Source organism: Chelonia mydas, chromosome 9, assembly GCF_015237465.2.
Source record: "Chelonia mydas isolate rCheMyd1 chromosome 9, rCheMyd1.pri.v2, whole genome shotgun sequence".
Classification (NCBI taxonomy): domain Eukaryota; kingdom Metazoa; phylum Chordata; order Testudines; family Cheloniidae; genus Chelonia; species Chelonia mydas.
Genome location: NC_057855.1, coordinates 17,185,047 through 17,761,762, shown reverse-complemented (window position 1 = coordinate 17,761,762; position 576,716 = coordinate 17,185,047). Strand labels below are relative to the sequence as shown.

Sequence of the window (576,716 nt, the reverse complement as noted above, 5' to 3'; positions counted from 1 at the left end):
AGAAAAGCTTTTTAAAATTTCATATCAATTCCATTAGTTTCCTAACTGAATTTCCATGCTCTTTGGTGTTTAAATCAGTTGTGTTAGTACTCTCTTAGTATAATTTACTAATTGAATATACTGGACAAAGCAGTTGACTATTCAGAGTCCCTGAACTTTGTTTACTGGTCATATGCAGTAAGGGCTAGATTCTACTAGCCATTGATTTCAATTGGACTGTTCAAGTCGTACGATATACATAAGAGTGATAGAATATGATCCTTAGCAAAGTGCATTCTTCACACTTCATTTACAAGTACCTATGAGGACATGAATTTAAATAAAAGTTGTGTCCTTATCATGCAAATATAAATAGTGTTCATAATTCTTTGGAAAATGGCCCTTGGCTTAGACATTTATATACATTATATTTTAAACGTTGGACGTTAAAAGTACAACTTCTAAACAGGAGGGACTCCACTGCAACTTACAAACAGCAAGAAAACTCAACACCATTCATCCATCTTGAAACTAGCATCTATGCAGATTTACCATGTTTTCCAAAACATGCCCTATTTCTCTTTCAGCGCCTGTGAAAATCTATAGTGATTATTTAATACTATTGTCAGTAAAGAGACATTTAATTCTTACCGAAGCCCTAGATCTTCAATCTGAGAAACCTTCTTCTGAACTGAAAAGCCCTTTGTGAAGGACAGTATTTATCTACTCATTGTTTTTTGCAAAACAGAAGACTTTCTTATCTGTTCTCCATTAGGCATTAACTCATGTTATTCTTTCTAAAGAAGCAGGCTGTATGAACTAAGAATTAATGGTTCAAGCAAAAAACAACACTGGCCCCAATCCTGCTGTTGGCTTTAGGTTCCACTGAAGCCACAGTAAGCACCATGAAACCACAGCCTGGCATTTTGGGGGCACTACTGCACTATAAAGAAAGGGTATACAGCCACATCCTTAGCAAATAGTACTACATATGTGATAAAACAGCTGGAATGACAGTGGCTCAATTTCCACAAAGCAGTTAAATGGAGCTCAGCAAATAATTTGTGTTTTTGGTTTGGCGACTGATCTGAAAAATCAGTATTATCACGAGAGTAAATCCATTCCCACGGTGGTTGGCAATCTTGTAGTCACCCCACTGGAAATGGCATTGCTGCCATGAAAAGCAAGAATGTCTAGTTAGGACAGCCACCAGAGATACCAAGAGCCTCCAGCTAGGTAAATATGGGGGGATAACTGGTTCTTGAGGTAGGAGCAAATCAAAAGACTTAAGGGAGCAATGTCTGTTGCTGTCACTTCTTCTTTGATATGTCCTGTGTTAGATGGGGAAGGTGTAGAACAGTTCAGTGATCGATATGGGAAGGGAGTCTCTCTTTCAAGTACGGCTTAAAGACCCCAGTTACCAGGGCTGGATTATGACATTCTGAGGCTCTAAATTCTGTCAAATGTAAGAGGCCCCATACCATAAAAAAAATTATTATTTTCACAGAAAGGACATTGAATATATAAACACAAAAGCTTTATATTTGCATATATATATACAGAGGTGAAGTTGTAAAAATAGAATTAAATTAATATATTTTCATCTGATTTCTTAATTAGTAGATATGAAAATTTTATATCTACAGCAACACAATAGCAGTTACAGTTGCACAGACCAGCCTACTTAATGGAAGCAGTACAACCTGCAGTATGTCTGTTTGCGCATCATAGTAATTTTAACACTGAAATTTAAAACATTTTCTGTTGTGATTTTTGGAGAGCAAAGTTATTGATTATGTCCTCAAGTGATAAGCTATGGAGTTTGTCACTTTCGATGCACACAATGCTTAGGGCAGATAGCTTTTCTTGCAGCATTTTCTAGGCTGGTATCTCTGTTTGCATTTGCTTCTCTATCCTCTGTCTCCCCCAGGACCACTAATTAATCTTGAGTAAACACCTCGGACACACACAGTGACAACAAGCTATATGCGTGGAAGAGAAAGAATTTACCAGAAAAAACACTGCTAATCTCTAGCCAGGCATTGAGACTGAGAAAAACTAGCCTATATTCAAGCAAATATAATGAATATTATCGGCTTTAATAGCCTATAAATCACATATGCACATTGTTTGAAATAACTTGCTCACCATGTACTCAGAATATTTTGATATATATGTATATCTTCCTTCACTTCTCTCAAAACCCTCTAGTTATTCTTTCGTCAGCACTCTCTAATACAGGGGTGGCCAACCTGAGCCTGAGAAGGAGCCAGAATTTACTAATGTACATTGCCAAAGAGCCACAGTAAAAGTCAGCAGCCCCCATCAGCTCCCACACCCTGCTCCCAGCGCCTCCCACCCACCAGCAGCCCCGCTGATCAGCGCCTCTCCCTCCCTCCCCGCATCTCCCCATCAGTTGTTTTGTGGCATGCAGGAGGCTCTGGGAGCGAGTGGGGGAGTGAGGGAATGGCAGGCTCAGGGAAGGGAGCAGGAAGGGGTGGAGTGGAGGCAGAGCCAGGGGTTGAGCAGTGAGCACCCCCGGGCACATTGGAAAGTTGGCGCCTGTAGCTCCAGCCCCGGAGTCGGTGCCTATACGAGGAGCCACGTATTAACTTCTGAAGAGCCACAGGTTGGTCACCCCTGCTCTAATATTTACTGTGAAGGTTCCCGAAACTGACAGAGGGAAGCCAACAAAATGTATCCTCCTTAAGATCCACTTGACCCAAGTCCATAAGACGATCACCTGCAAACTTAGTCAGGTGAAGCATGGATAACGCAAGAAGCAGAAAGCGGCGTGTGCACTAAAATACACAATTGCATGTATGTACAGATCAAAAGAAGAAAGAACACACTAATAATTAAGAAAAATGAAGAAAAACAGGAGTTTTTGATATATACACGACTGAGCATGCTGGACTGTAAACAAAGGTGGCGGCCTTCCAGCTATTACCAACCAAGGGGGAGGGCTTTACATGACGTCACTCCTAGGACAAGTCCCATACAAGTATGAGCTTGGCAAGATGGCTTCATGACACTGCCGTCTCCGACCTCACATTTTTCCTGATTTTATCGGCAGTGAGATTAGTTATTTATTTAAACAAATTATGAAGGCATGGTCAGAATTTTACCAGTAGCAGCTGGCCAACAAGACACTGCCTTAGAAGACTGATAGTAGACTTACTCATAGAAATAATAATTTTACAAGTGCAATTATTGGTTTTTTTCCTCAGCCCTGGCCTCCGGCCTGTCAATAATGAACAATTAATGAAGGGTAAGGGTAGGTAAGGATATGAATGTACCCAGATGTGTCTATTTTTGTCATAATTGATCAAAAATGTATATATTTAGAGAGAATCTAATTTTTCTCAGTTTTTTCTTTTTTAGGGGCCTCTCATATTGCAAGCTCATACTGCGAGGCCCTAAGATGTAGTTTAGTTAGTTTATGCCTTAATCCGGCCCTGCCAACTACAAACAGTTAAATCAGTCAAAGTATTATAACACTTTGGACAATTACAGTGGAATTTTTGATGCGCTCAAAGCATTGGCCAAACTCTGCTCTGATTGAATTCAATGGGAGTTTTAACACTGACTTCCCTGGAAACTGAATAAAGCCATCATGCAGTGCTTTGGAAAACCTCACCCTTGCTGTACAATGCTGCCGTTCTCTCTCCAACCTCACCCCCTCCATGAACACATTCACAGAAGATAAGAATGGACACGTAGAACAACAATAGTAAAATGTCACACTGCAAAAAGATTGGTAACCCACATTCTAGCTTTATTGACTGCAGGCAAGTTTTTATTATGCCTCAAATAATTAAATTCTGCAACAGTGACATTAAAAAAACAGACCAATTTATCAAAATAATTGTATTCTGACGATTATGTACATATTATATACATTTTACAGTATTACATAAACAGGCATTTTTATACATAATGTAAATATGGTAACCAGAAAATCAAAAACACATTTTGACCAAAATATTCCTATGCAATGTAAGAAATATATGGGGCACTTTAAAAAAATTAGAAATAGTAAAACCATTTTTAAAAAGTATAATTGAGTTAGTAGAAACTGAATTAAATTACAAGCAGATTAAAAAGTTAAACTAAAAAATATTACTTATGTATCATTCAAAAAAAGTGTAAAGAGAAAAAGAAACACACTTTCCTTTATATATTAACACCTTCACGCTGGTAGCGATGGTATGCCTCATTTCCAGCAATGGGACATAGCCTAGGAAATCCAGATTTCCATTCTCCAGGGGTTAATTCAAGAGTACCACAATGGTTAGATTATAACCTTTAGGCCTAACCCCTTTAAATTAAACAGCAAAGGTGTGTAACAGTACAAATATTGTATATTTTTATGCACCTCAATTACATTAATTGTAGGACTTGGTATACTTAACATACTGGGCCTCTGGTAGGTTAGTATTAACATTTGGGCATGCAGTGCTAAAGGGAAGCAAAACACACTGCAGTGTGCTTACAGAAGTTTTGTCGCTGGTTTGCTATTCACCAGCTGAGCACAACAGTGTATATACAGTCATCCCTCTGGATGACCTCCACAAGAAATGTGGGGCCCTAAATTCAGAAGGGGATATCTTGTACTAGTCTTATTAACTCACTTAAAATGCCTTAAGTCCTTTTACTCTCCAAAATGCATGTTCAACAGGCCTTACACACAAATGATTATTAAAATGTTTTGAGGATAGTGGGCCAGATACACATTTTATGAACTAGTTTGAGTATCACCCAGTTATTCTTCCTTTAAACCTTAATTCTTCCTGTGCTGACTATGTTTTCAACTGATGGGACTATTTTGATTTTGCATCTATGATTGTCTGAGTCGTTCTTTACATAATGCATTCCGCATGTACTTTACCCACAGACCACCTTTTATTATCTGCTGTGATTTTTGTAACTGAAACACCTTGCTACACGTTAAAATTAAGTTTATAATAATTGTACATAAACAGCTGTTAAGGTTAACAGCTATTAACAGCACCATATTCTTAAAGCTTTTATAGCTTGCATCTTTTAAAGTTGCACTGCATCTACATGCTGAGAACTGATCCTGCAAACACACATGCCCATGATTACCTTTAAGCATGCAAATAGTCCCATTAAAGCCAATGAGACTGCCCATTTGTGGCCTAAACTTTAAACCAATCCTGTAATGCTTATGGGGGCTTCAGTGTGTAATTCAGCTAGCCCTTACTCACCCATGAATCACTGAAGGCAATGAAACTATTTGAGTGACTAACGTTGAGTAGTTTCAGGCCCGAGATCACTTCCCATATAAGTTACAGTGTAGACTGAATGCTCTTTCCAAACTTGGACAATAGGAAAGTTTAAATTTATACCAAAAATGCTCTTTTAAAACATTACCAGAATTATGACAAGAATGAGACCTGTCTGTCTTTGTGTTGCCTTAATATAAAAGAGATGCTAATCTAGAATATCAAAATAGTGTATTCACATATATGTATGAAAGCATCTAATAGAAAAGTAAAAAACATAAAAGGCAAAGTTTGAATTATTGTAATTAAATATCCTTAGAAAAAAGTTCATTTCAAGCAAGAATCTTTTGTTGAACATAACCCATAAAACAACAAAGAGTTACATTTCCCCTCTTCTATGGGCTTTTGCTGCAATGGCGCCACCTTCCTCCTCATCCTCCTCTTCCTCCTCATAATTTTCTTCATGACCTTCTTTTGCATTGTTCTCTTCATGAACTCCTTGCTCATGGTCTGCACCTTCATTGTTTTTTTCATCAGCCTGAAAAGATAAAACAAAAACGGAAGGATTCAGTGAAAGTACTGTGATGCTCTGTACCTCAGGGGAACACCCAGCACTCCCATGTTCATCCTTGTAAAATGATTGTGTGGTATCCAATGCAAAGTTTGTCATGTTGGGTGTCTTTGGAAGGCTCATGATGCACTGAGCATGGTTGTTATAGTGATGTTATAGTAATTGTTACAGTAATGTCATAGGTTATAATTTCAGGTATATAGTTATGAAGCTGAAAATGTATCCTCATGGCTTAAAGCAAGCCCAGGCAAAATCTCTCCAAGAGCAGAGAGGCAGTTCACACCTCATCAGGGCAGGTATGGGACAAACCCAGCCCAGCTTCACGGGAACAAAGGACACTGGTGTAGGCAGTAACAAAAGAATCTGTTGGACTCTCGAGTGAGTCACCCCCCTTCCTTTGGCCAGTTTGGAACTGTGATGAGGTAATGCTCACCTGACTCTGAAGGGGGGCAGGGCGCAAAGCCAAGAGGGAAGAAAGGACATGATAAAAGGGAGAGACGTTTGCCATGCTCTTCCTCTCTCTTCCACCTACATCTACAGACACCACACCAAGCGACTGAAGCACTGATCAAAGGGGAGAGCCCGGTTGAAGAGCAACCAGCCATCCTGTGGTGAGAAGCATCTAAGTTTGTAAGGACATTGGAATTGTTAAGATCTTAGAATGCATTTTGCTTTTATTGCATTTGACTAAATCTGACTTGTTACGCTGTGACTTAAAATCTATCTTTATAGTTAATAAAGATATTTGTTTGTTCTACCTGAAGCAGTACGTTTGGTTTGAAGCAGGACAGAGACTCACCTTGGGATAGCAAGCCTGTTACATATCAATGTCTTTATTAAAATGACAAACTCGTATAAGCTTGCAGCGTCCAGCAGGGACAACTGGACACTGCAAGACGGAGGTTCCTAGGGTTGGGTTCCTCTGGGACCGGAGGTATTGGCTAGTGTCATTCGGTTGCACAATCCAAGGAGCAGCTTACATGCCAGAGGCTGTGCGTGAACAGCCCAGGAGTGGGGTTCTGACAGCAGAGCAGGGTAAGGCTGGCTCCCAGAGTCAAGGATTGGAGTGGCCTAGCTTATCACCGGTCCAGATAGCACCAGGGGAACGTCACAAGTACATTTACCCATAAAACTTTTAAAAATATGTATTGTGTGGTGGTTATAGCTTATCTTAAAACACATGGCTGGGTTAGGATAAAATTCTGGTGCAAGACAGAACTTATAGTTCTGAGGAATTGAGGGCAAAGGTGGCTTTAAACCTCTGAATTCTGGGATGCTCTGGAAGCTGACGCGTCATAACCCAAAATCTCGGTGGAGCTATAGGCCTGCCCCTAAGTCCATCCACTATGTTGAGGCTTGCAAAGTGGCCTACATAAGGCAGGCTGCAGCTGTCCTATACAATTCCTGTGGCAGGGGGGACTGTCCCCTATCTAGTTCTGGAGGTTTTATAGCCCTGTATTATGCCACAGAGGCTGTAGTGAGGATGAAAATTTCATCCTTTACAGTCTGATCCTGTTGAAGTTAATGTCAAAAGTCCCATTGATTTCACAGGAGCAGGATGATACCTTTTAGTGAGTTACATTATTAAATGTGGTTATAATGTAATATTTACAGAATTCTATAATCCTCATACATGACAGAATAGCACATTACACAACAAAATACGGATTCAGGGAGAGTTTCTGGGCTGTGTGCCTTGCAGGCACAGCATAGAATTTGCAGCCCAGATGTGTGTGTGGGGAGGGTGGGAAGCAAATTTAGAGATGCAATTAAATAGATAACGGCAGATGAAAAAGAGGTGATTCTCATGTGAAGCTGGAAGAGTTGATGAAGGAATTCTAGATGCTAGAGCTGGAGGCTCTCCAGGTTGAAAGGATTTTGGGAGGAATAGTAAGTGAATTAGGGCAGGAAGAAGTTGAGGCAGAGTTTGAAAGTTTATTCATGCTTAAAAGTGAGCTACAACCTTTATTGTGTAATGTCTACCATGACTGTAGCTTTGTTAAAGACAACTAAACCTGCTATTTTATTGTACCTACATTTTCATCATTTTCACCATATGGCTCTTCAGCATTGTGTTCCCGTTCCTTTTTCTTCTCTTCAGTCAAATCTTCTTGGACCTAAAAGGCACAAACATACAGCTCTGCAAATTTCTGGTTTCCTTTAAAATTAGCGTGTGGCAAATATAATCCTTCTACGGTAGAACCTCAGAGTTACGAACATCTCGGGAATGGAGGTTGTTCGTAACTCTGATACATTCGTAACTCTGAACAAAACATTATCGTTGTTCTTTCAAAAGTTTACAACTGAACATCGACTTATTACAGTTCTGAAACTTCACTATGCAGAAGAAAAATGCTGCTTTCCCTTTATTTTTTTTAGTAGTTGACGTTCAACACAGTACTGTACTGTATTTGCTTTTTTGTATCTGTTGCTGCCTGATTGCGTACTTCCGGTTCCAAATGAGGCGTGGGGCTGAGCCATGGTTAGTTTGTAACTCTGAGGTTCTACTGTAGTATTAAAATGCAAAAATAAAACAAAAACCCAGTTTAAAAAAACATCACCAGCACATTGTTCACCTACTCTGAAAAGAAACGTATGAATTTATAGTACAATTGTCATACAGTGCTCCCCACGACAAGCCAACACACATGCACACACTGCACAGATTTGACCTGACCTGAGATTTCTATATCAAGTTTGTCCCTCTCCTTCAAATTTCAAACGACTGTATTAAGTCTGTACAGTGATTATGATTAAATCAATCCCATCAGGAGGCTCCTATAATTAGATTTCAGGCTTGACATCTGATACTGACATTTAGTGGTGTGTATACAAAAGACTAATTTCCTCTTTAAATCTTTTTAGTATTCTCTCACTAGTATGTGTAGTGACCCTGAGGCTGATAGGGTCCAGAGTGACCTAGACAAATTGGAGAACTGGGCCAAAAGAAATCTGATGAGGTTCAACAAGGACAAGTGCAGAGTCCTGCACTTAGGACGAAAGAATCCCATGCATTGCTACAGGCTGGGGACTGACTGGCTAAGCAGCAGTTCTGCAGAAAAGGGTCTGGGAATTACGGTGGATGAGAAGCTGGATATGACTCAGCAGTGTGCCCTTGTTGCCAAGACGGCTAATGGCATATTGGGCTGCATTAGTAGGAGCATTGCCAACAGATCGAGGGAAGTGATTATTCCCCTCTATTTGGCACTGGTGAGGCCACATCTGGAATATTGTGTCCAGTTTTGGGCCCCCACTACAGAAAGGACGTGGACAAATTGGAGAGAGTCCAGCGGAGGGCAACGAAAATGATCGGGGCTGGGGCACATGACTTACGAGGAGAGGCTGAGGGAACTGGGCTTATTGAGTCTGAAGAAAAGACGAGTGAGGGGGGATTTGATAGCAGCCTTCAACTACCTGAAGGGGGGTTCCAAAGAGGATGGAGCTCGGCTGTTCTCGGTAGTGGCAGATGACAGAACAAGGAGCAATGATCTCAGGTTGCAGTGGGGGAGGTCTAGGTTGGATATTAAGAAACACTATTTCTCTAGGAGGGTGGTGAAGCACTGGAATGGGTCACCAAGGGAAGTGGTGGAATCTCCATCCTTAGAGGTTTTTAAGGTCCGGCTTGACAAAGCCCTGGCTGGGATGATTTAGTTGGTGTTGGTCCTGCTTTGAGCAGGGGGTTGGACTAGATGACATCCTGAAGTCTCTTCCAACCCTAATCTTCTATGATTCTACATGTCAATCTCCTTGCACAGCTCTGCAGGTTTATTTTTGCCCTAGTCTTGCCCACAAGATTCCTATTGCCTTTTATGGGAGGTCAGGTCATGGAACAGTTGTAGGATCAAGTGATGTGATTTTTAACTGGATACTCCAGTTGCAGGAAACCTAAAGATTATATTTTAATTTTTTTTTCAATGTGACTAAGTCTCTGACTGCTTGGGCACAGTGAAAAGGCTTGGACCCAACTCACATTCACACTAAGGTCCTTTTACACCACTCTAGCTATATAAAATAGGCCTTAAATTGGATGAAAATGTAATTTACTACAGATTTATGGCCCTGTTACAGTGCTAGAGTAGCATAAAGAGGGAATGGTGAAAATTAGAATCCAGCCCATTATTTTTTAAAAAAACTGGTTATTCCAGTGGCTCACCAGTACTGCAATGTTTTCTGATTGTCTATCGGAAAATTTGTAAGGAGCAGCAGTGTAAAGTTCCTCACTCTACTCTGGTGATATACTTGGATCCATTTGCCGAAAAGACTATTGCTAGGAATGGGAGAGTCAGTGGCCGATTAGCCACTGAGCCAACAGGGCCCATGCCCAGGGTTCCCTGGCCAATTGGATGTCCCTGTGCCCCGAACCTGCTCCCTGGCAGGAGTGCTGGCCGGAACGGGGCAAGCCCCCCTTACCCTGACCCCGCTCCCCAGCAGGAGCGTGGGGGGAGAGGGGGGGAACAGAGGGACTTCAGGTGGAAGGGGTGGGGAGGGGCCCCCACTTGTTCTGGCCCAGGGCCCCATCAAACTGTAATCCGCCTCTGGGGAGAGTAGCTCATTTTCCGTACCCACTCGATTCTCAACTACTCTGTAAATACTTCCAATAAGGGTACCAGTTAGTTCTTTTATGGACACCAAATCATTTCACATACAACACTGAATAACTGCCAGAGAGGCAACTTAATACCTGTTGCTAATGACCTGGGTTGATTTCAACATATTTTAAGGAACTGGCAAAAGTTAAATACATACCATTTAATCTAAACAAAAAGTAGCAGAACTTCATAAGTGAGTGTTGAGCAATCCTATCTACTGCTTTGTAGAACAGCACTACAGGTAAAGCAGGAAACGGCCATTATTAGTTCAGTGTTGTAGAGCTGCAGAGCAGCATACAGGCATGCATGATTAGCATGCAACTCAAAATTCTAAAGAGGAAAAACAAAGTTGTTTCCATTGTTTTCTCAGTGTGAAAGCAATGTACTGACAGCTGCTTGGCTATTCAGTTGCATGCATACTGGGAGCTTAAATAGCTCAAACTACTTAAATGAACCACGGATAAATTAATCTGAGCTAAGGAGTCAGTAGTTAACTGGGAAAACTGCTTGCATGAAACAGAGGTATGTGATTAACGCATGAAGTATCAATGAGGTTTTCAGTGACACCTGGAGGGTTAGAGGTTTGTGGGGTTTTTTCCTGAGTTGTGATCAGTTTAATCCTTTCAGTAACTGCATAATTAATGCTCAAAAAGACATAGAAAAATTAATGGACTGCCATACATCAACGTAAGTAAGTATTACATCAATGGCCAAGGGAGAAGTGATGATTACTTCCCATCTTCCCAAAAGCTACTATGGGAAAAATGATACTTTTTTACTTTTTAAAACTAACTGACGTTCACCAAAGTGAATTGAGATCTGTTATGCTACCTGAGTTCCACATATACTCTACACTCTTTTTATTACCTCTTCTTCTCCCTCTTCTTGGTACTGTTCATCCACATTATCTTCTTGCTGGTCAGGATTTCCTGCCATCTGCAGAAACAGAAGGGAAACGCAGTTCTACCATGCATGTCTCTTAATTTTAGTAATACAGATGGTTAGAGCTACTTGCACTGCAACTAAAATATCCTATATTCCAGAATAATAGTGTAGCAAATTTGTAATTTGTTGAATATTATTAATATTAGACTGGTTACATCCTTTACACCAAGTCAAATTAAAAAAAAGACAGTGGACTGATTATAATGAAATCATTGTACAACAGAAATCAGACTACACACAGCATCCAGACAAAAAAGTACAGTCCCTGCCATACAAAGTTCACAGTCTAACGGCAAATACAATAGGCAGGATGCAATGGGAAGCAAAGAGGAAAAAACAGACCAGGCTGTTTATTGGGAAACCTTGCTTGTGCGAATCATGGAAGAAGTAAAATTCTTTATGAGGGATATGAGTGAAGACAGGGCAGTGGCTTGGGAGAACTATAATGGGAAGTTGTTCACGCAGGGAGCAGTGTACAAGGTGACATGGGGATGGTAGCAAAACAGGGCATTGAGCCTGGCAGTGGGGATGGAGGTGATGGGATTAGAGACAAGATCAAGATATCACCAGAAGCAGTTCTGTAATTTTACCTGCGTGTACTGTATACAGTATAAAAACTGCCCAATTAAAACAAAGGTCTGTGTCTTTGTATCAAAGTTTGAATGTTTGTTACTGTCCTTCCTCGTACAGCATCTTTAAAACAGCCATTCTTAACATAGCTGTAAATATGTGCACACAATTGCACATGTTCTACAGATGCTTCCTTTTATCTGCTCACCACTAAATGTTCCTCCATCTCAGGATTCTCCTGCTTCTGATTATTTTGTTTGTGCTGCTCATTCTCATCTGGCAGATTCTCTTCTCTCTCTTGTTCAGCTTCTTCAAACTCGTCCTCTCCCTGATTGTTAGGATCATCAGCTGGGTTCACATCTTCCACAGCTGCCTTCTGTAATTTTTAGAAGGGTGTATTGTATAAGTACATGAGTCTCAGCAATTCCATTTCACTTCAAAATCATTATAGTAATAGTTACCTCAGGGCTGATCCAGTGCCTGTTGAAGTCAATAGGAGTTTTTCCATTGCCTTCAGTGGGCATTGAATCAAAACCCCAGTGATTATGAAAACTGTCAGATTTACAGCACTGGAAATAAGTACGTCAGCCCTGAATAAGGATACAGCTGCGATGCGCACATCTGTCTACTAGAAATTAGACTGAGGCTACCAACTCACTTCACATAGGATACTGCAAGGCTTTTGGTTATTGATAATACAGCAAGTGATAACGCCTGATAAAAGTACAGCTCAGTCAGGACAACAGACAGGTCAGAATAGTTAAGGGTTAACTCTCATCAGGCCGGACTCCACACAGCTCACAAAAGTTCTTCTCCATGTTACCCTAGGCTACGATATATTGACCTGAGCCACATTTATATCAGTTACTTAAGGGAGAAAATGCCTGATATCTCCTCAACCTTTGCTATTCAATAAATGCTGTTTTTCCTTTATGCTGCTTATCCGATATTATCCCATAGATTTAATACTGCAGCTACCGAGGCACCAGTAACATCTTTGGGCTAATAAATATTCTTCTCTTCAAATATTTGCCACACAATCTAGTCTTCTAAATAAAAATGCATGTATGCAAGATCCTGTATATACCACAAAACTGAACAAAAAATATAATGAGGTATTTATGTAGAATTGGATTCTCCCCCCTCCAAGGTGGCATCCGCTGTGACGGACAGCTGATGAAATGCTCGTTTACTGCTTTTGTATCCGAGTGTTCCCAGTTTAAGTCCCAACAGCGTCAAAATCCTCATGCACGGTTAGACCAGAAGCACAGCTCTGGGGTGTACTGAAAGACAGAATGCCTTCAACAATGACGACCCTACTCATTTCTAACAAAACAAATAAAATTAAATAAAGAATTTAAATTGTGTCCAAGATCTTATTTCAACAGCCAGATTTGTCTTACCGCTGGCTCATCTGCCTGCTGGTTCTCTGTTTGATGCTCTGGTTCTTGCTGCTCATTTGCATTAATTTGATCTTCTACTTCTTCAGCTTCATCTTGGTGCCGATTGTCCCTTTCATACACTGACAAAATTAATTATTAGTATGAGTATTACAGCCGCTCCTGGAGTCCCCAGCTGAGAAAAAGGCCCCATTGTGGTAGGTGCTGTACATATGCATAGTAGTCCCTGCCCTGAAGAGCTTCTGATGTGATTTGCCCGAAGTTACACCAGAAATCTGTGGCAGAGCCAACAACTGAACCCAAATCTCCTGAGATCTAGTCTATTGCCTTCAGCATAAGGCCGTCCTTCTTCTCATTTGTATATAATCGTAACTGCACCCATCTTAGGCAATACAACCACCAAAAATCACCAATGAAACGTAGTCACTGATTTTAATTGTAAAGAAAATACAGTGCTCTCTTATTGGTATCCAAAGCAGCTATATTTATTTCTGAATGGATGAGACACTGAGGACACTTCAGATGTGGGGGGGGGGGGGGAGGGGGGGAAAGAGAATTCAGTCTCACCTCCATCTTCTTCGTGGATGCCTTGCCCCTCTTCTCCTTGTACAATATCATGGTCCATATTGTCATAATGAGCTTGTTGGCTAAAAAATTATATGCAAAAATACAGTTTCAGTTTCACAGAGACAGTTCTGGCTTGCTTTTTTAAAGGATTCCCAGATTTACTTTCCTGTTAGCTAAGTTTTTCCATTAGCATTTTTAAAAGGAAATTAACATTATGGAACAAGACAATTTTGTGTAGGATACCTTACTAGCCTTTGCATCTGTTTTCCTATCTATAGAAATGGTGGGTAGTACTGTACTGGCTTATTCATAGGGCTGTTATAAGGACACAAGTTAGTGTTGGTACAGTGCTTTGAAAATGTAGGGTGCTAAGAAATGAAATCAAAGAGTCTTGTATTGAAAAATCTGTTTAATAATGGCCCCAAAACAAAGAAGTCATACCCATGTACCTGAGCAATTTAGGCTTTGACCTGGCAAGGAGTTTGCTTATGTGGCACTACCTCTAGAATTGGGGATTTGGACAGTACTAATTCACTTCCTCGTAATAAGGCTTTTTTTTTTTTTAATGTTACTCATGTTAATATTTCCTTATTACTGTGTGTTTCAGAAAATATTTCTGTAACGATCATTATATAGGTTTGAGCTTCAAAAAATAAGTGAAGGCCACTAATGGCTTTGAAATTATCTCAGCAGGAGAGCAGAAATAGCATTAACTGAAGACAGGCACTAAATGGGAGACTGAAAGAGGTGAGGGGAGAGAAGATGATCTACATCAGTGGTTCTCAAAGCTGGTCCGCTGCTTGTTCAGGGAAAGCCCCTGGCGCGCCGGACCGGTTTGTTTACCTGCCGCGTCTGCAGGTTCGGCTGATCGCAGCTTCCACTGGCCACGGTTTGCCGCTCCAGGCCAATGGGGGCTGCGGGAAGCGGCGTGGGCCAAGGGACATGCTGGCTGCCCTTCCCGCAGCCCCCATTGGCCTGGAGCGGCAAACCGTGGCCAGTGGAAGCCGCGATCGGCCGAACCTGCGGACGCGGCAGGTAACCAAACTGGCCTGGCCCACCAGGGGCTTTCCCTGCACAAGCGGCGGACCAGCTTTGAGAACCACTGATCTACAGTACATAGACTGTAAGTTACATTTACAGGAGCCTGATGTACACTTATAGGTTCTTTATTTTAATAGTCCACAGAAATGTTTGAACATCAGGGATATGAATCAAACCATTTTTTTTTCTTTTTATAAAATTCAAAAAGTTAATGCTAAAAGTTCATCCTTAAACTCATGCTATTGGCTGCACAAAGCAAGTGGTATTAGCCCTTCACGTTCACAAGCATCAAGTTTTCATGAAATTATTTCAAGATATCTTCCATTTATGGGGTGCTTTTCATCCTAAAAGATCCTAACACATTTCAAAAACTGAAATTGTCTATGTACAGCACTGCTGACGTGCAGCCACCTCCGGGGTATGGAATAACAACCAGGTAGCACAAAGCAAGCCACATAACTTTACTGGGAAAATATGTATAAACGTTCACCACACTAGGCATGTACTCGGGGCAGCTAACCCCTCTTGCTGCTCCCACCTCAACAGCTATCCTCTAGTTTTAGTGCATTAGTTCAATGACAGCTAGCGGGGTATGTCTCCTGGAGGTGCAATTTACACCAAAGTGCAGACATACTCCATGAAACCCAGAGTGCAGACCACAGCACACATGTAAGAGAAGTTGTTAACCTTAGCTGGTTTTTGTACTGCTCTTCTCCTCGTTCAGCCTGTCTCCGTAGTGCAAGCTCTTTTTCTTGAAGCTGCTGCTGCCGTAATAACTGCCCTTTCAGCCTCTGCTGGTGTAGAGATTCCTGATGTTCCCTTAGCTGTTTGGCTTCTTCAGCTCTTCGGGCAGCCAGATGCTGCTGTTCCAACTGTTCTTCATAGGCCAGTTTGTATCTTTTTGTTACTCTCTGTGTCAAGCAATGAAAGAAAGAAACATGTTTGAATATATACACTTCTGAACCTGCCTTCTTGGGTACCTATTTCTCATCCCTATCGGAATGATTTTCCTGGTAGAACCCATATTACTAGCAATGGACATGCTAAAACCACTGATGCCAGAAAAAGAGAGGTTGGGAGGAGGGGGCAGAATTATGCAGGCAATGGACGAGATGGAGAACAACGTATAAATAGCTGTTTTGTGATCATAAAGTCAAACTTCACTCTTGAAGCTTTCATCACCTTACTTAAAGCTACATATTAAATGTTCTCATTATAATCACAGCTGCTTTTTGTTTTTTTTTTAAAGGGGAATGAGAATACCTGAGTTTGTGATATAAAGTTTTTCGCACGAGAAATTTGATACTGCCACAGTACTAAGATCCAATCTTGACAGGCACTTGACATATTTTAGCAACTTAAAAAAATACTGCTACTGTTGGCCGTCTGAGGCTGTCTGGAGGTAGGGTTGATCATGTGGGCAGAGTGCAAGTGAAAGAATCAAAGGTTGGTGATAAATGCAGTTTATCCTATGGCTATCGCCAATACATGCCAGCATATAGTACATGTCCTCCAACCCACACTCCAAATACATCCTGTGTAATATCTGAACTAAATGCGAACTGTGCTGAACTACTCAAGCACAGCTGGGTAAACGACACAGCTTGAACGCATCACCAAATTGTCTTTTCTTTTTTCCCCCGTATATTACTAAACCATGATAGCCATGGAAGAATATCGAGATTACTGACAAAATTATAGACCCTGACAGCTTGACTAGGTCTTAAATGAGAGACGAAACATTGTTTGCAACCAGGCACAATAGAGGCAGGTATTGCACAATCTTCTGCCATTGCAGCCAAATTATTGCCTCATAGCCTACTACGATTCCAGTCCAGAGCACCTCAGCCAAAGTTTGTCCATCGTGCTTGAATTCTATGCTTGTTTTGTTAGATCGATAAATGCATACGGGGACTAGGATGAGACCAACAAGTTAATTTTTGTGCTTGAGACCTGACCCAGAATGCATTTCCAGGTCTTACTGTTTCTGTTTAAAGCTCAACAGAATATGCCTTGCCCTTACTATACATTAAATTCCCTTTACTCCTCTAGGCCTGTATATCTTACAACTAAAATGCTTTGTGAAAATATTAGCAAACACTTTGAATGAAGAGTGTTTACTGAAGTTATACCAATACCTGAAAGGGAAATGTAACTGCATTTGCTATCACAGGATGACACTTCAAATCTAATATTGTAAAGAAAGTCCCCCCCCCCCCCCCAAAAACTCAAACACAAACCTTCCCCTCCCACAACCCCCAAGCTTTAGACTGGACTCAATGTGGCTTCCCTTTTGCACCTGCAGTTATTTGCAAGTGGAATTAATGTCACTTAGAAATTAACCCCCAAATTCAGAAAGCTCTTAATCGTGTGCTTAACTTTAAGCATATGCTTAGAGTCCCAGGCATTTAAGTGCTGTGTTTTAAATGTTGCCTTACTCCTCAACTGCTTGCAAATCCAAATGATACTAATTACAGCTGCAACTAATTACAGGTGCAAAGCAGGGCCTGCAGTTGACAGGTGCCAGAAAGGGTGGCCGTTGTTGAGAAGAGAATCTTGCACCTCTGAGTGAATGCGTTCACCCAGCATGTTGGCTGCTTCTTCTTTATGTTCCCGTTCTTTCCAGTCATGTTCTTCTGGTGCTTGATCCTGTTCTTCCACCAAGTGCTCAGGTTGCCCTGCCTGCTCCATTTCCTCCTCCTCAAGTTCTTTTCTGTGCTCCTCTTCAACTTGGTCCATGTGTTGCTCTTCATCTTCTCCTGCTTCTTGTTGCTGCTGAATATTCAGTTCTTTGTGAGGGTGACCCTCATTTGCTTTTCTGCTCAGTAAAGTTTCATCTTCATCTTCTCTTCTCTTGGAATTTATTTCTTCCCTTTCCTGTGGCTTCTCCTCATTCTGGGGTACCTGTGTAAAATGATATATTAATTCCATGATATTTCAGAGATGTCTCTACTTCTAGAGTCAATGACACTATAAAACATTTGCATGACTTCCATAAAGGCTTAATATTTTATAATGTTCATAAAAGAAACTGTCCACCTGTTTATTATGATCAGTGATTAGGTCTTATAATCACTCAAGGCCTCTTTCATGTAGGCTTCAATGTGATCTGAAGTAGCAGCTAGACATCTATCTACCTATTTGTAGGTGTAAACAGAGTCATCTTTATTAATATGTGCATCCACATTAATTGTTGGCACAAGAGGATACAATTTATTTAGGGCACAAAATTGTGCCTGCAAAAAGTAGAAGTTGCTGAATATCTGATTCATAATTTATACTCTTCTCAGATTTGGTTATGTTCTAGAAAATGCTAAGGGTGAGATTTCCAGCCTTACTAAGGATGATCAGCACATTATTCTAAAAGTGGAGTCTTATTAAAGTGAGTGATAACTTGTGGAGTAAAATATTACTCCACATGAGTAAAGGCGGCATAAATCAACTGTGTTCTACAATAAAAATTAAGGACCAGATTCTGATGCACTTACTCGTGCTGAGTAGAATTTTACTCAATAACCAGAACCGATGGGCCTACTTCTGAAGTAAGGTACTACTCAATGTGAGCCTGGGTATCAGAATCTATTCCTTGGATCTATGCAACTAAAAAATGACAATGACATGAAATAACTCAACCCACTTTTAATCTAAAATGAAGCCCAAAATATTTATCTTCCAGTTTAAAAAAAAGGGTTTTATTTTAGGCTTGGCAGAATTCAATTTTTATTTTTTATCATGTCAATGGATAATATTGATGTTTATTTTAAAGCATTTTTTCAATTTTTATCAGTATTTATTAAATTTTCACATTTGCACAAAATGTGGGGGTTCACAAAATTTTTTAATGACAGTAGATGCTGAGGTTCAAGAAGTTAAAGCTGGGGAACAGTTAAAACACAAATTGTTAACATCATACGTCAAAATATGTCAAAAGTAAATATGTTTAAATGAAAGTCTAACAAGTTCTCAAGCAACATTTTTCTTTGGCTATCTGTAAATTTTGATTTTCTGCTATTGAAATATTTTTTCATCAGTTTGTGTATGTACAATGAAATCAACATTTACTGATACTTAAATCTAATTCCTCTGAGCCTATTTGTTATGATTCAGAAATATTTATTCTCAGCTTGCAGAGACACATGTAAAACAAGAGCTCATCCCTGGATTTTACATGTAAACCTGCCCTTTTTTTTTTTTTTTTGCATGCAGCTAAGAATGTTTGAACTGTAAAATATTGAAAAGATACATTCAGATTTCTTCAGAATGTGTGTTTCAACCAAAACAATCTGGCAAATTCAACACTAAATTGAATCTGCATTTTTCATCCAAAAAAGACTTTTTTGTTCAAAAAATGTCATCAAGCCCTTGTTGAAAATCATCACGGAAAAAAATTGCTGCAGCAGTCAGTGATTTTCACCTCTTTTTGCTCGTCAGCTGCATTTTTCTCATGTGCTGGGAGGTCACTATTTGGAGATGTTGCTCCCGCCACTGCAGCTTCCTGTGGAACGTTTGGCTGCTCTAACTTTTCAGGTTGTCGAAAACTTGGCATTTTGTTGAGTGTGTCCTTCAGTTGTTTATATTCTTCTACCTGGGACTAAAATTGAAATATACCCATTGTACTACGCCAGACAAGAATTATTATTAAAATACACACTCACTCTGGAGTGAGTTTGTTGGCAAAATAGTACATAGAATCTCTCAACGTGCAAATCAGATCAGACATCAAGATTCTAAGACTGGTTGCTTCCATGCATTAGATAGCCGTGATTTAATACATATTCCTCAGTCACAGTGAACATGCAAATACAAAACACGCAGGAAAATTCATACAGTACAGAGATGGCGATTAGTTTTTCATGCCAGGCATAGGAAGAGCTGAAGGGAATGATTAAATTTTCTTTGCACCCTTTAAAATGAAAGAAACAGAGTGCCATGGATTGTTTCTCATCTGGTCAGTAGCAAGAGATGAAATTCTTTTTAGAAACAGTAATCAAGTTTAAAAAACAAACAGACACAAGTGATTAAAAATTCTCAGCTATCTTCAACCTTTAGAGAATTGTTACCAATAGATAAGAGTCAAGAGAAAATATTATGGGAGAAAAAAAAATCAAGCAAGCTGGAGCAACTTTAATGGAACACAACAAATAAAGTGACAACACTCCCACTGGTGGAAGGGAGTGAGTGGGAAGGGAAAAGATAAACTTAGAGCTGTTAAATATCCCTTCACACCCCAAAGTAAGATGTCAGGGATCCACTTCTTTGCAACTGCATTGATGTTTTTCAGACCAACGGAAGATCTATTCATTTTCAGCAAGCTACCCATGCTGGACGTTCAGGCAGGATTGGGAAACTTTTCACAAGCCACTCGCCATAAAGCAGGTGTACAAGAAAAACCATTCAACTCAGAAAGCAGGATATTTTCAGAAGGGGCATCTTTCATAACCAATTACATCTATCAGATACACGAAAGGTAGTGCCTAGCACTGCGGCTTACCATTTACATATAACCCCTCCACCTTCTCCTGTTCTACTTCCCCTCTCCTTGTTTTAAGGTTTATAACTCTGTGGGAAAACATTTAACACTATTTGGAGCTAAAACTTGCCACACAATCACTCAGCTTTAAACAACACTTAAAAATCGCTCAAAGCATTCTTTATTGTTTGAGGGGAAAGAGTGGGTTCTAAAGGCATCAGATTCTCTGTTACTTTTGTGAGGAACTATTGATTTGGGAATAAATAAAATGAAATGCTTCAAGTTATTATTTTGGTAAAAACTCCAATTTTTCTTTGGTGATTAAAAAAAAAATCCAAATGAAGGTATAGCAATTGGCTACAGTACACACCCAGTGATTGTATAGGTCCCTTTATGTATTCGATGTAATATCATAACAATCAATAGTACAGCAGACAGATATGATGCATCATATATCAATGTATAATATTGATACAAAACAAAATCCACAGTGCTACAGATTGACATGATGCAGTATATGATAATAGCTCCGAAGTTAGACGCACCTCAAAGCATCTTCAAAACACTATGGCATCGATTAAAATGGTCAGGCCTAAAAGCAAAGCAGAATGTGAAGTAATTACAAGTCTGGCTTTTCTGGCGGGAGATCTTGCTTTCTCTGTGTCCCCCTCCCCTGCTTGCTTCATTGGAGTCTCTGACTATACATTTTACAGAAAAGATTAAAGACAATATTAACTACAGTCCCTAGATAAAACTGGAATAAGGGTCTTAAACATAAAAGGTTATCCTTGAATCTAAATTTTCTTTCCCCTTACCGGCCATATAGAGAGATTACTATATACAGGATATTCTTAACAGTGTTCTCAGTTCCTCCAGTTCAGGACTCAAAGGTTGATGCTATACTCCACCCCACTATACAAATCACTCCATGCTAAAAGTTGTTATCTGAGATCTTGGCCTAAAGAGAATTAATATTGGTGTGAAAATAGAGTTTATAATATATATTAACTTTTCTAGCTCTTTGAGCTATAGAAATCCAGGTAAGTGGTGGTACTTTAAAGATTCAGGTCAAAATATCAATGTAGTGTTGACTGCTGACATTATCCATCCTTTTAAATATCTACCATATGTCCAGCAATAATGGGGTGCCTTTTTGAGTGGTTTGTCTGAGTAGTACTGCTGTGAATCCTTTCTTCAGCAGGTCTGCAAGAAAAACTATGCAAACTGTGTTAAGTATCGCCTGTTGATTTCAGAGAATTCACAAGATGTATGAGTACTCTGTTTAATAAGATGAATGTAACATTATGTACGTGGACAGATAAAGTCTAAAAAAAAAGCAAGTGTAGGTTTTGTGTTTAAGGGGACGAACCAAAGCCCAGCGAAAATCAATGAAAAGTTTCCCATTGGCTTCAGTAGACTTTGGCTAAGGCCCTAGGTGGGATTACAGGAGACCTATTTTTGAAGAGTTTAGCAAACAGACGCCCTGGATTTTAGCCGATAGTGGAAGAAAGATTATTGCCTGCTACTTTGAAAAGTTGGCTTCCAGCACATATTGCTATCTGAAATGACATGTCTTTACTTTTTTCAGTCCATGAAATACAATTATTGAAGAACATCAAAACACTGGCCTATTAGTACATAACCTACCTACAACAGCAAACAAAATTTAGGAAGGAACATACAATCCTATAGCTCCCACTCATGATTCCAAAGATTTTGATAAGTGTTTTTTTTTACTTACACTAGATTCCTGTTTTCCTTCCTGATCCATTCTCTTACCATACTAACTTAAAGGTAGGCACTACCATCCTAGCTTCCCCCAGAACTTTTCTTTTCATCATTATCCTCCTTGATCTTTTGGTAATAGTTTCCCAAGATAAGCAGACAACCTATACCTCACTATTGGGACATGTGGCTACTACTGGAATAGCTGGCTGGCTGTGTATATAGAATTTTTTTAAAGCTTGTTAATGCTCCTCCTTTTTAGTGTCTCCAAAGCCCATGTGGTGTTCTATGTTCCTCCATGCATACTCTGTCTCTACTGAACCAGCTAGTCATTTACATTCCACCTGCTTTGTTATGCTAGAACATACACAAAGCTAGACCTCATCGGCTTAAGTGAACCAGTTCTTTAAATGTGATGTGTTCCTCAAGTGTTGGAGCCTTGACACCTTGAGTTAACCAGAGTTCTATAGGAGAAAGAGAAAGAAAGGAAAGCCTTCTGCAGTCTATCAAACTTGAAAAGCTATCACTCTTATCAGTAATGCATATGCTCAGTTGGACCCATAATGGAGCTGCCAAAGACCAAAAAAATTATTTAATTTGCTATAATTTTCAAATTTAGCAGCAGCATTTTAGAGCAGCAGCACTTCAAGGCATGCATTTTTCCCTGAGTGTGTAGCAAGGTGTTAACTGCAAATTCCCATGCAAAAAGCTGCATGCATAAGATTATAGTCAGCTGAGATAAGATAAAAAAGATCCAGGAAGATTAAACAGATCTCATAAAAAGGAGAGCTGATATTTCTGTTTTCCTTTCTGACCTGTGCAGCAGCTAGTGCACTCTTGTGGTCTTCCAACGTCACTACAAGCTGGTCATGTTGGGAGAGTAAATTCTTATGCTGTTGCTACATAAAAAAGAAGAATGTTACATGTTTCATATTGTTTGTTCTGGGTTGCACCAGCTTAAACTTCAATTGAAATATATCCCCACAGATCTTTCAAATTTAAAAATCCTAACTGGGAATAACACACACTTTGATTTTTTTAATGTGTGTTTAATGTGGAGTTCCATATCAGAGTGGTAGCAGCAAACACCAAATTTAAAGCCAGAGTTTTGTAACCACAGTTGAAAGTTGGAGCAGATGTGGAGAGATAGGACCTGAAATGGAATGCACATCAATATTAACATTATTTACCAAAAGACATATGGCAGTTTATGAAGAAACCTTTCCTTTTGCAAATAAAACAAAACAGTCTTATAGACAGGACCATGTTGGATCATGCTCGGTATGGGCCGAGGGATGTACTGGCCACCACTTCCAGCAGCTCCCATTGGCCTGGAGCAGCAAACCGTGGCCAGTGGGAGCTGCGATTGGCCGAATCTACAGATGCGGCAGGTAAACAAACCGGCCCGGCAGGGGCTTTCCCTGCACAAGTGGCGGAACAAGTTTGGGAACCACTGAGCTAAAGAATAGATGGCGAGAGATAACTAATATATTTTAGTCATTTTTTTCAGAAAAGTTAAACATTTCCCTCATAACCTACCTCCAAGTTGCTGAAATAATGGCAAAGAATTTCACATACACTAGGAGGAGGTTCTATTTCTAGGGAACAGAAACCAACCTTGACATCTTGTAGCTGGGTATGAATATCTTGGTGTGCTTTTCTCAGGTGTCTATTCTCCTCACGCAAATTATACAGAGATTCTATTAAAAACAAAACAGAATGCAAAGACTGAACTCAATCAGATTTATGCTATCGTAATTTTAATACCACAAGTTTTAAAGTATTTGCTCTTAAATACCATGAAAGCCTAATTCAAGGTGATGTACAAAGAAAGGATTATTATATAAATTGCATAAAATGCCACATAACTGCAGTAGTAAAATACATGAGATCAGTGCACAGAAATCCAAGGAGCTTGTGCTGACATTAATGTGTTGCTCTGACCCCTATACAAAAACACAACCTTAAATTTTCAAGGCCAAGTTCATTAATGCTGAGTGAGCATGAACGATGACCTCTTATGCTTGGTGTGCGTGAGTGTGCATGTACACGCATGCCCAACCCCATTCTCGGTCACACACACCGGTACTGATTTCTGTTTAAAAAGCAGTGGCAGGTGAAGAGTTTTAAGCTGTGTGGTATGACTGAGTATGGCTGCATATACCCTTTAGCTTGGAGAGTTCCTGCTCTTTCTCTTCCTGTATTTGTACATATTTCTGCTTGTGATCGCTGAATGTTCTTCTAAAGTCTTCTCCTTGTTTTCGGTGTTCCTCCTCGAGGTCTGCATGCTGTTTTTTTAATTCTTCATGTTGACTCTGCAAATGCCAAATTGAACACTGAAAGGAGTTCTGCACCTGCATATCTGGCTATTATCATCTTTGGCAATTTGTTAATTAAATCCAGATGAATAGAAAGCATTCATAACAAGAAGTTTATTATTCAAAGCCTGTACACTACAGTTCCTACTCAACACAAAATTGCCTCTGTGTCTCTGTAGCTCCCTGTTCCAGGGACTTACCATCCCCCTTGGCAGCTGTTATATCCCTCTGAGAGTTGCTGAATACACTTTCTCAGAGGCAGACACTCTCCATTAATAATCTGGATCCACAGCAATATTAGAAGTCAATATTGTCAATGACTTGTCTGCTGTTTCTACAGCCAATATGGAATATTACCTCTATTGGATATGGAATATTACCTCTATTGGAAACATCAGAAAATTCTTTACAGCATGCTCCCAAAGGTTTATTCACATACATTATCCAGCTCCTCTGAGGTCAATGGCAAAAGTACCATTGACTTCAGTGGTGCTGGACTGGCTAACAGTTTCCATACAAAAGACTTGCAATAGCAGAGATATCACTGTAAATCCAAGGGAACCCTTTAATCTATAATGGTGAATAAAGTTTCTCATAAGTATGCATCAAGAGTAACCAGGAAACCCACTGGAGCTGGAAAGACTTCAAAAATGCTGGAAGGATTTAGGAGCACAACTCCCATGATTATCAATGGGACCGTGTTCCTAAATCCTGTAGGTACTTCTGAAAATTTCTCTCAAGGACAGGATTTTCAAAAACACTAATACGCTGTCCTTACGGATGTTAGGGTGAGTTTAACTGTTGATTTCAATGGAGCAGAGTTAGGTCAACGTGGAGCACTTTTTGAAAAATCCCACCCTAAAGGCATGAGTCTATGACACTGACTCTAGTTCTTTTGCTGTAGTAACCTTAAAGGCTCATGTCATGAAGTACAAGTTTAAAACTAACCTGCATTGTGTGTTCATTCTTTTTCAAGTAAGAACTTTAAAAAACCACGCAGTGTTGGCTAGCTATTGAAATTGCAATCCTACAAATAAACCCACTTTCACTGGCTAAACACGCCATTTAATTTTTTTAAGCTTCTCTTTTTCGTTACCTTCCAGGAATCTTTTGCTATGCATATAGCTGCATCTAAGATGAAAAATTACTAAACACCAGAAGACTATAATTATTAAATTACAAGATATTTGTCTAATAAAATATACTGAAACAGAGCTAGCTGCCATTTAAGAAGGGCTATTAATTGTGTACACAAAGTTACTTGCCACTGCATATTTTAATGTACATGTTCCCCACTACATATTATATTTGCAACAAGCATAACTGAATAACGCACAAAATTCCACCTTTTTCAATGCATCTGTGCATAATATCTGCATTGAAGTCATTCTATTTGACGCAAAACAATGGCAAAAGGAGTAATTATTTGATTGCCGCATCCCAACTATACAAATTCTTGAAACTATTTCCAGAATGTATGTCAAAGTATTTATTACTTTTGATATTGAGTACAATTTCTAATATGCAAAATCTTTTCAATTTTACCTAGTGGTATGCATGTCAATGTCCTCCTCAAATAATTACGTAACTCACCAGAAAACACAGCTATTCAATACATGATGCAACCAGTTTATTCTTAAAGTACATTCATGAAAGGAAAATATCTTTTTGAAACAATACACTGACTCTTAGAGATGGGTCAAGAAAAATTAGTATGTTTATATCCCATATTGCTACCCCCCAAAAGAGAATCTTGCTGGTACCTACCTTCAACATTTGGTGTTGTACATTCAGTGTGCTATATCTGCTATTTGAATCTTGCTGAGAAATGAAAATATTAACGTTAATTAGGGACAGCAGAGTCTCATATCCAGATGCACTTTCATGTTCCTATTCTTTGTAAAGGATATTATATAGAAGCTGTAAACTAGCAATTATAATTCAGCATGGAGCCTACCTGACCTGGTCTCTCTTTGGTTCTGAAATATATCAGGGATAGCAATTCTGCAATAGGTGCAGTAGTAATGTATTTTTAATTACACTACTATTCCTCCCGCTCTTTCCTTCCCACTTTAGACCCAAAATAAACAGCAATATGCTTTCATTTATTATCATTACAAAGAGCTCTTTACAGACCTCAAATATATTTCCAGTGACAGTCTCAGCTTTCCTCCTGGCAGCTATTGCACAAACCAAACTTTCTTGGGCATTTTAACTTACCAATCAAAAAACCACTGGTTACAAGACTCTGGCTCTGTCCAATGAGAAAAGGACAGCAGCAACAGGATTTATGATACCTTCTTATCTCTATTTCTCTCCCTACTCAGTTTTCTCCAGTCAAGATTGGCTGATAGGAGACAGCTATTATAAAAGAGTACCATTAACTTCAGCTACTATAGTATAAGCGGAGGAGTGTTTTTCCAAAGTAATTCCCTAGAAAGAAACTCCCTGTCTTACTAGAACTCACATCTTTTGGATCTTTCTAACAGGGTGCATTTAACATACGTAACAAAAGTGGAATAAGTCAAGGCTATTTCAATAGGGTTTTGTAAGTCTCTTATCTTTTTGAATGGTTTTAATTACATACCCTGTCCTTTCCTTTGTAAATAGAGTAGTGTCATTATTTTTTGGTACCAATTCTTTAACATTCTTTTTTTTTTTTTTTTTTTTTACTTACCCTTCCTTTATTTAGTGTTTCTTGTGCTTCCAATTTATAAACAAGAAAGTCTAGGAAATAATAATAATAAAAAAGGAGACTATTAAAGAAATATTTCACTGACAAAAAAGCTTGGGGGCCAAAGTCTGTAGGTACTCTGTGTGTGGAATTCCCATTTACAAGAAGGTATTTTGAATACAAAGTAGCTACAAAGTTGGGGAATGTTGCATTTACAGCTTTCCTGAGGAACTATAAAAACTAAGGAAATACTTTGAATTTTAAATCTGATTGTCAAAGTATTTGCATATAAAACAGTTTATACCAGTACTGTACAACGTATGCCAAGGCAAGCCTGGGACTACTGTGGGAAACAAAATGTGTTTCAGAAGTCTTATGTACTAGATTTAAAGGCCCAATAGAGCTATTAAAAGGAAAGGGGAAGTTAAATTGTGCATTTTCTTATGAGAAGACTACACTTGAAAATCCTGTTCAGCCACAACAACACAGGAACGTCAAACAGCAAAAAACACAAAAACATTTCCCACCCCCTTTTCATTGTGAGTTCCTTTGTACTCTTCTTTATTTTCTAACTCTGAAAAAGATGACCTGCCCTTTACAAAACTAATGATTTATTGTCCACTAGATGGCACCACAAAACCATCTAGGATTTTAGGGCAAGAAAACCCCAAACAGCTTTTAATGCTTTTTAATCTTTTGTATCAAACAAGTTACTTTAACTGAAGGGCCATGAATCGCCTAGCTAGCAGGAACTATTTTTAGGAAGAGTTCAGGGTGGACTTTCATGACCTCATGCCTTAAAATTTCAACCAAGGAATTTACACCATGAAAAATAAGTTAGAAAAATTAACAAAAGTATTGTACTCTTAAAACTTTTGCAGAGGGTGTCTTTTTAAAAAGAAGAACATGTATTATTTGCATAATCAAACACAGCATATGTCCAGTACTGTGTTATTCAAGGACATTTAACTAAGATCCAGATTCACAAATCATCTCTATTCAGGACAGGCGTTTTAAGCATGTACAGGTTTCAGAGTAACAGCCGTGTTAGTTTGTATTCGCAAAAAGAAAAGGAATACCTGTGGCACCTTAGAGACTAACCAATTTATTTGAGCATGAGCTTCCGTGAGCTACAGCTCACTTCATCGGATACATACTGTGGAAACTGCAGAAGACATTATATACACAGCGACCATGAAACAATACCTCCTCCCACCCCACTCTCCTGCTGGTAATAGCTTATCTAAAGTGATCATCAAGTTGGGCCATTTCCAGCACAAATCCAGGTTTTCTCACCCTCCGCCCCCTCACACACTTTGGATAGGCTATTACCAGCAGGAGAGTGAGTTTGTGTGTGTGGTTTTTGGAGGGGGTTGAGGGGGTGAGAGAACCTGGATTTGTGCAGGAAATGGCCCACCTTGATCATCATACACATTGTGAAGAGAGTGGTCACTTTGGATGGGCTATTACCAGCAGGAGAGTGAGTTTGTGTGTGAGGGGGCGGAGGGTGAGAAAACCTGGATTTGTGCTGGAAATGGCCCAACTTGATGATCACTTTAGATAAGCTATTACCAGCAGGAGAGTGGGATGGGAGGAGGTATTGTTTCATGGTCGCTGTGTATATAATGTCTTCTGCAGTTTCCACAGTATGTATCCGATGAAGTGAGCTGTAGCTCACGGAAGCTCATGCTCAAATAAATTGGTTAGTCTCTAAGGTGCCACAGGTATTCCTTTTCTTTAAGTATGTACTTAACTTTAAACACACAAGTTTCTGAATCGGGGCCTGAGTACTTTATGGCATGCATGAAATGGAGGGTTTTTTTTGTTTTTGTTTTTAAATATCCAATAAAAGGACTTGTGCACATATTTATATCATAGAAATTCAATATGCTGTGTCTAGCAACCTGTCTATAGCAGTGGACCTACCAGTGAATTACAGGGATCCATAATTTATAAAATTAACATATATAACTGAGAAAAATGAAAAACAAGAGTTTACCTTCTTTTGCTTTCTTATGTTCAAGCCTTTCCTTCTGTAAAGACTTTTCTAATCTTGACCTGTGCTCATAGACAACTGAAAAGAGAAAGATTTGAACATAGTAATTCACTTTACAGATAATAGAAAGGGGAACAATACATAACAAATAGTATTGGTGCAGAATGCACAAGGACAATCCAAAGTCAATTACACCAACTGAGAATCTGGTCCTTAAACTTTAGTCCTAGCCATTTAATCTTTTATTTATTACTCAAATTCTGTTTGTGCTATATCTCTTTCTATCTGTGGCAAGCGAGTTATACACTCGATTTGTTTATGGGGACGGTCAATGCTGGTAGGCCAAAAATTAGACCTACCAGTTTATCTTTATTTCTTTGGTATGCATGTGTGAATTTTACTATCTTTCCAATCTCTTCGGCCTTGCTTGTGAAAAAGACAACGAAATAAATCCTGCTTAGATTCCTCAAGACCAGAATTCTTGCAGCACTCCACTTGCTCACAAGAATGGAATAGGCAGGTAAAGTAGTAGGGCAGATGAGAAAGGCAGAATAGTGCAGTGGTTGGCGGGTTAGCCTTGAAGTTGGGAGACTTGGGTTCAGTTCTCTGCTCTGCCAAGACGTATTGTATGACCTTGGGAAAGTCACTTAGTTGCTCTGTGTCTCAGTTTCCCATCTGTAAAATTAGAATAATAGTTCTTCCATACCTCAGTAAGGATAACTACATTGAAGACTCAAATACGGGGAGACTCAAATACGGCCATATAAGTACCCCAAAGTGGATTCAGACATAAACAATGTCTGATACAAGTGATCTCTTCTTTCTATCCCAACCCCCAGCTGAGTGGGACATCTTGTATAAAATCTGATTGTCTTTTGGGTGCCCACTCTCAGCAAATGCATGGTGCTGATGTCTGAATCCACTTTGTTGCAGAATACATGGGCCCTGTCGTCCTTCACGGTAACACTAACTCAGAGAAGCGACCTCATTTTTTTTTTCACATTATCAGTCCAAGGTGTGAAAATCCCTAATTTAGGAGAGCATCTCAGTTCAGGAAGGGTGTCTCAGCTCCACTGATTTCAATGGGACTTAAACCTATGACTAAATTTAAGCATGTCCTTAAGTGCTTTCTTGAATAGAGGTCAAAACTTCTAAATTGCCTTTCACAGGTTATATTAATTATTGCCCTAGTAGCAATTAAGCACTTTAGTTAAAGATATAATTTCAACCCAAATCTCGTGTGTGTGAAATTTTTTTTCAATCCTCAGTTGTTACAAGTAATACCTACAGTTACTGTAACTGGAAATGAGATACAATTTTATCTCCATTTTTTCCTGTTTGTTTACTTTGTATATCTAACAGCATTTTGTGTGAGTCAGCTTTGCTTTTTCCTCTGGACAGTCAGTTATTTGTATGGGTCTTGCACAGAGCAACTGGGGTGAGAAAAATATTTAAAATAGGAAAATATGATTTGTAAAAACCACAAAAATTGTTGCATGGTCTCAGATATATGTAATCGCTGAAATCACTTTTACTTATTTAAATTGAATGGATTAGGAATGATGCTATCTTTTATCCTCTGGTTACTAGTTATTGTAAAAAGTGAGGCATACAGAGGTTTGTTTATGTAAGCAAGTACTGTAAGACAATATATAATAAGCAGATACTGCTTTGGGTATCAGCAGCAAAATTTTATTTATCTCAAGTGACAATAAACCAGCATCAAGACAAATCAAATCAATATATGTATTGTTTGGGGCTGTAAAATGATTTAAAAAAATTAATCACGAGATTAAAAAAATAGTTGTGATTAATTGCAGTTTTAATTGCACTATTAAACAATAAAAATAGCATTTATTTAAATATTTTTGCATGTTTTCATCTATACTGATTTCAGTTACAACTCAGAATACAGTGCTGATGATGGGTACTGCTCAATAACGATCCAAAGAAGTGCGGATCGATGCACATTCATTTAAATCCATTTGAGTCAGATTCCATCAACAGAAGGTTGATTTTCTTTTTTGGTGGTTTGGGGTCTGTAGTTTCCACATTGGAGTGTTGCTCTTTTAAGACTTCTGACAACATGTTGCACACCTTGTGCCTCTCAAGATTTTGAAAGGCATGTCAGATTCTAAAACCTTGGGTTGAGTGCTGTAGCTATCTTTAGAAATCATATATTTGTTACTCCTGGGGGAATTCTGCACCAAAATAATCCAAAATTCTGTGCCAAAAATAAAAAATTCTACATATTTTATTTGTCAAAATAATGCAATATAATCACACCAGTTGCACTTATTTGGGTAATTTATTTAAACTACCATACAGAAAAAAAAAAAATCACAATAACTGTTCAGCATTTCCTAAACACATGAAGGTTAAGTTACAAATATTTGGTAACCAATACCCTGTATTCCATTTGTAATCCTGGATTTTCATTTAAATTACATTAATTTTATTTTGGTGTTTGGTGTTTTGTAAAGTAGAATGTCACTTTAAATGGCTCAGACTTTCACACGTGAAAGTTATACAGCTTTGCTAATAATTGTCCTGCATTTTTTTTTAAATGGATAAGTAAAATAGATTCTGAGCTATAATCTAACCCCACTGTGTCTCTCTGGCACAGAAAAAAAAGGGAGAAAGCACATAGCTTTTCCTAGCTGAAAATTCCATTACTGTAATTTATAATACGGCTCCTTTACGCCACTCTAGCAAGGAAAAGGAAAAGGAACCTTAAACACCTCTGACATCATAATCAAAAAGGCTGACAAAGAAGGTGCTGTCGTCATCATGAATAGGTCGGAATATGAACAAGAGGCTGCTAGGCAGCTCTCCAACACCACTTTCTACAAGCCATTACCCTCTGATCCCACTGAGGGTTACCAAAAGAAACTACAGCATTTGCTCAAGAAACTCCCTGAAAAAGCACAAGAACAAATCCGGAAAGACACACCCCTAGAACCCCGAGCAGGGGTATTCTATCTGCTACCCAAGATCCATAAACCTGGAAATTCTGGACGCCCCATCATCTCAGGCATTGGCACCCTGACAGCAGGACTGTCTGGCTATGTAGACTCCCTCGTCAGGCCCTACGCTACCAGCACTCCCAGCTATCTTTGAGACACCACTGACTTCCTGAGGAAACTACAATCCATTGGTGATCTTCCTGAAAACACCATCCTGGCCACTATGGATGTAGAAGCCCTCTACACCAACATTCCACACAAAGATGGACTACAAGCCGTCAGTATTCCCGATAATGTCACGGCAAACCCGGTGGCTGAACTTTGTGACTTTGTCCTCACCCATAACTATTTCACATTTGGGGACAATGTATACCTTCAAATCAGCGGCACTGCTATGGGTACCCGCATGGCCCCACAGTATGCCAACATTTTTATGGCTGACTAGAAAAACGCTCCCTCAGTTCTCGTCCCCTAATGCCCCTACTCTACTTGAGCTACATTGATGACATCTTCATCATCTGGACCCATGGAAAAGAAGCCCTTGAGGAATTCCACCATGATTTCAACAATTTCCATCCCACCATCAACCTCAGCCTGGACCAGTCCACACAAGAGATCCACTTCCTGGACACTACGGTGCTAATAAGCGATGGTCACATAAACACCACCCTATACTGGAAACCTACTGATGGCTATACTTACCTACATGGCTCCAGCTTTCACCCAGACCACACCACACGATCCATTGTCTACAGCCAAGCTCTACGATACAACCGCATTTGCTCCAACCCCTCAGACAGAGACAAACACCTACAAGATCTCTATCAAGTGTTCTTACAACTACAATACCCACCTGCTGAAGTGAAGAAACAGATTGACAGAGCCAGAAGAGTACCCAGAAGTCACCTACTACAGGACAGGCCCAACAAAGAAAATAACAGAACGCCACTAGCCATCACCTTCAGCCCCCAACTAAAACCTCTCCAATGCATCATCAAGGATCTACAACCTATCCTGAAGGGCGACCCATCACTCTCACAGATCTTGGGAGACAGGCCAGTCCTTGCTTACAGATAGCCCCCCAACCTGAAGCAAATACTCACCAGCAACCACACAACAAAAACACTAACCCAGGAACTATCCTTGCAACAAAGCCTGTTGCCTACTGTGTCCACATATCTATTCAGGGGACACCATCATAGGGCCTAATCACATCAGCCACACTATCAGAGGCTCATTCACCTGCGCATCTACCAATGTGATACATGCCATCATGTGCCAGCAATGCCCCTCTGCCATGTACATTGGCCAAACCTGACAGTCTCTACGTAAAAGAATAAATGGACACAAATCAGACGTCAAGAATTAGAACATTCAAAAACCAGTCGGAGAACACTTCAATCTCTTTGGTCACTCAATTACGGACCTAAAAGTGGCAATACTTCAACAAAAAACTTTCAAAAACAGACTCCAAGGAGAGACTGCTGAATTGGAATTAATTTGCAAACTGGATACAATTATCTTAGGCTCGAATAAAGACTGGGAGTGGATGGGTCATTACACAAAGTAAAACTATTTCCCCTTGTTTATTTCCCCTACTACTGTTATTGTAAAGAGCTGGAAATGGCCCACCTTGATTATCACTACAAAAGGTCCCCGCCCCCCCGTTCCCCGCTCTCCTGCTGGTAATAGCTCACCTTTCCTGGTCACTAGTTACAGTCTGTATGGTAACACCCATTGCTTCATGTTCTCTATGTATATACAAAAAGAAAAGGAGTACTTGTGGTACCTTAGAGACTAACCAATTTATTTGAGCATAAGCTTTCGTGAGCTACAGCTCACTTCACAAGTACTCCTTTTCTTTTTGCGAATACAGACTAACACAGCTGTTACTCTGAAATCTGTGTATATAAAATCTCCCCACTATATTTTCCACTGTATGCATCCGATGAAGTGAGCTGTAGCTCACGAAAGCTTATGCTCTAATAAATTTGTTAGTCTCTAAGGTGCCACAAGTACTCCTTTTCTTTTTACGGATATAGACTAACAGGGCTGCTACTCTGAAACCTTAATTGACTAAGAATGGGAACAATTAACTAACAATGGGAACATTAGCAGCCTGCCTGCTTAGTTGTTACATTTCTGCTCTGCCAAAGGGACAGAGCCTGCTTCATTCAGCCCTACACCTCCAAACCTGGGATGCAGCAAGTACAACTGCAAGTGAGAGGGACAGAGTGAGTCTCCTTCGCTTGTTTGCATGCAGGCAGGCACCCAGCCCCATACCCATAATGTCTCTCCACAGATGCACGCACGCACGCACGCCCAGCCTCCCCCCATCGTAATCTGCTGTCTGCTGCCAGCTGCTCCCAGGAAACGCACCCAGGCTGCTGGAGAAGAGGTTTGTGTTCCCCACAGATTTCTGCTCCCTTATTTTTCTGAGGGGGATCCAAGAAATCTACGAGAGGTATGAATTCTGCGCCCCTGAAATCCCACAGGAGTAATTGGTACCTTCTTTGCATCTTGTCAAATCTGCAGTGAAAGTGTTCTTAAATCAAACAACATGTGCTGAGTCATCATCCAAGGCTGCTATAACATGAAATATATGATGGAATACAGGTAAAACCCTGGAGCGGGAGACATACAATTCTTCCTTAAGGAGTTCAGTCACAAATTTAATTAACACATTATTTTTAATGAGTGACATCAGCATGAAAGCATGTCCTCTGGAATGGTGGTGAAAGCATGAAGGGGCATATGAATGTTTAGCATATCTGGCACGTAAATACCTTGCAACCACAGCTACAACGGTGCCCTGCGAATGCCTGTTCTCACTTTCAGGTGACATTGTAAATAAGAATCAGGCTGCACTATCTCCCGTAAATGTAAACAAACTTGTTTGTCTTAGCGATTGGCTGAACAAGAAGTAGGACTGAGTGAACCTGGACGCTCTAATGTTTTACATTATTTTTTTACATAACTGCACTCAAAAACAAAACAAAGTCTACATTTGTAAGTTGCACTTTCACACTAAAGAGATCTCACTACAGTACTTGTATGAGGTGAACTGAAAAATATTTTGTTTTGTTTTTTACAGTACAAATATGTATGAGCAAAAATATAAAGTGATCACTGTATACTTGATATTCTGTGTTGTAACTGAAATCAGTATATTTGAAAATGTAGAAACACATTCAAAAATATTTATAATACATTTAAACTGGTTTCTATTATTATTTAACAGTGCAATTAAAACAGTGATTCATCAAACTGATTTTTTTAATCTAGTTAATTTATTTTGCATTAATCAATTGAATTTACTGCATTGTTCACTGTTACAATCATTCGAATAACTGTCCTGGAATTGCATCCAACTAGATGGCAATTTATGCATGTTTCCCTACACTACTTAAAGAAACTGGCAGCCTGGAAAAATAACTGTTGCCCTCTGAGGTTTATCTGAATTCATCTGCAGTCAGCCATGTGTACACATGATCTGACAGATATGGAGCAATGGTTAACCACAATAGTACTGAATTCCAAAAGATTCAACAATAAAAATTGGTTGGATTCAGGCTGGTGGTGATGTCAGGATATTATTGCTAATCTATATATTCAGATTAGTTATCTAAAGTATCACTGTTGTTTTCAGACTCCATTTCACTGGTGGTATCATCAAGGCCAGTAAAAAAGATGATAATTTTCTTTAAGAGAAATGAAATAACCAGTGTTCAGTTTTTTATTCTCTGAAATATTCTTTTTATTCTAATAACTGATCAATATTTTCCTTACTTCTCCATTTAACTCAACCAGATATGTCCCAGTATATTACAACGCTATTTACTTTTGACCTTGTAATTTCAAATCAACACACCTTTTCGTCTAGGCAAAAACACCTGGCATTGTTTATGTTGTGGATTTCTTATTCTGTGCTATATCATCTAGTTCTTTGGTTAAATCTGAGCTAAGATAATGAATTCTCATTCTTAACTGATGTTGAAGAAATAACTCTTCGGAGTGTTCTGGAGGGTAGTTTGTGGTACACACCTGAATGAAAAAAGTTTGCTATATGTTGTTACAGTGTTCTTCCCTCATTTTTCTCCAATACCCCTGTAAGTGTTTGCAGTAAGCATTTTGCCAGCCAGTTTGACATTGAGTAATAAGCAGCTGATGCAGAGTGTGCGACTGTATTTCCCTAGGAAAACCTAATACTGCTTTGAAACCAACTGAGGTCCATAATCTCTTCAAGCATAAACATATGTGGCAAACATCCTGCAAAAGCCTCAATAGTCTGAGTAGCAAAAGCATGTGCCACGTGTCATTTTTGGACTTCTGGAATAATCACTGGCTACCTCCTAAATCACTTATTCTTCTTTGCAAAGCCACTATGCTGTCTTTGCCGAGGCTTCATAGCATGCTTCCATAGATGACAACGTGATTTGTGGTATGCTTCAGTGAATGCTACAGAATTCACACCAACTAATTTCTCTTTCAGTATCTTAGTCTAAGTCTGGTCACCAAAAACTACGAATCAAACTTTTCCTATTCATTATGTTTTGGTGTTCTTGTAATTCAGCCAGCATGCTAGCATGTATGTTTTGTGATATTACTGCCCTCATACTCCATAGTAAACGCTTACGGTCTACTGACAACCCATTTTCCTACAAGTAAAAATAAAAAGTTCCACACCCATTTATTGGATTTGTGCAGCCAGAAACAGAATACTGCATTGCTCTGACACAAACAAGATTCTTCTTAGTCAATAGAAGACTTCTCTTTTTCAGTTATGGGATATCTTGTGCGAAAGAGATTCTATATACTCTAGATTCAAGTCTTTTCATAGTGTGCACCACATCTTTCCAAAGGTGATCACAAGGACCCTCTCCTCTTGCATTTGTGATTGCATGACATCCCTATGGCTACTAAAGCAATTGATTAGATGGAAATATTACATCAGGGAAGTATTATGAGTGTATATTTAGCTACCTTGGTGCAATAAGGCAGTTTGAAACAAGGAGTAGAGTCAGTACTATGTGACCAGTCAGCTTTGCATTGCAGGTCACAGTTTAAGAACCTTTGCTATGTAATAATTCTACTTCCAATTGTATTTAGACAAGTGAGATAATACCTCTTATGTATCTATACATCATGATGATATGCTCAATGCCTTGGGTACAGACAGTACACTTGTAAGGGAAAATTGCTCCATCATCAGAAATAATTAACCCTTTTAGAAGCTCAAGACTAGAGCTGTGCAAAATGTTTACAATTAAATCAAATCTGTGAAGCCAAATCCAGAGCAAGTTCACTGAAAGATTCTAGACAGTTTTTGAACCATGTCCCAGGTTTGCTCAAAACTAGGTCAGTTTTGATTTCACATCACAATTAGATTGGGAAAAAATAGCAATTTTGAGGGGCTCTCCTCTTTTGAGTTTCAGGTATGAACAAATCCCAAACTCAAACATAATCTCATGATGAAAACCCAGATATATATGACATAGAAGGAAAATGTTCACACAAATCCCCTGTGAAGTAAAAGTGCAGTTTTACACAGCTGTGCTTAAGACAAACTGACCACACTGTGCTGAAAGACTTCTTGTTCCCTTTCCAAACCGTAACTTGCAAGGGTCCTTGCAACTTATGAAACGAATAACTGAAAATTGTAAATTTCCATAAAAACAGAAAATGCATTTCACCGAAGAGTGAAGTAGGTACCAAATGGCATAGTGAACCATGAACAAGAAATATCAAGTAAAGATTTGCATTTTGGCAGTTCTAAAAGAGGGCTTTACAGCCTTAAAAACTGTTCTTAATTCCTCTAACATGCATTCTGCAGACTCGTTGGCTAGTGATTTATATAGAAGTGTTTACATTTTTGCTTAGAAGCAGGATTGCTAATCAATCCTTGTCACCTACCTCTACTTTGCTATTTATCCCCTAAAGTCAAGGGCATCAGTGAAGACGAACTAATGTATCAAGAGCCACTGCAACAAAAACAATCGTATAATGAATATTCACAAAGTCACCACCAACTAAGTTTCAGCAGAGAAAAAAAATGGAAGAACTGTAGTAATGGTTTCATCTTGGCACTACAGATTTTGAATGTAGAATTACATTGCAAAAGGAGCAGTGCTTGTAGCATAGCAACTCATGAGAAAAATTAAAATCCATAATGCTTTTCTCCTTCCATGCTATCAGGAGTGGAAGTAGGCTTTTCAGCAGTCAGAGGCTAAGCCATAAACACATGATTCCACAGAAATATTTTTCACTTCACTTCTTCTTCTACTTTGCCTGCTATTGTAACTTCCTCAGCAAACTTTGATTTAAAGGGTGAAAAACAATGAGGTGGGCAGAAAGAAAGGAGATAAAGAACTCAGTGGTTTGGCTCTTAGACCACACTATTTTATACCTTCAATGCTCCTTTGAAAAAACAATTTAGTTGAGGAAAAAATATGCATGGGGAAAAAAACTGACTTTTTACAGGACAAATGTTCAGTTTTGATAGTAATTAAATAAGATACTGAACTTTTAGAGCCAAATACTCAGTTGGCATAAATTGGTATCTCCTTCTATACCTAGCACTATATTCTAATCTTGCTGGCCCCGAGGCTGTAAATCCAGCCTTGTCTGAGAAGCTTTTGAATCTGGACCTTCTAGAGAAAAGAGGAGATTACCTAGCGACTAAGCTAATGGTACTCCACTTCTTATGCCATGTTTAAACACGTAATCAGTCTCTCCTCTGAATCCGGATTGGCATTTCAATAATTGTTTTGGATTCTGATTATGTACAATCTACAAATTACTTATACTCTGTAGTCTTGTCAGAAGATGCTACCCAAAGCCCTGAAAGTCTAAAGCTATACTAGCAGTAAATATAAAGGGACAGAGGTTTCATTAATAGTCCTCATTTGTGACCGAGGCAGAAGTGTAAATAGTATCTGTACTCAACAATTTTGAAAATCGCTAGTCCACACTGCATGCCCTTCTCGACACCTCATTTCCCTTTTGAACATTAACATATGTTTTTTACATTCACCAATAAAGATTCACACAATTTCTTGGGAGGGGGTTGAAATATACAAATCAAGGATAATTAGAATGTTTGTTTGCCTTAATTAAGAAATGTTTATTATGTTAATATGGACAAAATGAAGAAGTTGCTCGAAGGAGATTCACAGTCAGAACTGTTGGTAATAAATCAGCAACAGCAAGTGCAGAGATGAGGTAATGTTTTGAGTGTCTCAAATGAGCAGATGTTTCAGAAGCACAAAATGTAACTGCGAAGAGCAGGGAAAGAAGAGTTAAGAAGATTTGTTTTCTCCCAGTTTATTGACTGTAACAGATTTTTTCCAGAGAAAAATAAATCCATGGCTTTCTAAGTTCTCCAATTAAGAAAGAAATTGTAAAATGCGTTACTACATTTTCCATACTGTTCTTTTCAGAATTTGGCACAATCGAAGATTAAGCCTTTCAAGTTTCTATGGTTGCTTTCCTCTTACTTTCCAAACCTCAGCCTCACCCTAGCACACTACAGATCTTATTGATCTTAAGTGGCCCCTATTATCATAGTATCTGAGAACCTCACAATCTTTAGATATTTATCCTCACAACACCCCTGTGAAGTAGTTAAGTGCTGTCATTCCTATTTTAACAGATGAAGAATTGAGACCCAGAGAGATTGGCTGCTTTGAGATCAACTCAGGAAGTGTGTGCCAGAGCAGGGAATTGAACCCAAAGTTCCTTAGGACAGCTGATTGGGAATGTTACAACAAAACAGTTTCAGTGTAAGCTGCTGCTTTGTCAAACCTGAAATGTTTCACAGAAGCATTGGTGGTTGGATCAACTTTTGTCAAATCACAGGCAGGTTCGGATGAAAGTCAGGAAAACTGCCTCATGAAAAGGGGTGAAATAACTTACTCCTCTCCTTGAGCAAGTGGGAAACAGAGGAGAAATGGTGACTGAGTCACAATTCGTTGTCTAGTCTGGTTTGCTTCTGGGGCAGAAGGCACGTATGTAGCTACACCCTTACTCAGGGCAGTATGTAAAGTTATAAGCTAGCTCTTACAGTGTGTAGAGGGTCTAACCCGGTCTTGGCCCAATGTTAACTTTTAGTAACTACATTCTGTGTTACTTTAATTGGCTACACTATTCTTTCTCCCTTATCCATCTTTGCTGGTGTCACTAATGGCTGCTGTATTGTACATCTAAACTGAAGTGCCTGCACATAGATGGAGTTGGTATATACATAGCTGTTAATTCTATAAAATTACCTGCATGCTTGAAAAAAAGCACCTCGGGAATCCACAGATGACTGTACAGAAGCAAGCAGTATAGCCTCAAAGAAAAAAGCCCCAAAGCAGAACCAATATGGTCACAGAATCATAGGACTGAAAGGGACCTCGAGAGATCATCTTGTCCAGTTCCCTGCTCTCATGGCAGGACTAAGTATTATCTAGACCATTCCTGAGAGGTGTTTGTGTAATCTGCTCTTAAAAATCTCCTCTCTATGCCATTATCTAAATCGTTGATGAAGATATTGAACAGAACCAGACCCAGAACTGATCCCTGCAAGACCCCACTCATTATGCCCTTCCAGCATGACTGTAAACCACTGATTACTCTCTGGGAATGGTTTTCCAACCAGTTATGCACCCACCTTATGGTAGCTCCATCTAGGTTGCATTTCCCTAGTTGTTTATGAGAAGGTCATGTGAGAGGGTATCAACACCTTTACGAATTTCAAGATATACCATGTCTACCGCTTCCCCCCTATCCACAAGGCTTGTTACCCTGTCAAAGAAAGCTATCAGGTTGGTTTGACATGATTTGTTCTTGACAAATCCATGCTGACTGTCACTTATCTTATTATCTTCTAGATTTTTGCACATTGATTGCTTAATTATTTGCTCCATTATCTTTCCGGGTACAGAAGTTAAGCTGACTGGTCTGTAATTTCCTGGGTTGTTCTTATATCCCTTTTTATAGATGGGCACTATATTTGCCCTTTTCCAGTCCTCTGGAATCTCTCCCGTCTTCCATGACTTTTCAAAGATAATTGCTAATGGCTCAGATATCTCCTCAGTCAGCAACTTGAATATTCTAGGATGTATTTCATCAGGCCCTGGTGACTTGAAGACATCTAACTTGTCTAAGTAATTTTTAACTTGTTCTTTTCCTATTTTAGCCTCTGATCCTACCTCATTTTCACTGGCATTCACTATGTTAAACGTCCAATCACCACCAACCTTCTTGGTGAAAACAGAAACAAAGAGGTCATTAAGCACCTCTGCCATTTCCGCATTTTCTGTTACTATTTCACACCTCCCCTCCATTGAGTAACGGGCTTACCCTGTCCTTGGTCTTCCTCTTGCTTCTAATGTATTTGTAGAATGTTTTCTTGTTACCCTTTTGGTCTCTAGGTAGTTTGATCTCTTTTTGGCCTTGGCCTTTCTAATTTTGTCCTTACATACTTGTGTTATTTATATTCATCCTTCGTAATTTGACCTAGTTTTCACTTTTTGTAGAACTCTCTCTTGATTTTTAGATCACTGAAGATCTCCTGGCAAAGCCAGGTGGGGTCTCTTGCCATACTTCCTATATTTCCTACGCAGTGGGATAGTTTGCTGTTGTGCCCTTAATAATGTGTCTGAAAAACTTCCAACTGTCTTCAATTGTTTTTTCCCTTAGACTTGCTTCCCATGGGATCTTACCTACCAACTCCCTGAGTTTGCTAAAGTCTGTCTTCTTGAAATCCATGGTCTTTATTTTGCTGCTCTCCCTCCTACCACTCTTTAGAATCATGAACTCTACCATTTCATGATCACTTTCACCCAAAAGGGCCTTCCACTGTCAAATTCTCAACCAATTCTTTCCTATTTGTCAAAATCAAATCTCCACTAGTAGCTTTCTCCACCTTCTGAAATAAAAAATTGTCTCCAATACATTCCAAAAACTTGTTGGATAATCTGTGCCCTGCTGTGTTATTTTCCCAACAGATGTCCGAGTAGTTGAAGTCCCCCATTATCACTAAATCCTGTACTTTGGATGATTTTGTTAGTTGTTTAAAGAAAGCCTCATCCACCTCTTCTTCCTGATTAGGTGGTCTGTAGTAGACTCCTACCATGACATCACCCTTGTTTTTTACCTCTTTTATCCTTACCCAGAGACTTTCAACAAGTCTGTCTCCTATTTCCATCTCTACCTCAGTCCAAGTGTATACGTTTTTAATATATAAGGCAACACCTCCTCCCCTTTTTCCCTGCCTGTCCTTCCTGAGCAAGCTGTACCCTTCCATACTAATATCCCACCAAGTCTCTGTGATGCCAACTATATGACATAGTTGTGTTTATTTACTAGCATTTTGACTGTCATGGTCAGTCAAAATGTTTTGTCAATGCAATGGCGGAGGAGGGGGTAGAACGGGAGGCATTCAATACTCCTTGAATTCATCTCAGACGAAAATATTCTGTTTAAAATTTGCCGTGACAAAAAAAAAAAGCGGGGGGGGCGGGGAAGGGACCACACACCATTCTAGCTAAATAACAAGTTCTCAAAAAACTGCTCTGCTGCAATTCCCCTGACATAACATTAATTATAACAGAGGAGGAAAGTGATTTGATGAAAGAAAGCTTACTTGGCATTCATGGACTAGTTCACTCATCTTTGGTGTGTACTCATGAAAACGTAATCCAATTTTTCAATTAAAGACATTCTTGTAGTTTAAAAAGCCAGTGGTTTCAATATTACATTATCAATTCTTTTACAACTACAATACTGTACCTCACTTTCTTGGTATGCCAGAAAGATGATCTGAGAGATGTAAAGTTTGGAACACCCTAACACACTGCTTTACGCATTGAAAAAGTAAGTTTCCATCTTGGCTGAAAAATATTAAAATCATACAGAATACTAATCAATTATTTTACTGAATATCATGGCTACTGTGCTATATAACTTTCCAAACGTTCTCTGTGCCTGCAGAAAAAATCTTCTTTGGTCTGAAAGTAGCAGGCAGTAGTAATCTTGGCAATCCTCAGTATTTATTCTCGCACAAACTGTCAGAGTTGGACTGAATCAGCAGTATAAGGTAAGCCACACTGGCACTTCTCTGGTAACCCTATCGGTTTCTAACCCTATTGGTTGGAAAGAGAACCATCCACATGTAAATCAATGCAGTGCTCTCTTATTTCTTAATTCTGAAGACAGAAAGAAACAATTGTTCTAAGAGACATGAAGAGATCCATTCATACCAATGTGGGATTGACTTTGAAGCTTAATGGTAACTCTTCAGACCACAAATCACATAAAGTCTTATGCCGGGGTGGCCAACCTGAGCCTTAAAAGGAGCCAGAATTTACCAATGTACATTGCCAAAGAGCCACAGTAGTAAGTCAGCAGCCCTCCATCAGCTCCCACCCCCCCGTTCCCAGCGCCTCCCACCCACTGGCAGCCCCGCTGATCAGCACCTCCCCCTCCCTCCCAGCACCTCCCGATTAGCTATTTTGTGGCGTGCAGGAGGCTCGGGGGGGGGGGGGGGGGGAAGGGGGAGGAGCGAGGGCATGGCAGGCTCACAGGAGGGGGCAGGAAGGGGTGGAGTGGTGGCAGGGCCTGTAACAGAGCCAGGGGTTGAGCAGTGAGCACCCCCCAGCACACTGGAAAGTTGGCACCTGTAGCTCCAGCCCTGGAGTCGGTGCCTATACAAGGAGCTGCATATTAACTTCTGAAGAGCCGCATGTGGCTTCGGAGCCACAGGCTGGCCACCCCTGCCTTATGCATTTGCTTACTATTATGTTGTTGTTCATGTATTGTGAATATTCACTGTGAATTTGATGGGACTGCTCTCTATGCGTCTTTCCAGTCCTGGTGGCTCAAATAGCATGATCCACTATTTTACTGCTGACCGTCTTAGCAGAAACATTCAGCTATCCACATTCAGAGATTGTGAGTGGATCCTGGGAAAGTATCATCACTCTCCCCTGCAATCCAGCTCCTTGTGGTCAGACCGTGCACCACAACTGCGTAGTTCAGAGTTACAACTACATTTGAAATTTATGTGAAAAGCAGATTTTGTAAAAAGCAGTAGTATTTCAAGTCACTGAAAGTAGGAAAATTTTACTTCGTTATCTAGAGTGCAGGAAGTGACATTAGAGAAGCGCTACAGAGAAAGAAGAATGCTGAAAAACATTGAAGTTTTTTCATTTTATAGTCAACACTTATTTTCTTCATAAAGGACAAACTTTTTGTGTAAAAATATGCATTTTTACAGCTTATGCATGGAAAGATTTGGTGCAGAGGCAGACTATTATTTTGTTAATTTAAAACAACTAGAATTGCCTGCAGAGTGTTGTAATTACATTTTCTAAAAAAAAACCCAGAGTAATTCTTTAGAACCTCATTTACATTCTATAACAATCAGATTTGCTTATATAAGAGAAACAAATTTGTCCCAATACAGACTTATATTTTCAGATAATTGCTCATCTGTTAAATAAATTACAACCAGTTATCACAAAAGAAGAACACAAAGCTTTTCAAGACAAGCAAAATGACTTGCTGGCAGCAGCGCTTCCCAAAAAGTAAACACTGCTTTGACTTTTGATGTCCTGTAAAATAAGAGAGCCCTTTGTCACAAATGTTGTATATGGTTTTAATTTTCTTTAAAGGAGACTCACTATTTATATCTATCTTATAAATTCAAGTGTTTGTGATGTATTTGTCATAGAGTTATTGTTGACAGTAGATGCATAAAAAGAAAGCAAGACATACATCACTTGTCCGTGTGCCATAAAAGTCCTTCACAAATCACAGTCTCTTGATACCTACTTGTCCCTGGAACCAGAAAGGGACACATCACACTTATTTTTCTTCAAACATTCGAACAAGAAAGTAACACTAGAGAACATGAGACCTTCTGTCAGATTTTTGGTTTTTGCTATATATAACTGTTAACACCCAAATACCACAGTGACTCATATAAATTAGATAGGACAGAGACATACCACAACCAACTTTACTTATAAAAGGTCCCCTCTACAACTTATAAAAGGTTGTATAACTTTTTTTTTATTGCAGATTCTTCCTGCTTCCATGCAAAATTCCCTTCCTTCATATATACTTTTAACAAAGCTTTGTATGTGGGAAGCACTCCAATACATGAATGTCAGTACAAAAACCTCATATTAATAGTTTGAAGTCTGTGTTCTGTATCCCCCTCTGTGTTGGATCCAGAGGATAAGCATTTGTTACAGTCCCCAGCCGGCTCTTTAGCTCACTTTCTCTTTCAGTTCTACAATTTCCCTGTTCAATCCCTGGTATGTTGGCCAAGATAGTGGTAGTTACAGATACACTTTGTGAAATTTATCCCATTCACATCTAGGAGTATTCCATAGTCTAATTTTGTAGAGCTCGGTAATAGATAAAGATATTGGAGCTAATCATGAAAGAACTTCATAAGGTTCAGAGTTTGGGTGTAGCTCAGATAAGCATTTGACGACTGAGATGCTTAATGGACCCTTGGCTTTGCATATCATAGTATTTTAGCACTTCCACTTCTGGTTCCACCAAAAAAAACAACAACCCACAAAACATTAAAAAACCTGCCAAAGGTTGCAGATTCTAAAGCTTGGTTTGAGTCCAGTTCTAGAAATGGGAGAAGATTGGGGCTTTCAGAAATAACCTTTTTTACTATTTATTTATTCTTAACTGGTAGGCTTATCCCAGAAACACATCCCCCTATTGCTAAGAAATAGCTGTGGTCTCTAATCAAATGCCTTACAGAAGTCCACGCATATGACATCAATACTATTACAGTTATCAACCATATTTATAATCTCATCAAAAAAGATATCAAGTTAGTTTGAAAGCATCTAGTTTCCATAAACCCACATTAATTGGCATTAATTATATTATCCTCCTTTAATTCTTTATTAATTGAGTCTCATATCAGCTGCTACATTATCTTACCCAAGACTGATGTCAGACTAACAGGCCTATATTACCCATATCATCCCATTTACCCTTTTGAAATATTGGCACAATATTAGCTTTCTTCCTGTCTTCTGGAGCCTTCCCAGAGTTCCAGAACGTATTGAAAACTACCATTAATGGTCCAGTGAGCACCTCAGCCACCTCTTTAAAAACTCTTGGATACAAGTTATCCAGACCTGCTGATTAAAAAATGCCTAGCATTAGTAGCCACTGTTGAATATCCTCCTGAAATACCAGTGGAATGGAATGCTATCATACAATATGACACCATCTATTTTTTTCCAAATACTGAACAGAAATATTTACTGATCACTTGTGGCTTTTCTGCATTATTATTGATAATTCTATCATTTCCATCCAGTAATGGACCAGTTCCATTGTTAGGATTCTTTTTGTTCCTAATATAGTTAAAATGCCTTCTTATTGTCCATAACATTGCTGGCCAGAGATTTCTCCTTGTGGCCCTTTGCTTCCCTTATCAATTTTCAACAATTCCTAGCTTCTAATTTATATTCATTGCTATCAAATTCCCCTTTCTTCCATTTATTTTTATTTATACATATTTATAAAAAGGAAGAAAGGGGAATTTGATAGTACACATACATACACTTTTTATAGTTGCCTTCACTTCCCCTCTAAACTAGGTTGTTTAACCAATACAGCCTTCTTCTTTGATAGTAGCTTTTGGGGCATCTAGTAAAGTGTTCTTAAACAATTCCCAATTATCTTTCACTTTTTCTGATTAAATTCTTTCTCAGAGCTGACTGGGCTCATAATTATTTTCAGCTTTGTGAAATTAGCCCTTTTAAAGTACAAAGTACATATTAATGATCTGGACTTTATTCTGTTTGTACATTATAGATGTGATCAAATCATGATCACTTGTACCTAACCTACCATTAATTTTTAGTTCTGTGATCCATTCTTCTTTACTGGCAAGATGAAGTTTAATATAGAATTCCCCTGGCTTATATGCAACATTTTTTGAGTTAGGAAATTATCAGCCATAATATTTAGAAATTCCATGGATGTTTTAGCACTGGCAGCATGAGACCTTCAGCATATGTCACGTAATCGGCAGTCCCATGATCACATAGCTTTTGTTTTTATTCTAAATATTACAGACAGATGCATAAGCAGGCGGTCATCTGTTCCATTGTGTGATTTGGTGATCTGTAGTAGATACAACTAAAACCTGCTTATGCTTTACCTGTTAGGTCACTGATCCATATGCACTGAAAATCATTTTCTTTTGAGTTATCTATGACTTAGAGTGCCATTTCAGTGCCACTTTTGCCCCCTTGAGCCTTCCTAAATAGTTTATAACCATTCATTTTAACATTCTGGGAGGCTTTGTTTTGGGACTGCCTATGTGTTAGCCCTTTGCTAACCCATTTATAAATGTCAGTCATTCTTAAGGAGCATGAATTAGTACAATATGAACTGCTAAACTGAGATTTAGTGTTACTGAAAACTAAAAAGCCTCCTTGTTCTAGAAAGTTTAAAAAACTAACTAACTTGGCTATTTCAGTATGCACATAGTAGCCAATACATCACACTGAGCTGGTAAGGCCTACAGACGTTACCACGAACAGATTATCAAATTTTACCTCGATCGCACGATGAAGTGAGAGAGCCAGATGACATACTGCAAGTTATGGTTAGTAGTAAATTATTAAGGAAACATTTGCTTTGAACTAACAGAAAACACAAAACACAACTGGATGCAATAATTAAACCTGCTGGAGGCACAAGTCACTAAAAATAAAAACTAAGTAAAAAGAACCACACTCACAAAAGAACATGGAAAGCCTAATCATCTTGTATATACTATGCATTCATTGTACATAGTTATAGCTCTTGTCAAAAAACAAAACGGTTACAGCGATAAGAGAAATCATAAAAGCTTGAGGGCTCTGCAGAAGCTGGAGGCAACAAAATACACATACCGGTACATCCAAAATGGGCTATTACTGCATGAGCGTCACCTTCCTGTGACACAGCCCTGCATATCATCAGTATTGAAAGATGGGCAGTGCCAAACACTACTTTAAAAGCAGTGTTTCCAACCGAAAACTGCAGTAAAAGACAGGAGGAAAATATCATCCCCTCAGTGGAAGCCTTAGGGGAATGACCCCTTTTCAGTACCTTACAAGGAGGTAGGTTGCACTCAGGTTTTCCCCTTCCCCCATATCTGCAAACCTTTATTCTCAAGAATCGTTCCATTGAAATCAATGGGAGCACTCTTGTGAATCCGGCTTTGAAGATATAGTATTACTGTCTCTAATGAGTTGGCTCAAAAAGGGGAGTTTTCCACAAAAACAAATATGAACAAAACAAAACATTTGCTTTTACATTTTTCAGTTTTTCGACAAAACAGAAACAGGGCAGAAAAAGGGAGTGGAGGGAGACCCTCAAATCCCATCTTTTCAGTTTTTCATCAAAACCAGAAAATTTCAAATAATGAACATTTTCATTTCAGCCAAAACACCATCTTTCCCTGCAAAAAGCAGCCAGCTCTAGTTTTTCTTCTAACTCTAGTTTACTGTTTAGTTTTCTATGCTCTCCAATCTGTATTTTAGTGGATGCCCAATGATCCTGCAGCCCCTTGCTGGATGGGCAGTGGAAATATCTGCAAGGCTCTGGGGTTGCATTGGGACACTGTCAGGCATACCATCCTGAGCCTGGCTAAGCGTACACCATCAAAATGTTCCCTGAGTAGAGCCTGTATTTAGCTACATCATTTTTCATCTTCAGCCTCCAAAACAGTCCAGGCTAATACATACTTCTCTAAGGAGACAAAAAATATCTTGTAGGGAACCCACACGGTCATAGAACAGGAGGAGTAGGCACATCCACTTACGACGCTTTCAGCTGTGAGAAGTGGGATCTTTTAATATCAAGGGTGAAGGCAGAAAGGTTGAACAGACAAACTATGGACATATTATTTTTCCAAGATACAAAATATACATTCAATAAAGAAGTTTGGCCTTTTACTCCAACAGAGCTTCAGAAGGCTGATTATTCTGATGAACATTATTTTAAAATTAATACTCTAGGTACAATTACTGCATTTCTTGAAAAATGGAACAGATGGTAACAAGGTGCTTATTTTAAGAACAGGGTATTATTGTTCCACATAATAGTGAATCTACTCAATAACGTCCTTGATGGGGCACAGCAGCATCTGTCTGACTTTGTGGGGGGCTGGGGGTGGCTGGCAGGCTAAGACTTGCAAAAACTGGCCATGAATCTACATGTCAGACCCTTTCAAATACATTTCTGTATTTGACTGCATATAATCCAAGGTGTTTTGATCTAGAGATGCATCTCCTTCTTTATTATTTAGGTACAAATATATGTATGTGACCTGGCTTCCCCTATAAAGAGCCTAATTTTTTACTTTCACTAGTTTTATGCTGTGGTATATCCAGTCATTTCAACAGCATTAATCAGGATTTACACTGGTATAAGTGGGAAAAGAATCAGGCCTATGTATGCATATGTTCAGTAAGAAAAACCCTCCCCAGAAACACAGTTCCTTTTCCTCGGGATCAAGCATACTATGGATAAGATTTTTCAATATGACTCATGTTTGGTTGCCTGAATTTTTGGGTACCCTATATGATACACTTCAATGGGGTCTGATTATGGCAGGGTGGGTGCTCGGCCCCATCTGAAAATTAGGCCCAGCGAGACAGCCTAAATTGAGCATCCAAAAATCACTGATCACTTTTGAAAATCTTAGCCACAGCTTATGTAGTTCTTCCATGCAGAGTGCTCAGCAGCTTATGCCTACTGTTAGCAACCCCTGTGGCCAACACAAGCACTGTGATCAGTTCCAGAGAGAAATACACACAACCCTTCAGAACAGGGCTTAATTTCCCCTCTCTAAAAGATACACTAGCCGTAACAGGAAAGTCATCAGCATTCCAGAAGCTACTAGCCTTGCACTACCAGTTCTCATATGCTAGACTATTTCATAACTACAAACATACAGATATAATAGGCTGCCAATCGTACAATGTTGCATCAAGGACAGATCTCTGTATCGGGCTACAAAAACACAGGCCTCTTACTCAGTAAGGTAAAGAACTAGCACAAAGTAAACACTGTAAAGCAGCAACACAAAGTAAACACAGCTGCATGTGGCTGAGAGGACCCTTCCCACTCTATACCATATTATTCCCAATGCACTGACCGTGGTTATACTTTCAAGGCTCCCCCTCACCCCAGTTTGTAACTTTAGATATATTTAAAAGCAATCAACTCTCCAATCAAAAAGAGTCTGAGCATTTCAGGAAGGGACAGACAGAGGGTGAAGGAATAGGCAGTTGCTGAATTCTGAGAAATAAATTTCTGGGACCGCCCCATTTCCCCTCACCAAACAGACCTTTGGGTCACAGCTTCCTTCAGTGTTGCTCCTTGAGTTTGGAACCCTTGGATACTAATCCTTGGAAAACTTGCTGGGATTGCTTAAGAGTGGCACAAGTTGCTCATCTTCCCTCAAAAGTGAAAGATTACAGAGCACTGTGGGTAGGGTGACCAGATAGCAATTGTGAAAAAACGGGACAGGGGGTGGTGGGTAAATAGGCACCTATATGAGAAAAAGTCCCCAAAATTGGGACTGTCCCTTTAAAAACGGGACATCTGGTCACCCTAACTGTTTGTTAAGAGTAACTGACAAATTGCCAGACACATTCATTATGACAGAACCATGGGGCTACGATATTTAATCCATTCTTGGAGTGGTTTAGCTGGAGAAATAGGGAGAGAAAGATACAACAAAAAGGCTGCTGTTTCTGCTTCCAGGGCTCCTGAGGACAATTTGGTGACAACCCCCCGTCAGAACTAATCTGTGAGGATTCTAGACATTCATTACTCCTCACAGCACCAACTTCTGACCCATTCAGTTTTTAACTCCTCTTATTATAGCTGAGCTTGCCACTGCTGGTGCTACTTCCTGGGCCGCCCATCACTTCATTCCAGAGGGGATCAATGAAGAAGGTGATTAACCAGTGTCCCCTGCACACAAACTACTTGAAGAGAGCGCTGCAGCTGCCCCTGCCTTCTAGCCTTCAAGGTCACTTTTTTTTTCCTCCTTTTTTGAGGGTTTGTTTTTAAATCAATGACGCTGCTAGCCACGAGTGGAATTTTTATGCTTGTGCAGCAATAAGAGTCTTTCTTAATATTTTGCCGAAAATAATGCTTTGAAGAGAGTTGTTGCCTTAAGGGGTGTTCCCTGCTAAACTGCAGCAGCTTATGATGGGTATTTGGTGCCATTTCTTGGAGTAGGATGAAATTACATTCTTTAGTTCAAACAACAGCTGAGATGGAAGATTTGTCAGATGATGATGATGATGATCCCAGTGGTTCAGATCAGCATTTGCTTTATGATTCCAGAGTCCCTGGTTTTTAATAACTTTTGTTTTGTGTTTAAAATGCTTTATAAATTAGACATTTTATATGCCAACATATTTATGATAATTACTTAATTTCTGTGCTGGTAAACTGACTAGCTGTTTCTTAGACTGTTCTTTAAATTACCCAGGTTGTCATTTTAAGTTTTGTTTTTTCTTTGTCCTTTTTCTCTTCATCATCTTGCCAATTTTATCATGATGGGCAATATTATTTCCTAGCCCTCACCTGGCTGTAGAGGGGACTAGCTCCCACCTCACCCCTGAACAGCTGGGTTAGAGCCACTCAGGTCCAGGTTCTGTGCACAGCTGCATGACTGCTGCTACTTTCCCTGACTCTCATGCAACAAGTGGGAGGGGAAAGTGTGGGAAGCAGGCAATAATAGCTTAGTCATCTCCCTCTGTGCAGTGACCAAGGAGCTGGCTGCACCCTTTTCAGGAGTGCAGTAAGTCACTTTTCCCCCTCCTGGCACAAGAGTTATGTCCTGGGTGGAATGGTAATGAAGTCCTGCAACAACGCACCCATGTGCCACCCTTCACTTAAAACTGCGCCTAAACACCACAATCTAGACCTATTAATTATGTTTAATTGTTAACGTGTTTTCAAAGAGAAGCAGAACAGTCCCTAAACAGAACCTTTCCCACCTAAAATTCCCCCATGTGGCATTAGCAGCTCTAGGAAACAAGAGCTTGTTCATCCTTCCTACATTTCCTTCTCACCCCAAATAAGCAACAAATCCAGACTCTCGTTGTATATAAGAAAATCAGAACAAATTTTGCATTATTGGCCAAATTCTCTTGTTACACCAGAATGGCTTACTCCAGCAATAACTAAAAACAGAATCTGGCCCTATGTTTTAAATAAGGTTTTTTTAAATGGTGGACTTTGCTTGCCTAGTTTGCTTAGCAAGACAAGGTGGATGAAGCAATCTCTTTTATTGGACCAACTTCTGCTGGGGAAAGAGACCAACTTTTGAGTTTACACAGAGCTCTTCTTCAGGTCTGGGACCAACACGGCTACAACACCAGTGCAAACAACAATGTTTAGAGTAATTTTTCCTTTGATGGGACATAGCAGCGACTGCCTCTTCAAGATGCTGACGTGAGATTGGATTCTGAATGTTTTGTAAAAACTCAAGGTTAAAGGCAGTGCGTGAGGGTTGAATTGGGGGTTTTGGTTTGGGGTGGGATTTTTTGGTCTTACCCAATTCAAACATACATCAGCTTTTGGCATACTCCACTATGATAAAACCAAACCTAGGAGGAAACTATGGTTATCACCTTCCAAGACTGTTAAACCACTTCCTCAAAACAGCTCATATAAAGTTCTTCTATAGGGAACTTAAAAAGGGACAACTCTAAAACCGCAAAAAAGTGATCAATCTAAGCAAGGTCACCAGCAAAAAGCGACAACCTTTTCTCTCAAGTTTGCATCTTTCTTTTTCAAAGACACTCATTTAAAATAAAAACAACAGGGTCAAATCAACAGGTTGAACTCAATAGGAGTTTGCCATAGACTTCAGAGGGACCAGGATTTGGCCTACCTGGCATGTAAAAACAGAAAATCATTCCAAAAAGATCTTCTTTAATCAGGAGAGTATGCACATGACTGCTGCATTATTTAGTTACTATGGTTACCAATAAATATTAACAGGCTGCTCCTTAATTTGCTTTAATATAACAGATTTAATCAATTAGTTTTCCCACACAATAATCCCATTCCAAAACAAGCATAAGATTTATCTCACCCCTAAACTCCTGGAATTCTACCCACCACTATTAAGAGATGCTACAGGGTGTACTCAACTTCCAGACAGGTTTCAGAGTAGCAGCCGTGTTAGTCTGTATTCGCAAAAAGAAAAGGAGTACTTGTGGCACCTTGGAGACTAACAAATTTATTTGAGCATAAGCTTTTGTGAGCTACAGCTCACTTCAACTTCCAGAGTAAGGGTGGAGATAGTGTTCATGATGCTTCCCCATCGCCACACAAGGGTGAATGGCCTGTATCATGCCCAAATACTGGGTTTCTCTCGGGACAACACACAACATTAAACAAGAGAGTCACTGACCCAGCCTGTTGAGGTAATGTATTTGGAACATTATCATCTTGACATGAGAGTTCAGTTAATATATTATGAAGTAATTCTATACACTCAGAGGAATCTCCACTCAGACCAATTGTGCATATTCTTCTGTGAGATCAGAGCAGCAGTTTCAGACTGAACCACTGTAGAGCTAGTTTCAAGCAGCTGCTGGCATGATCAAGAAACTGTTTCTGTGCAGGAGCACAGACTCTCTTCCTAAGACAGTGGTTTTCAGCCTGTGGTCTGTGGCCCCCTGGGGGTCCGCAGACTATATCTAAGTTTTCCAAAGAGGTCTGCAACTCAATTTAAAAAAATTTAGGGGGTTCACAAATGAAAAAAAAGGTTGAAAGGCATTGTCCTAAGACCCTGCCCATTCTGGAAGCAGAATCTTGTTTGACAATACAATAGCTTAGTAAAACCATAATAGCACAAGCTTTGTGTGATGGGGTGTGAACCTCACAGTGTCTCCAAAAGAATTAACTGGAGCTGGAGAGCTCAGTTAGAGCACCTGATTGTACCTGGAGGGGGAGCCAGGCGCAATTAAAGACAAATCCCAGCTGGGGGAGGAGCTGGGTGGTCCCTGTAAAGAGAGGAATCCCAGAAATGGCTGCAGGTAGAGAGGGGAAGAATTCGGCAGTGCTGCTTTTTACAATAGAGACCAAAAGGGTTGAAGAGGAAGCCCAGTGGGAGCGTTAGCCTTGGGATTGTCTCCTAAGTAAAGATTTCTGGCAAGAGGCCAGAGGAGAGATGGCAAAGTCACCAGGGTGGAGCAAGTGAGCCCTGACAAAATGGCAGGACCTGGACCTCCAGGGAGGCATTCGACTGAGGAACATAGCCAAAGAAAAACTTGAGGGATATAAGTTTGAACCCAAGGAAGGGAGAAGTTGTTGAAATTCGCATTTTCATTTGGGATTTGTTGAAGGACCCCAGGCTCCTGCCATGAAAGAAACATGCATCTTGGGAAGAGAAAAAGGTGATGAATCCTCACACGAGGGATGTAAGACAGACCCCGGTCGTTGTCGGGATCAAACCTGGGACCTCTGGAGCTTAGTGTATGAGCCTCTACTGCGCATATTTTATATATATATATATATATATATATATATATATATATATATATATATATAATATACACACACACACACACACACAGAGAGGTGTCTCGGTGCCACTAGATGGGACAGAACACCACACCCAGGAGGTGTGTGGGTTACATAAGGACCGCTGGAGACCCGACCCAAAGTCTTGAAATTGTTTGTTTGTTGGGGTTCTGGTATCTCGGAAGGGACAGAGAGAAACTATAAAGTGATCTGGCTGAAGGGCCATCACAAGTAGAGGTAGACCACCACAGGGCTGGATGAGCTGTCAGCAGGTGGCACTGGACAAGAGGAGCCTGGTGGGCTGTGCCCACCCACAAGGAGCATGTGTCAGCAATAAGTTCACTCTAATACACCTTGCTATAGACTACAGGGCTTCAGACTTACTTTGTAATCAAAGGGTTTGGGCAGTTGAAATGTCATGGGAGATGCCTGTGTTGAGCTTCTGGGGCTGCAATAGCTTTCCCCACCAACAGGTGTGGCTGCCCAGCCACCCAGCGTAGCTCCACGAGAGGGAGTGATGAGGGAGGAGTCAAACATGCTAAAGCAGCCTCAGCTGTCTTTTCACTTATTTCATCTGCTGGAGGTTTGGGGCAGAGGGTTGTAGCCTCCAATCCCACCTGTCTTGCTGGAAAAAGGGACTCATGTTTGCCCCTGGCCACTTTGGATAACCATGTGGAAGGAGGGGAGAGCCCCACCCTTTGGCCCCATCACAGCTATAGGGCTACCTTTTCCTCCCTCTCAGCAGCAGGGGTAGTGCAGAGGTATTTTCCCACTGAGAGACAGACTCCCTAAAGGAATTGCAGGGTGGGGGGAAGAGATGGGGGGGGAAAATATGTAAATTGCTTAGGTTTAGGGAGAGGAATAAATTTCAGTTTTTTCATCCCCTAGAAGGCACAACATACACACCACACTTATACTGCTGCCTCTCCTGCATAAACCCAGGGAGCTGTTCCAAATTTAATCAACACATGAACCAATCCAGCATGTACTATTTTAGTGCCACAAGTGCTTCATCAACAGACTAATCACCTATATGAAGTTCCTGTCCTTTCTGGGACCCCCAGATACAAACGCAGTCAGGTATCTTTTGCAACCATGCTCAGAAAGAAACTCCCATAGCAATAGCACTGATTTCTTTTTAAGTATCTAACACCTAGAGGGCAAGCCCACCACAGGCAGCCTAGTCTACTTATCGTTGATTAAAATGTTAACATCTGTACAATGCAAAACTTGTTCTCACCTGCCTAAGCACAAGGAGCGATTAAAACTGATTACTGTACTTCCTGTTAGCAGAAATATTAAACAGCTATTTTGTATGCCAACCCCAAAATGATACACTGAAAATCAGAGCTACTTTACTGTAAATCTATACAGGCAAAGCTATTGCGGACTTTCTTTTCTCAGGACCGCATCCAGTTCTATAAAACTATGCATGGTACAATCCAGGATTCAAAACAATCCAATTCTAATGGTTTGTCTTCATACTCACCCCTGCACTGACTGTGGATAATACTCTTAATTGCATGGAGATTTGTATTGCAGAGGTGTCAGATAATTAAATGCCAGGACACAAAAGAATGATACATGCTACTAGCTATAGTACAGCTTGAACATTAGCAGTAAAGAAGGTTCCCTACACCCTATTCCTAATGTGGGACAAACCCCTGGTATGGAGGAACCATCTATACGGATATCAAGTTTGGTTTCCACATCCATTACTTCCTCAGCCTCTTTCCTGAGCGCCTACATCAGCACCTGTAGTAATGGTGCTTTATGCAATATGAACAGTTATCCATCAAAAAACAATTGGGCCACTGAACTTTCAGTTAACTGCTAACAAGGAATGCTATGCAGGGTCCAGCTGCAGAGGCTGACAGTCGGCTTGCCAGTGTATGCAGAATTTGAACCTCCAGAGGCACCCCGCAAGTGCACACGTCTCCTTCCATGCCACCATTTCTTCCTAAAGCAACACCAGTCCCATGGCAACTCCCAACCTCCAGACTCACTGTTCCTGTCTTGTAAGGAGAGGAGAGGCTGGGTCAGGAGGCCCAAACTCTCACCTCACTCAATCTTGGAGCTGGTTGGTCAGCCAGAGAATAGTCAACAGAGAATAGACAACAGTGAGAACGGGAGGGCTGAGAGATTTCAAAATAGCATCTGCTCAAGTCTGTGAACTGTTCATGACCCTGGCCAGACTGTTCACAAATTTAAAAAGTATCTAAATCCAACCTAATTACAGGTGGACTCAGGATTATAGCGCTACATTTTGCAAAACCTGACCATTGACCAGGGCCAGTTTTAAACTCAGAAGAAAAAAAAACAGTTTAAGATTCGGGTGGTGGTGAATGGGATAAAGACAGAGCACATGCTATGGAACCCAGAGACTAGACTGTAGCACTGGTAACAATTATTCCTGAAAGTATCAATTAATTAGTGCCTGTACTATACCCCATTAGGAGATGTTTTAGTGCCTTCAAACATGCACATGTATTACAAATACTGTAAAATAGGTAACGCATGCACTGCCTTAATCAACTCTTTCTATTGTTGGAATTCAGCTGCCAGAACCAGGGATCCTCTCTCATTTAATATGAAATCTGATAAAAGGTAATAAGCCTGCTCCTTCCTCTATTGGGGCCTAATTGCCCAGTGCCATTTCTGAACTTACAGTATGAAATCTTATTAAAAATTCTTATTTATATATAAACTGGCAACCAGTTTACCTTAAACAACAGATTTAGAAATAAAACAGACACTTCAGATGGGAATACAGTCATGTTTCACATGATAAATTTAATTCTTCTCATGTACAGTGGATAAAGGAATTTGGTCAAAGTGTTCACTAAACTGAATTCTGCCAACTCCACTCTAAACATTTAAAATAAAGATCTTTGTACACAAGGTGAGACGTGGGAATGAGTGGAAAAAAGAACTGAAATTCTCAGATGAGGTTACAAATCAAGGCTAAATAACTTTCAGTGAGCTGAGAATCTGCAAGATATCATATAGATGGCAAAATTAGGAAGCCTTATTTGCTGTTCATAATTTGATCATAATATGGTAGCTATTTATTATTCTTCATTATGATGTTCTTTGCCACTTCTGGAGTGATTGAGTGGGTGCCTTTTAAGTAGGGCTGTCAACTTTCTAATGGCACAAAACTGAACGCCCTGCCTCCCCGCCCCTTCTCCGGGGCCCTGCGCCTGTTCGCTCCATCCCCCCTCCCTCCGTCGCTCACTCTCCTCCACCCTCACACACTTTCACCGGGCCGGGACAGAAGGTTGGGGTGCGGGAGGGGGGGTGAAGGCTCTGGGTGGGGCTAGGGATGAGGAGTTTGGGGTGTGGGAGAGGGCTCCGGGCTGGGGTAGGGGGTGTGTGTGGAGATGGGCTCTGGGCTGGGGGTGGAGGAGCTGGGTGAGGCCAGAAATGAGGGGTTCAGGATACACAAGGATACTCCAGACTGGGGTAGAGGGTTGTGGTATGGGAGCAGGGATGAGGGATTTAGGGTGCAGGAGGGGGCTCCAGGCAGGGGCCTAGAGGTTCAGAGTGTGGAAGGGGGTGTGGGCTCTGGGTGGGTGGGGCTGGGGGTGGGGGGCTCGGGGTACAGGAGGGGGCTCAGGGCTGGGGCAGGGTGTTGGGGAGGGAGTGGGGTGCAGGCTCTGGGAGGGAGTTTGAGTGCAGGAAGGGACTCTGGGCTAGAGAAGGGGGTTGGGGTGCGAGAGGGAGTTGGGGATGCGGCTCCCAGGAAGTGGCCACCAGGTTCCTGCTGCCCCTAGGCACATGGGCAGCCAGGGAGGCTCTGCCCACTGCCCTCGCGCCTGCAGGCACCGCCCCGACAGCTCCCATTGGTTGTGATTCCCGGACAATGGGAGGTGCTTAGCCAGGACTCAGGCGGCGGCAGTGCACGGAGCCTCCGTGACCGCCCACGCACCTAGGGGCCACAAGGACTTGGGAGGCAGCTTCCAGGAGTCGTGTGGTGCCAGGGTAGGCAGGGAGCCTGCCTTAGCCCTGGGCTCCACTGCACCGCCGACTGTACTTTTAACGGCCCGGTCAGCAGTGCTGGCCAGAGCCGCCAGGGTCCCTTTTTGACCTGGTGTTCCGGTTGAAAACTAGATGCCTATTTAAGAGAAGTACAATACACACAAAGTAGCCAAGTCAATAAAACAACAAATCTAATAAAAAGTTATCTCAAAACAGCATAAACAGAGCCAACACCCCAAAGATATCTCCAGATCCACAGCTGAGCTCAGCCTAGTGCAGGCTAGCGCAGTGCTCCTGATCTCCCTAACCCCTGCTGCCCTAAATTGTTCAGAGCACTGCCAATGCATCTGTAACAGTACCAGCAGGGGTCGTGCAGAACTTCTCATGAAAGCATGAATAGCAAGAAGCACCATCACAAGGATTGCTGTGGAACCTGCTCTGAGGCTGGTGGAGCAGTATCAGTAATGCTTTGAATGGCGCAAGCTGAGTAGTGGTGATGGTGCAGTGCTGGAGGCAGGGAGAAAGTGACAGTATGTCTCACTACCAGGTTCAAGTTGCCCTATAAATTAGCAGTTCTTTGTACTTGCAAGGAGAATTGAGGTAGAAACAGTGAAATATCTGCTTCCTCATTGCAGAAACTGACTTGTTTCAGGGTGGTGCAATGTGCCTTGCTCAATAGTCAAAGTGAACATGAAAAGGAGTTTAAATTCAGCCCAGGAATATGACGTTTATGTTATCCCTCACCCTAAGTACAAGAATACCTCCCTCAGCACAAGTGCACCTGTGATGCTGCGCAATAGGCAGCAGCCGTGTGAAACTGACTGGAATCACAGAATGTTCTGTTTCAGACCCATGCTGCTTTGAGGGGTGAGGAGGGGGAAGGGGATAACCCTATGCAACAGCAACACAGATGAAGTTGAACTGGATGGTGCTTGGGAAGAGAAGAGATGGACCAAAGTTCCCTCAGTTCTTACTCCTAGCATGCCTGCTTGGTGTGAGAGAGGCAGAGTCAGATTAATTGATGTTTTTGTTCACATATTTTATTAAGAACATTTTTAACAGACCACATTACGGACAAAAGTAATAATGCATAGCTCTTATATATCACTTTTCATCAGTAGATAGATCTTAAGTTTGTATTTATATATATTTAATTACAATACACCTGGACTACTCCAAACAGGGTCACATCACCAGCTGAAGCAAGCAATTATCTGTTTCAGATAATTATGTCTGGTGGCTTCCCCAGAACCAATCGACTCTGTAGACTATCAGCTTGCATTTTAGCTGATGTGGCAGCTTAAGTCCTGGTGGGTCGGACAGGCTTGGGGAAATTTGCAAACTGTCCATAATAGGGCAAACCACCCAGAAGGTTGAAATCTGAAGGCCAGGAGTCCTTCTGCTGTGTCGCTTCCCCAAATTATAGTAAGGTTTCAGGGTTGGAAAGAGAAGAATGCTTGAAGCCTTCAGATAATTGGGGTTCTTCTCTAATAATGAGTACCAAGAATAAGATAGTCAAAGGCATTTAGAAGTAGGATGGTTATTGGGATAAGGGATTAAAACAGGATAGATAAACATTCTAATAAAGTTAGTTTATGCCTGGGATGGGGGAGACTGGGAATTTTTAAGCTCTAGAAATCACTGCCAGCTCCATTTAGACTCGAAGCCGTCAGAAAGATGAGATTGGGTTCTCTTGCAACTGTCAATGCACCCCTGTTCTAGCTACTGAAACCTGTTCCTATCTAGTCAACAGCCAAACAATGTCAAGCTACGCATTAAACTCTTCAATATGATACAACATGAAAGATCTTTAAGGCAAATTAAATAAGATTATCCCCAAATTTTGAATATGTAATGCTAAGAGAATAAGATTTAAAAATAATCAGTCTCCTGGGAAGATCAGAAGTTACCTTCTTTATAAAACACTTTACAATTAGATATTCTGTACAGGGATAGAGTAATGTAATAGGTTTTTGAATGTGCTCTGAATAATTTTGTAAGCCAGTACCTGGCTCTAAATTTTGCTTCCAGTAATTATATTGTGGGTCACAAAAGCTGCACTGCTTCCTCTAAAGTCCAATAGGAATATATTATGAGGTAAAACTCAGGAGATAAAACTCAAACATGTTCACTTCTGCAGTTCTCAATTCCCTAGTTTCCAAGGTTAATTTTCAAATACAAAGACTCGTCCCATGTGAGCAGAGGCCATAGAACCCCTCTCCCCCGCTCCTTCCAAAACAGCTATCCTACTCACAGTTGTGGAGTCAACCATTTCTACTGGCTCCCTCTCCCTCAAACCCTTGCTCTGCAAGCTATGCAAATATTAAAAGTAAAGGAATGACATGTAGGTAAGAAAGAAAATAGGGCTCTGCTTTGAATTTTTTTCCCAGAAGAGGATCCTCCCATATATTTAAAACTAAAAGTGGCCAGCAAATCCATCACCCTTCCCCTGAATCTTTCTCTCCTGCTGCTGCCACCTCCACCCCTACCTGCACCCCCACCCAACCCAACCCAACTTTTTTTCTGAATCAAATGCAATGTATGTCTACTGGACCCAGTTCGGGCTTGCAATCCCTTCTTAACCCCTCACTAGCTCCTGTTTAGAGTATTTCAGCATACTTATACTTCCAAAATTATCACACCAGCAACCATATCCTAAGAGAAATGATTATGCCAAAAGGAACATGGGAATAGTGTGGTTTACTAATTATAGATTCTGTCACTATTCTAATAAGAATAACCTTCTCAATTATCTCACCAAGTTAAAAATAGTGAATGAAATAACTCAAAACCAAGTGTTTCTACATAAATAGGTTTATTTATTCTAAATCAAAAGTCTTTGCCATTGGCAATAGTGTCTTATTTATTTTTAGCATTAAAGTAATTAGCACTCTTCCACAGGATGAACTGGGGCTCTGTACATTAGGAAGAGCTCCAAAGAAAGGAAACCTAGAAAAGTAAATATTTGTAGTCACCAGCTTTTTAAAAGGACACTGTCAGCTTAAAATATAAGTCCCTTAAAAATAAAAATTCAAAGCACGGTCAGATATGGAAACTGCCCTTGAGTTTCTCTGCCAATATTTTTATTTTGTGTTGTTCAAAGCATATATTCCTTTAGAAAATATTTTCTTCTCCCCTGTTGCTTTGTGACTAACAACAGGGGAAATGGACTATAAACAAAAGACTGGATTCTCCAGCTTGTGTAGTTGTTTATATTTGTGCTAAGAGGTCATAAAATACCACCAAATCAGAATTCTCCACACATTTATACAAGTGGTAGCATTGTACACTCACTCTTCATAAGTAGAAATGGCTAGGGCTCTTCCAAATTGACGGTCCATTTTGGTCAATTTAATGGTGAGAGGCTTTTAAAAATAGTAAGTTTCATTATTTCAGCTATTTAAATCTGAAATTTGTTATACAACAATAGTGTTGTAATTGTAAGGAGTTGTGGTGGGGTCACAAGGTTATTGTAGGGGGAGTTGTGGTACTGCTACCCTTACTTTTGTGGTGCTACTATGCAGCCTTCAGAGCTAGGCAGCTGGAGAGCAGCGGCCGCTTGCCGGGAGCCCAGCTGTGAAGGTAGAGCTGCTGCCAGCACCAGCAGCGCAGAAGCAAGGATGGCATGGTATGGTATTGCAATGCTTACATCTGCACGGCTGCCTTCAGAGCTGGGCAGCCGGAGAGTGTCAGCTGCTGACTGAGGGCCCAGCTCTGCAAGCCGCAGTGTAGATGTAAGCATTGCAATATCATACCATGCCATCCTTACTTCTGCGCTGCTGCTGGCGGGCCGCTGCTTTCAGACCTGGGCGCCTGGCCAACAGCCGCTGCTCCCTGGCTGACCGGCTCTGAAGACAGCACATAAGTAAGGGTGGCAATACCATGATCCCTTCTAAAATAACCTTGTGACCCCCTGCAACCCCCCTTTTGGGTCAGGATTTGAGAAACTCTGGTCTCCCCCGTGAAACCAGTATGGCATAGGGTAAAAGCATTCAAAAGACCAGATTTCACGGGGGGAGACCAGATTTCACGGTCCGTGACGCGTTTTTCATGGCCGTGAATTTGGTAGGGCCCTAGAAATGACTACAGAAGGTTCAAGGCAGTACACAATCAGGCTCTAAGAACTGTCAAATGCAAATGATAGAGAAAATGGGGGAGGGGGGCTGCGACGGTGGGCAGAGTAAACTTTTTTTTTCTAATCTCTTTCATTTCTATTAGTCTTAGGTGTTACTTGTAAAAATAGTAAGCCAAAAAAAAAAGCTATTTGTGTGTTTTCTAAACTGATGGGATCTCTTCATTTTTCTGTATGAAGTGTTCATATGTGTTTTGTAGTAAAAGGTTTATTACTCCCAAAATAGCAGATATGTTGGCAACAGCTCCCAGAGTCCAGGATAAGTGCTTCTTTAAAAAAAATATTATAAATCAAAATAATTGATATTTGATTTTTCTTTCATATTTTAATTGTTTAAAAGTAATCAAAGGTAAGAGGGATATAACATAAAATGCTGCATGATCCATGATGATGACCTTTTAATGGAGTTCTTCTGTCTTATGTATTTGTATTTGTTTATTTGGATAGGAAAATGGTCCTCAACAAAATGTTTAGAAAGTGGATGTTTATAAGCCCCAATGAGTATCATCTACAGATCCCTTCTCCTTTATTTGGGTAGCACATTCTGCTTTTCTTCAGTTTAGTGAGAGCAGCAGAAAACTTACTGAATTTTTATTTCATTAGGCAATAATTGTTCCTGTTTCTCTCTTTCCTCTTCAAGTAGTGTTCGCAAAAATGCAAACTAGCTAAAGGAACCCTTTAGCCATCTGCCATATACTCATCTCCCAGCCAAATGTTTATACATCCTTGGTCACTAGAGTGAAGATTCTGTCAAAAAATTTCCATGGCATTATAGTATTTCAATTTGAGGTAATAAAACTAAGTAGTGATGGTTTTAGACCATAATTAAACATGTTCAAGAACTAATTCTCTTAAGGTTAATAGATTGTGAGCCCAATCCTGCTGCTGTGTAAAGGCTGTAAATCTATAGTATTCATCCTACATATTGATGTATGTGATTGGATGTTTAATTATCATAACATGATCAATATTCATTTTCTAGCCACTTTTAAAAGTTTTTGAAAGGAAACCTACATAGTAAGGCCAAAGTTTTCAGAAACACCCACAAATGTTTGTGTGCCTGTCTTGAAACCACTAGGGCTGGAGTCTCAGTGGTACTGAGGACCCATACCTCCCACTGAATTGATGTTTCATGCATAAGTTTGACACCTTGCAACTAATTTTCAGAAGTGCTGAAGTAAATAGGAGCTGTGAGTTCTCAGCATCAGGTACAAAGTAGCTCAGTCTGGGGCATCCTAAAACTGACACACAGGATGAATAGGCACTTTTTAAAATGTGGTGCTTTGAGCCAAGAAATTCAGAGCCCCCCCAGTGCTATTAAAAAAATCTTTATTAAAAAAAAAAACCCTGTAAGGATGTTCTACAAAAATATACCTATTAAAATATTCCTCTCCTGGTGTAGCTGCATGACAGGTGTAATGCACAGCAGCCACATAATCTCACAGCTGAATCTCATGTCAGCAGACTGAATAAAACAGGCAAGACAATTTAAAGCAACTGGCAAAAGTAAGAAGTGTTTTTGTGTGCATGAATAAGAACAGGAGGACGCTGGGAGTGTTCCTTTGAAATTAGGAGATTCTAAAGTGCTTTGGGATCCCTCCGGATTGAGAGATAGGGGAAATCCAGACCCCATCAGAGTCACTGGAGAAACTCCCATTGACTTCAATGGGGCCAGGATTTCAAGGACACTTGGTTATAGGGACACAAGAGGAAACACTCTGGCATGTAGTTAGCAAAACCTGGGGGCTGGGGAGGGCAGTAAGCTTGGGGAGCAGTTAGGGAGCTGCAGCCCAGGGCTCTCCATGGGGGGAGGCATTCAGGAGCCACTGGGACTGGGCAGGGTTTGTGTGAGCCCCCTGCAGAGGTCACTGCAAGCAACGTTACCTTGTAGCTGGGCTGAGAGCGACTCTTGGTGCTGCTGGTACTTGAGTGCCACCGCCTCGGCTTTCCTCAGCTGGCTCTGCAACTCGTAGTACAGCACGGCCCCGTAGAGGAAGCCAAACGCGACGGTCAGGAGCAAAAAGGTCTGGAAAATCCGCTTCTGTTTTCGGGAGCACATCCCGTTGCCCATAGTCCCTCCTCGGGTCCCGGAGCCCCCCCACCCCAGGCGGTTTAGCAGCAGCTGGAGGGAGGAGGAGGAGGAGGCAGCATTGGGCACCAAGGGACAGAGCCGGGAGGAGGGGACCCTGAGCGCTTAGTTCAGCCCCCTCCCACTGCTGCTGCCCTGGAGCCCGGGGCGCTCTCCGCAGGCCGTCCGGCACACGTGGCTGCGGGCGCCCCAGGAGCATGCTGCAGCCCTGGGGCGCTCCGCCGCGGGAAGGGGGCTCGGGGGCCGCACGGGGACGGATAGTGGGTGGGGGATCTCTGCCCCCCGCCTGTCTTACTCCAGGGCGGGCAGCGGTGGGGGCAGCAGCTCATCTGCTGGGGTGTCGGGGCGCGTACTGGAGGATGGGGCGGGGGGGAAGGGTTTCTTTACACAGCAGCTCCCCTGGTCCCTGCCATCCTGTCCGCGGGACTTGGGGGCCGGGGGGGGGGGGGGATCTGTGCGCTGCAGTGCCCCTGCCCCAGGTTACCAGTGTGTCTGTGGGTGCTGGGGTAGGGGGACTCTGTATAGCAGCTCCCCTGTTCTCCTGCAGGGGTTGCTTTGGGAGAAGGGTCAGAGGGCGAGCGTGTTTCTCTCTCAGCTCCCTCCCCTCCGGCCCGCTTTAAGGGGGGTGTCTCTGTGCATCAGCTCCCTTCCCTCCTGCCCGCCTTACGGGGGGGGGGGGCTCTCTGTGCATCAGCTCCCTCCCCTCCTGCCCTCCTTACGGGGGGGGCTCTCTGTGCATCAGCTCCCTCCCCTCCTGCCTCCTTACGGGGGGGGGGGGGCTCTCTGTGCATCAGCTCCCTCCCCTCCTGCCCGCCTTACTCTGCAGCCACCTGAACGGGAAACAAAGGGAACTTCCCTGCCTGCCCTGGCCACCTTCCAGCCCTTAACTTACGTGTCACCTCCGCTCCTCGGCTGCTCTCTGCAGTGGAATCCCCGAAGGAAGTCCCGCTCCGGGCGCTGCCTCATTGGGCCCAGCCTCTGCCCACTCCCCTCCCTTCGGGGAGCAGTGTCTGTGCGCATTGGGTGCCCGCTGTGTCCGTCCGGCCCACGGGGCGCTCTCCTTCCCTCTCCCCGCCTTCTCCATTCCTGGATCGCCGCCCCTTGGAAGACAGGACGCTTGAGAGCTGGGAGATCCATGTGCACGCACGAGTGCTGTGCGTGTACCTGCCGTGTTTACACACTCCGGCTTGGGACACAAGCGGGGTGTGTGTGTGTACACTCTTGCTGCGGAAACAGACTCGGTGTGGATAGCTCCTAGCTGTCGGCACAGGTTGTATGTGTGTGCACACACTTTTCAGCTGCAGGTTTTCATATTGTGCAAATCAACTACGGACACGTCTGGTCTGGGCTGTGTGTGTGCTTTCCAGCTGTGCACACCCGTAGTGTGTGCATGTGGCAACAGGACAGTTTGGGAAGGTTAGAATATTGTACACTCCATCTGCAGAAAGAAATGGCGTGTGTGTACATTCCAAGTACATACAGCTTCACACATTTCTGTTGTATCTACTTTCCAGGTGCTGGGTGTGTAGGTTCTAGCTGCATACATAGATGTATTTTGTGTGTGTGTGTGTGTGTGTGTGTGTGCCAGCCAGCTACATACATGGTTGTATTGTGTGTGTCAGTTCCAGCTGCATACATAGATGTGTGTGTGTGTAGGTTCCAGCTGTCTACACAGATGTTTTGTGTGTGTGTGTTCCAGCTGCATACACAGACGTTGCGTGTGTGTATAGGTGCCAGCTGCATACACAGTATTGTGTGTAGGTTCCAGCTGCATACATAGATGGGTGTGTAGGTTCCAGCTGCAGGCACAAATGTGCTGGGTGCCTTATTTGCTTCTGCACAGTTTCAAGCTGGAACTTGTGCTGAAGCCCAAAGGAGTGTGAGCAGAGCGTCGGCACATGCTTAGTGGGAAAGTGAAGCCACAAAGAAGCTGCTGCCCTTAGCCTCACTGGGCTCTACCCAAAGACCCACAATGCTCCTAGAGCAGAATGAAGGTGGTCGGTACAGGGAGCAAAGTAGAGAAGGCTGGATAGGGAGCAGAGTAGGAGGAACTCAGCAGATCAGGGAGGGAGCAATGTGGGATGAAGAAGCAGCTTGCTTAATATGATTTTTAAAAACATTTCTTTTGAATATTTTTAAAATTCTCTTATACTGTAGGAATCTGTTCTTCTATAGCCTGGAACAGACATAAGCTGGAGTACTGGATATCCTGTAAACTAATGTTTCTCAATGACGGGTTCATGGACCAGCGCCAGTCTCTGATCTCTCCCTGACACAGTTTAGAAAGGCAGCAAGCTGGTCCTGGGTATCAAAAAGGTTGATAAACACTGCTATAACTACAGTCACTGACAAGTCCCAGCTATGCATACAGCCATCCAATTAACATGATGGCTAAGGGTCTGATCCTCTTAAACTCTCTGAGAACCTCAGTAGGCATGTTGCCAGCCTTACTGGGCTCTCAGCAACTGTTAGGAAGTGCTCAACACTTTGCATGATCAAGCTCTGCACCCAGAGTTTTGGAAATGCTGGTCATCAAGGGCTTCACACCAGGTAGTGGATTCCTTTTGAGGTCCTGGGTATCCATGGATTTCACAAAGGAGATGTGTGGCGAATGCTCTTTGCAGGTGTGCTTCAGCATCTCATAGGCTCGGGCCCCAATGTCCCTATTAGTTTGAATGGCTGGCTCAGTACTTTACCCTGAAGTGTACAGCAACGGCTCTGTGCTGTGCTTGGAAGACTACATAGGAAAATTGGGTTCTTCTTCAAGAACTTTTTCCATCTCTTTTGTTTAATGCACCTCCCCTTTCCCAAATGATTTGTTTGAAGACTCTTTTTGAACTGACCCTGACATCATTTTTGGGTTCAGATTTCTTTCAGTAGCTTTATATTTGGCCTTTTTGTTTCTTTCTGTTGTGGCACCTGTGAGCCTGATTCTGCCACCCTTACTCACCTTGAGCATTACCTTACTCCAAGAATAGTTACACTGAAGTGGAGGAAGAGTACTGTGACATTATCTGATTAAAATATGACCATGTAGATCATTGTTGCTACTGTTATATAATTGCAACAAATCTTGTACAAAGTATGTCAAGTAAGGTGGCTATGGAAATGCGATTTGCTGAATTGATTATGCTATTTGTATGCATGTATCATTTTTGTATCTGAAATTATGAATATTAACAGTACCTGTGTTTCAAATGTTTGTTCATGTGGAAACACCAACAAGGTGTTTAGTCAGCACATTGTGAAGGAACCATTCAAGTCAAATGGCCCATCAAAGAACACATAACTCACAATGGAAGATGCCTATCTGCACAATGAATTTTCCTGTGAACATTCTAACTGGAGTATGGCTAATGGATTCTGCTATGACTAAGCGAATCATGCATGGACATATGACTTGCCCATGTGACTCCAACCACCATCTTGTTGCCTGTAATTTTCCACAGTGAGAACAATGCGTTTCCATTCACTTGGCAGAAGCTATAAAAGGCTTATACTAATGGGAGCATTCAAACAAGGGACTGAGGACTTTCCAGTGATTTGGAAGCAACCAGAGACTTAACAAGCCAGCAATTTATTTCATTGCTGCTACAAGCCTGAACCAAGAACTTTGCAATTATTGTACGTATTTGATTCCTTTAGCTAATTTTAACAGTCACCTTTCTTTTTATAAATAAACTTTTAGATATTAGTGTAGTGGGTTAGTGATGGCCCTTCTCCCTCTGGGTCAGTGGGAGGCCACTCCACCTCACTACATCAAGGGGCGTTGCTCACGGTTGGGGAATAAGCAGCGTCACTCTCGGCTTGTAGCTCTGGTCAGCAATCTGGGTAGAGCGACAGGCAGTCAGGATCCCTAGCCCGCAATCAGGGCAGTGAAGGATCGGTGGCTCACACCTATACTCAGGGGCGAGCAGCAAATAAACAATTAGTAGACCGAGCCCTTCATCAGGGCGGGGCAATACAGAGTCTGAGTCTCAGGCCTGCACTCAGGGCCAAGCAGCAAACCAACAGTTCAGAGCCCAAGCCCTTAGTCAGGGCAGGGCAACAAGTCCTTTGGGCTCAGGCCGGGGTAGAGCACCTACACAGAGTCTAGGGGAGCTCCAGCAGGGTTAAGCCTAATGTCCTCACTCGGTGGACTGTAGATGGATGTAGGCCCTCTGGCCTATGGAGGGGGAGTACTGCCACCCCAGGGTTGGGGCAGCAGGGGGGATGCGGGCCTGCCCAACTCCACTGCATCCCAGCCCAGGGCCCTAAAAGTGGCAGAGGGGTCCGCCACTGGGTCAGCAGGGATCCTCCTGCAAGTCGCTGACCTGGTCACAGGCTAGCTCTCAACTAGAAGTTTGTCTAGTTCCCTTGGGCTACTTCCTATCTCCACCTTGGGGCATACCTGGGTTTGTAAGGGGTCCTTTTGCCTCGGCGGGGTAGAAGGTTAGCAGCAGTCCTGGCAACTCCTCCTTGGCTTGGTCAGTGAGTGGCTCCAGCAGCGTCAGCCAGTCGTCAGTGCCGCCAGGATCGGTGGCAGTCTCCCAGTTCAGGTACAAGCAGGAGGCATCTGACTCCTTCAGTGGCTGCAGCCCAGCTGACCTTGCAGACCTGCCTTTTGTATTTCCTGTCAGACCGGCATTTTGTACTTCCTGTCCCGCCCACTGACTTCCGGTGGAAGGGTTTGAGTTTGATGGACCAAAAGTGATTGTATTCTGCAAGAACCCAAGAGGGGAATATTGCTTTAAGTACTCTGGGCTGTGAATGAGTTACTGGGGAAACCAGGAAGGAACTGAAGGCAGAGTGCCTGCAGTGCCATAGGGGGTATGCTTTGAGACTGCACAATGTGACGCATCCTGTTTGTTTACTCATTTTTATTTTTTTTAACTATCGCTATTATTCTTCCATGAACTGTGAGTCTCCTGTGGTTTTCCTCCCTTTTTTAATGTCAGTTTTCCTAAGCTTGATTCCCCAATTATTTTGTAGCGAGGGATAAAACATCTTATTAACATAATTAGTGAGATACAGCCAAGGCCGGCCCTAAAACAAATGGCATCCATGGCAAGGTGCGTCTTCAGTGCCCCCCACTTCATTTGTTAAATTTTTAATACCTTATTTTTTATTGCATTTGTAGCCCATTTTATGATTTTGATGCATTATTTATCTCTGTCATATAAAGTGATAAATTTGCATGCTAGAATCTGTAAATCTCTACTTATTCATGCCATATACAAGCAAATAAGTGTTCAAGAGTGTTTTCCTGTCTGCTGGCAGCTTACTAAGGTCATACCAAAACCCCAGGTATTTTCTTGGTGCTTCATTTGTCTGAACCTTTCTTTGATGGACATTTGAACAGTGTCAATGAGCGAGCAAAAATACACCCTCTTGAATTTTTCTTCCGAGCTTCACCTCATCTCTGCCTTTGTAACCAAACTATTCTTCCAATGTTTACAAGTTTCCTTGAAGACGGGCTCAACTCCTAAGTTTTCCACCATTTCTTTGGCAGCAGTGATGGCATGTTCAAATCCGTTGTCTCCATAGGCCACAATGAAATCAAGGTAGTAGCAGTCACAATGTCCATCAACTGAGTTTGTAATTCCTCGCTTACAAGGTTTACTTGGAACAGGCTATCATGCCAAACCACAACTGAGACCAGAAATTTGTAGTCAGTGATCTAATTTGCAAGGCTTTGTGCCTCGTGTTGGATTCTGGCCTCAGCTTTACTCGCCCAGTTCCATACGGGTGTTGTAAACCTCAGTCACATGGTACCTCACTGGCCTTGTGCTGTCAATGCAGCTCTCCCAGCAGGTGTAACTTAGCAGCTTCATAGTCAGATTTGTAACATTGCCCATGAGGCTCTTCCACCTGATAGCTGATGCTGAAAACTGGATTTATATCCTTTGCAGTACTCTGAAGAGAGATACTGAATCTAAAGAAGATGATGCTGCATCTGACAAAACCAGGCTGAGGGAATGGCAGCCACAAGGCATGAAGAAAGCTGTCGTATTCAGCACAAGGATCCTTGCGTGGATGCCACTGTTTCTTCCTTTCACGTTTGCACCATTGTCGTAGTCTTGGCTATTATTCTCATTCTCAACATTCAAGGTTCTGTTAGGCCTTTTCCACAGACCAGAAACAGGTAAAGGTTCGAGGAAAATGTAGTTCTCAGAAAGTCTGGAAGTTTCCATGAGATTCTACAAAGGTCCAGAACATTCTAGGAGGTTAGTGAAAAATGAATCCACATACAGAATACCTGAAACATTTTACTTCAAACATTCTATTTTCCCTTTTTGTTGCTAACAAGAAAAGCAACACCCTGAGCCCAGCACCCCCCAAGCCTGGCACCCCAGGCAGTCACCTGGGTTGCCTGCCCCTAAATCATGGATCTACCTAGCCCTGGACTTTGAGAAAGGAGTTGTGTTTTCTGTGCATGTAGAGAGATGATCATTATCCCTACAGTGGTCTTCCTCCTTTTATGCTGTGGTAGCCAAAGCAGGGAGCATAGCTGTCCAGAATCAGTGTAGAGAGAAATGGCTCTATGTGATGTCCCTGTGCCCATGACAGACCCCAGAGTTCCAGACCAATCTCAGGGGGATGACTTGATGTGGAAGCAGAACCCCCCTTTTTTTGGGAGGGTGTGACGGGTTCGGTCACAGGGATCCCCTTGGGACTGTCACCTGATGTGCTGAAATTACCTCTGAGCCCGTTTTCCCTGCCAGCTTGCGACTCCAGAACCCTGCCTTGTTGAACCAGACATGCTAGCCTGCTGCAACACAGACTCAGGGTCTGGGCCATGCCCCTCAGAGCTGCAGACTTTAACCAAAACCAGCTCAGCAGGTTACCTCTCCAGCACCCAGACACCCAGTTCCAAATGGGATCCAAACCTCAAATAAATCCGTTTTACTCTGTATAAAGCTTATGCAGAGTAAATTCACAAATTGTCCATCCTCTATAACACCGTAGAGAGATATGCACCGCTGTTTGCTCCCCCGGGTATTAATCACTTACTCTGGGTTTATTAATAAACAAAAGTGATTATATTAAGTATAAAAAGTAAGATTTAAGTGGTTTCAAGTAATAACAGACAGAACAAAGTAAGTCACCAAGCAAAATAAAGCAAAAACAATCAAGTCTAAGCCTAATACATTAAGAAACTGATTACAGGTAATATCTCACCCTCAGAGATGTTCCAATAAGCTTCTTTCACAGACTAGACTCCTTCCTAGTCTGGGCCCAATCCTTTCCCCTGGTACAGTTCTTGTTAGTTCCAGCGAAAAATCTCAGGTGGTAAGCAGGGGTTTTCTCATGACTGGCTGCCCCTTTTGTCCTTCTCCACCCCCTTTTACAGCTTTGGCACAAGGCGGGAATCTTTTATCTCTCTGGGCCCCTACTCCTCCTTCTAAATGGAAAAGTACCAGATTTAAGATGGATTTCATTATCAGGTGACACGGTCACATGTCACTGTAAGACCCCTAGTCTCCATTCCCTATGGACTGGCACACACATACACAGGAAGGCTTTCAAGTAACTAAGGCCATTTACAACTGATTGTTCTGGAGCACCCTTAAGAGCCTCCACTTAATATGTTTACATCAGTGATACAAGTTTATATCTTATTCTCCTAACTCCGGAAATAGAAATAATACATGCAAACAAGTAGGATGAACACACCTACTAGATTACAAGCTTTTTAATGACACCATACAAGGGGTATTTAGCATAAACCATATTCCAGTTATGTCATATTCATAAGCATATTTCCATAAAGCATATGGAGTGCAACATCACAGAGGGGTTGGGAGATCCCACTCCCCAGTTACAGAAGATTTGAGATGAAACTAAGGAAAATCATACAGACTGTCCCCACCTCATTGCCTCATGAAGCTGGGCCCAAATGTGGTGTTAATATTTTATAAGGTTTACATGAGAAATGTTGAACCAGGAAACTGGTGATAGCAAATGTTATTCTCTGTTAAATTAGATAATCCCACATGGCTGTGCCTCACTGTGGGCCATCCTACATGAAGACGTTGGCGGATGGAGAAATATGTAGGCCAGCGAATTTTGAGTGTTTCCATCCCCACTGATTCCAGTTCTGTCCTCAGACTGCCTTGCTCTTTAGAAAACCACATGTGGCTTTACAATGCCTGAACAGAAGCCAGGAAGAGTTGATATCCAACAGCAGTAATCCCACACTTCCAGGAAAGAGAAATCTCATCCCCAAAATTGTCTCCACTAGTATTACACTTTATACTTAATTCTCAACAGCAAAATCAGAGGAATACTTCATCAACATGTTTTATTTGTAAAATCTCTGTAATTCATTAAGCATCTGAAATAGAGACTTTAAGACAGAGCTTGCTAACAGCCGGTTACATAACTGCAGAATGAAATAAATTGAGGCTAGAAAAACAAACACAGTACTGCAGCTGTAAAATCTAAATGAATGCAGATAAACCCGCAATTTTAAATAAGATAAAAATATAGGTCATGAGCCTAACATGTTTAGTGTGGATCCACTATCACTTTCAGCTATCCAATATCATGAATGTCATACTTGTTAGCAAGATTATCCCTGCCAGGAAGCAGCTCAAAAATGCAAAACAATTTTCTAAATCCAGCTCATGTTTATTCCTGGCAAGAACCGTTTATTTTTATTTTTTTAACTTTCATGCTGCTATGCTGAGCAAAATACATAAGAACATCTTTTACAGACTGCAACTATTTGTCGTAATTATCACCTTTAGTTGCTTAAAGTTATAAAATCAAATAATGTATATTTCTAGACAAAGGAGCTTTACAGATTTATTCAGAAATATAAAGGAGAACAGCAGAGTGGAGAGAATTGCTGTATTTGGGGAAGACCTGTCATTTATGCTAATTTCTTGCAGACATGTAGGCTTGTGAATAACATTATATATGTACCACTATTGAACTCAATGGGGCACTTACATGCATAAAGAAACTCATACAAATATGTGTTTGCAAGATCAGGGTCTTAATTTGCAATGCATTGCATGGCAATGAACTGAACATTGGTTGAAAAAGTAGTTTTATTTTTCTTCCCAAAACCCAATACATTTGTTAGGTTTCATAAATCTTTGACATTCCCCACATTCTCCCAGCCTTTATGGTTTGACTTTCGACTTTATGGCTTGTTTTTGACTAGCAAATATTATGACTTTGAAGCACAGGGTGATAGAAATGTACACGGTGACCTCCTTTATTGTGAGACTCATGCGAGTTTTGAGAAAGAAGCTTAAGCAGTCCTAATGAATGAGCCATTGAGATGTTGCTACACAGATGAATGGATGGCCCTTTCCCTCAGGAAGATCTGCAGATCCCCTTCACTGGACTTGCAAGCAGTTGTTCCACTCTATAGGACAGAGCCAACTGCAGACCCTGTCTGCGGGTGAGCTCATGACTCTCTGCCTGCCCTTGCCTAATGTGGGGTTTTGATGGCCATCACAATCCTGTAGTTGGGTTCAGACTTGACAAACGTCAGTCTGTTCTCACTGTTGGACTGAAAGCACTATTAATTAGTTTCTATAGATGTAGTTATTTTGGTGATATTCTGAACTATGTTCTGGCAAGAAAAAAAAAGACGAATTTACCAGTCTTACTACAATTCATTTTCTTTTACAAATCACATCTGGCAGCTGGTCCATTTAAGAGCAAGGCCCGAGAAATGTATCACTAGCCATGTGGGGAGAGTGGTCCAGTTTGATAACTGTGATGTGCTGGGGCACGGGTTTAGTATAATGATTGTACAGCTAGTGCTGCTAGAGTCATGTGTGTCAGCAGGGCTGTCACAGACTAAGTGGTGGGGACCCCACAGTGCCCACATGGCACCCTAATGACTTCAGTGATCAGCTTTTTGCCATTCATTTCAATGAGAATAGGATTGGGCTTTCTCTTGCCGTTATGTTGGCTTGCATAGTTTGCTCTGATCTGTGTTCTGGTTTATGCATTCCAGTCACAGTAGCTGTGTTTTATTTATTGTTGGTTTTATGACCTGTATTGTGAAAGGCTCTGAAGAGCTTTATATGAAGGTAGCCTATAAATTAAATGGTTGATGGATCTATCGTATAATTTTAATGCCTCATATCTCATTACACAACGCTGCTTGCAAACAGGAGCAAGAATACAGGCAGCTCTGCCTTCAGGTCCCAACTATGGCCCCAGACCTTCCAACATTTACACACATGAGACTCAGCCTACTCCTGTGGTTAGCATTTGTAGGATCCAGACTTAAAACACATTAAAAATACAATTTTCCAGGACAAAAACAGATTCACACACAGTTTCTTTAATAAACTTAAATGGCCCTGGTTGTAGTCTGTTTATAATTATAGCTGCTTTGGGTTCTTTACATTTACACAACATTTCAGCTTGCAAACAAACCATCTTGACTCTTGTTTGCTGGCATGTTAAATCCTTGCCAATAGCATCTGGAGCCTGGGAACAGGTGCTGTTTTATTGGTCTATAAACCAAAATATTTTAAATATCCACTTTTCTGGGGCTGGGGCCCGCCCATGCAGGGGGTTTTCTTTCCAGATACCAGATGCTGTAACCCATCAGGAGGCTTCCTCCAACCCTTGCCTTTATCTCCTCCCCATTAATCCTGCCCACCTGCAACCCCTCTGCTTTCAGCTTGTTTCCACACCCCTTCTCCTCATAGCCATCCCTCATCTCCCCATTTAGCCAGCTCTCTCTGGGGATCATAGGAGTATGTATAGAAGTTTAGTTTATTATTTCTGTACAGTTGTTCTAACAGGATGTGTGAGAGGGCAGAGAGACCTTTGATAGGAAGGGAGTCCCAAATGGAGTGTTTATGAGAGGACCCCTGATGTGCTTGAATTGGCTCTATTAATTGACATCAGAAACTGGCCGTTAGTCCGCAAAAAATCTGGTTTGCCTTGCGCTTGCCCAGGCCACACCACTGTCTGAGCAGGAAGAGAAGAGAACCCTGAAGCTGTTTGTTTTTTCCCCCAAACATTAAAACTGATGAACTAGGTGGCTGGAAAAAATGCAAGAAGGAGGAGGAGACCTTCTTAAGCAAGGAAATATGAGCCAGCCTGCAGGACAGCATGGAGAATCCCAGAGGATGAGTGCCACCTAGTGGAACGCTGGAGATAGACATGCAAGAAAAGCGATCTTTTACATTTTTGATGTGCAAGTGGTAGGGGACATGTTGTGAGACAGAGGAATCACTGAGCAGCCTTAGGGTGCTAAGCAGCATTAATAGCCAAGGAGGGAAGTGTGAGAGAAGAGGGGGTGACAGCTGGCAAAGCATGTGTGGCTGTTGTGTATGGGTAAAAGGATTAGAGTTAATTAAGTCCCTGATGTAGCTCTGTATTAAAGGAACTGAGTTGTTTATTGAGTCAACTAACTGCTTAGCTAACAAAGGAACCCCGAACAGCACTGCTCAATCTCTATAGAGGAGCACTTTGCTTGAGGAACAATTGCCCGTGATGTTATGCAGACTAATTGAAATATGCTCTGAAAGGTCATGAAGCTACATTTGACCACAAATATATTTATCTCTTATTTATAAATCCCATTCAGCTTGTAAATGCTTCAGAGCAATCAACTTTTTATATTTTTGTAAAGGACCGTGTAAACTTTGGCTTATTGTAAATAGAGGCTAAGGCTATTCTTGCTAATAATTGTGTGCTGTTTACCGTTGACCACTGACATGATGTTGGGAGGTGTATATCTCTGATCAAACTATAATCTAAGCATGCAAATAGAAATAATAAGGGAAGTTAATAAAGTTGTAACAAGCAAGTACAAGACCCAACATATTTGTATTGGCTTGACTATTAGGCATTATGTGTTAAGGGCTAGATTGAAGGCTTGATTTGTAGTTAGTCAAAGAAGGTCTCAGGGTTTGTCTTCAGGGTATAAAATTTATCAATATGTATCTTGTGACAGTTTAGTAATACATTTGGTTTTAAATAGGTAAACCACAAACCAACATATGGTAGCATCTTAGGAGCTTTTTGCAATAAGAGCTAACCCCATTGACATATTAAAACAATTGGGAAAGGGGCTGATGAAAATGGTTGGGTTAACTGTCAGAAATGTAGTTATGGGCAAGTGGAATCCTAAAATTGGTCTTCAAGACTACTATATATGAATAGGGGGCTGAGACTTGACTTGATCAGATATAGTCCTGGATGTATGTAGGTAGAATGGGAAAAGGTATATAAAAGGTTGTCAACCCCATCCCTAGCTGGGACACCAAAACAATGATATGGGACAACTAGGTAGGAAGCCTAGCCCAGCGTCTTCTTCTTGGAGTGATCTCCACTTATTTTTTCTTCCTTCTGTATTTCTAATGGTCTCCATAATGTTATAAGTATGTACAATGTAAGATTGTAAATATTGTAGACCCCTCCCATGATGAGGGCCTTCAGACCTGGCCGGGGTGTTTTGATTAGGCCTGTCTGTACTGTGTATTGGATCCAGAAGACTAAAACTACTTCCAAATGAATCGTAGGGGCTAGGCACTGTAAGGACTACAAATCCGATGATGTAGGGTTTGGTCCTTTGGGGGAACACTTTGGACTTGGCTCTGTGATCCTGTATCTGGGCTGAAGTGGAAAGTCAGTAGATCATACAGGGATTGCACTGATAGGCTTGGAGACTGAAGGGCTAACGGAGGCTGGAAGAGAAAGGAGGCCTGCAACAGCTGGGCCGATTTGCCAGGTTTGAATATCCAGTGGGATGGGAGCTAGTAGCAGTTGCCTGTGTTTGGTTTTGGAGATTTGGGCGACTCTAGTTTGGCTCAAATCATTCAATACATGACTGGTATTAAGGCCACACTGCAGCTGCGGGGCCTGCTAGCACCAAGCTCCAGCACATTTACTCCTTCTCACCAGCCAGCCTCTGAAAGCTACAGCCAGAAAGCATTGGCTGTAGTGGCAAATTCTGAACTGTGAATAACCCAGAGACTATCCTTCTTGTCTGGGGAGACCCTGTCAGTCACCTTGGTGGTCTGGTTTGAAAATCCTTGTGCTAGGGACGGTGTCTCATTGCCAGTGCTTAATTTGTAATGAAAGATGTGCCGGGGCTCAAGCAATTTTTTTACATTGATAACTGATGTAGCAAGCCCACAGATGCCAAGGCTCAGCCGTGGCAAGCCCTGGCACAAATTAAGCACTGCTCATTGCAGACTAGCTGTGGTGAAGATGAGAGAGCTTGTAAGAAAAGTGATTGCCTGCTAAAAGTTGTTGGCTGTAGTTTTATATCTGGGATTATTTCCAGCTCCACTGTGTCAATTTTAACCTGCTCTGTACAGAAGTGTCTCACTCCTATTATCTGGATTGCCTCTGCTAATTCAGAGATAGCTAGTGCTGCCTTGGAACTCCATTCATCAAGAGTACCATTGCAAGAAGGTTTCAGAGTAACAGCCGTGTTAGTCTGTATTCGCAAAAAGAAAAGGAGTACTTGTGGCACCTTAGAGACTAACCAATTTATTTGAGCATAAGCTTTCGTGAGCTACAGCTCACTTCATCAGATGCATACTGTGGAAGAATCATTGCAAGAAGGTGTCTGGGATTTTAAAACTACAAGAAGTGCGCACTATGAGAGGGGTTGAGTTTGTATAATGTTAATAGTGAATGTTCTTGTATATGTTTGTTTTGTTGTTACATACGTCTCTGTTGAGGAAACTTAACTAGTGGTTACTGGTAAGTTTACTTTATTTATAAGTTGCCATTATTAGCTGAACTGTTGCAATGCCACCTATTGGCCTATCAGAGTCATTACAGGAGGTACTCTATTGTATTGTCAGTGTATTTTGCTATATTACTTCTGAGTAAAGCTGTTTCTGGCTCCAACTTGGTGTTTAATACTTTTCTAAGAGTAATTAGTATAATTTGCCCTTATCTTCTAGGTCTATGGCATTATTTAGGCTGAAGTTGTTCCTGGAAGCTACCATGGTACCCTAGTAGATGTATACAGTGCGTATCCAGGTGAAGGTACCATCAGCTGTCATTCTTCCTGTGAGTAGAGAGCTGCTGCAGGTAGGTGGATAGAGGATTTGGACCCTGTCCAATACTGCTGTTGGGACCTCCCCCAGGATCTCCATTATCCTCAAGAATATCAGGCTCCCAGGCAAGAGGTGAGCACTTGCTTGTTCCCAGGTGATCAGGGCAGGAAGAAAGGGTTACAGTATGAACAATACAGGAAACCACTTTATTGTACTTTAGCTTATTCTTACACTTATGTATATCAGCTTTCTATGATTTCAGGTATAGTTGTCTGCAGTTAAATTAGAGCTCATTAAGTTTCTCCTAGTGTTCCTCCTTATCTTCTTAATTAACTCTAAGTAGCCATCTGAGTAATGAATCTGTTATTTGTAACCAGTGCATGTTGCACCCCAATAACTGCAATAATGGATCAGGCTACAATGTAGTCATAGCATAGTACTGTACTCCAAGAAGAACCCTTACAGAGCTACATCAGCAGGCATTCATGCATGTTGTTCTGGGCCAGGCAGTGGAGACTCTCTTGCAGGGATGGTGTCCAGCTGAGTGAATTTTTTCAGCATTGCTTAGTGTTGAAGAGCTGGAGAGCTACTTCATATAAGAAGTAGAGTTACAGAGTTAAAATATAACTATGGCATGACCTTCTGACATGGTTAACATTGTGCTGTTACATTATTATGACCCAGCGTGATCTCATATTGACCTGGCATCATGCAATGTGACATAAATTCAGATTTGGAATCGGTCCACAGTACTGCTAACCACAGGCATTCAAAAATCTTGAATCAGATTCCCCCAATATTATGAGATTTTAAAAAAAAAAAAAAATTTGGGGGTTCTTTTTTTTCTGGTTTCTGAGTTTTTAGAGTGTACTCACCTCATGTTTTCAAGCTTTTATGCACAACAGTGGGGCCTAAAATCTTACTTTTTAAAAATGAAAGCTGAGAGTCTTATGCAATCTATTGATTCCAGGAGCTGAGCCTTTAAGAAATACACCAAAAATCACAAGAATTGTGATAAAATAGTGAGAATTGGCCACACTGGGTCCATCTGCTGGTGAGATCACAGAGAAGGTGTTTGGTTTCTCACTATCTTAGAGCAAGCTGTGTTTTCATATCCATTGTGATGGAAATATGACTCATGGGGGAATTCTGTACCAAAAAATTAAAAAATCTGTACACAATATTTTTAAATCCTGTAAAATTCTGCATAATTTATTTGTCAAAATAACACAATATAATCACACCAGTTTCAATTATTTTTAATCTATTTCAAATTACCTGTCTGCAAGTATGTCTGTTACAATACAGACAACAAAAAAGATTCAAGAAATATTATTTGACAAATAGATTCCTTATTAGGCATATTAATACAGAACTCTGAATAATAATTCATTTAAACTACAATACAGAACCGTATTTCCTTCACTTCTCAGAAGCTGTGCAAAGGCTTGGAGGAGTCAGGGGTAATGGAGGAGCTGAGGGAAAGGGAAGTAATTGCTGGGAATGAGCCTGGGTGTGAACTTGGAGGGTTGTTGAGTATGGATGGGAAAAGTATGGAACAGGTTTTTTTGAGGGGTGGGGAGGGATTGTTAGGGAGCTTCCCCCATGCAGACCCTGGCTGACCCCTAGTCTCTCCCATTCAGTCAGGCACATTTGCCCCTGTCCCCATGTGTCCCTGCACCCCCATGTGTCCTTGCACCACCATCCCCATGTGTCACTGCACCCCTCATCCAGCCCCCTCCCCTTATCCCCATGTATCCCTGCACCCCCCATCCCCATGTGTCTCTGTGTCCCCACTCAGCCATCCCCTTTTCCCCATGTGGCCCAGACCCCCACCCCCTGTCCCCAAGTGTCCCTGCACTCCCTCAGCCAGCCCCCTTCCTCATCCCCACGTGTCCCTGCATCCCCTCCCCAGGTGTCCCTGTGCCCCCACTCAGCCATCCCCTTTCTGCATGTGGCCCTGCACTCTCCTCCCCCCTGAGGCCCTGTGCCTCCACTCCCATTCAGGCCCTGCCCCCAGTCTGTCCTCCCCCACTAACGCTTATGAACCCCTTTCTGTGACCTCCCAGCAATCCCATCTGCCCCACGCTGTCTGTCTCCTGACCGGGCCTGGCAGGGGCTGTGAAGAAGGCACTACATGTTCTTTCTCTTCTCTATGGTAGCTGGGGCTAGCCAGGAGTAGCTGCTCTGTGCTTGTGCCACAGTGTTCCCTGGTGGGCAAAAGATGGAACTGCAGCAACTTTCCGGCAGAAGCTATTTTCTGCAGAAAAAAATAAAAATATGTGCAGCACATGAATTATGCACATGCACAGTGGCACAGAATTCCTGCAGGAGTAAAATACAACTTCAACATTTTCACTTATTTCAATTTAGACATGAGCACCTAACCCAAGCTCCAAGTGGAAGGTAGGACTTGCCATACCAGATCATGCCGGTATCCTAGCTAGTCCAGTGATTCTCAGCCTACAGGGCACTACCCTTGGGTACATTCCAGGGGATGCCCAGTGGGATGAAGGGTAGTGATGGGGAAATTGAATCATAGGGTTTCTAGGAATGAGCAAAGAAAGAGCAACTTGCTCCCTCCCTCTCTTTCTGCTGCAGCAGCTACTGTTTTGCCTTCTCCCAAATCCAGTCACAGTGGACCTGTCCCTTCCTCCCCATCTATGCTTTTGGGCAGGGGAAGCGGTGCTTCAAGGGACTGTGGAGAGTTGGCTTTACATCTGCTGGAAACAGCACTGCCCAGAGCTGAGGACTGTGTGTGGGGCAGGGAAGATAGAGAAAAGAGATGTTGCATTAGCACCCCTAACCAGCCCCAGTCCTAAACATCACCAAGAACACCCTCACACCATCATTCCTACAGTTGTCCCTAAGCACGCTTCAACATCCCCATCCCTCACAGCACCCAGATATCAAAGCCGGACCCTCTACTGTCTGCATGCAGAACTGACTGCCTTTGGTAGGAGTCCTGCAGGCTGAAAGGTTGCAGGATTGAGCCTAGAGACTCCATTGATGTTTAGAGATGTTATATGTGTTTGATTTAAACAAGCTAGTATGACAGCAAATCTCCCACTTCCATGCATACTGACAAAGTCCCAAATATGTCAAGTTAACATTTGCTCTCTCCTTTTTTAAAGGAATCTTCTTTTGAGATTGAAGCCCACAGACGCTCCCGCATCTGTTAGGGCCAAATAACACAGAGAACTTATATTTTTATTCTGAGTTTTCCTCATATAGAATGGGATGATTTAAGAAAAATCCTAGACATTTAGGTAGGAAGTGACACATGAATACTGCTCATGATGGAGAGCAGTACGCAAATGGAAAACAGCAAATATAAGTCTGGCAAGGGCAGTTTGGAAGCTTGGCTCCAGATGTACTTTAATCTTCTTTATTCAAAGAGTAAAAATAATAAATGCAATCACAGATCAAAGGGGATATTCTTGGGAATTGTACAGAATTGTCAAAACTAAAATTACAGCTAAAATGTTAGAGTAAGGGGATTCTGCCTGAGTATTTTTAGGAAATATTTAATTTGGATTTAGAGAGGTTCGTTAGCAGATATTTTGTATCCCTCATGACAATATGATCTCCATTTAAATGACTGTAGTAAGTGGCTTGCAAAAATATGATTGTGGTTATATATTCCCTGTTCAGAGGAAACTTGGACTCATGTCAACACCTCAGGAGTTAAGTAAGCGGTTTATTTTGAAGTTTCTAATTAAAAATGCCTTCATGTTTTTAGGATATTCAAAGATAGTATGTATGAAGATCATTGTATATAAATCAGTCCTGCACCGATTAATCTGTCTGTAAAGATTGGTTTACTTTTTAATAAGACAAGACATACTAACTATCACAGTCATGTATTACATTAAGAAAGAGCAGTATCTTTGTCAGCCAGTTTTAACACATTGTAATGAGAATATGTAGACTGAAATATTTCTTACAACTACAATCTGATGGTGATATGTTGATGCACTCTGCCTCCCAGTTAGCACGGTACAGTTCTGATTTTTAATTCTGCCTTAAAACATCATTACTTGTGTCAATTGCTGTACAGACCACTCAAATATGGTGCAAATGTTCATTTTCACATTGTGACATTATCTATTACAATATACAAGGCAGTGAAACGAGAACTTCTCTGCAAAATTACCGCATGTGCACATACAGGAAGTTATTGCCATTTGGAACCCCTCTTCTCCCTGACAGAAGCTCCCTGGTCACTCAGGCAAGCAACCTTAGAGTCATATTTAGTTTCTTTCAGTCTCTCTCCTCTCCCTCCCCAGCATCCAACATCTCATCCAAACTGATGAGTTTTCACTACAGTATCTCTAAAATCTTGTTCTTTCTATCCCCATTGTTAAAACCCTTGTCCATACCTTAATTATCTATTTTGTCTTGACTACGACAACCTCCTGCTTTTGACCTCAGTTTCCTCCACTTCATCCAAAATGCTGCTGAAAAGATCATGTCCAGAGAAACTGAGCATTTTTACTCAGAAAAAAATTGATCTAATGCCCATTGAAGTCAATGGGAGTCTTTCCATTGACTTCAATGCACATTGGAGCAGGATAAAGGAGTTTATGAATTGTTCATGTAGGTCATGCATTAGAGTGGAGCACAGAAGACACAGGTTCGATTTCCAGCTCCGCCAAGGGCTTCTCACGTGACCTGGTGTAAGTCACTTAATCTCTGTGTCTCAGTGCCCCATCAGAAAAATAGAAATAATTATTACAACGGGTCAGGAAATATCCCCTTGTCCCCCATCCCCCTCCATTAAGGATTTCCATGAAAATAAAACATTTTTCATTTTAAGGGAAATCTTTCTACATTTTTTTCCCCAGGATTTTGGCAGAAATTGGAAAAAAATGGTTGCTGAAAACTGTTTTTTTCCCCTTTTTCCCCCAGTGAAAAATGAAGCCACAACAGATATAATGAACAAATTTCCACTATGACAAAAAAGCCATTTGTTGAAAAAATGTTAGAATAAAAAAATTTGACTAGCTCGTGTGATGATAATTCCCTATCCAGGGGCAGGAGTGGGGACTGAAGGATAAATTAATTAACATTTGTTGAGGTGCTCAGATACTAAGGTGATGGAGGCCGAAACGTGCATTGATTGGCAGACAATTCCTATTTCAGACAGATTCAGGTGCTCAGTTCCTCTGAAACCCATACTTAATATTTTAAAAGCTATACTTTGCCTCCTTTCAAAAGGGTATTGAATTGACTATGTTTACATCTGTTTTGCAGTGATAGGTTTGAATGTATTTTTAATTTATTGTAATTAATTAGGTACTATAAGGCTAGTCACTATCAAAGTAAATGCCAAAGACAGAAAGTTAGAACAGAATAAAAGACAAGTGTTTGTGGATTCAGCAGTAGTATCTCTGAAAAAATAAAATTTTGATATTCTTACATTGCACTCTTCTTCAGTAGATCTCAAAGCACTTTAGAAAGCAGGTCAGTATCTTTATTCTCATTTTATAGACGGAGAAACTGAGGCAGAGAGAGGGGAAGTGACTTGTCCAAGATCATCCAGCAAAACAGTAGCAAGGCCTGGAACCCAGGTTTTCTAGATTCCTAGGCCCTATCCACTAGGCCACTCTGCCATATATTTTAAAAATCTGTACACAGTTTTTATTCAGTGATTTAGGACCTATTCCTAGAGTTCCTTCCCAGGTAACATTTCCATTGTGGTTAACAGACAGGGTCAGACCATTAAAGTTTTTCTTATTATTATAGGGCCAAATTCTAACCCCTTTGGTATGTGCAGAGTGGTCCTCTGCCTGCAGATCTCTCCACTTCCGTGCAGATGCCTCTGCTACACCAATCACTTCATTTCACAGCCAGACCAGGAGATGCTATTTATGAACCACATAGGGAGACGACTGGGTGGGCCGGGGAAGGAGGCGAAGGGTGCAGTTCAGGGACGTGGCTGGGGAGATTCACATTGTCCCCATTCCCAGCTCTGTGTGCCTTAATTGGCAAAATGAATACAGATCTAGTCTGCATTTGTTTTTCTGATTAGCACCCCATCCCCTCAGAGAGGCCACAGTCAGGAGTGGGCGTACCATAGGGTGGCACCTGGGGTCAGAGCTGCTGTAGGAGCCCAGTATTGTCATTCCCAAGTATTCAGATATGAAAATACAGACCCCATTAAAACCACAAGATTTAAATAATAATAATTTTATAAATTATTTTATATAAATATATATAATTTTATTTTATATTATATTATATTTTAAATTATTTTATATAAATTATATATAAATAATTTTATAAATATATATATTTGCCCTCTGGTTTATGTGCGAGAGTTGGCAACACTGTTTTTAAGTTATTTATAACCTCTTTTTTTTTTAATGAAAACTGGGTTTCTACGTAGCTACATGTCCTTAGAAGTTGGGGCTTTAAGGATAACACCCCCTATAATAAGACCAGTGATAAAATTACCGGAGTTGACAACACTGAAGGGAATTGGTTTCCTGGGGTCCCCTGGGATCCATCAGCTTGGGGAGTGGGCCCTGTACAGTTTTCCTGGGGAGATGGGGCAAATTACACCCCAGCAAAAAGATGCATGGGGGAATCTCCATGAGATTTTCTCCCCAACAAAAACCTCTTCTACAGCTTCTAATGCAGGAGGGGATAATCTGGCCTGGTGTTTGCCCCATTATATTGTGGATGATGGTGTAGACTTCCTAAATGTCCACCAGATGGCCCCAGCTCATTAATTGTTAAAGAGAAGTCAGTCTTCCTTATACTTTGACTACTATCATCCCAGGTTATGGTGAGCACCAATGCCTCAAGGAGGCAGGGGAGTAACGCTGTTTGCCAGGGTGTTCCCCCTCACTGATAGGAATAAGTTCTGTAAAAACAAGAACTTTTTATTATTATTAATTTAAAAACTAAATGCCACATGTACCCACTTAGACTCACCATGAAAAAGTTAACTAATTGAGGCCCACATGCTCCCCACGCCCTTAGAAAGATCTGCAGGGAGGGGGAAACTACTTCCTGAGCTCCACAAGGCTCACCTCACAGATGTGGCACTTCAAGCTCCCCAACCAGGGATTTGTAGAGGGGGCAATGGAACTCTCGAGTTTCTTGCTAATACATACCAGCTGCCACAGTTTACACATTTTACCATTTCTGGTTGGCTAGGACAATGGTTCTCAACCATTCCAGACTCCTGTCCCCCTTTCAGGAGTCTGATTTGTCTTGCATGTACCCCCACATGTCACCTCAGTTAAAAACTACTTGCATACAAAATCAGACCTAAAATACAAAAGCTTCACAGCACACTGTTACTGAAAAATTGCTGACTTTTTCATTTTTACCATATAATTATAAAATAAATCCACTGGAATATAAATATTGTACTTACATTTCAGTGTAACGCTATATAGAGCAGTATAAACAAGTCGTATGACATTTTAGTTTGTACTGACTCTGCTAATGCTTTTTATGTAGCCTGTTGTAAAATCAGGCAAATATCTAGATGTGCTGAAGACCTCTGGAAGACCTCTGTGTATCCCCAGGGGTATATGTACCCCTGGTTGAAAACCCATCCTAGCAGAGGCACACCTGGCCTCAGTTATTCACTCCTTCAGCACTTTTTGACTGGACTACAGAAATGCAGTGCACCAGGCATGAAGCCTTCAGCACTTAGGAAACTCCATTTAGTACAGAACTCTGCAGCGCATCTCCTCAGCAACACAGACTACCGTGAACACATCAGACTTGCTCTCCGCTACCTTGTCTTCCCACACAAGTTCAAGGTCTTGGCCCTCATTTTCAAAGCACTCTCTGGTCTGGGCCCAGTGTATCTGAAAGACCATTTAAAGCATCGGGACAAAGACCATGGTCAACAACTTCACTCCTCTGGCACAACAAAACTCTTAACAATAGGAGTAAAGCTTGTCTGTGCAGGAGCCAACACATTCTCTAGGGGCTTTCAGAGACTGTGGAATGAACTCTTCCAAGAGCTATGGACCATCATAAACCTCATCACCTTCACCTCCAAGTGCAGGCGCATTTCTTCGATCTTGTCTTCTCTAATCTAAATACATAGCAACTGGTATATTTATAAACAACGTACCAAAACAAGACATTCCATTGCACATAATTCTGCCCTTGGGGAGAGGATGAGAAAACAAATAGCAAGTGACAGATGTGCAGTCACATTGCTTAGTGCACTATTGGAAGACACTCAGCTACTACAGTGATGAGCATGGTGTAAGAACCTATGTAGAACAGAGTAGAATCTCTTTGTGTCTCAATTCCTCATCTGTAAAATGGGGATATTAATACACATTTCCTCCCATCCTTTGTCTGTTGTTATTGTCTATAAATTGTTCATCTCTGACTGTACATTTATATAATGAAGCCCAAATCTTGGCTGGTGTCCCGTAGGCACTAATGAGATACAAATAATAGCTCACTGATAGGTTTTTTTTGTCCATAATTTTGTAATAAAATTCTGGGAACTATTTTGAGATTCAGAGCTTTTGAGGGAATCTTTGTCAAAAGTTTGTAGTGTGCTTTGAGTCTGCACACGGAACATGCTGAAGAAGTGCCAAGTGATATGATAATGATCTACAGTTACTGCCTTGGGATAACCCATAGAGCTTCATAAAATCCTTTCACCGAGCCACAGCGCTACACACTTGGGCTTCAGCAGTCTTGCAATACTTTCTTATTTCCCCCTCTTGTCTTACACTTGCTTTTCATTGACACGGGATTCCCGAGGTGCCAGTGAGTTGCTTGTTTTCACTGCAAACTCAATTATACACATCTTTAAGTCTGCACTGCAGGCAAAGCATTTATATTTATGCTGCCTTATTATTTTCCTTCATAGTGCATCAACCCACTGGGGCGTTTTATAATGCCTAATTGAAACCAACAGGGAATTGTCTGACCTGTACTAGTTATAACTGACCTAGTAAGTGTCAATTAGTACATTTAGAAAGATTTTTTTCTTATACACAAATATATGGTAAATTATTTGTAAATCTATCATAAGAGGGGTTGGCATGCCACAATGGGCCTATTTATGCCCAAGCCTCGAAATCTAGGTTCAGTTTCACAAATAAAGATGCTTCTGTTGATCTCTGCCTAATCCCTAATGGATATGTTAATACTGCACACTCTAGCATCCATATAGAGAGCCTGAGCCACAGCCCATTGACTTTATAGGGCCTTCAAACAGCAGGAGAGTAACAAGATCAACCATGAGGTACGTTAACAGAGATGTGATGTGGAGTTTTTATCCCCACCTGCCTGGACTCAGTCAGAACTATGAGTCCCTCACTAAGAGGATCTGTGGGTCTAGAACTTAGGTTGGCTGGTCCCCGAGCAACTGCCACATCTGCACCATCACCTCCGGCACAGTGGTGATTGATGGGCTATGAGCACCACTGGATGTGCAGCTCACAGAGGTCCTGATTGGCCATGCTCACAGGTCCCCCATTGATCCAGGAGCACTGCTTAAGCCTGGAGGGGACACCAGGCAGTTGTCTATGCAGCTAGGTGGATTCCCAGCCACCTGCTATAATAGACTCTGCTCTTTTGCCTTGCTTTGGTTCCTGGCTTCTGACTCCAACTCTGACCATCAGCTCTGGTTCCTGGCTTCTGACTCTGGCCCTACCCAGTAGGCACTACTTTGGCTCCATTCACTAAGGATGAATGCCCACACCTTGATCAGGATACTTACTTTCAGCGGCACCAGATTTCATACAAAAAGAGTTTGAGGGGGAAAATCATAAGTCTAATTTTATGAATATCCCTTTTGCAATTTGACACCGGAAACACTCATCATTTTCTAAGGCCATCTGGGTTGTTAAACAGGGCTTATGACACTGAAAAAATTAAGGGATAAATAGGTCAATCTTATTTTGACTGTGTATTTACATGTAGCTACAACAGGCCTTCTTCATCAAAACTTTTTCTAGAAATTGGCAACTTAGTGTCACTCCAAGTATAATGTGCTGCAGTGTATATGTGGAAACCAAATTATAGCTCTGAAAAATACAGGCAAAAGGCATTCAGAGCATCCACAGGCCTCTGGAGTTCCCAGTCATGGATGGTAAACATAATTCCTCAGGGGAAACTGTAAAATCTCTGCTCTAACAGCCGCTGGAATGCCGCACTTGGAACTCTGGGCTGGTGCTCAATCCTCTCCAGACTCCCTGCCTAAGCTTTGTAGGACAACTGGGATCATGTCAGTTAAGCCACAAGGAATGCGCTGAACAAGGTGAGGGACAGGACTGGATTTAGGGGCAGGTGACCCAGGCAACTGCCTGGAGTGCTGCTTGGGGGGTGCCAGGCTCAGAGTGCTGTTTTTGTTGTTAGCGACAAAATGGAAAATAGATTGTTTGAAGCACAGACGCTGAGTTTCTAATCTGTTTGGGTGGGGGGGGACAGCTCTATGCCTCATAAAGATGTCTTCTGAAGTCCAGACAATGTTGCCGCTGAATGATTTAGAGTGCAACAGAGTCTTCACTACCGGGTAGTGAATAACGTAGCTGGAGTCAACATAGCTTAGATCAACTTACCCCTGTGTCTTCACTGTCCTGCATCGATGGGGGACGGTTGACTTCCCTTACTCTTCTCAGAGAGCAGAAGTACCGGGCTCGACCGGAGAGCACTGTGCCATCGATTTAGCGGGTCTTCACTTGACCCATTAAATCGACCCCTGCTGCATCGATTGCAGCAGTGTCGATCTCCCAGTTGTGAAGACCAGCCCAAAATCTATGCTCTGCTAGGGACGCTGAAGTATAATCATTCTGAGTCTTTTCATTGAGTTCAATGGAAGTTGGGTTGGGCTCCTAGCATGGAAGGCTGTGGGTACTTTTGTTTAATGGAAGCCAGGCTGAGAAGAGGGTAATTCAAATTGAATTGGTAATTCACATTGATTTTGTTTTCTGAAAGGGGAATTTAGAATGCAGACATAAATTGCTCATAACCATATCAGTAGGATGATTCTGAAGTGGGGCAGGAAGGGACTTCATTTTGTTATCATGATTCCACAAATGATACATTAATCTATAAACAATAGATTCCCTCTGGGTGTACTTTCTTTGTTTGTATGTATATTTACAATAATATATATCAGGAAAGGAAATGAGTCCAGTGTCCATAGGGGCCTTTTATTTCCATGAATGCTTGACATTGTCAGCTCTGATTTATGAGGCAGTGGATTCCCAAACCCTAATTAAATATTAATGAGGTAGTGTTTGCTCATGAGAGCCCATTGTTAAATCGAACTTTGTGGAAAGAAACTGGGAAAACACATCAGAACATTTCCCCACACCCATCCTTAGCATACTCAGCTTCTTTCATTTACTGCTAAGCGTGATAACTTAATAGCAAGAAACAGGATTTACATAACTAAATCAAATAAAACAAGATCATAGTGCTAGATCACAGGTGAGAAAATTCATGTTGCTCTCAAGTTTGAACTGATATAATAGTGTGGATGCTACTTATTAGACATTGACAGTGAATCTCATTATTTCCCATAATTAAACTATCTATACACTTACATACCCTCATCAGCATATTATCTAAGTACCTTTGCCTGGGGGAAACAAACCCACAGAGAAGTGGCCTCATGTTTTTAAAAGCCATTTTAGTGAATTAATTAGCCTGGAGAAATGATAGTCTACAATACATTTTTCAATAGTTTGTTGTCATGGTCAGACAGAGAGGCCTAAGATTTGTGGTAACGTGGATTAGCTCAGCCTTCCCTGCTGTGTGAAAACAAAAGACAATTGGTGATGCATAGAGCAAACTGGTCTTAAAACAGAAACAGCAACAAAGAAACATGACAACATGAAAACACAGAGTACAGGCTGCTGTCCACATTTATAAAGTCATTCAGTCTGTAACTCCAACCCATTGTTACAAGAAAAAACAGATGAGACGTAAGGCATCAGTGTTCCATTAACTGTATCATCTCAGCAAACCTACATTTCAGGCTCTGAAGTGGAGACATGAATATGAGGGTAACCATAGTTTCTGAAACTGCTGAATGTGATTTGTCCTTGGGCACCGTTCCTGTTAAACTATGTTAAGTTGCAGTCAGTGTCAGCATTAGGTAATTTTTCTACTATAAGTTTATGACTAGGATGAAAGGCTGAAATGTATTGAAGTATTTTGGGATTTTCATTCTGTGGTGTATTGAAAACACTGTTAAAATTACAAGCTATCCTGTTAAATCCTAAGGGGTTTCCTGGTTCTGCTTGCAGTCTAGGGGGCTCTGAGGGAAGCATGTTATCTATGCCCTCAGCAGTCAGTTTACAAAGAGCCAACCTAGAGCAAGGTGGGTTGAATTTTTGTTTCTCTGTCTTATAGAACAGTCTGCTTTTCCTTGCTATAGTTTTGGTTCTTGTGTGAGAGGGCTCTAGATTGGAAGAAATAAAATAATGTTAGGTTGCAACCTTCCAGCAAGAATATATTATGCCTTTATCTAACTTCTGTGTGTTCCCTGAACATAATGCATTCGACATCACTGTGAGTGGAATTCACCCCTCCACACTGCACAAACCCTACTGAATGAAATCCCATCCTAGTGCAGCAGGACAAGCTGCTGTGTGATATAATTTGTACTTCCCAGCATATGCAAGAATTAACTTGGCCTTTATCTGGGATGCTTTGATTCACTGCTGCTCTAACTACTCTTTATTCATTTGAGTATCTCACTTTGCAGTAGCTTTACTTATTAGCATCATGGTTGCCAATTATAAACATATGTTGCATTTTTCTCTTCCAATCTGATTTACACTATTTTGAAGGTTTAAAGGGGCAGATTATCAGCTCATGTAAATTGTTGCCACTCCACTAAAGTCAATGGAGTGATGACAATTTACACAGCTGAGGATCTGCCTCAAGGGTGGAGCTCCTTGTGGATCAGCCCACATCTCGCATTTCATTGGCTTGCTGCGTCCTGGGAAAAGGAGAGACCCAGTGTGACAGTAGCACAGGGCGGGTTTTGTGTTTACACATACCATGGTGTCTTCCTGGTCAGAATGCCTCTCACAAAAGTTTGAAGCTGGATCATCCTGAAGTGGCTCTTTTCACATAATTTCAAACAAATCTTGGTCACTATGTACTCTCACGTGGTTATGGTCGTATGGTGTAAAATATGTATATAAATCTGTGCCACTTTAGAGGGCAGAGATACTTGTTTTATTTTTTTCTTTTATTATAAATGTGTTCAGCATTTTCCATCCTTGATCTGTGGTCTAAAATCTTCCCCCATGTTGGGAGGGAAACTTTTTAAAGTGGTCTAATTTTCCTGGTAATTAAGGTATATTCCTGCAAAAGCAGATTGTAGGTCCACAATGTAACTGTTGCTATACATACTATTGTATACTCCGAAAATTGCTTTTAAATGTGATGATTCATTTCTGCAAGGTTCACAGTTGTGTAATACCTTATTTTTAATTTTTAAAAAAATCAATAAAGCTTTTGGTCCCAATCTTCTCTGCATTGATGCCAATGGAAAAGCCCTCAGCAGAAGAAATGATTGGTTTAATTTCAGCCCGTCAGAACAGAGTAGGAATATAAAGCCAGATTCTCCTCTCACTTACTCCAAATTTACACCTGATTAACTCCATCAGTTGACTTCTACCTGTGTAAGTGAAGGGAGAATCAGCACCACACTATCCTCTATGAAGGGGAAAAAGAGAAACAAAATCCACCCCTTCAAATAGGAAAGAAATGGAAATGTGTGAACCAAATTCAGGTCCTGAGAAGCTAGAAGAACAAAGATCTTGATCACCCACAAATCCCTTCAGTATCAATGAGGTTTGTCGGTCTACCTACATATATAGTTCTCATCAACATAGTATTTGGACACCTCACAAACATTAATGGATTTATCCTTAAAACACCCCTCTGAAGTAGAGAAATGCTATTATCCCTGTATTACAGATGGGGAATTAAGACACAGAGAGACTTCTGGAGGCCAGATTTTAACAGTATTTAGGTGCCTAAAGGTGCAGATGATGCCGATTAGGATTTTCAGAAGCACCCAGGTGCCTAACTTTCATTGTAAACAATGGGACTTGGGTGCCCAGGAGCTTTGGAAGTCCCTCTTAGCACCATCTGCTTCTTTAGGTGCCTAAATAGCTTTAAAAATCTGGCTCTGAGTGACTCGCCCAAGGTCATACAGGAAGTCAGAGCAAGAAATTGAACCCAACACTCCTGAATCTCATTTCCGCACTTTAACCTCAAAACTCTGTATCCTTTGCGAATGTTCAGCACCATCAAGACCAGGCTCCTATTGGACATTGCAGTCCTGTTCCACTTTTTCACTCTGCACTTAATGCAACAAGTCTAGCGACGCAAAGGAGAATCAACAAAAGTTAAAAATGTAGCACTGTCTGACGTCAGACAGTGCTGGTGTTTAATATCTGGAGAGACCATATATGAACCACACCTCTAACTTTGAATATGCTCACCCTACCGATAATAATGTAAGAGCCAGGAAATATTGTAACAGGACACCACCTTCATTCTCCTCAATGAGAAGCTTAAGAAAACCCTCTGACTTTTGAAACTATTTTAAAAGAAAGAATTGGGTTTCAGGAAATTGCTATCACTTCTAAATATCAATTCTATCAATCTCCTTGGCATATGTTATGCATTATAAAAATAGCCAGTGATATATAAAATAGCCTTAATTGATAAGTGCATGTGGTCTAACATTGTTACTGCAACAAAATTAATTTTGCTCTCTTTTTGCTCCTATCTAACGTATGACCCATTGTATAATCGGAAAAGATGGTGCTGTAAGAATGATATTATAGAACTCCGTGTTTATTCTTTTGCAGTTAGTCCAGGTCAAATTTTGTAACAGCAAGCTCTGCAAGCTCAACCCAGGATCTGCTAGCCAGCCTGTGTTTTTTTCCCTCATGCACGATCGCCAGTTTACCTGATGATGTACAAATGTATAACAGAATCCATCTCATTCTTCTATTAGTTCTGAAATGCTAACCTTAGTAAGATCTTCCTTATCTGTAAATATATGACTTAAAAATACAGGGAGCAACTACGCTGAGTAAGATGGTAACACCCATCATTATTTTTCTGATTCTAACTAAACTCTAAAAATCTGTTCATTTCACATTGCTGGTAACTTGCAAATAAAGCACACTATTAGTGCATGAGCTGTCTCAGCCTCACTGTGGTAGAGCTCCACTCTGCTGAGGAGGTTTCTATTCGTGGTGAACTGTGTGCTGGCTTTATTTTGCAGCTAGATGTGCGTGCCAGTAGCTAGACCATTGTTTGGGGCTCAAGAGATCTGGGTTCTATTCCTGGCTCTGTTTCTTGTCTGCTGGGAGACTTTAGGCAAATCATTTCACTTCTCTGTGCTGGTTTCCCCCTCTGTAAAATGGGGATAATGATGCTGATGTCCTTCGTGATCCAGATTTCATTACATGTGGTTCTCCTTTGAAGTTACTTTGGAAAAATGGAGCCACTGTACATATCCGATCTGTTCCCTCTGTGTATCAGTCATATCTGCTTGCTTTAGTGAGGACAATAAGTTCATACCTATTCTGTCAACCCTGCAGAACCAGTACAGAACTGTTTACAAAGTTCCAGGGCTCATCAATTACTCTGTGTAACTGTGTTGCCACTGAAGGCACGAACATCATAATGTTGTCTGCAAGAACAGTCCTTCCTGGCGAGGTCAAAGGAGGAAAGACTTAACTTGATTTTCAGATCCCAAGTTGAGTTAGCAGGGCTGGCAGTTAGAGAAAACAACAGCCTTATTAATTGTTAATTCAGCATATTTCATCTGGAAGTCAGTCAGAGACAATAAAATTGGAAACCTGAAATGCTACTTTGGTAGAGTTTCTTATGGTAGAACCTCACGTTTCGCACGAGTGTATCTGTTCAGCTCTCATTAGCATTAATGGAAATTTCACAGCTAGCACATTGCACATGGAGTACAGAACACCTCCGTGATTGCAATTTCCTCCTCATCCACACTCTTATTGGGACATTCCTTGGTATATTACTGTATATAAAATAAACAGCATGCTAGTGCACTGACTACTAAACTTAGGAAATCTCGTGTATCAGAGTAAATTTCTCCGTGTTGCAGGTACAATGTTCAAACGCTAACAGCTACTTTCCCATTTTCCATACAAATTGTGGATAGAGTTAATGAGTATTTTATTACTGGGAGATGGGGCTCTTTGGTTCTGTTTTTTGTTTGTTTTGTTTTTCTAATATTTTTTAATAGTAAAATGGAATCCTTCCGTTGTCCTTGATGTCCTAGGAATTAAAGGATAATTCATTGCTATATAGTACCAGCATTACTCTATGAATAAAGTTTCTTTGTACAGTATATTCAAACTCGAGCTGTTCTGTTGTTGCACCAGAGGGTGCAAAACTCTGCATATGGACCTAATGACGGAATTCATACTTAAGTGAATGAATAACAGTTGAAACAGAATAATAGAAACAGAAAAATCCTGCAGTCCTTATTCCAGTCAATGGGAGTTTTGCTGGAGTAAAGATTGCAGAATTGGACCCTGCATATATTTTCTCATATACATATGCTTTTTTCATAAGTCTGTGTAGTGATGCAGATTTCTTTGGAGGCCAGTAAATAGGCATAGAATTGGTATCCAGGAGTGCAGTTCCAACACTGTTTTGTTATTTTTGGATACTTTTAAGATGTAGATAAATAAACGTGCAAGCTTGTGTAAAATAGTTAATACCATTTTATTGCTGCAATCATATGCTTGCTGTTTCATGAAGCATGGTCAGCACAATTTACCCCTCTCAGAATGATTTTATTTGTGTTTGGCAACAAATAGTGCTGATGCTAATATCAGCCTCCCTTAAGAATTTGAAACAAAGCTTATTAAACCATCTTCAGTTTATCAACTCCCCAAAGACAAGAACATTTAAATTCTGCCTCATACTATATCTATAGCTATATATAGATATAGTATCAGGTCAAATGCAGTGGATTGGAAGAGCTGTTCAAGGATATTTATAGGTTTCCTGAGGATAATGGAGTTAAGAACATTTTGATATAGTTTGGTTATCAGAAAGAATTTAACCTTTTACACCTCCGCAAACAGGCCTGGTTAGCAAGACAGGACCCTTTCCAAGTTAGCTGTCTTAATGGATCTTTTGCCTTTGTTAGAGAAATTAGTTGCCATCATGTTATAGGGAAACTTGCAAGAGAGCTTGCAAAATTCATTATATGAATTACTGTGCTGTAGATGTTTCTAGACTTGATGTTGCTTGGTGTGTTAAAGCAAAAAAGCTAGAAATGGGGAAGGGTCTGGAGCCAAGTATTTAAACATAGTACATTAAAAGAGCAATATGTATATGGAGGACTTTTAATTAAATTTTAGGGGCTTAGTCAGGCACACTGGGAGTTACAATAGTGTAACTGTGAGCAGAAGGGAGTGCTCAATATGATTATGTATATGTCTGGCAAGAGATGGTGAGTTGAGTCAGAAGTAATGTTTAAGGTGGGGTAAGAGGCTACCTGGGCCAAATTCTGCCCCCATTTACACCAGCATAAATCAAGTGACTCCAGTGAAGGCAACGGAGTCGCTCCTGATTTACACTAGTGTAAATGGTAGCAGAATCTGAGATCCTTACCCTAACTTAGGCTTCCTTATGCACAGGGAGCTACTCCACTTCTTAATTTGTAAGTGTAAGGCAGTCTAAATTATTGTAATTATATGATGAGGTTTCAAAAGAAGGTGTAAGTTAAAGAGATGGTCACCTACTTTAACTCTCATATACCCTCCTGCTAGCCGTGTAAACTTGCTATATACTTCAGTCCTCTTAGTATGTTTGTTACACCTAATTAGACTCCATTAGATTGAAGTAGACACACTGGGTCAACCTGATAGTGCTTTAGAAAGAGTGTGTTTATAAAGTACAGGATAATAAATGATATATTATCCACATTTAGGGAAGAAGAAGGTGTAGGTCACATCAAGTTAGTTTAACTCCAACTCTCCTTTGAATTTGGTCCACTGAGTTTAAAAAAGAATTCAGAGGAATGTTTGGCACTGTAGAATCTTGAGATCTTTTTTGTATCTTTGGGGAAGATCTTTTCTTTCTATCACAGAAATAAAAGGAATTTAGACTAGTATACATTTTAGAACCAAAAGTGTTCTAAACCCATTTTCATGTAAGGGCCAAATCCTGCAATTCTTCCTCACTCCAAACTACCACTGAACCCCATGAGAATTTGGGCTGAGATTGGAAAAGACTAAATAAGAAAGTTTTTGATTCCCAGATTTCCAGTGGACTTTTATAACAAGCACATGCCCCATAATCTGATATCAGATATATTTTATATAAAATAAGCTATCACTCAGAAAAAATAAACAACAAAAAACCCTCTTATACAAATGCCCTCTGCATTATAGATCAAGTGCCTTCAAAGCCAAGAAAACATGAACCTAAGAAAAAGGAAAACTGCCCCCTATTTAATTTCACCTCAGCTCTCTCCTCCCACCACTTTCTCCCTCAGCTGTTGCACTAATTAGCTGACTGACTGATTATAGGCTGCATCAGGCATTTAAAAGATCAATGGTGAAAAGTGACAATAAAGAAATGTTCTAAAGTATCTCTGAGAAAGAAGTGTTGTCAGCACAGATGGGAAGGTTATACATAATAACACACTCCTGTGTTTCAACTGAGAATCTTATTTCTTATATCAAGGTTTGCATTCAACTGTCCTTACTATTTGGGTTTCATTAGTTCCTGTTTTTTTTTTAAAGTATTTATTTTGTTCTCAGTATCATTACTTATGATTTCTTAAGTACAAACCAAGTGCTCAGCACTATATAACACAAAGAAGAAAACACAGTTTCCGCAAGGAGCTTACACTTTAAACAGATGAACCATTCCAAGGGTATTGGGAGTTCTAAAGGAAAATTCTACTTTGGAATGTTTTTTTCTTGTATATAATGGGTGACACGTTCACTAAAATGGATTAGAATGACTGGATTTGACCTCTAATGACCATATTTGAGAGACACTGAGCACTTTTGAGGATCTAGCCCTAAATTAGAACATTTGAGGCACTACTGATAGTCACTTTAAAATAAAAGAATAAACTGGGTGTAGTTTTGCACAAAGAGGTGGTTGGTGACTGTAAATCCAAGCAACTCTTTTGTGACTAGAGCTGCGTTGATAACTCACAGTGAATAATTTACTTAACAAATCAGCCTTCTTTTTTAAATCAGGCAAATCACCCATTCTTCACATTTATTATTCAGATTTGTTCAGTGAAGATCACTTTGAAATTTTGCAACACTGTAGATCAGTCAAGAATATGAGCATTTTACAGAACTTAATTTGTTGGGCCAAAGTGCACTTAAATAAAGCTATCTTCACTTTCCCTAAAAACTTTTACAACAATTTCATGAGCAAAGTTTTTCCTTGCAGGATTCTCTTTTGACGCAAGCCAACAAAATACCCATGACATTACCATATGGTCCTACCAGCTGGACGCTTTCTTCTCTTCTCTTTTTAAGTCTCAGAAATGAAAGGTATTGGCAAATGCCATCAAAACAACAGACAATACAATTCCAGCTCAATTCTCTGTATGTTTTCCCCTGCCTATCAGCATAATTCCTGCCTTTATTGTGGGGAAAGAAACTAAACAGAGTAAACATAGCAAGGAAGTGATTTAGCTAAAAACATCAAGATACAGGTAGTATTCTCTCTGAAATTTTAAGAGTGATCTTAAACTACTGGTGTGTAAGTTTAAAGATAGCTGTGGGAAACTGTAAGTTCCTGACTTCTAAAAGACACATCTTCAGCACTGCAGTATCTAACCCTGACACATAGATTAATCAATAAAAATCCTTTTGCTACATTCTCTGCTGTATCCTGACCTAGCAGTGTTTTACACCCATTCTCCACAGATGTATATGACTACACAAGATGAAGAGCAGTAGAGAATCAGGCCCCCTGAGAATATACTGAAAGACACCTGAAAGTAGACAACTACCAATATATGGCATTCAATTCATCTCTTTATTCTCGCTTCCCTGAGAATTAGCAAACAAACAAACAAAAAGCCAAATAAGAGACTTTTGGAACAGTCCAAAATGAGGAATACTGCAAAGACAAACAGTTAATAGCAGTTATCCCAGCTGCTAAGTTAATTAATGTAATGGAAAACATCTTGAGGGAAAGTATTGCATATGGTTATTAGCAATTAACCCACCACCCTAAAAATCACAATTCCTGCTAATAACAGGACACAGCACAGTTACTCTAATTACAATCTCTGCAGGAGAGCTGCTATCAGGAGGGAAGGTGAAATCCTGTAACTAGCCAGGATTTAAAAACCAGGCAGAAAATTGAAATGTTGAGGAGAGAGTATAAAAAAGGGGGGTAAGAGAGAGCTTTTCAGTGCAATAGGCAAACTTGCTCATGTTGTGGTATATCTTAGTTCTTTCCTCTGCAGGCTGGAAATTAGAGTGATGTTGGTAGAAGTAAAGGTTAAATGTAAAGTGGAGAGCAAAGGGAATGGTGTGAGAGAAACTGTCTCCACCACAGAATTCATGAACTGACAATGACATATAAGCAGTATAGTCAGTGTTTGGAAAGGAGAATTATGTTGGACCCTCTATGAACAACTCTCTGAGCAACTGGAGGGGAGGAGAATGAAGGTTATGTGTCTTCCATCCTATAGAAAGTCCTTTGGTACTAACCCCTGTGGGGCACATTGTGTAGTCCTACTAGGCTAGATTGTAATTTGCCCCACTGCATTCACTTGAGGTAATAGGAAGGTGCAAGGAAACTCCCATGCAGCTGCCTCATTTGCAGGGGCTATATACACCATATTCTCTGTTTCAAGCTATCAGGCAGAGTCAGGGCTTGCAAAGCATGATGTGGGGAGCAGGAAAGGAATTGTTTCACTGATAAACTAATCTGGGTGTTTCATGCAGAAGCTCTGATACTGTGGGATATGGTCTATAAGTATTTAATGCCTTGATCAATATATATGTATATAAAAATTAGGTAGCAAGTAGGTTGTATAAAAATAGGCAAGTGTTCACTGGTGATGGCAATGGGTTATGGAGAAGTCACTATGGACTGGATCCACATTAGGTGTTGCAAGACTCAGCATTGTAACCCCTTACTTGTAGGTGCTTGGAAAATCACTGCAATCCACAAACCTTAGGCAAGGTACTTATGCTCCCTATACAATGAATGGGGAGGGATAGATGCCTAACAATAAGATCTGCAAAAGCCAGCATGCTCGGTGGGGAACCACCTGCTAGTCAATAGATACTAATGAGAGAGGTGTGTCCAAAACCCCACCACTCTCATGGATTTAAGCATGCAAATCCAGGCTGGAGGGAAGTACCTATCTCAGCTTATGACCTACCACTGGGAACCCCTAGAGTCAGGCCTCTTAGCTGTTTCCGACAGGAATGGTGGTGACAAATGATCATAGAATATCAGGGTTGGAAGGGACCTCAGGAGGTCATCTAGTCCAATCCCCTGCTCAAAGCAGGACCAATCCCCAATTTCTGCCCCAGAACCCTAAATGGCCCCTTCAAGGTTTGAACTCACAACTCTGGGTTTAGCAGGGCAATGCTCAAACCACTGAGCTATCCCTCCCTGCAATGTCTAACTCCGTACAAAACAATGATGATGGCAGGAGGCTGAGCTAAAAGTGATAAGGGAGGCAATTTCCCCCTCCTTCTCTGCCCACCCTGCCATTTTTCATGAAGTTAGGTATGCTCTGAGCATGTCTACTGGAGCGGGGCCTGCAGGCTCAATTGGCGAGGCAAGGTCTATTGCCACCTGCTTTGACAATTATGTTGGGGCACAGGCAGCCACATGCCTGCCTGAAGCAGCAGTGCATGTGCTCAGCGGCAGAAACTTAGCAGGGATTTTGTGGCTCTCAGTGGTGCTTAAGTCTGGGACTTAGGAACCGAAGCAGATCTGGTTACTTAGGCACCTTTGTGGATCTGAGCCTCTAGCTTTCACTATACAACCATTTTTCTACAAAATTTCCCACTGTGGCTGCTACTGGTTTGGCTTCCCCAATGGGAGCACTGGGGTAGACATAGCTGCTGATGTTTTTCCAGTTGGGTTGTCTAGGCTGGTCAGAGAAGGCCTAGGCAATATACTGATAATACCAGCAGTCCCTGGGGCCTTGCCTATGCTAATGCTCCCACTGTTACTACCACCAAGGCAAGTGAACCAGTGATTTAAGTGATGAGACATTTGTGGGACAATTCCTTCAAAGGCTGTCGTGTGTCACTTTGGTTGATATAGAGCAGAGCTGTACTTGTAAAGTGGCAGACTCTGCTACTGTGTCCAAAATCAAATCTTGTTAACAGCTTAGGAAATCCAGATCATCGTAAGAAAACCCTGATGATTGGAGGAGTGGTACATGGGTTTACAGTAGATGCTTAACCATGAAGAATTATTAATATGCACCAGGCAGCACCAGATGTAGAGACAGGAAGAAATTTCCCCCAGGACATATCGACAATTACCTTGACTGAGACACATCTGTTAGGAAACAGTGGATGAATTTTACGTGTTCAGTTTCCTGATACTGGGGGGAATGGAGCATGTGGTCTTTCCCTCTTTCTATTCCTATGTATCAAAGTTTCCCAACTCCCACTGGTTTCTTGGCAAATTTAGATTGTTCTCTGGCTGGTCTTGCATAAGTTTCAATGTTTGTGGCTCATTGTCCATTGAAGACCTCATTTTTGATAGTAAGATATTCCTCTTCTAGGGGAAAGTGGCTCTTTTTTAGAGAACTGCTTTTATGAATGCTTCTTTCAACCTGCAGACTTGAGTCAAGTGTCTGAACTGTAAAACGAACGTGCTGCTACTTTATATCAAATCTTATATTCCAGGTGATTGCATTTGTATACAGGCTCTGTAACATGACCCACAAAATGGAAATCCCCATCTTCAAAGATCTTCTTCAGCTTGAAGAAGATGGACAAGAAGAGCAGTTGGACACTGACATAGTGACTCCACCTCCATGAGTGACGTAGGGTTTGTCGGTGTAGTTAGGGGGAAGTAGACTCTGTGTACAGGAATGCATGTGTCTTCTGTTGAGTCACTGTAGGCCCAGGTGCTGAAACCCATATTAAAATTCAGGGTGATTACTGGTGAGTGGGTCCAATTAGCTCCAACCAGGATATAGAGGTGATGAATGGGAATATCTATTTTGGCAGCAGACACTTAAACAGAAGAGGGAAAGCCAAGTTTGGAAAGATGCCAAGGCTGAGATTAATGGTTTGTTGTTTTCAGTTCCCGATAATGCTTAAACCCTGTGACGGGGTTTGGACACTAATTCAGGCTCTTGGGTGAGAGTAAGTGTGAACTGAGTTGCTCCCAGAAAACTATAATACTAGTTAATAATAAAGCATTGAGCAATAGCTGAGAAAGAGAATTCACAGAAGTTCCTGTTTCTTTTGAAAGGAAGTGTGGTTTGGGTGACGGGTTACCACCCTATAGGTAGAAGAGCTGAGTTCTAATCCTGGATCTCCATTGACTGACTGTTCCCCTGTGGATAAAAATGTAAGTAATCATTGGGCCATTGATAGAGAGAGACTCTGGAGTCCAGTGGCTAGGGCACTCACCTGGGAGATGAGGGACCTTGATCCAGTCCCCCTGTTCCACTCCCTCTTTCTTTTTCCACAGTGGAACAGCTGCAATAGGAGAGACTGAGGGAGCCCCATATCAGAATATCCCATAGCCATACTCCACCTCTGGCAAGAAGGGGGAAGTGAACCTTGGTCTTCCACATCCAAGGTGAATGCTCTAACCACTGAGCTAAAAGTTGGAAGGTAGATAGTGGCGTCATCTTTTCTTTCTCTTCCTTGATTTGGAATGGGACCCGATATGGTAGGCATGCCTACCAAATTGGACCCCCCCCACAATTTAAGCAACCAAATGCCAGTCTTTTCCCAGTTTGTGAATCACTCTGTGGCTTAAGCGGGAGATAAGCATCCAGATGCTTAGAGGGGGCACCAGCGCACATGCCCAGAGATAGAAACATAGGTGCTGAGGAAACTGTCACCCTAGAAACTTAGGTGTGGAGTGAGTTTAGGCAGCTACAGGGTTTGATAGGAGTTTTGTGGATGGCAGTGGAGCCGAAGCTGGGAATGAGGCGTAGTCTACACTACAGAGTTAGGTCAATGTAAGGCAGCTTACATTGATCTAATGATGTCAGTGTACACACTACAGCCTTGCTCCTGCTGATGTAAGTGCCCTATTACATGGACATAATGACTCCACCGCCCAGAAGGGGGTAGGGTTTGTCGGTGTAGTTAGGGGGACGCAGCTGTTGGCTGTCATTCTTGTCAATTTCATGGCTCCATGCTCCAGCCGTGAAATTGACAAGAAAGCTGGACTATCCCTGGAGTGGGGGAGGGGCTCCAGGTAGAGGCCAGCTGCCCTGGGGCTCCCTGCTCCCAGCCATACTGGGCTCGCCCCGCTCAGAGCCTAGCTGCTGCCCGGGCTCCCTGTTCCGAGCGGGGCTGTGCTTGCCTGGGGCTGTGCCCTGAGGCTCCTGGCTCCCAACCTCCTGGTGTTGCCTGGAGGCTCTGGGCTCCCTGCTCTCCATGGGGAGCCCGGCTGCCCGCTTGGGTCCCCACTCCATGCCACTCGGAGCCTGGATGCTCCCCCCGAGCTCTTGGCTCCCTGCTTCCTACTGCAGCCAGGTTCCCAGCAGGGAGCTCTGCACCTGGAGTCCAGGAGGTTCCCAGACTCCCAGTGGAGAGCCGGGGCCATCGGAGCAGCCTCTTGGCTTTCCGTGGGGAGCCTCTGGGAGGCTGCCAGGCTCCCCATGTGGGGCAGGGAATCCAGGGTGCAGCCTGGCTGGGAGTGGGGAGCCAGGTGGGCACAGCCTAGAGGCTCCTGTGCTCCCCATGTGGAGTAGGGAGCTGAGAGTTCAGGGAGGCAGCCAAGCTCCTGGCAGGGAGCTGCATGTGGAGCTGAGAGCCTGGGCTCTCAGCCCCCGGCACTGCCCCTTTGAAATCTGTGGAAGCACTCCTGGGGAGGACGCACAGAAGACGAGCAGTGTGGACACGAACTGGTTGTAAGTCAACCTAACATAGGTCGACTTATGTTTTTAGTGTAGACATGCCCTTAGGCACATATGTCTGGCATTTCAGTGCCTATGTCCCTTTGTGGTTCTGGGCCTAAGTATTTTATTAGCTTCCCTTCTAAAACCAAAATGCTTAAACTGTTATATTGCCATCCTTCTGGTTAGAGAGGAGCCTGTATGAATTGGCTCTCATCAGAGCTGGGTTAACAGGAAATAAAATCCTCATTGCTTTCTATGAAAGTATTACTTTGCAATGTAATTTCAGAGGAAAATATGAGCAATTAACTTGCATATACATCACTGTTTATGAATACACCAAAGAACACTAATCTACTGTATAAACTAACAATAGGCAAAAAATGAGGCCACTTCATAAAAAACATTGCAAGCACAAAATGTATTTAGACCATATGTTTCCATGTGGTTTGTTTGTGTGTACTTTTTTTCTTGTTGATGTTCATATAGGGCCAACTCCTCAGCTAGTGCCGAAGTGTGGAGCACTGTGGAGCTGCGCCCATTCACACTTACTGAGGATCTGGCCTATAACTTAAAACTATCCATATCCATTCTCTTAATACACTGCTAAAACCTGGTTCACTAGCAATAGGCCAGTTCCCTGCAATTCACTCTTGTGAGTGGTCCTGCTGTCCCACTGAAGTCAGTAGTTGCAGGATGATTTCATTAATATATAACTGAGGAAGTAATACTAGATAATGATCAAAAGAAATAACACAATGCAGGATCAAGGCCTATGCGTTGGTTTTGGAGAACATTTTGTACATCCCTATTTGCATGTCCTGGTACCAATGTTTTTATAACTACATGATATGTTAGAAATGTGCATTTAAACCCCCCCCCACAAAAAACGGTGAAGGGAATTGAAATGTTAGTTTTAGAAGAATGTTAAGTGATTTGTCCAATAGATCTTCACAAATGTTATATTTTTAAAAAAATCACCTTGTAAAAAACAAATTTGTCTTATTGGATCACTAGCTGGGCAAGAAGATTTTTGCATAGTCTTGGCTGTTACTGTTTTGTCATGCACTGATCTTAAAGTAGTTTCAGACTGAGGATGGCATCTCAGCTGTAATTAAAATTCAGCCTTGACATAAAGAAGCTCTATTATTTTATGGAAGATTTTGCTAGGCTTTAAGAAATAAAATGATTAAAAACCTGTGTGCACTCCAGGAGATAATGAGATTAGCTGAACTCAGGGCCCTGCAGAGTTAAAACTACTCCAGATGCAAGGAAAGGCTTAGCAGCTCATTGGAAATTTCAGGGTACAGTTAATCTGCACTGGGTTCTTATGTGTGCGATGTATTTTCTTTACATTAAAAAAAACCAACACGTTGAAACTTCCTTGATACAATCCCAGGGGCATCGTGTCACTTCAGGCTTCAAAACAATGAACAATACTATATAAAAATAACTTTCTTGTTATGATTCCTAAGTGTTTCAACAATACCGTTAGAAAACAGAAACCATCTGATGAAGTGAGCTGTAGCTCACGAAAGCTTATGCGCAAATAAATTTGTTAGTCTCTAAGGTGCCACAAGTACTCCTTTTCTTCGTACATTGATGGACGCTCAGAGTGAAAACGAATGTGTCTTGTTACAGGAATTAAATAAAGGGAAATTCATTCATGGTTCTTCTGAAACAGATGTTTACTCATAAACATCTTCATAGTATTAGTGTCTAAACAATGAGTTGTGGGCACCATAAGTTGTGGGCAGTTGTGTGCCTCTATTGGAGCTGTTATGGAAGCAGTTTGGGCCCAAACCAATGCCACTAAACTAAAAAGAAATCAAATTGTCTTCAGCTAGAATTGGATTGGAGCCCTTAATAGTTGGTTTCCTGTCTCCCTGGTCTAGTGATATGAAGATCATGGTGTGGGGGGTGAGCTGCAAGTAGCCTATTTCTCCTGTAGTGTAGTGGCCCCTCTCTCCCAGGTTAGGTCATTCCTAATATGTGCTCCTTCCACCCTGAGGCACTCATCACCCCATGCATGTTATCTCTCCTTGGTCTGCTAGTACCTCAGGGAGTGTAGCTTTCTTTCTCAGTGGCTATGAGGGAGGAGGAGAGTCACCTTTTCTCCCAGGATTCAAGTTCAGGAAAGAAGTATGGGGAAGAGAGGAAGGGTGGTCTGGGAGATAGGATTTTTGCCTGGGTTTTGGGAAACCTGTTTTCAATTCCCTGTACCACAGACTTCCTGTATGACCTTGTTGGGTAAGTAACACGATCCATCGTCTACAGCCAAGCTCTGCGATACAACCGCATTTGCTCCAACCCCTCAGACAGAGACAAACACCTACAAGATCTCTATCAAGCATTCTTACAACTACAATACCCACCTGCGGAAGTGAAGAAACAGATTGATAGAGCCAGAAGAGTTCCCAGAAGTCACCTACTACAGGACGGGCCTAACAAAGAAAATAACAGAACGCCACTAGCCGTCACCTTCAGCCCCCAACTAAAACCCCTCCAACGCATTATTAAGGATCTACAACCTATCCTGAAGGATGACCCAACACTCTCACAAATCTTGGGAGACAGGCCAGTCCTTGCCTACAGACAGCCCCCCAACCTGAAGCAAATACTCACCAGCAACCACATACCACACAACAGAACCACTAACCCAGGAACCTATCCTTGCAACAAAGCCCGTTGCCAACTGTGCCCACATATCTATTCAGGGGACACCATCACAGGGCCTAATAACATCAGCCACACTATCAGAGGCTCGTTCACCTGCACATACACCAATGTGATATATGCCATCATGTGCCAGCAATGCCCCTCTGCCATGTACATTGGTCAAACTGGACAGTCTCTATGTAAAAGAATAAATGGACACAAATCAGATATCAAGAATTATAACATTCATAAACCAGTTGGAGAACACTTCAATCTCTCTGGTCACGCGATTAAAGACATGAAAGTTGCAATATTACAACAAAAAAACTTCAAATCCAGACTCCAGCGAGAAACTGTTGAATTGGAATTCATTTGCAAATTGGATACAATTAACTTAGGCTTGAATAGAGACTGGGAGTGGCTAAGTCATTATGCAAGGTAACCTATTTCCCCTTGTTTTCTCTTCCCCCCCCAGACGCTCTTTTTAAACCCTGGATTTGTGCTGGAAATGGCCCACCTTGATTATCATGCACATTGTAAGGAGAGTGGTCACTTTAGATAAGCTATTACCAGCAGGAGAGTGGGGTGGGGGGAGGTATTTTTTCATGCTTTGTGTGTATAAAAAGATCTTCTACACTTTCCACAGTATGCATCTGATGAAGTGAGCTGTAGCTCATGAAAGCTTATGCTCAAATAAATTGGTTAGTTTCTAAGGTGCCACAAGTACTCCTTTTCTTTTTGCGAATACAGACTAACACGGCTGTTACTCTGAAACCTAACTTAGGATATAAGAACATAAGAATGGCCATACTGGGTCAGACCGAAGGTCCATCAAGCCCAGTATCCTGTCCTCCGACAGAGGCCAATGGTAGGTGCCCCAAAAAGAATGACCAGACAGGTTATCATCAAGTGATCCATGCCCTGTCACCCAATCCCAGCTTCTGGCAGAGGCTAGGGACACCATTCCTGCCCATCCTGGCTAATAGTCATCGATGGCCCTATCTTCCATGAATCCATCTAGCTCCCCTTTGAACCCCGTTATAGTATTGGCCTTCACAACACCGTCTGTTGGAGTTCCAGAGGTTGACAGTGCATTGCGTGAAAAAATACTTTCTTGCATTTGTTTTAAACCTGCTACCTATTAATGTCATTTGGTGGCCCCTTGTTCTTGTGTTATGAGAAGGAGTAAATAACACTTCCTTATTTACTTTCTCTATACCACTCATGATTTTATAGACCTCTATCATATGCCCCCTTAGTCGCCTCTTTTCCAAGCTGAAAAGTCCCAGTCTTATTAACCTTTCCTCAAACGGAAGGCGTTCTATACCCCTAAACATTTTTGTTGCCCTTTTCTGAACCTTTTCCAATTCCAATATATCTTTTTTTGAGATTGGGCGACCACTTCTGTACACAGTATCAAGGTGCGAGTGTACCATGGATTTATATAGATGCAATATGATATTTTCTGTCTTATTATTTATCCCTTTCTTGATGATTCCCAACATTCTGTTCGCTTTTTTGATATGTCTACAATTAAAAACCCGTGGTTAGCCCATGCCAGCAAACTTGGGTTCGTGGGGCTGTTTAATTGCAGTGTAGATGTCCGGGCTCGGGCTGGAACCTGGTCTCCTACTCTGCAAGCTGGGAGGGTCCCAGAGCTTGGGATGCAGCCCAAACTGGAATGTCTACACTGCAATTAAACAGCCCCACAGCCCTATGAGCCTGCGTCAGCTGGCATGGGCCAGCTGCGGGTGTCTAATTGCAGTGTAGACATACCCTTACAGTCAGATTTCTTTAAAAGGTAGTTAGGCACCTATCTGCAGCTTTACGTGCCTAAATACCTTTAAACTTTGGTGCTCAGTCTCTCTGTGCCTCCATTTTCCATCTGTAAAATGGGGATAGGTGTCGTGAGAATGGATGTATTAAATTTGTGACAGGTTTCAGAGTAGCAGCGATGTTGGTCTGTATCCGTAAAAAGAAAAGGAGTACTTGTGGCACCTTAGAGACTAACAAATTTATTAGAGCATAAGCTTTTGTGAGCTACAGCATCCGATGAAGTGAGCTGTAGCTCACAAAAGCTTATGCTCTAATAAATTTGTTAGTCTCTAAGGTGCCACAAGTCCTCCTTTTCTTAAATTTGTGAAGAGCTCAGATGCAGTGGTAGAGTGGGCCATGTAAGTACCATACATAGAATGTAGGAGCATCCAGAAGAGTAAGAATGAAAGAGAAGTGATGGGGAGAGAACCCTCTCTTGGGGCCCTGGCATCCAGGAGCCAGCCCCATAAAGGGGAGAAACAGGTTTCGTCTAGCAACCAGGAGAAAGAAGAGCCTATTGCCTGGCACCCAGTAGTAGATAGAGGGCGTAGGAAATGGATAGCTCTCCTCTCCCCGTAGCTGCAAAATCACGATGCAAAGGAGATTATAGATAACTGAATGTGTTATTACAGGAACAAATCCCTCCCCAATTCCAGCTGTGTGTTGTGTGCCGCATTCATTGTTGCACACTATAAAGCCAGCTGTAGCAGCAATTTGGGTTTAGGAGATGCCTCTTTATAGGTGGGGAAGTGAAGTGACCTCTCACAAGAAGAGATGCAGGGAGTTCACAGGTGAGAGGGGAGGTGGACAAAACAACACAGGAGAAAAGGGAGGAGCAGAGAAGGGGAGAGGGAATACAGGACAACAGCATTGCGCTGTACGTCTTCTCTCCGTCTCCCAGGCTAGCTGTTGAGACAGAGAATTGGCAGTAGAAATGGAAAAAAATGGGATTGCAGGTGTGAGAGGTGAGGCTTGATAGTACAGTAGTATTATCCTTTGTATTGCTGTAGTGTGTAGAAGCCCCAGTCATAGGCCAGGACCCCATCGTGGTAGGTGCTGTACAAAGAGAACAAAAAGATCGTACCTCTTTGATTTCAACTCTCTTTCAAATGGAAACTCAACTTGACTTCTCCTTAATCGGTCCAAAAATAATTAGAATTGTTTATAACCGGGCTAACAGCTGTAGTTATAACAAGGCTCACTTTTAGTCCTTGTTCGTAAAGCACTTATTTAATACTAATAATTTGTCTAATGTTTATGAGGTGCTATTCCAGCAACAGCTATTCCTGTGAGTGGTCTTATTGGTTTAACTCAGGCAAGTAAAGTTACACAAGTGTAAGTGATTGCAGGATCAGGCCCTTAATGATTTCTCTCAGTAATATAACTTGGTACCTGTGTCTCAACATACTGTGTTGTATTTTTGTTATGTTTTCCTTATGAAAAGGGCCAGCGTTCTGTATTTTGTTTTCTTCCTTGATGTGCTGTCAGTGGTACGTGTGTTCATAGTGTTGTGCACTGTGACAGCTGAGGTGGGTGGGCCCTCGCTGCTAGGGAGTGTGGGGTGCCTTTGAGTTTTGAGGGGTTGTGTTCTGTGTGCATTGGGGAGGGAAGGCTGAGGTGACAGTTGTTCCAGTGATGTGGGGGGCAATGGAAGAGCTAAGACCAGAGTGGGGAGTGTTGGTCCCGCTGCCGGGTGTGTCTGAGTGCGTGGGATGAGTGCCTGAGGATGGGGTGGGGTGCTGGAACAATTTGTAAAGTCGGGGTGCTGAGAGCCATTTAGCCAAACTGTAAACCCTGTGTATGATGGAAACCACTTGACGCCAGGGGATGCAGCAGCGGCCCTAGTTCCAACACCTGTGGTGGGCTGTGTTTGAGTCATGTGAATTGTGAGTGGGGAGTGTGCGAGAAAGGACTAAGACAGGGTTGTAAGTGGTGTGGAGGAGGGAGCACTGAGGCAGGGGGTGTAAGCAGTGGGAGGGAGCTGGAGGGAGCACTGAGGCAGGGGGTGTAAGCAGTGGGGGGAGCGGGAAGGAGCACTGGGTGGGGGGGTGTAAGCGGTGGGGGGAAAGGGGAGCGGCAGCACTGGGGCGGGGGGTGTAAGCGGTGTGGGGGAGGATAGGGAGCACTGGGGCGTGAGGGTGTAAGCGGTGGGGGGTGGGGGAGCGGGAGGGAGCGCTGGGGCAGGGGGCGTGTAAGCGGTGGGGGGAGCGGGAAGGAGCGCTGGGGGTGTAGGCATCGGGGAGCTGGAGGGCGCTCTGGGGCGGGGGGGTTGTAAGCGGTGGGGGGAGCGGGAGGGAGCACTGGGGTGGGGGGCGTGTAAGCGATGGGGGGAGCGGGAGGGAGCACTGGGGCGGGGTGTGTGTAAGCGGTGGGGGGAGCGGGAAGGAGCGCTGGGGGTGTAGGCGTGGGGGAGCGGGAGGGAGCGCTGGGGCAGGGGGCGTGTAAGCGGTGGGGGGAGCGGGAGGGAGCGCTGGGGGTGTAGGCATCGGGGAGCTGGAGGGCGCACTGGGGCGGGGGGGGTTGTAAGCGGTGGGGGGAGCGGGAGGGAGCACTGGGGTGGGGGGCGTGTAAGCGATGGGGGGAGCGGGAGGGAGCACTGGGGCGGGGTGTGTGTAAGCGGTGGGGGGAGCGGGAAGGAGCGCTGGGGGTGTAGGCGTGGGGGAGCGGGAGGGAGCACTGGGGCGGGGGGGTGTAAGCGGTTGGCGTGGGGGAGCGGGAGGGAGCACTGGGGCGGGGGGGGTGTAGGCGGTGGGGGGAGCGGGAGGGAGCACTGGGGCGGGGGGTGTGTAAGCGGTGGGGGGAGCGGGAAGGAGCGCTGGGGGTGTAGGCGTGGGGGAGCGGGAGGGAGCACTGGGGCGGGGGGGGTGTAGGCGGTGGGGGGAGCGGGAGGGAGCACTGGGGCGGGGGGTGTGTAAGCGGTGGGGGGAGCGGGAGGGAGCACTGGAGCGGGAGGGAGCACTGGGGCGGGGGGCGTGTAAGCGGTGGGGGGAGCGGGAGGGAGCACTGGGGCGGGGGGTGTGTAAGCGGTGGGGGGAGCGGGAAGGAGCGCTGGGGGTGTAGGCGTGGGGAAGCGGGAGGGAGCACTGGGGCGGGGGGGGTGTAAGCGGTTGGCGTGGGGGAGCGGGAGGGAGCACGGGGGCGGGGGGGTGTAGGCGGGGGGGGAGCGGGAAGAAGCACTGGGGCGGGGCGGGGGTGTAAGCGGTGGGGGGAGCGGGAAGGAGCGCTGGGGCGGGGGGGGGTTGTAAGCGGTGTGGGGGAGCTGAAGGGCGCACTGGGGCGGGGGGGTTTGTAAGCGGTGGGGTGTGGGGAAGCTGGAGGGAGCACGGGGGGGGGGGGGTTGCGGAGGCGGGTCCGGGTGTAAAAGCGGAGTTAGTGCTGCCCGCCCCCGAAAGAAGTTGCGGGTAAAAGCGCTCAGATTTGCCGAGCCGAGCCCTGCCCAGCCCGCCCGCGGGAGGGCAGGGCGGTGCGCTGGGCTGGGCTGGGCAAGGAGGCTGCGAGGCCGGTGATTTGCCGCTTTGCGGCGGCTTTGAAGGATTTGGAGGGCTGCGCCCGGGAGATGCGGGGCTCCATGGAGCCTGTTGATCACACGCAGCCGGGGCTGCGGGGGAGCTGAGAGCGGCCGGCGCCCAACACCGCAGCCTCGGAGGAAGCACCCGCTCAGCACTCCTGAGCTCCGGCGGCTCCGTTCCGGACCAGGACCTGCTCCAGCAGCCATCGTCTGCCCCTGCCTGATGCCAGCTCCTGCTGAGCCCGCTCAACTTTTGCAGCTGGCGGTTGGCAGCCCTTGATCCCCGAGATGACCCCGAGAGCCTGGCTGCTGTGTCTGTCCTGGACCCTGGCTGCATCGCTGCAACTTCAGCAGGGCATGTAAGTGAAGTGAAGTACCGCTGCTCCTAGGAAATGCTTGTCCGTGGCGCGTCTGACCAGCCTGCTACACCTAGGGCTCGCTTAGCCCTACTGGGGCGAGAGCTGTACCTAGCAAGTAGCCTTCTCTACATCCTGTGCTGGCAGAGGGATGCAGCAGATGCCCAGGGGTGCTCTGAAAGAACTGCAGGCTCAGAATGATTAAATGATCATAGAGGCTATAGTTGGGGTTACAATGATAAAAACTAACCAACATTTAGGGGAAAAAATGGGATTTTTAAAAGACACTGCATTGCATCCTGTTTGTTTAGACTGTGAACTCTTTAGGTCAAGGACTTGTCTTATGCCTGTAAAACGCCTATGATGCTGTTGTGTGTTATAGACCTAATTCAGTGCTATCTATATAGTACATACACATCAGTGCTCATCCTGTGACAAAAAGTTTAATTGGGTTTTTCTTTTGTTTACTTGACAGCTTCCTTTGTAAGCAGCTGAACAATTCCAGTTTTAGGGACTTTTTTGTAAAGCATGGTTATTAGTGAAATATGTTATCTCGGAAGAAAAGTGTGGTTTTTTTTTTCTTTTTCTAAGCCTGCCTTCTTCCCTCACTTTGGGTCTGAAGGCAGAGATGATCATTAGTGACTGAATGAAGATCCTTGCGTTTATTTTCTGCAGAGCCGGAGACTCATTCATGTTGGTGTAACAATGAAAGGACAGAGTTAAGCCTGAAACAGCTACAATATTCTACAGGCTTTATGGGATAAGGGGCATTTTCAGCTTTAACTGGTGCTTAAAGCTTCGGTAGAGAACACTGGATAGTAAAATGTAAATCCAGTTAGGAAGACTAAAGGACTGAACCAGAGAGAGGTGAGAGATTGAGCACTGGAAAAAACAGCTGCCTAGAGATATACACACACTGCTAATTTGCAGACACAAAGGCATCAGTGCCCACCCATTAATATTGGGTCAGTGGGTATCAATTCTTGCATACCGAAGCTCATGTGAGATGTATACAATAACATATTAAATGTCTGCACGCCACCGACGTACGTTGTTACGGTATAAATATTGAAAAATGCGACCAGAAAAACTAGTATTTAATCATTTAAAAAGTAGAACAACCCTCAAGGTTTGTGAATCTGTGTTCACAGTTCTGTGCCTTGTGTTTTGTAAGCACAAATTGTGGTTTTAGTCTCCATGACTTTACAGAGGTGGGGGAAAGTGATCCTTTTTACACTTGTAAACAATCTGACAGCATTTCCTAAATATTAATGTTCGACCATAATGACATTAACAGTGCTTTTTTATTTAAAAGGAAACCGCTCCGTTGACCACTCTATATTTCCATAGTCCATCTCCTGCAAGATTCATTTTGCCATCTAGTTACTGCAGATATCACTGAATCTCTGGCTAGGCTACCAGTTCCTGTTACTGCACAATGTATTCCCTGTGGAATAGTCTGCAAATACAGATTCAGAAAATTACTTTTAGTTAGAATAATGACATCTCTTAATTTTATGTTGAGCCCTTAGGGGTCACTGTCTGAGGAAAGCATTTTCTTCCTTTTGTTGAAAACTCTTGGTGGGTCTTTGAATTAGTTTTCTGCAGTGAGTTGTTTTTTTTTTAAAATTCTAATGTAGGGACTACCATTGATTTATATTTCCAGATTTGTTCACATTTCGCTTAAGCAGCTGTGCTAACCAAGGTTGTGCAGTTTTGAGGGTAATATTAGTTTAAAAGAGCCACTTCAGAGAATGTCATTTTAAGTCTGAAACTCTGAATTTGGTAGGTCATCCCCAAATAACTTTGTTTGCTTATTCTATTTACCTTTTTAAGAGAGAGTCTCTTTGAAAAGGAATATCATGAATGGCGGCATACTGGTATCTGCATTGAGTATCCAAGCCATCATACATATTCAATTTTTATCTGAATAAGGACAGTCTGGAATGGTAAACAGCAGTGGCAAAGCCTTAGGTGCTTTTCCTGGGTGGTTGTCTTTTCGATGGAGAATAGGCTGCTACCGTAACTCTTAGTGTTATTTTAAACCCGAGTGAGTAAAAAGGAAAATCTTCCCTTCCTCTGCAATCACCGTATACAGCTTCCTTGGTTTCATTTTAGGCATTCCACCAAGTGAGCAGTTTTCAAAAAAATGTTACTTTGTAGAGGTGAGGTTATGCTGATTGCTAGCATGGGGTGTAGCTACAAGTTTTCACTGGGAAGCTGCGGAATGGAGCCAAGGGTGGATCTCCTTCCCCATAGCATTTTATATAGTTAAATTGATTTGTAATGTGCCTTTTACATAGGAGGCTCATAGTCAGTGTGATAAGGATCACAAAATGGACCACTGAGAATACATCATGCTGGCTGCTTCCTTTTAAGTTCTTAATTTAAGATCTTGTCTGGATGAGAATATACAGCACACTTCTCATACTTGTTTTTAGTCTGCTAGTAACTCTAGAACTCACTCCTAGCTAGAATGTAACGATTCTGTGTAGGTATTTGTTATACTCGTGGTCTGATTCCAATCACCCTGGTGGGGGGGGGATTTTAATGCATAGCAGATTACAGGGCGGCTATTTCCGACAACCATGTTTTTAGACAATTAGCCCTGATGATCTTGTATTCAAACTTTGAGTGAATAATTCTGGAATCACCAGAGTACAAGTACACAGCTCTTTTCTAAATCCTTGTTGCTTAATACTGGAAATGAGAAGTCACCAACATCTCTTGTTTTAAAAAACAAACAAACATGTTTCTTAAGGAGCTGTGGGTTTACTTTTGCTGCCGTGAGCTTTTCAGGTTAAAGGTGTGATATGTTTGAGGCTATGGGGTGGTGAGAAGCTATACCATAGATAAGGCAGCAACAGGGATTCTGTTTCATGTAAAATAGCATAGAGTAAAGGGGCTCTGCATGAATAAGAACTGAGGGGAGAGGGTTCAATTTGATTGAACAAATATACTGTTGAGGATGTACTTTTGGGAAGTTAGTTAATTATGTAAGACAGAGCAGAAAGCAGGAAATCTAAGCTGTCACAGAGGCTGAATTGAGTGTCTTTCATGTTACCTTCAAGCAATAAGTATCGTTAGAGTTCACCATAAGTACTGAGATGGTCTCTTCTTTTTCCCCAGTAATACATATTTAGCTATCTAATAGGTTTCCACAAAGAAATTATTGTTCATAAACAAGTGGAAGCAAGAATCTTGTTCTTTTCAAACAGAGGGCATAGTTCTTCACTGTGTCTTTCTTTCCAGGCTTGGAATGCTGTCTTAGAAGATCTGTTAGAGAATCTAGATACAGCCTTAAACTAAAATGTTGATTTCCATGTATGCTGATATAGTTCAAAACTTGCATCTCTGCAGAGCCACACCTCATCCATAAGTGGGCAGAGTTGGCATCCTCCCCTGCCTTACTCCCACCCCCATCCCCATCCCCAAAGCTACAAATGGATCTGGAGCCAGATACTTGCTGGAATAATTTCAGTATCAGGCAAATTGATTGAGAATCTATTAAAGAATAGAATTATCAGACCCATAGATGAACATGATTTGTTGGGGGAAGAGTCGATATGGATTTTGTAAAGGGGAATCATGCCTCACCAATCTATTAGAATTCTTTGAGAGGGGTCAACAAACATGTGGACCAGGGTGATCCAGTGTACTTGGACTTTCAGAAAGCCTTTGACAAGGTCCCTTTCCAAAAGCTCTTAAGCAAAGTAAGCAGTCATGAGATGAGAGGGAAGGTCCTCTCATGGATCAGTAACTGATTAAATGACAGGAGACAAAGGGTAGGAAGAAATAGTCAGTGTTTGGAATGTAGGGAGGTAAATAACAGTGTCCCCCAGGGATCTGTACTGGCACTAGTGTTGTTCAGTATATTCATAAATGATCTGGAAAAAGGGGTGAACAGTGAGGTGGCAAAATTTGCAGACAATACAAAATTACTCAAGATAAGTGCAAAGCAGCCTGCAAAGAGCTACAAAGGGACCTCATAAAACTGAGTGACTGGGCAAGAAAATGGCAGATAAATTCAGTGCTGATAAATACAAAGTAATGCACATTGGCAAACATAATCCCAACTATACGTGCAAAATGACGGGATCTAAATTAGCAATTACCAGTCAAGAAAGAGTCATAGATACATAGATTCATAGATATTTAGGTCAGAAGGGACAATTGTGATCATCTAGTCTGACCTCCTGCACAACGCAGGCCACAGAATTTCACCCACCACTCCTGCAAAAAACCTCACACCTATATCTGTGCTATTGAAGTCCTTAAATCGTAGTTTAAAGACTTCAAGGAGTAGAGAATCCTCCAGCAAGTGACCCGTGCCCCATGCTACAGAAGAAGGCGAAAAACCTCCAGGGCCTCTTCCAGTCTGCCCTGGAGGTAAATTCCTTCCCGACCCCAGATATGGCGATCAGCTAAACCCTGAGCATATGGGCAAGACTCATCAGCCAGATACTACAGAAAATTCTATTTTGGGTAACTCTGATCCCACTCCATCTAATATCCCATCACAGGCCATTGGGCCTATTTACCATGAATATTTAATTACCAAAACCATGTTATCCCATCATACCATCTCCTCCATAATCTTATCGATTTTAATCTTAAAGCCAGATAGATCTTTTGCCCCCACTGCTTCCCTTGGAAGGCTATTCCAAAACTTCACTCCTCTGATGGTTAGAAACCTTCATCTAATTTCTAGTCTAAATTTCCTGGTGGCCAGTTTATATCCATTTGTTCTCGTGTCCACATTGGTACTGAGCTTAAATAATTCCTCTCCCTCTCCCTCTCCAGTATTTATCCCTCTGATATATTTATAGAGAGCAATCATATCTCCCCTCAACTTTCTTTTAGTTAGGCTAAACAAGCCAAGCTCCTTGAGTCTCCTTTCATAAGACAAGTTTTCCATTCCTCGGATCATCCTAGTAGCTCTTCTCTGTACCTGTTCCAGTTTGAATTCATCCTTCTTAAACATGGGAGACCAGAACTGCACACAGTATTCCAGGTGAGGTCTCACCAGTGCCTTGTATAACGGTACTAACACCTCCTTATCCCTACTGGAAATACCTCTCCTGATGCATCCCAAGACCGCATTAGCTTTTTTCACGGCCATATCACATTGGTGTCTCATAGTCATCCTATGATCAACCAATACTCCAAGGTCCTTTTCCTCCTCCGTTACTTCTAATTGATGCGTCCCTAGTTTATAACTAAAATTCTTGTTATTAATCCCTAAATGCATAACCTTACACTTCTCACTATTAAATTTCATCCTATTACTATTACTCGAGTTTACAAGGTCATCCAGATCCTCCTGTATGATTTCCCGGTCCTTCTCAAAATTGGCAATACCTCCTAGCTTTGTATCATCCGCAAACTTTATTAGCACACTCCCACTTTTTATGCCAAGGTCAGTAATAAAAAGATTAAATAAGATTGGTCCCAAAACCGATCCTTGAGGAACTCCACTGGTAACCTCCCTCCAGCCTGACAGTTCACCTTTCAGTAGGACCCGTTGTAGTCTCCCCTTTAACCAATTCCTTATCCACCTTTCAATTTTCCTATTGATCCCCATTTTATCTAATTTAACTAATAATTCCCCATGTGGCATGGTATCAAATGCCTTACTAAAATCTAGGTAAATTAGATCCACTGTGTTTCCTTTGTCTAAAAAATCTGTTACTTTCTCAAAGAAGGAGATCAGGTTGGTTTGGCACGATCTACCTTTTGTAAAACCATGTTGTATTTTTTCCCATTTACCATTGACTTCAATGTCCTTAACTACCTTCTCCTTCAAAATTTTTTCCAAGACCTTGCATACTACAGATGTCAAACTAACAGGCCTATAATTACCTGGATCACTTTTTTTCCCCTTTCTTAAAAATAGGAACTATGTTAGCAATTCTCCAATCATACGGTACAACCCCTGAGTTTACAGATTCATTAAAAACTCTTGCTAATGGGCTTGCAATTTCATGTGCTAATTCCTTTAATATTCTTGGATGAAGATTATCTGGGCCCCCCGATTTAGTCCCATTAAGCTGTTTGAGCTTTGCTTCTACCTCAAATATGGTAATGTCTACCTCCATATCCTCATTCCCATTTGTCATGCTACCATTATCCCTAAGATCCTCTTTAGCCTTATTAAAGACTGAGGCAAAGTATTTGTTTAGATATTGGGCCATGCCTAGATTATCCTTGACCTCCACTCCATCCTCAGTGTTTAGTGGTCCCACTTCTTTCTTTCTGTGTTTTCTTCTTATTTATATGATTATAGAACCTTTTACTATTGGTTTTAATTCCCTTTGCAAGGTCCAACTCTACTTCACTTTTAGCCTGTCTCACTTTATCCCTACATGTTCTGACCTCAATAAGGTAGCTTTCCTTGCTGATCCCTCCCATCTTCCACTCCCTGTATACTTTCTGCTTTTTTTTCTTAATCACCTCTCTGAGACGCTTGCTCATCCAGCTTGGATGAATCTTTTCCCCTGCCTATGAATCTTTTCCCCTTTCTTGGGATGCAGGTTTCCGTTAGTTTCTACAGCTTTGATTTAAAGTAATCCCAGGCCTCCTCTGCCTTTAGATCCATAAATTCTTCAGCCCAATCCACTTCCCTAATGAATTTCCTTAATTTCTGAAAGTCAGCCCTTTTGAAATCAAAAACCCTAGTTGCAGATTTATTTTTGTTAATCCTTCCGTTCAGTTTGAACTGAATTAGCTCACGATCACTTGAGCCAAGATTATCCCCTACAACCATTTCTTCTATGAGGTCCTCACTACTCACCAAAACCAAATCTAAAATGGCATCCCCTCTAGTCAGTTCAGCAACTACTTGATGAAGGAATCCATCAGCTCTCGCATCTAGGAAAATCTGAGCCCTATTATTATTACTAGCACTTGTCCTCCAGTCTGTATCTGGGAAGTTAAAGTCTCCCATGATCACAGTTTCCATTAGTATTTACTTTATTAAAAACATTAAAAAGGGCTCTATCCATATCCAAATTAGATCCTGGCGGTCTATAGCACACCCCAAGCACTATCCCAGGGGAGGCTCTAATAGTTTTATTCCCCAATTTAATTTTTGCCCAGACGGACTCAGTCATATCTATTTCATCGCTTCTTATTTCTTTACATTTTATCTCATCATTGATATACAATGCTACTCCACCACCTTTACCTTTATTTCTGTCTTTCCTAAACAGCACATACCCTTCAATACCTGTAGTCCAGTCATGACTACTATTCCACCATGTTTCTGTTATCCCTATAATATCTGGTTTCACTTCCTGCACCAGTAGCTCTAGTTCCTCCATTTTGTTACCTAGGCTCCTCGCATTAGTGTACAAACATCTTAATTTTTGCTGTTTGGCCTCACTCACATTCTGTACCCCATTAGGCACGGTCATTTTACTGCCAGTATAACCTATTAGACTGGTATCGACACTGCCCTTCCTCCTACCCACGGCTGTATCCTCTCTTACTTCGTTTTCTTTCCTCTCAATGCTAAAATCCGGCGTGGAGATTACCTGGACATCTCCCAACCATCTCCCCCAAATTCCTAGTTTAAAGCTCTCTTAATCAGTTGTGCCAGCCTCCATCCTAGAAATCTATTTCCTTCCCTACTCAGATGAAGTCCATTCCGAGAGAACTGTCCTCTGTCCATGAATGCCTCCCAGTGGCCATACATCTCAAAGCCCTCCTTATAGCACCACTGCCTAAGCCATCTGTTGATAGTCATAATCTTGTCACACCTTTGTTGCCCTTCTCTAGGAACAGGCAGAATCCCACTAAAATAGTCCTCTGAAAACTCTGAAAACATCAGCTCCTTGTCCAGCAGCAATCAAAAAAGCTAACAATGTTAGGAATAATTAGGAAAGGGATAGGTAATAAGACAGAAAATATCATGCCATTATATAAATCCATGGTACGCCCACACCTTGAATACAGCGTGCACTTCTGGTCACCCCATCTCAAAAAAGATATATTAGAATTGCGAAAGGTACAGAGAAGGGCAACAAAAATGATTAAGGGTATGGAACAGCTTCCATATGAGGATAGATTAAAAAGACTTAGGTTTTTCAGCTTGGAAAAGAGATGACTAAGAAGGTATGATAAAGGGCTATAAAATCGTGATTGGTGTGGCGAAAGTGAATAAGAAAGTGTTATTTACTCCTTCACATAACACAAGAACCAGGGGTCGCCCAATGAAATTAAGAGGCATCAGGTTTAAAACAAAGATAGGGAAGTACATTACTTCTTCAAACAATGCACAGTCAACCTGTGGAACTCGTTGCCAGGGGATGTTGTGAAGGCCAAAACTGTGATTGGATTAAAAAAAAAAATAGATAAATTCATGGAGGATAGGTCTGTCAATGGCTATTATTAAGGTTAAGATTTTGTCATGGCTATTTTTTGTAAAAGTCATGGACAGGTCGTGGACAATAAACAAAAAGCCCATGACCTATCCCTGACTTTTACTAAAACTAATGGAAGGGATAGGGAGGGACGCTGACTGCTGTGGGGACTGAAGCCTGAGCCTTGTGGGGTGTGTGGTGGGGATTGACAGCCTGCGGGAGGGTGGGGGGACTATTTTCATTTGTCATCTTGAGGGGAAGTGGTGAACTTTTACACTGAATAGAAAATAGGTCAGTTGTCATCCTGCAGTCTGGTACTCTTGGTGAGCACCAGAGAAAGCACTTGCAGGTCACTCTAATTACATAGACTGTGAAACAGCTCACATTTTACAAGATCTTATATTTAGAGAGTCTGCTTCAGCGTAGTATCTATTAATTTGGAATTTCGGGTCTTTCAATAGGTGAAGGTGTTTTTCTTCTGCTGTTTGCACTGGCAAGAAGTCTAAAGATAGTGAGTGTTGCCATATTGTATTTTTCCTTTCTTGATTTGTTGCACATTTTGCTACTCTTTTTTGATAAAAATGGGCTCAAGACTTTTGTATTATGTTGTGAAAAGCCGAAAAGACATGACTGTAAAACCTGATAGTCCAAAGTATTTTTTTTTTTTTTTTTTTTGAGGCTGAACCTAACTTCCCTGTTGTAGAGTAATTCCTACTTTTTATAAATACCTATGGTATACTGTCATATAAATCATATAACATACATGATATGAAGGGTTTGGAAATTTGCCAGACTTAATCATGCTTGTCTAAAAACAGCTTTAAAGATTTAAAGCTGAATTTTGAAAGGAGTCGGAGTTAGAACCCAAGCTCCCATTGAATTTCAGCGGGATTTGCACTCCTAACTCCCATATGATTCTTTGACAATTGACAATATCAGCCTAAATATGCATACAGCAATAGAAAACGTAGGCTTTGCTGTGCATTTCATTGTGCAACACTTTCCATTGTTCAGAATAATTGTCATGTATATGCACTTCCTGATTTTTAATAAAAATTCCTCTGTCTAATTCACTCTGTGTGCGTGTGTATTGTTTACGTCCAACTCCATTTATTTATCATAGTGCTGTGCATGCAAATTTATGACTGATAAGGCAAAGCATTTGTACTAAAAGCAGCAGGGGGGGATAGAGGAGGAGTTAGCATTTGGACACTGTTTCAGCAGGGCCTTTTTAGTTACCGGAAGCTTGGTGAAACTCCTGTACCTGGGAGTTATCTGAACATTCAGAAAGCTGGTATGTTTCACCAGTGAAATATTTGATTTGTTTAGGCATGGATAACGAAAACTTTAAACTTGCCATGGTTTTAGTCGTCACTAAGATCTTTGCTTTTGAGATAGTAGACAGGGGAGAGCGGGGAACTGATTTAGAAATAACAAAAGGAAAGACATTTCAAAATTTGCACGTTGGCAGCATGCTGTTTTGTGTTAAAGGTCAGATTCTGCTCTCACTTATATCTTTCTAAAATCGGAGTCCATAGGCACTCTGGAATTATCCTGGTGTAACTGAGAATTTGACCCTGAATTTTTAAACTATTGAGGTGCTTTGCTTTGGTTGCATATGTGTGCACCAGGAACTAGAGATGTGGAGCATTACAAATTGAAAGAAATATAACCATATTTTCCAGTATGTTTAGATATATCTTTGATCCCATAAGTATGGGAAAACATGAATGAATTTTAAATCAGTGGGCCAAATTTACTCTCCATTATACTGTGGTAATTCCATAATAATCTGGATTTACAAGGGTGTAAATCACAGTAGAAATTAGCCTCAAGTTTTTGATAGGCCAAAGAATTCCTTGACAGGCCCATACTGCACATAGAATCATAGAACTGGAAGGGACCTTGAGAGGTCATCTAGTCCAGTTCCCTGCACTCAAGGCAGGACTAAGTATTATCTAGAGTCTAGATAATCCTAGTCTAGTCTAGATTCTAGACCATCCCTGACAGGTGTTTGTCCAACCTGCTCTTAAAAAGCCCCAATGATGGAGATTCCACAACCTCCCTGGGCAATTTATTCCAGTGCTTAACCACTCTGATAGTTAGGAAGTTTTTCCTAATGTCCAACCTAAACCGCTCTTGCTGCAATTTTAAGCTCATTGCTTCTTGTCCTATCCTCAGAGGTTAAGAACAATAATTTTTCTCCCTCCTCCTTGTAACAACCTTTTAGGTACTTGAAAACTGTCATCCTGTCCCCTCTCAGTCTTCTCTTCTCCAGATTAAATAAACACAATTTTTTCCAATCTTCCCTCATAGGTCATGTGTTCTAGACCTTTAATCATTCTTGTTGCTCTTCTCTGGACCCTCTCCAATTTGTCCACATGTCTCCTGAAATGTGGCACCCAGAACTGGACACAATACTCCAGTTGAGGCCTAATCAGTGGAGTAGAGCAAAAGAATTGCTTCTCGTGTCTTGCTTACAATACTCCTGCTAATACATCCCAGAATGATGTTTGCTTTTTTTTTTTTTTCCAACAGCGTTACGCTGTTGACTCATGTTTAGCTTCTGGGCTACTATGATCCCCAGATCCCTTTCTGCAGTACTCCTTCCTAGGCAGTCATTTCCCATTTTGTATGTGTGCAACTGATTGTTCCTTCCTACGTGGAGTACTTTGCATTTGTCCTTATTGAATTTCATCCTATTTACTTCAGACCATTTCTCCAGTTTGTCCAGATCATTTTGAATTTTAATCCTATCCTCCAAAGCACTTGCAACCCCTCCCAGGTTGGTATCGACCACAAACTTTATAAGTGTACTCTCCATGCCATTATCTAAATCATGGATGAAGATATTGAACAGAACCAAACCAAGAACCGATCCCTGTGAGACTCCACTCGTTATGCCCTTCCAGCATGACTGTGAACCACTGATAACTACTCTCTGGGAACGGTTTTCTAACCACTTATGCACCCACCTGATAGTAGCTCCATCTAGGTTGTATTTTCCTAGTTTGTTTATGAGAAGGTCATGCGAGACAGTATTAAAAGCAAAGGAGTACTTGTGGCACCTTAGAGACGAACAAATTTATTTGAGCATAAGCTTTCATGAGCTACAGCTCACTTCATCGGATGAATTCAGTGGAAAATACAGTGGGGAGATTTATATACGTAGAGAACGTGAAACAATGGGTGTTACCATACACACTGTAACGAGAATGATCACTTAAGGTGAGATATTACCAGCAGGAGAGCTGGGGAGGGAAAAACCTTTTGTAGTGATAATCAAGGTGCGACATTTCCAGCAGTTGACAAGAACATCTGAGGAACAGTGGGGAGGGGAGGGAAATACACATGGGGAAATAGTTTTACTTTGTGTAATGACCCATCTGCTCCCAGTCTTTATTCAAGCCTAAGTTAACTGTATCCAGTTTGCAAATTAATTCCAGTTCATCAGTCTCTCGTTGGAGTCTGTTTCTGAAGTTTTTTTTGTTGAAGAATTGCAACTTTTAGGTCTGTAATTGAGTGACCAAAGAGATTGAAGTGTTCTCCAACTGGTTTTTGAATGTTATAATTGTTGACGTCTGATTTGTGTCCATTTATTCTTTTACATAAAGACTGTCCAGTTTGACCAATGTACATGGCAGAGGGGCATTGCTGGCACATGATGGCATATATCACATTGGTAGATGTGCAGGTGAACGAGCCTCTGATAGTGTGGCTGATGTGATTAGGCCCTATGATGGCGTCCCCTGAATAGATATGTGAACACAGTTGGCAACGGGCTTTGTTGCAAGGATAGGTTCCTGGGTTAGTGGTTCTGTTGTGTGGTGTGTGGTTGCTGGTGAGTATTTGCTTCAGGTTAGGGGACTGTCTGTAAGCAAGGACTGGCCTGTCTCCCAAGATCTGTGAGAGTGATGGGTCGTCCTTCAGGATAGGTTGTAGATCCTTGATGATGCGTTGGAGAGGTTTTAGTTGGGGGCTGAAGGTGATGGCTAGTGGCGTTCTGTTATTTTCTTTGTTGGGCCTGTCCTGTAGTAGGTGACTTCTGGGTACTCTTCTGGCTCTGTCAGTCTGTTTCTTCACTTCCGCACGTGGGTATTGTAGTTGTAAGAATGCTTGATAGAGATCTTGTAGGTGTTTGTCTCTGTCTGAGGGGTTGGAGCAAATGCGGTTGTATCGTAGAGGTTGGCTGTAGACGATGGATCGTGTGGTGTGGTCTGGATGAAAGATGGAGGCATGTAGGTAGGAATAGCGGTCAGTAGTATTTCCGGTATAGGGTGGTGTTTATGTGACCATCTCTTATGAGCACCGTAGTGTCCAGGAAGTGGATCTCTTGTGTGGACTGATCCAGGCTGAGGTTGATGGTGGGATGGAAATTGTTGAAATCATGGTGGAATTCCTCAAGGGCTTCTTTTCCATGGGTCCAGATGATGAAGATGTCATTAATGTAGCACAAATAGAGTAGGGGCATTAGGGGACGAGAACTGAGGAAGCGTTGTTCTAAGTCAGCCATAAAAATGTTGGCATACTGTGGGGCCATGCGGGTAGCCATAGCAGTGCCGCTGATTTGAAGGTATACATTGTCCCCAAATGTGAAATAGTTATGGGTGAGGACAAAGTAACTAACTAAAGGCACATATATGCACATATATATTGTGGCATAAGAGTTAATCCCATATTAAAAAACAGACATGCAAAGTCTGGATGAGCATTTGGTTAGGTACAGTTGCTATGCAAACTATCAGTTTTGAAGTCAATAATAGATGAGCGCATAGCCCCTTGCATGGCATCCAGCAACATGACATCTCAACCCTTTTGTTGTGTTAGTGTTTATACCAATAAATGCTTCTCTACTTATTGACAAGCCATGTGTGCTTGCTTTGATAAATGCATGTTATGTTGCAATTTTTTTCATGGCGCTCTCCTTTTTATAGGTTTCAGAGTAACAGCCGTGTTAGTCTGTATTCGCAAAAAGAAAAGGAGTACTTGTGGCATCTTAGAGACTAACCAATTTATTTGAGCATAAGCTTTCGTGAGCTACAGCTCACTTCATCGGATGCATACTGTGGAAAGTTTAGAAGATCTTATTATATACACACAAAGCATGAAAAAGTACCTCCTCCCACCCCACTCTCCTGCTGGTAATAGCTTATCTAAAGTGATCACTCTCCTTACAATGTGTATGATAATCAAGTTGGGCCGTTCATTTCCAGCACAAATCCAGGTTTTCACACTCCCCCCCCCCCCCCCCCACACACAAACTCACTCTCCTGCTGGTAATAGCTTATCTAAAGGACCACTCTCCTTACAATGTGTATGATAATCAAGGTGGGCCATTTCCAGCACAAATCCAGGGTTTAACAAGAACGTCGGGGGGGGGGGGGTAGGAAAAAACAAGGGGAAATAGGCTACATTGTAAGGAGAGTGGTCCTTTAGATAAGCTATTACCAGCAGGAGAGTGAGTTTGTGTGTGTGTGTGTGGGGGGGGGGGGGGATGTGAAAACCTGGATTTGTGTTGGAAATGGCCCAACTTGATTATCATACACATTGTAAGGAGAGTGATCACTTTAGATAAGCTATTACCAGCAGGAGAGTGGGGTGGGAGGAGGTATTTTTTTCATGCTTTGTGTGTATATAAGAAGATCTTCTAAACTTTCCACAGTATGCATCCGATGAAGTGAGCTGTAGCTCATGAAAGCTTATGCTCAAATAAATTGGTTAGTCTCTAAGGTGCCACAAGTACTCCTTTTCTCCTTTTTATAATTGCATTCTTCAAGTGGCAGGCACTTTGGTCATCTTATTTATCTCCAAAGAGCTATGTACACCAGTCTCCATGCGATAACAGGATACCTGTGGCTCAGGAGCTATCACGATCAGTAGAAACCATATTTTCTCCACTGTCCTTGTAATGTGCCTGTTCCACACATGGATTCATATGCCCAACCAGCCTACCCCACCTAACACCAATCAAATGCACGTGTGACGCTCTGTACCTCGGGGGAACACCCTATACCCCAATGTTCATCCTTATAAAATGATTGTGTGGTATCGAATGCAAAATTTGTCATGTTGGGTGTCTTCGGAAGGCTCATGATGCACTGAGCATGGTTGTTACAGTAATGTTATAGGTTATAATTCCATGTATATAGATATGAGGCTGAAAATGTATCCTCATGTCTTAAAGCAAGCTCAGGCAAAAACTTTCTTAGAACAGAGAGGCAGTTCGCACCTCATCAGGGCATGTATGGGACAAACCCAGCCCAGCCTCACAGGACCAAAGGACTCTGGTCTAGGCAGCAATGAAAGAATCTGTTGGATTTGAGTGAGTCACCCCCCTTCCTTTGGCTAGCTTGGAACCGTGATGAGGTATTGCTCACCTGAATCGGGGGGTGGGGGGTGGCGTGGTGCAAAGCCAAGAGGGAAGAAAGGACATGATAAAAGGGAGAGATGTTTGCCATGCTCTCTCTCTCCCACCTACATCTATGGACACCACACCAAGCAACTGAAGCGCTGATCAAAGGGGAGAGCGTGGCGGAAGAGCAACCAGCCATTCTGTGGTGAAAAGCATCTAAGTTTGTAAGGGCACTGAAAGTGTTAAGATCAGCTTAGAATGTGTTTTGCTTTTATTTCATCTGACCAAATCTGACTTGTTATGCTTTGACTAATAATCACTTAAAATCTGTCTTTATAGTTAATAAATCTATTTGTTTGTTCTACCTGAAGCAGTGCGTTTGGTCTGAAGCGTGTCAGAAACTCCCCTTGGGATAACAAGCCTGTTACATATCAATATCTTTGTTAAATTGACAAATTCATATAAGCTTGCAGCGTCCAGTGGGCATAACTGGACAGTGAAAGATGGAGGTTCCTAGGGTTGTTTTTGGGACTGGAGATATTGACTAGTGTCATTCGGTTGCAATGGGGCAATGAATCAGCATCCTCATCGCGCCACCTGCCAATACCTGACAGCAGTCAGGGAAGCTAATGATCCAACCAGCGAGCTGAATTCCATGAGCACCAGCTCAATGAATCCTGGCGCTGTTGTCACCGACAACCCCAACGTGCAGCCCGGTGACTTTTATGTCATTGGTCCAGCTCTATGCGTGCTACAACTTGGCGTGGAGAGTTTGTCGGCTGCCAACTGTGGTTTGCTCGGCGTTCTTGCTCATCGACATACTATCGACATCATTTGCTTGCAAGAGACATATGTGGCAACTGCCGAAGCTGGGCATTACAGTATGGATGATTTCGACCTGCTGTGCCATGTAGCACACCCGAACCATAGCCGAGCCACATATGTTCGGTCCAGTATCGCAGATGCCATTCAGCTGATGTCTACTGAATTCTGTGATACCATCCAGGTTGGCGGTTTCTGGCTGGCAAATGTATACAAGCCTCCAAGCGTCAGCTGGAACCAACAGATTCTACCAAGTCTGCCACACCCAGCTGTCGATGTTGAAGACTTCAACAGCCATCACACAGACTGGGGGTATAAGGAGGTTGACACAGACGGTGAATAACTTGCAGACTGGGCATCTTGAAACGACCTTGCCCTTATCCATGATGCTAAGCAGCGAGGCACATTCCATTCTTCTAGAATTGACTACTCACCTGACTTGTGCAGGGTCAGTTCAGTTCATGGCCATCCTCAGCTAGCAACATGCCAAGTCTTGGATAACTTCCCATGCAGCCAACACAGACCGTCGCTGATCCATATCGGGCTACAGTTCCCAGTTGTCAAGAGTTCCAAAAAGAAGCAGTGGAACTCCCGAAAGGCCGACTGGGAAAAATACCAGGAAGTGATGGAGAAGAGTGTACCAGCATGGCATATGTTGGTAAATGAGACCTACTGTCACTTTTGTGGTGCTATCTACAAAGCAACCTGCAGAGCCATCCCACGCGGTTGCCACCCAGTCTACATCCCCTGTCTCGATGTGGAGAGCGCTGTCTTGCTCAAGTGGTATGAGGCCTGTGGTGACCCAGATGTGCTGACCATCTGATCGAATCATTGGACACTGCTCGCTGAGGCAGATGGGAGGAGATGACTGAGAGGATGAGCTTTACCCGCTCCAGCTGCAAGTGTTGGAGTCTGCTCCAACGCCTTGGAGCAGTGCAGCAGTCACCTGCACTCTGCCGACCCTCAGTGACACCCAACTAGGTACCCGGACACCTACTTAAAGTGGCCAGAGCACCTCTGGAGAAACAGGTGCGCAGACAAGTGAGGAACGAATGGCATATGTTTAACCGTGTACACCAGATCATGTGTTGCCCAGAACCATTCACTGTAACACAGAGCTGGAACAGACACTGAGTAGCATCAAGTGTGGAACAGCTGCGGGCTATGACAACATATCTCCAGAATTCCTGAAAAAACTTGTCCCCTGTGCTCGGCTCTGGTTTGTGAAATTCTTCCCCAGGGTCATCAGTGAAGGGAGGCTACTGAAGATATTTAATATTTTAATATGGAGATATACCTATCTCATAGAGCTGGAAGGGACTTGAAAGATCATTGAGTCCAATCCCCTGCCTTCACAGCAGGACCAAGTACCATCCCTTATTTTTGCCCCAGATCCCTAAATGGCCCCCTCAAGGATTGAACGCACAACACTGGGTTTAGCAGGCCAATGCTCAAAACACTGAGCTATACTCCCCCGCGCCCCACCCCCAAATATGGCACACCGCAAAAGTCACTGGCATCCTAAAGCCTGGAAAGGACACAAGTCAAGCATCAACCTATCGTCCCATATCATTGTTGTTGATGTGCTTCTGGAGCGCTTGGTCCTACAGTGCATATTACCCGATGTGGAGAGAATTTTGAGCCCTGACCAAGCCAGCTTTCACCGAGGCCATACTGCATGTGACCAAGTACTCACGCTGATCACATTTGTTGAAAATGGCTTCCAGAGAAACTTGAAAACAGGTGCTGTTTTCAACAATCTAACAGCGACATATGATACAGTATGGCACACTGGCTTGCTCGTGAAGGTGTCACAGGTCCTGCTACCTTGGGTCACAGGCATTGTTGAACTGTTCCTCTGCAATAGGCAGTTCAGAGTCCATATGGGGGAGAAGATGAGTGCTTGGAGACGCCAGAGCAATGGGTTACCCCAGGGCTCTGTGGTTTTGCCAGCCCTGTTCAACCTTTACATCAGTGACCTGCCAACAATGGAATCACAAAAGTTCATTTACGCAGACGACATCTGTTGTGGTACCCAGGCCCGGACGTTCCACGAGCTTGATGCCATCTTAAACCGGGACATGACAAAGTTAGCTGACTACTGTAAGACTTTGTTGCCTCCAGCCAAGCATCATAAAAACAGTCTCCAGTTTGTTCCATCTTCATCACACCAGCGCAACCTGAGAACTGAATGTTTATCTGAATGGTCAGAAGGTGAAGCATGAAGTAGAACTGGTCTACCTAGGTGTGACCTTAGACCACACACTGAGTTATCATGCCCACTTGAAGAAGACAGCAGCTAAAGTTAAGACTTGCAACAATCTTCTTAGCAAACTGGCAGGTTTGTCATGGGGTGCTCGTGCTCCAACTCTGTGGATGTCAGCTCTTGCCACCTTGTATTCGGTGGTGGAATACTGCGCACCAGTATGGAGTCAATCGTCACACACCAAACTGGTGGATGTGCAGTTACATGCTGTCATGCGTATCATCTCCGGCACCCTGCGTCCGACTCCACTCCCATGGGTTCCAGTTCTGAGCAATATTGCTCCTCCTCATATCAGATGAGAGGTTGCTACTGGCAAGTTACTGGAGAAAGCACGTGTCAACTCAAGTCTGCCGCTGCTCAATGACCTTTTAAACCACCAGCTGCATGTTTGCTGTCACGTCGCCCATTATGGTCTCATCTGCCATGCCAGGATGTTAGGGTGGAAACACTCTGGCGAGAGGAATGAATATCTGTTATAATCTCCAACCAGTTCCTCATTGCCAACCCCACAATTTGCCCGCCTGGGTTTTGAGCTGCCCCGTCACCAGTGGTTCCTGTTGAACAGGTTCCGGACTGGGCAAGATCTTTATGCAGCCAACCAGTGTCGCTGGGGCCTTCGTGACAGCCCTTTGTGCAGCTGCGGCGCAACACAGCCGATGACGCACTTTGTCGATGAGTGCCTGATGACTAGGTTCAGCGGTGGCCTAGAAAAACTGCATCACGTCACTGAAGATGCCATTGCTTGGCTAGATGACTGTGCACGCATTAAATAAGTTCAGTTGCACAATCCAAGGAGCAGCTTACATACCAGAGGCTGTGCATGAACAGCTCAGGAGTGGGGGTTCTCATGGCAGAGCAGGGTAAGGCTGGCTCCCAGAATCAAGGATTGGGGTGACCTAGCGGATCACCGGTCCAGACAACACCAGAGGGGAACGTCACAGCTGGATATACCACCCAGTATCTTGCTTTACACTAATGGCCTGATCTTGCACCATAGAAGTAAATGAGAGTTTTACCACTGACATCTATACGATGAGGATCGGAGCTTATAAGTGAGAGTAATGTGTGTCAAATTTATTAAGATTTGGCTCACGCAGGTGTCTGGCCCCTTACAGTGCTGGTAGATGAAGACAGATGATTCTAGGCTATTTGTAGACAATGGAATGCTACATCCAAAAGATGCATTTTTTTTTTTAACCAAGGCGTTTTAGATACAACCTTTAGGAACCTGACATTCACCAAATAGTGACGGACAAGTACTGATAACAGTAGCCACGTTAGAAATGACTAAGTCTTAACCACAGTGGTGCTACTGCCGCATTATAATGGAGTTTTCACTTACAAAAAAAGTGGAACACAGATCTTCAACCCGACTGACTCAGTGCCAGGTAGTGTTGCATCCAGTGTAAATTAAAACCAGCCTTTTTGGCTCTTGCTTTATTAAAACTCTGCTTTATACACCTTAACCAAAAAAGATCTTCCCAGGAACTGTTTCATGTAAGTTATCATATTTAGAATCCTATATTTCATAAAGTTTGCAACAATATCTATCTCATAGCACCTCAGGATGCGTCTTTTCAAGACAGTTCCATTGGATTTACTAGTTTTAAAGTTCTGTAAAATTCATAGAGAAATGAATTACACTGAAAATGTGATTTGTAGTGATGTCGCTATAAAGTTGATAAGTTTCTGTGTGTGTTTTCATCCAGAAGACTCTCCTCTAGGAAATGTCTTTGTTCTTGTTATGAAAACACACACTTCCATTTCCACTTGAAGATTATATTTGGTTGTTCATTTGCATGAATTGTTTGAGCCTCTGTATGTGAAATGTTTACTTTCTAGCTTTCCTGGACAAATAGATGATGCACATATACCAACTTGTTTATGATTTAGTGTATTTCCAAGCCCCCACCAGCTAGCTCCAACGGGCTGATCTTCCTGCAAGCAGTGGACAAAACAGGCGGCTGCCAATCATCGTTATAAGGGAGCATTGCACAACTTTAAACAAGCATGTTCTCTAATTGATCAGCGATGTAACAACGAAACAACATTAACCGGGATGATGTTAAGTGAGGAGTTACTATACATTTTTTTTTAATTGTTAGTAGCCTCTTCTTCCTCATGGGCTGCCAAGTTTTCTGAGAAGTAAGGGTAGTAACAGTTGCATTCCTGGAATGCTCAAAAGTATCAACATTTTGGCCTTCTACAGCAAAACTATGTTATATAGGGCATTTCTTGGCTTCTTCCAAAGGGGAAAAATATATAACACCACTCTTGTCTTAGAATTATCAGGACCTTTGCCTCCGAAAGGGAATCTGTTCCACCAGGAGGGCAGTAGTAGCACCTCAATGTAGCAGAGGCTGATGGAGAAGGACCCTGGAAGAGCTGCTCATGGAGATGGAAGGAGGAATTAGGAGCAGTTCCTCTGAGCAGAGGAAGACAAAGCTCTTCAGCAGGAGGAGACTTTGAGCTAGTTCGTGGAGTGGGAGGCACACCATAGGGAATGGGAGCATTCCCTAATGGAGAGGTTGATAGAATGAGTGGCCGAACAAATCTGGGGTTTGGCCACTGCACCTGTCCATGAGCTGCCTCCACTAGCTGTTGCTCAGGCTGCTGCTGACCCAGAGGACCCTCTTTCTAGACATCTGCCACTCCCCAAAGCCGTTGGGAGGAGAACATGGAGACTGCAGGACTCCCAGGACCACATATCCACCGGCAGCTGAAACCCCTTGCATGGGAACCCTCTTGATCATCAAGGAAGGAAACAATGAACCTGTGTAAGTCCCTGCACCCCACCAAGTGCCTACCCCACAAACTTCATGTGGGAGAAGTCCACTGGTTGTCCAAGAACAATTCTCCCTCCCCCACATCCCACCTCATCCAGGTAAGGGAAAGGAGACCGGTGTAGAGACATTAATATTTGCTGGTATTTGCAGGATCAGTCCTGTTATATTTTAAATATTGTTGGTTGACATTTCTTTGTAAAATATTTTATTATTAAATGTGATCATTTCCTTGACTGTGTGTGTGGACCCTCCTTCCAAAGTGTGATGAATGGAGGAAGACTTTTTCAGGTTCAGGATTGCGCCTCAAGATTCACACCTAGCACCAATGGCAGGCTCAGTAGAGAGGCCAAGGTAGAGAGGATAGTACACCCTTCAGCTCCTAAAGGTCTCGGATATAGTTGAGGAACTTTAGAAGAGAAGTGTGGTGTTTAAATTAGTTCACAGTAGGATGTGGAGGCCAATGGTTGGTAGCTGTTAGAAAGGAAAAAATGCTACATGTTACCTCAGCACATTGTTGGATTCCAACATGTCTGTGTTGGACTGTGGATATAACAACATGTTAAGGTTCTTGAGGCTATTGATCGCATGACTTGTTTAATAGGTTGTTGTTTTAGGTAAAAATTGAATGTTTTCCCCCCTCTTCTTGGAATGGGAAAAACTTTAAGTATGTTTGTTTTTTTGAAAATTTGTGTGTGTGATGATTTTCATGGACTCGTCACCTCTAGGCTCAGGACGCTTTACTATTGTTACAAGCACGTTGTCGCAAGAAGATAGGTGAGAGGCCATTGTGTCAAGAGTTTTCGGCTTGTACAGTGGGGTTGTGAGGAATTTACAGACTTCCGTAAAGAGAAGTTTCTAACGAAAGCCATTATAACATAGGACTAAATTCTGGGCTAAATTACACCAGTCTAAAGTAACTCTATTGACTTCAGTGGAGTCACTTGAGACTGATGTAATTTAGACCAGAATTTAGTCCTATTGACTTAATTGGAGTCAGTTAAGATTTGGACCACAGTTACACTGGTGAAGAGTTTCAGATTAATCAAGCTTAGTTCTTGTTTTACCTTTTCAAAATAAGTGTGGAAAATCATTCAGCCTTTTTCTCTTTCTTTAATTTTTGTCGTAAGATCATAATTGACTCTGGATATTTTTGTTTAATGGGAGGGACTATTAACCATATTTATTGTTTTTGAAGAAAAGCAGCATTCCGGATTAAGCTCTCTTCTACATCTTTGTAACTCTATTCTTATGACAGAGTTAGTTTATTGACTGACTGTTTCACAGAGAGATCAATAGTATTCAGCCTACAGATTCTTCAGTTAACATCCCCAGTAAGAGGAGAGTTTGTACCACATTAACAGCTCTCTTGTTGAATTGAGAAGTTGGTGTAATTTATCTAATTCCTGCAGAAAGATCCAAAAATAGACAGTCAAATCATCCTCCGTTCATATTCATTAATGCTTTGATCTAACATTTGCACTGTTGATAGATGCCTTTTAGAGATCTCTTGATGTGTGTGTCTCCTATCTCACTGCCATTAAACCTACTGGCTAGATTCTATTTGGAAAAACTGCTGATACAAATAAATCTCAGTATTATTTCTATTGGAATTTCAAGGGCCATACAAGTACAGGGCAGAGCTTCATCTCAGGGGGGAATGGTGTACCTTTTGGGATGGTGCAACGGACCCCTTCCTCCCTCCACTTCTTAACACAGGTCCCTATAGTCTCAGGGAGATAAGTGTGTAGCACTGCCAATTCCTCACCCAGCCTTGTCCCCTTTGGCGTAAAGTGTGTTTTTGGAGTGATTGTAGGTAGCAATTCCTGTGCTCCCGATATTAGATGCTTTGCATTTGTGACTGGTCTCTGCAAACACCATTGTAAGAGCCAATCACAATTGGGGCCCTTATGCAGCATAATGAACTATAGTAGCATTGCTTTGTATGGGTAAGCTCCTGAAGTTTCTATGGAGGGTCAGATTCTGCTCAGTTACACGTACATTCAGGGGAACTGAGGGCAGAGTTCTTAATCCCAATAGTTAATGAGAGTGATGATTTAGGGGTTATAATCCCCTCAGTGTCTGTTCTTCGATGACCCTGCCATCTGTGTGTGTTGAGGGCAAACTGCCTTAACACGGTCCCAAAACTTTCAGAAGGATCCAAGTACAGGTGTGGGACTAAAATATAGTGGGCTTGGAGACGACATGTGCTATCCTTCCTCCCCTCTCCTCACACTAAGCCACTGCTGCTGCCCCCACCCACCCACCAGCACAGGAAAGGCTGAATTCCTTTCTCTGTGGAACTCCCCTTGAGGTGAAGCTCCAGGGACAGGAGCAATATAGTAGGGAGGCTTAGAAGTGTTGCTCTATTGCAGCTGAAGCTGCTAATAACAGGAGCTCTAAATTGGCAATACCATTAGAAGCAACAGAGACGTTTGTTCCAGTACATGAGTTGCCCTCCTTTTCCCCAGAAATAACATCACAGTAAGTGCCAGCAGGAAGGCCAGTTTGCAAATGCACATTCAAGCTCCAGTCATCATTATTAAAGACAATGAATCCTCTGTTACCTCGCCCAAAAGCCACTTGATTTCTGCCATTGTCCCACCAGTTTGAGAAAGGCTGGCCATCGACCACAGTTCGGAAAATAACCATGTTCCTTCTTTGACACCACCTATGTTCACAGACCCAACCGTTCCACAAGTGCTATCTGCATTGATTGTAATAGCTTTGGTTGAACCATCACCATTGCTTGGTGGTCCTATCCAGTCATTAACATCCTTTCTGTTCTGGAAATTTCTTGTCCAGCGGTAACTTGACATTACACATGTGAATCCATAAGGATGAGCAAGCATGAAACCAAGGGCTGTTTTATATAGTCTGGCATCCCAGAAGGTTAGAATAGAAGCTCCTCCAGCACCATGTCCCCTTTGGTTGTCATGATTATCCACAAAGGCAAAGGCTCTGGAGCTGTAGGGAGGCACAGGAAGCTTGCAGAGATGTCTCTTTCTGTGCTTCTGGTGCATCACTCAGGTCTCTGGCCTGCAGGAAGTGAAACCTGCCCTTTGTAAAGTGATCCAGAGTGGTCATCCCCACTGCACTTCCTCCTGTCGGTTTTTCCATGGGTAAGGGAGTGTTCTGGCACTCTAGGTTATAATCAGTCTTTAGACAAATGGGAGTTTAACTTGGGTAAAGACTGAGTAAAAGCTTCAGTAATGGGGGAGGGGGAAAGAGTCTCCCTTCTTTCCTTGTTTTGGGGCCAGCTTGTAATATCAGTGTGAGTTCTGCTAGCTAGAACATGCCAATAAACTGTGGTTCATTTCATTCAGGAATAAGAGTTGATTTACTATTAGTTGCTTATGAAAAGCTGGAAAAGGAATTCCTTTATTTACAGTGTTTCAAACCCTTGGGCTTCAGAAATCCTGAGTCAGCCCCTCCAAAAACATGAGATGATAATACATCGTTTGTCTTCTGAGCTTTTAGTGGTCTTTTCCCCCGAAACTTTTCTCTGTAAACTTGTTTTTAAATGAAAGGTGAGGTTCTCACTCAATTACATGACTTTGGGTTTGGGGGCTTTTAGAAAAACTGCAAATACTATGAGATAAAATCATTAGAATTGTCCACACAGTTCTATGCTACATGTTCCTTACTAGAAATATAACTATGGAACTTAACTCTACCTCTGCTAAGGATGAAGTTTTCTCTTCTATAGTAAGCAGTGATTCACAGGAACAACAGTCTGTACGATTAACTGTAGCAGCTATCTCTTCTAGTACATCTAATTATTTGTTCATTAGACGATAAGCCCAGGAGTTAGGAATGTTTGGGGTCTCTCTGTTTAAAGGGCAGTCTCATAATGTACATATTAAAAATGAGCTTTCTGGTTTGCTTAAGTTAGACTGACAGGCTAAGAACCTTGTGTTGGTTTTGGCGGACAATGAAAAGCATATTAAGAGAAAAAAAGCTTTTGAGGATTGCTGTATCTATAAAATCATAAAGCATAATATAAACTTTATACTGTTTGCTTGTTTAACATTTAAAAGTCCATTAACAAATAGCATCTGATTGTGTGTGGAATAAGAGAATAAAAAGCATATAGAGTTCTCCTTTTGTAAACATGCCCTTGAACCCACTTGTTGCTTTGACAGAAGATTTACTCACACTGAGAGGTGAGCTGGCCTTTACTCAATGGAGAACCATCATTATAATATATTTAAAATAATTATATCCTGGGTAGTGGAACTTCTCTAGGTTTGTATGTAATGTAGCAAGGCTAAATTAATCAGAATGCTATGCCTGGCTTTCCCCATCATTGGAAGAGGTGGAGGAATAAGGGGAAGAATGTGAATGTGGTTAATTGTTGGAGAGGGAGTGTTCATTTGCTTGTCTTGCTGGTTGAGGATTACGTGGGATGGAATTGCTGCGGTTTGTTTCTGTGTCTGAGTGTGTGTGAGGGTGACGGGGGGTGGGTGGGATGGGAAGGGGAGAGTCAATATTTGCATTTTAAGTGGTGTTCAGGGCATATAGAGCAAGCGGATGGTGTGGATTTTTGTACTTCCTCTGCAAAAGTCTTAATAAACATGTGACCTGATCCTGCATTGCTTTTCTCCATGTGAGTAATATTTATTCATATTAGTAGTACTCTTGAAGTCAATGGGATTAGTCATGGGAACATGGAGGACAAAAAGACAGAAGGATTGGCAAAATAGGGTCCATAACTAATTATAAAATTTTTTGGCTTCCTTCCTTTATCACTAGGAGTGCAATGTACCTGCATCTGGAAAGCTTTAAGCAACCGATAAAGGGAGATGTGCATGGAAATTTTAAACTTCAGCAATGGGAGAATGGAGCTAAAACGTGTGCCTCTTCTAATACAGATAAAATAAGCAAAGGCGGCTCTGGCTAATGGTTAGATTAGAGTAATGGGGATTAGTACACCTGGGTTCTGCTCCTGACTTTGCCACTGAGTTGCTGTGTGGCATTGGGAAGGTCTCTTAAGATGAAATACTGACAAGAAAATGAGGCAGGCAATTGCTGTTGAGCTGTAGAACTTGCCCATCTTCTGTCCTCTGTCTCTCTTAAGTAACAATTATTAGTCATACCAAATTGCATGGTGTGTGGGGGTTTTCCCCCCTCATAGATGGGGGCTAGGGTAAGATAGCAAATACAGGGCAGATCTTTAATGGAGCTATGACAGTTTACAATAGCTGAGGAACTGCTCCTACACCTTCGTATTTGATCTTGCTGTGAGTCAAAATCTATACTCTGGACCCTAGAAGAGGGAAATACCAGAGATCTAACCTATTGTGTCATCTGATCCTTACACTCTGACTATAATTGCAATGAAACATTTCATTCATAAACTGAATGAAACTTTTTTGAAGTCCCAAGCTATAAATTATAAGTGCTAATGAATGTTATATGTACATTTTAAATCTACTAAGCAGAAGGAGAAATCATAGTGCAAATGCAAATCTTTCTTGCCAACTGTGAGACATTAGTGAATACCCTGAAATAGAAGAATTATCTAGTCCTAGGAGAAATAATTACATATGTGACATATATCTAATGGAGATTATTGTTTAGATCTGCAGTAAAATAATTAATGATTGCTTTGGCCATAAATTTGCGATATTTAGCAGAATGTCCTTGTCATTTCATACAGAAGTGATATCAAGAAACCTGAGATTAGTAGTTATGTGAAAATGATTTTCATGTTTATAGTAACTTTTGGAAATTTTGCGTTTCTCATTTTGCCTGTAAGGTGATGTTCTCCTACTTAAATCAGTGGGAATTTTGCCATTGATTTTAGTGAAAGCAGGATTAAGTTTTTGGGCCCTGTAAAGAATTAACCATAGCTTTAAATTTACTCACAGGACTTGTATCATTGAAATCAAAGTATTTAAAGTTAAGCATATACATAAACCTTTATAGGATCGGGGTCTTAATTTGCTGCGCTACTGAGCGTAAAAAGACATCAACAGTTTGACACCATGGGTGAAATTTTGCCCTCCTTTTTGTCAATGACAAAACCCCATTGACTTCTCTGGGACCAGGATTTCACACCGTATGCTCTGATGGTAAATTCTTTGGTGCAGGGCTTGTCTCACAATGTGTATAATCTACTGGTCAGTGTGTGTTAAGGCTCTCTCTCTTGCTCGATCCATATAGTGTATGTCTGTTCTAGCTAAAACTGGTCAGAAATTCTTCAGTGAAACTTTTTTGATCAGAAAATGCAGATTCATTGAATTCAGAAAGTTTCACTGAGACATTTTATTTTAAATGACCTTTATTTTAAATATGTCCAACAGAACACAGGCAAGGCTCTGACAGGACCCTGCTTGCTCACCTTCACAGCCCTTCAAGCCTGGTGGGCTGAAGGAGACCTGGGAGTACTGGCTCCTGGTCCCAGCAGCCCTTCCCAATATCGCTCAAATAATTTTGAATAACACATTAGCATACAATCAGAAATGGGGCAGTTTGGAGAGGATAAATCAGCCATTTATGTAGTTCTCTTGACATGACTTTCCTAGTGTATTATACAGATTATTATATTTATATTCCTTTTCTCTATTCCTCCTTTCCCCCAAAGGCCAAATGTATGTCTGGAACAAGAGCTGGCAATAGTGGGACAGCGACAGCCGTGTGTTCAGGCTTTTGCCCAGGTTGTCAAGATGTGGAAACGAGGCTGCACAGGACACAGGTGGTGTATGGGCTATGAGAGAAGGTAATGCATGATTGCTAACTAAGTTATTTTATTACCTGTTTTCTGGTAAGGCAATTGATAGGAATGCTTCATACTTTGCCCAAGAAGTATGTACTGAGAAATGTATTCCAGTACCTTTAGCCCTCCCCACAAAAAAGGTGCTATGGATCTATCAGTATGTGCTGTTGGGATTTTGCAGTCAATTTGTATTTCTATCAATCAGAGGCATGTGTTTCTGCACATTAGCATTTACTGTGGTGGGTAAAAATTATTTTTTAAAAGGGTTTTTTATTTGAATAGGTTTATATTGAGGCCTAAACATTATAATCTGTTAAGCCATTTAATTTAAAATACAAAAAAAATTTACACATTTGCTACCAAGTTTTAAAGAGTCAAACCACTGAACCGGTGGAAGTCACTGGCTAAGCACCTAGAACCAGAATTTGTTTAAGTGATAAACCAATTTTTGACAGTGGGGCATGTTTCACTTTACTTTCTCAGGTACAAGAACCATTGATAATGTCTGAAATGAGTGTATGTTACAGATATAATGTGTGTGATGTATTAAGTCCTGTGTACATTACTGCTTTGTTTTGAATAAGCTTCACAGAAGGAAGTTGGGATAATTCTCTTCCATTGACTCTTACTTGATAGGATGGGGTATTACACAGTCTACAAACAAGTGTACATCATAGAACATCGAACTGTCTATAAATGTTGTCCAGGATGGACCCAACAAGATGACGAACCTGGCTGCTTGTACTGTAAGTTGTGACGGGATCCATCCAACTTTGTGAGGCAAAGATAGAATAAATTTCTCCATCTGGCCTTATATACTTATTGACTGTGTGTTGTGAAAAGATGGCCTCTCTCTATTGCTTTTTAGATACATTTAGGATTCCCATAAAGGTGAATGGTCTCTTATCATAGACTTTTTAAAAAAATGTGCATAGTAGCACCAGGTATCTTTAATATGGCTGACAAATACTTTGCAAGGGCTATCATTAGAAGCTCAAAAAGAAAAGGAGTACTTGTGGCACCTTAGAGACTAACCAATTTATTTGAGCATAAATATTTTATTAGAAGCTCAACATTCATAGTTTATTGGTGTGCCAGTCTGTGCTCTCTGCTGGCCTTCCATAGACTTGATGTCCAGTTTAGTGCTGATATAAGCAAATGTAGATTCTTTGAAATAATAGAGTTGTGGCTGCTTAAACCAACACTAAATTTGGCCCTGACTCTCTTGCTCTGCACCTTGCACTCATGTAGCACTGGTATTGCTCTGTCCCTCCACAATGGGTATGGCCATTGTTGGGTCTAGAAACTTCTCTACTACAGCTCTTATCATCTACAGGTTTCCTGTATCTCTTTACCTCAGATTCTCCATTTTATTTACTGTACCTCTGAACTTCTCTACTTTGGCTATTTTTTCCCCTGTACAGCAATTTGGCCTATGTTTTGTATGAGAGAGACTAAACAAAATAAAATGTTTTAGGGTTGTATGCAGAGTCCTTGCTTTTGTAGTCATTTTTCTTGAGGGTTTGCCCCTTTCTGCTTCCGACTATTGACTATTTTGTTTGCTTCTCTGTAAATGCTGTCAAAGATGCATTTAAAGTCTGTAACCAAATCTGAAGCATAAAAGGAATTTATCAAATTGAACTTCTATGGAATTGTAAAATCCTTTTCTTGGAAAAATAATGCAGACTCTTGGTGAATTCTTTAAGGCACCTGAGGAGCTAAACTAACCTTTATATTCAATACATTCAAGCACAAGGAGACTGTTTTGATTCAGCTGGTTCTGTATTGTGCATTTGAGGGACAGGGAGGAAATTGTCTTACCGTAGCTGTTACATAATCTATTGATATGCCAGTTTCAATCATCTCCGCATTACACCACAGCAATTCATCAACCCTTCCATCATTCTCCCTATGGAACCTGGTAGCATTCTCAATCTTGCCAGACTGTGCTTTTCACCCTTTAAACATCTTAAAGTCAAACCACACCATTCCCATTAAACTATCCCGAGGCCATTATTACATTACATTATATTATATTTTATTATCCTGGACTGGGACATCATATCTGTATGATAACTGGAAGGAAGATTCTTTTTGCCTATTCCCCTAATTTAACTTGTTCAATGAAAACCAAACCCCTGATTCATATCAGTTTGGGAGGCTTCTATTACAACCAGAATATGACACACTGAGGTATTCGTTCTTTCTGAAGAGTTGTACAGTGAAGTTTCTTCTTTGTTCTTTGTTGTTTTTTTCTAGTGTTGTGCTCTGTAGGCACTTGTTTCAATGGAGGGAAATGCTCTGAAGGAGGATCCCTCATGTGCCAGTGTCCAGCAGGATTTCAGGGTCCACGCTGCCAGTATGGTGAGTCAAGCTTAAATTGCTTGCAGTGTATCTATAATAGTCTATATTGTTTTGAGGATGCATTCAGATAAAATGTGCTCAACTAATATTTTGTTGACATGAACTCTAACTTGAGGTTACTTCTGCTGCTTTTTAAATGGCTATGCAGCGGCTCCACCTATTCTCAGCACTTGCTTCCTTTTTGTTAAGTTTATACAAGTAATTATTATATATAAAATAAACAATATAAAAAATTATATATAAAATAAACAAACAAACAAAAAATCACAACTGGCCCAATTTGTAGTGAGGCTGTGATTCTGCACAATGTAATACTAATGAAAACCTCAGTGCTAAGAATACGGTAGAACCTCTGTCTACTGCTCACTTGCTAAATGGGATCACTTTCAGAAGCAGCCTGGCATTCTCACTCCATCTTTCAGCTATGGCCTTACCCTCACAAATAGTGAGCACCCAAAACTCTCAAGGGAGTCGACAGGAGTTTGGTGAATGCAAGGAATGTAGGTTCTGGGCCACAGATATTTAATGATGGGCTGCTGTAGTGATATGTCTCATATTAGGAAGACTGGCTTTACAAAATATGCTGCAGAACACTTCCTAGTGTTCTGTGAAATTATTTTGATATCTGCAGTTCAGTATTAAAGACACGGAGTACCTTTTGTGACTGTGGTATCACTGACCCCTTGTATTGTGGTATTTTCCCTCTTACTAGCTCCTTCACAATATTTGGTAATGTGCAGCTGGTCTATCAGGAATTGGTCAGGTTCTGCTCTAGTGTGCACTATGCAAAAGTATGTATTGCAAATATGTATGCAAACTATAAATATTGGCACTAACTGCTCCAGTCTAATAGGTATTTTGTTTTTTTAAGTCAGCCTTTCAGAACAGTCTGTCTCGTCAGACAGAGTTGTATAAATGAGGGAAAAACAATGATTTCCACTATATTTCAATCCTTAAGGACTTACTCACATTGTGGTCTGTGCAAATAAAACTTTATTTGAAATTTTAGATCTTCAAATTTTCTCTTTCTAGCCATGTGAAGGGTAATGAGATTTGATGGCACTTTTACACTGACAGATTTTGTTAGGTTGCAAATGCTGAGCCAAATTCTTCACCTTGATACACTGATACAAATCTGAACTACCTGAGTGGAAGCCACGCAGAAGCTAGACTAATCTCACTTTTTGATCTCTATGCATGCATAAAAGAACCTACTCTATCAGTTTCTCTCTGTACTGTTCAGAGATATGACCTACTCTGTCACCAAAGCTTTTATTTAAAAAGGCATTCTAAATGATGGTCCAAACACTTGCAATGTGACATTATTGCTATAATGTTTTGGACCATCAGGGTACAGTTATTCTCATTCAACTATATTCTCCCCTCATTTACATCTAATGCTTCATGGTTGTAAGTGAGGGAGAATGTTAATGTCTCTGTCATACTCCATCTTGATTAGAGGCCTTAATTTAAATGCAATGTGCTCAGAAGCTGAATTCCAAATTCAGTGTATGGTTTGTGTCATTCTTATTCTATAAGCTATCAGACTCTGACCTCCACTTGGGCTCATATGGGGCTCTCTGTGATTTGACCTTTTATGGGAACACTGCACTGGTGTGGCTTCACTCCAAGTGAGGAGTAGCAGCTGCTCCTGAGTGAAGGTAATGAGGTAATCTGGGTTACAGCAGGCTACATCACCTGATGGAGAAATGCAAACATTCAGCCAATGAAGGAACAGCAAGTGTTTATTTCACTAAAGCCCTATTCCTGAATCTGGTCACAGATGACATTTTTAATGTGTAAACATAGAAAAAATGGAGCACTTCAATAAATAAAACAAATGGAACTTCAGCTGGTAGCAAAGCTTCAGAATATTATGGGCCAAACTGTGATCTCAGGCCCGGTCTACATTAAGGATATTTGTATGGGTGTTTCTATGATTATGTATTTACACTTGTGGAAATCACAAATATGTGTGTGCTACACTGACTCAAAGCCGAACTTATGCTCGCTCTGGCTTTTGAACTATGTTGAGGTAGCTACACTGGTGCAAATTTCCTTCATGTAGACATGGCCTAAATGACACTGGTGTAAATCTGCAGCAGTAGCACAATGATACCAGTGGACCACTGATACGTACAATGTGTGGAGAGAGAGGAGGTCAGATCCTGGGACTAAAATGAGATTGTGCGTTCATTAGCTCACAGGGAGCGGACTGGAGTGATAACTGGAGACATTGTAAAAACAGTGCAAATTATCCTGCATTTTCAACTCTTCATGGTTAGGTGGAGCTTTATGGTTTACTTTCTACTGATTTGTGAGAGTTTGAGTGGAATTTTGGTAGTCATTTCAAGTGTTATACAGTAGCTGCTGTCTGCCGTCTGGCAGGAGTAGATTTATAAATTAAATACGAGAGGAAAAACCTCCATTCAAAAAGAACCCTAAGGTCAATTCATCTGACCAATCGAAACAAGGTAATTTAGAGTGCAAGTCCTGCTTAAACACTGCAGGGGTCCCCAATCAGTGTGCTTGTGAGATTTGTACCATATTTACAGGCAAAATGAAGTTAGATATATTGCGACATTAACAACTTTGGCTTCTATTTTTCCAACCGATGTCAGTCACCACTGTCACTCTCCAATTCAAGCCAGCTTCCTGCAGAAATTGGGGTAATCTACTTTGAAATTTAAGGTTTCAGAGTAGCAGCTGTGGCGTTAGTCTGTATCTGCAAAAAGAAGTACTTGTGGCACCTTAGAGACTAACAAATTTATTAGAGCATAAGCTTTTGTGGTAAGAAGATATATATATATATATATACACACATACAGAGAAGGTGGAAGTTGCCGTACAAACTGTAAGAGGCTAATTAATTAAGATGAGCTATTATCAGCAGAAGAAAAAAACTTTTGCAGTGATAATCAAGATGGCCCATTTAGACAGTTGACAAGAAGGTGTGTGGATACTTAACATGGTGAAATAGATTTAATGTGTCATGACCCAGCCACTCCCAGTCTCTATTCAAACCCAAGTTAATGGTATCTAGTTTGCATATTAATTCAAGCTCAGCAGGTTGCTCATTGGAGTCTGTTTTTGTAGCTTTTCTGTTGCAGAATTGCCATCCTTAAGTCTTTTACTGAGTGGCCAGAGAGGTTGAAGCGTTCTACCCGTTTTTGAATGTTATGATTCCTGATGTCAAATTTGTGTCCATTTATTCTTTTGCGTAGGCCTTCATGTGCCAGCAATGCCCCTCTGCCATGTACATTGGCCAAACCGGACAGTCTCTATGCAAAAGAGAAACTCCAACGAGAAACTGCTGTGTGTGTGTGTAGATATATAATATCTTCTTACTACATGTTCCATTCTATGCATCTGATGGAGTGGGCTGTAGCCCACAAAAGCTTATGTTCTAATAAATTTGTTAGCCTCTAAGGTGCCACAAGTACTCCTGTTCTTTTTACTGAAATTTAAAGCATACATTTAATTAGCTTTGTTCATATCTTGCTCTTCCCATCTTCTTGCCCGTCTGCTGTAGGCTCCTAGTATTGAATAGTAGCAGGTGTGTCTAAGCATCCATCTAAGTAGAGCTGCTAGTGCCCCCCAGCTGGGACAGTGGTCCATAGAGGGAAGAAATATCACAGAACGGGGAGATGGCTTCAGTTTGGTTCCTCTGTAGAATGAATTTGCAATATACATTGTCCAAACTTTCTACTCTACACCCAGCCACCTTGCCTGTTTGTCCTCCTTGCCCCAAGAGTTGGTGAGCATCCACAAATTCCATTAAGTTCATTGAGAACTAGAGACACTCAGCCTCTTTGAAAATCAGGCTATTATATATGTGCTGCATCAATCTGTTCCACAGAAGGTTTGTAACAGGTCAATGAGTTAACTTATGATAGCCCTGGGTATCATAACAATCTATAACATGGAGATCATCCTTTGCAATTGGCATGATAAAGTCTAACGACTCTTTTAGAGATGTTAAACTGTTTTGTCAGCCTGCAACATGAGGCCATTTCTATGCTAAGGCCATATGGTTATGATTCACATAACAAGAAGCTTGTGGAATTGTCAGTAGAAATATGTTAACTGCACATTGTATGTTTCACTAGATAGTTTTACTAATTTACTAACACTAACAGCAGTAAAAACTTAAAAGAAAAAAAAAAGATTTATGCCTGAAATGCCCAGGCTCTTCATATAACCATTCCAAGGATTCAGTAACAGATTGAGCTGTCTCTCTCACTGTCACTTGCCATTTATCTTGTAATTGATGTAAGTCTATTATTACAATGAAAACTTGAAAACTGCATGTTTTTAATATTGTGTGAAAGCTGAAGTCCCTTTTTCTCCAAAGTGTAATGAGGGCAGGAGATGAGACGTTTTTTATCTACAAAGAGAAATGATGAGAGCACTATGCTATGAATGCAGTCTTCTGCACTGCAAGTTTTATTGTCATTCACTAATTGTTACTGGTAATCTTGCATAAGGTCTGCTAGTCACCTGAAGTGGACACCTATGTAAACTCTTTTCATTCAGCTTGTTTAATTCTGTACTGAGACTATGCAATAGGAGATGGAGCTACTGAAAACACTCTAAATTCTGCAAAGTGAGGTGATTTCATTTACTTGTATAACTAGTATGCAAAAATGATGGGTAGCTATGCTTTGAGAGTCTCTTAAGGGTTCCATCACTGCACCATAAGTCATAGTCAATGATTCTGTAAAGAATCTTTCCCTGCCTGCCTTTGCACACTGTTAAAATACAGTAAACATTATTTAAAAGCCATTGCATATTATAGTGATACAAAATGGCAACATTGCCAAGGGGACCCTAAATAGGGATGGGCTGTGAAAACTAAGCTTCTCTGAAAAGGTAGACTTCTGAAGAAATCTTGCCAAAGGGGGCAGGATTGACTGTGGTGGATTTTCAGGGAAGGGAGCTCTGTATTGTAGCTTGGTCCACCCACTGATTAAGAACCCTGAAAAAGACAGGTGTGATGTCTGTATTAATACACCCTAGTTGGTGTGTAATAATGTAGTATTACCATCTCATGAGGTTGTAGACTGGGTAAGGGTCTAACAAATTTTACACTGTCTGTTTACTGGTATAGAAGATTTCCACTAATGAGAAATATTCCTTAAACTTTGGAGACACTGTGACCTGTTTCTCGAGGACTTTAGTCAGGATACCTGGGTTATATTCTTGGCCCTGTCACTGGCCTGATAGATCACCTTGAGCAAGTCATTTCACTTCTTTGAGTCTCAGTTTTCCCATTTGTAAAATAGGAATAATGATTCTTGCTTTTTAAAGTGCTTTGAGATCTAGGCTATATAGAGCTAAGTATTGTTACTGAAGAGGGTATTAGAACTGGGATGTGGACACAAGGGCAAAGTAAAGCTTTTTATCTATTTCCATTGTTGTGTGGCTAAATTGAATGCTTCTGAGGTAGAGCAACCATTAGTTAGGTGAATAGTTCTTGCATGTCTCATAACACTGGTCACATATTGTTAAGAAATCAAATATATAGCAGAATGCTCTCATCCAATCTATCTAGAGATCCTACAGCAAATGAAAATGGGTTAGTACTTTCTAGTCTAGTTGATTGGGGGTGGGGGGCAGAGTTCACACAGTGAATCTGCTTAAATTAAGGTTTAGTTTAAAAACATTTGATTGTAAGGGTATGAAGTCTGGTCAATTTTCTTACAACCCTAAATAATCTCTCTCTCCGGGAAGCTTTGCAACAAAATATTTTTCTTCTTTTTTCTTTAGTAAATCTTTCTTCCTACAAAGAGTTATTTGATACAATTTGTGTCATTCATGCCTGTCTCTGAGAGAACAGGCAATTTTGTTATTCAGTACTAAAGAGCGTTATAGTGTAGTAAGAGTTTGTTTATAAAATGGTGGTGCAAATTTGCACCACTTGTGAGTTCCTTTTTAAAATGGCAAATGTCATGCCTGAAGTGCCTACACTACCCTACAGATAGGGCCATCTTCAGAAATTGTAGCAGTGGATTTCGTGGGTCTACTGCCAGTTGTAGAATGAGGTAACGCTCATGTACTTGTTTGTGGGAGCAGTTTATCTTTTAAAATGGGGAAAAGCCTCCTCGTTGATATATGAGAAGGTTCTAATCACTGCCAGGGTTCTTTGTGTTCTCTTTGCAGATTTGGGATCCCAAGTTCCACACAACTTCAGCCGTGGCTGAAACTTCAGAGTATGAATTGCTAGAAAATGCACAGGAATTCCTAATTTAGCCCATAGGGTGTGGAACTATAGGAAGATTCAAGGCTATCCTCCTTGTTCAGAGCTCCTCTAGCCTAGTACATGGATTGTCCTGTCAAGATTGTCCACTCCTCCTTTCTGGCACTGGGTGGTTTCCATCTCCAAGTTACTAAGCATTATCCAGTGATCATCTGAGGGTATGTACAAGGCCCAGCATTATCTCCCTTCTTCCCTAGCTGTGTGGGTGGCCTATATTCTTCTCTATGAGTTCCACTCTTGTGGGTGACAAGACTTCCTAATTAACCTATCAGGTATTCCCTGGTTGCTTCTCCTATAACCTTGTTTCCTATGCCTCTTGCTGGGTTAATCTCTACTTCCCTCCTCATTGGGGGTGGAGGGACCTGTTCCACCAACTGATGTACTCCTTAAACCAGCTGCACTCAAGGGCTGGTCATACTTTCCCAGCTTCCACTTTTTTAAAGCTCTTACGGAGTCTCGAGGACTGCTCCTGTCCGAGGCTTCTCTCATTACAGTCATTGGGCATCTTCTTCAGCTTCTCCTGCCTGGATTCTCTGTAGCTTGAGGCTGTCCATACCACCTGGTCACTGTTTACTACACAGTGCCACTGTTAGCAATGTGGTGACCTGAGTCCCTGCCCTCTAATAGAATGATGTGTGGCTTAATCCTTTCCTTCAAGGACATCCTCACATGGAAGCAGAGGGAACTCAGTAATGAGCCAGAATGCTCATTACAGTAACATCACAATAATGATGTTCAAATTAGTATGTCTGGAAGGCTCTTGGTATTCAAGCTCTCATCTCAAACTTTATTTATTTTACAAGGGAAAAAAATGCCCTGATTTCCCATGTAAATGTGTCTTGTCAGAACCGTAAAATGCTCAGGACTTTAGATTATTTTTCCACCAAGAAACTTGCTGTGCAGGCAATAAATAGTGTAACACAAAACAGATTCTAGAGCAACAGTGACCGTGAAAAGAGCTTGTTCTAAAGAGACAATTTTTTCTACGTACAGAGTCGCTGCTATGTTAGGAATTAGAAATGGGCCTCACCTATAAAGTGTATATCCAAATCTCAATTTCTCCAAAGTCTGGATCAAGGGGGTTAGCCCGTCTTTAGCATTGACTACTGTGCGTAAAAAGGCAGGGCTTCTGTTCCCTCTTGATCTAATACAGATAATATGCCAAGATACTGTGATGATGAGCAACTTATCAGAACTGCTGTTGTAGTAATAACACTGTTATAGTGGAGAATCCAAATCCCCTTCTGGTTAGTGGAAATTAGCTGCCTGTTAAAATTAGAATGATGATGTTAAACATTTAAACCACGCAATCACCACTGACATGGGCTGGCATGTTCACTTTCATCAGAGGTCAAGGATGAAACCTAGAGATTGCTCCGATGTCTAATGTCATGAACCACATTGGTGGGGATGTGTAAGGCAGTTTGCTCTGCCACTGCTTGTGCAATACTCATTTTGTACATGGATCTTTAATGCCCAGTGCTATCAGTCATTAACAGTAACTAGAGACCCAATTTCTAACAATATCTTAGCTTCTGATTTCATAGAAACCAAGTTGTTTCTGTAAGTCTGAATTTTGTTGATAAATTGTATAGCCAATTGGTTGACCACACTTTGGTTCATTATGAAATATACCTGAGACCAAATAACCAATGTCACAGGTTTTTAAATATGGTTCAGGAAAAGGATTCTATATGATAGCTGCATGGGACTGCTCTTCGGAGACTGCTATGTTACATTCACCTTATACAGGTGTGCTTCTGAAGTTATATCCCCAAAGCCATCTTTTTATACCCTATTTTTTAACCTCTAAAAAGTACTATATACATTCCTTGGCACTGGCTTTAATCAATCAGCTTTTTACCTTGTTTGTTTTTGGTACTATGGTGTACCCCTTTGTCTCTTGTTCTGAACCCATGTATTTCAGGTTCTAAGGGGCATGAAGACACCTCCTAGGTTTGTGTGGGTAACTCCTTACCTGTTGCCATGAGAAAATAATTGTCAGCATCAGGACATATGATTTTCCTATCTACTCACACCAAGGCTTTCTTCAGTTAATGCATGGTATTATGGGTACTCACTATAAGTGTATAGGATTATAACAAAGGTACAGGCCAGTCTGGGCTATATAACTGCTATTGTAATGCTTAATATGTATATTAATACTATCTGCAATATATATTCCTAGCATTTATCAGCATGAGATATATATGTTAGCCAGTGTATATTAGTCAACAGTTTTAAACAGCTTGTTTATGAAATTAGATTGATCATTACACATGTCAATTGTGGCAATTACTGGCTCTTAATTGAGACCCAGAGATGGAGAAATTTAAGAATTCCCTAAATATTTCTTGTGTCTAGAATTGTTTCAACTTTTGAAGGCTTTACAATGGCTTTCTTACCATTCTGAAGACTGTTCTGAACTTTCTCTAGCCACTTTAAGTACCTTTATTTTACTCAAGTAAAGTCTGGTTATTTTGATAGAAGAGACGATACATTTTGTTCTATCATCTCCTAGTGACCTTAGCTTAGCTTTCATTTGTCAGAAATAATTTCCTGTTTGAACTGCAATTGCTGTGAGATGGCAGTGTTAAGATGCCTGTGTTACGTATGACCTTCTAGAAGGGTCAAAGTGAAACTGTGAATTGGGCAAGAATGTAAATTATTGCTGGCCAGGGAGTGTGAAGCATGCTAAGAATACTTGATAGGGAGGTCTGCATTTGTGGGATGAAATTGAGGTTGGTGTGCAAAATGTGCATGATGTGTGTGGGTATTTTTTGAAGCTTGTCTGAGACTTGATAGAAGGGAATAAAAAATGTCTGCATTCTTTCTCCTCCCCCCATAGCCAGTCACATTTACAATCTTGGAAAGGGTAGTACTGATCTGCTACTCACACTGAAAGTACTATACCCTGATGACAAAGGTCCCCATCCCATATTCCTTATGCAGATCAAACTCCCACTGACAGCAGTTCAACTTATATAAGGGGATTGATTGGATCAGGGACATGGGGAAGTGAAGGTACTTTATTGGTGCTGAACTGACCTATACATTCTGCTGTCACATGGCAGTGGGTGAATTTTAGCTTCTAGTCATTATCAAGTGAAATTACACACTTTGCACCTATAAAATGCTTCACAAACATCCTCAGAAATCCTGCATTAAGTAAATAACATTTATTTCTCTCCTTGTTACAGTTGGAGAACCTGAGGCAGAGAGGCTGAGGTCCTATTATGATGATAGGACCCAGATAAGAATCTAGATACAAGCTAAAGCTGGAATTTTTAAAAGACTTTGAGGTGCTCAGTTCCCATGGAGTTCAATGAAAGCTAGGCACTCAACTCCCATAGGCATTTCTTAAAATCCCAACCTCTGATTTGCACAGAGTCAAAGGCAGAGCTGGAATTCTAACTTGGGAGTTGATGGCTTCTAGTCCAGTTTCAATCCACTAGGCCAGTGGTTCCCAAACTTGTTCTGCCGCTTGTGCAGGGAAAGCCCCTGGCGGGCCGGGCCAGTTTGTTTACCTGCTGCGTCCGCAGCTTTGGCCAATCGCGACTCCCAGCGAACCGCGGCCACTGGGAGCCGTGATCGGCTGAACCTGCGGGCGCAGCAGGCAAACAAACCGGACCGGCCTGCCAGGGGCTTTCCCTGTATAAGCAGGGAACAAGTTTGGGAACCACTGGCCTAGGCCATACTGCATCTAACAAGAAGTTGGATATATACTCGTTTTATTATACCCAACTAAGTTATGTGGTCTAATTGCACAACGGAATTTAAAAAAAAAAGCACGTCATTAGAGAGCTAAACAACTTAATATAAGCTTCCTTTCTTATTTGCTTAAAAACATCTTACTACTGCTACTAATGCCATGTTAGTCATTTCAGTCTATCTTTCTTATTTCTGCAAAGAACCCATAATATACTATCCTTGATGGTACATTGGTATTTCAGTGAGCTTTCACTGAATGCAGGCTTTATGCTTCAGAGTGTAATCCTCAGTGTATTAACAGCCTCTGTCAGCTTGCAGTTGTCATGGCCAAGGTGGAATCTTGCTGTCACAAGTCTGCTCATTCTTAGCCTCCTACAACTGTCTACTTCAGAGTGGACAGTTGTCTCTGGGGTATGTTGTGGAGCATCACAAGACCAAGAAAACCAATCAGTGGTCCCCCAGGAATTCAGTTACTGGTACGGAAGGCTAGTAAACCCTAAAAGTAGCTCTGTGGTGTGGAAGCCCCCTAGAAAGGGAATTGTATTGCTCTTTATTTGAGACAAGATTGTGGAACATGGTCCTGTATTTGAGCAACACCTTGGACTTACTAAAGTGGAAAGGCAGCAAATATTGTATTTGTTCAGAGGGGAAAACAGGAAGAAAATATGAATGCTGGATTTTGGAGGAAAACAGCTGTGTTCCCATTTCACTGAAGAAACTGTTGAAGATCATCCATTCCTGTGAAAAATTGCTCAGAGTGCCTTTCAATCCCTTATTTGTGTCTCCTTACCCATCCCACTTCCAACACTGAATGGTTGTCTTTCTGCTCCCATTTGCCTGCTGATTCTTTCTGTTGTTTTTATTGTATCCATCCAATCTAGGTAGTAAACTCCTTCGGCAAGCCCCTCTCCGAATCGTCTCTTTTTCTCTAGAGACCTGTGCAAGCCTCTGGTGACATAAGTGCTTTGATACTCCAGTACTAGAGATTACTGTAAGCTATTAACTCTTTCTATATCTAAAAGAAAAAGTTGGACTTGATGGATAGAGTTATAGAGGCTGGCTGGAAAATGGGGGGAAAAGACTTTTTTCTATTCATCAGTGTATCATTTGGTGGAAATTTTCTGACTTTAAAAAAAAAAAAAAGAAAGGTTCATAGGTCTGAAAAGTAATGCAGGAGACTAATGTACAATAGGTGCCAAAGAGCAAAGCATGACAGGAGGTCTGAGTTGCCTCTTGTGACCCAGAGGTCCATTGGTGCCAATTGGCAAAGGGTTCACTACTGCCAGCAACTTCTAACAGGCCTGACAAACTAACTACAACTAACATAGTGTTTTCATGATACTTATCCATAAATAGTGTGCCATACGGTATCAAATCAAAGCTGTAAGCACACTAGTCATTATAAGCGTTGTGAGATATATGTACAGGTGGTGTGAAAGGAGTTCCCTGCGTGTACTGTGAGTCTGTCGCCAGGTTTTCCATCAGACCTGGAGTGTTTGTCCATCTAGCTAACTGTCCTGTAAATTAAGCATTGCAGTGTTTCACAGTGCGCCTCCCATCACTGGTTTGAACTGAATATGAACAGAGAACAGTGTAGTTGTAGCTGTGTGGGTCCCAGGATATTAAAGAAACAAGGTGGGTGAGGTAATGTCTTTTATTGGACCAGCTTCTGTTGGTGAGAAGGAGACAAGTTTTCAAGCCACACAAACTCTTCTTCAGGTCTGGGAAAGGTGCAAGGTGGAACAGATTGTTTAGCATAAATAAGCACATTTTTATACACAGGGATGAGTATAAAAATATTGCTCGGGCATGCAGGAGTGAAATCAGGAAGGCCAAATCACACCTGGAGTTGCAGCTAGCAAGAGATGTTAAGAGTATCAAGAAGGGTTTCTTCAGGTATGTTAGCAACAAGAAGAAAGTCAAGGAAAGTGTGGGCCCCTTACTGAATGAGGGAGGCAACCTAGTGACAGAGGATGTGGAAAAAGCTAATGTACTCAATGCTTTTTTTGCCTCTGTCTTCACGAACAAGGTCAGCTCCCAGACTACTGCACTGGGCAGCACAGCATGGGGAGGAGGTGACCAGCCCTCTGTGGAGAAAGAAGTGATTCGGACTATTTAGAAAAGCTGGACTTGCACAAGTCCATGGGGCTGGATGCGTTGCATCCGAGAGTGCTAAAGGAGTTGGCGGATGTGATTGCAGAGCCATTGGCCATTATCTTTGAAAACTCATGGCGATCCGGGGAAGTCCCGGACAACTGGAAAAAGGCTAATGTAGAGCCCATCTTTTAAAAAGGGAAGAAGGAGGATCCTGGGAACTACAGGCCAGTCAGCCTCACCTCAGTCCCTGGAAAAATCATGGAGCAGGTCCTCAAGGAATCAATTCTGAAGCACTTAGAGGAGAGGAAAGTGATCTGGAACAGTCAGCATGGATTCACCAAGGGCAAGTCACGCCTGACTAATCTAATTGCCTTCTGTGATGAGATAACTGGTTCTGTGGATGAAGGGAAAGCAGTGGACGTGTTGTTCCTTGACTTTAGCAAAGCTTTTGACACGGTCTCCCACAGCATTCTTGCCAGCAAGTTAAAGAAGTATGGGCTGGATGAATGGACTATAAGGTGGATAGAAAGCTGGCTAGATTGTCGGGCTCAACGGGTAGTGATCAATGGCTCCATGTCTAGTTGGCAGCCGGTATCAAGTGGAGTGCCCCACGGGGTCGGTCCTGGGGCCGGTTTTATTCAGTATCTTCATAAATGATCTGGAGGATGGTGTGGATTGCACCCTCAGCAAGTTTGCAGATGACACTAAACTGGGAGGAGAGGTAGATACGCTGGAGGGACCTAGACAAATTAGAGGATTGGGCCAAAAGAAATCTGAGGGGGTTCAACAAGGACAAGTGCAGAATCCTGCACTTAGGATGGAAGAATCCAATGAATCGCTACAGCCTAGGGACCGAATGGCTAGGCAGCAGTTCTGCAGAAAAGGACCTAGGGGTTACAGTGGACGAGAAGCTGGATATGAGTCAACAGTGTGCCCTTGTTGCCAAGAAGGCAAATGGCATTTTGGGATGTATATGTAGGGGCATTGCCAGCAGATCGAGGGACATGATCGTTCCCCTCTATTGGACACTGGTGAGGCATCATCTGGAGTACTGTGTCCAGTTTTGGGCCCCACACTACAAGAAGGATGTGGAAAAATCGGAGAGAGTCCAGCGGAGGACAACAAAAATGATTAGGGGACTGGAACACATGAGTTATGAGGAAAGGCTGAGGGAACTGGGGATGTTTAGTCTACGGAAGAGAAGAATGAGGGGAGATTTGATAGCTGCTTTCAACTACCTGAAAGGGGGTTCCAAAGAGGATGGCTCTAGACTGTTCTCAGTGGTAGCAGATGACAGAACAAGGAGTAATGGTCTCAAGTTGCAGTGCGGGAGATTTAGATTGGATATTAGGAAAAACTTTTTCAGTAGGAGGGTGGTGAAATACTGGAATGCGTTACCTAGGGAGGTGGTGGAATCTCCTTCCTTAGAAGTTTTTAAGGTCAGGCTTGACAAAGCCCTGGCTGGGATGATTTAATTGTGGATCGGTCCTGCTTTGAGCAGGGGGTTGGACTAGATGACCTCCTGAGGTCCCTTCCAACCCTGTTATTCTATGATTCTATGCTTCTGTGATTGCAAGGGACCATTCAAGGTGGAGTAGCCTGTTAAAGAGGGGGTTAGTGGGTTACAGATTGTTGTAATAAGCCATAAATCCAGTGTTTCTGGATTTTTAGTGTTTAGCAGGGTAATTAATTTAAGCTCCCAGGCTTGTCTTTTGAAAGTGTTGTGCAGATTTCCTTTGAGGTTGAGGACTGATAGATCAGCTACAGAGTGATTGCTTTTATGAAAAGTGTTCACCCATGGGCGATATGGTGTTTTTTGTCTTTTATCTTTTTCCTGTGTGAATTCATGTGAGAATGTTGTGATTGTCTGGTTTCACCCACATATTTGTTGTTGGGGCATTTAGTGCACTGGATGAGGTATACCACATGTACCTCAGGGAAGAACTCTGTAGCCTGAAAGCTTGTCTCTCTCACCAACAGAGGTTGGTCCAATAAGAGATTACCTCACCCACCTTGTCTCTGTAAGAAAGAACAGAGTCATGTGAAGTCAACAGGGAAAACAAACAATGGAGGAAAAGAGATCTGTCTGTAGTGTATATATATTGTATGGATGCGGCCCACATAATACAGAGAGCCGCATATGCGACCTACAATGGTAAACAGGTTGAGAACCAGTGATCTAGATGGAATATTCATGAGTACAGAGTGACAAAGAGGGGAATAGTGAAATGGCAAACCAACGTGTCAAAAGTAAATGAACCCAAGAATAACCACTTGAGAACAAATTCTCCCTTATTGTCTTTGATACAAAAGGCTATTTACTTTGTACTGACTGTGAAAAATGAAAGTAATGGTGTAACAGACATAAGCTTACTTTCTAACTTCTAGCATTCATTTGCTGCTGATTAAGAAAATGTGGTAGCAAACGATGAAGGCTGAGTAGAGATGCTTGAATTTATTTTCCCTCTTAGCAAAAGTAGAGCAAGTGAACAGAGCTGGATATTCTTGGTGTCTTTTCCATGACCTTGGAGTCTGACCTTGAACAGGGCACTTAATTTCTCTTCCTTGGTTTACCCATATGTGTTTTTAACTTTATAAAAATGCATTTAGTACCAGAATGTGCTTGTCACTATAAAAGCACTGAGACAGTCCCTGCTCCAAAGCAATCATGATCCAAACGCAAACCCAGTGTAGACAGGGTATACTGAGAAATCTAGAGGAGGGACTAATATATGTATTTTTTGTACAATTAATGTCTTGTTTTTAGTTCACATTTTTAGCATTTTATGAAGTGACCCATATTGTCAAAGTATTTTAATAGGCTAGGCTCTTTTTAAAAATAAAATAAACATGAGAGAGACTACATGATGATGATGTCTTGTGTTTTATCAGCATGCCTTTGATATGGTCTCATTATTAATGAGTGGTTGAGTCAAAAGTGAGTTATGAAGGTCATTGCAAATGAGTGGTAATTAAATTTTTATACCACCATATTTCATAAATGCCTTGAATTAATAAAATAAATGACACAAGACTACATGCAGATAAAAAGACAATGCTTTACAAAACCCAAATCCTAATCTTCTACGCTACTTCCCATCCCCACAAACTTTCCCTGGCAGAACTCCACTGTTCACTTGCACATCCATGTTCCTTTTGAAACGAACTCTTAACCCATGATATTGTTCATTGCTTTCACAAATGAGCCCTAATGACGGACCTCAAAGCAATAGGTGAGTCCATAGCAGAAGTGGTGATGACTGAGCTGGCCAAATTTAATTTCTCATGATGCTGATTTAAACTTGGATGCTAATTTTAGTTTCTGTAATGTAGATATAGAACAGTGTTGGACAGAAAGAACAGAGGTATTTCACTGGAAGCAGCTAGTGATTAAAATGAAATTTGTAAGTCTGATTGGAGCACTTGGGCAGTGGGTCTCACAGGTATGATCTTCACGTCACTCATAAGCATCCTTGTGACCGTATCCCCCCAGCACATACTACTTCTTGCTGACTTCCTTGACCTGGGGCTGAGATCTTGTTGTAACCACATTCTGGTTTTTCTATTTGGAAGTTTGGGAAAGCAGGTCTCTGGATAAAGGATAACAAGGAGTCCGGTGGCACCTTAAAGACTAACAGATTTATTTGAGCATAAGCTTTTGTGAGTAAAAACCCCACTTATTCAGATGCATGGAGTGAAAATTACAGATGCAGGCATAAATATACTGACACATGAAGAGAAGGAAGTTACCTCACAAGAGGAGAACCAGTGTTGACAGGGCCAATTCGATCAGTAGTCCACTCCCAATAATAGATGAGGAGGTGTCAATTCCAGGAGAGACAAAGCTGCTTTTGTAATGCGCCAGCTACTCCCAGTCCCTATTCAAGCCCAAATTAATGGTGTTAAATTTGCAAATGAATTTTAGTTCTGCTGTTTCTCTTTGAAGTCTATTTCTGAAGTTTTTTTTGTTCAAGTATAGCTACTTTCAAATCTGTTATAGAATGTCCAGGAAGATTGAAGTGTTTTCCTACTGGCTTTTGTATGTTACCATTCCTGATGTCCGATTTGTGTCCATTTATTCTTTTACATAGGGACTGTCCAGGTTGGCCAATGTACATGGCAGAGGGGCATTGCTGGCACAAGATGGCATATATAACATCAGTAGACTTGCAGGTGAATGAGCCTATGATGGTGTGGCTGATGTGGTTGGGTCCTCTGATGGTGTTGCTAGAGTAGATATGGGGACAGAGTAGGCAACGAGGTTTGCTACAGGGATTGGTTCCTGGGTTAGTGTTTCTGTGGTGTGGTGTATAGATGCTGGTGAGTATTTGCTTCAGGTTTGGGGCCTGTCAGTAAGCGAGGACTGGCCTGCCTCCCAAGGTCTGGGAGAGTGAGGGATCGTGTTCCAGGGTAGGTTGTAGATCGTTGATAAAGTGCTGAAGAGGTTTTAGCTGGGGGCTGCACGTGATGGCCAGTGGTGTTCTGTTATTTTCCTTGTTGGGCCTGTCCTGTAATAGGTTATTTCTGGGTACCCGTCTCGCTCTATCAATCTGTTTTCTCACTTCCCCAGTTGGGTACTGTAGTTTTAAGAATGCTTGATAAAGATCTTATAGGTGTTTGTGTCTGTCTGAGGGATTGGAGCAAATTTGGTTGTAGCTTAGGGTTGGCTGTAGACAATGGATCGTGTGATGTGTCCTGGATGGAAGCTGGAGGCATGTAGGTAAGCGTAGCTGTCAGTAGGTTTCCGGTATAGGGTGGTGTTTATTTGATCATCACTTATTTGCACTGTAGTGTCCAGGAAGTGGATCTCTTGTGTGGACTGGTCCAGGCTGAGGTTGATGGTGGGGTGGAAATTGTTGAAATCCAGGTGGAATTCTTCAAGGGCCTCCTTCCCATGGGTCCAGATGATGAAGATGTCATCAATGTAGCGCAAGTAGAGGAGGGGCACTAGGGGACGAGAGTTGAGGAAGCGTTGTTCTAAGTCAGCCATAAAAATGTTGGTATGCTGTGGGGCCATGCGGGTACCCGTAGCAGTGCCACTGACTTGAAGGTATAAGTTGTCCCCAAATGTGAAATAGTTGTAGGTGAGGAAAAAGTGACAAAGCTCAGCCATGAAGTGTGCCGTGACCTCATCAGGGATACTGTTCTTGACAGCTTATAGTCCATCATGTGGAGTATTGGTATAAAGAGCTTCTACATCCATAGTGGCCAGGATGGTGTTTTCAGGAAGATCACCAATGCATTGTAGTTTCCTCAGAAAGTCGGTGGTGTCTCGAAGAGAGCTGGGAGTGCTGGTAGCATAGGGTCTGAGGAGAGAGTCTAAATAGCCAGATAATCCTGCTGTAAGAGTGCCGGTGCCTGAGATGACGGGGCGTCCAGGGTTTCCAAGTTTATGGATCTTGGGTAGCAGATAGAATACCCCTGGTCGGGGCTCTGGGGGTGTGTCCGTGTAGATTTGTTCCCGTGCTGTAGCAGGGAGTGTCTTGAGCAGATGGTGTAGTTTCTTTTGGTACTCCTCAATGGGGTTAGAGGATAGTGGCCTGTAGAATATGGCGTTGGAGAGTTGCCTGGCAGCCTCCTGTTCATAATCCGAACTGTTCATTATAACTACAGCACCTCCTTTAATCAAAGGGACTGACATAATGTCAGAGTTGTTTCTGAGGCTGTGGATGGCATTGTGTTCTGTACAGCTGAGGCTGTGGGGCAAGTGATGCTGTTTGCTCACAATTTCAGCCTGTGCACGTCTGTAGAAGTCCAGTCTGTCATAAAGGATGGGGCAGTGGTATGAGCATGACATGTTCTGCCTCTTGCTGATGGAAATTTCTTTCAGCCTTTGTCCTATGCCCCAGTAGCCATCCCAGTACCTAGATGTGTTCTACCTAAAAATTAGTTTCCTAAGCGTTAATGTCTCTCAGAATTCCTTTGCATAAATAGTACTTTACAGTCATTTAATAGCATTCTTCAGGTCTGATGTTTATTTCATCTAAGAGGGGCAAAGAAGTTAATTACTTTGTCTGTCTAGAAATGGAGAGAGACTCACTAACAACCGCTAGACATTACTACTCACTTCAGTACGACTGAACTCACAATAGTGGCAGCTGGACTTAATTATAACTTTGCAACCCTGTGGTTTCAGCAGCAGCTGCTGAAAAATGGATAATGCAAGTAGCCTTCGAAGCCACTCACATCAGAGATTAAAAACCTTGTCATTCACTGAGAGAGCCTACTGAACAAGTATTAAAAAGAACAAAGATTTCCCAAGGGATGCTGCAGGATAAAGGTTTTTTTGTTTTTTGTTTTGTTTTTTTCTTCCCTATTTGGCTCTCATTCAGGATATGTCAGATGTACAGTATGACATTGGTTTTTCCAACAGGACAAGATTTTAGTGAGTGTTTTTTTTGTTTTTTTTAGTGGCAATTTAAAAAACAAACAAATCTGAAACCAGCTAATTGCTGAAAATTAAAGTGTAGTGTGTATGCGAATATATGAATGACTTTAACACTGCTCTGAGCACTCTAAGCTAAATACTGGCTGTGTAGTGAGCATGCAGGCAAATGGATAAGCTAGGAAATAATACCCACTATGTTGCACTTTACAAACATTGCCAACTCCTCATGACAATCCTGTGAGGCAAGTATTATTATCCCTGTTTTATGTAGTGTAGTTGTAGCTGTGTCAGTTCCAGGATATTAGAGAGAGGGAGAAGATTGGTGAGGTTATATCATTTTAAGTTAGTCCAATAAACAAACTATCCCTGTTTGACAGATGAGGGAGAGAGGGAAAGGATAAGTGACTTGCTCAAGACTACACAGCAAGTCCCTGGCATCCATGTGACCAGAACTTCTGATCCCATGATGTCAACATTGTTTTAGGCTTCTCTGAAAATATTTCAATTACCTTGCCTAGCTACAGCCAAAGTTGAAAATACCAGCTTTATTTCTTGGGTACCTTGAATAAAAGTGACTCATTTTGCTTTTTAAGAAGTTTGAAATATTCTGGTAGTGTTTATCAGCTCTGAGGTACTGAAGTAATTGGAATGCATCTGCTATCCTTTTTATAGAGAAGTTATTTCTGTCAGCTTCCTTTTTTGTAAATCGAATTGCTTTTGTTTCAACAATAATTTACAGACAGTTGCTTTTCTCACTATTACCAACATTGTGAGTATGGTTCTTATTTTCAGAGTTGCTGACTTGAATTTGTGTTCTTTCACAGCAATCTAGTACTGTATCAGAGCTTAGAAAAGCAGACAGAGTTAGAGGAGACAATACTCACCAGTGAGATTGTAGGTATTTGTTTTGCATCCTTTACACACGAATTTTGGAATGACTATTAATATCCAACTAAGGGTCCAACGCATGGAAAAAATAATCAGCATGTTTCAGTGAAGATTTAGGGACCTATGTCTCAACTGTCTCTCATTTTGATCACAAATTTACCTGCTGCCAACACAAATGGGGTGTGATCTCACTTTTACGGTTTATCAAATATATACAGCAGGAATGCACAATCATGAACCCGTGGGTGTAGAAAATGTCATTGATGTAGAAGAAATCAAACCCAGCATTATGGTCTCCTATAATGTGTGTTCTTCAGTGTCTCATTTTGAGCCTTTGTCTCCGACAAGAGATATTCTTGAAAACATTTACTTATGTGAGTAATGCTTACTCAAATGAGTAGACTTTCTAAAGCCAACAGGGTTACTGAATAAGGTCTACTTGTGTCAATCAGGGTTTCCAGGATCGGTTCTTTAATGAATCACTTTTAGATCTTGATACATTGAGACAAATTTATGGGAATCCTATAAACCCCCTGCTTAGCACATATATACGGGAGCTAAATTCTACCCATGGATGCATATTTGAACTCCCGTTTAAAACACACCTCAAATTTGTAATCAGTTTTTCCCCCCATTAGGAGCTCTGTGTAGGTAGGAATTTGGTCCTATATTTGACTAACTGAACTTTTTCCTCTACATGTAACAACCCCATTTTAAATTACCTGTATATTGGATGGCAGACTAGAAGAAAGGAGAAATGCACCAACGAAGAATTGGGAGGGGCTCAACAAAGTAGAAGTGGGCCTGTTAAATGTCAGTTACTGAAGTCTACAAATGGAGGGCTCAATTCACCTCTGGCATAAGCATGTGCCAACCCATTGATGTCATTGGAGCGGTGCCTCTTTACACCACTGTTGAATTTGACCACAATCTACTTCATGCTCCATCTGTGTCCCATCACTGATCCCCAAAGTTTTGCTTCATCATGTGAAATAAAAGAAACTTAGAACAAAAGAAAATGCTGCAGCAGCATGTGGAAAAATAAAATTGAAAAGCTTTAAGAGTAGCTCAGTGTGCCACTCTCCTCCTCCTTATGTTCCTGGTAGTTTAGGGCAGCAATCCATTTATCATGACAATCATTCATTATCCTGCCAGCCCTTAGGCATTATCATTTAGTCTGACAAGCAGATAATAGAGAAAGTTGAAAGGTGTAGAGACTGACGAGCTACTGTATATGAGAAACTAGTTACCTTGTTTGGGTTTTCTTTTGGCTGGATTATTTATCTGGGTAATTTAAATTACATTGAAACTTTAAAAAAAAAATGTCTAATAATGAAAGGGTAGACCAAATAGAAATTCAATTAATCAACCAATGAAATGCAGCCCCCTCCGTGGTGGAATGTGGAAGCTCTTCATATCTGCAATGAATAATGATGCTACAGGGCAGGTTAGGAAACGGAGTGAAGGACACTGTGGTGCTGGCAGCTTGTGCCAAATGCCCAGGGCCTCACTGAATACTGACAAATTTAATAGCTGGAAACCAGTCTGGCTTATGTGTGGGTTAGAAGTATAGTTAAAGGAGATATTAGTGTTTATAAGAATGTGTTCAATGTTTAGACTTTATGGAAAGCTTGTAGGATAGTGCATATATTAATCCTACTTATAATATCTGTACCCCATGGTATATTGAGTGCTTGCGTTGTAAACATCTGCAATTGTGTAACTCACCAACAGGAAAAGAAGCACTGATTAAGGTAAAGAGCTCATCCAGCACATAAGATGGTGCAGTGAAGGCAAATGAGTGTAGCATCAAAGGACAGAGATCTAGTCAATGGCATTCTTAACTCACTCCAGGAAGGGGAGGCCTGTGCATGAACACATCCCAGCAGCTTGGATTCTGGAGTGAAGGGGATAAAAACCCTTGGTAAAGAGAAACTGGGATCTTTATGCTATATGGACTGTGAGAGGCAAAGATTTCTAAACATAAGCAAGAGATCCCCATGCGGCTTGTCATGGGGCAGCCCTAAAGGACATATAGATCTGCTCATTATAGAAGCTTATATTGCCTTTTTAAATCTAAGATACTATCTCATTTGTGTGTGTATATGTTTCCTGTTTTAACCTTGTAAATAACTCTTTAATTAGTTAAATACATCTTTAGTTACTTTATTACAGGATTGGCTACAGGCATTGTCTTTGGTTTGAGATCTGAGTACAATTGATCTGGGGTAAGTGACTGGGAGTAACCTGAATATTGTTGGGATTTTTGGCGTAAAGTGGCCATCTATCATATAGTCCAGCTTGCCTCGGTGGCAAAATACACTGGAATGTCCCAGGGGTCTGATTGTGACTCCATGGTAAGACTGTTGTAGTGCTTTAGGAGTTCACATTGGTTACTGGGTTGGTGAAATCTAATTATAGAACATACGAACGTGGGGTTTCTGCCCTGTTTTTTGACAGTCTGCTCTCATGTTGGCACTCACAGTTATGGTCTACCCCAAACAGCGTGACAGACACCATGAACAACTGGCACCTCAGAGGGAATTTTAGGCAGGCAGAATGTAATTACCAAAATTTCCACCAATTCTTAAAGGACTACAAGTGCTTATTACATTGGAGGGGTTGTAGAGTAAAATCTACAGCTCATGGCTACTGTGATAGGGCATTGATTCCACCCTATCTCAAATTGGAAAGCTCCACTAATAGGTCTCCCATTCAGGTGCTGCGATCTGCTTTGCTTTGCTTGTCAGATGTGATGGGATCACAATCTTTTCAGACTATATATAAAAATCTTGGTGTGTGTGTGTGTGTGTATAATATGTGTATATATATGTGTGTGTGTATATAGGTGTATATATATTCAAAGATTTTTAAAACAAAGTACTGGTAACAGGGATAATTTTGTAAATTGCAGTTAATATTAACCCAAATTACTTTAAAAATGTTTAAAAAAAACGAGGAGTCCGGTGGCACCTTAAAGACTAACAGATTTATTTGGGCGTAAGCTTTCATGGGTAAAAAAACCCACTTCTTCAGATGCATCTGAAGAAGTGGGGTTTTTTTTTTACCCCTCAAAAGCTTACGCCCAAATAAATCTATTAGTCTTTAAGGTGCCACTGGACTCCTCGTTGTTTTTGTGGATACAGACTAATACAGCTACCCCTCTGATATCTAAAAATGTTAATTATTCATTAAGTATTAGTTTTAGACGTTAATACAAAGTTGCTTGACTATCTTATTTTGTTTCCTTCTATAAGCGTTGTGCAAAGGGTATTTCTGCAGTGGGTTTCATAGTATTTATTACACAAAACTTTGTTTTTTATGTTAAAAAGGTTAGTCTAATGCTTAATAGGTTACACACCTTGAATGATTTAATGAACACCTCAATAGAAATGAACTTTTTAAATGTGTTAGGCTAAGCTATTCTTTGTGGACCTGATTTTATAACCCTAACTCATATACCTAATCCTGTTGTGAAATCACTGGCGGTAGTGGAGTGACTAAAGTCTGTATGATTGGGTCCTAGAATGGAAAACAGTTCAGCAGCTTGGTATACGCTATTTGGCTCTTCAGGAAAATATACCGTACCTTCCTGTTTTGTTTTTGGGTTTTTATGTAGTGCCTTAGAGGACTTCCAAAATATTCAGAAAAATGAGATTTCTGGAGTACATAGGGGAAGAAAACCCAGTGTTTAGATGATCCTAGGGGAGAATGTAACCAATCTGCAGTTCATATAGAGCCTCAGGTAACTGGAGACTGTTGAAACGTGACTAATCTGTATCTGCAAGTTTTCTTTATTAAATGAAATCCATCCTACCCGTCTGCCCTTTTTTTGTGAAGCTTAATTTACATAATCCTGATCAAATGTCAGTGCACCACTGGTATCTTTCTGTTTTTAAAATAGCTGTATTAAAACATCAATGGGCAACTGTCTATGTGAGTAAGGCTTGCACCCAAATTTATCAGAGGAAGAAAATATTCTCTGTATGTATTTGCTTTATCAGCACATGTGCTTTGGCATTCAGTAGCAGACCATGCTTAAAATATAGTCCATCATAATCAAGGTTATTCAGTCCAGTTACCTTGTGCAAACAGTTCTGTCTGGTCTATGTGCAGTTCATTCTGTACTATGTGGTTCATTACACTGAGTTTCTTTTGGCCTTTAGCTAGACAAGGATTCTTAGTAACTATCATCTGATTTATTTTATTAGGCTGTTTCTATCCCATATTAGATTTCCTGACCTAGTTGTTTTAAAGAGGTCATTTTCTATGCTCTGATAGAAACGGTGACAGAAATAAGGGCTCCTAAGGTTTTATGTGTGGTCATTATTAACTTGCTTCAGTGCTGAACAGGAAACCTGTACTTTGTGGGGAGTTTTAAGCAGTAACAGAAGAAAAATTTCTGCCTTAGTTATGACTGTCCTATCTAATGTTCCAGTCTTCTCATTACAGCAGTAATCCCACACAGGGTGTGTGTTGGTCTTATTAATATACATCCTTAGTGCACTGAGGTATGAAGAGAGAGACTGGGTTCTTTCCTCATCCAGGAAGCACCCCAATACCCTACTTTTTGCTATTAGAATGTGACTCTTGGCTTTACATTCTATTTTTTTCCCTAAAATTGATGTTTTAAATGACTTCCTAGGGGGTGGGGAGGGGGAAGATATCCAGTGTATGAGTGAAGAGAGAAAATATTCATTTACAGTTAATGCTCTAAACTGTCATCTTTATCTTTCTTTAGACTCTGCTCTGTAGCATTGTCATTGAGACTTGAGATCTCTAATTTGAGAAACTTCATTTGGTTTACTTACTAATAGGATCAAACCCATTTTTTTAAAAAAAAGTCTCATGAACTAGTAATCCCTCTCTTCCTCCCCCCCCCCCCCCCCCATTCACTTCAGAAACATCAATCCACAGACCAGCAGCTGCTGACTAAAACTGACATTTCAGCACTGCGATGAATCAATGCAAAAGATAAGAACAACTATATCCATTCCAGGTGATATTCCAAGATTATCGCTAAAACATTCAGCAAATATGGCTCAAGGAGGTGTAAAGTGCCTTCTCTCTTTGTCTGTGCCTTGGGCCACCAGAGCTCATTGTGCCAGGTCCATAAGGGAGATGCACTGCTGCGTAAAGCAGACTATGCTTCTGGTTCTGCTCTCAGTTGTGTTTACTTAAAGCATGTGTTGTACAGATATAACACTGTAGGTACCTTGCATAAGCCTCCTCTTGGAGCTGCTAAATCAGTATAGTGTTCTGACCCCATATTTACACCATCTGCGCTCACTTTAGCATTGCATCGACCCGTTACGCACCCACCACCATGATTTCAGAGCCAACTACTTTCCACTGGTTCACCCTGGGCATCATAGGCTGATACATTTCTGCTACTGCACACATCAGTAAAAGCTATTCTGCGGGCCGTGTGCCATGGGTGAATTTGGGCTCATGTCTTATGTAAAACTCTACTCCCGTGCACTGGACATGCAAGCATCTTCTCACTAGACATCAGGATTATTTTATTTCCAAAGGAAAGTGAACACTTAGGCTTCCAAAGGACTTACATAAGAAAATTTAATCATAAACTGTCTGTTTTCTGATTATAGCAATCTGAGACCCTCTTTCTGATTGCAAAAATGTGTCTGAAGTGATCAAAAGATCCCTGTGCATATACTGACATGAAGAAAAGCTTGACTAAGTTACACGTCAAGTAAAAGTGTCTGCGTGTCAAATACAGGCTTTAAAAAGGCAGCCAAGGAGCATGATGGAAAGAGGAAGCGGGCAGCACATGTTTCTTTCAAAAGCTCTTGGCTTGTGTTGAGAAATCCACTGTAAAGGGTTGAGGAATTACTGCATCTAATTATGTTTTCTATCGTTTTTCACAATTGAATGTTAATGGGCCAGATTCTCAGCGGGTGTTAGTTGGCATAGCTCCATAGACTGAAATAGAGCAATACTATTTACACCAGCTGAGAGTCTGTCTCATTTTTCCTAATTCTTATAAAAACTGGACTAGTAGTTGGGTAATTAGAATGCTTCAGTAATCCAGAGGTAGCCAAAGCAATAATCCTGCACAACCTAGTTTTGTAAATACACATTTCCATAATTTCCAGCCTATCACATGTGTTTATTGAAGCTGGAGAGTTAAAAGTGGGGGGCACAGGGCAGCAGTTAGGTTTTCCTCCAGGAACTGTGTGTGTTTAATTCCCCAGCGTAGTTAGTGGAGCTCAGATTAAGCCAATGAACAATTTTTAAAAAGACCTTGGTAAGGTGCTCATTTGAATGCTCAGGACTCACTATTTCCAGACTCTCCTTCTCTACTAGTTGAGGTTTATTTTTTTGTCCGCATTTTGTTCTTGTATTATATGCACCAGCCCCAATCATTCTGTCTACCTGATGCCCTTGAAAGTGTTTTAAAAAACAAACCAAAAACAATAAAACCTGGAAAATCTATTGCAAGTGTGAATCAAAGGCTAAAGTAATGTTCCTGCATCTTTTTTTCTTTCAACCTTTGATACTCCTAATAATAATTAACATGCTTTTTTGTCTCACATACCTTTCTCTGTGTGTCAGCCAATTCAGTCACTTTTTTTGTCACTCATTTGTACACTGAAAGGTCAAAATATACAATCTGTTTCCTTACTGCATGCCCCCTTCGTTGTGTTCTGTAAATGGACAAATTACATGTAACCATTCCTACATTTATCAGATTATTTTTATTTCTCAAACATGAACGCTGCTTTACTGTGTTACCAGGAGGGTAGAATTTGCCCCAATTAGGCTCAAGCACAATTTGAGCCTAATTGTGTCAGGGATATGCCTTTTGCTGTTCTGGTGCAAATCTGCTCAAATTTAAGTAAATTATAAGGCTTTGAAAAATTTCAGTTCACACAGGCTCAGAGCCTTTAGATTTTGGGAGCTAAAATCTCCAAAGATTCTGTCCACCCTGAGCACAATCAAGCCTCTCACAGGTTCTTGTGCTGACCAGTCTGTGCATGTGCAGTGTCATCCCCACAGAACAAATGAGCATGCCTCATCCCCTTACAGTTCCTGTGTGTAACTGGGTGGCTCATGCTGTATCCCACCACAGCAGATGAGCATGTTTCCTCCACCCCGGGGTTACAGGAACAAAGCCTGATGTTCTCTGTAATGGTTGCTCCCTGCTCTTCCAGACTGGTATGTGTCCAGGAACCATAACTGAAAGCAAGGAGTATCTCTCTCCTGTGCTTTTGATGACCTCCTCCCACAATTGATGCCCAGGCAGTGAGGAGGAAGAAGCTGCCTGATTTAAATGCAGAAAAGAACAAGCTGAGCTGAGGAGAGGGAAAAGAGCAAACTGGAGCAAGGAGCCTGGCGATACTGGAACTGGAATTGGGGAAAAGGGGAGTAAAAAATGGACTGGGAGCCGGGGTGGCTGGGACTGGCTGGGCAAGGAGGCTGGGACCTGAGGGGAGAGGGATACTCTTTTCCTCTTAGCTGAGATGGTGTCTGATTTTAAGCAAAACCCTGATCTTGGCAGTGAATTAGAGATAACAAGCCATCCATCCACAATCCTGTCCAAACTGCCTGCTAAACCCTACCCATCTGGCATCAGTATCCTTTATTCTATGCCAAAATGAAATCTGGAATTCGATTACTTCAGAGATACTTGTCATGCCTGGCAGTACCAAACCCAAAGGTTTCATTGTTTGTGACATTTCTGATGTATTTGTGTAGTAATTAATGTTGGTGCAGATTTCCTTATGGCACTACCCTGTTTCATGGGCTTCCATTGTGTCCTAGTTAGCTTTCAGTGAACAAAATATTAAACATTAGATGCAGTGAGGGACGAGGTTGCAGATGCTTTTACAAATAATGAGATGAAATGTACTCTAGTACTCGGGCTTGTTCCTGATTCTGCTGTAGTTGATGGGAGGTTTGTAACTGACTTGACTTGTTCCAGGATTGGGCTCTTGATGTAGGTGGACAATGAATTTCATACAGTACCAGCTTGGAGTCCCCAAATTAATCTTTCAACTTTGTGTTCTACATAGTCTACAACTATATATTTGGAAAAGGAGAACAAAACAAAATCCAAGTAAAGTTAATTTGGCTGCTATTTCAATTTAGTGCATCTTTTAAAAACTTTAATTTATAATGTTTTTAAATAACAGGTGGAATTGGTATTCAGTATATGTATGTATAGAGTTTCTAAAAGGAAGAGCAGAGGAGTTTTATTTAAGAATATATTTACATATTGCATCTAATTCTGATCTCATTTACATCAGTGTAAATTGGGAATAATTGCACTGAAGTCAATTTGTTGAAAACAAACAGAAAAGATAAACTTCTGTAGAGATTTCAGAGTAACAGCCGTGTTAGTCTGTATTCGTAAAAAGAAAAGGAGTACTTGTGGCACCTTAGAGACTAACCAGTTTATTTGAGCATGAGCTTTCGTGAGCTACAGCTCACTTCATCGGATGCATAGCATATCGTGGAAACTGCAGAAGACATTATATACACACAGAGACCATGAAACAAAACTTCCTCCCACCCCACTCTCCTGCTGGTAACAGCTTATCTAAAGTGATCATCAAGTAGGGCCATTTCCAGCACAAATCCAGGTTTTCTCACCCTTCCCCCCCCCCCCCCCCACACACACATACAAACTCACTCTCCTGCTGGTAATAGCCCATCCCTCTTTGAAACCTCTCTTTATAATGCGCATGATAATCAAGGTGGGTCATTTCCAGCACTTCCAGCATCAGCGGCACTGCTATGGGTACCCGCATGGCCCCACAGTATGCCAACATTTTTATGGCTGATTTAGAACAAAACTTCCTCAGCTCTCGTCCCCTAACGCCCCTACTTTACTTGCGCTATATTGATGACATCTTCATCATCTGGACCCATGGAAAAGAAGCCCTTGAGGAATTCCACCATGATTTCAACAATTTCCATCCCACCATCAACCTCAGCCTGGTCCAGTCCACACAAGAGATCCACTTCCTGGACACTACAGTGCTAATAAACGATGGTCACATCAACACCACCCTATACCGGAAACCTACTGACCGCTATTCCTACCTACATGCCTCCAGCTTTCACCCTGACCACACCACACGATCCATCGTCTACAGCCAAGCTCTGCGATACAACCGCATTTGCTCCAACCCCTCAGACAGAGACAAACACCTACAAGATCTCTATCAAGCATTCTTACAACTACAATACCCACCTGCGGAAGTGAAGAAACAGATTGATAGAGCCAGAAGAGTTCCCAGAAGTCTACTACAGGACAGGCCTAACAAAGAAAATAACAGAACACCACTAGCCGTCACCTTCAGCCCCCAACTAAAACCCCTCCAACGCATTATTAAGGATCTACAACCTATCCTGAAGGATGACCCAACACTCTCACAAATCTTGGGAGAAAGGCCAGTCCTTGCCTACAGACAGCCCCCCAACCTGAAGCAAATACTCACCAGCAACCACATACCACACAACAGAACCACTAACCCAGGAACCTATCCTTGCAACAAAGCCCGTTGCCAACTGTGCCCACATATCTATTCAGGGGACACCATCACAGGGCCTAACAACATCAGCCACACTATCAGAGGCTCGTTCACCTGCACATCCACCAATGTGATATATGCCATCATGTGCCAGCAATGCCCCTCTGCCATGTACATTGGTCAAACTGGACAGTCTCTACGTAAAAGAATAAATGGACACAAATCAGATGTTAAGAATTATAACATTCATAAACCAGTCGGAGAACACTTCAATCTCTCTGGTCACGCAATCACATACATGAGGGTCGCTATCTTAAAGCAAAAAAACTTCAAATCCAGACTCCAGCGAGAAACTGCTGAATTGGAATTCATTTGCAAATTGGATACTATTAATTTGGGCTTGAATAGAGACTGGGAGTGGCTAAGTCATTATGCAAGGTAGCCTATCTCCCCTTGTTTTTTTTTTCCTACAAACCCCCCCCAAGACGTTCTGGTTAAACTTGGATTTATGCTGGAAATGGCCCACCTTGAATGCTGTGCACATTGTAAGGAGAGTGGTCAGTGTGGATGAGCTATTGCCAGCAGGAGAGTGAGTTTGTGTGTGTGGTTTTTGGAGGGGTGTGTGTGTGTGGGGGGGGGGGGGGTGAGAAAACCTGGATTAGTGCTGGAAATGACCCACCTTGATTATCATGCGCATTATAAAGAGAGGTTTCAAAGAGGGATGGGCTATTACCAGCAGGAGAGTGAGTTTGTATGTGTGTGGGGGGGGGAGGGGAAGGGTGAGAAAACCTGGATTTGTGCTGGAAATGGCCCTACTTGATGATCACTTTAGATAAGCTGTTACCAGCAGGAGAGTGGGGTGGGAGGAAGTTTTGTTTCATGGTCTCTGTGTGTATATAATGTCTTCTGCAGTTTCCACGATATGCTATGCATCCGATGAAGTGAGCTGTAGCTCACGAAAGCTCATGCTCAAATAAACTGGTTAGTCTCTAAGGTGCCACAAGTACTCCTTTTCTTTCTGTAGCAGAGCTGCAGTGAGTAGACGTGTTCCAAAGACAGGGTTTTCATATTCAGATTGAAACAAGAAAGAGAATTGGTAACCCCTGTTTAACATTTGGTTTTATTATCTTTGTTGACTTCATTTAGCATTACAGTTTGGAAACATTGGTGTTTTAGTTACTGTTGTTTTTAAACGGAAAGAATGCACCTTCTACAGACCAGTTGTTCCATTTCCAGCTAGGCTGCTGCTTTATTTAAAAGTCTTGCCAATCAGGTTTTTCATATTCGGTTACTGATTCTTTCTATTTTTTTTTTTTTAAATCATAGAGGGACTTAACCCACCACTGTGCCAGCCAACTCTGGCTTGTAATTTTCTGAGCTTTTTAGTTTGCTGTTGGCATTGGTTGGACAGACCTGTCAGCCCTAACTTAGCTGTTACCCTGTTCTTTTTTGTTTCTTTTCACTCTTAATAAAAAGGTTAAGGGATGATTTTAAAAGAAGCCACTAGACTTAGCTCTTTCAATAACATGTAAAAGTAGAAATGGTAGCAACTGAGCTCTGAATATCATTGTTCCTGGCCGTTCTGACCTTTTCAGTCTGGAAGACCTCAGTCGCCTGAGTTCAGAGAAAAGACCAAAAAAAAAACAAATTTTGCAGCATAATATTATCCTGTCTCCCCCCCTTCATTAGGTTCTTCCTTTTCCTCTTCTTTGGGCCAGTGTTATTGTTGACTATCTTCCCAAGAGTACTTCATGCAAATGTCTTATACTATCTAATTCTTTTTTCTGTTTCTGTATTACTGATATTGGTGGAAAGAAAGTTAGATAAAATAAATGCTCTTTTTTGCGCTCACAACATATTGTGCCATTTGTAAAATAAATAAACCCCTACAATAAATTACTGTTTCTATCCATATACTAACTTCATGCACTACTACACTACCCCTTTAATTTAATGGGTAACATTATGTTATGTTGGTATCATAGTGGAAATTTTCTGAAAGTGATTTTTGGTTGCCTCCATTTTTTTTATTTCCCAAGCTAACACCTTAAAGGGGGACTGATTTTTTCAGAGGATGAGTGCTTAGTGTTTTCTGAAATCAGACCTGTTAAAGGTGAGTCTGGTTTTGCCCCCCCAAAATGTAAGTTTCTCAATCACCAGTCAATTTTAGAAAATCATAGCCTTAGTCTGCAAAACGGTGGTGATGATGATGATGATGATGATACAATACATTGGACTGGATAATATGTTAATGATTAAAGAGCTTAAGATCTTTGTACTTGAGAGAGAATCTCTTTCTCCCAGTGTCAGATCATGGCAATTTTAATGAATATAGTTGTTGAAGTTGATTCATAGATCCTAAGGCTAGATGGGACCATGGTGACCATTTAGACTGACCTCCTGTATAACACAGGCCATAGAAGTTTTCTGAATTAATTCTTGTTTGAATTAGAGCATATCTTTCAGAAAAATCTAATCTTAAATTTTAAAAATTGCCAGTGATGGAGAGTTCACTGTAACTCTTTGGTAAGTTGTTCCAATGGTTAATTACCCTCACTTTCAAAACTTTGCACCTCTTTCTAGTCTGAAATTTGTCTAGCTTCAACTTCTAGCCATTGTCTCTTGTTGGAAGCTGAAGCTAGATAATTTCAGACTAAAAAATAAGATGGGGAACCCCCTTACTTTAATACAGAAAAAACTTTCTTGGAAGACATTCTCCACAACAACGTGTTGATTTTAGAACATTTCCCCAACAACCTTCGGTCTGCAAAGGTCAGATTTTCTCCGAAGCTGTTGAAAAGCTGGGGCATCAATAAGGGTGGTGAGTGGTGGATATTTGTTCAGATATTTAGCTAGAAGAGTTAAGTGGATCTGAAATAAATTAGAATTGTGTTTTTCAATTTTGTTCAGGTGGTCTAGATCCTTGAACAGGCATTCAATGATTTTATTTATTTCCCTTGCACAACAAATGAACATTTTGCATGTATAATGTTCTTTTTAGCTAAAAAGATCTGAAAGCTGTGTTACCTTCATTTTACAGATGGGGAAACTGAAGCACAGAAACATCATGAATACACATATAAAATGAACCCAAGTCTCTGGGTTCACATACAAAATGGGACTAAGAACATATACATTTGGACCCTTTAAGCCAAAAAGAAAAGGGTAATCCCTCTTATCTTCCCAATTATCCTTCTGGCAAAAAGATATTGGCCTTCCAACATGCTCTGACGGGCATTTGTCAGATGAGCAGAAGCCATTTCCACAGATGAGGGTCCTCTGGTATAAAAACTATAGTGCTGCTATGGATATTAAAATCTAGGGACTGAGAGCTGGCATGTTCCAATTACATGAACTAATACAGAGGCATGTGAGAGGAGAGGCAGTTTCTAAAGTAGCCAGACATGAAACCATATATGTCTTTTATAGCTGAAGGCCAAAAACTTGAGCTGCAGCTGGAAACATATTGGAGGGCAGCACAATTGTAGGAAACCTGGTGTAGGTGACTTGTGATTAGCAGCTGAATACTACCCCCAAGTAGAACATCTTGCTGCCCCAAGGAGATTGCATCATAGCCATCCAAGGTAGAAGTGATAAAGGAATGGCAGCTTTATTGACATAATTGGTATTTGACTTACTTTCACAGTGTCAATATTATTGTGACCAAATAGTCTTAAGCATTGCAGGGTCATGTCTTCGCCTAGGTGAACTATTCTTATACAGTTTATCCAGTGTATTAGACATGCATTTGCTTTCCTTTGATGCCAGATGGCATCTTTTCTCTCATTGCACCTTTTCTTCGTTAAATCTTTTAATCCGGTCAGTGGAAACAAGATTGGGCCCCAAATTCTGTTTTACATTTAACGTTTGCAATCTCCTCTTGTGGTATGTAGGCACATTGTTGGGAATTCCAGGTCTTCCCTGCCATGCAATGTTTTTTAGAGTTGGGAATGTAATTCCTACGTAGAATTGCAGTATTAAAAAGTAACTCATCGTGTTTTACTCCACTGTGACATAGTGCTTCTCCACCTGGATTACTATAACCTCCTATCTGGCCATTACAAATGCAATTGTAACACTCTTATACAGTGTGTTTTGTGTCCCTCTCTAGTGGCTAGTCCACAGAGAGGATAATGGCCTACTACTGCTTTCTGCTCCTTTACATGAAGTGGAAGAAGTCCGTGCCTTGGTGCTGAAAGTCTTTTTTTCAAACTGAGATGATGACCTTTGGTGGGATTGTTACCCAATCTGAGCCAAAATCTTTTGTTGAATACCCAGTGGTATTATCAACTTTTGTATATTGTACATCAGTACGGAAAATGCCATGTGTCAACTCTTTTCTACAGCTGTGTGATTAGAAAATGCCTGTAAATTGAGCCAATTTACTTTCCATTAACTCTTACTGCCAAATTTTGCTCTCATGTACACCATTGTAAATTGGGAGCAACTCCATTGAAGCCAGTGGAGTAACTAAAGTCACTGGTGTAACTGAGAATGTAGAACCTGTTTGGAAAACCCTATGGAAGGAGGCTAAATAGAGGAAATATGTGCAAGGCTTCCTTCAAGGAATTTTCATCCCAGCCCCAATGAGTGGAGGATTAGGTTTGTAACCTGTGAAACAGGCCACGGGGCTTGGCCCTTGAATACCCTGGTATCCTCCTGGATCTTGTGGAATCAGCAGGAGGAAAAGGCCTTCTGAGTGTAGATTCTCTGATGCCTGTTCATCTTGCTCTTTGGTGGCACAGCTTCAGGGGGGTCTCCTATGGTGCTTCAGCAGCCCTGTACTCCCTGATATGATCTGCACTCAGAATGGGAAGCACCAAGTTACAATGCTTCTCTTTGCTATTTCAAGTCTGATGACAAAGATTTGAAATCTCATGAGAGAAATTTCATGAGATTTCCAGCCTAGTCATGTAGTCCCAAGAAGTTTGGATAAAGTTCAAAAGATCACCAACTCTGACCTTCTAACCTTTTTGAGGTTTGCCAACACCCAATCTAAATGAGATTATTCTTATATCAAAATCAAATATTTTTTTTAAATCAAGACTCTTGTGCTGCATTCCCTGGTAACCAAATAGTGAGGAGTAGTATCATCATGAATTTTTGTGATGTGAGGATAAAAGCAAAATCCTTTTGGAATTAAGACTAATGCACACATGGATCTTATCCAGTGGATGTCTCCTTTAAGGCTCATCTGGATTATATCTGCTTTATTAAATTGTAATATTAAACAAAACAGAAAGCTGCTCTCAAAAGTCTGAGATCTTTTAATTAGAAAAGCAGAGAACTCTATTAAAGAACAATATGTGGCAAAAGCTTGGAATAAATTTTCTTTCTGGTAGATGGTTTAGATATTTAATCTCATAAATCACTTGTTCTAATTTAGATCTCAGACGTTGCAGTGGGGTATGCACATATTTTCTCATATATTAGAATGAAACTAAGGAGTTCAGTTTCTAAATGTCTTGCTCCACGAAATAAACTCTGCCAGTTTTGACATATGTACTATTACTGGTAAGTCATTCTTGCCATTCAAATCTTGTTTCATACTACTATATATTTAGAGTTTTATAGGCTTCAGGTATGTAGGCTGGTAAAGACTTCTCTAGAAGTTAATCGAAAATAATATCCTGTTTATAGACCATCTTACAGTATTGAATAGAGAACTATACTACTTTATAGAATTTCAGAGGGCCCCAAAAAACCTATAGAAAGGTCTTATTCTCCTTAAAATTCTATAGTTTAGGGACATTTCTATAGAGCCCTATTGGCTTACTTCTAGTAAAATCCCAAAGGGCTTTTCCTTAAGGAATTAAGCCATTTTGGTGAGTGAATGGAGAAGCAGGTCCACACTCGGAACTTTGGTTGGTAAAGGGGTGTGTGTGTGTGTTTTAATTTATTTTTATATATATTATATAACACACACACACACACATTTGAAAAGCCCTAGTGTAGAGGCAGTTATAGTGGCATAAAAGTACTTTTGCTGATGTAGTTTATTTTGCTTGGGGAAGTGCTTTTGCCAGTATAGGTATACCAGCAAACCTTTTCTAGCATAAACTAATGGGCGCATTTTGCAGTGGCTTGAGTAAGGGGAGGCAGTCTCCTCCCCTGTCAGGCCTCAGAGCTGTTATAGGACCACAGTTGCGCTCTCCGTTGCTGCTGCACCATCCTCCATAGAGGTCTGTGTGTTTGTATAGTCCATCTGCGTAATTGGGGATCCACTAGCCATGCTCCTTCCTCTACTTCTGCCTCTCCCCACAAACACCATTGTGTACTTAGCTCTGTTGAACACAGATGTGGTGGGGACTTCATGTAGCAGACCTGCATCAGTTCTACCACTTGTTGGGTAGTTCTGTGCCTGTCTATGGAGAGCAGGGTTGGTCCCCGTCGAAGCAGGGCAGAGCCTTTCTGCATGCTCACTGCTTAACCTTGGGCACGTCATTATCCCTAAGCTCGAAAGTTTCTTCAGCTTTGTAATGGAGATGAAGATGCTGGCCTGCTTCCCATGGATACTTTGTTCATTAAAGAGCTTTGAGATGCTCAGAAAAAAGATGCTTCTTAAGGGCTCTTTGAGTGACAAGCTGTGAGATCTTGGTCAAGTCACTTCACCTTTTGGTGCCCGGGTTTCTCCACCTGTAAGTGAGAATAATGATACTTATACTCTGTGATAAATTTTCTGAGATCTTTGCGTAGTGTGATATAAGGGCTTATAAATGCAAACGTTTCTCATTTCTCCTGAAAGGTTTGTATTACAAGCTATTTGTTGTCTTCTGTGAATTTATTTTTTTAATGAAAGTTATGAGCATCCCACCAGAAGGTGGTCGTGCACAAAAGGAATGTAACGTAAACAGCAGCTACGTGGTTATTGGTGTGTAGGGCTAGCAGGTGGGAGGGTGTTCTCCAATTCCAAATGCAACAGGTACTACTGCTGTATTTGACAACAGCTGAGAGAAAACATGTGTAACTATGCACTCCTGCAAAACTTCGGGTTATTGTGACTAATTGCTTTTTTCCTGTAATGCTGGTGTTTCCATTCTCCAGGTTCCAAAGAGACATGAAAAATATATAGACTAGTATTATTTGAGCAGCTTGTTCACCCAAATGATAAACTAACTGTTAAGGAACTAAGAGAGCCTCCGAAAGATAAAGCAAATTAATGGAAAGTGTTGGTCAGTGCAAAGGAAATGAACAATATTGTTTTGGTTATAAATTCCAAACGAGAATCTGAGTGTAAGAGAGTGGGGATTATTTTGTGTGCGGTGTGTGTGGGGTGTTGCTTTATAAAGAAAATCTGAGATTTTTTTCAAGTGAAATAGCAGACCCAGTGGAATCAATGGGCGTTTTACCATTGACACTGGAGCCAAGATTTCATGCCTAGACAGTTATGAAGCTCAACCAATTGCTATATCAGTGTTTAAGAACCAGTGCAGAAATACTAAAAAAACAAAACAAAACAAACCTTTGGAATCTGGCAAGTCCCAGGTCAGCAACTGAATATAAGTGAGGAGACAAATAATGAAAAGTATCTTAAAGGAACTTCTCAATGCATTTGAACAAATCAAAAGTTATACTCTCTCTATATTTATAACATTATTTTAGGAGACTAGGACTGGGAGTTTATAATTTGTTACAGGTGAACTCCTTTTTGCATAACTAAAGATTCTCAATGGATTTGGCAAAAACTTGCTAGGGTATGTGTCTAAATGTATATTATATGTATCACAATATGTATTAGAGAGTGGAATATATACAAGATTTTAAGTAAGCAATGTAAAAGCAAACAAGCACCATTCAAACATAAAGCCACCCTGGTATTATGTATTCCTTAGTGCTTAATCCATTTTTTAAAAACAAGGATTCTGTTAGTAATCTCTAAATGAACTGTCTGTAACTGTAGTCTACATTTTTGTTTTGGCATCTGTCCAATTTAAATTATGATTACAGTTTCTTAAGTTTCCCACCCCCAATATATTACATTGGAATTATAAGACTCATTTCTTCTCCCAGTGAAGTCAATGGCAAAACTCCCCTTGTTATCAGAGAGCAAAACATATTTCATAAAGGGAATTCAGATCAATATGGGAAAGCATGAATTAAAAAAAAAACTTGCAACATATGTATATTTTCCATGTTGAAAGAATATACAAATATGTTGAGATCCATATTAATTTATATCTACATACTATACCATATACCTGTAATCCTGCATTAGGATGATTAAAAGTGGACATTATTCAATATGATCAGATGTATCTTCCATAATATATTTATAAGTAATAAAATCCTGAAACATGAGTGGCATTTAATTATTAAATGGCCATTGTCAGTTTAAGGATCATCTGTTCTAAACAAATGTATTCTTTGCAACTAATATTACACTGGATTGTTAAAATACTCAAACTTTATAAGTCAAATAGGTCAACTTTACTTTTTTGTTATTGATGAAATTTATTTCCTTATTGCCTAGCCAAGTGAAAGGCAACGAAAATTAACCAAATATGTTTAAATTTTGCATCTATTCACTTTCTGGTTCTCTGCGCTGCATGGTTGGGGTTGGAAACTATAAAGGGAGCAAGGTGGAGGCAGTGCCGTGACTGTTGGGATAAATTGCTTACAAAGCTTCAAATCACTCTTCCTGTAGCATTTTTCTAAGTGAAAAATATGTAGTTTTAAGTAATCAATTATTAATATGTATTTGTATATAGCAGTAGGAACCAGAGATGCCAATCAGGATACAGCCCCCATTGTGCCAGGTGCTGTACAAACATTTAGCAAAATCCAATCCCTGACCCCAAAGAGTTTACAATCTAAGAAAATTCCCAGAGGAAGGAAGGGAATTTAGTAAATTGTATGGCAAAACTTGGGGTTTTTTGGGGGATTTTTTGGTTTTTTTAAAACGTACATCTAAAATCCATCTTGGGAACCAGACCTAAAGTTTGGTCTTAAGTGTTTTATGCTAGGTTATTGCTCTTACCATTTTCTTGGAACTTTCTTTTATTTTTTTTCAAAATTAATCATTTCAGGAAGATCTCTCAGTAATATTTAGGGTGTATGACTGAGATTATTCTATGTTTGCAGAATTGAATGAATGGTGGCTAGGGGGAAATTAATATGCCATCCTTCAAGCCATAAGCCACTTGCAAAACACAGTAGGTTCACTTTAAAATAGTCAAAACCCAGTGGGGACAGGTTAAAATAGACCAATATTAAGACAGTGTGAAGTCAGTAATATTAAAATCTGTCAGAAAAGGGTAAAGTTGAATGCAGAATCTCATTAAATGTTTGGCCCATGTACAAGGGCACCACGTTCCCTGTTCGATTATGCTTCTTTGGTCATGCGCATGCTTCATGGTAAGAGCCCAGGTTGGATCTGAAAATAATAGAAAAATCCCTTTGACTGTATGTGCAATTGAAGTTTTTGCTTGTGAGAAGATTGCAACATCAGGCCCCGAATGAGAAACGCACCTACTCTTCTTTAGGAAATGGTTTTCTTTTATTTCAGTAAGGATGTTTAAAGCCATTTCTTAAGTAACCTTGTGCTGTGTGTAATGGTGGTGGTTTCCTTGAAGAAGATGGTAATTTAAGATGAGGTTAACATCTCTGTTTGCAAAATTTGTCAAAATGCTGATATGCTTTTTAAAAATTTCATAATGATGGTTCAACTTGTAAATTGATATAATGGGAAACAAAGTATTTGCCTTTCTGAACAGCAACAAAGGAAATCCGAGTTATTTGACCAATTTGGGAAATTTTCACTGCTTTTTCAATTAAACAGTTATATCCAAGAAGAGTGTAAGAAGTGGAAAGTGCCAACTGCTAGACTTCTTCCCATTCCCCAGAATTGTGTCTTTAAACATCTGTTTCCTTTGGAAGGAAAGTAACTTTATTTCAGGAGACTTACAGGGGTTTAGCTTTGTTGCATTAGGAATGGAGTTGCAATTTGGAGAAGAAATTACTAATGTTGGACCCAGTAGCTTGCATGGCTGTCTGGGAAAAATATTTTCAAGGCACAAGAGAAGATAATCTGTTTACACAACTGAAATATCAGACTGAGAGTTATAAAGATTTAGTCTTAACATTTCCTACGAATAGTTTGTCTCCTCCTTGGAGCTACAGAATCTCAGAAACAAATCGCATGCTGCTTTGGGCCCAATTCTTACTCATGATTCATGATTGTGTGGGATTGCTACTTCCCCTCCACGTGATTCGGCAGAGAGTGGGCTCTCAGGATGAGAGTTCTGGTGGAACTTTGACTCCCCCCCGGCCCAATATGCCAACCAGCACAGTTGAGCTGGTGTGGAGAAGGGCCATGATCTGCATTAGGCATAGGTCAGGCACAGATCATTTCCTACTATGAAGTGAGCCAGGGACTGAATTTTGACTTCGAGTCACACTATTGCCCCTGGTCCGCTCCTGGGGCAGCACAGCAATGTATTGACCTCTGCAGAGGGCTTGTAGCCAAGCCATGATCAAGCTTTTTATAATTATTGATATAGATGGCACAATGTGCAAATCATATACTATGCATTCATTACAAAATGAAACGAACAGGGGTTTTCTTGGATAAACGTTGTATAAAATACAGCAAAAGATTTGTCTTTAAACATAAATCAAGGTTAAGGATGAGTCCTTTCTGTCAATTCAGTATCCCAGTGAGTGTAGAGAGCAAGGCTGGAAACTAGTAATTGTATATGGAAAAAGATGAGGAAATAGCAGAGGAGACTTTCACAGTCTTCCCTCTAAGACAGTGGTATTCAATTGTTTTTCATTTGCAGACCTCTAAAAATTTTGAATGGTGGTGTGGACCTCTTTGGAAATCTTGGTGGACTACAGGTTGAAAGCCGCTGTTCTATGGTAACAACAACCTTTTGTGGACTCCTTAAATATAGTCTGCAGATCTCCAGGGGTCAGTAGACCACAGGTTGAAAACAACTGTTCTAAGATATCTTTGCAACAAAATGGCCCAGTTGATATAATCCATTTTTCAGAATTTTCCGTATCCTGCCCTTATTTTTATAGTGGTGGGTTTATATATAAACAATTTAAAATTACCTTGAAAAAGGTGTAATAGGAGGTTGTAAGCAAAGTTCGGTGGCTATAGACACAGTAAGGGCCCAAGCCTGGAAAATAATTACATACTTGTAATTTTTCTTCTCAGGTGAGTTGCTCCATTGAAGCCATAAGAACTATTCGCCTGAGTTAAGGTATTTGTGTGTGTAAACGTTCACGGGATCAGGCTCCTAATTCAGAAAATGCTTACCTTTTTGCATGTGAGTAATTTCTGTTTACTTCGCTGGGACTACTCGTGCACAAAGATAAGAAAGCTCTTGAATGTTTGGCTAAATTGGGGACTAAATTTGGGACGGGAGCACTCTGTGTTCCTAGCCAAAGCTGTCTTTCAGATTCCTATTTTCTCTCAGGAACTGATTCTACTTTAGAGGTCTACAAATATGAAAAGAGACTAGACAGCAGTATTTTTAATACATTCATTGGAAATCAATGGAAGCCCTGTAGTTGCTTTAACAAGTATTGTTCTTTTGTGAAGCTCTATTTTGTGAGATTTGGATAAATTGATGTTACAGCTGGTTAAGTATCTCCAGGAACAGGGTCTTATTAACATGTACATGACAAACACAGATCTCTAAATGTTAGTTTAAAACAATCACATTACTATAACCACCTGAAGAAGCATCAGCAAATTCCCAAACCCCACTTCGCTCCTTAAATATTACTAGCAGGGTTGTGTCTAGAGAAAATTAGAGATAGACAAAACGTAGTAAACATAAGGCTGTTTCCTCTAAGAAATAAATGCATTTTGCAGGTAGAATCAAACAGACAGCATTAAGTGAAAAACTGAATGTGAACCACTAAAATTGTTTAACTGAGAAGCTTATTTGAAAGGGTAGCATTTTCACATTCTACACATCATCCATTCTGAAAAATGTTGAAATTAGTCTCTTGAACAATTTCATCCCTTCCAGTAGATTTTTTCCCCCCTCGGTATCTGAAAATTAGATAGTGGCTGAGAATATCTTAAATCCTGAACACTTTTTTTAAAAAAATTGTTTAATGTAAAAATAATTGTTCCCCATTTTACAGTGGGTGAGGGTATAAGACTTGAAAAGTATCTTAGGGCCACATTTTGAAAAGGCTTCCCTTTGCTGAGTGGGAAGCACCTAAGTCGGTTGGAGCGCTCAGATAAAGCCCTATGTATTTCAAGTTGGCCACACATTTAGAAGTCACCTTTGAAAACTGGATATTAAGCAACTTGCCTTGGATGCTATTTGCCTTAGTGAGTTAGGCACCAGATTATGAGTCCTGCTTCCTGAAATCAATTTGCAGTATGACCTTTGGCCTGTCACTTAATTTCCCTGTACCTCAGTTTCTAAATCTGTAAAATGAAACTACGCAGTTACCTTCTAAAATGTTTATAAAATGTCTTCTTTCAATGCAGAGTAATGGGAAGGCTAGTTGTAGGCAGAGGGGAGAATGGGACACAGCACCTCATGTCTGTTAGCCCAGTGCTTAATCCACTAGACCAGATGGTCATTAAGAAGCTGCAGCACCACCTCTTTTGGAAGCTTCGTAAGGGTGGATTTCTAAGTTTTCACATCCTTCGTCACAACTAATTTACCTTTCCCAAAACGTTTCACAAAAATCAAACTGTGAAATCATACCAAATTAAACAGTCACAAATATTGTATGGACAAAAACTGACTGCCATTTTTGCTCAGAGTTGGTAACGTTAAAACATGAGCCATGTAATACAGCTGTCAGCCGGTTGTCTTCTACAATCAGTAACAACCTCGCACTGTTCTTAGATATTGGCTGTTGCTTACTTGACTTTTCATTAAGCTTCCCTTCCCAATTTAAGATTTGGAGATCTCATGTTTTATTGCAAAAACATTGTCTGCCCCAACAATGTCAAAGTTTCTGGCTGTTGAGAACACAGAATACATGATTGTCAAGGTTCCTTCCCCACTCTGAACTCTAGGGTACAGATGTGGGGACCTGCTGGAAAGACCCCCTAAGCTTATTCTTGCCATCTTAGGTTAAAAACTTCCTCAAGGTACAGACTTCGCCTTGTCCTTGAACCCTATGCTGCCACCACCGAGCGTGTTAAACAAAGAACAGGGAAAGAGCCCACTTGGAGATGTCTTCCCCCCCCCCCCCCCAAATATCCCCCCAAGCCCTACACCCCCTTTCCTGGGGAAGACTTGATAAAAAATCCTCACCAATTTGCATAGGTGAACACAGACCCAAACTCTTGGATTTTAAGAACCATGAAAAAGCAATCAGGTTCTTAAAAGAAGAATTTTAATTAAAGAAAAAGTAAAAGAATCACCTCTGTAAAATCAGGATGGTAAATACCTTTCAGGGTAATCAGATTCAAAACATAGAGAAGCCCTCTAGGCAAAACCTTAAGTTACAAAAAGACACAAAAACAGGAATATACATTCCATTCAGCACAGCTATTTTACCAGTCATTAAATAAAAGGAAATCTAACGCATTTCTAGCTAGATTACTTACTAATTTAAGGAGTTATGAAGAGCATTCCTGATCTGTTCCCAGCAAAAGCATCACACAGACAGACAGACCCTTTGTTCCCTCCCACTCCAGCTTTGAAAGTATCTTGTCTCCTCATTGGTCATTTTGGTCAAGTGCCAGTGAGGTTATCTTAGCTTCTTAACCCTTTACAGGTGAAAGGGTTTTGCCTCTGGCCAGGAGTGATTTTATAGTTCTGTATACAGAAAGGTGGTTACCCTTCCCTTTATATTTATGGCAATGATCAAGAGAGACATTGAAGAGATTCAGTCAATTTGCACCTTTTAAAAGAAAGGACATAATTTTACAATATTTCTGGGGCTAGAGAATTGAGATCTTATACAATTACTTACTGTAGAGTTGCTGTGATAGGTTCTGGCCTCTGTTGAATGGTCCAGAGTATTTCTAGAAAGCAGCCTAAAAAATTCACATAGTCATTGTTTCCATTACTGCTGCCAGTGAGGAGGTAACTGTGCATAGCCCAGAACAAAAGATTTTTATAGTTTTCCCTTCAAATAAGGGTAAAATGCATCCATTTGCCAAAGTCTGATGCGCCACATTAATTACATCTATTATAATTTAGATTGCTCAATATATGCTTTCAAATTACATGAATGTACAAAAACTGCTGAGTGAATAATTTTGGACAGAGACAGCTCAATGTGTTAATTCATCCTCTACAGTTGCTCGTGCTTGTGAATGAAACCATCTCAGTAAGCACAGCCTATCTTGAAAAGTTAGTATCGGTTCAATCCACTTTCATTTCTCTATGCACCTGAGTATAAAATACCAGCTTTGAACCATCCCTTATTACTACTTAACTTTCAGCCATTGACTCCAGCTGTTCTCTAGGGTACCCACAGGAGGTTACTGGGAAGTTAGCTCAGGCCTGAATCTAAAGCTTAGTAGATCATAGCTTGCCATAAACTGTACAATGAGAGAATTGTGTAGATTGTTAAAAACTAGATTTAATTTTCCTTAGGTCCTCTTCCTTATGGGCCTGATCCAGGGCCCATTGCAGACAATGCAAGGTTTCCCACTAAATGCAGTGGGCTTTGGATCAGGGCCCACAGGAGTAACTGAACAGAGGTGAATGGTTTCTGTGTCAGTTAGAAATCAGAATTTGTCAGCCAAACAGGGCTATACAAATCAAATGTGTGTTTATTTTTATTTAATTACTTACACTGATCAAAGCATCTATCCAAGGCCTTTCTGGTTTGCTTGGTCAGCCAGGGTGTTTCCTCATTTTTTTAATGTGTAGCTGCAATATTACTACATGTGATCTTTGTAGCATGTTCAATGCACATAGTCAGTAACAGGACTGAAGACTGAAAGGTCAATAAAATGATGACATAAATAGAAGGAGCTACACTGATCTTCTTCAGTGTGTGGTATCCGAGAGGGTCCTGTGGATACAGCAAGTTTCAACAAATGACTGTATGTGTAATATGTAAAACTGTCATGAGAACCAAAAGGAAAAAAGGACACTATATCTGCTGACTTATTTAAAAAGATATTCATATGCATATAAACTACTGATGGAATGCAGTGAAGTGGCTTGCTTTTGGTTTTATGTTGGTCACTGACCCTTTAAAGGGACTCAGGTTCAATCTCACCTGTGATTGATCAGTTTCCATCCCTAGTCTGACCCAGATCAACTGGGATAAAGTGGATTATTTCAATGATCAGACCCAGATGGGGAATAGTTGCCCAATTTCTGTAAAGGACTGGGAGAGCTCAGTTGCTGTGGAAAGTTGCATGTGATTTCCTGTGACTGATCCTGAAAGGAGAGGTGTCGGGGTGAAGAAGGATCCTGGGGCAGGCCAACTCCCAGGCAGATGGCCAGAAGGATACAAAGCCAGCCTGTAGAGAACCAAAGTGGGCGAAGGACTTCAGGGAAAAAACCCCTGGGGTCAGCTACTTGGGTAGGAGCTGGGCCTCTAGGGAGAAAGTCCAGAAGGAAGGACTCTGAGAGAGTGGGGTGGAAGTATAGCCCAGGAGGGTGGGAAAACCTGTTTGCTTGTTTTTCTTCAGCCTAGAGCCTGCTAGTAGACAGAGCCTCTCTGAAAGCGGGAAGGCCTTTTCCTGGGCTGTTCTTGGGACTAAAAAGGAAACAGAAGCAGAGCAACTGGTGCATCATGGCATAGCAGGCCATAAGGGGCTCAGGAAGGGGGTGCTGTCATAGGCCTAAAGAAACATGGAATGTTTTATAGTTTCCCGCACTCCGCTGAGACTCCCAAATCAAAATAATCATAATCTCCTCCCCCACTTCAAATGATTCTTACTCATCTTAAAGGATTAGGAAAGCAACTAAATAACAAACACACCCCAACAAAAGCAATCAATAAACCAGAGCCTCTATTGCAAAATTTCATACAGTAGAACCTCAGAGTTACGAACTGGTCGGTCAACCACACACCTCATTTGGAACTGGAAGTACACAATCGGGCAGCAGCAGAGACAACAACAACAAAATAAGCAAAAAGCATGGTACTATGTTAAATGTAAACTACTAAAACAAAGGGAAAGTGTTTTTTTAAAAAAAGATTTGACAAGACAACGAAACAAGCACAGAAATAATTTCATTTAAATTAGGATGGTTAAAAGCAGCATTTTTCTTCTGCATAGTAAAATTTCAAAGCTGTATGAAGTCAATGTTCAGTTGTAAGCTTTTGAAAGAACAATCATAACATTTTGTTCAGAGCTACGAACAACCTCCATTCCCGAGGTGTTGGTAAGTCTTAGGTTCTACTGTATAAAAGAATGTGATGGAATACATAATAGAAATGGCTGGAAGGGACCTCTAGAGGTCAGTTAGTTCCATTCCTAAACCATTCCTGTCGGTTGTTTGTCCAGCTTGTTCTTAAAAGCCACCAATGACTGGGATTTCACAACCTCCCTTGTAGTAAATTAATTAGCCTCTATGTTGCATATTTACAGAGAAAATCTTGGAGTAAACCAGCCTCGAAATTAAAAAAAAAAATAAGATAAGTGTTCAGAAAACTGTCCAAAGGTTTGGATGCTACTTTAGCTAAGCAAAAGTTTGGAGTCATCCACCAATCCCTTTTCCCTCCATTCTCAGGTGTTTCCACCTTTCTCTCTCTGCTGCAGACCCTCTCCCCAAACCTTTTATCCCTGTTGTGTGATGGAGAGGAAAAGCATGACACAAATAATGTCTGGCTTCTTTTATATCTCTGCTTGCAAAGCCAGCTCATTCGTCTGGTGTCTTTTGGGGGTGTATATCAATTTTTCCCTGCCTGTGCAGGCCTGAGAAAATTAGTCAAAATGTCTTCCAGAGCAAATACATATAGACCAGTGGTTCCCAAACTTGTTCTGCTGCTTGTGCAGGGAAAACCCCTGGTGGGCTGGGCCGGTTTGTTTACCTGCCGCGTCTGCAGGTTCGGCCGATCGCGGCGCCCAGTGGCCGCGGTTTGCTGCTCCAGGCCAATGGGAGCTGCTGGAAGCGGTGGCCAGTATGTCCCTTGGCCCACGCTGCTTCCAGCAGCTCCCATTGGCCTAGAGCAGTGAACCACGGCCACCCGTGATTGGCTGAACTTGCGGACATGGCAGGTAAACAAACCGGCCCAGCCCGCCAGGGGCTTTCCCTGCACAAGCGGCGGAACAAGTTTGGGAACCACTGATATAGACTTATCTGTCTTTCTCTGCTCTGCCATTCCCTGCTCTGAGCTTCTCTCCTGTGAAGCTTAGAAGCTCTACAAGAGCTTAGCTCCAGACCCATGGAGGTCCTGACTAGCCAAAACTCTGAATATCTACAGGTTTTGGGTATCCACTGAATTTTTTGAGTAACTGGGATTGATCTGGACACTTTTCTGTCGGTTCACTTCTTACCAAACACTCCTTTCACAGTGGAATCGTACACATTTTGGCAGCTGCGGTTTTGAACACACAGTTGTTCTGAGGCATGTTTACTGTTCTCAATGTAAATGAATTTGAAGGCAAATACTCTTGACTGTAGAGACCTCTAATTGCTATTGCAAAGCAAGTGGGTGGAAAATCCTTGTGCCCTTTTGGGAATGCTGTTTGATCCAAGGCAAGTTCTGTAGGTTCTGTTTGAACTGGTAATGGTCCCAACTTTTGAAGCCCAATGATTATGGGGTGACTGGAAGGTCAGAATGTAGCTAATTACAAGCTTTCGTAGTATTTAAAATTATTGAAGAATCTTGAGCAGAGGATAAGCATAGAATCCTATTTATCAGTCCACAATATCTCTGCTTCAATATTCTCCTTTTATGTGCTATCTTCAGGAGATTTGTCTCTTCACCACCACTGTCCCCATGTTCTCTGCACCTGTGGGTGTTGGTCTGATTCTGGTATTTTAAAAGATGATTCCTAATTAAGTTGGAAGTTCTTCAAGAAGTAGAGTTACTCTAGCCCAGAGTTATATTCTCCTGCTGCCGTTTAGGGTGGGAGGTCTCCTCCCTATGTACTAATTGCAACCCAAATATTGCAGTATTATGCTAATGCTTGAGAACCAGAAAGTAAAAGTGACTGTAAACAAGAGGATGGTTGATTAGTTTATTGTGTGTGTCCAAGCTTGGCAAGTAAACAGCAAACTGCACAAATAGTGCAAAGTAAATTAGATTTGTTAGTAAATTCTTTCAGCTGTTACTTTTAACAAGAATGAGGACATTTAGTTTTTAACAATGTCTGCATGATCCTTCTTTCTTGGAGTCATTGGTAAACCTCTCCTTGACTTCACCCTGGTGATTTTAACCTGACTACTCTTTTAAATAAAGTTTTATTATGTAAAATTTGTTCTGGTTATTTTTGAAAACAAGTTTAGTTTTAGGGTATTCAGACATAATTTTCTGTGCTTTTCATATGTAGATAATATTGTATTATTTTCCCTTCATAATAGCTTAAAAGAAAATAATTGTACCGGAGACTGAAAGTAAGTGTAAAACAGTAAATGCTGCTAATAGCTAGAGTAAAGAAAAAGGCTGAATAAAAAGCTCTTTGTCTGGTAAGATTCTGAGCAATGAGAGTGGTTTTGGTCTTTGACAGCTTGTTTTCCACTTGAAAATATTTCATTTTGAAGTCAATGGAGGCAGGACGGGGCATTTTGGGGTCATTGTTAACATTGCCAGTGGATGAAGAGTCCAACAGTGATGAGTAAAAGGCTCATAAGTGTCTCTCTTATTTATATCTTGGCAAAGGGGCACAACAAAATAATACCTTTCTTTCTCCCCTTACCCCAATATTTAATCACAGACTTTGCAGCCAGCATTGTCAATATCTGTCACTTGCAGTTTCCATATTATTACTCAGTACACTCTCAAAACTCAAATGCTCAAGGAGATGCCTGCAGCTCACATTAATGGAATTTAAATAATTTATATTTTCCCTAAAAGAGATAAGGTTGGACTATTATATACAGTCTTGTTTCTCCACAGTGCAATGCTTTCTTTTAGTGTTGTGCAGAGATGGGGGAGGGAACTGTTTTATTTAAAAATACATTAGTTAAATCTGAAATTAGCCCCACACTGAATTTTCACACATGCTGTAGAAGAGGGATATATTGTTCTACTGAAATTAATAATGAAATTAATTAGTCTCAAGACATGAAATTCAAAGGAAAAGGAACAGGTCCTGTTTGAACAATTTTGGTGTCAGCTGTCCGCATATCCTCAGGACATGCTTACTACCTTTAGGAGGAGCGCTAAGTGTTTGAGGTAGGAAAATGCTCATTATTACCATTTCAAAAATAAACTAAAATAAAGCATTGTTTTAATTAAAAACAAATATGCCTGCTCACTTTATACAGACAAATGACATTACAAATCAATAGTGCATTTAAAGTTATGACTTCTTAGTGTGTTTTATTCCATTCAAGATCCATTACGTGGTGTTAGTACTGGTGAAAGGGAGTAGATTGTCAGCTCTGGAACTTTGCATCCTCACTTCGGACCAACAACATCCATCAACCCTCCCCAGCTGGATGAACTATTCTAAGAGAGGGTTGTTCAGGGTTTGGTTCCTCTCCTGAGACTTCCAACTCAGCTGCCAGTTAGTGTAAATTGAAGTAGCTGTTTTAGTATGGTGAACTCCTATCTATAATCTGGACTCAGGCCACCTTTATGAATAACTAATATCATGTAGTACATATCAGGTATTATGAACACATACTGAATAAAAGAAACCAAACAAATGCTGATTGTCTACAAGTATATCTCATTTTGCTACGTTACACAGAGTAGTTATTAGTGGTACAATAGTTATTTGCAGGGCCAGAGACTGTTTCACATCAGAAAGTTTCCTTCTCTGAAAATATATTCTTGAACCAGAGGAATTCTCAGACCTCCATGATGGCTCATAAATCTTTTCAGCTTCCATCAGCTCCCTGCAGTGATGTTTTTAATGAAACACTGAAGTTCACATCTGTTTTTTACTAGAATGGATTTATGAGTGAATACAAAAGGGCTCCTTATTTAAAAACGAAGACCTGAGGCTTGTAAGAATGCCACAGGAGTTGAAAGTGACTCTAAACGAGTCCATTTTAAATTAGTCTTCAAGACCATTTTTTGTGTACTTCACACTTCAAAGGCATCCCTGCTATGTTTATGACAGGTAAAATCTATATAGGTCATTGCTTAGTATTGGTTTGTGCTTATTTTACTATATCAACATTTGGCTACATTAGGTTAGTATCTATACCCAGTACATCTGTTTTTTCCTATGTATTTTATCCACCCAGGCTATAATCTTTCAGGGCTGGGAGTCAGTCTTCATCCTTGTTTACACAGTGCCCAACATATTATTGGCCCTTGATAACCAACAATGAAGATTATTGATAGCATGAATACAATAACCTCCCATTGTGGACATGCACTTCTCAAAAGGGCAGTAGAACCAGTCCAGCTCCACTGTGCACAGGATGGCAAGCTGTAGAGAGGGTATGAAGATGATCTGCACTCCAAAGCTGAGTTCACTGAGGATTCCTCAGATGAGTGGGGCAGGCCTAGGAGAGAAGTATTCGTATATTCTGTATTCTGAAGTGGGAGAAAACAAGATGCTGTGGAGCACTATGCAGTCCTGATCTACAGTTGCAAAGTAACTTTAAGTGGCTTTCTGTGGCTGTGTGGGAGGATGTTGTGTTCTCACTTTTCCACAGCTGACTCCTGCACAAAATCATCTTTTTATATTGGATAGGCTTTAGCCTTAAATAGGTAGTTTTGGTGCTCATCAGCATTCTTTCGGAACTCACCATACATTCTGCTTGGTTGTATATGTACTGATTAGGAGACAGCTTGGTCTAGTACGGGGATCGGCAACCTTTGGCATGTGGCCCATCAGGGAAATCCGCTGACAGGCCAGGATGGTTTGTTTACCTGCAGCATCTGCAGGTCTGGCCAATCGCAGCTCCCACTGGCCGCAGTCCCCCGTTCCAGGCCAATGGGGGCTGCGGGAAGCGGTGGCCAGCACATCCCTCAGCCTCCGTTGCTTCCCGCAGCCCCCATTGCCAGCGGATTTCCCTGACGGGCCGTGTGCCAAAGGTTGCCGATCCCTGGTCTAGTAGATAGGGCACTAGACTGCGAGTCAGGAGATCTGGATTCTAGGCTTGGCACTGACCTGTTGTGTGACCTCTGCTTCACCTCTGTCTCACTGTTCCCCCCCCCCCCCCATTTAAGGTATGTTGACAGCTGGGAGATGTAATTCCCAACTCAGGTGGACATACGTGCTCTAGTTCTGACTGAGATAGTGTGTTAAAAATAGCAGCATGGCCACAGTGGCACAGGCAGTGGCTTGGGCTAGCTGCCAAGTACAGTCCTGTCCAATCCTAGGAGTGTACAGGGGAGCTAGTCCGAGTCACTACCTGTGCGGCTGTAAGTCACGCCGCTATTTTTAGCGTGCCAATTTGATCAGAGCTGGTGTGTGTATGTATACCCAAGGTGGGAATTCCATTTCCCAGTTGCAGTATAGATATATCCCTGTTGTAAGCTCTTTCCGAGTGTTGACAGTCTCTTGTTATGTGCTTGTACAGGGCCTAGCACAATGGGACCCTGATTTTGGTTGAAGGCTTTAGGCACTACCATAATATAAATTGTACTGTGTTTAGACAGGATGATTGAGTCATAAAATCATTGTTACTCTTTGTACTTTCTTTTAGTCTCTAGTATCTCTTATTTCATGTAAACAGAGAAAGTGCCATGGTGAAGATTAATTGCATATAAAGCCATTTGAGATGTTATTAAATAAATTGCACTTCTGGACTTCTGAGGCAATAGACTTGTGACTGTGAAGCTACACAGATTCCTATTTAGAGCATACAGTGAACAATAAATTATAAGTCTAAACCCATGTACTATATTTAGTGTTTGTAGATAACTCTTAAAGGCCTGATTCAATTTTCTTTGAAGTGAAGGGGAATGGAGGCAACTCCAGCTCCTCCCTTGATTGAGTCTAAATAACCTCATCAGAAAACATTAAGTGCATTTTTTATAACAGGGAAATCTTGTGTAGTGTTTTTCCTTCAGTTCAGCTGCAGTATTTTGTATCTACGTAAGCCATCAACACTTGCAAGCAAACTGTCAAGTGATCAGCCATGGAAATTGAATTAACATGTCTTGCTCAATGCCAGCCATCCAAACCTTAATTAGGTCGGTAGGCCCACTTTAGGACATGTGTCCTGGTAAGACTTTTGCATGCACGGTTGTGGAAAACAGGCAGAGAGAAATGATTTTTTCCCCCTCCAAAACAGAGGTATACTTTACTCAGACACTTTAATAAGCAGATAACAGAAGAGTACTCTGAGATGTATTAATGAATATTTTTTAATCATCATCTTTGGAGTGTGGTTTCTTTATGAAAAATATAAACTGAATTTCCAAGTTCGTTTTGCATTGGCACGGAGGCAAATTTCCTATAGTATACCATAAATATGCAAATCAATTGACTAATTTTTGTCCCTAGTAAATTTTTCTGGTAGAAACAATGCAGACTGATGGTTCTATATCCATTTCCCTTCAGTATGGCTAAGAAAACTTTACACCTAATGTGGTCATTTGATTCGTGGCTACCGAAAGAGGAGGATTAACATTTTGTAAGCTTTTCGGAACAGTACCAACTTTAAAACTTAGCTCCATTTCAAATAACAGCATATACTGTGTAGGGCATTTACTATTCTGAATGGACTCTATAGAATCTGAGGGTGCATATTTGAATAAGACTGATAAATTGTTTAAAACCAAATTAAGAAATGCTGGTGCTGACTCCCATGGTCAAAATCTAATGTAAAGTTTGACTCTCTAACTGATGTCTGTATGATAGTTAACTTAAGAGTCTGAGCAGTGTGAGAAAGCAAATTTATGGGTAATGGTATAAGCTGCCTTTAGTTAATCGGGTATTATTTGTAGTCAGGAGCCAAAGAGCAGCGAGGAAATAATATAACAAATTTGTACTCTCTGGACTGTTTTTCCTTAAATGGCCTATAGAGGTTTTTTTTGTTTCTATTGCGCACCTCTAAGCAAAATGATAGCTACACAGAATTGTTCTATTTGTAACCAGACATGGACTGTCAGGACACTTTTAGACCATCCTACTCATGTTGTGCTTTGTTAGCGGTATACAATTTCTAAGTAGAATAGATGGCTGTCAGCATTCTAAGGAGTGTTTTTGAGGGGATTTGTTGGGGTTATAACAGCAGATATGGTGTGCTAGAGCTGCAGAGAATTCATTAGTCTCTTATTAAATGACTAGTGACCCAGAAACCCTCCATATCTGAAGAGACTTTAAATAAACTGCAGATAAATGAATTGTAAAATTATGATGTTTATGCTTCCTACACTACAGCAGGAAGGGAAGGATGAGAGGATTTCCTGGGACCTACACAGGACAGCTGCAAGTGATAAGACCCATGTAGGTTAATGGTAAGCTGGAGGTCACCAGGTCAGAGACTGAATTCTATGTCTGGCCACCGGGACTATGATTGGTTGGGTCAGTGATTGTGCTAGTTGGATGGACTGTGGCCCAGGCCAAAGAGGGACATTGGGACATTGTTGTACCTATGGATCCAATGCCATCAGAGTGGACAGAGTCCATGTCAATCCCATGTGCTAGAGGGAAGGGGTGAATGTGCATGCATATTTTAGGTCTATTTCTTGTCAGTTTCCTATATGAGCTAGGAGTACTGTTGTGATCTTGCTTTCTAGAACGCATGGATTTGTATGACAAAAATTGATTTGCTTCACATTTTTGTGGTCTCCACTGCTTTGTAACTCTAGCGGTAGCTGTGTTGTTAGCTTTTCTTTTCATGTAGTAAGTAGCCCTTTCAGATAAAGGGTGATTTTAGAAGATTTGAATCCCCAGATTTAAGCCAACCCCTTTGTTTTGGCTTAAGAGGCTTATTTTCTCCTTCAGATTCAGCAAGAATCATGCAAGAACACCTGTTCTCATGATCTTTCAGCCCAAGAGGACAGAAATCTTGCTGAAACAGATTATATAATGTGGTTTCCATTGTACTACTACAGCTGTTGAGATTTTAGCACCACTCAATGAGATTTCAACCCCTGCTTTGGTATAGCTTCAAGGCAAAATCCTACTTATCCTAAATCAACCAGACCCCTTCTTGTTGGCCTGTATCTACATAGGATTTTAAGTAAACTTCTGCTGAACCACTGGCTACATACAGTGCAGTAGAAAGTAACCAGCTACCTACCTTCATTCTAAAATTATACAGCCTTAAAACTTCTTAAGTAGATGCCAATATTTTGAAAGAGAAAAAACACTTAGCATTTATTAACACTTAATTGATACTTTGATATATTTACAAACCAGCAGGCACAACTGTGGATGGATATTTAGACTCTTGGGGCCAGATTATGATAGTCCTATTCGTCTTGAGCAGCATCCTATTCCACAAGTGGTCTGAGTGACTTGGGGTGTAAAGGTAGCAAAGTCTGGCCCTTGAAGATCAGGACAGGGAGATTTAACAGTATTAAATCCTCAGTGGGTTCTCTTGTAACACATGTCATGACTAGAAATAGGAATTGGGCAATTGAGTGGAACCAAGGTCTAAGGGAACAAAATACAACAAAAGTACTTTGCTGAATATGCACTTTTTGTAGGAGCCAATAACTCCACTTTATTGCAACAATTGTCCTGTCTGTGACTTGTTTTTGCTTCTGGAACAACTAACTGCTTTGGCCTTGAGGAATTCTTTAGACATGTCTTGGTTTTCTGATATATAGTTTCAGCTTTGTCTGACAACTTTCCAATGTCTACCAAGGTTAACCGTATAGGGGAGGATTTTCTAATACCAACAAAGATGCAGTGCAAAGACCGTGTATGCTATGTTTGTCTCAGAGTAAATATTTGTAGTTAAACTTGAGATTTTTTTTCTAATCTTCAGGCCAGATCCTCAACTGGTGTAAATTTCTGTAGTATCACTGAAGTCACTGGAACTATGTTGATTTACACTAGCTAAGGATCTGTTCTTTTATCTACCTTTTTCTCTTCTCTTGGTGCATTTGGGCATTACTGCACCACAAATAAAAAATAACATTTTTTAACATGTCTACTGTGACAAAGCTCTGTCCTTGTCGCCGCGGGTCCCGCATTTCCTGGCAGATTTCACTAGCCTCAGAGGCTCACTGTGACCCTCCACATAACCCTTGTCTCTAGAGAGACAAGGGTCACAGTCTACTGAACCATTTTCATCATAAGCCAGCAAGGGAGGTGAGGAGAAGCTATCCTCCCTTGCACAGTCTCCCAGTCTCAGTGATTAATTGGGGGGCGGGTCAAAGGAGGGAGCTGGGCCCACCCTCTACTCCAGGCTCCAGCCCAGGGACCCTAATAGTATCAGCTATGGTAGCTGACCTTTTAGAAACATGACACATACAATTCCCTGGGCTACTTCCCCACAGCAGCCCCCACATCCCCCTTATCTCAGGGCCTCCTTCCTTGTGCCTTATATGGTGTGTACTGCTCAGTCTCTTCAACAGCACAACTTCCTCCCACAGCTCCTGACATCCACACCCACCTGACCAACTTGGAGACTTTTAACTAGTTTCAGTCAGTCCCTGATTGGCTTCAGGTGTCCCAATCAACCTAGCATTCTCCCTGCCTTCTGGAAAGTTCTTAATTGGCCCCAGGTGTCTTAACTGACCTGGAGCAGCTGCCATTTAACTTATCCTGGTACCAGGGATTTGTTTAGCCTGGAGCTAATATATCTATCTCCCACTACTTTTCTACAGCCATCTGGCCTTGCCCCGTCACACTACCTATTATCCTCTAATCTTAAAGTGCTTTATGAACATTAATTAGATAAATCTCAGTTTCCCTATGGGAAAGATAAGTATTATTTATCCTTGTTGTACAAATGAGAGAAACTGAGGCAAAGAGAGGTTAAATCTTTAAAGTCATACAGTGAATTAGTAGCAGTGGCTAAACCAATATTTCCTGATTCTGTTCTAACCACTGGACAGAAGTCCCTACAGGAGATAATGTTTGCTACACAAACTAAATGATATACACTTGGTGCTTCCTGATAGCTTGTTAGAAAAATACAAGCCTTTGGGGATGTGGGGAACTATTGTGGCTTGATTTTTTCAGAAGTTCTGGGCATGACTTTATGAGCCTAACAAAGACCCACTTTTTTACAAATAGAATTTTTCATTCAGATGTTTGGATAAGGGCCAGTTATCTCTCTGGATATTTATTTAACCTATTGTGTAATGGACTGATAAAATAGTTTTGCTATAAGGGAGCTAAAATGTGTTTCCATTCCCAGTCTCAGCCCACTTATATAACTATACATTTATAATTGCAAGAGTAATGGATAAAAATCTTTTGGCTGATTAGTACTGGAAAGGTCTTGGGGACAATAGGCATAAAAGTATGATGTTTAATATAAATGGACAGAAAAAACCCTAATTGAACAAAGATTATGCTGCACATTATGTCTAAATGTGCCTCAGGGTTATCTATCCATACCCATATTTGGGATGTTGACATGTTATACCGAGTAATTTTGGTTTAAACAGATATTCCCAGGAAGCTAAACCCTATGCATTTGTCTCCCAAATCATTATGTCCTCTTCTGAGTTTTAGATATAGAGGTCATTGGTCTCTGAAATGTCTTCTGACTTTTTAGCTACACTGCAAGCTTTGTACTCTTAAAAAAAATGAGTGCAATGAGACCTTCCCCTTCGAGCTTTAGAAACTGGGAGTGGGTGCTTAGACTCTCTATGCAAAAAGCAAAATTATCTATCTAATATTTTATGAACAATGATTTCTCCTCCAGGGTTCCTATTTCATGCTTTTATTTTAATAGATCTTGTTAAACAACGAGGCAGGTAATTCTCTCTTTGCTTTTAATGACTGGCTTCCAAAAATGTGCTGCCATTCATCAAGATTAATGCTTAATTATTGTTCCCTAGGCCATTCACAAATATGCCCTGAAACAGTCTATCAGCGTAAAAATTGAGGTAATTTTGTGTCTAGGGAGTATTTCATAAATTTATCTTGATGAATCAAGCCATAAAAATTGGAAACAATCAGCTATGCTGTTTGATATTTGTGTATGTGCTGCTATATGTAATAGACAACTTTTATAGGCATTGGTATTATTGGGAAAATAAGCCTCACATTGTCTCTGCTTCTAAAATTTGGACCATCTCTTCAAGGACCTTATTCAAAGCCCACTGAATCACAGAACCATAGAAATGTAGGGCCAGAAGGGATGTCAAGGTATCAAGTCCATCCCCCTGCAAAGAAGCAGGACCAAGTAAACATAGACCATCCCTGAGAGCAGTTGGTCCATCTAGGGCCATCCTTAGGATTTATGGGGCCCTATGTAGTAGTATTAAACTGGTGCCCCTACACTGGCGCATTCGGCTCTGTGAATATGGCCCCTGTCTTCTGTCTAGTAAGGAGACTGCAGCGCGTACTGGGTGTATGAGAGCCAACCCGCTCTTACCTGCTGTCCCAGTCATAGGCGCGGACTCTGTGGATGGGTGCTGCGGGGCTGGAGCATTCATGGGGAAAATTTAGTGGGTGCAGAGCACCCACTGGTGCCAAGGTCCCCTCCTCTGCCCCCTCCCCCTACGCCTCTCGCACGCTGGTGGCCCCGCACTCACCAACACCTCCCATCCCTGCCAGCATTTTCGGAGCGCCGCAAACAATTGATTCATGACATTCAAGCTCTGGGAGAGAGGGGAAGGAGCAGGGATGGGGCGCGCTCATGGGAGGAGGTGGGGAAGAGGTGGGCAGGGGTGGAACAGGAGTGGGAAGAGGTGGGGTTGGGGGAAGGGGTGGAGTGGGGGCAGGGCCTGATGCAGAGGGCAGGGGTCAAGCACCCCCTGGCAAGATGAAAAGTTGGCACTTATGGTCCAGGTGGTGCTCCAAATTTTTGGGTGCCCTACGCAGTTGCATATACCTAAGGATGGTCCTGGGTCCATCCTGTTCTTAAAAACCTCCTGGGATGGGGATTTCACAGCCTCCTTTGGTACTGTTTCAAAACTTAACTACTCTTATAGTCAGGTTAGGAAAAACTTCCTATCTCCCCCTTACTGCAGATTAAGCTCTTTACTTCTTGTCCTACCTTCAGGGGATATGTAAAAAGGATGGTTATCAATTGTTCTCCAATAGCCCTTAACATATTTGAAAACTGATATCAGGTCCCCCACTGTCTTCTTTTATCAAGATTCAATATGCATGCCCAGTTCCTTTAAACTTTCCTCATAGGTCAGGTTATAGTTTTTGTTGGTCTCTTCTGGACTATTACTAATGTATGCACCTTTTCTAAAGTGCAGTCCCTAGAATTGGACACAGTACTCCAGCTGAGTAGATGGACTCCAGTACATCCGTGCTGAGTAGATGGGACAATTGCCTCCCACGTCTTACATACGTCACTCCTGTTAAAACACCCCTAAATTATATTAATCTTTTTTACAACTGTCACGTTGTTGACTTGCATTCAATATAACCCCCAAATCATTTTCAGCAATTGTATCACCTAGCCAGTTATTCCCCATTTTGTAGTTGTACGTTTTGATTTTTTTTCCTTCCTAAGGCCATGTCTACACTTACCGGTAGATCGGCGCAGGTGTAATGGATGCAGTGGGTGTCGACTTTAGCAGGTCTAGTGAAGACCCGCTAAATCGATGGCAGAACGCTCTCCGATCAACTCCGGTACTTCACTGGAACAAGAAGAGTAAAGTAAGTTGATGGGAGAGTGTCTCCCATCGACACAGCGCAGTGTAGGCACTGTAGTAAGTCGATATAAGATATATCTACTCCAATTATGTTATTCGTGTAACTTAGGTTGAGTTACCACATAGTGTAGACAAGGCCTAGTGAGGTACTCTGCATTTGTTTTATTGAATTTCATCTTGATCAGTTCAGGCCAAGTCTTCAATTTGTCAAGGTCATTTTGAATTCTAATCCTCTCTTCCAAAGTGCTTGCAACCCCTCCCTGCTTGGTGTCATCCACAAATCTTATAAGCATACACTCCACTCCTTTTATCCAACTCATTAATGAAAATATTGAACAGTACTGGACCAGGACTGACCCCCCGTGGGACCCCACTAGATATACCCTCCCCGCTGGAGAGAAAACCACTGATAACTGCTCTTTGAGTATGATCTTTCAACCAGTTGTGCACCCACCTTATAGTAATTTCACTTCCCCAGTTTGCTTATGAGAATGTCATGTGGTACTGTGTCAAAAGGCTTACCAAAATCAAGATATGTCGTGACTACAGCTTCCCCCATCCACTGGACCAGTAACCTTTTCAAAGAAGTAATTTAAGTTGGTTGGGTATGATTAGTTCTTGACATTCATATTATTTATTCCTTATGACCCTATTATCCTCTAGATGCTTATACTTTGATAGTTTAATAATTTGTTCCAGTATCTTTCAAGATATCAAAATTAGGATGACTGTTCTATAATTCCCCAGGTCCTCTTTGTTCCCCTTTTTAAAATGTTTTCCCTTCTCCAGTCATCTTTTAGTCATCTTGCAGTAGCCAAGAGAATGAGGGGACAGGCAGAGCAGCTGAGACCACCTGCTTCACATCAGCCAAAACACTGTGGGGACAACACGGGGTTGAGGGGAGGAAAGCTCCTTCTTCATTTTAGCAACCAGTATGAGTGAGTGAGAATGTGTGTTGTGTGCGGGGGAGGGGGTTCCAAACGTATGTGACACCTTCTAAGCAGAGACTGAGCTCCCTAGATGGGTACAGGGACAGCTAGTAGTTGTCTGCCAAATTGTTAACATAATTTTCAGGACTTGATTATTTAATTTGTATTATTTATTGGTTTATATCCCATCTTTCACCTGCCTTTAAGCACTTTATGGAGTTATAGACTGTATGCATACAGCAATTGCTTTGCTTCTCCCACCACTGAAATGCGTTCACTACTGGGGTAGAATGCAGCAGTCATTGCAATAGTGCCAGCAGCTATATATATATATATATAAAAGAATATTTTTGTCAAGGCCCCAATCAAGATTTGGGGCCCCATTGTGCTGGAGATTGTGAACACAGAACAAAAGGATGGTGCTATCCCAAAGATTTTATAGTCTAAGTATATGAGGAGAGCCAAAAGGTAGATACAAGAGATGGGGAGAGCAGAAGTTAATGGTGAGATTATAATGAGAGTAATAGCATTGTCTAATCATTGTCTTAGAATAACCTATCTAGTTAAAGCAACAGAAGAATATATGTAGGAATATAATTTCTCGTAGTGTAATTTGACCAAAGCATCAGAACTAGCACCATTCCTTTTTAAGAAATGTCTGTGGGATCTCTAATGACCGTAGGTGGTCATGTCATCAGTTACAGTCTGAAAGACAGCACCTGGAAAAAGCATAGCATCCCAATGTCATGGTGAAACACTGACTCATTAGTGACTCAAGAATAGTTGAACAATAATATGTATTTTTATTATTTATCAGGTCATATATCATTTGAAGGACCCCTTTATAGTCTTGGTTAAATAATTAATGAATTTTTTAAGAACTGTCTACTTTTAGACTTATTCCTTAGATACTTTTTCAAAATTCTTCAAATGAACGACAGCCAACCAACCAAAATTCACATTTACTAAAATACATGGGCTTAAAACCACATGAACCAGGAAATTGAAATTTAAGGATGAAATGATATCCTTAATTCATCCATTTTGTCTAAATATTCAGGTGATAGGATATCCTATCAGGAGAGGAAATAGGCTCCAGAACACAATAGAGAGTGTTCTTAGAAATCTACATTGCCTCCTAGACTCTGGCGACTTAGAATTTTTTTCTAGCTATCTTAATTATGAATTATCCTGGCCTCAGGAGTTTTTTTGCTTGTAAGATGTCATGCCCACAGTGCAGATCAGACAAGTAAGCAGTAGAAGAGGCTTCTATGAAAAGTGGTCCTGTTTTGAAGATTGGACACTGATGTGAAGTCTGACCATAAGGCACTGGAAAAAGTTGGGGTGTTCTTGTACTGACTCCATAGTTCTTCTGTATTCAGTAGACCTGGTGCTACCTTCTTCAGTTCTTTTTATGGTAAAAGAAAAACGTTTGGTGGAAAAATAAGGCACTTTTCCTCAAGTGTACAACATGCTTATAAAGTGTGGCTCTTGTCCCCCTCAAGTGGCTAATCAATGTAGAAGATAACAGCCTAACACTGTTGTCAGCTATTGGAGTTACTCCTTTAGCTCATGTTCTAGAGTTCTGGGCTTTGGTGCTGATGGTCTTAGATTCAAACCTTGCTGAGGACCTATTGTTAACAACTATTACATTTAATCAGTAGCCATGTTCTCTCTCCCACTAAGGGATGTTCATTGAAACTTGATTTAATGCATCAGATTTGGAAAATTCATACATAGAATAGGCTGCTTCCAAAACTCGGGAATTCAGGGATGAAGGGTGTGTGAACCAAGAGAGAGAAGCGATATAGTGCTCATTTGTTGACTTGGTTGTTTCCACAGAATTACAGCCATGAAGTTCTGAGAGTTAAAATGCTTCTCATTTCAGTCTCTGTTGTTATTAAGACATGCCTCTGAAACAAATGTTTTCCCATTGGGGAAATACAGAATTTCTTAATGTGTTTTGCTAGCAGTTGAATATGTAATAAAATTTGGGATTATATCCCCCTACCAAAAATAATTGATTTAGTTCTTGAGGAACTGATTGGCATATAGTAAATTACTAGAGTGAACATAATGGAAGCAGCTGGGAAATTCATTATAGCTCTTCCTAAAATAGTGACAGCTCCTGGAAGAGTTAGGGAGAGTAAGAGTTGTAAGGTATATACTCATTAGTTGTCTTTTTCTTGCTACATAAAATTTTCTGCCATATGTATCTCATGGAAGGCAAGGTGAATTGGAGAAGCACTTGGCAGCCTTCCACACCAGTCGAGGCAGCAAGCTTCCATTAATCACTGTAGCCTGTTTAGTTCTTGCAACTTTTTTGTGGTTTCTGCACTCTGAGCTGATGGTGGGTGCACTGTACTTTAGCAAGGGGAATGCAGAAGAAGATGTTCGTTGGGAACAAAAAGAAATGTTTTAACTCTTCAAACCACTTTGCTGGAAAGGGTTCAAAAAACACCAGATTTAAGGAAACAATTCAACAGAGAGAGGAAGTTTCTTGAAAGGGGAGCCTGGTAGCTTTGCAGTGGTATGCTCTTTGTTCCTTAAGGACATATTTAGGGATGAGAGTGAGAGAGGAGTAGATCTGCACTGCACATGTAACCCAGTAAAAGGATAGTTTTTTGAGGTGAGTTTTTTGAGGCATTTACAAGTTTATTTTTTATTGTAATGACTGACTGGGTTAGCAATACTGCTAGCCCCGTTATTACCCTGCTTAAAATCAAGATGCTGGAGGATCTAGCAAATAGAATATACTATATCTGTATACTCTACATGTTAATGCAAGGCTTAGTAAAACTGTTTAGTCACAAAGCTAGTTTTGTAAATCAGCTAGGATAAAAACGGTAAATAAAGGATGACTCAGGAGGAAATGGATTTGCAAATTACATATACTTTTATAGTTATTGTCAGTGTCCTTGGAATCAAAGAATAATAGTAACTGGAGCTGTGAAAGACCTCTTGGTCCCTACTGTATGTATCCTGGAGCTCATTGCAGAGAAGAGATTAGGTCTGATCACCCTGCCAAGAAAAAGATGCAAGGTGGCAAGACAACAGGAAAGTCACCATATATTTCACCCTTACTCAGAGCTTTGTGGACTCTGTGAATCATTCCTCAGTAAGCACCCCTAAATTCTATGGCTTTGTTAGTTTATTCTATCCCCATGAAAGATCCTTTACCCCCTACAAAATTACACACCCCCAATGCTCAGAGCTGAACGTATTCAATGACATGAAATTAGTCATGATTCTTTTCAACAGTGATTATTTTTGATGATCTCCAGGTGGCCCATGTCGCAGTAGTCAGCTGTTGCCATTTTGTCCAGACAGCTTGGCTCAGAACTTACTTCCCCTACCAGGTGTGCCAAATAGTTGGGAAGCTTGTAGCCAGGTTTAGGGGCATGTCTCCCTGGGCCTTTGCTGTGTGCTGTTCAGCCTAGCTGCAGCAATACTGAATTCCATGACATCTTGGGAAACTGCCAACATGTGTGGATGTGGAATTATGGGGTCCATGGGGATCTGACTGAGATTAATGGGACCATTTGCACCTCTGTGAGCTATTGTTTTAGGCTCTCTGCAGACTCAGAAAGATAACACTGCATTGGTTGACATTTGGTTAATGTTTTCAAGGTTAACTCTGCAACCCTGGGCGCTAGAAAGAACTCATTTTTAAAGTTGAAAGCTGAGAATCTGGAACATACGTCTATGGGTTTATCCCACAGATATGGAATAAACAGGCAGGGGGAGGCTCTCCACCTATTGTACATAACCAGCTAAAGTGCACTGTGTGGCATTTATTTTCTCCATTTCTTAATGGATTGTGGTAAGAGACTTACTAAGTGTATTCTCTGAAATTCGTTAGGGGAGTAATATGAACACTTCTTTATGTGGTTTGAAGGAAACTGATTCAGCTATTTGGCACAAATTTAATGTTATTTAAAACCACAGAGTAGACCTAGAAAAGCTTCTTTATATATGTCTTTCAGTTACAGAAGAATCTCATATAGAAATCAAGACTGTCATGACAGCACTGCATTCTTTGATTTCTCCTTGTTTGCCCTTAGCACCTCATTTCTATTTCAGTGTTAGAGCACTTACAGTTTTTGATATACCCTAGATCAGAACACAGATATGTGTGTTTTTCTCCCAAAGCACTAAACCATAAGCAAAAGGATGTTGCAGAGTACTGTGTATCTTTTTTTTTTTTCACTTGGTTTGTAGACATGGTCTTTGTCACTGAGGCCATTTCTACACTGCAAAATTATGTCGACCTAAGTCACATTGGCTTACAGCCCCCAGTTGTTATATCACTTGTGCTTGTGCATACTTGGCTCCTTGTGTCAGCGGTGCACGTCTTTGCCAGGAATGTTTGTTTTGATACAGAATGCAGCGCGCTGTGGATTGGTATCCCACTGTGCAACTCGCCACCATCCAATGCAGGGGAGTTTTTGCAATGTCTGGGGGGGCCGAAATGAGTCATGGATGTGTGACTGGGAGCATAACGCAGTGTTCTACATCCCATAATTTCATCATCATCCCATAATATTTCATGCCTTCTTTTCAAAAATCCCCACAAACCGTTGCATCCCTCCTCGCTGTCCTCTATCTCTGCAGAAGCTTGTAGCCTGCACAGCTCTGCAACACTCGTGATAACAGTGCAAGCACAGGGTACGTGACCCTGCAGTATTTGAGGAGCCATAGGGAACATGATGATTCCTTGAAGGCTAGATTGCTGTGGGACATAGAAAGAAACGATTCAAGGTTATTGGTGGCACTCATAGAGTAGCTGGTGGAGTGCCAGTTTTGGACCTGAAAAACAAACACTGACTGGTGGGATTGCATTGTCATCTGGGTTTGGCATGATGAGTAGTGGCTGCACAACTTTCGGATGCACAAAGCCCCATTTCTGGATCTGCGTGCCAACTTGCCCCAGCCCTTCAGGGTGGGGACACCAAAAAGAAAGCTGCCCTGGCAGTTGAGAAGCGACTGGTGATTGCCTTGTGGAAACTTGCAATGCCAGATTGTTGTTGTTCAGTTGGGAATCAATTTGAAGTTGAGAAATCCACCACAGGGGCAGTTGTTGATGTAACTACATTGACCGTGACTCTGCTGTGCTCGGGGAGGTTGTGTTACACCGACCTAAATTCCAGTGGAGAAAGTGCTATGTCGATGGGAAAGCTTCTCCTCCTATCAACATAGCTACCATCTCTCGGGGAGGTGGAGTACCTACCCTGATGGGAGAAGCTCTCCCATTGGTATAGGCAGTGTCTTCACTAAGGCCTGGTCTACACTAACGAGGTACGTTGAACTAAGTTACTTTAGTTAAGTCAGCATAGCAGGGCACTTACATCGGCAGGAGCTAAATTTAAGTGAAGACCCATCCATAGCTAGGTTGACTTAAGTTGCCTTGTGTCAACCTAATTGTGTAGTGTAGACTTGATCTAAATCACCGTGTAGATAAGTCCCACATCACACAGCTTGATTGTCAACCTCTATTCTGAAGAATATTATAGGTACAAAATAGGGTGGTGCGTGATGAAGCTTCAATAGGGATTGACTTTAATCTTGCCTTTTCTTCTGATTGTCTTAACAATTGCCATCAGTCACTGACTTTCATGAGCATGAAAAACTTCACATTTGGCCTCTGACTCTCTTATCTTGCTTCCCAAAATATCATTCTAAAAAGAGACTAAGGGCTTGTCTAAGCGTACAATGCTGCAAAGATGCTGCTGCATCAGTGTAGCTGCACCGCTGTATAACTTAGGGCTTGTTTTCACTACCGGCTAAATTGGCGCTGCTGTGATTGATGCGGCGGGCATCGATTTAGTGGGTCTAGTGAAGATGCGACCAGTTGAAGGCAGAGCGCTCTTCCGTCTACTTTAATACTCCACCTCCCTGAGAGGTGGTAGCTATGTTACTGGGAGAAGCTTTCCCTTTGACATAGCGCTTTCACCACTGGGAGTTAGGGCAGCATACTTGTATCACTGAGGGATGTGGATTTTTGTAGTATAGACCCAGGCTAAAACTCTCTTACAGACAGCTGAATCTCATTTCTGAAATTGTTGTTTTTAAAACGCAACTATGTATGTAAATTCTTATGATATAATTCCTGTAAATACAGTATACATAATACACCTGAATGATTCAAAACTCCTTACGATATGTCAGTTAATAGAGTAGTCTTCATAATCTAAGGTCTTAGTCATTTAATGAAACTCACAAACAGGGTATAATGTAGTAGTCTTTACTCAGGCAAAGCTCTGATTGATTTTATTTGCCTGACTAGAGGCTGCAGAAACTGGTCTAAGAGCATAACATTAATTCTCAGTTGCTATCTGTTCTCTTGTAACACAACAATGACCAAATTATGGCTGCTCCTATGCAGAAGCATTGAGGTTGGGAGTGTACAGAACAAGGATCCATTTCCTCTACCGTTGTACAGTTAAACAGAGGAAGCCATAGTAGAGCTGTGTGCGCTCCCTAGTTGCAAGCTGTGGGCTTCCAGCCAGTACTGTGTGCTGTTCTCCTCACCACAGCTCAAACACCCCATTTCTCTGCTGGTTGCAGGAGTCCTGAGTTGACCGTAACGTTTTAGCTTTCTCATTTAATTCAGTGCAACAACCTTTGAGTTACTCTCAACCCTAGAACACAGAAGTAGGTTTTATAAATACAATGTGATAAATCAAAGCTTCTTTCAACAACAAGTGAATTGAAATTGACTCCAAATACGTCCTGAGCACAGGAACAAGCACCATGTCAATGAAATATGTCCCAGTAAAGGCTAGTATATTGTATGTTCTGCATTATGCCCTTAAGAGTCAATATATGTTAATACAAATTTGAATCCAAATCTAGTTTGCAGATCTTGAAATGTTAATATACCATTTTCCATCTGGCAGAAATATCTGTCTGTGAGAATTCCTGAGTGACAAAACTACACTGATATTTACTTATAACTTCTCAGCTCCAATACAGCATCTGGTTTTCACTAGATCCCACCTCCTCCCCAATTTTACATTTGGGTAAATAAAGCATAAGAAGATAAACTGACTTACTCAAGATCATCAAGTGATTGAGAGGCTCAAACCAGATTTAAACCTCCCATTTCTCTGAGAAAGCCTCCCTACAACATACTCTGTCCCCACCTTTGGGTCCTTGGCAATGTCTGAGTGGGTGGATTTTAGGGGGCTGACACTCTTGACTGTCTCCTTAATTTACAATCTTGAAAATGCAATTTGGGTCCTGGGTTTTTCTGTAAGCTCCCCTGTAACCTAGTTTCAGCTCCAACTAAAGTTTCTCATCCATCCAGCTGGGCTTCAGAGACTGAGCTGTGTTTCCTATACAATGGCGTCTCCTGGCCATCAGGGGTTGCTATAGTATGGGCACTGAGGACAGGGAGAGTCTGCCATCCTCTGTGTTCTCCGTTCTCCATGCTGGTGCTCAACCAGACTACAGCTATAAGGGAGGGGTAGGAAGCAGATGGCTGCCTCAGGGCAGGGAGGGAGGTCAAATGGGAACACCCTATTCTTGGTTCTCCTTTGAGCCTGTGCCCCTTCGGATTCGCTTTTCTCTGGAGGAAGTCACAAGCCATTTTTCATTTTCAGTCTGGGTCAAAGTCTCCAGACCCCAACGCCCTGACTGTTGTATGTACTGTACTATGTCCTTAACAATCACTATATGTTAGTTTCCTCCAGCATGCATGAAGGAGAATCCTGAGCTCATTTGCTTCAATAAAAGTAGGGTGTGATATTAAAAAATCTGAGAACTACTGGTCTAATCACTATCTCTAGAACTTGCCATCTTCCACTCTATAAATGCATTTTCCTTTACATGTTTCTGGTCTTTCTCCATATTGGTAATACGTTCAAAATATTCAGTAAAGCTCAAATCATGCTGTGATAAATGAAGGGGGGGGGCTCCCTTTTAGGGACACCCAGCCAGTAGCTATAAAATCCCTCTTAGTATCTGTTCTCTAATTGATCTACCTGTAGAAGGGTTAAAAAGTCTCCCTGCTATGCATAAGTAAAAGGAAGCTAGTGGGCACCTGGCCAAAAGAGCCAATGGGAAGGCTAGAACTTTTTAAAATTGAAACAAGACTCCCCTTTTGTCTGTCTGTCTGTCTGTTCTTGGGGAGAGGCAGACAGGGAGCAGTTATGCTGTGAGACGCTTGGGCCAGGTATGAAAAATCATCAGTGTCATACCTAGAAACTACTCCTCTAAAACCCCAGATATGTAAGTAGATCAGAAAATGTCTAGGAAGACGCGATTAGGTTTATTCCTTCTGTTTCTTTATGGCTTGTGGATTCCTCTATGCTAACCCCAGATGCTTTTGTTTTGCTTGTAACCTTTAAGCTGGACCTCAAGGAAGCTATTCTTGATGCTTAATCCTTGTAATGTTTTTTTTTTTTTTTAATCTAGCAAAAGCCTGAATTCCCAGATGTATTTTCTTTCTATTTTGTTTTTATTAATAAAATTTACCTTTTTTAAGAATAAAATTGGATTTTTCTGTCTTAAGAGGTTTGTGCACATATTGTTTAATTAGCTCGTGGCAACAGCTGATTTCCTTTGTTTTTCTTTCTCAACTCTTTCCTGGAAGGGGGGTGAAAGGGCTTGAGGGTATCCCCCAGGAAGAAATTCCCAAGTGCGCCTTCCTGGGTTCTCAAAGGGTTTTGCACTTGAGTGGTGGCAGCATCTACCCATCCAAGGTTACAGCTTTTCTCTGACCTTGGGAGTTTAATACAAACCTGAAGTGGCCAGTATTAATTTTTAGAATCCTTGGGGGCCCCCCACCTTCTGCACCTGACGTGCCAGAGTGAGGATTCAGCACTCACACATGTTCAATGATGTTTTTAGGCATCTTCTAAAACAAGATAATTCTGCTATCATAAAAATGCTTTAAACATCTGATTTGGAATAAAAATGCTGTTCAATTGCTCTCTAAAACTTGTAATCCACATATGAAATGGATTTTATCAGGCAGATGTGCTTGTTTATTTAGCAGCCTACTTACTATCTTTGGTTCTTAAATAATAGGCTAAGAGAAGCCTGCTCAATTAGCTCAATTGTCTGTGGCTAGCAATGTTTTATGCCCAGCTTTTGTTGTAGAATTTGGTTTCTAAGTATTCCTCTGTAGTGATTTCTGCAATTTTCTATTTGATGCTTTCAGTATTGTATTTTGATGACATTATGCAGGCTAATTGAAGTAACATGAAAGTACATTAAAATATTTATACACAGGCAACATTGGCGTCCAAAATAACCTCCTGAATTTAAGTGCTAGATGTCTTACAGCCTTAACCCTATGTCAATGTTTTAAAGCAATTCTCATCTCGGTGCACAGTGATTTAGATGCGTAACACTCTCTCAGCAAGGCAGAAAATAACCTGAAGATTTCATTGACTTTCAGGGACAAACGTTAAGACCTAGCTTGTATTTCTGCCTTCACAATTTTGAGCACTATCATTTGTGCACACAAGTGATAATTGTACATGCATCCTACCATATCCTCCCCCTTTTTCACTGCTATTCTTCATTGTGGTTTTTGGGTGTTTTCCCCAAACCCTTATTTTACTTAGAAGAAAACAAAAAAGCCTACTGGAAGTATACAGTTCTGGATATATTTATACATATATAAATATACAGTGACTGGGAATGTCAACTATCAGTTCTGATCAAGAAACTGCCAAAGAAATAAAGCCCTATTATTTCTCCCCAGCAGAAGTAGCTGTTGGTCAGAACATTAACCCTACCCTCTAACAACCAATGAACAAGCCATGTAAAAGTAGTCCCACCCACAATCCCAAAGCAATTGTTTCCTGATGCTTTTTATAATGGTCTAAAAAGGCTTAAAATACTGTACTGAATAGAAATATCAGAATATAAATGACCTTCTCTGCATTTAATCTCTCTTTGACAACTTTCCCTTTGAAAGGCCCTGGTTTAGAATTTCACAACTATGTAACAGCGAGTTAAAAGACTGCTGAATGAATCCCCACTATGCAGAATATTCCATATTACGACCAGATTAAGCAGTAGCCATTGCCATCCTCTATTATTAGGTTAAACATATTTCCTGTGTGACATCTTGATCACACATGTCTCCACTAAGTGGTGTATACTCTTAACTATATGTTTTGTGCATAAATCCACCACTGAACTATAGTCAACCCATAATGCACCACTGTTCCTCCCTTGTGTGTGTGTGCTAGCTGTTGTCTGATTGCCCTGTCTCCCAGCACATAGTTCCACCATCTGAATCAATTATCTTTTTTCTTCATTGAAATCCATTCCATCTTCTTGAGACGATGTTAACCTCCAGTCAAGCATATACTCATCCTTGCTGTCATGGTGTGTAGTGCTTGTGGGCTGCTGCCTCTCATTATTTCTACATTGGTTTCTCTCTGTCCTCTAAATGATTGCCAACATCCTCCTTACAAGTGCATTGCAAAGGCATAGAGCCTCCGGTGTTCTACTCACAGAAAAATAACACATTTCTCCTCTCTCTTTGTCAAAAAAGAAAAGATGCAGAGTTATTGTTTTTTTTAATTATTATTTGGATCCTCCTCTTCTCCCTCCTCCACAGTGTAACTTTTTAAAAACTTCCATAAAGATACATGAGACTTTTTCCTTGAAATATTTTTTGCAAAGAATAAAAAAGAGAATGTTTGCCAAGTAAGGATGAAAAGCTTGTTACTAATCTTGCCTTCAGCCATATAGCCTGAGGCTGAGATCTTGTTAGATCTAACAGATAAATAGTTTCAAGTCTGGTAAGTACTTAAATGGAAAACCCAGTGCAAAAAGTTCTTCTGAAGGTAACTCAGTGAGTGGTAATTTTTCCTTTCAGTCAGTACTGAACAAAAGCCCTGGCATGGAAGTAAAGGGCACTGGGCTGCTGGAGGTGATGAATTGTGGATGACCAATAAACCCCAAGTATGACCATTTATTGTCATGATATGTCACTTTTTGCAGAAGTAGGGAATAAATGTACTAGTCTGGCTAAATTCCAGCTGGGACTGTTTAATTCTGCCTGCCTAAATTTTCCTTGAAGCTTCAGTCTTCAGTTTCTGTTACTATACACTGACAAGTCTGTTAAGCTCTTTCAATCATTACTTTCTTTTAAAGGGAATATTCTGAACACAAAATTCCTTTCTTGCAATGGTGGAATCTTCCTCTCTCAACCTCAAACTCTTTCACATTCTGTTGTATATGCCAGTTCCTAAATGGCACCATATAGGAGTCTTAAAAATGGAAAAGCACCATATGACAGATATTAGTGAATTCCTCACTGCCCACAATTGCAAGTTTTGAGGTTTGTTTTTCAACATGGGACATAGATAGACCATGGTCTTGTTGTGTTCAGAGATCGGGATACATGGCTGCATGAATACAGCTGCCACAGTCATCAGTGGGGAAAGAGTACCTTCGGCACCACATCCACAAGTCTCTGCCAGATGAACTAAAAAATGTAATTGAACTCGTGTTAGCTATTAGTAAGAAGCAACCTCTTGTCATTGCTTGAGCCAGACTCTAGTGGGACACATTTTCACGTACTAAGACAATTTATTCTATGTAGGGCTTCTGTTTTGTGGGGGTTATTAATTTGGGGGACGGAGGTTATTTTTAGTAATTTTTAAATTTTATGTGGATGTCCAAAAAATCGAGGCGGGGAGACGGAGGGGCTGTTGGGACTTTATTTTGTGTATATGTTGTATTGAGTAGTCTCCTTGTAATGTTGTATTGAGTAGTCTCCTTGTAACGTTCCCTAGTGCACTTTAACATAGTACTGTTTCAAATGGCACTATTTTAAAGCAAACTAGGGAACACACCAGCAGGATCTACATCAAAGGCGGGCAAACTTTTTGGCCTGAGGGCCGCATCGGGTTTCAGAAATTGTATGGAGGGCTGGTTAGGGGAGGCTGTGCCTCCCCAAACAGCCAGGCGTGGCCCGGCCCCCGCCCCCATCCAACCTCCCCTGCGTCTCGTCCCCTGACTGCCCCTGGACCCCCTGCCCCTAACTGCCCCCTGCTGCCACAACCAACCCCTCCTCTCATTTCTGACTGCCTCCTCCCCGAGACCCCTGCTCCATCCACCCCCCTTCTCTCTGACCGCCCCCAGAACCCCTGCCCCTGACTGCCCCCTACTTCCCCGCCCTCTGTCTGCCCCAACCCCTATCCACACCCCCGGCCCCTGACCAGGCCCCGAACTCCCCCGCCCTCTATCCAACTCTCCCTACCCCTTTACCGCGCTGCCTGGAGCACCAGTGGCTGGCGGCACTACAGCCACACTGCCCAGCTGGAGCTAGCCACGCCACCGCGCAGCACAGAGCACCGGGTCAGGCCGGGCTCTGCAGCTACGCTGCCACCCAGAGCATTGCGCCCGCAGCGCAGTGAGATGAGGCTGCAGGGGAGGGAGGACAGCGGGGGAGGGGCTGGAGGCTAGCCTCCTGGGGCAGGAGCTCAGGGGCTGGGCAGGACAGTCCACGGGCCAGATGTGGCCCACGGGCCGTAGTTTGCCCACCTCTGGTCTACATGGACCACTTTGTGTGCTTTAGAAATCACGTTGTCCCATGCATCACTGCTCCATATAGACAAACCCTTAGCTACAAATAACCATTTCCAGTGTTTTTCTGGGTTTTTTTGGGTAGACAAAATTTTTTTTGAATTGGAGTTGTCTTATTGGCATTTATCAGTTGAAACCAAACCTCAGAAGCCCTAATTATTTGTACACTAGGTGACCTCATCTGTTGTCCAGCCCAGCTGAACATTTGTTTAAGATGAAGCACACCTGATGTCGCTGTTTGTGTATGGAGATTTCCTTGATACATGCAATGAGAGAACCCTGTGAAAAGTACACTCCTGGACTCTTGAAATCCATCTTAGGACAAGTGGAATTTTACGTGCTGTGTGGTGAATTCTACTGAACACCAATGAATTACAATAAACCATTGCTTTTGGACAGGTGGCATTTTATCAATCCAGGACTGCACCTATAAGTTTAAGATGTTTTTAAAACAGAAGTAAAATTGAAAAAATAATGTGGCAGCTTAATGCACGCTCATTCTCACACTCTCTCTCTCTCTCTAAGGCGGAAATAAGGCCTTCAAGAGAGCAGAGATTTAGCATGGACTAACCCCTATCCTAACCCAAGAGAGGGTAACTTAAACCAGTTTCCAACTTTTGGAAGGGCCACATCTTGTGGGGAAATGTTGCCATCAATAGAAAGACAGACAAGTTTCATGAGACTGGAGGAATCTGAAGGTGGCCAAAAGATAGAGTACAAAGAAGGGGCATAGGGCTAAACACACATACAATAAATGGGTGTGAGTGGCATTTCTGCCTAAATCACACTGGGGATGTTAGAAAATGTTCCTTTTCTACATCAGCAGGACACATGTTTAAGAAATACAACTGCAGAAATTTGTTTGCTAAATATCTGCATTAGAGCACCAGGAAATATTTCCTTGTATGTTGTTGTTTTGAAAATGTATCTGTTTCAATCTCAGTGAAAAAAGTTGAGTTTAAAATGAAGATTTTGAAATCTTCTATGTATAACCAACACCTTTATGTTAACTAGCTTTTAAATGAGGAAGAGAAACTTAAAAAGGAAACAAATGGCTTTGCTTATATTAAATCCTTCATTTCACTTCATAAACAGAAATCTGTTAGAGCAACTGAAGCTTTAATACATCTTTAACTGGTACCAACTGAATCCCTTAAGAGCTGTAACATTTTTGTTTGTTTGTTTTTTGTCAAGAGAAGATAAATCTGATATTCACATTAACTAAGAGCAGGGCCCTCTTGTAAATTAAGCTTTTATGACTGAAGGAAGGATTGCTCTGGAAGTTAAAGTATTGTTTATAAAATTGGTGCATTCTAATGCTAGTCCTCAGCATTCTTGAACCACTCCACATTTCAATGCCCAGTCCCACAAATTCTTGAACACTTTCAGCAACATACTGAGTGCCCTGAATTCCCTTCAGAAGTGAATGGAAGTTGAGAGCAGAGCATTGAGCACATGATATTGGAAAAGACTCTTTTTAAAATTATTTTAAGTTAGGGAAAAATTCTCTCTGCTGATCCAAATAGAAAAATCTCGATTCCAGTATTCTAATCTCTATGATCACGTGGAATTCCTTGGAACGCTGGGAGAGGCTCTCAGCTGTTTAACAATGGCAGCAAGCCATTTTAGAGTAGCAGCTATTTTAAGGGCAAAACTCTCCACAGTAGCAAGATTCTGCTCTCTGTACATGTGTGGAGTCATTGGAGTTCACCATACGTACTATGAGCTGAATATGATAGCTGATATCTGCTGTACAGATGAAAGGGAGTGAAACCTTTGTTTTTCTGATATCTGCTGTCCCCCTGGAAGGGTCTGGGCACTCTGAGCAGCATGGAAGTTCTTTGTCATGTAAGAAACTACATTTTTATGAGAGGCTTAATTAGAATAAAGGAAAATAATCACGTAGGAGAAAGGTCTCCAATTTGTTATTGTGAACATTAGAATAAGGGTATGTTCCTCTAGGTACAATGTGAATGCAACTTCTGTGCCTGGCAATCTGAGGGTCCATTATTGCTAAATTAATTTCAAATTGCTATTGTTCCTCTTGATATAAATTTATTGGGGAAGAGGGGAAGAGTTTTTTTTATGGGAATTTGCTGCTGCTGCTGTTCTTTTTTAAGGGGGCGGGTTTTCACATCAAAATATGTCCAGGGATTATTAAATGTACTTTGTGGATTAAAATACATCTGGGAAATCTGCAATTTTGTTTCTGATTAAAAATGTATCAGTACATGCTAAACTGCAAATTCCCATCTGAAATTTATACCTACTTTTGGGGCTACGATCGCTACAAGCTACTCCGTTGGCTGAACTGATAGCCAAAGAAGAGCATGGATTTCTGAGAGTGGCCCTAAACAGTCATGCTGAGTCTCTGTCACCATTTCCATTAGCCCAGTTGCCCTCTGTGACATATATGGCAACAAGGTGATGGAAATGTGATTGCACCTGGGGGGACAGTGAGAAACCTAAGGCCACATTCAGTGTTCCCTACAATTCTGAGGAGAAATAGACTTACAGTGGTGAGATGTGTCGTGTATGCTACCATAAGTGGAGCAGCAACAGACACTAGACTGCACCAGAACTGCTGCACCAGGATTCTGCTGTGATGGTTTTAACATGAGAATCGTGTAGGCAAACAGAATTTATTAATGCTAAAAGAATTTCAACACTTCAGTTTGCGTGTTGGAGTGGGAGGTCCTCAGATATTTCCTATTGTTGTCTTTCTCCAGCCTTGCTGCATCCTTTCCTCCAGCTGAAAATAATTTGATGGGACTCCCTTTAGAATCATTTAATGCCTCATTACCTGTTGTTCAGAGGGGATGATTCAAAAGCACTTTCACTGCACTCCTATCACTTAAGAAGCTTGAGGCAAGTCTAGAACTTGAACTTTGATTCCTTGGGCCCTGTCATCCCATGCCGCAGTAAAAAGCCATGTGAGAGGATTCTGGAGGATGAAATGGCTGAGGATTCCCTTGTAGAAATTCCATCCAGCTGGAGGCTGCCTTCCTACTTGCATGTAGAGAGAGAGAGAGAGAGAGAGAGAGCCCTGCAAACAATGAGGATCCTGTATAGGAGGCCAAGGTCATCCGTGTGGAGGATCTGTGCCTGCACAGCCTCACTGCCCTTGGCAATATCCCCTCGCCACTTGCCCACACCTCTAGCTCAGTGCTTGGTTGCATTGCTCCAATGGATTCCCCAGCCCTTGGTTCTGCAGAAGAGACCATATAACCCTAGGCTGTAGTTTCGTTATCCCTTACCTCTACCCCGCCGCTTCCCCTCCAGAGATTCCCCACAGAGCCAGAGGGAGATGATTTGTGCCCTGCCCCTGCTCCGATCTACAGCTCCCTTTGGCCAACACCATGTCCACCTCCTTTCCCAACACTGAGAGTAGACTTAGAGAGAGGCCTCCACAGTATCTGGAGATGGTGGGGAAATGATGTCATGGAGATGGGCAGAATGGGAATATCACACATGGTGGGACCTCTCTGTACGATAACATCAGGGAAATGACCCAAGCCTCTGTGCAGCAGAACGTGCACCTATACAGCAGGACCAATTTAGCAATTTCCTAATGTACAGGGAATATGAAGACAACGTCTAAATCAGACTGTACTATATTAGCAGCTGCTCCATAGAACTTTATTACCACAGTAAGAAATACTCCTTGCCCTGAAGAGCTTGCAGTGCAATGCAAGAACACATATTAGCAATGCTTCTTGATGCATTTTAAAACCTAACTCTATGAAGAATGATTTTACATCTTGGCCTCAGCCAACCTGCATTCACACACCCATATTTATTGGGAGGATGTAACGGAGGTAACCTAGTTGTCAAATGAGCTGACTGTGGCTGCAGATCAGGTCTGTAGACTTTTACCTTATCTAAATTGTGGGGATAAACTTTCACCTACAGATAGGAGCACCTGTTATTTCCAGGCAGCAAAAATGGAAGTCAGCTTTTAAAAATCTGGCTCCATATCTGCATTGTCATTTTAACATTTGCATTAGAGGGACTGAAGGTAAAAATGATTCCGTGCTACAGGAGGGCTTTATTAGTTGGTGTGATTTGCCCTCAGTATGTGAGGCCCTGATGGCATGGTTCACTTTAACATTTCTAAGTGACAGAAGATGAATTTCACAGACTTATAGCTCACCACTTTACTCAGACAGAGGGTGGGAGGGGGGAAGTGGGAGGTGCTGTGAATCTTTAGCAGCTGGAGAATTAGAATGATTTTCCAGTTAGTTTTTCTGCTGCTTTTGATGCCTTATTGATGACCTCATAGGGAGTTAGGAAGTAAAGTTTGGCTTAAGACACACGACTCGCTCCTTTATGAGATTTGCTTCCTCGGGAGTAGAACAGAGGTAAGCGCCTAAGAACTTGAAAGGGCACCTGGGAGAGTGTAGTGAAGAGAACTTGGCCATACATTTAAGGATTTGTGGAACAGAGCCAATTTGTAAAACATTTCATATTTCTAAGTGATTTTTTTTAAAAATGCAAACTCACTAGTGAGGTACTACAATTGATGAATGTTTAAACAACATCTATCTACTCTGCTTGATTTATGTGGTCTGTCTCTTACAGTCTATGCTCCCCACACACCCATCATCTGAAAAGCTATTTTGTTTCTTTTGTTACCTAATTACCAGCAAGGGTCTAGTCCTGCAACTTCTTACTCACACAAGTAGCTTCACTGCCTTGCTTGAGTATAGACAGCTCATGTTATAAGGCTTGCAGGATTGATCACTTTTTACTACTCTCTCTAATGTAACAATTTCTCCTGTTACCAATAAAGAGGCAAGGTGGTTGAGGTAACATCTTTTATTGGTGTGAGAGACAAGCTATCGAGCCAGGCAGGTTATGTCTGAACAGCAACTAGTCACCCACGGCTGGCCCATGTTAGCCAATTTAGGTGTGCAGGGCTCAGGCTCAGGGGCTAGTTCATTGCTATGTAGCCATCTGGGCTTGGGCTGAAGCCCAAGCTCTGATACCCACCCTCCCCATATGGTCCTAGGGCCCATGAGCTTGAATCGGCTGGATGGCCAGTCACGTGGTTTTCTTTGCTGTGTAGACATACCCACAAAGCTCTTCTTCCAGTCTGGGAAAGGTACTCCCAGCATCACACCAAAATGCAAGGTGGACCAGATGGTTAATCATAAGTAGTTTATACTTAATGGTTGTACAATGAATGGTTACAGTACGTGCTAACTACTTATGTCACATGACTGGCCCATGCCAGCCGACTCAGGCTCATGGGCATGTTTCATTGCTGTGTAGATTTCTGGGTTCAGGCTGGATCCTGGGCTCTAAGACCGTGTGGGATGGGAGGGTGTCAGACCTTGGGCTTCAGCCCCAGCCCAGAAGTCTACATAGCAATGAAACAGCCCATGAGCCTGAGTCCTGAAAGCCTAAATTGGCTAGCATGGGCCAGCCATGGGTGTAGTTGCTGTGTACACATACTTGTAATACTTTTTCCTATGAAAAGCTTATTATAAAGCTTTCCCATGGCTGCTCAGAGTTCTTATAGGTCAGTAAAAATAAATACAAATATGTCTATATATGGTAAACATGGATATATTTATTTTTTCATTTTCATGGTGATCAGTTTTGTTTTTGGGCAAGGTTTAGTGGACAAGATTCATGGACAAGATTGAGTGATGACTTAGTTCACTGAGATTTGGGTTTTGAAGTATATCGTAGTAATATTCTTAAGTTCTGCATGATCCAACTTAATTTTACTTTGCAGCTGGTTGCATATTTAAATTACTGCTACATTTAAACTGACAACTACTTTGTGCCTGTTATCTAATCCTGAAAAAGAACAGATATAAGAAAAGTAGAGAGATGCACAGAAATAACTGAAAAAGAACTGGAAACAGTTGGAAAGAGAGGTGGGCTGAGGACCCAGAATTAGTATCTTGATTTTGGATACAGATTTTGGTTCAGGTAATTGGGATTTTGGTTCAGGTCACTACATTGATAGAGGCCTGTTGCACAGCCTTGCATATGGATCTGGGTTCAAATTTCTAACACCCTCAAAGTTGGGTGGGATTCAGATCCTACTTCATGCCTATCTCTGAGAGAGCCTGAGAAGAGAAGCAGAGAGGCTCATGGAGGAAAGATGAGTGTAATGGCAGATCAATATAAAATGAAGGGGGGGGGGGGGACCTAGAGCTGACATTGTATGTGTCAAGATGTAATAGTTATAGCTGAGTTATATCACTCAGTAATATTTACAGGCCCTTAACTCTACTGGTGCTATATTTTTGTCCTTTTAATATTAAAGTGATTAAGATTTGGATGTAAAATAACCCAAGAGCTAGAAAGCTCTTTAAACCAGCATCCTATTTTGAGAGCGGGTTGTCTAGAAATAGTCCTTTCTCCTTATTAATGCTCTTGTTGTTGTTTTATTATTTGTACTGCTGGTAATGCACAGGACCCTATTGTGCAAGGTGCTATAGAAGCACAGAATAAAAAGATGATACTTTCCCCAAAGAATTTATAATCTAAATTCTTTTGCTTCCAAACATTAAGGTACTTTTATATCTTTCTGTGCATGGGCTGAGACATTTTATATAATTCAAAAATAAACTGTAGAGCACAATTCATAAGTACATTATCCTAAAGTACCAAAACGCTTTACAGTCCATTAGCATGGAAATACTAGTATAAAGTATGTGCGTAATCTATTTCATACATATCTCCTTGCTGTTTGCTAAGATAAAAGGGTTACAATGACCAGACTTGGGTGAGATTGATCGTGGAGAAGATAGGAGTATAACTTCATTATTTTATTGAAGAGAGGGGTCTTAAAACCAGGGGGGAGAAGTGTGTCTTGAGATGGGATTTGAATTCATGGAGTCACTTAGGACAGTTGCTGTGCTTTTCCACACCTGAAGATTGGGAGGTCTGTGGAAGAAGGATATGCCACTCAATAGTGAAAGGACCAGCGGAGCCAGAAAGAAGTCTGGCATTTGACCGTAGGGAATGCACAGAAGAATAGTAATAGAAAAGGTCAGAGAAATGGGGAGCTTTGAAGACTAGAAAGGATCATTTTCACTGGATCTTGAATGTGTATGAGAAGGTGGAGATTTCTGTGAATGTAAGTCAGATGCTTCTGTCACCTAATAATGAGTTGAGCTGTGGCAATTCAGACTTGCAGCACAAGCAAAAGAATGAAGATGTGCATAAGAATTTCAATGATGATGTGATCAGGATAGCGTTAGGGAATGATATGAGAGATGAGATTTCTTCATGAAAAGGTAGGATGGTTCAGTGGTTAGGGCAGTCGCCTGGGCTGGTGGGTTTTTCTGTGCCTCAGTGCCCCATCTGCAGAATGGGAACAGTAGCACTGTTGAGTAGCACTTACAGGGGTGTTGTGAGGATAAACACATTGAAGACTGGGAGGCTCTCAGAAACTACAATGATGGGAGATATATAAATGTACCTTAACTAGATTTTCATATAAGACATCAGAACATTGGTTAGAGTTGACAGTGGACTAAGAAGTAGAAGAGGAAAAGGAAAAAGGGAATTACTGTGGATAATTCATACATTTTGGCTGAAAAGTAAAGATGATTTTCAAGAAAAACTAATAAAAGCACTGTAACATTCTCCTTGTGCTTTACGTTGCATCTTGCATGAAATCTTAGTATCATTAATTCAGTTCGGAGTTCCTGCTGAAGCATGTGACTGATGAGTGTGAACACAGAAACTCTAGTTTTCTCCAAGGCTTTCTCCTGACTTCCTGCTACTTTGAGCCACCTGGTTTAGTACGAGAGATAAATCAAGGGAAATGAATGATTGAAGAGGTAAAATATTGCTGATGCTTTTATTTTAGGACCCATGCTCAGGAAACTCTTCTTTACATTTGAAGTATAACTCCTGATTGTTGTGCTAGAATTTTTACTTTTCAGTTGAGTTGAGTTAAATAATACTAAACACTTCGTTTTCTTTCTGTAATAGAACCAAAAAATATAATAAATCTTACTTCAGGAAGACAGTAGAAAATGTATGAAAACAAGAAAAAAATTACTCCTTTCCCACTGTATGGCCTTTCTTTTATAATTATTAAATCTATTTTTGTCCGCACAGAGATGGCTGTAAGAGAAGCTCTTCTGAGAGCGAGGCAAAAGTTGCCTTCCCAAAAGTGTTACCGGTTCAGTTGCACAAACTGACAAAAAGATGGGTGCCGCATTTAAAGCCATTGCACTATCGATTGCCCTTTGATCACACGCTTAACTTCTGTTGATGTGATCATTCATTTTAATGGAAGTTGTGCTCCAATATAGAGATGAATGAGTAAAGGTCTTGCTGTCATTTTAATATCTGTACAAAACAGCCTTAATTTCCATGTGGATAGTTGGTTTGGATGCTATAATGCATATACACAGTGGCACAAGTAAGCCGGTATGCTCAGGTATGCCATACCATTAAGACATTTGTTGCCAGTATGCCGTACTGGAAACACACATTTTCAAGAATGAATTGTAGAGCCCTGTGCGGATACAAATTTATACCCTCGGAAGCAGATATCTACGGATAGAAATCGGTATCTGCTGAACCGCAGGGCGCTCCTGGGAACCACAGAAGCGAAAGGAGCAGAATGTGGGGCTGCTCCCAGGAGCTAGCGCCCCACGCTGGCAGCTCCTCCAGCGTACTGTCCCCAGTCCTTCCACACAACTGTGTCTCCTGTCTGGGGTCTGTTTAGCCCCACCAGAGACGGGGCAGGGCTGTACAGCTTTAGGTTGTTTGTCCTGCATCTCTAATGGAACTTTGAACATCATCATGATTTTGTAACCTACAAGACATACAGACATCTTAGACAGATTTACCCAGACCCAGTCAATTAAAAATGTTTACTTAATGAAATAGTCCAATATTTTTTTAAATGGAAAAATGTTAAAAGGAAGCAAACAAGAAATAAAACCCACCTCCTTGCTGTAGCCGTCAGCCATTGCATTTAATTGATTTCACTTCACATGATCACAAGCAAATGCTGAACACCTATAAATAACTCCGTAACCAGTTTGCTTGCAGCACTCCGTGATGAGCACATAGTGTCCCTTTTTGTTAGCAAAGTTACAGTAAATGTCTGGCTGTTGGGGATTTTTTTTTGGTTAAATTAATTATTTCAGAAAAAAATGGAAAATTAAAGACCATAATAAACTTACACCTTTGAGTAATATACCATTAAACAGAGAAAGGGAAAATTGAGAGATGATCAGCACAAAAATAGCCTGTCTAGACAGTATTTCGTTTAACATACTTTTCTCTCTGCAAGTTTTAGTCATGCTGATAAATAGCAGAGGCAGAACAATTAGAAAGTGAGATTAGCCTTGATTACATACTTTGGGCAATGTGCATGGACATGGCATTCAATCTAAGGGTCTGGATAGACTTGGCATCTCAAATGTGTGAATTTACTAATGGGAACTGAACGGTAGAAACAAATAAGCGCAACTTTGTCATGTTTTAAGAAAAAAATTACAGTAATGGCATATTGCTTCGCTGTTAGATTATTTGGGGAATTTAAAGATCATGTTGGTTGCCTTAGTCACACATGAGTTAAGTCCTCCACCTAATTTCTAGAGGCCACAATGTAAAATACTGATAACTATTTAACCTTTTCTGCTACATTTCATCACAAGGTTAGAAAGATGAAAGAACTATTATAAGCTATGTCTTCCAATATTTTCACTCATAAGAGAGAAGCATGGTTATTGGTGTAGATCTTTCCTACCTATTCAATTTCCATGGTTATGATAAGCATAAATGGCTGCTATAACTCATCTATAAAACTTTATGGAGATTTCCTGGGTTTTTTTTCTGCTCTCTTTATTCAGAGAAGCTTTCAGTTTCACTAGTATAATTCACAGCTCACTTGATATCCTTAGCCAACTACAGGTTTGTTTGTTTTTTAAAAATTAATACTCTTCATTTCTTTTCTTGATCAATGTCAGCTTCAGTCTTGAATAGAGTTTGATGTCCTTTTGTATTTGCATGTCAGACTCTTGAGGATTGAAATTACACCATTTTCTTGACTTTGGGGGTCAGATTTGGCCTTTCATTTCACCTTGCCAGCTAGCTTTGAAATGCAGCTCCATCCATTGATGTGAACATTGACTATATCGACTTCTCTTCAAATAGCTGTAAGAGTAGAGAGAAGTCAACTGAGCAGTAATTCAGATTTTGTTGTTTTTACTTTTTACATCACGCCAGTTTGAGTGTCTCTCTAGATAAGCATTCAAGTCCCAAGTATTTCTGAAAGTGTGTCTCTGCTGCTTCATTTAGATATGAGGTACTGCCGGTACTGACTCTCTAGATCAGTGGTGCTCAAAATTTTCCTGTCATGCCCCTCCTTACCAGTAATGGAATTGGTCTGTACCTTCCCTCCCCCCCGCTCCATTACTGCATAGTTGGCTTTGAGGAGCTTGGGCTGAAGACAGAGCTGGGGGGCAGAACTAGGGATGGGGGAAGAGCTGGGGGAAGAGAGGAAATGTGGGCAGAGCTGGGCTGGGGGTGGAGTGGAGCTGCAACTGGAGGCAGAGTGGAACTGCGGCATAGCATAGGTGTGTGGTGCTCTCTCCCCACTCACCCCTGGGGGTTGGCCCAGGCCCTGCCACGCACCCTCCCAGGGAGGCATGCCCCACACTTTGGGAACCACTACTTTTAGATAGGTTTCAGAGTAGCAGCCGTGTTAGTCTGTATTCGCAAAAAGAAAAGGAGTACTTGTGGCACCTTAGAGACTAACCAATTTATTTGAGCATAAGCTTTCGTGAGCTACAGCTCACTTCATCGGATGCATTCAGTGGAAAATACAGTGGGGAGACTTATATACATAAAGAACATGAAACAATGGGTGTTACCCACTGTAACAGTGTACAGTGGTGTTACACACTGTAACGAGAGTGATCTCTTAAGGTGAGATATTACCAGCAGGAGAGCGGGGGAAACTTTTGTAGTGTTAATCAAGGTGGGCCATTTCCAGCAGTGGACAAGAACGTCTGAGGAACAGTGGGGGGTGAGGGCTGGAATAAACATGGGGAAATAGTTTTACTTTGTGTAATGACCCATCCACTCCCAGTCTCTATTCAAGCCTAAGTTAATTATATTCAGTTTGCAAATTAATTCCAATTCAGCAGTTTCTCCTTGGAGTCTGTTTTTGAAGGTTTTTTGTTGAAGAATTGCAACTTTTAGGTCTGTAATCGAGTGACCAAAGAGATTGAAGTGTTCTCCAACTGGTTTTTGAATGTTCTAATTCTTGACGTCTGATTTGTGTCCATTTATTCTTTTACGTAGAGACTGTCCAGTTTGACCAATGTACATGGCAGAACGGCATTGCTGGCACATGATGGCATATATCACATTGGTAGATGTGCAAGTGAATGAGCCTCTGATAGTGTGGCTGAGGTGATTAGGCCTATGATGGTGTCCCCTGAATAGATATGTGGACACAGTTGGCAACGGGCTTTGTTGCAAGGATAGGTTCCTGGGTTAGTGGTTCTGTTGTGTGGTTTGTGGTTGCTGGTGAATATTTGCTTCAGGTTGGGGGGCTGTCTGTAAGCAAGGACTGGCCTGTCTCCCAAGATCTGTGAGAGTGATGGGTCGTCCTTCAGGATAGGTTGTAGATCCTTGAGTATGCATTGGAGAGGTTTTAGTTGGGGGGCTGAAGGTGATGGCTAGTGAAGTTCTGTTATTTTCTTTGTTGGGCCTGTCCTGTAGTAGGTAACTTCTGAGTACTCTTCTGGCTCTGTCAATCTGTTTCTTCACTTCAGCAGGTGGGTATTGTAGTTGTAAGAATGCTTGATAGAGATCTTGTAGGTGTTTGTCTCTGTCTGAGGGGTTGGAGCAAATGCGGTTATATCGTAGAGCTTGGCTGTAGACAATGGATCGTGTGGTGTGGTCTGGATGAAAGCTGGAGGCATGTAGTTAGGAATAATGGTCAGTAGGTTTCCGGTATAGGGTGGTGTTTATGTGACCATGGCTTATTAGCACCGTAGTGTCCAGGAAATGGATCTCGTGTGGACTGGTCCAGGCTGAGGTTGATGGTGGGATGGAAATTGTTGAAATCATGGTGGAATTCCTCAAGGACTTCTTTTCCATGGGTTGAGATGATGAAGATGTTATCAGTGTAGCGCAAGTAGAGTAGGGGCATTAGGGGACGAGAGCTGAGGAAGCGTTGTTCTAAGTCAGCCATAAAAATGTTGGCATACTGTGGGGCCATGCAGGTACCCATAGCAGTGCCGCTGATTTGAAGGTATACATTGTCCCCAAATGTGAAATAGTTATGAGTGAGGACAAAGTCACAAAGTTCAGCCACCAGGTTTGCCGTGACATTATTGGGGATACTGTTCCTGACTGCTTGTAGTCCATCTTTGTGTGGAATGTTGGTGTAGAGGGCTTCTACATCCATAGTGGCCAGGATGGTGTTTTCAGGAAGATCACCGATGGATTGTAGTTTCCTCAGGAAGTCAGTCAGTGGTGTCTCGAAGATAGCTGGGAGTGCTGGTAGCATAGGGCCTGAGGAGGGAGTCTACATAGCCAGACAATCCTGCTGTCAGGGTGCCAATGCCTGAGATGATGGGGCATCCAGGATTTCCAGGTTTATGGATCTTGTGTAGCAGATAGAATACCCCACGTTGGGGTTCCGGGGTATGTCGGTGCGGATTTGTTCTTGTGCTTTTTCAGGGAGTTTCTTGAGCAGATGGTGTAGTTTCTTTTGGTAACCCTCAGTGGGCTCAGAGGGTAATGGCTTGTAGAAAGTGGTGTTGGAGAGCTGCCTAGCAGCCTCTTGTTCATATTCCGACCTATTCATGATGACGACAGCACCTCCTTTGTCAGCCTTTTTTGATTATGATGTCAGAGGTGTTTCTGAGGCTGTGGATGTCATTGTGTTCTGCACAGCTGAGGTTATGGGGCAAGTGATGCTGCTTTTCCACAATTTCAGCCCGTGCACGTCGGCGGAAGCACTCTATGTAGAAGTCCAGTCTGTTGTTTCGACCTTCAGGAGGAGTCCACCCAGAATCCTTCTTTTTGTAGTCTTGGTAGGAAGGTCTCTGTGGATTAGTATGTTGTTCAGAGGTGTGTTGGAAATATTCCTTGAGTACTCTGAACACACCTCTGGGTTGGTTCTATCCTCTTGGATACCATTCTCAGAAGTAACACATTGGCGGGTGCCGTATTTCCAAGAAAATCTTGGTGTGAGCCAATTGTAAACAGTAGACAATGTACCTCCAGGAATGAGGTCATGTAAAAACATGTTGATTCTCATTGTTCCGCAAGATGATCAGTTTGAAAGAAGACAGCCCTTTGACAGCTGCTGCTGCTGTTCCAGATTCCAGTCCGGGAAGGCAGGCCTGCTGAGTACTATCATCCTTGGTAACATATGGCCTGAGACTGTTGTGTCGCACACCATGTGGAAGACAAGAGACAACAATTGCAGTGTAGTATTTAGAGAATACCTCTGGGCATTTTATGTGCCTCTGTGTCCGCATACTGCAATATAGCCACTTAGTTAAACCTTTCCAACATGAGGGAGTATAACACAGACCTTGCTTTATACAGGCTAAATTTATTCCTAATGCAAGGAGTTACACCAGGGAAAAGTTTTGCCTTATATGTCTGCCTTTTTCTTCTTTTTGTTGCACATATGCTGCATATCCTGCCTTACTTTTTGAGGGTCTGTGGAAACACTTCCATTAATATTATTTTGTGAATTTGATCCTTCACTGTGGATGAGATTTGCATTTTGTGAGGAGCGGTCTCTTCGCTAATGACTTGTGTTGAGATATCAAATACCCCCTTTTAAATGCAAACAAAACATATGTTGCCACAATGAAAACAAAGCATGTTAAGCAAAGAACAGACACGCTGAGTTTGACTGTTGTTCAGAAGTTATATTTTTTTCTATGGACCGTTGTCAAAGTTTAGCGGCCATAGAAGTGAAAAGCTCCTTAGTTCACTTCGTGTGCCCTAAGGGAATATATATCGCAGAAGGTTTTAAAATGCTACAGAGCAGCTTAAAAAAAAACAAAACCAACCTGAAACGTATAACTTATTTTCACTACAGAGTAGCAACTGAACTTTTAAACTGAAATTATTCCTTTTGAACTTTCACATGGTAGGCAACACAACCGTCTCAGGCCATATGGCACCAGGAATAGTCGTGTTCTGTGCCTGTTGCCTTCCTGGCTTGGAATCTGAACAGCAGCTGTCACACTGCTGTCTGTTCTTTTGCACTGATCATTTGACTGAAAAATGAGAAGCTAATTAAAAGTCTGATATTTTAATAAGAGATTATTTTTTTTAAACTAGACAACACCAAAATGGGAGGGTTTCTTGTTGAAGACTAGCTAGAGGATTGAATGGTTCACTGAAATACAAATTGGGCTGTAATAAATCATAACAAGAATTCTATCCTGTACTAAATGAAATTAAAGTCAGTGAATTTCTGAAACATTTTTTGAAATGTCTAATGAATTTACAAGCCACTGGAGAAGACTGTGTGCTTTGCTTGCAACTTGGAACTTAATTTGATGCCAGGGAATACTCAAGCTCAGCACATCAAGCATTTTAATCAAGATCATAATGAGGAAAACACTTCTGGTAGGGCAAAGGAGCAGAAAATAGGAAGCATACCAGATCGTACAGTTGCATGCAATCAATTGACATGTTCCTGCTTTTAGTTTCGTGGTGAAGTTTAATCTAATGCACTGAAACTTTAACTACTTAGAAATAATTCTAGTTTTCAAGTAATTGATGGTTGGTTACAACATTACATAATTTCATTTTATTGTTAACAACATTACATATGTAACTGACAATGTCCAAGTTTTAAACCCCCCAAAAAGCATTCAGGACTTAATGCATTGAATGATCTCCTAAATTGTGCTTGCACAAAAGGAAAGTGTGAGGGAAGGACTTCATGAAAGTTTTGCAAAGGGGCTTTGGGAGTTGGTGAAGGTATTTTGTTTACAATAGCCAGTGAAGATAAGAACCACTTGGTTCCATAGCAGCACAGTTAACATCTGTCGCACTCACAGTTTATGCCCACTCTTGTCCCCGTTCGGTCCCTGGGGAGAACCCTCTTCAGTGTGACAGCCCTTCCTGAGGGTCCACTCTCTCTCAGGAGTTAAGCCCCTCCACCTCCTGGAACCGCACCTCTCTGAGCCTTAGGACACTTGTCTCTCACCACGAGCCCTGGCAGGGAGTCCACTCGCTATGGACCCACGGGGCTTCCACTCCCAGAGGGAATAATGCAACCCTGTTCTCTAGACCAGAGTGACTGTCAGCCAGCTTAAAACAGGAGGATTTATTGCGCATGTGAACACAGCATAGGAAACTCTCAGGGCCCTCAGGCCTGGCCTCCCTCAGCACAGTATATCTAAGTCTCTCCTGCATCCAGGTGGGCTCTACCTGCTCCCTCTCTCCAGTCCCATACCCCCATGCTTTCCAGCTGGGCATCTGATATCACCTCCCCCAAACCCCGCCTCTGTCCATTGTCTTCTATCCAGGTAAACAGGGTCTGGGCCTCGTCTCGTCTCAGCCGTCCTTTATTCCCCTGTGGCTGAAACCAGCTGGTCAGGTCCTTTCTTTGCAGCTCCTTGTCCTCCCACTGGCCAGAACTGGCTGTGACTCCCGAGTTGGGCCTCCCTGTCACCAGTTGCTGGGGTATCCGTTCTCCAGGCCATTGGCTGAGCTCCCAAGTTCCGTCGCTGGTCCTCTTAACAAACTCCCTCTCCCATCACCTCATTAAACCAGTAACACCCAGGGAAAATGCGTCCCCACCCACTCTGCATGCAAATCATTGAAGAAAGAAAAAAGAAAGAAAAAAAACCAAGAAAACCCCCCACTTAGTCACAACATCTTAGCCTCAGGCCCCTGCTTTGGATGGGAAAAAAGTGTTGATGCTGTAATAATTTTGTTTGTAAGGTTGACAGCATAAATTGCCTCCATCTTAGGTAACTGATGACCAGATGTTGAAACAAAATAACACTCTAATACAGCTGCTATTTATGAAAGCTTTAGGCATTTGACCTTCACTTTGCCCTTCATTGGCTGTCTGGCTGTACATCTGCAGACTATATAGATGGAGCATCTAAAACTATTTGGTCTGAGATATTGACAATATGTGATTCGCTGTGGTGCTGCTTGGGAATTTGTAAATTCTTTCCAAAACAAAATGGATATACATACTTAAGTGGTTCATAAAGTGACAATGAGATAGACAAATAAATCCAGCAGAAATCTGGTACAGTGGTGCTATTATTATTATTTATTAATTTCAAAACCAGAACAATGCACTGCTATGTGATTATTCCATCTCAAAGTTCCCCTGGTTCTTTGTCATTGGCTGGTCCATTTTCCTTTTGTATGTCTCTTAGACATCAAACCAGCGATAGAACTTACACGGGCAGATACTTTACTTCAGTGGGAATCTGCATGTGTAGTGGTCCTCTCACATGGATCCCGTTACAGGATTGGGACCATTAAATTGCAAACTTCTTGGGACACGAAAGGCAGGCCAAATTCTGATCTCGGTGACATGAGCAAAACTTTGGACTAACACCAAAATCCCTCATCTTTATGTTTCCATGCAGTGATAAGCCATATTGTTGGCACACTAAGGAAACAAATAATTTAATACCTGCTAAAACTAAGTGGGTTAAGAGACAGAAAGTACTAAACATTCTAATCTAGAGGGAAGAAAAGTAAAAATTCCAGTTGGGCAGAATTATGGGCATGGTTTGTTCTCCTAATGTTAATAAGGCCTAAGGGTCATCCCACTCTGTCCTGTGAGGTGTCCCCGTTAAGTGCAGTACCAAGGATCTAGGAGAACAAAGGCAGATATGGGGAGAGGAAATGGTCCCAGGGAATAATCTGTTTGGGAAAAACCTGTGCTGCTGTTCTTTAGAGAGGGGAACTTTGCCCTGCCCTCTCTAAAGGCTCCTGTCCTATCAGCTTTGGGAAAGAGGGCTATATATATTCTGCCTCTTCCCTCAGAACAGGGTGACACAGCAGTGGAAGGTTGATGCTTGTTGACCCCTTTCACTTCAGGGAGAAAAGGAATTAAGGTGAAAAGGGGAGAGCTAGAGAAGAAGCTGGTTGAAAGCCACAGCTGGCCTGAGGAAATGAGCACAGCCCAATAAAGGGAGCTGTGAGACTCCTTTGCCCAGGAAGGAGAAGCTTGACTGAATTCCCAAGCTCCCAGAATGAGGCCTGGGAAGACTCTCACCCCGCAGTGTAACAATGATGATCTCCAGTTTCAGCATCACAGTGACCTTTGCCTATTGCCATGCATTGGACGTTTGGCCAGAGACATGCATGTCAATTAGTCATGGCCATGGTGACCTACATTATTCCAGAAATTCTGGGAAGATGCTGTCTGGGCTTGTGGCCTTGCCAGTTTTTGAATGTTATGGTCTTGTCTACTATTTAAGTGAGGAATGGCTTTGGTAGATAGGCAGAAATAAAGCTCTTTTTCTTTGTGATGACAATCTGTTTGAGCCTTGCAATACAATAGCATTTGGGTGGCAATGGCAGCAGCTCTGACATGTGGCACTCTGCTTTGGGCAGGGTCAGCACTTTCAAGATAATGGAGACTTCTCCAGGCTTTCCTCCTTGAGTGTGTGAAATCTAGGATCTCCATAGCTTTTGCCCATCACTCTTGTCTCAGAGTTGGGCTCACAGGGATTGTTCTGTGGGGCTAAAAGTTGCAGTGTAAACATTCAGGTTCAGGCTGTATCCCAAGCTCTGAAACCCTCCAGCCCAAGCCCACGCCTCTACACTGCAATTTTTAGCCCTGCAGCCTGAGCCCTGTGAGCCTGAGCCAATGGATACGGGCTCTGAGACTCAGTACCATGGGATTTTTATTGCAGTGTAGATATGCCCTTAGTGGCAGTGCTGACGCTGAGTCCTTGTTGTCTCGCTGTCTCTCCCAGTGGTCTCATGTAAATGTAGGAGAGAAGAGGGGACAGTGTAGGCCCCTTGTAGGTGAGGGCCTCTGGAGATGAGTAGTTATCTGTTATGCTTTGAGTTCTTCTGCCGAGCCTCTACTCTTCTTCACTGTCCTGAATGCTAAGACAACTCAACAATTTTTATGTAACACTGAATTTCCCCTCTGCACTGTGGATTGTGTTAAAAAACTAAAAAATTCCCGTAGAATTGTAGGGTAAGGTATTTTATCACAGTAAAAAATAAGTGGTATAAGGCGTAGTGTAAGACCTGACTCAAGGTTTATTGCACATAATTTTGCCAGGTCTTTTAAACATTCCTTTATTAGTTTAGATGGAATTGGTTGTTTTGTTCTTATTTAGTATCAACAAAGCAACCTTTCCAGTATCTTACTACCTTGATCTTTTGTGCATTTTTTAATAAAAACCCTTGTAAAAATGTATAGAACCTTTTTAAATTTTAAAGCATCTCTTTTATTCAGATTTCCCATAAATGGCCTTTATGAGCAATTTCAACTTTGACATCTTAATGGCATTTAAAAAGAGATTATCCTGAGGCACTGCAATGATTTCACAATAAATGTAACATTATATTCACAGTGATAAAAGGAAATGCTTCCTAAATACCATGAAACGTAGACCATCTATTTTTCCTCTGAACACTTCTGTTCTTTAAATGGGTGTGTGTCACTAATACAGAGAGCGTGTTTCATAGCAGCCTGCGTAATGGGTTTACTTGGAAATCTGCAATAGATACTGTATAAATGAAAGGAAAGAAAATAGTCTTGGAACTCCACTATGGGTAGTTGACAGTGTTTTCTTTTTTGTGGTGAGTGTAATAGAGGTATTTTAAAGATTTTTTTTTCATGAAAAGATAAAATCTTCTTGTGAAATTGATACCCATTTTAGCTGTTACCTCTAGCAGTTTGCTCAGACGTCTGTCAGGTCCTCTTTCCATTACTGAGGAAAACAGGACTTGATTAAGCCTCTTATTCATATACTACTACTGGGCAGCCAGTTGGAGGCATTGTCTTTTCCACAGTTCTTCCCTGCCACTTACAGTAGCTTGCTACCTGCCACCTAGAGCAGAGGTGGGCAAATTACGTACCGCGGGCCACATGCGGCCCGCGGGACCATCCTGCCTGGCCCTTGAGCTCCCAGCCGGGGAGGCTAGTCCAGCCCCTCCCCTGCTGTCTCCCCTCCCTCGCAGCCATGCCACTGCACGGGTAGCGCTCTGGGCGGTGGGGCTGCGCACTCCTTCAGGGCAGCGCGGCAGCGGGTCTGGCTCCAGCTGGGCAGGGTGGCTGCCAGACATGCTGCTCTGAGCGGCATGGTAAGGGGACGGGGACCGGGCCGGAGGGCAGTCAGCGGACAGGGGGCAGTTGGATACGTGTGGGAGTCCCAGGGGAGCCTGTCAGGGCATTTGGATGGGATGAAGGTTCTGGGGGGGCGTTCAGGGGATGGGGAACAGGGGGGTTTGGATAGGTGTGGGAGTCCTGGGGGGCCTGTCAGGGGGCGGGGCAGTCAGGGAAAGGGGAACAGAGGGGGTTGGAAAGGCGTGGCAGTCCCGGGGGGCCTGTCAGGCAGCGGGGGTGTGGATAGGAGTTGGAGCAGTCAGGGGACAGGGAGCAGGGAGGGTTGGATAGGGGGTGAGGTCCCAGGGGGTGGTTAGGGGTGGGGGGGGGTTCCAGGAGGGGGTGGTCGGGACAAGGAGCAGGGGGGGATGGATGGGTCGGGGGTTCTGAGGGGGGCAGTCAGGGGGCGGGAAGTGGGAGGGGTCGGATAGGGGGCGGGGCCAGGATGTTTGGGGGACACAGCCTTCCCTACCCAGCCCTCCATACAGTTTTGCAACCCCAGTGTGGCCCTCAGGCAAAAAAGTTTGCCCACCCCTGACCTAGAGTATGACTTCTAGTAAGACTGACCCCAGTTGATGCAGATGCATGTAACAAAGCCCCGACAACGTGTCTCCATGCTTACTTAAATAATATAGTGTAACTCTGGCTGCTAAAATGTCTCTCTTTGAAATGCATATTAGAGAAAGTCATATGCTGTGTTATTTTTAACCTTACTAATAACATGTTTACATTAGCATCACATTGACATTTAATTTAGGTTGCTGCTTGGCGCAACTAGTGATCATGATCAAGTGAAAGCTTACTAGCATGGATTTCCAAGAGTGTTTCATACTGAAAATTTGGAATTATTTTAGAACTTCATTTTAGAGCTTCGCTGGAGACATCATACACAATGTGACTGCCACCAGGGCAAATATGATATAAGCAGACAGTAGTTGAGATTGACACTTACTGTTTGTTGTCAAAACACTTCAGAGTAACAACATTGCACTGAAACAGAAGAGGTTGGTTCACTCATTAGCAGTAGTGCCGAGTTTTGAGTTTATTTTTTTAAAATATTGCAGTATTACTATATTATTTTGGATGTGCCCCATTGATTTACACATTTTGTTTATATCCTGTATAATCCTCTCCTCACCACGTATTACTGAAAAAGTAAGATCAAAGAACAATGTTTTTGCAAAGTTTTAATATCAATATTATTCCTTTAGCTTTTGAGATGTAAATCAGTGTTATGTAGGTTTGCAAACTTATAATACACTTGAGAGACTATCCAGATTTATCTTAATCCATATGGAGCAACTCCATGCTCCAGCTGATTTCTATATTTACTGTAATGAATGTATAGTATGGGACAGCAAGTGTTAGGCAGTCTCTTTGAACATGAGCCAATGTTCTAAATCAAGGCTGCACATCATGGGAAGTGAAAATTAAGAAAAGGAAACAGGTTAAGCTATTTAAACAGCATTTTAACCTGTTTCATTCTGCACTGCATTACTCAGGCAAAATTCCCATTGACTTCAAAAGGTAGTGTAGGAATGGGCTCTGTTTCATTAAATCTAAACGTATAAAGCATTTTTCATGCACCCATCTCACAACTTTAGTGTGCAGTAGTTAAAGCATAAAGGCCACAAGCTGAAATGAGGAGAAAACAAAATATTGAGTAGCTGCTTATTAAGTGAGTGTTGGCCATTCTGTGCACTGAATGAGGCAGGGCCCTATGGAAAAAAATAGTATGAGTATGTAATTAAAGACTATATCATAAAGCACACACACAAGTAGGCTGAATTAAGGCTTTATAGACCAACTTAATTCTGGCATTTCCTAACTATTGAGTGTTTGACATTGCACCTTTAATGTTCTTTTAACATAAGTTTGTGTGAGTTTGTGTATAATATGGGTATATGTATGTGCAGTATATCTGTTTGCAGGTCATCTTTAGTAATGGATTAAAATCTCACTACATGGAAATGGGTATTGTGACAGGGTCGGGCCAGATGGCTATAGGAGAGTAATAGAAGGCAGATATATTAGCCCCAGGCTAAGTAGGTCCCTTTTTCCTGGGTAAGGTAACAGGGAAGGTTCCAGAACAATCAGGAACCTTTTGGAGACCATTAAGACAGGCTGATTAGAACACCTGCAGCCAATCAAGAAGCCGCTAGAATCAATTAAGGCAGGCTAATCAGAGCACCTGGGTTTTAAATAGGAGCTCACTTCAGTTTGTGGTGTGCGTGTGAGGAGCTGGGAGCAAGAGGCACTAGGAGCTGAGAGTGAGAACGCGGACTGTTGGAAGACTGACGTGTACAAGCATTATCAGACACCAGGAGGAAGGTCCTGTGGTGAGAATAAAGAAGGTGTCGGGAGGAGGCCATGGGGAAGTAGCCCAGGGAGTTGTAGCTGTCGCACAGCTGTTCCAGGAGGCACTCTAGACAGCTGCGTTCCACAGGGCCCTGGGCTGGAACCTGGAGTAGAGGGCAGGCCCGGGTTCCCCCCAAATCCTCCCAACTCCTGGTCAGACACAGGAGGAGTTGACCTGGACTGTGGGTTCAGAAAAACGGCCAAGCTGAGGCCTGCCGTGAAGCTCCAAGGCGAACAAATGCGCCAATAAGCACAAGACCCACCAAGATAGAGCAGGAACTTTGTCACAGTATATACTGGCTTTATTATTTTATCTAGAATTGTAGTTTGCAATACTAAGTAATTTCTTTAACACAGGATTTGAGATGGCACCATATCTATAATCAAGGATATTTAGGAATTCAAATACCATATCAGGGATTGGCAACCTTTGGCACGCAGCCCGTCAGGGAAATCCCCGCCGGGATGGTTTGTTTACCAGCAGTGTCTGCAGCTTCAGCCAATCGCAGCTCCCACTGGCCGTGGTTTGCCTTTCCAGGCCAATGGGGGCTGTGGGAAGCAGTGTGGGCTGAGGGATGTGCTGGATATTTTAACAAAATGACATTATGTCTTGTTGGGGAAAAAATATCTCCCAGAATAGCTTTAGTCAGAGTTGGCAACCTTACTAGTAAAATTATTATTTGAAATATGCTACCTTCCTTTTGAAGATAAACGTATTTAAGGGCTCCTTCATTTTCAGTAATTTATGACTCATAGGTCTTTTCTAATAACTAGAAGAATTATAGAAGCAATAGGTTTTTTTAACATGCTCCTAATAAAATGAAACTAGGTTAGGTAAGGATATAAAAAGAATCAATATTTAAGAAGAAGAAGAAAAGTCTGAAGCCACAACATGGTATTAATGGTCAAATCCAAATAAAAACCAAAACACCCTTAGCAAAGAGGCCAAACAAGTCTTTTGCTGGATTTGGCCCAAAAATAATATAGTTTTCTTAGCTTGGTAGAAGAAGAAAACTATGATTCTGGGTGAATTCTTACTATAATCTTCTACTTAACCAAAACATTTAAAAGTTAATTTTTATTATTAAATTTATATGCAGTTTTGCACAGTTGTCAATCACAAAATTTCAGATAGAACATGAAAGCATATATGTAGGTTACCAGGGGATAAGTCATTTTAAACACATTATGTGCAATGTTTTCCACCAAACATGGCCTTCAGATCTGCATGTGGAGCTATTTTTGCATGAACAAATAAGCAACTGCATGTACAAATTAGGTTATTTAATGTGAAAATGTATATATTTTTGCTGGTACAAAATTGGAAGCCATGCTTACAAGTTTAGCTCTTGTGTATCAAAGATATATATTTCAAATTCAGCATTGTGCCAATCTAACCCACGCACTAAAGCAAACCAGAACACTTAAAGTGGTGAGGAATCATGTGCAATAACAAACAGCACTGATCACTGGCAGACATCTGTGAAGCACTCAAAAAAAAAAAAATCACAGCACAGTGAGGCTACACACAGCAAATCATATTCTATGTCGAATTAAAAAGAACACAGTCTAGCAAAACTTGAGGATAGTTTGAAAATAAGTGTAAGATGAGACTTGCAGTTTTTGGTGGGGTAAGGAGTGGATTGTCCATAAAATTATATAGCATTACATCATCTGTTCTGTAGGTCTGGTCCTGTTCCCATTGAAGTCAATGGCAAATTACTCCATTGTCTTCAGTGGTGCAGAAGTGAGACCTATGTAGGGGTAGATTTTCAGACCTAGTCCAGGCAAAGAAGTTCACTCTTTGGAACACTGTTGTTATGCCAATTCCCTCTAAGTGTTTTCAAGGCTGCTTGCTCCTGATCTTGCAATCCTAATGCATTTGTTAGCTAGACTAGTCAGTGTTGGAGTCTGTTACTATGGGCAACGATAAGGAGAATTCTGTGGTGTTAACAAGGCTGAATTGAAATATTTGTTCATCAATAGAAGGTATAGAATAAAATTTCTCCTTCCTCATTCACAGCCTTCATTTCAGAGAGCAAAAGGAATAATATCATAACCATCAGATGTGATTTCAAAACTGACTGGGACTGGCGTAGTTGTAAAACAGTGGATAAGATCAAAACTACATTGGGACAGATATTCACCTAATGGAAATTGTCACAGCTGCATTTTCTTCAATAGAGTGGTGGCAATTTATCCGCGCTAAGGATCTACCCCATTATATTTTAGAACCTCAAACAGATATGCCATTATACCCAACATGAGGGTACAATGAGACACAGACATCTAACACTGTTAATAAGAGGCTGGATGAAGAATGAAGAACCATCACCACTACAGCAAACCTCACTAAACAAATATTATAGTGAGAAAACTGTTCCCTGTGGTGTACACAGAGTGCAGGCCTGCTCATACCCATGTGCATGGGAAAGGGAAGTTAGGAGTTGTGATGTTGAAGAGTTCCAGGTTCCTGAGTTTTGTCTGGATATCAATAACACAGATACCCATGTCAGTAAGATTCTGCCTGCTTCCTGCAAAGCTTCTGTCTTGCTAATATTTCCTCACACTGGAGAAAACAAGTATTTGCACCAAATCCACTTACCCCTAAAGACTGAAGTAATTTGGCTATTCTTTCTTTGGCCCTCCAAAGTTCCAGATTAAAAATAGTGACAGGATGCTTTGCCACTCAGTGTCTTCCCAAATCAAGGCTTGGTTGTTAGTGAGGAAGATCAATCTGAGATGGGGCCTGAAGTGAAAGATTGATGCGCACGGCTTAAACCGTCAAGCAGGTAATATTTTCTTAAAGAGTAATTGCTGGTGAAGTAAAGCATAGGGTTAGGCACCCAGAGGTTTAAGATAACATGAAATATTTCGTGCTACAGTTACAAGAGGTGACTTATCCCAGTGGATCCAGATGGCTGGTGCAATGAAAACATTTCAGGATGCTGAGATTGCTCACTGCAGCATAAAACCACTAACAGAGAAATATCTGAACCATGCTGGAGGATAATAGCCAAAAGAAACAATGTACGTGTGGCACAAGTATTTTTCATTTCCTTCTTCCCCCCCCCCCCCCTTTTGGAAAAATCCAATAATACTCTGTTTACCTTGTAGAGAAATAATTTTATTCACAGTCCTTGGAGGTATAAACTTCAGTGCTATAATTGTATTAGACGAGAACAATTATTTGTTTGGTTACCTATTTATACAATGACAGGTTTTTTTTGTTGTGTGTTTAAACCAAATGATACATAAAAATCAACACTATGTTCATAGCCAGCCTTTGAATTTAGATGCACAAAGCTTTCCTTAAGATAAGAGGAGGGTCTCAAAGCATAAAGCAATACTTGATGTGACTGATCTGTATGTGTGAAATGTAAATGAATGGCAATGAAATTGCAAAAGCTATAGCAGCAGGGAAGGCTGTATTTTAATCCATTTTACTGCATGTACAGTACCACAAATTACCTTGATTTAATTGTAATATATGGCTTTCTAATCTGAATTCAAATTTTTTTTGCAGTTTATTTCCAGAGCACACCATAGAGATGCAAAAGTTTTTTGGGGGCCAAGATATTATCTCATATCTAATTCCATTGTACATATATTTCGTTTAGGAAAGTAGTTTAGTCTCTTACATCTGTATTTCTTTTATTGGAACATTTCCTAGATTGTTCCTCATTATATACAAATATGGAACACAACATGGTATTCTAGTACATAAAATGTGTTTCTTTGCATAGTTTTATTTCGTGAAATATTAAAATTAGGTTTCTTTCAGAGCAATATATTGTTCAACATCAATGACAGATTTTATGGATGTTTGGTTCTAATACTCCAATCTCTGAATATGGCCATAATATGTTTCTATCTAGTCAGGCAGGTAGCTTGCTGTAAATGTAAATGACTTCTTGCTTGCAAACTTCAGGTATTCATATGAATGCTTCATTTCCAAGCCTCATCCCATTTGAAGCATTTCAGATTTGAGATTACATTTTTGTCTTATCTCTACTGTATAATTAATAACAAATTGCATTTACAGAGCATCTTGCACTTGAAGGTCTTAAAGTGGCTTAGAAAAGTGAGATACTTGCATCACCTGACTGAATGCTAGCAGTGATCTTCGTTGTATGCAATGTTCAATGTTGAATAAATAATTCCTATATGATATTAAGAAAAGGAAAATTGTCATTGTGGGAACAACTTTCAACACCCAAGTCACTAATACGCTAAAGTCCAGTTTTCAAAAGCCATTTTGAACTCCTAAGTGGGAATTTTACCTTATCTTTTCTTATGAGTTACATTTCAACATGAGTTACAATAGGAAGCCGGCAAAAATGAGTCGTACTAAAAATCAATAACATTCACATCCGAGACCAAATGCCCACCTCATCTTGCTTATGTATGGTGTGTGAGATCACCCGTTGTTGGGAGGTTCTTTGAGGTAAGGTGTTAGAATTTTCTTGATTTTTATCAACTTTTCACAGGCTAACAACATTCTCACAATATATTTGTGTCAAAGAAAACAAAATGATGAAGGGCCTGCTCCTGCTCCCGTTCCCATTGACATCTTTGTCAATAACCCCATTACTAATGGTAGTGAGATGAGAGAAAAATGTGTAAAGCAAGCTTTAGGCTGGGAGACGATAGATAGTTATTTGACTGGGTCTGGTAGATATTAAGAGTTAAAATGGTCATACAGTTTAGTCTGACAGAATGCCCATAATGGCACCTCAGGAGCTAATAATGCAGTGATATGTGAAGGCCTTAGTTAGGAATACTATAATTTATGGATCATTTACATGATGGATTTCCTGTTGTGTCTAAATGGCTGCTGCATTGACTCTGTGCTTAATTCATTATGAACAATTTTATATAAAGTAATTGCTGTGCATAGCCACTCTTCAAAATGAAATAACATGGGTACTTTGTCTCCACGATGGTATAAGCTCTGAGTTCATGTCATGAACTAGTACCTTCAAACATATTTCTGAGATATCGTATACATGATTTCAAACCACAAATTTTTTTGCACTTTCTTCAAGGTATACTTTCAGGTTACCAATCATAGTTCACTTTTATACCTAATGTGACTATGTATTATTTCTTTACAAATCTAAGTTTTGTTTATATTTTTCAATTTTTCTCCACTTGAACAGTGAAATTAGATTAGTTAGGAAGGGAGTTTCTAGTCAATTTAACTTTAGTAATTCCTTCATAAGTAAAATGCAGCAGTGCTTGGGTTGCAAATATTGCAGAGAAATGTTTTTGTTTTAAGATGTTTTAATCGGATTTTTTAAAAAAATATATTTTTATGGACTCGATTGTTTTGAAAAGTTACTTTTACAAAAACGGACACTGAGGTCCCAGATTTGATCAGGCGATGTTATGAAAGCTGATACCACAAGGTTGTTCTTGTGGTTAGGGGGAGCTGGACGGGGTCTCAGATTATATGGGTTCAATTCCTGGCTCTGACCAGAGACTCCTGTATGGCCTGGGGGTAGGTCATCTAATCTCTCTGTACATCAATTCCCCAACTGGAAAACAGGGATAATGTTTCCTTTATCTATTCTGTAAGCTCTTCTGTGTCACTCATGATGTACATTTTCAGCGCCTCTTACAATGGAGCCCTGTTTTCATTTTGGGCCATTAGGTGGTACTGTAATACAAATATTAAATAATAATCATAACACAAACAGTCCCACTGAATTTAATAGGACTGCGCACATTAAGTTTGCTTTTGCTTTAAAAAAAAAAAAAAGTGCTCCTTGACTGAAACTTCTCATGCCAATTTTCTTACACTGGAGGAAATCTGTACCTTAAGATAACACCAGCAATGTTCTCCAGAACTTCCACACCCACTTATCAAATGCAATGTTTGAGAGTAAAATTGTAGTACCAAAAAACAATGGAGGCCTTATCAAGGGCCTGATCCTGGAAGTGCACAGAGCACAATCCACTTCCATTGATAGCCGAGGACAATGAGGATGCTCATTAGAGCAGGTAAAAAGAAGTAAAAAAAAAAAAAAAAATCACCCGTGAAATGTAGAAAAAAATCAGACGGATTTTTGCCATCAGACATTCGTATTCATTTTTCAGCACACTCTAGGGCACAGCACTGTCAGTAGGTGCTTAACATTTCATTCGTCTAGGCCCTTATAAAGGACGCACTTGGGGAACAGGGAAGATGAAAGAGAAAGATGTAAAAGAATGGGAGTAATAGAGGGGAAGACTAGAGTAAACTGATGCTTTCATCGGGATTTGTATTATGTTGGTAACCAAGATCCACTGATGCCCTTTCCTTCTAATTGATTTTTCATTAAGAATCCCTGGTGAGAAAACTCTCGAAGCAGAAATTTCATCATACCCGTGTGATCAAACTCCAATAAATGTTCATTAGAGTGATTTGAATGCAATCATATTCAAGTTCTGCACAAAACCTTTGATGATTACAATAAAAACGTGGCGGTATAGTAATGGTAACATGAATGCTTGGTGACTGCAAAGTAGGATATTGCATGGCTTTTAAATGTAACCATGTATTTCTGTCTTTGTGTATTGAATGTAATAAATAGAAGAAAAAATGAAGTTTTGGCTTAGAGTTGATGAGTTTCCATCCCTGTGAATCTTTCTGTCACTAAACCAGTCCCAATAAAAGTTTTGGTTCTGTGAATTTTTACTAAATTAGCTAAATTGACATTAATCCCTTGCTGCCAGGTGCTTAACCTATACTGTTTTTTTGGCATCTTCTTTGAAAAGGGGCTGTGCATTCAGGATGGTTTCTGCTTACTCTCATGACAAAAATATGTCTAGTGCGGTTACCTCTTGTTAGCACTTCAGAGCTAACACAGCTAAAAGAGGTGGGTTCTGTGCCTCTTGTGCATCCCCAATGGAATGATTTACTAAGCTTCAATCAGTTTCACCTCTGAAACCTCACAAAGGGCATCAGAGTTGCTATTATGTGACTAGAAAAGGAGGACTTGTGGCACCTTAGAGACTAACAAATTTATTTGAGCATAAGCTTTCGTGAGCTACATGCATCCAATGAAGTGAGCTGTAGCTCACGAAAGCTTATGCTCAAATAAATTGGTTAGTCTCTAAGGTGTCACAAGTACTCCTTTTCTTTTTGCAAATACAGACTAACACGGCTGCTACTCTGAAACCTGTTATTATGTGACTGAAGACCTGTTTCGGTCTGTGGATCCTGTAGTAATGGTGATGATGTGTGAAGAGGAAAGAACCTAGCTTAGACTCAGATGCTAGGCTGGGAGTTACATAATAAAAAAAACCTTATAAACAGCACATTGGTCAAGAGATATAAATACAGAAACCTAAGATACCATTTTTCAACATAACTGCTCTAAGCTTTGGGTAATTCTTAAATTTTCCATTCTATTTTTCAAATCTTTCAGAGCAGGGACATGGTGGTTGTTTCTTCTGGGAAAAGTAGAACACAAAGGGTTAAAAATTCAGGACCATGTTTAAAATAAAGTCAGTGATTCTTTTCTTCATAATTTTAAAAATAGGAGACCCTATAAAGATGAAGTCTTGCTTTAAAAAACAAAAAACAAACAAAACACCCAAGACAGAGAGAAAATACAATATTTCTGGGCTTAAATATCTTAACAGGGTACAAACTCTTCTGCTGTGGACAAGATTGATGAGATTACACTGACTGGCAAGTTTGAAGTTAACATACTAATAAAAAAATGGATCCCTTTTCAGGAAGAAAATATATGGCAAAGTAAATGTGGAATGTTTATCAGTCTCTGTAAAGTATAGCAGAGACAGCACAATCGATAGAAGTGGAAAGTTGTGCAGGAAATACCAATCATTAGACCAGGCATTATATGTTTTTGGGCCTATTTTCCTTTCTTTTATAACCTATAAGGAATTAATACTGTCAGATGTCAATTTCCCAATCTTGGATTCTCCACCAGCACACCATCTATTCCTGAGTTGCCTCCATGGCTCCAGAAATCAAGGGTGGGTGAGACCTCGTAAGAAAACGTGAAGGCGACCCATACTTGGTTTCAGGGGCTGTGAGGATACAGTCAGCATTTGGCCTCAGATAGGAGTGTTTGTTTCACTTTCTTATACAGAATAATACATGTAGCAAACAAAGCACAATGTTGCTAATATCGCTGCCTATGAGAATAAAAAATGGAATGAACTGAAGTCAGCTTGTGATCTTTAATGAACTAATATGGGTCTTTTCAAACTCTGTGGCAAACTTTGGAACACAATGCAGGAGTTCTGGCTGAATAATCAGAGATTGGAAAGAAACTTGCCCCAGCTCTGCCATAGTGCCATGCGATCTTGGGCAAGCCATTTCACTTTTCTTGACCTTAGTCTGTATATGTAAAATGACAAAGGTGATGCTCTGGAATATAGATAAACTGATTTACTCATAGGTCTAGTCCCAGATTATCCACAGGACATGTCCCATAATAAAATGGAATTTAGATAAGCATAACATTTGTTCTTTTTTTTTTTTTTTAATAATCTGAACCAGTGGGTTCTCATCAACCCCAGGGAGTTGAACAAAGAATCACTAACATGACTTGGCCCTCCAGCTGAGTCCCAGATCCCACAACTCCCACTGTCATCACTGTCTAGCAGACCAGAAAGAATAGGGGAGAAAGGACACCAGGGAGAATGTAGTAGTACTTATAAAAGAAGTGTATCCGTATTTAAATTTATCATGTACCCCAAAGTTTTAGTCCCACTTCCCCAAAAGTTCTTTTTCCTCAGGCAAGTCCACAGTTTCCTAGGAAGGCAAGTCCCAGCTTGTGCCCCACTCTCCCCAAACTCAGTACCTTTTCCCTTAAGGTGACAGTTTCACCTCCTGCCCTTTCTGGAGCTGTTTTTCACTTCAAAATTCCCTCTAATCTTCTTGGGAGTTGCCTTTGCTTCTCTCCCTGACTGGGATCAGCTGTGTCTGGTTTATATAAACCCCAAACTACTCCCACTCCCAAAAGCCCTCTGAGGGGAGTGGTTAATTGGAGTCAGCTGTCTGGATTTTTTTTCCTGCCCCATGTGACCATTCAAAACACCCAGTTTTCCTGAAAACACCTGTCCCATATATTTACCATGCAGTGTTTCTCTATTGTAGAGTATACTGGATAGGTTCAGAGTTTGCATTCAGCTCATCTATACACCTGAAATCAGATGCTTATTCAGATTATCTCCTTGAATCTGCCAAATTGCACTGGAAATCTTTCACACATAGGCTTCATCCTGTTATTACTCCAACTTAGCTTCAAATAAGATTGGTGATGTTGGGAGAAAGCAATCTGAGCCTATGATGTGTATCTGCTCCTGTTACTGAAAAGGGTCTCCCTGAATTTGTTGAAGAGGTTCTTTTGGGTTACCCAAAATGGCCCTAGTTGTGACCATTTCTCTTTCCATATTTATCCATACCTTTGTGAGTTTCAGATTAGTTTATTGTAATGCTGTATATGTATATGGGAGCTGCTCTTGGAGACCATTTGAAGCTGTAGCTGGTGCAGAATAGGATGGCTGTTCAGCAGTTCACTGGAAGGAGTCAATTACACCTCTGCTCCATTGGCTGCTTCGTCCAGGTGCAAATCAAAGAATCAATAGCAACTTAAAGGGACTGATAAGTTTTGGGTCCCTGCTACTCAAGATACTCTCTCTTCTTAGGCACAACTACCAGGGCACTGGAATGCATGTGATTCACTCTCAGTAACAGTCCTAGAGAGGAACATTTTACTGGCAGGGCATTCCCAAATGATAGCCCTTGACTTTAGAACTTGCAACCCCATAAAAATAGAGCCCAAGTTTGTTTTACTTCAGAGCATGGTCAAAGCCTGCCTGTTTTCTAAGGCACTTCCCCTGCAGGGAGCTCTACAGGTGTGGACTCCTGACTCCACATGGAGCCCCACTGAAGTTGACTCATTGAAGGTTTGGAGACTAAACCTGAAGGTGCTGTGTCTTTAGGGACTGCTCTAGTCATTGGTGGGGGGTATTGCTTCTGAGTTTGTACTTTTATGGTGGTAGTTGTAAATTCGGAGAGAGTGAGGAGGGCTTTCTTATCAATTATTGGCAGTAACCTTTATATATAATTGCTGTAAATGTGCCCAAAATTTTAGATAATCTATAGCTGTCTTTTTATAAAATAAAATGTAAGTAAGAATAAAGAGAATAATAGTGGATCATATTCCACTTGTTTAGGCAGAATGGAGTCAAATATGCTATCTTTAAGCAGCTTTAGCACAGAGTAAGAAAAGAATAAAATTTGTACATATATAAAAATTCCTTCATGATTTTTAGAGCTGTGAATGGCATGACCCTAAACCAGTTTCCCCAATTATTCTACCTCACACAGATGTTCTAACAGACAGAGTCCTTTCTTTTTTCTACATGGAGATTTCTTCTCATATAGTCATATCCCAGATATATAGGAATATAAAGTTTGCAACAGTATATTTTAAAGCTGATTTACTTTTTCCTGTTATCTTAAAACTTAATAGCTTTGCACAGATTATAAAGTCAGTGTTTGATCTTTTTTTATGTTTTTAGGAAGATGACAGTTCATGGCAATAAGAGATTTCTCTGTCTGCTTTTTCTACAAAATATACGTTTTTATATGAAAGCATTTTTGTACATTTTAAGCATGGATCATTTCAAAATAATCTACACTAACTTCTTAAAACAGTGATGTGCACTGGAATATAATTAATTAAACAAACCCTGTCTTAAAGGAAAGATGCACACATAGTTGGAGTCTATTCTTTCTGCATTTTTGCAGGCGTCGCTCTTGCAATTCATAAACTGAAGCCAGTTTATTAGTTTGGACTGTGTATTATTCCACGAGAAATGCTTTTGTGAGTACAACCACACCAGGAATTTAACGTAGTTCCAGTCGAGAGGTCCAATCCCAAAAACACTTTACCTAGGTGCAGTGGTACCTATTCTCAGTATTTCCATTGGTTTTAATGGGATTACTTACAGTACTAGCTACTACTTGATGAATACACGTTCTATGATTGAACCCATCGCTATAAAGAAAAGGAGAATTCTCAATGGGAGAAGGTGGGTAAGTGTTTCATTAAGCATATTTCTTAGCAGATAGTTATTTTCCCAACTATGTGTACTCCCTTGTATGTTGCTAAATTTTCCTTATTGGGAAATCATCATTATTGTTGTTATTTATTAATAATCTAATATAGTGCTTAGGAGCCCTAGTCATGGACCAGCGTTCACGAGCCAACCTCAGAGGAATTACAGGTTCAGTTCGGAACTATTCACAGTGCTGCAGCATTGGGCTTCAAGTCCTATGAGAACTGCCCTTCTCGCAAAACTTTCAGTGGGGTGGTGGTGGTGGCAGCAGCAGGAGTAGAGTCCACTCCCTCTGGGTCCTAGTAACCATCAGGATTTGGTGATTTTGCTGTAAACATCCAACCATGTCGGTCGCAACTTCTAGTTGGGAACCCCTGGTATCCATTTAGATTGTCACAGCCTTTTCTTGGCTGTGCAGGGGAGTGAGCCCCTCTGCTCCAGCTCCCCTACTGAGACTGGACCTCTGGCTGTGGCAGGGAGGCCATGATCTGCACACTTGATACTGCCACTAGAAGCAAATGGGTGCTATGGAGGAGGGGTGGTAAGTACCTGGAGGAATGTCTGGTTGCACATTGCTTAGAATGAGGCAAAAAAATCCAATTCTCTTATATAAGAAACTAAATTATATATAATATCTCCATCAAATTCAAGCTCTTTGTCTCCACCTCAAGGACCCTGTATTACCAAGTCCTCACTTACTCCTCATCTACTCATCTCATCTCACTTACTCATCTCATCTACTCCGAACTTCTTTCTGCATTACTCTTGCCTCACAGCTCTCTTTGACTCTGTCTCTCTCCTCTTGGCTTTCTGCTTTTATGTTGTCCCATGTGCCTGGAACAATGTTCTGCCTTCTGCCTGCCAAGACCACCTTCTCACTTTCAGATTTTCCTTTAAAACCTACCTCTTCTCTTTCATGCATCCTTCTTCCCATGTGCCTTCTCTCTTCCTTAAACAGGTGTCTTGTGTCTGGGTCCTATCCCCTATTCAAAATAGAAGTACTACGGACCACTGTTTGCAGGGATGGGCCTTGCTGTAAATTCACATGGAAGTTCAGGGCAAGGAATTTGACTTTCTCAGTCCTTATAAACCACTGTATAAATATATGGCACTGTATCAATGACAATAGTTATCTATACACTTGAGAGTGAAAATCAGTTCTATAATTAAAACAAGGACTGGATCAGAGGTATCTTTTTATTCATTTATTTTATTTTGCTGGAAGGATTTCTTATTTCTGTCAATATACCACCATTTTTCCTGAAAAAGAAGGATGAATCTATGTAGTGTTTTAGGGGTACTATATAATGGAAGGCATTTTCTGCAAACCATGCAATTAATGAGTTCTTCTGGAATCATGGGGAAAAGAGCTGAATGAACACTAATCTATTAATTAGGCAGATGAAATTCAAAGTGGATAAATGCAAAGTAATGCACACCGGAAAATAATCCATACAAAATGTCTAAATTAGTTGTTACCTTATAACAAAGAGATCTTGGAGTCATCATGGATAGTTCTCTGAAAACATCTTCTCAATGTGTAGTGGCAGTAAAAAAAAGAATGTTAGGAACCATTAGAAAAAGGATATGTAATAAAACAGAAAATATAATGCTGCTATATAAATCCATGGTACGTCCACACCTTGAATACTTTGTGAAGTTCTGGTTGCCCCATCTAAAAATGGTATATTAGAATTGGACAAGGTGCAGAGAAGGGCAATGAAAATTATTAAGGCTATGGAACAGCTTCCACATGAAGAGAAAATAGAAAGACTGGAACTATTAATTTTAGAAGAAAGACAGCTAGGTGGGGGAATATGATCGAAGTCTTTACAATCCTGAATGGCATAGAGAAAGTGAATAGCGAAGAGTTATTTGCCCCTTCACATAACACAAGAACCTGATGAGATTAATAGGCAAAAAACAAACAAACAAAGTATGTCTTCACACACTGCAGAGTCAATCTCTGGAACGTGTTCCCAGGGGATGCTGTAAAGGCCAAAAAAAAAGAGTTAGATAAATTCATGAAGGATAGGTCCACTGATTGCTATTAGCCAAGATGATCAGGGATGCAGTGTCACGCTCTGGGTGCCCCTAAACCTCCAGCTGCCAGAAGCATCTGGCACTGGCAGTCAGAGACAGGATACTGGACTAGCTGGACCAGTATGGCTGTTCTTATGTAATTAAAAGCTAAATAAATGTCAGTGTTTGGTAGTTAGGGCCATGTCCAAGATACCATGTAGACAATGTTTTGGTAAAAATTATCTCCAGGGCACACATATACAATATTAGATGGTATGTTTGATAACAGTGCTTTCTCTTATGCAGAACATATGACAATGTTTACCAAAATCTCCAGTGTATACAAATATCTCTAGATAGCTAAAAAGCATATGTCCACTTCCCTAGTAAAATCTGATGACATTCCTGTAGGTTGTGCCCTGTAAAGGGCAGGGTCTGTTTGTGTTAATAGTCTGGTCTGTCTCCTGTGTCTAAGCTCAGAAATGCAAAATGTAAATATACAGCATAAATAGCTGAAAACAAATCTAGCCTGTGAAAGTCTTTTAATAATCTAAGGTACAGATTCTCGGTCTCTTTGTGTCTAAACTCCGCTGGCGATGATTCATGAAGTGGCAGATGGATCCCTTTCATCTCTCTATTGATCCTTCACACCATGCCCAGACACAGTTGCCACAATCTCTCCATTTTTATTTTCTCTCCTTTTCCTGTTCTTTTGAATCTTTCTCTTCTGTTCCCCTTCTGCTTCCTCCAGTATTGCCAGCTCCTGGTGTTCAAAACTCATGCATTGGGCTACCCCCAAAATCGGGATATTGATTTTAAAGAATGAATTTTTTGCATTCTTTTTATGCCTTCTGGTGTCAGCATTTGGGGTTCGTGTTTTTAAACTTTTTCTCCACTCACATGAGTGCTGGAAACTTCCCTTTTCCTTTATTGTATGCCGTAGTGTTGTAGCCATGTCGGTCCCAGGATATTAGAGAGAAAAGATGGGTGATGTAATATCTTTTATTGGACCAACTTCTGTTGCTGACAGAGACAAGCTGAAGAAGAGCTCAAATGCTTGTCTCTCTCACCAGCAGAAGTTGGTCCAATAAAAGATATTCTCTCTCCCTCGTTGTCTCTTTTTCCTTTACTAACAGTTGGGATTCTCGTGTGAACACATGACGTCAGGAGCTGGGGCTTTTTAAAAAAATCACCAAGTACTGCAAGACTTTTGATAAAATCACAAGAGTTGGCAACAGTGTTAAACCATTCTCTTTCCTCCCCCCTCTTCCCTCAACTGAACAGAAGGTTACATGCTGCTTTGGCTGAGTATGGGGGCATCATCCATGACTGAACTGAGTGCTGTTGGATAAGAGGGGAGAAGTTTGGGATGGTGAACAGCTGCTTGAGCCTGCAGCTAGGTTTGCTTGAGCTGATCCCCTGACCAGTTGCGTTAGCAGCTGCTGTGAGAGCAGAGTGGGAAGGCAGTTACAGCACACTTGCAAGAAGGAGGCAAGGATCTGAGGTCATCCAGCTGCCTTTGTCCTCAATGCATTTCCCTTTTGCTCCATTCCCATTGGATTAGTCTGGCACCCACTCCCTAAATTGGAAAAATACTGTTTTAGTGTCGAGTGGTAGGGATGTTTGTCTCTTAATAATAGATGGTTTTTAATTGGAGAGTTTCCCTTCAAGATACTCACTTCACAAACCCTCCATGTGGGAACAGCTCTTAGGTTGTGTGTTGCTTTAAAAAGTTTATTGAAGTTTTCCCATTTGATTTGCTGTTGCTAGGTGCTATTTTTTTTCAGGGTACTTGGCTACAAAGAAACCTTCAGCAGGCTAAGAATATTTTATAAGGTTAGGAAATGGTGCTAAATGTTAATTAGCAATTGCATAATCCCAGGCGGCATCCTCTAACATGCACTCATCAATTTTTAATGAGTGTCACTCATGCAAATCCAACTCAAAATTAACTTTCTTTCCAAAGCACTTTGATTTTTTTCACACTTCTCCACTCCCGTTTTGATGTTACCAAAACACTGCATTGTGCCATCATTTGCATTGGTTTTATCTCCATGGCTTATTTTCATGTGCCCTATTAGTTTAGCTACAGCTTGTTAAAACAAATGTTAAAACACACACACTAAAAGTGGACCCTAAAATCCTTACTCCTTCAGGCAGAGCCCCCAATGATCTGAATAAGAAGGAACTCAGCACTTCAGTGATTGTGGGCCAAATCCTGCAGAGAAGATGATGAGAGTGGCTCCAGTAAGCTCTCTTTCTCCTTCTGACTGAATTGGAAGTGTGGAATCTCTGTGTTAGTGACTTTACGGTATGTCACATACATGCACCATTTAAACAGACTCATTAGCTGTTTGTCATTTGATTCTTCAGAATGAAAATCTACAGCCAAGTCCTATGACTTTTGGAGGCTGGTGTGAAAATTCTCATAATTTAACATCTCATAACAAGTGATGTTATATGACCATATTCTAGAGAGCCCAGAAGTGCTCACAGACAGTAGCTTGCACAAAGTGCTTGTGTGGGAAGCATGAGTAAACAGAGTGGAAAAGGGTGCTCAGGGTCCTTAATTGTACCTTTGAGGGGTGCAGGCTAAAACATGTAGCCTAAACGCCATGGTGGAATGCTCTTCTGCAGCTTGATGCTTGGAAGGTCTTCAAAGGGTGAAATCTGGGGAGTCAGAATTGGGAAGCAACAGTCATATCCTGTGGTTCTCCTCTTGGAAGTGGCAATATGGCGTGTGTGTGTGTGTGTGTGTGTGTGTGAATAGCCTCATGCTGGGATGGTCAGATTTTGATATCTCTGACACCTTGGCTGATTTCAGTGAAGTTACTCTTGATTTACACCAAAGATAGTGAGAGGAGAATTTGAAGTCAGTGGAGTTGCACAAATGCAAAACTGGTGCACACCAGTAAAACCCAGTCCAGTTCCCAGTGAGTCTTTTCCTTGACTTAATGTCCCTTTTCCCCTTTGTCAGTTTGATCAAATCCCTAATGTCTAAATGTGTTAACAAAACTTCTCAGTATGATTCTCTTTAAATCCTTGTTTCATGTCTGTCATTTGCTCAATTCAGGTTTTAAACTAACACCCAAGTAAAAAGTGACATTTTCATTGTCAGTGACTTCCATTAATCTTCCTGAGGTTTGTTTTTCTTTAAGTAAGCTTTTGCTTCTGCTCCTAATGTTGATCATGAGGGTAGTTTTGCTTTAGTTTATTTTTTACTTTGATTTTTATTTATTCTGAGCATGGGTAAGGTTTTGTTTTTGTTAAATGGGATTGTTAGCTCACTTGGCAGGAGGCCCTGTATGGATTTTGCTTTGATTCCCCCTAAGAATTCAATGTGTTTTGAAAATATTGGCTCTTTGACACCCTGGTGCCGGTGACCTCTCTTTCCAATAGAACAAATGCAGCTTTAAATTATTTTTATTAATCAAGATTTTATCTCGTATCAAAGATTGACAGTTTTTTAAAATCCTTATGACAGCTACGGTTACACTCAAGTGGTGAACCAGAATCAATTATTAAAAGTTACAGACCTGATTCTGCTGTCCCTTCTTCCAGGGTAAATGAGGAGAAACTCATCTGAAGCCCGTATAGTTACACCACGTAGTGAGATTAGAATTGAGCCCTTGTATCGAAGAAAATTAAACTGTCATGGCAACGACTAGTGTTCAGCTTTTGAAATAAACATGTCAGCTGGAATAATTACATTTTGTCTTTCATCCATGCTGCAGCCAGGCAGGCTTCAGGATCTTTTCATGATCCATACTTGGAGAAATATTTGCAAAAGTAATGTTGCCATTTAACAACAAAAATTGCTGTAGCAGCTTAATATGTGCGAGGTTGAAACTGCCTGCCCTGTGCATTCAAAACATCCACTATCTTCCCTGATAAGGCCTGCATGACACACATCTGCACTTGTCAACCTAGAACAAGAAGAAACCACATATTATTTATTTGTATTGTGGCAGCCAGGCATGGACCAGGGCCCCATTGTGCTCAGCGCTGTAGAAATGCAGAACAAAGAGACGGACCTGTCCCAAAAAAGAAAAGGCTCAGAAGTGAAGCAGGATGGAAATCAAATAATGGGATAAAGGGTTGTGAATTCTCATGCTTTGTTTTTTTCTTCCTCTCCAGAATGAGACAAAGGCATATGCATTAAAATGCACTAACTGGGTCACATTCTCCTCTCAGTTCAATATACTGATTGCTCAGGAGTAACTGAAAGTCTCTCTTGGTCCACACTAAGGATGGGCAAACCAGCTGAATAAGAATCCTGCCTCCCTCGCCTCTGAGCTTTCATCCATTTTAGAACCCATCTGGAAACTCAAAAATGCCAGGTGACTCTGGCGACGCTATTGGTGAGGTCTTTCCAGCTTGGATCGGAAGTGAAATTTCCAGTACTTCTATCAGAAAGCTTGCTATTGTGGGATTTGGAGCCCAATTTGAGTTTCCTATATGCTTTGAATAAGAAACAAAAAATCTGGATGCTTATCAGAACTGAGCTTGGGCTCAGTTTTTTTTTTTTTTTTTAGTGTGTCTCTTCTTGTGCCACTGCTATTTTGACATTTCATGACTTGATTCCCAAGGAATCCTAGTTACAGGGTTGCTTTCTGGTGACCGTTAGGGAGCTGAGAGAGAGCTATCCTGAAAGAGAACACATTCTGTCAGACCTGTTTTCTCCTTGGTGCTGTTATATAAAATCACATTAAGTCATAAATCCTCTGCCATAGGATCTCAAAGCACTTTATGCACATTAATTAATAAGTACCTAACTGGTTATGTTGTAAATGTAGCAACTTGGTTAGCAAGAGCAGACTGGGTTATGCCTTGCTAGAGTAGCCTTGTGCAAATGTGCACATGCTATTGTGCGTGCAGCACCTTAAAAGTTTGGTCTTTGGTCCCTGCCTCAAGGGACCATCTTTAGTCCCTGAAGATGCCAGTAAGCTATTTTCTGTCACATGCTTTAGATCCTGGTCAGCATTCTGACATTTAATTATGTGTTTTCTGACATACACACCATAGTTTATCAGTAAGTAGAATCAACTCACCTGGGGCAGGGGTAGAGTTGCCAATTTTGGTTGGATGTATTCCTGGAGATTTCATCATATGACATAATCTTTAATTAAAGATTAATTTTTTAATTTCTGGAGACTCCAGGAGAATCCTGGAGGAAGGGCTTAAATTCAGCCAGAGCTGTCCAGAGCAGAGATCTGGTAAATATTTTCAAGCTTGAAGGAGCCCTGGTGTGCCCACGGGGCTGAAGCCCTGAGCCCCAGGGCTCCAAGAAATGATGAGAATTTAAGCCCTGTCTGGAAGGTTGGCAACCCTAGGGTGGGAAGGGGTATGTTTCTGAACGATGCCTTACTCATATAATGGAACACATCCTGCCTTCTGAGAGGTAGGAAATTGGTTACTTCTATCAACATTTGAAGATATAAACCATTTCTTGAAGTTTATGAGCTCATTAATCCCCTTGTATTTGCTGTTACCACAGGTAAAGATGGTTTTATCAGAGCTCAAACTGCCTGTGGCATTGCTTCAAGCCATTAAGCAACAAATTTGCTGTAATGGATAATCTTGGATTCTTTTATTTTATAATGAAAGATCTTCTGTTTAATGTTATGCACTTCTGTTCAACAGCCACTTCCAGCCTTCTCCCACTTCCCCCAGCACTCAGCCAGAAAAGCAAGTGTCCAGATACTCTACTATTTGGAAAAAGAAAAGGAGTACTTGTGGCACCTTAGAGACTAACCAATTTATTTGAGCATAAGCTTTCATGAGCTACAGCTCACTGCATCCGATGAAGTGAGCTGTAGCTCACGAAAGCTTATGCTCAAATAAATTGGTTAGTCGCTAAGGTGCCACAAGTCCTCCTTTTCTTTTTGCGAATACAGACTAACACGGCTGTTACTCTGAAACCATCTACTATTTGGGGATATTTCTGATAGCATCCCAGATGCATTCCACTTTTTAAAAAAATACGAGCAAGTTTTGCTTGTTGATATGATAGCTTTTGAGTTGATTGAGTGCACATGTCTTAGGAGATCTTGAACTCACAGGAAGTTCTCTCACTGACAGGTTAAGATCTCACTTTGCTGTTAAAGTTGCAGTACATAGAAAAGAGCCCTACTCTTACATATGTGTATGTTGCATCTAAAGGTGCAGTAAACACACTTGATTTAAGCCAGTAGGCCTGATTCACCGCTGTGCGACTCCAGTTTTACATTGAAATTGGATTTACTTGAACTACACCAGGAAGAATCAGGCCCACTCAAGTTTATTAAAATGTTTTGAGAGAGGAAAAAGTTATGAAGCTCGACTCTACTCTTGCTTACACATGTGTAAATCAGGAATAACTCCTTTGGAATCAGAGATATTACGGTCGCGTAAAACTCCTGTGAGTCAGAAAAGAATCAAGCTCACTCGCTGTTTTGTTCAAAGTGTGGTTTTACTCTGAAATATGACCGCGTAATCCTGGCACCTTCTTATGAAATGGATCTGCTCCATGTGTGTATTCAGAGTCCCAGATCTTCTGACTTGAGTGGGATGATTTAAAAAAAGGTACTAAATTGCCTTTTTCTCCTGTTAGCCTGGAAAAGCCAATAAAGCTAAAATAAAGGGACAGATCTCCAGCTAAATTGGTATAGCTTCATTGATTTTGATGGAGTCACACTGATGTATACCAGCTGAAGATCTTGCCCAGAGTGAGATGCAGATTGTGGTCCATCTTGCGCACCACCTGTAAATTTCAGTTTAAATTTCAGTTAGTTACACATCTGCAAACTCACTGCAAGCACTTGGATATCACAAGAGCCAATGAGGGCATAATTTGGCCTGCAGAACTTTTATTGATAGTGATGATGAATACAATGGTAAGAACCCACTTTAAACAGGGGTAACTAGGTGAAATGTAATGACTGTGGTATATGGGAGGTCAGACTAGAATGATCTATTGGTCCCTTCTGGCCCTAATGAATCTCTGAACTGTCAGAGCCTGGGCTGTGTGTGCAATAAAAACATTGGGTCTAATTCTCATCACATATTGGTGTAAATCAGAAGTAACTTCACTGAAAGTAGGGGAGGTACACCTCAGTAAAACTGGTGTAAGCAAGAGGAAAATCAAGCCCATTATCCTTGTAGCTGTGCGTATGTGACAGAGAAATCACTGAGATAATCAACATGACATTTTTACAATCACATTTCAGAGTAGAAGCACACTTCATGGGCTGTAAATGTTACGTGCATTTGAATTATTTGATGGTTTCAAATTAAAGTCTTATAAATTACCATTTTCTGGCAAATAAGCTTGCTTCTATCATTTCACTCTGACATTATGCCTTGCCATGGATTGCTGCTTTATTACTGCAAGACCTTTCTGTCCAAGTGTTGTTCCCAAAGCACCGGAAAAATGGCCAGAGGTTAATTATTTGCAAACTGAAAGAAAATGCTGCTTTGCATTCACTTAGTCTAACGTTACCAACTTTTCATACTTGTGTGTGTGCGTGCACGTGTTAATATGTATCAGAAACCCCAAACAGCAGATCATCCAGTAAATTGCTCTGAATTATGGTGTGATTATGATGTATGCGATTTAGATTCCAGCGCCAATAACAAGAACATTTTTTTTAAATGCTGATTCCTGACAGTTAACACATTCTCTGTTGGTATAGCTCTATGGGAGTAAGTGGAATTTTGCCAGCAGATAATTTGGCCCTAAATTCATAAACACCCATAAAAGTCCATAGCATATCTCAATCTTCAGCCTTCCTATAAAATGTGTTGTTTCTTGGTGATTATTAAACAAATTTCATGTAGAATTTTAGCCCCCAGCAGTGTATTGTAGATGCTTTTGAGCAGTGCTTCTAATGCTAACACTCCCCAAAAGAGATGAGAGACTGAACTCCCTAGGGATCCCCCCTCTCCCCTAGTACAAACACATTCTCTCTCTTTGTGTGTGTCTCTCTCTCTCCTGCTCTCTTCCCTTTCCTTAGGAGGCTTATGTACAAACAGGGTCCAGCAGGAAAATAAGCTTCTCTAATTCATACCAAATATACAAGGAATGGGGTTGGGTTTTCTCATTCCTAATTGCCAGTAACCCAGTGGGAAAGAGAACTGATTAAGCTGCCCCACTCACAAGCAATACTAAAGGACATCTTCCAAATAGTACTACTTCAGCAGAAAGGCTCAGGTATACCCAGGTTTAGTGATGCTGGCAGCACTGGAAGCAGGCATATATCTTGTATTCCCAAACCGGGGGTCTCAAATTGTTTACTGTTCCTGTTAGTTAGGATTACATTTAGTTTATGCTTAGCGTGTGGAGACATCTGCATGATATCCGAGTAGGTTGTTATCACTGTGGTACTGTAGATTCATAGAATCATAGAAGATCAGGGTTGGAAGGGACCTCAGGAGGTCATCTAGTCCAACCCCCTGCTCAAAGCAGGACCAATCCCCAATTTTTGCCCCATATCCCTAAATGGCCCCCTCAAGGATTGAACTCACAACCCTGGGTTTAGCAGGCTAAAGCTCAAACCACTGAGCTATCCTTCCCCCCCGCAGCCTCCCAAACTCAGGTGCTGGATTGAGAGATGGATTTTGCACCCTGACCCCAACTTTGCAAACTCCACCCAGAAATTCTGGTTACTTGGCCACTATGAAGGTGACACAAAACCTGTTTTCTCAGTAAAATGCATTAAAAATTCTATGGAAATGAATCTGGGTAGAGGGTGACCTGAGCCCATAATCTGAAAAGATAAATATCCTTCACTATTGCATTTGGAATTTTGGGCAGTGTACTTTATTATGCAGTGTTATTGATGTCCTCTTGTTCCTCCATCTCCAATCATTTCCATCGCTCTTGCTATCCTGCTTATGGTGTCATGTCTTAAATGAGTTTGTAAGTTCTTAGGTGTAGGGTCTGCGACAGAGTGCTGGAAGCTAACAGGTAAGCGTGCACTCTAATCACTTAGGCACCAATCTGTTCCCCTGGAGAAGGCGGACTGAGGATATGCAGTTAAATGATCAGGGCTGTTGGGCTGATGAACCAATTAGCCATCAGCTGAGTCCAGTGTGTCCTGAGATCTCAAGAAGGGAGATATCTTTTCCTCTTTGGCCCTGTGGGAAAGGGCTAAAGGAAAAGAAACATCATAAATACTTCGCTGCATGAGACTGTATTTATGTTAGTGATGGGAATATAAATAAATTCACGTGAAGTTGCCACTTACTAGAGGTTTCTGGGGGACCAGGGGATGGAGCATAGCCCATTGCAGGGTCTTTTTTTTGAATTTTATTTGAGATGCAAAATGCTCGTGAGTGTTGTAAATTAATGGATTACAAATAATAGTGTGCTTTGCAGACTGGAGATCATTTGCATTGGATTTGGTGAGAAAGCACACACAGCTTCCAAGGTGCAAGAGCTATAGGAACCAATATGCAGAGAAATTCCAGCCCTTAGAGTTCAGACAAATAACCTGACATGGTATGTTTAAAAAGGTGACTATGTTTAGTGTTTATAACTACTAATGATCAGGGATACCCAGTGGGAAGAAACTTGCTAGATTTCCTACTAAGCAATGGGGTGGAAGTGCAATCAATCAAGCAAGTGAAACGTACTGAAGGTAACATACAATGTTTCTTTACTGAATGAACAAAAACTCTGTGTGCAATTTCATTGCAAACCTACTTCTCCTGAAGTTACAACACAGTCTTTGGAAATAGCCTGACAGGTGTGAAATGCTAGAAACTAAGTGCCCTATCCTGTAAGGTTTTGTTCAATCTCTTTGAGGTGCTGAGCATCATCAACCCTTACTGAAATTAAGGGTGGGGTTAGGGGGGGCTGTAGAGTTCAGCAGCATCTCTTAAGAAGCACTCAGTCCTCACTAGGGAGTGGTTTCTAAATTGGCTTGCAATCTCATTAAAACACTATTGAAGAAAACAGATGTCTGAGTGAGCATGAGCAGTGAGGATGGGTATGAAGAGAGATTAGATAACATGTTCATATGGAAATTTTGCAATCCCAAGGCTCATTCCCAGTGGCAATTTACCAGGATCGGGAAGCCTAGACCCATTCTGTTTAGGGTTTTTCCCCATATTTTTAATGAAAAAAATAAATCCAGTTAACTAGGGTATGTTTTGATGGTTGTGTTTTCCACAATGAAAGATTTTAAATGGTTTCCTGTTAAAATTGTTAGCTGCCTTAAACAGCTTTAATTTCTCCCTGGCATTGGTAGGTAGATAGGCTTGGTATCTATCTCTCTAATCTCGCAGTATTAAATTTATTGGTTTCTAAAATCATTGGGGTAAGTACTACTTTAATCTTTTTGTCTGGGACAGTGCAGAATACATCAGCACATGTTAACTATATTCCATTTGTTCAGACAGACTATGTTGTGATGTTTGAGCTGAGCCTCCATTTCATTTGCAATCAATATAGCTTTGGTTAGTTAAATGTTTTATATATACAGCATATTGATCAGAAACAAGAATTTCAATGATCTTTTATACTGCTGCCAGCTTTGAAATGCAGAGATTAAAAGAAGATGTGACTGATAATCTGTTTGTGAGCTAGTAATAAACAGATGCTTTAGGACAATATCACATTCCTCTTGACATTTTGTGATGTTTCTGTTAATAACTAATGAGGTCTTGCTGTTGAAGATATAGCAATCACCTCTATGAGGTTCTCTATTTTATGGATTTCTATTTCTCCGTTTTAGCTGTAAATAACCTGTTCTATATCATATGTAGTAGCCATATGTAATTAATTTCAATGAATAAATAAACAAACTTGGTTGATTTAAAAAAGAAGAAAAATCAGGGGAAGCATCTGCTAGCGTATAAAAAATATAGTATGCCAGACAGTCGCTGGAAGCGTGAATTTATGGAACCATCTGACTGAAAGAACGCTATGCCTCTCATTGTGAGGCTGTCTTGTTTAACTATGTGAGGGCTTATAAAATGAATAATGAAACATGCTGAGAGATGACATTGCATTTTAGTTGTCACAATGTAAGCTGTGGTTGAGAATGTATAACTGCTCTATGTCAAGCTTATACTTTTGTCCCTTATGTGAAAAATTGACCAGAACATTTTGTAGATGTTGGTAGATGATGTTAGTCACTTTACTTATGAAAGAACACTGTGTTAAGAGAACTCTATCAAATAATCCTTTTTAGATGTTTTAGATAATTAAATTGGAGAGAATAAGATATGGAGATTTAATTTTGGCAGTGTTTTAAAATCTTTATTTCCAAAGTAATATTATAAATTAAAATAATACTATTCTTTATTGTTAATATGACACACAATTCAGTTTGTTTCTGGGAGGGATAGAGTTTCTGGATGCACCTGGATTGATTACCAAAAAAGATTTCCCTCAGTGATTTCCACCACAACTTCAACAAGCACCACCCATCGATTAAACTCTCTGTGGAACGCTCCCACACCAGCGTCAACTTCCTGGACACCATGATCATCTTCAACAATGGAACCATACAGACAACTGTAAACAAGAAACCTACAGATCACCACACCTGCCTTAATAGATCCAATAACCACCCCAAACACACCAATAAATCTGTTATCTATAGCCAGGCAATTAGATACTGCAGGCTATACATCTTAAAACATTCAAAAGTGCCTTCATCAATCAAGGACACTCCATCAGAGAAGTAGATCACATCACGGAATGAGCCATCTGAATACCCTGAGAGAACCTGTTTCAATACAGAAGCACACCCTAAGCTGTGGTAGCACACCTACCATCCCACTCTGGAATTCATATGAGGTACCAACAAACAGTTACAACCCGTACTCAACAGGGGCCCCATCCTGAAAGAAATATTTCCAGAACCCCCTCTTCTGGCCTTCAAACAACCTCCCAACCAGAGCCGTCCCTTGGGTATGGTGAATCGGGGCGACTGCTCCGGGCCCTGTGCTTTGGGGGGCCCTACGAAGCTCGAAAACTTGTCTCTTTCACCAACAGAAGTTGGTCCAATAAAAGCTATTACCTCACCTACCTTGTCTCTCTTATATCCTGGGACCAACATTGCCACAAGAACACTGCATACTGCAAATGGGTCTTTTTGCTCCAGTGGGAGGAACTGACTACAACAGAGGTACTGCTTTGATTTATCTTTTTAATTTTATTTTTTAGAAGCCAGATAAGATGATCAGAGAATTCAAGTTTGACCTTAACATAGCAGAAGTTGACTTGAACATGAGCCTTGGCCTCACATTTGTGTTTCAAAATGGCTGTCCTCCCCTTTCCTTGCATCTTCTTCCTGTGTTGTACTCCTGCCCTTCTCTTCAGATTCTTTAAAAACATTTGCACGGGATACTTCTTATGTTTGACTTTGGTAGAAAGGAAAAGACTGTGAATTTGTTCTTTTGACCAAAATGTATTATCAGCTTCATACGTATAGCTACAATACAATACATTTAAAACCTGAACTAGTTGAGGAAAAGGAGAACATGAAGAACCCTACATTGGGACAGGATGAACTAACAAGTTTTCCATCTCTAACTTCTGTCCTTGTATGATTTTAATTTGAAATAGAGAAAGGTGTTCCATAATTTGCTAATATAAATATAAAATAGCCAGGGTACAGTATCTTTTTTTAATGTTTAAAAAATAGCGAAAGCAGTAAAAAAAATATATTCACTGTCAAGATTATTTTATAATCTTTGTGTAGGAACTTGAGTATAATGAATATGCGATGCTTAACTCAGCTGTTCTCTCTCATCTTAAAACTGGCCCCATTTACAAATTATTTGTACACGTATATTATGGATGGCTTATATTTTTTTGTAGAAAATAATTTACCACTATGTAATTTTTGAGGGGGGTTGTTTTTGTAGTAGTGCTTCCAAGCTAAAATTAGATCATTTTAACTTGTTTCATACTTCATTCTCTCTGGCAGTGATTGAAAACATAAACGTCAAATTAATATTGTCTCGATAGCATATAGGACACATGATACCTCATGATGACATTATTATAAAGATTTGAGATATGTAGCACAGTTACATATCTTCAATCATTTGTTGTGCTCAAAGCAGGCAGTAATAGAAGTTTATGATATATAAAATATTTCTATTTACTGTTTAACTCATGTTATGAACATTTTATGGAGATTTCTAGACCCTGGAGAGCTACAAGGCTCTTTTGATTTGTCACTCTGAAGGAATACAAATGCTCATGAATTTATTCTAAATAAAATTCTCTAATCATGCTTAGGAAAATTAGAAATCTATTGCAGATTAATGAACCGGCCTTTGTCTGCTGGGTTAAATGTACTAACACAATCTTAACAAGCCGTGTCGTCTTTTAACACACACAAAGGACCAAATTACCTACTGAAAGACTGACATTATGTAAATGTAACATTTCATAAGCTGGACCTGTAAACCTTGTGATTAAATTACTGTCTGAATTATGCTCCAGTGTGAGCGTCGATCACAGAAAGGGCTCCTGCATGAATGACTTTGATAACTGTGGGGCTTGCAATATTCCCATAGTAAGTATTTCAGCTTAATAGTTTGTGTATATAGCTCAAATTCTTCTTTAAGCAAGAAAAAAAATTGAGGTATGAAAGAATTTAGGCTAACGAGATGATGGACCAAATTCTACCTTAATTTACACGACTTCTGCTTCAGTGGAGCAGCTTGGTTGTAACTGAGAGCAGAATTTGACCCAGTGAATCAAAATTTGTTACTGCAAAGATTTATCCTTCTAGTTCAATTTCTAAATCTCTTCTCAAATTGATAGTATGTCTTCATTTAGCAATGACTTCAAGAGACATAGATTTTTAAAAACTTAAATTATCAAAACATAAAAGCAGGAAGCAGTTTAAATGTGTGACTTGTAAGGAGCAATAAACAACATAACTCCTACATTAGCATAAAAACTAATTATGTTCACATGTGATAGTTGGTGTGAAATTTGCTCACTGCAAATAGCAGAGCCCTTGTACAGAATATCTGATCAGTTTACATGTATTGTATCATTAATTCTTGTAAATCAGATTATTCAGATTTCACTCATTCAGAAACTAGTAAAAAGTTAGCAGAACAAATGTACTTTAGTCACTGTAGGAAAAATAATGTTTTTATTAATTGTTCATTTAGTGAACTATAATAATAATTGTCCAGATAGCAATTTACAAAGAGTAATTAAGCCTCATAGCACACCTATAATGTCACTATTTATATCCCTAAACTAAAGTGCAGAATGATAAAGTCACTTGCCTAATGTCATAGTTAGCCAGTGGCAGAGCCAAAAATCCACTTAATATGAAGTTCCATAAGGGGCAGTTTTCTCCCATTTCTTCTTTTTAGCATCTCCATGAAATTACAGCTGGGAATTCTTTCACGTGGGCCCCTGGTGTTCCATGTTCCAGGTTATTCTCTTCATCTTCTAAGCACGGAGCCACTTTTTTTTTTAACCCTCTCTCTATAGCTTAACAAAGTTCTGCCAGGCGGTAGAGCTGCTGAGAGAACTGACTGGTTGTCTAGCTCCCCAGCGTTTTGCTTCCAGCCAAAGAAGCAAGAAATTCTTCTAGGGTTCTTATCTTTATCCACACAGGAGCTTGTTCCATAATAATTTTTTATTGTTCATCGGTGCCCCTCTGGAAAGGAGAGGATCCTTGGAGAACAGAAGTGTGTAAGAAACTGTAATTGGAGAAGAAAATATGGCCACATAGAAAGCCCAGCTAAGATCAAAGTGGCTCTTTCACATGGCTCAGCTGTGCAATAAGGTACCACTTTCCCCACTGTACAGCAGTGTTGCAGGGCAACCTGAAGTTGTTTGGGGCAGAAATTCAGCAGCAAGAGTTGACTGTGCCGAATCTCCAAGCCACTCTTCTCTGACCGCTCAGTGCTTCTGAGCAAGGTGAAGAATGGCTGCAAGGGCTGACTCCAACAGCAGCAATGTGGCAGACAAGCCTTAAACTGATTGAGGCAGAAATTCAGCAGCAGGACCTGGCATTTTGGAAGCAACAACCCAGAGATTCTTGGCTGTGTGTGGGATGGGATTTGTTTGTTGGGGGTAGCGGAGGTTAGTGTTTTTCCTGTTCTGACTGGGGCAAAATATGGTTTCCAAGAGTCTATCAGTAAGTTAGAGGACACAGTACCCCACAAGCACCCTTTTCAGACTATCATGGTAACCGGCTATTTTTTACCCCAGTGGTTCCAAGAAGGGCTTTAGCCAGTCAGGATTGGGGTCAGTGTCTTGAACCCCTGCCCCCCCAATGGTTCTGTCATCCACTTCCTTCTGAAGGCAGCTGTGAGTCCGATTTGATTTGATTTCAAACAAAAACCTATTCAGATACCTCATATTTATTATCAATTCCCATTCCATCAGGGCAGCCTTAGCGAGTTGGCAGAGCTGTTGATACCAGTTCTCCTGGCTCTTTGAAGTGTGGCCTAGTACGTTCCTCTGTTTTACCACAGCTTTTTCTGGGGTTTTTTTATTTATTTTTTGCAGGATGCACAGAGCAATCTAGCTCATACTGCCACCCTATCTGTACCATTAGACCTGTTTTCTGTTTGGCCTCCCTTGCGTCAGCGTGATCTAACCAAGCCTGCCTTTTTGCCCCATTTGCTGGTTGCTTTTCTTATCAAGGTAGCAGAGAAGCATATTCCATAAGGCCAGCCCAAGAGGACAGGAAGAGAGAAAGGAAGGAAGAAAGAAAGCGGAAAGGATTGAGAAATGTAAAAAACAAAACAAACCCAAAACAAAAACACCCTTGAACACTGCTTTCTTTCAAAGTTTTCAAGCCTTCTAAATCAAATTTTAAAAAATTGACATGGGGTCTCAAAAATATTAGTCTTCCCAGAGATCTAAGTTGCTCACCTTCGACACCTATTAGGTGTCTAGCTGGAGTTTCAAAACGTTGTGGCTCCAAAAAAATCCATATCCCTAATGTCGGCTAGAAAATCTGTGGCCCATCCTACCAAAGGATAACTTGGCCATATTGAACACTTCCACAACAGCACAGTTTCCAAGCATTGTGAATTCAAGTATAGCTTACAAGTATTTGACAACCCAAGAGTTTTGTGAGTTTTTATCTAGTTTATAATATTGTGAAACAGCCTTTTTTGGTTCTGTGGTCTCTCTAGGCATTATATATATATATATTATGCCTAGAGAGACCACAGAACCATATATATAGGTCTCCTGAATGCCCTATTGGCATGGTAATTACCTAATTTACTCCAGTTTTATACTGGTGTAACCACGAGCAAAATTTGGTCCTGCACAGTTACTCTTTGACATTTAAAAAAACTGAAAAAGTAGGCTAAACTGTAGCTAAAAATTACATTCTAAAATAATTTCCGGAAGCCCTTCATAAATATGACATTGATTCATTGATCTACAGACCATTAGCCTAGAGTCTCTTCTATTCATCTATCATTTCAGTTATTTCCAGACTTCCCAAAGGTCTCTGACAAATGGGAGATAATTTGCATTTTGTGCATTAATGACCTTCGTAGAAATTATATTTTTCCCCATCATATAATTATATTTTGGTTTTGTTTGTTTTTCCCCCTTTCAAATGCAGTGTGCAACCAATTTGTAATTGAATCACAAGTTTTCAGGCGGTGAGAGTGAGACAACACGATAAGCAGAAGAAAAGACAGTATCAAATTACTATATAGTTTTTCATATAAAGATATTTTGCACTTCGTTGAGCTCTTTAAATGAATATCTCAGCGGGTTTTCAAACTTGAAGTAAAGCTGCCAGCATCATTGTGAATTATGTATTATATCCATTTTACAAAGAAGCAAACAGAATCAGAGGACACGGAACAGAGAAGTCAAATTACTTTCCTTAAGATTACACAGTGAGTCAGATTACATAGGATTAGGAATGCAACCCAAGGGTGAAATTTGGCCTCGTTGAAGTCAATGGCAAAACTCCAGGATGGGAGCAGGATTTCACCTCAGGAGTCCTGTCTCTTAGTGTCCTATTCTAACTATTAGAGAACCATTAAAGAAACTCCGTGCAAATATTACTTTGAATAAATAAATAAAATACATATGTCTTAACACTTTAATTCCATAGGCATCTGGAATTCTTTCCTGTCTGAAATCATACAGGAAATAACATGTCATAGCGTAACACCATCAAACAATCACTTCATGGGGGCAAAACTCAACACCTACTGTAAAAAGGGGAAGGGTGAGCACTGTAGAGAATGTATTTCTTGGGCTCTCTTCTTTATACTGTGTAATCACTTCTGGTCCACCTTTTGTACTGGGGAATGTAGCGATTTGAACAGCTTTTGCTCTTCATGGTCAAAACCAGAATCAGTTATTTTTCTTCATCCTGATAAAGACACCCTGCTGGGTGGCCTTTGAGGTCGTATTCCCAGGATGGTATTTACTTACAGGCTCATGTGGTTTTGTTTTTGTCTGAAGAATAAACTTTTCTGAAATTCCGGAGCAGTAATTTTAAAGCTTTGTTTTTTTAAATTCTCTGAACATGTTTGTTCATGTTTAGTTTTTTCTAGTGGGTGTTTTTAAATGTGTCCATCAAAGAAGCCACTGCCACTACTGTCCAGTGTTAGCATTCATATTTTCATGCTCATGTCATTGTAACCACACTGTATGTTACATTTATACATCATAGTACCTTTCATTCAGAAGCAACCCAAACCCCAGTTCTGTGTACAGATGATTCACTCAACACTAAAATGACTTCTGGAGGGAGAGTCACTCTGCAGCAGCAAGGCTATGCACCAGTTTTTAGGAAAGGAATTGATAAATCATGGGCCAGAGTCTCTTCTTTGATCTAGCTTGTTTGCACTGGCAGCATAAAGGGTCTGTAAAGCCAGTGGATTGCCTTAGCAGAGCATTCCGCTAATGTGTGAAAGTCCCTAGCTGGCACAGAGACAGCATAGTTGAACACTGCACCAACTCTTGCCCATATGAACAATGACCGGGGGATCTAGCAGAGAAGTGGAAGTGCAGGGCTGGAATGCTGCTGCTCTCTGGCTCTTCTCAGCTGGTGTTCTGGCTCCCTGAGGCACCAGAGCTAATGCTCTTATGAGAAATGCCATAGGATATTTTAACTTTCATCAAAAAAGCCATAAAGTCCAGCAGTGACGTGCCCTCCACATCTCAGCACTATGCCAGGGCGTGATTCAGTACTGACTCCAAAAGCAGGGCACCACCTGCTTCATCATCAACACCAGTCCATAGGGTTTTCTTTGCAGCTCTCCCCTCCAGGTACTGACCAGGCCTGTCTTTGCTTAGTTTATGAGCTCACAGACAAGGGTGATGGTATTAAATTACTTATTACCCCTTTCTCCATCTCTCAGCCTCTGAATTTAGCTTTAGAAGTGTACTAGCAGTACTGACTTTACACTGGTGTTCTTATCTGGGTTACTATTAACACTTTTTCTATATTGGGCAAATACACCTCATTTTCTATTTTCCATTATTCATTCTCATCAGGTTCCATGTGCATTACCCCAGGGAATTATATCTATTCAATAAAATGAAGCTCTTCAGAGTTATGAATGGGCCAAATAAATTACACACTGCAAGCAAAGTCAAGAAAGAATTGAAACAGAGTGGGGTGAAGTAATATCTTTTGTTGGACCAATTTCTGTTGGTGAAAGAGACAAGCTTTCAAGCTTACACAGAGTTCTCAGGTCACCAGGAGAGTTCTGTGTAGCTCAAAAGCTTGTCCCTTTCACCAACAGAAGTTAGTCCAATAAAAGACACTACTGCGCCCACCTTGTCTCTCTAGTATCCTGGAACTAACAACAACATGGCAAACAAAAAAAACCTGCCTTCTTTCATTATATTATAATTCAGAAAAAACCTGCCTGGCTGATTCCCTTCAGACTTTTCAAAAATTCTCTTGCTCCAAAATTGTCAAAATTATCAGGCTAATTTGTTTTAAAGGAGTGGTTTTCAACCTTTTTTCATTTGCAGACCCCTAAAAAATTTTGAATTGAGGTATGGATCCCTTTGGAAATCTTAGATATAGTGTCTGGACCTCCAGGGGTCTGTGGATCACGAGTTGAAAACCGCTGTTTTAAAGTAATTTTGAGGAAGACTAAGCTTACATAGAGTTTATCATGAAAATCTAATTGGAGCTTTCACTGTGTGACTTCGGTGTTTGCCATTAGACGTTCACAGCAACCACAATGTGGTATCTGAGATCCAGTAAATCTTCCTTTTACTTAGACCAAGAAATAAGTACAATATATCAGATAACACTGTTGGAAATGGCTAAGATTTTTAACAGCAACCAGCATATGTTGCCTCCTAGATTTCAGAACTATCCATAATTTTATATTTAGGCTCGGCAGAATTTCAGTTTTGGTTTTTGTTTTTTGAAATTTTGGTGGATAATAACAATGTTCATTTTCAACTTTTGTTTTTGATTTTTATTGACTTAAATTTTCACTGTGTGGCTGCAGAGGGCTACTTGCGTGTCTGTGGGTCATGGGATACCAGACTTCTATGGGCACTAGGTGTGAGGGAGGCTGCGCTAAGCGTGGGGGACGCTGTGCTTGCTGGGTGGAGCAGAGCTCTGCCCCGTCTGGGACTGCAAGGAGGAGGATGAGCCCCTGGCTGTGGGGGAGGCCACCCTGCTGCTGAACAGCTCCTTCCCAGGGTTGGTCATTGCACACCCAGCCAATGAGTAAGTGAGCCGCGCCTTGGAACTACTACAGCAAGCAGAGAACTCCCTGCGTGGCTGAGAGCCTGGGATACCAGATCCCCACGGCACTAGGTGTGGAGAAGGTTGCACTTGACGACTGCTATTAATGCATAGTATTTTTTGTCAGTTTCTGTGTGTCGGGTAAAAGTGACATATACAGACAACTAATGATTTAAATCAAATCCTGCCAAGCCTATTTGTCTTACATGTGGTTTATATCGGAGGGGTAGCTGTGTTTGTCTATATCCACAAAAACAACAAGGAGTCTGGTGGCACCTTAAAGACTAACAGATTTATTTGGGCTTCACTTCATTTTTTACCCACGAAACCCCACTTCATTTTTTACCCACGAAAGCTTACGCCCAAATAAATCTGTTAGTCTTTAAGGTGCCACCGGACTCCTTGTTGTTTTTGTACATGTGCTTTGTTCATATTTACACCTTCCTTTTGTGAGTCAGGATATATTTGACTGTCTCCTCCATGCAGAAAAATAACCTGATTTATTTGAGTGGAAAGAATTTGTTTTTTGATAGAAACTTAAGGCCAGAGTTCCAAATGAGGAGACCCAAGTTGTGAATGTGTAATCCACACTATAAGAGTGTCGGTATTTTCCCTGCTGTCGTAGCTGGTCCACGGAAGAGGATTCAAAGTCAGTTACTGCTCCCATTAGGAGGGCTCATACACTTAGTGCAGAAGGTCCCAGGTTCAAAACTGACTGTGAGCCGAAGGGTTGCTCTAGATCGGGGTGGGCAAACTTTTTGGCGCCAGGGCCACATCGGGGTTGCGAAACGGTATGAAGGGCTGGGAAGGGAAGGCTGTGCCTCCGCAAACAGCCTGGCCCCGCCCCCTCCCACTTCCCACCCCCTGACTGCCCCCCTCAGAACCCCCAACCCATCCAACCTTCCCTGCTCCTTGTCCCCGACCACCCCCCCAGGACCCCATCCCCTATCCAACCCCCTCCGCTCCCTGTCCCCTGACCCCTATCCACACCCTTGCCCCCAGACAGGCCCCCCGGGACCCCCGACCCATCCAACCCACCCCCCACTCCTTGTTCCCTGAGCACCCCCTCCCGGGACCTCCATCCCTAACTGCCCTCCCAGGACCCCACTCCCTATCCAACCCCCCCTGCTCCTTGTCTCCTGACTGCCCCTCCCCGAACTTCAGCCCCATCCAACTCTCCCCTGTCCCCTGACTGCCCCCCGGGACCTCCTGCCCCATATCCACCACCCCCCACCCCCTTACCATGTCGCTCAGAGCGGCAGGACAGGCTTATGAAAGCCTGGGGAGTGGGCTGGCGCAAGCCAGGCTGCCTGAGCGGTGGCATAGCTGCAGAGGAGGGGGGGACAGTGGGGGAGGGGTGGGGCTAGCCTCCCTGGCTGGGAGTTCAGGGGCCAGGTAGGACGGTCCGGCGGGCCACCCGCAGGCCATAGTTTGCCCACCTCTGCTCTTGATCAAACTGTGCCTACTTTGGAGCCACCTGAGATAGAAACAGATGTCACCCATGCTGCACAGAGCTGGTTGAAGTAGAAGCTGGTGTATGAGAGCGAGTTAAAGATGAGAGTAAATGTATTTATTTAGCTGGTTTCCTTTTCTAAAGGGGACAGCCCACACTGTGCCAATGGGGGAACTGCCACCGCTGCAAATGTGCATTTGTGTGGATGAAGAAGCATGTGCACAGAAAATAGGATACCATACTAGTCTTTATCTGGAATTACCCATGCATGCAGATGTGATATTTTCTGGCACAGGTTATGTCTGCAAACTTTGTAGGTACAACTTAGATGCCTGTGTTTGTCTCTTAATAATAAATTAATAATAATAAAGGACTGAATTGTATGGCTTTCAATCTATGTTTTCAATTTGTGTTAAACATTCCTAGTAAAAATTGTCTTTTAAAACTGCTTGAAATAAGATCCCTGCAATGGATTGGCATTATTTAATACTGCTGACCCTACCATCATTCAGACAATGCCATTGATTACCCTAAAACAGATCACTGTACAGAAGTATGCTTTATTTAAGATTTCCCAACAAATATTGGGAATGCCATTAATAATTCAGAAAAGTATGGAATCTAACTATCTTTTCTGAGCATGTTTTAAAGTATAAACTAATCACATCTGAAAAGGCCAAGTGGATAATTCCAAACTTTTACATGATTTATGCTACCTCACTGACTCTTGACTGAAAAATACAAACTGAAAGATACAAAATGTCTTTCAATGGGTGTAAATGAATTGGATATGGCTGTCCATTAAAAAACAGATGCATGACATCTAGTTAGATTTTAAAGACAAATGTAGTGCTTAGTAGAAACCAGAGTGTGAAGCTTGTACTACAACTGGCTCCGTTTGGCCCCGATACAAATAATTTTTCAGTAGTGTATGATTTAGAAATTATAGTCCTCTGACTTCTGATCACCTTTGACTTCTGACAGTCTCAACACTTCAGATGACATATTACGATAACTAGAACTACCAGGCTGTTAAGCTCAAACTGCTTCCCTCGCTGTTAACCAGACTGAGCATGGTGTGCACATATTGATTGCAAAATAAACACTGTATTAAGTGTGATTTATAGTCATAAGGAAATACACTACACTTAGGAAATTGTACTGTACTATAATATTAGTGCTTTCTTTGTCAATTAATCTGTGGTTAATGAAGAATAACTCAGATTTCTTGGATCCCTTGGTTTCAGTTTTTCACCAACAAAGGCAAAATGATAACTTTAGATACAAGTTTGTCAATTAATGTATATATATTTCTCTTTTTTATCTGGATATATCTTCCAGATACTACCTTAGCCATCCCTCCAGAATATACTAGGGATTTCTCCCTTCTACTTGGGGGAGAATATAACATCTAGAAATTAAGGGCCAGATTTTCAAAAGGGATCAGCACCCAGCAGCTCCTGTGGTTCTCAGTAGGAACAGCTGGATATTGTGCACACTTGAAAATAGGTTTCTTTGTTTAGATGCCTTATTGGATACTGACCTCTTTTGGAAATCTGCCCTTGGTCATAATAGCAGTTAACAGGCACCCTTCAGCATCAGTTAGATTAGAAGAACTCACAAGACCTATTAAACAATGAAATCTCAGGGAATAATGACTTCCCTGTGGGAGTCTCTGCGGATTAAACTGATGAAGATTTAATCATCTCTGTCAGTGGATTCCTTTGCCCTTGACACAGCAGATCTGTTGTTAGAAAAGACTTGTGACAGGGGGCATCCAAATGGTGATAAAATTATGTCTGGGTTAGCTTTTTATAAGGAAACAAACACAAACTCACTAAATATATGAATCTGTTTAAGAGAGTATGATTCTGATTTTCCCATCCAGAGTGTGATTACAGAAACATTATTTGGTTTTAGTCAGAATAAGAATGAAATATTATAACTAGAGCTACCCTAACCATTCCTACTCAGGACACTATTTAACAAGAAGTACAATAAAACCTCCAATGTAACATGAAAAAATATACTCTATCATAAACAAGCCACCACCTCCAAAACCAAAACAAATAGATGGGGTATTGGGAAAGGAAGAAGGAAAAAAGTCTACACATAATAGCCAACAGCTGACTTTGGCACCTTTCTTTTAGGTACAGACCTTACTGCAGTTCTGCCATTCACTTTAATTTCATATCATCCATGTCCCTAATGATAAATAATCTGTTCTAGTAGCTGTAAAAGTGATCAGTGTTGATTGGCCAGGGCAACCTGCAAGAAAAATTAGAGAAAATAAAACAGGAATGACCATTCAGAGCCCAATAATTCCCATTTTAAGACAGAAGCCACATGATGTCATTTTCCTGCTAAGAAATCTTTTACATTTAATTTCAGTACCTAATGAAAACTTTTTTCAAACCATTATTCATGTGAAAAATGAACTCATCTGCTCAGATCCTTAGTCCTGTGGTTAATAAGTCCTGACTTATTACAGTAGAGTTCCCCTGAAATTAAAGCTCCTGAATTTGTTAGCCGCCTTAGAGTGTACAGTTGTGATAATCAGCCTGTTTGCACATTACGTAGCAATTTCTGAAATCATCACTGTGGTCTTGCAATGGGGGCCATGAGCAGTCTGCAGTAGACACTTCCTCTTTCGTATTCAGTAGTGAAAATGGTGACCACCAAATGCTTTGTCTAGAATGCCAGCCAGAGTCTGCCTCCCTCTTACCCCAGCACATAATACTTTTGTACATAAAAATATTTCTCTGTTTTATAAAGGGCTTTTCCAAAATAGGTTGAATTCGTTCATTTGCTTTGGAAAATGGCCTCTACAAAGAGCTCAGATAGATGAGAATGATCTTGTGATCGAGGGAATGGATTTGGATTCAGATCATGGTTCAGTTACTTCCCGTGTGAACTTGGATGAATCAGTTACTTTCTTTGGGTCAGATTCTGACACCCTTAGGCTGAATAGTACCTTACTCCACAAGTGGTCCTAGTGAAGACATGGGCAAGTCTCTACATCGATTTAAATGGCACCATTTGTGTAATAAAGTAATATTCAATGGGCATATTCTTAGATGGTGTAAATTGTCATAGCTCTATTGACTTGAATGATAGTTCATACCAGCTAAAGATAGTTCACACCCGCTCCAGTATGAATACAGGTATCAGAATTTGATGTTTCCCTTTCACTGTATTGCTTATGAAAATTAATTTGTTTGTGAGGCACTTGTTCTATGTTGTTGGGGAGTGTATATGTATCTAAGTAGATCACTGCTTTTATTCTTAGCTTTCTGTTTACCCTACATTCACGAAAAGCTCAAATATTTAGCCACTTCATCCTCACAATTATACAATTAAGATTTCTCCTTTGTCATCTCTTCCAGGATAGAAATTCTAAGTCTGGCTTTGGTTTCCCTTAAAACAAACTCTTTTGGTCAACTTCCACAATAAACACATTTTCTTTAAGACAAAATCAGTCATTTAAATCATGTTTTCTAAAGCTCATGCAATTATTTATTACAATTGACTTTAAAGCGATCGTATAGGGAAATATCTGCACACTGATATTAGACGTGCAAACAATGAATTGAAATTGTATATGGTAGAATTTGGCTCATTGTTACAAATTTTCACCTGAGGGTATATTAATCTCTTATTGGAATACTTTGCTCACTTTCGATCTGTGTAAGACTTGAACCCATTTAAGAATATATGGTTCCACTCAAATCCCTGCCTTTGGCACCTTTGAAGTGAACTACTATAGTGAATGCCACATGGGATTACATTTTAAATCCCTTTGGAAGCTGTAGCTGATGCAGAATGCAGTAGCTTGCTTCTTGAGTAGAGTATCACACTGTGACCACATGGTGCCAGTGCTACATGTCTCTTAGTTTCTGGGTGGCCTTGAAGATGTTGGTATTGACAAAGAAAGCCATGGACACTCTGGGACCATCTTCTTCTGTTGTCATGCCACCTTCAAACCGGATTGAGAGCTCGAGCTCATTTCACCTGTACTTCGTTGGTTTTAGGTTACAAGAAAAGTAAACAATTAGAAGTCTTGAAAATACTTTTATTTACATTTAATCCTTCTAGACGCCACACTCTACAATGGAGTTTGTTTTTACTAGAAATGAACGTGCAATAGTCAAGGCTAAGTTTTTGTAAGGGATATTTTTAGTAAAAGTCATGAATAGGTCATGGGCAATAATGAAAAATTCACGGAAGCCGTGACCTGTCCGTAACTTTTACTAAAAATACCCATGATGAAATAGGTAGGGTGGGCAGCTGCAAGGGGGGGGGGGGGGGGGGGCTGGGAGCTCCAGGATCCCCCTCTGCTGGTGGCTCCAAGATGCAGGGCAGGGGTCCCCCTTGCCTCCCGTGGTGGCCAGGAGCAGCGGGGATTCCCCCTGCTGCCGGGTCCCTCCTGCTGCCCGTGGTGGTGGGGAGCGGTGGGGATCCTCCTTGCCTGCCAGGAGTGGTGGATCCCCCCTGCCACCCGTGGTGGCCAGGAGTAGCAGCAGGGAGCTGTGGGGCTCCCCCCTGCCACCCGCGGTGGCTGTGAGTTGCAGGGGTACCCCGCAGCTCCCTGTCTCCGCAGGCGGCAGGGGACCCTGGAGCTCCAGCCAGTGCTGGCTAAAGTCACGGAGGTCTTTGGAAGTCACAGATTCCGTGACCTCCTTGACTAAATCGCAGCATTATCTATAGTGAAAGTAAATGATGTTTATGTTGGTTTACACTGTTTAACCATTATAACTGCAAATGCCCGTCTCTTGTAAATGGCTTAGCTTTGCATACTTTTTAATCCATGTTTCCCAGTTCCAGTGTGGCAACCTGATTTAAAAGAGAACATCAGCAAAAAAATATTTGCTTAATAGAAAGTCTTTATGAATGATGGGGGTGGGAAAGGGAGTTAAGGCAGCTTGCTGGGAGTAAAGGAATGTGCTGGCAAAGTGCCAGGCCTACTATTTGGCACTGACCAAACAGATGGCTTCTTCCTTCCTCTGTCACTTAATCTGGCTATCCAAAGATGGCAAACCACAACAAGCTTGCCTCTTGTTCAAGATACACTCTGTGAACTCTTCCTGAGACACTGCAGCCAAACAGGCTGTGTTCGAATTCATTTCAACACCTCAGAGCCTGCAAGAAACCCAGGCTTGTTTTCTTGAAGCTTGAAACCTTAAATGTAGCCACTGTGCCTTTGGGAATGATCCTTCAAGAGCATCACCTATCTGGGATACAAATGAGAACCCATATCTTAGAATCAACCATCCAGACTAAGGGGGGCGGGGGCAGGGGAAGAGAGGTCTATTTTCCACATCATTTATGTGTATCTCCCTTTCACGGGTAATGGGAGTAAGATAGGCATCAAAGAGTCTAGACCTCCTCATGTACAATGAGATAACTACATTTTTAGACAAAAGCAAAGGGCTTTGAAAAGAATAGTACTGAGCGCTCTATTATTTTAGTACAAAAAAAGGCTTTTGTAAAGAGAGATGGGGTAGGGAGGGAGCAGATTGGTCTGTGCACAGAACTATTATGAAGACACATGCAGTATAAGATAGAATACTGTATTTTATGTTTTGTTCATTGTGCTCAATATGGAGGCTACCTGCAGAGCCACCACACTAGGAAAATGAGAACACTTGTCTTTAATTGCAAGGACTGTACCTGAGGTAGGGGATTCATACGCTTTCTTTGCAATCACAGTTATAGCCATACTCCATAATCATCTCCAATCATGGCTAATTAGTTTGTCAATCTGTGGTGCTGAGTCCAGACACTGGGGGCATTCAGCTGCTTTATTGATTTCTAGTCTGTGAAAATACATTTGGAAAATAGATACAACTGCAAGGTTTTATTCCACAATGATTTTTTTTTCTGATTTACTTGATTACTGTCAATGTAGAAAAGAAAACCTGCTTATGGTTTAACTCTGTTGTTCAGAAATTAAGCCTGCTTTTTAGGTGGTAAAAGAGGATACATTCAAAACTGATAGAAATATTGTTTTCACACAACATGTAATTACACTGTGAACTCATTGCCACAGCAAGTCATTGAGGCCAAGAACTTAGCAATATTCAGAACGGGATTGGACATGTATATGGATATCAAGAATATTTAGGGTTGTCAGACTTTGTTATAACAAATATTTTGAGATGTATATTGAACTTCATGCTCCAGGGCTTACGCCAATCTCTGACTATGGCCTGCTACACTGGTGGTGTCATGTAGGGTATGTGTACCTATACACTGCAGTGAAAAGGAAGCTGCATCCACACTGTGAAACTATCTGTGGCAGTAAAAGGCTGTAGGGAAAGACTGGCTGTGGGGAGGCAGCAGGTCACAGCACTGTTAAAAATAACAGTGTAGACTTGGGAGGCACTGCTTGGACACACAGAGAGCCATATAGGGTATATACCCTAACGTTCTGCCAGGTCTTTCTTTGCCTAAGCAGGGCTTCAGTGCTTCCCCTGCTATTTATATCCTTGCTATGGGGCATGCAGTGTTTGCACTGTACATGCTGCTGTAAGTGTAGACATAGGCTAGAAGAGATCACGATGAGAACTAATGTAGGGACAGACTATCCTGCATGTGTTTTCAGCAGGGTTCCTATACCTTTCTCTGAAGCATCTGGTACTGGTCATTGCGGGAGGCAGGATACTGGACGTGGTGAACCTCGGGTCTCAGCCAGTATGGCTATTCCTATGTTCCTACCAGCTTCCTTGGTTTTCAAGAGTTGGTGGGATTTTCAAGATCATTTAATTTGTTATCTAAACTTTGAGCCTGCTGCTTCTCTCTCATTGGGTTTTTCACTGACCTTAACGGAGTTACTTTGGATATGTCAGTGAAACTAAGAGGGGAATATCAGGCTCCTTATCTTCAGCCTATGATTTTATAAAGGGAAAATGAGTGTATCTCCTATGGAGCTGACATTTTAGTATTCCAGAAAAAAATCTCCAGCAGAAAAGCATGAAACAGTATCTTTAATCTGCTCCAATAATAAAAGAAATATAGCCATTTAAGAGGCTCTCATTCAAACAGGAAGGAGAGTTGTAGATGGGATACATGGTATTAGATAACCAATGAGCTCCACTTATGTAAAGGTGACATGGTGGTTTGGAGGAGGCTGTGTAGCAGATTAACATTCGAAAATGAGGTGACAATTTGAGAAAGGGCGGGCGCTGCAGCTGGCAGTAGACACAATGGCTATGACGGGTGTATAACTGTGAGTTCACTCCATGAATCTGTGCCAAGCTGTCCAATAAGTTTGCTTCACTTATCGGATGCATGTTAGTAGCATTTCAGATTTATAGTACTTCATAATCCAGCACCGGAAGAAATATTCATTCTGCTTATTGACTTTATGGAACAAGAAATGCTAATAAAGCATTGAGTGCTTAATAAATACACTAGGGTTGCACTTCACTATCAGAGCAAGAGCTTTGTTTTCTATTGAGGTGGATAATTTACAGTTAACACTGGAAACAGTAGATATAATTTAAGATTTAGAGACAATTACCAATAAAGGAAAAATATTCTTGATTTTTCCTCCTTTTGTTCTTTTGTATAGAAACCAAGCTGTATGGGGAATGGGCATCTCTGTCTATCTCCTTGTCTCTCTTTAGATATTTCTGTATAATATTACATGTGTGTATTGATTAGGATAATGTATAATGTGTAATATCAGAGAATGGTCCAAACTGCAAAGGTGAGATCTGAACTTCCCCAAAGTTCAGAAGTTACGCAGACCTGAAATTTTGGTTTTAGACCCTCTGGGCCATGATTTTCAAAATTGGGTGTCAAAAATTTGTTTCCAAAACCTATATTTAGGCATCTAAGTGGCATGATTTTCAAAAGTGCTGAGCTTCCACTATCTCCCACTGAGTGCCTGGATGCTCAGCACTTTGAAAATCAAGCACAGTGATTTAGGTGCCTAAATATGGATTTAGGTGCCTAACTCTAGATAACCATTTAGAACATATTTATCCAGATATATTTGGGATTGCATTACTCATCAGTGACTAAGCCAAGGTATGGGTTATTGGTAATGGAGTTGTACTAAAGGCATCCCAGACTGTGCCAATTTAAAATCTTTATCCCTCACCATCATGTATTCTGTATATGTCACATAGTTTACCAGTATTTTGGAAACATTTTAGAGAGTTTTAAAAACACTACTGAAACTATTTTTTTTATATCCATGTAAAGCAAAATGCCTAAGTTACCAGAGTTGCAAGGCTTAGCAAGAGAGAGAAATTAAAACAAATGAATATTCTCTAAAACTTCTCTCAAAGATTTTTGTTAACCAAAAATATTCTTACTTTGAAGTTCATTATCACAGATCTTTCCAGCCCTAGGAAGGAGTGCATTACATCCCATTGGTAAGCTTGAAATCTCCCCTTTCCATTGATATTAAGTGCCTGTCTGTAGCCCTGGAGAGGGTGTAATTCCACATTTAGGTGGAAAAGGGAAGAAATATTTCCCAGCTAGGTAATTTTTTAAAAATTGTGGATGCATAAAACTGCTCATGGATTTGTAATGTTGGAATAACTCATAGGGAAAGATTGATTACTTGGCAGAGTGAAGGTGAACTGCAGACCCTTCCAATGAACTGGTTTATTACATAGCTATGACCTCCACATATCCATCCGTATGTACGATACAAAATAATGTATAATAGCTAAATATATTTGTGTATGCAAATTTTTTAAACGCGTGTGTCTAAAGTTAGACACTAAAATTTACATTTAGGGCCTGATTATGTGGATACTTATGCCCACGCTTAAATTAAAGTGCATGAGTCATATTTGCATGATTGGCACCTTAGACTTCTACATTGCCCCTGAACTCAGTGGAAGCGGTAGGTGCTCAACACATCTGAAAATCAGGCTACTTATTTGGATGCCCATATTGATTTTGATGTCTAACTGAGTGCTCGAGTCCAAAAAAAAGAAGTAAAAGAACTCCTCAGACATGGCTCCTGCTATAGAAGGAGAGATGGTGCCGGTAACCTGGACGGAAGCCAGGGGGACCCTCTCCCCACTCTTGAAGGAGGGATAGTGGCTTGGTAACTTGGGTAAACCCCAGAGGAACCTCCAGGACCCCTCTCCTTGCTCCAGAAGGAGGGTTGGTGGGTAGGTAACTTGGGTAGATGTAGGGTGACCCATCCCAGACCTATCTTTCCGCTCCTGAAGAAGAGATGGCAGCTAGCTAACCTGGAAAGGCTGGGAAGTTGAAGAGGTAGAGGAGACAGTGTGAGGAGATGGTTCCTTTGGCTCCTCCACATCTTTTGCTTCTGGGCCTGCTCCAGAAGAAGAGATGGCAACTAGGTAACCTGGGTGTGGGGAGCGAGGTCAGAGGTACCAGAACACCATTCCAGCTGCCCAACCACTTGCTGGAACACAGTTTAGAAGTGCACCGGCATGACTCAAGCACTGGTCTAGCCTTTTTGGTCCTCAGAGTTTTGACATTTTTACCATGATCTCTGGGAGACCATAATTGGGAAGAAACTGGATTAGTTGTTGGATTCATCTTCAAGGTAAATATTTTCTGTTTGTTCTGGCCTTGAACTAAAGTTGCCACATGCTAGTTCAGGGGTGGGCAAACTATGGCCCATGGGCCATATCCAGCCTGCAAGCCATTTTAAGCTGGCCCGCGAGCTCCCGCTGGGGAGTGGGGTCTAGGGCTTGTGGGTCAGGGGCCGCACCATGCGGCTTGGCCCTGCTCTGGCAGGGGGCCGCACCATGCCTACCCAAGTTACCTACGGCATGGTCCCGCTCCAGCTCCTATGCGCTCCAGTGGCCCCCTCTGGTGCGCCAATGGGAGCTGCAGGGACAGTGCCAGCAGATGGGGCAGTGTGCGGAGCTGCCTGGCCTCGTCTCTGTGTACGAGCCAAAGAAGGGACATGCCACTGCTTCCGGGAGCCACTTCCGGGAGCCAAGTAAGCACCGCTTGGAGCCTGCACCCCTGAGCCTCTCACACCCCAATCCCCCCTGCCCTAGCCCTGATCCCCGCCCATTCTCCAAACCCTTCAATCCCAGACCAGAGTACCCTCCTGCACCCCAAACATCTCATCCCCAGCCCCATCCCAGAGCCTGCACCCCTTGCCACACACCTGCCCCAGCCCTGATCCCCCACCTGCCCTCTGAAACCCTCGGTCCCAGGCCAGAGCGCCCTCCTACACCCCAAACTCCTCATCCCCAACCCCAATTTTGCGAGCATTCATGGCCCGCCATACAATTTCTATTCCCTGATGTGGCCCTCAGGCCTAAAAGTTTGCCCACCCCTATGCTAGTATAACACTTCTAAGCTAATCAAAAGAGTCTTCCATTGGAATGATGATGGGCTTTATTCATGTGGTATTCCACCAAGAATGGGAATGATTTTACAGATTTTTATTCCACTTCAGTGATCTATTACAAGTCCACTGAACTATGACATGCACTAAAGTCAGCTTATTATGGTTCAGGGCACACATTAGCCCTACAGGGGTGGTCAGTGAAACAAAGGCCCTAGTATATATGGCTGTTTAAAAAGAAGAAGTTGGTTACATATTGAAGATAAACATTATAACCCAGGGATTTGTTTTAAAAATTAGGTCATAGACATGAGATTCTCTTTATCGTCTATTAAAAATTGTTGCAAAAACGTATTAATATAATACCTTTTAACTCTAGAAAATGGGTAATTAACGTGTTCCATAAATCCAAGCACTGTTTTTTATATTTAAATCGTAAATGTGTATGAGAACTCAGCATATCATCTTCTTTCTGGAAGACTTCAGTCTCTCATGGAAGGGGTTCATTTCTTAAGTGAATATATTTTTTTTTCTTCTGCAGAGCCTTTACATCTTGATGTAAGTGCCATCTTTTTTCCCCAAGTGTTTCTTTTTTGATGACAAAACAGACTTTTTTGTGGATCGTCTCTGTTTTTATCTATTTTTTTTCTTTTTTATTATTTTTCTTTTATTTTTAAACCAAATTTTCAATGGAAAATCAAAATATTTTCAGGGTGGGAGGGACTGATGAACAGTTGAAATTTTCCCCTGAAAACTTTGATTAAAAGTTGTTCCGGCCCCCCTTTCCCCACTCCCAGGGGGAACATTTTCAAACCAACTCCACTACAGGACATTCACAGAGCTGGTGTGAGTGGCATTAACTAAATTTCTGAGAAAAAGAGGCTTCTTCAGATGGTTCCCTCTTTCACATGTTTAGTTTAGAAAGGGAGATCCATTTCAAGGGAGAAAGCCACCTTCTCCTAATCTGAAATAATAAATAGCTGAAGGTAATAAAAAAGATTTTGGAGACTTTAAAATCAGCAAGGGGATTATGCAGTGATCTACAGTACTATGACAGGTTTCAGAGTAGCAGCCGTGTTAGTCTGTCTCTAAGGTGCCACTGGTACTCCTTTTCTTTTTACAGTACTGTGTGATCATGTGTGTATGAAATATACATGCATGTATTCAGAATCCATGTGTTTACAATAATACATTTAAAACCCATCATGTTCGACTCTTCTACATGTATATGACAATATAGAATATGTAAGGGTCATATAGAAACTATATGATACGTGTGGAAGTGGGTTTTACTCCTTTGTTTCAAGAATAAAAATTAAGGTGGCAGGATTAAAAGATCTTATAAAGCGTCTGCTATGGATTGGTTTGTGTGTGGCAATATTGGCTCTACATAAATTTTCACTATTGAACTTGCAAACGTCACAATTATTTCTTGAAGTGCGCACATCTTGTTATTACAGATGGATCAATAGTCTTGGTAACACTGAATTTTTGTCAGACCTAACCTGGTAGACTTGTAATGTGTTAGAGAATTTTTGTCATTTATCTTGCAATGCACGAGACAAAAGTGTTTGCAACCTTGAATAACATTGAATGTGGAAAGCAGACTGAAATATATCATGTGGCAGGGATTTTTGACGGGCCATGAGGGGGTAAGTTTGGTTTTTTATGCATAGTACATGAATCTGCCGGTTAAAGTCCTGAACGCTGTGTGTGTTCTAAGAATACAGAACAGCCCATGAGGCTTAAATTTGTGGTAGGCATGTTTTATCTAGTCTCTTTCTGATCATTTATTTAGCATTAGGTAACCTAATTCCTTTATTGAGTTCAGAGGACAGATTAGCAAGGCACAAAAAGCAGGAGGAGGCTTTCTAAATGAGAGAGTGGTTACAGGTCAGGGGGCAGAACCTTGGCAAATGTAACTTGACATAGCTTGGCGCTCTGGCAATTTACACCCATTAAGGATCTGGCCTTAGATGCGTTAAGCACCAGCTGAGGGGGAGATGGCTATAGCTCAAAGCAGTGCAAGGTTCATTGTGTTTTCTTTTATTAAAACCACTCTACTTCGTGTGCCGGATTAATGTTGATAAACTTCAGAGGAACAGTATGTTTTAAGGAGAAATGTGAATGAGAAGAGTAGGTTTCTTGGCACAGCAGGAGGAGGAGGAGGATTTCCTGGTGTAAGAGAGAACTGGGAAGAAGGCATGGCACATATGCAAGTGTTAGGACAGAGATGAAGGAAATCGTGGGTGGAGCATACAGAGCAAGAAGGAGAGGAGGAGGAGGAAGAGGTTTGTAATGACACATTACAAATACTCTTTAAAAGGTGTAAATCACAGCTTTTTCTTGATGGACAAGAAATAAATGTATTTACGTTCCTAATACAAATACTTGACAATCAAAAGGAAAGACAATGCATGCTTAAGGACTTCCGCATTCAAAGCATATTTTTGGAACGACTCTTGGATAATATCAAAAAAATAAACGTGAATTTCTCAGAAAGTTTAAAAAGAAAGTTTTTGTTTCAAATCACAGAAAAAATTAGACAATATAGGGTAATGTCCATCAGTCTGTCAATATTTAAACCTCTAGGAGGTAGTATAATATTGCCTATTCCTCAAATAATTTTTGGTAAATGATCACATTTTGGTAAATGACCACTGGCCAGTCTTCAGTACTCATAATGTAAATAGAATTGGAGACTGTAAAAGAAGGTTAGCGTGTGGGTCATTATGAGGGTTGCCAACTTGGTAATATTTAAAAACCAGACACTCCAGCAGAAGTGCAGTAACCTCCCTTGCCCTGCCTCTTCCCCCTGAGGCCCCAACTCCTCCTCTTCCTCCTCCCTCCAGGTCACTTGCTGCTTTTCCCCTCCCAACCCCACTGCCTGGGTCAGGAGGGGCTTGCCTGCGGAGCTGGGGCTGGGAGTGGCAGCCGCCCAATGCACGTAGGAGGCAGCCTCGGCTGAGTAGGGGCTGACGCGGGTTAGTGACCTAGCTCCTCGTGCCTCCCCCGCCTGTCAAACTGGACTTTGAGTGTCTGGGTGAGTAGATCTGACGAGACACTGTCAGATCCCCTTTTCAGCTGGACTTTCCAGTCGAAAACCAGGCACCTGACCACCCTAGTTATTGCTTGTTACCATCAGGCCTTATCCAGATGTCTGGTGGTTAATGGAAGGAAATTTCCTGGAACATGCCTTAATGTTATCATGCAAGACCTAAGGAAAAAGGTATAGATTTCACTGCCAAACTTCACCAGGCCAAATATTAGGCCCGGTTAAATCAAGGACAAAACTCTCATTGACTTCAGAAGTGCTAAAATTTAGCTTGCTGTGTCTTTTTAACTTAGCATTGTTTTCCAATACTGTTGAGGATAAAGTGAAACTTCTTTTGTGACCCATTAGACAATGTGTAGAGCTATCGAGAAATTGGTTGTGGTGAGTTTACACACCCTTAGTTTCATTTTGTGTTTCTGATTTCAGAAAACTACAAAAATAAAAGCAAAACGTATTCAAAATTGCCAACTGTAGCCAGGTTTAGTGTGGGTAGGTGGTTTCTACAAAAAGCTGTGTCAGAAAATTCATCTTAAATTCATCAGAGGGTTAGCAGACTTTGGTAAAACTTAAAATGATCCTAGCCCAAGGTTCAGGTTTGTGACAGGTTCCAACAGCTCTTTTATACGTATATGTAAAATCCCCTTCTTTTTTACTCCTTTGAAGTACTGTGTATTTCTGTTGAACAAAATCTAATAGAGTTTTAAAAGGGAAGTTTTTTTCCCTCAGAAACACTGAAGTTTCTAACATTAAAGTCATTTCCTACTTTTGCAGCTAGGATTACGCCTCTCTGTTTTTGCCCAGTCTTGTCCCCACTCCTCTTGTGTTCCCTCAGCTCTTGCTCTTTAACCTGAAAATAATGTGAACAGCCCCTTATAGTGCCAAAACCACTGTTGCTTGCAGAACTGTCACACTCCCAGGTATTGAAAACCCACTATGTTCCTTAACCCCGGGTTTCTACTTAATAATGTGCTGAGTAGCTCTGCTGTGTCAACAAGCCTGTTCAGGACTCTCATCCCCAAATTTAAAAAAAAACAACCTCTTCATGCAGATTTTTCCTGGCATAGAATACATAAAAATGTCCCTACATGGTATTCTAGATAATATTAACAATTCAGATCCAGCAGTAATAAGACAAAAACATCACCCAAAAATCTTTTGTGAAATATGTGAGACGTGGCAATGACCCAAATCCACATGTGCTGTTTTTCATTCAGTTTTCTATCCCACCAGTATATTTTACAACTTTCCCATTTGGAAAATACTTCCTTAGGACTTTTTTTGTCCATGAGCCCTTTCAACAGGCCATGAGTAGCCTGCTATTACCATTCCCTGCCCCAGAAATTCTAATTCTGAATATATGAATAAATGGGTTGAGAAAAGCCTTCTTAAATATTGACTGGGTAGTCAGTACCAATAATGATTAATTGTCACAGTTCAGGGCAACTGCACTTCTATCCCTGTCCATGGTCCCTCAAGAGAACCCAATCTAGGCTCCTGGTTCCTCAGCAGTCACCTCTCTTGGGCGGAGACCCACATCTCTCTCTCTCTCCCTCCTGACCAGGGTTTTCTCCGGGCTGCACAGTTCCCTCCCTACACTGTGATATCCCCAGCAAGCCAGCCTGCCTAAACAGGCCAGTGTCTGCACTTGGCTTTCTCTTAGAATGCTATGAACAGCAGTAATTGTCAGCAGTCACAAATTGTAACTCTTTCTAAACAAGCACACTTGTCCTTAAGGTGAAAGTATTACAGAGAAAACATAAAAACAATAGAAGTTCCTATACTCTTTCTATCAGAGGTCACCCATCAGTTTTATGGGGCCTCAGTAGGCCAAAGTCCTTCCATCCCTTCCCAGGGACTCTCCTTGTACAAAAGGTCCTGTCTGTTTGCTGGATCTGAAAGAATCCAGTTTAAACTCAGGCTATTCATCCAAAAGTCCTTTCTTGGTCTGTTGGTCTCTGGAGAATCCAGTTTGAACCACTATATGTGAACCTCTGCAGGTTGTGGTACTTCCCTGGTGGCATTACAATCTGAATGAATTTGCCTAATCACCCCACTGTCCTTGGTTCCTGGAGGAGCTGTATGTAGCTGAGGCCTGGCCTGACATGAGTAATTAACACAAGGAGGCCTCCGTTCTTGGAAGATACAAATAGGGAGGTAAACGAATCATCAGGTTGAAAACAGAACGTTTGTGCTAAATAAGATAAGTAAATAGGTCAGTAGGTTAAAAAAGGCAGAATGTCTGAGCCAACTAAGATAAGAGGGAGAAAGCTCAGGGCACTGTTTACTATGAACTAGATAACAAGGGGCAAAATAAGTTAGGAATGCAGAGTTAAAATAAAGAGGAAATTGAACCATGGACAGTGGGTGGACAGCACGTGTTGCACAGGGATTGGTTCCTGCAAAATAACCAAGCCAATCCAAAAATGTGATGTGATGTATAGTAAATGCAATAAGATTGTAATGGATATAAAGTGAGAGGGTTTCTGTGTAACTTTGGAGCTGCGATGTACCTTGCACCCCGCCCCACTGTGTCTGAGTCTGATCAACTCAGTGTAGCACTGCTGTATGCCAAATAAAGATACCTGAGTGATGAAGGCAGCAGTCGAACTGAGTTTTTTGGAAGCCAAGTGGAAAGAGGTCTCAGGAGGAATCCTAAAACTGTGGTCACATTCTCCCATGGAATTACATATAGTCCCTGGCCCACATTGATATAATTTTAATACAGTCAGATCTCCCAAAGGTATTGCAGGAAGTTACATATCTGACACATTAATATTGTGGTAAGGGTTTCAGGCAACGTCAGGGGCTCATTTCGTTAGGCACTGTACGCAAACACACAGGAAGACATAGACTCTGCTCTGAATTGCTGAATATCTAATGCAAGACATAAGCAACAAAGGGACACATCCTATTTCAGGAGGTTCTTAGGAGCAGCTCTTAGTTGCTTCTTCACCTGGTAAAATCAGAAAGATGCACAGTGTTACTGAAGGAAGAGACAATTTAGTCAATGCCTCCTTTGTATTCAATGTCTAATTTATATATGCTATTTCCTGCTACAGATGTAAATGAATGTACCATTGAGAATGGTGGCTGTCAGGACCAGTGCTGCAATACTATTGGCAGCTACTACTGCAGATGTCCAGCTGGCCAGAAACTGGGCGAAGATGGAAAATCATGTGAAGGTAACATTCTGCACTGTCTCTCTTTCCTGATAAAAAATCCGAGAACATCCTTGGAATGAAAACTGAGAGAGTTACCTTTTATCTAGAGCCAGCTGAAGTGCATAAATTCAGAATCGTCAAGAGTGCAGATCTTCTCCTGTGTGGATTATGAAGATGTAACTCTAAGAACACTTCAAAGGGTTCTTATGAAAAATGTATCATTTTGCCCTGGATTGGTTTGTGCCATGTTCTGATTATGGCATTTCTATCATCAGTTTATAAACCTGAAGAAAGTGTACACACTGGAAAGTATTTCATCCGTTTCTAAAACAAAATATGCTTATCAGAAAGTACACATACATTTCTGCACTTCAGTTGCAGTTCAGATGAAGCGACTAAAATAAGATTTGAAATCACATGCTACATAAACCCATTTGCCTTCTTTCTTAGGGAAACATGAAGCCAGATTCCTTGGTAAGATCTGGGGTGAATTTCATCCCTATGCAAAGGGCCAGCTTCAAAATAGGGTTTGCATGAGACTTAAGTGCTACATAGGTCTTATTTCAGCCCTCTGCACATGGCTGAATTTTATCACGGCTATTCTGCAGCACTCTGTTAACATAAAACAGCGTAAACCTGGTCTAACTGGCCCATTAAGCCAGGTTCAAAGCTATTTTGCATCAGCAAACTGATGCAAAGTAGTTAGTGTACCAATAAATTTGGCCCATAGAGCAGTAGGCTATAGCAGGTGATGGCCTCCAAAAAGGTTTAGTTTATTTCTGAGGTCCCATGTGATCTTTCAGATGTGAACTTAGAAACCACCAGCTAAAACTCTCACTCATGCATGCACACGTGCTGGGACAGGTTATTTGCCGAGCTGTTGCCCTCTATCTTGTGTGGCTGTATTTCCTTGCTGCAGTAAATAAATAGTTGAAGTTCTTTTGGTTCCTTCAGGATGAAATGTGTTTTATGTATGTAGATTCTTGCAAACCATATTATCATCTTTCACAGCATGAAGACATTTCTGATAAGATTGTTTTCCCCATTGTACGCAATTGTGCAAATTCCTCTCTGCCAGGATTTCATTTTACTTTTGTCCTTTGCCTCCTGATTTTTAGTTAGATACATTACCGTGTATGTCCCAGCTGTTGTTATATTCTTTACTGTATCTCTATAGCTTATTCAGAAACACTGTTTCCCAGACTGGAAGGTTGTAGGATTAGCTTCCACAGCAAGCTATCAGTTGGTATCCAGCTTGACAATATAAATAAGAACTAGATGGGCATTTTCTTTTGATTGAAGTGTTTTTTTGTTGTTGGGTTTGTTTGTTTGTTTGTTTGTTTTTAACTGAGGTCCTATGTGCTTCCCTTTGATGGATTTTTATATTCCAAATACACAAACTCAGAAAAAATGTACATAATTCAAAGAGTTTTACTACCTTTCTTCAGTCTCCTGTTATTATCTTTAGTGATTCTTTGGAAATGTTTCTGTGAACAAGTTTGTATGTGATTATATTGTTGAATACTTACAGTTTTCAGATTTGATTTAAAGTAATTAATTGAGCTTCCAGGTAATCCTTCTTGTACTGAAAGCAAAGATTACGCATCTTACTCCTAAATTGCTTAAATATAACAACACAATTTTGCAAAAAGAACAGGAGTACTAGTGGCACCTTAGAGACCAACCAATTTATTTGAGCATAAGCTTTCGTGAGCTACAGCTCACTTCAATAGCTCACGAAAGCTTATGCTCAAATATATTTGTTAGTCTCTAAGGTGCCACAAGTACTCCTTTTCTTTTTGCGAATACAGACTAACACGGCTGCTACTCTGAAACACAATTTTGGTGAGAGCAGTAATGAGCTAGTTATGTATGTCTCCTCCTCAAATGTGGCATTACATTCTTTAAAAGGTGAAGCTAAGGATGTTTGATTCTCCTGTCAGGCATTTCCTTCTGAGCAATTACAGAGGAATGCGGTGATAGCCCTTGTGAAGCTTATTTAAAACAATAGAGATAGCATAAGTGTACAATTACAGTGTTCACCATTGAAGTCTTTACAGTTTTTTCTTTTGTTTAATGATCATTAAAACATTAGTTATTTATTGTAATAAGCCAGTGGTTTTCAACCTTTTTCATTTGTGCCCCCCTAAAAAATTTCAAATGGGGTTTTGGGCCCCTTTGGAAATCTTACACTTAGCCTGTGGACCCCCAGTGGTCTGCATTCCACAGCTTGAAAACTGCTGTCAAGCCAATGGAATACCACAAGTATAGCAGGGATGATCATTACTTGCAAACAGCTATTGTAAAGATTTTAATGACAGCCAGTGTACATCCATATGTTCCTGTAGCCACAATACCTTCAGCTATGACTTCATCAGGTTTAACAAGATAAGTAAGTTTCTACTTGGTCCTTGTTGGATGGGAGACCTCAAAGTAAAACTAAGGGTGCTTTGGGAAGTGATGCTGATAATTCAGGAGGTGGTACTCTACCCCTTTAAGTTGGTCCTGAGCCAATGCCCATTCATGATGCTACATTTACTGTGTAGACGGAGATGCCATTTTGCAGATGTGCTCTAAAACTGATCACTTTGTTGTCATTAAAATTACCATGGCATTTTCGAAGAGCAGGGCTGTTAGTCAATTTGATTACTTATATTCTGTTTGCCTGAATTTCCTCTGCCATCTCAGTTGCGTATCATATTCAGTTTTAGTCCTAATTTACAGCATAGCATTCCTGTATATTGAACTGCTTCCATGCTCCATCCCCAAAGTGCTTTTACTTCCCTAATGAGTGAAGTGATTGATCACTACACATTTGTAGAACACTTTCAGATGTGTTAGGATGAAAGCTGCTGTACAAACGTGAAATTTAAATATTGTAAAGGCATAGCATAAATAATGTGGACATTGTTATTTCTACTTTAGAGGATAATTACAGTTTTGGTCTTAATATCTTCAGAAAGAGAACATCGCCTGCCAATAAACAGTAGGGATATCATCAAGAAGTAGGTCCCAATTTCTGATTTTGTGTTATCCATCCATAGTAGTGGGGCTGAAGAGAGAGGAGAGAAGTGGGTTGTAACTAATTTACTAATCCAACAGCGCAACAAAATTAACCATCGTCCACGAAATTATTTTAACAAGATAAAAATCTGAGCAGTTTTAGCAAACCATTGGCCTGATCTTATAAGGTGCTGAGCAGCATCCTCAGCCCCTATTAGCTTCAATGGTAGTAAAGATGGACAGTGCCTTGCAGGATTCAGGCATACATGAATACAAGCAGTATAACAGTTGAAGGAAGGTGAAATAATCCTAGAACAAGTTACTGCGCTCAGCATTAACTAAGCCTTCATAGCTTTTTCCCATGGTTCTGTTGTTCATTAACAGTGCTGCATGGAGAATGAGATTGAATGGCGCTGCATGGAACTTTTAGTGCCGAAGATTCAATCATGTAAGGACCATTTTTTAGCCAGTTGTGAGATTGTGATGACAGGATATATAATCCATAATTATATACAATACTTTGCATTACCTTACTGAACAATGCTTACATCTGGCAGTAAATTGCAGTATGGTGAAGTAATGCACAGCTGAATAAAAATGCCAGAGGAGTGGGCTGATTAGCCTTTCAGAACTAATTCTGCATCTGCTGTGTTATGACAGTTTTATCTCCCACATCCCAAGACAGACTGACACTGGAAAATTCAGGATTTCATGTCTGACAAGCAAGGAAATTTTTGGCTTAGATATGTGCACATAACAGGTTTTGACATAAAAGTCAACCTTGACCCGCACTCTTCAGGTCAAATCTGGGTCCCATTGAAATTAATGGCAACACTTTTTTGAATTTAATGGGGAAAGGATTTGGCTCTAAATCACTGGGAGACTAATGAGATGAATTCCTCTCTGGCATAATTTTAAAGTCTGTGGAACTACTGTGTAGATGAATGTGGTCCAATAATTCTGGGGCAAATTCTGTTGCCCTTACATTAAGTAGTACCTTACTCTGCAAGTAGTATAATTAATTTCAGTAGATGAATTTGAAGAGTAAGATTGTACTCATAATGACTAAGGGTGGTGCAAACTTTCAGGTTGTTTACATATTGTATCACTGTCTGTACTTGATTGTTGCAGAGAACCATTAACTCAGGGGAGGCAGTATGGCCTAGTGAATGGACTAAAGTAGGACTTGGGAGACCTTTAGTTCTGCCACTAGTCTGCTGGGTAAACCTTGGGCAAGTCATTCCCTGGCTCTTTGCCTCAGTTTCCCCATTTTTAAAATGGGATTAATGGTATTGGCCTCCTTTTGTAAAGTGCCTTGAGATTACTTGCTGAAAACCACACGAAGAGCTAAGTATTATATTTCTGTGTACCACAAGAGTGCTAATTATATATAACAGTAAGAAAAAATAGTCTTTTCCAAAATGCAGAGTTTCAAAATTCCACAATATCAATATAATCTAAATTCTGACTTGTAAAGTATGATGAGCTAAAGCATGTGTTTACATGTGAATAAGCTACAGAAGTCAGATAAGGAGGTCATGACCCTATGTTAACCCTCTTTGGTAAGCTGTCATTTCTTATTTATATCATCATGTTCTCATCCATCAAGACCACTGTAGCTAGAGACCAGTGAAGTCATATGATTAGTTATTGACAAAAGGGAGCTTTTGTCTTACCAATTAGAATAATATTCCTCTCCTTGTAACTTGATCGGTGGACATCCCTGGGAGTTTTTGTTAAACTTCTGAGTGTTGGCAGATTTCCTGACCTTTGTAAGATATGACCTCTGAGACTATTGAATTATAGGATAGTTATTGTCTAACTCTAAGACCACCATTGTTTACCCTAGTAATATAATAGTCATGGATGTCAAGTGATTTATCTTGATTCTGTGTCTGAAGAAAACTCTTTAAATAGAGATCCCAAATAATAGCTAATAGCTTAATTTTAAAAAAATAAAGGATTTGTGTAAGAGAGAGAAATTATGTGTTAAAATGGCCGCAAACATTAATTTATGCTGTTAAATTTTGTGTTTTAGTCATAACTTATTCTTTGGCCAGAAGAAATCCTACATTTTGCTGTTGAGGTTCAAAGTGCTGATTCTGCATTTTGGATTGATCTCCTGACCTTCCAGTCACCATTCCAAGCAGTGTTCCTCAAAAAAATGTAAGATCCTAATATTTGGTGCCTCTAGGGAAATGGCCTGGGGTGAAAGAGAAGAAAAGCCATCGGGCCAGTTTGTTCTCTGTTACAGGGTCTCTGCTCAATATAGGATGAGACATGAACCCATTGGCGGGATTCAGGATGCTTTTACAATATCCAGTCTTGTTAAATTCCCACCATTTTCACACTATTCTGTGACAAACCATGACTTAGGTTTATGCTTAGCTCAACTCAAGAGCGCCTCGATAGAAAAAATACAGCAAATATAAAAGATACAATATAGGATGAAAAACTGGCCTCTTCTGAATACATGTGCAACATCACTCAACATCACTCAAAACTTCCTTAGTGACTATGCTAAAGGACTCCCACATAGAATGGGGCAAACTGACCTTCTTTTATCCCCTCAACTTTAAAACACCATTGTAAGAAATAGGTACAGTGGCTTCTAATGACTATGGTACAGCAAAAAGAATCTTGAAAAATAACAAGTTAAAACATCAGCTGATAAATAACAAAGGAAAATCAATTGTAGGTCATTGGACATTCTTTTAATGGGGTGGGATGAATTGATTGGATCCTGATTAGTTAATAGCTTAAGGCAGGCAGAAACCTGAGCTGAAGGTTGCATTGCCAGATGAACACTTGAGGTACTGTCAGAATTTTAAAGAAAGCTGCAGTTTGGTTTGGTCAATCCCTTCTAATTTGTTGCAGCATTCCAAACCTAATCCACTCAGTCACATGCTCAGGGACCCCATGAACCTTGCTCAATCCACATCTACACTACAGGAAGTATAGTGGCATAGGTACAGCACCATAGCCATGCCAGCATCATCCCATAGTGTAAACATAGCCTACAGTGTTGGAAGGGTTTTTTCTGTCTCTGTAGGAATATCACCTCGCTCAGTGATGGTAGCCAGAATAATGCAAGCATTCTTCCATTAGCCTAGCTGTGTCTACACTGGGAAGTAGGTCGGGATAACCACAGCATTCTGGAGTATGAATTTTTCACACCCCCTGGGCACTGCAGCTATTTCAACCTAAATTTTAAGTGTAGACTAGGCCTGAATCTTGCTAAAATTTGTCATGTACCAAACGACAAACTCATAGTCATTTCAGAACACAAATATGCAATCACAATTCTATTTTTGCTGATACCTAAGATCAGTAGAGAACGTAAGCTTTTACTTCACTTAACCTGTGTTGGGCAGACAAGGAAGAAAGCCAGAATTCCATCCTTTTTTGTAGCAAGGGTGCAACCCTGCTTAGGAAAACTGCCTGATATTATTAAACCATTGGGGTTATTGTAACTGTTTCATTTTGAATTGTTTTTAATTATACTAATTTACATTTCGCTTGAGTTGTTTGGGACTGTTGTTAGAAGTTGCTTGAAATGCTTTAGTTAGATACAGAGAGTTAGCTGGTATATATCTGAAAGCTGATGAGTGCCAGTTGAGAGGACTGGTCATGGTAAACGCTCTGCTAGCAGCCATCCTGTTATAGCAGAGGAGGTCTGACGCATCTGCTCCATTGCTTGTAAACGCAACGGCATTGCAAAGGGATCGTATCGCCGATAACCACATAAACACAATATAAATACGTAGGCAGATGAAAGACTGAGCCCTATTTAGAGTACATCACAAAGGTTTAGTCTCAAGGTGAGAAAGGTATGGGTGCAGTAACTGTAGCAAAGTACAAAGCGTAAGAGACATTTTCTTTTGTCTCACAAGACACATATTAAAAAATGCCCCTCTACTCAACATAGAATACAAGCCTAGGAACGATCAAGACTCTTAAATTGCAAACCTGTGTTACAAATGGTAGCTGTGCTTTCTTCACCAATTTTTCTAGTCACTTTCCCAGCCAGCCTCAGTCTTGTCTGGATTGGGCCACAGCCAACAAACCCTCACCAATACCCAAGGTTCTTAGAGACAGTGGTCATTTCCACTACACCAACAGCTTAGGAGAGGGTAGAGATTTAATATCATCAGCCTGCTGAAGATGCCACAACCTGCAGCATCTTTCTAAGTCCCTACCAACCTCCTTGTACATGCTGAACAAGAAGGATAACAAGATAGACCCCATAATACCCCACATAAGAGATCCTTCAGGGTAGAGGAGCTGCTCTTTCAGATATCTCCCTGAAAAAACGAACAGAGTCTTTAAAGAGTGAATCCATCCACCCTGGATAAGTCCTTGATTGACTACAATTGAGGAAATCTGAGGATTTCAGGTACTTGTCAAAGTTTTCAACCAGTTTTTCAAAAAATGGGAGATTTTACACAGGCCAATGGTTAGCAAGATGGTCAGTGTCGAGAGCAAGTTTCTTCCCAGAGGCTTTGTAATAATAGCATCATTAAGAAACATCCAGTATTCTGCCCCATGAAGGGAGATGACAACCTATGCTACTATTTCCCCACTGTCTTTGTCCAACGGGTCTGACTTGCATGTTGTAGCCCAGAATTCCCCTTATGCCTCCGAACATCAGATTTAAAACCATCTATACCTCAAGCAGAGAAAAGTCAGTGTTTGTCCATTTAAGGCCCTGCTCTTTCATTGTAGAGGCAGTTTATATGATCCCAAACAAAAATCTAGACTGAAAATTCACAAGACACTTCATCAACAAGCTTCACACTACATCTAGTTGTCAAATTATGGCAGGGTATGGCAGAAAGAATTTGGTTTGGTATGTAATATTGGTATGTGACACATCTTCATACAGTGTATCTTCTGGTATGTTAAGAGCAGGATATGCTATCTAAAGGACACTTATGCATAGTTCTTAGACAACTGACATCCTGTGTCACACTTAACTTATTAGATGAATTATTGATGACGTGTTTGACAGAAGAAAAAGGGGAAAAAATTTCCAGAGATCATGGGCCTCCCCAACAAAAGCAAGTCTCGGTTCCCATCTCCACACTCTCAGCTGCTCAAGCCTACGTTGTGTTGGAGAGCTAGTCAATGCTGATTACAGAGGCATCACATGGACTGGTTCCACTAAGCTTCTACATTCTGTAACTGTCCAGGAGGATCTGAGAAGCATCATGTGGACCAGTGATGGGCAACCCGTGGGCCACACACAGCCCATCAGGGTAATCCACTGGCGGGCCGCAAGACAGTGTTTACACTGACTGTCCGCGAGCACGGCCACCCGCAGCTCAAAGTGGCTGCGGTTCGCCATTCCCGGCCTATGGGATCGACAGGAAGCAGTGGGCAGCTCTCCCCTGTTGCCCGCGCCACTTCCTGCAGCTCCCATTGGCCGGGAATGGTGAACGGTGGCCACTGGGAGCTGCGGGCGGCTGTGCCTGTGGAAGGTCAATGTACACACTGTCTAGCGGCCTGCCAGCAGATTACCCTGATGGGCCACAGGTTGCCCGCCACTGAGCGTGGACTATACCAGTCAGGAGGAAATATTGAGCTGGAACTATAGACTTTCTTTTGTCTGTGGAAGGGACTGGTTTCTTAGAGTTGGGGAGAATGGTGATCATTCACTACATATTTTTTTCTGTGTCCAATTTATGCATGTGTGAACTTGCACAAAAAGTTTGTATGAAACATGCTTGTATGAAAAGTTGATGCTGTTTTACACATCAGCTTTGACATTTAATTATTAGGAGTGTAATGTAGCTTAATTAACTAACGTATAAAAGTGATTTGAGTTTTTCAGTGAAAAGTGCTTTATAACAGCATACCAGTGCTATTATGTTCTAGGCCAGTGGTTCCCAAACTTGTTCCACCGCTTGTGCAGGGAAAGCCCCTGGCGGGCCGGGGCGGTTTGTTTACCTGCCGCGTCCGCAGGTTCGGCCGATCGCAACTCCCAGTGGCCGCGGTTCGCTGCTCCAGGCCAATGGGAGCGGCTGGAAGCAGCAGCCGGTACGTCCCTTGGCCCGCCAGGGGCTTTCCCTGCACAGGGGGTGGAACAAGTTTGGGAACCACTGTTCTAGACAGAATACAGTATTTAGTTTAAAATTCTATGAAAAAAATCAGACTCTAGAAAAAATGTTTGTAGGTGTTTCTAGGACACTAATGATAATTTTATGATTAGCTGGTTTCTAACATTTATGAATAGTTTTGAAAGACAGGTTATGGAGAATGTTAACATTCCACTGTGCTGGTTGACAATTATCAGGATATTTTAAACCAAGGAAAAGAAATGCAGTATTGTTGCGGCTGGCTAGTGTGAATTAAAAGTTGGGTAATCTTTTCTGCAATTATGAAGATACGATTGTGGTTGTCAAGGAGGAAAATGTATTCATACCTTTTTTTTTAATAATTGTGTTGGAAGAGTTTTGTAAGCCTGAAATTGAAGCTCCGGTGAAGGTCTCCAAAATTCATTAATAGCAATATTGTGCTGAATCAAACATTGTGAATATTTAAATAACAGCTTGCTTTTAGAAAGGTATTTACCGGCAAATAAAAGCATCTTATAAACAGCAGATGAATCATCTTCATCTTGAATAGGTCTCAAATGTAGATTGAAACTTAATAACTCCAACCTGGTAAGAAAGGTTTAGAAACTTCCAATGAACATTGTAAACAGAAAATGATAAAACATTTTTACACTGTTCCCCAGTATATGTGCATATTTGCCTTTCAGTAGAGAGTATAGTGTAGGAAAAATATTTCTTTTTCTGTGGTTTTGCCTATTGTGCTATGTAAACAATGACTAATGACAGATACAGAGCTGTACGGAAGTAGAACTCTGGAGAGTTTGTTATGTCTCTAGTTACTGGAGAGAAACTAATGCCATTTTTCACTGGGACTACTAATAAGAGTCTCATTCTTTAGTGAAACATCCCTGGGTTGAGTGTGATATGCCCTTAATAAAGTTTTAAAATGATGCATGATAAAATCTAAAAGAAACACAAATCTGTCAACACTTTCATTAAGAACAGCAGCCCAAAGGAAATGATCCAGATGGAACTGTCAACAAGATCATAATAAGCTTCATCTTTCCCTACGTTTCCTGAACAGATCCGTGGTTTGACCGATGTAGGGCTTGATTATTTAAAATCCAGTGACATGGCTACTTTGGTGGTTTTAATTGTGAGTGATTGGGACACCTTGAAACACATTGCACACGTGCTCATCTGTTCTTTGAGAAAGCCCTCAGCAATGCTGTACAAATGGTTACCCTTTCAGAGGGGATTTCATGCAAATAGGAGTGTGCAGAGTCAGCTAATAAGAAAGGGACATCCAAAGAGTTAATCTGACAGCTATAGTGTTAGGGAACAAGAGACAGCATTCTGCTTTTGCCATTATCCTGCGTTAGAACCAGTTTCTGGAAGTTCTCTGTATGAATGGACTGTAGGGTTAGGTTCTATTAATGCTGTAATGGCATAATGTCTCCCCTTCTCTTCCCTGGATCCCAGAGATGGCTCTCTGCAGAGTCTTGGGTATGTGTGTCAGGGAAGTCGGGAGCAAGATTAGGTCCGACTAGGTGATCACAATGGTCCTTCTGGCTTTATAATCTATGAAAGTGGGCCAAGGTGACATATGTAGTTTCCCACTCACTGAGAATCTACTCAGGAGTTAATACTTAGCCTGGGGTTATGTTGGCTCCTGAGAAGAGCCCCATCTGCATTGTGGAACCTTATTGATGAGGGGCCCCAGGAACTAGTGCCTGAAAGGAAATCCCATCGGAGTAATTCTAAGGGGGAACTGGAGAAGATGAACTGTGCCCTATGGCTCCAGCAGATTCTCAGAGATCTGTGAAGTTTGGGGGTTGATTTCCCTGTTACATCAATGGGAAGAAGAGTCAGATCCTGCCACCCCATCCCTCTCCCCCCTCCCAACTCCTGCTGTAAGTAAGAGCAAAATCAGTTTAGAGATCTTCGAAGTGTAACTGCTGCATTATGTGAGCGACTCACACTTAATAAAATAATTTTGATTGACAGCAGTTGTACCAAATCTGTTTGTACCATGACGGCTTATGCGCCAACTGGTTTACAGCACAAATCCATCCACAAAATGACATAAGGCTATTTACCAACTGAAGTAGGACACGTTTGTGACAAACAGCATTCGCCTTTCAGACACAGCGAGTATATACTGAAGCTGAGGACAAATCACATTATGAGGGCCTTTGTGTGATCATAGTGCTGTTGTATATCCTACTTACTGTGTGATAAGAGGAACCTCTCTACCCACCATGCTGTTCTGAAGCCACTTATTGAGCTCAGCAAGAGGGCTGTTAACAAAAAGGAGATGTTTTCATAAGATGCCTATTTTTCTCTGTTTTTATTCCATAATTATTTCTTTTCAAACGGTGTCATGTCCTGCTGAGAGGAGGTACTGATGGACACCTTTCTTGACACCTTTTACCCTCACTGTCTGCAGATTTTGAATTGTACGGCTTTCAACCGGCCATATCACACTGTCTGTTTTCAAGCAGAACTCTCTCTTGACTTCCTGCCAGTTGGGAGCGGATTCTGATTTGAGAAGTTTTTGTTTAAAAATTGATGGCATGACAGGGTCCTGTAGCTGCTTCTACAAGCACACTTCACATTAGAAAAAGTTGAAAATAAGGTTGAATCAAATCTGCTGGTGACAGTGATAACTTTGACCCACTTGAATTTAAGATGAGTCTTCCTGCATGTGGAACTTCCGTGAGTGTTTAGTTGTCTTGTTTCAACTTCTCATGGTGCGTAGACAAGCCTTCTGTCGTGGGGGTCCTCTCCCCGCTAGGGTGCCTCCTCCTGGCCACTCTGGGGATTAGCTCTTTCCAGGTACAACACCCCCTTCTGCTGTTTGCTGTACACCTGCTGCCTCCCTCTCTCTCTCACCCTCTGCGACTCAGGGTGTTCTGTCTTTGTGACTTGGCCCTCCTGCCAGGTCACTGTGTTTTTCCCCCTCCAGAAGGTCTGCACCTTCTGAAACCTTACTACCTTTTCCTACACCCTCTCCACCTAGTTTTCCTTCTGTCTCCCTATTGTCCACAGAGTGGCTACAGGCTCCCTCACTGAAGCCCCATTCTACTGCTAGCTTCGTGGCTTTATCCTAGACCCACCTGTTCCTTCCAAGCTAGGTTCTGTCATTATTCAGGGGTTACTTAGGCCAGTCAGTTCCCCTTAGCTGTGGTCTATCCAGTTAATTGGCCTTTCCTCAGCCTCCTTTAACCCCTGTGAACATCCCATCACACCTTCCTATACAACCTTTCTGCACAATAAACACAATTTACTGTATATATCATTCCTTGTTCTGTGTAGATAAAGCTATTGGTGTTTTGTTTTTCTGGTCAGTGGTTCTTGTGGTTGCATCCCTTATATAGTTTACCTCTTCTGGCAACATTCTTCACTCACAATCTCTGCCTCTGTGTATGGATTTCATAGGGAGATATGGGTTGGGCTGGAGGCAAACAGTGGCACAGTGGTGCCAAAATATTTTTGTGCTTAATGGTAGTAATGACACTAATGGTGTTTTGACCTGCCTCTCTCAAATTTTACATACAGTTCCAAGATTCTGAACAAGAGAGTTCTAGTGTTGTTGATGAAGAAGGAACAAAATTGCACTCATCTGAAATGTGAAAAGAGGTGTTTCTTCACTGCTTTGTGAAAATGTCACCGTGCTTCTCTGAGGTCTGTCCTTGAGAATTATCCAATTTCTTATTTTAATCTCTTGTCCTGACTTTCCTGCAAAGTATTCAGTCCCAAAATTTGCTTAATTCTCATATGTATGTATATACATATTTTTGATGAAGAATGCCTCGAAACTCTAATTAGGGTTGCTTGAATCCAAAGCAGTTTACATATCACAGGCTTACATAGCTATCAAACAGATGCTTTCCCTTTTTCTCGTTCAACTGACACTTTCATTTTCTCTGCATATTATGAGGGCCAAGCAGTGATGTGTCTTGACTCCCGAGGCTTCATACCATTCCATATCAAAAAGAGGATTAGAAATAGTTTTAGCTATCAAGTGAGTTGTTAAGTTTGTCTTCCATGGAGTCTACACTTTCAAATGGCCTCCCTTTATTGAATTTAAAATAGCTTTCTTTCTTGACCTTGTTTAAATTAAATGGACAGTTTTCATTACAGTCTGCAGAGTTCCCAGCTACAACATATGGTTTGCATATAGGAATAGAGGGTGAAGGGCTCAGTACCGTTTGTTGTGCTGACCCACTGTTCAGTTATCTAAGAGGAGACTGGCATGTCAGAAACTGAATGTCAGCTAAAAACAAAAATTCAGACACCAATTAATTTCTCTTCTGAGATCTCTTTACTTAACCATTTGTGTTACTATTTATGTATAAAAGTAAATGGGTAAATAAAAAGGTAACAGTGTTAACAACATTGACTTCCTCGGGGAATGCCTGCAGAATGAATATGATAGCCTACATACAGAAATCAGTCCTTAGTGGGGGCCAAGCCCAGACTTTCAGGAATGATTTGTTTGTGGCAGCACCTGCAGTGTGGCAAGGGAGTGGTATTCAGACTTCTCAGCCTGGGGGGAAGGGAGGCTATTCTCCCGCAAGTGCTCCTTCCCCAAAATCAATTAATCAATTAGTGAGACTCACCTAAAATCAATCATCCATCCATCCATCACTTACATGGCCTCCATAACCATAGTATCTGAATGCTTCACAGTCATTAATGTATTTATCTGCACAACTCCCCTGTGAGGTAGGGACTGTATTATCCCCATTTTACAGACAGGGAACTGAGGCACACAGACTAAGTCATTTACCCAAAGTCAGATGGGAAAACTGTGGCACAACAAGGAACTGAACCTGGATCTCCCAAGCCCTAATCACTGGGCCATCATTATTTTCAATTAATTGGGGTACCGCTCCCCCAAAATTAGTTGCTGCTGCCTTTTATTTTTTGTGAGACTGCTGCTGCTGCTCCTCTTCCAAATGCTCCCTTTTGTAGGATCCCAGGTCCTCTTGCACCACTTGCTGTGGTGGTTGCCTGCTGCCCTTGCCCTCCCACACTTGTGAAGACTACCTGGTGCCAGCTGCCTGCTTTCTTAGTACCACTTCCCCTCCTCTTAAAGAAGCAGCCACTCAGAGGCTCTTCATTCCGCTCCACTCCTGGAAAAGAAGTGATCAGGAAATAAATCTTAACTTCATAGTCAAATACAAATAGTTCCTCCTTAACACAGACACCCTAGGGGGTTAAGAATTTAGAACCCAGAGGGGCAGAGGCTGGACCCTTCTTTCCTATACTAGGCACTCTCCAGATACTGAGAAGGGACAGTCCCTGCCCTGAGGTGCTTACAGTCTAAGAACAGTAGGCAGAAGTATGGAGAAAAGGAACAAAAAATGAGCGAATTCTGTGTAGGTTAATGAATCATGGTAGGCAGGCAACGCAGCGCAACATCTAAAACACAGGCCTCTCTCGTTTGATGTAAAGGGTAACTCCTTCCTCTGTAATTTTGTCCCAGGTTGTTACAGTCACTGGGAGAGCTACTAGAAGGTGACCCGCTGAAACACACCACAGGCTTGTCTAACGCAGTGTGGACTACGGAGGTGTGAATTGCAGAGTGCACCAAAAATGTGCACTCTGATTGCCCACCGTAGACACTGGTGTGAGAACTAAAAGGTACCCAGTTGGCATTCCTGTAGTCCTGTTAGAAAGAGGACTATGTTAATGTGAACTGGGAACCTTTTAGTTTGCACCTGCAGCATCCACATGGGGCAGTTGGAGCACAACGTTTTGGTGCACACTACAGTTCACATCCCTTTGACAGCACGGTGCCACAGTGTAGACAAAGCCTAAGTAGATATTGGTGAGAAGTACCTCGTCCTTTACTGTGGGTACACAAAAGCCGTGGTGCTGACTAGGTTCGTTGCTATGACAAGGGGCTCTTTCCATTCTGTTCCCCATTTACTGAGGGGATTCCTTCACAGGAGGTTAGTCAGGCTAAGAATCTTGATATTACTTTTGACTTTATCCATGTGTCAGATATTGAGATGTACCCATCGTCCCCTTCAGCACAATTTGTTCAAACTATTTCCTTTATTATCCTTGTGAGGAGAAGCTTGTCTAGGCACCACTTTTTATAAGGGTTCCCTACCTAGGTCAGCAGCAGGGCCTGAACCTGGACAGTCAGGACTGCAGCACAGACCTCTACCACTTGATGTAAGGGAGTAAACTCTATCAGACAGTTGCAGTTGTAGGCTGTTGTCCTCTAGTAGACCAGCCACGACAGGGGACAACATGACACATATTGAATTAGTGTAGGTTAAGACTAAACTAAAACCTAGGTGTGAAAGAAGCCACTTCTTGTCCTCTAGTGTCTTACTGAGGCAATTGCTATTCTTCTTACATTATTTTTACAGGTATATATCTTGTATTGTTTTCCTTTCTCATAATATGTAAAAATTTTAAGAAATACAAATGTTATGGCTCAGATTTGCAGTTTAAAATCTGATAGTTTTTGCCAGTACTCTCCCTTCCACCAGTATGGGTATGTGGGAAGCAGAAAGAGGTTGTTCTCTATAATCAGTATTTCTGCTTTTCTCTCAGGGGAACTTTTGTTACTATTTTTTTATGCAGTCTTAAACTTTGCCCATCACAGCTGTTACGTTTTCTTCTGAGGGCTAGACAAATTGGCATTTCCCTCATGAAAAAACCAATAAAGCAAATGTTCAGTATTTCAAAAATCATGCAATCAAATCTCAAAATGATAGTTAAAAAGAAACCCCAACTATAGTAAGCCACTGTACTGTAGAATGTACCAGTTGAAATATATGTATTCAGGACTTTAAAATATTGATGTTAATACATAGATTTATGAGTGGATAGGTGTAAATTGTCAATACAGCATGGACATTTTCAAATTCAGCTTGGTATAAGCGACTGTAATTCCAACATAATAGCTTGTTGACACTCTTATTCCTCATTACTACTCTACTCTTAGACTTATTTATACCCACTCTTAGAGGGTATATAAATCCAGTGGGTTAAGCGAAACAGGAACAAGGCACTCTTATTCTACAGTAAGGGTGTCAACTCATGGAGTTAATCAGAAACAGTTAACTTCATATTTAGACAAGCCCTTACACCACGTATACATTTGTCCCTTAATGGCACTCTCTAAAAAAGCTTATTTTGTCAATTTTAGGCTAATATGGTCTCTTTTGGGACTGATCGTCAAGTGACTAGGAAGCCATCCTGGTTCTTTTTATGCATCTGTGTTATTTAATGACTGTTTTGAACACACATTGTGCAAAGAAAAGCTGTCTAAATGAATAGAAAATGGTTGAACATATGTTATTTTCACATCATGAAACTACCACTCATGCAATTTAAACATTCTTTGGAATGGATAAACCAAACTGATGCTCATGGCATATTATAAGAAGAAAAAAAAAAGATCGGCACTGCCATACGTCTTTCTTGTCATTCGAAACCTCAGGTGGTAAGGTATTTTTCATGTGCAACTTTTCTAAAAGACATACAGTTTGTCCTTCAGTACAAACCAATGAAGAGTCACATTAGCTGTGTGTGGTTAGCTTGAATTCTTCTTCGAGTGATGATCCCCATGTGTATTCCACTTGTGGGTACACATGCACACCCCATGTGCCTGAGTCTGGAATTTTTTGCAAGCAGTGTCCATTGGCCTACACATATACTTTACCTCATGCTCTGACCCAAAGGCCTAAAAGAGTGGTATGGGACAATGCCTTTCCAGTTCCTTCTTACCACCGCATAGTCTGAGTAGGAATCTTTGATGTCCTCAGCTCCTTTCTCCTGTATTATTTCTGTAAATATATTGTAAATTGTTTCACTATTTTTCTAAGATAGTGTTGTTAGATAGTTATTTCCCCCTTTCACCACCACCCTCAGGGTTGTCCCCACTGTGAAGGCTGGGATTATGCCCAGAGTTCCAGGGTTCAAAAACTCTGTTTCTTGCCCTTGCTCCTTTTCTGTGAGTGCTGAAAATCAACACTGCCTCTAGTGCCTGGGTGAGGCCCTCATCTCCGCCAAATGCAACATCTGCCACTCCTTTCCCCCCGAGAACTCACGGGGGTTGGGAATTGAGGTTTAGGAAACATGATGGAGAAGGCAATGAGACCTTTTTGTTCGAGCTAAGGTACTTTATAAAGGGGGTCAGGGTGGTTTTTTTCACCCCCCCAGAGCGACAAATTTTTTATTGACAAAAGTGCTAGTGTAGACAAAGCCTCGGTCCGCACCAGAGGTCATACCAGTATAGCTAGGTGGTAAAAAGAATCACATCTCTCTCCGAAATAGATACACTGTTAATACTCAAGTGTAGACTATGTCCTAGGGTTAGCATCTGGCCCTCAGAATGCTTAATAGACTAAATAATTACAGCAATTTTTTCTGTAATTGGGGGCAAAGCAGTTTCCTGTTCCTGAGATGCAGGAGTTAATGAGAGGCAGCTGTGTCTTGTGTGTTTCTTGGTATCTGTAGTCCACGAAGGAATCTCTCAACATTTATTTAATAAAATATTGATCCTGCTGAGAAAGCCTTAAATTAAAGGGATTGCCCACTGTCAACTTTGTCATTCACATAGCATCCCAAGAAGACAGCCATGGAATTATTGTGTCCCACACTCATTGATCTTGCACCCTTTTTTCCCCTGCTGCAGGGAAACTTAATCATTTGTCTTTTAATGTATTACTCTCCAAAAGCCGTTGACAGCAAAGAAGTGTGCTTTGAAGTAAACAAAAATGGGATCTTTATTAACGTATTTGTTGCCTGCAAAGGATTTTGGCCAAGATTTAAAAAAACGGGGGCTTAAAGTTAGGGGCCTAAGTCCTTACTTAAGCACTGAAATAAATAGCCTGATTTTTCAAAAGTGCTAAGCACCCAGCAGCTCCCACAGAAGTTGGACTTGTAGCTCTAGAAATATTGAAACATCGGAGAAGTTAATGAGGAACCAGTGCATCAAAGTGAGGCTGATGAGTTATGTCTTCAACTCAAGTAAAACGTTGACCTATAGAGAAAAGTAGGAACAACGTTTAAAGGATCACAGAAGTCTGTTGGAGCTGTTGGGTGCACAGCCCTTCTTGAAAATCAAGTCACTTATTTAAACATTTAAAACTGGATTTAGGCCTCGAACTTTAGGCCACTGCTTTTGTTAATAATATCTTGACCTTGGCGTGTCTTTTCCATTTATTAAGAAGAGCAGGCATCCCATTTTACAGCCATATTTTGCATGTTAGATAATTTGTCTTTTGTTGTATACTTGAGAGTTCACAGGAATGAAGATTCTTGAGGAAAACGCCTAATATTATGTCTCATAGTTCTGCTGCTTCCTAGTTTTTTCTTTAACCTTTTTGTTCATTTTTTGTTTATTTTTTTGTTTTTGTTTTTAAATTCTTTACCATAGTTGGTAAAAGCATTTTGGCAACTAGTTTCTGGGTTTTAATTTTCTCTTGATACTTTTTAGCCATAACTGGACATATGATTTAAGGTGAAAACGTCATTTATTGGGCAGATAAAAGGATTCTTGTAACAGTAGCTTTTAATTATCTTGACAATTATTTTTACACAGTTTCTCAGCATTTTTAAAGAAGTGGATTGTGTGACTTTCCTGGTGTATTATTATCAATGAGAAAAAGGTTCATGAATGAATTCTTAACATGACATTGTGTAATATACATGAAGATGAATAGCATGCTCTGTTTACTGTTTACATTTCAAACAACTTCTCTTAATAAGAAAAAGATTCCAGATGTCTCTAGCCAGAGGGAAGTATACAGTATGTAGCCTAATAAAATAGCATATTTGAGAGAGGGGGTGGTAAGTGATGTATATAGGCAAATGGTCTGAATTTAAACACTAGTCAGCACCAGGGCTTTATGTTAGATGAGTGAATTTCACATGTGAAATATTAACTTTGAACGTTATAAAAACATTTCCTTATGGCCAGGAGAAGCTCAGGAAGTCTTGTCTTTCTGAGTCATCTTTAAAACTTTTCCTTTTTCATTTAATTTTTATTAGATTTTTTTTAAATGAAATAAACATAAAAGTATTAAAAACATAAACCATAAAAAGTTAAATGCAAAGCAGAAATATAACAATGTGAATATAAAAACCAGACACTTTTCTTCAAACATATAATGAAAAAAAATCTCCCTCTCCGGCCTCATTTTCCTGGTCTCTCTACGCAGTGTGTCTCATTCAAAATACATTTCCCCCCAGGAACAGTTTCAAACTTAACTCTCTTTATGGGCTCCCTCTTAGGTGATGCCTACGCTTATGGCAGGAAGTAGAGTACATATTTCACGCCCTCCCAGCACGGGTGTACATAGCAGTGTAGATGGTGAGGCACTGCTCTGGCACTGCCAGAGCCTTTTCTCGCCACAATAAAAGGCTCTGGCAGCTTTTCCAGAGCCTTTCGCTGCCATGTGTAACTACACACCACAGTGTGGATGCAACCTTATTTTCACTGTGGCGTGTAGTTACACATACCCTAGACACCCACCAGTTTAGGCAAGGCCTGTATTGCCTTGAAACCCAGGCTCCTCACCCACATTCCATTTATGTGTGGCTGGATAGGTAAGCATTTTCGGACACTCCTAGCACCTGATCCAAAGCCTGTTGAAGCCAACAGGAGTCTCCACAAATTTTGGATCAGGCCCCCCTAGATACTTCTGTGGTGATTTTTGATTCAGTGGCATCAATACTCCAATATGATGCAATTTAAACTCTGCTAGTGTTGCTGAAAAGATATGGAAGCTGCTTATCCAGAACCCTTCAGAACCTTGTAAAATGTTCAGTTTTGCGGATCTACTTAAAACCTATTATGGCTGCAAATGTACTCAAGCTTGTCCTCCCAACTTACCCTTACTGTCAGGCAAAAGATTTAAGAAATGTTCTCAAGCTGATTCAGCGGCATTTTCCCTCTTTTTCTGAGAGAAATTTGAGGTATAGCCCAGAGTATAGCACAAAGCGCTTTTATGAAGTGAGAGACGTAGAAAATTGCTTGCTTTGTGCTCAGAGGTGGAGATGAGTGGATAACAGCTCTTCCGAGATTCTCAGGCCATTTGAGAAAGGAAAAAAATTAAGGTAACCATCAAGAACATCAGCTAGAGTTCAAGGAAATAGAGGTCACAGAAGTTGTGTGACGCAAGATATTGCTCCTGCTTCCACTGAAGTCAATTCTAAGGCTCCCATTGGCTTCAGTAGAAGCAAGTGCAGGCCCAAAATAGATAAAATTAGTGAAAGAAATAGTTTATTAACAAATTAAAACATTACCTCTGTTCTTACATGTCTTTTTTTCCCCTTATTCTTCAGTACTCTGCCTCATTGCCCATGAGGACCCCAACTAGTAGAGTTAAGGGCTTGACACAAAAGGAACTCTTCATACAGCATCTTCAAATGCCAGATGTTTATCCCATGGTGACTGCAAGCTTATATGTGTTAGGTTATTGTATTTCTTTCCCTATATTTTTTTCCTGCTCCCAAGGAAGCATGCGTGTCACAGATCTGTCCAATTATCAAGTACTTCTGAAGCAGAGAGATGCCAGTTCTCTGGAACTTCAAAGAGCTCAAAGTTTCCATCTTCAACGTTTTGTTTATGCATCAGAAGCAAATTAGATCAATGTAAAGATCAGCTGCAGCATCAATATAATAGCTGCCCTACATGCATGCTATCTACTGTCCAAGAGAAATAATGTATCTTCTCTGAGGCTGACATTGAAATGACATTGTAATCTCCGCCATCTGTCTTCCTTCTCTAGATGTTAATGAATGTGCAGTAGTAAATGGAGGCTGCCAGCAGAGCTGTGTTAACACTCCGGACTCCTTCTATTGCATATGCGATATGGGATACAGACTCCATGCTGATGGACGCACCTGCCTAGGTAAGTAAATATTACACCTAACTTGAGGCCTATTTCAGGGAAAAGAGAGCTACAAGTGTGGGAAAACAGGGTGTGTTATTTTCTATAGTAAAATTGGGAAAAAAATACAAACAATTACAGACTTTTCCAACATTGAGTTCTGTTCTCTAACCTAACCAATGATGGATATTTTGCTGTAAGTAATAACCGCACGATAAGCAGAGGTACCACCTCAGGCTCTGACCCTGTGAGATTTCACAAATTGTGTCATGAAAGCTGAGGGAGAGAAGTAGAGCATGTCAAGCAAGTGGGTGTCATTAGCCATGTTGAAAGCCACAAAGAGGTCAGGAGGATGATGTGGAAGTAGAAGTTCTAAGATACGGACAAGAGGTCATTAATGACTGGTGAAAGCAGGTCTAATGAAGTAGAGTGGGCAGAGAAGTTGGAGGAGATCAAGGCTTGACTTGGAGGAGAGAAACTCAAGGCAACAGTTGTAAACTGCCTACTAAATGAGTTTGAAGGGAGAGAGAGTGGTAGCTGGAGAAACAGCTGGTGTTGAAGGTTGTTTTTTTGAGTAAGGTGGCGGATCCTTTCCACGGGGTAAGAATTATTTAGATACTGCCTCAAAGGTCCATTTTGACTTATGGTGAGTGCATAAATCACCAGCCTTCCCCCTGCACCCACTCCCTCTTCCTTAACTTCTCCTTTGTTATGAACGTTTATGTTAAAAATAGGTCAGCATTTAAATATTTCTCAAGGTACCAGGTTCTGTATGTTTGTTTGGGTTTTGTTTAAAATCTTATCCACAGAACATATTGGGATAAATGCATGATGCACACAGAACTCTTAATCATGGCCACATGCTGCAGTATTTATTTTGTGCTGAACCTTTAACTCACGGAGTAGAGGTCTGTGCTTCCGGAGCTAAGTGCATTCCGTGATGTCGTTCAGTTGGTTGATAGTGCTGTACACCTTTGATCGTGTCTGGATAGTTCTTTATCACTGTAGCCATAGCTCCCTCAAACTCCTCAATCTGTTCCTCACTCAGAGTGTAGCTGCCTCACTCTCTAAATACCCTTGAGGGAATTCTGCACCAAAAAATTTAAAATTCTATGCACAGTATTTTAAAATTCTACAAAATTCTGCATATTTTATTTGTCAAAATAACACAATATAATCGCACCAGTTTCAATTATTTTGGTAATTTATTTCAAAATACAGTCAGAAAGTATGTCTGTAACAATACAAACAACAACAAAAATTCTCCCAGGAGGAGAAAGTTAAAGAAAACCCTACGTTGACCCAGTTCCTGTTTCTCTATTAGGCTTTTGGTGGGTGCCTCAGTCTGGATGTGCCAGCAGGGCACATCTTGGGGGAAAACTCTTTCCCTGTGGTCTCTGACACCCACACCTCCTACTCCGCAAAGCCCAGCTGTAGGGTACCTCCATCCCAGATATCGCACCACCTTCCTCCCAGAGCCCAGCCATGGGACACGCCCCCCTCCCACCCCACATTCCCAGAGAACCCATACCCCTACCCCCCAGGGATCCAGAGAGAGAGAAAGAGCGTGATGCTGGGACCCAGTTTGTACAGAGTTTTCTGCATGCTTCCTCCTTCCTTCAGGACATGCTGGGAGCCACAGCTGCCCGGCACCCTCCACCCTTCCTGCCCCCCCTGTATTTGGGAGCTAGAGAGATATGGTCTGCTGAGTCCAGCGGCCCCTAGAGTTGGACAGCAGCTCTGCAGCACCAATTCTTCAGGGAAATATGAAATTCTGAGCAGAACATTAATTCTGCACAAATTCTTCATGGAGCACTGGTGCAGAATTCCCACAGGAGTGTCTAAAACTGTCCTTGAACAGCTACATTTCACTCCTAGACCAACTCCTTGATCTGCTGCAGTCCTGCTGGTGATGAAGATATAACACTCAACTCAAGTGTGTAAGACTTTGCTTTGCTCAGCCAACAAAATCAGTGTTGTACTACTGGGTACAAGAGCCAGAGTTTTAAAAAAGAAAAGGCTACAGACAAAGCACATTGCTTTTTGTTTAACCTATTCCTAAAAACCCCAGATTATAGGTTTCTTCTACTACTACTAAAGTTTATATGTGAATTTCGTGATTGTGCAAGTTGTCTTAATGGTGCCCTGATTATTACAGTTATTACTGGCAGAGTGTGGGCAGTAACAGTGCTGTCTTCCACACACTACATTACTCAACTCTGACCTGGAGGGGTCATATCTTGGGAAAGGGGATGGGTGATTCTCCAAGGCCTTTGCCTCTCTGCTCAGACTGTGGTAGGGGGTTCCAGTTGTGATGACAGTTTTTACTGAATCCTGCCCACTAGGACCTGGCCTGACACTACCAAACTCTATTCATGTAGACCAGTGGTTCTCAACCAGGGACACGTGTACCCCTGGGGGTACGCAGAGATCTTCCGGGGGTACGTCAACTCATCTAGATCAGTGTTTATCAACCTGGGGATCATGACCCCAGGGGAGTCTCAGGATAGATTTAAGGGGTGGATCAGAAGTGCAGGGCCAGCATTATGTGGTGGCAATTGCCCAGGGTCCCATGCCACAGGGGTCTCCCACGAAGCTAAGTTATATGCTTCAGCCTCAGGCAGCAGGGCTCGGGCTTCAGACTCCTGAAAGGGACACAGTAGTCGAGACAGATTGAAAACCACTGACTTACACCACCAAACAGTACCAGATAGCAAGTTTTGGTCACAAGAATGATGTCTTTATTTATTTATAATCATGTTTATTATGGTAGTGCCTATTAGGTAGTACAATGACACTTAGACGTCAGGTTTCAGAGTAGCAGCCGTGTTAGTCTTTATTCATCGGATCCGATGAAGTGAGCTGTAGCTCACAAAAGCTTATGCTCAAATAAATTTGTTAGTCTCTAAGGTGCCACAAGTACTCCTTTCCTTAGACGTCAGTGGTTCAGGAGCCAAATTAGCGATCATTGTTACCCAAAAGAGCCACAATAGTGTGAATTCATTGTTTCATTTACTATTTATTAGTCTCGCAGCAAAAGGACTGACCAATTGGGTAGTAATGTAGTAAAAGCATCCTGATTGTCTAATAAATTAGGTTGGTTAATAATTAAATCACACAGTATTTTAATATCATGTGCTGCAGAGAGCCACGGGAGACACATTAAAGAAGGATAGGGGCAGGAAGAGACTGGAAATCAAGAGGGAGAGTGTGGAGCAAACATCCAGTCTGTAGAAGGGAGAGAATGTTCAGAGTGAAACTGCAAAAAGCAATCTGATGGCCGGAGCTGGTCAGCAGTTTTTCAACAATATGATTTTTGGCCAGAAAACACCAATTTGTGGAAACCGCAGGAATGTATCCCTGCTTAAGCTAATCCTGAAGCTGCTGTGCCAGCTTCAGTCTGTGATGGTTTCTTCCCCACAGTATCTTTGCCAAAGGCCACATGGCTGTGGGAAGAAAGGATGCTGCTTTTTAATTTAAGAATCTTAAAATGGTGTATTATTTCTGATTGACAATTGTCATAAATATAAAGGGAAGGGTAACAACCTTTATGTATGCAGTAACATAAAATCCCTCCTGGCCAGATGTACTGAATCCCATTACCTGTAAGGAGTTAAGAAGCTCAAATAACCTGGTTGGCACCCGACCACAAGGACCAATAGGCAAAGAAGATACTTTCAAATCTGGGGGGCGTGGGGAGGTTTTGTTTGTGCTCTCTTTGTTTGTTCCCTCTCTGGATGGAGAGAGACCAGGCAGGTAAAAAATCTCCTGAAAACATACCTAAAATGATCCATCTAATGTTACAAAAATTGTAAGTAAGGGCAAGAAAATGCGTTAGATTATCTTTTGTTTTAGCTTGTGAATTTTTCCTATGCTAAGACGTAATTTCATTCCTGTTTTGTAACTGGGAAGTAGAGTCAGAGGGGAATCCTCTGTATTTTAAATCTTTTTATTTACCCTGTAAAGTTATCTTCCATCCTGATTTTACAGATGTGATTCTCTTACTTTTTTTTATAAATAAAATTCTTCTTTTAAGAACCTGATTGATTTTCAGTATCCTAAAAACCAAGGGGTTTGGTCTGTGCTCACATTGTAACCAATTGGTTAGTATATTATTCTCAAGCCTCCCCAGGAAAGGGGGTGAAGGGTCTTGGAGGAATATTTTGGGGGAATAGGGGCTCCAAGTGACCCTTTTCCTGAATTTTTATCTAAATCACTTGGTGGTGGCAGCAATACCATCCAAGGACAAGGAAAGGATTTGTGCCTTGTGGAAGTTTTTAATCTAAGCTGGTAGAAATAAGCTTGGGGGGTCTTTCATGTGGGTCCCCATATCTGTACCCCAGAGTTGGGAGGGAACCCTGACAACAACTAGCACTTGAGGGACAAGGTGGGTGAAGGAATATCTTTGATTGTTCCAACTTCTGTTGGTGAAATCCCATATCCTGGGGCCAACGCTGCAAACTAGCAATTAACATGTGCTTGCCTCCCAGGGTGCGCTTGCTTATTTATTTATTTTATTTAATGTTTTGAATGAATGGTAACAACTGTGTCCTTACTTTCTTCACAAGGATTAGGCGAAAGGCCAGATTCTGATCTCTTGCAGATTGACTTCAGCTGTGAGGCTGAGTGGGCATAAAAACAAGTGCAGAATTTAGTCCTCAGACTGGGGGGACAGAGAGAGTCCAAATCCTCCTCTCAGTTTTACTGGTATGAATCCACTGATTATAGCACAGAGCTGTTTTACATTGATGTGAACGAGAGCACAATGTGCACCCACATCTCATCTGGTGGAAGTGAATGCAATATCAAGTTTTACATTTGTGAAAGGATTACCAGATCCTGGTTTTCTTTCCTTGGATGCTGTTTACTAAAAGAGATCTGTAGTTCCATGTCATGCTAAAAAAATAAAAAGATATTTCCCTTGTATCTCAAGGGAAATTACCACACCAGTCCAATAGCAGTAGTCAAACTTGGTAAAAAGGATTAAAATGTTTTGTAAAGCTACACATTTAGGGAAGAAAACAGTTCTGTTTGTTTTAATTGCTTTAAATCCCATTTAATGTCTAGTTAATATGAGAAAAACAGCCCAATTAGGTATGATTGTGTCACATCTGCTGAACTCATTCACGCATAATCTTTTCTTCCTTTCACTTCATGCATTCAGTCACTTGAATATGCTTTAAGAATAGCTAAATGTGGTGTTGGTCGTTTCTAGTATTCGCAGCAATACATTTATTGGCATAACTAGAACAAACACAAACTATACCATTATTCAGGATGTGGGAGGATTTTTTTTAAAATAAAAAACTAGTCCTTTTAGCTCTGTTGTGGGTTTATACACAATCAAAGAGTTCAACATTTTGGGGAGTTAAAAGCAATTCAAAGTAAGGAGATGTTTAAATCATATCTTGGCTCATTTGTTTGGAGACTAGGGGAACGTGTAAAGGAAATGCAGCATGTTCAAGAAACCAAACTCATCAATATATGGGAAATAACTGTCCAGATTTGGCTGGAACCATTGGTATTTCTCAGTGAATGAAGGGAAGGTAGCCAAATCCAGTGCTCATACTACGGTGAACCAAGGGTATCTCCACTGAAGTCAATTGGGTTACTTCTGAATTATAGCACTGTGAGCACAGAATTTGGCCCGTAGTGGTCAAGCAACTTCAGACTCGAGATGGATAAACTGGTTTGGGAAAAAAGAGAGATGATAATGCCCAGAAAGAAATGACAAATATTCAAATGAATTGACCTGGCCCATGTGCTTGACCTTTTTCATTTACTTACTGTGAACAACTTGCAATCATGTTTTCTACTAACACAAATAACCACAGATGGCAAGTTTCCAATCCTCCCCAATTCAAAGAAATTGAACTTTAATCCACACATGCAAGTATTGTGACAAAAGTATTCAAATCTTATTTTGAATGCTATATTCAGTTCTGGTTATCTTCTCTCAAAAATGATACAGATAAATACTGAAGAGTCCAGAGACGAATGACAAGAATGATCAGCAGCATGGAGAGAGATACATATGAAAAGACAGGGTCATAATATACTCATAATAAAGCTATGAAAAGATTAGAGCTGTTTAGTTTCAACTATTTAGACAGGATAAAAAATATAAAGGCTATAAGAAACTCTCATGCATCGGAGCATAAGCCAAACACTAACTGACAGGGGTTAGGAAGAAACTTTCCCTATTAAAATGTTATTCCAGGATTGTCCATTATGGAAATTCTGGCATCTTCCTCTGAAGCATCTGATACTGGCCACTGTCAGTGACAGGATACTGGTCAGGATGGACTGCTGGTTGGATCTGGTAAAACAATTCAAATATGTCAAGGTTCCTTCCCCACTCTGAACTCTAGGGTACAGATGTGGGGACCTGCATGAAAAACCCCCTAAGCTTATTTTTACCAGCTAAGGTTAAAACTTCCCCAAGGTACAAACTATTTTACCTTTTGTCCCTGGACTTTATTGCTGCCACCACCAAGCGTCTAACAAATATAACAGGAAAGAGCCTGCTTGGAAACGTCTTTCCCCCCAAAATCCCCCCAAGCCCTACACCCCCTTTCCTGGGGAAGGCTTGATAAAAATCCTCACCAATTTGCACAGGTGAACACAGACCCAAACCCTTGGATCTTAAGAACAATGAAAAAGCAATCAGGTTCTTAAAAGAAGAATTTTAATTAAAGAAAAAGTAAAAGAATCACCTCTGTAAAATCAGGATGGTAAATACCTTACAGGGTAATCAGATTCAAAACATAGAGAATCCCTCTAGGCTAAACCTTAAGTTACAAAAAGATGCAAAAACAGGCATACACATTCCATTCAGCACAATTTATTTTATCAGCCATTTAAACAAAACGGAATCTAACGCATATCTAACTAGATTGCTTATTAGCCCTTTACAGGAGATCTGACCTGCATTCCTGCTCTGGTCCCGGCAAAAGCAACCCACAGCCCGAGAGAACCTTTGTTTCCCGCCCCCTCCAGCTTTGAAAGTATCTTGTCTCCTCATTGGTCATTTTGGTCAGGTGCCAGCAAGGTTATCCTAGCTTCTCAACCCTTTACAGGTGAAAGGGTTTTTCCTCTGGTCAGGAGGGATTTAAAGGTGTTTACCCTTCCCTTTATATTTATGACAGAATATAAAAATGTTGGAACACTCATTTGATCAGAAAGCAGAAACAATAATGTGTGCCTCTTCTGACCTGTCACAACTAAGCAAAACAGCTAGAATTTCCAATAGTGTAAAACATTTGTAACAATATTTGTTCAGAAAATGCAAATACTTTTGAGAAAATAGCAATCTGCTCATGAATATTCATCAGGCAGAAAAAGAGGCTACTTCCCCCAAATACGTTGGTTTTGGAAAATTATTCTCTCGACTATAGAAGAAACCCACATCCCTTTGCGCAAAACCTTTGCCCAGTTCTCGGCTGAACCCAAACCCAACTTGTTTGAAGACTGAAATGTTCTGTTTACTTCCCACCCCGCCCCCCCACTATTATTTTTCTTTTTGAAGGCTCTGCATTTAGAGGAACAAAAGTGCAAGAAAAAAAACCCCATATTAGGAAGGCAGAGTTTCCAATATATATGGCCTGCAGGTTTCAGATGATTATGTAGGCACATTCTCATAAGACTGCAGCCAGTTTTTGCAGACCCAAGAGGGTGGGACAAACTTCTAATGAACATCCATGTGTTGGGTGCTTTATTGAACAGACCTTTGCTGAAGTTCTCCCACCAGTTCTTCATGTTGAGCCCTATCCAGCTTCCATTGCATCAAAGAGAGTTTTGAATCAATAAAAGTATTATAAGCTCTTATACAAACCTGTGGCCCCTGGAATGGGGTTCATAATTTTTGGTGGTGCCCAGAATGGGTACAAGTCCCCCCACCCGCCACACACACACATCCTTGCCTTGTAAGCTGATATATATTTTTTAAAATAATGTAAAAATGGACTTGAAACAGTAAGCGTTTAACAGTTTCCCTATATTGCACAATGTGGGGGGACATGGGGCTGGGAATGAGGAGTTTGGGGTGCAGGCAAACACAGTCCCCCCAGCCCTCTCCCCCGCCGGCAGCCAGGAGCTCAGGGGGAGGGCCCCCCACTCCGGCAGCACTCACCTCGCACCACTGTCACTGCAGATGCTCCTGGGGGCCGGGCCCCTCTCAGGTCCAGGAAGCCCCCTCGCCTCCTGTAGTGGGTGCCGGGGGTGGGGGTGGGGAAGGCTGCCATCACATGTGTGCTTCCTCCCCTCCGCAGGCGCTGGCTGCAGCACTGCCTCAGCCTACCACCAGTGCCGCTCCCTTTTGTAGCCAGCAGTGGCCGGCGAGGGAGCACAGCACGGAGAGACCCAGCCCCGAACATTGGTGGATCCAGGCCTCCAGGAACTGAATTTGCTGGACCATGGGCACCATGGGCCCATATAATTCACTGCCCCATGCCCCATTCCAGTGCCTACAGTGTATCTCCAAATAATAATTTTTGTAGGAAACCAATCTGTATGGTCTCTTCTTCCATTCCCATTAATGACTGTTGTGAAGGTATCATGGCAAGATCAATCTCTCTAAAATAGTTTGGCCTGTTCAGTTACATATAGTAGAAGGTACAGTTTTGTACATTGGTCCTTTGATGATCACTGATACTTTGTTTTTTGCCATCATCCCATCCTCACTGAAACCTCCACCATTTCTTCGTCTTTCCTAGATTTTTGTCCTACAAATTTCCATTCATATTGTAGCCATTTCTAGATCTGTCGATCTTCTTTATGGATTAGGTCATTAAAATAACCAAAGCCTTTTATGTCTCAATATTTTTTTTGTTTCTCCCACCTTGAGCATGTAGAATATCTTAACATCTGCATTAAAGTTGAACTGATTGGTGTCTGGAAATCCATTGACTGCACTGTAGTTTATTGCTTCTGATGCCACTGGAAGTGAAAGGCAAATATGGCTCTTTGACTCTAATGTATAAATTCCTTATGTCAGCTGGTGCCTCTGATTCCTGCTCTGTACACTAGAACTGTCAGGATCCATTTTTGTTATGTGGGACCTCCTTCTCACCAGAGTTAAGAGTAAAGGAGACAAAGAAATGTTACCTACCAAACTATCATCCAGGATTTGCCGCGTCACTAAATGCAAAACATATCAGAATCAGAGGTTACAGTTCCTCTCTCTAGTCAGTTTAGACTATAGAATATAAAAATATGGACATATGCTTCTAGAGCCTGATTCTTAAGAGACTGTGTGTACCAGTCACATGGGATATTTATACATCTAACAGTGAACAGCAAAGACTTTGTACAAATATACAAATAAATAAATGTAAAAATTAACTGTTTAAGAACCCAGATCCCTGCCCCTCCCCATTGTGAGGAAACCCTTACACAATGGAAATGGTTAGGGGAAGGCAGGGTTCTGTATAGCTGTTCCCAGGATTTGGCCCTAGCAGATACTTGAGTAGATTTAAAAGTTACACATATATTCATGTCCATTTTTATGCCACCCTGAGTTTGAGGGTGTCTGCATTTTTTTGCAACTTTGAAGAGCAGAGCAGAGCAGAAAGTGCTGCATCCAAAGCTTTGTTATCAGCTGCGGAGGGGCAAACATGGAGTCTTGAGTACAGGTCTTGCCAGGTAAGTACAGGGGAAATGATTGATTTGTAAATTATATAGTTTACACAGTGGCAGCTGGTGCCCAAAATAAATGGAGGCACTGCAGGTAGCACCCTCTACACTTCTGACTTCTGGAGTATGATCATGTTATCAAAGTGAAAAACTGGGAGACCATAGTCAAAGGTATCAAAGGGAAGCTTTTTGCTGGCCCATAAGTGGGTTTGGTGGGTAGGTGGGAAGAAAAAGAGACACCCACTTCCTTCTCCCCTCACCTCCCACTACACAATAAAAAAACTCAAATGCTTTTCAGTTAATAGCAGTGTGGAGGAAACAGTGATTACTCCTCTGTGACTCACTTTGCTGTCCTCCCCTAGTCTCAAACTCTGCCCCTTGATTCAGGTTCTTACCCTACTGTCTCCCCACCACACACACACTATTGATGCCACCACCAGCTGAATCCATTTTCTCCAGCATTCAGCCCAGACACCCAAACCATGCCCCTGTCTGTTCCCTCCATCCCAACCCCAGAATTCAAAATGACCCCCTCCTCACACACACACCTATGTCCCAGGCTGAGAACTCCACCCCCACCTCCCTGCCCAATATTGCGAATCCGAAGCATTCAAAAATCATGTCATATGCCAAAACATCATGATTGGCTTAAAAATATGGAAATTCAGCCAAAAAAATTGGGGTTCTTTTTAATTTGTTTTCTACTTAAATGTGCACTCCGGTAATTTTCAAGCATATCTCTGTGTCCATGAGGGCTAGAAACTTCTTTCTTTTAAATGAAAACTGAGACTCTCATGCAATCCCATGACTCCAGAAGACTGGGCTTTATGAAAAACACCATTTAGTGTGAGCCTTATGATAAAACCATGAAAATTGGCAACACGTGACAGTTCAGAACCTACCCTCCCATGAATATCTCCCCCCGAAAGTCTGAATAGCTCCCTCACCCACACGTGCATGTATGCACACATTTGTGAGTGTGTATACACATATAATCACACATGCACTCTCTCACATTCTCCAGGCTCAGAAAACCCATTCCCACCATCTTGCCCCCCCCCCCCCACCTGATGGCCACCACCACCAGACTCAAAAAGCTCCATCCCTCTAACTCAAAAAGAAAAGGAGGACTTGTGGCACCTTAGAGACTAACAAATTTATTTGAGCATAAGCTTTCGTGAGCTCTAACTCAGTTGCCTTCCCACAAACTTCCAAACTGGGTCAGGGAAAGCAGGAGCAGAGGCAGCAGGGAGTATGCGCGGCCGGTCCTATACTCTGTAACTGTGAAGCTGAAGAAAGATAGTGCCACAGAAGAAGCCTGTATTCCCTGCTCTGGGCTTCCATCTCTAAAGGCTGGAGTTGCTCCAGCTCCACCAGTAGTCCTCCCAGCAGCAGCAGATGGTATTACACTCTGGAGTACATCAGCCATGCTACATATTTGTGACCTTATTGGTGGGGTTCCTCTCCATCAGCCCCGAATGAGCAGCTGCCGCTGCCTCTTATCCGTTTTGCTAATCTCCGGTTTGTCTACACGATAATTGCTACAGCGACATGGCTGCAGTGCTGCAACTATGTGGGGATAGAGCTGGACTGAAGAAACTTGCTACAGCCACAGAAGGGATTTTTCTATCGCAGTAGTAAAGCCACACCCTCATGAGGCAGTAGCTAAAGTTGCCAGAAGAATTCTTCCATCAACCTAGTGGTGTCTATACCATGGCTTAGGTTGGCTTAACTATATCTGTCTGGGGTCTGAATTTTCATACCCTTCAGCGATGTAGCTAGATCGACCTATGTTTTAGGTGTAGACCAGACCTCACATCAACAGGTTGCAATGCTTCAGTCTATGTTGCAACTCTTTGATCTAGTCTAAATCTGTCCCTAATAGCCTGTACATCCTGCTTGGTCCAGTGGCCACTCCAGCTCTCATCCACTTCTGTAGCTTTTCCCAACTCTTCTCTGGTACCTAGCTGGCCATTTATTTCTTCCTTGCCACTGCTCCATTCCCCCCTCACCTTCTGGCTGCCTCACCCCAACTCTAGAATCTATCATAGAATCATAGAATATCAGGGTTGGAGGGGACCTCAGGAGGTCATCTAGTCCAACCCCCTGCTCAAAGCAGGACCAATCCCCAATTAAATCATCCCAGCCAGGGCTTTCCTATCACTGAGGTACTACCACTTCATTTGCCAACTGGGCCTTTCCCTTAAATCTGTGCCTGCTGATGACCCAGATGGCACAAAGCCCTATCTGAAGTGAAAACTGCACTGCACTTTGCCCTGCAATGTACCCTTTGAGTTGTTCCCAAAGAAGCTCTGTTTTTGACATCTTTCATGCATTCATGCTTCCTTTGCTCCAGCTGTCAGTTCCTGCACTGTTAACAATGGGGGCTGTGAACAGGAGTGCATTCAGATCAGTGATGACCACCACAAGTGCCACTGCCATCCACGCTACCAGCTGAAGAGAGATGGCAAACACTGTGAAAGTAAGTCCTAGAGCACTTGACGTGAGCACACTTTAGGAGCGATAAAATAACACAAGATGATGCATATACCTTTGTGCATTAGACAATATATTATTTACAATTTATTTTACACCTATCTTGCCAGAAACAGATATAGGTTTTCAATGACTGCATTAAATAAAAATTTTTGAGGAGCAAGGTTCACTTTTGTTGACTTCCATGAGCTTGTTACTGGTTACATGGATCCCCGGTCATTCTGGACATGCCTTAAATGCTGGTTTGAGTTAAAGTAGGAACTTAAAATCATTTAAACCGTAACATTTAATTGCTCTTTAAGACATACCTAATTATGGTTTGTGTAGTAATTTATGACTCAGCATAAGGTATAGTCTTTGTCCATTTTTAGTTTTTGTTATCAGTAATCACATTCTGATTCATCTACCCTCTTCAGGATATTAAACCAAATTGTCTGATAGTTATTTATTATTTGCATTACTGCAGCACGTAGTCATAGTCCAGAACCCCATTGTGCTAGCTGCTGTACAAATAGAACAATCATACTACCCTGGGGTTTTTTTCCTTCTTTTGCAAGTGTTAACTAGTTCATCAGTTCTCAAGGCAATGATAACCTGCACTATACACTTGCATATGTCATAGGTGATTGGGGCAAAATCTTGTGTCCTTACTCAGCCAAAACTCCCGTCAAAAAGTCAGCTGTATATTGTTTCTATCCTGCAGTACACTATATATAAAGACTAAGGAGTAAATCCTGCAGTTCTACTCATTTCCAACTCAGCATGTTTGCAGTGACTTGTGCCTGAGGATTTGGCCATCCAACTTTATGTACAATCTCCGTTCTGCACAGAGTCAATCTGAGCTGAATTCTTGATGGCATTCAGTGGAAGATTTGGAGCGAGGCTGTTTCTTCTATGCCTGTTCTGGTGTCAGCATGGCCTAGCGTGTGGCTGAATGTATAACATTCATGTTAATCAAGATGAACCAAATGATGAGACCGTTAGCAGGGGAGAGTGGGCAACTGGTCTCCAAAATAGTAGGGCAAAACAGTCATTGAGTTAAATGGAAGTCTGATCAGGCCCCTAATTTGTGAGGCTTTTGAATTCTATTATTGCAGTGCAAACAACTGTAAAGGTTCACTCTCTGACACCATTGGGGCTGATTAGGGTTAGCCAGCCACTGAGGGCAGCAGTTCATCAGCAATGGATAGACAATGCCTAGTAATTATAGAACAATAGGGAAGGTGCTAATTTAGTACTGTGGGTTCCCTGTTTCTCAAGGCTGGAAGGAATCTATTCCCAGTTGTGTTAGGATCTTGTTTGCTTGTTTACCATCCATGCTTTATTAAAATAATCATTTACATGAGTTACTTGAGTGTATTTTACACCATCATTAAAAGTTCCTCGACTGCTATATATCTTCTGCCTCTTTCAGCCCACTACTTTGTCATGTCATTGGCCAAGTGCCTGTTCAGATGTCAGATATCAACCAAAAAAGGCAGAGGACTAAAGGCAGTGTCTTTTTGTAAATGTTTTTTCTGTTCTCGTTGCTGTATGAAAGATGCACACAAACAGAGGAAAGGGAGGATAATGAAACGGTGAATGTAACTATAAACAAAGTGCCAGAGTAACAGCCGTGTTAGTCTGTATCCGCAAAAAGAAAAGGAGTACTTGTGGCACCTTAGAGACTAACCAATTTATTTGAGCATAAGCTTTCGTGAGCTACAGCTCACTTCATCGGATGCATACTGTGGAAAGTGCAGAAGATCTTTTTATACACACATTGTATATACAATGTATATACAATGTTATACAATGTGTGTATAAAAAGATCTTCTGCACTTTCCACAGTATGCATCCGATGAAGTGAGCTGTAGCTCACGAAAGCTTATGCTCAAATAAATTGGTTAGTCTCTAAGGTGCCACAAGTATTCCTTTTCTTTTTATAGACAAAGTGCTGTCAAATATTTTTTCCTCTTTAATCTTTCAGTAAATATCTACATTCATGTGTGTCTACACTGCAATGAAATACCTGTAGCTGGCCCATGCCAGCTGACTCAGCTTGCAGTGCTCAGGCTACAGGGCTGTTTAATTGTGGTATAGACATAGGGGCTTGGGCTGGAGTCCAGGCCCTGGGACCATATCCCTCTCACGGGGTCCCAGATCCCAGGCTTCAGCCTGAGCCTTAATGCATACACTGCAATTAAACAGCGCTGCAGTCCAAGCCCTATGAGCCAGAGTCAGCTGACACAGGCCAGCCATAGGTGTTTAATTGCAGTGTAGACATACCCTCAGTTACAGTAATCTTGCAACAGTGGAAGGTAAAACCATTTTCAGACAAAAGCATGACCTTTAAGTTGACAGTAAATTTAATTGCTTTCAGTGATGGACCCCTGCGCAAGTGGGAACGGAGGATGCTCACACATCTGTCAAAACGAGAGAGGACTTGCAAAGTGTGAGTGCCATCCTGGGTACTATCTTTCTGCAGACAAAAAGTCCTGTGGAGGTAAGAAGCTGCAAAAAAGACTATTTAAAGGGGAAGAAGGGCATTATTTGGAGTTTCAGTGTAACTGCACTTGTAATGAAAATGAGTAACTTGTGTGTGTATGTACCGTGTGTATAGAATATAATATTTTTCACATGTGCACACCTTATATAAATATATGTGTGTATATAAAATAATATTTTCACAAAGACCCATGTGCATGCACTTGCACATATGGATGTGTGATACAAAACAGCAGTTCTGTTTTATTTTTTGACTATCCCTAGGCTTCTGAAGGTCGTTTTAATAATGACAGTTATGCATTTTAATCCGTTAAGAAATTGTATTTACTGTTAATTGGATGAGGATCTATGGGTAATCTGGCATTATGCACGTGTCGTCCCTTATGAAATAGTGCCCCAGATGAAGATATAGGAAAATTGGTTCAGATAACACTCTGATCTAGGTCAGTGACAACCTATTTAGAATTCAAAAGGATTTTCAGCCAGCGAACTATTTTCATATTAATAGAGAAACCACTTTGTGGAGAGAAATCACTAAGGCTAAGAATTCCAAATATAAAAAAGATAGGTTTCCAAGTGGATTTTGAGAAAAATCTAAGGTAGTTAGGTGCCTAAATCAATGAGATTTAGGTACCTAGCTCCCTGAGGTTCCTTTGAAAATTCACATAATCTTGCCAAAATCTCCAGCTTGCAAAGTGACAGCTAATTAATGAATCTGAATAAAATCTTGGCAAGCTTTACACTGTGACAACGTCAGGGAAGCTGCCAAATATTTCACCCTGAAAACTTCCACAAAGTAGCAAATGGTTTCTGTACAGCCCTGGGCCCCACTCTTGCGAAGGCACTGATCACATGCATAATGTTACATGCTGCTGTGCCATAAAAGGATCTTGGTGAGGAGCGCAGAACATCTCCTTACCCCAGCATGCTTGGCTAATTACAAAATGTACCTTGGGAAAATTAAAATGAAATAGCCAGAAATGTAAACTTAGAAAGAAATCTGAGCTTCTTAGTTTTTGTTCTTGTGCAGTTATTCTCTACAAGGTCAGTACTTGGCTTTTTAGCATGAGGAATCTTGTTCATTATTCTGTTCTTGAAAGCGATCCTCCTCCTGTTCCTTTGGGTTTTCCAGCTGTGCTGAACTATATTCTTCTGTACTGACACTTAATTTGCAGAGTTCAGATGGTTCATTACAATGATGATGGGTCAGAGCACTTTGATCTGTTTGTAGAGGGCCCTGTTCCATGTGCATCTCTTTCCCCTTTTCACAGGGAAGACTTGGAGTGCCCCTCCTTTGATCAGTGTAGCTATCACTTAACTCAACTTTGTGGATATGTCTACTCTGCAATCAGAGATGTGATTGCAGCATGTATAGGCATACCTGAGCTAGCTTTAATCTAGCTAGTGTGAGTACCAATAGCATGGAAGCCACCACAACATGGACTTTAGCTTGTACTAGCTGCCCCACATAAGTACCCAGGATCCCAGATGGGTTCCTGTGGCCTGCACTGAAGACTGTGCTGCCCTGGCTTCACTGCTTTTGGTACTTATGCTAGCTAGATTAAAGCTAGCTCAGGTATGTCTGTGTGTGCCGCAATCACAGCCCCTGGTTGCAGTGTAGACATATGATGTATGGAGGAAGCTCTGCAGAATTCCAGGGGTGGTGCAGCAGAGTGGGTGCTGGTCTCCATGGCACCATCCCATGCAGAAATCTTTTTGGGAGGATGTACCATTCAGGATGTATCCAAACCGATTTGACACTGTCTGAGCAGTATAGATAATCAGGTCTCTCTTTTACCATTGGTTTAAAAGTAATGGGTATGAGGAGTGTGGTCTAGTGATGACAGCCTCAGGTGAAATGTGATATTATACATGTAAAGTATTATTTTGAAGGAGGGTGTTGTGGCTTCAGTGTTTGTTGAATTGCTAGGTGCTGCCTTGTCTACTAACCATAAGACATTATTTCAATGGACACTTCTGAAGACTTTTGTTTATATGAGCGTGGGAGGGTATAACTTCTTTAAAATCTCCCAACTGATCTCATTGCTGATCTCTTTGTTTTGCAGACATTGATGAGTGTGCAGAAGAGACAGCCAGGTGTGCTCATCGTTGTGTGAACACCCTAGGGTCCTTCACCTGTGTTTGTAATCCTGGCTTTGAGCTGGGGGCTGATGGAAAGCAGTGCTACCGTAAGTGAAAGTTTTACAGGTTTTACAGATTGTAGGTGATCTTACCTGGATAATGCAGTACTTCAGTTTTAATGCAATCAGATTAGAACTCCCAGCAATAAAAAAGGATGCAAAAATTCAAGGTGAATATTCTTGCCTTCATCAGAAACGCTGCTGCCATTTTGCAAATTTATATATTCTTGAGCATGTATTTCAACCATTACTCCACTACAAACAGCCCCCTTGGTTTCAAAGGGCAAACAGCCCTGCTGGTTTATCTTCAAAAGGTAATGAATTATATGGTGGGTGTGATTCTGGAGTTACCCAAAGACACCTATGCATTTTACTGATGTTAGATGGAATTTATTCATTCTCACCCTCCTTTTTCTCATGCCATGTACCTGCTGCAAAGGGAAAACCCACATGGGAGCCTGACATGCTCGTCATCTCTCTGGATTTACTCAGGACTCCCCTGACATTTAGAAAAGCGTATTGAGTAAAAAAGCAAGATCTATGATGATGAAAATAGGAACTAAGACTTCCAAGGCTATTAAATTCCCAGTCGTTCTTCCTCAATCAATGTTTAAATGCTTCACAGCTGGCTCTCTTAAACATCCCCTACTTAACAAACCAGTAACTTGCTCCCTGTGATAAGTGATCCTCAGGCTAACCTAAGGGGTAGATTTTAGATTAATAAAGGAGATGGGCTGGAAAAGTTTGTGTTTTTTATGGGTCTGGTGTAAGTTCTCTGGAATGCTGTAGTAGACAAAAGCATGACCTGTTTTAGTGAAGAGGCAGGCAGCAACTGTTCAATCTAATGATGCTGGGCAGAGGTTTTCAGCAGAATTTCCCACATACATTGCGCATTGTTTAAGGGGTGTGGGGATTATTCTATGAAATGTTTTAATGAGGGGGAAAAAGCAATTTCAAATCATACAAATAAAACTAAATGTACAATTATTATCAAAACAAAGTATTTGAGAGGGACTGGAAAGCTATTTGAGATCCAAATGAGGAACAATGCATTTCACAATAGCAAAAAGAGATGCTATTGATACACAGAAAATTATCTCATGTGAGCAGTATAAGGGGTCTAGACCACTCGGGTTCATTCTTGTTTTATGCAAAGATTTTTCTTATTAACTGACAAATCTTTGTGGGGCAGAATTATGCACGCTTTGTATACAACATTAAGAAAAATTTTTTAAAAAAATATTCTGAATCTGTTTTAGGTACTTACATGGCCACCACTACCATATTATCTGAGCACCTCAGTCTTTAATGTATTTATCCTCACAACACCCCTGTAGGACCAGGCAGTGCTATTAATTCCCATTTTACAGATTGAGAACTGAGGCACAGAGAGACTAAGGCCCAAACCTTCAAAGGTATTTAGGTGCTTAACACCCATTGAAATGACTTGTCCAAGATGACACAGTAAATGGAGCAAGGAATGGAATGCAGGTCTCCTGAGTCCCAGGGAACCCCTCCCTCCCTCAACCATCATTCCTCTCTCTGAATAAACAGTCATACTTCTTACTATAACAACATAAGAACGGCCATACTGGGTTAGACCAAAGGTCCATCAAGCCCGGTATCCAGTCCTCTGACAGTGGCCAATGGCAGGTGCCCCAAAAGGAATGAACAGACAGTTATCATCAAGTGATCCATACCCTGTCACCCAATCCCAAACAGAGGCTAGGGTCACCATTCCTGCCCATCCTGGCTAATAGCCATTGATGGACCTATCTTCCAAGAATGTATCTGGCTCCCTTTTGAACCCCGTTATAGTATTGGCCTTCACAAACCCTCTGGCAAGGAGTTCCAGAGGTTGATAGTACGTTGCATGAAAAAATACTTTCTTGTGTTTGTTTTAAACCTGCTACCTGTTAATTTCATTTGGTGGCCCCTTGTTCTTGTATTATGAGAAGGAGTAAATAACACTTCCTTATGTACTTTCTCTATACCACTCATGATTTTATAGACCTTTATCATATCCCCCCTTAGTCATCTCTTTTCCAAGCTGAAAAGTCCCAGTCTTATTAATCTCTCCTCATACAGAAGCTGTTCTATACCCCTAATCATTTTTGTTGCCATATATGGCCTTCTCTCTCTCTGTCCCCTCCCATCTGCACCAGCCAGTACTGCAATCCCTGATCTTCTGAGCATAGGGACTGCTCAGGTAGTGGTGCAAGAAGGGGCAAAGTATAGGCACCATTACACAGCCACATATACACACCAACCAGCTAACATGGCTGGCCACAGAGGCAAGTATAAGCTGCACCTTTGTACAGGCTCTAACAGCAAACACACTCTCTCTATGTGCGGAAATGCTCCAGCAGGCACGGCAGCTCCTTAAGACACAGTGCTTTCCCGTGCTCCTCCTGGGGTGTTGCAACTTGGATCACCCTGAAAATGGGGCCATGCTGTATACTGAGAGTGGTGAATTATGATTCACCTTCATTCTACAGGTGTGCAAATGAAGGGCATAGTGGGAATGAGGATGTAAGGAACTTCCTCTCCCATATGAGCCCTTCTGCAGGGGCCTGGGGAAAACCTTGTTGGGGACCATAGTCCATGTCCATGTTCTCTCGTCGTGTTATGCAGCCACAAGGTGCCTGAAAGAAAACCGAGAGAGAGGCTGAGAGTGATGCCTGGGTCATGGCAGGGTGAAGGCATTGAGGCAGTGTAGCTGCAGTCTATGTAACCTTGTAGCCCCCAGGACAAATCCTGGAGAAATAAATCTGAATTCCTTCTGAAAACTCCAGCTGCTGTGCACCTCCTTCCAAATGTCTCTCATGTACCAAAGAGTGCCAGGACAGCATGTTTCACGCATTCCTGGTTAGTAGAACGTTTGGGGCTACATTCCTGAGCTATGGTATTCTACATGAATACGAACATGAAAATACCTGTTGTAATAATTTGAAAACTTATTCTCCGCCTGCCTGCTTTTGCAGGAGCACCCTGTTTGAAATGAACAATGCAAAACCCAGCCTTGGTGAGCACTCTGTCCAATTCTCAGGCTTCCTAGAATGCTTACAATCTCTTCTTCTAGTGTGCAATCTCACTGTCCTTGTTCAAAGGCTATGTAAAGTGCACTCGGGGATATATATTTTGTGTACACTAGTGCAATAGACACTTTGCTGTAACTGTGGGCCAGCACCAAGTTATTCAGCACAAAGGTGAATATGATACAATGGAACGTTGTTCAGTAGCCCACAACATGCTCTTCTAACCTCTGCGTGGGTGAGTTTATATTTTCTACTGCAGTGTTTAGCTTCCCAGCAATCAGTGTATGGACATATTGTATTGATGGCTATTCTCCAATTACTCTCCTCTTGTGCTTACTTATTAATATTCTTTTGATCATTTCTCTGGAAGGCATCGAAATGGAAATTGTCAATAGCTGCGAAAGCAACAATGGTGGTTGTTCTCATCACTGCGAGCACTCGCCTGGTGGGCCTCACTGTTCTTGCAACCAGGGATATCTCCTTGATTTGGATGGGAAAACATGCATAGGTAATATATGGTAAATGCTGCATCTCTTTCAAAGAGGGGAGGGGGAACACATGGTCCATCACAACAGAAAGGGAGAAGGATGTGTAAGGGGAAGCCTAGAATAAAGCTTTCGCTTTTGGAAGTGTCTGTTTTTTCCCCTTCCTCTTGTCCTTCCTTTTGGTATTTCAGTAAACTGGAGTTTGTCTAAACTTCCCATTCAATATTTCGACGTGGCCTATTGAGGGTTTGGTGGGATTATTACTTAATGCTTCTACCGGCATTGAAAAATGACACCTCCATGAAATTGTTGTCAAGATGACCAAATTGTTTACAGCCCAAATTTATTTCCTCAGGGATTAAAGTTCCTTTTTCCAAGGTTTTCCATATTCCAAGGCCAATCAGCAGATGATTACCTCTAGTTGTGCACATTGGACTAATTTTCAAAAGTGATGTGCACCCACTTGGAGTCCACTTCGCAGTAGAGAAGTTCTTCAGCTCCTATCATGCTCATCCATTGCCAAGATTACACCTCCTACTATGTGAGAAATGGGATGTGAAAGCAGGGAAATAGTAGATGAGTAGAAAGAAAAATGTGGAGATCTGTGAGAGAGGCTGATAATGGACAATTTTTAAAACAAGAGGGTCAATTCTGGACTGCATCCTGAAATGAACTGGGAGCCAGCTGGGTTAACAATGGGATTATGTAGCCTTGTTTCTTTGTGTGTGTATAAGACAGGCAGCAGCATTCTGCACACGCTGGAGCCTGGAGACGGGCTAATGGAGTACTCATAAAGAAGAAAGTTATCATGGTCAAGGTGAAGGTGAGGTGAGAGCATATATGAAGATTTCAACAGAGCGAAGTGAAAAGATGTTCTGACAGCAAACATTTTTTTCATTGGCTGCAAGCTGCATGTTTCAAAGTACACAATGAGCTTTTAATAGAACTAGGAAACAAGATATCATCTGAAATATTGCTGGGCAGCTTTGCTTGTGACATTTGCAGGAAAAGTAATACTCCTTGTTCAAATAATCTGCTTTAATCAATTTTGTGCTGACCTCTAGCCTTAATTGATTGATTACATTTTCTTTCTCCACTCTCTGGTGTGTACATTTCCTAATAATGTTGGTGCCCGTTCCAAGGTTAATTGAGACACTGACCTTTCACATCTGTGGCTGCTCATCTAGTTAATGGTCAAAAGCATTTTGCGAACTCAGCGTTGACAGGCTACCTCTTGAATCGCCACTTAATATCTCAAAACACTAAAAGGGCTGAGATCAGCTGAGAGCCTGCTGTTAAAAGATAGCAGCTTGATTCTTGTTTCCGTTAATCAGGACAACAGTTTTTGACCACGTAAATTTCCCTGCTTATACAAGACACAGTGAAATGGTGGCAAGTTGAGTATCAAAAAGTAAAATTGCTTATAAATATGTATCTTCTTCTTGTCTGAGAATGCTTTGTTGAATCGGAGGTTTCTGTTCACTGCTGTCTATTTTATGTCATAACAGGCCTGAGGATTGAAAATATTCATATGAAAAATGATCCGCTGTAGATTAATTACTAGTGAAGAGATGCTAGTTATATGCTAGGGTGATTGAGTTGTTTTATTGATCTTTTGGTAACACATAGGAGCCCCCTGTCATGGACCAGGATGCCAGTCCTAGACCAGTTCTAGATGCTGTACAAATGCAGAATAAGTCCCCCTGCTACAAAATGTAGGCAACACCTGTTCTTAATATGTGGCAGTGTTCTTGTAGACAGTCCTGTCTGAAGATTTAAAAAAAAATTGAGATGGGGGAGGTGATAAATAAGACACACAAACCTGGCCACTGAAGTACATTATCTTTCCTATCTAAATTACAAAACTGAAGGCTAAAATGACCGACAGTGCATTAATGACAGTCTTTTAAAATAGATTCATTTCCTGAGTCAGATGAGCAGGTTGTCTGTTCAGCACAACCGGTGTTTGAATTGCCATCAGGAAGCCTAACTGAACCCCCGCTTTCTCCCTTCAGACCTGGATGAATGTGAGTCCAGCGAGGCCTGCTGTTCCCAGTTCTGCATCAACTACATTGGAGGCCATGAGTGCAGCTGCAAGGCAGGGTTCCGGCTTAATGCCAATGGCTGCGTATGTGATGGTAAACGGCTTAACACTGATGGCTGAAGCTGACTCAGCGCACAAAAGGAAAAAAGATTTCGAAGCTTCTTCTAGCATTTCATAGCAATTTCCTTGCTAAGAGAGCATGGCAACAAATACTGCTTTGTTGATAGGATTTTAGCACTGTTTCCATTTTATAACAGTGGGGTGCAGTAATGACTCAGGATTGTATACAGACAGGCCCCTATACAGGAGCAGAAGAGATGAGTCAGTGTAGAAGGAGACTTTTTTCCCATTCCCCCATACACATGACACATGGACATGTCATAAAAGACGATTGCCCTAGTAATCTTACATGAAGGGTGAACCCCAATATTTGGCTAAACCCTAGAAGTTGGGATGCATGTTCAGATTCTTGGACCTACCCAGCTGTGCTGTTTTTATGGGGCTTCTAGCTGAGCCATAAACATGGCAAGAATAGCCTCTTCCCTCATGCACTTATAGTGGGAACTGGGGAGCACAAAGGTCCATTGGAATGGGAAAACAATTAAACAACATTTTCCAGATCTCCAGAATGAGTTTTAAATTTTGGACAAAGATTCAGGTAGGCTCTTGCTTTATCCAAACTAGTTTACCTGTCACTAGTTACCATTAATATTTGTTTTCCAGATGTGGATGAGTGTCTTGGTGACAATGCCAGCTGTGAGCATATCTGTGTTAATTCTCTGGGGTCATACGAGTGCATGTGTAGAGAAGGCTACAGACTTAATCTCAATAGACATTCCTGCATCTGTAAGTTATTGTAAAGCTTGAAGACAATTAAACACTTCTCTCTGATTTAGAACCTGATTTTAAGGTCAAGATTTCTAAAAGAGACTAGAGATTTTTGGGTGCCCAACTTGAGATATCTTAAAGGTAGCGAAGGCAAGCCATATGAAGCATGTAGGTCCCATGTGAGCCCTCAAAATAGTGGCTTGGCCATCAGATTAATGGAAGATGTGTGGCTAAATTTACTGCACTGCTCTCAAAATCTCAACCTATTTTATTTTGACAAGTTAATATTGCTCATTTCAATTACGTTAAGAAGATAGGCATCACATAAAAAATACAGAGACTCAAATTCTGCTCTGTTAAACCAGTGCAAATCCAGAATATCCCCACTGAAGTCAATGGAGTGACTCTGGATTTCTACCAATGTAACTAGGACAGAGTTTGGTCCAATGACTTCTCATTTAATAATCTAGTTTAATCATTGACTAAACTATTGTGGGGAGCTTGATATTTTTATCCAGCTGAGAAAAGCAGCTAATTGTATATTCTTGTAGTGCTGAATTTTCAGCTTTTCATGTGTTTTAGAGCCAGGCCCAAAACAAAATCTGTAAATTGAGCAGCAGATCTAAATTCAAACTTGTTATGTTTACAATATGATCAAAAGACTCTCAAATTTGGGGGAGGAAAGGGGCAGGCAATAAGGGGATGGGGCATGTAATTCCAGATTTGAACTTCAGCATTTGGTCCAATATAGGGTATGTCTACGGTGCAATCAGAGTTGGGACCGCAGCATGTGTAATCAGACCCAAGCTAGCTTTAGTCTAGTTAGCTCAAGTAAGAATAGCAGTGAAGCCACAGCAACACAGGCAGCAGAATGGTCTGTACAAGCCTCACCGAGCCCTGCCTGTGTCCCTGAGGGGTGAGCTTGTACTGCTGCCCACGCTTCCCAGCTTTACAGCTATTGTCATTCAAACTAACTAGATCAGGGATTGGCAACCTTTGGCCCGCAGCCCGCCAGGGTAAGGCTCCTGGCGGGCCGGGCCGGTTTGTTTACCTGCCGCATCTGCAGGTTCGGCCGATCACAGCTCCCACTGGCTGCGGTTCGCTGCTCCAGGCCAATGGGGGCTGCGGGAAGTGGCGCGGGCAGAGGGACGTGCTGGCCGCCGCTTCCCGCAGCCCCCATTGGCCTGGAGCGGCGAACCGCAGCCAGTGGGAGCTGTGATCGGCCGAACCTGCGGACGCGGCAGGTAAGCAAACCGGCCCGGCCCGCCAGGGGGCTTACCCTGGCGGGCTGTGGGCCAAAGGTTGCCAATCCCTGAACTAGATCAAAGGTAGTTTGTTTATGTCTAATGTGCTGCAGTCACACTTTGATTGCAATGTAGATATACCCTATATTGGGCCAAATTTGAACATGCTAAAGTTCAAACCTGGAATTACATGCCCCATCCCCTTGCTGCCTGCCCCTTCCCTCCCCCAAATTTGTGAGTATTTCGATCACATTGTAAACATAACAAGTTTAACTTAGATCAAACTGTTGATTTGAGCTGCAGACTTGTCCAACCCCAGATTCAGAGTTTAGATCTAGGGTTTTAGATGAGGCTTAGTTGTTCTTTCCTCATTTTCCTGCCAATATGTACTCTATTTATTAATATAGATAATAAAAACAGATCAAGTGTGACTATTTTATGTAGTGTACATTTTTAAATAATATTGGTCTGACTTAAAAAATCTAACACATAAAAAGCTGTAAAAGGAGGACTGAACACCAGAGTGGTAAGATGACTCTCTGAAGCTGGCTCTGTCTTCTTAGCACTAGATGATGATGAGCTGGAGGAGGAGGAAGAAGAGAAACTGGAGATCGCTAGGATTCCAGGCCTTCGGTTCAGAAGACCTCCTCAGCTGCTTCGTTATGCTGCCGCACTAGGCACCTTCTATGAGGATGAGGACAAAGATGTACGAGGAGAACTCACTCTCATGCATAAAGTTGGTAAGTAAATTAAAAGATTGTAGTTTTTAGGAGAGGAAACACATGGTGGCCATAGCCAGCAGCTTTGTAAAGGGTGAAGATTCTCTAGGGTGGGAAAGAGATCTTGAGGAGAGAATGAACAGAGCCAGGAAGACTGGAGCTGGCATGAGGCCAGACAAAAAGACAGGGCCAAATTCTGCAGAGTTTTTTGCCTTCAGAGGATGTTGGAAAGAAGTGTGCCAGCCAGAGACAGGCTCCCTGAGTCATTCTGAAGGCTGAGGGCGTCTTCAGTCAGAATGACTGTGGGGGGAACGCAATTGCCCATAGCCCTGACTGTTACCTCAGAAAGGGGCAGTATTCTCTGCAGTGGCAGTGCTGCTGAACTCCAACCTCACAGAAAATCTAGATATAGAACTATAACGGCTGAATATTTTGTGCAGCAAATGTGAAAGGAACGATGATATTGAACTGGTCATAAACTTGAATAGTCAGTGTGTGTATAACCTTAGAAAATGTACACCTGCCATGCCATGTATGTGCCTGAACTATTGTGTCTCCAACCTGGAAATTACCTGACTCAACATCCATGTTTTTCCAGCCAAATAAGAAGGCTTGGTCATTATAACATAGACTCAAAAGCACTATGCTTTCTTTTTGGTGGAAGTATTACTTGCTCAGAGTGAGAGGACAGATTTTTTTTTTTTTATTTTGTATGGTATCGTTTTTGTAATTGCAATGTCTAATTACACTTCAGAGGGACTTTGCTCCACAGCCAGGGGCTAGTCCTGGCTTTAATCTATTAACTTTTATTTATATAAAAAAGATAAAACTTCCAAAAAATATGTGATGTGTAACTTGCATTTAAACGAAAGCAGACACACTAGAAGAAAGAGTAAAGCAGCAGCCAGTCATCCACAGCAAGATACTGTAACAACCAATGGGGAAATTGGCAAGCAATATAGCCTCATGAAAAATTAACAGCATAAGCACCAAAGTCTAATATTGATTGCCCAGTGTTCGTGTTTTTTTCCACTATTGGACCTATGTCTTTTTAGGGGGTTGTAACTTGGTATCTGAGCTGCTGCACTTTTCCCAAAGCTGATGTAGGGTGCCAAGATTGGCTGCTCCAATGCCTTAAAGATGGCAGTGATAGAAGGAAGAAAATATCTTTTAAAAGTTTACAATTTTTTAAAATTCTCAAACGTAAAATTATTTCTTCCTAGTTTTAAAAGTCTTTTTGTGCTGTGCTCTATATTTTAACAAAAAAACAGTCTGTCAAAACATGTCCTCTTGCAAGCTGTTAGCCTGTACTATAGGTCTAGTGGCTTTTACTTCATTTTTAAAGTAAACATGGTAACCTTTTCAATGGCACTTTGCATACTGATATTTAGGTCTGATTTTTCAAAATTGTTCTCAGAGACAGCTCCTGAATTCTGAACATGTTTGAAAATCTGACCACCTACTCAGGTTCCTCAGTGGAAGCTGTTGGGTATTGATTGGCTTAGAAAATCTGACCTTACATATAAAATAACAGATGAAAAACAAGCAACCCACTGACTTAATATTAGCTGAAGGATCCTGCCAACTTCATTTTAAACACTCATCGAAATCCCCATCCAAAAAGACTCCTGTCATGTGCCTCAAACCCCCTGAGAGGACAGGCTGATTAAATGGCTATGCTAGTAATATAAAGCAGATATTTCAACCAGGGGCAAGTTTTTTCCCCTCAGCCTACGACAAAGACTATGTAGCAGGCAAGCTTGTACTTGCAAGTGTGTGCGGATTTGAAGGGGGTGTGTATGTGTGTGAAAGAGAAAGAGAGAGAGAGAGAGAAAAAAACAAATATATTTTCTTGTAAATAAAATGCTTACTCATAATCACAACCAAAAAAGGAGACGATAAACTTTCCTAGAATAATTTAAACTTTGCTCTTGGAATATATACTGAGTATATTGATAATATATAGGACAGCTTCCAGCTGCTGTAATGTGAAAAGAGGGATTTGGAGAGGTGGCAATGGATATCCTCTCTCAAGAAATCCTGTTGAAAATATGTAGTAGGTGGTGCGATCTGATCCTCCTAAAGACAAAAATATTTGCTCTTCAGAAGTATTTTCTTAAGACCTTTCTGGCAGGGATTTACAGTATCATGAAGGATGGGAGACAGGGAGCCCAACTTTCCTTTGTTAGGCTACAGAGTTTTAAGAGGGGAACTTCAGGGCCTCCTCCACATCTCTGGGGCTTACATCGTATCATGAAGAGCAACAGACTTGGACTCTGGTTAGGCAGTGCTGGAGCTGATTTCCAGTGTGGAGAGCCCTTCATCAAGAATGCCCTGCCAGCAAAACCCCATAATGTTTAAACTTGAGGACTCTTATTGGCACTTCTTGTCAAGACAAAACACGTTGACATTTGGGAAGATCCATCAACAACACCAATGCTGCTTTCTTTAGATTGACAATGCTCCATGGATTTCCTTCTTTACAGTGTGTGTTTGGAATGATAGTGAACAAGTTAAAGCTTATTAGGTCAAAGGATCATGTTCCTGTGCTCACTGAGCCTTCTGTCCTTTTCCATTTCAGTTTGCCTGGATAACACCTTTGGCAATGATTGTAGCCTGAGCTGTGATGATTGTATAAATGGAGGCAAATGTAACAGTGAAAACAGTGGCTGCATCTGTTCACCGGGGTGGACCGGAATTATATGCAATGAAAGTAAGTACTGTATGTTTGGACAACATCCTACAGTTAATGGCCTGGCAAATCCATAAGAAGCGGAAACAGTCTGCTCTTTGCTTTTGAGCTGAAAAGCTGTTTAAGGAATAGAACTGCCTCACTGAAAGATCGCATTTGCAACATTTAATTACAGGTGAGGCAGACACAGCAGCATCTTAACCTGATAGGCCCCCATGTCCTATGTGACACATTAAGCCTAAAATATAAAAGAGGAACCCTGAATTATGCATCAGGAAACTTAGAATTGTGAAGTATTGCCACACCCAGTCCAGTGAAGTGCAATCAGTACAATATCCCTTGTTTGTTTTCGAGTAATTGCATATGTCCATTACAGCAAGCATTGCACACTTGGTGCACCAGTACCAGAGAGTTTTCCTTAGCGGTGCCAATAGGGGAGGCCAGGCTTACACGCTGGTGCTCCTCATGTTCCAAGATCAGGGTATAAAGGGCAGAACCGCACCTGCCCAACCTTCAGATTCTTCTTACAATCCATGGTCTGTGGTTAAAGCACTCTGTCAATTGTTCCTCTGGGAATGTGCATTTAGTATATTTTGCTGGTTAGTAGTACTCATTTTTGTGTCCTCGAGTCTTTCTTTCTTTCTTTCTTTCTTTCTTTCTTTCTTTCTTTCTTTCTTTCTTTCTTTCTTTCTTTCTTTCTTTCTTTCTTCATAAATTAGTGGACATCTCCTGGTATCAGAGGAATATATGCTAAGGTACTCTGGCTTCACAAACTGATGTCCATGAAAGACATTCGTTCTCACTGCCTGAAGTGCTTGAGTGAGAGTCATGTCGGGGACAGGCGTCCAATTTGCTAAGGCTTCAGGACAAGAACCAATAGAAGAACGCCTGAGGTACATCCTTATGGAGGCCGCCCTTTGCCCACTACCTCAGTCGATTAGAGGAATTCCTCCCCATCAAGGAGAGTGCTCCTGTCAGGGTTCCCTCCCCACTCTGACCTCTAGGGTACAGATGTGGGGACCCGCATGAAAGACCCCCAAAGCTTATTTCTACCAACTTAGGGTAAAACTTCCCCAAGACACAAACTTTTTGCCCTTGGAGGGTATGCTGCCACCACCAAGTGATTTAACAAAGTATCAGGGAAAGACCACTTGGAGTTCCTATTCCCCCAAAATATTCCCCCAAGCCTTACATCCCCTTTCCTGGGGAGGCTTGAGAATAATATGCTAATGAATTGGTTAGCACATCTGTGAAATTAGAATGGAAGATAATCTCACAGGCAGTCAGATTCAAAACATAGAGAATCCCTCTAGGCAAAACCTTAAGTTACAAAAAGACACAAAAACAGGAATACACATTCCCTCCAGCACAGCGAATTTCACAGGCCAAAAACAAAAGAAAATCAAACGCATTTATTAGCTAGATTACTTACTAACTCTATAGGAGTTGGATTGCTTGCTCTCTTGATCTGTCCCCGGGCAGAGGTATCACACAGACAGACAAAGCCTTTTTCTCTCCCACCCCATCCACCCAGATATGAAAGCATCTTGTCCCCGTATTGGTCATTTTGGTCAGGTGCCAGCCAGGTTACTTGAGCTTCTTAACCCTTTACAGGTAAGAGGATTTTGCCTCTGCCAGGAGGGATTTTATAGCACTGTATACAGAAAGGTGGTTACCCTTCCCTTTATTTTTATGACAGCTCCCTTGGGTTTATCAGAAGGCAGAGAAAGGAGAAAGATCCCCTTAGTCAAGACACTCTTGGAAGAGACATAAGTGCTCAGAGCCCTCTCAGGCTCCCAAGCCAAACAAGGGGATGGCTTCCACATAATCAAGGTCCTTGGTGCAGGATTCTTTGACCTCACAGGCTTGCCACTCTGGTACTGAAGGGAGAGAACTTCCTGGTACCACTCCCTACTGGCTCAATAAGGGCAGAGCCACTGATTCTGGTTCCCAAGTCGGACATGTTGAGGCTGCCTGTTTCCTCAGAGTAGGTGCTGGAGCTATCACCCATGATGACAACTGGGAAAAGACCTATCTCAGTACCAACCAGCCCAGAGGCCCTACACAGCTGAGGAATATCTCCTGTACTGTACCAGCCCCATCATTGGCCCTACTGGGTTCCATGGGGGATGCCTACGAGTCTAGATCATTATCTCTGCTGTATTACGCAAACTGGTCCCTGAGAAGTGAAGCCCCTTTGTCTGGTACCAGCAATCGGCTGGAAGTCTGTATTCATGTCCTACACAGAACAAATGAGGGGGCAACTTGTAACAGCCCAACAGCTGTCCAAGTGGATCACCAACTGCATCGTCATGTGTTACAGTGCCAAGGGTGTTACCCCTCTTGTCAAGGTTCCTTCCCCACTCTGAACTCTAGGGTACCTACCAGCTTAGGTTAAAACTTCCCCAAGGCACAAAGTCTTTGCCCTTGGATTAGGTAAAACACTGCCACCACCAAGTGCTTTAACAAAGAACCAGGGGAAAGGACCACTTGGAGTTCCTATTTCCCCAAAATATCCTCCCAAGCCCTAACACCCCCTTTCCTGGGGAGGCTTGAGAATAAACAAGATGAGCACAAACCCCTTGGATTTTTAAGTCCCAAAAAACCCAATCAGATTCTTAAAAATCAGAACTTTATTAGAAGAACAAAAAAAGATAAGAGAACAACACTGTAAGATCAGAATGGAAGATAATCTTACAGGCAGTCAGATTCAAAACATAGAGAATCCCTCTAGCAAAACCTTAAGTTACAAAATGACACAAAAACAGGAATACACATTTCCTCCAGCACAGCGAATTTACAAGCCAAAAAACAAAGAAAACCTAACGCATTTTCGAGCTAGATTACTAACACTACAGGAGTTGGAGAGCTTGCATCCTTTATCTGTTCCCGGCAAAGGTATCACACAGACAGACAAAAACCTTTCCCCCCCACTCCAGATTTGAAAGTATCTTGTCCCCTAATTGGTCATTTTGGGTCAGGTGCCAGCGAGGTTACCTTGAGCTTCTTAACCCTTTACAGGTGAAAGGATTTTGCCTCTGGCCAGGAGGGATTTTATAGCTCTGTATAGAGAAAGGTGGTTACCCTTCCCTTTATATTTATGACACCTCTGGAAAAGTTGTCTGCACATTCAGCTCACTCAACATCCGTGGCCTTTGTGAGTAATGTTCCAATTGTGGGCATTTGCAGAATGGCAACGTGGTCCACAGTCTACACCTTTGTTAGATATTATGCAATTACTACTGCATCAAGGGAAGGTGCTAATGTAGGGAAAGCAGTTCTGCAGTTCCTCTTCTGATGAAACTCTTAGCACTGCCTCCATTGAAACTGCTTGAGAGTCACTTAGTGTAATGGACATATGCAATCACTCAAAGAAGAGAGAATGGTTAATTGCCTTTCATAACTCTTGTTCACCAAGATATGTTGCATACGTCCATTATGTCACTCACCCTCCTTCCATGACACATCAGAGCCTTTAATCTAAGGCTCCAGTACAAAGGATCTGAAAGGTGAGCAGGGTGCCTCTGCCCTTTATACCCTCAGCTCAGAGAACTAGGGCACTGACGGGGCTGCCGAGCATGGTCACCCCTACCATTTTTTCTAGGGCTAGCAGAAACTCTCCAGCACCAGTGCACAAGACATGCACACCCCTTGTGAAATGAACATATGCAACAAATCTTGAAGAATAACATTTATGAAAGTTATGTAACCATTCTTTATGTGTTTGTTTTTATATCAAGTCCCATTCATTTTATACACTTTCCCCAAAATACTAATGTGCTGCAGTGTGTCTATGCTGAAGTCCATTGCTCTCTTGGCTCTTTTTCAAAGGTCTCTTCTGGGAGAGAGTACTGCTGTCTGGGTTGATGCAGAAAGTAAATATGGTTTGTCCAGGCGTCCCTTTATGGTAGCCCAGACAAGCTATCCCAGTCTTTTATTGTGTTGGTGGATTTGGGACTATTTTTATGAATTTTCTGGTTTATTTACTATACTGTATAGGAGTTGTTTGTTAGTATCAGAGTTTTTAATGCTCAGAATTCTCTAACTGAACCTGGTTGATAAGCCAGTGCCCTTTATATGGAAGTGATGTTACAAGAGATTCTCTTTTTTTCTTATCTCTACTGCCTTGTAAAAGAACTTTCATGCTCTGTCACGGCAGGTGCACAGGGTTGAGGAGAAACCAAATGGATAGGTAGAATGCTCATTTCTTGATGTACCCTACATGTTTTCTTTATCTGTGTAAAGCCAGTCAGAGCTTGTGCCTTCATCAATGGGGTTTTCACATTGTGGTGATTCTTATGGACCCATAATGATGTCATGGAGAAAGAAGAGATGACAGCAAGTTACTGGAAGAGAGAAAATTTTGCAGTCCTAATGGCAGTGAGGCATGTTCCCAGGACTGATCAGTTGCAAGTCTGATTAGCATGGACTGGGGCATAGTGATGGAACGAGAACAAAGAAGATTAAACTGTGATAGTTTCTAGTTTTGCTGTGCATCATAGCTAGAGTTAGTAAGTCACTGTGGTGTCTTTTGGCTCTCAAATTGGGATGTTTTACCTGTATTCATAATGTAATAAAGTTGCTTAGGCATAAACTGTAAACTGGCTGAGGCAGGGCCCAGGCTCTCTGCTGCACTTTACAAATAATAATATATTCATTCTATACTTACAAAGGATTTTCATATATTTAATCCAATGGAATTTTTTTCTATCTTTAAAAAGAATACAGAATTATGGAACTGGGTTATTGGCCAAATCCTCATCCCACTGAAGTCAATGTTGATAATGATAATTTGCCTTGTATGGATCAATGGAAAATACAGGATTTGGCCCTCTATGAATATCTCATTTTTTTTCTCCCTTTCTCTTTTTTAAACCAGCATAGATCACAGTTTTTAGAGAAAAGCTAAATAGTTGGGCAAATCAGAAGCTAAATTTCCATAATAATGAATGAAAGAAAACTGGATGAAAATTAATGCTGAATCTCAGGTTTCTTAATGTGTGTTGAGAAAATGTCAATTAAATCAGTTACTGAAGATAATCCCAGCAACTGTATTTACCCAGCTCAAGCTGAAAATAACAGAGCTCTGCTCGTTTACCAAAATGGTTTTTTTTGCTAGAACAATCACAGCTTTACCAAACGGAGTCGGCTGCTGTATGTATTAGTGATCTTTGGACAATATAAAATGTCTCTGGAACATCAGAGAATCTAACTCTTTTAGGTAATGGCAGCAATATGGAAGTAATTATCTATGTCTTTTAAATAATTACCTCCACATTTTCAAAACTTTTCAGCCTGGTAACTCTCATTTATAGTCAGTGGGAGTTAAACCCCATGCATGGCTTTTTTTTACATTGCCAGGGATTGCATTTAGCTAAAAGACACATTTCCCATCAGATATTTGAGTCTTGTTACTTCGGCTGTCATTTTTCAATAATCTCCATGGAGACAGATATTATTGTATATTGCAACGAGAGTGACATGGCATCATTTGTGGGTTGCTTGACCAAAACGGTTCTTTAATTGCTCGGTGTCATTCTGATGATTGAAGCATTATTTCACTTTGCTTCTAATGCAGTGAAGAGATTACTTAGCCCATTCATCTCCTCTGCTTTCTTTGCAGCTTGCTCCCCTGGGACTTACGGGCAAGATTGTAATAACATTTGTAAGTGTCAGAATGGAGGCTCATGCGACCATGTAACAGGACAATGTCACTGCCCACCGGGAATTAATGGACAGATTTGTGAGGATGGTATGATTTCTGTTGTTTAATTATGTATAACTGCTGCCTGGGAGTCTTGTGATTTACCATTATTCTTATTTTAATTTATTTGTACTATGGTAGATCTTAAGGGTCACAAGTGAGATAGGTCCTTGTGCTAGGGAAAAGCTTGCTGTCTAAATAATAGGGCCGACAAAGGGTGGGAGAGAAAAGATGATATCTCCATTTTAAGGATGGCAAACTGAGGCACAAAGAAATTAAGTGACTTGTCCAAGGTCAAATAGGAAGACTATGGCAGAGCCAGATATCGGACTCCGATCTCCCAAATCACAGTCCGGTATCTTACCCAGCAGACCATCCTTTTTCCTCAATATATTTTCTGTAGAAAGTATGCCAAGAGAAGCTGGCATGGTATTTTATAGCAAAAGCTTGGTACCGTATTGCCCATCAATTGCTGTGTTTATTTGTGCACCCACTAGGCTGTCCAAAAGGATTCTTTGGGAAGAACTGTAACAAGAAATGTAACTGTGCCAACAATGGCTATTGCCATAGACTCTATGGAGCCTGTCTGTGTGACCCAGGGTTATATGGTCGCTTCTGCCATCTAAGTAAGTCTTAATGATTTTTCTAAATTATTTATATAAAACATGCAGGGCACAATCGGAGTAAAAAGTCTCTCAACACAGTTCAACAGGTTATTTAACAATGTGTAGCCTAACTGATGTCAGTGGGACTACTCACATGCTTAAGTTTGGCTCATGCTTAAGTGCCTTGCTGATTCAGAGCATATAAGAGCAGATAATGTTTACCAAGCCCGTGGAAGTGTTGTGTAATTTTCACTGATCTTTACACTTAGAGCTGGGACCAGATTGTTGGTCAAGGCTAAGGCTAGATTTAGTGTTGGAGCAGGTATGTGGTTAGCTTTGGGTTCAGGCTGGGTCAAATCATGGGTTAGAGTTAGTATTCCTGGGATACTGTCAGATTTGGGCCAGGTCATGGGGCCTAGATTGTGGGGCCTGACTCAGGTTGGGGTTGGGGTTGGGATTGGGATTGGTGGATGACCCACGCTAGGAATAGGGCCAGTACCAGGTCATGTACAAAGCTGAGTTAGGGTTAGTGCCATCTGGTGACTTGGTTTAGGATTGGGGCTGGCTGGTGGCCCCTGGGCAGGGTTAGTATCAAGGTCTGGCAGGCCAGAATTAGGGTTGGGCCCTGGGTCGGGGCAGGCTGGTGGGCTAGGGCTAGGGTTCAGCTGGAGCTGGAACTAGAGATGATAGAAAACTGAAAAATATTTCTTGCGAACTTTCAATATTTCAGGATTATTTTCATCTATTGGTCTTTAAAACAGAACCATTTTTTACATTCAAATGTTTTGTGATTTTTTTCATTTTCAAAATAAGAATTGTACTAGTCTCTAAGGTGCCACAAGTACTCTTTTTCTTTTTACTAAAATAAAGGGTTTTCTTTTTTTGAAACTGCTTTTTTTTAACTGACCTCATCATTACGTTGACCAAACAAAACTGGCTCTTCAACCCCCAAAAAACCAAATTCCCAAAGAACAAAGACAAGCGACTGACCACAGGGAAAGAAGAGAAGCACAATGACTGAGCACAGGAAGAAGAGAGGCGCAGTAACCAACAGTCAAAACCAATAAAGATGAAAGGTACGATGACCAACAGCTGAACTCAGAAAAGAAAGAAAATTCCAATGGCTGAGAGCTGAACAAACACAGAATAATTAAGACTTAACAACTGAACATAAAAAAAGAGTAGAGAAATACAGTGATGGAACCCACATGTGAAGAAGAAAGAGAACACTAATGATAACAGAATAGATGTGAAAAGAGAAGAAAGAGATGACCAATTACTGAAGGTGAAGAAGACCAACAATGAAAATAAGGACTGCAAAGTGAGAGAATGAAAAATGAAAAACAAACAAAATGAAAAACAAAACAAACATGTAAAGTATCTAGGGGGTTTATTATTAGAAAAATGGGGAACATTGACTTTTTCATTAAAACTTTCATTTTTTGACCCGAAATAAGTTTTGTTCAGAAGATTGCAACTAGCTCTACTTTTGAACATTTCTGATTATTACATTCACTTCACATTGCCCGAAATGAAATGAGTTAGTTAATACAAGAATTATGTAAACTGTATTTTACACACATACATGCTCATGTGTACACACTTGAGTGCCTGTGAGTGCACATATTTGCTCAGAAGTACAGTGAACTTTTTGTTTGACAGCAAAAGCACTCTCTGCAGATCGGTGTGTAGACATCTAAAATAAGTCATGTGCAATTGCAAAATTAACAATCCCATTTAATCTGGTTGCAGCTTGTCCCAAGTGGGCCTTTGGAGCTGGCTGTTCAGAAGAATGTCAGTGTGTCAAGGAGAACACTCTGGCATGCAATGCCAGAAATGGTACTTGCACCTGCAAACCAGGTCATCAAGGGAACAAGTGCCAGAAAGGTATAATCTACCACTGATCCTTTTATTTCTGGAAAGTCCTGTTTCTATTTATTACATCTCATTGCTCCTCTCACATGCAGTCTTGCATTCCACCAGACTCTAAAGTAGTCTGCCAGTTGTTTCTCTGTATTTTTCCTACTCCAGAGCCAGGGGGACATTTGGCTTCATTGAGGTTGCAGGAGTATAAATGAGGGTAGAATCTGCCCAGCTGTTTTAACCTGAGCAACTGATATTTGGGATGGAAACCTGACATGATTGAAGATAATAGGAGTTTTGCCATTGATTTCAATAAGGTCAAGATTTTATCCCAGGGATTTTTTTACACAGACAGTGATTTTAGAGCCCCAGGCTGTATTTTGAGGCAGCTGACCTTTTTGTGAATGATTGTGGCAGTGTGTTACTAGATCAGTTTTGCACCTTTTTCATTTCTCCCTTTATGGTTTTTGTGGCTAGTGCAAAGGAAACTGTATTCTAGTCACATTTCAGTATCTTCGTAATCGTCTGTGGACAGTTAATGCAGTAATGCAATATAGATAATTGCTTCACATTCCCCCTTGAATTCTTATGCCATAGGGCAACTGGTAGGATTTTGATGGGGTTGGGGATGGGTGGAGAATAATAATAGTGATAATTATTAAATATCCTTAGTCCTCTTGGCTAAGGATCAAATCAGAACAAGCCTATTCTTCCACCTCTGAACTCTGTACAAAGGCACCCAAGCAGAAGAGTATATGAAGGCAAGGATTTTGGGGTATCAGAAGTAATAACATCAAGAGAATAAGTAGACTGAATTATACAGGCACTTTCAGCATCTGTTTCTCATGAATTCATGTGCTTTTTTCTCTGGTATAAGCTAGGTCTGTTGTTGTTACTACTATAATTATTATTTGTTTTTAATGTAGTAATGCTGGAGGTCCCAATCATGGATTAGAGCCCCATTGTGTAGGCACTACACAGTGAGACAGAATGTAGTGGAAAGTGTACTCTGAGGGTCAAATTGTCTTCTCACACCTCTTGCAACTCTACTGAATTGCTGCACTGGTTAAGTGACAGGAAATTAGGACCGTATTCTGCCCTTGGTTGTAGGCACAAAACTCCCACTGATGTCAGTAAGTGATGCATGGGAGTATCATAGAGCAGAAATTGTCCCTTTGACTCTTGTTCTGTTCTACTGTTATGAAAACCCTCTGCTGTGCTACTCTTAGGCTGTCATTGAAATCTGTATTTAAACATGTCCTTATCCAGTATGTGACTCTGTATTTTGGATGGTGTTTGGAGGGCATCCCATGCGTAATGACCCCTTCTGTGTTTAATGTAAATGTTTAAATTTATGCAATAGTGAACACAGCTAGATTATCAATTATATTTCCTTGTAATGTTTGAATTTCTATGTCAAATATTTTTCTGCCAAATTATCTAGCAACGTTTGTTTCAGTTTTCTCAGCTACTCCTTGTTCTAACATACGTTCTTTGTGCACTCACGTTTTTCAGAGTGTCCGCCTGGCTTTTATGGAGCTGGCTGTAAGCTGAAGTGCAGCTGTTCTGCTGATGCTTTATGTGACCAGGAGACTGGAGACTGCAAGCATCCATGCCCACCAGGTTTCCATGGAGAAAGGTGCCATTTATGTAGGTACCTGGAGGCATATTTCAAAGGGAGGTGTAAAAGTGGATTGAGAAATTCAGCCCTGGGAAACCCAAGTTCAGATACCAAAATTCTAGATATTATGCTAAATTGTTACTGACATAAGTAGGCATGCTTCCAATGAAGCCAACTGTAGTTGTGTATACTGATGCCAGCGGTAAATTTGACCTCTGGTGTATGCTGGTGGTGATGGGCTCAGGTACTAGGGCATCTAGGCAGCATAATCGACCATCAGATGTGGAGAGAGCCACTTTCTGACTCTCTAGACTGGGAGGGGATGTTAGCTCCGTGGCAGATTATGGGTATAGGAAAGAGCACAGAGCTTGGAGGAGTGAAGTTGAGATTCCGTTCCTCCTTTCATTTGAAATGCAATATGTGCTGAATATATTGTGTCAGCTAAAGCCTGCAGACTCCCACTGGTCTGGGAAATGAGTGGAAAATATAAATAAATAATGTAGCAGCTCATTTTAATCCCTGGACAAGAGGCGAGTTCTCTGTCCAATGACATTCTTCCAGAGATGGACAACTGGAAGGAAGTGCAGGATCATCCTGCCTGTCACCTAAAATGAGGATAAAAGATTGAGGATAGTTAAGAATACTTTTTATAGCTCCAAGTAACTTAATATTTCCTTTTAAAGCTTCAGGCCTAGATTTTCCAGAGTTTTATTGCACAGTTAATTAAAGATCACAAATCACTGAGACACTGGCACTAAAATAGATCACTCTGTAGCAGTGCTACCTGGATTAAAATTGCTGTTGGTGAATGCTTCCGAACGCTTCAGAATGTTTTCTTATGATAACCACAGTCCATGTCCTCTGGCTTCTTTTGAACAGCCTGTGGCCCAGGGAAGTTTGGTGCGAACTGCAGGCAGAGCTGTGGCTGTGCAGGAGCACTATGCGACTCAAAGACTGGGGAGTGCATGTGCCCTGCTGGCAGAAGAGGTGCTGCATGTGATCAAGGTATGCTTGATGCTTGGATAGATTATTGTGCAGAGAACTTAACCTTTGTGGAGTTGGAATGGGGAGACTGGGGAGAGGTTAAGTAATTCTAGTGTCCATAAAAACTGGAACAAGGTAACACCTTCTATCTGCAGAATGGACAAGCTCATGTATCCACATGGACTTCATCCGAACTTCATGGAATCCACTCCGAAGCGGTAGGAGTTAGTTCAGTCACCCTGCCCGTTCATTCCATTGTCTCTGCTAAGACTGCCAATAGAGGTGCCTGTTGCAATGGTGATTTGGGTAGGGGCAGGGCTGGTGCTAGACAGGGAGATCAGGGCAGTTGTACTAGACTCGAGCTGTCAGCAGGTCTGTGCTGCTGTGTACACAGTGCCTCCTGCCCGGTTCATGTCTGCTGCAGGGAACAAGTGCAAAGCTCAGAGACAATGTGGAAAGAGGGCCTGGGTATCTCCCTTAGCCATCCTGAAACCAGTAAGGGAAAAGGCAGGGGGGTGGGGGAACAGGTGAGGGAGTAAAAGCATGGGGAAGAAGGGGAAATAACTTCAGGGGTGGGAGGAAGGGAGAAACAAGGCGTAGGGATGGGGAAGAGGCAAGAACATGAAGCTACTGCTACTGGGAACAGTCCTAGAAAACCCTGCTTCCACTTCTTACCTCAGGCATTGGCTATTGCCCTCATGATGAGGACATCTATCCACTCTACTAGGACTGCTGACTTGCTGCCTCATAAATAAAAAATATGGCCTTATGGCTAACGAAAGGATAAGGAGCTGAGAAATCTGGGTTCGGCTCCCATCCCAGTCATCAACTAACTTGTGTACCTCCGGTTTCACCTCATAAAATGGGGATAATGATATATCTCACAGGGGTCCTGGGCATTAATATTGGTAAAGCACTTTGATATCCTCAGATGGAAAGCAGTATGGTAGTGCAGAGAACTACAGTTATAACTGATTCTTTCACACACATCCCCGTTTCTCATTTTCTGATGGACTTCCCCAGACCAACAATATGTGTAATTCTGAGATTTGTGCTTGGATTCCTGATGCTTCACAAATGTTAGCTGAAGGAGAAGGTCAGAGGTCAGTGGTGCGTCTATCCATCGAGAGGAGAAAATAGGAAATTAGAAATCAGCCCAAACCAAATCCCACACCTGAGCACCCTGCTCTTTTCCTAAAGCTCGGATCTCTGCCTAGCTCCTTCCCATCTGATTCTGGCCCTATCGCTGCAGGAAATGCAAAGTGTAGCTCTATACTCTGTGGCGGTGGTGGTGGTGGTGGTGTTGTTTTTTCAAAAATCTCTCTTCCAACTGAGGTTCTCCTTTGCCTCTTCTGTGCTATGTAACCCACTCTTCAGATACATCCAAACCAATCGCAACATTAGTGTGTTGCAAACCATACAGAAATACAGGCCTTTTGTGATGGAGGTTGGAAGTGAGCCTCTGTGTCTCTGTTCAGATGTTTTCTCAAAGGGCTGCAATACAATATTGTGTTGATTTCTTTGGGGGTTTTGTTATGGAAGAGCTGTCGATCCATAGAGATAATTCTCTTTCCAGTTCTGCTTTATTTATTTTTTAAATTCCCTTCGGTAAGAGCTGAAATCTGCAACTGTCTTGAGATAACAAATGGTTCCGTGCTCTTCTTTCTTGTTTCTTATAGATTGCCCTGATGGTCTGTGGGGAGTAGACTGCCAGTTCTTCTGTGAGACCTGTGAGAATGGAGGGAAGTGTAACAAAGTGACTGGAATCTGTGACTGCCCTCTGGGATACACTGGGAAATCCTGTTACCTACGTAAGTCATCAAACTGCATGGGTTTAATAAATAATAAATAATAATAATAAAAAGAAAGTCAATAGAGAAATCAGCCTGAGCACTGATTTTTACCTTCTGTCTATTTTATAAGATATTTGCTGTATTAGGATATGCTAATCAAAGTTTCAAATGCGTTACAAATTGACCAGGATGGATTTGTGGTGTTTGCCAGACAGAGAGAGATTAGAGAGGAATCCAAATGATGAGCTAAACAGCTGCACCAAATAATCATGGAACCATCAGACCAACTGTATGGCAATATGCTAGGCAGAGAGAAAATGACCGCACTAAAAGTAAAATAGGCTGATTTCCAATGGGAGTTGGGTATCTAGCTTCCTTTATGGTCTTTTGAAAATCTCAGCCATAAGGTAACACAGCCTTTGACTTTCTGGTCACCAATTCAAATGTAGTTTATGTTGGTCTTGAAGGAAAGTCATTCCCACCTGGTGGCCGTTTGGTGGTCTCAGTCCAAGCCCTGATGCACTGGTGGCCACATCACCAAACTGCCACCATATGGCATCAATAGGCACATTTGGTATTTAGTTGGTTCCCTCCATTGAGAGATCATGGGCAGAATAGGCTACAATCTTTCCCAAAATGATTCAGTCCAGAGCTGAATTTGAGCAGTTTGGCCAGACAGTATGGGAGAGCTGCCTATGATGTACTGGTTGTGTGACTAAACAGAGGACTTCAGTTGCTACTGAAACACCTAAAGAGGGAGTGGGGGATTATAGAGGCCCCCTACATTCTTCCACTGGGAGTTGAGTTTGCCCCTCCATCCCTACAGAAGAATGTGGGGATTGATCCCTCCCTATATCCTGCATGGATCTTGGGGATCTACCAGAGGCAAGGGCTGCCACTGAACAACAGGCCCCTTTGGTCCCACTCCAGCTCCATGTCCCCCTCTTAGGGAGAGCATTGTCCCAGCTCGTAATATCAAATATGTCATTCAACTTTGGCCATGAATGTCACTGACATTCATAATTCAGGGTGTGGGCCTGTGCACTCCCCGCTTCAGCAGGAGGTTCCCTTTCCATATTTCCATTAACTAACTGATTTATTGGACACGCTATGAAGTTTATGAAGCAACTCCACTAAGTCAGTTGAGTGACTCCCAATGCATGGGATTAGGCTTTATTAAGCCCTGCTCTCTTAGTATATAAACTGCTGATATTTCGCTCATTTTTGTTTTTATTTTCTGTGTTCGGCTAATATCTGATTCAGAAGGCGGAAGGAGGGCAGAACAAGTGAAGTGGTTGCTGTCTCATTTGAAATGACAGCCCATGCTTGAGTTAATATCTAGGTGAAAAATACCATCTGTCTATTTGTTTTCAGCCTGCCCCCATGGTTACTATGGGCAAAACTGTCGGTTGCAGTGCAGCTGTAATAGCAATGCTCGGTGTCACCATGTTACCGGAGAGTGCACATGTCCTCCTGGCTGGAGTGGCCATGACTGCAAACGTCGTAAGTCAGCAATGTATCCTCTGTACTCAAGTTGTGCTGTCTTTCATACACTTAAATGGAAACCAAGGGAACCAAAGCTCTGTTTGTTCTTAGACTTGTCAGACTATTAAACTTTTTAATATATTTTTGCTAATCTTATTGCTTCTGAAATTGTGTATTTATAGATTTATACAGCCTGGGTGGTGATAATCCTTAATTATCTATGTTCATAGTTTTGAAATAGATGACTGATGAAGCACAAAGTGTTCATATAAGCACCTATTTTAACACTATGCATCAATTTTCTGAACACCGACTGTGCCATTAGTATTTTGACTGATAGCCAGTTTTGGTTTACATTTTCAATACGGCTTAGTTTTAAGATTAATTCCCAATCTTTCGCTTTGTCTGGAGGGAAGACTTATCTCAACAAGTGAGCAGCACAGATGGTTTTGTGGCATAATGTCACTCCCTAACTTGTGAATGTAAATGCTGTGTGAAATTCTGCTCTCTCTTACAACACAGTACAATAATAATACCTAGCTCTTATATAGAGTTTTTCAACAGTAGATCTCAAAGTGCTTCCCAGTCTTCAATGTATTTATCCACACAACTCCCCGGTGAGTTAGGGAAAAGTGTTATTATTCGTATTTTACAGATGGGGAACTGAGGCATAAATTGTTAAACTATTTAGGCATTGCTGTGCTCAGCGTTTAGGAGGCGACATATCATTTTCAAAAGGGATTTAGACACTTAGGAGTCTAAATCCCATTGACTGTCGCACATGACCAGCTGCAGTAACACACTATTAGTTCTTTTTATTATCATCAACATCATTGTAAAATGGAGTAGATTTTGTTCCTGGGCTGGTAAACTGTCATGCTGATACAACAAGGATGATTTTAGAACCACAGCAGTTCTGATAATGCACAGATTGTGGCAAATCTCCATTACTTCCATTTGTGCTAAATATTTTCCAATGAAACTGAAACTTCATGGCAAATTTTTCCATTGATTTTGCAGACTTCAGTCATTTTGATTCTGGTTTTGATAAATTCCACCCCTTCTCTTAAAGCAATGGGTGATTTTTCTATTCTGGATATATTGGCAAAATTGAGGGTGGGGTTTGAGAAGGAACTTTCAACCTTTCCCAGGAACCCAGGGAAAACTCAAAGTGTTTTCGTGTTTAAATATAATACATATGTTTCTGGAAAATTGAAAAGTGTCCTCCCTTTTTGGGTCACTACACAGTAGAGCTGGTCAAAAAAAGGTAAATACATTTCACATAATGACAGGTTTCAGAGTAGCAGCTGTGTTAGTCTGTATTCACAAAATGAAAAGGAGTACTAGTGGCACCTTAGAGACTAACAAATTTATTTGAGCATAAGCTTTCGTGAGCTACAGCTCACTTCATCGGATGCATTCAGTGGAAAATACAGTGGGGAGATTTATATACATAGAGAACATGAAACAATGGGTGTTACCATACTCACTGTAACCAGAGTGATCACTTAAGGTGAGCTATTACCAGCAGGAGAGCGGGGGTGGGAGGGACCTTTTGTAGCGATAATCAAGGTGGGCCATTTCCAGCAGTTGACAAGAACATCTGAGGAAAAGTGGGGGGTTAAACATGGGGAAATAGTTTTACTTTGTGTAATGACCCATCCACTCACAGTCTCTATTCAAGCCTAAGTTAATTGTATCCAGTTTGCAAATTAATTCCAGTTCAGCAGTCTCTCCTTGGAGTCTGTTTTTGAAGGTTTGTTGTTGAAGTATTGCCACTTTTAGGTCTGTAAATCGAGTGACCAGAGAGATTGAAGTGTTCTCCAACTGGTTTTTGAATGTTATAATTGTTGATGTCTGATTTGTGTCCATTTATTCTTTTACATAGAAACTGTCCAATTTGACCAATGTACATGGCAGAGGGGCATTGCTGGCACATGATGGCATATGTCACATTGGTAGATGTGCAGGTGAACGAGCCTCTGATAGTGTGGCTGATGTGATTAGGCCCTATGATGGTGTCCCCTGAATAGATATGTGGACACAGTTGGCAACGGGCTTTGTTGCAAGGATAGGTTCCTGGGTTAGTGGTTCTGTTGTGTGGTGTGTGGTTGCTGGTGAGTATTTGCTTCAGGTTGGGGGGCTGTCTGTAAGCAAGGACTGGCCTGTCTCCCAAGATCTGTGAGAGTGATGGGTCATCCTTCAGGGTAGGTTGTAGATCCTTGATGATGCGTTGGAGAGGTTTTAGTTGGGAGCTGAAGGTGTTGGCTAGTGGCGTTCTGTTATTTTCTTTGTTGGGCCTGTCCTGTAGTAGGTGACTTCTGGATACTCTTCTGGCTCTGTCAACAAAGCCCGTTGCCAACTGTGTCCACATATCAATGCCCCTCTGCCATGTACATTGGTCAAACTGGACAGTCTCTACATAAAAGAATAAATGGACACAAATCAGACGTCAACAATTATAACATTCAAAAACCAGTTGGAGAACACTTCAGTCTCTCTGGTCACTCGATTACAGACCTAAAAGTGGCAATACTTCAACAACAAACCTTCAAAAACAGACTCCAAGGAGAGACTGCTGAATTGGAATTAATTTGCAAACTGGATACAATTAACTTAGGCTTGAATAGAGATTGTGAGTGGATGGGTCATTACACAAAGTAAAACTGTTTCCCCATGTTTATCCCCCCCACCCCCCACTGTTCCTCAGACGTTCTTGTCAACTGCTGGAAATGGCCCACCTTGATTATCACTACAAAAGATCCCCCCCACCCCCTGCTCTCCTGCTGGTAATAGCTCACCTTAAGTGATCACTCTCGTTACAGTGTGTATGGTAACACCCATTGTTTCATGTCCTTCTATGTATATAAATCTCCCCACTGTATTTTCCACTGAATGCATCCAATGAAGTGAGCTGTAGCTCACGAAAGCTTATGCGCAAATAAATTTGTTCATCTCTAAGGTGCCACAAGTACTCCTTTTCTTTTTACATTTCACATAGAATTTCAAAAGAAATTACACTTTTTCATCTAATTCAAAATGTTCCATGAAAATTTTCATTTTTGGACTGAAAACCTCAAACTTTCAGAAATCTGTTTGTTTCATTTTGGAGTGCGAAAAACATTCTTTAAAAAAGTCTCACCTTTTTCCAGAGGAAAGTAAAAACGAAAGTGAAAAGGGTGTCTTTTCCCCCAATTAAATGCATTTTTTTCCAAAAAATTTCTCCCAATGTGAGAACTTCTCTCTACACAAAAATGAATAAGCCGTATGCAAAGTAACAGTGGTCAAAATTTGCAAAGTTCAGTGTCTAGAATTAGTCACCTAAATCTACATTTAAGCATTCAAATCAGTGTCCTGATTTTCAGAAATGCTGAGTAAGTGCATCACCCATTGACTTCATTTGAAATTCACAGATCCCTAGATGTTTAAGGCCATAAGGGACTATTGGATCATCTAGGCTAATCTCCTGTATAACACAGGCCGTAGGATTTCATCCAGTTACATCTGTAGTCAGCCCCAAAACTTATTCGACTAAAGCATTTCTTCCAGAAAAGCATTCAGTCTTGATCTGAAGAGTTCAAAAGATGGAGAATCCACCACTTCCCTTGGTAGTGTGCTCCAATTTGTCATCACCCTGTCTGTTAAAAACATGTGCTTTATTTCTAATTTGAAATATGTCTGGCTTTTAACTTCTAGTCATTGATTCTTGATTATGCCTTTCTCTGATAAGTTAAAGAGCCCTTTAGTACCTGGTATTTTCTCTCCATGGAGGAGTACTCATCATTTCTGAATGTTAAATCACTTTGATCTAGTCGCTTTAATATCAGTTTATGCACTGGGGTAAACCAGTATAACTCCATTTACTTCAGTGGACCGATGCCTATTTACCCCAGCAGAAGATCTGGCCCTAAACATCTGGGTTTGAAAATGTTGGCTATTGTAACTATTTTCTAATCTCCCATCCAAATATAACACTGCCTGCTCCCTCAAGCATGCAGTTCAGTCTCAATCAAATGTTGTTGTGTTGCTTCGCAGCTTGTGATGCTGGCCGTTGGGGAGAGCACTGTGAAAGCTTGTGTGTCTGCAATAACAGTGACGGTAGCTGTGACCCAGTCACTGGGATTTGTTTCTGTGAAGCAGGATACTCTGGGAAACACTGTGAGCAGAGTAAGTGCAAGAGCATCAAAGTGGGGAATTCAAGGTGATCAAAATCAAAAATTGTTTTTCCTTTTGATTATTTTTAGGAAGGCATCCACATTGGAGTTCTCCATAGATAGGAGAATGCACATTTTTCAGGAGGCTCAGATTTCAGCAGTGCTAGACAGGTTAATTAATCATTTGGATTCCAGGAGAGTTATTTTCAGAATAGTTTTGAATTGAACAGCTACTTTGGCAATTGCACTTCATGTTAGGGTGATTGAATTGCATATATCTGCATCTTTGCTCCCTCATGTAAGATTTTAAGTTATTTGCCTTTTCTTCCAAAACTCCTTTGGAGCTCAGGCAGATAGAAATAGTTTACATGTCCACAATGGACGCAAACATAGATATGCTGATATCCTCCCTGCATCATAGCCCATATTCTGATACTAATCTCTTTCCCAAAATACACCTCAGGTAATACCAACTGTAAAAACATCATACAATGTGAACTCCTGTAAGGGGCAAGATTCCTTCCTGCCCCAGTCATGCCCTAAAGCATGAGATTTGAACACTGCATCTTGCCATCCCTAACTACAAATGCCATTGTAGGTCCAAAAATTATTCAGCTTCAAAGTCCAGCTGCCATATTTTACCTCATGACACTAGTTTTGTGGGCAGTACTTATGTTATTCACAATGTCTTCATGATGGGAGAAAGGAATAAACAAAAAGAAAGAGAGAAACACCAAGAGGAAGGCAGATTAAAAAGGGGAGAATGAAATATCGTATATTATGTTGGGCCTGCTCATTTGCTTCCTTCTCAAGATACTTGCATACCACAGTGATAGGAGCCTTAGATATTCCTAAACTAACTAGTTATTTATTGTACCTCCAGTTACAGATTCATCTTTGAAAGCCCACATCATATTGTTTCTTGGGCTCTGTGATATTTTCCAGACTGCCTAAAAATGACTTTGTTAATACAAATGTTGAAGTCCTTCCATTTTAAAGGGATCTGGCAGATATCTACACAACTCATTTCAAAATAAGTTAGCAAGACCTATAAACTGCCAGAGAAGCCCTGCATTATTGTGTCTAGGCTAAGCTATCACTACCATTCAGCTCTGTCTAAAGTGTGTCTAATGTAAATTAGCCAGCTGGCCCTATTTTAATTGATTTTTCTATAGCCCTGGAGGATATTATTTACAGGCTGAAGTGGGTGTTTTTTCCTTGAGATAGTGAGTAAGATACCAGTCTCTCCTTTCAACTCCCAACAATTACTGCTATGAAAATCTAAGTCTCTTATCCATCTCCCAGATGTAATGTTTTGGCTTGAATGTTTCCAAGCGGAGCATGTAAGTAGGGCATGCAGCTTTCAGTCTGGAGCTTTCCGGAGGAGGTCACCCTGTTTAACATTCCCTCTCACTTACCTGGGTTCTACTGTGGAATCTGGATTGCAGAAAAAAAGTTGGCGGGGGGAGGAAATGGGTTTTAAGAGCAACATTAGGAATTTTGCATGGCTTATCCCCATCCCAGCAGGTGAGCTCTCATGGGATTTGGGCAAATAAGTGAGTCTAAACTGGTGTGTGGTACACATCAAATCAGAAACTAGGAATTTGGGAGTTGTAATTTTTGCAACTGTACACTTTGTTGTTGTTCTGTGTAGTATACAGAACTGACTGCATCCCTGAGATCTCTCTTTTCCCTTAAAATATACCTTAATATAAAGCAGCATAAGCTTCCTGCAGCAGCCAACATCTCAAAGAGAACAGCGAATGTTAACTGTTTTCAGGGTATAGAGACAAATTTTGGCCCTCCCCTTGTGAACAGAAAAGGTTCAAAAGTGCTTTAGAATTGCAAACTGATCGTCAGTTGTACTACAGGGATCTATACCAGATTCAGCTCAACATCCAGCTTTTATTCTTTCTGTCCAGGATGCCCTAAGGGAACCTTTGGGCCAAATTGTAAGTCCAGCTGTCCGTGCCAGAATGGAGCTGCCTGTGATCATGTGAGTGGAGCCTGTACTTGTGCGACTGGCTGGACAGGAACTTTTTGTGAAAAAGGTACATTCTCCCCCTACCCTTTCATTTCTTGGCAGATGTTTCTCACAGATCATTGTAGCGCTGGTTGTATAATCAGCGGGACCTGATCTAGGTAAACCATGCAACTGAACTGTGACAGCCTAATTAAATTTTATAACCCAGATCAGCAGGGTACTTAAGCACTTGCCTAACATTAAGTTTGTGACTTGTTGGGACTCCTTATGTGCTTACGAACCTTGTTGAATTGGAGCGTTTCTGAAGAAAGTCTTCCTGCTTTAACACAGAGAAAAAACGTTGCTCCACTTTTGAATTCTTTCATTGTCCCCATGGCACTTATAATATTATCTTTGAATAAAACATCTCTCCCCCCCACCCCCCAATAAGCTGTTTAAGGAGATACAGGCTTCTAACGTTAAAGTCTACCACTGCATCTGTTATCACCTAGTAACTTGCTAACATGAAGTAACAATTATTTTGGATTGGATTTCGTACATATATTATAATTGATCAGTTGCATGTTCTTGTGATGTTGTTTTCACGCCATAAACTATGCAGAGAGTAAAAAAAAGAAAGGTCTATTGGCTGGGATACAGTAAAAATAATGTGTAAGTCATCTGTCATTTTGCCGAAATATCTGAATTTGATTTGTTGCACATTTTACAGACAATGATCATTAAACCAAGCCTTGGCTGTTTTGTTTCACATGCAAAATTATCAGCTAGTTTAGGTAGATAAAAATGTGTGTGTGTTAGAATGAGACAGATTAACCACTTGTGCATCTATTGCCCTCTAGTGGAAATGAAAGCACTTTGCAGCTTCTGTGCTATAACAGAATATTCAACAGACTACAAATTGTGGAAATTGCACATATTATTTCCTTTTTCATTCTGTCGAGGAAGTGTTAAAAGACAAGAAACAGTCTGAGTTCTGCTGGAGAAACTTGTGAGGTAATTTGTGAACACTGTGCAAGGCTCTTTTTCAAAATAACTTATCCATGCCTTATTTTTATTACTCAGTTCTTTTTTCTGTCTTAAAGAAAGAATTTGCTGAATCCATAAAAGAGACATGAATCCTCAGACTTATGCATGAAAAATTAAAAACCATAAAATGGAAAAAATGGCCTTTTTTCCTTACAGCCTTTTTCTTATAGCTCTCCATAAGATCTTACAGCACCCCGCTGGGCAGTCCGAACAATACAATACTCCACTGATTAGAGCAAGGTGATTTTTTTTCAGCAATAGTAAAGTTGCCAAAGGGTTTTTCAGGATCCTGAAACCATTCATGAATTTGGATCAAACTTGGCGAATAGTTTGAGCAAAAGAATTAGAGGAAAACAAATGTAGGAAATGTTGAAGTTTCATTTCAGTGTTTTCAAAATGAACCATTTTGGCATTTCATTTTCAAACACTGATTCACCAGAGCCTGGAATGGAGCTCAAGCTTCCTGAGTCTCACCAATCCTCAGCTGTCAGCAAATGTCTGTGAAACCCACTGGCAAAATGTGTCTCACCCCTCTCGTGCTGGTGGTCCACATGGAGTGTGACTCTTCTTGGGGTGCCCAGAACTGGGAGTCATCTTGTTACCCTCTTGCCTCAGCAAGAGAAAGACTTGCTTGTCCTTAATGGCTCCCTGACACCACCAGTCTGTTAGTCACCCAAATAATCATGGATCAGTGTTCATGTCATGCTCCCTGTCAGTACCCAGCCCAAGACAGGGAAACTAATGATGGAACCAGCGGACCAAATTCGGTGATGTATCCTGGTCACATGCCACCTGAGGCACATTGAGTATATACTAAAAAGAAAAGGGCTCTGCCAGCCCTCACTGTACCTTGCAGGTAACAGTCGGTGCACCCCAGCCCCTCTGAAAGTGTCCCCCTGTAGTATCCAACCCCCTTTCACTGCACACTCACGGAAATTACCAGATTTGCAGTCCCCAAAAGAACAATGTACACACAGCTTGACTGGTACAACTCAGGATCAGGTCCTTTATAACTTCACAGCACTGAAATATGGTGAAAACAATCATAAATTTATTATAAATATAAACTTTGCTTTAGGTGTGACAAGCTACTTTAGTTTAGCCTGTTAAAGTTATCTCCCAGCAGTTCCAACTAACAAAGCAGGGATCCTCCTGTCATAAATGGAAAAAGCGCTGTTCTTTTTGCTTCCCCGGTGAAGGATAAAAGGGATATCCTTTTGCTTTCTTCTTATATCCCAAAATCCACTGTTTTGATCCTAGAGACAGGATGACACCGTTCCCCTGTGCTTTACTCCCCAGTATACTGGTTTACCATCCTCATGTTGATGTTGTATGCAAAAAGACTTCCTTTGCGTTGGCTTACAATGCTTATTTTTCACGTAAATCAAGGCAGACAGATGAATCTATGTCCTTTTGTCTGGCAAAATCTATTTGCCAACCCTGTCTGGGACACAGACTCAAAAACTTATTTTCAGTATTTGGGGAAGGTATTTCTTGTACGCTGAGTCCTACACACTACTGGAACTTAATAAACAATAATATGCAGTATACAGTGATTCAGTTAGGAGTTGAAACCACATGCAGTAATTTCTAATTTGCAGCTTGATATCGGCTTGCCCACCAAATAAAAATAAACAGAAGGCTGACTAATACTTCTTGACTGTTTGACACCGATATATGTTCTATTTCCCCATTTCTCTGAGACAGCATGTGTTTGGAAGGTACAGTAAGTCTCAAAGCATCCATGCAACCTTGAAGAAGCTACAGGCTGGACTGACTGAAGAAGAGAATTGCCATTCCACTTGGAGTAAATGAGCCAGTTGTGTTCAGAAATCATGTGTTCAGAAAACCAAGCTGCCACTGTCAAGGCAAAGTGAGCTTCCAAATCAGACCTTGCACTGTGCTACTGTAACACCAACAGATCCCGGTGGTTGGCAGGCGGGATCAAACCTGAGGCCCAGTGCATGAGCCTCTTCTGTATGAGCTAAAAACCAACTGCCTTTTAGCTGAGGGTGTAGAGCAAACTCGTTAATCTCTCTCTCTAAGTGGTCTCAGTGCCACTCGATGGGACAGAGCACCACACCCAGCAGGTGTGTGGGTTACACCACCAGTACTACCTTTTGCCACCAGAGAACTTACATTCACTTTCTATTTTAGTCCACTGTTGTCTACAGATATTGTACTGGATTTCGTTGTATTATAGGCAGGGTAGGTAGCAACACTCTTTTACAAAGACCCCATTTTCAGTTGCAACAGCAATGGAAGAATTAGATTTCTCACCAATACATCAAGCCTAATGGTGAGAAATGGAGGGGCTGGCAGGTGGAGGAATAAGAGGTGGGGGGCAGAGCATGGGAAACTGGGACTGATGGGGCAAAGAGACTGGGACTGCAATGAGAAGGCCAGCAGGATGTTGAGGACTGGGGATAGTGAGACAAGAACACTGGAACAAGGAACCAGCCGTACATGGATGGGAGGTGGTGGGGAAGAGACAGGACTGGGACGGGGTCAGAAGGTCTCTGTCCACTAGAGAACGCATCCCTCCAGAACCTGGAATGGAACACAAGATTCCTGAGTCTCAACATTCCTCTGTTGCCATCTTTGAAACCCACTGGCAAAGTGTGTCTGATCTCCCTCCAGTGACTGCTCCAGACAGAGGATAACAATCTCTTATTGCTATCAGTTACTCAGTTAGCTCATGTGGCAGAAGTCTATGCTGTAGATCTAAAGGTTCCAACCATGTTGATGATCCATGCAGATGTCAGTATGATTCCACATGATGGAATTCCTGTGGGGGGATTTGTTTGTGCATTGGGTGGTTTCTTTTTTTAAAAAAATAGAAAGTTGTACCCACACAACTTTTGTACACACAAAATCTCATTTTACCGATGGGGAACCGAGGCACAGAGGTTAAGGTAAAAAGTGTCCACCAATATAGGGGTGCTGTCAAATTTGATTCATTAATGTTTGTTAAGCACTCAGACATTATAGTGATAGGCATCATAGAAAAGCTTATGAGGAAATTAATAATTCTGTAGGGTTTAAATGGTGTGCAGTAAGTAAAGCCTAGTGCCACACATTGAGCAATGTGGATAAAACAAAATATTGCATAGCTACTCATTCAGTGTCCATCCAGTATACTGAATGAGGGAGAGGTCCTGTGGAAAAATTGGACATATTCATATAATTAAAACTGCATTATAATGCAGATACATGAGGGGGCTGAATTAAGGTTGGACAGGCAGCCTTAATTCTGTCGCTTCCTAACTTTTGAGACTTTGACTATGCAACCTTAGCATTCTTTTAGCATAGTATTTTGCGCATAATATGAATATAGAAACCTCTTGGCCACTGAGACAATCATTGACAGTTTATTCTCACTATGCCAAGTGTTCCTTATTGGTGCATACATAGCCTGAATCAGCAGGTCTAATCTTTCTCACACTCTGCAAGTGTATATATTGAATCTCTGTGGTGCCCTGAAGAGGCCCTGCCACGTTTAGTTGCTCTTGATGTTCTTTGCCAATGTGAATTATCTGCCTCTTCTAGCAAGTTTTTCCTGTAAACACTGAACTACAATAATATATCTTATATTTGTTTTGTAAAACTCCTTAGAAATATGGCAGGACAGTCAACTGGATCGTATGTCCCCAAGTCTAAAGATAAGGAGATGGGACAAGGATGGTCTTCTAGACTTTGTGTTATACAGAATTGCCTGACCTCTTGAGATCCACCTTATCTCCACATGTATCTCACATAGAACTGGGAAGTCTTTCCTCTTTTTAGTCTATTCACCTTTTTCTTCACAGCTCCTTTTAATAACATAACAACTGGTTTATGTGAATTCACATTCATTAACTCTCTAGTCTTGTGGTTTTGGATTATAGGCTCAGCTGCATTTCCCTATGTCGTAATCTGTACAACAGTATAATATGTGCAAAATAATAATCAGGGTCCATACACCCCAAATTGTGGGACATGCACAATAATGGGACTCGTGTGTGGATTTCCCCATGCACTGCTTTTCAGTTTTAACCTTTAATGGGACACAGGCTCCCAAGTATAATTTCAAATTGACAGTATAACTAAAAAGGGCACCAACTAAAAGTTTTCCCATGTACAGAATTTCCAGAAGGCAAGAGCTGGAGTTTGCTGTTTGCCAGACAGTTGTGTAAAGAAATGGGAACTGCTTTTTATAAAACCCACCTTTTTTCCATTTTTAGCTTGTCCAGCTGGATTTTTTGGAGTTGACTGCCACCAGGTGTGTGAATGCAAGAATGCAGCTCACTGCGACCACATCATAGGAACATGCCAGTGCCTCCCTGGCTGGGTGGGAGCCAAGTGTGACCAACGTACGTATAACAGCAATGATCCCAGCAAAGCTGTGGCAAAGCTCACAAAAGTCCGTCTTCCTAACTCTAAAAATTGCTCCTTATTAGGCGTAGAAGAACCTAGTAAGTTAGATAGATAAGTCATACTTCTTTCCAGAGATGCCATAAATGGAAACAGTTTTTTTGGTTGGCATGCAAATATTCTGTTATTTCCTTTTACTGCCATTGCAATACATCAAACATTGTAAGTGTTTCACAGTACGTCCCATTTGTTTTTAGATAGCACAGTTGTGTCCTGTAATATGTTAACCGAACTTTTCATTTCTATTAAGTGTTAAACAGCAAAATGTTACTCCCATGTTTCTGGTGAGTCTTATCAAATTGCCAATTATAAGATTACAAAAGCACACTGTGGAAAAAAATCATAGCAGGGATTGTTTTGCTATTAAGGTGGAGTGGGGTGGGGGGGCTTTATCATTAATTTTTAGAAATGTCATTTGCAAAAAAGGTAAGTTCCTGGAATTTCACAAACAAGAATGAACTGTCCCACTTAACAATGTAGCTTCTGTGGTGGTTGCTTTGTTTCTGTTTTGAATAGACATTATTGCTGGATCCTCTAATAAATCTGCCAGCAAATCTGATGGAAAGTCATTCTTTTCCTTATCTTCATAGCATCATTTGCAGGCATCACTGAGCCTTGTTGTTTGAAAAAATCAGTGATGGTGTTTTCTTTTCCAGATTAATTTTTTATTTAAGCTTTAATCCTTCAAACACTGAGGATGAATCCTGACCCCAGTGACTTCAACTGAGCCAGGATTTCACCCTGAAAGTACAGTATAATCATCTTCTGCAGACAGCACCGTGGAGCTCAGAACAATTTATACTCATCCATAGCAGCATCGCACAATAAATCGATTCTTATTGTTTGTGGAGGCCTGTACAGGGGTCCTTTGACCCACAAATGTCATGATTCTCTCAGCTAGAAGTTTATAGTTTATTTAATACACTTATTTGACAAACACCTCCATTTTGTCACCCTCCTGCAAACTCCAACCACCTTAATGACCAAACCTGACTGCAACCTTTGCAGACATGCACCCTGATTTGACCACCCCTATTCCAGCTCAACCCCCACAGTGGCCTGCTGTCATGGGACATGCAACAACAAAACACTCTTGCTACCTCTACCTACCTTGCCATATCCCACCTCTTTCCTGCAATTCCCTCTGTACACACAAGCTCACACATCCTCCCTTCTATCTAAAGATCCTCTCCCACAACCTCCCCCATCCCTGTTCGGACGAGTCCCCTGACTTCAGGGACAATGTTGTTGAACCTTTCTGCTGTCCTCCCACCTACTTTCCAAACAATCCGTCAGTGCCTCCACCCAGTTACTTTTCCTCCTACAAACACCTGGACCAGCTATTCCACCTTCAGTTTAATGTATTAAAATTCTTCATGTCAATGGTAATCTCTCTTGCTACCCTGTTTATAGGTTAATCAACAGGCTTTGTGAAATATAGTGCCATTGAAATATGTCTGTGCTGTTTGGGAGCAGAGGTGTTGCTGAGTGGGTGTGTTGCTTGTTTCTTGGTTGCAGTCCATGTACACTGCCCTTCAAAAGATCCACAAAGTTAACAATCCGTCAGCTTCGCTCTTGACTGCTCTGTAAACTGTATTAAAAATGGGAAGCTTTGTTCCTACATATTTTATTAAATTCAATTAAGAAATGAGGCCCTTTGTCATAGGCCTCACATGTCCCCCTTCATCTTCCTAGCAAAGTCTACTGGGATTACGTAAGAAAGCAACTATTTATTCTCTTGCACTGGAACCATTAAAGCTTTATGCTGCCCTTGATTTATCCCTTGTGCTAGTTAAGACACCAAAGGCTTCAAGACTCCTTTTGCCTGCAAAAGAGTAAGGTCAAATAACAATGCAAAGGGGTGACCTGTTTCTTTCTTAGCTAAACAATGTATCATCATCTAGTAATGCCGTGTACTGTGTGGATGACTTTGCAGGTTTGGCCAAAGGTTGCTAATAATAATAACAATAATAATAAACAGTGCATTTTTCCAGGTCATCTAACCACAGATATGATTATATTTATATCAGGGCTGCTGTTGAGAGCCTTGGTAATGGGGAAGAGGGCTAAAGTTTGGAGGAACCTAACTAAGACAGAAATAGAGTTGATCTAAGACTTAGCAGTATTAAGAGCTGCTGGCCTTGGGAAGTCCCAGTGTGCAGATGAGAAAGCTTTCAGAATTATTGACAAGACAGGATGCAACCTATCTGAAGAGAACATGTAAACAAGGAGGGTTAAATAAATGAGTCTGACTTGTTCTTTCTCTCTGCCAAGAGTAGTGGCCTGCAAGTCAGTTTGAAATCTGTGCTTGCTTTGTGTCAAACACTAGCAACATTTACCAGCATCGATCACGACTAAAGTTCACTTATTTCCAGAAGTTTAACTTGAGATGCCAAGTTCCCTGAGGAATGAAGTGGCTGATTCAACTGAGGGATCTTTCCGGTAGCTCTAGAAGTTGCTAATATCGGTAACTCAAGGGTTGATTAATCCTGCCTTCTGCCCATACACAGTGTGGTAGGGGGAAAAGCCATGGGAAGCTTCTGACCCACACAGCTCTGCACAAGCAGAATGGCAAGATCCCTCCTACAGGCCAGGACACTTTGAGTGCATGTCTGGTGAGTGCACCTGCACAGCTTCCACAAAGGATGTGGGATGGTTAGCTAGGCACATCCAATCAGCTCTAGTGCACATGCTGCCATCAACAGCAAGCACTACACAGTGCTTCGGGCCAGAGGAGCAATAAGCAAATTGTTAAGCTATCCTGCTCTGGATCTACAAGCTGGCTTTTGCACTGGGTGTGCAGCCAGCTCCATTCTACCCCCAGGTACGGGTGAGATATTGTCCACCTGTAAATCTTTTAAAACAATGGCACCTATCGAAGAGGAAGAAACCGTTTTAAGATTTGGATCCATTGTACTGTTTGTCCTACTGCTCCAAACAGTATAATTTAAGCCTTGCAGAAAGTACTCTGACCCCTGCTCTGCTGGGGGCATTCACACATGCCTCTTTGCCTTTGTTCTGTGTTGCGTATTTGTGCTGGCATTTCCTGGAATCTGCTAGCACTCACAGCTGGGGGAGCAGCATTTGTTTTCAAGTAATGAGAGGTGCAGAAGGATGCTGAAAAATAATTCTGGCATCATGGGATTTTAATTGATTTTTACCTAGCCACCTAATGTAGTTTATAAACTAGTATCTTTACACTCCTCATCAAAAAAAGAGGAAGAAAAATTCAATTCACTCTGCTCCATCAGTAGAGAAACCTGCAAACATAGCTTGATAATTTCACTTGCTGTTTCAGTCTTCTAACATTGTAAATCCCCTGCTAAGCAGTATGCCCCAAAGATGAACCAAGAAGGCTTGTATACTCCTAACAAGAGACAAGAATGTTTAATTTTCCTCACCAAGAGTTTCTGCTTTTGTTTTGGAATTTCTAATTCACTGATAAATCCCATCTGTCTCCTAGTAGGCATAACAAGAGATTTGTATGCACGTGATGTAAACTTCTGGTGAGATACACTCTCAGGGTTAATCTACGCTAAATCGGGGACTTAGTAACACCCTTTTACAGCATAATTCTGATTTGTATGGTGGCCACAATTTAAATCTGTCCCCATAATCAAGGTAAAGCTCATTCAGATGGTCTGAGTCTTTAATTTGGTGATGCAGATAGGCCCCATCCACAATATAGAGTTTAACAACATTATAACCAGGTCCCTGGGCTTGGCTACAGTAGTGATACAGATGGGACCTAACTGATTTAAAAAAAAATATGTTGAAAAGGTGCTACAAGTGAAATGTCATCCATGTAAATCACACTGGGACACTGAAAAGCCTCAGACAAGAAGCTACAGGTTATGAATAGGCCAAATGCTGTCAACCACATTCACAACTGAAGTGGGGAAAATTCCGTTCTTCTGTTCTATCTCTCATGGATGAGTCCTTCATGCAATGCTACATCTTGCTCCCCAAAAGGGCTAGGGATTTTGATGAAAAGTCAAAGTGTGGGCCCAGTCCCATGAGGTGCTATGTGCCAAAGTTAATGGGAGCAAAGGACACATGGCATTTCACAGGATCAGACCCGTTTATTTGGTCTTGGGAAGAATGCCGATGATGTTTATTATCTGTGGGAAAACAAGTGTGACACAGTAGAATTAAAGCCTCCATTAAGACCAAGACAACAAGTATCTTATTCTTTTATCTTGGCTATCTATAAGGACAATCCTGCTTTTCTTCCTTAAAATACCTTGAGTGATACTCTAGAAAGCAAAGTGACAGTATACTCCATTTACTGCCTTTTAAAGACAGAGCCATGACAATGAAGACAGCAGAAATCTTGTAATGCCATTTTGTCCATGGGAGGCAACACCAGTAGAGAACAAAATGGAGCTGAAGCCTGGATAAACTTGTGAGATACAGGGTTAAGTTTTCACCTGGGAGCCAGCTGCTTACCCAATGTGATGGAAATATCACTGCTTTCTTACCAAAGAATAAGGCTTCGGGTGAGCTAAAGCATCGAACTGTGAAAAATGAACAATGAAAACAATGAAGTTGTCAGTTCTCTTACCAGGCTGCAAATAAATAACCAACCTGTCAAGCTGCCTGTTCTGCTGGACCATTAGTTTAAGACAAAGACATTCCAAGGTACAGGAGAATGACAGGTGATATATCACCCAAGTGATTTGAGTCTTTGATAAAAATCTGTTCAGAATGCGTTGATATGTATCTTTAAGCCCACATTATTTAGTGTCAGGCCTGATTAATATATGAACTTATGTATCGGTATGATATGAACAGTGTTTCATGAGAAGCCAATTTCTTACTGATTTCCCTTGAATTGGGTTATGTCTGAATTTTGCTCTGTATGATGCCTCCTTTGATGTGTTGTAATTGCATTTTATGGTCCTCTCTTTGCAGCCTGCCAGGGTGACAGTTATGGGGAAGGCTGCAGTCATGCTTGTAATTGTCACAATGGAGCGCGCTGTGATCATGTAACTGGGATGTGTATTTGCGCAGCAGGATGGAGAGGAGCTACCTGCCAGCAAGGTGCAGTGAGAACTTAACTTCTGTTGCAAGAAGATGACAGAAGGGGAAAACAAAACTTCTTACTTAGGGATTTTCATTAGTATTTCAATTGCCGGCTTTGTACGTTGCTTTATCAAATGGCTTTTAATCAAAAGAAGATAAATAGAAATATTATCACAACCCACTGGCTGATGTCTGCCCAGTTGGTCAGGGACTTAGCCACACAAAACCTATTTGTGGAAGTTCTGTATGTTTTTTGCAGAATATCTTAAAGTTAATTTCCAGTATAGGTATTCAGTGTAACCTACCTTAAGCAAAGGGACAGACAAATATTGGTCTTTTAGAAACTGATTTATGCTTACAGCAATTCATACAGGTGATTGCTGAATAAGGGTGGTCTTTGGTACAGGCTTTACTGTATGTTAATTAAACATATGTACAAATGGGCCACACAGTCTGTAAAAAATAATGTTCTAATTGAGGGACAGAACCATTTTAAGTTCAGGGTGTCCTATATCTACTAATATTTATTAAGTGTGTGGGCAGCTAGGAGAAGTCCGCACATACATTATTATACAGTATTTTTATTTATTATTTATATTATCATAGTACTTAGGCCTGGACCAGGACCCCATTGTCTAAGCTACCATACAAGCGCAAAACAGTAGAAGCTGAAACCCCCAGGAGTACAAAGTGAAGGGGTACAGCAGAGAGTTCCAGAGAATAGCTGATCTGACTAAGAGGGATAAAATGTCCCAGAATGTAGTAAGACAGAAAACCTGCCATCTTTGAAAATTAAAATGAAATAAAAAATAATCCAGGCAACATCAAATATTTATCCAGTTTACCCCCTTTGGACCTATTTCAATTTAAAAACAGAAGGTTTGGATTGTCTAGATAAGTGATCCAGAACCAGCAATGTAGCCTGTGCTCTCATCCCAATGTAGCTGTTATCCTCCTACAAATCGCTAGTTTGTGGTTGCTGTATACACAATAAGCTAAATCTAGGATTGAATGTCATCACTGGGAGCTTCGCCAGTCACTCTGGAATTGCTAATTGAACAAATCTGCAGTAAAATGGTAGTTGTTTGTATTTTAGGGAAGTCTGAAAGCCCCTTTTAAAATCTAAGGACAAAAGGACTTTCCACATGCTTATGATTTCCATGGGGGAGGGGAGTATAGACACACAAGAATTTCCCTTATACTGATGGGTACAGTATTGGCTGAAATGTAAAGTTTCTCTTAAGGAAATAGCTTCAAATAGTAGAGGGTTTTTGGTTGATTTTGTTTTGTTTTAATTAACTGTAAATCAACCACTTTTTCAGTCAGAAGGACCCTAAATCAAACTGCATATTTTCAGACACAAACAGTTCCTTTCTATTATGGTGCATTGTGGATTCTTCTGTGTGTTTGGTTTCTCTGATAATTTGATCATCAGGGGAGGCGGGGGCGGGGAGGAAAGGGAATGTTGGGTATGTGTCCTCCTCTAGTGACTGTTCCGTTTGGTGGCCTAGAACCTGCTACTGCTAGCAATTTATGGAGTTATCACTTTAGCACTTAAAGTACAAGCCTCTGCCCTTTGAGCTAAAGTTCCCAAGTTCTAGTTCCAGTACCCATAATGGGGAATTCATTATATGAATTTCTTTAAATTAAAAATAGGCAAGCTATAAAATATCATCAGCCTGCTGTGGATTGAAAGATGTAATAATTATAAAATTGTGTATCGTACAAAGTTAACCATTAAAAAGTGGAACCAGTACATAGCCTCCTATTTGTTGAGAAAGCTGTGAAGAATCAAGCTCTTGCTATCATAGGTGAGGATGGGAAAGACTAGAGATCATTGTTTTGGGATACAATTAAGCACTTTCTTCACTTATCACTAAACAAATTTCATTGTAAACCCTTTGATTGCTGTCCTCAAAGTGGCTTGTGGCTAAGACACTATATTAATAAACTTCAGCTGTTACTAAATGTCAACTATTGCTGTCCACTATGTTCTGAAGGGGCCTGATTCTACTCCCAACCAGTTTTGCATTAATGTAATTCCATTGGTTGCAACAGAGTTCCTCCTGATTTACTCCAGTGTAAATCAGAGTGGAGTCAGGCTCTGTAGGTCAGATCCAAACCTGATTTACATCACTTGCACAATCAGTCAGATTGGTGCAAGACAAGGTAGAGTTAAGTTCTATGTATTTAACTTGCAGTATCCTACTTCGAATGCATTGCTTTCCTGTACGTAAATAGTTTGCTTGCTTTAGTTTGTTAGCTGTTTTGTATTCTGAATGTTGCACAAAATTCCTAATTGAATTGACATTTACAGTATACATTGTAGGGGGAAGGAATATAGGGTATTATAACTGTCAACATTAGTAAAATTTCTGCACAGATATAGTCCGTATAGACATGGCTTCTTATTCTTGTAGTTTGTGTGCATTTTTAATAAGAGTTTTCTGCTGTTGAGGATGAAAGTCTCAGGGAAGGAGGACATCCAACTGGAGCAGAGGGAAATGATCCCATTGTTGGGACCCTCCTTCAAGATGATGATGTGGTATCCTCTTGCACTGAGGATACCTCTCCGTGGGAGGGAACTCCAGTTATTAGGAAGAGACAGGTATTAGTAATGGGTGATTCGATCATTAGAAGCATAGATAGCTGGGTTTGCGATGACTTGCCTGCCTGGTGCGAAGGTGGCGGATCTCTCGAGACATCTAGATAGACTTATGTGTAATGCTGGGGAGGAGCCGGTGGTCGTGGTACATGTAGGTACCAACGACATAGGGAAGGATAGAAGGGAGGTCCTGGAGGCCAAATTTAGGCTGCCAGGTAAGAGATTGAAGTCCAGGACCTCCATGGTAGCATTCTCTGAAATGCTTCCAGTTCCAGGCGCAGGACCAGTTAGACAGGCAGAACTGCAGGGTCTCAATGCATTGATGAGACAATGGTGGTATAGGGAGGAAGGGTTTAGATTTATTAACAACTGGGGAAACCTTTGGGAAAGGGGAAGCCTATACAGGAAGGATGGGCTCCACCTAAACCAAAATGGAACTAGATTACTGGCACTTAAAATTAAAAAGGTCATAGAGCAGTTTTTAAACTAAGGGCAGGGGGAAAGCCGACAGGTGCAGAGGAGCATGTGGTTTGAACAGAGACATCCCTTAGGGGAGGATCTATTAATGGAGGTTCTCTATGTCCTGGTAAGGAGGAGAGGATGGAAGATAATAAAACAAATGTAGGATTTGATGAGAAACAGTCAAAAGAAGAAAAAGTCCCATTCAATTACATCATGTAATGGCAGACAGCTAAAAAGTGACAAGTTTTTAAAGTGCTTATATACCAATGCTAGAAGTCTAAATAATAAGATGGGTGAACTAGAGTACCTCGTATTAAATGAAGATATTGATATAATAGCCATAACAAAAACTTGGAATGAGGATAATCAATGGGACACGGTAATACCAGGGTACAAAAATACAGAACAGGTCGTGCTGGTGTGGGAGTGGCACTATAAAAGAAAGTGTAGAATCAAAAATCTTAAATGAACCAAACTATACCATAGAATCTCTATGGATAGGAATTTCATGCTCGAATAAGAATATAGCAGTAGGGTATATGACCGACCACCTGACCAGGATGGTGATGGTGACTGTGAAATGCTCAGGGAAATTAGAGAGGCTATTAAAATAAAAAATTCAATAATAATGGGGGATTTCAACTATCCCCGTATTGACTGGGTACATGTCACCTCAGGACGGGATGCAGAGATAAAGTTCTTCTTGGAGCAGCTAGTTCTGGAACCCATAAGAGGAGAGACAATTCTTGATTTAGTCCTAAGTGGAGCACAGGATCTGGTCCAAGAGGTGAATATAGCTGGACCGCTTGGTAATAGTGACCATAATACAGTTTAATTGAACATCCCTGTGGCGGGGAAAACACCACAGCAGCCCAACACTGTAGCATTAAATTTCAGAAAAGGGACCTACACAAAAATGAGGAGGTTAATTAACAAGCTGCATGGAAACTTCTTTAAGATGCCATAATAGAGGCTCAACTCAAATTAAAAAACATAGTAAGAGAACCAAAAAAGAGACACTGTGGCTAAACAACAAAGTAAAAGAAGCAGTGAGAGGCAAAAAGGCATGTTTTAAAAAGTGAAAGTTAAATCCTAGTGAGGAAAATAGAAAGGAGCATAAACTCTGGCAAATGAAGTATAAAAATATAATTAGGAAGGCCAAAAAAGAATTTGAAGAACAGCTAGCCAAATACTTAAAAAGTAATAGCAAAAAAACGTTAAGTACATCAGAAGCAGGAAGCCTGCTGAACAATCAGTGGGGCTTCTGGACGATTGAGATGCTAAAGGAGCACTCAAGGATGGTAAGGCCATTGCGGAGAAACTAAATGAATTCTTTGCATCGGTCTCCACGGCTGAGGATGTGAGTGAGATTCACAAACCTGAGCCATTCTTTTTAAGTGATAAATCTGAAGAACAGTCCCAGATTGAGGTATCATTAGAGGAGGATTTGGAACAAATTGATAAACTAAACAGTAATAACTCACCAGGACCAGATGGTATTCACCCAATAGTTCTGAAGGAACTCAAATGTGAAATTGTAGAACTACTAACTGTAGTCTGTAACCTATCATTTAAATCAGCTTCTGTACCAAATGATTGGAGGATAGCTAATGTGACACCAATTTTTAAAAAGGGCTCCAGAAGTGATCCTGGCAGTTACAGGCTGGTAAGCCTGACTTCAGTACCGGGCAAACTGGTTGAAACTATAGTAAAGAACAAAATTGTCAGACACATCGATGAACATAATTTGTTAAGGAAGAGTCAACATGGTTTTTGTAAAGGGTAATCATGCCTCACCAATCTACTAGAATTCTTTGAGGGGGTCAACAAGCCTGTGGACAAAGGGGATCCAGTGGATATAGTGTATTTAGATTTTCAGAAAGCCTTTGACAGGGTCCCTCACCAAAGGCTCTTAAGCAAAGTAAGCTGCCAGGAGATAAGAGGGAAGGTCCTCTCATGGATTGGTGACTGGTTAAAAGATAGGAAACAAAGGGTAGAAATAAATGGTCAGTTTTCAGAATGGAGAAAGGTAAATAATGGTATCCCCCAGGGGTCTGTACTGGGACCAGTCCTATTCAACATATTCATAAATGATATGGAAAAAGGGGTAAACAGTGAAGTGGCAAAATTTGCAGATGATACAAAACTACTCAAGATAGTTAAGTCCCAAGCAGACTGCAAAGAGCTACAAAAGGATCTCCCAAAACTGGGTGACTGGGCAACAAATGGCAGATGAAATTCAATGTTGATAAATGCAAAGTAATGCACAGTGGAAAACATAATCTCAACTATACATATAAAATGATGGGGTCTAAATTAGCTATTACCACTTAAGAAAGAGATCTTGGAGTCATTGTGGATAGTTCTCTGAAAATATCCACTCAATGTGCAGTGGCAGTCAAAAAAGCAAACAGAATGTTGGAATCATTAAGAAAGGGATAGATAGTAAGACAGAAAATATCATACTGCCTCTATATAAATCCATAGTACACCCACATCTTGAATTCTGTGTCCAGATGTGGTCGCCCCATCTCAAAAAAGATATATTGGAATTTGAAAAGGTTCAGAAAAGGGCAACAAAAATTATTAGGGGTATGGAACGGCTTCTGTATGAGGAGAGATTAATAAGACTGGAACTTTTCAGCTTGGAAAAGAGATGACTAAGGGGGGGAATAGGATTGAGGTCTATAAAATCATGACTGATGTGGAGAAAGTAAATAAGGAAGTGTTATTTACTCCTCATAACATAAGAACTAAGGTCACCAAATGAAATTAATAGGCAGCAGGTTTAAAACAAACAAAAGGAAGTATTTCTTCACACAGTGCATACTCAACCTGTGAAACTCTTTGCCAGAGGATGTTTTGAAGGCCAAGATTATAACAGGGTTCAAAAAAGAACTGGATAAATTTGTGGAGGATAGGTCCATCAACGGTTTATTAGCTAGGATGGGCAGGGATGGTGTCCCTAGCCTCTGTTTGCCAGAGGCTGGGATTGGGCGTCAGAGAATGGATCACTTGATGATTACCTGTTCTGTTCATTCCCTCAGGGGCACATGGCATTGGCCACTGTCGGAAGAGAGGATACTGGGCTAGATGGACTTTTGGTCTGACCCAGTATGGCCATTCTTATGTTAAATTTTGTTTACAGCTTGTCCTTCTGGTTTATATGGCATGAACTGTTTACAGCACTGCATCTGTCGCAATCAGGCTGTATGTGATCAGGTAACTGGACAATGCATTTGTCCCAAAGGCTGGACTGGAATAGCCTGTGAACTTGGTGAGTTCCATCATGTTCTCCATTTGCTTTGACTGGACCTTTCATTCACTTATGATTCTGATAAAATTCTGCCCTGATTGTTTTCAGAGTGTGAGGATGGGAAGTATGGAGAGAGCTGTGAGCAGAACTGTAGCTGTGGCAATGGTGGAATTTGTGACCGACATTCAGCGAAATGCAACTGCCATCCAGGATGGATTGGGGACCAGTGCAATGTTGGTAGGAAGGCTAATTTCTTTGATTTGACTGATTGTAAATCTCGATTCTATAAAAAGCATCTTATTAATTAATGTTTCCTGTATTTTTATTAATCATTCTATAGCTGTGGCTGCCCATTTCAACTCCCAAGGGTCTCTCTTTCACTTGCATTGACTCCTTTGTCTGGAACTTTAGCTCTTTCTCCCTCCAGGACATTGAGTCACTTTCTGTCCTTCAATTTGATCTTAATACTTTCATTCTGAAGAGCACTAGAGATAGCTAGTGGCTAGAAAGGAAGAATGGTGCAGTGGTTAAGGTGCTAGCTTGGGATTGGGAGACCTGAATTCAATTCCCTGTCCTGCCACAGATTCCCTGTATGACCTTAGGCAAGTCACTTAATCTCTCTGCTCAAAAGAAAAATGGGACACTTCCCTATCTCACGGGGTGATATGAGGATAAATATATTAAAGCCTGTGAGGTGCTCAGATACTATAATAATATGGGCCATATAAGTACCTTAGAAAAACAGAATTTAGGACTAAGTGTCCAGAAACTTGGGATCTGTTTCAAGTTGTGCCACTGACTTGCTGTCTGATCTTGGCAAAGTCACAAGTGGACTGTTTTTTCTACACGTGCTGAGAAGCCACAAGTTTCATTTGTTAGTGAAAGTCATAGGAATCTTTGAAATACTGGCCTTTCACTTCCTCATGCCTCAGTTTCCCATTAGCAACCTTGTAAAGTCCTTTGAGATGATAAGTATTGTCTAGGCACAATTTACTATCATTATTAACACAGTATGTTGTTGTTCAGTGTGTATTGTATTGCCATCACTATACAATCCATTGTGATCTTTAGGATTTCAGATTACTGCCACTTTGCAAACTTTCCTGTGCATAGTCATTAGCATTCAGGACTGAGTATAACAGTTTTAAATATGCTAAATATATTCTCATCAGATTATAAATTCAGTGCTTGTATCATCTATTCATCATCCCAAACTCTCCCAGAAGATAAATATTAGCTTATTTGTCAGTGGCTGATGGCTTTCACATCAGCTTTCTGTAGACCAGAAGGAACCATTATTCTGCTTATCTAATTTTCCTCTCAGCCTGTCCATCTGGATTCTTTGGGCAGCAGTGTGAGGAACGGTGTGACTGTGAACACAGCTCTTCCTGCCACCATCAGAGTGGAGTGTGTCACTGTGAAAAAGGATGGCGAGGAAAACGATGTGACAAACGTGAGTTTCTGCTGAGAGTAAAACCGAGACATCTACAGAGTACTGTGTCTGCTCCATTAAGGCCCTGATCCTGCAATAGCATCATTAAGCCCTGGCATGATCCCACTGAAATCAATGAGGGCACTCAGCACTTCACAGAATTAAGCCTTAAGAAGTACTTTTTGGTAGGCTGTGGTAGTTTTCTTCTTCTCCACAGGTCAAACTGGAGTTGCCCGTTAGCAGATTGTCCTCATGATGATGATCAACATTGTGTCCCTTCAATTTCTTTCATGTCAATTGCTGTCAGTCTCTAGTCCTTTCAGACCTGTACCTTTCATGACACATGCAGTTTTTCATTAAAATAAAATAAATTTTTAAATGTCACATTGAAAAATTTCTCTAGTGTCCCCAGAGAAAATGACAAAATTCGGACATCAGGTGCTGTAAAACCCAAAATTTTTATCTTGCAAAAGCAAGAAGTATTCAAAGTATAATTAAGATCCGACTTGGTGACTTTATATTTTTACTTGTAGTTCTTGATGACAATGTCACATGAAGTTTTCTTCTGTGCAGCATAAGGAGGTTCACATTAAAGGGAAAGATCGTGGGTGAAATCCTGGCCCCCTTGAAGTCAATGCGGTTCTTGTCATTGATTTCAAAGGGCCAGGATTTCACTGGTTGTGAGTTGGAATTCATCTCCCACCTCTGGAACTAATGTAACATTTGAACAACAGAAATAAATGGTCATTAATGTTCTCCTGGGAAGGTAGTCTTCTTGGAAGCACCAGTATTCTTCATATATATTTGCTGGCTAAAGCATGAAATAATGGGCTTCCCTTGTCCAGGGGCTGAACTTGGTCTTTAGGTTCTTCTAAGCCCTTCTGCAATCTGTTCTAATGAAAATTGGTTTGGTTATTCCAGCCTGCTTGCCTGGCTACTATGGCAATTACTGCACCAAGCGTTGCAACTGCCCTTCAGGTACCCCTTGTCACCATGTGAATGGAGAGTGTGGCTGCCCTCAAGGATTCACTGGCTATGGCTGTGAAAAAAGTAAGTTGTTATACAAGCATGTGACTAATTGCCCCTTGAAAAAAATCTACAGGGGATTGATTCATTTATTAAATAATTGAACAGCTGATTTAATCAACCTCTGAAGGAGTAAGGACTGCTAGAACACTGCATTAATAAAAGTGGACTAGAGCTTGAAAGCTGAATATAGATTTTTCTGCTTGCAGATTGCAAGAGCAAGCAGGGGGACAAAATTCAACAAAGCTGGCCCAGGGAAGTGTCCAGTCCACCTGAGGATTCTGTCCCTCCAGAGGGCAGGCAGTATTTCCACCTCTGCCGTCCATTGGTGTTCTTTGGGAGAACAGCTTCTGTTCTTGGCTGCCGGAGCACCAGAAAATTATATTTTTATTATAATTATTATTTATTATTGTCAGTGGCAAGAACCACATCCATTCTGGGGTTATCTTTAAAGACAAACTGGATTTATTTTGTGCTCCAAGCTCTATGATTCCTATTTTGCTTTTCCTTAATGCAAAATTTCAGAAACCTGTTGTCTGAGCATAAATTTTACTATTAAAAAGATCTGATTATTGAAATTTTAATCCGATCCCTATCTGATCTGTGAGACTGTGAGCTTTTGGGGCAGGGACTGCCTGTTTCTTGTGTGTGTGTACAGTGTGTAACACAATGGGCTGTTAACCCCAATCAGTGGCACTAGGTGCTAAGTAATAAAAATAATGATAAATAACTATAACAACCACCACAGCTTTATTCAAGTTGCTTTTGCTGTACCAGTTTATGTCACCTGAGAATTTGGCCTGATATTTCTACAAAGGTGCTCAGATGGTGTGGTGCGCACTAATATAAGAACCTAGATCTAAACAGTCAGAAAAATGTTGGCAGCATGGCTGACAAGTGACAAAATGCAACATGTACAAATGTTTGTGCTAAAGCAACCTTGAAAGTTTAAACTATTTACACAAGGGAAAATGTCTTTATCCATACATGTGGTCCCTCTTGAGTTATACTATTATTTTAGTCGATTTTACCTGACATCACACTATGATTTTCTTTAGTGACAAGAAAATTGCAGCTGGCCCTTGGCAGTTGGGCATAAATTGACTGCACAAAACAAAATCAAACAGCAAAGTAATCCCCAAGTAAATTTAATAAAACCAGAGTCCCAGAGGGCAGCATACTTCTGTAGGCAGTAGTTTTATTTAATAAATTTTAGCCTGCTCTTTGTTTGAGTGCTATATTTACCAAGACAAATTTAATTCATTGGTTTACATTTCCTCTTCCCTCAGCTTGTCCAGCAGGCACATATGGTAAGAACTGTAACCAACTGTGTCAGTGCTCTGCAGAGAATGAGGAATGTCACCCAGCGACAGGCAAATGTACCTGCCTACCGGGTTATTATGGAATCCACTGTGACCTTAGTATGTATAGTTCTTGCTTCATTCCAATTTTTTTAAAAAGTAGTTGACGGGAAGCCTAATTCTTTGGGGCCAGATTCTGACACACTTATTCATATTTAGTAATACCTGCAGCCTGGGATGAGTCTACTCCAGGTATAAAGTCCTTCTCTCTGAGAGTAAGAGGAGTCAAATTTGGCCCTTAATTATTGTAAGGCTTTTTTTTGCTGGGATCAGGCGTTTTTTCTAGAGACAAATGTTTCACAATTTTCTGAAGTCATTTTTACTCCAGACCCTTCTGTGAAATGTGACATGAATATACATCCACCTCTAACCTGCAGCAACACATGGGTATTGTGTAGCTCTCGCCTCTCAAAATACCGAAGCCAGAGTGCTTCCCGAAAGCTCTGAGTGCTAAACTAAGGACAAATGGTTATTATAAAACAGGCTGCAATTGGCAATATATCTAAAGTGATTCATAAAGTCAGTTAAGTTGCACGGTCTTCTGAGGAACAATCAAATTAAACAGATTGTTATGGATTGGAAAAGGGTGACTAGTTTAAAAGACAAAATGCCAATTCGCTGAGCATTCCATCATAAAAAAATATATTCCCAGACCCACATGTCTCAGACTGATATTCTAGACAACAGTAAAGTAGCTTGTGGAGGAATGTGATGACTGATAGGAAACATGCAGTGAAGTGACTAAAAAGGAGACAGTTAATCACCTTTTTGGTTACAGCTTTAATTTTGTTTTTACTCTTCATGGTGTGTAATGTCCTCTTATAAAAAGGAAAATAAAGCATCTTCGCTCTTCAAGCTCAGGTCTTTCTCTCTTTGGAAAACCTTTTTCCCCCCTTTCTCTCTGTTTCTTCAGAATCCTGAATGGCTCCTTTTGGTTTGCTTCCCTTTTTGGCAGCAGTTTCAGTGCTGATGTCAGCAGCCATGTGTGCAAGTCCAGGAACAGTTAAACACTGTGCTTCACTACTGGAGTAGAAACAGATTAGGGGAGCTCATACTGTCATAATGTTATCACGGGTTGTATTTAAAAAGAAATAGAAATGCAGTGTCTGATTCTCCCCCTATTTACATCAGCTGTACACCAGTGCAACTCCACTGTCTTCTGATTTAGACCAGCGTAAATGAGATCAGTCTCAGGCCCTTGAAATCTGAAGTACATCTCCCACCAGATTAATAAATGTTCAAATGAAGTAACATTTTGGGCCTTAGTTACTTGACCGTGTCTTTTTAAATATATTGATATATAGCATAATACTCCAGATCATAGTATCTTAGCTTTTATTAGTCATTCTATAGATGTACAAGGGCCAAACATAGGCAAACTCCCATTCATTTCAGTGGCGCTTCCCAGAGTAAAAATTGAGTAAGAAACTCTGGACTGGGCCTTGGAATAAGAAAATAAGACAGTAAAAGTTGCACCATTGCCATGATTTAAAGGAAGAAGTTACAGGGTAAAATCCTAGCCTCGCTGAAGTTGATGAGATCTTTGGCATTGACTTCAGTAGGCCCAGGACTTCATCCAAAGTGTATAAGGCTTGTGCCTTTCTGGTGCTGAGTGCCCTCATAGGAACTGAAGTTGCACAATATCTTACAGAGCAGATTTTCAATGAATAGATTTTGTTTTGTTTAATTTTCTGCCTAGAGAAATAAGAGGATCACTGGGATATACGGATTCATATGGAAAAAATGATTGTATTGCATCTAAATTTTGCTTCTATTTTATGTTCTTGTTTGGTAGCTTTCACCAATCAGTGGCAAGTTGTCGGAGTATAACCAGATGATTTTAAAGTTAGTGTGTGTTTTGTTGTGGGGATCTGTGCTGCAAGAGATCGAGGGCCTGATTCTGATCTAATACCACCTTTGCACTGGGTTAGCACCATTACTTTGGTAGAAATACTCCTGCTTCAAACTGCTGTAGCTGAGAAGAGAATCAGGCCTGTTCTATCCCATGCTGAAGAAGCTTTCAGTATGCTATTGAAACTGGGCGCAGTGTAGGAAGCCGCTCCCAAAGAAGTCAAGCTGGCCTTAGTCCAGTCAACATGTGGTTGGATACTGCTGGAAACAGTTTCTGGCAACAACGGCTGTACTTATAATACTGTGAAAAAAGGTTCAAGAAAATATCCATAAAAGGTGCAACTGGCTGGGAAACTGGGGTTCCAGCAGCCAAGAGCAATTGGACTTCCATGTTCTCAAGTTTGGAGTAGAGAATTGAAATAGTCTTTTGGCAAGGTACAGAGGAAGCAGGTAAACGAGCAATACGAATCCCATCTGTTAGCCATAACTCTGTGGATGGGCAAGTCTGCCTGAGTGTGGTAAAATTAGAAAAAAAAGACTAATGGCTCTAGTAGATAGAAAAAAAACACTGCCACTCTGTGTTGTTTACAGATGTATTTGAGCCTGGTGAACTTTCAGCTGGGAAGACCAACTTCATCAGCTCCAACTACTAATGATCAACCTTAAAGCTGTAGGTAATGGGACACTTCAAGGGTATGTCTGTATTGCATCTGGAAACGAGCCACCCAGCTCGGGTCCGCAGAGTTGTGTCACTGGGGCTCTCACAAGCACACTAGAAGTAGCTGTGTAGTCGTTACAGCTTGGGCTGGCGCTTGAGCTTTCAAGCTCCAGGCTTGAGATCCTGAGTTCCAGCCTGACCCATAACGTCTACACAGCTAGTGCAAGGCCTGCTAGCACAAGTCAGTGGACTCGGGCTGGGATGCTAACTCTCAGATGCAACGGAGACTTCCCCAAAAGATGCAATTAATATTGGTAAGGAAAGCCCTAGTATATACTGTTGGTACAAAAGAATCTAGAAACATGAATTCTGGATTAACTCAGGATTTAGGATTAGAATAAGGAATTTAGATCATGGCAAAACTAACCCAAGACAGAAGGAAGAGATCAGGAAATGATTTAGAAATCTGGCTGCTGTTCTTGCAGTTCTCAGAAAAGCATAACTCTGATGTACAGGAAGCTGTTAAATTAGAAAATGTCTTTATTAGATAACTGGTGGTTATAAACTAAACTTCTTTGTGGATGCATAGCCTACTTAAATGGCAGGATTCTGTGTAAATTGCCCTGGCTGTCTGCATATAAGCCTCTTGGAAAGTAGTAACAGATGAGAACAACTTGCTGATAATTATGTTGAATGTTGAAGCAGATGTGTTTTCACGGCTTGTGTTGCTCCCTGTTGAACTGAAATAAATAAGAAGTTAAAAGGATAAGTACATTGGGAAGGGAAGAATTACACGTATTACTGGAACCACGTCCAGTCATGGAAGAAACCTTGTCAGCCTGAACTGAGAAACAATTCTGAAACCTCTGCCAGAGAGGAGAAAAAGTAGTTAGGTGAGTGAAGCAGAATAAAAAGGGAAAAAGCCAAACAAAGACCAAAAGGAAGTAGGGAAGCCACTGAAAAAGAGGCTAAATGAAATCATTATACTGAAGATGTCTCCTTGACACTGTTTCTTAGTGGATATTGAAAGAACATTATAGGGGGTCTCTCTCCAACAGCAGGAATTTACATTTCACTGTGTACATGAAGTTGCAAAATTTATTCTGTAAAATCTGCAGTATGTGTGAGAGTTTGTGTTATCATACCCCCGTAGGGAGAGATGTTGATTTAACTCTCAGATTTGCTCTTCCAGTGGATGGGGGAAGCGATGTATTGAGTAAAAAGGACCCATGGAACAAAAGAGAATCTATATTCTGTAAATACATATGTCCATTTAGTACAGTTAATCTGGTATCCGTGGGTAGCAGCCAACAGCCAATGTTATTTTTAAAAGACATCCCGATTGCATTCGCAGTTCTGAGGTGCTGTATAGATCAGTTCAGAGGAGGCAAGGATTTCTTCTCCATCCACACAAATCATGATTTTATACACTGAAGAAAGAGAGTGAATTATTAACATCCATAAATTCCTACAGTACAAAGTATGAAGAGACACGTGGCTAGAAATTGGCCACATATATACTCCGGTGGGATTTCCAGTATGGCCACAGGCTTTCCTTTTTCAGAGTGGGAGAAAGTGAATGTCATTTCCAGCAATGAGTGTCAGTGTGAATTGTCTTGGTAAATGGTTTGCCTTAGAAAGGCTGTACTGCCATCCTCAGCACAGCTGACATAGAAAGGTGTTCACGCTTCTGATGATCTAGAAATTGCTACCATACACTGAGGAAAAGGGGACACACTGTGCACCTCCAGAGGCCAGCAGTTCCAGAACTGGTCTAAAGTACAAGCACCAGAGGGCTGTTGCTAGCAGCTGGGCTTAGCTCCTAGAATCATACGATTACAGCAGAATCTGAGCTTTCACCTAAGTAAGTCACAGTTGTGGAGAAAAGTTTGAAAACGTAACCTGAGTGTATCTGATGCCTGAGCCTGCAGACAGCCTGAAACAGCTTTGAGAGGGGCAAACTGCCCCATGTATCTCAATGGGATATTAACTTCAAGACCCACTGCTCTGAGGGGACCTGCCAACACCACCCCTGCAGAGAACTCCATGGGTATGGCGGGGGAAGAGTGCAGCGGGCCCAGCCCTCCCACCCAAGTGATACACCCTTCCTGCCACTACTCTATCCATGGGCAGAGGGCATCACATGGCTGTCTCTGCAGCTCCCAAGGGGTGGGGATGGGGGCTAGCTACTGTACCTGGCAAGGAAAAGGGGATCCCATGCCACTTCCTCTGATTCTCTCCAAGTGGTGAATTGGGACCAGCGTGGGGCCCCATTGTCATGGTGTGCCTAGAGCGCTGGGTTGCCTTAATCCAGCCCTGAACATTAGGAAAATCTATTTAATACTCTGATGCGTCAATAATAATTTGATTCTTGATTCTCCCCCACTTGTTTTATAAGAATGTAATTTCATGGGAGTTCCTCCTGATTGACAGTGGGGTAAATGAGATCAGAATCAGGCCCTAGCACTGGAGCCTTGAAATAGCGTACAATAACCAGTTGTGTTTTGGGGAAATGGCTTTGTCCATTACCATTGAATGTATCAGGGAAATGAGGAAACATGAAATGTCAGTCTCTATCTAGATAAATGCAAATTTGGAGAGAATGGATATCTGCCTAGCATTGTCCATAATAAACTGCTCTTCAAAAAGAAGACATCTGAAGCAAGGCACATGCATACAATGCCACCTGAAAAGCCTATTTAAATCTATGTCAGACAAATTATTCATGGACAGCTTATCCTCATATATGAATGGCACTGGTACTCCAGCCAAGGCCACTTTGTTTGGGTTATTACAGGATAAGGTCTCCCTTTAAGAAAAAGAATTCCCAGTTTTGCATTTGTACGTGTAACTCGTGAGTCTATGGAAATCCCCCATGTCCTCTTCTCTGAAACACTTGCACAGTCTTCCATTCACAGGCCAGGATTACAGCTCACATTACAGTGAAAAATGCAGTTTGGAGAAAACCAACATAGGTTAAAGTGACTTTCTGCTGCTTCAATTAAAAAAAAAAAAAGCCTGCAAGTTAGGATTGGTTTTATAAGAACAAATAATTAGACTAGAAATAGAGGTTGAAAACAAAATTTAGGTGTAAGGTAACAAAGTGATCTTGCTATGAAACTGTATGGTCACACAAGTAGTATTTCCTAATTGCTTTTTTTCCTGTTTTAAAACAGAATGTCCACAAGGCACCTATGGTCCATACTGCCAAAAGGCATGTAAATGCTTTAATGGAGGCCACTGTGATACTATGACAGGAACCTGTGATTGTCCTCCTGGCTTCATTGGAGCTGACTGTAGTAAAAGTAAGAGATCATTAAAAATTAAAGGAGTAATTTAAATCTATATACTGACAAGAGAGCAAAATAAGCATTAATTGAAAATAGTGAAGATAAACAGTAGTTTATTAGTATATAAACAACAGGCAGATCCTGACCAACCCTTCACTCAATAGCAAATCGAGATTCCAGGTTTGTGAAAAATTCTCTTTCAATGCATTTTCTCTTCCTTATGAGAGTGTGAAGCAGGCACGATTGACCCAGAGTTGCAGCCTCTGTGTCTAGTCTCTTCATGAGCAAGATCAAAATGGGAGAGGAGGTCAAACTCCTCCTTTTTTGCCCCAAATCTGCTTATTGAGGTACTCACCTACGTAGGATAGGGATATTTTTTTTTTGGTCTTTTATCATTCTTCTGTGTGAGCTCATTCAAGAGTCTGATTATCTGGTAGTCATTGTCTGATTTCACCCACATAGCTGTTGCTGGGGCATTAGATGTTCTGGATGAGGTACACCACATGTTGCGATAAGCATGTGTAGGATCCCTGGATCTTGAAAGATTGTGGAGGGTATTTATCACTGTAGCAATGGAGATGTTTGGAGGTTTAGAATCTGTTTTTCTGGCAGGATCTAGTACCACTTTGAGTTGGTGTGGCCTGGTCTGTGAAGAGCTTACTTCTGATGATGAGCTTGGTGAGACTAGAGGGTCATTTGAAGGCCAGAAGAGAGGGTTGGGGAAAGATGTCTGTGGGTTGTAATTGATAAATGATACCCCATATGAGTTCCAGTGTGGGGTGGTAGACGACAACTAGGGGTGTGCAGATGATGGGGTTTTTCGCCTGTATTGAAGCAAGATTTTCTCAGGCTTCATGTGGATGAGCACTTATAGAAAAAGTTTGTTTGAAGCCAGTGAGCCTACTCATGTGAATAAATGCTCATGAGGATGAGAAAGAGCTCCACATTCTGGCCCTTGAAGTTTTGCACTGGCACCCTCATAAAAACTGAGTGACTAGAAGGTAATTAAGTCTTCAGTAAATCCCATCTAACCGTGGCAATCTAGTTTACCATTCATAATTTATGACTGTAATGCTAATAAAAAATTACTGCCTTGTTAGCTTTTTCAATTACTTTTTGCAGTTCACTATAACTTGTTTTACAAAACTTAACACTTCACCGTATTTTTGATAATCTGAACTGTTGCTGATCAATAAATGAAACATCAGTGTTATGGGAATGAGGAAATCTTTACTTTAAAGCGGGACCACCATTTAATACTCTAGTGGAGCTTGGTTCCACTTTCATTAGGAAGCTTCATTGTTTTCACAGTAATGTTTGGTAGAAGATTCCTAATGTCAAGTAAAATTTCAGAGGAAAAACGTAAGCAAATACTTGGACACTTTTCTTTTTGTGAAACTGATTTCTTCAGATTCAAAACCAAGCTGAATGCAGCTTAGAGGAGTCTGCTTGATTAAAAGGAAGGGCCTTACATTACAAAAAGAAGCACGGGTCTGGACAGCTGGCATATTTAATGAGAAAAGTTCATGTTTCCTCTAGTTTGTCCTGTAAGCCGCTATGGGAAGGACTGTATCCTGTTGTGCTCCTGTGGTAAAGGGCAGTGTGACCCAGTGACTGGCAAGTGCTACTGTCCACCTGGCCAAATTGGACCCAGTTGTCAGCAAGGTAACAGAACGAGATCCAAGGGCACCCTGTCAATCTAGACACTTACTTGCAGCAGTCAGAAAAAGAAATATCTCAGCCCCACAAATGTAAATAAATTGCCATTGTTTATGCCCCTAGGAATTCATTCTGTGAGCAATCGCTGCATTTCCTTATCTCTCTGGAGCAAAATGATGTTTTAAATGTAACCCAGTGTAAGCTGGTGGGCTGAGTCTGTAGCTGCTCCAAACTGTGCAGCTCCAGTTTCTTTGCTCAAGGCTCCTCTGCATTAACATAGAAATATTCAAAATAACACAAAGCAACCCAAAGTTGCGCTGCCCTCAGCATGTCATCTAATAATCATGTTTATTATGGTCATGACTAAGGACCAACCAAGAAAGAGGCCCCATTTTTCTAGGCACTGTAGAGAGTAATGGACAGTCCCTGCCCCAAAGAGTGTATTATCTAAATAGACAAGACAGACACGGGCAGACACCAGGTTGGGGATGGGGTGAACACACAAGACTGAAGACTGCAATGGCAGCAAACGTCATGTTCATTCTACAATAATTCTTTTGGGGCAAGGGGATGGTCAGTTAGGAGGGGATAAGCTAAATGGAAAGAAAAGTGAAGGGAGGGACAGGGCAGTGGAGAAGACGGTAGGCACAGCACAGGGCAGAGGTGTTCACATACACCCAAAGGCCCAAGTGCCCTGTTACACCAAGTATGTGTAACATACGGTAAAGAGAACTTTCTGCATTCATCGTTTCCTTCTTTTGCATTCATCCTCTTTGAGGCTAATTTTATTTAACAACTTTAATTTGCTGTAGTGTGTCCCCAGGGAAGCTATGGCCCCAGCTGCCAGCTAAGGTGTATCTGTAAGAATGGTGGTATCTGTGACCCTGTGAACGGATCTTGTTCCTGTGGACTTGGCTGGACAGGAAGTTATTGTGAAAAAGGTAGTATCTTCTCTCTCTCTCTCTCTCTCTCTCTCTCTCTCTCTCTCTCTCTCTCTCTCTTTTGACTCAACAAAGAAGAGGTCAGCAGCAGTATCAGATTTTATAATGAACTGCCACTGGCATTGTACAGTAATTCATGCAACACTTTTGGAAGTAAGACTATGAGTTATATTATTAGTTGGACCTTCTCAGTAATTTGCAAGGGTCACTAGTAGCCTGATGTTTTGATCCTAACAACTAAACTACTCTATAGGAAATTGTACTGGGAGCTGTGTGTTAGTGACCTCTCCAAATCTAGGTATGAAAAAACCCTGCAGGCTGCACTAGCAGGAATGAACCAACCCTCAGATAGTGAGGGCAGGTTCCGATTAATCTTAGTGACTTAGCAGGTACATTCATCATTGTTGTGGACATTTATGTCCCTAACACAGTTGAACAAATGTTGGGCCAGATCCTCGGCTTGTGTAAATCAGTGTAGCTTCCTGACTTTGAGGGACCTAGGCCAACTTACACCAGCTATCCGAGTATATTTACATATTTTTCCAAAGATAACCCTATGTGCAGCTTACTCCAGTGATTTAGATACTACGGTGATGAGAGCTACCTAAGATAGAAAATCTTGTTTAGTATATGCCCCCACCCACAGACCGCTGAATTGGATAGTCATGCTGATTTGTGCATACCCATAGCAATGGCAGCTAGATATGGAATTGGTGAGAAATGGAAGCAAGGAGTTTCCAGATATACCTACTTGTTGTGACTTGCTCCAGAAACTCTAGAATGTCTTAGCAATGGAGGAGCTACACTTCTGCAAAAAAGCTGATGATATTGATACATGATCACTTTTGCTATCAACAATTTGTGAAGTGTTTTAGTTCGCTATGGTAGGTACCTAATTATGCAAGGGTGTGAAACAGAGTTCTTTCCATTTCCATTAGAAATTACTTAATAATTAATGGCATCCATATATGATACAACAGAAACTGAGAAAACGTACTTTATTTAATGCTTTACATTTAACGGTAAGAAAACATTGATGTAGGTACAAAAAAAACTGAAATGATGCCATTTGTTTTGTATTCTGAGAACGTGCAATTATACTTTTTTCCATCAGTATAAACCATACAGAAAGACAAATTCACAAATGGGAATTGTGGAAAGAAAATGGCTTTTCAGTATTGCATAAACATCCAGATAGTGAAAAATATTTCTCTCACAAATTTGTTAAGTTGTTCCCAGTTATGCAGAAATTTAGTGAACCCATAAAGCAGATAAATTTCACACAGGTGGGGAGGAAATTCACAACAAATAGTTCTTAGCTCTATAAAATCTTTTCTGACTAGTATTATTTCCTTACGTGTCTTTCCAGTGTGAAGTGTGGATGAATAAAACTTTTTGTTCTTTTTATTAACAGAATGTGCCCTGGGTAAATATGGTTCTGACTGCCACTTAAACTGCTCCTGTCAGAACAATGGATCTTGTGACAGGTTTACTGGTTGCTGCCAATGTCCAGAAGGTTACTATGGGCACTCTTGTGAGCACAGTAAGTAGACAATCCTCTCAGAGAAAGAAGGCCTCAACTTTGCATCAGGGGTTCGTGTTAGTGGATCCTAATGCAAGCGCCTGAGTAGTTCTATAGTCCAGCAATAAAATTATGTATGTACCCAGAGCAGTCATGTACACTTTCTGATGTTTCAATTAAAAATTGTCTCTCTTTGCGGCCCTGATTCGGCAAGCTACTTAAGAATGTGCATAATTTCAAGCACATAATCTCATTGAAGTCAATGGGACTACTCACAACTTTAAAACCACACATATGCTCAAGTATCTTGCAGAATGAGTGGGGCCCATGTAATAATTATTATTGTTAACTCTCTTCTTGCAGATATAGCAGGAAACTCTCAGACTTACAGGATGGTGTATTCTTTTTCTGCATATACTTTTGTCCCGTTGCCAAAATAACATTTGTAACCTTTCATTTCCCAGCCTGCCCTGCTGGATTTTATGGTCTAAACTGTATTCACTCTTGTGACTGTAAAAATGGAGCTACTTGCAATCCAGTGACTGGACAGTGCATTTGTCCTGAAGGCTATGAAGGTGTCCAGTGTGAAAAAGGTGTGTGTAAACTTTTTTATGTAATTTGGGCCTGGCACCATATGTATTCTGTCTTCTTACTTCTGTATTTTTCAAAGAAGACTTTATTTATTTTTGGACACTATGGAATCTTATTATTAACAATTTCACTGTTAATTGTTCTATCAAAAACATCTGGATCAATGACCTTGTCCACAATCACACCATACTTGTCATGCCCTAACATTCGTCTTTTTGAAAGGATGTTTCCCAAAGGAAAAGTTATGACATTCTATCAGATATTCAGATCATTAAAAAGCAAATGAAATGTAGCTATTTCCATACTGCATTCACATCTAGTCCATTATTCTCTCTCCAATAGTGGGCAGTAACATCTGCTTCAGAGGAAGGCACAAGAAAACCTGCAGGAGACAGTTACGGAATAATCTGTCCATAGGAAAAAATTCTTTGTGACCCTTATTAGAGCTTGGATTATGCCCTGAAACTCTAAACTCTTGGGTTGTTTACTCAGATCTCTGGATATTCTCGTGTCCTATATAAATGTCTAATCCTGTTCTGAATAATGCTGAGCACTTGGTCTCATTGATTAGATGAGTTCCACAGGTTACTTTCATAAAACAAATTGCTTCTATACAGTTTTAAGTTTGCCACTAACATTTCAAATAAGAGTATCAACTAGATTAAGTGAGTATTCTTACCTCTCATGTTGAAAGTTACATAATATTTCTCTGCTGGTTGTTTGATTAAAAATCAAATGAAGTACCTAACTGCAACAGTGCTGGGGCATGTTACAAATACCTGCAATAGGTTGAATTAGATTTAGCCTGCATAAAAAGAAAGCATGCAAGTATTAAGGCTCTTCCATCTGTAAGTCTTTCATTAAAGTGTGGCAATTCACACTAGATTCACTTTAGAGCTCATGAGTTCTAGGAGATATGCGGGAAAGATTCTACCGAAATAACATGTTTCTTGCTATTGGCGTGTACAGCACATAAAGAAGTGTTCTTTTTGTTAGGCTGTAATGTTGGAAGATTTGGAGACAAATGTCAGCATCAGTGTGACTGTGAAGGAGTAGCCTCATGTGAACCTGTAACTGGAAGATGCCTTTGCCCACCTGGCAGGACTGGAGATAGATGCACCATTGGTAAGATCATTAAACACCCTTCAAGGGCTGGTTTACACAAGACTTTTGTACCTATACATGGGCTTAGAAACTTATCAGTACAACCCGCTTGTGTGGGTGCAGTTATGCAGGATTGCTATCAGGATGGCTCATTCCCTGTGGGAATAAGCTATGCCAATATAAGAACCTTTTTAAGGAGGTGGCACCACTTTTAACTATATCAGTTTCTAAACCAATATAGTTATAGTGGTAGAAAAACTGTATGTGGACCATCCCTAAAATGTTATTCTCCTGTATTTTACAACAACACACTACCAATGGATACATTCAGAAACTCACAAACAGCAACTGTGCAGAGTAAGGGAGGACTCTTGCAGGGGGCTGTAAACTGGACTTTGGAGATATTTCTGCTTGCTTTTGCACTCAGACTTGTGGGCAGAGCTTGGCAAACCAAGGCCAAAGCTGTGTCAAGGATCTATGATTCCACCCCCATGTGGAAACATTGACCATTGTCCCCAGAGAACAATAACACAGGAGCTATAGCAGCTACTGCCGGCTCTGGGCTACAGAAGTTGTCTTAGGGTATGTCTACACTGCAATTAAAAACCCACAGCTGGCCCTTGGGAGCTGACGGGGGCTAAGGAGCTCTAAATGTTCAGGCTTGGGCTGGAGCCAGGGCTTTAGTACCCTGTGCGGTGGAAGGGTCCCAGAGCTTGGGCTTCAGCCTGAGCTTCAACATCTATACCACAATTAAATAACCCATTAGCCTGAGCCCCATGAGCCCAAGTCAGCTGGCAGGGGCCAGCCACAGGTGTCTAATTACAGTGTAGACATACTCTTACAGGTCCTGATCCAAGTAAACTCCCCAGCACACAGCAGGCCCTGGACTGTGTACTAGGTAACTGATTTGCTCAGAAAGGTAGAATTCTGCCCTATGTATCAAGATTATAAAAGTGGGGGAGAAAATTCTAGTTTTTTCTTTGCAACAGCTGAGTCCTAATGAAATTGTGGTAGTTGTGACAGAGTGTGGATGGCAGCTAAAATCCTCATGCCAGATTCTGATCTCAGTCACACTGGCAGAAATCCAGAGTAACTGTACTGAAGTAAATGGAATTAAACTTGAGCGCGGAATCAGGTCCCTATTATAAAAGGTAAAAAATACTAAAGTAAACATGCTGAGTCACTACTAATATTTTAAGATCTCAGTTGGAGAATACCAGAACCACTTTTCAAGGGTCCTTTTGTTCTGGGAAATAGCATGAAACAGTTAAAAACGGAGCACATTATCAATGAAAACGAGAGGTTAAATAATTGCTGGAAACTTACAAGTTGGTGCAACCCAAAAGCTAAAAAAGAAAATGACTTGCTTCCCCTGCTGCACTGTCCTGTGGTCAAAAATCAATCTCCAGACCCTGTGGTCTGAATGGAGAGTTGAACCACACAATACAGTGAGTAAGGCTGCATGAATCCAAAGATCTTGCCAGTGACTTTAGGCAGAAATGAAACGCAAGGGGGAAGCTTAGCGTTGAAAATGTGAGCAAAGTTTCTGCTTCTTTCAAAGAAAGGGAGGGATTTTTATTTTCTTAAACCTGCTAGTCACAACCCCCATCCATGAAAAGCAGTTATGGAGCAGGTTTTATTTGCGTTTTTATTTTCAATTAGGCTCCGTTCATCTGTGATATAACTGTGAGCAGCTGTGACTATGCAGCAGCTATAAAGATAAAAGGCCTGATTTTAATTTGAACTCTGGTAAGGCACCCATTAAACAGCCAAAATGTTAATTAAAAAAAAAGAGAGAATATAACAAGCTTTTATGGGACCTCTTTTTTCTGGTAAATTAGCATTGCAGACTTTCAAACAGATGTCTTAAATACACTTTGTTGTTATCATGAAAATGTGGTATTACATAAATAAAAATCAGGTCCAGAGGTGTTCAGGAGACCCTGTCTCATAACATTTCCTAATTGAAAAAACCAAGCTTCTGAGACCAAGGGAAGAATTCCCCCACACGTGGGTTAGTAGCTGAAACGGCAATTGGAAACATTTTTATTTACATACTGGTTGGTGCAGTGAAAGGGAAAAGATTCTTTATATTTACAATGAGTTCTTTGGGGGGGAAGAGCTGTTATTTACAATGTATTTAGCACCCTGCCTTCCCAGCCTGCTGCTACGTTTTCCTCCAGGCATGTATCCTAAGTGCATAAACAACTTTGAAAAGTTGTGATGAAAACGAGGCACAAAACCTATTTACTCATCTCTTGCAGTGGAGATAGATGATCATGAAAAAGCATAATGATGTTTTACTAGCCTGGTGAATAGAATAGGTAAATAGAATTTTGCACGATGGGCATAAAACCTACAGCACCCCCAGCACTTCTAGTTCCAGCACTCTTGTCTCCCTGTAGTATTCAGCCTGTCACAGGATACTCACAGAATTACCAGCTTTGCTGTCCCCCAGAGAGCAGTGTAGGCAAAGCTAGGCTGGTACAACTCAGGCCCTTTATAACATCACAGCACTGAGATATAGTTATAGTGAAAACAGTCATAAATTTATTACCAGAAATAAAGATTTCAGAGATACTGAGTAGGGATAATAGAAACAGAAATGGTTACATATAAAATAAAAAGTATAGCACACTTCTTAGAGTCTAAAGTTATCTTTAACAGGCTAAAATCCCTAGTCTAAAGCACTTTCTAACCTAAAATGACTCCCCACATTACCAACCAAAATGGTTGAGATCCACCTTTCATGGATGCAAAACGCACAGTTCTTTTTCGCTGCCTCAGTGATGGATAACAAGATGTCCTTTTGCTTTTCCTTATATTTCCCAAAACTCATTGTTTTGTCCCCCCGGTTGCCTTCACGTGTTGGTGTTGTCTCCATATCCAAAACAGGCTTCCATTGTGTTGTCTTCAGTGCTTAATCTACATAAGAACCTCAGCAAACAGGTGAATATACATCTCTTTGCCTGGCAAAACCTGTTTGTCAATCCAGCCTAGGGCACAGAATCTAAAATATATTTTTAGTACATAAGTACAACTCCTTAAATATCATCTGTACTTCTTGCAATGATTATGAGACTCAGTAGGACATAAGCTTTTTATTAGGCACCTCACATGACCCTTTTTGGATAAATACTATGAAAGCAGTGTGGAGGTGTAGTGAGTTTGTTGGGCCTGATAGAAGTTGCTGTTACAGAACAGTGAACCCTTTGCCAGTTGGCATTGAGAGGTTCTTAGGGTCATAAAGGGTGATATGAAATAATTTTCAGATTGACTCTGCTTGTCTTGGTTTATGTGAAGATTACATAGTGCCATGCATAAAGAGCCAAGAATTGCACTGGGTAATTGTGGAAGCCAGTAAGAATCTATAAAATGACAATAGCCTGCTTGAAGAAATCCGCAACTCCCTTTCAGTGGGTTAGTTCAGGGGGTATAAGTTTGTCACCATCCATTCTCATACCTGCTACAGTTCTCATATTGGGAACTTCTTTAAGACTTTTTGACCATGAATTGGCTGTACCAGTGAGGCAGGACCAGTTAGTGGATGACAAACACAGGCTTCAAGGCTTTCCAAAATGTGTGTTTTTTCTTATTGTTTAGCAAGTCTGGGTCTCTAATTGTTTTCATGGTACTAACAGAGGGAGTATGCTAGATGAGCAGTGGAGGTGTGTACCAAGGTCCAAGGCAATTAATCATACAGGATAATAAGTCAGTTCTCTTCCTTTCTTTGTTTTATACAGATGAGTATTTACCTTAGGCAAAAGAGAGGTCAGCTTTTTAACACAACAAAAACCTTCAGCCATTTGGAATGGGCAAATAACGATAGTCAGTGATATTTTCTGTTCCAGAGCTGACCCCAACAAAGTTTTACCACGTCACACCCAGATCACAAATGGAGAATGACATTTCAATTCTCAGTTGAGCCATTCAGAGTTTTTTCCAGTGAAAAAGCCAGGAATTTTCATGATCTCTCAGGGAGAAAAATCCCCAGTTTCAAACTGTGTGAGACATTTTCCCCTGAAACTCTGATATTGGCTCAAAGTTAATCTGCCCTGTTTTCTATGTGTTTTCTACACCATTCCCCATCTTCTACCAAGGTCGGGGCCTATGTCTTATACTGAACTTCTCTAATGAATTGTGACACATGGTTCTAATGGTTCCTGAGAAGAAGTCTTGTTCTCCTCTCCTTACCCATATCCTCCCCCCTCCTCTTTTCTGCTTCTACCTTTCCTTTCAGACCCTCTTCTCTACTCAAAGTGCTTAGCTGAGTCAGAGACACTAAGCGGTTTTAAATCTGTGCAGTAAACATTTGTTGAAATGTTTTGCCCTTCCAGAATGCAGGTCAGACCAGTATGGCCCCAGCTGCTCTCTGAGATGCCAGTGTGCCAACAAATCCAAGTGTCATCCTCACAATGGGAGCTGCATGTGTCCTGCCAAGTGGATGGGGCCAACCTGTGAAGAAGGTAACACAGGAAAGAGATGGTAGCTCTTCTAAACAGAAAATTTCAAAGAGTGTCTGCTTATCTTGGGAAAGGATGCAGTTGAAAGGCCAGATTTGTCACTATTTGGGTTCCACGGGATTGTGCCAGTGGAATGTGGGCTCTGAGCCCCTGGCAGCAGAAAGTCCACTTGGAGGGGGTTGGAATGTTTAAGCTGCCCATGTTAGCCACTCTGCTAGAGGGCCTGAAGCTAGCTGTTGCAGCCATCAAAGTGGATAGGAACATTCCAGGAGGAGGTGAGGATTGACCAGCTGGGAGATGAACTTATTCAGCATGTCTGAGGGGGGGGGTCCTACTGAAGTCCCAGATGCAACTTAAAGCTAGTTTCCCTCAACAAAGACAAAGGCCTGAATGCCTACCGCACGTAATACTGTAAATGCCTCCCAATGCACAGCTGTACCTCTTTTGCCCCCTTCCCCCACCCCCAGGGGGGCATGCCTAAAATTTGTTAAACTCGCAGCCTCAGGAAGGTAAAGAAGGAAGTTAATGATCAATGTATATCTCCCATACACTCGAAGTTCAACGATATACCTACCTATTGTTAATTACGAGATACCAAGCTGAAATGCTATTGATGGCCAGATGGGTAGGTGAGACCTTGGAAAATAGAGATCCTCTCTGCTTTGTGAGGGTATTAAAAACCCCATGACACTCTTTCCTAGGGTCCTTAGTTTAAATTACCCATGTCATCTGTGATATGTAGTGCTGACAGTTCATTAATGTTACCATACAATTCTGCATTTAGTTTGGGAAACACTTTAGGATCCATCGGTATGAAAGATCTAAATGCAAGTGGCCTTTGCCGTTATTATTGAGGCCATTCTCTCTGCCTATAACCTAGGAAACAAGCATCACCTAGTCCTCTGCTTGCTGATGGAGGCTGGATTATCAAAATGTTTATTGTATAACCTATATTAAATCTCATACAGTTGCATTATATGGCCCCAAAACTATTTCTATTTAATTCTCTAGGAGGCCCTCCAAAACTTCCTTCTTATGAAGAACAAACTCAGGAATGAGGGAATGCTTTTTCAAGATCTCTACAACAGTAATGCTTGGACTAATAAATGAATTGTTTTATAGGCACAGACAATATTTAAACTTGGGTACAAGAACTGCTTGAATTCAGTTTGAACTGTGTTGAAATATTCACACTTTTTCATGGAAGACAACAGTGGCCAATAAGTAGTTTGGATCCCTTTTTAAAACTTCTAACCTGTTTCATTTATTTATTCTTAACCTCCTACTTCTCAATTAATCCACTCTGGACATTCTTTCAGATTCCTGTTGTCACGTATTGTTTGAATTACATGTGGGGGAAAATATTTTTAGCAAAACTGATATTTCAAGACTATCATGATAAAAAATGTAATATACACATTTACAATAAGCCACATTAAATACCAGTGGCTTTCTAAATCCAGCTGACAATGAGACTGGTGATAATACCTATTTGAACTCCAAGGGCTCAAGCTTAGATCTGGTTTATGTAAAAGAGTCTAGCTACCAGAGGACAGAATGGAATCTGTATGGGTTTTCTTCATGTAGATTCAGTTTTGCTGGTTTGTCAAAGTCAAACCATTCAGTGGCTCGCAAAGAAACATCCCCTTTTCATTTCAGAAGAAAGGTATATCTTTTGAGGATGCTGTGGGAAGCAGGCAAAGATGTCTGATTATTGGTGATTTTAAGATAAATTATATCTCCTTTGTAAACAAGACATTGTACTGTGCTTGTACTACCCAGTTTGGTGAAGTTAGACGTTAAATTCTGAGAATTTAAAATGGTTCTGACTTTGTTCAATGTTATCTGTTGGTCACTTTGTAAAGCAAAGTGATCATGGTTACTGAAAATATAGTTAATACTATTTTTGTCCATTTTACAGGTTATCCTTTTAATATAGGACTGAGTAACTGTAAAGATATAATGTTCTGCATTTTTAGTGTACCCTCATGGGATGAAAGATTTAATGGCACCAATTTGTACCATTGTTCTGATCGGTTAGAAGTTATAAGCCTGTTCATAGCAACTCTCAGTCTGACTGGGTGAAAAGTGGAACTTACTCAAAAGCGGCATGGAATTTAGCGAAAGGTTGTATGGTGTTGCCACTTAAGCTCTCTTTCACACATCATGACACACTAATGGCGACACTGCAGGAAAAGGCCCTGGTTTTCCTTTTAAAAGGTTCATCGTTGCAATTGTGGTAGTCTCTGATTTCTGCAGTCAGACACTGTCCAGATAAAGCATCCCAAGCTTCAGCTGAGGTCTTGAACGATTCATTAGCTGCCCAGTCAGTAGCAGGCCACTGTTGCTTACCTGGGACTTGAACTCCAGCTGTGATCTATTGAGAGCGATTAGAGGTTTGGTTGGCATTTGTTAAGCATAATGAAAGTATGACTATTGTTGTCCATGACTACGCTGTTATTGAAAGTAATTCCAAACATTCCTGTGACAATAACAGAATTAATTAACCAACAGTGCTTTGAGCCAGAAAGACACAGGGCCTAATTTTGATCTCACACCAGTTCTACTTAGTAACAAAATGGACATGAGTGGAGTTATTCCCAGTTTACATTGATGTAAATGAGGGCAGAAGCAGCGATGGCCTGGAGTTACCCAGAAACAAACAACTCTCAGTAGGCCTAGACCAGCTGCTGCTGTCATTTTAAGTCTCCTTTTTAAAGACACACTGCCCTGATTCTCACCTTACAGTAGTGTAATTCAGGAGTAACTCCATTGAAGTGAATGGGGTTTATACCAGGCTCAAACTGTGAGAGAGGAGACGCCAATGCCTTGTTTTTAACTGCAAGAGAGATATGCAATACAAGGCAAAAGTGAATGCCCAAAAAAACATAGATATTGCAAGTGATGCATTATGCTCAGGACTTTTCACTTAGGGACAATACCCACAGTCTTTGGACAAATGTATGGTTTGTTTACTCAGCAACTGATGCACAAAGAACCAACTTTGGCGTATGCTATTTTGTAGTGGTACACAATGTTTACTGTTTTTCATAATACGTGTATTTAACTGTAATAAGAGCTGCTTACCAAAGAACCCTTTAAGAAGCCATATTTATAAGCAGAACCTGTGTTTTCAAAGGACTGTTCTATTTTTCTTACCATACCCCTCTCTATTTTAGTGTATTCTTGTTTACATTTTCCACAGTACTTTAACTGAGCACTGTAAATATGTACTGGAAATGGAATTAATAATTTTGTCTGTACTGTTTTTTAAAACAATTACCCAAGTAAGACATAAGGCACATTGTCAAGAAAACAATAGGAATAATATAGGTTATTTCCCACCGAATTAGAGGCCCAGCTAGAACTGGTCAGGAATATTTTGAAAAACATTTTTCATCAGAAGAGGCTAGTTCCTCAGAACCAAAACTGTTTGCATAAATGGGGTCAGTTTTGACAAATTTTGTCTATGCAAACATTTTTTAAAAGAAAATTTTGAAATGGTCAAAACAGGATCTTTTGATATTTTTCTGGTTGAAAAGACTTTTTGTTTTGAAATGTAAGTTAATTTATGGAAACAAAGAATTTTGAAACACTTTGACATTCAGAATGGAATATTTTGATTGACCTGTGCAAAAAAAAAATTGGATTTTCAATTAGCAGAAATCTTTGAGGATGACTTTTTGTTCCAATTTGGATCAGGGAAATGTTTTTGAAATCTCAAATGATTACAGGATGGGAAAATCATTTTCTGCCCAGGGCTAGGCCCAAGATCTGTTATCATTAGTTATGTATTTTCCTAACTGATTGAAAACTTACTTGGAATATTGTGAACAATTTGTGGGTGCTGCTTCTTACCGTTGGCGAACAACATTTACCAAAGAGGGAATTATGTGCCTACAGAATGTTGTCAAATAAACTACATGCGCTTTTTTGTCCTGGGAAAGGTGTTAAATAGTTTTCTGTTACACTCATTTTGTTAAACTGTGGCAAATGAGTTCTATTTGTTACTAAAACAATGTCATACATTTTAATTGATCATTTATTCTGTTTAGTAAAATACCAGTATAAACTGCTAGGATGACAGTTAGCATTGAAATGTGTTGGCAATGACACCTGTCAGGAATGGTCTGGATTATACTTAGTCCTGCCATGAGTGCAGGGGGACTGGACTAGATGACCTCTCAAGGTCCCTTCCTGTCCTATGATTTAGTGTATTTTAAATTCATCTGTATCTTCAGCTTGGTGCACTCTCCTTGGCAACCTATTTCCCATGTCACTGCAGTCACTTATAGTGGAATTTCTAGACATTCGTGGACTTTGTATTCTGAATATAACAAGCATGTTATATGAATACACAGGTCACTACTGCTCTTTTACATTGGTGTAAATCTGAATCAACTCCAGACTTACAAGCAGCTAAATGGGTAGACTATGACCTGATGAAGCCAGCAGAATTCTACTCAATGTGAGTTTGAGCAAGCAGAGCAGCATGTTTTAGGTTAGATTTCTATAATTATAATAGTATCCTCATAGGGAAACCATCAGGATTTTGAAAATTCCCTGCTCCTCACTGCCAAAACTTACTGTTCTACTTTTATCCTTTTTATGTTTAAGAACCATAGCTATTAAAGTTTGCCCAGATTTCTTATTAACCCTATTATTTTGATTGGCTGCAGGTTTCTGTTTGCCTAAGTAATAACCAGCACAGTATCAGAAATTGCCAACAGGACAAACATGGAAATTATGGACACATTTTGGAAGCATCACTGATTATTATTGCTGGTTTACCCATGCCAAAAAAAATCATGTTTATTTCAGAATTTATTCTTTTACCAGGGAGAAGGGAACAGAGTCCTAGGAATAGCTCTTTACTCCTCGGGGCATTCTGCGCCAAAAAATAAAAATTCTATGCATAATATTTTAAAATTCGGAAAAATTCTGCACATTTTCTTTGTCAAATAAATGTGGAGGCTCCAGCATGGCATTGGGGAGCGCAGGCCACTGGCTGCACAGAGGTGGGAGATCACTGTGCAGCTCCCACCCGGGACACAGACTCAGCAGTGAGGCTGCACCCAACTCTGACTCAGCACAAGGACTGGGCCTGCCCCAGAAACACTCCAGGGCCCTGCCCCTCCATGCCAGGTGCCCCAGGTGTGGGCAGGCAGACAATGGCAAGGCAGGATCCAAGTGTGGAGGGCCTTAGTGTGGGAGATCCAGGTGTGGGTTGAGAGGGTTCTGTGTGGAGCAATCTGGGTGCAAGCGGCTCAGTGGGGGATCTGGGTGTGGGGGGGATCTGGATGCAAGGGACTTGTTGGGGGGTTCTGGGTGCAACGGTAATGGGACTCTGTAGGAGGGTCCAGGTGAAGGTGGTTGGGGCTCAGCAAGGAGGGGCTATGGGGGGGGGGGGGGGATAGAGCTCGGCAAGGGGGTCTAGGTGTGGGGGACTCAGTGGGAGGGAGTCCAGATGCTGGGGTAGTGAGGCTCAGTGGGGTGGGGATCCAGGTGCAGTTGGTTGGGGCTGAGTAGGGTGGGGATCCAGGTGCGGGTGACTCATCGGGATGGTGCAGGTGCAGGGGCAGGGGTGCTTATCAGGGAGGGTTCTGGGTGCAGGTCATGGGGTGTAAGGCTCAGCGGGAGGGTCTGAGTATGAGAGAGTCTGGATGCACAGGGGTTGCGCGGATAGGGGAGCAGCTCCCTGTACAGTGATCCCTCCCCCTGCAGCTGAAGAGCGATGGGTGCAGGAATTGGGGCGGGGGGGGAGGGGAGCTTGCAGAGCTTCCTACAGCTGGGGCAGAAATCTGGGGGTGGGTCTGACCCAGTCCTGGGTGCCGTGCAGGGGAAGAGGAAGTCCCATCCCACTCAGCCCATCCGGGACTAGCAGCTGAGCCTGGCGCAGGGTAAGAGCCACCAGCTGGGTCTTCCCCAGTCCCACCTCCTGCCCCACAGTGATTTACCTCTCTGCCAGCTGCCCTGGGCACCTGAAACATACTGCTGGGGAGGGTTACATGACCGCGCTTGTGGATTCTCTTTGCTTCTCTGTCAGAAAGTCATTTTGCTGGGGGAAACAAAGAAATCTGTGGAGGATATAAATTCTGTACATGCGCAGTGGCACAGAATTCCCCCAGGAGTAGCTCTTATTGAAGTAAATAAGAGTTATGTGCATATACTACATTCCCTTGTGAATCTATGGACTCATAAACCTCCACCTTCTTGTTCTTTTAAACTTGTGCAATTGGGTCAGATACTCTATAAGGCCATGACCTGCAAAAGGATCCACAAGCACTGATGCATGACCCACATGGTGATCCAGTGAATCTGTTCACCAATGGAACTCCATGCTGGAGTAATGGTCATGCCTGCTAAGGCCTTTGTAGGATCAAAATCTTAAAGTCTAAAGTTCCAAAGCTATATCATATTTGTAAAGCATAAATTGTTTATTCTGTTCTTTTTATTGCTTTTAATAAACATGTGCGTAGCAATAATATGTCTCTGAATTTATAACCACTACTCCAAGCATATGTGAGATGTTACTCAAAACTGTACTGTACTTTCTGTTGTACACATATCATGTTGAAATGGTGCTAATTTTTAATAAACTTGTTAATAAAATTTAATCATATTCCCTTCTTGTTGATAATCTGTAAGGACTAAGGCAACAGATTGTGCTGTGGGACAAATTCTGCTCTCTTGCACCAGTGTAAATCCAGAGTGAGTCCACTGAAATTATACTAATTTTAAGTGAGAGAAGTATCAGGCTTTATGTAAATAAGAGCAATATGCTCAATAAATATATGACTAAATACAAAGAACTATGGACGAGATCATCTTCTAGTGGGGTCTAAGTTTGATGAGAATCAGTTGTTAAACACGAGGGTGATGGGAGTGTTAGCAAAGCCTGGATACACAGCATCAATCCTGTCTGAAGAAGACTATTACAAAACGTTGCATTTCTGGAGGAACTGGGTACTATTCATTTGAAGGCATTTGAAAACACACACCTGCAGGCTCCCATCAGAGCCCTTGGAGTCTTCCCAGAGCCTAATACCTGCCATACAAATAGTCTCATTCGCCTTAATCCTCACACTGGTAGGAACTAAAGGAACACATGTGAACACTAAAGGCCAAATAATGCAATAAGTGTGAGGTGTTTAATTGGAAGTAGCATATTGAATCTGAAATGTGTAACAAAGGGGAACAGTCTATCAAGCTTCCAGATGAAAAAAAAAAACTTGAAAGTAGACAGATATTGTTAACTGGATTCTGGAACAACAGCTTTGCTGGCTTGCATTTATTTTTAAATTTCAATGCAAGCTCTTCAGCTGAGTTGCGTAGCAGTATAATTCTTTGTAAATTGATTTTCATATAGTTTTAGGCCAGATAAAGGACAATTGTGTTAATTTAATATGATCCCCTCATAACACAGGCTTTAGAATTTCATCCCATGATTCGCAAAAAGAAAAGGAGTACTTGTGGCACCTTAGAGACTAACCAATTTATTTGAGCATAAGCTTTCGTGAGCTACAGCTCACTTCATCGGATGCGTACTGTGGAAACTGCAGAAGACATTATATACACAGAGACCATGAAACAATACCTCCTCCCACCCCACTCTCCTGCCGGTAATAGCTTATCTAAAGTGATCATCAAGTTGGGCCATTTCCAGCACAAATACAGGTTTTCTCACCCTCCGCCCCCCCACAGACAAACTCACTCTTTTGCTGGTAATAGCCCATCCAAAGTGACCACTCTCTTCACAATGCGTATGATAATCAAGGTGGGCCATTTCCTGCACAAATCCAGGTTCTCTCACCCCCTCACCCCCCTCCAAAAACCACACATCCCGTGATTCCTGCATCTAGCCCAATAACTTGTCTGATTTGATGCTATATTAGCACCTTTTCAAGGGAGCTCAGGGAGCAGTTGCACTGACCTTCCCATTCTGATGACTGCACTTCAGATCTGATCAAAATGATGGGTGTGAGGAACTGATATTTTCAAACCAGTATGAAGTTAGCATTTGTCTATATGGTAATCCTAAAAAACTCTCTACATAGCATGTGGCAGGATTGGAAATGTCTCTTCCGTAGATTGCAGTGTTGTTGAGCCGTGTCAGTCTCACGATATTACAGAGACAAGGTGGGAGAGGTAATATCTTTTATTAGACTAACTCCTGTTGCTGAAAGAGACAAGCTTTTGAGCTCTTCTCCTGGTCTGGGAAATGTACTCAGAGTGGTCACAGTTAAATACAAAGGTGGAACAGATGGCTTTGCGTAAGTAGTTAATTCATATTGTAAGAAACCATTCAAGATGAAGTGGGCTGTTAACACCTTCACCTTGAATGGTCTCTTACAGTATGTGTTAACAACTTATGCCAAGCCATCTGTTCCCTCTTGTATTTAGCTGTGACACTCTGGGTATGTCTACACTGCAATTAAAAACCCCTGACTGGCCCATGGAAGCTGACTCAGGCTTGCAGGCTCGGGCGAAGGAGCAGTTTAATTGCAGTGTGGATGTTCCAGCTCACTCTGGAATCTGAGCTCTAGGACCCTGAGAGGTGGGAGGGCCCGTGTGCCCGAGCCTCTTAGCTAGAGTCAGCTGCCATGAGCCAGTCATGGGTGTCTTAAGTGTAGACATACCCTCTGACTACCTTTCCCAGACCTGAAGAAGAAATCTGTGTAGCTGGAATGCTTGTCTCTTTCACCAACAGAAGTTGGTCCAATAAAAGATATTGCCTTACTCACTTTGTCTCTTCAGGAGCTATAATCTAGTACTGGAACAAGAGCAGCCTTGTGCTTCAGAAACACTTCTGTGTGGGATGGCTTTCTCAGCATCTGCTCATGCTGTTAAGCCAAGCTGCTGCCAGTACTGTCAGCCTCTCATTTTCAATAGCACTAAAAATTAATAGAATACTTAGGGACACACACTGAAAAAGAACTGTCCAAAACACTCTGAGCAAGTAACAAATTAATATCGTAAAATCTCTGTAAGTTCCTTCCTTGCTTTATAGGTTCTTTCAAGCTTAGTAATAAAAAAAAGACAACACAGCCAAATTATGATATCTTTTATGTATGAGCAAAGACATTACCACCAACTAGTAATCTAAGTGTCCATGCCCTTTGGCAGCCACAGGATTTATCTTCTTTTCCACTAATAGCTCAATAAAGATTAATCTTCTAGAAGGCTGATGACCGTGGAACATCTTGAGAGACAGCATGTGGCATAGATACCTTTTATTTTTAGAATCTTTAAAATGCTTCATGGCACCATCTGAGGAGGGGGCATTCCCCGGTCCCGGTCCAGATAGCATATCCTGGTTTAGTGCCTGTGCTCATGTCTCCATCTAGTGTCTGGTCCCTGCAACTATAACAATGCCGCCCAAGTTCTTAAAAGGCGTTCTTCTTTAGCCCAAGTGGCGTAGGCCTGTGGTTTTGGTGCTGAAGGTCCCAGGTTCAATCCCTGCTAATGCCCATGGACCAAATTTTCATGTTTATTTGTATTACCGTAATGTGCAGGAGCCCCGGTCATAAAGCAGTACCCCGTTCTGTGAGGCACTGTACAATAAAACAAAAAGATGGTCCCTGTCCCAAGGAGCTTACAGTCTTAGTAATTGGGGTCAGTGGAGCTATGCCAGTTTACATCTACTGAGGATGTAGCCCCATATTTTCAGTATGGATATGACCACAGTGTGTTATACATGCTGTTACGTATAAAGCAGTGCAAAAGTTGGCATTTTCGGGGATTTATGCAATCTTTCATCTGGTTTAATTCATCCAAAAATGTGAAGTAAAATCCTGCTGAAAACCATCAAGATTTGCCTGGCTTCTGGTCTAAACCATGTGACACTGAGATTCGAAAGTCACACGATGGCTTTGCTAGTGCAGGTTCACTGGAAGAGCACATCCCCCCCAGTGAACCTGGTATGGGGAAGCTCTAATTGGGCTTCAGGTTCCAAAGAGTGCCATGGAGGGGTTGGGGATGCTCCACTGAGTCCAGTCAAGGTACTCCAGCTGAGGCCAGAATTTGGCCCATAATATCTTCAGTAATTTATACCAACACTTGGCAGGTGTTAGAACAGAGAGTTGTTAGTGAAACTCAGTCCAATGTTTCTGCAGCCATCGTTACTGAAAGCTCAGAGTTAAAACATTTGTTTCTGCTCTAAGAGATGCGTTAGATTTCTCTCTGCTTCATGTCATCAAAAAAATATAGTAGCAGTGTGATCATAGGGTCCATTGTAATTCCAGGCCTGTCCGTTTGCTTTGTTACTTTAATATTTTTATTGTGGTAGCAGTTGTGGATTGTGGCCCTCTGTTGCTAGGTACTTTAAGAAAAGAAAGCTGCTCTTAATTAGAACTTTAACCTTGAGGCTGTGTCTGGAGTACAGAATAGCAAAATAAAAGTTTCACATTAAATACAGGATATGCACCTTTGGGTAGCCAGGCATGGGAGTTCCCTTTAGAAGAGAATGCACAAGCTATGCTTGTGGATTGTAGAGGGAACCAGTGCTCTTTTCTCCAGGGCCACGACTTCATTTAGAAGGACCCCAAAAAGCAGAGTTTGAAGGGACCCATGTACTGATTATATCAGGACTGGGCATGGCTGCACTTAACTTGTTGAGTATTTAGGAGGATTGGTGATTTTGATTTTTAAAAATAAGCATGTTTTTTTTAGCTGTCCACCTGGCAAAAACCAGTTAAGGGACAAAGTCAAGAATGTGTCAAAGGGAGAGATTTTGCCAATGTTTCTATTGTTGCAGCAAAGCCCCTCTTCTATTGTGCAATGGCAGCTTTCTCTCAAAGAAGGATTTTTAAAAAACAAAGGGGAAGGTGACCTTGTGAAACATCTCACATGTTTGGGGAAAGTGATTTTTTTGGTAACTGGCAAAATTCTTTCGATGTCCTATTGCAACAGCCTGCAAAGCTGTTGCTCTTGAGATGCTTCGTTTAAGGCACTGCCAGTAAGTCTGAGATGTTTTCAGCTCTTGACTTGATCAACAACAGAAAACTATGAGGTTAGAGATAGTTTGTTGTGTAATAACACATCTGGCCCTTTAAATCCAGTATTTCACTTCCTGATTTTACTGCAGTGTGTTGCAAATGATTTGTAGCAAAGTGTGTGTATCTGTCTCTCTCTTTATCTCATGCTCACTTCTGATTTTTATCCCTTGAAAAATTTTAATTCTCATATGTCACTTTCATCTATAGATCTCAATGCACTTTTCAAAGGAGGGTAAGTATCAATATTCCTATTTCACGGCAAGGGAATCTGAGCCACAGAGAAACAAAGTGATTTACCCAAGGTCACACAACAGGTGAGTGGCAGAGTCAGGAATATAATCCAGATCTTCTGATTCCTAATCTTGGCAATGCTGCCTCTTGCAATCAATCAATCAATCAATTATCAGGAACCCATAAGAAGATTTTGCTAGAAAAATTCCCCTCCTTAACTGGGTAATTTCTGAGCAGAGCGCAGCAGCCGTTGGCAGGGTCACATCATGACTTCTTCTCATCTTGAAACCATGTCATAGAAACTGTCCAGTTGTCATATGTGATGGCTCAAAAATGGCCCTTCTGAGCACCTGGGAAAAGAGACAGGTCAGTCTCATTTGGAAACAGGAAATTAAATACCAATATTTAAAAACAGTGTCCTGGAGCTAGAATGCCTGGGAGCAGTAAGAGCTCTGAGGACATACGTATGTTCTTTATTAGGTGAACTCTTCAGAGTTTATACAGACCATCAAGCACCGCACTGGCCATTGGAAAAGAAAAATCCAGCTCTCTGTCTTTGGAGATGGCTGCATAAACTGTCAGAATATTCATTCACAATCTCTCAGAAACTGTCAAAGATAAATACAGAGGTGACTACAGATGTTCAAATATCACAGTGATGAACATGGTATAAATAACTATATAGGTTCGATTAGATAGCAGGAGCATGGATTTGCACTGGAGCTGTAACAGGAGGAACTGGTCTATCTGTTAAGAATGCTCTAGTCCAGAACTGAAGACTCAACGGGCCCAACTGCCCAAGAAACAACCACTGGTGGGGAGGTATGCTGACTTCCAAGGATGAAGATCATTAGATCTTCAAACCAGTCTCTTGGTATGTGATTTAACAAAGTGCTATTATCAGACTCATTTCAGTTAAATAATACAACAGGGATTTGTGAACATTTTTGTAAATCTAAGCAATGAGTTCAATTTGCTTTTATCTCTGGTAGCTTGAATTATTTGTAGTTCATGAGCATTTGCACAGTATTTGTGAAAATGTTCGCAAATCCTGAAGGTTCCATACATTTTAGCACGAGTAATTGTTCCTCTGAAATTCATAGCAGAAGTGTGAAGTTCCTATTTGTCATTTGTTAGTCTTAAAACCTGTTTTAAAGAGCTTGTTATCCGGTCAGAAAGTAGAAAGAATACTATGTGACACCTCGGATAGCATGTAGTCAAAATGAACAGTTTGCAAACAACCCATTGGTTGAAATTTGTGTGAATACACGTTTTAGTGAATGATAACAATACACATACAGAGGTTAGGATCAGGCCCCTGAATGATGCATAAGAAAGAGAGACTAAACCTATGGCTAATATTATTTGACTGCAATAAATCATTGGGTCAGCTCTTGTCATTGCAGTGCCCTGTTTTATAACTATCACACAATATCTCTGTGCCAACTCATTTGGGATGTGAGAAAACATTGCAGTTAGTAGGAGAATATTTTATTTCTGAGTAGGCATGAAAGAGGATGTTGAAAATTAGGTTTCTTCCTGACTCTGCTGGCAGGAATACAAGGCACACACAAGAGACTTTGAATGTCCCTCTGGGAAAAATGCCATTATCAACCAAACCATAGCAGTTTGTCCAAGCTACCCTAAAGGATTACTTGCCAGAAACACCTGTTAACAATCAGTACTTGTTAATGTTTCATGATTATTTCCAAAGTCTGTTATTGATGTACCGATCCCCAACAAGAGAATGGAAATTGTGACAAACATTAAGTTCACATAATGCTGAATATCATGAACACCTATATCTGCAGAGACCAAGATACATCTTTCTCTGGAAATCTGATGTAAACTACTTGTGGCTAAAGTTAAGCTCAGGACAGAAGGAATATTGAAGAGTGTTTAGCGATGTCATTGCACAGTGGGTTCCTTTGGAGAATTGTTATTAGGGAAGATAAATTGGACAGGGATGAAACATCAAACCCCTTTCAGAGCTCGCTTATAAGAATTTCACCAATTAGCTTATTATTTGGTCTTGAGCACCATGCCTCCTAAGTAACCTGACTTTTTTAGCCCTATCAGCTCAATTCCAAAGTCGATCCATGATTACCTTAATAGTTTGGATTTTGCTTTACAGACCATTTCCACCATGTAGGGCATGTCTGACATCTTGTATCCTGACGCTATGCAGGAAAAGAATTCTGTGGACATGAAAAAGGAATGAGATCCTGTGGATCCACATTTAACATTAGTGACCAGAGCATAACCCCTAACTGTCGCTGTTTAGGAGAGGCATGTATAGAATACCAAAGGAGATCACCAAAAGTGCCTGTCTTGCCAGGAGGCAAGGCAGCAAACTGTTTGTAGCACATCATAACCTTCTCAGCCCTTTTGGAGGCTGCGAAACAAATATGAGAGAGGTACGTAGATGGCTACAGCCGTGGAATTCCTTTTAATGGCAGCCGCACCCCTCTAGGGGGCAGAGACACAGCACCACCTACTCCAGTTGAAATGATATACAAGACCCAGGTCTGGATCTGTCTGAAAGGAGCCCCTTGTGGAGAGACATACCATATAACCCTGTCTAGCCAATCCATTTAAGAAGAACACTTTAGATGGCAGATTCTGTACTGACCTAAAAGAGACATTGAACTGTTTTGTGATAGTTTGTCTCCTTCGAGAAGAGAATTCATATACTGCATTTAGCATGGGACTTAGATGTATAGGCACTTTTGGAAATCCCAATCGGCACTTAGCTGCATCTTTAGGCACTGAATTTACCTTTAAAAATCTGGCCCTTAGAGCATAAGTCCCATTTTTCAAAAGAGCCTTCACTTACTTGGGCACCTAAGTCCCCATGACTTGGCATGGCATTATGTGATAACGATAGCATAGCAGAGTTTCAATTAAACTTGGGCTTCTAAGTCACTTAGGCCTTTTTGAAAACTTTTCCATTTAAGCTCCTGAGCTTTCAGGTTCTCAGTTCTTGTTCTTATTGCAGTCTCTCTTAAAGCAGAACCTGCTTTATTGAGTCAATGCAATAGGCTAGTGATGAGTGTTATGTATTAAAATGTTTATATTGTATTGGAGGAGCCTGAAAATTACACACCTGTGGGCTTTAGTGCAGTACCACATAAATAGATTGAAATGTTAATTAAAGACAGAGATATAAAACACCTAGATGGTATGATATGGACCCACCAGCATGGCCACTGTACAGGAAAATTATGCCTATCCTATTGATTAGAATTCCTTTAAGGTCTCTTGAAAGTAGTGGATGAAGGATGACCAGTTGATATTATTTATATGGGTATGGGTTTTTATAAAGTCCATCCAGAACAAGTTATTAATGAAACTAAGCAATCTGAGAATAAAAGGTAAAGATCTGTCATGGATTTGAAACTGATTAAGATAATAGACAACAGAGAGAAGGAATAAATTTTCAATCCAGAAGGACATGTCCCGTGCTAGGACTGGCATTGTGTAACACATTGATTAATGATGTGGGAAAAGGACTGAACAGTGAAGTAGCAAAACATTCTGATGACACACCATTATTTAAGCGAGTAAATACTAGGGAAGACTGACTACTGAAGGACTAGCTACACTAGGCAATTGACCAGTACTATGGCAGATGAAGTCCTATGTAGATGAGTGATGCACATTGGAATTATCCTTTTGAAATATTCCCATGGGATCTAAATTAATTGTAACCATTCAGAAGGAAGAATGTGCCCGTTGATTCATAGATTGTCAGTCATAGTTTTTTTAGGCCAGAACAGATCATTGTGCCTAGCAAAATAGGGCCCTAATTCTAGACTGTGGGCCCTAGGTTCTACTATAATACAATAAATATCTTCATAGTGTATGCGTAACATACCTCAGGTGGCACGTGACCAGGATTCATCACCAAATTTGGTCTGCTGGTTGGATCATTAGCTTCCCCGGCTTGGGCTGATGGGGAGTGCAGTGTGAAAGTCTCACAGGGGTTGCTGTGTTAGTCTGGATCTGTAAAAGCGGCAGAGAGTCCTGTGGCACCTTATAGACTAACAGACGTATTGGAGCATAAGCTTTCGTGGGTTAATACCCACTTTGTCAGATGCATGTAGTGGAAATTTCCAGAGGCAGGTATAAATATGCAAGCAAGAATCAGGCTAGGGATAACGAGGTTAGTTCAATCAGGGAGGATGAGGCCCTCTTTCTAGCAGTTGAGGTGTGAACACCAAGGGAGGAGAAACTGCTTTTGTAGTTGGCTAGCCAGTCACAGTCTTTGTTTAATCCTGAACTGATGGTGTCAAATTTGCAAATGAACTGAAGCTCGGCAGTTTCTCTTTGAAGTCTGGTCCTGAAGTTTTTTTGCTGCAGGATGGCTACCTTTAAATATGCTATTGTGTGTCCAGGGAGATTGAAGTGTTCTCCTGCAGGTTTTTGTATATTGCCGTTCCTAATATCTGATTTGTGTTCATTTATCCTTTTACGTAGGGATTGTCCAGTTTGGCCGATGTACATGGCAGAGGGGCATTGCTGGCACATGATGGCATGTATTACGTTTGTGGACGTACAGGTGAATGAACCGGTGATGGTGTGGCTGATCTGGTTAGGTCCTGTGATGGTGTCGCTGGTGTAGATATGTGGGCAGGGTTGGCATCGAGGTTTGTTGCATGGGTTGGTTCCTCAGTTAGAGTTACTATGGTGCGGTATGTCGTTGTTGGTGAGAATATGCTTAAGGTTGGCGGGTTGTCTGTGGGCGAGGACTCGTCTGCCTCCCAAGGCCTGTGAAAGTGAGGGATCATTGTCCAGGATGGGTTGTAGATCACTGATGATGCTTTGGAGAGGTTTTAGCTGAGGACTGTATGTGATGTCAAAGTCTGGCCTCCACTGCCAAAGGCTGATGCCCTTAATCTTTGTGCTTTCCAATATTTGATTCTGTTTGTTTATGTATTAGCTTTACCTTATCTTAGAATTTCCTGGCTTTTCCAATCTGTTAGTTTAAAAATAATTCTTTTCAGGTTTCTTTCTTCTTAAGTTATTGTCACCTATTTGCAATCTTAACTGCATCATAGCTGAGTTTCTTGTCTGGAAATATTTATAGTGAATACAATTATATGCAATTATCAGAATTTATTGTAATAACATTGCAATGGTAATGTAAGTTAATTCATATCACTGGAGTACTTTAAATTTAGTACAAGTATGTAGGTTAGCCCCCAAATAAGTTATTAAAAGCAATGCCGTTAATTAAAGTGAAAGCTAACTTTTGTTATTCTAAACTCTACTCTTCTGTCCTGAAATGTGAAGAACTCCAGTTCATAATTTGAGAAACAAAAGTGAACCTGTAGATAACACACTGTCACAACAAAGGAACCTATAGTAACTTCAAAAAGAAAAGGAGTACTTGTGGCACCTTAGAGACGAACAAATTTATTTGAGCATAAATAAATCACGAAAGCTTATGCTCAAATAAATTTGTTCGTCTCTAAGGTGCCACAAGTCCTCCTTTTCTTTTTGCAGATACAGACTAACACGGCTGCTACCCTGAAACCTGTCATTATGGTAACTTGTAAGCCTTTGTCATTCAAAAAAATTTGTAATTGGCTCAGTAGGTGGCGCTCTTTCATTTTCTTTATTTTCAAGGGAATGTCAAATGGATTTTGGAAATGAAGTTTGTATATTTCAAATAAATTTAGTAAATGAATATTTGTTTCCCTAATTCACTATAGTATATTGTGAAATCATTACTGTCACAGCACATTTTAGTTTATATGAAAGTCTAAGTAAAGAAAATATATAAACCTAAATTGACTTGAACAATTTGAAAGTGATAGTGGACATCTGTGTTCAATAACATTACTTTGGTAAGCAATGTTTAATAGTTCGTGTCAAAGGGAGGGGAGTAATAGAAAAGGGTATTTTTCTGAATACGTAGATTGCTGCAGTTTACGATATAGTTTAGTAGATAATCTGTCCTTTGTCAATTTTATGAAAAAGAAACCTATTGCAGCTAAAATGCAAAGTGCTCCAATGTATACACTTTTGGACTTGTTACTGATCAAGGAATCAGTCTTGGAAGGTTCTGAGTGCCCTCAAGTGTCACTCAAATCAGGGAATTGGACAGGACTCGTACACAGCACTATTGCCCTACCTATAATCCCAATCCAGAAAAGTGCTTAAGCATTGTTTATGACATCTACTACAGTATGTGAGTAGTCCACTGAAGTCACTGGTATCAACTCTCACATAGTCTCTAGACACCCCAGCTCAAACCAAGTCCACATTGTGTTAGGCACTGTATAAACCCAGGGTAAGAGATGGTCCCTGCACAAAAGAGCTAACAATCTAGGGGAATGTCTACCCGGAGACAGCAAACCAGTGTGTGAATGTAAGCAAACCAGCTTCCTGCACACTAACTGGCCCTGTTGACCCTGCTATCAGTTTGCATGATGGAATTTTAGTGCTCAGTAGCAGGGCACAGCCAATTAACATGCTGTAAATTTACAACCTGACTTGTCACGCTGTCAGCCTCTGTGTAGACAAACTCTAAATAAACAATATTGACAGTTGGTGGGAGAGGAAAGAAAGACCCAGCGCAAAGTGACTTGCTCAAGGTCATGCAACAGGTCTGAGGTGGAGTCAGGAATAGAACCCAGGTCTCCAGAGGTCCCAATCTAGTGTCGTATCTGCTGAACTAATCTAAATTTTCAATGGGGCTCGTAATTTACTATAAATTAAACATGTGTTTAAGTGGTTTATTGGCTCAGGGCCTCTGCCTTTAGAAGGTTCAAAGTAAGAGAAATATTTTTAAGCATCTTCCAATTGTATTATTAATGATGAATTACATTGCATTTTTGGATGGGTTTGCAGCAGAATAATTAATCCAAAACCAAATCTTTCTTTTGTATTCCCCTCCCCCTCCCCCAATCCCAATTCTTTTGTATTTAATTATAGGTGACATTTTGTAGTAGAACTTGCCAAAAGAAACATGCCTTCCCAAATCTCATGCTGAATGTCTATTTGGCTATTTTAATTTTAAATGCAGCTTGGGGAAAAAAAACTAACATGGCCCTGGTATGATTTTTAAGTTTACACTGTTCTTCCTCCATGTTCTAACTGCAATGTAAATGTTTCCTTAAAAAAACATATTTATGAATTTAAACTGCACAAGAATATCATGGGCCTAGGAAGCAATGAAAAGGTAATAGGGACGAATGATAGTTTGGCGCTATTGTACAACATCACCATCAGAAACCCATTGGCCCTGCCCACTTTTCTCTTGTTCATGCCCCTTTAGAACACTGTTGCCATTTGTCTGCTCCCCACTTATGTAAGGAAGCTTGCACTGGGTAAGAATAACTTTCCAACTTGCAGCGTGTTATAAAGAGTGAATACAAAAGTGATTTTTTTTAATGATGACAAAAAGCTTAAGATGGCATTTTAAACAACAACACAAAAATACCATTCCTAATGCAGTGTTATCCCTCATGATTTATTCCACATTAATCGGTATTGCGTAAAGTTACCTTTTCGTCCTCAGATTCCTCACAAACAGCTTTTCGTGAGTATTCATTCCTTGACATTTGAAATTCAGGCTTTGTTGTTTATTTGTTGTTGATCAAGTTAGTCACATGATATTTTTCTGTCTCCTGAATGACCATCACTTTCAGCACAAAAACTTGTGTGTGCAAAATTGTTTCTTTTAACACTCATGCATGTGAATGTGGAAGTCCCTTTCTGTGATTATTTGTACTAATGAAATTGGGTGTGGAAAGGGGACACAAAAAGGAGGGAGTGTAGCTGAAGTGAATTCATTAAAAGATTTTAATTACTAGAAGTAATTTTTGCATTATTCACCTAAGTACCTTTTCTAACTAGTTCAATGTGCATTTGGCAATCTCAAGTTAAAACATTTGTTTAATCATAGAAACTGGAGATGAAAAGCACCTGTCAGATCAATTCAGAATTGTCTCTGGGATATAGGTTGTATGTAAATTCTGCAATTGATATACTGTATACAACCTAAAGCTAATAACTCTCTGTCTAGAACCACACCTCATAAATGAGGTTCATGCAAGGAAGAGCAGTTTTCAGCCACAAATCTCACACCCTCCTCTCCTCACCCCAAGGTCTTTTCTATGTTTCTGAGAATCAGTGGCATCTGTTCTAGTTTGTTACACATCTCCTAAATATCACCCAACCAAATGAGAACCTAAGTACCCAGGTCGTCACTGCAGGCTTAAGCAGCAACTCTCTGCTATCCAGCATTCTTGCCGTTTGTTTACACTTTCTTGATGCTTTTATTATAGTTATTGATAATGATGCTGGGGTTACTGTTGCTATGTTGTTTTATTATTGCTGGGTGGGGGATTAAATAAAAATCTGGCCATGAGTGCCACGATGGGAGTCAATAGATGTTGCCCCTTTTGAAAATCTGGACCTTATTCATATGAAGTCTCTTCAAAATCTGGCCCCAGCTGTGGCTGCTGGGAGCTTGAGAAATCTGGACTGGAACTCCAATTGAAAATGATCCCAAATGTATGTTTTGTTTTGGTTTTTATTATTTTTACAGTTATGAGATCTAGAGAGCTGCACAAAGGTAAAGTGACAAAAGTAGGCTTCGCAACAATGCAATTCACCTACTGGCAGAGAGTGGGGGTGTATTTTTCCATAATCTGGGGGAAGGTAAACTTAAGTTACGGCGATTCCAAAGAGGGTAGGTCAAAAAACCCACCCTCAGCCAAGGCCATTAGATTATAGCATATGTAGTGCCAAAACAATAGAAGCTATACAACTTCACCATGGACACCAGTTTTCTTAACCCTTTCCAGCCCGATCCAAAGCTTACTGAAGTCAATGCAAAGCCTCTCATTGACTGTAGTGGGCATTAGCTCTGGCCCTTAGATCAGCTGACATTACACAACTGTTTGTATCACCCGAAACTTTGGACACTGGACTCACCACAGGGCATACTGGATAATTTCTGTCCATATAGGCCCAGGCTGGTCAAGAGCAAATTCTCTTGTGTTCTGCTGGTAGACAGTGATCCCGTTGCCACCCCACAAGCACTAGGTACAGGTTAGCTCTGTCTATTGCTCCACTTTCTGATCCTGGCAGGAGTACTGTATTGTCCAATATATATTTATTGTTCCAGTGAAGCAAAACAATGAAATTAACTTTTTATTTCAAACTGAGGCTTTTTAACTGGAATTGTCACATTATTATTGGGTTGGCTCCAAACCTGGGTGTTTCAGCAAGACAGATCAGTGAGTATTGTTAATCTCATGATCATGCATTATCATCCCTGACTCACTGAGTAATATATTAACCCACGTGTACACCCACAGACACCTCCTTACCTTTCAATTTGGCTCTTAAAATATGCATTAGGCATCTATCTTCTCTAATGTCTTTCTTTATTGAGTAATTTCCTTATTTCATTCTCTGGACAGCAGCTCAGATAGCAATGCCATCAGTAGATCTGGTTTGGAGTGACACTGCAGTTTTTCAAAACCAGTCTGCATTTGTTCATCAAAAGGGTACAGAACCTGTTAAAGCGGCAACAGTTTGATCAAAGGTGAGTCCTCAGTACAGACTTCCCGAGAGACTAACTCAACTGGGCAAGGCAGGGGAAGCATGAAAATTTTCAGATTTCCATGAATGAGAGTCAAGACTACATCCATATTGCCGTTCTTGTACTTGGCATTACAACAATGCATATTTTTCTGTTGTCCCTGGAACCACTCAGGCATGTAATAAATAGAGTACAAGTGATTGGAAATATTCATTTAAACTGATGTTTCCATAACTTGTTCCTACTTGAGCTTAGCAATGTATTTTCCAAGTGTCTACAGAATGGTTTAAGTGTCTCTTGACTTTACAGACTGCTGCCACCCCACACCCTACTTGAACCATTCTATAGGTTATCCTATAGGACAGTGGTTCCCAAACTTGTTCCACCGCTTGTGCAGGGAAAGCCCCTGGTGGGCAGGGCCGTTTTGTTTACCTGCCGCATCTGCAGGTTCGGCCAATTGCGGCTCCCACTGGCCACGGTTTGCTGCTCCAGGCCAATGGGAGCGGCTGGAAGCGGCGGTCAGTACGTCCCTTGGCCCGCGCCGCTTCCAGCAGCTCCCATTGGCCTGGAGCAGCGAACCGCGGCCACTGGGAGCCGCGATTGGCCGAACCTGCGGATGCGGCAGGTAAACAAACCGGCCCGGCCCGCCAGGGGCTTTCCCTGCACAAGCGGTGGAACAAGTTTGGGAACCACTGCTATAGGACTTTCAGCACAACATTCCCTTGTTCTTTAAGCTCTAAATCCTTTTTTCTTTCATTAGCATGAAAGAAAAAAACAATGTTAAGTCCTACATTTTCCAAATGTCCATTACCACAAATTGTTAGGGCACAATTTGAGATGCCTAGGACCTGACTTTCAGAAAGGCTGAGCATCCACTGCCCCTCTGGACTTCAGTGAGCATGTTGGTGTTCTGAAAATTTGACCTTAGCTGTCTCAAGTTGGGTACCCAAAACTGAGGATCTCACAAATAGTGGACCCCCTTGAAAATAGAGGTTGAAATAACAACCACGCCTGGAACCCAAACCCAATGACTTTGAATATGCCTATACTCCAATCACAGAGTGTCATTTCAGCTCATGTAGACATACCTGAGCCCATTTTAATCTAGCTAGCTTGGGTACTGGAGCAGTGAAGTCGCAGCAGCATGCACGTCAGCACGGGGTGTACAAGCCCACCCAGAACCCTGGGGAATTACTCCTGGAGCTAGCCCATGCTGAAGTGCACTCTGCCACAGCTTCACTGCTCTGGTACCTGCATTAACTCGATTAAAGCTAGCATGGGTATGTCCACTCACACGGCAGTCACACCCATGATTGCAGTATAGACATACCTTTAGGAATAACGGGCTCCTATTCAGCAAAGCATTTAACCGCATATTTAAATGGCAATAAGCCTGCACTTAAGTGCTTAGAATAGGGATGGATTTAAGCATGTGCTTAAGTTCTTTGCTGAAGTGGGCCTATGGCTCGATCCTGCAGTCTTTACACAGGCAAAATCCCCACTGATGTCAATAAGCACTGCAGAATTGACACCACGGAGATCAGCTAGGGGAGCAGTTGCCCCCGAAAAACGATAGCCCTATGAACTAGACCACCTGACTAAACCTGACTAAACTTTTCCAGTTACTCCCCTTAGTAATAGCTGAGGTCCTTTTAGATTATAGATTGTTATTTTAGTATCCAATCACTGAAATCTGAAGATGAATCACAAACAAGCTAATAGAGATTTAGGCAATATATTGTATGATCCAAATTGAGAGATGGAACCCCAAATCTGAACCACCTCTAATTTTGTGCACATTCCCTCAGACCTGCTGCTGCCTGCAGGACACGCATAGGAGGGATGGGGCCTGGCCACACTCATAAATCAACTGGACACATCCTCTTGGGGCTATGGAACATCACCAGACCAACTAGCCCAACTCTGCCTTCACCTAGCACTCTAGAAAGCACGAGGTCCACATTCTGCTCAGCTCTTGAATTAATGCAGTAGAAAAAGAGACACACAACCCTGGACTTCCTAAAGCACCCATTCAATGCTGAATATTTCCCATAGTGAGTGGCATGTTCATTTATTCCCGACGGTGTGGTGTGAAAGGTGTCATATCCAGTAAGTTCTGGCCCCTCCACCAGACTGTTACTGGTATATATTTTTTCTGTGCCATTACAGGTATCACAAATACATATAAGTTTGCATATGAAAATGAAGCTGAATTGGGTCCTTTCAGCTCAGTTTCCCGTAGGCTTCTGCAGCTTGAATCTCTCTTATACACTGGGTCTTTCAAAGGCGTCCATTGAGATTCACCAGGTCCAGTGTTCAGTGGTTGCTGAAGACCTTTAAGCATCGACTGCTAATGGCAGAGTAGCACTGGGCCAGATGGAGAAGGCAAAGTAATTGGGATCCTCTTGCATTGACATAACAGTGTTGTTACTGTTTGTAAAATATTTTGGCATTCAATGTAGACTTCTCTCCCCACCCCCCCGGCCCACCATGATTAATGTGATTAATATCTTACAACATGAAACAGTCTGTGCAGGGTACAAGCACACTTACAAAAATAGCACTATATTAGTCCCTACTACTGGCCACCTTCTGAATAATATAAACCTTAATTTACTTTTTTTATAATCTGAGTGGACTTCTTAAGTATATCTAAGGGAGTTGGGGTGTGGAGAAACATTGCTTAATTCAGCCATTGCATCTTTAACATCAGATTGGGAACATGGAAACCATATGTGGGCTTTTAGCTAATAAAATAAAATGCCAAAATGTGGCAGCTAAAGCTATTGCACCCAAAATATAATTGCACATATGCTCCTTTACTTGCTTATAATCAAAACATTTTAAAATGTTTGATATTCAGACTAGGTATAACTATTGGACTAAGTTATTTTAGAAAATGATTTTATATGGAAAGAATGTATGCAGGACATTCTAACAACCATATGAAAAGCAAACTGTATCTATAAACACACACACACAGCACCAGTTGACAACATTTCACTCAAGCACATAAATTTCACTCAGGAACCTAAAATATTGGCTCCACTAGAGTCAATGGAAGTTTTAATGTTGACTTTGAGGGAGCCAGGACTTCACCCACTGAACCCAAGTTCAATGCCTTAACCGTCCTCCCCTTTATCCACAGAACAGGAATCGTAGGACTACAGCAATGGTGACTTCCCCATGCTATGCTGCTGATGTGCTTCAACCTTGTCATGGGGTGACCACTAAAGGTGGGAAGGTAATTCATTGTCCATGTCCATTCCAACCCTATGAGACTGAGAAAAGGTAGCTAATTGTGGTGGTGATTTGTGTGATGTTTACATGCATGTTTGCTGGGAAGTGGATCTAGATAGTAAACTCATGTCACTTGTTGATAATCTCTACTTTGGGCAGATCCAGACCAAAAATGTAGAAGTGTAAACATACAGAACTGATTCTTAAAACCCTGAGTCATACAGTCCCTCATCATCTGTTTTCACTATGATATTTATTGTATTCAAGAAATTATTGGTAGGGACTAGATGGCCCAATGGGTTTACGAATGGACTGAACGAACGCTGCCCCTCTGGAGATGTGTGTCCAAATTTGGTTTTGTCACAAGTACAAATAACAGCCTATGCAAGGACCACCATCTTGTCCGTTGCACCAAGGATTGAACTGAAGACCTCTAGATCATGAGTCTCTACAGACTGAGCTAAAGATAGGTCTATAGCTGAGGGCTGTGGGCAGGGGTGAAAGTAACTTAAGGGATTTATCGTTATACAGGGCGTCCAGGGTCCTGAGCAAGGTGCAGGGGCAGCTCAACCGAAAGGGGCGGGACCTCAGGCAAAAGGAGCGGGGTTGAGGCCAGACTCCCCCAGCCAGCCCTTCAGTGCAGGCCAGCAGCGATTTAAAGGGCCCGGGGCTCCTGGCCACTGCCAGCGCTACCCCAGGGCACTGGCAGTGATTTAAAGGGCCTGGGGCTCCCGGCCACCACTGCTACCCTGGGGCTCTGATGGTGATTTAAAGGGCCCAGGGCTCTGGCTGCTGGCGCAGTAGTGGCAGCAGCAGCCGGGAGCCATGGACCCTTTAAATCGCCGCTGGAGCCCCATGTTAGTGCTAGCAGCGGTGGCAGCCAGGAGCCCTGGGTTTCTGGCAGCAATTTAAAGGGCCAGAGGCTTCAGCCGCAGCCGGGAGCCCTGGGCCCTTTTATATTGCTGGGCTCGGGGAAGCTGCCCCCAGCTGGTACGGTCAGCTGTGTAACAGTTCTTGCTGGTACACCGTACCGGCTTACTTTCACCTCTGGCTGTGGGAGACATGCTGACCAGAGGGTTACACTAAGACTTGTCCATAAGGAAGATTTGACCACATCGCAAAACCACCATGCAATGAGACATATTCCAATTTGGTGTAAGTGGAGTTTCACCTGCTTACACCAGGTCCAAATTTAGCCCAATGTGTCACACTTGACAGCATCTGTTTGACTCAAGTAGTGGGTCTGTTGTACAAGAAGAGTAGGGGGGATTTGATAGCAGCCTCCAACTACCTAAAGGGGGTGTCCAAAGAGGATGGAGCTCAGCTGTTCCAAGTGCTGGCATATGACTGAAAAAGGAGCAATGGTCTCAAGTTGCAATGGGGGAGGTCTAGGTTGGATATTAGGAAAAACTATTTCACTAGGAGGGTGTGAAGCACTGGAATGGGTTACCTAGGGCGGTGGTGGAATCTCCATCCCTAGAAGTTTTTAAGACCTGGCTTGACAGCACCTAGTCTAGGCCTGCTCAAAATTATCAGCCATTTACTTTATACTCACTTCAAAAGTCACTCCCAAAGGAAATACTAATTTCCTTCTCCTCCAGATTAGCAGAGGGAAAGAGTAAAAAGTTTTTGGAACCACTGAAAAATGCATGCAGAGATTTAAAAGTGAGATTTTCAAATTCTGAATTGTGAACACATTTTTAGAAACATAATCAGAGAATATGATAAGTAAAAAGTTTCTTTTAAAAGAGCTAGAGAGGAAAATTAATGTTATGGTTAAGGAACCTGACTGGCACTCAGGAGATCTCCATTAAATATTTGGCTCTGCCACAGACTTCCTCTGTGACCTTGGGCAAGTCACTTACACTTTCTCTCTGTTTTAGTTCGCCATCCGTAAAACAGGGAGAATAGCATTTCCTTTCTCCCACCCATTGTTTGTCTGTTTAGACCCTAAACTGGTTAAGGCAGGGATTGCCTTTTACTATGTACATTACATTGCACAATGGGGCCACTGGGTATTACCATAATGCAAATAATAATCAGAAACAATAAAAGATTATGAGGCTAATGAACACTTTGGGGGGTAATCAGTTAAAAATAGTTTGGAAAGTGAAAAGCTTATGTACAATTGCAATGCCGGAATACCTGGGAGTCAGACTAGCCTGGAAATCATCCCTTGTTTATTTTCTTATGTGATAAGTCAGACAGAAACTTGTAAAAACAATAATAATAATAATAATAATAAAAATAATTAATAATAATTCAAACCAAGCAGCCAAAGAAATTAGTGAAGTCAGATGAAAGATGATCAACGGGTCTGATGAGATGAAGAGTTTACCTATTTCAAATGCTTAAACTTAAAAAGACCAGTTTTATAGAAAAGTCTTTCCTTTAAAAAAAAAAATGAAAAAGAAAAGAAAAACATGCCACAGCCAATAATTTGTGAAAAACTGTGGAGACTGGCACTTCCAAATGCTTGGCAGGTTATTAAGCCAATTTTTATTTAGTCCACTATAACTGTTGGAGGGTCTGTGATTCCCAACTGTTTCACATCAGAGAATGAAAACAACTATAGCCCAGCCAAGACCACATTGGTGACTGCCAGCCCTTTATGTGCCAAACATGAAAGCAACAAGTCCAGATGCTTTGATCCTTGCATTTTTGGAGTTAGCCCAGATTTTTTTTTTTAAACTCATGTTAGGACAACATACATTATAACTGGAAATCAATCAATAGCACTGTGACCTTCAAACGCAGTAAATGTTTGGAGTTAGTTTCTGAGCATGTAATCGAAATTGGGGATTGGAAGTTGGAACGGATCCTAACCCAACAGGAAAATGTATAGTTTTAAAATCTGTAGTCTCAAGGAAGCAACAAATGAAAGTTTAATTATCTAGAAAAATAAAATCAGGCATGTGAGACCCATTCTGATGTCAAAGGCTGCAAACACCCAAGCAACAGAGTAATACCATCCAACCATCCCTCCTGCCGTAAAATTAAAAGGATACATGGAATTATAGGAGGAAAAGATAGAGGGAGCAGATTTTGAATTTCCCCTCCCTCTCTGGGCTGAGGATAATGAGCCGATTTAAGAGGTGAAATATTTAGTGCCTGGGACAGGGCCATGTCTAAAGGCAACACCGCCTGCCAGTTAGTTTATGGAACTCCACTGGCATCAGTCTTGGGCGAAGTTGTTGTTTGTCTTCATTCCCTACCGCAGGTTTGCTGGGGAGGTAGCAAATGCAGGTAGCAAATGACAAGCCAGATTTAAAGGGCAAGTGAAAAACTCAGTTCCAGACCCCTGATAAGTTTGAAGTTAACGGGTATCTTTCCACTGACTTCTTTCCATTGACTTCAGCCGATTTAGGATCAGGCCATAAGTCGTTGCCCTGTGCTATGACAGTACTTTGATGTACATTGTAAAAAAAAGACAGGGACATGTTTATTTTTAATGTATTTCCATTATAGTCAGTGGAGTTACATCAGGCTATTATCTGGTTATACACATCTAGGGTGAAATGCTGACCTCATTAAGTTTTATCCTGGTGCAACTCCAGTGAACAACACCTGATTTCACTGATTTAAATTAGATCAAGATCAGACCCCCACAGGGGAGTAGCGGCCCCAAAAGGTAATTAAAAGAATGCCATGTCAGTTTATTTTTACAATATGATTTAATTGTATTGTCACAGAATACCAGTCTAGACAAAGTCTTGTTAAAAGCTTTAAAAACCCCAGACTAGTTTTACATATTAGTAATTATGAATAGTTGTTGGCACATAATGGAATGTGCTAACACAAAAGCACTCTTACAATAACACTGCTAAAGTTACAAAACCCTATCATAGGGATTTAAAAAATAAAACCCAACCTTCTCTCCAGCTAGAAAGGAACATTATTATTAGCAAAAATGTGAGCTTTATGTTGGCATATTAGGCAGAAGTGATGCATGAGAGGTTTAGATGGACAAAAGCTTTCTACCTTAGACACCAGGATATACAAAGGTGGTTTGGGCCGGTTAGTCTTGTGCTGTGGCAGGATCTGTGTATGTGTCTGTGACCTGCTATAAAGTTACTATTAGTTGTTTGTGCCAATAGTAAGTGTAGAATTTTAAGTTTACAACACCTACAGTGCAACACCAGCCCTATTTCGATGTTGTTTATTTCAGTTACACTGCAGGTTCAGGGCTCCTTTGTGGAAGGCAATATACAAACAGCTAACAAAACTGACCGTCCCCGCACCAGAGAGTTTACAGCCTGTATGTCTGACATAAAACAGGTGGATGAAACACACAAAAAGAGGTTGAGGTACAAGATGAGGTAAAAATAAAATGTTTGGTGAATGATTATATAAATACCACAGAACAAGCACGAAACATATTTTCACTTCATCTTCTACCCTTCACCTCTGTTTGCACATTTCATCCACTTGTTGCATGTCAGGCATATAGGTTGTAATACTTGCTTATCGAGTGTAACTTCACTGGAATCAATGTGAAACCTTATTACAGTTCCACTAGCTGCTGACAATTCTTTATCAGCCCACAGCTATAACTTCTGCTGCTGCAGTCTCAGCAGCCTTCTGGGGATAAAGACAAGGAAGCAGGATTTGCCCCACAACTAAAAGCAAAACTCAACACTTACAGTGGTTCATGCACCAAGTAAATATTTTAGACATATGTTGGAGCAAAAAGAGAAACAGAAATTTAACACAGAGAATGAGGGAGGAAGCCATTAGCTGCAAAGGGGACCCAAAACCCACAACCAGAAAGGCCACACATCAACCAGAAGATTGATATAGCCATGCAAATAGTGCATACTGCGGTGCAGGTGCAAGGCGAGAGACGCACATGAAGCTACACAGAAATAGAACCAAAATAAGAAATTGCAGACTCCAGCTCAAATGCAGATGAGAGCTAGGCAGGTGCATCTCCATTCAGCTGAGCAGTATTGCATCCAGACCAGAGCTCGAACCTAGGTATTTAAACCTCAAAATCCTCATGACCTCGGAGTTCACAGGAGATGGAACCTCTTACTCAGACTTTCCGGAGACATTTTGTTTTGGTATTGTTAAGAGCATCTTGCCCTTGTTATCTGTTCTCCAGTACATGAATCAAAGTAGTTAATCTCAGAGACTAAATGGAGCCTAATCTAGTAGGATGGGGGAAAGATGAACTAATCAAGAAGCAGAAGTTGTTTAAATTTATTTCTAAGGTGCCTGCTTTTTCTGGGGCTGTGAATCATGTTGAAAGGCAACACAACTCATTATCAGTCACTACGCTATCCAGAGTGATGGGCATAGAGAAGGAATACCAAAACCCAACAAAAAGAGGATTCCTTCAGTGGAACCAAATCTTGAGAAGTGCAGAACACATAGACTGAAATCAATGGGACATGCAGATACCCCAAAACCCTCAGGATCTATCCAAAAAGGGCCCCATCTTGCCAGATGCTGAGCCACTTCCTGAAAGGTGCCAAGCCCCGACAATTCCTGTTGACTTCGCTTTACAAGGCTGGGCTGTGAGTTTATAAGAAATACAATCTCTTTCTGGATCCCACACAGCCTGTCACATTATTGGCTCTTAACAAATATTCCTAGCAAATACGAATAAATCAATATATTATATATGTTTTGAAAGTGTCCATCCTTATAGTTTCTTCAGTCCTTAATCAAGAAGGAGGGCAACAAAAATGATTAGGGGACTGGAACACATGACACATGGAACACACAGTTCTGCAGAAAAGGACCTAGGGGTTACAGTGGACGAGAAGCTGGATATGAGTCAACAGTGTGCCCTTGTAGCCAAGAAGGCCAATGGCATTTTGGGATATATAAGTAGGGGCATTGCCAGCAGATCGAGGGACGTGATCGTTCCCCTCTATTCGACATCGGTGAGGCCTCATCTGGAGTACTGTGTCCAGTTTTGGGCCTCACACTACAAGAAGGATGTGGAAAAATTGGAGAGAGTCCAGCGGAGGGCAACAAAAATGATTAGGGGACTGGAACACATGACTTACGAGGAGAGGCTGAGGGAACTGGGATTGTTTAGTCTACAGAAGAGAAGAATGAGGGGGGATTTGATAGCTGCTTTCAACTACCCGAAAGGTGGTTCCAAAGAGGATGGATCTAGACTATTCTCAGTGGTAGCTGATGACAGAACAAGGAGTAATGGTCTCAAGTTGCAGTGGGGGAGATTTAGGTTGGATATTAGGAAAAACTTTTTCACTAGAAGGGTGCTGAAACACTGGAATGCGTTACCTAGGGAGGTGGTGGAATCTCCTTCCTTAGAAGTTTTTAAAGTCAGGCTTGACAAAGCCCTGGCTGGGATGATTTAGTTGGGGATTGGTCCTGCTTTGAGCAGGGGGTTGGACTAGATGACCTCCTGAGGTCCCTTCCACCCCGATATTCTATGATTCTAAGAAGGGAGGCACCAGACATTAGAAGCACTGCTGGTATTCCTGCAGATGCCGTGGCATCCATTTGAAAGATGCACCATGCTCCAACTACACTTCAGCTTGGCAGGGTGCCATGTTAATTGCCATTCATCAGTGCAGCTACCTGCTGAGGGCAGCAGTTTAAAAACAGTGGGCTATCAATAAACCAAAATATCCCTCTATTGCCAGAAACCTTAACACAATGGAAGGCTATTACTGGTAATTAAGTGAACAATTGGCCAGCCCCGAAATGGCAGGGTAGGTCAGTAGGTCTTCTCTGGATCCATACGTGAGTCCTGGGCATCCCCCCACTGTATGGGAAATACCTGCTTCACACCCATATGGCATTGCTGTATTCAGCACTCACTGCTGTAATTGGTTATAATACAATGCAACTTTATTTGTACAGTGTCTCCTATAAAGTATGTTCCTACGCCCTTTCCCAAGCTGAACAGAGTAATTATTGTGAGTGATGGGGTTAAAGGGTTGATAGACTTAATATCGGGATGGGTTAAAGATCACGTTGTTTTCCCCCTGCTGGAAAAAGTGGTGCTTGGCCTGATCACTTCTAATGGTGAAGTCCCTGCACGAGCACCTCTGGGAGAGCATGGGGATGCACTCCCACCCCACCTCTAGTGCACAGAAAGGAGGAGTGGAGGCAGGCCTGAGCTGCCCCTGCACTGAAGGGGGGTCCCTCAGTGGCTGCAGGATAACCTGCCTGGCACCACAGCTAGCAGAGGCCATGGGACACTTGCCTGCCCCCATTGGCGCTGCTGTGAGGAGAAGCTGCCATGGCTACAGCTAGAGAAGTTTCCCTAGGGGAAGGGGAGTTATGGTAGTCAGGTCAAAGGGGATACTGGGACAGGGCAAGGGCAGAAGGACTATTCAGCAAGCCTATGGGATAAGATAAAGCCTATGGGCAAGATAAAAATATGGAACTGATGGATTTATTTGTGGAAGAAATATGGGACAGATAGGGGTTTTTTGGAGTGGGGAGAAATACAGAACTGATGGAGTTAGCTGGAAAAGAGTATGGAATTGATGGATTTATTTGGAGTGGGGAAGAGCATGGAATTGGTATCTTTTATGAGGAACAGAAGCATATTGTCAGAGTCAGAGAATGTCATATGTACATCAGAATAAGGCAGAAAAACTCAGCAAGTAAAAAATCTTGGCAGCACATCACTAACTAAACAGTGCGTTTTATTATCTGAAAGAGAAAATAACACAGAACCAGACCATTTGTCTGTCTGAGCTGATGACTCTCTCATTTTATTTCCCCATGTTAGCAATGTTACAGACATCTATGGGACACTCCACAAAGGCTGAACCAGGGAAATTTGCAGGAGTGTTCAGTGGGAGGTCAGGAATTTTTAAGAGGTATCATTAAAGAGTGGTGTGGTTTGGGTCATGTTTCTTGTTAGACATTTTGTCAGGACATTGTCGAATCATAGATCATAATCTTTTTATATATTCTACGTGCTTATTAAACTCAATCTTTATCCATCAAACTGAATTAAATAGAAATTTATCAGACAAGTTCAGGGGCTAAAAAACTATCAAATTTCTCCAAATTAAGAGAAATAAATTGTGTTCTGGCCAGCCTTGTTAAGATAGTAACCACCATATATGGCAGTTTAATTACTACTTGTTTGCCAATTGCCTGAAATGAAATTGTAGCCTTTTGATCTAGTTAAACACTTGCATTAAATGTCGAAGCTTCCTTGTGAAATAACCTGTATCAAATGGAACTCTTTGCCAGAGGATATTGTGAAGGCCAAGACTATAACAGGGTTCAAAAAAGAATTAAGATAAATTCATGGAGGATCTGAAGATGCACGAAGCCTAATTCAGGAAAATCTGATTATATTTTGGGGATTTTTTCCTCCACCTTCCAGACTGCTTTTCACATACTCCATAAGGGTGCTTGTATCCACCAGTATTTTTGCAAAGGGTGTAATTGCCTGTTTGAATTATAATGGTTAGCAATACATCAGTGGTTATTAGCCAGGATGGGGAGGGATGGTGTCCCTAGCCTCTGTTTTCCAGAAGCTGGGAATGGGCGACCCGGGATGGATCAGTTGATGATTACCTGCTCTGTTCATTCCCTCTGGGGCACCTGGCATTGGCACTGTTGGAAGACAGGATTCTGGGCTAGATGGACCTTTGGTCTGATGCAGTATGGTTGTTCTTATGTTCTTAAACTGGACAGTGTGGTCAAGTGACTGTAGCGCTGGGCTGAAATTCAGGAGACCTGGGTTCTATTCCTGCTGCTGTGTGACCTTGGGCAAGACAATGTGCCTCAATTTCCCCCTCTGTAAAATGAGGATAATGATATTTACTTCTTTGTCCAACTCTTTGAGATCTACTGATGAAAAGCACTAGATGAGAGCTAGGTATTTATTATTGCTAGTAGCAGCAGCAGTAGCTGAAAAGCATAATTTGGTATGAAATCATAGAATATCAGGGTTGGAAGGGACCTCAGGAGGTCATCTAGTCCAAACCCCTGCTCAAAGCAGGACCAATCTTGACTAGCAGAAGCAACACAGTATATTGTAATCCAAATTGCATTTTAAAAATGTTACCAGTGCAGCATTCTCCTCAATGATTTTGTTGACTTTAATTAGAGAAGACCAGTTTATAAAGGTGCCACACACAATTTGTCTACTGTCTTGTAGATGAATCCCATAGACAGCAGTACCTGGGTGCCCAGATCATAGGACTAGCACTAATTTAACCTGACCATTTGTAGGATCAAACAGGGGACCTGGCAATTAATTCAGACAACTGTGGGATTAACTGCTTTATGCATCTGGTATATGCCCATCCTCAACTAATAAAAAGGTTATATTCCCCCCATACGAAAGAGCAGCTCTATTCTTACAACCTAAGAGTACTTTTATTTTGAAGTATGGAAAAACAAAAAACTAAGAGAGAACAAAAGTTACATTTCCAATGAGAGAGCATGGCCTGCATGTCCCCCACATACTGACTGAAACAAATCTGAAAACAAAATGGCTGCATATAATTAGAGTTGTTAGAAATTTAAAGGAATAATGCACACATATGAAAAAACCTGCAGATTCTTAGCAATAGCTGAGCCCTCAAAACACAATATGAAACACAAAGCAAAACCATACTAAACCATGGTGAATTTAATTGAAAACAATGTCTCTAAACTTTAAATTTCCTCTATATGAATAATGGCACGTGAATGAGATTTATCTACCTAACTGGTAGGGAATAGAATGAGAGGCATTCTACAGCCAGTTTCAAATGCAGAAAATGGGCCAAGTTTTACCCTCACTTACACCTTCAGCAACGCGGTTTGTTGGCCCATTATCAGTACATCGTCATTAACACTCAGGGCCCGGTTAGGTGCCAATATTCACTGGGAATATTTGTGGGGATATAAATCAGAGAGCCTTTTTCCAACGTCAAAGGTGGTAAACTGATGTGAGAGTTTTTTCATAAATGTGTCTTCTACCAAATGCTTAAAGGAAGTAGGGAGAATGATTGGCAATGAATTACCAACCTCCTCGTGAAAGGTGGGTAGCCATAATCTAAATGTGATTAAAGTAATTCAATTTTAGTCACTATTACACTTATTATATGTTGGTTTGAGTTTAACTGGTGAACATTAGTTGGTGTCCGATCAGATCTGAAGATGCACGAAGCCTAATTCAGGAAAATCTGATTATATTCTGGGGAATTTTTCCTCCACCTTCCAGACTGCTTTTCACATACTCCATAAGGGGTGCTTGTATCCACCAGTATTTTTGCAAAGGGTGTAATTGCCTGTTTGAATTATAATGGTTAGCAATACATTGACAGTGACTATAAAGGAGAGGCAGTATGGATAGAGCACTGGACAAGGATTGCAGAGACCAGGATTTTATTCCCTGCTCTTCCTCTGACCTGATGTATGAGCTTGGGCAAGTCACTTAACCTCTATATGTCTCTGTCCTGCCCCTGCTTTTGTCTGTCTTGTCTATTCCATTGAAAACTACAGAAGTGCCTCTTAGAATGTATTTGTACAGCACTTAGCTACAGCCAGGAGTCCTGATCTCAGTTTGGGGCCTCTACCGGTACGTCTACACTGCAATACAAGACCTGCGGCATGGCTGCCGTTGGCCTGGGTCAGCTGACTCAGGCTAACAGGGCTTGGGCTGCCGGGCTATCAAACTACAGTGTAGACATTCTGGCTGGGGCTGGAGCCCAGGCTCTGAAACCCTGCGAGGTGCTTGGATTTTGACTTTTGGCTTAGCCCCATTACTGAGAGAATCTTATAGGTAGGCCTCATAGGCCTGTAATCTCCAAAGGTGAAATTTGGATCTCAGTTCAGTTTCTGAAACACTCTATTGCCTAATGAAGCTGTGGGTGTTTGGCCTATCTAAAACTATGCTGCTGGATTGCTTCACTCACAATCTCACAGGACACAACCGCAAAACACAAAGGTTTAGGACAAAAAGTCAAGAATTCCATATCCATGTAAAGCTGTGTGTGGGGAGAGGGATGGATATAAGTAGACTATTTCATAACTATAATCTGGCCAACGTGTTGGGGTTTCTCTGTTGTTTTTTTTTGTTTCTTTGTTTTGAAAGTGTGTCATGGAATCTCCAATGAAGACAAATGCTTAGGACCTTGGTTTTAAATCTTACTGGAAGTCAGTATTTCCAGGAACATGCCATGCTGGAGCTTTGGTTCAATACTAATCCAGAGGGAGGATCCCTATGGTTGACCGCCAACACTGACACCAATACCCAGCTCACCTACGTCCATTAGCACTGTACAGATTTATCCCAGTGTTGCTAAGCTTATGAAATGGAATCACAGCACAAGGTAGTGCAGCTGCTGCTTTATGAGATTCCCATCTTTGTTGGTGTTTATTGAAAATGGTACATCCCATCTGTTCCTGGATCCTCATTTCATGTTTTTCATCTTGTTAAGACTCCCTAGTTCCAAAATGGCTTCTTTTGGTCCATGTGGAGTTAATAAGCAACTCTGGTGTGTGAGTGTATACGTAAGGACTGAGATGTCTTGTTTCATAAAAGTCTGTCAGTGATTTATTCCCTCTTCTGCTGAGTTCCTTCCTGTTCATTTCTCCTCGCACTTTTAGTGGGAGGGATGTTGTTTACATTAAGGACGTTTCTTGTGTTTATAGATAGGGAGGCATTTGTAAATGATTCTGAAGAGTTGTTGTTTCTGAAGAGTCTCTCTAAACTTTGATGAAAGAGTCTCTTATTGGTTTGTATTCATTGCTTGTTTTAATTTATTTTGCACATCTTCAAAACATGACAGTGGTATTGGTCACTTCCTGCTGGTGGGATTCCATTGCTATCTCTGCAGTCTTCTGAAGGATAAGCAGCCAGGACTTTATATGAGCATCATTTAGGGTGGTATGTTTGTGTCTGTGCATTTTTATTCTCTTCTCTTTGTGTATAATTGAGTAGGACGTGTAATCATGTGGTTTTATTTCAGAAAACCATCTCTTTTTCTCCCCCTCTAAGTACTGGTGCCGAGTTTTAGTCTCGACAGCCTCATCAGTATTAATGATGTTTTAGAACAATGCTGCTTTTTTGTTTCAGAACAGAGCAGAGCAGAGACCTGCTTTACAAGAGAACTTGTGTATGTCATTAATTAATGTATTTTTTTTCTTTTTAGTGCAATTTAAAGACCTCATCCCCTGCTTTTGGGAACTTCAGGATAATTAAAAATACACGTATCTTCTTTAACAATCTTCCAGATGCAGTGTTGTCCTATTCAATAATGCATGGATCAAAGGGATAGTGCCTCATGGAAGTGTAATCATTCAGTGTGTATATGTGTACCCCTCTGTGCCTGCTCCATAGACAAGATGACTCGAGTATAATTGCCAGCTAGAGGGTTTAGTCCCAGAGCTCAAGCTGCAGACGCTCCAGCTTTTAGCTGTGGAAGTCCCAGGTACAATCCCTGGTGGTGACCAAAATGGCAGTCTTCACAACAGGAGCACAAAACTAAGGGTTTTCATGTCATGAAATTTCCCAACATTATAGCATTTGCTGTGAAAATGGAAACATTTTGCAAACAAGCCATAAAGAACATGCAGAGGGGTGCACTTATGAAGGACCTGGCCTTTGCAGTTTTTTAGGCCTAGGCTTAAACATGAGTAAAAGGGACCAGAATCCAGCCTTTTAGTACATTTCTTTTAAGATTAACCAAAGAGGGAAACGCCAATCAAACAAGAAGGAACAAAAGTAAAGCCTCTATCTGTGAGTACAGTGTGCACTTCCTCTGTCTCTCTGCATAGATCTCTGAGAACAAAACTGGCTGCACAGCTCTGCAAACGGAGGGAGTTCTTAGAAAACCAAAGGCATCACAGGTTTATGATAATATACAGTTCCCTTTTCCTTGTTTTCCCTGTTCCCTTTCTTTCTCTCAAACTGAACCTTACCTGCTTCTGGCTGCTTTTTAATTCAACAGGAGCTTTTTTAGGCAAGTGAAGGAATTCATAATGAAGGGGCGCTCATAACGGTCACTGTGCCAATGAAGGGGCAGAGCTGCGGGTCTGTTGACAAGGCTCCAACCTTGATTTAATTCTGCAAGGCAGAGGAGCTGGAGACACATGAGATGTTTACTACTTACTTGTTTATTTAGTAGCTGATTCTGATTTGATGGGCTTGTCTGATGACTACTTCTTTGATCTCTTTCTCTCCCTCCCTCTCCCCCATTTTATAATCAGCCCACACAAACACTGGGCGTCACACCACAAGAGTGTGGATACAGGACTGAATTTGACATTGTCGCTCTTTCACTTCTTTTTACATGAGGTAGTGGGATATGCTGTTCCCTAATGGTCATGAAGTGGTTTAGAATATCTTCCAATGTACACTTGAAGGCTCAATAGTCAGACACCTGGTACCAGTAAAAAGAGTGCCCAAAGTAAAGTGCTCAGTCTGAATCAGGGTGAAATTCAAGGTTTAACACCACGTATTGGATAAATAAAATTCCTAGTACAATACTATTGGGAGCAGAGGTTCCTGAACAGAAGAGCAGTGCTCAGAACTAAGTAAGCCATTCTAATCAGTTTCTCTGATGAACTAACAAGACTTCAAAACACAGAGAAGAGCTGATGGGTTTTGGAAAATCTGACCCATATGCCTGTATTTTCCATATCTTCTGAGATAGGTTTGAAGAGTAGCTGCAAGTCAAGTGTTTAGCTTCTGTGGAGAGTTTCTACATTTAATACAGATGGGATGTAAAATTGAAGTCCTGACCCCTTGTTTTCATTTTGGATTCAATGGCATTTTTCACGATGCCCCAGTGTCCTGAGCAAATTGTTGTCAATTATACTTGGCCAAATCCTGACTTTCTTTAATCCGTCCTTACACAAGCAAAATTCCCATAGAACAAATTGAGTTCTATGGAAATTTTGTCTGAGTAAGGGCTATTGGATTAGGTTTAAAAGATGGAACCTCATATGCTATACTTTACTTTTGAAGGCTTCTGAATTACTTGACAGCTGTGTAAAATAAATGAAGTAATTAAATATGGTTCTAAAATCTTGCCACTCATTAAAACTCTCCAATTCTCACTTTGCAAGTAGATGTATGGCTAATGGAACAACTATTACTTTCTCTTAATGTTGGAAGATTACAAAATGATTTCTGCTTAAAGCAAAATTTTGAATCCTACCCAAACTCTACATACAGAGTCCGAGTGGCTTGAAATTTGGTATAAAATATATTAATATAAAACCAGTCTTCAGACTAATCTGACTCTGTATGTGGATCCCTATATATGGATGTATATATGTATATTCATTAATTAAATCCTAGCTAAAACCTTCCCTCTTCCACTTGCATACACAGCTTCTGAGCAGAGGTCCAAAATCCATGGATCTGCTATTAAATCTGCAATTATTTTTTTGCTTATGTCACCAATTTTTGCCAAGCAAAATAATATCTTTGAAAAAAATATTTTTGGTGCTTTTCATGGCTCTTTTTAGATACTGTAAGTATGCAGGTGACTATTAAGTATGTGCAGAAACACAGTATACACATTTTAGGTGGATTTTTGTTATCAGATTTGTTGTGTCAAAGAAGGAACACAAGTGCAGTGTTGTTATATACAAGTGCATGATCAGAGGATTGATGCAGAAGTGTTATACTCTGAGAGGTCCACTAGGAGCTCGTATAACATTTTAACACATACGTGGATATGAGAGTATTCTCTCCATCCTGGAAACTTCTAATGTCCCCAGTCCCAACCCAGTACGCAGGTGTCATTGCTTCTATAATGCAGAATTGTACTGTCTGCAACGAGTCTTCTGTATAACAGTCTTGGTTTTTTTCCACGAGAAACATTAAAAAATATAGATCAAAGAAAACCTCTACAAAATGTTTTGTCTTTTCACAAAAACATGACTCTTGCATTACCATGTGTACTAGCACATGGTACTACGCGTCTCTAAACTGCAGTACCTCAATTAGAGTGCTCATATGGGCACTTAGCCCTAAAAAACTAAAATGAGTGCTCTAATATATATGGTCAGGTATGAAAATTATCCCAGTGTGTCAAACTCTCAAGGACTAAATTATCGTTTCATCATTATGAACCAGCTGGAGTTACCTAAGAATGTTAGAGTACCAGCAGATCACGCCTTTCTTCTCACTTTCCAGGTATCTTTTGTCCCAGTGTTATGCTGTAATTGGTTTGTGTAACATACCATGTCGCTACCTTATAGTTTTGTGGGGGATGTTTGTTTCTGGTGTGGTGATTGGTTTGGGTAGGACATTTCTGCTGAATCATTAGACTGAAATGCAAAGACGGTAACTTGAGAAAGAAGCTTACATTTCTGTAGCACTTTGCAGCAGATGTCTCCTATTTACCGCTTTATTTTATTGCTTAATGACTGGATCTCAAGTCATTGAACAATTTGACAGATATTTATTTGTAAAACATGATTCATTTAGTCAGACACTCGTGGAATAGTTCTTATGCCAGTTCTGTAGATTTTGGTAGAACTTTCTAAAGATGCAAACATTCAAGTAAATTGCTTTTGTCAATAGCACATCCACTTTTTAACGTTCTTTATTGTGCACAAATATTCGAGTTGACAAAAAAGTGCTGGTGAACAGACTTCAGGGACTTCTGGATTTTAATCAGCCACAAGCACTGGCAGGGTTCAGAAGTAATTTCCTAACTATGAATCACCTGCAGACAGTGAATCACATACTGGAGAAGACTGCCAAATAAAACAAGCCATCATGTATAGCTTGCATTGACTGGACTATGGGAAGGCCTTTGAAAAAGAAGCAGCCGCAAAAGCAGTGAAATAAAAGAATTTAAGAATCAAAGACACATCTGCAAGTAGTGAATGGTGCTGTTTAAGCTTGACAAAGAAGATAAAAAAATCACAATGTCAGGCAAGGAGACAAATCTTACTTGAAAACATTTCACTACTTGCTTGGAGAAGCACTTCATGTACCACTGATGAGAAGAGGACAACTTCAGGATAAACTTTATGCACATATGTCAGCTCAGATTTCTAGGTGATGTGATTGTCCTTTTGGAAATGCCCAGTAACCCTGAAACAATTACTAGAGAACTGAAATAATGTTGATTGCAGATAAGAAGAATGGTGAGAGAATCTTTAGAAGGCTAGGCAGTCTCGTAGGGTCTGAATCAGCATTCAGTGATGTAAATGAGAGTCTTTCTATTGACTTCAGTGGGCTCTGGATCAAGAGCAAGCTCCTTTGGCTTAAAAAAAAGGTCTTGGGTACACTCGTATTTCTACCGTTAACTAATGCAGAGCCATAAAACTGGCAAGATATATGCTTAAGATTCCTCGCAGAGACTAGTGAAGAAATGAATGTTTAAGAACATAAACGAAAGATAATTCTGAGACAGTAAACAATTGTAAGGGCTGTGGATAGATCATATTCCAAGAAGATGAAATAGAAGATAGAATACAATTTACTTTTTGATATTTTCCTTCATAATGAAGTATCCCCATGTGTTTTCCCAAGTGGTGAGAACAGTGTTAGGAGAGCAGTAACACTACTAGCAGGCAAAGCTTCCATTAACAATATTCCCATGTTTCCCTCTGTTATGTCGGTGTTCAATAAACCCTTAGAATTGTACATTGTAGTAAAGCAGTGAATTTGATTGCAGCACAAAATATTTGAATGCAATGAATCAAGATAACCTTTCCACACTGCTCGGGTCTTGTTCATCTGTAAAGTATATTTTCTTGTTTTCTTTATGTAGCATAATTGTAAATAAAGGCAAAGTTTCAAAGAAGCTATTATTGTAATTGTAAATGACCACAGACATTGTGAATGGACTGGAGAAAATCACTCAAAAGGTTAATGAGAAGAAGGATGGATGGCTTTAAGACTATGGGTCTCCTATATAACTAGCAACTAGAATGACTATGTGGTGCTTAATGATAAAGTGAAAAAGAAGTTGTTAACCATGTGAGGCCCATTATTCATTAATTGAATGTAGATCTAGACATCTGTTATGTATCATCCAGAGGAGCCCCTGATAAAGAGCATAAAGAGGATAGAAAATGAGGACAAGACCCTGAAATAGTACAAGAATAGGAAGATTGGGGAACTGGATGGCTTCGAGTATTGGCAATTGAACCAAGAGCTTTTCACCTAGATGTCAGATCCATTGCAGGTGGATAGTGACTGAAAGTTGCTACCTCTGAAGGCTGGTTAGTGGCTTATGTCGAGTGATCTCCTGCCAGTTCCTGGAGGATAGGTGTTCACATGAAAAATCACTGTCATAAATTGGCACCCTGTTTGGTAGATAGAGAAAGAGATGCATGAACATTATGGGCTTCTCTAACCCCATAAAATTTGACTATTCCTGGAACATGACTACACACAGGGGGGAGCAAATAAAGCTGAAGCAAAATCATCTAAAAATTGCAACAAAGACTCTCAGAAAAGTGTTGGCTGTGTTTGCGCAGCTCTGCGAACCTCTTGCACCCTCATTTCCATATCCCCTCTTCCTATGATGGGAGTGGGTTGCCTTTTTTTTTTAATGTATTCATTTTCAGTGACAGAACACTCCTGTCCCATGTCCTAGTTGGTCGGAATCCACCCTAGTACCATGGCAATATATGCAGGCAGCGGTGTTTTAACTCTGGCCTATTTCTGGCTGTACAAATGAAGGGAGATTAGGTAAAACCTAAAATTGCTATCCAATACCAGAAAAACAAGGAACTAATTAGCTATGGTAACACGGAGCTCAGCCTGTGTTCTCAGCTGGGAAGAGTTCTGATAAGTTAGAAATTCTCTTATTTGGGAGTTTATAATTACACAGTGTTATTTCCAATTGGCAACTGGCCCTTCTAGTTAATTTGTCTTTAAAAATATACATTTTTTTAACCTGTAAAGACAAAATCTGAGCAGTTCCTCTGAATAGCCACAAGAGAGCACTAAACAATTAAAGCTAGGGAGATTCTCCTCTCATTTCTGAAGCAGACTTTTCTGTAAAGAAAAATGAAACACTGACAGGCTTCAGAGAAAAGACACGAGTTCTTTTACAGGACTTCTGTCTTATATAATGATCTTTAAATAAAATTCAAGCTCAGAATATAACCCAGGACTGATTAAATCCCAAAACTGTCTTTCCTAAATTACAAGGAGTCTGAGTTTTCCAGAACTTTGTTATTTATGCCAATGTTTCTTTTTTCAACATTATTTTCTGAGGGGATGGATTCATAGATGGATGGATTAACTATACACACGTTGACTGGCTGAGAGGGTAATAGCTGTAAATTATTGCCCCAGTGGTTGGAGAAGGGGAGGGAGACTTAGTTAATGAGTGTGTGATGTTATTGCTTACAGGAAAAGGCTGTTTGATGACAACTGGCAGAGTAGAAGATTATTTCCTTCCCTATTCTGTCTATTTCCTTGTGTATATGTGAATTTCCTCTGGCTGATGTTGAATAAGATCCATGCATTATGTGATCGAAGGACCTTCCCACCATATGTAATTTAAATGAAAGCTGTTCTGGTTTTATTATTTTTTTAATAATAAAAAATTATTTAAATAATTTAAATATTTTAAATACATTGATAAGACCTATAAACAGTGCTAATTCAGAGCTTGATTTAAGCCAACAAAAGTATGGGCATTCAGAATGGATGTTGATACATCATCCTTGATTCACATTGCTATTAGTACATATTTCAGGGATCTCAAAATAATATCTACAGCACATTGAGAAAAGCAGCAGGAGTTAAGGATGGAGAGTTGGCTCTAGCCTTGCATTTCTTTGCTTTCAGTGATTTAAGTCAGATTTTAATTGTAGAAGTTGACCTGCTCTAGCAAAAGGAAATGCAGTTTTACGATGTGCATAAATAGCAGGTTATGGGATCCACTGTGGAAAGATCATTTATGTTCAGACTTGATGTTTCAGCCAGGCTTTTCTAAACCTGTCAGATAGTATTAACAGAGAGTGTGTTCATAAACTTCAGGTCACATACAGAACATCCAAATCCAAAGGCATATGTTTACTTGTGTAATCTGTGGACTGCATATTTTACCAATCATGTAAAAACAAAAATCAAGCTGCAATTCTTTTTTACACTGGATGATAGCAGGGTAAAGAAAACATGCCCATTTGTGGGATGGATAGATGTGTGTGCGTGCACACATACCAAAACCAACATTTTCAATGAAAACCAGGTCCAATGCACTGACTTCAGCGAATTGCTCTTGATTCACATATGTATAAAGGAGGCCTTCTGACCCCTGTGAAACGAGTTTGGAGGCCTCCATCCAGATCTAGGTGGGTGGGTGTCCACACACCAAATACTGTTATTACAACTGGCATTGTTGGAACCCTAGCATCCTTCTTAGCAGTCTCATTTAAGACACTGAGGACTGAAAGGAGCTGGACCAGCTCTCTCTCAGCTATGGAATCCCCCTAATCAAAGCTTAGGCATCTTGGTGGTACAGCATGGGAAACCTTGCACAGTCGCTTCCTGTGCTCTGCCTGTTCTTCAAACAGAGGACTTGAGGTTGAAATTTTCAAAGGGGAGGGGGGAGGCTGTAGGTGCCCAAGTTGTAGTGACTTTCAGTGGGAGATGGGTGCCTAACTCCTTGAGGATGCTTTGAAAATCCCAGCCCACTCCCCTGTGCTGCCAATCTGGAATCTTTCAAGAGCAAATAAAAGACACTTAAAAACAACAAACAAATTAAACCATGATATAGCCCCATGTGCTTTTGTACATTCGGCGCCCCGTGGCTGAGACACTCTGGCTCCACTAGTTCAAGCAATTTCCTCTTATTTGACTTTAAAAAAAAAACAACCCCAACAACAACAACAACTTGCTTTTGCTTTTGCTTTTCTAAAATCAAGGCAAGCTTGCACATGCTGTCAGAGAAATGAACATGGTGTTATGGTGGCAGTCACATTAACACAGAGCACCTCTAATACCTAAGTATTTTAAATACACCTTTTCACCTTTTTGGTGCTGAGTCTCCCATAGGCATGGGTGTGTGGGGAAAGCAATGGTTTAGCTTGCTGCTACCCACTTGGAGAGGTGATGAATCGTACTTGAAGGATTCTTTGAACCAAGTTAAATAAATAGAAGTAACTAAATAAAATCAGGTCAGAACATAACAACAGGCGAGGAGCGGTATTTTTATCTGTATAAGCTTTCACTGCATAAGGGACAGGCTACTACATGCCTTCAAACGTAAGAATGGCCATGCTGGCTCAGACCAATGGTCCATCTAGCCCGTTATCCTGTCTCCGACAGTGGCTGGTGCCGGATGGAGTAAATAGAACAGGACAAGTGACCCATCCTCTGTCATCCAGTCCCAGCGTCTACAAGTCAGAGGTTTTGGGGATACCCAGAACCTGGTGTTGCAGCCCTGACCATCTTGGCTAATAGTCATTGGCGGATCTATCCTCCGTGAACTTATTAAATTCCTTTTGAACCCAGTTACGCTTTTGGCCTTTACAACATTCCCTGTCAATGTGTTCCGCAGGTTGACTTGGCATTGTGTGAAGAAGCACTTCCTTATATTTGTTTTATATCTGCTGTCTATTAATTTCATTGGATGAGTCCTAGCTCATGTGTTACATGAAGGGTAAATAACACTTTTTCTCCACGCCATTCATGATTTTATAGAATTTTATCATATCCCCCTTTAGTTGTCCCTTTTCCAAGCTACACAGTCCCAGTCTTTTTAATTTCTCCTCAAATGGCAGATGTTCAATGTCCGTAAGCATTTTAGAGACTAACAAATTTATTTGAGCATAAGCTTTCGTGGGCTACAGCCCACTTCATCAGATGCCCATGAAAGCTTATGGTCAAATAAATTTGTTAGTCTCTAAGGTGCCACAAGTACTCCTGTTCTTTTTGCGGATACAGACTAACACGGCTGCTACTCTGAAACCTAAGCATTTTGTTGTCCTTCTCTGTACTTTACATTAGTGCCTTGATTGCTGTTTGGTTTGTGCACAAAGTATGAGATGCTCAGAACTGGCACTGGAGTTGATGTTGCATAGGAATGTCATGAGATAATTTCATTTCATCACAAGGCACCCCTACATCATCACTGGAAGGATACACTGGAAAATGATGGATACTATCTTGTGCCTTACGTCAATAGCTTAAATTAACAGTCTCCAAATGAAAAGAAAAACAACAGACATCTGCTGAGGAAAGCAGGACTCAAATTAAAATAAAGTTCTTCTGAGATGCAGAAATCAACATGTACATCTTTTATTTACAGTTTCCTTATTACTGAGGTTTGCTGCAGGTTTTACAGGGTCTTACAAGATGCTAACCACCCTTCGCTTCTGTTCATCCCAATCCGTCCCCCATCACTGCTGAGATCAACATTTCACGGGGGGCCGGAGATAAAACCCCTGGACACATTCTCATTGATTTCACTGAGCGTAGCTTCAGGTCCAGGAGGATTTCTAATTCTGCCCTTGGCACGATGAGGCCCTAATTTAGATATTTCTTCATTCAAGTTACCCTTTGGAGCAATACCACTAACTATGTCTGTACTTCCTTAGCATGGAGGCTGAAAGGCAGAAAACCCCATGTTAATGTGAAAAGATTGTAATTACGTAAATATATTCAACTGAGAGACCTCAAATGTTAGGTTCAACATGCCCCCCTTCCTCCCATAAAAAGTGCTTAGAAAGACTTTTATAGTGTTTAGGGGTGGTGCTGTTAGTGGGAGAGTGGTAAATCTCCTAAGTGAAATAATTTATACATATGAGTTCCTGCATAATAGCGATCTATTTCTTTAAATAAACTTGGATTTACTGGAGAACAATAACAAACTCAGTGTCATGATGCCCTAGGGAGAACAAAGCCAATCATCTAAAAGTCAAGTCAGATTTTCACAATCTTGTTTCATTCCATACGTTTGATCATCTGAAAATGTTTTCAGAAGTTAAAGCTTTCCCTTCTGATGTGTCTTGTACTCAGTAAATCTTGTTTATATCAGCTGTAAGCACATCTCAACTGTATATAAAATTAATGTCTAAGTGCAGAGAACAAAAATAATCATTCCGAAAAGTGTTTAAGGTAAAATCAGGATAGAATTGCAAAATTCCTAGTGGAAAACAGATTCTGATGATGTGAGGTGGCAGTCAAGCTGCTAAAGACACCTTCTGGATCTGTTTTAAAAATTGCTTATTAACCACTTCAATAATAAACACAAAGATTAAGAGTATGTACTAAAAGAAAAATCTGTTGAATATTTCACTTGATCGCCCTAAGCATGATATTTATGACACTTGAAAACACGCCATTGTTGACTCTGTAATGTGATTCAATGTTGACTCCAGAGTTAATGATTTTTAGTGAATCTTTCGCTGGCCTTATAATACTGTATAAAGCAATTAAGATTTGTGTGCCATATCAAGGGGTTGGGTTGTTTTTTTTTAAATGTAAGCACATTATCAAAGGAATTTAAATGTATAGTTTAATCACCATAGTAGGCCATTTTCTGGGATGGCCATACACTTTGGAAGTGGGGAAAAATACCAGAATACAATTAATTTAGCATTTTAAGGGCTTAGTACCCAGTGAATAGCTTTACTCACGTATTAGCAGTCTTAAATTAGGGACAGATCCTGAGAGGGGCAGAGCAATTAGGTTACTCACCATACTCTCATTTAGTAGGCATGCACTGCTAAGTGTTTGCTGGATCAAGCCCTAACATGTGGTTTAGCAATAAATGTGCCCAATTCAACTGTGCTTCTAAGGGAAATGTCAGGATATATTTAACATTCACTTAATTATATTTTAAACCATTCTCAAAGTCACATTAAACTGAGAACAGTGGCAGCTGAAGAGAGATGAACAAGAAATCTGTTCACATATCATTTGGATGTGAACTCTACCAATTATACAGAGGGCAGAGACTCAGCAAGAAACATTAGGTCCTTAAAAAGGACCTCATTTCTACGAGCAGCTGAAAAATTATCCATTGGAGTATGATTTCTGAAGCATGTCGCTAAAGTGCAAAAGTAGTCTTTTTCTTAGCTCCTTGGAAAATATATTTGCCCAGTTACTTGCCATTTGCAGACACTTATGCTTCCTTAATTGTTTTTAAGATGCAATTGTTGTATGTTAAAAAACAAAAGCTTTCGAGAGCTGATTTCCCAAAACATTACCGGCAGGCAGACTGCCTGGGGATAGCCTGTACAGCGATTGTTGACTAATAATATGTGCTTTGTAAAAAATTAACAAAAAACAAAAAAGAGAAAGAAACAAACTGTTGTATGTTTTTGTTGCGATATATTTAGAGAGCTCTCTTATTGTTAAGAGTTTAGGAACTTTTCAGCACAATAATCAGTGGTATGTCATTCTGGTATTGTTAGCAGAGTCCTTTCTATTGAATTTTCAAGATGTTGTAAAATGAGATTATGTGAGTAGCACCTCTAGACACTTTTTCCCATCATTGTGTTGGTATCAATCGCTGACTTCCACTGTTTCTCCTGGTATTAAATAGAAATGTTGTTTCCCACTGTGCTGATTGGAGAATTTATAATGCATGACATAACTGATAACCCGTCTGAGATTGTGCATTGTAGGATTCTAACTGCAAGAGATTTTGGACAACAAAGTAGGTGGCCATTTATACCGTGAGGCAGACTTTAAAAAAGAGGATTTATTGGGATAATTGTTTCAGCTGAGAACAAGGGAACAATGCAAATGGATTTGGTTTGTGAGGCTGATATTTCAGGTTCTAGGGAAAAGATCTTTATTTACATTTGTTGTTGGAAAACTGGGCAGGGTAAATTCTCTTATGATCAAATTCTAACCTGAGAAACTGTAGGCTCCCGATCATCCCACACCAGTGGCAATGCTGGATTAAAGAAGAATTCAACACCTTGGGGGACCCCTGACATTTTCCACAGAGGAAATGTTATAAATTCAGTGACTGACTAGCGGTGGAGGAAGTTATGTTCTGGAACTAGCAATAGGTGAAGGAAGCCAGGTTTTTTGGTTCCCTAATTCTTTTTAAAAAGGCAAAATAATTAATTGTTTTGAGTTAGGTTCTATTTTATCTGAACTACTAGTGTCTGGAGAAGATGGAGGGCAGGGGAGAGTTCTCATGAAAAGCTCTTGATTTGTGATACCTCAATTAGGCCAAGGCAGGGTGGTTTGGTTTTGCAAAACTTCATCAGCTAGATTTTAGTTTTTGCACTGAAGTTCAAGAGGGTTGTTTTTGTCTCTCTGGTGCAGAGCACACCAATGCCTATGTATGCTCCAATTGGCTACCTATCTCATTAGTGCCTGGTTTGATCTAGTTCTTGATCCGCTTCCCAGTTCTAACACTTCCCAGTCATTAGTGCCTAGCCCAGCACAGCACCCAGTCCCTCCCCCATACTTGATCCATGAGTTTCCCCCAGCTTCAGGATATATAAAGCCTTTCCCTTGTTGAAGGGCTATAGCTTTTTACCAGCATGTCCATACAGCTGGTTGCTATTCAGGGTGAATGGTGAAAAATAATTACTGAACATGCTCAGATGTGCTCCATGTGAGAATCTTGGCCTGACAAGAATTGAAACTAAATTAGGGTTGCCAACTTTCTACTCGCACAAAACCAAACACCCTTGTCCCCTGCCCTGCCCTTCCCTTCCTATGAGGCCCTGCCCCTTCTCCATCCCCCCGCCCCTTCTGTCATTCGCTCTTCCCACTCTCACTCACTCATTTTCACCAGGGGGTTGGGGTGGTGGTGGGGGGGGGTGAGGTCTCCAGATGGGGCATGGGCTCTGGTGTGGGCTGGTGCTGAGGGGAAGGAGGGGGCTCTGGGCTGGTGCTGAGGGACTCAGAGTGTGGGATGGGGCTCTGGAGTTGGGCTGGGGATGAGGGTTTTGGGATGCAGGAGGATGCTCCAAGCTGGGATTGAGGGGTTCAGATGGCAGGAGGGAGATCAGGGCTGGGACAGGGGGTTGGGGCATGGGAAAGGGTGAAGAATCTGGCTGGGGATGTGGGCTCTGGGGTGGGGCTGGGGATGAGGGTTTTGGGGCGCATGAGGATGGTCCGGGCTGGGATCAGGGGGTTCAGAGGGTGGGAGGGGGATCAGGGCTGAGGTGGAGGATTGGGACATGGGAGGGGATCAGGGGTGCAGGCTCCGGGTGGCGCTTACCTCAAACAGCTCCCGGAAGCAGATTCGGTGACATCAGCATGTTTTGTTAATTTGTGGTGTTTTCATCAAATTACTTGTATCAAACCTCCTGCCTCCCCCTCAAAAATTCAGAAAAACTCAAAACTTTTCATTTTGACATATTCTAAATGCAACATTTCAATTTTCCAATTCAAAATTACTTTTTGTTTCAAAATTTCCTTCACCTTTATTTTTCTTAAAGCTCTTTAAATTGAAATGAAAATTGTTGCTGTGGATTGAATAAAACATTGTGTTCAACCCGAGTTGTTGGTTTTTTTCAATTCAGCAAAAATGTCATTTTTGGATTAACCCAAATTGCCAGCAAACCAATCCATTATTCACACATCTGTATCCTTTGTGCCAGGGTTAGAGTTTTAGTGCTAGGTGCAATTTCTGGAGCAACTGTGTAACTCTTCAGTAATAAAAGCATCAAAACCATTTCCAAAAAGAGCATCGGTGAATCAAGACCATAAAGTAAGAGCAGCTGACTATTTGGAATGTGTGTGGGGCAAGGTAGCTGTTGCAGTGTATGGTGCTCTTAGAAAGTTTCATTGGTATTGAAAGGGTCTGCCAGTTCCAAAGGTATTCCCTGCCTTTAAAGGTGGGTTGTTATGAGCATAATGGGATGTGCTTTTTCTTTATGGGCACATCTGATGGGTCTACTTTTCAGTGTTTTATCCTTTAGCTGAGCTACTAACTAAAGGGGTAGGAAAGTGTTAAGATAGGATGATTCCTCTCAACTCCACATTTGGCAACTATGTGTCAGTTTCAAATTCAAAAACATTCAGCATGTGTTGTTTTTTTTAAAAAATGATTTCTGCCAGGAAAATAAGGTAATGCCTTAACAGACAGTTGTGTTTTTTCCCCTGGAAAGATAGACAATGAATCATTTACTTGCCTATTTGGAGGCCTGGGGGGAAGCTCATGGCAGGACTGTTGTTATTGTTTTTATTGCCCAGAGGCCGCAGTCAGAATTGGGCCACTATTGTGAAAGCACTGTACAAACACAGAACGGTCCCTATAATCATGAGTCCCTAGAATTTCATCACAGGGAAGATGCAACAGTGAGTGTGATAAGGAAGAGATAGGAATAGGGGAGGAAGAATACTAATAAGAACACCTGGTTCCACAGCTAGCTGGCTCTAAGTCATTTTAAAGAGTTTATATATAAACACACACATACATACACAGAGGCTTTTCAGAATTCGATTTTATTTATTTTTATAACTTTGATACATCTCAATATTTATTTTTAAGCTTTTTTATTTTTATCTATATATATTTTCACAGTTGTGCAAAATTATGGGTGGTGTCAGGCAATTATTTAATGAAAGTAGACATTGAGATTCAAAAAGTTAAAGCTTTATAACTGTTAAAACACAAATTGTCAACATCACACATCAAAATACACAAAGTAAATACCCATAAATCTACCTCTAATAAGTTCCCATAGAACATTTTTCTTACTTTGCCTATCAGTAAATTTCAACTGTCATCAATGGAAATCTTTTTTGTTTGGTTTGCATGCGTGTGTATGGTACCAACATTCAACTGATTAAAAATCTATCCTTCCAAGCTCCTCTCTTCCTTTCTCTCTCTCTCTCTCTCATATATATATATAGTAAAATTAAGACCAGCATTTTATTGCAGCTGTTAACAGCCCAGGTCTTGGCTCTTTTACCTTGAAAAACTAACCCTTGACAAGCTATTTCTTACACAGGAATTGCCAGGCCATATAAGACCAGTGAAGTATTGTCTAGTGCAGTACCTTGTCTCTGATAGTGGTTAGTACCAATACATCAGAAAAAGGTGTAAAGTGACAAAATGGACACTGATGCAATAAGTGTTGTAGCCATATTGTTCCCAGGATGTGAGAGAGCCAAGGTGGTGAGGTAATAACTTTTACTGGCCCAACTTCAGTTGATGGAGGAGACAATTTTGTGTGCTTCACAGAGCTCTTCCTCAGGTCTGGAGAAGGTAACCAGAGCGTCACAGCTAAAAAACAAGATTGTCAAACATAAGGGGTTCACACATGTTGTAGGAGACCACTTAAAATGAAATAGGCACTTAACATCTCCACACGTGTAGGACAAAGGAGGGTTAGTAGACAACAGATTGTGTTACAAATTGTTGTAATGAATCCTAAAACCAGTGTCTCTGTTAAGTCCATGTTTTTAGTGACCATCAGACTTAAAATTTAAGTCCCCAGGCTCATCTTTTGAAGATGATCTGCAGGTTTCCTTTGAGGATGAGGACTGAGAGGTCAGCTATGGGAGTGATCATTTTGTAAAAAGTGTCGGGGTGCAGGTAATAGCGTTTTTGCCTTTTATCATTTTTCTGTGGGAGTTCATTCAAGAACATAGAGATTGTCTGGTTTTATCCACATAGGTGCTGTTGGGGCATTTGATGCACAGGATGAGGTAGACCACATGTTGTGATAGGCATGTGTAGGACCCATGGATCTTGAAAGGTGAGTTGTGATGGGTATTGATCATCACAGCAGTAGACATATGTCTGCAGGTTTTTTAATCTGTTGTTCTGGCAGGACCTGGTGCTGCTTTGAGTTGGTGTGCCTGGCTCTGTGGTGAGCTTGCTTCTGATGATGGGTTTGGTGAAGTTGCGGGGTTGTTGGAAGCTCAGAATAAAGGGTTGAGGAAAGACGTCTTTCCGGATGCGGTCTCAATCAAGTGTGGGTTGTAACTGTTAGATGATACCTGATATGGGTTCCAGTGTGGGGTGGTAGGTAACAATCAGTGTGCAGTTGTTGGGGTTTATTTTTTCCTGTATTGGAGCAGGTTCTCTCCGTGTATTTGGGTGGTCCAATCCATGATATGATCTTCTCTGGTGGAGTGTCCTTATTTGGTGAAGACAATTTTAAGTGTGTTAATGTGTGTATCCCGGACTTTATCTTCAGAGCATATCCTGTGGTATGTATGTGCCTGGCTGTAGATAACAGATTTCTTGGTGTGTCTGGGGTGGTTTCTGTGAAGGTAGGTGTTTCTTGAATGTAGTTTCTGAAGGTGATCGTTGTGTCCAGGAAGTTGATGCTAGTGTGGTAGTGTTATGGTGTTGAAGTTGTGATGGAAATCTATGAGTGACTTTAGGTCTTCTGTCCAGGGGAAGAAAATATCATTGATGTATCTTTCAGGTATATCATAAGTTTCATGGTGCATTTTTCCAGAAATTCTTTCTGAAGGCGGCCCATGAAGAGATTGGCATTTGGGGCGGGGGGCATCCTCATACCCATGGCTGTTCCCATGCTTTGGACAAAGTGTTGGTTGTTAAATATAAACTTGTTATGGGTAAGGATGAAATGCATGAGTTTAGTGATGTATCTACGGTGGATATCTGAGTGTTGTCCATTGTCTTGTAGATATTTGAGGCAGGCAGTGATGCCATCATGGCAAGAGCTGTTGGTGTACATGGAGTTGACATCCATAGTGGCAAGGATGGTGTTCTGAGAGAGGTTGTTAATGTTGCTGTTTCCAGAGGAAGTCAGTTGTGTCCTGAAGGAAACTGGCCTTTTTTGTGCTGAGTGGTTTGAGAATGGTTTCTCTGAGTTTTGATCTTCCTTCAGTAAGAGTGCCATGGCCAGATACTATAGGGTGTGTCGGTGTTCCCTTGTTTGTGTATCTTGGGAAGCATGTAGGTCCCAAGGGTGGGTTTGTGTGGGGAAGTTGTAGAGTTTCTCTTGGAGTTGTGGAAGGATTTGTTGATATCCTTAAATTCCTGTGTGAATTTCAGTGTGGGGGTCTTCTTTGAGTTCTTTATAGTAATTGTTCCACCTAGTATTTAGCTCTGACACTCTGGTTACCTTCTTCAGAGTTGAGGAAAAGCTCTGTGAAGCTTAAAAGTTTGTCCTCTCCACCAACAGAAGTTCGTCCAATAAAAGATATTACCTTACCCACCTTGTCTCCCAACATACTCCCCAGGGAAGCTTTCTCCTAACCCCTGGCATTTAGTGGATGGCTTTTACATTGTACATTTTTATTCATAGTCACTAAATGTCTTATCTATAAGTTAACTTTTTCCAGTTGATTTTTGTAGTAAGCCTTTCAAGATTCTGCAAGGCCTCAGAACAGAGACATGGCATTTTTCAATTGACATAAGAGGTGGAATTGCAGCATTTATGGTTGTGCAAAGGCAAGCACTTATTTCACATGCTATCCTTTACAAAAGGTCTGGTTTGCTAAATGACCACATTATTCTGCTGCATACTCACCCCAATTAGTGTAGGTCTGTGTGGATTCTAATTGGGCCTGACACGCGCCTGTTTAAAGAGATTCCCTGGGAATTAAAAGAGCTACTTCTATAGTTTGACTTGGCTGGTGATACGACACATGACATGATTTTGAGAATTTTCTGCACTTACCATGAAACAAATATGCCACAGGTATCAAGTGGGCTTTGTTTTGGGGCTGTAATCGTATTACAAATTGAACATTTCCACATGTGCACACTGGCAAATGTAGCCCCAGCTATCTCATGTGTATCTGCCCCAGGGTACAGATGCTGGGGTCCTGACAAAGCATAATATAAATATAAATATATTTTCCACGTTATGTTAACACATGCTAATAAAATTGAAGGATAAGGGCCTAAAAGAAGCAGCTGTTAAAAATTTTCATCAATCCCAGAAAATCAGCTTCTTAATTATTGATAATTTAGCATCAAAATGACCATTAACCCTCTTCCCCTGCCCCACCTTGCAAAGTTGGGGCCTCTTTTAGGACTTACAAGAGGGACTTTAAAGAAAAGTGTAGCATTTCATCACAGCTCTTTAGTCTTTCTGGAATTAATTAGGATTAAAATATAACAGGAAAAAGCAAGGCTCATTCTCAAGGTCTGATATTTCAGAACCCGTATCCAGTTTGGCACAATCAGATAGTAGTAGTAGTAAAACCAAGCCATATGAAAGCACTTCATATTTCTACAGCACCTTTCATCAGGAAGGATTCAAAAACACTTCCTGAACAGATTTATAAATTACACATATGAATAGCTATACTCACCACTGAAGTGCAGCCACTTTTGGGGTGAAATGCAACTGTTCACTTCCCGTTGCTGTGAGCTAATAAAGGACTGCATCTCCTCGTGAGCCGCCAGGGGCTACTCAGGATGTGCTTCTCCCAAATGGAATTTAGCATGTACACTGGGGCTAATAACTCTTCTTGAGCGAGACGTTCAATGAGCTATTTAAAGAGTCAGACCTCTGTGTTTAGGCCTTATTAAAACGCTGCTTTGATTCAAATCTGTGTCTTGGGGAAATGGCAAAGTTGGACTCTTTGTAAGAAGAGGAAAACAAATATAATGGAGGAAAAAAGGATCACCAAACTTAGTTATTTTTGTTGTGGTCATGTAGGGTTTTTCCTTGCTTTAGTAAGTGACTCTGAATGGTAAAGACTGAAGGGCTGCATCTGCCATCATCTTTTACACTGAAACTAAGGATCAACCAACATGGCCTTTGGAACCCATACACACTGGTGGGCAAATGGCAGCCTGTGGGCCACATCCAGCCCGTGGGACCATCCTGCCCGGCCCTTAAGCTCCCGGCCAGGGAGGCTAGCCCCTGGCCCCTCCCCTGCTGTCCTCCCTCCCCTGCAGCCTCAGCTCACCATGCTGCCAGTGCTCTGGGCAGTGGGGCTGCAAGCTCCTGCCAGGCAACGCAGCTGCAAGAGCTGCTGGCCTGCCCCAGTGCTCTAGACTGTGCGGCGGCGTGGCTGGCTCCGGCCGGTTGGTGCGGCTTCCAGATCTGGTGCTCTGAGCAGCATGGTAAGGGGGTGACGGGGGGGCGGTGGATAATGGGCAGAGGGTCCCAGGGGGCAGTCAGGTGACAGGGAGCAGGGGACAGTTGGATAGGCGTGGGAGTCCCAGGGGGCCTGTCAGGGGGCAGCAGTATGGATAGGGATTGGGGCAGTCTGGGGACAGGGAACAGGGTGGTTTGATGGGGATGGAGTCCTGGAGGGCAGGTTAGGGTGGGGGGGTCCCAGGATGGGAAGATCAGGGGACAAGGAGCAGGGGGTTGGATGGGTCGGGGGTTCTGAGAGGCAGCGGGAAGTGGGAGGGGATGGCTAGGGGCTCAGGGGGGCCATGCTGTTTGGGGAGCCAGAGCCTTCCCCACCCGGCCCTCCACACAGTTTTGGAACCCTGATGTGGCCCTCAGGCCAAAAAGTTTGCCCAATCCTGCACTAAGATTACAAAGAAATGTCAGTGGTGTTGGGACGGCAAGAGCTTTTGGCCAGGGCTCATAATGCATTTAAACAATGACTGGGGCCCTGGCAAGGTTATGTAGCCTCTGACATAGAGAAGGCTTTACCCACTTGGTCATGGCTGGGTTTGGCTTTACTTAATTACTTGTGCAGATATTCTTATAACAACTTTCCCTTCCACAAATGCTGTAACTGTGTCTGTTTTAAAATATAAAATACCTTTGTATACATCGGAACAAAGTGAAATACTAATTATACAGCTTGTCATGGTGGTCGTTGGCCATAGTCTCCAGTTGTACTGATTACGTCTTTTTTGTGGTCGTCTATATCACACTGAACTCATTGGGTATAACATGAAAAATACCTAATAGCATCAGAAGAAGGATCCAGAAGCCATACTTAAAGGTATCTTAGTAAAAGCCATCTTAGCAGAAAATAGACATTATGAACCCTCTTGTTTAGAATGCCTTCCCCTTCTGGACAAAGGCAGTTGGTCCTTTCAGCATGCCCCAGTAAGACACAATGTAATATTTTTTTTCTATTTTTGTGTGGTGGGGGTAGACTAGTTTCTTCAAAATCAGTTTGCTCTTTCAAATTACCCTTTTAGGTACATGAACGTTGCTATCGGGGAGAAAGCAATGAACTTCAAGAGCCTGGAAGGAAATAGGTATGAAGATGGATAGAACTATAAGGGGTAAGGTCCACGTCTGTTGTCACTCATCTGTGTGTATTTCACTCAACATTCCCTGCTTATACTAATGATATCATAGGCACCAATGACTTCATCACTGTCCATGGGCTTTATTATAACACTGCTGCTGGGTCCATGTCAAATGACCTTTATGGCTTTTCTTAAAATAGTGTCGAAGAAAAGCCTTACAATTAATTTTCTTTGAATAGTGGTAATAGACAAGTTTGATGTAACACTGATGGCTCATCCATAAAACACAGATGGCCTTTTGGACAGATATGGGTGGCGCTAAGTAGTGCGTGCTATGCTATATGGTGTAAACGATTGTCTCTTCTCGTTAGCCCTTCACCAAAATAGCCAAATTACGTCTGGCGCTCCATTGAGCAATATGTATGGTACCTTCAATATACAGCCGTAATGGCTAGATATTAACCACACATTAATGTTCAATAGAGACACATCAACAGGCCTTCTTTCCCTGGGGGTGTCTGAAGGGAAGGTGCTACCTTACTCTGGGACATTAGATGCAGGGAAAAAGTTATACTTCCCTAGAAGCATTATAAAGCAGTGGAATTGGCAGGGAACCACTCTTGAGAGGAACTGCCTCCTTCCCCTATTGGGGGGTGGGGCGGGAGGGGGAAGATGGGGAAAAGTATTCATGTATTTAGTCTCCTTGCTCCTTTGGTGGCAGTGAAAGAAACATAAATAGGTTCCTAAAGTGCATTCATATACACACATATTCCTAAAGTGAATTCAGGATACTTGTATGCACACCCTTTTTTTTTTTTAATGTGCAATCACATAACTGGGCAGTAGCTAGGATTGCCAGACATCCGATTTTTGACAGGAACACCCAGTCGAAAGGGGAACCTGGTGGCTCCACTAAAAGTCCAGTTGGGCCGCTAAAAGTCCGCCATGGCGGCTCTGCACAGCTCCCAGAACATGTCTGGTATGTCCTTCTGGCTCCTACGCCGAGGGGCAGCCAAGGAGGGTTCTGTGTACTGCCCCAAGCACCAGCTCCCACAAACAAACTGTGGCCAATGGGAGCTGCGGGGGCGATGCCTGCGGGAGGAGGGACAGCACGTAGAGCCCCCCCCCCCGCCACCCCTCCACCTTGGAGCCAGAGAGCCATGTTGCAGTTTCCTGGGAGCCGCCTGAGGTCAACACTGCCCGGAGCCTGCACCCCGAACCACCCCCTCCCCCACTATGCCCAGCTCAGAACCCCCAATTTTCTCTTGGAGCCTACTCCCCCTTCCTCCCATGCTCTGAACACCTCGGCCCCAGCCCAGAACCCTCTTCTGCACCTGCCCCAACCCCTCATCCCTGGCCCCACCTCAGAGCACCCTCCCATACCCTGAAACTACTAATTTCTGACCCCGCCCCCCACTCCCGTCCTTGAAGCCTGTATCCCCTCCTGCAGCCTCAACCCCCTGCCTCACTCCCGTGCCCTCATCCATATGCTAAACCTCTCAGCTCCAGCCCAGAGCCTGAAGCACCAGCCAGCGTCTGAACCCGCAGCCCCCTCTTGCATCCCAAACCCCTCATCCCCCACACCCTCCCTGTCAGAGGCACCCCGCCCCCTGGCCCCAGCCAAAATGAGTGAGCGATGATGGTGGAGAGTGAGTGACCAGGGCCTGAGGTGGGCGGGGGGGGTGGGGAGGGGGGAATTGAGGGCCTGTGGGGCGGGGCCTCCGAGGAGGGGCAGAGCCTCATGGAAGGGGGCAGAGCTATAGTGTTCAGTTTTTCTGCAGTTAGAAAGCAGGCAACCCTAGCAGTAGCGCCTTCATGTTTGGCCACCCATTTGGCCGCACAAGTGGCTTTTTCCCCCAAATTAATACGATGTGGCATAATTCAGGACCCCTCTATGACAACATGGCCCTGTAGGAGCTAAAAGCACACCTGCCATCAAAATGCCCATGTTTGGCGTCCTAAGCATGGCAGAAAATGCAGCAGGGTGAGCGCAGGGCGGGGGCTGACCGAATGGCCGAGGAAGGCAATAGACGGTCTCCTATTAGCTTCATTGGACTTTGGCTTGGGCCACATGTGAGCAGTCTGTGGCCCTTGTGTTACGTGAAACAGTATCAATGCCTATCAGAGTTGAGGTATAGAATTACACAAGATAGGTAATATAAGTAGCGGAACAATAAATGCAGCCGTGCAAGGCTTAGGGCCTAATTGTTTTAAGGGTATTGTGCCGCATCAGCGAGGGTGACCAGACAGCAAATGTGAAAAATCAGGACAAGGGGTGGGGGTTAATAGGAGCCTACATAAGAAAAAGACCCCAAAATCAGGACTGTCCCTATAAAATCAGGACATCTGCTCACCCTAGCATCAGCTCCCATTATCTTGAGTTGGAGTGGCGAGTGCTCAGCCCCGCTGCAAAACAAGCTTTTAAACAGAATGGGTGCAATCCTTGTACCACTGATGTCAAAGAGAGTTTTGTCTGTGGGTATGGCAACAAAAAAGACCCACATCAGTGAGTCTCAGGTCAACAGACTTGGGCTTGTGCTGTGGGGTTAAAACCAGCAGTGTGAACACTTGGGTTTTTGCTGGAGCCCAGGGTCTGAAACCCAGCAAGTCGGGAGGTTCTCAGAATCAGCCCGAGCCCAACATCTGACTCTGAGACTCACTGATTTTATTGTTGTTTTTTGCTGTGTGGACATACGCGTAGACATCAGTGGCCGGGCTGTCACCCAAGCTCCCTAAGGCTATACTTACCCTCCACTGAACCTCTGTTGGTGGTACGGTTCTGATTCTCCCAGTCTGCTACCTGGTGTATTACTATATGTACAGAACTGGTAATGCCCTCTGTTTGCTCCTTCTTCCATCTCAGTCCTGCTAAAGGAATGCCTTCATCTCAGTTCCCCTGCTAGCACTCCTTTGCCTTGTCCACCATATGCCATGCGCTCCCTGATTGCGCTAGCTGGGGTCTCTTAAACTTGTCTACTACTCTACAAGTTTGTTCAGAGGATGCATGGCCTTGAGCCTGATCCAGATGTGACTGCATTAAGTAAAGCATTTAAATCTGCATTCTGGCCACTAACAACCCTCTTATTATTTGTCTTAATTATCTGTAAAGTACATTAAGATAATTGAAAGATACTATAGCAATTCCAGATTCTATTGTTGTTATTATTATCCATGACCACTTGAGATACAGATCAGTCCTAACCCTTAAGTTACCAAGTGATAAATTAAATGAAATGGAATGACTCCACAAAAACAAAAGGAGAGTGAAAAAGATGCCTTCGGTTTTATAGTCCTTTATTTTTTTAGTTGATCCTCCCATAATAATGTTCTGAAATGCATAACAGTTACATTGTACAAAGCATTTAAAGAAAGTACCTCAACTTGCCGATTATTTCAAAATGAGATTATAAACAAAAGGAAATAAATCTGGTCCCTCACTAAAAGGCAAAAAAACAAAACAAAAATAACTGAATACAGTCCGTTATTTATTTATTTTTTTAACGTAAGTTTGGAACACTTCATCTTACAAATAGGATTAACATGAACATAACATCACACAAGCTCGCAGACAACCAGCATAAAATATTGGGTACAGTTTTAATCAGAAGAATCATGCTTTCATGAAGAAATTATAACTGTTTATACAATTGAATCAATTTACTGTATTTAAAAAAAACTAATTCGCATCTATTAGTTATTTAGTTTCATTAAAAAGAAAAAAATAGGAATGTCAGAAAATTTCGAACACTGTTTTGCACTCCAATATACACAGATCAGTTCACCTCACTTGTTTTGAAGTACATGGGTGCCTACATCATAAAGTAGTGGGGGACTGGAGCAGTGCTGTTTAACATAGGAACAGTGCTATTTTAATCAACAAACAATTGTTTGCCAACAAATAAATACATGGTACACACAACACAAAAAAAGAAATTAGAGGAAACAAAACAACACAGCAACATGATTGTCTAAATTTAAAATGTCATTACAATGATTTGGCAAACATTGAACTAGTGGTACTGTTGATGAAATGGTCCTTTGACAGAAGTAGCTGAATGACTTAAACGTCTTTGAGTGGTGAACATTCATAGTTTACAATATACACAAACCTCTTATGTATTGTCTCTCAAAGTTTTTTTTTGTCTTTTCTTCTTTCTTTTTTTTTTTTCCACAATGCAGGTAAGAAGAAAAAATTACGGAGAGGATGAAATATTCCCTGTTATTGGTTTCTAATATTAATGATGGATAGTGTGCATATGATAGAACTACTTTCTTTCTTTGAAGGGTTAAAATGCATAAAGCTTTAATGAAGAGGATTTGTACATAAAAGCAACTGTTCCCAATCCTGTGTCAAACTATCTTATACAAAAAGAAAAACAATTCAGTTTCTATTTTAAAGGAGTGCCCATGTGTATCAATGCAGTCTTAACCCATCTGCCCCCACCCTCTCATGCCGGGTGAATTGGAAGACATTTTTCCCGGCCGAGGTTTACATAATCCACTGAAACTTTTTTTAAGTCGCATTGATCCTCCAGAAGTCAGCAGCTGCCTTTGCTGTGCAAAACAAAATATTGAGAATAAATAGTTTCTTTCTTTTTAAAATTATTCAGTTTAAGGTCATCAGACTTTAGATGAGTGACCCTGCAGATTTATAAGGCATTCTGCTCAGCAGTCTTTTAAATAGTCATATACGAAAGAGCCATGCTACTGGTTTGGACTTGGTCCCAATTCTTGGTAAGGTTTCACAATGTCATACATGACTAATGGACTGGATGGCACTGGATTCTGCGGCAGCTCTTGCCATACTGTGCCACATGTTGGGAGAATTGTGGGATGCAGAATGGAGAGAGTCCTTGTCAGAGAGAGAGAGCATCATAGCATATGCCTGAATGAGGAAACAAGAGAAAGAGAAAGTGGTAAACACTGCAGAATGCACTGCTTTGACATTAAACCATGTCACCTATATGGAAGCAGCCAAAATTTGATCCCTAGAGAGTATTTTGTATTCAGTGGAGGTCTAAATTTGGATTTATGTATACAACATCTGTTAGGTAAAGCTCTGCCAACCTTTCCTTTGACATTTTTTGACCCACTAATAGTAATAATTCTTTACCCTCATCATCCAAGGCTGACAAAGAATTTTAAAAACATTCAGTAGTAATTTCCTGGGTGGTTTCAAGTCAAGAACACAATGAAACCCCTTTTTAATTGCTTCCAAATAACATTAGAAACTGGGATTGAAATATCAGCCTAGCTAAACGCTGCTGAACAGAGAAATGCCATGTACATAGTGAGCAACGCCACTAGGAGGCGACAGTACCTCTGGCAACAGACCCATCCCTAGGGAAAGTTCACTAATTCTCTTGAGTGGTGCAGTCACACTAACTTGTGAAAATACATCTGGCCAAGTCCTCTCAGTTGTATTGGAGCACACCCACTGACTACAAGTGATGACTCCAGCAGGCTTGCACTGGTGTATCTGAGAGCAGAATCCCATTAATCACAGTGATGTAATCTCTGCATATGTATACAGGAATACATTACACAGCAACATACTGTTTTTTGAAAATATTCCATATACCTACATATCATGGGCCAGATCCTTAGGTTGATTACACCACCCAAGAATATGCCCCCCTCTTTAAAACAATCTGATATCCCATTTGCTCTGATAGTAACCACAGAATGGGGAGAGCAAATTTTCAGGGCTTACTGTGGATCAGGAGCACAAACCTTTCTGTTGTGATTAAGATGACTCTAGTTTACCTCACACCAGCAGGTCCATCTTTTGGATACTCAGTGACAATGAGCTTAAGCTGAATTAAGAATTTACCTGGGTCTTGGATTTCCTGTACAATGGTTGCTTTAGATCCTCTGGCAGGTGTGAAGTATTGAAAGCTGCCAGTTCAGCTTCAGTGTATTGATTTTCTTCCATTTTCCTCATTTTGAGGCTATCTGTGAAGTGCCTTATATGATCCAAAGCAGAGAGTCCAGTCTTGGTATACTCATCCTCTTTATACCTACAAAATGTGATGGAGCTTATGGGTTTTTGAATGTAATTAAAATCTTTTGCATGCCTCCAAAAAAGGTCTTCTTATAAGGGCTCACCAATATAAGGCTACTGCACACCAATTCTCATCTATTTAAGTCTGCTCTAAACTGCCTCACTTTTAACTTCACCAAAAATCATAAGCAGCTACAGTATGGTCCAGCAGGTAAGGATAACGGCATGGGACCATTGCACAAGTCACAGGCAGCTAGTAGGTGCCAGACAGCATATGCTACATGTTTATATATGTATCCGCTCTGGCCTGACAATCGCTCATAGCTCCCTGTGCCAATTATTTCTACTCTTAAAAGGAACCGATTGCCCAAAGGGGCTGAGGATAGGGCTGGTGTCAGCCAAATACAGGTGCACACTGACGTTGCTATTGGGGTTAGCTCATTAGGACTGTTTCCTAGCATGCTTGCCAGAATTTGGTCCTTGGAATGCTTGCACTGTTTTCTTTTTTTTCTTTTTTTTTTTTTTAAACTTTATTTAACTGTACCATTTAAAATACTAGGAAGAAACCAACCTGCCAGGGGAAGCCTTGCAGTTCATTTCCAAAGTACTTGTTTCTTCGTAGTCATCCTCAGGGCTCCCTTCATGTAGGTTACTTGTAACCGGTTCCTTGACTGGCTTCCCCGCAATTTCACTTTCTTCATCTTCCTCATCCATCACTGCTTCATCTTCTGCCTCTTCATCATCCAGCAAGTCCGAGTTCTGACTTGCCACCAATGCTTTCTCATCCTTAAAGTGGCTGCCATTCATTCTAAAAGAAAATAAAAATCAATCAATCGATGTATAATCAGGCTTATGAAATCATACCAAGTAGAGCTGAAAAAGACCTCTCCTGCTGCCAATGCAAAATGGTCCCTTCCAGCATGCTTTGTAGTGTTTTGTACTCTTTAGCTTTGAATATCAAGGAATTATTGTTGTGAATTCTGTTTAAAAAACAATGAAATATTATGGCCCAAACTGCATGGAATTCTACTCTTAGTTTTGGGAGCCCATCCCACTCCATTGTATACATAACCGTCAGGAGGTGTTTTCTGATGTTCTTTTTAATTTTTCCTGTCTTTCATTTAATCATAGTACTCCTACTTATACCAACTAGCCTTGGCAAAATAACCTAATGAATTTTAATGGGAGCTATAGAGGCTGAGAATCTGAATTTTTTAGAAATGGCCTCCAATAGTATGCTCACAATTTTGCAAAATCAAATGCAGGTGCAATATTTTCTACAATAAACTGTGCTCACAACTCCACTCATTAAGAAGCCCACTTATGTCACTGCACCCACAGATTATGCATGGCATCTGACTGGGTGCAACTGCAGGTACAAATAATTGTGCCTGCAGTTTAGCACCCACACTGAAGTCCAGGTGCAAAATTACACCCACAATTATGGGAGGCTGGATTGAAAGGTGGACAAAAATAATGGCTGATGGCAATAACGAAAAGGTCCCTTAATTCTCAATATCTAATGCAATGTTTTAAGTGAGAAGTGAAACCAATACTCTTATTTAAATAATAATTATAGCAATACACATTTTGAAAATTCAGACCTATCATTAAACTGTCTTGTGCTTTCAGAGCAGGTTCGCTCTTTAGGGCCTGTTACAGCATATTCTACAAAGGGTGCTAAGTTCATGCTGACCTATAGACTTGTACTCTGTAGCATGTTTGATTAAGGAGTTTTATCCTGTAGGATGCTGAGTAACTTTGGAGGTGCTCAACTTTTATTGACTTAAATGGGAGTTGAAGGTGCTCAGCTCTGCCACAAAAATGTATACATTGATACATGCTGAGCCATATATGCAGCTGGTGTAAACTGGCATAGCTCCATTGACGTCAGTGGACCTATGTCAACCTCTACTAACCTGTGTAGCTGGCCCAGTGTTTTTATGTAAGAAATAACACTGCACTGGTTGGCTCATTTATTGTTTTAATTGCATACGTGGCCCTTTGCCTTCCAAGAGTACAGCTATAAAAATGGAAACTTTGTTGTCTGCACAGAGTTAGCTTGAGAATATATGTGACTTAAACCATGCTGCATGATACAGAATATACTGAGAATTTTAACACAGGAAGATGCCTCATGAAAACACATTAGATATTGATTTGTTTGGTTTATTGTTATAACATCTTTACTTTCTTAACCAAAAGCTTTAGCACACCAGAAGCGGCCATGCCTGCTGGCTGCATTCCTCTAGGGTCATTGTGCTCCTGTATACGTGCAATGAGATTTAATCTATTTGCTGTCGCTTAGTTTTTCCAGGAAATCATCATATGGCTAACTCCTTCAAAACCCCACCGGGAATGATTCAGTAATTGTCCATGTCATGAATCATTGTCCCCACATAGTGGCCTTTATGGCATATAAAAAAGTTGTTCCAGTTGTGCCCGCCAATGGGTCAACATCCCCCACATCTCATCATCGACGCGACAGTAACCATTATCAACCGATATCACTCATATCTGACACCCTATTAAAAAAATCAGGAAGTGATCTATTTGCAACACAATGACAGAATCCCTGAGTTTGCACTGAGTCAAGATAGTTGAACTGTAACGGAAATAGGGGATAATTATTCAAATAGAGTCAAAGAACAGATATCTTTAACATCTTTTATCTAAGTATGATGATGACATGTTTTGGACAGACATAAGAAATTATTAATCATGGCTCCAGCTGACAACTTGCTAGTTATGCTAAATCAAGACTGTTAGAAATGAAAGGGAAATGGACTAAAACCAAAGTAACGAAAGCCATATGATTAAGAAAACAGATTCACTAATTTTGCTTTCAAGTGCAGTAATTTGCCAAGGATAAAACATCCATCAAAAATAGACTGAAGCCCTGAATTTAGAAAGGAAAAACTGTATGACCCATCAACCTTTTCTCTTTACTGCCTTCCTGTAGAGACATGTTGAGACCAGATGTGCAAAAAACAAACAAACAAACAAAAACCCCAACAACCCTCACTGCCGGTCAAGATGGAATGAAATTTGAATATGCATGTAATAATTTAATCAGTTGCCTTCATGAATATTTGTCTTACATCTACTATTGTTGATTCCAGCACAAAGACAAATTGGAAATTGAAAAGGGGGATGAACGTATTCACTATCAGCAAACAATTTCTGATATTGATAATCTGACGCAAATTAACTGAAAGAGGCAGACAAAGTTGGAGCCTTTATACTACTTCATAGAGTGTATGGTTCATATACATGCTCAATATGGTAGCCTTTAAAATTAGAAGCAGACAAGCTCTCTCATGACCTTTATGCTTAGCCATATTTTTATAGTAGCTGAACATTCTTAGAAGTTGTTATCTGTTCCTTATTTATAGTTCCTTATAGTTAAGGAAAAATTAGATTTACATATGCACTTAAATCATACCCTGACAGAAAGAAAGTCTCATATGGCTAGAGTAGTGTGAGCTACTTATTACTAGTAGTTGTACTACTGACTTCATGGTAGTGAGCACTTTACCTGGCAGTAAGTGTATGCAGGACTGGCCCCTTAGTAATGGCCTTGCATTTGTACTGAGGAATTAAATTTAACTTCTTCCACTTTGTTATTTGCCCATTTACCTTTAGATTACAATGTTCTTTCTAATCCTCTCCACACATGGCTGTCAATGCTGTAGGGTCTGTGATTTTCAGTGAATTCAAAATGGAGGCAATTTATAGTATGCTTACGTGGACAGGAGAATTGGTGTATGGTAGCTTTAAATTGGGAAGCCCTCATAAAAATAGACAGCCACCCATTAAAAAGATGTTTCCTGATGCCTAGTATTTGCTGTACTCAGGGATTTTGCTGCCTATCACCAGATGATGTGCTCTGGTCTGTATGTATACAACTAAAGTTGTGACATGCTCATTTGAACATACGCCTTTGTTTCCAGGCTTTTGTTTATTCATCTAGGTTGGTGTCAGCACAATTGTTTTGCTAAACTGATTATATGACAATTGTGACAGCAAGGATGCTAAAATTAGTTCTGGTTCAACTCAGCCAACTTCCTTTTTACAGTATCCATAATACTCAAAATAGCAGTCATGGGAAAATGAATTGGGAAAGGAACATAGTCATCTTCAGGAGCTGTCTTACTACAGTGACATCTTACCTTTCTTCCGAATTTCTTGGGGATTGGTTATTGTGGTTGCTGTTGCCGATGAAATTCCGAATTTCTGTGAAATAAGAATCCTCTTTGTCATCCAGAATTGCCCCCGTGCTTTCAAGTTCTGAGTGAGGTGAAGATGTTGCAGTACCTTCAAGAAGGTAAAATTGGGGAGAGGATTGGTCATTTGCATTTTTCATCCATTTAATCCTTTACAAACTAATTTAAAAATAAAATTTTCATGTGCATCATTTTAGGACAGCTGCCAATATGAAACCCCTAAGACAGTTTTCAAAATAGTCTGTGTGTGTGTATGTATTTCACATTTTGGCTGACCACTTTCAAACATTATTTAAACTTCATAACACCCAGTGAGGGAGGGAAGTATTATTAACTCCATTTTACAGATGGGTCAGCTGAGACACAGAGAAATTAAGGGCTAAATCTTGTTTGCATTGAAGTCTATGGCAAAGCTCCCAGGGACTCCAAGATTGTGTCTTAAGTCAGTGGTTCTCAAACTAGGGCTGCTGCTTGTTCAGGGAAAGCCGCTGGCGGGCCGGGCTGGTTTGTTTACCTGCCATGTCCACAGGTTCAGCTGATCGCGGCTCCCACTGACCGCAGTTCACCGTTCTCCGTGCTGGCCGCCCTTCCTGCAGCCCCCATTGGCCTGGAGCAGCGAACCGTGGCCAGTGGGAGCCGCAATCGGCAGAACCTGCGGTCGCGGCAGGTAAACAAACCGGCCCGGCCTGCCAGGGGCTTTCCCTGAACAAGCGGCAGCCCTAGTTTGAGAACCACTGCCTTAAGTGACGTGCCCAGTATCACACAGTGAATCAGTGACAGACAGACAAGTTCTGTGCTGTAATCATTAGAAAAAACAATGCTGGTTCCCACCTTCTCAGGGACATACCTTATTACAAACAGGGGTGATTTGCTTGTTTAAGCCTGCCAGTCTACCTGACTGCACAAGTGAGGCAGATACAAAGCCTTTAAATAAATGTTGGTGATAGGCTGTTACTCAGAACTGGTGGGCTTTAGCCCTGTCCCTTCCAGCCACTGTTTTTAGTTGAGTCCATTGCATATGTTTCCAAAAGGGCTGGAGGCTGAGGTCTAAGAAAGGAGTCTAGTAATTTACTCATTATCAGACTCATATGAGAGGAGCAGCAGGGCCCAATTCTCTGCATGGGAAATAGTTAGACATTGGATTTCAATGTAATTCATGGATAGTGGACATTTGGTAGAACTTTAAGTCTAAAGGGCTGATGTAAAAGGCAGCCACAAAGACAGCTTGCATACTGGGTGTTATTTCTCTGGTTTACATTCGTAGCAGTTGCCTTTACCAAAAATTTCAGTGTCTTTCTTTCCTGTCGCCCTGTAGCATCAGTAATGTCAGTAAATAAACCTGCGTGTTAGACCCGGAGTTTCAAATGGAACATAATCTTACCTCCTGGTTCTGGACTATAGTTTTGAAAATGCACATCACAGATATAGTTACTGAGGTCTATAATTGGATAACACCCAGGAATACCAATGAGAGGCATCTATATGCATCAAGGAAAAGACAATCCCTGCATTTGATACATGTGTTTGATTATTTCTAGTTAGGTAGATAATGAATTAAAGAGAATGCAGATAGGCATTTTAAAAATGTCTACAGATTTCTCAACCAAGTGTTATGCACTGTCTCACTATCCCCTTCCTCCCCCCACCCCAGTGCTACTTTCATGGCCCATGAAATCCTCAGATGTGGCTCTCTTGATTTTGTGGGGGACCTGGTCCAATTTGCGGCAGTGGGGACAGGAGGAGAGAGGCTCCACTGGTGAGAGCTGCTGGTGGTCTGAAAATTTTAGGGGATGGCAAGAATAACCTTGAAGGCACTCCCCAGAATTCTAAGGCAAGGCCTTCTGCTGACAACAGTGTGATCATGGAGGTTGCATGAAAAATCATTTTGCAGGCCAAAAATACTATGGCTGGCTTGAAAAAAAAACCCATAAAATTGCATTAAATTATAAAAAGAAAAAAAATCTATGCCTCTTGAAAATCACTGGGATTGGTGCTCCTAAATCATTTAGGTACTTTTGAAAATCACACTCCCAATACCCAGAAGCTGAGAACAAATGGTGCATATTTCACAAAGCCAGTGTTGAAAATGAGCAGGAAGTACTTGTATATTAACACTGGATAGCTCTCTGGTGCAGTGAAAGGGGAAAATGATTACATACCAGACATGTTCCCATTCTCATGCTTTTTTAAATGTCTGTCTAGATTGGTTTGTTGACCAAAACACCTGTCACATAAGTGACATTTGAATGGCTTCTCCTTATTGTGGATGTTACGGACGTGCCTCTGCAGGTTAGACGATATGCTAAAAGATCTGTCACAGTATTTGCATCTAAAAAGAAACAAGAGGAAAAGAAATTGTTTATTAGTAACTGGAATAATAATCAGAATAAAGGGGAAAAAGCATTTCACAAAATGATTGTTCAAAACACACTTCAGACCCTAAATTCTCCCCTTTTTTCTTCTTTTCTGGATTTGCTGATAACTATTGACTCGATCCCACTCCAATTGCAGTCAAAGGCAAAGCTCTCGTTGACCTAAATGGACCAGGGTGGCACCCGAGGGGCCCAATTCTCTGCTTCTTCACAGAGCTTTTAGACCGGTGGAACTCCACTGACTCGTGACCTACAGGTGCAATTCAGCGAAGTGCTGAGTAGCCTTAACATACACTGTAGCTAAAAGGAATTGCGGTTGAGCTTGCTCAGCACCTCGCATTTAGGAAGAGGCATAATATTTCCAATTTAACTGCATCGAATTAGTTAGCATAATTGATTCCCATGTATTTAAAAGTATTGCCTGCAAAGTTGAGGAGTCTGAAAAACAGTAGAGCATAATGCTATTGTTTCATGTGCTGCCAATACAATACAATTAAACACTTTTGAAAAAAAACATGAAACAAATTCCTTTTAATACTCAAATAAGGTAAAAGAGGCCACTTTGTCTTTGCAAAATTATCCTGTGTGATTACATCTTTTTTTGAGGAATTAGTTTGCTCAGTTGCTAATCCCAAAGGAAATTCAGTTATCTTCCAAAAACCAGCAATAAACAATCCAGATCTTTAATACCGTGCCAATGTGGGTAGTTTAGTCTATCACTCTGGTACCAGAGGCATCAATTTTCCTACTCTGTAGTGATTTGGAGTCCCTAAAGCCTTTACTGCATTGCTCTTTAAGCCATTACTAAGACATACTCTAACTGTTCCAAATTCTCTTTCTGGCAACTAGCCAATAGTCTTCATCACCCTCGTTTTTCAATCGTCTTACTTTTCCTGTGCTTCAAAACATGTCCATTACACTCTGAACAGCGTCAGTTTTTCAGTGCAGAAATTGTCCATTATGCTTCTAATTGTTTCTGGCTTTTATGTGGTGGACAAGCGTAACATGCTTCAAGATGCAGCTTCAGTCATGAATAAAATTAGATGCAAATCCCATTTCCCAAAAAGACTCCAGGAAGAAAAATTCATCACAAACAATGAGCTTTTTCAGCTCTTTACAGGTTCTTAAGTGCACAAATTTGTGTGTTTGTTTTATTGGAACATGACTTGGCTTCCTTCCAACTGATTTTCAATGAATATTTCATTTTCAATAAGCTAACGCTTCAATTCTCATTTCTACATATGCATAACTATCATGGATATTAATAGCAGCTACACATGCTTGTCAACAAGGGAGTAAAGCCAACTATGTTTCTGGTAATTATACATAGTTCAGAAAGAATTCAAATTAGACAGGAAGTAAATTTATACACCAACATCTTTGAAACTGTTTTTTGTTTTAAATCACATAATCTAAGGAGCACCTGAATTAAACATAAACACTACAAATAATACTGCTGTGTTTTTAGGCTGGGATTTACAGACGTGCCCAAGTGATTTAGGAGTATGACTTCCATTGAAAATCAATGGGACTTATGCACCTCCCTCACTTAAGCATTTTTGAACCACCTATCCTCAAATGTCAGTCATGTGCAGTGGGTGGGATTCTGTTACCACTGACATCAATGGGATCAGAGTTAGACCGATCTACCTGTTGTGTATCTAAATAGGTACATCTACTAAGGGCCTGAACCTGAGATGCAGGGCACCTGTAACACCCGCTGAAGTCAAGGGGAAAGTCAGCACCAATCCAGATCAGGTCCATCCATAATAAGATCTTTGGAATGTATTTATTATGGATGAATTCTGAAATAATCATATCATCTTACATTTAATACAGCACTTTTTATTCTGCAAGATCCCAAAGCAATTACAAAAATTTGAATGTGGGATACAGGAATCTTCTTACTCACAACTGAGATACTTCTACCTCTGGGGTGGAACATGGAACGGTTTTGGTGTTGTCTAGACCAGGATGAAAAGTTTTGCTGTTGTCTAGACCAGGTGCTGTTTGTTTTAAAAACATGTTTTAACTAATGAGTTTTAAATCCTCTATGTAGCCAGAGTACGTTGTATTTTAATATGTGTTTGCTGGTCAAGGTGATCCCACTCTCTGTTGCAGTAGTTACCACAGGTTTCTGCGTATCTGTGCAGTGGTCACTGATCATTCCTGAGACTACCTATACCTCACCATGAGCTCCCTCTTAGAATTGCCTAAAAATATGGCTCTTGTCACACTCAAGGGGTCGTACAGCCCGTCTTCATGGATTCTCCAGTACTTGTCCCTTCCCATACAGTTCTACATTATTTGGGGCCTGCTTATGCAACGGGATGTGGAGGAGGATTTTGACCAGAGTTTGTAAAGTGCTTTGAAATAAAAAGTGCAATATATATAATTGCAGCTATTACTTTCCCCCATCCACCACCCTGCACACATACAACCTTTAGAAAGCTATACGTGGTAAATATCACATGGTTTTTCATGGGCATCCTGCAATACAACTGTAGTTAGATATAATCTTGATTCTCAAGGAAGAACGAAAAGCTTATGGAAAGTTTATTTGGACCAACATTACAGCTGGTAAGGAGCAAAATAATGCCACTGGGGTCAAAGTGGCATTCCCTCCCTACCCTCAAGTTAGGCCAGGTGCATTAGAAGGGCCTTTGTCTTCCACTAACACACCAAGCACATAGCACATTGCTGAAGGCAGGGCACTAGGCTGGATTGATTACTGGTGTGCTCTGTAGTTACAACAGCCAGTTTCTTCTCTGGATAAGAGATCCTATAGGAGATCCTATTTCTGTGCATTAAGGCAAGTGGGAGAGTCTCTGCAGTCAGGAATAAAGTCTATCATATTGTCAAAGAATTTTCAAGAACTTCATGTCTTCAAGTCCCTACCCCACACCCTGCTTGTAACATCTACCAAAAAGGAGCTGAGCTTTGAGACTCTCATCAAGAAGTGGCGTTATAATGGAGGTAAATATCCTTCCTCAACCCTACCTTGTGAGTGAACATGCCCAGATAGAGTTGGGAGCCAAGGTAGCTTTAAATTAGACCACTGCCTCACAGACCCTTAAAATTAGTGGAGTGTCATTGCATACATAGGAAGGAGAGGGAACATCAAATTTCCTAATTCTGCACACACCAACCAGCAAATAATACTATGAACAAAATTAAAAACATTTCCTAATAATGATACTCAGAATCCCAGTGTTTTACAGACTAATTTATCCTTACCACACCTCTGTGAAGGAGGCAAGTACTATTGTACCTATTTTTCAGATTGGGAAACTGAGGCACAGAGATGGTTAGGGCTGAGATTTTCAAGTCGCCTTGACACACAGTTCCCATTGAAATTAATAGGAGATGTCTAAATCTTCAAGACAGCTTTGAAAATCTCTCCCTAAGGGTATATCTACACTGTGATAAAAAGCCTGCAGCACTGAGTCTCAGAGACTGGGTCAGTTGACGTGCGGTTACAGGGCTTAAGTTACAGGTTGAGAAAATTGCAGTGGAGACTGTACCACTGACTCATGGGCTCAGAGGGCCCATAGCCTGAATGCCTACGCTGCAATTCTACAGCCCAGCAGCCCAAGCCCTGCAAGCCCAAGTCAGCTGACCTAGACTCTGTGACTCACTGCCTTGGTTTTTTTATCTCAGTGTAGACATGTCCTAAGTGTCTCTCCCAAAGGAACTGTAGGCCTGATCCAAAACCTACTGAAGTCAATGGAAAGAATCCCATTGATTTCAATGAGCCCGTAATGAGTCAGTGCCAGTGAGTCAGTCAGGGGACAAAACACAATACTGAACTCCCATTCCCCTGCTGTAAACACTAGGCCATGCTCATGACCACAAACACATTTTATTATACCTGTAAGGCTGCTCTCCAGTGTGCGTCCTCAGGTGACGTGTTAAGTTAGCCGATCTTGGGAAAATCTTGCCACAGTATCTATGATTAGAAAACAGTTTCTATGACAAAGTCATCGCAGTTGACATTATTTCACTGTGAACTGCATAATGCACCAGACACATAGCCATAATTTAATCAATCCTGTATGGTACTGGGATTTCTTAGGCATTTAAAAAATTCAACGAAGGCATCACAGAAATATAAATAACCCATGAATGAAGCCTGAATTACTGGCACTTGCTAGATTTCCTTGCACATAAGCAAGCAATTTATGCAAACAGACATTAGTTTTAATTACCTTCCAAAATTCTAATCTTATTAATTCTATATCTTTCACATTTATGTTTTGGAAGCCTGAAAATCTGTTATTCAAGGCTTGGAATTCTGATTTGAAGTAAGGAGATTCAATTCTTTCCATTTATTCTATGTGTCAGCAAATGTGACATCGTTCTGTGCATTGAATAGGATCAGAGCAGACAAGATTCAAAGACCTAATCCATCAAGGTATGTTTCTATAACAACTTGTCTTGAAAGGTGACATGTTTTCAAAAAGATCAGATAAACTGATATGCCAGTGTCAAATACCCTAGCATTCTAGAGATGATATAGAGACTTAAATAAGGCAATTTTAAAAATCATTCCACCATTTCCCTAATATTTCACAGGGAACAATAAAACCTTCTCAAGGCTCCCAGGTAGCATTCCAAGAAACAGCATGATTAGAACAGTTACATTAAGGACCTTCAGCCCAATCTTGCATGGTAATAAGCACTCTCAACTCCCTCTGAAGGTAATGTGAGTTACAGGTGCCATGCATAAAGGATGCATGCAGAAGCTTTCAGGATTTGGCCCTCCATTTTTAACATACAGTTTATTATTTCATACCAACCATGACTATACAAGCATGACCCTGATCCTTCTCACATTGACAAAATTCTGATTGACTTCATTCATACGTGCAATGACTATGAACTTATAGTTTTTGTTCAGATTGTAAACATATGTCCTTATAATTCATATATTTTGTGAAAGATCCCTTCTGACATTAGAGGCAGATGGTCTGAGGAAAGCAGCCCTGTAGCCTGTGATCAGAAAAATTAATAGTGAAAGCGCATTTATTAATATAAAGGTGATGAGGAAATTTGGGAACAAGCTTGTTTATGCAATATTTTCAGCCTCATTTATCAAACTCGAGTGATGTAGGACAAATTCCTCATATAATAACAAAAAACAAAACACTGTTTCTATGTTTGACTGAATAAAGAGCACTTTGAAATACTATAGACCTTCCATGATCTCTATTAATCATCCAATCAGGAGTAATTTCTAAAGTAAACAACAGCGTCTTTTGAAAGCAGAGAGGAGATGTTAGGAGACCCTGTCATGATTAGCTCAGCAATTACCTGCAGGTATAGCGTTCCTTGCCCTTCCTCAGGAGGTTTTCTGGTAGGGCACTCGGTGGGGCTCGGAAGTTAAACATGGAAGGGACAGATTGTATGAGTTCACTAGCTTCTGGTTTCAGGGCACTAAAACTCTCTAGTTTTTCAGCCATGTTTTCTATAGCTGACATCTGCAAGAGGAAAAGGAAAAAGGAAAACATATCACAGTGAAGGTGCTCTTTTTCTGTACAGATCATTCGAAACACAAAGAACTCCATTCAAAAAATGACTGTGCATAGAAAACTATTCTGGTTTTTCACTCTGTGAGTAGGACAAAGTGATGGAAAACTATGTTATCACAGTTTGAATAACACAAGTAACTTTTACTGACAGTAGATCACTCCGCAGCAGTGATGATGTTGTACCTGACAGTTCCTGTTCATCTAGCAGATCATGTTTCCTAATCTCCGTACATGCTAATAAATAACTAATTCTACATGAGAGCTACACTAATTGGTATGAAGACTTATAAAATATTTACATTCAAATACTTTTTTTTTTTGCACTACAGTGTAGATTCCTATGCTTTTCTGCTACATTGTTTTAATGTTCTTGTTCCTATAGTAATTATTTGTAAACTCTGTATAAGGCAGATCCTACACTTGGGCTTGATCAAGTAAAAATAATGGGTGATCTGGAGTTGTCCTATGGCAAGGATTCTTGTTCCCACTGAAATCAGCTGGAATTTTGCCACTAACTTGAATGGGAACAAGACCTGGCTTTACATGCACATACCACAAAAAGGATAGGCTGTCTAAAAATGATCACTTGGAGAAGCTGGGTCTTATTGGAAAGTACCTGTAGCTGGTAGCGGAAGGATTCTTTTTAAGTTAGCACCTGCAATTTTCAGATATAAATCTGACCCAGTGTATACACTATGACCTTGAAGATAGCAAGTCACATTCGGATTTGAATTACATGGTGTAAATCCAGAATTAAGGGGAATTACACTCTCTAATCTAAAGGAGGGCAGAATTAGCCTCATAGGCCACAGGTGTTTACAAGCCTGATAGATCAGTTCCCATTAAGCAGGAACTGATATATACTGTGATCTCTAGGCAAAATTTATTTTTTCCCCCACTGTTTAGGGATTTCTTTCTTAGCGTTCTAATCTCATATGCTAGCTGGTTTGACTGCCCTCACTCCATTCATTAAAAAATATTCTGTAATAATACTCAAAAAGCACAATGGCCAACTTTTTCAAAAGTGATTTTGGATGCCCAACCTTAGACACCTTAAAGGAACCTGATTTTCAGAGTGTGGGTGCTCAGCACTTTCAGGCCACTTGAAGATGTCTCAGGTTTGGCCCCTCAGAAAATTACCCCAAATCACCTGTCACGTTTGGAAACCTTAGCAACACTGCAGAGTTACTGTAGAACATGGTAACACTTGAAAATAAGAGTTCCCTCATCTCATTTCCCCCTCAAAAATCACAGTGCTCCAACTCAAGATTATAGGAGGCATGCCACTATGCAGTCTTCTGAGAAAACTGACAGAATAGAAGCTAAAGAAAAAAGCCTACACATTTTACAAAGAAGGAGAAAGTTACTTTAAAGCTCTTAAGACTAATTCTCCTCTCTCTTCCCACAACATAAATAAAAAAAAACATTTCTAGTGAAATCAATGGAATTACACTATCCCAGTGTAATAACCCATGTCGGCCTCATTATCCAATGTTTAATAGTAGCTTACTACATGAGTAATGCCACTGAAGCTAACTGATACTAAGGATGAGCAAGAGTTGCAGAAGGATCTGATTTGCCTCTCAAACAGACTGGGGTAACTCCACTGCGTTAAGAGGAGATACTCCTGATTTACACTGGAGTAAGGGAGGGCAGAATCTGGCTCACAATGTGCAAGGAGATTATTTTTCATAATACAACATAGGATTAATAAAGTAATATTCAAGAGATAGAATATTTTTCATGGAACCTTCCTCTAAAGTCTGTGGCGTGATTGGTCTGATTTTGATGCTTTTGTTACAAAAAAAAATTGTTGCTTGAAATGACTATTCATGTTCTGGTTAGCTCAGGGTTTTTGGGTTTGTTTTGTTTTTCCCTTTGCCTCATAGCCTGCCCTCTCATTTCATGCTCAGACTCCTAATGCGCACTACAAATTGCAATGTACAGGGTACCACTGCCAATTTGCCAAATGTCTTTCATCAAACATGGTGCAAAAAATCACAGAGGGAAGTCAAGATACATTTACTTGTCAGGCAACGAATGTGAAAGCTCTGAGAGGCAGTAGGGGCTGTAAGCTCTGGGGTTTGATTCATAATCACTCAGCTGCTAAAACATTCTCCATAGATGCAAGTGGACAGCACATTTGTCAATATGAAGGATTTTGACATGTACTGATCACAGGGCTGAGATATGTAATGATGCTGCTTCTGGGATAGGAGGTAATTCTGTCCCAGCAGAGCAATGTCATTATCAACCCATACAGCTCAACATCACGATATATTTATTTTGATACCTCTTCATATTCTTCTTTACTCAGAATCGATTCTTAAAGCATTTATGATTGTATTTCCACTACTTTAATTCCTTCTAATTGTTCCTGGCAAGTAACCATTCTGATATTTACTATTGCAGAGAATAGATGGCTTGAATGAAAAAATAACCTTTGGCCTTCTGGCTGATTATCACTGACAAGACAGTGCATGGGTTATGATAGTACATATTTATGGTGAAGAATAATAAGTGCATTGAGGAGGATAATAAATGTTTTTATTTATGTACATATAATACTCAAGTCAGTTTCATTATATAGGGGTTTTAAATCATTTTTTGATCAAATCAACATTTTTCATGTACAGGGATCCCTACAGTAATATATTAAATAAACTATTTTCCTATTTACATTTAAAATGACTTCGTCATGCTTAGTATCATTGTTTTATTTGCAGCTTTGGGGCGTGATTCTGCTCTGGCAGTGATGTAAATCAGGACTAAGTTCACCGATGTCAATGGGGCTACACCAGTGTGAGGTCAGAATCGGGTCCTTAGTTTCTTATTCACAGAAACCACAAGCACTTCCAATTACTGAAAAGCAATAACAGCTTTTTAGAAATACATGCCCTGCCCTGAGAATTACTACATTTTTTTTTTTAAAGAATGTAGAATGTAGTTACCTTATGTGGTTTATATTCTTAAAGAAACGCACCATCACCAAGAGGAAATATTAAGTATTTGGGGTCAGATCCTCAACTGGTGTAAATGAATATAGCGCCACTGAAGTCAGTGGAGTTACACCAGTTTACATCAGCTGAGGCTATAGCTCCCAGAATCCAAACAATGCACATTATTAAAAGGTAATAGGGAAAATAATGACTATTAAAAGGCAGCTTTCCTTTGCTTTGCAGCCAGCCAGGCCTGAACTAAAGTAGGGATAAAAGTGAGGGAAGGGTAAGCTATTAACTCCCTTCCTTCCTCTTGCACATATACTTCTTTTCCCATTTGTATTCCTTCCACTCATCACTGAGAACCACTGAAGCAACATAAACGCTATCAGTGAACCCTTCCTTTCAGCATCTTAATGCTGGCTATGGTAGCACTTTGCGTCAGCTAGAAGGAAGGGCTGTGGTTTCCCCATCAGAGCAGATCCTCTCCCCCCTGCTTTTCCCCCTCCCCCCCACCCCCCCCCCAAAAAAGCCCCTCTAAGGCAGAATTGAAGATTAGAGGATATACCAGCAATGTAAGGTCAGAAAATCTTTCAGGAATGGCATAGTTATCAAAGTAGCAGCCATTAGAAACTCAGGAGATTTAGAAATGATGTTAGATTTAAAATAAAGCAAACCACTTGAAAGCACGACAGTATTGGGAATTAGGGAGGGAGAGAACACCCCACCTTGCATTAGTGTTGCATTGTCTGTGGTTCCCCAATTGACCTTGATGAATCAGCTCCCCACTACCTCCCAGGTACTTCCTGCTCCTCTAGATTCCACACTTTGAGTCCTAATCCCCCTTCCCCAGCTTTGCTTCCCTATAGATCTTCTAAAGTCCACATGGCCTCCTGTGATCCATAGTAGATCCCAGGGAACCATGGGCCTACTCTGGTCCGCTGTAGCTCCTGCAGCCCTATATCCCAAAAAACAGCATGTCTGAATGACTTCAAATTCTCATAACTGATCACTGGTCTCTAGCCCTTCCTTTAAAGTGGAAATTCTTTTTCTGAGTAGTTGGGACGCTCCTGGCTAAACATATAAAATAAATCTCAGCCTTAACAATGGAGAGGCTGCAATGATCAGTGAAACACTCATCTGCCAGCAGGGTTACTTAGCAGAGTTACTTATGACAGGCACCCACCCTGGGAGGTTAGGTAGATAGTTACTGAAACAGGATGCACTTCCTCTAGCCTGTGGTATCAAATCCAAAATCTCTTCCCACACCAAGATGCTCCCCTTCCACAACTTTAAGATAATATGATTCTTTAACACAAGGCTGCCCAGGGCAATGCACCACATTATAAGTGGAATGGGTTTCTGCAGATCTTTAGGCCAAATTCTGATCTCTCTCCATTCAAGTGAATATTTAGGGTTCAGTTATCCCATCAAGGTACAGACATACCTTGGAGACAGTGAAGAGTCAAGCCACGCCCAGGTGAGCTCTGGGAGGAATCGTGTCTCAAGGAAGCACAATGGCTTCTGGTGCTCCCAGGAACAAAGGGGGAGCATACCTATCACATTACCTCTCTGGACAATATAGTATGTTTCCCCCTTCATATCTGGGGGCTCATCCAAAGCCCAGTGAAGCCAATAAGCATCTTTCCAATTACTTCAATGGGCTCTGGAGCAGGCCCCTGGGAATGTTCACTGACCAGTACGAAGCACAGAGCATGGCCCCACACTTTCCACCTCATTTGGCTTGCACCCCAGTTCAGGGTAAGAGAGAACACTCCTTGTATTGAGGGAACACTGGCCACTGCATGGTGGTGCAGTTGTCAGGGCAGGAAAGGCACAATCTCACTCTTAATGTAGAATTAGTGTAATTTATATGTCTACAGAGCAAGTTAGCAGAGGAGGTAAGAGAGCGAGAAGATTGCATTACATATTTTACATAAAGTTATTGCCTTATGGACAAGTAACGTCTGCTCCTAATCTGAGATCAGTGAATGGCAGTATTTTATAAAGAACTGTAATTTTTTGATTTACATATATGAGAGTTGTTGATTCTATCTGAATCCAGATGTCTGGAAAAGGAAGTAGCTTTACCCCCACCTCCCTCCTGGTCCCTAAGAGACTATTAACCGCATACTGACGCAAACCAATATGTAGTCACAATTCCCTAGCGCTGACCCAAAAAGGCAGACATTACCATAATCGGATAAAACAAGTATTTTTAAACATTTCAACAGGCTAGATATCATCAACAAGGGTCTCAGACATTTGTCTTAAAATTTATTTGCAGCAGCAGAAAATCAGTGACATACATAAAGGAGAGTTTCTTTAATTTTTTTTTAAAAAAAGGATAACCTGATAGTATGAAATTATCTAGAAACTAGTGTCAATGAAGTGCATGACCTAATGTTTTACAAATTAGACTCCTTAATGCTATTATCATAAAAACAACTGACTTTATGGCCATAACTCATGGGAAAGGATTGTACAAACGTTTGTTTTCTATTTTTATTCGTCTTATTTAAAGGAATCTCAAAATCCTGATGATTAAAGTTCAGCAGTTCTACCTCCCTACCCCAAACTATAATGATTTCTTTAAAAGCATGACTTTCGATCAATTTGTTGTACTGCAATCCCATGCTTCACCACATCACATTCATGTTCATGACCAAGAGACTGAATGACTAAATTTTGTGAAGTATCAAGTAAAGACCAAAATCTGATCTTAGGTATACCAGTGTAAATCCAGAGTCTCCATTGATACTGATATAGCTGATCTGGATTTAAACTGGTGTAACAGAGAGCAGATCTTGGCCTATAACAAACACAGTAAATGAAAAAGCATGGATAATTCATCGCAAAATGCATTTCTTAGTTATTTGGACAACTATTTTAATTATTTATCATAATTCTTCATAATGTTATTGCAAATGAAGTCCGAACTGAAAATGTCTTTATAGCACACTGCTTCTAAACTTTAGTGAGCAGTGGGGACAGAGTGCCAGTTTTTGGGGTGGAGATTGAATATATTGTGATCCATTCAAAATAGAGTGTTTCCAATTGATCTGGACTATAGGATTCATGCCACAGAGTGAAAAATAACCTTAAATAAACTTAAAATAGATGAGCCAGGATGCCATGATTGAGATATACAGGTTCAAGCGACACAATCAAACCCTTCAAATTGGAGACAAAGCCATCCATAAATCAGCACTTTCTCCAATCAGTTTAACAGTATGCTTTCAATACATATTGTATTGCAGCTGTTCAACCATCCTCATGGCCAGAGGACAAAAGAAAAAAATAGTTTGATGACATAAATTTGGGGACAGAGCCAACATTAGGGAATGAGGGTGGAAGAAAAAGAATGTATTGAGATTTTTTCTGTTGCATAATTACCACAATACCAAGCTGTTATTTTAAAAGTGTAGTGGAACCAGAGTGCATCATACAAGTCACTTAATCCTCCCAACACCATTAGATGGCACCATTTTGAATTCACTCCACTGAGGGGAAAGAATGTCTGGGGCCACCTGTGATGATGTTAATGTTGCGCGGTCTATTTCTGTTTTACACCTATTTATTGCCTGTGGCCGATATAAGATTTCAAATGGGAAAACATTTAACAACTTCCACTTAAATTGTTTTTTCCATGCCAAATTATAACAGGTGAAATTCATCCCCCTGAATGGGGCCAGCACACAGCGCCTGAGTCTCTCCAGTCCCACTCAATTCCTTAAAACAGGGTTCCAGTTCAAAAATAGGGTGTAAGTGATGCATAAGCTACATGCTGGCCATCTGCATAGGAACTAAATTCCATCCATTCAGCACAGCATTCTCAGCCCATTTCTATCACTAATAATACTTCATACATAGAGCCTGATCCAATGCCCATTGACATCAGTCTCCGCTTTGAATGGGAATTAGATCAGGCCCTGAAGTAGCACCTTACATCTGAGGACTTTATGAAGATGAGTAAGTATCATTATTCGCATTTTACAGAAGGGAAAGAGAGGGATTAAAACCCAGATTTACAGAAAGTAAGACTAAGGTCCACAAGTATTTTTGAATGCTTAACTGAAGTACTTGGGTTCTAAATGCGTATTTGGGCATCTAACTATTCATTTGCATGTGCAAATGCCCCCCCGCTTTTTTTTCTTTTACACTACTGAAGTCGCTCTGTTCACAAAAGTAGGCATGAAAAAAATTGCCTGGATCTCAGGCCACATTTTATGAAAATCTGGCCTTAGTCTTGAGACAATATCCCAAGTCACAGTGAATGAGCAGAAGAGAACATTGGTTTCCTGACTCTGACTCTCCTATTCTAGCCGCTAAACCATGATGTCAGGAGAATTCTGGGCTTAGTAGTTATTGGTTAATTGCAGCTGCTGTAGGTGCAGCAAAGTAAGAACAAAACATTGTGTTATTTGGGGGTTATAAAAGTAGCTAAAAGAGTTATTTGGATTTCCATACCAATTTGGTATTGGATTTAAATATGAGACTAAAGGGGGGGGGGGGGAAGCTTACTCTCAGTTTTACCCATTGATGCTCCTGTTCTCGTCAATGGGAGTTACATGTGCCTACGTGAAAGAAGAATTGGACCCAAAGGCCCCAAATCAATGTGTGTTGTATCTGTGATGTAAGGGCTGAATTGGGTACGTTAAAGTCTAGAATCCAGAGGACTTTGATCATCAGATTATAACACCTGTAAAATTTGAAGCCTAACTTTCAGCCTGGAGGCAAATAGCTTGTAGTAGCCTCACTAAAATACAACCAAAGGGCCATATGGACTGGTGAAGTCCTTACTTAGGCAAAACTCCCAGTGCCTTCAATAAGAATAGACTGCAGGATTACATAGGAATAAGGCCAATGTGACATGGCAAGATATTATCCACTACAGCTATGTCATTCAGTAGGAAAGCATGTGGCATACTCCATAACTATGCAGAGGGTTATCTTTCATGTTATGCTTTTCTTATGCAATTTATTTTACAAAGTTTAAATCAAAAATATAAGCAAATAACTTACCCAAGTTCTTTGATCAGGCAATTGGAACTGGGAGCAAAATTGAAACAAAAACAACACATTATTCCTGCATTGGAACCCTTATTGCAATCAATCTATTGTGAAGTTAGCTAAGGTTTTACAGTGAGTGGATTGTTTGCTTTTGGGCACGCTCTACCTAAATGCAATCTTTGAAGTGGCAATTTATTGCAAAATATGACCAACTGACCTAGTCTTGTACAGATTTAGGGCCCTAGGCTTTATGGGGAATTTTTTCTGAGCAGGGACTGTGTAATGACTATAGGAATTGTACCTTAATATTTCTCTTTCTGTCTCTCTCCTCTAGTCTAAAAATCTACTTTAGAAGCCTATCCCATAGCTCTTGTATCATCAGATTACAAGGATGCAAATTAACCTCTTGCTTAAGCAAATGAAAAACTCCAGGCAATAAATGTAGCTATAAAAATAAGAATTGGTAGAAGAACTGAACTATTTGAATTTATTTCACAACTGTTTTCTACAGAGATAATTTTACCCTACCATTAGAAGGTGAAAATACATGGTGGAATCTGCAATTACACTAATAACCTGGGGACTATAAGGATACCCACAAAAAAAGTTGCTCTGCTAATTTGCCTTTTTTGTACTAAATATTGGGTCAAATTCTATTTTGGAGTGCAGGGAGCAGTTTCCACTGAAGTCGATAAGAGGCAGACTTTAGCCCTTTATGATTTGACAGGTTGTGCAATAGCATTTTTATTTTCATTTGCTGTGTTTAAAACTGCACATTACACTCAAGACTTCATGTCACACCATCTCTTACAAGTTAAGCAGTCATCCCTAGCACCCAGATAAATGATGAAAATGAAGACCAGCTGTTCCCATGTATTCTTTCTATTGCACAATCAGAGCCTGTATGAAAATGTGTGAATTGCTATAAATGTACATCATTTATCTCACTGAATAAATACTCTGTACAGAGTACAGCTAAAGAAATTAATACAAATTTTAATATGGCCTCATCTGATATAACTCGGGAACACCATTTTAAAAAATTATAGGGTCATTATAGATCATCCCTCATACATGTACAAGGGACCCTTCTTAGGCATGGTAATACTTTACACAGATGGATAATGATTCTCACTCAGGCCAAAGGGCAAACAACATACAGACAAATGGCATTCTCACACTACGTTGAGATCTATGGGGACAAGTGAGCTTCGCTTGCCCATGGTCCCTTTGGTTCTCTCAGAGCAAGGCAACCCATCTTGACATGCTGCCATTGATTTGTCTCCCACCATCCCACACCCTCTCTGAAATATGGAAAAGCCACAATTATTCCTCATTTTATATAGTGCCATACCTGTGCACTAGAGGCATTAATAAAGACACAATTCCTGCCCCCAAAAGTTTATAATCTACTTCAGAAAATCTCAGAACATGAAGCTGGCCAAAGAAGGGGACAGGGAAAGAAGAGACCACGTGTAAAAATAAAGAGAGAGAAAAATCATATAGGACCGGACCATTTTAAATAGAGATTGTGGGGTCGGAACAACCTGCCTAACTCAGTCATAATTTATGATGCTCTAAATGACAACTCCTCCCCTAGCCACCCATAGCATTGACCTCCCACACTGCAGTCATGGAAGGGCAACAAGAGGTTGTTTGGGGGGAGGAGATACTACAATATGTTTGCCTTTTGTCACTGTGCACTTCCTTTCAGTTTTTCATGGGTTTTCTAGGGGGTTTGCTCCTCCTCTTACCAGACAGTGGAGAAGAACGCTTACCCCAATATCGTTAAAATGTTTGGAAATCCCAGGCTGAGTTCTCTGCTAGTGTAAATGGGTGCAGCTCCATTGACTTCAAAAGTTTCCCTCATTTATACCAGCAGGGAATTTTGCAAGATCCCTGTGAAGAAAACACTAATCCTGACCCCATTTAAGTTAATAACAAAACTCTCATTGACCTCAATGAATCAAGATTTCACCCTAAATGCCTAGCGCATCCTCTCTTGAAATCCTATCTCTACTGTATGCCTTTAACTCCCTCCTCCATCTTCCATCCTCATGTGTTATTTATTTAGATTTATGCTGCACTATATAAAAGCGTGTCCAATCCAAACCCTGGGTACCTCTGACAAGCCCTGAAGAATACATTCATACATAACCAGACTCCATCATTTACCTACAGCTCACAGTACCCTAGCAGCAACATAAATATACTAAAATGTGATAAACTCCTCCAGCAAAACCACCAGAGCCCCCTCCCCATTTCAACTGAGCTACACAGATTTATGCCACCTGAGGACCTAACCATCACTGAATTTCTACCAGGCAGTGCAACACCTGAAATGTTCTCTCTGTAAATGTATTATAGCTGTCTATGAGGCTCCTTATTTACTCTGTTTTTTTTTAAAACAGACCTAGAAAATGTATGCCTACTTTGTCTTTGCAATACCACAAAGTCTCCCATCCCGCAGCCCGAACCTGTTTTCATTCACTTATTCATTCTAAAGGCTGAGGAGGAGGAGAAGAGATAGCAAAGGCCCTTTGTTAAAACATTCTGAATTGAGATTACTGGCCAGATTCTGCTCTCACTCGCAGCAGTACAAATCCAGAGGGGAAGCTCAGTGGCGTTATCTGGGATTTACACCGCTGTGTCTGAGAGCATGGTTAGGTCCTTTCTGTGCATTGATTGTTAGTATCACCTGCTATGAAATGGAAACTGGAAGCACTTTCATAAAGAGACTGAAAAGGTTGTCTGGTTGCCTTGCAACTTTGGTAAGTATAGTACCTCAGTATATTCTGTTGAAACACTATCAGGTTAATTTTTATTGTAATACTTAGTGTTTAGCATCAACTATTCCCTTCATTTCCTACAGCGTCAGTACATTAGTGCTTTTCTTCCTTTTCCAGCTGTGCAAGAACATTGCTCTCATGTATCTATGCTAAAGCATGGCAAGATCTGTTCTACACCGAAGCCAAAAGAATCCCACACTTGAGTAACTGAGCCTCACAACACGAGGTAGGTGCGTACTCATTATTATCCACATTTTACAGATGCTAAATTGAAGCAGAGAGTTTCCATGGCCTACGCAAGAGCTCAGAGGGAGTAAATATCAGAGCAGGGAGTTCCTTACTCCCCTGTCCTGTGCTCGAAGCACTAGACCAACATGGGGAAGTGAAGTGACCCTGTCAGACTGGCACAATACAGGATAAGCAAGTGATACAAGGTTGCAAATAATGCAAAGAGTTTTGATCCAGGCTATCGTTAACCGTTTCTATGCCACGGTAGGGATCCACAAGGTTGAAAGAGGCATATTATTTTCTTGACACAGCAAATGAGCAGCAGGACATTAAGCATATGACCAAAGAACCACACAGTCGCCTCATCGCACAATGTTAGCCGAAAGTCTTCAGGCATGGAAAGGGGATGTATTGCAAGCACATATTATTTCCAGTCATTCTACAAAGTTACTGAAACCATGGAGTTGCTCTGTGGTGAACTGGAATAGGAGTGTTTGTACTGTGTCCTTTCTGAGTGTCTTTATATATGTATATAGAAAGAGCCTGGTCTTTATAAAGGCTTTTACTTGGGGTGCCCAGATTTATGGGCCCCACTATGTATCTGCAAAAAAAGGCAAGTGGAAAGGCTATCACTGATATCTCCAAATATGCAGCTGTACCTACACACCCTGTGCTTAAACTTATATATGGCAACATTAGTGCCCACAATTAATTACAGGGAGAATTACTTGAGGGTGCAAAACTAAGCAGCAAAAATAGAAGCCACTTTTCAAGATCAGGTCCCAAATTCCATTGTCTCTCTGGGTATTGCTTAGAGATGGGCACAATGATCCCTCCATTGCCATTGGCCACAGCGGGGAGACTGCAGAAGCATAATTTGGTAGTAGCACATCTTGTTTGATCCATTCTAATTTTGTGGGGGAGGGAGCTCTAAAACATACATGTAGCTCAGATTTGGGTCCCACCACAACCAGAACATGATGGTTTAGCTGCAAAACATCATGAAGAACATGCTAATGTTTTTCCACCACAACGACATTGGAAAAATTGTGTGTTTTAGGAAATCCGAAAATAACTCAGACTGCATTCTTTTCTCTGCACCTGCTTTGAAGCATCAACAGGATTTGTTTACAATATTGAAATTCCAAAAATACTTACTTGCGGATGAAACAAGAATCCTGGGGAAGGTCTCAAGTACTTTTCCTTTAAAGCTTCAAGTGGGTCAGTTAACTTTCTTTTCTCTACTCTGTAAATGTTAAAATTGATTTGCTTGTGATGAATCAGTCTTAGGCATTAATAACTATTCAGCTACTTATGTTTAAAATAGTCAACAATACATCAAATAATTGGTTTCTTGGTGATAATGGTAAACGATAAGGAAGTACAGTCATCTCTTGATTTGTGCATGCAACTCTCAGGAGCACTAATGAGAGTTGTGAACATCCATTAAAAAGAGATTACACCATTTACATTGGATATAATCCCATTTCAAAAGGCCGATACTATTGATAATAGAAACTGATGACTAACTGCACTGAGCCCTGTTATCAAGAAATAGGGCCCGACTACATTTTCCAAACACAAGAAAAGGTCTCATTGACACCAATGGGTGCTTTTCATATTAGGCCTGCAGAAAGGGACCCTTTGGAAGCTCATCTTCCTTTGTGAGGAATTTAAGCCCTGCTCTTGCCAACCGCTCCACGTGGGCACAGGGATGCCCTTGCAAAGAGAAGTTAGCTAGATCCTGGCCTCGAGAAATGTAGTGAATTTGCCACAACAGAAATGAAGGCTACGTTCAACTAACTGTGTGGCTTCAAGTAGTGAAATAGGGCATCTGATCGTTTAAAATTAGTAAGGCATTTTAGTTCCCCCTGCATTTTTGATCAGTAGTTTAAATTGTATCATTTATCAAAGGACTGATCCTGCATTCCTTACTCAGACATTGGCTTCAATGGAAAGTCTGCCTGAGTATCAACTATGGGACTGGCCCCATGTTATGCTGGTAGCATTCCTTTACTATTCCTTCACAAATTGCATTATCATGCACTGCAGTACTGTATAACAGTAAAAATTTCCACTAATTCAGAAATGATAAATTAATATGATACAGGAAACCTGTGGCCTAATACCTATACTGCATAAATTAAACCATCTCAATAAGTAACACAATGCTAACACTGTTCCTTTCTAATGTATACCCTTTATCTTATGCCAGAGAGTGTTCTATGAAATTTTTGCCAAAAGCAAATTTTTGAAAGATAGTAATGAATTAAGATCATTTGTATTACAGTAACTTTTTATTTTTAACAATAGTCTCTTTGTGAAATAGGCCATTTAGATTATGAACAAATAGTTTTTATGGCTAATATTTCACTACTCCTATGTTTCCTGTAGATTAATTTAGACGTATGACTACAACTAATTACAGATATGCAGGCAGAGTATCAAAGTGCATACAAGTGCTGACGTACACAAGACCTGTGGTGAAATCCTGGCCCCACTGAACTTAATGAACATTAATGGGAGTTCCATGGATGTGAGGTTTCACCCCTGATTTCTAAGGGCTTGTCTACATTGGGAAAATGGCCTGGAATAGCTATGGCGCAATGGCGCTACATGTGGACATTCTTATTCTGCACTGAGTGTTCGCATGGGGAGTTAGTGTGGAATAACTATTGTGCTTTAAACTCACATGCTAGCTTATTTTCCAGTAGCTTCCCTGTGTAGACAAGCATTAATATCTTGGCTCACTTAGGACCTGATCCTATTCCCACTAAAGTCAATGGTAAGACACCCATTGACTCATGAGGTGAGATCAGACCCTTACTGCCCACATATTTTTTTGTTTTGTTTTGCAACCAGGGACACATTCTTCCTTCACTTACACCCGCACAGCCTCACAGAAACTGGTGGGTTGCTCTAGTGTAACTGAGAGCAGAATTTCAATCCTCAGTACCCACATTCCTTTGACCTGTCGGACCAGATCCAACCCGTACTTGCGGCTGTCTGCTACAGCAAGTGGAGTGGAATGGTGCAACCAAGAGCAGAATTTGGTCCAGATAATTTTTGAAATAAATGCTATTATGGGAGTAGGGCATGGGGTGTAGTGCTTTTGAGGAAAAGGGACTTGTAGTAAAAGAATTTAAAGAACATTTTCAACTATCCAGCATTTGTGCCATCTCATTTCTGGATACGCAAATGTATTAAATTACTGCATATTTTAAATGACAGTGCATGCGGAGCTAATGGATCACTTCAAGTTACACAGGAAAAATCCTGAAAGTGTTAGCTGTGCTCAAGAAAGCTATATTCCATTAAAGCCTGTTACCTGTAAATGGGATCCATAAAGAACGGAGTGGGCCTGGCATGTTGCAAAGAAGCATCAGTTGCTTTCCTTGTTTCAAGGTCACCTCCTTTCTTTTCACCAAAGACATGGTTTTTCCGAGGCTCGGCTTGTTTTGTACCACTGGCTCGACTTCTGCTGCCCATGCTCAGATCTAGTGGTTGATCCTGGCTTGTCACGGATGGAGCTGCTGGCTTTGAGGTTATAGGAGTAACTGGCTTCTCCTCCTTACGTTTAGTGGTGAGGTCAAAGGGAGACTCGGAGCTTCCCTTTGGGATCTTCTTTACTTCACTTGGTGACTGAGGTTCCATTTTCAAAGGCAACGGTCTCAAGTCTCTATCAGGAAATGGGTACATTGATTGAGAGAATGCTGGAAAAAATGGGAGGGGAAACATGGAAGGGTAAGGTAAAGCTCCAACTTTTTTGTCTTGCAGCCCCACAAGTCCTGTTGAACCAAAGTATTTTTCAGCAATAGAAGCAATAGCCTTTATAGAATCATTCACTGCTCCTGACACCGCAGTTTGCTCCTCTAAAGATGGTGAGAAAATGGAATGACTGCTGTATTCTTTCTTATTATTTATTGAAGCCAAATTCTGAAGAGAGCTTACTTTGTCTTTGAACATTTTACCATTTTCTTTAAATTTCTCTTTATCACTTTCAATGTCACTTTCCAGATCAGAGCCAGAGGTGGTCTCCAGGTCACTGCCACTGGGAGTACTGACATCATCAAGGTCACTACTCTCTGACTGGTCACTGATTTTTTCATGCGGCCTCTCTTCAGAGGACCTCTCTGGTTGAAGCTCCACTGGCTTATTTTCACCTACAGAGGGGTGCTTATTTAGTGCCTTCAAAATATCCTGTGTAGCTGGCAGTATCTGAGGATGTGTCAGGAGGGGACTTTGACTTTTGTTTGTCTGGTCTGTGCTGGGTAGTCCTTTAACAGGAGAACTAGCAGGTATCAAAGGTGGCCTGTGGTACAAGCCTGAAGGAAACAGACCGGGGAAGCTAAAAGAAAATCCAGGAGCTGTTGGAAAGGTAAGACCAGCAGGATGCCTATTGGCACCAAAATAGTCAGCAAGGCCCGGATTTGCATGATTCATATTAACCATGGACGTTTTATCCATAGCTGGGGTTCCAGGAAGTGAAATGCCTTGGCCAAAAAATCCTCCTGCTGCAAAATGATTCTTGCCCTCACAAAATCTCCTGTGTTTATTTAAGGAAGATGTAGTGCTGAACATTTGTCCACAGTCTTTGCACTTGATTTGGGTTCTGCAATCAGCATGCATGCGCTTATGACGACAAAGGTTTGAAAACTGAGTATAGGATTTATGGCAGACCTCACCTGTGTGTAAACAACAACAACAACAAATCTCAGGCTTTATGATAATTTCCCCTTTCCCCACCCGAATTTAGCAAAGAAAACAATTTGTTACCCCCAACATGTCAATTAGGAAGCCATAGGGAGAAGTCTGTGAGCTTCATCTGGGTGCACAAAACAAATGAAAACTCATTTTACTTTTTCCAAAGCAAGGCATCCAACCAGACAAATGTCTTGAGACAGCATAAAGAACCCTCCCAACAAAAAATAAAAATAAAAATCCCTAAAATACAAATATTTCCTTTTCACTTTTCACAATACTTGTGTGGCTTACAATGTTTTAAATTCATGATCATTATTATCATTTATACTCAGCAGCACTCAGAGTGCCTGATCAGAATCTGGCCCCCAGTGAGCATGGCACTGTGTGTACAAACTAAGGCCCTGATCCTGGAGACACTTACACATCTGAATAGCTTTATCCACATGAGTACCTCCATTGATGGCACTGGGATTATTCAAATGCTTAAAGTTATTTACAGGCATACGCATTTGCAAGATCAGAGCCACAGAAGTAGACACAGTCCCTGCCCCAACGGGCTTACAATCTAAAAAGACAAACAAGATATATGAAGGATGGGGGAGAGGTAGACAATCAGATATATACAAGCACATATAACTATTAATAAACCCAATGTTTTGCATTTACAAATGAGATGCTAATTACTTGAAAGCCTTGGCATTCCAGGCTGTGGTTTCCAGAGCAATCACAATCTGGTGCCTGGGCACACATGTAACCTTCTCTATTTTCACGTACAGTGTTAGTGGGATTCATATGGTCAGATAGAGTTACAGTTGCTTTGGAAGCCATAACGCTTAATTTCATGTCTCATGTAATTATAATCATGGCCTTAATGTTTCATAATGCAGTCTATTTGCGTGTCTCTTTCATGTGAAAAAACATACCATATTTCAACAACTATTTCCTCAAAAAATGCAGCTGTATTTATTTGAATGTCTGATGGTCAAAACAACTTGATGGATTTCCTCAAACTCCTTTGGGACAAGAACAATTTCAGCTCAAAAAAGGAACATTTAGAGAAAGCCTTAAACCCTGGAGATTAGGGGTTGCAATTTTGATCTGACCAGCCTGAACTACACTACAACATTTCGCATGTCTGAATACAAGTTATCAACAATCACATTCAGTGACATGATGAGGAGGGTGGTGTAGTGGCCAATGTAGAGTGAGTCATGATACATTTTTTGAGTAAACCAGATCACTGAAGTGAACGGGATTTTGTGCTGTTAGCAGGTAAATGTCACATAATCACAACTATAGGGTGCCTACTGCAAAGATGCAATTTCCTAGTTTGTGAAACCTTGTTTTCATGTCATATTGAAAGTGCACAAATACTTTGATTTTTCTCTCCTTTAGGAACTTTATTGAGCAAGGCATTGGGGTAGAAAATAGTGAATAGAAGCAAAAGGCTTAGCAATTTTAAATTCCCTATTAGAGAATAAGATCTAGACTTCAATCCTCCACACACGTAAACATGAGCAACTTCATGCATGTGAGTGTTCCCATTAAACTCAATGGAACTACTCATGTATGTAAAGTTACTCAAATAATTTGCAGAATCAGGGCCCTAGTCCGTCCTCAGTAAGAGGCTTTTCCTTGCAATTTGGAATTCTCAGTAGAATAGGAAAGATCTGTATGGGAACTCCAGTAAGCTTCGCTGAGGCCTACAGAAATCTGACCAGAAACCTTGTTTGAAAGGAGAAAGTCTAGGTTGTCATTCATTTGGAAGGTTGCTGTGGAAGGTTGCTGTGGTTTGACTTATAGATATTTTAGGTTTTGTTTGTCTATACAAAGTTTATGTCCCTTTTTGACTGTACTTTCACACATCATCAGGAAGTTTCCAGAGTTGTGCCATGCAATGTGTTGTATTTGACACTTTCCTGGATAAACAGAATGTAATGCTCAAGTTGCTGAAACACACGTTCCACCAGTAAGTCTCGTGTGTTAACACTTCATAGTATTCTGCTTCTATCAGTAAATGTTCTAATTTGTTCAAAAACAAAATTAAGCAATGTTATACTGCTGCGATAAAATTCTCTCTCTCTCTTCTCCCCCCGCCCCCCAGGGAAAAAGCATGTGGCTACGCTTTGACTTAATATGCATTATATCTTAAGCTCTCATCTTTCACACATCAAAGCCACACAACAATTCACATTGTGTATTCTGAGCCCTTTTTAACAATCATTTTCATGCTTTGAGACAGGCTGACATAATTTACAATGGCTCTATTTTAAGCTGGTAAAGGAAACTGAATTGAATGTATCTCATCCTGCAGTGTTGGTTCCCATGAACTATAATCACGTCTTCTAACTTCCACTCACACCAATGCCTGAGCTAACCTTCCTGCACTTCTAAACCTCTGCCCTTGAGAAACTTGACCACTTGTTGTCATGTCTTAACTGTTTACCTCTTTAGTGGGCTCTTCACATCACCGCAATAATAATTCCATTGTCTCAGGGCCTGATCCTGTCAGACAAGTTTTCCTATTCATGCCTCATTGCTATCATAGGCATGGCTCAAGTGGGAAAAGTTTGCAGGATTAGGCCCAAACACAGGAAATGTGCAATGCTATAATTCAGGAAGAATGCCTGTTACAGTATATCAGTTGGTGTTCCTGTAAGATAGCTTCATTCACAAAGAAGATTATAGATTAAAAAAAAGCAAAGTTTTCCTACCATGCATATTAGAATGCTTGGTTTTCTCTTGCTACATTTCCCCCCCCCTAATTTGGGAACCAGATCCTAGTTAATTAAGGATTGTAGGACCAGCCATTTATTTGTTCGGATATAGCACATTTAATTGACATTTATTTGTTATGCCTCATATAGTCAACATATAGGGCCCAATCCTGCTTCCACTGAAGTCAATGCCAAAGCTTCCATTGATCTTCATGGTACAGAATCAGGCCCACAAAGAAAAGTTTAGGGTTAGCTTGTGCAACTTGTGGGACCAATCAGATAAGCAAAAGTAAATTGGCTACAATTGTGTGAATAAATGCTAACAGTGAGAGTTGCACAGTCTAGCCCTTGGATACCACGAGTCAAATCCTTATCTACTGTAAATCAGTTTAGCTTCACTAAAGGCAATGGATCTACACTAATTTACACTAGCAGAGGATCTGACCACATATATTTCATTCCAAAAAATATATTTATACTACTAAGTACTTTTACAAGACCGATATGTACTGTTTTAGGGCTATATACAGACGCTCTCCGGGTTATGCAGGACCTGACTGATGCAAATTCGCACTTACAGAAAAAGTTCCATAAGCGAGAAATAGGATTTTTGAGTTGCGGAAATTTTTGTGTAACGCACGGGTATACGTTTCCGACTTACGCAAAATTTGAATTATGCAAGGCTTTCCAGAATGGAACGATTGCGTAAGTTGGGGGCGTCTGTATTGCCAAATAATTTTTCTCCATCAGTACACTCAAAATTGAAGGGAACTGAAAAACATTGTATTTCCATGGAAAAGCAAAAAACCCCAAAAATCTTCCTACAAGTTATTGGTATCCTTGCAAACTATTAGAATGTGTGCAATTTAACCTTTAAAAGGCCTAACATGACTTTATACCCCTCTTTAAAACAAACAAAAAATTACTGAAATCATGCAAATACAAGCAGCTAAAATATTCAGATGTATATTATTATAACTCCATCCATGTAAGTAAGAGCCATGACAAAGGACTTGCCTTTGGGACCATAAAACATAGTCTATATAAATAGGTCTCCCCTGTGCAAAATTCCTCTTGTATTTAAAATACTGAAGGGAGAAATGGGAAACATTTTCATAGGTAATCTGCTGATTTATATGGGCTTTAAAGAGTAGCTATGTTTGGCAATCAAACTTTGGACCCAACCCTGTAATCCTCACTCACCAACGTAATCTTATTTATGTGGATAGTCTTACTGAAGTCTATGTATTACCTAATGCTGTTGAATTTTACACAGAACACCCCATTGATTTTATTGAGGAATCTGCACATAAATCAATTGCACAGGATGATCCAATGGGCTTACTCACGTGAGCAAGAACTATTCCGATGAGTTAAGGTTACATGATCTAGCCCTTTGCTTTCTGAACAACTTTATTTCCAAGAAAAGTTTTGCTTAATATTTAGATGGAGGGGATTTACTGACTTTAATAGCTTCCATGTATTTAGGCTATAGAAGCTGGATTTGACTTCTCCAGTCAGTTTTATGGTATGCTTGGTTTTCTATATCCTTACCTTTACTCTAAGCAACTAACATATAGCTACTGCTTCCCTCTTTGCAAGTTTTATCACCAAGTTTACCCCTAATACAAACCACAACCCTCCCATCGCACCCCTCAAGGTATATTAATTCATTTGATGTGTAAGTGTACTCTGTACTGCAATTTTCTTAGAACCAAGAAATTACCAAGCCGTTAAGTTTGCATATTTTCTGCTTATTAAACAAATTACTGTAAGTACTATTTTGAATACGTTCAGCCTATTATGGCATGTGGTTTCTATTTGGAGATTTTTTGAAGGCAGTGAGTAATTATCTTACTGTTGGTGAGTTTTCACTCAAGCTTGGGCAGTATACTGTAATAAGAGACAGTTGCCATAAACAGACTGGTAGGGCAAATCATGGTGTGTGGCCTTGTACTGGGAAACAGATATCTACTTAAAGTGACCTGACCCCCAACCCTTCAACACTCAGAAACGCCTACCCCAACACGTGATCTCTACATTCTTTTGTTCTGTAATTTCATAGCTATTATCCATAATTGTTCTTTAGTTTTCTGTCCACCACACTTTGCATCTGAAGAATAACAGTTGATGTTTTGATTTACCAGAGATCACTGAAAACATTAATGGAAAGCATTTTACACATGATTTCATTTGAAAAGAACCATAGTTCTATCTGGAGCATTTGATTCAAAAGCAACTGTAACTCTAGTGCTCTACTAGTCCTCCAAGGCAGGAAGCCATTGTTTTCTAATTATTTCATTTCCACTAATACAGTATGAATCTGAAAAAACCCTCTGTGATCCTGGGTAGGGAAAAATAATTAAACAACTGCTGTAATCGCGTCTCGTTAATTAGATATTTGCTAGCTCAAATAAGTCTAAACATAAATAAATATGAACGAGTCCAGAGCTACAGCCCTTACAAGAACATTTCTTTTAAGTCATTAGTACTCATGCTGATGTATTATCAAGACCCAAAGCACATGTCATAGAACCATTAAACTATTCCCTAGGTGAACATATGCTGGGTGTTCCAATATACTGAAGAAGTTAATACCAGAACTTTTGAAAGCTGATCGCTGGTGGCTCAAACTCCAAAGCACAAGTCCCTGTAGACTAGTATGAAATTGCAGGTTTGCCTCCTCTCCCCATTAAACTAGCTTCCAGTCACTTGACTTTACACCTTTGCACTGTATTTATCTGGATGCTACAGATCTCCAGTGTAATTTAGAATGCTTTAGATTGGTCCTAGTTTGAAGCAGTCACTTTGAAAAGATGGAATGAAGCCACAATCAGTTTGGAAGAAGCACCAGGAAAGAGTTTTTGGCAAACTAGTGCTGAAAACAGGGAGATGGTAGTGAATTAGGGCATTGAGTATATAGGGGCGAGGATTTTTAATTGGCTTCGAGTGGAATTTGAGGAGAATGAGGCGGGATTCAATGGCCAAAGGAGAAATATTTCTCCTTCATTACCATATGGGAGAGAGAGAGTCTCCTGAAGCAGTATCAAATATCCTGAGCCCTGATGCTGCAGCAGGATCTGACTGTGCACTGCAACCGATGCAGTCAGTGAGACTGTGTGGGTGCAAGACTCTTCACTACCATGTCCAGATGCAGGAATTAGGTCCATGGAGCAAGTACATGTTTTAAAAAGCTTGATTTCCAGGACAACTGTTTATCAAGGCCTAACAGCTTCCCATTAATACTTAAGACTGGGATTTGCAAAGGAGCCTAAGGGAGTTAGGCACCCATCTCCTACTGAAAATCTATTGCCCTTACTATCATAAGCAAATCCCAGCCTAACGGTGTGAACTAATCTTGTAGGGAGACCTCATGAGCATTTCCAAAGCAATGCAGATTTTCAGCATCAGATACCTTTGCCTGTCTCGCTTAAATCCCATAACCCACTGAGGCTTTTCATTATTGACTAACTATATTGTCTCTGTCAAATCCTTCCCTGAACTGCTCTTTGTGTCCGGGGGGAAGGGGGAGATATGCCTGGGGAAACAGGTGTATTACAGCATTCAGTGTCTGCTTGGAAAGGAATATATAAAAACAACTCCACGTATTGGACTATGAATTACACAGCTACTCATTCAGTAAGTCAGGGCTTAAACCTCCTCCCAGTGGGAGTTTCAACAGAAGCAGGACTGGGCCGCCTATTTCCTGATTATGTTGCTTTTTTTGAGACGAGACAGACATTGAAGTTTAGACGTTTAGTTGAAGACTTACATATAAAGGGCTTGACACTGCTGTGGATGTGCTTGTGCTGTTTAAGGCCTGAAGAAGTAGCAAACGTTTTACCACACTCTGGACAAGCGTGAGCACGAGCCCCAACATGCTGGGAACGAATGTGCCTCTGAAGGTTGCTGGGGTCCGTGAAAACCTGCTAGGAAATGAATACTGATTAATCAAGCAACTTAACTGCAGCAAGGGAGCCAGCAATCACAGACGACTCCTACAAGACCAAAACTGTGGTTTTGTTTTTTAAAGGCTAGAAAATGAAATAAAAACGACCTAATATTGGCTGGTTAGTATGACCAGATCTTGCTGCATTGAAGTTTTGACATTGGCTTCAACTGGAGCAGAATTGGGCCCTATGTTTTACAGGACTAGCTGATTACTCTTTGGAGCAGTGACTTAGGCAGGGTCTTTGTATAGTGTTTGCCAAAATGAGGCTGCGACTTGGTCATTGTCTCGAGGCACTACTGCAGTATAAATGCTTTATAACAGTAATGAGTGACTTGTATCAAGGAAATCCTGACCCGCAACCTAGTATCAAGGATGCACCTTCAGCATCTAGCTTTGTCTCGCTACAAAATAAAAAACATGTTGGAGCAAGTTTTGCTTCACTGAACTTAAGCAGACAAACTCCCATGGATTTCAGGGAAGCAGGAGCTGATAACAGTCTCCATAGTGTTATGTAGGATTAATAAAATTATGTATCCAGGAAATGGAAAAAGGAAAAGCCACCCACTCACACAAAAAACTAAAAACAAAACCTGTGGAATCATAAGAGGGAAATAATTCCTTGCTGGTGTGGTATAAAGAGAGCTGACTACAACTATGCATGAATAGTCTATATAATGGGCCAGAGTCTCAGCTGGTGTAAATCGACATTGCTCCATTGGAGACAATAGCTGGGGACCTGGCCCATCATTTCTTCTTATTATTTATCTTGCAGTAGTGTCCTGAAGCCTCAATCAGCATTGGGCTCACTGTGCAAGGTGCTGTACAAACACATAGGAAGACATGGTCCCTGTCCCAGAAAGCTTAAACCAGTTAAAATAATATAAACTAAAATTAGTACAGAAAATAAAGAACTAGACTGCGGCCATATGATCAGCGCTGATCAGAGGGCAGCATGTTGTAGCACTGGCCCTGGAGCAGCTTGGAAGGGGGACTGTGTGTCTTACAGAGCTACAATCTTCTTCCTGGTTCCCAGATACCCTGGGGAGGGAGTAAACTTGCACTGCTCACCTAAGGCAGCAGTGCAGGTAAGCTTCCAAGTGGGTTGAAGGAGCAGAGCCACCTACTTCCCACCCTATGTGTTCCCTCTCACCCCCTTTGCACAAGGGGGAAATCTAGTAGCCCCTTGGAGGCTAATTTCCTGCCCGTGCTGCTACTGATCACCTGGATGGCCAGTGCAAGGTAGTCAGGGGGTGCCTTACACACTCATATTAGCTTACATGACTGCGCTATCTCAATCACAATCTGACTCAGAGAATGAGAAGGAACATGAGTCCATCCCTGCATTTCTAGCAGGAATTCCTGCTGCATGGAGGTAGATAACTTAAATAAAATGTTACCCACTCCTTTTAATATATACTAGTTCTTTTAGCAGGCCATACTAATTTGAGGGTTCACTTTCAAAATATATTTACAGTTTCCTGAGATTGGGATCAGACTGGGGGGTGGGAGGGAAGGTTCCACCCCCATTCCCAGAAAAGATGGATAGTTCTGCTAACTTGCTTGCAATAGTTAATAACCTTGATGTCATTAGGCTACAAAATCATTGCCCAAGTAAATGGGTGAAGTACACATCCCTCTTGAAACTATTCTATCTGTCTGTAAGTTCCATCCCTCACAAGGGGCTGAGTATTGACCTCAATGGATGGAGAGTGTGCTCAACTTCCTTCACAGTCAGCGCCTGAGTGAGTATTGCATTAGGTCATCTTCGGGAGTTACCTTCAAAATCATAAGGGCAAGAAAATGAAAATATTTTAAATGAAAGCTTAAATGCTACAGAAACTGATGAGATGGCTAGAGAAGTATTGGTATGACCTCCTGTTGAGTATTGGCTGAATCTGCTCCTGACCCCCGGGTTTCCACACCCAAAACTTGTTATTATATCTCATAAAACACATGATACACAGAGAAAGGCCAAATATCCTACAAATTCCTGTACCTTGGCACAGTTTTCACACTCATAGTGCTTTCCACTGTCATGTGACATTTGATGACGTATCAAATTGGACTTCCAGTTAAAGGCCTTGGGGCACTGATCACACTTGTACTCTCTCTCTTCAGTGTGGGACAGCATGTGCTTCTCTAGGCTGTGAAGACAACAACAGGCTTCGTGAGGTCTCAACAACACCTAAAGAGGAACCCAGTTTTATCAGTGATTTGCAGCCCAAGTTAGATATGAAAATGAAGTGTCAGGAAGAGCAGTAGTTTTAATAGATCACATAATTATAGAAACTAGAGGGGAAAGACCTAGAGAGCCTTATTTGGAGAAGTGCAACTCCTTTTGAGTTTTGCTCACCATCTTTCAAAATTAGGGCGATAATATTGTCTCATTGGAGCTCATCTCCATGTCAGAACAGTACATCTCCTCGTGTCTTGGCCAGCCACTTTTTAAAAAACTATTTATTTATTTAGGAAGCTTTAACAAGTGTACAAACCCTTGTCATGTAAACAGCAGAAACAAAACAATCATTACAACAGTTAGTTTTTGTTTAAAGCGACATTATAGATGAATAGAGTCATCAGATTCCAACATCTGTGTTGCTTCTAGTGATTTTATTAAATTGACTGAAATTTCTATACACATATTTAACAAACCAGGCATGTCTATCAAATGATAATATTCAAAAAAGTTGGACAGGTGTGCTGAGGTTTTTATACAGGTGAATGTACATTGGGTATTGAATAAAAGATAACTAAATATCTATCTATCTGTCCTCTGTTTATCTGGCTGGGTACATAATTGGTGTGTTAATTTTTCCATAACCACAGCCTTCCATAGTTTTTGAACCATTCCTCTATGGTTGGGCTATTTCCCTTTTTCCAACGAGAGGCTACCAATAGCCGAGCTGCTACCAAATGAGAAATTAATTCTTCATCCCCTCTTGTCTGATCATTTCTACTAGGAAGAGCCAGAAGGATTACTGTTGGATCATTTGGCAATAAGTGTCCAGCAATTTGTGACTATGGATTGCATCCCAGTACTCTCTAATGACTGGACATGTCCAGCACATATCCATAAAGTCTCCTCTTCCACCATAATTTCTCCAACATTTATCCATTCAATCTCTTTCTATATCTATATATTTAGCCTAATTGCTGTCAGGTGTCACTGAAACACTATCTTAAAGAAATATTCTTTTATATTTGGCCAGCCACTTTAAAAAATGTATTCCTATCCTTCACTGGGGCCAGATTCTGATCTCTCTTACACCAGTGTAGATGAGGAACAACTCCATTGAAGTAAGTGGATTTACAGTAGGATGAAACTGGTTTAAATGAGATCAGAATCAGGTCCCTAAGCATTGCAGACTAAAAGCATGTTCCCCCTAGCTATCATTAGCTACATTAAATGTACTTAGTAGTTTTGGAGTTCCAGCCCTTTAATAATAGAAAGACATAGAACAAACTGAAAAGAGTTCAGAGAAGTGCAACAGAAATTATTAATGTGCCCAAGCTACACACAGGCAGAAATATTTTTAAATAACCTCTATTGTCTGGTTACATACAAAACCTTCTCTCATATATTTAAAATTTAGGAGGACAGAGAATATCACAATGTCTTATAAGCAGATACATATGGAAGACTAGAAAAAAAAAGTCTGGTACCATTACTATCAGAGCGCATGCCAACCCACCAATATGGGGACACATTCTGCAGTCCCTCCTCAGACAAAGCTCCAATGATTTCTACTGATTCAACTGACCAAAGATGGTGGGGTTTTAGTTTAGGGTCTCCAGTCTGATTTGTGATTTTCACGCTCAGCCATAGGTCATCAAAATGCTTTTTGCCCTGTGGATGCCAGTTACATTTAACTCTACCAGATTCCTCGTTCATTATGTCAGAAATGGCTGTGGCTTCCTCGTATTATATTTCTGCAAGAGTTTTGGCCAAATACTGCACCCTTTACTGGCCACCAACCCTGCATGCTGGGTGCATCTGTGCATGCAGAATGCCTCATTCATTGGATAATACTGAACAAAAGTTGGCCCAACATGTGACTGATTCAAAGTGACTGAGTTAGCTGGGTAAAAATAAAAAAGGTTGCCAAAGTGTAACTGTGAGCAGAGTCTGGAGTGTAATATTTCAAAGTGTTAATAGTTCTTTTCTACATTTGAATTTGAAGACAATATCTAACATAGGGGAGTCACTGAACAAATGTAAATTTATCTTAAAATATTAAAGATTCGAGACATAGGACAGAAAATAAAGACTGAGTCATCATAAATAGATGTGCTGTGGTGAGAGAAACAGTGAAAAATGAGAGCCAATGCAGAACTACTTAAATTATTGAAAGGCTAGTACATGACAAAGACTATTCAAGGCAGAAAAATATAGAAGGGCATTCTATATATATAATAAACCAAAAGGACTATATTACATATCCTGGGGGTGGGGGGATTAAACCAAAAGACACTGAATAGGAACATTCAAAATGGTGTGCTGGCATAACGGAGAGAGAAAGAATTGGCATAGGTCCACTAATTTCCATGGAGCACTACTGATTTACCCCAGCTGGGGATCTGGGGATTACTTTGTTATTCAGATCCCTGACTTTTACTATTAAATGTCAGTAGCTGGGGCCAACTTTCCCCTGCAGCAGGTAAGCGTCAAGTGTCAAGAGACCCAGCACAGACACACAGATGTGCATGTGTGAGGAAGTTATTGCAAGGGTTATTGTGCCCACTCAATGCCTCGCAATAATTTGCAACATCTCAACGTATTCTGCACTGCAATACATTATAAGTATCTGCAGAAACCTGCTGGGACGGGAAATGTACAAATGAGTTCCACCATAGCAAATGTGTACTAAATATTTGTATACGGATTTATATATATGTATTATATTTACGGCTGAGAAGGGGCCTGATCCTGCAAGGTGCTGAGTGCCTGCCACACTCATAACTTCTTAGGGAGTTGAGGGTGCTCAGCACTTTACAGAACTGAGCCCAAAGTGCAGTGTAAAAATGCTGCTCTCGCTCAGTGGCAATGAATCATCACTAGTGTTTGTTAGTTTTCACTGTACTTTAATGTTACTGCTTTTGGAATCAGATTAGATGAAAATGAGAATACACATGTTGTAACTAGGTACTTTGGGCCTGATCCTCCCCCCAATGAAGCCAAAGTCAAAGCCATTGTTTTTATCATTGTTTTCAATGGAACCAGGATACTTCCCTGTAACATTTTTTCCCAGAAAAAGGGGAAATTGATGTGTTTTTCATGGGTCCCTGTGATCATATGCAGCTTTGTGCTGCTATATGGTGATTTGTTCTATGTAACATATTTTAAGATATAGCAGACTTACGGTGGCTAGTTTTGTCATGTTTTAATTGGCCTATCACTGCTAGTTTGGGCAGAAAAAACTGTGTTGTCAAACTATGAACACTATGCAGAAGTGAACTGAATTATTTCTGCCTAGGACAAGAAGAAGAATTAGATCAGGTCCTAGCTAGTGTAAATCATTGCAGTTCTACTGATTTCAGTGGTGCTATGCTGATTTATATCAGCTGTGGATCCGGCCCAGTTGCATTTAGGGTCCAGTTCATTCACAAATAAGGGCTTCAAAATCAGGCCTTAGTGTGCAACCTACACATAATAACTGTAAGGTTAAATAAAGAATGGTCTGATCAGTGTGTCCTCAACAAATCTGATTCTGTTGTCATATGTATTCTGTTTTAGAAGATGGGGTCAAATTCTGCACTAACTTACACCTTCTGCATTCCTACTGAAACCAATACAGAACTGGACCTATGATTTTAGTGGGTCTGATTTTAAGTGGCTCTTCCTACCTTTGTAAATCTGGAAACACTTGATCACACTCTTTACATTCTTGAATGTCATGCATGTTCCGGAGCTCATTTTCATTGTCAAGCTTTTGTTGAAAGTCCTCCTCCACCATAGAAAATGCTGAGTGAGGTGTGCTGCATGGGAATTTCTGATGGTCTACTAGTTCCATCTTGGACTCAAATAGCTGGTCACAGTCCTCACAACGATACTGGCGCTCCTCTGGAAGGCAAATTAATTGGTTATGTGTTGTAGGAGAAAAGGTGCAGTGAGACAAGTTCTTCAACAATGGTCTTCAGACATATTTTTAACTACCATTTCATCAGCTGTCCCACTGCTTTGCAATAAAACCTGTGGCCATTCAGAGAACAAGGAAGAATCTGAGAAGAAACTAGGAGAAAGGATTTTTCATTTCTCCAGGTTTTTTTTAAATCAGTGCAGTATAATCCATTACCCACCTTGGCTATTTCTGATAGAGGATCCTAAGATTAACACAAGACACAAATCATTATCCTCAAATACTGTGGTGACGGGAGCTCAGTGGATGGACAGATAGAAGTGGGCAACCCTGACATTTTGGAGTGAGGTCTAAACTGATTCAGCACAAACATTTGTATTAAAATGCCCTATAGGATATTTTTGAAGGTTTTAAAGACACTTTGACATTTCCTCTCCTACCCATGTGTGACAAAGTGGGGATTTTCCCTTGTTATGTTATATGTGAGTCTGACTGTTGAGCCTATGTGAGTTTTACTGTTTTGCATGAATACTGCATGTCCCTCAGTTTCCCTGTGTGCTGCACCAATACCTCAGTGGTGGGAATAGGGGTGTGTGACTTTGGCTGAGACCTCTGGAGCAGGTGAGGCTGCTCCAGCTGTCTGCATGTATGCTATGACCGTTGCCCTTTGTAACCTGAGACCCAGGAGTGGGATGCGACCAGGTGACTCTTTGCCAGGGAAGCAAGACAAAGACGAGGAGGAGGAGCAACAGGGGTGTCTGAGGTCAGGTCACTGGAAGCTGGCAGTCTGCCTGTGGGGACTGGAAAAGGGGGAGTCCAGGGCATCTGGCCCAGGATTCCGCAAGATGGACTTGGCTGAAAGTGACTGATTTCTGTGCTAACAAGTACTGTTCTACACTGTGTTCCTGCCGAATAATAAACCTTGTGTTTTACTGGCTGGCTGAGAGTCACATCTGACTGTGGAGTTGCGGTGCAGGGCCCTCTGGCTTCCCCAGGAGCCCCGCCTGGGTGGACTCACTGTGGGAAGTGCACGGTGTGGAAGGGGTTGCTGAATGCTCCGAGGTCAGATCCAGGAAGGTCGAAGCTGTGTAAGCTTCTTGCCCTGGCGACAATATGCTCAGAGAGAGAAGACATGCTCCCCCAGAGTCCTGGCTGGCTTCATATGCAGTAGATTCAGAGTATCGCCCGGTGACTCCGTGACACCATGCTCTGAATAAGCATCCAGTCCTGTCCAGTTTAAGTCACTAGGCTGTGCCATTGATTTTAATGAGAGCAGGGCCAATCCCTACATATTTCTTATCAAAGGCCACCATAAAAATGAACTAGTATGATGAGTGTGGAGTTATTTCACAAACAAAATCTAATAATACTTGATATTCTTATTAACTGAGTGAGATTCTAAAATATCAACTACGAATGCCAGATCCTCTAATGCAGATTTTTTTCCATCTGTTAAATTGTACGTTGACTGTCTTTGTGTCAAGTCACATGTCCTAGTTTTATTTCTATCCTATCAGTATTGCAGCTGTAAAAGGTATGTGGGCTCTGATTCAGAAAGGCACTTAAGCACATATACAGTTTTAAGCATGAATAGTCTATTTGTGTAGTCACATGCGTAAAGTTAGGCACGTGTTTAAGTACTTAACAAAAAGGGGGTCAAGGTGGGAAACCTACCCAAAGAAACTACCACTATAAGAACCTGATTATGTAGTCCTTACTCAGACAAAACTCCCAGTGAGGCCAGTTATATATTAAATTAGTTTAAAAATTAGCCAAATTAGTAAAACAAAAGATTGAGAATGTGTCTATTTGTGTGTGGTTGCAGAGCATTTTACAATGATGCATTAATTACTCTAACTACATAGAATAGTCATGGAGAACACTGCACTTTAAAAGGATGACATTTTCAGCAATGGCTTGACAAAGTTACTATTTATCGCCTCAATTTTTTTAAAAAACTGCAGAGGAGAGGAAAGGAGCAAAAATCCTGCTCTTTATATCCACGGGTGCGGGGAAGGGGTAAATTAAGCCAGTGTGGAAACCTGAGGAAGCCCCTATGTATGATTTCTGAATGTTCAGGCAATGGCTGGTGCTCCACTTCCCCCCAGTACACTCTAGCACAACCCTCACCCCCTACACACAGCTGGGTATTGGATGAGACCCTACACGCAGCCACAGTAGTGATATAAACGCAGCCCTTTGCACTGCAGACAACAGGGCATTCCTTTATAAACACATTGGACGTCTCTTGGAGTCTATATAATTTGTAGGATATGAATAACTAACGCATTCTTTACTCAATTCCAATTGCAAAAGCCTAATTGTACACTCAGTTACACCTGTCCAACCCCACTGCAGACAATGAGGTTGGGCATGGTCAGTGTAATAGATCATGGTAGAGGCAGAAAGTAGAAAGTTAGGTTGTAGAGATATAACTCCAAGAAAAATGTGGACAGTGGAATCTTTATTAATACTAATGCAGGAGGCAGAAAAAAATCCTGGAAAGAGTCTGCAGGGTTGGCAGGTAAAAAATAGCTCTTTGCTTGTGAATGGAGCAAGTCTGATCTGGAATGATTGAGAGACAGTAAGCACAAAACCTCACAATGCCATTTTTTCAGTTACTTTTCAGAGCACAAACACATTTTAAAGAAACTTGCAGACAGGGTGCCGGAGTGAGTCTCAGGCTACAGTTCACATAAGCAGCATCATGCACTCCTGTAGTTTATGAATGGCAGAAAATCCCCCAAAAGCGATTTCAGCTCACTCCCAGGCAATCTTTCATTATTTATTTTAGGGGCATTTCATTTCTAATCTTGAAGAACATTGAAAGTTAGAAAGGTTAACAATTAAGTCACATCAGCAATGGGGATATTATCATTGTCACAGAGAACAGTAAAACTTGTTGCCGAGTTAACAGCAGTTTCAGTCATATTTAATAATTGGGCACTATTAATGTATTTACTGCCAGGGTTTGCAAAGAAATAGATAGATAGATAGATAGATAGATAGATAGATAGATAGATAGATAGATAGATAGATAGATATACTCCTTGTTAGCTACACTGCTGCAATCCCATTGATTTCAGGCAGGTTCCACCAGCAAGACATTTGCCCAACTTTTCATTTTAATGACATTTTGTATCAAACTAGATAGGCTGGCGTAAAAAGTTGCTAACCATGAATATCTGGAGCCATTGTTTCATGTGAATAATCTTCACTCTTCATGAATAGTAACAGCTCCTCTCCTGGGTCAATGTCTGCGACAACTCTGTAGAATATCTGAAAAACAGAATCATAGTGAATCTCACAAGAGGTAAATGCGTACAGAGTAATGCTTGTGGGCGGAGCAAGGTTTAAATATGGCACCAGATCCTCTGCTTATTTAAGTGGGTGGAGCTCCACTGAAGTCAATGGAGCGACGCCAATTTATATTAGCAGAGAATCTGGCCCCATACCTTTTGCTCTTTGGGTCCTATGGAAAAAAGATTTTGCTTTTCAATGAACTATGCCAAGAAATGAGCTGATGATGAGTGGAGGGTTGTGAATGTCGCTGTCAATTCACAAATCTTCCAGTAATACATATCCTATTCACAAATCATCAATAAAACAAGTTCCCTGCTGCTCTGCCAATGAGATAGGAATGTACCCTAAATAAGCCTTTCCAGATTTACACACAGACGGTCTGATTCTCTTCTTGATTACGCTGGTGTAAATTAGGAGTAACCCCACTGAAGTCAGTGGTGTTGCGCCACTTAAAAGCAAGGGAGAGAGAACAAGCTGGATTAAAATGTGCTCATCAGGGGAAAAAGGTTCTGCAATGACATGTTATGAGAGGTTTGTACAGAACAGTGCTGCTGATTATCCCTTAGCTTCAAACGTGAATCAAAGGGGAAATTTGCCTACGATGAGAAAATGGCCCAAGGATCCCATCAGCAGACAAACAGCATACACAGCTGGTGATAAACCTACTGCCTGTGGAGTCTGTCAAGAAGCTGGATGTCACAGCTGGAGGAAAACCTTACAGAGTCTGGCATTTGGGTTTTGCAGTAGTTATCAGGAAAGAATGAAGAGGAGAACCAGTGCAATGCACTGGGGTAAATAGGGCCGCATACTTTTTGGCCAGCATGTATCCTGGAGAAAACTCATACTTGTGATTGTGAGATTTTCAAGGAATTGAGTAATTATGACTTCATGAGATGGGAACAAAGTCTATCTTTCCCCTGTTGTTTCAGAAGGAAAGGTGCAGAACAGGAAACAAAGCTCCATTAGGCATAGTCTAGAGGCAACTCAATTAACATCGGCAAATTTTAGTAAACTTGTTGAATGCAAACACTTGAAAATGATATTTTGCTAGGCTCATAGATGCTGGATCAGCATTTTCTCTAAAACTACTGACTCTCAATACTAATTTTATTGAGTCAAGAGGAAGGCAACTGTTAGCAACCATTTAAAAATATTTGTTTGCAAAGAACCATCTTACATCTATTTTTTCCTTGCAGACATATCTTAATTATTGCACAAAAATACAAGATTAACCCATGTGCCGTTATCATTTTTCTCCAGTAGGTGGCCCTAAAACCCAATTGTTTATTTTTTTATAAGGGGCCTCAACCACAAATATGCGGTAAATATCTAAAAATAACTTAATGAGGAGCTTCCTCTGATTTTTTTTTTGTTTTAAGACATTCTGTGGCTTGTTTTGAGAACAGCAGGTCAGCCACCTGAAGTGTGCAAGCAGTGCAGTTATACTGAAGTAAGCACCAGCATTTTCACAAGACAGGCTGAGATCATTTCACACAAGAAATTCTGAGGAAAACGCATCAGTCACAATGTACACATGCTGCAGCCTACTGTTTGCTGTGTGCTTTCCCAATAAAAGCCGTGAGTAGGAGTTTGTACGCAACTTCCCCTCCCATTCTGTCAAGATTACAACTCCCTTTTCTTTTACACTAAGAGCTGTCCTGGTCAAACCGTCATTTGGATTTTCTTGGTCTTTTTTTTATCTTTTAGATAAATGCTTATAAGTCACATGTTTCATTCTGGAATTCTATTTCCCTTTAGAAAACAATGGACTTCTCTCAACAATTTGAATCACCTCCTTTGCTGGCAACTCTCAAAGGTTTAACTTATTAGCTTCCTTTCCAACAGCATGTTGACATTTGAATTGTGACATATTGGAACTGCAGTGAAACCTTGCAATAGGGAATGCAGCCTTCACACATATGGCAAAGGATTTTAAGGAAGTACTATGATATCACAGTCTCATTGGGCTTGATTCTGTTTTGATTTATACTTGTGTAAATCCACAAGGACCTCTATGAAGTCCTTCCGGCTATATTGGTGTAAAACCAGATCAGAATCAGGACCCTTGTCTTGCTCTCCTAATATTATCAGCTTTAATCTTATTATTGCCTAATTTAAACAAGCACATGAAATCAAAGTGGAACATTCAAAATGATAGGGTGACAAAGATTTTAAAAGTACCCTTTTGTAGGATATACATAAATTAATATTGCAACCGTCCTTAAGGAGCCTAATTAACATCTGTGAAGTTTCATGTGCATATATATTAAAAGAGAGAAAATATGTGACTACAGTAGCAATACTGGATTTATTTGATGGAGTTTAAAAAGGTGACATCGCAACTCATGAATGGTACAGTGACTCTGAGACCGAGTGATTTTTAACTTCACTGAGTTCATTCTCAATTTTAAGCAAATGTTTATTGTTCATGAGAATGTGAACGTCCAGCAGAGAGCAGTGCCAGAGGAAAGGGAGGTTCTGAGCTTGCCTCCCCCCACAGCTATGCTGATGCACCTCAAGTTTGAGCCACAAGACCTGTTATTATAGTCTTCTCTTGAGAAGATACTGCCAATTGTGACAAATGATGCAGGGGATTTGTGATGTGGACTTTGGTGCACTAGGGACTTGGTTTGGGCAACCAAACTCATTTGATCAAAGACTGAAACCCATTTAAGTGAAGCCAGCTTTTAACTTCTGCAAATAAATCTGATGTCCACATGCATCCACAGAATATTTGCTTTAAGCAACATTTGTTTTTCCATTTATTAAGACAGATGTATTTAAATCTGAGTCTTTTTTCCAGAAGTATAATGGTCTCCATGCACTTGAAAGGTAATATTAAGTTATATATAGACTGATGAGCCTCAGACAAGCCTAAGCTGCTGACTGACCAATGGGTGGACGCATGACATTCAGTCTTGGAAATACCCAAAGGCACTCCTGCGGTCCTTCTTCATGCAACTTCCTTTGCCTCCAAAGATAGTTCCATGCACAGGAAGAGTGCAGGATTGCGCTTGGAGTGGGATAAATGTTTGACATGGTGGAATCATAAATTGTGTGGCTAATGCACTGTATAATGGTTTGAAGACTGCCCACATTATGGATGTCAACAAGAACCTGTTATTTCAACATTTGCTAAGCTTTTATCAAATGAAGTTTGTCAAGATTCTGCAGGTTTACACACACACACACACACACACGCACAGAGGCTTTCAGAATGTGTGACATCACACATACACTGAGCCACATTGCCCCTAGTCCTAGACAAGGTGTGCAGGATGGTTGAGAGAGTGAGGAATCTTCTGTTCCCACAGTACTCCCCATGCAAGGGTTAGAGTCAGTAGAAGCTCCTGAGCTCAGAAGAGCCCAAGGACTTCTCCTTTCTGGACCTGATGCAACTCCCACAGAAGACAGTCCATGCACCCTACTTTAAAAGAGCAGAGAGGAGGAAGGATCATGACTTTGCCCACTGCACTGACTTGAACAGCTGGACCCCAAGGGTGCAGTCCCTTGGCACAGGGAAGAGCTTGGGGAGAGAGCACCACTGAAGCACAATCCCTGCCAGAGCTCTCTCTGAGGTGACCCACTCTGCCCCAAATTGATACTCTTGGTCCACTCTGGTGTTTTTTGATTCTGTATTATAGTATGTAAAATTAGCCACACTTTTGAGCTCAATAGTGCATCAATACCAAGGTATGAACAAAAGCCGTAATGCAGTGTTGCCTAATATTTCCTCCACTTGGTTCATGCCATACCATAGAAGATATTTCAGCAGACCTTTTCCCTCTTTGTTGCAAACCCAGGACACATGGTGCTCATATGCATTTGAAATGGAGCCTTGTTTGCACTGAAGTGTATTATGATGCATCAGCTTTCCTTGTAACAACCCTTGGTATGATGCATTTCCTTTATTGCAAACATGGTACACATGTTGAACTAATTAATGTGTGTGTTCTGTAGCTAATTGTCTAGCCTGACTGAGCTGGCATTTTGAAAATAAACTGGAATACCAGCAGAGATTAGTCTCCTCCAAGAAATGATCTGTCCAGCCTCTCTGCTCCCAGAACTCCCACTGACTTCAGTTTGAGTTGCACAAAGAGAAGAGATGTAGGAAAATGCCAGCAAAATTATATTTTGTAGATTAAGTTATGTTTTGATCTTGTGTAAAAAAAAAAAAGCCCCCCAAATGGATCCAAATTACATTTTTGAAGCTCTGAAAATGAAAAACTGCTTAGCTATTTATTTAATGTATTTATTTTTCTTTCTGCACATGCAAAACAAAATTCCACCTGGTCTAACAATTTATATGCCAAATTGCATCCTAATGGGATTTAAAATAGCATATATTGAACGCTGAAAATGTTATAGTGCTGGTAAATGTAATCTGGTTTTAATAGACATTCCTAATATTTCATGTAAATGTGTTTTATTAGGTTTTTTTTTTCATTTTCTCCACCCAAAACCAATTGTAATTGTCCTGTCTGAGAAACAGTGGGAAATTTTCAATGCCCTGTACAAACGGAATATGTTGGCTTAGGTTCTTTTAAACCAACATAAGATCGGCTATGACAGAGGGTCTGAAGAGTCAGGAAGCCCTCTGCAAGGAAAGCTGACAGGTCATAAATTACTTTCAGACCATATCTGTTTCATACTGGTTCTCCCTGCTCTTTAAACCAATAGCCGACTATATTCATAATGTTATTACTTGCAATTGGAAATGGTAGTGTAGAGTATATGGATTTTTGTACTACAAAGATCTTTTGGATGAAATCACCAAAGTCAATGGGAGTTTTGACTTTAATGGGGCCAGGATTTCATCCCTTGTGTTCATCAAAGCCACTTTGCTATCTAACTACTGCACCAGTCCTGCAATTTACAATGCACAGCCAAAGCAACATGCCTTGTAAATTGCAGGATCAGTGCTTATATGTCATAGAAATAGGCCCAACTGCAAAGTCCAGATCCAGATTTCAAACGCCCCAAGATTAGTAGTCTTGGTTATGGGGTTTTGGTTCAGCCCATTATATAGAGAGGGGCAAAATTCTGAACCAGATATGGGTTTGGATTTCAAAGACCCCACAACGTTTGGGATGTTTGAATCAGAGGGTTTAATTGATTCAATTTTTTGTCCGAAGTGATTTAAGGTAGTATGTTTATGCTACTGATGCAAGGTGGTGGAAGGAAGGGGTCCAAACTGCAATGATAAAAAGGGAAATAAAACAAAACAAAACAATGAACATACACAATTTACTTTCAAAGGGATGAATAAGGCCTCATTGTTATGAATCCCAGTTTACTTTTCCCGGTCAGGCACTCGAAATTTTATTTATGCTTAATAGACTGCATTTGGCATGTGTAAAGATGACAGAAGCGTGAATTATGAATGACCTTCAACCTATTCAGGAAGTTGTAATAATTGAAATAATAGAGAAAATGCACTCCCTGTGAAAGCTGTAGAGAGACGACTATTTCAGGCACTACCGCCTGCTCACTTTGAAGTTCACTGTTGATCTCTGCTTACTCCAGTGAAATCTATACCACTTTGTTTGAATTCTTTATTTACTATCACATCATTCAATTTGCCATTCAGCCACCTAGGAAAGGTTTAATAGAACGATACCAGTTTGGGAGGGGAAGGGGGAAAGGGACACTTAGTTTACATATCTGAACAAAGTCAACAGTTGATATGAACACATCTGTTGCCCTCGCTGCTGAAGAGAGTTATATTCTGTTGCATCTGACTAAACCTTTTATTCTTGTACATGCAACAGCTTTGGAAAACACTGTATGTGTCCCAATGCTAGGAAATTCAGATTTTGGCACAGATAACAGATGCTATTCAGATTTGGAAGCAGGTAGTCTGCGCTACTTAAACTACATTATTATTGTTTTTAACTTACTTATAGCTCTAGGAGGAAGGAGTTCACTATTTACATGTCCTGTACCCCACTGGCAAATGGATTGAATTGACTTCAGCTGTAGTAGAAGCTGACTATGAAAAAGATGGTGAAAAGGAACAGAATATGAAAAACGTTAAGCACATTGGTAGTCATAATAAAAGTCTTATAAGGTCCATTAGCCCTCTGCACAGAACCCTGTGTTATTGTTTTGGAATGGAAATACTACACTACATGATGTGCATTATGCTCCTAGTTGATAGAACAATGGGAAAACTTGCACTGCAAGTGTGAGTACCTACAAGACGAAAATTCAAATGCAATAAATTTTAGGTAAAAGGCCGTGGTTTTATTTTTGGCAGTCATGGCCTCATGCATTTGATCAGCACAGTGGCAGGACAGCCCTGCCTATGATGCAGGTGAAAGGATAGCTTTCACTTTCTCAAAGCAATATAGCACTTTAAAATAGCCATCTTTCACTTTAAATTATGTTTAAAAACGGCTCCCTCGCTATGTATATCTATGTGCATTTTTATCACTCAGGACAAAATGTTCAGTGGGTGTTAGTATCACTTCATAAAATGATCACAAGGTGTGAAGAATGATCTGAGCTGAGATTGTTGGACACACACTAATTAGCAAAAGAGTTAGACACTGATCCTGCGGTCATGCTCCATGCATGATGTCCTTACACCCACTGACTTCAGTTGGAGTTGTGTGTGTGAAACAATGACAGGATCAAACCCTCTAAGTGCAATCTTTTTTTGCTAGTGTCACAAGGCTAGAGTCCTGAAAGCAAAGGGGTGTATACATGGAAAGAAGTTGTGCATCAGTATGGGACTACACCCTTAAATCAGGTTAGGCAAGCAAGTGCATACATTCTTGAGCCCTGCCAATTGGCATTGATCTTAGAATAGTAAAGTGTTATTTCTGAATAAAAGTAGAACTTACCCAAAAAGCAAAACAAATTAAATGGCCAAAACTAATAACAACTTTTACATCAAAAAGACTCCAACAAAATATGAATTTAAGCGCATCAGAAAATGTGAAGTGCAAACTAATACATACTTCTGCCACAGATTATAATTAAATGTGCAAATAGTCCAAATTACTAACATGCAATTTTAGATCTTAGGATGAACAACTTGCACAGTTGGACAACTGCATTTTGAAATATGAGCCAGATCCATCTTGCCATACTCAGGCAAATGAGCAGTTGAAGTAAATCAGTGTTTTGCATGGGTACAGCATATAGGCGTCTTTCTGTTGACCTCAATGGGCTTTGAATTAGGCACTTAGAGAAGTTTAGCAAAAATCCATAGAAAACAACTCAAAGATTGACCCTGCCTGTCCTTTACAAGGGTGCAAAGCGAGGAAGTGGGGAGATGAACATGTCTCACACACACCCTTTTGCAGCTTATATAATGGTCAGACCCTTCACTCATGAAGACTGAAGGTCTGCGGTATCCCAAGGGAGGTGGAGATGAGTGGAGCTAACCCCCCACTACCACCACCTCCACACCAGCTCACAAAGGAGGATCAGAACAGCAGCAGGAATATATAGTACCACCATGGAGGGTTGTAATAGCATCCTCTTAATATAGTTGGGGCGCTCAGACAGGACTTCTGCCTCTCAGAGACAGAGCGGCTCCTGGTGCTTCCCCCAGGTGGTGCAGCTTCCCAATGTCCTTTCCAGTGGTGGTGCCTAAATGGTACAGCCTATCCCTGTGCCTTGTAATCAGCTCACTGTAACAAGCATGTGTCTAACCATCATTGTCCAAATCACACCCAGCTGCACTTTATTTTTCCATTGTGAATTCCAGTGCTCACAAAAGGTCCATAGTCCAAGTGACTGGACCACCACAACCTCCCATAGCATAGACACAGTGGCAATGCAATTCCCCCCCACAGCGAGCCAGTCAATGTGCCTCAACCCTGACATGAAAGGACCACCCCTGGGGATGGGAGACTTTTTCAATCTCTCTGTGCCCATTCAAAATCCTTGGTCTCTCTGCAAAGACCGGTGACAATGCTGTCAATCAGATCAAATGTGGGGGTTTGTTATTGTACCTGTATGTTGGCCTAAACAAAAACAAGTTCCTGATACAATTTCAGAGAAGGAGTGAGTGTGTCCACCAATATCAGCAAGCCATTTCCAGAAGCACTAATGCTTCGTAAGGTAAATCACAAAGTAGAACAATAGATATCTCAAGTGAAAACATGGCAGAATTCTCTACTAATGTCCTGCTTCCGTTTATAAACCACAAAAGAATTGGCAGAATCCACTTGGTGAATTTCAGCCTGGTATTCTCTCTGTGGGCAGTTATAATCTTCCATATTATTTCTTGGAAGCATACGAAGATTAGATAATCTATCATCGACATTTGCTCAGAAAAAACTTGTCTTCTTGAGTTTACTAAATATTAGTTATCAAGGTTATCTCAGTAGTATGACTTGTTGCAAATGGCAAGATTAATAATGACTTTACATTTCTGAAAATTTCCTTCCAATTTTAGGTCACTTCAGGAAAGGACAGTGTGCTGAGTGAAAAGATTACAGTGTATTATGTCGCAGATAATATAGATATATGTAAAATGTAAGGCTGGAGTTTAACACCCAGCATTAACTCTAATTGCAATAAGTGAAGAAGCAAACTTGGTGTAGGCTGGAAAGTAAAACAATCTGACAACCAGATGTTGCCATCATAACAAATAGCGGCTATCCCATTCATTTCAGTGGGTCTATGGAAAGATTGCCACTGGCTGTAATGGGAGTTGTCCCCGGTCTTATATGCTGAGTAAGGAACTACTGACCATGAGGAAGCATGGCAGAATCGAGCCCTCAATAAATGTAGTGTAAATAAGCCTGCCTGACTGCCAACAGGCACAAGCTTAACTTCATTGTATCATCAAACAGGATCCACAAAATTCATTTTTGAAATACACAACCATTGCAGGTGCATATATGAGTAAAATTGTTTGAGAAGTGCAGAGATGCTTATGGCCACAGTTGTGTTATTCTCCCACTTAGCTGAATGGAGTGGAGTAGTGACAGAGGCAGTAATATTTGAAACACAAGGCTGTGTCTGCAGATATAAAGAGTTTGTAAAACTCTAAGATGTGATCAGATCTGGTAAAACGTACAGCAATTCACTTAGGACATTGGCCTTATATACTTTGATAGTTGTTAAGACGGAGATACTGCTAGCTTTTCCATCCAGCAGATATAACTGAGTATAATAAAATTTGATTTCAACTAGAAAAATCCTCAGCAAACTAATCTTGAGTTATCTGGAATTTTCGATAGCTAAAACAAAATGAATCTCCAATAATTGTGTCCTTGAGAAAAACCTAAGCACAGCCCTCCAGCATCCTATATATGGCTATGCCACTATTGGAGGCCTATAAGTAGTAAGTAAGTTAAAAAACAATACTCAAGAGCTTTAAGTATAAATACCACTGACTGGACTTTTAAAAAATATTGTATTTTATAATTGGAAGCTGACTGATATCAGTTTGCTAGTGCATTTGGAATATACTATAGTCCCCTTAAAAATACATTACTATAGTTACTACTCTGTTTTCAATGGGATTTCCTTCAAAATCTGTACTTAAAAATTACAGTTTTGCTGGGATGCTAGTACTGTCAGAAAGTCTAACAATTCTATTCCTTCTACAGTCATTTTTTAAAAAAATCATGCTAATAAATACAGAGATCTAGCAATAACAAACTAGAGTCTTACAAGATAGCAAAAGCTAGTATTAAAACTGAATTGATTTTAAGTTGAAATATACATTCCAGTGAAATAATGGTGGCAGGCCTCCTTGCAGTCCTATAAATGCTGTAGGCTCTTTGGGGAAAAGAAAAAAATGAAAGTGCACTATTTGTGGAATTTATTATTCATGTACTTCTTGAATTACCTTCTTTTAGGACTGATTAGACAGGACCAGAGATAATAGGAGGACAGCACGGAGAAATCCTATATCCGCTCTATTTGAAACAAACAAAAAAATACCCATACATACAGCCTTTAAATCCTACTCCATCCCCAATCAAATGAAATATGAGTTGCATCCAGCATACATGTTTTGACTGCATCCCACTATTATCAAGCTGTTCATCTCAGCAAAGCTCATTTATACAGATATACGAAGGAGCCCAGACATTTTGTAAAGTTGATCCAAAGTGATGAAACCTGACCTCAAATTTGAATATGGGGGTGGGGGAGATATGTCTTTCATAAAGCCTAACATAGAAAACAAAAAAAAGTGTTTTTCTTTCTCTTTTTGTTGAATGAAGGAGGTTCCACTGAGCACCTTGACTATGTTATAGTAATTGAGAGAGTTATTTGAAAACTCTGTTTCCAGCAGTCTAGGATTCACACCTGTCTTTCAATCAGGCTTATATTTAGCACTATAAACTGGTGTTCAGACTAAGGGTCAGAGTGCTGGTAAATATCCTTTACCATTTCAGATAGCGTGCAATGTTTGCCTGTGAATTTTACAGGTGAGTTGAAGTAATTAGAGGTTAACAATTACGGCTGATCAAGTGTCTCTGTCCTTTCCTTAGTAGTGAATAGTCTCTCATGCAATGAGAGTGCTCATTATGGGATGAGTATTTCTTATTCACTAGTTGGCAGGTCTTATTTCTTATGGAAAACAGAGTGAAACACCAGACCAGGAGAACCTCTTGAGTCAGCTCTTTCATCCATGAGCTCAGTGCAGCTTTCTCATATCAAAGCAGGACAGGGATCTCCTGACTTAACTGTCTAGCATCTATTACCGATCTATCAACAACTTACTGATGTGTACTCTCAACCTTAACTCTGACTTAAACCAAGTTGTGGGGGGGGGGTCCATATAGACAGACTGACACAAACACCCCCACATATAGTGTGCACACAAATGCATACACATGATAAGCTTGACTTTTATTTGGCCCTCTATATATGCAGACATTTGGCCATGTAATGTCAATTTCACAGTTTGGTCTCCTATTATATTTTACGTTACCTTTCACAGGTTTGTTCAGAGTAAAGCAGAAGGAGGAGCTAACAGTTGGAAGAACTATTCAGTTTAAGATTCAAGAGCACATATATAGAATTTTTTGTGTGCATAAATTTTCAGTGTCTATCGCAACAGCAATCCATTTTCTCTTGCTGACAGCAGATCTCACACAACACACTACTTGAAAGGCAACCAGTTTTTAATTTACAAATCTTGGCAACAATATTCTGTAAAATATATGGAATTATGAATAGCACAATACTGTGCAAAAATAAATAACACGTCTCCGATGAATGAAGGAAATCGGTGGCAGCAATACAGATACCACCATCAAATCTCAGAAACGTAAGCCTTAAAAAAGAGAAACTTCTAAGCTCTATAACTTCAATTTCAAAAACATCAAAACATGTATGTGTGTGTGGGAAGGAAAAGATTCTGATATTTCAGTACAATGCATATTTTATTTACAGAACAAAAATATCAACCTGGAGACAGTAAGCCACTTTTATCAATTCATATTATTCCTTTACGAAACTTACCCATTTATTCCAACTTTTATTAAATGTAAAATATTGGTATTTGAGCTCAGCTTCATAGTTTCCGTTTTGCAACATGATCAAATGAATGCTTTGCATTCATAGAATTGACTGTTTTCTGTATGAAACATATTGTAAATTTGAGAATGTATTTTTCATCTACCAATTTTATTGCTTGTTTTGTTGAATCAGCGTTTATGTAAAAAATGAAGTTATCTCACAGTAGGTTGATTTCTCCTACACTGCATGCATTTAATGCTGAATATTAAAAGTTTAAAATGAAAATGATACTTGATCACAGTTTCTGAAAAAGTTATTTAAGTCAATTTTAATAAATTATTCTGTCAGATACAAATACATAATCCTGTAATGATGTTGCAAATGGGAGACTGACATTCACTTTATATATTGGCATTTGATTGGAAAGAATGATTTCTAATTGAAGCTTTGTCTCTTGTTTGATTTTTTTTCTCAATAATGTCAAGGCAATTAAATCAGCTAAAGATAATCTTTAAAATCCACTTGTTTCGATTAATTATTTGGTGACAATGGAACACAGTGATTTAAAGAATCAAATACTGTGTTACAGATATGAACATTTAAATATAAAATGAGAATTCACTGTCTGCTACCCCTTCAAGCATTAATTTCTTTTCTTCAGTTAATCATAATATTCTTAACCTAACTTCCATTCAATTAAAACATTTCATCATGGCATTTATTTGATATTCACATGCTAAAAGAAACCTTTATGTTAAAAAATTAACCCAACAAGTACTCAGAGTGTTTCAAAGCAAACTGTTTTACTATGATTTCTCTCCACCTACCCTTATTTTAAAGGTTAGGGTAGGTAGAGGGAAACTAACATTTCAATCCAATAAAAAGTCAATGTTCTAACCCTGCAATAAACTAAAAGGGAAAAAATTACCTAAAAATATAAATGAGTTCAGAATAAAACTATTATTAGCTCTATCTCATTGTATGAGAAGGCATAATTCTATGCCTGCACATGTATATTCATATCCATAGTTATATATATATGAAATATATTTGCAGAGGTTTTTTTGGGTTGGGGGAGGGAGGTTGTTTTGGTTTTGTATCTTTACCTCCATTTTCCATTAATTTGACATTGAATGTTTTGATTAACTGAAAGCACTGGTTTAGCCACCCAATTAAACTGGATGATAAATTAGAAAATATCATTAATGACAAATGAAAAATACTGGTTTCATATGTTATATATCAGGTGTAAAATAAAAACAATGTATTTTACAAAGAGGACATTCAAGTGAAAAAATAGGAAATTCTTATCTGCAGTAGCTGGTAAAAATGACTCTATTCAGAATTTCACAATCGTGTTTTACCTGGTACCATAATCAACGAACAAGTCATAAAACGTACTGTGGCTTGCTATTATTTTTTTCCACTGATACCATAAAGCTTTTTACAAACAAGTCCGGAAAGCGCCCACAACATACCTGATCGCTTATTTGACATGCAACAAGGTTATGCTGATTGTAGCATCCAGCAAATTTGATATACTTGAGCCAGTTCCCTACATCTGGTTGACTGGCATCTATGCAGAACTTCACATTGCAAAACTCATCCAAGATCTAGAAGGAAAAATATGAAAGGGTAAATCTTTCTATTGGTGTCAGGCCACACTAATTAAAAGATAAATCATGGGTCTTCAAATAAACAAATGGATAATCACTTAAGCATGTTTTATTCAAATTCTATGAATGAATAAAAGCGAGACTTTTAAAATAATTGTTAGAACATGTGCATATTAATAAAGGGACAATACATTTGTTGTAAACATGTCCTGAAAAATGCTTACCCGTAATGAAGGTGATGTCTAATAATTGTTAATGGAAAATATATTCATTTAGCAAACATCTGACTTTCTCATTTTATATTAGTGAATATTTATCATTTAAAATTCTATTTTGGTAAATTTTTTGTCTGCGATTATACACAAAAATTATTAAGAATAGTGTCTGTGGTGGTCCTCTTGGGGGTTGTGTGTGTTTTCTTTTTTCTTTGTTTCCAATTGAATTTATTTTAAGTCCCATTTAGCATTTTCATGTTTGTTATAAATTCCATCCACTAAATGATGTTTAGATTCAGAGTTATTAATCTTGTTTTAATATTATGCTTCCCAAACCCCTCCCCCCTTTAGCACTTAAATCATACCCCTTAATCGAAGCAATTTACAGGACTTGGTTAATAACAGAACCCTCTATGCCAAACTAAAGAAAATAAATGAAAAACAATGTAAACACTCATGCAAAACATGGCACAATATTCCACACATACCAATACATAGTTCCAATTATGCAGAAAATAAACAAATCTAATGAGATTGATTGTGGACAAGTTAAAAAGGATGTTATATTCTAATATTATGACAAATTGCTAATCGTTATATATGACTGCATATCATCATTTATCTGCAGGTTTTATGACTGGCCTAGCCGAAGCTTTCAGCAATAGCCCAAGGTATACATAAAGCTAATATTACATTTGGAAAGTTTTCCTGTTTGACATATTCTGTACTAAAAGTATATTAACCTATTTGTATTAGAAAGGAGTGAGAGAGAGAGAGAGAGAGAGAGATTGTTTCTGCACTTAAATAATTTGTATTCAAGTCAAGACCCAGAGCACTTTTGGCCTTCAAGTTGAATGGAAAGGAATTCTGGTATTGTATATCATTTAGTTAATGAAAACCTAAGGAAGTTTTCTATCAAAGACTAACAATATAGTCTAGCTCTACCCCACAACAGCTCAGATTCATTAATTAAATGAACCCAGCCAGAAAGCTGCTTTATCTATGCCCTTATGAAGGTGAAAACTGAAGTTGAGGTTTCATTTCCCTAGCCCTAGAGCAGTTTAACATAGAGTTCAGGTAATCCTCCAGAAGCAGATTCAGATCATTAACTCACCACAAACTTCAAGGGGACAAACTAGAGGACACAAGGCAAGACACACTATGAACAAGCCTTTTGACCAGGAGGCAATTAAACAGCAACCCGTGTGCTAGCAGAAAGCATGCTCTAAGAGGACACTTTCTGGTAAGGACTGTGCTGCAGAAAAAGTTGTCTTCTTTCCTCCAAGCCAATTTGTCAGGCTAAAATAGTCACAGGAGTTTTTGTAAGTTCTTCGGTCTTGTCAGGACGCTTCGTTTTAAACATTATTTCATTGCAACACACTTGACCCGAAATCAGTAGGTTCAAATATTCAAGTGAATTGCCCCAGACTTAAACACCACACAGCTGACCCCAGCCACTGGCTTCGATATTGTCAGACAGGAAGAAATCATCTCATTTCAGTTGCACGATACTGACGAAGTTCATTTCGAATTCCGCTTCCTTGTCGTTTGTTTAAAAATAAATCTGCCACGGAGGTTTAGGATGGTGTTTCAATAGGGGCTCCGATCCTGCATGGCTTGTGCACCCCCCCGCCCCCCCCCCACGCTTCCCCTGAGTCCAAACAGAAGCTTGGGGTACGTGGGGAAAGCAGGATCAGGCCCTGTTCATGGTAAAATAGGAAACGATTGACTAGACCGGGAGACCCTCCCCCCCAAACTAACAGAACAATATTCCCTCCCCTCTTCCACATGCTTTCATAGAACGGATCTAAACAATTATATTTTAATTTCAAAACCAAGAAATAATCCGAACCAACTACATTTACACGTCCGGAAAAAAAAAAGGCAAGTTTTTAGCTGCATTCCAATGTCTACATTTAATTTGTTTTACTGTGAACATTATTTCAGCGGCTCCCTCAACGGAGCATTAATACAGCAGATCGTGCGTAGGGTCAGTCCCGATGTTATGCCCTTCTTGAAGGGCTGAGAGCATTTCCACTGGAAAATTAAATGTCTTCGTCTCCTTGCAACCATGCTTTAACTTTTCTTTCATTCCCAAACGACTGTGACTGCTTAACTCGTTTCTAGAGGGACGTCTCCAGGAGATAACGAAGGTTTTATTTAGTTTGGGGGGGTTTCTCTGACAGGACCAGAGACTTTTAAATAAACCAAAATTGCAGGAGTCACTTCCCACCCCCAGCCACCCCCTTTGCTGCTCACACAGGAGTTCTGCCTTTTCAAAAAGCGACCATTGCCCCGAGGAGCCTTGATTGGATTTTCTTTTCTTTTCTTTTTTTTTTTTTCACACGCCTTGCCCCTTCCAACCCGCTTGGTTTTCCTTTTAGCTGATGTTAGGGTTACTGCAAGTGTGGGTCACAATTCGGCAGAGCCACGCAGCTTAGGGGTCTAGACTAGCCAGGAGGAGGAACTTTGCCGAAGGCAGATCCAGAAGCTCCTCGGCGGCTTTGCCAGGAATCTAGGGTTTGGCGAGCCAATCCCTTCTCTTTCTGGATCCCTGGGACAGAGGGAAACAGCCAGCCAGACACCCCCACCCCTTCCACACACACATCACCCCCTCGCCCCAGAGAGACACCAGCAAGCTGCAGGGAGAGAGCGAGCCGTAGCCGCCCTGCGAGCAACAAGGAAATCACGAGTCTGAGCAGGGGCAGGGAAGGCACCCAGGGGCCAGGGAGCAAGTTCCTAAGCCAAGGCAGAGCGGACACGCAGAGAAAGTGTCAGGGGGTCCGGCGAGTTTGTTATGACGAGGATCAGCTCTCCTCGCCCGCTCCTCTTACCTTCTCTCTCCCACGGCACTGATTCCTAAACCCTGAGCGCTTCCGTGCACAGGGAGGGGGAGGGGGGAAGGTCCTTCAAGCGGCTGGAAGTAAAACAAAACAAAAAACACTCGCCGTCGGTCTGCAGAGTGGGTGGGTAGCTGGTGTCCTTGTGCCGGCTCGGGTCGCTGCTTGGAAGCTCCCCTCTCTTCCACCATTTGTTGGGAAGTTTCTCTCTCCTCGCCGGGAGTTCTCAAGGGCTGGTTTGCTGTTGCTGGATTTTTTTTTGGGGGGGGGGGGGGAAGGGGAGGTGTCATGGGGGGGGGAGTTTGCTTTAATGATGATTATTGATCATTGTTATTGTTGTTATTATTTTTTTTTTTTTGCAAATTCCTCCCGGCTCCCCATCACCTTCCCCTCTCTGCCCCTCCTGCTCTGATCGGCTGCTCGGGGTGTGTGTGTGTGTGTGTGTAAAGTTATCAAGGGGGGGGGGGGAATCCCATAAAAAAAAAAACTTCTTTCACTTCTCTGCTGGTGATCACAGGAAAAAAGTGCGACTATGTGCTGGCGAGGGAGGGGGTGGGAGGCTGTCCCCCCCTCCCCACACACACACACACTCTCTCCTCTTCAGAGCCTGTCCTGTGAGAGCTTCTTTCTCAGCCGGAGCGTCTCCCTCATCCCTCCCCTCCCTTTTTTTTTTTTTTTTTTTTTTGCAACCCCACACACTCAACTGCCAGGGGTTTCCATTTCATGAACTGTCTCTTTAAAGAAGATCTGACCGGCCAGCCATAAAGAGGCGAGAGGGAGCGATCTCTCCCTTGCAACCCAGCGGTCGGAAGCCAGACAGAGGCTCCTCTTTCAGTAAATTTTTAAAGTGACAGCAGCCTCCTCCGGCGAGAGAGGTCACCAAAAGGTCGCCAAGACAGAAGTCCTATAGGGGCAGACTGATTACGGATGCACCATCCCCTTTAAACATGTCGAGTCCATCCATGTAATCAGCAGCCAATAGGGAGATCTGGGGTGGGAGGATTTTTCTTTCGCAGGAAAACCTCGCCTTGTTTCAATGTGTTCCGAAAGCGCAAGTGTCTCTGTGTGAATGTGTTTATTTAAGAAGCGTTTAACTAAATCGGCAGCCTTATTCTTTTTCTCTCTCTCTCTCTTTAACATATAAAAGGCAGCAGCAGCAACCACGAACTGGAATGCAATTGAGAACCTTAATTGCCACTTATATTGCATATATTACACGTATATTGCACTTAGATTACATATATTGCAGCTGCGATATGCACACTGTCCATATATAGGGCATTTAGAGATTGTGATCGCTCTGAATTCTACTCTTCCTGGCAGGAATTTTTGTATGTTCCCCCTTTCCTCTCCCGTTCACCGCGCGCGCACACACACACGGCACGGAATTAATCAATAAATGATCTGTTTGCCAAAGTTCTTAAAATGTTACTTCCTAACATTACAAAGCAACTTGACTCCATCGATCACCCAATTTGGTCCGAGGGAAAGATCATTAGGCTTATAAATCTGCAATGAGCTAGTTCCTTTTTTGATGTCTATTTTACATCTTTCGAAAAGGGCACGGACTTTTAAAAAACGTGAAAAGCAGCTTTTTGAATGTTATTTTGCACTTCACAATAAATACCCTACACCTCCTGTTTTGTGCACACGGAACAATCGCTCCATTTGGAATCGTTTCCTAAAGGATCTTGATTGATTGATTGATCTAGTAACAAATCTCATGAATGAAACTGGAGGGAGGTTAAATATTTGGACTGGGGTGGTAGAGGGAAAGAAATCGGTATCGAATTAATAATCCAAGAGATGATTTCTCTTTGAGTTTACATAAAAGCTACAACGCCTCGAAATTGTAGTGGCTTCTAATTTTTTTTAAAGTAACCATAGATATAATCATAATGTAATGCAGTAAATTGACCCAGCCTAGCCAATAAAGTTGGGCACTGTCTCGCGAGGTTAACTATAACATATGTTTTTAGGAGGGAGGGGAAAGAATTGAAAAGGGGGGCTGAACTTTACCGTTTATTGCACAATCATAAGTGCCACCCACTTTTTTTTAAAGTGCAAATATATTTCTCAGACTAAAAATCGATTTATTTACAATGGACGGGAGGGAGAATCCAAGTGACAAGAGATGATGATTAATTCTTCTCAGCGGCCTGTTATCTGTGACATTGAACTGTTATTTCAGAGAATAGCTATTGTTCAAGACAAGAGGAGAGAGAAAACAAATCGCAAACAGCAGTGTTAGGTAGGCCGGGGGAAAAAAATCCTTTGTAAATAACCCCAAAAACCTGGCCAGAGATTCCCAGAGTCCGGCGCTTGAGAACCTCACTGAGTTCCCGGTTTGCTGACCCATTGATTTCCTGCCCTCCCTCAACTTGTCCATTGTTGGAGCCTTCTTTTTCTTTTTTTTAATTTAGCCATAAATTGGACCAGCTCGAGCTATGAGCTGTTCTATTTTCTTCCTGTCAGGATGAGGGATTTGTTTTATGATGCATTGTGTATTAAATACAAGTAATCTGGGAAACTGATTGCTCGAGCCCATAGGCCTGATCAGAGGTTCTGATATCAAGCCGTAGCCCCCTCCCTTTAACAAAGCCTCTCTGAAAAGGAGGAAATGTTGGTGGATAAACAAAAGGTCTTTTGGTATCAGTAGCAGGTCCTGGCTAAATTAGGATTTCATGGAAAGGGCTTATATATATATCTATATATATATCTATACTCACACACACCCCATGCCATGCATATATGGTATTGAGGAGGGTGGGTGATTTGTCAGAAGCTTGCAGCCAGTGGCCAGTAGATGGCGTAGCCAGCTGAATTTCTGCTCAGTGCAAAGATTTAAGAACTCAGCGGCAGCCACTGTCTCTCGGGTACTTTCCTTTAAGGAGCAGGAGCCAAGGCGGTGGCTGCTGCTAGAAGGTGTGAGCTGAGTGCTGCTCCCAGAATCAGTTTTACAAGGGGCAGCATCACTGCAGTAAATACAGAGAGGGCAGAGCCTGAGCTGTTGCATCCATTCTCCTGTTAATACTCTGTGGTCTTATTCCCCGGGTTTTTAGCTCCTGGTCCTAAACCCCTGTTATTTATTAAGCATTATTATTATTGATGACGATGAAGGACCAGGCTATTAATCAGCTGTTGGTGTGACTCTACTTCGGAAAGTCATCCTGGGTTATCAAATCATATTCGCTGGGAAGCACTAATAATTTGTAACGAGAGTTCCTCACCTGAATGAAGATAGTGCCCTGTATATGCAGAGCGGATCCCCCCAGAATAACGCCAGGAGAACCAGCCAGTACACCAGAGGTTACCCACCCACCACAACTGCTGTGGATTCTGTATGTGGCCAAACTATGATCACTTTCGATCAGGAGATTTCTGCAACAGACACACCCACCACAAACCGCACTCCCTAGTAGCTTTCTTCTCCCCCTGGTATTTTTCGGCAGAAATCTATTTGCAGTAGTCCCCCACTTAAGCTGCTCTCTGCTAGCAATAATGGGGAACATGCCTGTTTGTTTTAGCTCCACACTTGAAATGGGCTATTAAAAATAATGGTTTTACTATCATCTTAAAACCTGGTTTTATTTCGTATGTTTTAGGACAGATCGAAGCATTAATATTCCCGTCTCCCCAGGCACGAGAGAACAATGTCTACAAAAATAGTATGTAAACTTTTTTCGACGTGGGGCTGAAGAGGAGAAAGAGGGTTTCTCCTACAGATTTTGCCCCTGGCATAGGAGGGGCTTTTTCATTTTCTTGGTAAGAGGTTTAAAGGAGCGTGGGAGAAAGCAGCCTTGTGGTGACTGAGAAATGTCTGATACGTGTAAAGATCTCCCGCTAGCTGATCACATAAGAAGATGTTACTGTGCTTTCTTCCTGTTTTGAAAGGGGGCCAAATGCGTCTCTGGCCCCTTCTCTCTTCCTCTTCCAGTTTAGAGGGTTTGTACGTTCTTCAAGAGACTCAGCGATTGCCACTGGATCTGCCTCCCTTTCGCAATTGTTTATTAAAATAAGACCCCATATTAGAGGAGGCAGTACGGAGTTAGTACTCCAGTCTGCTAGCTATTCCCACCAGGCTGTAAACTGATGCCTCTTTTAAGCCTTTAACTTCATGGTCGCCCCAGAAGTAAAAGTTCTCCTAATGGAGACCCTATGGGCATGGTGCATTCCAACACATCATTAAAGCAAAGAAAAGCAGCCCAGCCAAAGCCAGATGAAATAACTGCACTGTCCACTTTTAATAGGCTTCCTGCGGACAAACACTCTGCAGAGGACAATACTGAAGGGGAAAAAAAATCAGACAAGTGGCTGGGAGTTTCTTAAATACCATAAATGTTCAATAACATGTTCATCTTAATCTGAAGATTAGCTGTTAATTTATAGAGCAAGTCACTCCTTAACCACAGATGGTAAGTGGGGCTTAATGTTCTATTTCTCAAGATGACTAAACACATCCTGGAGCATCCTGACTACTAACACTGTGGTAGCTTTTAAAATACTGGAACAAGAGTACTAAAATAAAAAATAAAAACCCTCTAACATACCCTAATGCTCTGTGATGCAGGGCAAACAAGCCACAAAAACAGTGAAATAAACTAGAAACATTGACACGATTCAGCTGCATGCTAATTCCCTTTGCCTTATGTTATAGATATTGACAGATGCTTTAAAAAAAAAAATCAATGCTCTTAGTATATACTAAAAGCCAGATCTTTACCAGATCTTTCTTGAGTCAAATCAAACACATCCCGGGGTACCGGGTTAAACAGACTTTTCCTAGTCAATTGCAGCTCTTCCCAATCTCTCCGCTTCTGTCGCTGCCCTGGCTACCCTCGCACTTCTCTGGGTTCTGTCCCCCCCGCCAAAAAGGCTGTTTAAAAAGAGAGGGGGGAGGGGAGGAGGAGGAGGAAATTAAAGGTAAAAAAAATGTAAATAAAAAATTCCCCTTGGTCTGGAAATGGGCCCGTCTGGAAGCATGTTAATCTCCACCTCAGTGATTTGGTTCTTCTGGAGAAGACAGAAGTCCTGCTGCTGTGCCCTGCACTTCATAAATCACGTCTTTATGTGGACAGGGTCAGGGCACCTAACAGCTCAGACATGGGGCCTTTGCCGTGGCTCGGAGGGCTCCGGCATGTTTATTCTCTCGCACAGATCTCCGAGGAGTAGTCCAGCACGCTTCTAATTACTTTTGATTATTTTCATTTGCTGGGGTCAGTCTGGCTTCGCCAGGACTGCTGGAGGGTTGATTTCCTACACGCCCCCCTTGTCTTTGCGGGACGGCGGTGTGGGCTTTCGGAATTAGCACCCCATTATTGTCCGGGAATCCCATGTGCTGGAGACCATCGGAGCGGAGGGTTTCCCCCGGCTGACCATTTCCCGACTGCTGCTGCCCTTCTTAATTAAACTATAAAACTGTAATCACCGTTTGGCCACGCCGTGGGGCTCCGATCCGTTTCAGGTAGAGCGTTGGACACGGTCCTTTGTAGGAGGCTTCGCTGCGAACAGTGACTGCATTTTATCTCCTCTCTTTGATTAGAATATATTAAGTTAATTTTAAAATTTGTTTCGAAATGGGGCAGTCCTATTTCTGCGCTGAGAGACTCTAGTAGCGCGTGGATAGCCCAATCCCACGATCCGCCGCTCCCAGCATTATCTGCGGAGTTATGCTACAAACTCACGCCTTCATGTCCCCCCCCTCTTTAAACAGATGTTCAGCACAATTCCGAGTTCTAACCTCGACCTCCTGCAGATACATACAGTTCCCACTGTTATTGCTCCGAACCAAGAATACTCAGCTGTTAAATTTACTGCGAAAAAAAATGAAAGGGGGGAAATCAATTGGTCAAAAGAATCCATAGGGCGATCAGAAAGTCTGCAAATACGCACTTTCTTACCTCAAAATGACACTTTATGTAAAAAATAAGGGTGGGTCTTCTAATAAATGAATGCAAATTCCCCACAAAAATGTGTGTAATGTGTACACAGCAGATTGAAAAGTATAGCTGGTAATTTGGTAATACAGATCAAAGGCATTACATTATAAATGAGGTTAAGCCTACTTTTGTAACTATGGAATTTTAGACACACAAACACACAAATATATATGCACACATATATCTCTCTATCTACATACAGAGAGAGAATGTGCCTATTTATGTTCATCTATCCTATTTATATAATACCTTCATGATAGCGTGTGTTTATTAAATACATATGCTAAATATATGTGTGTGTATGTATATATATACACCCACAAATACACACTATGTATATGGATCGATTATACACACACACATAGATAGCTATACAAATATTAGCACATATATACCCACACCAAGAACATGTAATTGGAAGTTATTTCAGAACATAAATTCTGTAACATTACCAACAGTGATGGTATAAACAACTGTATATCTGCATTTTTGACATCACTATCTTGTTCACAATAGTGAACCAATTTATTTTTTAGTATCACTGACAGTTTACAGCTAACTGATTGCTCAGCAGAACTGTTCTACTTTTTCTCTCCTTCTAAAATTCACTCTTCAAAATAACAAACTACTTCATTCCCAAATCTAAGGTTGACCCTCTCATTCTTGACCCTCTTTTTTCTTGTTTTTTAAAAGAAAATAAATAAAAACAACTAAAAACAACCCCAGTCTTTTGCAGACCTCTCCTGTTTTGGACATCAGTCATAATCATTGGCACCATTCAAAACTTCACCCACAACTTTTAGTGCTCCTCCAATCAAATTTTCTCCTGTATGTGTTTCCAAGGTAACCAACAAGACAGACAACCACAGAGGTGGGCTATATAGAGAGCAAAAGTAAACTGAGCACAAACTGAAGTATTTCTGTGTTTCAGTCCTTTCTTATTAAACCACAACACAAATAATAGCCCACTTCCATCTTTCTGCCTACTGAAATTGATTCTGGTCTCTCTTACACCAGTGCAACACCGGTGCAAGTGAGATCAGAATCAAACCCACTGGCTTTATCTGTAATTATGTAAACAAACATAATATGCAGAAGATCTGTGTGTACCTAGCACTATTGCTGGGTCAGGGGGCATAGGTGCAGAGATCTATAGATCCCTCAGCTTCATCTTGCCACACTGTTTAGTGTCTCCTGTCAAAGAACTAGCAGAACAGCTTCTCCATGGGTTTTGTGGGCAATCAAAATTGACTGATGGAAGCAAGTTTTCTGACTAGAGGGTGATTGATGGCAGTGAGTTTTCTGGCAGGCTCAGTGCCAGAATTTGGCCCAGAAACTTTTATATCTTGGGCTGAAAGTCAACCAAGAGTGGACCATAATGCATGAAGGTACAGGTATAAGAGCATTATTGTTCATCAGACATGTGTTTTTCATTCCAAGGAACAATGCCGGTGGCATTTTTGACATTTTCACCAAGAGGGAAGGAACAAGAATAAGTGCAGTTCTTTTGATACACCCTCAGCACAAAATGGAAAGACCCCCAGCTTGATTGTAACCCCAGAGGAGTGTGTGGATTTGTCCTGCCCATGTGAAAGGGAGGGAGGACAATCACCCATATAGCACCATTCTTCCTTCCTCCCAGATTGTGTAATGGGGCTGCTTATAGGGTCCAGGATCCTTACATGGTGAGACAGGCTGGGAGTGCGGCTGAGGGTATTTCAACCCCATGGGGAATCTCCACAGGCATTAATGCTACCTGGGTGTAGCATGAATGAGCTCCTCCTCACTGTAAGGGAATACTGGGCAGTTATTGGGTAGCCCTGACAGCACAGGTCAACAAAAGGCATGCTGAAAGGGAACAAGAGGAGAGCAGATTAGGGCAGAAAGCAGTGGAGATGCACAGGGCCTCTGTGCAGATAGCAATGGTCTCTAGCAGATAACCATAGAATTGCCCTGTGGGAGGGGGTAATAGGTCCGGTGGGATTTAAGGTATAATGTCTTGCTTATTCCACAGGTGGGGAGGATCACTTCCTTACAGAAAAATTCAAAGGAAACTATGAGCAAAACCTCATGGAATTTCCCACCCCCAAACCTTCTCACAGGTTTTCCTGCAGGAGATGGTGATCTGGGCCCATGTAACGATGATGATGCTATTATTATTCTTCATTATTTTTATTACAGTAGAACATAGAAGCCTCTAACCCAGATTGGGACCTCAATATACTATGTATTGTAGGTACCCAAAGCAAGAGACAATCCCTGTCCTAAAGAGTTTACAATCTAAGGGCATGCATAGACTAAGGTGAAAGGTGATTTAAAAATCAGAGTTAGCTAACCAATGCATTTTAACACATAGCGGAGACAGACCAAGCTGTATTTTAACACACTGACTGACTGATTTGAATGCTAGGCTCCTACCCACCCAGAAGTTATATTTTTTACAGCATGTTTACATTCATGTTTCTTCTTCCCACATTTTGAAAGAAAGCTGAGAATTCTGGAGAACCTAGGAAACTCCAATCTTCACTAATTCCACAACTCTTTCAATGGGTTCTGAAGCCTGCAGGGGCTATTACAACCCCCAACCACCCCTGGAATGAAAAGCTTGAGCTTCATCCTCAATGGGGAAGGTCCTTTATTTACCAAAAATGCTTTCTAGTTTGTTAGCATTAGCTAAAGCCCCTGGCTAGAAACCTAGTACTGCACAAATCTGTGGCACTACTATATCTATTTACAGCCAGATGTGGGACTAACTCACAAACAGCAATGGAAACTTTGCTATTGTGCTCATATCATTTCCTTCCTTCCTCCTCACCCTATGGGAGAAGTTGGTGTTTTATACCCCCCAAACCCATTGATCACATATTGGGAATGGGGACCTGTAGAATGGCCAGGGTTTTCCACCTGATCCCGTAGCTCCTTACTTGCTTTGGACAACACGGTTCTTGCAGAAGCTATTCTAATAGAGGCTCTCCTGACTCAGAGCTGCCCTAGAAACTCCAGTGGAAAGCATTTCTCAGCCTGGAAATGGAAAGCCTAATAAATGGACTCTGTAGACTTCCCCCATAGACATGTGTATCATGATCCAGCAGGGACTTACTAACCCTCCATTTCCCAACTACCCTCTTTTAATTTTTAATTACAAATCTTTTAATTTTAATCAATTTTGATTAAAGTCTGTAAATTTCTTAATGCCTATTTTGAAAGCTCTCTATTCTCAGAACCCCCAATGACTTCAACGGGAGTTCAGTATGCAGAAAGCTTGCAGGATCAACCCCTAAAGCTCAGTAGTGGGGATATTATGTGATCTGACAGGGGCTATTTTATGACTGAACAGCATTTACAACATTCCAAACCAAACTCAATTTGCAAAGCAAAACATCCCTTTAAAACAAATGGAGATCAACTGGTAAAGGGAAAACAATCTTGCTAGACTATTAGGCTGAAATGGATTAGAAGGGTTAATAAGCAGAACCTAACCTACAAAAATTAAAATGATGTATAACAAGAAATCCTATTTCTTCAATCAATTTTAGGAATGACTGGCTCTTGCCAAAGCATTCCTGTTAAAGCTGAGTTTTTAACTAAGCTTACAATAATAGACATAAACACCTGTGGACTTTATAAGGCAAAGAAGCAATTTATCACCCAATAAAAAGTCAAACACTCATTTTAAATTTTTCAGGTTTGTATTTACCATTTCAAACGTACAATGTTTGGATGGTTCTAATTGAAGTTTAAAAAAAATGCTAGATACAGATTTTTATAGGAAAAATACACACAGTAACAACTTATCCAACTGTAGCAATAGATTGCAATGCCAAAAAAAAAAAACCTGACTAAAAGGAGGCTTAGTTACCATTTTATTTCACCTATATATTGATTCATTATGATAATCTATCAGAGTTGTCTAAAAGGTGAACTAAATGGACATTAAGTCAGATGGTATATGAAATTACTGGATTTTGATTTGCGAATAAGCCACAAAACTTGATTAACTAATGTTGTTCCAGATGAACTAACTCATCATCTCTGGGAACATATACAAACTATACAATCTTTTCCTGAAAGCGCTCTAAAAGCTATGATTAATCCTCGTTCTATTGAAAGGCACTTGCCTACAATTGAAGAGGAACCTCACTAAAGGCAGGTTAATGTTTGACACTGCCTCCAGAATTACTGCCATGACAGTAAGCTCTGACAGTAGTGCTAAATATTATTTACATTTGGTTATGAAATGTGGAATTATTTGTTACAGGCTTGTTATGAAACTATAAATAGGTTAAAATCCTATCGACAGTTCAAGTCATGCTTAGTAGACAAGTATAGAGTTTTAGGATGCTAATTTATTTAGCCAATGAGAGAACATATAGGGCTGAATCTTGCACTCTACTCAAGCAAACTCACATCAACTGAGTAAGTAATGAAACATTTGGACAACAGGTACCGTATTATGGATCAGCTTTTCAAATTTAAGCACGAAAAACTATTTGCATATGTCTAACTTCTGTATGGAAATCAGCTACTTGGCTGAACACATGACCAGTTAGGTGCCTAACTAGCCATGTGCATGCACAAACATCTGATTTGTGTGTTCATATTGAGTGCTTCCCTGCATATGTTAGTCGCTTGTGAATAACTGTGCATGATTAATTTTGAAATTCTTGCCCTATGAGACCTACATGAAGTGCCCAAGAGAAGAGCATTGCAGACAGAGAGGATGCAACCGAAGATAGGCCACATCTAGTCACAAAGGGTGAAATCCTGACCCCACTGAAGTTTTGCTCTGGCCTTCAAGGGAGGCAGGATTTCACCCAGTCTTGCAAAATTGTTGTGAATGTTTCTCACAAACACCTCTCTTTTATTATGAGAAGAAATGATTAAAAAACAAAGATCTTTTATTCACCCATAAAAACAGTGGATGAGTGAGCAAGTAGAATATTTTTGACCATAATTGTCAAAATAAATTCACACATAAAATGTACATGTTGATTGTTATGGGTATTTAACAAAAATAGCCAAGGACATCAGCATGCCCTTACTGCAAGTAAGCTGAACATTTTCCGACTTGGAAAAAAGAATACTGTATTACCTATAAACTTGGAAATGAAGGTTCCCCCCACCCCCCCTACCCCCAAGACTTAGATCCCTGAAGGCACTTGTGTTCTGGCATGCATCCCTTATTTCCTGAAGAAATTTCCAACCTGGTAATTTAGCACCCTACTGATTAAAAAAAAAAAAGAATGTAGGCGTGTGAGCATGTGAAGAGGGTGAGAGGAAGTGGCAGAATAGTAGGCACATGTCAATCTATACAATGAGTTGAACAGATGAAAAATGACTTGCAGAATTTAAGTGAGTATAGCAACCATTACATATCCACTTTCACATATAATTTAGCTAAGCTTAAGATAGACTAAATTCACCACTGGCATAAACAGTCATATTACTATTAGTGTTATATATATTACAGTGGTACCTGGATGCTCCAACCACAATTGGGACTCTACTGTGTATAAGTGCCAGTCTCTGCCCTAAACAGCTTACAAGGTAAACAGACAAGACAAAGGAAATATTGTTATACCCATTTTACAGACGGGGAAAGAGACTGAAAGAGATTAAGTAACTTGATCGAGGTCATGCAAGATGTCTGTGACAGAACTGGGAACTGAACCTAGTGCAATGCTCTTTATAACTTGGAGAAAGTAATCATTGTGAGGAAGGAAAGAGGGAGGAGAGGACGTTAGAGAAGGTTTTTCTCCTAGGACTATAATATATAGAAACTTCTTTCTGCCATCTACCAAACATCCACTGCTTCTTACTGCCGTAATAGAGAGAGTCCACCTGATCTCTGCCAGTTAGAATAATTATGCTTGTTTTGACATGGCTGATCTGAAAGATGAATTATCCTTCACCACCATTTTAGCTTAGGGAAATATTTTAGCTTAGGAAATGAAAAGTAGACGCTTCAGAACAGAACTTTTAAACATAAGCATATTGCCCTGATTGGTACAGAAAATGGAACTCCTCCTACAGAAACACTCTGGGGGAGGATATGTAAAACTCCGAGTTCTACATTTGCAACAGAAATGTGAAACAGAGTTCATTATGTCAAGGCTTGTTGCTAGGAGTCAGCTCGCAATAATGCAAGTGTGAAACATAAGATTGATCACAATTCCCATAAGGGGGGATGCTGAAAATAGAACACTGACCTTTCTAACCCTATATGAATGACCAGAAACCTGGCAAGGCATAGAGCAGTGCCCCTTTATTATATGCCCAGGCAGTTGTGTAACCTTCTGAACGTATCTGGGCAAACTGAGACGAATATATTATATATCCTAACAAGAACAGATATCTTTGAGCTACTAATAATTCCAGAGACTGTATGATCCATGTATATTGATTTAAGATTCAATGTTGTTAATATTGTGTATGCATTTCTGGATATTCTCTCCCTTCTTAATGCCTGCCTCCCTTCTTGGATTTACACCTGCATGAAATTTGTGATTTGTGATCACTTTGGGTCATATCCTCATCTGGTGTAAACTGAAGTCATTGATACTGAAGTCAATGGAGCTACACCAGCTGACAAGGTTGCCTTTCATATATTTATGAACAACAAGAAAATCGTCAGAGAATGTGATAAGGCAGTCACAAGAAAGAATAAAATAAAAGATGGCATTAGCTTTAAAGCTGGAGATGTAACATATTGGATCAAATGCATAGCACAGAGTAACTGCAAACTTGAGCAAGGTCTGGATTGGGCCAGTAGAAGTTTCGAAAACTATGAAAAACTTTTAGTAGATGCCAGGTATTTTTCACACTTTCCCAAAGTAATGCTTGTGAGATCTTTGGAGGTGAACCAAAGATAGAAAAATCTTCCAACTGGCAGCATGTGACAGAAGCTCTAAACAGCCATCAGCATAAGAGAAATGATTTGCCTATCAACTGTAGTGATACGGTCTATAAGAACTGTCCATCTTCTTTCCATTGTCTTTAATATATTCAGCAGTTCTATACAACATGGATTTCCCTTCTCTTCTCTCAAATTATTAACATTTTATCTATTATCCTCTTCAGACTTTGAGCTATTTTCTCTAGAATTCTCAAATGTCAATTTAAAATCTCCTCAGATCTGGAGTGTTTTCCCATTCATTTTACCTGAAGCAAATTGTCCTTGTTTAGTTGGGAAATTGTTTCCCTGAGTCATTCCCCAAATGGGAAAGAGATTAGTGGGTACAATTTAGGAGAGTACTGAGGCATGGCTGCTTCTGGGATGGGGACAGGGTGGCCATTCTCTGCCAGCAACAGGCCATGAAAGGGACGTGAGGAGCAAGCATCCCCAGTGGAGACTGCCCAGCCCCAGGTTACTCATTTCCAGCTGTTGCCTCCCTCCCCCGGCCCAACACAGCTCCCCTCATCTTTCCATCTCTGGCTGCTGCCCCTTCCCTGCGGCCAGGAAGCCCTTTCACTCCATCCCCCTTCCTTGCCCTCTTAACGCTGCTTCTCAAAGGGCTCCCTGCTGCCCATGTGAATGGCAGTGGTGATGGGGTGACCATTACTTTCTATTTGTTTACCGTACAACCCTTTCAGACTTTCCCACTTTCCCCTCTAATTGTTGAATATCCCTCAGATCTTGGTGCTTTTCTCTCATATTATCCAATATTTAGTTTTGGACCCATTTTCTCCCCAATTCCCAAAGACATAAAATACCCTAAAATTTTGTCCCACTGTCTCTCTAGTTATCTATTACTAATTTAATAAGCCCTGAGATTTCTCCCTGTCTCTCTAATTCTAATATATTAACATAAATCTGCTCAGATTTTGCCCTTTCCTCAAATTCTTGGATATTAATATAAAATCCTTGCAAATATTGCTCTTTTTCTATTTATAAAATATTGATAAGAAGTTCACTTAAATATTACCTCTTTACCTATTAGCAACTGTCGATATAAAAGCCCTCACTTTTCCCGCTTTCCTGTCTAATTTGTGAAAATGGACCCAAAATTCCTCATTGTCTATGCTTCTCTCTTTAATTACTGAACCAATGTAATTACTGATATCCAGTCTCAAATTTCTCACATTTTCTATGTAGTTAACAAATATCAATTAAAAAATTGTTCAGGTTTGGATGTGTTCCCCATGTGTTTTAATTGCAGTACCGTCTCCTTTTTGGAGGGAACCTGTTGCCCTGAGTCATTCTCCAGGTGTAAAGTTGTAGGGAAGGGCTAGATTCCCCAATGATCAACTTTCCCCTATCACTTGAGAGTCATTTCTCCCCCCCCTGCCCCGCTTTGTCTCCCTCTCCCTTCAAATGTTTGCTGATGAAAATGACTTGCCCCATACTGAATACACATCAAAGCCAGAGGGATTCCCCTACTGGGGGGACTAGTGTCCGAGCTGCAAACAGGAGAGTTGGCAGTACCCTTTTCTTTTTCCCAGATGGTGTGGGATAAAGGGCAAACAACTTAATTAGTTTTAAAAGAGAGCTAGATCAATTGATGAGTGGCACTGTACGGCAGGGTTGCTTGTGATGCTAGGGGGCAGGGCTCAGCAGCCCAGGGGCTCTCTTCTGGTTTATATCTCATGCTCCTAAAAGCTCCTGCTTCAGGGCTCCAGTCTGCAGGGGTCAGAAAGGGATTCCCCACCTCAGTCCCAATGTATTCTGGGCGGGGGTGGAGGGGGTTGGTCTCCTTCCTCTGAAGCATCAGAGATAGCCACAGCTGGAGAGAGGCAGTGGACAGCGTGGGTCACTGTTCTGAGGTGGCACTGAGCATTGTTTCTCTCAGGTTCTTGGCTGGCTGGTTCTTGCTCACATGCTTGGGGTCTAACAGATCACCATAGGTGGGGTCAGGAATTTTTTTTCCTCTAGGTCAGATTGGCAGGGTCCTTGGGTGTTTTCCACCTTCCTCTGCAGCGTGGGGTCTGGGTCACTTATTTGGGTTTATCTCACTTAATCTTTTACCTTGGGCATTGGTGCACCTCTCTCCTATTAGTCACCTGTGGGTTATTATACGCTGGTCTAACTTCAGTTGTTGATTTTAGTACGTGGCTGCTGGATGGTGTTGGTAGCCTCTGATTTATGGGAGATCAGACCAGATGATGGTGGTTTCTTTTGACCTTAAACAATATGACTTGACTATTATAAGGGTTCCATGCTTATTAAAATCTCAGGATAAATTTATTCTAAATTATTCTTTTTTATTGAAAACCAAAATAATAAGCCCAGATCTAGATTATCTTGGACCGGAAAGTATATCTACTTTAACACAGGAAACTGAAAGAGGTTTTTGTCTTTCTTTTTACCATGTGTATATTCGGTTAGTGAACATGAGATTTTCATCCCAAAACATATTATTTAGACCTCCAGAAGACTAACCAGTCATAGACTTCCAGAAATGGAAAATGCACATCAATCCAGCCAACATACAAAGATGGAAGATAACACTGTACTGGTTTAAAATACAATTGTCCATGTACTGTATATACATATTTACAAGTAACTGATTGGTATGAAGCATCTAAAATAGTTGTGATGGTGCCTTTTGTACACTTCTTCTCTGCCAAATCCCTGGTGAATAAGAATTGAATGGAAGCATTAATTACTTTCCCAGGAAAGGTTGATATCATATCACTGAAGATATTAATGATAGCAACTCACTATACAGAATGTTAAGAGCATCTTCCCTCAGACAGGACAAAGGTTAATAAGCGAGAGGGGAGAAAGTGGATGGTGGAAGGAAGGGCCACAAACCCCACAGACACTAGTAAATAATTGTTCTTTTTGATATGATGCCTCTCCACCAATTCAAGATACCTAAGAAATAAATGGGATATAAATGGAATGTAATAGAAGCTTAGCGTTCCTGACTTCAAAAGAGGGATTCTATGGTCAAAGGTCATAGAGTCTGAGACTATTCAGTGCAATTGATATTGGTAATACAAGTAGTCATGATACACATTACAGTGCAATGATCTCTGTTTGCTCAATTTAGAAGGCTAGTAAAAACAGCCTTATTTTGTTGAGTCAGATAAGCTTGTAACTCAAGATGAGAGGAATAGCTTAATGAGAAAGAGGTACATTTTTAGGAGTAAATTCAGGATCAGGCCCCAAGTTTCGATGTGTGCAGGAATATTTTATGTCAGATATTGATTCTACTAAATGGTTGGGTTTTTTAAAATATGCCCAGAACTCAACTAGCCACATTTTAAATATAGTAAAATAAATAACAAAAACTAACCCACTAAAATGCAACCAGCTTTGATTGCAGCACCAAACTGCCACAAGGTGATAACTCTTCAAACCTCAAGTTATTTCTATTGACTGTTACATAATCAACATGTTAAATCTAAGCATCTCTTCAGCTAGTTGTTTGTATGACATATATAAATCAATACATATTGATTTCATATCTGTGCAGTACTCCAGTTTCACATCATCTTATTTATCAAATCTCTTCCCCATTCCTTCCTTCCTTCCCCCAGCCTTGCATTCCTATCAGGACTGCCAGACTCTGCCGTTAGAAAAGTTGCACTCTGTTTTTGATTACTGTCTTTGTTCTACTCACCAAACATTTGCCCAATTCTGCTCAAACATACACACATACACTGGTGATGTCAAATGGAGCAGGGTGTGCATATCTGACAGAAGAATGGGGCCCTACTTATCTTCTGTCTAGAACTCACTGACTTCTAGAATTTAGGGAAGCTGCTGTGCTAAATATCTTTAATAGTAAGATTAAGAATCTGTAATACTGATTTTAGCTAAGATCATGCATAAGTCCTTCCACATACAACCCCAGGAAACTGTCCATACTCCCAACTCATGGTTAGGATGTAGGGCTACTCCATAGCCACTGGACTCAAAAGAGGATACAACTCTTGTTCACCCCCCTGGACATGGGACTGTGGCCAGTGGATCCAAATAATCATTGTCCTGTGGCCATGCCATCAAGCTTCCCTCCATGATGGCCTATATGGAGATGGAACAGAGGCCAGGCTCACTATACACAGAAGTTTTTCTCCCTGGTTTCCTAGATGAATCTTTAGATTTCTTCTCTCCATGGAAGCTCCAGAGTTCTATGAGAACAAGATGGTGCCTGAGAGAGACAGTGCCGACTGCAACTGCTCCAGCGAGAGCTGAGAGAACAGCTGACTACTGGGCATAAAAATCCTAGCTCTGGGTTGACTGCCAGCCTGACAGATAAGAGGAGACACATCCCATGGCACATACCATTGGTTGCAATCTCATCACAGAAACCCCATTAACTTCAATGAGGTTGCACATGAGTAAATGAGGGCAGATTATGACCCCTTGTTCACATTTTAGGGCCTGGTTCTGATCTCACTCAGACCAGTATAAATCAGAGCTCGCTGGAGGCACATCAATGTAGGTTAGAGCAAGCTCTTAATTGGTAAGGGCCTCAGCACTGCTTAACATACCAGCTACTTGGAATAAAACCCATCTCCAGTGCAGCCCTTTATATCCGATACTTTGTATCCCTATTGAAATCACCTTACAAAATACCACCGAGGCCTGCAGTAACAGGAGGTGGAGCAGAGTGGTTAAAAACAACGTGCGAATTGCTAAGGCAAACAGGAAAACTTGTTTTTATGCAAAATATCAGAAAAAAAAACCAGAACACACTTATAATGATTTTTACATGTATTTATAGAATATGCTTGAGGGAACAGGACTAGCACAGTATTTTGAAAGCTAAATTATTAGGATTTATAAATCTGTGAAAATAAAAAATAAAAAAGAGTCAATTAAATCTAAACAAAATCCAGGAGGGTCAAACAATCTGTAGCAAGACAGGCTTTACTTTGTAATTAAGTTTTCTATCACCATGGAAAGAATAAATAGCTTTAGATATCATGTTAAAAGCACCTCTAGGAACTAAAAGATGCTATGCTAAATACAAGAGATCTAAAGAACTGTTGTTTCACATCCATTACATTTACTGAGCTGTCTCATTTACTTTTTGAAGTCCTGTATACATGATACAGCAAGGCAAAACATTTTATGTACCATAAGAAATTTGACACATAATGTTTAATGTTCAGAAGATAAAGTTAACAAAACTATACATGGATGACTTTTTTATTTCCTTATTTTATGACCTTTCAAGAACTTAAAGCAAATGACAGCAAGAAGGAAGGGCGAGTAACCATATGCCACTGCTTGTTTTGTTGTAAATGAAATTATAACTTTGTTGATTGAAGCCCAAGGCAGAAATCATAGTAAAATATGGTGGTTTTTAATGTTGAGACAGAAGCTTTCAAAAGACCAGAGAGCACCATGTGTTTTGAGATGGAAAGCATTTTTTCTTCTTGCAGTTTTCAACAGCCATATACAATATGCTTTTCAATTTTTTTCTCTGTACCAGGTAAGTCCATAATATATTCTCACACTGTCTAACACGAATTCTACTGCGGTTCTAGGTTCTACCGTATATCAACAAAAACGACAAGTAGTCCGGTGGCACCTTAAAGACTAACAGATTTATTTGGGCATAAGCTTTCATGGGCTAGAACCACTTCATCTGATTCATGGAGTGCATCCGATGAAGTGGGTTCTAGCCCGCAAAAACTTATGCCCAGCTGAATCTGTTAGTCTTTAAGATACCACTGGACTCCTTGTTGTTTTTGTGGATACAGACTAACACGGCTACTCCCTGATATATATCAACACTAACTTCAACTGTGACCTGCAAGAACCTTCTTTGTAGGCATCAGGAGATTAATAGTCTCCTCCTGTTCCACGTACCACACATTTCTGTGGCCTTGGCCTCTCAGCAAAGATGTTTACAGCAATAATTACTGAACATATTGGGCAGCGACCCCACTAAAGGCTTCCACTCCATCGGTTGCCAAAATGCTAACAGTTCAATTAGTGAGGCAGTTCAGTGAGAAAGTTGCGGATATTCTTTCCCCATCATATTTAACTCTTACCATTGCCTCTATGACTCATATGCATTCCCCTTTTTGATGTGAGTATGCATTTAAAAACAAAATTATAGTCTACCCAGGATAAAATCCTGAGTGATCAGGGAGTAACTAATTTTGGTTGGGGAACTCTCCACTTTCAGCATGGGAAAGAAAGTAAGAGAGAAGTGAAAAAAGCAATATACAATCTATTGCTCATTTTACACGGACATGATAGGCAGTTAGCAAAAAATAGTGGGTTTGATGGGAAATTGATACAACAGTAACAAGTTACAATTATCTAATATATTTGCTTTGCAAAAGTGAATCATTAACTTCTCTGTGGCATAAACTGTGTTTAAGCTAGCACTTTACTGATGATTTCTACTGTAGATTTTAAAAAGTGCCTAGATTAAATTGCTGCTAAACAAATCTGTTGAGCTGGGCAAATTTTTTTCCAGCAAATAGTAAATTTGCCCCAAAATGCATTCAGCTCTATTTGTGACTGTGTATCCATGTTACTGGTGAGTAGAGGACATGGCAGCCAGCAAGTCATTGCTTCTGCCCTGGGTTGTGGAGAGCAGAAGAAGAATACAGGAAGAACAGCATGAGCATTCACAAGATTGAAGGAAAGGTTGGCAAAATTAATGTAACAAAATATCCCAAACTAGAAAGCATGGTATGCACCCTACCTGAAGAGATTTATAAAATCCACGCTTAGGGCTACTTTTTGAAAGAGTTTCCAAATATATTTTAGAGATTTTATATGGGGTTTTTATTGTCATTATTTTGAATCCAGAGACAGTTTAAAATGTGAAGATTCAAAAAGTGTGCTCTCCATTACATTTGTGCAGACTTACTACACCAAATTCAGAGGTCAGTAAGTGGATCTAAAGTGGTGTAATTTACACCTTCTTCCCCCCTTGAAGTTTTCAATATAATTTTACCATGGATGAATAGTATTTTCAATGGTGTTACACCAGGGATTAATTTGACCTGCAGTAACTGACACTAACTTAGACTCTTTTAGACTCACACTGGCTGACTGACCTACAATTTAAGGAAGGAAAGAATGATAGTCCAGTGGTTGGTGTGATAATCCGGTAGTTAAGAGAAAGGTTCAATTCCCTCCTCTACTACACGCTTTCTGTGTGACCTTGGGCAGGTCATATAGGGCATCTCTAGACATGAAAGCCATTCCACTTCTTTAGCTACACTGGTATAGTTAAAGTGATACAATTTCCCCTCTCCCCATGTGAATGCAGTTTTACTGGTATAAAGGTGCTTATCTTATTTCTGAAAGGGAATAAACTCTTCTGATATAAAGCACCATTTTACTAGTGTAACCACACTAGACGTTGTAACAGTATAACCATTTTGGTAAAAAAAAAAAATACACCCCTAAATGAAATAATTATAGTGCTATAAAATCTGTGTGTAGACCAGGCCTCTCTGTGCCCCAATTCCCCTTTTGTAAAATGGAAATAACAGAATTTCTCTGCTTCACATGAATTTTGTAAGAATAAATACATTAAAGATTGTGAGATGCTCAAATATTATATTGATGGAAGCCACATAGGATGGATCACAGACTTCATTCTCCATTCCCTTGCAATTTATGCCTGAACAAAGTGGTTGTAAAATGCAACCAAATCAGAAGAACGTTATTTCACATCCACTTTACATAGGTGTAAAGGTACAGTGAGTAATCAAGCTCCTCACCTGAATTTGCATCACCAAAAGCCACATGATGCAATCTAGTTTTAAGCATTTATTTCCATGGGGATCTCTGCTTACAATGTTATGATTTATCATTATGGTAGAGCATCCAATGTCCTAGGTGCAGTCTAAACATGGAGTCAAAAGCAGTTCCTTGGCCAAAAGATCATAAGAGTACCTATGTAAATACCATCTCCTTCCAACAGACCCTCTGTTGACTGATAGTTAGTTGCCTGCTAATGTCGTATAGAGGACACTGTAGAAGTTAGTAGGGACAGTAGTGGAGAGAGTGAACTAGCCTTTCAGACTAGTTCAGGGCGGGAGTTCCCCACCATCCGGACAGTTGTACCCAACGATGCTTATGGGAAGCACAAAGAATGTGTGAAGATTATAGGAATTTAAAAGTCTGAATCTAAAACTGGGGTAAATGATGCTAAATGACTGGAAGTGAAGAGTGTTAACAGGAGGGCATAAGAAGGTACAAGTTAAATCAGGCCATTTTATTAACCAGTTAATGAATAGTGATGATCATCCACTTATTTTACCCAGAAGGATCCCAACACACTTTACAGACTTAAACTCATATACAAACTATACCCAGAGATCATATCCTTCATCAATGAAAAGTTCTGAGGTATAGCACAGCAACTGTTTGCCAGCATGTAGCAAAGAGATAGAGCAGGAAGTGAAGCACAACATTTCAAGTTGGAATCACAGGGAAAGTGTAGAGAGTCAGAATGTAATTACTTTTGTTAGCACACAGGATTAACACTCCAGTCCATCAGAAGGTACTTAGGAACTTTATATCTAAACCAAAAACCAACTCCTTATACCTAAGCTTGGTCCTTTTTTAGTATTCACTCGGAGGAAAGTGTGCCACCTTCTGAGTCTCCAATGCCAATTTTCTGTAGTATCAATATTTTCCCTGGAGGTCTCCCATCCAAATATTGTCTTGGCCTACCCCAGCTCAGGAGATCTCATAGGATCACAACACAATGCGGTATGGCTGCAGCCCAAGTAAAGGCATTATTTTATTTTGTTTTGGTTAAGAGAGTTGATATTTGGTTAAGGACTCTAGCTGTGAAATAACTAGGAGCTGCCAATTTTTAATTTAAACGCTGTACATTCATATCCTGCTACCACTAACTCCATTATGATTGCTCATGAGTGAACCTTAGAAGGTTCAGAAATAAGGTTTGGATGATCACCCAAAATTTTGGATGCTTGTCTGAGTCTGACCCAAGCCCCTTGGGTATACAGAATTGGGCTAGTAATCTGGCAAGAATGTAAATTTCCACATTTCATTTCTCTCTTGAAGGCTACATTAGCAGTTTAAAAAAAATCCCTTCATTGGAATTAGCATAATATATTATTTCCCTGTGGTGAGAACAGCTTTTCTATAGTTACTCTGGCTTGGATTCCAGCCAGCACTAAAAAGTGCAACGGGGTATGAAAGTGAACACAAAAATGCAAAATAAATACATTGACCAAACTTTTTAAACCTTAAAAAATGGTTTGATTCCACTGAGGGCTTTCCCCTCATTGAATCACTTTGTCCATTCCTTCATTCCTGATACCTTGCCTTCTGTCTTGGGGTTTTATACTGCCATCTTTCACCATGGCATATGAGCACCTTTCACATGCACTCAATACCAATAGGAAAGACCCCAGTGGATTTCATGGAATTTTTGGCACTTCTCCTTTTTTATGATAAAAGTTCTGCTTGGCATATGTTCTTTTTTTAGTTTTATTAATTTATTATACAGAGAGAGAGAGAGAGAGCGCCAAATGTTTGCTTAGACTTCACAATGGGTAAAATGAACAAAAATGAGTATTGACATAAATTTCTTTCCCAGTTATGCAACACTCATGAAGAAGAAAAGAAACCCAATGTGTCATTCCATAAAACGTACATTTGGTACTCAAAGATAACCCCTTTCAAATCATATTCCAAAACATTACACCTAACATGAGCTCAGCACTGAGGCCAAAAAGTAGCCTTCAGTTTCCCTGAACCAATCCAACTTCCTGCTCACCCATTATCAGAAGTTTATCTCAGTAAACAGAGAGGGGCAGCAGTAGACAGACTGAATCCTGTGTTCTATTTTATTCTGAAACAGAGGCAGTGCTGCCTGTTTCATGAGAACGAAGAAAATGTCATCTCTCCTGAACACAAAGGACAAGATGGTATCTTGATACTGGTTCAATGAAGTCATATATTAGGAAAAGTATACTTAGCTATTCATGGGTTTAATAGTGTGGCATTGAAATCCCCAAGACACCACAGAATCTATTCTAATACATGCATCTTGTTGCTAACATCCTCCAAAGAGTTCTGTGAAACAGTCATATCACCTCAGCCCATAGTATACTCAGGAAAACTCTATGAATGGGGGCTAAGGTTGTTTGCACAGCTGGGAAGCTGCCAAACCCAGCTGGACTACCCCTCCCTCCCAGAAAAACACAATGGATATCTTCAGGGGAACACAGTGGCCTGAGACACTTCTTTCTTACATGGCTATATCTATCGTACAAGCTGTACAAGCAGATGTCTAAGGCAGCAAAACTTTCAGTCATTGCTTTGAATTGGGTGACTACAGGTATTTGCAGGTTTAACCACAACAGCAGAATCCCTGGAACCAGCCCTGCTTTTCTCCTTTCTCCTGGAGCCAATTGGCTTCTTCCACAGTATAGTGCACAGGAATAATTTGTAAGCCCTCTAGCAGTGCAAACTATGTTCTGTGTTTAAGAAGCCACCAGAATCCAGGCAGAGCAGCAGGCCTGGCTTATTTGTAAGTGTGAGTAAACAGTTATATAGGACCAACTGTGCCCATGTGGTTTCTTTATATTGTTATTATTGTGTAAGGAGCAAAAGATACAATACCCACATATTGAAGAGACAGAGAGAGAGGAGTAAATGGAAAAGTCCCCTTCAACAGGGTCTTCAAGGAACCTCCTGGAATACATCTGTTGAAGCCATCAAATCCTTTACAGGTTGCTGGAATAGGATAGGGGCCCATTTCTCCATCCTATTGTGTAGTGAGATAGAGGAATCACTCTTGTTTCCAGTTGGCTGTTGCTCTGAGACAGGGAAAGATAGGGACTGAAAGCCTTAATTCAGTTGTTAAGAACACCTGGGGACTCACTAGCAACCAAGAATTAGGCGAGAAGCCTCAGAAACCTTAGTATGCAGTGTCCACGGTGTCCTCATTGGTTCCCTGGTTACTGGGCTAAGATTAATGGGGTGCTAACTTTTCCTTAATGTCTTAATGTAGCAGCTGGCTTGTGAGTATTTGCCTGCTTCCACTGCATTAGAGAGTATGCCATTCCATTAAGACCCCCTTCAAGGGTGTTTAGGAAGCAGCAGCCTTTACCAGTCATTTCCCACAACATCCTGCTTGGGAGAATGGGAGTGAATATTTAGGGGCGGGGGGGAATTGGCCTCATGAAGAAGAAGCAGAAAGACAGTCATGGGCCACCAACCCACCATACATAGAAGATGGTCCCAGCTCTTGATGGGGGAGGGAATTTGCTAGAGATGCTAAGCTGGGATGGCCAGCTATCTAGAGCTTCCCTTGGAGGTACAAATTAATTGAACTTGAACATCAAAATAAGTTGTTCCAACCCCGGAAGTCAAACTAAAGAGTTCCGTTTATAAATCTCTTCTATCATACAGGCCAAACAGGCTTCCTGAATCTCCCCATGAACTGAGATCAGTAGGGTTAAGCCACATCATCCTGTATTTTTGGAAAGGTATGTATGCACCCATGTATTTAACCCTACAAAGGGTCTCTTATGTTGTTTGCAGATTGCAAGCTAATAAGGCTTGACAAGAGTGATCAGTCAAGTTTGGAAGTAAAGCTGGAACACATCTACTCTCTCTTTTTTATTTTTGTAATACTTGCACATTCCCTCATGTTGGGCAAGCACGTTCATGTCAGGTCCTAATTAAAAAAAATATTTATAAAAAAGGGTGTTTCTAAGTTTATTCAGCTTATCTTTATCTGCCTTCCAAATAAGAACAAATCTCTTAGATCAGGGATCGGCAACCTTTGGCATGCAGCCCATCAAGGAAATCCTCTGGTGGGCCAGGCGGGGTTTGTTTACCTGCAGCATCCACAGGTTCGGCCGATGGCAGCTTCCACTGGCTGCGGTTCACCGTTCCAGGCCAATGGGGGCTGCGGGAAGCAGCGTGGGCCGAGGGATGTGCAGGCCACCACTTTCCACAGCCCCATTGGCCTGGAACGGCGAATCGCGGCCAGTGGGAGCTGCAATCGGCCGAAGCTGCGGATGCTGCAGGTAAACAAACTGTCCCGTCCCGCCAGTGGCTTTCCCTGACGGGCCACGTGCCAAAGGTTGCCAATCCCTGTCTTAGATAGTCACGTGGGCTACATCGTCAGATGGTGTAAATTAATGTCACTCCATTAATGGTGCAGATTTACACCAGGTAAGGATGTGCCCCATGGTTTCTACAAACTCCTTTTTTATACTAATGTTTCTTATGCTGTGTGAGTTTAGCCTCATAAGTTATGTTTTCTTTGATAGCACTGTATTTAAAACCCTTAATTTTCTTCGACAGCATTGTATTTAAAAACATTTTCAAAGCACTACCCGAGATAGAACCAGCCAATTAATTATGGATTGAGCTATTCTGACTCCATTGGTCTTAACTGTGTAGTTAGGAGAGCATATGAAACTAAAGCTGATAGCCAACTTCTGGGCTCAGACAGTCATGCACCGCTCCTCACTGATATCCACGGCTGAATTTGACCCCTGGAGTACAGTGGAACCCTTGTGCATTTCAAACTGAGGAGTCTGCACCAATCCTATACTTCCCTTAAAGCTTCAGGCTACATCAGAGGAGCAAGCACTAGACAGGTGTGGTACAGAGACAGGCATCTGAAAGAGGATTCTGTGACAGAGGTAGACATTACGAGGGGAAACATGAAATGCACTTTTTACCTCTGTTTTTTCAAGGGTGAAATGAGAACTGATAATGAGAGCAACAGAAATTTCCCAAAAGAGGAAAAATGAAGGCCATTCCACAAAAAATAATTTAAAAATTAGAGTTTCTGAAAGCCGGTAAGTTACCAGGACGAAATTCCAAAGGAGCCAGCAAAGGTGTTAGAGAATCTAATAGAGATATATCTGAAAAACCCCTGGAAATAGAGGAGGTACCTACAGAGCTCTATGTCATACTAGCTTCTGAGGTGAGAGCTTGGGCAACAAAGACCCATAAATAATGGGGAAATGCCAATCCAGTTCAGGATCTTACAGAGCTCTACTTACATTAGGGATAGTCACAGTAAATTCATCAAAGGAAACTGCTCTAAGCATAGTGTAGCCTGGACTTAAACAAAACTTTCAGAGTGAAATCCTGATCCCATTGAAGTCCGCGGGAAAACTTCCATTGACTTCACTGGGGCCAAGATTTCACCTTCAGTGGAGTGTTCAGAGAGTATATTGCCCAGGCCCCATACTGTTCCGCGTTGTGTCTGATATTTAAGTGAGGAGTTCTACCTAAAATCCGATGGCAAGATATAGTCCAGTAATTACCTTGCATTTCTAAGTACTGTGTTGCAGTATAAGCCATTAAGGAAGTGACCACTCTACTTTTCTGTCCAATTATTCTAAATCATGACTTCTCGCCTCCCAGTTATTTCATCGTCTGACTGTACATTACAGACCGTATCCTGAGCTGAGGTAAATCAGTGTCATTTCATTGACTTCAATGGAGAAACACTAATTTATAACAATTGAAGATCTAGCCTTACCTATACAAAGCTGTTGTTATCCAAAATAAAATAAAAACAAATGGTTCTTTCTGCACTGTTGTCTTTCTATATTGGACGGCATATGCAATGAGATGACACAGTGCAAATTGTGAATTATTAAGTTTATAAATGAATATACAATTTAACATTTGATTCTGGAGTCTATTCAAGTATTTAAGTTTAAAACTGCTTAGTATTCATGCTAATAAAGTTTGGTGCTCAAAGATTAGCAGAAAGTGAATGCGAAAGTGTCACAAACATGGTTGGATTGAACAGCACTTTGGAATTTGAATGAATATTCATGGCAAATTTTATCCACTATTCATTTAGCTCTGGTAAGAGCATCTTAATAGCAAAGGCACTCCTTTACCCTGTAGTTATTTAACTTAGCTTGACTTATTTTGTCACTTTTTGCACGAGTGTGGGGGTGTATTTTGTGCTCGGAAAAGGAGTTAGGCTGACAGCCCCCCAGGAAATAGATGTAATCTATCCAGAGGACAGCTGTCATAGTTACAGGACTAGCTGCACCTCTGTCCTCTTTGTAGTCTTTCTGAGTGCTCTCCTTCAAGTGTCAGGCCTCGTGCTTTCCTTTCACCTATCCTGGGCTGGAATTCTGTACTTCTCCCACTCTTAGACTGTACCCTGGGCTACAACTGTTGTTATCCTAGCAGGTCCAACTGAGTTTGAGCACCTGCAGTTCTTCCCTTTGAGAGTCTATGACCAATTGTACACAGTGATTTATTGCTTATTTTGGAACAAAGCATTTAGAGAAAAATAATTTTAAATCAACAAACTACAGACATGTCTATCTTATCTAAAGGCTTACCATCCCCCGATGATAACTTAGGCAGACCTAACTTCTTCATAAATCCCAGTGGGGTGTTCTGTGTCTCACTCTGGTTCTTCTGAATAACTACCCCCGGCTCTTGAAAGATTTTTCCATTTTAACCCTGCCAAGTTCTTGTGATCTCCTGTGTTCATGGGCCTTTTCCTGTCCAGGTTCAAACCAATTTTGTAGGTCAGCTGGAGAGGAGGCAAAATTTTCAAAGCCAACAGTCCTGTCATTGGCCCTTAACAATTTTCAAGTGTTTGCTGAGAAGTGGCTTATCTGGAGCTTATTCTTTCCCTTCTGCTTGCTTTTAAAGTTACCCAATATGTTCACACAGTAGGCATCCCAATAACCAGGTCAACAGTATTCATAAATTATCCATCACAACGGGTATATCACAGAAATACAAGCTTCCCACCAACCCCTTTCCCATATGTCTCAATCCTGACCTGAAAGGACCTCCTTTAAGGGTGAAGGGATTGTTCTGTTTGTATGTCCATTCAGATTTTGGCCTCTCTGCTGAAACTGCTAGCAAGGGAGCCAATCAGTAACAATTGGGTGGCTTTTATGATGTGATCACCTGTCCACCAGCAGTCAATCAGATGGAGAACACCAACTTGTTTCACAAAGGCCATTGAATAATGATTGCCTTTGTATTAAAACCAGTTTTGTAATGACTGTTATGCTCAGTTTCAGCTGATATGTAATACAAACCAAGAAGAAGAAAACTGTTTTTTACCAAGTATATTCTATGCGTTCAGAAGCCTTTTTCTTTTACTGGTTTTCCTCTGTCTGGCATTCCCAATATGCCCACTGAGGTAGACAGGCAATTATGTACCTTTTCCTATCTAAGCCATTTTAAACTTAAGGTTCAATGCTATTTCCATTTGGAAAAAATATTTGTACAAGCCATTTACAAGGACTTTACAAGCCACAGTATGCCAAGATCTCTTAAATATCCAATTTATTGTGACTGAGTCTAGCTGGCACTGAAAATGAAAAAGCGTAACTATCATATGCAAGTGCCAATCAGAGTATCTATCTGTCTCTGTCTATAGAGGTGAATAAATTGTTGATCAAGAAATAAAACAGCCAGGCTGCAGTACAGCCAACCGATCAATTTGCAAAATGGGATAAAAACCAAAAAAAGTTTGCTATCACTTTAAAGGTCTTCTTGTTGGACTATGTATGCAGCCTTAATTCTGCTGAGGCAGATGTTATGTTACTGTTTATTTTCTTCATACTATTTAATAACCTGAGGTATGACCAATAAGAGAATGAATGTATATAGTCATAAAGTCCTGAAGGCCTTTATTTCATCACTTTTTGCACGTGTGTGTGGGTGATTAGTGCCTTTACATGTAACAACAAGGAACTCTTTAAATGCTGGTAGAACTTATTTCTCACTTTGCAACCTCTCTTGGTGTCATTGTTCTCATATTCCAGATTCTGTCACTAGATGCCCTTGTAGTTATTGTAACAAATGTACAGCAGTTAGTAAACAATGGCTTTGTAATACCAGGCCAGTCTGGTGTGATATAGTTTCAATGTGGAGCAAGAAATCATGGCCCAATGGACAGAATGGAGGCTGAAAGCCAGAAACTCCTAAGTTCTCAATGCAATTCTTCCACCGACTCAGTGTGGTCTCTTTTCATGTCAATTTCTCACTCTGCAACATAAGAATAGTAATAGTCACTTGCCTACTTGTAGAAGTGTTGTGAGGAAGAGTTAGTTAATCTTTAACCAGCACTTTGAAGATGAAAGGTAATAAGTATTATGTATAAAGAGTAAAGCAATTTTAAAGTACTGATAAATATTACTGCAGCTTTTAATCATGACTGTCAAATGTTGGAGTGGGACGAAGGCAGGTCCGGATAACACCTGTGTCTATGCATGTGTGTAAATGCTCGCTCTATCCATGCTGTAAGGAATTATAATGTTTTAAACAAGAGCTTAAAAGCTTTTGGGAGTGTCCAGAACTCTTTCTCCTCCTTCGATGCCAAACTAGTTGTTTATCTTAGGCCTAGATATGACAATGAGGGGCATGTAAAAAATGCATTAGATAGAGTAAATAGTTTAGACAGATTAGGTTCAACGGATTACCAGTATTGTGTCTTCAGTGCCTTTGGGCCAATTGTACTGTGCTGCCTCACTGAATCAGAGGGATTCCAGGTTCGAGTCTAGTGCTGGACAGCTTGCATTATGTCTGCCCATGCTATATTTTGGTTGTGGGAAGTGGCGAGGGAGAGAAAGAGGGATGGAAGTAGAGTATTACTCCTGGGGGAATTCTGCACCCTGCGGGGGGCGGGGGAAGGGAAGAGGGAGTGCAGAATTCATACCAATCTACCATACAGATTTCTTGGCTCCCCTGCAGAAAAATGGAGGAGCAAAGAAATCTGTGGGGAACACATGCCCCTTCCATGGCACCTCGTGTGCTTCTGCTGTGAGCAGCCGGCGGCAGAGAATAGATCACCGTGTGGGGGGAGGATTGGGGCTGGGTGTGTGTGTGTGCATTGATGGAGAGGTGTTAAGGGGATGGGGATGTGCGCCTGCCTGCATGCAAATGAGTGAGAGACACTCACTCTGTCCCTCTCCTCGCTCCTTTACTTTGCCAGAGTGGTGTAAAGGAGCCTTACTGTAAATGACAGTAACGGACTCCTCAGCTAGGAAGAGCTCTATGTGCTTTCTTGCTTTTTTTCCTGTGCAGGGAGGCACAATGTGGTTAGATTACAGCTCAGGATCTATTTTAGGGTATGTCTACACTTACAGAGTTTTTGCGCTGTAAGTTTCACTGGTGATTGGGAACCAGTGAAAGTAAAGCACTGGTCTGTGTACTCACTCAATTCCTCAGGCGTCAGAGAGCGTTTACACTACCAGCACTTCCATCGCCTTTGAAAGCCGCGCTGTAGGGCAGCTATCCCACAGTGCAGCTCTCTCGATAGGTCTTCTGGGAAGGGGGGGGTTGAGCGAAAGGCATTCTGGGTCCCTGCTTAATGCCCCCGGCTGCCCTACTTCATGTCCCAGCAGGCCCATTACTGCCTTGTTGCTTTCGTGGCATTTTTTTAACCCCCCCTTCCCCCGCTATCCGGCTGTTTTCCATGCCATATCTGCAAGCAATTGGAAAGGGAGTTTCAAACTTCCTGGGGCTTACAGGAGGAGGGGCGGACGGACGTCCATTTACTTGTCATTAGAGCAGCAGAGGTGCTGGCCAGAGTGGTCATTTTTGGAACTGTGGGCTATCCTTCGGAGGCCAAAAGGTGTTTACACTGGTAGAATGTGTCTTCACTTTCACAACAGCACAAAAAGAACAACGGTAAGAGCTATATGCCTCTTGTGAATGTGGTTTTCTTTTTGCGGTGAAACTTCTGAGTTTCACCACAAAAAGTCATTAACAAGTGTAGATGCTCCCATGCTTTTTGCACTTTCAATGGTAAGTGTAGACATAGCCTCCATTTGAAAAAAAGGCAGGACAATTATTAGCAAAACTGTATGACTTTCTTGTGTGAAAGTCTGAGCAATTTAAAGTGACATTCTACTTTACAGAACACCAAACACCAAAATAAAAGTAATGTAATTTAAATGAAAATCCAGGATTATAACTGAAAGGCAGGGTCTTGGTTACCAAGTATTTGTAACTTAACTTTCATGTGTTTAGGAAATGCTGAACAGTTACTGTGATTTTTTTCTGCATGGAAGTTTAAATAAATTACCAAAATAAGTGAAACTGGTGTGATTATATTGCATTATTTAGACAAATAAAATATGCAGAATTTTGCATTTTTTGGCACAGAATCCACCAGGAGTAGAGTACGTTTCAATTAACAGAATCTGCAAAAGGGGAGAGGAGAACACAGAAAGAAGGTAATTAGGAAAGATAAACAGGGCCAGGGATTTCCCACATATGTGTGCATGTGATTATAAAGTGGAAAGAGGGAAGGGAAAAAAGAGAGAAGGAGTGCAGGAGGATAAGATAAACAGTGACGGGACTTTCACATATCTTTTGAGCCTAGAAGTTCTCATGGCACCACTCCCTGCTACACAAAGCCGCCATTTGGCTTACATTTAATATAAAAGTAAACATATCAAGATTATCAACAATTGTGAAATATTGTTATCATTCACCTTTAAATACCGTGAGTAACTTGGATGAAATCCTGGCCCCACTGAAGTCAATGGCAAAACTCCCATTGACTGTAACTGGGACAGGATTTCATGCCTGGTGTCCCCACTAGCTTCTTCTACACAGGCAGTCAATGCTAATCCTCCACTGAAGAAGACTTGAACTCATTGACATAGTCATAGAAAAGTAACTAACAGGAAATCCACAATGCCACCAAATTACTTTCTTTGGGAAACTGTACCCCTAAGGGCATCTGTGTGCATAGCTTAAAAACTGGTTCATATTGTGAAGTTATTCTGAAGTGTTACTGTGAAAACTACGGTATCATGAATGCCTTTCTCTCGATACATCTACACAGCAACTGGGACATGTAATTCCCAACAGGAGACGACATACATGTGTAAGGGGACTTTTGCCCCCTTACTAACATTCAGTGGGGGTGTTTTGGTTGGCTAGCTCCCAGTACTAAAAGGGGAAGGGTCTATGGGAAATCAGGACCCTGAGACTGATAGTCCCCAGGAACAATGGGGAGAGGCCAATGCTCCAGGTCAGCCTGAATGACAGGGCGGACAGGCTAATCAGGGAGTCAGGAGGCCAGGGAGGTCCCGTCCTCCATGTGAGCTGGAATTGCCTGGGTCAGACGGAGTGGGGCTGAGCTAAGGAGAAAGCAGGGGACCAAGCTAAGCTGGGGAGCAGAGCTGTGTCAGCCCAGAGAGAGCAGACCCTGCCCTGGGAGCAGAGCTGCAGCCCCAAAGCCAGAGGCACAGCCCAGAGAGAGCAGCCTTGCCCTGGGAAGAAAGCTGCGGCAACCAGAGCCAGAGGGGCCAGAAAAGCAGCCCACGAAGCAGGTCGGTGCTGGGAGCAGAGTCACAGAAGCAGCCTGCAGAGCAGACCTGTCCTGGGAGCAGAGCTATAGCAACCAGAGCCAGAGGGGCCAGAGAAGCAGCCCAGGGAGCTGGAGGCAGAGCAGCAGCAGCAGTGCAGAGACAGAGTGGTGGAGCTGGGGCTGGAGCAGTCCGGAGCTGGGTGCGGTGAGCAGCTGGGGAGAACAAGGGGGACCCTGGGCAGCGGGCCCAGCAGAGGGAGACGCCTCAGCCAAGAGGCTCTGCAGGCCAGGCTTGGATCGTAACCCCGACAGGGTGGGGGCGTCACTGGGAAGAAGGGTCCTACCACTTAGAGCCTGAGAGCGTGTGGCCACTGCCAGAGCAAGTGTCCAACCCACAGCATCCCTGCAGCACAGCCAGGGCCTGAAAAGAAGGCCTGGGACTTACAAGGAACAGACTGTGAACTGCCCGGACGTTCCAGAGACACTGTTTGTGATGTTCCCAGCCACAGAGTGGGTTGATGTGTTTCCTTTAACCTTTCCCATTTTTCCTTATTCTTTTTAAAATTAATTGTTGATTAAATAACTTGCATTTGCTTTAAATTGTATGTAATGGTCAGTGGGTCAGAGAAGTGCCCAGTGCAGAGAGAGTACCCCGGAGTGGGGACCCCCTAGCCCCTGTCCTAGGTGACCACAGCAGGGTTGGGGGTCGAGCCGCCCAGGAATCCTGGGCCCAGCCTTTTTGGGGTTATGAGGACTCTGCCAGACAGGAGAGTGGAAGGGGAGTCATCAAGGGCAGGGAGGCCACTGCGTAAAGGAAGTGGGAGCGAGGACTCAGATCCTTTCGCTAGCCCACGACACCGGGGTAGTGCAGAAGCCAGGAAAGTTCTCCACAATAGCGGGACTATTTCCCCGCTTACACACGCACTAGCTCTGCTTGAGTGTGTGGCCATGGTGGCACAGGCAACAGCTCAAGCTAGCCACCTGAGAACAATCCTGCCCAGCTTCCTGGGTACGTACTCAGGCGGCTAGCCTGGACTGCCATCCAAGCCACCACAGCCACACTGCTATTTTATGTACTAGGTCAAGCAGAGCTAATGTGCACATGTCTACTCACACTGGCAATTACATCTCCCAGCTGTTGTGTAAACATACCCTGTATCCACCATGTCTTAGCAGCCTGGAAAAGCCTGGTCTTCCTCAGAATTTTACGCCAATGAGAGGTTTGCCATTGACTGAAATGAACCGCTGGTCTTTATACAGGCTGATAAAGTGCCATGCACACTCACTGGTATGGCACTATATCAATAATAATAATCAGTAAAATAAGAACAGTAATGCATGCACCCACTCATTCTCTCACTCACTCGTCTGCAAATTAAACTGTGCTTCTCTTTTATATTCCTCCAACCACCACCAGTGCTACCCTTTGTTTTCTTTGTTTGTTGGTGTTGCTTCTAGGCAAGTGAACATTACCACAAAAATGACCATGCATAAAAGTTGTAAAGTTAAATATGGGGCTATACACTTACTGGGAAAGAGGGGTTGGGGCAGGGATTCTACAACAATTCTTTTATTGATACTGGGATGAAATCATGCATGTCCCATCAATGACATTTTTAAAATATCCCCACAATTTTTCTATAACTATAGGTAAAATCAGGCATTTTCCGGACTTCCCAGAAAGTCTTATAATCTATCTATCCACCTATCTAATGCATCCTTCAGTGCAGAGGCTAGGTGCCCTAACTGTTCTGTCTGTAGTGTGCCTAAACAGGACAATGCTCCTGCAGGGCACTGAGGATATATACATAGGGACATCTTCAAAAAGAAAGCAGAGTGTGGCCCCCTTCTCGTCCCCAAAGTGCTGGCCCAGTGCTAATGGGTGTGGAGGAGGGGATAGGGCACCCTGCCCTGTCCAGCAAACTCTGATTATCTGTCTCTAAGGCCATTCTAGCTATCTCGTCTCTTGTGCTCATGAGGTGCAAGCACAATATTCTGAGTGTCCTCTCCTGGGTGTCTAAGTAATGGATAAGTGCCCCTTGTGTCCCAAACTTCCTTGCCCAACAAGAGGAAAGCAGCCTCAACTTGACTACTCATTTCCCCTTTAGTAAGGAATCTCTCTCCCTGTCTCCATCCCATCATCCTTTTGCTGAAAACACAGCATCCAGAATTTTCATGCTGAGTGCACCAGTAGCCTTCCGCATGGAGGATCAGTTTAACTAAACACCACTGAGCCAAATGAAGACTGTTTGTACCACCCTGTTTCATTACTTACCGAGGGGTAAAGTTACACTTAGAAGGACATTCATCAATCAGTAGGAAAAAGAACACACATCAAATTAAAACTCCAAACCCCACCACCTTAGGGCTTTTTCCTTTTATAAGCAACATTTTCTTCCACTGAAAACAGAACTACTTGTGCAGGTGGTTATTAAAAACAACCAGCTGCTCTCTGGAAACACGGTTTTGGAAAAAGAATTCAGAAAAAAGAAAGCTGTGGGTGTGGAGTAAGATTCGATACTGTACTGATTCCCTGCGTAGCATAGGAGGGGCAGAAATAAACAGCAGTGGAATTTCTATTTCATTGGCCCCAATAAACATGTTGGTTTTGGGAAAAAAGAAAATAGATCAAGAAAGCAGACATACCTGTTTTGTGTTGCAAAGGAAAGTGTGTCTGAGGGATTGAGCTGATTAAAGGCTGATTCATCTTTCAGAAAACAGGAGTGCCATAATACTGCCAGGGTGTAGATTAAACTGGGTTATCAATTGCACAGTTGGAGCTACACTGGGGCTACTCTAACTAGAGTGGCAGAGTATTGTGCTCACAAACTAAAAATCTCCTTGATCATCCATACAACTTCCTTCTTTCTTTTTCCTTTTAGTGCTTTAATAGTCCCCCGTGAAACACTGGCTGCAAGCCCCCCATTTTTATCAGTACCATCATTATCCTCCTCATGCTTCTAATCATGTATGTAGCATTCTTCAGCTTCAAAGTGCTCTCAAAGATGTCTACACACTAATCAATCCTCACAAAAAAGTACTATCTTCCTTGTATGGAGGGTAAGCTGAGAGGCCGACAGAGCTTACCTGCCTTCCCCAAGGTCACAAAGGGATTCACCACCAGAGCCAGGCGAGCCCGGCTGCCAGCCCTGGGACTAGGGGTCAGGGAGCACACACCGCAGCGTACTGAGTGACAGTCCTGACTGGGAGGGGCAAAGCGCTGGTGGCTGCAGCAGCCTGTTGACTCCCGAGAGAGGCAGGATCCAGAGAGAGAAAAGAAGAAAGAAGCCTGGGCATCCAGTGAGAACAGGAGAGGGACAGAAGCCGGGGAAGCCAAGGATAAGAAATGACTGGAGATCTGGGGAGAAAGGAAAGGGGAGAATATAAGCCTGTGGATCCAAGGAGACAAGAGGAGCCTGAGAGCCGGACTGAAGCAGAGTGGGGGCAGAAGAGAAGCCTGGGGAGCTAATGAGAGGAGAGGTAGCCTGTGGTTCCTCGCGGGGAAAGCAGAGGAGGAGAGGGGAGAACTGAAGCCAAGGAGACAGGGCATGTGGAGGACGGCGCTGCTGGTGCTGACATGCATCTGGAGGGAGTGGAGGATCCTGATAGTTCAGCGTCAGTTGGCATGGATTTGTCAGCAGCTCATACTGGGTGGGAACTGAATTATCAGTGGGCCAAATGCCACATTTCTTATTGGAGCAAGGGAAGTTTTTCTGTATTAAGAACCCCAGAATTTTGTTCATTATTTGTCCAATGCCAGCAACATGCTAGCTAGGCAATTTACATGAAAGAACGAACGAAAGAACGAAGTCCCAACCCCAGACAGCTACATTCCAAGAAAATGACATGAATGCCAGTGATGGGACAGTGAAGGCACACATGAATCTTGTTAGTTCCATCATGGTTTTTTTTTTTTTCCTTCATACATCCTTTAAGTTAACACTCTTGGGAGGAGATGGCTGAGGTGGATAAACTTCACAGAAGAAATGGGCATTGAAAGAGAATAAAATCTTCTTTCATCAAACCAGACCAGAGCAATTGTCTGTCTAGTTCAGTATCCTGTTTTGGACAGCGGCTAATGCCAGATGCTTCAGAGAAAGGAGTAAAATTGCTCATAATGGACAATTCAATATCAAAAAGTTAAAAGTTCTGAAACAATGGAATAAACAATTGCAATTTAGAAAATATTATCTTACCAGTAATGTGATTACGCTTTTGGCATTACTCATATTCTCAAAAGTACTGGCACTTCATTCTCATAAAGGCTTGCTCAGTTGTGTTTCATTTGTATTCACATCCTAAACCACGAATTTATTTGCCCAAAATTGCTTAGTAGTAAATCATCATCAGAGAAATAGGCTTATATTTACTTTTAGTATTCATGATTTGCATGCTGTTGGAACAATATATATTTAGTATTTCTAAAAAAAAAATACAACCATCACTTTTGAGGGAACAGCTTTATATATCATTAAACACATTGTTTCCTTAACAGTTAATCATACACTCTCTAATCATGTGACATAAGTCTTTTACCTTAAAAGAGAAAAATGAATGAGTCTTTAGCTTGCAATGTGAAGTCCTCTACTTGACCTTGAAATGTGAAAAAATGCATAGGGCCCAATCCTGTGAGGTGCTGAGCACCTCTGGCCAAGTACTGAGCATCCTGGATTTCCACCAAAGTCACTGGAAATTGAGGGAGGCCAGCAACTTGCAGGATCAGCCCCTTAATCACTAAAAGCTCTGTCTAGAGTGATATAAATATGTGCACTCACTTCACAGATTCAGTCTAACATTAGGGTTACTTTAAAACCAAAGCTGTCGGGAAAAATGTTAGATCTATGATATAACTTTGAACCTGGGTCACTAAAATCTTACCAAATGCAGCATCTTCTTTTGGATTCTTAAAGAAAACTAAACCTGAAAAGACAAATATTATGGCAACAAAAATAAATGCACCGGTTTTTAACCTTTTCAGGGAAAGTAATTCCCTTATTAGCTGCAACGAAAACTTCCTACCTTTCTTTCCCTTTTTGTTGTATCTGTGAGTAATTTCTTCAATCACATTGTTTATAAGAAGTGAAGTTATTCGTAATCATGCCTTAAGAGTATGTACACAAACTGGACATCCTAATAGAGCACCATGTATTAAATTCCTGATTGTTTGACATAAATTCTCTCTCTTTCTTTTACTCAGACAGGAAGCTTCCCATTTATTTACGAATAGGTTAAGACCCTAGTCATGTTCCTAACCATGTCCCTAAGTGCTAACATATATTAAGTAAATTTAGAGTCTCTTCTGCATAGGAAACAAATTAAACTGGTCAAACATGGAGAAAGAATAAATGTAATCTATCTTTTGTCATGTTTATGATATCGAAACGCATCTCATATGAATGTTCCAATTTGGCTGCTACAGCAGATGTGCTTTTCTGATAAACCACAACTACAGACAGAGAATGTGATAATATAAATCATAAAGAAGATAAATAATGAAATTCTTTGAAATAACATTGATTAAATATTTAGACATTTGGTTTCTAAGCTTGCTTGCATGTACAAAATGGCATTCTCATATCTAGCAATGGAAAGACGTGCTCTCAACAATAATCATGTTAGGCCAACTAATAAAGTCGAGAGGATTCATTGAGTCTACAGAACTTGTCTTGATTTTAAACATATGTGATCTCCATATGCAATGAAGATACTGTGTTCTAGGGGCTAGACTTTGACATAGACTGCACACCTGCATAAAGGAGTAAAGGGGAATAAGAATTCTAGTTACACATACATTTGTATCCTTTCCTTGAGTCTGGGCATGTTGGAGTAAGAATTTGCTATTCACCCCTTTATTCTCTCCCACAGAGCAGGTAGGTGGGGAGGGGTGAGATAAGGGTGGAGTTCTGACTCCATTCCCACTACATTATGTTCAGTGTAGCTGAGCTGGCACGATGAGGGGGTGTTGTAAATTACTGCTGCGAGAGCGGGAGGAAATAGAGAGGGAACTGTGACAGAAATGTGTCACAATGCTTCCCAGGGTCACTCCTGGGGTGGTTCAGTTTATACTCCACTCCTTGCTCAGGGCTATGCCTGGAATCACAATCTAGCCCTACAATATTCATAGAACCTGGGCCAGGATGACTGAGGGATACACGGACAGCACTCACCTCCCTCCACCAGTTTGCTCTGTTGTGCCTTCTGTTGCAGGGATATTCACTGCCAGGGGAGGGCAGGTGATGTTTCTGCCTACACGATCCCTGCGGGCTTTCTGCCCATGGAAAGTTGCTATAAATTCTGTCCACATATCCCTCAATGGTCTGGGTCAGATTAAGGCATAAGCACAAGGGCCGAGAGTCATGTGGTTATGTAAATTTCTATCTCTCAACCTCACGGTTGGAAAAAAAAAAAAAGAGTTCAATATGAAATGGGTGTAACCAATTCAGGGAAGAATGTCTGAGTCTGTACACAGCTGAAACAATTGTTCTTAGAGGTGTGAACTGCCCCATGCAGCTCATTGGCATGTTAACTCCAGCACCCACTGCTCTGGTGCAGCCCCTGCAAAAGATTATGTGTGTGGTAGGAAAAGAAGAGCATGGTGGACCTGGCCCACCCAACCAAGCAGATACACCCTGACTTCCAGAGTAAATATTCAGGGGCCTCCCTTACTTTTGCTTTTGCCTCTCCAGAGGGCAGAAGGATGTCTGTCACTGCTCTAGTTGCTCTAGAGGGGAGGGGGCCTTGCTGCTATTTCTAAGGCAACAAAGTATCTCCTGTCCCTGCTTCTCTGTAAGGGAGATGGTTCTCTCTGCCATCATCATTCCAAATGGGGGGAGGAATCTGGCCATATTACTATAAGATGCCTCAATACAAGGATGCCACAAACACAGAGGATCTGGGCTTACAGCCTACAAGCAGTTCATGGCTGACCCTTCTGACAAGCTGCGTGAAAGACAGCTTCACAAGAAGTTTTCCAATCATCCCACAAGTAAGAAATGAGATTCCCTACAATCATCTGATGGAATTATGGAAAAGCCTGTTAGGGCTGGGAGCAGGTACTTCAAGAAGAAGCCCCTACATCTCTCATGATAGGAGGTCAAGGTAGTCAGAGCAGGTGAATTCCTAGGAAACCTACAACAATGGGCCCAATTTTCAAATTGCAGTGCCTAAACATAAATACCTACCGATGGCTAGATTTTCAAAGATTCTGAGCATCCATAACTCCCAAAGAAATCTATGAGAAGTGTACGGGCTCAACAATTCTGAGAATCAGCCGGCTAAATCAATATATAAGCAACTAAATCCACACTTGGGTCCCTAAATATGGATTTGGGCATCTAACTTTAGACACCCAGGTTTGAAAATAAGACTAATGATCAAAAAGAAAAGTTTAATTGATAGAGAAGGACTTTCAAGTAAAAAATCTTTCAATTATTAGGAATAATTCTTTGTGGGTGATGATGTCTTTGGACCATGTTGTACATCCACCTTTGAGCAGACACCTCCATTGAAATAAATGAGTTAAGAACATAAGAATGGCCATATTGGGTCAGACCAAAGATCCATCAAGCCCAGTATCCTGTCCTCTGACAGTGGTCAATGGCAGGTGCCCCATAGGGAATGAACAGAGAGGTTATCATCAAGTGATCCATGTCCTGTCACCCAATCCCAGCTTCTGGCAAACAGAGGCTAGGGACACCATTCCTGCCCATCCTAGCTAAGAGCCATTGATGGACCTATCTTCCATGAATCTGTCTAGCTCCCTTTTGAACCCCATTATAGTACTGTCCTTCACAACACCCTCTGGCAAGGAGTTCCAGAGACTGACAGTATGTTGCATGAAAAAAATACTTTCTTGAGTTTGTTTTAAACCTGCTACCTATTAATTTCATTTGGTGGCCCCTTGTTCTTGTATTACGAGAAGGAGTAAATAACACTTCCTTATTTACTTTCTCTATACCACTCATGATTTTATAGACCTCTATCGTATCCCCCCTTAGTCGCCTCTTTTCCAAGCTGAAAAGTCCCAATCTTATTAATCTCTCCTCATATGGAAGCCAATCTATACCCCTAATCATTTTTGTTGCTTCTGAACCTTTTCCAATTCCAATATATCTTTTTTGAGATGGGGCAACCACATCTGCATGCAGTATTCAAGGTACGGGCATACCCAGTTCTGCCTAAATACTGTATGGCTCTCTGTGATTGCCAGAAAACACCACTCCAAGGACAGGGATTGCTCCAATGGATCTCACCACTGGAGAGAGACTTCTTAGTCTAACACCTAAGGGTGGGATATGTTTTAAAGGGAAACCATAGTGTGATCTTTGCAGTGGATTCATCATAAATACCATACAAAATTCAAAGACAGCAAGTGTGCCAAATATCTATAGATTGTCAACAGAAGCAGCTCCAAAATATAAATTTCTTTTACTGGCAATGTTCCAATATTAACACTTTTTACATGTCAGATCTACAAGGAGACAAAAGAAGGGTGTTTCTCAATAGTGGAGTAACGCTAGCCTGAAGCAATATTACAAAGGCAGAATTACTACCACCTCAGTTACAAAACCTCAATAACCCAGTTCACAAAGGTTGCAGAAATCTGATTGCATCCACTATTTAGAACCAAACTCTTAAGTTTTATATGAGTGGAGTAAAACTAAAAATTGTGGTTAATAGAGTACCACAAATATAATCTTGTTCTTATATGGATGTATTTATTTACTTTTAGTGTTCTCGCTCCTTTAAAAATAAAACACAAGTTACATCCCTGGAAAGGCTAGGAATTCCCATGCAAGATAGTGTAGGGACTTGCACATGTAGTTTTAAAAACAAAATGGAGACAGATATTGCATGCATGTTCCCCACGATGTAAAAAAAGGATGTATTAAGTTACTTTTTGGTTACAAACAGGGCCAAAAATTTCACCCACTGAATCAGTGAGATTCTTGCCATTGATTTAACCTGGGACAAGATGAAGCCTGTATTTGTTACAATTAAAATTGTTAGACTATTCTGAGAGGAAAGGATCATTCTTAATACGGGATGCAATTACAGAATTGCTATGAAATGCAAAATATTTTTGCACATCCTGATTTAATTTTTCAATTAAAAGCAAATGTTGTTATAATTTTATTATAAATAAGGCAACTGAAATATTAATGCCTGATAAAAACATTCAGAGAACCTAATTCCACCCTGACTTATGTCCATTGGCATCAGTGGTGTTGCAGAGGACATACACCTGAGCAGAATTTGTCCAATATTCACTCAATTCCTATGAAATATGCTGATACATGATTAAAAGCACAACAATTGAAGTACATAATTTGCTCCCTTTCTAGAATGCTGTTCTTTTAAATAAAGGATTTTGTCTACTTGAATAAACTGCTTATTATAAAGGGGAGAGAAGGGTTAATAATGGACTAAGGTCCTTATAAGCAGGTTCCCCTCCATAATAGGAAGCTTTCTAGTGAGGGACCACTATTTTTCTTCAGCTAAACTTTTATTAAAACCAATTAATTCATTGAACAGGCTTGTATCGTTTTACAGTGTCTGGACCTCTGCTTAAAAGAAATCAATTGTAGGAGTACAGTTGAGAAATAACCACTATAATAGATGTTTTAGCTCTTGCTTTTACTTTTCTCTGATAGCCCTTAAGGTGGTCAGAGGTAAAAGCTAAAGATGCATTGTAGCCTGAGGGAAGATTGAATGAAAAAATGGGGGATGGGAGTATAGCTATGCTGATAGACCAATTTCCCACCACTGCAAGCCAGCGCAATTGATTGATGAATCCTTGCTCTGTCAAGAGGCAGCCCTTCAGATTTGATCACATAAATACTCATTCAACTCAAATTCTGCTTGACAAGCCTCAGACAGCTTTGTTCTGTCACAGATATCATTGGAAGGAAAATGCTCCATTAATCATCCTTAATTAACTTTACCATAGTCTGCTGGAACCAATATGTTCTCTGGCTAAATCCCTAAGATTTAGCTAGGATTCTATAGTTATCAAATTGAGAGTAGTTTTTAAAGTCCCTCTCTCTTATTGCTGTTAACTACAGGAAATCTTCTCCTGTGCAGTTTTCAGGAAGTGTCTTGCATTGATCAGGATGTAGACTAATCCTCTGACAGCTCACATTTTCTTTCAAAGAAACACAGTTTTACATATTGTTGATTAGGAACCAATGTTCTCTAGATCAGTTATGTCCACAGTAAATGGCGAGCTATTAGAATGATTTGCTTCCAAAATTGTGAGTTTCTATCAGGCGGTTAAAAAGTTTAAAGAATACAGTTCTGATAAAAAAATACTGTTAGAAAGTTATTAGGGAATAAGGGGTATTAAATTAGGTACATTTTGTTGAACGATGAAAAGGGTTTTTTTTTTAATTGTTCAGCTCCAAAACTGTTTGTGAGTAGGGTCTTGATCCTGCTCCCCTTTCCTCCTCAGAACAGCCTCACTTTGGCAGTGGTACAACCCACATGACTCATGTGTGTGTAAAGTGTGCAGGGTCAGATGTAAAGAGTGAAGACATGCATTTTATCTTGGGCTAGCTGATATAATTTCCTCACCCATCAGGCTGTGATGAGGATTTGCTAAATAATTGGAGGGAGCTCCCAGGATCACCTAGTTAAAATTCTATCACCAGATTAAAGGGAATTGGGATAATTCACTGCTTCTGGTGGAATTGCCTCCTCTCTGCGTACTGCTAAATTACCCGGCCAAAGATTAGAGCTCATAAAAATACTCATAAAGAGCATGCAAAAGTTAGCTTGCCCTATGGTGCTGCCTCCTACCTTATTTATTGTTATTAATTTAAATTATTTGTCTCTAGTAGCATCTTTAAAACCTCATCCTCCAAGGTGGAGAAAAAGATCAACTCCCATTTGCTTTAATGGGAATTGAAGATATCTAGCACCTTCGGACCTTGATGTGCAAGGTGCTGCACAAATACAAGGGAAAGGAAAACCAAGAAAATAGATTGCCTAGTCCTTCTCCCCTCTTGTCTGCATGCACATGTACCTATGAAAAGGTTATCCACAGACTCAGAGGAAAAATTATGTAGAAGTCATGTGATTAAATAATGAGCACATCAGTGATGAAAGTGTATGGTAGGGATCGTCTATTTCCTCAGTGAAAGAAAACCTTATCTTTCACATCCTTACTCAAGTGATTAGCCTTTACTATGAGCAGTCCTACCGAAATAGTGAGCATTTGCGGGATCAGGTCCATTTATGTGTAAAGCTGTGCGAAAGGTGTTGGACTGTACTTTACATCATTGAGCAAATTTACTGGTAAAGGCTAATGCTTCTTTCCATAGCTCGTGTTAAGGAAATATAGCACTTCAAAAGAAAACATTGTAGCACAGGGAAAAAAGATTATCCTCTATCCCAGTATCCGTCAGAAATCTTCTGCTCTCTCTCCTGCTAGAAGTCGCTTTGTGTTATGTTCTCTACCAACCTTGGACGCTGGTCAATTTAATCAACACTCCGTTTTCGACTGCAAAGCTAGTCAGATGAAAATGGAAGTGACCATTTCAAGCTGTGCCCTTTTAAAAGCCAGCTGGCCCATTTTAGAGTCTCTTTAAACTTGACATACTAATGTTTTCTTTACAGCACAGAATATACTATTTATAAAGGCATCCTCCAGGGTTATCTGATAGAAAGAAGTGAATGTTTAAGTTAGTGAAAATACTGCTATGCCTCTGTATGCTTAGCAAGCAAAACAGAAGCAAAGAAGATGCCAGTGACACAACAATGAACTGATATCTAAGTCTAGAGGCCAAAGATATCTACACAAGTTCAATATTAAAGCAAATTGTTGTTTTCTGTCCCAAGATATATTCAGAAGCTGTTGAATCAGAGCCCCCTGTGCAAGGCTAGGCAAATCTACAAAACAGACACAGAGAGGATGCCCGCTTGATTTTGTAGCCCAGAGTCCTACACACCTCCAGCTGAAAATGATTTGACATTTGGGGGTATTACAAAGTGCTAGATTCTGACTCAGACTCTGTGCCGGCTCAAGGGAATAAGTACTCCCCTAAAGCACCTCCCTGGGCAACCCAGACCTCATGTCCAAGTATGTAGGAGTAAGTGGGGCTACTCACCTGTTTACTCCCCTCACAGAGCAGATGGGAGTGATGAGGAATAGGCAAAGTCTTGGCTCCAACATCCAACTCACCAGAGTAGTTCAGCCAGAGCAGGGGCAGGGGCAATAATTAACTGTTGGAATAGGCCAGGAGCATATCACTACCCCCCTCCCCACCAGGATCAAGGAAGAAGCAGGGGAGATATTCCCTCCTATAGATATTGCTTGGGTGGTACAGGTTAGGTCTGGTTCTAAAGTCAGAAGATAGCCCAAAGCTTTGAATAGAAACAGACGGGCTCTTCACGAAAATGGTAGGAATGCTTCTATTCAGTGACCAGAACCCAACACATTTCTTCGGCGTGTGGAAGAGGCTTAGGAGCATATACATCAGGTACATTAATAAGGCTCTCTTATCTCCCTATGTGCATGGAACTTCCATGGACATAAATCAGTAGTTACACTAAGCTAGGGAGAAGAGAAGAGAAAGACAGTAAACTAATATGTTCTGTTTTCTATTCTGTACTCAGGAACATAGGCACCGATCCTACAATGATTTTATGCTGGGCCGGCAGACTTCTATAGCCACACAGAGCCCAACAGACTCTGCACAGTAGCTGACTGCAGGATCTGGGCCTTAGTTTTCCTTTCTTATTTTGAAATCTTATCAGATTTAAAAAGCTTAAAGAATATTTAACTTCGAAAGTCTTTTAAAACATTTATTATCAAGACCTCCACAAGAATGTTCAGTCCATCATTAAGTCATGAAATAAAGTAAACAGGATCAGATGTAAAGTGAAAAACCTGTAAATGTCCTTTCTCATTACAGAGGTCAAAGACTGCATTAGTTATTTTTAACTAATGTCTTATTCAACCCCATGCAAACTTAAATCAGTTTGGGTCTGACTGATTCAAAGCTGTTCTCTGGTTCCCTGCTCTGCAGTAATAATTGACTAGGCTAGACTTTACAGAGGTCAGAAAAATTGACCCACTTCATATTATTTCAATTAATATCTTGGTTCTTAAATCAGAATTTAAGAACTAATCTCTCAAAGCACCATTTCCTCCCCCTCTGCCAATCCATATGTAATTTCAAATTAAATGATAGATGTCTAAAACTTTTATTTTTTCCTTAATTACTTTTAAGTAGCTAGGGGACACAGTATGAGGGTTTGTTAGAAGATCTAGGATTCTCCAAAAAAGTGGAATTAAGAAAATCTGAGAAAATGCAGCAGAGACTAAAGAATCTAAGGAAAAGCAGCAGGATAGGGACAAGCTGAAGGACAAAATGAAAAAAGACACAATGCAGTATCTAATGTAGGTTCAGAAAGGCTGTGGTGAAAATCTTTATGGTAGGTAAAGGACAGGTGGGATTTGTTTGTCATGAAAAGCAGACTGTAGGCCTTTACTGAGTTACAAAAAAAATATAAAGGGAACTAACTATCATGTTAAGACAAGGCTCTGAAATACATTTCAGTGACATTCCCAAGGTAGACTTGTTAAAGAGGTGCCAAATCTATCATTGAACCCTGTCAGATTTGGTCTACATAATAATAATCCCACATTATGTATAAAACACATTAGTATATAAATGTCCCCAACTTTTTACTCTGTAAAAATGGGGATATTGGCAGACTTTATTTTATTATTTTAATTTGCAAGCACCAGACCAAAAATATTCATCCTATTATTTTTATTTTTTTCTCTCTCTAAAGATACTTCTATGCTTAGGGCCCAGTTCTGCCGCCCTTATCTGAATCACTTCAATGGGAAATTTGCCTGAGTAAAAATTAAGTAATTCAGGACTGGGTCCCAGAGGAATTACAAACACTGTTATTCAAATATTAGTCCTTCTTTTAAAAATCCTATTGCCAAATTAAGAAAAAAGATGATGAGCCCACTTGCCCATGAAATAATAATCTCGCTCCTGCTCCCACGGACGTCAATAACAAAACTTCCATTGGCTGCAGGTTGCAAAATCAGGAGTAAAATGCATGCATCCATTTTGTGTGTGCAAAACCATCTGTGCATATAGCTCTACCTATCTACTGCTCACTTTATGAAAACATGGACCTTAGAATACATCATCACAATGGGCACAATACTCACCTATTGCTCATTCATTATAGGCAAACAATAGCCATAACAACGCTTTCCACTCTCCACCCAATTCTCGACTCCTCTCCCAATATATGCCTTTTATTTTTAACTTATAAACAGTCCTCCAAAAACACAAAATGTAGGGGGTTCAAGTGGTATTTAATAGACACTTAATTTGGGGTCGTATCTAACACTGAACTGTTTGTTTTGATTCTTAAAAGTGTAACCTCTACAAACTTTTCCTGCCTACTGAATTCTTCTTTCCCACTTCCCCTTGGTCACTTACAGCCAGGCTTTGGTTTATCCTCTCAACAGGAGATTGTTTATTTACATTAACAGTGCTTACTGTGACTCCCTGTGGACTGTTTGTTCAATGGCATGTGGCGTCTCCAAGCTTTTATTGTTGACAGGTGGTTGGTGGGTTCCAAGCTTTTGTGGTTAAATTGTTTATTGATAATCACCTTTTAATTACAGCTGCTGCCTGCCTCCTGTAATTTACCATAATCACTACTTGTATATCTTCTTTAAAATGTGTAAAACAGGGAGAAACAACAAAGATAGGAATGCAACAGTTGGGCCTGATGTTGATCCTACTTAGGTGTGTTTTACAGTTTTGATATATAAGAAAGTTAGTTAGGATATGCCAAAAATCACTGAAAGTCACATAACTACATGACTGATGAGTATTTACATGGAGCTCAGCAACACAGCTCAGTTAGTGCAATTAGAGCTTTGTCTCACTAGGATCTTACCATACGACACAGCAACTTTTAGGGAAGCACCAAATTACAATATATTATTAGCAGATATATTTTTACAAAGCTTGGCATCTCCACTGGAGACGGGCTCAAGCAAATCTACCCCTTGAGCTTTGGGAAAATATGGACACTGAAGCCTACCAGAAAATTTAACACTATCAAATTTTAGTGAGGGAGGCTGATTTCCATCTGAATTTTGTGGTTTGGGAGCTCTCTTGTTTCTAAACTAAGATGTTCCACCAGCTACAAAGAAAAGGACAAAATGCTGCCCTCATCTACACTGGTATAATTCTGGGGTAACCCCAGTCTTAAATTGATATATGGAGAGCAGAACTGGACCCAAAGTATTTTAACTTGGAGGGTAAAGAAGCCAAGGCAGAAGGAGAAATAGTATGTAAATGATAAAATCTATTTCCAGGAACATTTTTTCTGAGGAGACTGAAGTCAGGCATGGGAATGGAACTCTCTTTGTGAGTGACAGGATGGGTGAGGTAATAGCTTTTATTGGACCAACTTCTGTTGATGAGAAAAAGACAAGCTTTTGAGCCACACAGAGCTCTTCTTCTGGTCTGGGAAAGGAACTCCCAGCGTCACAGCAAAATGAGTGACATTGTCTGTAGGGTGAATGCCCTGGGAAGATCAGCAGGAGTCTGGAGAGCTAGAACCCTCCCTCGGGGCTGCCAAGTGGTGGTGGAGTTGCAGGCTACTCTAGCAATTTTAGTTGCTGTGGCCCCACCACTTCCATAAGGCACTACTGTGATGATGAAATTGTAGATTCACCAGCCCATCCCTCCACTGCCCCTGACCTCCAAACTTCTGTAGCACTGAGAAACATGAACCTTCTTCAGAGAACAGGTCCCCAGCATGTTGGGAATGTTGACCTGCTGCATGGTCCCCTCACATTCTGCCTCCCCCTGCAAGGGCCTTCCATGACTACCGGATTTGACTTTAAAGGCTGGGAACTAAAATACAGCTAAGTTATTTCTTTCAATATGAACATTTCCATGCCTATGAAATTTGTGCTGATCTCATGTTTTAAACCACACTGCTTGGTGGAAATCCATTCCTAATGGGTCACAATTTCAATGTTCTGAAATTTTATCGGTCCACCAAATTAAGTAAATTAATATTCAGTGGGTGAAAGCCAGCATGTTCAACAACCTAAGGAGCAGCTGTAGGGATAAAACAGCCTAAGGAGCAGCATTTGGGGACAACGGGGAAAACAAGAACTGCCCACAGACAAGCTAAACCTATAGATCTGTTTCCATCGGTACCCTTTAGACATTGTTATAGACAAATTGCTAACTTCATGGAGCAAACAATTGTGTTTTTGTGTTTTAAATAGTTTACATAGTTCCCGCTTTGGAAGCACTACAGCTGGAAAGGAACTATATCTCAATTTAGATACATTTATAGAATTTTGTTCTGCGTGACCATTTACCCATTTCCTGATCTAAACAATAGTTCCCCCCCCACACACACACATACACCAAGTGCCATCTGCTCATCAGTCACCCACAGGCATGATCTGTTCTTGTGACTCAGCCAGGCTGTGTACAATTGTCCAAGCAACTCACAATAGTTTATCATCATTGTTTAGTATAATTGGAAGCAGGAGTATATATACGCACCCACATATCCCACAAGCAAATTTATATGGCAACTGTCTCTTTTAATCTATAGTGCAGCCAGTGTAAATAGTAATTTGAAAGAATATGCAGATTTATTACATTACTTGCTTAAAGATCATTGTTTAAAATGGATATATTTTGCAGTAATTCAAGCATGCAACATATCATACAGCTATTTGCACAATAAATTTATAATTCCTTCAGACATTTTAATTCTGTTTCTGCATCCTAGGAATACCTTTTTTGTAAACTCACACATGTGCACAAAATACTATTATAAGGTTAATTAGCCTAATTTATAAACCTCCAACTAGACCTCTAACCTTCATACTACAGACATTAAACCAAGAAGTTGTGAATTAAAGTCATGTTAAGGGGATCTGACAAAAACAAAGAAATTCAGAGTTAAGGTAAACTCTATCTCATCCCAGGCATTGTGCCTAGGAATTGTAGCACATGTGGTATATATAGAGTCATTGTTGGAGACTTCTGCACAACAAAGGAAGTTAAGAATGTCGTTTTAGCCTATACCTTGAATCTTCTTACCTTTCTGGATGTAAGTCAGACCCTAAGTTATTTAAAACTCATTTTTTGTGGTTCAAAATAATATCCCATTGACATGGGATCCAAGTCTCCTTCAGACCCAATAAAATGTCACATTGTCAGACAGACACCATTCATGCCAACTCTATGCCTAATGTGAAATTTTATAACTGAGTTATAAAACCCCCCAAAACAGGGCTTATAATGGAAATCCTGACAGACTCTTAACTATACTGTTTCTAGTGGGCTCCTGTTTAATACACTGTATTTCTTCCTCTTGAACCTATTAATTTACTTCTTGAAATGTTCATTGCTAAGATTAAGCGTACGTTTTTGAAATGTGTTCTCAGGCAATTTATGCAGAAGCACAAATGTTCTCTGCTACGGATGTACAGCATACTAATTTGAAAATGATTTATATGCCATGCTGTACTGTACAGCCATCCCCTGTTCAAAAGGCTTTCCTCTGACATAACACCAGGATCTTCTCATGTATTAGGAGTACAGTAGCATGAGAAATGATTTGAAAATTGAATGAGGAGTCTGGTTCATGGAATGAGCCAGAATGAATTTGGTAGATTTCAGCTAAATTGCCAAGAAGAGTGGAGTAGATGGGGTAGATTGATCAACAAGTGAATGCACTGGAAAATAAAAATGTGTGTATATTAAAATATATTAATACGAAAGGAGGAGTAATGTAAAGGGTCAGAAAGGCCAGGGAACGGTGTTGAGGTTGCAAACATCTCCCAATAATGACTCCTTAATCTAACAGCACGGGGCCATATTCTGCCACATTTCTGCAACATGATTAGTACTTTATTTTGCAAGTAAAACTACTCATCATGCATAAGGATAGCAGAATATGGCCCCTAGCAAGTTAATAACAGATCACATGGTTTGTAAAGTGTTGCCATCAGAGTGCACTTTTTACGCATATATATAATCATTTAGCATATGAAAACTATGAAATGTTTTCTTACTATGCATCTCCAGTTTCACGTGCATAAATTCATCTGAGCCTAATTCTCGTTTCCTCAGTTGATCTCAAGACAAAACTGTTGAACCATGTAAAAAGATTTGGATATAGGTTTATAAAGGTTTATAGCCCTAAATCCTAGCAACGGAGAGATTGAGGACCCGTGAGAGTGATCTTCACAAAAAGCAAAGGAGGATGGGACATGGACACAGGAGACCCTTACATGCCTCTGAATTTAAATTTCAAAAACTATCTAAGATTTCAATGGGAGGGACTATGTTTTCAATGGATCTTTATGGTGTTTGGACTGTGTATCATACCAAGAACCTTCATCTTCATATTAATGTCAGACCTCATGGTAAAACTATTAGTTCTCTTGGACAATACACCCATCTCAGTCCCTTAAAATAAGATACCGTCTTTCACGGGCAAGCCAAATGCTGTTACCAGATGTTCTAGGTTTTATTATAAACAAACAAGGCCTAATCCTAGGCACCCTCAACTCCCATTGACTTCAAACAGGGCAATTAAGACCTGTCATGCAGAATTTAGTATTCACAGGAATGGTCCTAAACATACTTGTCCTAAGGTGTTATAATAAGAAGGGGAAGCAGTTCAACTTAATACTGACTGCCCTCCACCCCTTTCAGGTTCATAGAGCCAGTGTCCTGAGAGTACCCTCAGAGAGGGAGGCACGAGAAGAGAATGATGTCTAAGTAGAACCCTCCCCTCAGTAAGTTCCAAATGCCCTTTGTGCACAAGGTTATTGGAGATCCTGATGCCCTGTGTTTGCATTGTATTGTACTTTGTTGTACCATGCCCATTCAAATCACTAGACTTTGATCTCATTGGGGCAGATACCTATTGGATGTTTCGTATTCATTCAATTATTGTACAGCACCATGTACATCCAGAGCACTGTACAAATGATAAAATTTTAAATATTTATTTTAAAATTTCACTATTATTCTATATAAATTACAGCAGTCAGGATTTTAACCTCAGTACATAAACATGTACTATTCAATATACCATCTCTTATTGCACATCTCCTTTTTTACATAGGTTTTTTTAAAACCACAGGCGCTTTGGGATATGTCTTTTTTATTGTTACTTTATTACAATCTTTTACAGCACATTAGTTGTTTTCTATACTATTGGGTGAAGCACAGACACATTAATTTTGGTAGTCATTTAAAACCAGTTGGGGAATGATTACATCAGCTGAGGATCTGTTCAATAGGGCCAGGATCACACCCTATGATTTCTTTTGCTTGTCTTTTACTCTCTTAAAAAAATGTTCAGGCATCTCTAAATAGCTCATCACTATCACAGAATTAAGTACCTTTGCTAATTTGAGAATTTAATGCAATTGTGACTTTTAAAGGATATTTAATAGTGAAGAAAATTCAGTAATTTCTTCAGTCAGCTGGGAGACCAACTTCAATAGAAAACTATTCCATCTGCCCCTGCTTGAGATGATATATTTTATTTGAAATAATTTCTTCAGTCTGTGGCTGGAGGGTGAAAACTGACTCGCTCTTATTTATCTTTCTTTTGGGGCAGCATGAATTTTAGACTCATGGAAGTGAGAGACTGATAGCAGTTAAGCTAGGCAGAGCATTGGCAGGTTCTTTCTGAGCTTCCATACCATTGCAAAACCATCTTGAGCGTGTATGAGTATATATGTGTATATATATTCCAGGGAACAGCCGCCTTTAACAGGCACTACCGGGTTTATAATAGCGATAACTATGCACTAAGGCTTGGATTACCTAGAGAGTGGCAACTGGATTGGTTTCAAATGTACTTTTAGTCTATCTTTGTTAAGGATTTGTAGAGCACCCATCAATATCTGAATGCTACTGCAACCCATTCAGAGCCGAGGGGCCTCCATATTGGGCAACAATATGGTGACAGGAGGTAAAAGTAGAAGAGGAACTCACAGATGTAGTATCTGATTTAAATAACACTGGTCTTATGACACAAACCAACAAAAGCCAAAAAATACAAATAACTGAAGACTAAGAACCTGTTCACCAGTCACCCCATTAACTGAAAAATCAAATAAACAAAAGGCACAGCGGTACATACTGAAGACAGAATGAATCCAAATTCCATCCCTGTATATCAGAACTGGAACTTAATTTGCATGGAAGTGCCTGTCAACACACCATTTTTCTACTGCTATACTACCAGTATAACTGTGCCTGCACTAGGGGTTGCTCTGCTTTTACTGTAGCAGTTTCCTAAGATGCTACAGTTATAAAGATACAAAAAACTATGGGAACATCAGCACTGAGCTTTTTCTACTTACTTCCCCTTTTTAAAGACAAAATAATTTGGTAAAGTTGATTTGCTACCTTCAAAACCAAACCATGATCTGAGTAAATTCATATTTGGGGTTAGAATCTAGACACAGCCCAGCACTGGGATTTGTACAGAGTCACACTATCCCAGCGTCAGATGGGGAAGGGATTGTAATTCATGCATCCACAATTTCTCCTGGAGCTGCAGGGTTACTGGTGGATCATGCCTACTATATCACCCATTCAATCATGCTGTATATTCCTCTCCCTTCACCCTGCCGGCTCTGCCTTCTTCCTGTCCTTTTTGGGCTGGCCTGCACTCTCAGGTAGGGGACATCCTTGTGTCTGAAGTGCATGTGGATTGCGATCATGCTTGGTCACTGTACAGGAGCCACAACGAGAGAGGGTTCCTTGCTCCCTCTCCCACTCTCTTGAATATCCAGGTAGGTGTCTCACACTGTGCTACAAATATGTACTCAAAATCTTAACAGAGTAGAATTATTGGAGGTGCCCTACTGCCAGCTTGCAAAATTTAATATCTACCTTTAGATTTTGCACCAGACCAGACCAATTACATTACACGAGGAACCATGTCCCAAACTTTGGGCAGGATCTGTGAAACAAAAATATTACCAGGAGTGGAGGTTTGATTTCCATGGCGGTGCCTGAAACTCCTGTTGACACAAATAGGATTTCCAGATATGGAAGACTTGCAGCATTGTACGCTACACCTTTTAAAATAAAAGCAGGTATAGTTTTTATGGTATGAGGGGGAAAAAACCCATATCCAGTGAGCAGTCGATTTATACTTGAATACCTAAGGACAACTCAACAGATTATGTTGAAATTTGTGCTGGGGATATTAAAAAAAATAGCTCTTGGGTTGTAGCCTTGTATGCCAAATACTGTAGAGCCCAGATGAAATTTTATGGTTACAAATTCACCAAAACTGGGATTTGCAGTGGGAACACTGGCGCAACCCTACAATAATAACCTGAACACAGCCTTATACTTAGTGGTCACTAAGCACAGCCACACATTATGAGATTTGAAGATCATTTACTTATAATAGTTCTGTGTTGGGGCGGGGGGAAGGCGTTATATTTCCACTGCATTTAATTATTCATGACATACTGTTCCTCACAGCATAGGTTTTCTAAGAATGAAGAATAAACAGCTAATGCACAGCACTTGAGAATCATAAGCTGTCTATTTGTAATGAAACCATTACCTTTCACCCATCTTCTGAAAGGTAGGCCTACTTATAAACAAACAGTGGTATATGGTGTGTGAAACTAGTGGTGCTTGCAAATGGTGAGTCAGAGATGAATCAGTTATGAAGAATTTAAACATGAATCCATGGAAATCCTTTTTTATTCTTCTGTTGTTTTGTTTTGTTAAAACATTTCTATAATAATCTCTTCAGTGTGACTTGCAGTTTCCTCAAGTCCTTTCTCTCTTAGAACAATGATGGTTGGCAGCCACTCAAACTAGTTCCGTAAACTTTAGAAGATAAAGCCAATTCAGTTTCCCTTTAAGACTTCATTGCTAAAGTTATGCTCATTGATTTTTAGCCTCATAATTAAAATTCCTCATTAAACATGCCTGACAGCCGAATGTGATTCCTTTTACCTGCTACTTCTACCTTTTTTCTCCCCTGTGATACCATTTCATTACAAAAGAACAATAGATTTCCTTTCAGGGTAAAGTAAGGACACAATGAGTAATGTACTTTCTATTCTACAGAAAGCCTAATATTGTTAATTTGCAAAATCAATTAAAAGAAACCACTTTGGAGGAATACGAAGTCTTGCATATGGATCACATCATATATAATGAGTATTAGTTCAAAAGCTGGCATTCTGCCACAGTTGGCACCTAACAATTTACTCTGATCCAGGGAATTTGGCTCTTGATTTCAAACAAATGCATCCTGAAGACTTAAGACCAGAAATAGTTTGATATGATTTATGCTTCGTACTTTCTCATAACACAAAACCTAAAGAGCTAAAAGACATTTTGTTATTGCTAGGCATTTGCTGCAATGTACCTGTAAACAAAAAGTTCTAGCATTCCACTTGGGTTTTTGGGGACAGCAAGCCAGACACAAGTGACTTGATCTCCCCATAACACTTCCTATTCTGTGGTGGGAGCACGTCCTGGGCCATGGCTGTCGTCACTGAACTTTACAGAAATAAAAAGATTGCTATCTTTCAAGATGGTGGACACCTGATGGTTACTTTTCCCAAAATTGTCTTGTTTTGAAAAGCAAATTCCAACCACAGCATTCATTTTATGTAAAGCAGGAAGAGTTGATGGGAGTCACATTGGGGGTGCCCCTCCAACCCCAACATGACCTGAGGCCCACCCCATTTCTTACTTCAGACACCTTCAAGGGTGTGACTGTTGCAGGGCTTGTTGAGTGTGAGGCTGGCTGTGTTAAGGGAAGTTGGTTCCCAGCTGTGTAAACTACTTCATGATAGATTAATTTTCACAGGAATGGGTAAATGCAGCACATTGTCAACTTACAACTAAGTTTGGACCCCATTTTCCCCTTTGTCAGTGTGTGTGGAGGGGAGCCTGCTCCTGAGCATACTCAGTCTGCTTTCCTCATGAGCCGGTGGTAACCAGATAGGCTCCATGGTATTTGGGTTTTGCAGGGTAAGAGGGAATGGGGTGGGAGGGAATGAAGAGGGCCGGCAGGTCTCTACCAGATTCTTCTCCACCCCATCCTGTCGGGCCAAAGAGCATACATTACTACAGACAGGGTGTGAAACTACCCCTTCTGTGAAAAAAAAAAGAAGCAGCAGCAGCTAGTGGTCAAAGAAACCCCTGGATGCCCTGTTCCTGCAGGACCCGTGCTATACAGTAGACACAGCAAACCCTGGGGCAGACATGGATGCTAAGACAAGGGGACGGAGTGCAGAGATTGAAGGGTAGAACCTGGCCACTTCCAAGCGGGTGCAACTGCCCCCAGTCCTTGATGGAAAAATTCAAAGGAAACACCTCAACATGATATTCATGGGATTTCCAGAGGGTTATCCACATCTAGAGGAGAAAATGGTACTTCGGGTGGGTTTGCAATTTGATGCAAGGACTTTACATAACTTTAGTGTGCGCCATCCTCACTTTTCATCTATCTATCTAGAGATTACTATCTAGATCGTAGCTAGGAATTTGCATTGAATAACAAATTTAGTCTGTCATAGAACCAGAGAAGGTAAAGGTGGGAGACCCATTAAGTCCTGCAATCCCTTTCTCTGCCAGTCCAGGCTTGGTTCCTATTCTACATTTACTTCTGCCCAGCCTGACTTTAAATGTGCCAAGTGTCTTCTTCCTCTTCCCCTGGGAGATCATTCCACGGATTGATCGATCACGCTGTCAGGAAAATTCCTTTTCCTTCAGTTGACATTTTCCCTTTTCTAATTGCATCATATCACTGCCTGTTGTAGCACCATGCATGATCTTAAATAATTCTTGATCTTCATACATCACAGCTATTAGTAGACTGTGCATGTCCCCTGATAATGATCACTTTGCCAAACTATAAACATTTAACTCTTAACTTAATCTCTTTAACTGTTGCTCTTCTCTGAGCTCCCTCCAATTCCTTTCCTGCAAGGAGATGCCCAGAAAAGAAAAGAACTATTGCAGGTGTAATATTCAGGTTGAATCACAACCATATGGAGTGGATTTTGATAGGTGCTCCCCACCGGCAACTTCAAAGCACACCACCAGGTCTCAGGATCAGGCCCATAGACAGGGAAGGTTATTGACTTTCCCCAATCATGAAATTGACATTGCAATCATTTTAAAATGACAGATTAGATTTTTCAACTATTGATAAATGCATTCAGTATTGCCTAAAATATCACGTATAGGGGGCAAAATACACCTCCAGGGCTGTTTTACAAACAACCCCAGAACATCCAAAAGTATCACTGACATTTAAAAGAATGTCACTAATTTAGCTGAACGTATCAGTGAAATGCTTACCTTATTTTAGCAAATTCTATGAAGGTCTATATCTAAGTACATACTACATGCCCATCACCGTGTCATCTGAGTGCTACCTGCAATTAACATTATATCACCCCCTCTGTAAAATCAAGTATCTATTTATGTAAAATAAAAGCCACTCTGTGCTGTTGTCAAAAGTTCAGAAAGACTACTGTGTTACACCCTGACACCCCAATATTCACCACTGTCATGTAATTAGGATATGTCTCATACAAAGTATGCCTTGTGAGGTGTCATTCTAAAAGTCTTGATCTGCTAAACCAGCGGTGGGCAACCCGTGCCGCATGCAACCCAGCAGGATAAGCTGATTGTGGGCTGCGAGACATTTTGCGGGCGTTGACCGTCCACAGGCACGGCCCCCGCACAGCTCCCAGTGGCCCACTGCTTCACGCAGCTCCCATTGCCCGGGAACGGTGAACTGTGGCCACTGGGAGCTGCGGGGGGCCATGCCTGTGGAAGGTCAACCTCCTCAGAATGTCTTGCAGCCCATAATCAGCTTACCCTGAATGGGCCGCATGCGACCCCCAGGCCGCAGGTTGCCTACCATTGTGCTAGACAGTAATATCTTGTTGGATTGTATGTGCTATTGTCATGTGTGAAGTTATGAAGTTTGGCTATGTATGTGTTGCTGAAACATGTCCTGAGGTTGAAAACACCCACAAGCAGCCTTTGGCCTTTTTACTGTCATACCTGAAACAATGTTAATGGGTTACTGAGAAAATGCACACAAGCACAAGGATTACCCCAGGAACTGTGTACAATAAAAACCTCTCAGAGATAGCACTACACAGTGGGAACTGTTTGACCCAGGTCATAGCAAAAGAGCTTTCCAGCAAGTGGGGAGAAGATATAAAAGGGGGGAAATGACATAATGGAAAGACCTCACTCTCCCTGCAACAACACACCTGGAAACACCTGAAGAATAAAGACTGAACTGTGGGAAGTGATGGTCCCAGGCTAGAAGGATTTTTCACCTGTATATGAAAACCTGGGAAAGCTGAGGCAACTTGTGCCTTAAGTATCTGCCAGCCTGTTTATCACTCAGGGTGAGAATTTGCTAATTTATATCTTACCTATCTAGTGTGTTAAGCTCAGTTTGCGTTTTTTGTTTATTTACTAAAGTAATCTGCTTTGATCTGTTTGCTATCTCTTATAATCACTTAAAATTTACCTTCTGTAGTTAATAAACTTATCTCTTGTTTATAACATAACCAAGTTTGTGCAATTCATATCTGGAGGAGCAAGAAGCTGTGCACATCTCTCTCCACATTGAGGGAGAGGGTGAATTTTTATAAGCTTGTGCTGTGCAGATCTTTCTATACAGCAGAAGACAGTATTATTTTGTGTTTATCCCCCAGAAGAGGTGTGCGTGTGAGTGCTGGGTGGGTCCTCTCACACACAGCTGATTTCAGTCTGTGTCTGCAGCTGGATGTGGCCCTACCTGTGTATGTGTGCTGCAAGAGGATAGAGATCCTAACTCAGCAAAACAGGGAGAGGTAATCCAGGCTAGTAGAGCAGGAGAGGTTCAGTGAATCCCCAGTACATCAGGTGGCATCCCAGAAGGGGGGGTCTAACCCATCACACACTGTTCCATAGATTCTTTCTCTCATAGATATAATATATTTTTATAGCAGTTCCCAGTTATAATTAAGCTTGTCAGAATTTGCTTTTTTAAATAATTTCAATGGATAATATCAATATTTATTTTAAGAATTTTTATTTACATTTGCATAGTTGTGGGAAATTATGGGGGGGGTCAGACAATAATTATGTAATGACAGTAGATGTTGACATTCAACAAGTTAAAGCTTTATAACCATTAAAACAGAGATTATCAACATCACATATCAAAATATACACAGTATACTTAAACATATGTAAATGTAATCCTTAAATTACACTCTAATAAGTTCTCAAGCAGCATTTTTCTTACTTTGCTTATCTGTAAATTTCTATTATCATCAATGGGAATATTTTTCATCGGTTTGTGTGTGTGCAGTGAAATTGAAGTTTACTGATGTTTACTGATAAAAATGTAATCCTTCAAAGCCTAGTTATACTAAAGGCACTGTCAGCATTTTCATCAGAAACTCTGTTTTTCCAAGGTTTATGAATTGGATTTTTTTTTTAAATGTTGAGAGTGAATTTAGTGCTCATGGAAGTGATAATATTAATATTTTAAATCATGCTAACATTAAATTTGGTACCATAGGCTGTGAATCTGAAGGTTGGTGAGATTCATTTTGAAGATGTTGTGGAAACAAGTTTTTTTAAAAAAAAACCAACAAAATTATAAATAAAAATGTGAGTGATTTTGATATACAGGAGAATAGAAATCAGACTAACTTTTCAGAGTTGCAGATTTGATTTGCAAAGATTTAGAGAAAAACCAGATTAACTGTGAAAAATAAAATTACTGCATTCGCCGTGGAGTATATTTTGAACATACCCTTGACATTTTATCTGACCTGAAGAATTCTGACTGTCATAAGAGTGTCAGAGGAAGAATGAATCAACAGGATATGGTGCTATCACTCTTTAGGAGACACTGACCTGATATGCCAACAAACGTTTAAAGTATTTTAATGGAATGGCCATTAAAACTTTCATTGACTTCTGCGGGGCCAGAATTTCAATCTCCAGACTAAGATTCAAGTGTTGCACATTTCACAAGCAAGGTAGAGTTCAGCCTGGTCACTATTGGTACTGGAGACCCCATAGAGCTCTAAAGGACATATTTTTTTATATAAAGTGTAGGCAGAACTCTTCCCTCTAAGTCAGTACTGGATCAATTTACTGGCCTGGTGTTAAGAGCACTGTTGGAGATGCTGTCTTTCAGAGGAGCCATAAAACTGAGGTCTTGACCCTTGTGGTCATAGGTGATTCCATGACATTTGGCACAATAGTATGTGTTTTATCACTGGTCTCCTGGCCAAATTCCAATCTGGGCAATTACATTCAATCTTCCTGAAGTCCCCTCACAATGTCAGTTGGCTATAGCACAGTTCTTTACTTTTTGTCTCAAACTGCTGTATGGGGTTGCTGTGGGCTGCTACATGATGGCAGGTAATGTGATATTTGTATCTAAAACTGGCAAAATACTTTAGGGCCCTTCTGAATGAAATATGCTCATTTGTTTGCTCTCTACATTTTAATTTCGTATAACAAAGGCAATTATAAGATGAACTCACAGGATGGATGCATCATCATCCAAGTGGCCCCTTAACATTATTTTGTGTATTCCTTCCTTCTTCTCTCCCATTGCCTGATGTCTTCTTCTCCAGAATCTCATTGGGTGGTACTCAATTTAGGGCTTAGATGTACCTACTGGTCTGTATTGGGATCAGGGCGGAGTGTACCATCCTTGTGGAATCTTGGGAAGGGTTTGTGAGACTTCGTTGCCTGCCTATACCCCTGGTGCACCCAAGCAGGTGCTGGCCATCGCCTAGACCTCCAGGCATACCTATAGGGATGAGTACAAGGAAAACAAGGAGAGCATCTTGGACTGAAAGGTTGTTGGGAGCTTTATTCTGTCTCCCCTGGCCAGTGAGTTTGCTCACTGGCTTACAGTTCTATTGTTAATACTTTCAGCAGGCTGCCATAAAAAAATTGTTACAGTCTTTGCAGATAACGGAGACTGGATTAATCCCTCTAGACCTTTTGACAGGGAGAGGAGAAGGGACAAAGTCCCAACAGTCTCTCCCTTCTGATTGGATTTGACTTGGTTTCTCATTAAGATGCTTATGGTAGTTTGAGATACAACATATATACATGCTCCTCTCTGTTCCGGTTGTTTAGAGCGAGCAATTTGGCTAGGGTGCTATTGCTGACAAGCAAAAAAAAAAAAAGCCTATATTGGCAAAAAGGAAAAGAGATGCCAACAATCCTTAAACAGACAGGTCCACTGTCTGCTTAAGAAATAATCTCTTCAAAGTAGAGTGCCAAATAGCTACAATCTCACTTCCCCCTTTTGAGGAAGATGACACAGAAGACCCAGATCCAGATGCCGTTGGACCAGAAGTCTGGATTTGACCTTCTTTTGGTACTAAAATGCATTTGTTAGGGTCAGGAATGATCTTCTGCTGGCTTTAAATCAGTTTACCCTCTTTATTCAAGCTGGACCTTCCAGCAGCTCAAGATATAACAGATGCTGAGCTGTGTGTTGGAATGCCTGAACTTATGCTTACATCGGTGGACTGGGTAATTGTGAGACAAACAGATGCTGGGCAACAAAGAGAGGAGAAAGAAAACAAAGAGATGGATGAAGAGATCTGGGTGCCAGACAGGGACAGAAATAGGAAAATAGCAGGAGACAGACAGCAAAGTGAACATGGGGATGCTTAAGTGGCCACAGAAACTCTACTGTTCTCAAGCCTAGCGAATGCTAACTAACTCACCCTGTTAACATCATCTCAAAGAACAAGTGCCAAGTGAAGGGGAAAGAGATAGACAGTGAAGGAGCAGGTGTGAAGGGCTAGAAGGGGGAGAGTAAGAGCTATATTCATCATGCCAGCACTGTGTGAATATTCCCATAGCAATGCCCTGCTACAGCATCTGTGTAAAACCTGGGGTGGAGTCTTTGTAGGCTTCTACATGCTTTACTTTGATTGTTCCTGAGTGTTGGCCAGGAATCTGGAGGGGCTATCCATAGGAAATGATACAGTTGGCATGAATCTACTGCATTTCTGGTGACCACATTTTCAGGAACACCATTAAATGCTTGAGAGTGGATGGATGAATTTTATCCAATTGAAACTTGCACATGAGAGTGAACCGGTATGTGAAATAACTGATTCTCACCTTCTTGGTTTATCTTAGTTCCACTTACATGGATTTCAAAAGATCCTTCTCTCCACAGAGAATTGTATAACGTCTTCTGTTCCCTCTAGCTTCAGATATCCTATTTGTTTTCTCAGAGCTACCAAGCCTGTTTTAATTTCCTTGCTTACCTGCAGTGACCCTAGTCCACCCCAGAAGGCTTTGAGTGCTCCTCCAGTATAACTGACAGGCACAAAGCCTTTGAGGTGGCATTAATGTTGCTAAAGGCTAGGAGACAGTGGATGGAAAATGAACAGGTTTAGGAACTCGGTACAGTATTGGTGCTACAAATGGAAGCAGGGAGTAGAATATAAATACAGCAAAACAATAGGGAGAAACTCTGCAGTGGGAAGGACTGAGGAGTGGACAAACTAAAGTTTGGAGACAATCTCACCTCTCTCTGAAATCCCTGTGCTTTGAGCTCTGGCATCACACAAGACACAGTTATATATAAATGTTTATGTACAACTACATTAAATAGTGCAGATCATCTCTAGAGAGAACCAAAGGTAAATCTGATACATGGATGCTTATTAAAGAAAACCTGAGAGAGGTGACAAACAAACCACTGGCAGAGATTTCAAATTAATTTAAAAGCAGCTCTGTCTTTGCAAGTAATTGAAAACATGTCCAGCTCTTGCAGCCTTATGACAGCCTGCCATTCCCACTACGAGACAATGCCAAAACACCCCATATGTATGGTATCCTGACCAGTCACGTGACTTTTAATACCCACATGATGGCACTAAAATGGCCTATTAGATTTACAGTGTCATTAACCTTCCAAAATAAAATGAGAGTCTGCTCTGGCAAAAAAAAAAAAAAAAAAAAAAAAGTCTGACTGCCGTTGGGTTTCGGGTAACCAGTCCGTGAGGAAATGCTGACAGGGGTCACTGTGGCATAATCTTTCATTCAGCCCCAAAGCTGTCACATCCTCCCCAGATGTCTGAAACATAGATATAAATTTTCATTATCCAGCAGTACAGGGGCAGAGGTACACCAAATGAATTTTTTACCAATCAAATTATAGCTCATTGCCAGATTAAGTGTAAACACTAATTTTGTGAAGTTTTCTGGTGGTCATTTATCTACCAGCCGCCTGCAGTAGCACTGCTGAAGCGGTAGCAATGTTGTGGAAAAAAGGCTTTCTAAATCAAATTATTGTTTTTATAATCATGTTGTGGACACAACAGAATTGAATAAAAAATAAATTTTATTAAGGAGGAGCTGTGCCTTATCCTATGGAAAAATGAGATTTCAAAATCGTTTTAAGAAAAGCAAAAGGGAAGGCACTTTTTAAAAAATCATAAAAAATATGCCTTACAAACAATAACACGTCTAGGATTTTCAAAGGCATTCAATGCAAATTCGGTGGGATTTCAGTGTCTAAGTCCCTTAGGCTCATTTGGAAATCCCAGGCAGAAATGGTAACTCAGTATTTTTCTACAATGAATATAACACATTTAATCTCAGACAAGATTGTCACATTGAGGCCAAGATGTTAAAAAAGGAATAGCCTTTCTCACTTATATTTCTCACAACACAGTGAGAAAGCATTGTCTAGCAGTTACAGTAAAAAGGCAGAAGAAATGAGTTCCATTCCTAGCTCTGGCACTGACTTATCTTTTGACCATGAGGGTGAGTCAAATAACCTGTCTGTGCCTCATTTTCCCCATGTGCAAGATAAGGATATTAATATTTCCTTACATCATAGGGCAGTTGAGATGCAGAATTTATTAAAACTTTGCATAAAAATTTGGGACCATCAAGCATTATAAAAATGCAAAGTCTAAAACATTATCTTGTCTATTATCTTAAAGTTTGGGTTGTACCAAATACCCTCCAGCAGGCAAGACCACTGTCACCCTAATGAGCTCCATTTTGGTGAAAGATGTGTTCTTGGTTGCATAGCTGAACTGGATACTCTTGATTAGAGTTCAGAGGCTACTTCTTGTGTCAGCAGTGGATACAGGAATTCTGAAGCAAAGAGGTATGCTTGGTGTGACCCTTTGCATCCCACTCCTATGCTGCTATTTCACCGGACAGAAATTTCATAGACGTGCAGGGGTCTGAGCTCCAAATAAGTACAAGTTTTGGGTATGATTATGGATATACAACATCCTTTTATATCATCCTTCAACAACACCATATATATCTCAAGATAATTCCAGTTGCACCAGGGGCTAAGGGGAGGAAGCTAAGAGCACCACCTGAAAGTATGAATAACCCTCAGCCCCCTCTGCCATCAACGGGAACTGAGAACACTCAACATCGTACTTTAATCTGGTAAGTGCCAGTTGGCAACAGGGTTCTCTGGATGCTAGGAGGCAGATCTCTTGATATAGCACTCCACTAGAGGCTTCCTCCACATCTTAGAACCA

General features: G+C 41.1%; 3 protein-coding genes across 18 annotated transcripts in view; 1 reads left to right on the top strand and 2 right to left on the bottom strand.

Annotated features, from left to right (window-relative positions):
* Positions 1-3,734: 3,734 nt before the first annotated feature.
* GOLIM4 (golgi integral membrane protein 4) lies at positions 3,735-65,873 on the bottom strand. 4 transcript variants are annotated; one of them, XM_043522133.1, is made up of 17 exons: positions 65,739-65,873; positions 64,642-64,879; positions 29,098-29,172; positions 27,102-27,151; positions 26,192-26,245; positions 24,271-24,421; positions 23,724-23,806; positions 22,922-23,005; positions 19,326-19,502; positions 17,474-17,815; positions 15,599-15,822; positions 13,871-13,950; positions 13,307-13,425; positions 12,112-12,279; positions 11,256-11,324; positions 7,836-7,916; positions 3,735-5,766 (listed from the first exon to the last, which is right to left on the bottom strand). In XM_043522133.1, the coding sequence occupies exons 2-17, from the start codon at positions 64,826-64,828 to the stop codon at positions 5,608-5,610; spliced, it is 2,103 nt and encodes a 700-aa protein (XP_043378068.1). In that variant the 5' UTR covers positions 64,829-64,879; positions 65,739-65,873; the 3' UTR covers positions 3,735-5,607. The 4 variants fall into 4 exon arrangements, with proteins under 4 accessions (XP_043378068.1, XP_043378069.1, XP_037764569.1 ...); XM_043522134.1 differs by lacking the exon at positions 22,922-23,005 and having other exon boundaries at positions 65,739-65,868; XM_037908641.2 differs by having other exon boundaries at positions 64,642-65,785.
* Positions 65,874-111,823: 45,950 nt separating this feature from the next.
* LOC102947212 (multiple epidermal growth factor-like domains protein 6) lies at positions 111,824-395,999 on the top strand. Its single transcript, XM_043522132.1, has 38 exons — positions 111,824-112,249; positions 139,422-139,556; positions 140,190-140,299; positions 141,813-141,917; positions 285,293-285,415; positions 306,222-306,344; positions 318,313-318,438; positions 320,815-320,937; positions 323,006-323,128; positions 326,489-326,626; positions 328,619-328,741; positions 329,371-329,493; positions 331,283-331,459; positions 334,020-334,151; positions 339,754-339,882; positions 340,332-340,460; positions 342,192-342,326; positions 343,818-343,952; positions 344,803-344,928; positions 346,587-346,718; positions 348,075-348,203; positions 352,221-352,352; positions 354,262-354,390; positions 359,573-359,701; positions 364,677-364,805; positions 371,003-371,131; positions 371,219-371,347; positions 372,435-372,563; positions 373,464-373,592; positions 374,858-374,989; positions 380,615-380,743; positions 382,268-382,393; positions 383,200-383,328; positions 384,743-384,871; positions 385,315-385,443; positions 386,438-386,566; positions 390,883-391,011; positions 392,020-395,999. The coding sequence occupies exons 1-38, from the start codon at positions 112,179-112,181 to the stop codon at positions 392,064-392,066; spliced, it is 4,761 nt and encodes a 1,586-aa protein (XP_043378067.1). The 5' UTR covers positions 111,824-112,178; the 3' UTR covers positions 392,067-395,999.
* A 54,274-nt stretch (positions 396,000-450,273) lies between these two features.
* The window catches only part of MECOM (MDS1 and EVI1 complex locus), a 445,868-nt gene continuing 319,425 nt past the window's right edge, over positions 450,274-576,716 (bottom strand). Inside the window, exons 1-16 of one of the 13 annotated variants that reach the window (XM_007055501.4) lie at positions 512,956-514,353; positions 509,769-509,903; positions 496,725-496,827; positions 493,316-493,532; positions 489,468-489,615; positions 487,292-487,448; positions 479,427-480,783; positions 477,257-477,344; positions 473,094-473,120; positions 464,912-465,078; positions 463,470-463,547; positions 459,386-459,555; positions 457,173-457,317; positions 453,572-453,808; positions 452,830-453,016; positions 450,274-451,881 (exon numbers count right to left, since the gene is read on the bottom strand). In XM_007055501.4, the coding sequence (XP_007055563.2) occupies positions 451,747-451,881; positions 452,830-453,016; positions 453,572-453,808; positions 457,173-457,317; positions 459,386-459,555; positions 463,470-463,547; positions 464,912-465,078; positions 473,094-473,120; positions 477,257-477,344; positions 479,427-480,783; positions 487,292-487,448; positions 489,468-489,615; positions 493,316-493,532; positions 496,725-496,773 (3,162 nt within the window). In that variant the 5' untranslated portion in view covers positions 496,774-496,827; positions 509,769-509,903; positions 512,956-514,353 and the 3' untranslated portion in view covers positions 450,274-451,746. Of the gene's footprint in view, positions 451,882-452,829; positions 453,017-453,571; positions 453,809-457,172; positions 457,318-459,385; positions 459,556-463,469; positions 463,548-464,911; positions 465,079-473,093; positions 473,121-477,256; positions 477,345-479,426; positions 480,784-487,291; positions 487,449-489,467; positions 489,616-493,315; positions 493,533-496,724; positions 496,828-502,751; positions 502,835-509,768; positions 509,904-510,130; positions 511,185-511,235; positions 512,908-512,955; positions 514,356-576,716 lie in introns of those variants that run through there. The other 12 variants (XM_037909119.2, XM_043522429.1, XM_043522428.1 and 9 more) reach the window with 12 other exon arrangements.

What these genes read in the sequence shown, in the direction of transcription:
- LOC102947212 (XM_043522132.1), top strand. Translation starts at nt 112,179, where the DNA reads ATGACCCCGAGAGCCTGGCTGCTGTGTCTGTCCTGGACCCTGGCTGCA. An exon ending in AGGAGCTACCTGCCAGCAAG is followed by an intron (nt 364,806 to 371,002) that starts GTGCAGTGAGAA and finishes TTTTGTTTACAG; the next exon opens with CTTGTCCTTCTGGTTTATAT. An exon ending in TGGAGATAGATGCACCATTG is followed by an intron (nt 386,567 to 390,882) that starts GTAAGATCATTA and finishes TTGCCCTTCCAG; the next exon opens with AATGCAGGTCAGACCAGTAT.
- GOLIM4 (XM_043522133.1), bottom strand. Translation starts at nt 64,828, where the DNA reads ATGGGCAACGGGATGTGCTCCCGAAAACAGAAGCGGATTTTCCAGACC. An exon ending in GCTCTCAGCCCAGCTACAAG is followed by an intron (nt 29,173 to 64,641) that starts GTAACGTTGCTT and finishes TTCTCTTTTCAG; the next exon opens with TTGTCTATGAGCACAGGTCA. An exon ending in GGAACTCTCCAAGCTAAAGG is followed by an intron (nt 23,807 to 24,270) that starts GTATATGCAGCC and finishes TGTTTTTAATAG; the next exon opens with AATCTCTGTATAATTTGCGT.